The sequence below is a fragment of the Pezoporus flaviventris genome, unplaced genomic scaffold (genome assembly GCF_033815535.1).
Source record: "Pezoporus flaviventris isolate CSIRO_AGI_PZ_B2104156 unplaced genomic scaffold, CSIRO_AGI_Pfla_v1 ptg000066l, whole genome shotgun sequence".
Lineage (NCBI taxonomy): Eukaryota > Metazoa > Chordata > Aves > Psittaciformes > Psittacidae > Pezoporus > Pezoporus flaviventris.
This window is the reverse complement of record NW_026892614.1, coordinates 446444-1023159: the sequence shown is the minus strand read 5'-3', so window position 1 is coordinate 1023159 and position 576716 is coordinate 446444. Positions and strand designations below refer to the sequence as shown.

At 40.7% G+C, this 576716-nt stretch overlaps 1 protein-coding gene and 1 long non-coding RNA gene across 4 annotated transcripts; one reads left to right on the top strand and one right to left on the bottom strand.

The window, feature by feature from the left end:
* Positions 1 to 211459: 211459 nt before the first annotated feature.
* On the bottom strand, positions 211460 to 437749 carry LRFN2 (leucine rich repeat and fibronectin type III domain containing 2). Of its 3 annotated transcripts, XM_061470889.1 has the most exons (4): positions 437626 to 437749; positions 436844 to 437050; positions 310405 to 311797; positions 266822 to 269556 (listed from the first exon to the last, which is right to left on the bottom strand). In XM_061470889.1, exons 3-4 carry the CDS (start codon positions 311775 to 311777, stop codon positions 268638 to 268640), a joined length of 2292 nt encoding a protein of 763 aa, XP_061326873.1. In that variant the 5' UTR covers positions 311778 to 311797; positions 436844 to 437050; positions 437626 to 437749; the 3' UTR covers positions 266822 to 268637. The 3 variants fall into 3 exon arrangements, with proteins under 3 accessions (XP_061326875.1, XP_061326873.1, XP_061326874.1); XM_061470891.1 differs by lacking the exons at positions 266822 to 269556; positions 437626 to 437749 and adding an exon at positions 211460 to 211548 and having other exon boundaries at positions 436844 to 437099; XM_061470890.1 differs by lacking the exon at positions 436844 to 437050.
* LOC133278312 (uncharacterized) lies at positions 437656 to 457359 on the top strand. The gene is made up of 3 exons (XR_009746519.1): positions 437656 to 437786; positions 449057 to 449146; positions 456975 to 457359. It is a non-coding gene; the product is annotated as an uncharacterized LOC133278312 (long non-coding RNA).
* Positions 457360 to 576716: the final 119357 nt, after the last annotated feature.

Here is a 576716-nt window from a genome sequence, read left to right as displayed (position 1 = left end):
GGCACAACAGTATTGGTTAGCCCCCCACAGCTTCCTCCACATTCTCCTCCCAGGTCCGGTCTCCGGCCACCTGTGGGGGCCACCCCCTGCCTTCCTTGCACAGTCCTCCAGAACTCTATGGTCCTGCTCTTAGAGTCATTCTGCAACAATTCCCCCCTTTTTCTTTGTACGAGCAAGGCATTGTGGGTTATTCCGTTCACCTGTTTTATCATACAACTATAAAGAAGTCTAATAGCTACGATGATTAACCTAGTCAATGATACATAAGTGCAATACTTTTAAACAGTGTTTGACTCAACCTGTAATGCCCTGTGAAGACAACCATCTAGTTATTCTTAGGATATTGCTCATTTACTATTGCTGGGTAAGCTGAGCCAGGGTTCTCAGCTGTGCGTGCATCGAATTAGCATAATCAGAGAGACTCATACAACACATTCCATCAAACTCTTCACATCCATGTCCCTGTTCCAACAACAAAAGGTTGTGTTGCATGTCTTACAGAGTCAACATTAAAGAAAATCAGGAATTGCCTTCGATGTAGAATTGTTTGCTTAGCAACTCAGCAACCCAGTCTGCTTAGTTGACCCAAGGCCCCGGCTGAAGCACTTACAGTGATTTGGCATATTATGATTGGATACATGTTTTGAAGACCCTTAGGGACTAACATATAATTGGTTAAACACAGGTGTGAGAACTCAACCTTGAAAGCTTGCCAACAGTCCACAGTTCTCATTAACTTGGTGAATTCCAGCCTCTTATCTTGCTTGCTTAAGCTTAAGCTTCCTCGGGCCTCTCATGGCCTTGCTGTATCTTTCAGGACTATTCAAAGTTTATGTACCACTTATGCATTCTCCTGTGAGAACACTGTCTCCACATCTTCCCCCTTTATGTTTTATATATGGTTTGGGTGGCCCTACTTGAGCAGGGGATCTGGGCTAGATTATATTTCCAACATATGCCAACTAGAGGCTGCCTGGGCCTGCCCCTTTTTTCTGCTCTATGGCTCTCTGATAACAGGCTGTATAGCTCTCTGATCCTTCACATCAAGGTCTGGCATGGCATGTGTCCCCACCGCTCCACGCCTGCTGGGTTGCAGCCAACAGCGGAGCTAAAGGTTCTTCTTGGTGGCAAACACAGAAGCCAACCCAGTCTTGCCCTTGATTGTGGTAGCAGGCATTTGGTCAGCCTCAGTCCTTGCACCTTGTTGTCAATGCACAGTTTCACCTGCTTCATCCAGTAACAGGTTGCTACTACAGCAAGGCACACACACATTTACATTAGCTGAGTATCTATTACAGGGTGCAGCAGCATGTTGAAGATGCTGATGGCAGTGAAGGACTAGCCAAAGAAATTTCTTACCAATGGAATTCTCCCCCCCTCTTAAATTTGTTCCATCACCTGCTTTACAACACTACCATTGTATTAAAATTTTTCTAGCTTTTGCCTTAGCATTTTCTAGCAGCTACTGCAAATTTCCATACTCTAACACCTCTTTTACAAGTGACAAATCTATACAATACAAGGTGCAGTTTCTTATTAGCAACTAGCTAGTAAATACAGGTGGTTTTATACACAAAATAACAACCTCTAATAATAGCTATTTTAGAAGCACACATATTCAGGATGTTACTTTTCAGTTGCCCCCAAGTGATGTTTTGCAGTTATTTGTTCTTTCTCTTCCTCTATCTCATTCTGCTTGGGGTAATGACGGTCAGCTCCTGTAGCTGAGGCATCAGGTTTATCCATTCGTCTGTCCAGCTCATGGCAAGGCTTGACAAACTTTGCAGGCAGTCACCATGGACCTGTAGGCAGGAGGACACAAATATACCCCCTCCCCCAGGTTATCAGTTCTTCAGAAGTAGACAGGTTAAGTGCAGCATCATTACTCTCTCCTCCCCCCCCCCTTTTTTTTTTTTTTAGTCCCTGCAAAAGCCATCATTACTCCCACTACAGTCCCACAAGGACCCTGTGGAGACTAACAGCAAACCAGCTCCGAGAAGCATCATTGCAGTGCGAGGTGGCAGGCTCAACCTTAGCAGGCATCCCCACAGAGGCTCTGCCTCCCCCACATCGTATGAGGCTTGGGCTTTTATACTGACCAAAATGCACACTCATTCCAACACAGGTGGCCAGCCTGTGCTGGAAGAAGTGGCCAGCAGTATCTACAGAGGTCTCCAAGGGTTGATAGAAACCTGGACATACTTATATTTACCAACTTCTAGTACATGAGTATCACAGAGAAACTGTATGGGCTCCCCCTGTCAATTGCAAGAAAAAATCATAACATATACAGCTTGAGTATAAGAGGATTTTAACGCATACGTGGTCACTGTTTGTCAGGCCTCCTTAACTATTTTGAGATCAAGAGCTTCCCACTCTTTAGCCCCCTGCTGTGTAGTAAACACAGGATATGCAAAGATGCCCATTGCAGAAAATTCCCCAGTAATGATCACATATTTGGTTACCCATTGTTACAACTGAGCGTCTCCAGGGCCAGTAAGTCTGAGCAGACCCACCCGGGAGACGAAGAGTCAGGGTGTGGAAGCAGAGGATATAAATCTGGCTCGGATTCAGGGGATTCGGGGGCTGATCCTGGGCCGAACTCGGGGTCTCCGTTGCTCGCAGCTGTGTCTTTCTTATCAGATGTCTCCCGTTCGGTATGTAGCCGTCTGCAGACCTGGCTCCTCCGTGACTGAGTTAATTTTTTTTTTTTCACTCTAAGGCATAGTGGGTTGGAGAGGCTCGCGGTTCCTTTAAATCTCCCGGCTCGCGCATGATCCCTATTTTCTACTGCGTGCTTCACAGTGGCGCCGCAATCGATCCGGCGCCGAGGCACCGCCCTCTTTCTTTCGGATTCCTCGACATTTATCATGCGTATACCTTCTAATATACTTTCTCTGTCCTTTTCAAAGTCCCTACTTTCGGAACTGGGGTGGTGGGGGAGCAGGGGGTTACACCTCCTCCGCGGCACCTTCTGATGGAGGGGGAGAAAAGGAAGGGGGGGGGGGTTGGGGGGGAAACCCTGTGCTCCCGCGAGTTGGGGGAAACGAGTTGTAATCTTCCCCCGGTTTCAACCGACCGGGGACGTCTGTTCCTAGTTTCTTCGTTGCTACCACGGCAGTTTTCTTTTCTGCCTCGTATCTTTTTATACAGTTCATTACTTCTCTCCGTGGTTTACTGAGTTTCTTTGCTGTTTTATCATCATTAAGCATTGAGTCAAATAGTTCTTCACCAAACTTTCGCCACTCACTCTCCTCAAAAACTGTATTAGGATCTGCAAAAAATCCCTTAGCCTTCCCTAGCCACTAGACCTGCTAGCTGCTTTAGAGTCTCAGGCTCAATTCCCCGCTTTTATAAAAAACGCTATAAAAAGTTCAGGGCTCAGTTCCCCGCTTTTATAAGAAGCACTGTAATAAGTTCAGGGCTACCTCTCGGTCCATTTTCATGGCCAGCCTTTTCCGAATCGTCCTCCCCTGGGTCGTCCTGTAACCTCGGTCTCCGGATCGGCCTCCCGACGCAGCAGTGTCTGGTTCGCCCCAGTGGCGGACTCCTTTCGGTTAGTCCAAGCACCCGGGTCCGTCACGCCACTGCAGCAGCATTGCCCGCGCTTCCCAGCCACTGCCACCGGCGCCGCTCACTCGCTGTTCCGGGTCCCCGTTAGCCGGGGCCCTGTATCCCGGGTCCCCGCTAGTCGGGGCCCTGTATCTGGGTCCCCGTCGACCGAGGCCCTGTATCCGGGTCCCCGTTAAACTGGGACCCTGTATCCAGGTCCCCGTTAAACAGGGGCCCTGTGTCCGGGTCCCCGGTAGTCAGGGCCCTGTATCCCAGGTCCCCGCTAGTCGGGGCCCTGTATTCCGGGTCCCCAGCGACCAGGGCCCTGTAGTCCGCGTCCCTGTTCGGGCGCCATTTGTAAGCGGCGAGGAGAAGCAGACAGGCCAACCCAATATGGGTGATAAGCAAACTTCTACTTTATTTGTGACGCAGTTCACACATATATAGGAGTGGTATTCAGCCACTCCTTCTTGGCACAACAGTATTGGTTAGCCCCCCACAGCTTCCTCCACATTCTCCTCCCAGGTCCGGTCTCCGGCCACCTGTGGGGGCCACCCCCTGCCTTGCTTGCACAGTCCTCCAGAACTCTATGGTCCTGCTCTTAGAGTCATTCTACAACAAAACCCCAGCACCCTTCCCCGCTTTCCCACCCCCAAATGTCTATCTCTGATTTAGGATGTGGTTCCTGGAATTAAGGACAGCAGTTTACTCTTCCATGCTGTGTCAGTAACTTCCTTAACTCCTCAAATAGTACCTGACTTTTGGGAATAGCATGGACTGAGTTTGTTAATGTTTGCAAAGCAGACTAAGACATCAAATAGCAATCACTTTCTAAACACTAAGTATTATATCTGACCTGAGTCAAAGTTAGAGCGGAGGTTAGAACAGAGTGGAAAGAGAATAAGCAATGCCAATGATACCATTTTCAGAGAAAATGCAGGGTTTATTTTTAGGATAAATGGTGGAAATTGAAATAAACTGAAGGATTAAGTAGTTGCTATAAAGAATAATTTTTGTGCTATGAACACTTTTAATATCCTCTTCTTTTATTAAGTAAAAAAATATCACAATGCTTTTAGCCATCTACTGCAATAATCCTTTGCCTTAGAATCATAGAATCGTAGAATCATAGAATAGTTAGGGTTGGAAAGGACCTTAAGATCATCTAGTTCCAACCCCCCTGCCATGGCCAGGGACACCTTACACTAAATCATATCACCCAAGGCCTCATCCAACCCGGTCTTGAACACTGCCAGGGATGGAGCACCCACAACCTCCCTGGGCAACCTATTCCAGTGCCTCACCACCCTAACAGGAAAGAATTTCCTCCTTATATCCAATTTGAACTTCCCCTGTTTAAGTTTTAACCCGTTACCCCTTGTCCTGTCACTACAGTCCCTAATGAAGAGTCCCTCTCCAGCATCCCTGTAGGCCCCCTTCAGATATTGGAAGGCTGCTATGATGTCTCCACACAGCCTTCTCTTCTCCAGGCTGAACAGCCCCAACTTCCTCAGCCTGTCTTCATACGGGAGGTGCTCCAGCCCCCTGATCATCCTCGTGGCCCTTCTCTGGACTTGTTCCAACAGTTCCATGTCCTTTTTATGTTGAGGACACCAGAACTGCACACAATACTCCAGGTGAGGTCTCACGAGAGCAGAGTAGAGGGGCAGGATCATCTCCTTGGACCTGCTGGTCACGCTCCAGCCCAGGATACGGTTGGCTTTCTGGGCTGCAAGCGCACACTGAAGGTGGCTCATGTTCATTTTCTCATTGACCAACACCCCCAAGTCCTTCTCTGCAGGGCTGCTCTGAATCTCTTTTCTTCCCAACCTGTAGCTGTGCCTGGGATTGCTCAGACCCAGGTGTAGTACCTTGCACTTGTCATGGTTAAACTTCATGAGGTTGGCATCAGCCCACCTCACAAGCGTGTCAAGGTCCCTCTGGATGGCATTCCTTCCCTCCAGGGTATCAACCGAACCACACAGCTTGGTGTCATCGGCAAACTTGCTGAGGACACACTCAATCCCACTGTCCACGTCAGCGACGAAGATGTTAAACAAGACCAGTCCCAACACCAATCCCTGAGGGACCCCACTTGTTCCTGGTCTCCAGCTGGACATTGAGTCATTGACCACAACTCTTTGTGTGCAGCCATCCAGCCAGTTCTTTATCAGCCAAGTGGTCCATCCATCAAATTGATGTCTCTCCCATTTAGAGACAAGGATGTTGTGTGGGACAGTGTCGAACGCTTTGCACAAGTCCAGGTAGATGACAACAGCTGCTCTACCCCTGTCCATCAGTTCTGTAGCCCCATCATAGAAGGCCACCAAATTGGTCAGGCAGGATTTCCCCTTAGTGAAGCCATGCTGGTTGTCACCAAGCACCTTGTTGATTTTCATGTGCCTTAGCATGCCATCCAGCATTCTGAATTAGCTGTTTGGAAAAGGCAGAACATATCATAGGACTGAAGCTTTTGCAGAAGCTCCCAGTGAAACTGAGAAAGCTGTTTCAGATGCAGCCTCTATTGACTAGTCTCAGACTTATCCAGAGACTCCTTTGGCACTTTGCTCCCTTATATCTAAGTAACAGTGTCACACATACTGATTGCTGAAAATTACTATACACAGTCTGAACACAGCCTTAACTTACTATTTGGTGCAGCTGGGTGAAGGGTAGTTGTAGTGTTTGTGTTATAGTTTACATTTCCCCTACTCCTGAACTAGTCAAGGAAGAAAAATCACTATTCAGGGAAAATAATTTCTGATTTAGAGATCAGCTGGAGTAGCCTGTGGGTGAAAGATAACAGAATTTGCAACCCCTTCTTACTTATTACTAACTGCCCCAGCTCAGACCATCACTCATATTCTCTATCAGAAATTTCCAATATGGGAAATCTTCATCAGCTCTTTTCTGTTGTACCTAACACCTTTGTGTTGTTCAGGTTGTAAACCCTAAGAGTCTTGTCAGGTATGGTATGAAACTCAGTCTTATGTCTATACTGCAAGTGAAGACGTGATTGCAAAGCGGGTAGGATTTTCCAGTCCATTCTACCCTGACCCTCAAGATCTGTACAGAAGCCATGCCTCCTGGAACAACCAGCTTTGAAGTGTTTAACCATCAGTCTATTTAATAATCTCACTTACAGCTGCACCATTTAGCAACGAAGTGTGTTTTTTCTTTGACAGTATAGTTTGCGTACCTTTATAGGGCTGACTTCTTCTCAATGAACAAAATAAAGGTTTTACAACTTAAAGAGTCATGGAGTCAAAAATTTACTTTTTTTGAATGTTGAAGTGTGGGTGTATTACGGAAAGCAATTCATTCTTTGGATTTGGCACAAAGTGAGCTGATTTGATTTGTTTCTATTGCTGCATGCTACAGGCAAAGAATAAAATTGAAAAAAAAAAAGAACATATTGTGCTTGGAATGGGATAATGTATTTAAATAAGAGGCCAACCCCTCATTTGCTTAAAGCTGACAGAGTTACAAGCAGGTGTTATCTCAAAAATGGGAAGTTATCATGGTTTGCTGCTTCTTACTCTCTTCAAAATAAAACAAAACAAAATGAAGAAAAATAATATTACCATCTAAATGTAAATTTCTTTTTTTTTTTGTTTGTTTGTGGGGTTGGGTTTTTTGTTTGCACTCAAAGGCTGCCACAATACAGTTGCCTAGGGAATGCCAGTCTAATTAAAATTTTAATTCTAAACCTGTTGAGATCTGTGGGAGAGAAATGTTTCTAGAAGACCCCTACAACAACAAATGGTAACTCTTTCATGATGTTGTAAGACTTAATGAAACTTAATTTTGGTGGATAGTATGGGACTTTCTCCATGCTCAACTGAAACCTGCAATTTCTTTGCCACTCTAAAGCATCATGATTTAGAATTGTGAAAGAGACAAAGAGGTTTGGAAAACAAAAATAACTTTACTTGCTTGGCTGATTTTTTAAAACACTCCTAGACTTGTGTCTAAGACAAGGCCACTTGTCAGAGATCTGAAACAAGTGGAACAAATATGGTGACAGGCAGGAGTATTCCTGAGAACAACTGTGAGCAGCAACCCAAAATCTTTGACGTATGAAGACAGCTGAAAAATGCCTTTTCTTTGTAGCTTTATTGTTTTGACTAACACTGTTGAGAGGTCTAGCTTAGCCCAATGTCCTGGGTTCAGCAGTAGCAGTCATTTTTCTCCTTCTTAGTAGCTGGTGCAGTGCTACTACATAGTGTGTTTTACCCACAACCATTTTGTCTGATCTCAAGAGCTAAGCAGAGTCAGGTTTAGGCCTTGTCTAGGGTTAGATGATGATATAAGAGGACCAGGAGATTTTCCCTGAGGCTGGACAGTCATGAGCGGGATAGTATGGGCAAGTATCTAGGTCAGTGGGCCCCTCCAATGCTTTGGAATTTCACCACTCAACTAGTGCAAAATCCAGAAGAATCAGTAAAACACTTGAATGAGGTGTGTTGTCATCCTGGTCATACCAGAGAGGGACAGACCTGCTGGGGCTTGGCCTATGCTTACAGAGCCCTGTTCAACACTATCTAGCACCTTCAAAGGGAAAACAATGTCCCTGGATCTGATGGCAAAGCAACAGACAACGCATATACTCCAACTCCAAGTACAGAAGCTACACCAGCCCCAGCAACAAGTACAGCAGCTACCCAAAGTTCGACCGTAACAGACAGCACAGTTAATCCAACTCCAAGTACAGCAGCTACACCAGAAGTCCAATTTGTGCCAATATCAGTTCCCCCATACGCAAGGGGAAAAGCAAAAAAGAGGCAAGAAAGATGAAGCAAGATGAAGAAACAATGTACTCACCACCCAGGGCAGCATCTGACCAGAAGTTATTAATATGTGAATCAGAAGAAGAAGAGGAAGAAGAGGTGACTTCTCCACCTCTGACCTCAAGCGAGCTACAGAGTATGCGGAAAGATTTTATCTGTCATCCAGGGGAGCACGTCATCACCTGGTTCCTCCAATTCTGGGACAATGGAGCCAATGATCATGGACTAGAAAGTAGGGAAGCCAAGCAGCTGGGATCACTTGCTAGGGAAGGGGGAATTGACAGAGCAATTGCAAGAGGGGAAAAGCCCCTCAGCCTTTAGAGGTGGCTCTTGGCAGCTGTGAAAGAAAGATTTCCATACAAGGATGATGTTATGAGTCGTTCAGCCAAGTGGACTACACTAGAGAAAAGCATTCATTCTCTGAGGGGATCAGTCATTGTAGAGATGATCTATCACATCAAGCCGAATAACGGGGATGTACCCATAAATCCAGATGAAGTCGAATGTACATGACCTATGCGGTGGAAACTTACACAGAATGCACTGTCATCATATGCCCATTCATTGGCAACAGTAACCTGGAATGACATAGTACCACTAACAGTGGGTGAAATGGTTCATAAAATCTGAGAGTTTGAAGACAATCTCACCCCTTCCATCATTTCAGCTGTGGAAAAACTGCCCCAGGATCTCAAACAATTGAGGGACGATCTGATTTATCCAGCTCCTCGCATGTACCAACACACATCTCAGCTATTAACAAAAGGCGTCCTACTGTTTGAGAGAGAAGATATAGAAGGTACACACCATGGGCCACCCTATGGTTTTGCCTGTGGGATCACAGAGAAGACATGACAAAGTGGGATGGAAAACCTACCTCAGCTCTGGAGGAATGGGTGCATGAATTGAAAAGGATAACAAAGGTCAAGGATGATCATCCCATGAAAGCTGCAGCTTCGGTCTCTGGTGAGCAGTTTCCCAGATGGAGTGGAAGAGGTGATTTTACTCCAGCTCCTGTGATAAAGACTAATCCCTGTTCATAAGATATAAGTGACCAATGTGATGACCATTAGAGGGGCCCTGCCTCCAGCCAGGTGGAGGTAGGGGACAATTGGATTTACTGGACTGTGTGGATCAGATGGCCTGGCACATCAGTCCCACAGAAGTATAAGGCTCTAGTAGATACCCGTGCACAGTGTACCCTGATGCCATCAAGCTGTCAAGGGGTGAACCCATTTCTGTTTCTGGAGTGACAGGAGAATCCCAAGAGTTGACTGTACTGGAGGCTGAAATCAGCCTGACTGGGAGGGAATGGCAAAAGCACCCCATTGTGACTGGTCCAGAGGCTCCATGCATCTTTGGCATAGACTACCTCAGGAGAGGGTACTTCAAAGACCCAAAAGGGTACCAATGGGCTTTTGATGTTGCTGCTTTAGAGACAGCTGTCCACCTTGCCTGGTCCCTCAGAGGATCCTTCTGTTGTGGGGCTGCTAAAGGTTGAAGAACAACAAGTGCCAGTCGTGACCACAATAGTGCACCGGCGGCAATATCGCACCAGCAGAGGCTCCCTGATTCCCATCCATAAGCTGATCCATAGACTGGAGAGTCAAGGAGTGAGCAGTAGGACCCGCTCGCCCTTTAATATCCCCATATGGCCAGTGCAAAAGTCTAACAGAGAGTGGAGACTAACAGTAGACTATCACAGCCTGAATGAAGTCACACCACCATTGAGTGCTGCCGTACCGGACATGCTAGAACTTAAGTACGAACTGGAGTCAAAGGCAACCAAGTGGGATGCCACAATTGATATTGACAGTGCATTTTTCTCAATTCCTTTGGCAGCAGAGTGCAGGTCACAGTTCTCTTTTACTTGGAGGCACGTCCAGTTCACTTGGAACCGACTGCCCCAGGGGTGGAAACACAGCCCTACCATTTGCCATGGACTGATCCAGACTGCACTGGAACAGGGGCAAACTCCAGAACACCTGCAGTACATTGATGACATTAGTGTGTGGGGCGATACAGTGAAAAAAAAACTTTGAAAAAGGGAGGAAAATAATGCAAATCCTGCTAAAAGCCACTTTTGCCATAAAATGGAGTAAGGTCAAGGGACCTGCACAAGAGATTCAATTTTTGGAAATAAAATGGCAAGATGGACATTGCCAGTTCCCCACAGATGTGACTGACAAGATAACAGCAATGTCTCCACCAACTAATAAGAAAGAAATGCAAGCTTTCTTGAGTGCTGTGGGGTTCTGGAGAATGCACATGCAAAATTACAGTTTGATTGTAAGCCCTCTCTATCATGTGACCCAGAAGAAGAATGATATCAAATGTGCCCCTGAGCAACAACAAGCCTTTGAACAAATTACATGAGAGATAATTCATACAGTAGCCCTTGGACCAGTTCGGATCAGGCCAGATGTAAAAAATGTGCTCTATACAGCAGCCAGAGAGAATAGTCCTACCTGGAGCCTCTGGCAGAAAGCTCCAGGGGAGACTCGAGGTCGACCCTTCGGCTTTTGGAGTCGGGGATACAGAGGATGTGATGGCCATCTATACCCCAACAGAAAAAGAGATACAGGCATCCTATGAAGGGGTTTGAGCTGCTTCAGAAGTGATTGACACTGAAGCACAGCTCCTCCCGGCACCCTGGTTGCCTGTGCTGGGCTGGATGTTCAAATGACAAGTTGCAGAAACTGCTGAAGGAGAGGGTGAATCGAGTCAGTTTGCCGAGGTGAAAGCCATCCAGCTGGCCCTGGACATTGCTGAATGAGAAAAGTGGCCAGTACTTTATCTCTATACTGACTCATGGATGGTGGCAAATGCCCTGTGGGGGTGGTTGCAGCAATGGAAGCAGAGCAACTGGCAACGCAGAGGTAAACCCATCTGGGCTGCTGCACTGTGGAAAGATATTGCTGCCAGGGTGCAGAGCCTGGTGGTGAAGGTACATCATGTAGATGCTCATGTAACCAAGAGTCAGGCCACAGAGAAACACCAGATCAACCAACAAGTGGATAAAGCTGCTAAGATTGAAGTGGCTAAGATGGATTTAGATTGGCAAAATAAGGGTGAATTATTTTTGGCCCAGTGGGCCCATGACACTTCAGGCCATCAGGGGAGAGATGCAACATACAGATAGGCCCGTGATCGAGGGGTGGACTTAACAAAGGACACTATTGCCCAGGTTATTCATGACTGTGAAACGTGTGCTGCAATTAAGGAAGCTAAATGGTTAAAGCCTCTTTGGTATGGCAGACAATGGCTGAAGTACAAATATGGGGAGGCCCAGCAGATTGATTATATAACACTCCCACCAACCCACCAAGGCAAGCACCATATGCTTACTGCAGTGGAAGCAACCACCAGATGGCTGGAAACATAAACTGTGCCCCACGCCACTGCCCGGAACTCTATCCTGGGCCTTGAGAGACAAATCTCATGGTGACACAGCACCCCAGGGAGAACTGAGTCAGCCAATGGCACTCATTTCTGGAATAACGTTATAGACATTTGGGCCAAAGAGCATGGCATTGAGTGGGTATATCACATCCCCTACTATGCAGCAGCCTCTGGGAAAATCGAACGGTACAATGGGCTGTTAAAAACTACACTGAGAGCAACGGGTGGTGGGACTTTCAAACATTGGGATACACATTTACCAAAAGCCACCTGGTTGGTCAACACCAGAGGATCTGCCAACAGGGCTGGCCCAGCCCAGTCACAACTTTTACGTATTGTAGAAGGGGACAAAGTTCCTGTAGTGCACATACAGAATTTGCTGGGGAAGACAGTCTGGGTTATTCCTGCTTCAGGTAAAGGCAAACCCACTCGTGGGATTGCTTTTGCTCAGGCACCAGGATATCCGTATTAATATCTGGGTAACCGTATCCTGGGCTGCATCAAAAGGAGCGTGACCAGCAGGTTGGAGGAGGTGATCCTGCCCCTCTAATCTGCTCTCGTGAGACCTCACCTGGAGTATTGTGTGCAGTTCTGGTGTCCTCAACATAAAAAGGACATGGAACTGTTGGAACAAGTCCAGAGGGGGGCCACAAAGATGATCAGGGGCCTGGAGCACGTCCCCTATGATGACAGGCTGAGAAAGTTGGGGCTGTTCAGCCTGGAGAAGAGAAGGCTGTGTGGAGACATCATAGCAGCCTTCCAGTATCTGAAGGGGCCTTATAGGGATGCTGGAGAAAGACTCTTCATTAGGGACTGTAGTGACAGGGCAAGGGGTAACAGGTTAAAACTTAAACAAGGGAAGTTTAGATTGGATATAAGGAAGAAGTTCTTTACTGTGAGGGTGGTGAAGCACTGGAATAGGTTGCCCAGGGAGGCTGTGAATGCTCCATCCCTGGTGGTGTTCAAGGCTAGGTTGGACGAAACCTTGGGTGGTATGGTTTAGTGGGAGGTGTCCCTGCCTATGGCAGGGGGTTTGGAACTACATGATCTTAAGGTCCTTTCCAACCCTAAATGTTCTATGATTCTATGATTCTATATACTTGGTGAGTAATGCGTGAAGATGGGGAAGTCCGATGTATACCTCAAGGGGATTTGCTTTTAGGGGAAAACAGCCAATGAACTCAACTATATGCTGTTGCCTGCTATGTAGCACTTTTATAGCCCACCAACTTGATGTCGTCAGGTCCTGACTTTCCTCCGACTATCATCCCAACAAAGAATGAAAGTTGATGAAACCAGATGAGTTCTGCAGTAAAGGAACTATCATCATCAGTAGGCAACTATCCAACACTGCACACAGTCTCTCCTCCTCTGAAAGACTGTTACAGGAGATGGAGCCTGAAATCATGGACCAGATGAACTCAGCAGCTTCATAAGGATTGGTCCATGCACTAAGGAATGATCTGTGTGTGTGTGCGTGTGTGTGTACATATATATATATATATATAAAAGATAAGAGTGATGGTATATTGAAAATGTGGGATCTGAGCATGACGTGAATGGTATGGAATAAGGGGTGGATAATGTCCTGGGTTCAGCAGTAGCAGTCATTTTTCTCCTTCTTAGTTGCTGGTGCAGTGCTGTGTTTTTGACTTTCAGCCTGGGAACAGCACTGCTAACACCGATGTTTTTATTTGCTGTTTAGTAATGTTTATTCTGACCAAGGACTTTCTGAGTCTCATGCTCTGACAGGGAGGACGGGAAGCCAAGAGGAAGCAGGGACAGGACACCTGACCCAAACTAGAAAAAGAAGTATTCCATACCACAGCACGTCATGCCCAGTATATAAACTAGGGTCAGTTACCCGGAAGGGCTAGATCGCTGCTCAGTCGGGCTGGGTATCGTTTGATGGGTTATGAGCGGTTGTATTCTCTTCCCTTGTTATTTCCCTTGTCATCATTATTATTGGTGGTAGCAGCTGTGGTTTTGTGTTATCCCTTAGCTGCTGGACTGTTCTTATCTCAGTCTGTGGGAGTTAAATTCTTTTGATTCTCCTCCCCATCCCCCTGGGAGCAGGGGGAGGAAGAAGAGGGAGTGAGCGAACAGCTGCGTGGTTTCTGAGTGACAGGCTAGGCTTAAACCACGATACGCATTTAGCAGTCCATTATTGATAAAACTATTATTATGAGAGTAATTTCTCGAGTGTGGACAAGGTGAGCAGGAAAAGATGGTGTACATCTGAAAATGCTTACAAGATAAGTGTGAATATGATGTTTGAATCATCTCAAGAATAAGCCACAATCTTTTTAGAACTGTGACTTACACCTGTTATTGAGTGTACTGCTTAATTCTGCCTGGGCTACTTGATTTACTGCCACAGTAGCAGTAAGAAGATTAGCATCAGAGAAAAACCAAAAGTTTTCTAGAGGTTTAGAAGCCAGATTCAAGCCTTCTAGTCCAGAACACAAGCAAGCTTTTGTCAGGAGAATTTGATGAGTTGAGCTAGTGAAAAGGACTTCAAAACTTTCAGAGCAAACCCAACAGTTTCCCCAATCCATAGCCAAGCTTCACCAACAAATGAATAATAGGAGAGTTTCAGAACCTATCTGGATCTTTTGGAAGCTGTTGAGTTGCTCCAGAAAGTCCCCTTCTGGTTCCTGTTCCCCTTCTTCTTTTCCTTTCTCTACCCCTTCCCTGCCTTTTTTCTGTTTATTTTTACATTTTTTTTTTTTTTTAATCCAAAACAATATAATGACATCTAAGGCTTTTTGAAGGCATTTCTTTGGATTCATCTGACTTCTGAGTAAGTTATTTGACTATCTGATAGAAAAGACAGATACTTGCAGTACCATTCTACACCCTTTAGAGAAACATATGTAGTAAAAAGATACTTAATCTAGAGGCTCTTCACTGAGTTTGATGGCATCCTTTCTCATTGGTTTCAACCGTTCCAGATATTTTCTCTTTCCTTCCACTTAAAAAATAGGAAGCACTTGAAAGCCTGTATGTTTTCTAACTTAGATTCCAGTTATTGTTTGGAATAGTCTCTTTTCTGCCAATAAAACATCCCACAGAGGCTTTTTAATGTTTCTTATGATGAAAATAAAGAATGTCAAACTTATTTTGAAAATCCATTCTAATTGTTTTTACCAAAAACATGCACAAAGGCTCTGCTCAAGCGCATAAGCCATACTTTGAAGTTGTGCTCAGACTCGGAAGAAACCTTTAAAAGGTAGCACTGTGGATAATGTAGATCTGCAGGTAAAAATATTAGGTAAGTGTCTAAAAAGGCAGATTCAGTATCTAGGAGGTTGCTTCATTTGTCAGCTGAAGGAGTGCAATCAATGATGACAGAGTTAAGACTCAGTATTACAACTCCAGGACTGATCAAAACATGTGAAGGGATAAAGATTGCTTCAAAGGTACTTTTTCACTGACTTGAATCTAGTTTTGGAGAGACCAGAATGGAGAGTTGATGGCAGAGGTGATTGCTATGAACTTTTCCACTACACTGTATGTCTTATTTAAGCATTTTTGTTTGGTTAGTCGAACTTAATGAGTTCTGTTAAAGGTACACCCACATATTACCCCATGTAGGTTTTAATCATATATATTTTAATAGTAGGTCAAGCATAAATAAAACTGACAAACTAACATGCAGTATGTTTTTATGGCAATTGAATGTGAAAAAAAAGTGACAGCCTCTTTCATTCAAGCCTTTGATCTGTTCCCCATTTCCATATCTCTTTTACTCATTTCAGGAAATATTTAGTACATAATAATTTAAAAAAAAAAAGTGACTCCAAGAGGAAGAAAATTACCTATTATACAAAGTCACTGAAAAACACTCAGTCAATGTCTGCTTCGTATAGAAATGCAAACAGAACTCAGAACAAGGCTGTTCCACGTGTCTGCATATTAAGTCACAGTTGTCAATATGCCGGCTCATTTTCTTGCTGGATTTCAGCCTAATCCTCAGTAAGTGTAGTGGCCATTCACCATTTTCATTCTGCTAAGATTTGAGGAACTGCTTTTCAAAGTTCCCTGAAATAAATGTGTCTGACATCAATAATAATCTGGATGAGCTACTGTCATCTAGATCTCAGACCCTGTAGTTTGATGTTTCTGCAGGAAATCTATTCTATAAAGAAATGAAGTACAAACGGCTGGTTTTAATCCACTGACTGAATTCACAGTGCATGAGGTCAAGGTGAATCAGAAGTAGCCCTCCCCCTCTAATTAATGTATACAAGGCAATTGTGGCATTGAGGGTGAGCATCAGTCTTAAACTGTTCTGTCTATATTGTGTCTATTCTGGCACAAAGTATCTAGGAATCAAATAGCAAAGTAGTTAAGTTTGAGGAGAACTTCAGTCCTGACTCCAAGCCTCCTGCTTAGAATAGGAGATCACACTGATTTCGCTTCACAAAAGCTTCAGATGCACCTGCTTTTGACAAATTTCTTTTCCCCTACTCTTTTCTCCATTATGAGTGGAAGGAAAAGTCTGTTTGGCTAATTGAACAAAAATTAGTTGTGAAACATCCCCTTTTCCAGTCACTATATTCTGGAGTACTATGTATGCAGAAACTCCATAGTGATCAAAAGAGTAGTCTTCTGAACCACTGTTAAAAATGAGTAATTTCTAATGGGAAATTAGACTCTAGGTTTATTGATTAGATCACAGCTTTTTTTATTAAATGGCTCTACCAGATATATTTAACTAGAAAAAAGAACCCCAATTACTCAGCCTCGAACTATCTTTTTTTTACTACATTCAAATACTAGTATTTTTGAACTTTGTGTAAATTTGTTTAAAGATCATGAGGATCCCATGTCTTTTCCATAATGCATTTCCCTGGAATATGACAGCTCAGTCGTGGCATGTTCTTGGCGTGGTCTTTTAATTGGTGCTGCCCCCTGATGTCTGTGTGTGGTAACTATCCTACGATGTGCTGTAATCTGGAAACGTTAACAAATTAATACAATTAACTCCCCAGTAGTTTTCAGTATTACAGCAGCAGCTGCACAGCTGGATGGCTGAATATACTTCATCACCTATTGTGGTAGCATTGCAGATATGTAGTGTTTGGGCTATAACTTAGCTTATAGAATACTACCCACATTCAAATGAGGTTTTTATGCAATCTCTGACTTTAATGATGGTTACATATGTATTTTTTTTTATTGCATCTAATAGATAGAGTGAAATATCTCCAATCTGCTATTGATCTCCAAGGCAAAGCAGCCAGCCAAATAGGATGAGAGCAATTTGCCAGCTGCTGTTGTCCCAAAATGTCATGTTTCTTTGCATGCTTCTGTGGAAGAAGCAGTCAATATTTTCATCAGGGGGCTGGTTTTAAATCCTCTTCAGCAGTAAGAGTTTCCCTAGGGTATTTGGCACCTGTGAATAACAATTAAGCAGCCCATCCAGAGAACATGACCAGAGGTTTCCAGACATATCTTTCTAGCTTGTAGGTGAGAAACTTGTTTGGCTTGTTAGCCAGTGTTCAAAATGTTAAGGGAAAACACTGGGTAGAAATGAAGCAAAGGAGGAAAACTCAGTGCCTTATCAGAATCAAGACTTATTTATTTTTCCAGACACGAACCAGTGATTTAAACAGTACTCTAGGCACACAACTTGAATTATGATGATAGAGGTGTGACAGCAGCCTTACAATTGTTTATCAATTATTTAAAAAACGCTGCTCAGTGTCTAATGAAGGTCTCTGGAGAGTTTGTTTTTAATTTATTGCAGTTCTCAGTTTGATTTGAGAGTATGCTATAATACTTGAACATATTTTCTCTTGCCTACCACCTTTTATCTACCTGAATACTGCCTTACAAGGTTAAGTAATCTGAGCAAACTGCCTGCAAAAGCATCCTCACTCGTATACATCCTTTATCACCACCTGTCTTGCTGCTCCTCATTTACGAATTTATACCCACAAAAACAATCAGTTGCAACCCAGCTATCCATCACATGAGGGTACATTATCTTTGGAGGACTCTGAGAAAGCAAATGGGTATGGTTACAGGAAGAGCATAGGACGGAAGGAACATAAATTTTAGCTCTCCTCTTAAACCTGTCCAAGTGCTATAGAAAACACAGGAATTTAAACATAATTTGAAAACCTCTTATGTTTCATCACAACCCTACAGTCTATCATTTTCCTTCACATTATTGAACTGTTTGACATATCAAGTGGCAAGGTTGGTTTACTTTTTTTAGGTACTTCAGTATAATATGCACAACCTAGGTCTTAAGTGATTATGGTCAAAATCCAGAGAGTTTGAGGAACTAGGAACATGTTTCTGTTGCCCAGTTCAGGGTCTGACCACCTGGATCTGTTGGCTGTCTGTGTGAAAATCCATTATGGCAGAACCCAGCTGTCTGTTATCCAATTGTCTCACTGTTTGGCTAAAGTGACTAAGCCTAAATCTGTCCAAAGGTGTGCTAGAGACAGGAAGGCTTTTGATGTTTTGATGGTCATGTCATATTTGTATGTATGACAGTCTCTGCTCCCAAAAATTAATTTGGTTCATAGCCTGAGAAGATTTCTGGACTCCTTTGATTCTTGATACACAATTTTTTTCTAACGCCAGAAAGGCATTTTTCTACCTGCGATTGTGAAAGGGACGATGTACCTCACTCTTTGGTCATTTTACTGATCCAATTACCTGATTCTGTACTGGAAAGCATATATGAATCATAAAACCCCAACTGGTCCAGAACAGACTAGACCTTTCCTGAAGCTGTATAACTGGTTAGAAGTATGCTTGCTGAGCACTTCATGCTTCACATTGGCTCCACACACAAGATAAGCTGAAGACATTGAACCTGTTTATGGCTATATAAAGCTATATAGAAGACCAATTCTCATTTAGGAATAAGAAAACTTTTACTGGCTACATCCTACTAGAACTGTAGTGGTGTGGTGGTTTCAGGGACTGGAGGACCAGGCTCTTCCTGTATGTCTAGCATTCAAAACAGTATCAAACCTATAATCAGGCTGGCAAAAGTTAAGTAGCTCTGTATGCTTTATTAATACTTTATTATACTCCTCTCCTGCAAATCCTGTTTCTGTTAGAGATTCACTTTATAGCATAATTTGCTTTTTTTCTTTGAGCCTCAGTTTCTTCTCTGGTAAATAGGCCAGATTTATTTTTCATGTGTTCTAAGTAGTCTTATTTAAACATAAGCTTTTCAAAAACAAAAAGAAAAATGTGGCAGTTGTTGCCATACTGGCAGGAAAAGAGAGGGAGGGCTGAAATCCTTTAGTTTTTCTTTCACCCTCTTTTGATGCAGGGTGAGTTGCCACATGACATGGAGTGACTGTGATGCAGAATAGGTCTTAGTTGTCCCCATAAAACTGAACCCCCTCCCCACCAAAACCCCTGTGAATTTGATCCAGGAATTGCTCCATCAAATTCTATGACATATATTATGCAGGGAGTAAGATGAATCATAGAGTCATATCATACAATCATAGAATGGTTTGGGTTGGAGAGGAGCTTAAATATCATCCTGTTCCAACCCTACTGCCACAGGCAGGGGCACTTTCCACTAGACCAGGTTGCTCAAAACTCCATCCAACCTGGCACTGAACACTTTCAGGAATGGGGCCTGAATAATCATGTTAGTTCTGTTTGACCTGAATACACAGTTCAGTCACCCTTGGATTTCGATTTTATATAATTTTTTTGTGCTCTATAACACTATTAATTTTCCCACTGAAAATATCTGCATAAATATCATCTACATAATAAAATAGATAATGGGAAAACAGTATTACTTCCTCCTCCTGCCCAACCACAGATATTACTTACTTTCAAGAAGGCCTTCTAGAGTCCCTTTAGCGGAAGAGGGAACCTCATGTTTATGTTTCTGACTTACTTCTGATTTTCCTCTGTGTTTTTATTTTGTTGAAACTACAGTAAGGAGGCATATATTGCAGAGAATGTCATCCTAAAAAGTTGTTGCAAGATTAGAAAAGGTTTATCAGCTGCTAAAGCTAATATGTTCACCCAGTTTGAATTCAGTAGGATAACCTTTTTCTCATTAAGTGTAGCATTCTAATGAATTAAATTCATAACAGGCATTGCCTTTGACCTTAATGGCAATGAATTGCTCAGAAGAGTCAGACCTTCAAGCTATAGGAACCACATGTTGTAGTTAATTAAGGCACATTAGTAGAACTTTTATTAATCAGAAATGATAGTATCATCCTTGAAACCTCTCGTTTAATATTTCTATATTAGAATTTCAACTAGTAATGAATCAACCTTCCAAATAAATACAGCCTAAGATAATACCATTAAAATGGTGTGTGTTAATATTCAGTGCATTGACTAAATCTTATAACTGATGATCTTTTAACTGATCTGTATCTCCAGAAATATATTGTAAGGAAAAATGAAAAACAAATCTTGAAATATTTGACCCAAACTAAAGAATGGATCCAAAATAACTCCTTGCAACATTTTAACATTAGCTCCAGGAGGCTCCTCTGTATTCTACTGAACCCAGTAAAATCTCTACGTGCTCACAACAAAGGACATCTGTTTGCATCTCTTAGTCATGTAACCTTAGGGAAATGAAAGCCAAGGAAGTTTTTTAAAATGGAAACTCTATTCTGTTAAGAAAAGGGCTTCTCTAGTAGGCAAGAACTAGAATAAGAAAATATAAATTGTTTCCAAAGTTTCTTCCAAAGCCTGCATAAAGGCTTGGAAAAGCTTCTGAAAACATCATAAAACCTTTCACTTCAGCAAGATTAAACCTGGGATCCCAAGGCATTCTATTTTAGATACTTTAAGCCATGTGATGCCTAAGCATCCAACTATGGAGAGGAAAGGTGAAGAATACCACAAACAGGTAAAGAGTCTTTGACTTGGTGTCTTTTTAAGTTAAAATACTGGGTGTTCTTGAATGTCAAAATGGAATCTATCTCACCTTTATTGTGCTTTTTGGTTCTGAAATTAATGCTTTGTTACTGTTGCCTTTACAGGAAAATTCAGGTTTGTGTATCGCTAGACTTCTATATGGGCCTGTAGCATTTTCATTGCTGGTACTTCTCCTAGGGAGGAATGCATTAGTAACAGTGGAGCCAGGCTTCTAGCAAGATGTAATTCAGTTTGTCATGAGGATAATTTCACTCTTAAAAAAATCTTATTGAAGGAATTAGCATCATAATATATAAGAAATGACAAAAATACATTAAAGACGCTGTTCACTTGAGGATGCTCTAGAACGTCCTGTGTTTTTTCTGCAGTTCAACAATTTGACTTATGCCAGATTGCAATTCAGAAGGAACCGTATTACTTTCATGTCATATGAGTCACATATTGGGCTTTCACTTTATGGTTGGTTAACTGTAATTCATTTCAGATGTAAATGATTGTAGAAAATACATTTTAATATTTTCTTTTTGTACAAGCATTCAGATACTAATGTTAGAGAAACTCAATCATGGAAGTGTTTATGGGAAATTATCACAGAAGACAAGTGCATTGGTATGAACATACAGGCACTACACTGAATATCATGATCCTCCAAAAACCTTCTAGTTACAACCTAAAATCTTTAAACAACTCAGCTTTTGCCAGAATAATTTTCTGACATAAAGGCTTTCTTTATTGGAATGAGTAATAGATTTAGGTTTTCTCTTCTTAATCTTCAGTGATCTGGTAAGCTTTATAAGTTATTCTACCTTTTTTTTTGCCTGACCCAACTGTTTTATACAGAATGGTATAGCTTCAGCAAGAGATACTGAGAGGTCATGCATTTCCTTGGCTCCTTTTGCTGTCCTCAGACTCCTTACTCAGCTTCAAAAAGAATACATGGTTTAGTAATAGGGCACTTCCTGAGCTGTGAAAGGACCTAACTTCATAAACCTCAGCCGGAGAATTTTAGACATCCAGGGATACTTAAAATGGCAATCAAGTTGCCTAGCCTAAAATTTAATCTTACCCCCAGATATTCGTTGAAATCTACTTTTTTGTCCTTTCAAAGATTCCTAGAACAGTTTTTCTTAACATAATTCATTTTCTTGGTGAAAATAGTAATACAAAAATAATAATCTGTCAGCATAGGTCCTTGTGACCAGCTGTTTACATTGACTGTGTAGTCAGTTTGATTCAACAATTTCCTCATCCTGATTTGGAGGAGGGACTGCTACTGTGCAGAGAAGTGTCTTAATCTTGAAGCGCTCCAGTGTGATGGGTTATTAGACACTCTAATGTCAAGTGCTCTGAACCTCTCCTTAAAACTCCTCTACTGGAAATACTTAACTATTCACTGAAACAAGACCCAAACCACCTGTAATCCTAACTGCTGGTCTGGTTGGTCATTTATGCACTGCCATTAAGACAGCACTTTGTATTATTGATATTAAATAGGAAGGCTTCAGTTGGATGAAAGGAGAAAGTGGTACTTCAGACTTCATAGGGTGGCATATAGGGCATTTTCCTCTATAGTGGATGTTGTTGATTTCTCTTTTAAAATTAAAGACTGCATTTAGACCCTGGACTCCATAACAGAGTTTACAGCTCTCAAACACAGGCCAGGGAAAGTACTGCCTTTTAGCCAGGTGTTAAAACTAATTTGAGATTCAGAGTTTAAATAACTTCTTCCCCAATAACTTTCCTCAGCTGAGTTCTGCCTTTCCTCAGCTGAGCTATCAACTTCCTTGAATTAAATTTCCAGTATCTTTCTTTCCCTGTGTATTTAAGGGTTTTTTGCTTTGATCTGCACCTGAATGGCAAGCCATCTGCAAACTACTGTTGGAGGAGTAAATATTTTTTCATGGAGATTTTCATGGATTTTTCATGGATTGTTTCATGGTGCTTTTATTAGTGACTATAGTATGATCCCTCACCTGTGACCACATTCATATGGTGTTTCGTTGTTTTTAGCTTCAGCAGTCCCATGAGTTGCAGTAGTATGGAAAGGTTCACTGGAAAATGTGGGAGGCACTGTTCCATCACCTCCATATTTCCCCACTGTTTTACAATAAAGGATAAAGCATTACAATGTGTCATGTTATTACATTGTCATGTTTTCACTGGTGCTATCATTGCACAATCCATAAATTCTTGCAATGAAAAAAGTCTACCAAATTGTCTATGCAGACAGTGTTGAATTCAATGTGTTACCTTCCATTTCATCTCAGTTAGCAGCAGCTAAATGGTTGCACCAAATCTGCATCTTCATTTGCACTGCCTAATAGCCTGATTTACGTCAGTAGCACCAGCACAGAATTGTAGCTAATTGGGATTTCAGTAGCTAAATGTCATTTTGTTGTTTATGAGTTTAAAGTAAAACTGTAAGAGTTCGAAATGATGCTTAGTTTATCAAGCAGCAAAACTATTTTCTATTGCAATTCACTATCCATAATGATACACAAAACACTAGTGTATTCTTGGGGGCGGGGATGCCTGTAGCCACAATAGTGATAGGAATGTTGTAAACACTGCGTAGAAACTCACCTGATAGTGGCTTTGTAATGAAACTGTTTATTATATAATTCTGCTATATTGTGGAGGTGGAAACTTCTTGGGAGCAGAATTAATAAGATAGTGTTTGTTTTATTGCTACAGTATTGCCTAAAGACTTATGAAATGATGGAGCCTGGTTTTTACTGTCACTTGGAATTGTTAATTCCAGGCATTCTAGAATGATGTGTCATGCCCTTGAAAATTATAAGATAGTGTTAAAACCAATAAATTTTAATACCATAATAATAATGTGCCTTAGGGCTTTATTCTTTTACTTCCATTTTTTGAGATTAGACAGGATAACAGTCCAACATTATTCTGCCATCAAAAAAACAAACCTTGCGTTATCAGGATAAAAGGGTGATATATTCCTTGGCTGTGGGAGATGGGGGTTTTGAAGTAAATATCAAATTATGTGAGGTCTTTTTGGTAGTATGAGAAGTATAAGCATATACTTACCCATAACCTAGTGAATGTAGGATTAAGAAAACAGCGTCTAAGGTGTGGTTGAAGTATGCAGGCAGGCAGGGTGAGGAGGGAGGACAGTGGACCAAAGTGGACAAAACTCCCTGACTGCATAAATGAGTAAGCTCCCACTGGAGCTAACAGAGAGCAATCTGCATGCACCAAAGTCTGATGTGCTCTGTGTACAACTCCTAGCATGTCAGATGCAAGGTAACAATTTGTGTAACCTTTACCTGCTGTGTGCTTCCAGAAACAAGTCTTGAAAGTGTATCATAAAGCTCCTTTGACACTGGGCAAAGGAGCAATTCAGTTGGATTGCTCCCCTTCTTGTTTCTGTGATTATAGGGAAGAGACCCACACAGGAAGCAAAAGATGGTCCATATAAAAGAGAAATATGCACATATGAAAGCCTTCTAAGAAGTAGCAAATGTGTTTTATAATAAGTTGAAAGAGTGAACAAGGCAAACAGGTATATTTAATGATGGCGAGGGAGGGAGAAATGAATCTGCAGCAATTAAAAAAAAAGTTGTTAGAAACCACAATTAGAATTCATCACAGACTCAGATGTCTAGCAAGAAACAGTTGCATCTACTGTATGAAGCATCCTCGAGTCATAGCTCAGAATAAAGTGACTGATGACTATAATAATGACCATTATTTCAGTTCTTCATGTCAGCATTCAGAACTGAAAACCTACTCCTGCTTAGAGCTACAGAGCACATGAATGAAAATACAAAAGACAAAGTCAAGAATCTCATTTTACCTTGGGGAAGAGACAGTTTAATACCTTTCACTTTTCAGAAGTGATAGAATTTCTCTGAAGTGATGACAGTGTTACAAGTTGATGACAATTTCAGTGAAAGTCAAATAATTAAGATAAAATTTTGCATGAGAAACAATTAAAACCCCAACACCTGTAAAAGATTTTGGTATCAGAGCAAAATAATACGCTGAATTCTCTCTGAATCTCAAGGGTGCACTTACTCAGCCTTCCATAAACAGTAATAAGTGCATATTGAAAATCCAGTGCAATTGTTTGAAGTCTGCACATGTCAGTGCTAGGTCAAGGAATAATGGTCATGAAAATTTGATCCACAGAGTTTTTAATTCACAGTAATATTTATCCGATTGGTTTTTCTTCTTCATTTACCACTTTATTTTGCTTACAGTGGAATCTATAAAAGTTAAAATTGAAAGGAAATCTCTTGGAGTTTCCATCTTCAAAACGAGCATAGTGTGGGTGAGTGTTGGACTTGTAGATTGGAAGAGCAACAACTTTGAGAAATTTATATATAGTAAAACCAGGATTGCATCCATTTATCTACCACAGTAGGCCTCAGTTTGGTTTGGGAGGGATGCAGTTCTGTTAGGTCCATGTTGTTAGGTTGTCCTGCTACTAAAACACTGTGCTTCATCAGTGTGAACATGACTGCAGTATCCCACCTGAATGGCGTGGGCTCAGTAAAACTGTTTTTCAAGAGTTTAAGATTGTACCCAGTGCTGGTAGAGAAACCAATTACATTCCCATGGAAGAGTTCTTATTAAATATTTTCTGTAGCAGCAACTGCAACTTTTCCAGGGTTTTTTTTCTTGTTGGAGGCAAAGATTACATTATCATGTCGGCTTTCCACCTGTTTGTTGATCTGTTTGTCTCCTAATCCTTACCTAAGTGGCTGTCAGGTCTGTTGGCCGGTTTCAACTATATTTCACAAGAAAACAGAGGAGTCAAAGGTAATTGCATTCATATATGGTTTGTGAAAAGCAGGGGATGAGGAGTGAGACCCAAATTAGAGCTCCACAGATGGAAAGGCTGCAGTGTAAACTCAAAGGTTAACTGTTCTGTTTGTCTTGCCTCTGGTAGAATATTTCACACAAGGCTTGTAAGCTGATTGGGCATGTCCTCAGTCTATTAGAGGGCAGCTAGTACAAGGATTACACTGAGTGTGGAGAGGCTGTTCATCTTTGTATTGGGATGAAAGTGATGAGGAACATGGAGGTATTTCAGAGAAAGGTAAGATTTTCAAGGTCATAAGGGTAAATGAAGGATGCTGCTATGCCATGATATTCTTTTCTGCCTGATAAATTTCCTCTTGTGTACTAGCAGGCTAATAAACACGTTCAGAATTTTTCATTGGACTGATGGGAATTAAAATGTTCCTTTTTGTCATACAAAATGAGGAAATGCTTACTTTCTGGGTACATTCACAATCAGTCCACATCTCCCTGAAATACTAAAATGCCCCATGTTGATATCTCATGCTGCTATTGTCCACTGGCAAAGCTCCAGGTCCTGTGATGAAGTGTGTTTTCTCTAGCTGAGCTGCTGTAACGTTTCACTGTAGTCTCATGACTTCAGTGACTATAGGAAAAGTAGTCATCATCTTGCCAGCTAGCCTTAAAGAATACTTCTTTTATTCAGAAGCAAAGAAATAAAAATGTAAATGAAATCCGGAGGCAGCTTACAAATGATGACGATGCTTTCCCAAGAATAAATTATACTATAATTCAGTGAAAACAAACATAAAAAAAGAATCCCAAACAATGGCACTGACACTAAAAATAAAATGAAAAAGAGGGTATTAAAGTTGCAGAGAGAAACATGTAAACTCACTGGTATCTGCTTTATGGCTTCTACAAGTATGAATCAGTAATATCTATGTTGGTATCACTGGAGTCTCATTCTGTGGACCTGGAATGAGAGCAGAAATTGGCTCCATAACATTTTTTAGTTGGTTATATTAAAATACTTCTTCAGATGACAAATTTCCTGGTTAAATTTCCTTCTTCCCAGTCACCACTGTGTAGGGATCCATGGGAATCTCAAAAGATTTACTAGAAGGCCAGTAACTATATTAGCTAAATTTACCCACAAGTATATCTCAGACAAAATCTGTGGTTTCAGTCTCCTGTGACTTGTCTGAGTGACAGTAGTGTAACAATTAAACTTTGTAGGAAGTAAAAAAGTAGAGAACTAGAGCTATAGGCCTCTTTCTTTATGTTTGTTTATTTAATTAATTCTTTTGGCCTTTGGTTGGAATTTGACAAGATTTCAATGAATTCTTAGTGGAAAACTGAAGGAGGTTTGATTATACTTTTTCCCAGACATAACTTCATTCTGCTTTAACATCTTCACATCTCTGCCCAATTCCCTCTAATGTTTCTGTTAAAAGTACTGAGACAGAGAATGTAGCACATCGCGGAGATGCTGCCACGGCTGACAAATAGTTGTCTGGCTGCATTGAAATCGTTGAAATTAATGATGGAGATATGATGAATTCATTAATCTTCTCCATCCTGGCTGCCATAGGAGGCATTCAGTGCTCATACCGATAGAAATGTTCAGACCAATACATACAATTTAAAGTGCTTGTCACACTGCTTTGCCTAAAAGTTGGAACTCAAAGCAAAGTAGGAAAATATTCCATAAATAGTCCATTCAAGAATAAACCAACTTTGAACTGGCTGAGGCAAGTATTTTCCCTATTTTCTTTTCCATAAACATTTGCATGTGTAAATTTTTGTTCATACATTTTGACAAAAGGAAATTCAGAAGCAGGCAAAGAGATGTGATGGCATGACAAGGCTTAGTTACTTGAATGAGGCTGCTTCTGCTCTCCTGGGTTTGCAGTGGGAAGTGAGAAAGGGGTCTCTGACTTGTTCTTCATATATGGGATGAAGGTGGAAGTGGGGTAAAAATTCTTATAGTGGGCTTTTTGTTTCTTTCCAAAGAACAGACAATTCTGACAAACCTCTGCTCCTTTTATTCAGCCTCAGTCATAAAACAGATTGGGCTCTGTCCTGGGTTCAGCAGTAGCAGTCATTTTTTCTCCTTCTTAGCAGCTGGTGCAGTGCTGTGTTTTTGACTTTTGGCCAGGGAACAGCGCTGATAACACTGATGGTTTTAGTTACTGCTCAAATGTTTATTCTGACCAAGGACTTTCTGAGTCTCATGCTCTGACAGGGAGGAGGGGAAGCCGGGAGGAAGCAGAGACAGGACACCTGACCCAAACTAGAAAAAGATGTATTCTATACCACAGCACATCATGCCCAGGATGTAAACTGGGAGTTACCTGGAAGGGCTAGATCACTGCTCGGTCGGGCTGGGTATTGGTTGGCGGGTGGTATTGTATTCTCTTCCCTTGTTATTTCCCTTATCGTTCTTATTATTGGTGGTAGCAGTAGTGGTTTGTGTTATACCTTGGTTACTGGACTGTTCTTATCTCAACCTGTGGGAGTTACATTCTTTTGATTCTCCTCCCCATCGCTTCGGGAGTGGGGAAAGAAAGGGGGGGGGAGTGGGAGAGTGACTGTGTGATTTACGACTGAGCTTAAACCACAACAGGCTCAAAAGTATATATATTTTTGGAAGAAGCATTTTTGCAACAGGTATTTACATTTTTTTCTCTTTGAGTCGGAACATGAAGTTAGAATGCATTCACACCAGTGGCATGTCTGCTGGTTCCTCTTGTTAAGTATCTTTCATCCTGAATCACAGAATGCAGGTTGCTGATCATGGTGGAAAATGTAGGAAATTGTTGACAATGATGCAAAACTTGGCCAGAAGCTCTTATTTTCATAAATGAATGGGGCTTAAAATGGAAGAGATTGCAGTGATTGTCTCTGCCCAGGTTTATGGGCAAGGGAGCCTGTTTTATTTTATTTGTATAACATTTCTCAGAAATAGCTTCGTGGCAATTGTATCTCTGCTCTGAACTCAGAACAGCCTCCTGTTCAGAGGGTAGTTTTCTGCCTCTAACCTCTTGGAAGTAAAGTTCCAAAGTGAGAAAACTATTACTGCATGCGCAAAATCTAGTGATATCCCCTTTCCATGTTGTTTGATCAACTTCAGAGTGGAGGTGAAAAGGCGCTGTTTGTCAGCACTACCAGTTTTAGCTAGAGACTCTCTAGTCCTTTACTTGTGTGTTGACTGTTCATTGTGGCAGGTCCTCTCCCTTGACTGAGCTGCTTTTGAGCTCCCAAATTAACTCTGCTGTGACTGAGGATTTTCCAGCAGCACAAAAGAAATAAGGATACTGGGAGGTAACTAACTGAAGTCAGGTTCAGATCAGTAGTTACAGATGGAAAGAGCCTTAATAAGAAAGTAAATTCACTCCCTACTAGAGCAAATTATATTCACTTACTGGAATATTGTATCTACCAATACTCATTCCCATTATTTCCTATTGATAAAATGTACTTGCAGTAGGAAATGATGATGTTGAGGTGCCCTTCACACCTTCTCTCTTAAATAAGATGTGAAATTCAGTTGTCAGGAAAAGGTGGTATGGAGTCTATCCATTGAGCTAACATGTGGACATGTGCAAACAATATGATGAAAAAATGAGCACTTTTAGAACGCAGAGTTGTGAGCTCTACTTGCAGCTGCTGCTGCAGATAATATGGGTTGGTTTTGAATAGAGACTTCTTTAATGTTGTGAGAGGAATACATACTAACAGGACTTGTGACATTGTGGGAGTTTTCAAGTTCTTATGTATAAAGTGGAGAGCAAATGTTATTAATAAAATTAGGATCCATTTTTTCCTAGATAAAGAGTAATACAGATTGAAGATTTACATTAGAAAGCAGTGAAGACATTATAGATGAGCTAGTTTTAAGAATCATCTTGGACTGAGTGCTCACATGTAACTACAACTGAAATAGAATAGAATAATAAATAAAAAAAGAGCACTTAGCACTTGTTAACTGAAAGTTAATTGAAGTTTTTCTCTTCTGTCATTTCTTGCCTGTCAAGAAAACTTTGAAACTCTGTTTTCAGAAGAAACTTCTGCCATTTGGCAAGAAACACTTCAAACTGTGCTCAGTAGTAAATTCACCTTGCAATCAAATTATGGATATTTTATACAAGTCACATGATTTAACAAATGTTTACTTGTATGACTTATAGACTCATAGACATACTTGTAACTCTCTAGTTACAATTTTTCTTCTGTTATTGCACACTCCCATACATTAATTTACAAAAACATCAGTAGATTATCAACAGCTTTCTTTTTTTTCCTTTTTCTTTTTACTGGTTTTTATCTGTCTTGCCTGACTGTGCATTTGGGATCTTCCAGGATTTGAAACTGTTCCCAGTTGTCATTCTCTATTAAAATTGTTTTGTTCATCAGATTTAGCTTGGTAAGTTACAGGTTTTTACTGAACCTTCAGAAAGTCAATACATTTATGGCTAGTATTTAATTCTGTGTGCAAGAAATGAATAAAATGCAACCTTAAATAAAGGCACCTCTTGTTACCATTATCTTGACCTCCTCTGATTTTTTGTAGATTGGTTAGGAATGAAAGAGAGAGAGAGAAAATATACACAATAAGGAATTTCAAACTCATTGTGTTTGGAAGTATAGATACACTTTGTTTGCCAGGGCAGGATAGAACTTTTGCTGATTTTTTCAGTTACTTTTTCTTGGCTGTGTAATATAATGCTTTATTATGAATGAAATAATACACCACTTATTATAAGAAATGCTACCTCTAAAATATAAGTTGTTATTTACCATGTCTGTTTTATTCTTTCAAGTAGAAGATAGAGCACAGATTTCTTTGTGTAGTCTTCTGGTTTTCCCAGCTATTGTGCTTATTGTGCTTATAGTTTTCTGAACTAAAATTTACAAAGGAAGTTAATAAGGATATTGACCAGCTGTCATGGAAAAATGCTTCTTTCTAATGCCATAATCATTTGTATCAGGGTGTCCTTTAGAGATAAATGACCATGATTTTAAAGATAATCCGTAAACATTAGTGTTGTCAAAGCTGTCACGGGAATTAAGGGTTTTAGTAATCGAATCTTTTTATTTAGGGAAAGTAAAATTGCCACTGATTAAAAATCAAATAATTCTATCTGTTTTGATTGTAGAAATTTTATTAATGACAGGTTCTTTTTGTAAATGAAAGGCAACACACACAAAAATTGATGCAGCAATACCCAAGGAAATTAATTTTGCCCAGTATTAATTCCAAGTATAATACAATCCTTGTACCAACAGGGACAGTTTTACAAAGATCAGTTTCAATACTGAATTTTGAAGACATCTCTTTTGTCAGTGGTTCATCAAAGGGAACAAGTTTCACAGTCAGACTGGGTAAATGGTAAAATTCTTAGAAATAAATAGATTAATCTATAGCTTACATGGAATATATGGTGTACACCACTCCTATAGCAATACAGTTTTGCTATATAACAAATTTACAACAAGTTGTTTCCATTGGTGCTTCTAACAAAATCTTTTATTTGGCTGCATTAGAGCATAAGTTTGTGATAAGATCTGCACATAAATATTAATCATAGAAACTTGTTATCTTCTCAGAAGAATCCAGGTTGAGCAGTTCACTTCTGGAATATGCCTTTTCTTGTCTTTTTGTTTCTTTAATTTAATGTAAATGTACATTTGTGGACATCAGTATGAAGGGAGGGGCACATTTAGGGACACAGAATTTGGTAGATGAAGTTACAAAGTTTGTGCCAGTAACATTGACATGGGTCTGTTCTCTGTTACGGTTCTATGAAGGTCGTAACAAGGACTTTTTCTAGATACTGTCTTGTTTCTCTCACATTCGATGCCAATTTTGGAATATATTAAAGGTGCCTAAAATTGAGTACCTACCAGCTAATGAACACATTTGACATAGATTGCAAACTGCCTGAACGAAAATCACTTTAGCTTTCAAAGCTGAATCCTTTCTGTAGCACAGAATGTAAGTTTTCACCACATACTGGTGATTCTTCATACTAGCTTAGATACAGAAGAATATAATGTATTAGATTCAAATGTCAGGTCTATTTACCCAAACCTGTAACTGAATTTTTGCAAGCAAATAGGAGTTAGAAGATAACATACATGGAGACACCATTAACTTCTAGCTACTCAGTGTAGCACAAAACTTGGCTTCCTATCACAGCTGGAAAACAACACCTCCAACAAATAAGACACCTATCAGCACTAAATGCACTAGAGATTCCTGGTTTAGAGCCCGGCACCTGAACATTCCAGATGGCAGCCCTGTGATTGGAAAGCTAATTAGCTAGAAAAGGGAAATATTAAGGCATCAATTAGTGATTACTAATCCATTATTTAAGGAAGCAATCATATGATGGAAGTGTACAAGCCTAGAGGATAGAAAAGGCCCAAGGTAATTTTAGGAGCATAAATTGGTCCAGATACAGGAGGAAACGAACAAATAAGATGTCAATGACTAGGACTAGCACTGGGGGGCATATTACACTCATGAATAATCATTTTTTATGAAGATAGTGCCTGTTAGTGAGAGACTTATCTTTTTCTTTCCTTTTTCTCCCATTTCTGTTCATTTGTTTGTTTGTTTTATGGTTTTTTATAATTTTTCCACTTGTGCAGACACATAGCTGGAGAAAAGCTTTACAAGTATGTTCTTCCTTATGGATCTAATGTTACGTCAGCTGCTAATTTGGCCTATTGATGTCAATGAAAATCTGACTTATATTGAGGTACTGGTCTGTGGTACCTATTCTAGTAGGGATTTAAACCTTTTGAGGACTGTATCTAGAGCTAGTTCTTTATTTCAGAGTGACATTCCCCTTCAGTTACATATTATTTATATGTATATTAGAAGTGAACAAATAAAGTCTAAAGTAGTGACAGATGTGTTTTTTTCTACTCCTTAGAAGATTATTTAATCAGAAAATCGCAGAACAGTTAAGCTTGGAAAGGACCTTAAGATCGTCAAGGTCCGTGGGCAGGGACACCTCGCACTAAATCATGTCACACAAGACTCCATCCAACCTGGCCTTGAACACTGCCAGGGATGGAGTATTCACAACTTCCTTGGGAAACAAATTCCTGTGCCTCACCACCCTCACAAGAAAGAACTTATATTTAATAATAAATTCCCCTGTTAAAAGTTTTAACCCATTACCCCTTGTCCTATCAGTACAGTCTCTAATGATAAAACTTCCCATGAAGCACTATGAGACAATGAGTCTTAGTTATTAGTTCTTTGTGAAATTTAAGTCAACTCTCAAAACATTCTGTGATAGTTACCTAAATCTTGTTTTTACTCCAGCAAATTCACATATTGAAGTCAACAGAGAAGGCTAACTAAATACATAAACAGTTGAAAGAGGTCTGTTTACCATTCCTGATGTTTGCAAAACATTTTGTATTTGCCTTCTCTAGATTGAAACCCTATTCTGGATTTGTACTTAGTGAACTATTCAGCAATCTATATCCTTACTTCCTATTATTTTTAAAGTGCCATTAATATTTACTCTGAATCAGATTTTACTGCTTTTGATGGTGCAGAATAGCGCTTTCTTGAACAGACAATAATTCTTATGTGAAGTGTTATTTAGCGAGAGTAAGATATTTTGATAGATTATGATGAATACTTGCCATTTTACAAAACCCTGTAAGATACATTTTACATGTTTAAACAGTGGTACTTTATACGAAGTTGTGTATAACATTACTCTTCAGAAAATTGGGATAGGACAATCTTCTTTCAAAAGCATATTTCAGAGCTGGATCACATGTTACCATGGAAACTAAAGCTTAAATTATTTCATGAAACTATTTAGCAAACAAGGTTGGTTGAATATAAAGCCCAAAATATCAGAGCTGGTTAAAAATCTATTCCAAACTAATTTTTTTTTGTCATGCAGAGATGCCACTTAATCTGTACCAAATCTTATTTCAAGAACATAGAATTTAACTTCACACCCATGGATTTACACAGGCTGAACTCCTGGCCCACACTGCATGATGGACCATTAAAAGGCACTCTGCCTTAACATGAAAGCCCTGGACTGCTAAATCTCTTTTGCTAAGCATGAAATCAGAATGGGGTGGGTGAGATTTAAGGTGTTCAGACCTAAGAATAGCTATACTAATAAATGAACCATGTCAAGTCATTTAACAGTCTAGCTCAGTACACTGTTCTTCAGGATGTACAGTGAACACTGAATATGAAAAAGGATATGAAAAAAACAGTGCAAAATTATATTTTTTTCCCATTCTTATCCCCAGATTCTGTAAACCTGTGGTGTAAGGAGTTCCTGAGAAAGTACTCTAATCTTATTTTTGTCTTTAAAAGCCCTTTAAGAATTTTTTTGCGTGAATAAATCTAGTTACTTATTTAACCATTTATGCTTTGACACCCGTACTGTCTTGAAGCAATGGTGTACACAGAGAACACTGACTTCAAAGACTCTCATTCCGTCACTGTATTTGTTCCCTCTAGCTCTTATGTTATGTGAAATTGCAAAAATTGTTCCCTGTTCTCCATAACAGTAATGATTTTGTTGCAGTCTGTAATATCCCTTTCTGCTGTCTCACCACTAGTATTAAGTTCCTGTATCTTCTAATTTTTCCTAATCTGAAATCTGCTCCTTATTTTTTGTATTTAACAGCTCCAAGCCATTATAGCATGGTATAATGCACTTTCTCTTTCCTTTTTCCCAATATTTCTCTCTTACCTCTAACAGTGTTTCCCCCTTCACTGAATTGATGCTTTCGTTGAATTCCAGGATCAGTTTTGAGAAGAGTTAACTTACAGGCTAACACTTTACTTGTCTAAATAAAGTTGTTCTACATGTTCCTCAGTTTGCATTTATTGACACTGAATTTCATCTGATGCTTTATTGCTTAGTTACTTAGCATTAAGAACTCTCTGTAACTTAGCTGTCAATTCTAGTTTTCACTACTCCAAATAACTTCGTGCCACACCATATATGAATACCCTGAAAAACATTAGGACCAAATTTGGTATTTTTCCATTGTGAAAATTAACCATTTCTAGTTACTTCTTCTTCACCACCTTTTATGTGTCCTCATGAGAAGGTCTTTTCTTATGCCCTGTGGTAATGTATCTTCCAACAAAACATTTGGACAAACTGCTCTGGAAATCAGACCAGCTGCAACTAAATAGTGCAGTGAGAAACTGCCATGTGCTCTTTTTTTTTTCAGGAAGCTGAGAATCTGCACCACTAGTTTAGATAAATCATCTTTTCAGCAATAACACCACATACAGCAAATGAAAAATAGAGATATGAAATTGAAGTCTATCTGCACTGCAGGGAGATTCAGTGCAAAATGGTAAAACAACACAAATAAGTTTTAGGCAGGGATTTAAAGGAAAAAAGTACTGTCTTCATTAACAGAATGAGAAGAACTGCACCTGAGTTTTATAAATGCTTGCCTTGCATTTTAGAGAAAGTAAACTGAGAGAAGAGCCAGTTGTACTGCTCATGCGCAGATTAATTGTCGTATTTTGGTCTCTCTACAGCATCAGGGATTGAGAAGTTACCCGAAAGATGATTTCCCTGTGCAGGGTGCCATGAGTAAAGTAATTCATAAAGCCCACTCATAGCTGCAAGTTTTCTTGACTGCTCATGGGGATAGGACAAGGAACAGTCAGTGAAATGCAACAACATAAATGCTTCTCTGCCTGGAAGCTCTTATACCTCTTACTACCCTCAGCCCTTGCATTGTATGATCAAAAGAATATTTAACATGTCATAGAAAAAGGTGCTTAGAGGAAGGTAGCTTTTTGCCTTCAGGAAAATCCATCCTCCTTTAGAAACTGCTGTTGGCTCAGAATGCTGCCTCTGAAAGGGAATCTAGAAGCAGGCTACAGCCTGAGTTAACTGTCACAGAAGGCTACAGATGGCTTGTAGGCTGAAATCCCTTGTAATGAATGACAACATGGAGCATTGTTTCATTGTTAAGTGCCTAATTTGTTCACAGGGCAATTTTAGAATGATAATTTGCACCAGGCACTTGAAATGTTTTCGTTTTATCTCTAGCAAAGCAAATTCTTTCAGCATTTAGATTCTTTTCAATAAGAGAAAAAGTGCTTGACCTGTGAGTGGAAAAAAATGTATACCTTCAGGTCACTAGCTTTCAGATGAGGTCATCTCCTTCAAACTGGTGGGGAAAAATAGCAGAAAATAGCAGAGTCTCTTGCTGGAAATTAATAAATTGATTCAGACATGCTCAGGAAATTACACTGTGCCAGAGAGAAAATGTTATTTATGACCTCATTGGAGATCACCTTCTGCCTCAAGACACAGACTCTAGAAGTAGGTTGTATAAAGATATTGAAAAATAGTTTCCATGGGACAGCTTGCCAATGGATGGACTGGATGACGTATAAAATAGTATTTTTTATCTCTGATTTTGAAGTATCTATGATTTACAGTCATTATAATCTCATTCTAGATAGTGTCATTACAGATGCCAAACTTGCTTCTCTGCGTGTCTTATCTTCCCTTTAGATTTATGAAAGCCATCTACTTTAATCTTGTAAAATTGGTCAAAGGAAAGAGTGGCTTAAGTATGTTTTTCTTTAATTTACCATTCTATTAGGTGCTTTTGTGGCCCCTATTGCACTTGTACTTGAATGTCCCATACCATCTCTTTGAGAGAAGTACATTCTTGCTTTCTCCCTTTTATCTGTGAGAATGAAAGGTCACATAGGACAGAAGTATGTTCTCTGACACACTGTAAAATCCCACACTCTTTCAGGACCAGAAGAATGTTGCCAGCAGCTTCTGGAAACAGAAACTCCAGGAGATCTATCTTCTGGATAAGAAGTTGTGAATGAAAGTGAGCAGAGATAGGATGATGAGAGTATCTGCAGACTGGGAAAATAAACTGAGGACAGGGCAAAGGTTTTGGGTGCATAAGGGAAGTAGCAGAATTGTGAGAGAGCTCTGCAGAGCTTGAGGATAAGCAAATAAACTAGAACAAAATATACCCTTGAAACACAGGATGGCTTGTCAGTTGCAGTGGTTAAAAGAAATTATCATTTTGGTAATTGTAATATAGGAAGATGAAGCTAAGGAAAGAATTAGTCTGGTGCTAGAAGGGTTAGACAGCAATGCCTCAGGTATCAGTGTGTAGACAAAAATTCCCCTCTCTATCCCCCAAAATAGAGGCTGGTACATGGCAACTATTCCCTAACACAGTACCTGAGTATTCTGGCTGGAAGAGATATTAACAAGCCCTTGGTTTGTTTAACAGGTATTTTTTTAATGTTGCGCTTGCTGTCTCTCCTACAGAGAAATGAGCCTCATGTGAGCCTTAGTCTTCAGCTGGAACAAGACTGGGAGTTCCTCTAGGTCCTGAGAGCACATGCTGCTGGAAGGTGAATTCCCACTCCAGTGGGAGAATGTATAGTTTGGGACAATGTACAGCTGGCAGGCATGTCTAAGACCCAAATATTACCTTGATGGACCCTTTTGAACTATACTTTCACAGTGTGTCTTGTTTAGTGTTTCCCTGCACCCTAATCCCTTGTCTGAGAGTAAGGTGTACAGATCTTAAAAGCCCTGGAGAGAATGCTGCTTGGAGGAGAACTGAAAAAAAGTGATAGTTTCCTTTTACCGCAGGCCCTGCCTTCTCATCTTAGAAGCATAATCTTACACTAAACTAATACACAAGAGATGACAGTCTTCCCTAAATCTTTCAAAGTACTGTACACCAAAGACTTGTGCTGACAAACCTCTACTAAGCTGGGAAGCAGACCTGGTTGGTTGTACCAGCTTTCAATTCTGCTAAAAACTGACCCTAGCCTGAACTTAACTCTACATCTAAAAATCCATGACATTTCCCCTCCAAACGTTAAAGGTGTTTGTCAAGAGTCCTGAGTTATGTCTCAGTTCAGAGGAAGGGTTAAAGTAACGGTGGAGGTTCTGACAAGGAAAAAGCCTGGAGTTGTACTGAGGTGCATTATGCCACAGTAGGCTAGGGACTACTGCTGGGTTTCCTACCTAGGCATAAAAAAAAAATAAATAAATAAATTCCAGGGGCTTCCAAGGGTCCTTGCTTAAATATTACCCTTCCTGGCTATTCAAACTCTGTTGCTATTTCCTGCTCTGGCTTTCTCATTCTCCAAAGCCTAACCCTTGTTGGAGACATTGCCATCTGCCACTGAGGATTCATTGCATTCCCAAATTACTGCTAGCAGGACAATTCTACTGATGTGCCCTCATTTAGTGCTACAAATGCTTTTGAGTACCTTTTCCTCTCAGTCTTGTCTTCTTTTCGCTTAACCCCTTCTACTGAAACAAACCACAGTCCTAGGTTCTGGCAGTGTCCTGCCTGTGTATTCATAGTCTGCATTGGTGGAAGAGGAGTTCTAGCTGCATTCTTCAGTTTATTCTAGAGCTTTTGTCCCCAGGGTGAAGGTCTTTCTAGGCTTTCTTAAAACTCTGATTCTAACCTCTCTTGTAGGCAGTGACACTTGACCCTGCGAGGCAGAAATTCAACCCTGCTGCATCAATTTTTTGAAACATTCTGGAAGATCTTTAACAACTTAAAATTGTTAGTAAATATTTGCATTTTAGCAGTATCATTATGCTTGCCCTACTACGTCTAGTGCAGTATATAAGGGCAGGCAAAAGCAGCCCGTACCCCAAATAGCATTATTTAAGTAGACAAGAAAAACACAGATGATGAGATCAATCTTATCTGTCAAGGTTGACAAGAGCACAGCTTAAAGAAGAAGTGACTGCAGGTGTGCCCTGTTTGCCACCAGTCACAGGATGAAGAGCAGAGGCATGTATAAGGGCCAGCTGCACCAGTTTATTCCCCATACTGATCCTTTTCCACCTCCATATTTCTCCCAATTAGTTTGAATTGGAAAGCAGTCCCTCTCCAGCTTCAAGCAGATTTTGGAAATAAACCCCAAAAATTTAAATGTACCCAGAAAAGACAGACACTGTATGCAGAAATAAGTGACAGTAGAATCATCTGGGCATGAATTACAGCCTCACTTGGCAGGAACACTAGGGGAGTGGAGCATCAATCAAAAAGAGAGGAGCCATGGCCCCTGGATCTGAGACTCTTGACATGACTAGTGCCAGACATAGCTAGGCAGCCAGCCATTCTAGCAATGCATTCCTGTCAAATAAAGCCTGTATGTGTAGGCTAATAGCTTGAAATTGCTCAGAGATTTAATAAAAGCTCTGAGAAGAAAGAGAAAATAATAGTCATTTAAATAAATGCTAGGACTCTACCCAGCACAAAGGCATTTTAATACAAATGTGTTGCTATCAATGGTGCCATGTGTACTCTGCTGTAATTACACATTTTCTATGAAGGCAACACAAAGACAGCTGTTTGGCCCATTGTGTGTGCCTCCATTCTCTAAGTCTCAGTTTCATGTGCTAGTCATAAGGCACAAAAAACTGGTTTCATTTTGGAAATATGAAAACATGCAAACATACATGCAAGAAAATGGCAGGGTGGACAGACTGGCAATCACACTATGAGCTGATTATAGAGTGCTATAATAAAAGCCTAATTGCTAAATTACTGCCAGATGGACCACATACAGCTACTCATGGGACACCTGCTTTACTGAGGGGTGAAGTAGCTCTATCTAGCTAGAATACATCTGGAGGGTGGATGGTTCCAGATCGTCACTGGGAGAATACACATATTATGTAGATTAAACAGACAGGTGTGGGGTCAGCTGCATCTGTTTTATCAAGTTTTAAAACTTATTGCAACTTGAATATTTCCTACAGTGCTGGGTAAGTTCCACTGGCTAATGATGAGATCCTGTAAAAGCAGTATCTTCTTTTAGAGAGTGGGGAGTTGAAATTGTAGTGAATCATACCGAGCTTTGGAGGTTTGCTTCATATAGGATATAATACATTTTGAACTGGATCCTTCTCTGCTGTAACCTCTCAAAACCAATCTGACTTCTACCATATGAGGACTTATCTCTGCATAATTCTGAATATTACAGAGCAAATATGATATGAACAAATTCTATTTAAATGCCAAAGCCTTAAATATGCTCCTGAATACTTACAGGTTATACAGGTAGATTGCATTTACCAGTGACTGCGTATAGAGATTCTGTAAACAGCATTGCTGAGCTGTTGTATATAACAAAGCAACTGTAGAGGAAACACCCACTGAGCTCTTGAGTATATCATGTTTCTCCTCTGAATCCACAATCTAATACCAGTCTTTGTGTAAAGGAAAATACAGAAGATGTGGTGGAGGAAATTCATGTCACGGTGAAAATGCTCTAAGTAAATTCTTGAAGAGAACAGTTTATTGCCTCCAAGTATATGCATGGCTTTAAAGTTATTCTCTCTCAAGTGTCCTGAAAGATGTCAGTAGTTATTTTATTGATTTATACTGTTGCAACCTTCCTATCCTCAGAAGAACAAATCCTGATTATCTCTGGTACAACCAATAAAAGTCAGGTTTTCCTGTACTTTTTTGTTTATTTTTGTTTTCTTTAGATTTGAGTCGTAAAGGAGGCATGCAATTATTAGTATCATGTATAATGAAATAGTGCTGTGAATGTCACCCCCTTAAATATCTAAAAGGAGGTCAAGATGGATCCCAAGGTAGAAAAGCGATTTGTGTTCTTTGCCATATGGGTACCAGAGAGGTGCTTTGTAAGGAACCTATAGCAGTACCTATGGACTTTGTTGTCAGTTTGCACAGTAGGATGAGTTAATGTCGTGCTTTCAAATAAGAAAGTTGTGGGACAATTTTCTTCATTTCTTTATTTTGCATTCTTTTCATGTTGCATCCAGTCATTGTTAAGAAAATAATAAGGGAATAAAGGTTACTATTTTTAATAAATGATTCTACAAATAAACCTTTCTTTTTTCATGAACATCACTTTATCCCAATACAACATGAGCAAGTGAATGTCCAGTAATGTAAAGCTAGCCCATGAAGACCTTGGAGCCTGTGTATTTAGACCATGTGTTCTGCTTTTCCAAGCTTCCTGAGAACCACACCAGGGTTTAATTTAACTGTGTGCTCTGAAGTTGAAATTGTCACTTAGGTGACAGATTTGTAAAGCTCACAAATACAAGAATAAAAATGGTGTTTGTTAGGCAGTGGGAATCTGTCAACTACAATATTACAGACCAGAAACTGAAGTAGTAGGGAAAAACTGAACAAAGAATTTGGGATCTCAGCTACAGAGTATTTGTGAAAGTCTTATGAGCCAGTTTTGAATAGAATCTGAAATGGAAATAGAGCAGGATATCTGAGCTCGGTAACTATTAAAAAGAGAAAGAAAAATTACTTTGAAGTGGCCAAGGTTAAATTGACCCAGGAACTGGTCACCAAGAAACATTCGGGTGAATTGTAGTTAGCTAGAATCAGGGCTTATATTGAAGTTTTCAGGCACATTTACAGTTCTTATCTGGCCATCAGTAGTGAGGCCATTGATTTCTGGAGGAGATAAAAGGAAATCGTCCAATTCTGGCTTATGTAAGCTGAAGACTGACTGCCATGCTTTTTGAAAGTGAGAATAGAAAAAAAACCCAAACCAGCAACTCTTCCTGTTTTGTGTTCTGAAATGTTTTTATGTTGTACTGGGGGAAAGAAAAAAAAAAGGCAAGGGAAGTGAAACTGGGGAATTCTTAACAAAGCAGAATTATATCTCTTTTTTCAGGTGATGGTTTAGTTGGCATATTAACTTCCTGTTGGTGGCATTTTGTGTCATGTTGTAACCACCTCATAAGCCAGCAGGTAAATCCTTATGGATTTCTGATTCTACTGTATTATTATATTTCTTCTTGCATATAAAAACCCCAAAAGCCCCATATTATGCAGAACTGAGAAATAAAAGAGCAATAGTTCATCTGTGCATAGCTCACACATGGTAGTTTTATTGTCTATGTATCATAATTTTACAATGATCACCACAGTACTAGACATTCTTATTATAAGATTATTCTAAACTCTCTGCAGCTGGCAAAGTAGTAAAACCCCTTCCTCATGTAAGAAGAGGAAAGAGGATGGGGGTAGTTTTTATTCTTAATTGAACTATCTGGCAGGTACTTGCAACCTAACCCTGAAGTCTCTGGATGCCTATGTTTCTGTCATTTCCACTATGCATGCAGCTATTTTTACATTTGCACTTCTATGTTTCCACTAAGTGATTGGGTATCCATTTTCCTACATTAGCTTCTGGGACTGATGTTGTGGATGTGCTTTGAGCATGCTGAAGGAACAGTCAGCGGGAAGAAATGCCATCCTGTTTCCTACACAGAAGCCCAGTGGTTTGTGAGATACGGGTTCATATACATCTTCAATATCTTTTAAAATAGAACTTTTAATGCAGAGCCCTCCAGAGGGGTTGCAAAAGCCTGTTGTGTGGGGTATTCTGACTCCTGGTGTTTCTTCTTTGTGTAAAGTCTGAGTTTGGGAATTTTGTTTGAGTCACAACTCTAAAAGTCATACAGTATCACACTATTAACATTTCTAATCCTCCCTCCTTGTGACAATAGCTCCAAGTGCATGTCTGGTTGATTGAAATGGATGTGGCTGTAGGTGTTCTTTTTTTCCAGTAGACAAGACTTACTTCAATGATGAAGTTGGAAAGTGCTTAAAAGTTAGCTTGGACTAATAGCTTAAAAGTTAACATGGACTAATAATCTTCTATAATCAGCAAGGAGAGTGGGAGAGAAGGGAGACATCTCTTCTTTACAGAAACCTAGGCATAGTTGACACAAACCAAAGAAGTTGTGCTTATTGTGAAATTTGTCCACATGGGATTTTAGGAGAATATTTAATACATAGACAACCCTAGTCTGTGTATGAAAAGTTATGTGCTGATATTTGTTTAATACTTTTTGCTGTGGCTTTGGATTCTTTAGGTAAAAAAAAAAGCTTTGTTTTTCATAGATTTTGAAAGATAACTGCAAGCTGCCTTAGGTGAGTTTTAGCTCGTACAATACTCTCTTACCAAGGGTTCTGCGAAATCACAGAAATGTTTGAAACAGGCACTTAAGGAGAACAGGTACGATCAAGAAGTTCTCATTTCCCACTGCTATTTGTAGGCAGTGCTCTGGGCAGAAAGAGATGATGGCAAAGAATGAGAGATCAGATCAGAGAGACAGATGGCAAAAAAGGAGAGATCTGAACATAGGGGCATGGTTTTTTGTGATAGCACACTGAATAAACATATGGGTAAAAGTATATGCTATAAGATCTTTAAGTAGGCTTCCCCCGAAGCTTGTTATTATCCCCAGTAAAACAGGTGATCCTATGATCTTGGTTTATGAATGACTTGATAAAATCCATGTGGTTTCACACACAGCTAGATGGTGCCTTGAGTATCTTAGATGCACTTCTTCCACAGAGAAACAGGCAGTATTCCTCTAAATCAGAACTGCTGCTGGGCTTTCTTTTTCAACACTTGAGCACCTTCAGGGGTTGGTAAAGGTATGTGTATGTGGAAAAATTCAAGGGATGTCTGTGAGCAAAATAAACTGTCTTAACTGATCCTTCAACTTTTTTGTAGCAGTTGAGTGGGTGAGGAGAGACTGATTCTGATCAGTCTTACAGATGCGTGAGAAGCACCTTGCTGGCTTTCCTACATGGCACCTGGAACCAGGTGCTTTGCTGCTGGGTTAGAATCTAACCCCTGCTTTGTAAACATGCACAAGCCCTCAAAACTTTGTGGAGCTGGCAAAGCAAACACACAACACAAAAAACAAACCAACAACGAAAAGAAAAACCCTGATACCTCTACATGTTATTTCCTACTTAGTGAGACAAGGGGGGGGGGCACAAAATTACAAAATGGAACATATAAACCTTTAGAATCAGTTTTAAGTAATGTTAAGTTTGATGGCTTTGTAACAGTAGCAATAGAAAATTACTGAGGTGCATGATACACAGAAAAAAAAAAAACGAGTACAGCTAGAGAGCATACTGAGAATTCTTGTATAAGATAAACCATTATAGTTGACGTAGTTTTAGGCCCTATGACCTTAGTACAAAATGAATGTAAGAAAAACAGGCTAGAAGAACAGGATGCAAGGCTAAGGAGTATCTGGGAATGGCAGGTGGGCTGCAGTTAAATTAACTGATAAGTAGAAGGACAGGAGGATTTTTATGTCTGTGGTGTTAATGAACCTATTAAGCTGGTATAAGCATCTAGTGCGCACACTTCAGAGGCTGCCAGAAGTGATGAAGATTGTTGGAAGAAGTAAACGACCCTCAGAGACCACAACCACAATTTTGTACACATGCGGGGAACTTTCTGGAAAATTATGTAATCCATAGGTAGCCTCATGAATATGTATGTATGCCCAGGGACTATACAAGGACGGCTTGTGTAGCAATACGGCGACACACGTTAGGAGGAGCTATCCCCTGTGTCTCCCGGCGCCACAATAAAGAATACCTGCTTGTCAGCTTGAAAACTTTGTTGGCAAGTTTGTTCCTGGAGTTTTCTCCAAATCATTAGTAGTAGTATGGGGAAAAAGCATCAACGAGCTCTGCTTTTCTGCTCTTTAGTTTCTTCACTCCACTTTGTGTCAAGGATCTCAAATGATTTCAGAAGAGATCTTTGGGCTTCATTCCCCACTGGCTTCTGGTCTAATTGCCTTCCCGTCCTGGCTACAGGAGAAGCAGCTTAGCATGAGGACCCAGGGGCTTAAAAACCCAAAGGTTATCATGACAGCCACATTGGTGCTGGAAAAAAGAATTCCCAGATGTCATTAGGAGCACTACAGTGCAGTTTGACTCTACTTTCTAGACACAGCCTTTCCCAAAGATGGAGTTATCTTTATCTGGACAAAAAATCTTTTCCTCTTATGATGAAAATGTCATTGTCCTCAGCATGTCTTATTAAAGACACAGCTTCCAGCCTAAGAAGGCATGCCTCTGTGAAGAGAGGTTGTCATTCTAGAAAACAGAATTGCTGAGGATTTATTGTAGTTAAAATGGAGAAGAGCTTTCATGTTCCCTCATTACTTCTTGTCAGCAAATCAGCCTGTTAGAGAGGGTGAAGTTTTTACAATAAAATAATCATATAAAATAGTAAAATGATTATATTTGAGAAATTTATAAATCGACAGTGAAGCTTTGTATATTAGAAGACGTTGTAACTTTGCCGTTTTGTATCATAGTTACTCTATAACTAAATGTTACAATGGTAGTCTTGGTAGCAAGAGCTAACATAACTGCATATGGTGAGGGGAGTATGGGTGTATGTATTGTAAAACTCTACCCAAGCAGAACCTAAGTTTAAGATAGCCAAAAAGGGCATACCAGAAGCATCCTGGTGAAGATAAGAGAATGCTAACGTCCAGAAGACGACTGGGACCTATCCAAGTAGAGAAAAGTTGAAGAGGACAACCTGAGGAAGACTTCTTACTTCATCAGGGCGACCACCAGAGGGGGCTGCGCAAGCGCAGAACAGGCTGATGTCGTAATAGACTGATGTAGCAATCTTTGATGCATATGTATTAGTCAATGATGTAATCTGTGTTGAATATGTATTAGTTATGAAATTTTTAGTGTATAAATTGCGAACGCGATGTGACAGGAATCGGAACCAGATTTGGGTGCGTACCCCTCGTTCCCGGCGCCTCAATAAAGCACCTCATATAACCATCCCGGTGGTTATGTGTTTGTCTCGACGCTAACAAGCCTGGGTGCAGATTGAAACGGCATAAACTTTAGGCTTAGGAGCCTAGACCTCCTAACAATAAATTGTAATATGCCATGTGATTCGTGTACAAGACAAACATTTGTGTCATTAAAAAGCAAGAAAAACTAGAAAAAATACAGCAGATGCTTGTGTCTTGCAGTGGTTTGGGACTGGGAGGAGTCACTACAGTGCTGCTGCTGGTACAGAAACACATTGAACTTCTGACTGCCCAAGGTTTGCAAGAGTTTGGAAGAAACAAGAGATAAGGATGCCTCTCCTCATGCTTATCCCCCTCTTAACAGATCATTTAGGATTCTGCACTGACACCAGATAATAAGATAGTAGAGGCATAATTATAATGGCTAGACATCTGAGTTGTGCTGCAAAAGACTGCATTTTCTGCTGATCAGTAGCAGGGAAAAGTCTGATATTATTCAACATTATAAAGGGGTTGGGAGAAGATATAGGGCTGAGGAGCTGGACAATTTTTTTTTAATATTTATTTTTTTGCAAAACTGACAGATTTTTTTGAGGGATTTAGTGATGCACAAGTGTCACTCAGAGGGTGACAAAAAAAAAACCCAAAGGATTGAAATTGATCAAAATTAGCAGCAACTGAGATTAGCAGAGTATTTTGAGTTGAATTCTGCCTTATTATTTCCTGTAAGTGTCCCATAGGTCCTTTTTTAAGGAAGATAAAAAATAGCATAGTTTTCTGCTGCAGAAAAAATATGGAATCAGTCAGAGATCAATGTGATCAGACAAAAGCCATTTATTGCAAAGCCTTAACTCCTTATATACTATTGCTTGCATGCACTTACAGTGATTTGGCACATTATGATTGGATACATGCCTTGAAGACTCTTAGTGACTAATATATAATTGGTTAAGCACAGGTGTGAGAACTTGACCTCGAAAGCTTGCCAACAGTCCACAGTTCTCATAACTTAGTGAATTCCAGCTCCTTCTTATCTTGCTTGCTTAAGCTTCCTCTGGCCTCTCATGGCCTTGCTGTATCTTTCAGGATTATTCAGAGTTCATGGACCAAATATCCATTCTCCTGTAAGAAGACTGTGTCCACAGTTTTCATAGTCTATGATGTTCATTTTATTATTTGAATAGTTGAACACAGGGGAATATAACAAGAGTTTTAAGCAGAATTCACTAGGAGTCTTCCCAGTTTGCAGACACAAATGTTGGATGAGAATTCTTCACAATGTAGTTCAAAATTTCTCACAAGAAATTTTGGTCACAAGACTTTTCTTTCTTGAGAAGGAAAGCAGTGAAATAGCCCCCTTCCTGCTTGCCTGCAAGGTGTGGATTATCTTGCTTTGCCTTCATTCTTTGGGGCTGGGGTGGGTCAATCGCCTTTTCCTACAAGTGGGTTACGAAGGAAGATACAGACAAAGAACTGGACACTGGAAGAAACAGGGATTTAAGGGACTGGGAAGGAAGACTGGAAAGTTCATTCTACTTTAACTCTGTGCAGAGGGAAAAAAAAAATCTATTTTCTCTGTCTTACTTTGTGAAATATCAACCCAAATATGAAAAATGTTTTTCTTTTGCTTTTCATTCTAATTCCTCAGGCTTCCCACCCTCCCAAAGGCATTCTCTGAATCTATTCAACTTTAATTACAGGTTACCTTGGTCAAATGATTGATAATGACAGGATGTGAGGTGTGAAGGCTGTTGCTTTGGAAAGCTTATGTTTAAGTAGTTTGATGACATTAAGTGTGTAAATTACGTGCCAGCAGTGTCTAAAGCTTTCTGTAGGTGTTCTTTTTTGTCCATTTTGTATCTGACTGGAGTCTGAGAAAGCAGAAATAGGAACACTAGAACACTTGAAATCTGAAATCATAATTGATAGGGTAGCCTACTTGCTTTTATCAAGGAAGTTTCAAAACTTGGGGAAAATGTAGACCTGTTTATTACTCCATTAACCAGAAGAGAGATGAAAGTGAGAGCAGAAGCTGGGAGCTCCAAGACAATATGCAACACTTGAATTCTTGCTTCTCAGATATATAACAGTAACTATTTAAAGTCCTGTGGATGTGTTATTCATCTCGGTCATCCTTGGGATTCATTCATTTGTAATACGTCAGCATGCTATAGGCTAAGCTGATAAGAAATGTGAGGGACTTTTCCCTTCTCGTCAAATTTGCTGAGGATAAATAGTTCTGACGTTTTAGAGAGGTGAAGTTTGTGATGATCCAAGGAGAACAGGCTTTATAATGGGACACATGGCTTTTGTTGTTGTAGTAATAACTGTGACTCCTATGTCTAATAGCTCCCAAACCCTGATACTAGTAAACCAACAAGGTCAGAGTCTTGGTTGTATATTCAATTTAGGATTTACAATAATGCTGTATAAACTATAATGCCTTCTGAATGGTAAGTTTTCTCCATAGGGAAAATACTTTTAAAGATGTTACTTCGATTTTATATAAAGTAACTGTAAATACCAGTGATATGGATGCAAAATATACCTGGCCAGGAGATGTGGCACATTGTTGTGAAGTTAGTTAAACAGGTAAGAGGAACATTTTAGTCCAGACTTGATGTCTTGGGTCTCTGTGACTGCTCCAATGCAAGTTCAAAATTTGCATTACTGTTGGAGTTCAGATGTTAAAGGAGAGGGAAGTGAGGAGGAAAAGAAAGCAAAAGGAATGACCTGTGATTATATCACAGGATTAGTATTCAGGAGATTTGGCTTCTTTTTACATGCTGCCAGAAATGTGCAATTTAAATATAGGCAAGTAATTGCCCTCAGTACTTATGTCAAGAATAAGACTAGGGAGTTGCTAAGAGTCTTAAGAATTTGCTTTTTGCAATGAATATCAGTGCCATGAATGGGAGTCTCACTTTATGATATAAAGAGATGATAACTGGAATTAAAGTAGAGACCTAGTATAGGAAATTTCTTTTTGCGCTGACAATCAGATTTAGCCATTGTACAAATAGAATAAATATTAAGCATTAAGAAAAAGAAGTGCTGAGCATTAGTCACAGTACATTCTTCTGAATTCTCCCCAGATTCCAGTTTTGAAAGTAATAATTTGTGAGAGGGAATTGAAGGTCTTAGCATGTAATTATTTATTAGTTTATTAGCAACAGGTCAACTGTTGCTAGGTCCAAGGTTCCTGTGCTTCTCTCTTATAAAGGGCCTTAGGGTTCCTGCTTACCCATGAGATCTCTTAAATATCCCTCAGTGCAGTGAAATAACAGCAATGAAGCAATGAGTAAATCAGTGTTGTCCCTTTTCCTAATGCAGAATACAAACAATCATGCAGATTTCTTCCCAGATAGATTAGACGTTTCCTCTCCTGGGCCTTTCCTCTTTCTAGTAGCTGGGAAGGGTAATTAATTTTTAAGTACTATTGCTGGAATCCAGAAGAGGTTTATTATGTCCCCTGAATTTCAAAAATATCATACAGCTAAGATTCATCTGCCTAAAATCTCAAATGTCTTTTAAGCCTAAACAGACAATACATTCTCTGAGTGCTGCTCTTCTTCTTGTGCCTTGCCTTAGATTGGCAGTTACTAGTTAAAATTATGTCTTTTATTCTGTGTTTTCCACCTTTAGAATTTAGGCTTATGATTTATTCAAAGCTTCTAGGGGTGTCTTAGGCAAGTTTTGTAACTTCTCTTGGCTTTAAGTTTTTTGTCTAAGAGTGAATGTTTTCTTGTGTGTTTGTTTTTTTCCTTTTTCCTTACAGGAAAAAGCCAAGAAAAGTGGGAGGAAGAAAAGTTTTATCAAATATGTTTCTGTTGAAATTCTTGACCCTTTGGTACATAATCAGGGGTATAAATTTCAGGGGGGAAAAGGCAAAATCAACCAACAACAAAGGAATTTGATTAAACCCTGCAATTTTTAATTGTAAATTTTGGGATTAAAACTGAGGGACTGTTTATATCCATAATATTTATCAAGTGCTGTACATTTTCAATTATTTTTGGAGGTAACGTAGTGTTTGAAGTGCATATGCCGTTGCACTGCAATCCTGTTCCTTAAAAAAACAGAACTTTGGATGTAGAGTTCCTTAGATGTGTTGCATGGGAGGGTAGTCTGACATGTAAAAGAGTACTGAGCCTGAAGAGCAAAAATAAGATTCATCTCCATTTCAGCTCTAATTTTCTCATCTTTTGAAAATGATGCTTTCATCATCTATCATTACCCAGAGCTGACTGAAAATATTTCCTTTCTTCTACACATTGTATGGCTTATCTACTTAGATTGCAAAATGTACCAAGCTCTTGATCTCTGGCCTCTGTCTAGTTGCCAGGTAAAGAAAAATTACAAGCACCCAAGAACTGATCTCCAGAAGGAAGCATCAGAAATGCTGTATTTCACTAGGAAGCACTGTCTGTAGCAGAGAACAGATGCCTCGACTTGTGCATTTGGTTCATTTCCTAGTGCATCCCAACGCCATGCATTTCCAGATATCTTATTCATTCATGTTAGTTTGTACCTGGGAAATGAATATGAGCTGTGGGACAGATGTGTTCATTAGTATTTTTCCGTTATCCCAGATTTCTCTCTCGAGAGACAGTCTGGAGCATGATGTAATTCTTTTCCAGCCTGCACACCTGTGTTTTTATTATGGAAAGTGCGTACCCTGGTCTTGTTCAGACCTAAATGCAGGGCAGCATCAAGACAAGTACATGGCAGTATTACAGGATTAAACTTTTACAACATATGTATGTTATGATTCATTATTAGTCTTCCAGTCACAGAACTACAGATTGATAATATAACTTGATCTGCATTAAAAGGGAAACTAATTTGCTTATCTTCGGTTATCTGAGTCCAAGGTCTAGTGGTCCCCATTTTATCACCATCCTCACCAGAAGAGGAGGCCAGCTTGTGGTGTCCTCACTGTCAAGGTGGTTTTATCACTGTTAATGGAGAAAGCAGAGATTATTAGTTTAAATGGCTCTGATGTTAAACCTGGGCGAATATTGACAAATATGGGAAGCTCCCACTCACTGTTCCTGCACAGACACTCTCTGATTTAGCACATTTTCCAGGTAGATTCATGGGCAAAGTGTGTGTTGTTATATATGAGGGAGCAGGTCTTCCATGACAGTCCTCATGTATGTGGTGTTGTTTATATAAATAAGAGAACTATAAGATGAAAATTAGTCACTTCAGGAAATCTCATTCTGGTATTTCAGAGCTGACCCATGAAATAGGCCCATTGAGCTGATCCTCTACTTTGCTAAGCTTAGGAGAACCAAAGTGAGAGGACACTCCACAACTTTCAGACTCAGTCTTTCTCACCTTTTTCATCTATTAGATCTTTACTGCCATTAGTTTAAGATAGATAGCCAGCATTGGAATTCTTTATGGGCCAATTTCACACATCATCTATTTTAAATGGTGAAAATCGTTAATTTCTTCCCTATATGCCTATACAGCGGACATGAATATTTTTTTTGGATATATGTACATGTGTACTTAAAATAATGAGCAGTAAAAAGGCAAAGCATATTGTTGAATTAATGTTACACAACATGTTTTTTATTTCTAAGGCAGCTGTGATCTTGCTGCTTGTCCTTGGACTCTTCCAATTTCTTTCTCTGAATGCAAGGCATTCACACTAAGTTAACTTTTTTTTTTTTTTTCAGTTCCAAGCTTCTCACGGGGGAGACTGTAGTCCCAGCAGACTCTGTTGCACTTGTTATTTGTCTATCTTCATGTTCATAACATGTTTACAATCCACTATAAATGGAGTGAATGCCTATTGCATCTCTGTGCCCTACTCACTGTTATGTATTTTTTCAGCTCTCTCCTAAACTCATTTCTGTGTTAACAAAACCCAGCTTTATGCTGAAATGTATTCTTTCCCTGTTTTCCCTCAGAAAACGGGCATTTTAATAACCTCCAGTGGGTTTGAGGATTTTAAAATATACTTCCCTAAAAATTATACTTCTGATGCGTTCTGACATTTTGTCACAAGCTGGAGTCATTCAGAGTATTTGAGGATGGTAAACTAATTATCTCTTGCCCTTCTCTTGCTAACATAAAAAGATTAAATTAATCACATTCAGTTATAGCTGGCATTAAGCATCAGACGTGTTCTTTTTTAAGGAGAGAGACACATCAGTGGCTTTTATTAAATGTTTTTCCCTGTATGTCAATATCTTCTTTTGAAAATTATAAGTGCTATATTAACAATTTTGCCTCTTTTCTATTCCTTCTCATATTTCCATATTCTTCATCAGAAGACTAACTTCTCTTATGGCCTGTTTTTGAATTGTTCAGTGAAAGGGCTTTGAATTGGCAGCATATCTAGAAAAGTAATACCAAATTGAATCTAGGAAAGTGCTAGTGTCTGCAATCTGATGGTAGTCTCACTGGAAATCTTTGATCTAACTTGGAGGAAGTGGTGTCGGACTGTTATGTGGTTGGAGATGGGGAAGCTCAGGCTCAGGAGGAGCTGGGTTAACTTTCTACCAGAACGCTGAGCAGATTCCTTGAATTGTTTGAAGATTATTTTGGTGTTGTCATTGTTTTCTTGCACTGTTTTTAGACAGAATTACAGTATATGGCTCTGTGGTTGCCATCGAAAACATACTGCCTTGTCCAAAGAATTTGACTCTTAAGACCTGATCTGTATTCTTACACTGATATAGTATTTGCTTCTGTTGAGAAGCCCAGTTGTCTTGGTCCATTCTTCTATATAATAAGTTTTAATAGTGGTTATGAATCATCATCTGTCCTTGTTTGGGTTATGTATGGTTTATTCACAGTGGAATGGGGCTGAACAGGATTTATCAGGAGCAAATGACATAGGATGCATCAAGAAACACCAGCTCTTCCATCTGGATCCATATGTTGTAATGTACAACAATTCACCAATGTAAAGACCTTAACCTTCAGTTTTCTGTAAAAATCAGTTCAGGGACCTTTTAAATGAGATGAGACATGACTGAAATTCTGCAACAGCACTTACTCAGCTGTAAGTCTCACTCCAAAATGTCACACAAACAGCTCTGCATTCTCATACTGCAGTTTTTATTTGGTACCAGATCCCATGGCAGACTGGTAATTCAGATTACTCCTTCCCATTTCTCACATAATTTCCTATTATTTCAGTGGTCTTGCAGTCCTTCAAAATGAGTTCTGGAGAGACCACTGCTAGGAGTGGGGCTCCAAACTGGCAACTTCTTGATATCCATCCAGGAAACCTTTCCTGCAGAGAGTAAATATTTGTATCTGGGAAGCTTTGGTGTTTTGCTGCTATTGACATGTTGTGTGTACACTGCAGAAAATGACATTTGATTTACAAACAGCTTGAGTTGGAGACCAGGTAATTCTCCTTCAGGGGCCACTTCTATGCAATGGAGTCAGTGTGTAATGGCTAGGGAGAGAAGTGACCTTCCGTCTGGAGCCCTGGAGCCTGCTGACAGTGTGACTGATGCCTCCTTCAACCATCCCTTCTGACTTACAAAAAGAGACCCTGGCAGAGGCATAGCTAAACCATCCATCTCAGTTCCAAAAACATTGACTTGGTTTCTAAGTAAAAGATGTGCTTAGATATAAAGTTTGCAACTGCTAATAAACTAACGCTCCACTGGAGACTGCAGATTGTAGCTCTGGTGTGGAGTCATTTGCAGTGTAATTGCTTATAATCTGTCCAACACCACAGTGCTTCCAATTCCTGAAATTTTATGATAATGTTTCTGATATTTGAAGTTGCAGACAAAGATATAAACATAGATGATAGGAGGATGTTAAAATGGAGACAGGAGGTGGACTCCCAGCTGTCATGGAAATTGAAAATATTCCAAGATTGTCAAGAAGGATTAGAATCCAGAAGCAAGCTTACTTGTAAACCATACACACAACAGGTTTTCAATTGAGGTTGCTAAATGTTACGTAGATTGGTTTTGGTGGCATGTTCAGTACTATGGAAAACAGAGAAATGAGGAGAGTCCAATTCCAAAGATTTTGCAGTCTAGAGGTTGAGATTATAAAGACTGCCTCAGCTGACACACAACAAGGCAGCTCCCAATACAGATTTTTTTTTTTTTTTCCTCCCTGTTTAAAGACAGTGCAAAGATAATAGACAATGGTTTCTTTTGGTCTTCTTTCAGTTGTACAGTTATATCTTGGGAAAGGCAAAGTATTTGATGTGAATACATAACCACAGTTCAGAAGTCTCTCTAACTTCTTTGAGATGGATATTCAACTGCAAGTGTCTCCTGAGATAGTTTCTTTCTCCAGGTGTTAGCACACCTGGAAATGCTTTAAGATCAGCAGTTTTACAGCTAGAGCCAAAGAATTTAGAGACAAAAGGAAAATTAGAGGGAAGGTCTTGGGGAACATAATCAAAGGTTCATTCCATAGATTTTGATGTGTAAAACTTACTTTGTTGGCATTGCTTCATGTACCTTCACATTGTATTTTAAATCCTACCCTTAGTAGTCTGAATTTCTTCTAGACAAATATGTTCTTAATGGAAGATGTGTTATATCAGCACCTTCTACGAATACAGTACTTGAGTTAGCACTACTCATCAGTGTCTTTGTCTCCCTCAACAGGGACAGTGACCAAAATTCTGAATTCTGCAGTTGTAAAGTCAAAGGACCTCAATACTGTTTCCTACCCCTAAAATGTAAAATATGCAGACTTCTTTAGAAACACTTTCTTTCTTGATAGCTCACAGTTCTCATGCCAAATCACAGTGCAGGTGAAACCAACACTGTAAACAATTTCAGGTAGTTCTTCACAGGCTGTCTAGCCTAAGAAGACCAGTCAGTCTAGGAACTAGGGGACAGTGCAGGCAATGTGATTAACAGGGATGCCCACTTTTGGCAAGAAAAAGCATGAGAGTCTTCATGGGATGGGGAGACAGAAGAAATACATAGCTCTTTTACCTGAAGTGTCTATAAGGGCCTTGGCAAAGCATAGGACATGGTCTTCATTGCTCCCAAGGAGTAAATCTAGGCCTCTGTCATGTTCAGGGCAATAAAGTTGCACATCAAAAGAGTCAAGATATGAGTAGCACAGAGAGCATGTAGATGGCTGGCATCTCTTTGAGAATCAGTTTGCCCATTCCAGAGCAAAAAATATGTTTGGATTAAAATGCAGATTATAAGTGCAATAACTAAGAGCATTTCAAAGCAAAGGAAAAGGAAAAAGGACATCCAACTCTAGTACCTGAGTATGCAAATTAAATAGATTTACCATACAATATAAAGCTTGTCAGCAGCATGGTTAAGGGGCATTCCAGCTTTGTGACTTTGCAGGTTTTATTACATATATCTGATTTCTATTTACTGGTCACAGACACCAGTTCTTTTGGTTTATCTTGGGAGGAACATCTTTTATTCCCTCTGGCTTGATTTCCGGGTAATTCCCATGAAATTGCTATTTGGCTGTTCACATCTCAAGAGAAATGTATGTTTTTCTAATATGAACACCTCTAGTGTTTCTACTGTGAAGAGGATGGTGGTTCACGATTGAGAAGCAACCCTGGGCCTTTGGGAGCCTCATGAGCACGTATATCTGCATGTTTCAGCATTAGTTATTTTCTTTTCCCTATAGCCTCTAGATCTTGGTTATGTCTTGTTGTCACAGTCTAAGGGCTTGTGAATTACTCCTTCATAGATTGTGAGGTATTGTGTAATCCCAGAACTATTAGTAATAGATATGCTTCTGATTATATCATGTCTATATAAGTCAAATTTAGGAATCTAATTAGTAATCATTTCTAAACATTTTTGCCAGGTTATGTGTTAGACTTATCTTGATAAAGTGGATTAAATGACAAAATGGATTAAAAATCCTTCATTGAGGTAGTTGCCCAAAACATTTTAAACGTGGCCGTACCTGTACAACTAACAGTATGCTGCATTAACAGTGCAATAATTTTAGAAAACCTGAGTAGAGTTTTTGGTTTTCATGTTTGTTTGATTGTTGTTTTTTTTTTCCCATTCTATTTAGTATGAACAATGAAGCAGACCAGTTTCCAGGTATGTGGCATAGATCACCACTTCCTCTGCTATACTTTTATCAGGAGAGCTATCAAATAGGATTTCTGAGTATTAGAGGGTAGAAGCTCAACAATTCAACCCATGTGTTATTGCATACGCATACTCTGTAGTCTTATTTCTTTGCGGAGCTTAACATTTGGTTTAATAGTAGTAAAATTTTGTGAAATTAAACTGTTCTTTGATGTTGATGAAGTAAATAAGCCCTTTTAGCAAAGTAAAATGTTATTCTGAAAACAACTTTCATCCACTCAAATACTTTTCTTCTCTGTATTTGACCCACTTACTGCCAGAGGGATGTTCAGCAGGGCTATGTCTATAGACCCTTGTAGACATCCCATACTTTTCAGATTCTTTTTGTCATCTGACACTAGTTTTCTGAAATACAATATAAGCATACCTGAGGACTAGCATTTGCCCCCAACAAATGAGCATCACACTTTTTTAATTTTCAGTATGGCATTTGATTACAGTTTTGGTAAATAACACTCTTTATAACTCTGATGCACTAAGTGTTCACATCTGTTTCAACAGAAGGGCATTTTTCTGACCTTTAAGATCGTCTACTGATCTTTTCTATGATAAAAAACACTAAGTTATCCTCTTTATGATAAAAGACTTGTTATTCTGTTACTATGGTTTAGAAATACATATTTCCCTTCTGATTTTTATAGTAGAAGAGGACCTAAGGTTAATGTTAGCATCTGTAGCAAGTCTAAAAGTGTGATGGGCAACCAAGAAATCAAGTACTAGAAAGGAAAGCTGATTTCCAAAGAGATCAAAACTCTTCAGTACAAGGACAGATCAACCACTACCTCCACCACACATCTGTGAACACCTGCTGTTTGTTCTTTCATGTTTATTTATTAATTCTGATTTGGCTTCATATTGGTCTTCCATTCTCTGGCCATATGAACCTTGTCTTTTCTGATAAGTAATACAGTAAGTGAAGGAACATGTATGGAGTCAAGCATGAAGGACATGCAAGAATTTTCTTGGGTTTCTTTTTAAGCAGAAAGTGTTTGTGGACCAGCATATCATCTTTAGCCACATATTCATTATATCCTGTCATTATATTTAGGTGCTTAAACTAGCACTGACTTGCTACAATGGTGAAAACAGTCTTAACTGCTTTAATAATCAGTATAAAGAATTCTATTGGCATCAGCAAGGAGAGATGACCCTGAATTGACTTGGCAGCTTGGTACTTTGTTTTATTATGAGTGGTTAATTATTCTTATACTGATATTATCAGTATTTAGGCATACTAGGTAGTATATGTCTCACCTAATTTTGAACTTCCAAACCTGAAATAGTCTCCCTAGGTTACTTGGTGTAGGATGATGGATTCTCTTTTGGTATGGGACATTTCTGTTCATTGACTATAAGCAATTTCAAGTGATTTGCAGGCTTAGATGCCCAATTTTCAGACACAGGAATCAAAGCAGATGAATCCCAAACCAGGCTGACCATGGGTAACCAAGGTAATGTAGAAATTAGAACTCAACCAAAACGTTGACAAGATCCAGGTCTTTGAATAATTATTTAAAAGTTTTGTTTTTTAAAGCAGTTTCACTATGTTCCCTCAAACACATGTATCTTCAATATTGTCTAACTACATTTACCTTAGATGGAGGCTATAGCTACAAATAAAATTGTTAAGTGGCTATGAAAATAATTTTGGAGCAATTGGTAGTTATAAGCAATGATGTCTTCAGAGCACGAGATCAGATTTGAGAAGCATGCATGCTATTTACGTTTCCTTATCTTTCTCAGTGCCTTTTTCGTCCTAGAATTCAGCTAGTAGTAAGTAGCAACAGCATTGTTACATGTAAAATACCCCTCCCATGCCTGCACTCAGATACAGCAGAAGCTCAATAAGTGAAGCACAAAACCTTTTAGTGAAAGATTTTAGAGAAAACCTTTGACACAGAATCTGTCCCATCTTGGGACAGATCTGTTTTTTCTGTGGATTTTGTTATTGTTCCTGATGTTTTTTTAATTCCCCATAGAGATCACTATAGTGATAGTTATGAAATCCAAGATATAAATCCCTCAAGAATCAAAGTGATGGTAGGCTGCAGGATCTGTCAGTCCAGTACTTGAGCCATATAAATCTCCTAATTTATTCTGAAAAATATATTCTACAGAAGGAGTGCAAGTGTCTCTGTCAGTCTTTCACTCGAAAAACAGAACCATCTTTATTCCTTTCTAGAATAAATTTCAGCATATGAGAGGCTAGTTCCTATTGCTCTGTCTTGATTTTTCCAGTTCTTTGGTAGATCACCTGCTCTAGTGAAAGGCCTTAGCTATCTTTACCAACAAAAATCATGTTTTATTCCATGTAAATGGAAACTACTGGTAAGACTATGCAGATGTGATTAGGTTTAGGTTTGACCCTATCTTCATGCTATTTTTTGTATATCTTGATTGAGGAGCAGTCTGAAAATACCATCCCAGTGTCACTTCTGGTGCAAAAGGTTAGAAAAGCTTCACAAAATTAACACAGAGGGCCTTACAGTATATACATAAGAATATATTCAAAAAACCTCTATTTAGCCTATGTTACAGCACCTAGTTTTGCATAGTGGCTAAATGCTGCTTCTGGTATCGTGGTAGGTAATGGAAAAGACTAATCTCAGGTCCATAGGATGAATTTGTCTGCTGTTTGGTCTGTCCAGTCAGAGAAAGGAAATAGCGTAGGGTTTTGACTATCTGCAAGCCCTATCAGATAGTATTTGACAAACCACTGAGTGTTTTCAGTGGATAAAATTCCTCCATGTGTAATTAATCAGTATGAAGCCTGTATGACAGATGAGATTTAAAATCATTGCCATTTATATAAGTACTGGCTAGCTGACACAGTAGTAAAGTTCAATACCTATATAATCTCCTAAAACTGTAATAAACATGTCCATGAAATTGTTTGTCCAGTGGCTTCAGACTGCCAAATCAACAAGGCATCAGGAAAATGCTGAGTTAATTAACCTCATAAACAGGCTGTCAAGCTCTATTTCTAGTGACCAGTCCTGATTTAATAAATTGTAATAACAGAAAGACAGTGTGATAAGCATGAAAAGAGAACATCCACCAGAAAAGATCCACTTATCTGGTGATTTTAGCCAATATCTGAAAATCTGCAAGTAATCACCCTACAGTGTTTCAATCTGAATGGCAGAGTTTGTTATTCTGAAGCATAACTATAGGCATTGTTTGTGTCCCTTGGGAGGCAAAACAAAGATCCCTAAATGCTTGACAGTCTGAAGTGGTTATGTATTGTATGTGACTCATCTGTAGGATTAGATAGACTCACCTTGCTTGTCTTTATAAAGCAAAGCTGGACCTCCATAATGAATTCATGTACAATTTTGAAAACTGCCATAAGAAAAACAAACTTGGGGATTTTTCTTTAAATGTCCTGGAGTTGGAAACAAAACAATTTCGCAATTTTCCATTCAAATAATGGGAAGGTATGAAGGTTCAAAAAGCTTAATAAGAAGTTGCATCCAATCAGTGTGACATGTTTAAAGTAAGGGACACAGGAATGCTTTCCCACTCATATGTCAATAACGTGTTGGTCCTGCTAACATCTAGTTCCATACTCAACTGAGACTGAGGTCTCATCATCTGCTTCCATGTGTTGGTTTCCACAAAAAGAAAACTGGTTATCGATTTCAAGGGAACTGTTTTGTAAACTAGATCACTAGATTGGGAACTAGATCACTAACTGATGCACTGGTGTCCTGATACACTGCACCCTAACAGCTGAATTTAAATGTAGCCACAGGTAACCTCAGAGATGTCCTTTTCTAATCTACATATTGCGTGTGGACCCAGGTTCCATCACTTGGAGCATGAAAGTACCACAGACGTGACATTCCCAGGAAAGTTACTGCTTTGACCCACTTACAGTAAAGATAAATAATATCAGTTCCAGAATAATACATATTAACACTAACTGTTGATATAAATAAAGTAGTAGTGAAAATATATGCTGTCACTGAGCCAAAACTGTTAGTAATCTCAAGCCAGGTAATAATGAGGAAGAGTTCATGAGAGAGTGGATGGGTCATGGTAAATCTAAGGAATAAAGTAAAAAAAGTGTAACTGCCCATAAAACTTCAGGATAAGCAGCTATCCGTCTCTCTAGGAGAGTTTGTCCAAACAGTTCAGCAAAGATTTCCCTTTAAAATCAGCTTAATTAATGTACAAAAATTTTAGAAAACATCTCCTTTTAGAAAGAGCCTTTTGTTGTCCCTGTGAGACTGAACTGGTCTGTGTGTAGCATTGAGACTGTGAAATCTCTGGTGCAAATGAAGTGGCATGCTGCTAAACATGACTATTAAACTATTTTCTTGGGAGTTGTTTTTGATTCATGTGGAATAGATTAAGAATCTATTTCAAATCCCACAAGATTTCCCATGGAGTATAATTATACATGAAGCAGAATAAGAAATGCAGTCCAGCAATTACTTTAGTTAGATGGTAGTTACTGAAGCTGTCAGTGTGCCTAGTCCTACAAAGAACTGAGAAGGAAGAGTTAGGTAATGGAATTGTTGATAAACGTTCGTACTTTAGAGGAATTAATTATCTGTGTAAATAAATAATGGGATAGAAAAGCTTCAGTCAACTGATGGGATCTTGCCCTTCTTCATCACTGATGACATAAATACTTATTTTAAAGACCAACTTGCTGTCTTAGTAAAGCAGCCCTCAAGTAAAACCCACCTTGTTCCCTTTGAACAATGCAGCTTTCTGCAGTTTTGTGGGCTCTGAAACTTGAAGTAATAAAGCATGGCTCTAGCAACGTTTTAAGCTTGACATTGGTAGCACTGGAGGTCTTTTATTTTTTTTTTTCTGCTAGCTATTTTGTCAATGAAATGGGTTTGAGTACTTCTAAATGGCATAGAAGGGGTGAAGACATCAATTCATCGACCAGTTAACACTAATTCTACTGAAGACGTACTGTGAAGCCTCTGCCATTAAGCGTCTGCCAGTAGAGGAGGCCATGTGGAGAGACCAGGGTTTAGTTCTGGACTGGTAGCTTTTATGCTTCTACCTGTGTCTATCCCTGTGTCATTACAGTGGTACACAGAGAAGCTGGTAAAGGAGATCAGAGTTTTGAAGCTGGGGTCTTTCAACAACACTGTAGCTCTTCAGAACTAAGTATCTTGTGTGATTCTTGCCTCCAGGTCCATAGGATAGTAATTGACATTCTCCATTTCAAGTCAGATGTCTTAGTAAGTCCTTTACTGTCTGTTCACTCCACTGCTTGATACCAATCCAGGACTTTTTAACTCCACTGCCCTGCAGGGGATTTCCTGCTGGAAGGAATGAGTATCAGTGAACAGCAATAAGCCTGGATAATCAATACGCTTGTTCTCTGCAATACAGGTGACACCTTTCTGACCACAGAATGGAGTTTGAGGGAAGACAAAGATTACTGCAATTATTTGGAAATCATGTGTTACCTGCAGATACTTTATTTCTTCTGAAGATCTTTACATTTTTAAGTTGCTTATTTAGTTGGGGTTTTTATTGTGTTTCAGCAGGCAATAACCAAATAAGCCTTAGTGATTGGTAGAGATGTTCAAGCATACCCTGCGTTGACTTTCATGAACTATTCTGCAGATAAGTTCAATAAGACTTCTAAATCCCACTTACTCTATTTGTAGTTAGTGACTTTTGAAGGTGGGAAGGTGAAGAATAATTCCTTTGCATTAATCACCCTTTTAAGAAATTGTTTTCTTCTTTACTATGCAATTTCTGCTTTTTATTTCTACCTCTTATATGCCATTTCATAGCCATTCGATAGGTGCAATATGCCTACCCTTGCTTCTGCTGCACAGTCAGCTTTCATGGCAGGACAATTGGTTGAAGAAAAGAGCAAAAGTGTACTACTGAGAGCAGGCTGTCAAGGGAAAATTTGCTTTGCTTAGCACAGCCAGCAGTCAGCAAGTGCAGAAGGCAAGATGAAGTTCCATCACTAACAAGCTGTGAAAGATGCTGGCACAGTCAGAAAGGTTCTCAGTCCCATCACTGCTGAAAGTGGGGCCAGGGGATGAGGGGGAAGTGTGGAGTTTGGAGGATGAGCAGACTTAGCATCAGAGGAGTAATGGGCATAAACACTTCAAATCTCATTCATCTCTTTGTGAGCTTTATCAGCTGCTGAAGACCTAGAGCAGGGCTGTGTGGGTGCTCTACCTTTTGGGAATTGCATGTCACAAGAGTCACATGCTTTTAGAGGGAACCAGAGTTTAATGTACAGTGTATTCCTGTCTGTTTCCATAGTGCAAGGGAAACAACATTTTTTTTTTCTTCTAATCTGAGCAGAATATCTAGTGTTATGACCAAATATAGTATAATAACCAGAATGATATTCTGCTTTTGAAGTTAAAAGGGAGGTGTTAAAGATGGCTATATGTATTGCTCAGCTGAAGAGGAAACCATTTCTCAATGTGTGTGTGTTTGGGGGGGGAAGGGTAGATGGGTCTATAAGTGGGAATAGAATCTCTAAGAAACAGGTTGCTCAAGAAAGCTCTTGAGTTATTAGCTTCTAGGAGTTCATCCCCATCTTTAGTTAAAATGAGATTTTTTTTTTGCCTAACAGGCAGCATTATGAGTACCCTTGAAATCCTCTAATCAGTATGTTCTCAGGCTGCAGAAATGTTTTCAACAAGTCTTTCTACAATGAAGTGGCCTTTCTCTCTCCTTCCTTCCCTGCTTTTCTCAAAAGATTTAATAGCAGTATGTATAAATCAAAGTTTTTCAGAGAGATGCCCTAATTCAGGCTAAAGTTGTTCTTCAGGAGGACTTACCAAAATGCAACATTATTTGAAAACCAGTTTTATATACTATAATGCAGGGTTTCATGCCAACATCTTAAATGGTCCTATCCTTTTCTTCTAAACATGGCCAAAACAGCCATGAGGACAAATGCACTGCCTGCTAGTATCAGCCTCTGATGCTGGGCACTGGGGAGAGATGTTTGCCCTTGCTGAGTATTTCAGTTGATCCTTCTTCTGAGTCCAGTGCTGGACCAGCTATACGGCTAAGGCAGTCTGTGTCTGCTAACTTGGGTTTCATAGAGCAGCTGGGGAGCTGGATACCCTAAGATGTGTGTCAGCCCTCCTCTTTCTCACCTACTTGGAGACCACTGTCTAGGAGGAAATAGAGAGCCTGTGACAGCAGAGATGAAGGAAGTGCAGAAAAAAACAATATTGGCATGTGTCATTTGTTGTTGTTTTCCTGGAGACTGATTATGAGAAATCTCCAGGAACTCGTCAAAAAAGTTGACAAGCAGGTATTTTGATTGCAGCGCCAGGAGACACGGGGGATAGCTCCTCCTAGCAAGCATCGACCAGGCTGGGATCATACTGTCCTTAAACATACATATTCATTAGATTACATATATATTCATCGAGTTACTTATACATTGAGTACACTTATACGTTATACATCATACTTCTAGAGAATTCCTCCTGCATGCACACTAAAATGTGGCACTCGGCTTTGGGACCCCTGGTGGTTATTTCTTCATTATCTTCCTCTTCATCGCTTCCTTTTAGGATCGTTTTCATGTCAGTAACCACCAGGCCTGTTCTGGTCAGTTCTTGCGCAATGCTCATCTTAGCCATTTCCTTATCTCTATAGTTGCTAACAAAGCCTAATGTCCCTGAAGTTTCTTATTTACAACCCTGTTCTTTAATCAATCTTATTCTTAAATCAACCCCATTCTTCAATCAACCCCATTCTTCAATGCCTAGCTGACAGTGTAAGGGAATAAAGATGATATGAATGGAATTCTCTATTGTTGTGTTGTTTGGGTTTTGGGGTGTTTTTTTGAGGGGAAGGGGAAGTAGAGGTGTTTGTGTGTGTATGTTTTGGTTCTGTTTGACAGTTTTTAATTTGTTTGGGGGGTTTTTCGTTTTAATTTTTGCTTCTTTTGATCTCTCTTAGTTTGCCTGTAAAGCTCTGCCCATTCTGCAGAGTCCAGTCTGCAGATATTTCTGAACAGAAATGAAAGTGAATGAAAGGATGCCATGACATTAGGCACTTGCAACATCACTGTTAAATGCCAGGCAAGCACACAACATTACTAGTGCCTTGTAGGCAGATGCCTTCCCTTGAACTGCATCTTCCTGTCACCACAACTCTCAGAGCTTTATGATACAGAAATGTGAGAAAAAAGTTAGAAAGGGATCTTTAAGGATGCAGTGGAGTCATTTGGGTGTTGATAGAGACAGAACTGTTTTTGTGTTTATATGAGGTCCCCAGAGTAAATAAAGATGTGACTCAATTCTACCATCTTCCTTGCATGAATAGCATTTCTCTCTTTGTTAATAAGCTTGACATTAAATTGTGCTCTCCCCTTCTCTCTTTCTCCCTCTCTCTTTTTTTCCTGGAAACTAATAATACAGCCCCTAGAAGTTCATTAATGCTGGCATGTCTCTGCTTCACTTTTGTGAGAACACAGGCCTTAAATAAAATCTTTGTGAAGTGCTTGCACTTGTCTGAAGATAAAAAGCATGTTCCTGCATTTCCATTACAAAGAAGCCTATATCGGCATCTTCTTGCTCTGGCACCCTCCTTCCTCTGGGCTTGTATCTGATGGAAAAGGCAATTTCAAGCTAATCATTCTGAAAGCCTGTCATTTGTACCTGTAATGAGAGGAAAGACATTTTTTTTCCTGTTCATTTTCAGTGAACATTAGGCAGTAGGATTTGTTGCAGTCCTATAGGGGAGTGCAATACACAGAAGTACGACTGGGTTCTCTAAGTTCTGTGTGTTCTTTGTGAGCATTTCTGCTCCACTGGGCGACACTGGAATTCCTAAGAGGGGGAAAACACATCTCAGAATAGGGAAGGCTTTACATAACCTCTTCTGGATGATAAAGCTTGTTTCCAGTCATGTTAGTGTATATCTGGCATCATCCTACTAATGACAGCGGAGTGAATTTAGATCACTTGGACATGGTGCTCGGCAGCCTTTTACAGGTGACTGTGCTTGAGCAGGGGGCTGGACAAGATGACATCCAGTGGTCCCTTCCAACATCAGCTGTTCTGTGAAACATATCAGAATTGCCTGGAGCAATGCATGTCACTTGCAGCAGGTATTTAGTAATGTTTCAAACCACATGTGGTAACCAGCTGAGGCTCCAGCTGCTCATTTCTAGAAAGGGTCAGATTTTCCACCGATCCTTTGTCAAAACCTTTTCTCTTGTGCTGACACAAATACTCCAATAGTCTAAAATTGGACAGTAAGCCCTCCTAAATGTCAGGAAATCAGACAGCAATATTGTGCTAGTGTGCCCATACACACAGTCCTTCAGAAAAGACCTATTGTGGTGAAGAGGATCTGACTGATAGCCTTTGGAAGAGGAGAGAGGAGAAGGACTTCATATGTTTGAGTGGAAGGAGTGACAAAAGCATACTCAGCTTGCTCTTCTGCTTACCTGTCCAGTACAGCATAATGTGCGCTGTGTTATTGTGATGGTTTAAACCCAGTCAGCCATACAGTTTCTACTCCCCCCCCTTCTTTCCTTCCATCCCCTGCCCTTTCCCTGCTCCTGGAGGGATGGGGAGGAGAATCGAAAGAATTTAACTCCCACGGGTTGAGGTAAGAACAGTCCAGTAACTAAGGTATAACACAAACCACTGCTGCTACCGACAATAATAATAATGATAAGAGAAATAACAAGGGAAGAGAATACAATACTATGCGCCAAAATGAGCCCGACTGAGAGGAAAGTGCCCTTCCAGATAATTCCCCCTTACCTCCGCAGGCATGACGTGCTGTGGTATGGAATACCTCTTTGGCTAGTTTGGGTCAGGTGTCCTGTCCCTGCTTCCTTCTGGCCTCCCCTCCTCCCTAGCAGAGCATGAGACTCACGAAGTCCTTGGTCAGAGTAAACATCAGTGTTATTAGCTCTGTTCCCAGGCTGAAAGTCAAAACACAGCACTGCACCAGCTACTAAGAAGGAGAAAAATTGACCCTGCTAAATCCAGGACAGTATTCACCCCTTATTCCATACCATTCACGTCATGCTCAGATACCACATTTTCAATACACCATCGCTCTTACATATAGATACATCCACATACACACACAGACAGAGAGAAAGAGATCATTTCTTAGTGCATGGACCAATCTGTATAATTTGGTCCATGATGTCAGGTTCCATGTCTTGTGAGACAAGGAGGCACAAAAACACAAAATGTAACAAGTTCTAAGCAATGTTAAGTGTGATGGCTTTGTAATGGCAAATAACTGCGGTGCTTGAAGGTAGTTGACATAGTTTTCAGGTCCCTAGGACCTTAGCACAAAAGGTGTAAGAAAAGCAGAATAGAAAAACAGGACCTGGGGATGGGGAGTACCTGGGACTAGCAGATGTCCAGGGTGTCTGTAATGTTAATTAAGCTGGTTATGAACATTGTTGAGAAAAACAATCCTTAAAGACCACCATTACATTTTTGTATGCATGCGGGAAACTTTCTGGAAAATTATGTAATATGCCCAGTGACCATATGAGGATGACATGTATACCAATTTGGGGACACACATTAGGAGGAGCTACCCCCCGTGTCTCCTGGCACTGCAATAAAGAATACCTGCTTGTCAACTTGAAACTCCGTTGGCGAGTTTGTTCCTGGAGTTTTCTCCAAATCGATTTGGCGACCCAGATGGGACCTCTCTGCTAGGCTGCAGGACCCGCTGAGGATAGGGCTCCCTAGGGCCCTCAGGAGTTTTTCCCGGAGGGACCCCTCGACTCATTTGGATCACTGCGGCAGCAGAAAAGGACCATCTCATAAAAGGTATTCTTTTATGAAGTCTGTAAGATGCAGGGGGCATCTCGGTTTGGTAAATTGGTTTGGTAAGTGTACGCATGGTTTGGAAGCCTTCCGTAAATCGAGATAGGAAATCTCGTGGGTAAAGGTGTATACCCGGCTGCTAGCATCTGTTTGGTACACACCCACAAGAAGGAGAGGGCATCTTGTGGTTTGGGTCCTGCAGGACACAGTGGGTTGTCTTGTAGAAAAGGTTTTGGTCTTACCGGTATACAATCACAAGAAGCAGAGGGCATCTTGTGGTTTGGGTCCTGCAAGACGCAGTGGGTGTCTTGCGCTAAAGGTTTTGCGTTTTATTGGTATATACGCACAAGAAGCAGAGGGCATCTTGTGGTTTGGGTCCTGCAAGATGCAGTGGGCAAATTGTGGAAAAGGTTTTGGGTTTACAGGTATTTGACTTATGTTGTGGCTTTTTATAGCTATGATTTTGTTCTTGTGACTTTGGTATTGATGACAGACTGTTATAAATGCATTATTGTTGTCTCTGTTTCAAGTGTTGTAAGATTTTGGTCTTGTATTGATGACAGACTTTTATAACTTAATTGTTAGTTTGATGCAGAGGGTTGACCAAGGTACAGGGGGATTGTACAAGGGGGTTGTACAGGGGGGGTTGTACAATGGGGTGAGAGGAATTCCCTTGCTTAAACAAAAACATTCTCTGTTGTAAATGCCTACTAAGCAGAACAAAGTCACCTGGTTCTATTGATAAGGAAAAGCAGACACCTGGTTCTATTGACAAGGAAAGCAAACACCTGATTCTACTGATAAACAGCTATTGATAAGGAAAAGCAGACCCCTGAATCTACTGATAAGGAGAAGAAGCAGGTGGTTTATGGCTTGGACACTAACCAAACCCTAAGGTCATATGTGAAGACTAAAAGGTGAAAAGTTCAAGAAGAGGAAGAGTCATTTACTTCATATTGAAGACCCCTACCCACAGGAGGAAGACTCATTTACTTCATCTTCAGACCTCTGCCCATGACCAGAGGGGGTACTGCACAGGCGCAAAGGACCTTCTACCTCATTATAATACGAAGCGGGGATAGGACATGAATATGTGTAGGCGTATTGTGCAACCTTATGAATATATATAACTTTAGAGAATAAATATAGAGGGAAACAAGGCTGAGGCACGCATGACTTTGAGGAATTACCCCTGTGTGTCTCAGCTGAATAAAAGCATACCTACTCTACAACTTTTAACGAGTTGTGGAGTGTATCCACGTATCAAGTTTGATACAACTTTAGTCTCTGTCCGTGTTGTAACTGTGTGGAGTGTGTCTGTGGGATCCTGTGTGTATGTGTGAATGTGAGACTGATACTGGGAAATCAGCAGAGTGGAGAGATCTTGAAAAAGAGTCCTTTAGAGTGCATTTTAGCACATTGGAAAGAACTGGGAGGGTTTCCTGGGGGCTCGGTAAATGAGAAAAGGTTGATAAAATATTGTAACCAATGATGGCCTTTATATACTTTGGAAGATCAGGAAAAATGGCCTAAAAATGGAACTTTGAACTATGATACATTGTTACAATTAATGTTGTTTTTGAGGGGGCAAGGAAAATGGGATGAAGTAATGTATGCAGATACATTTTTCACTTTCAGAAACCACCCGGAGTGACAGACAGAATGTGAAATTAATATAGCTCTGACGGATCCCTTAATTTTGTCTTTGGAAAAGGACAGGAAAAAACCTGAAAGCTAAGCTGGACAGATGTTGTTCAGATTGATACTGGGGAAAGATGCTTCAAGTTAAGGAAAACTAAGGGGGAAAGGAGGGGAACTTGGGCAGCTCCTGTGTTTGAGCATGGGATGAGTGCTGGGGAGGCAGAGGTGGAGGGATGTTGGGCGGAGGGGGAATGGGTTCTTTTCCTATGGGACCGGATCTGTGTGCATGTGCTGTGGGGAGTTTGGACATTGGAAGTGAGACTGCCCTGGGTGGGAGGGAGTGCCATGGGGTGGCTCCGTTGGCTGAATTGGAACTAGACTGACAGGGACCTGGGGAATCTACCCTAGCAGATCCACTGGTTAAATTAAAACTAGGGACTAGAGGGAATAAAGTGGAATTTCAGTGGATAGAGGAGCAACTTATTCAGCGTTAAATCAGAGGGGAAAGAATTTGTTACAATTGTGAGAGCTACTGGCCACCAAGGAAAAGAAAAAAAAAACAAAGAGAAAAAAAAAAAGGCAAAAAGAGACATTCTTTCTGAAACTCTTAAAGTACAAATTGGAAAAACAAATAGGAATGCATAAAATTTTTATGCATGCTAAATTATCCAAAATCTTTATTAGGGCAAGAAGCAATATTTAAAGAAGACAAAATGGAATTAAGAGTTAAAAATCAATTAATTGCAGTTTTGAGTTTATCTTTAATTCAACAGAAAAAGCGAACAGAAGGACCTCCCTGGAATAGAAGAAATCCTTAATCCAGGTATATCTGGGAGTATGGGCATCTGAAGTTCCAGGTAAGGCAAAAAATGCTTTGCCTGTTAAAGTAGAAATAGAAAGGGGAGGGGCCTGCCCAATTAGAATAAAACAATATCCCCTAAAATTGCAGGAAAGAGAATTAAAAAATCATTGATGTTAAAATATAAATTATTACTTGAATGTGAATTGGAATATAATACTCCTGTCTTGCCAGTAAAGAAAAGTTGCAGTTTGGTTCAAGATCTCAGGAATCAACAAATTTGTAGAGGATATTCAGTAATAGCTAATCTGTATACCACTAAATTGAATCAGAAATGGTTTCCTGTCTTGGATTTAAAGGACTCTTTCTTTTGCTTACCATTGGCCAAAGAAAACCAGAATTTATTTGCTTTTGAATGGGAACATCCTGACACAGCAAGGAAAACCCAATTAACTTGGACGGTATTACCTCAAGGGTTTAAAACAGTCCAACGATTTTTTAAAATCAGTTAGCACTGGAACTAGAATCATGGAAACCACCCACTCAGACAGGGACTCTGTTACAATATGTGGATGACCTATCAATTGCCACAGAAACAAAGGAAGAATGTGTCCAGTGAATGGTGGGATTATTGAATTTTCTGGGACAGAATGGTTATTGGGTAACCAGACAAAAGGCCCAACTAATCCAAACCTGAGTTTCCTACCTAGGATATGAAATAATAGGACAGAGAAAATTTGGAACTGCTAGAAAAGAAGCCATTTGTCAAACTCCACCACTGTTGACCGTCAAGGAGCTCCAGACGTTCCTGGGAATGACTGGATGATGCAGACTTTGGATGAATGGTTATGGTGTTCTGGTAAGACCCCTATATGAACTGTTAAAAGAAACCCCTCTCTCTTTGGAATGGACTGATTCAGCAGAGGAGGGCTTTAGAAATTTAAAAACAAAGCTAATGAGAGCTGCAGCTCTGACTTCTGGATGTGACTAAATCCTTTTGGCTATATTCCTATGAAGAACAGGGAATAGCTTTGGTGGTCCTTATTCAGAAACTAGGACCCTATAAGAGGGCAGTGGTGTATTTTTCAAAACAGCTGGATGGAGGGAGCAAAGGATGGCCTGGATGCCTAAGGGCTGTGGCAGCAGTTGTCATGAATATTGAAGAGGCTCGCATATTTACCTTGGGACTAAAGATTACTGTACTAGTGTCCCATGTTGTATCAGCATTCCTGGAACAGAAAGAAGCCCACTGGTTATCTCCTTCTTGTTTTTTATAGTGCCAGGCCACCCTTGTGCAACACAATGATATAGAAATTGTGGTCACTAATATTGTGAATACAGCATCCTTTTGCAGGAACAACCAACAGAACTATTAACACACGACTGCTTGGCCACTATATGAAACTATATATTCAAGCGACCAGATTTGAAAGAAACCTCTGGAACATGCCCTGGAATTGACTAAAGACAAAAGGGTAAGTATTTGGACTGATTCTAGATATGCATTTGGTGTGGTCCATGCACATGGTGCCATCTGGAAAGAACAAGGACCTTTGAATACACAGGAGAAACAGATTAAACATGCTATAGAAATTCTACGACTACTGAAAGCTGTTCAGCTACCTGAGGAAGTAGCTGTTATGTATTGTTGAGGGCATCACCAAGGTGAAATTTGGCCGATTTTGAAGCCAAACGAGAAGCTGAACAATCTAAACTCATTCCCTTAATCCCTGATGGCAAACTAACAATTGAGAAATCTAAACCTAGATAGTCAAAGGAGGATAGAAAATTGATTGGAGATCTCAAAGGAGAGGAAAACAAAGAAGATTGGGTTCAGATACCCGATGGCAAATTATAATCCCCTATAACCAACTCTGGAAGCTAGTTCAGGAGGAACATAATAAAACTCATTGGGGTATCAACTCTTTGTATAAATACTTAGATGAACAAATTGAAGGAAGGAAACTATATAACATAGTTCAATTAGTGACAATGTCAGCTCTGTCTCAAGAATAATCCTAACATTGAAAATAGACATCAAATTGGTACAACTGGGGAGGAAGTTATCTGGGACAGCACTGCAAATAAATTTTTCTGAATTACCGAGACCAATATTTGTTGGTTTTAATGAATACTTTTTCAGGGTGGCCAGAAGCATTCCCTTGTAGAATAAATAATGCAAGACAAGTAATTGGAACATGGCTAAACAGTATAATACCTTGTTTTGGAGTACCAGAGGCAATTTCTTCCGACTGAGGCTCACACTTTAGTGCAAAATAGTTACAAGAAATTAGCAAAAATTAGAAATTGATTGGCAGGCCAGTGGGCAAGTAGAAAAGATGATCAAACAACAGATTAGTAAAATATGTCAAGATATTAATACCAGGCTTTCCCACTGGCTCTATTAAGAATTTGAACTAAACCTCGGTCAAAAGAAGAGGCTATCCCGTGTAAAATTTTATATGGAAGACCATATCAGTCCCAGTTTAAAGGAGAAAGTCGTCTGGAAGTGGGAGAAGGTTATCTCCTAGAGTTTCTGATAATCTGGGAAAGCAATTAAAAGAAATAAGAGAATACTGGGGACAAGAGCTAGAGGCATGGATTATCCGACTCACCCTTTTAGATCCAGAGACTGGGTTTATGTTCAGAATTTTTCAGGAGATCCTCTACAGGAGAAGTGGAGCGGACCGTACCAGATAATATTGACCACCTTTACAGCAGTGAAGATAAAAGAACAACCTGCTTGATACATTATTCAAGAACGAATAAAAGCACCGGAACCAGGGAAGACATGGCAGATCAAACCTTCAGGACCTTCACATATGAAATTGTATCAGTCGTAATTTGGATTTATGTGATAACTGATACACCAGCTTGGGACCAATACTTACACCTGAAATTAATGCGGAATGTTACTGAAGTTGTTAATTGTAGTGACTGTTGGGTGTGTGCACAGTTACCTGAATCAGGAGAAGATCAGGGCCTTGCATTAATTGGCGTTCCAATTTCCAACACTATCTCATGGACAAATTTAAGATTTGGAATAGTTAATCCTAATCGAAGTTATTATACCTGTGTACAAATTTGTATTACACCAGGAACCAGAGTATGAGGTTGTTTGTTTAAATGCCACAGGTATATGTCACTATTCAAATTGCAATCACACTATTAATATAGATGGTATCATGGTTCAGTGGCAGCCCTTTCCGGAAGGGAAAGGATGGCATTGGTTATGTGGAGAAAATACTTATAAGACCCTACCCCAACTGGAAGGGGGCATGCACCCTAGGTGCTCTGATACCCCGTCTTGGAACCTGGGTATCAGGCTTTGCTAATTTCATAGTTTTGTGAGATGGCTAATTCCATCTTTGGGAGTAAATATATTAGAGAAGGCAATCATAAATATCTCAGCAACCATAGAGGAAATAAAAAGTAATACCATTGATATAATCCAAGTGGAACAAGAATCAATGAAAGTTGGTCTTCCTGAAACAGATCTGGAAGAAATCTGGAAACAAACTAAGATATTTCATAAAATGGCCAAGGATTTGGGGTTTTGAAGAAATACAGAAAAAGTGAACTTCATGGTTACCGGATCTCTCCTGGTTAAGGCAACTGGTTGCAGAAATATTAATAGTTTTAATATTGATTACTTGTGGTATAACAATTTTTTTTCTGGAATTGTAAAAGATCTATGATAAATTATGAAGATTGGAAAAAAATGAAATTTAAGCAAGTAGAAACAGGAAACTATTTCAAAAAGTCTCTGGATGGTAATGGCAGTATATAAAATGTTGCAAAAGAATTTGCAAAAGGACAGAAAAAAGGGGGATTTGAGACAAGGAGGCACAAAAGCACAAAATGTAATGAGTTCTAAGCAATGTTAAGTGTGATGGCTTTGTAATGGCAAATAACTGCGGTGCTTGAAGGTAGTTGACAGAGTTTCAGGTCCTCAGGAGGTTAGCACAAAAGGTGTGAGAATAGCAGAATAGAAAAACATGACCTGGGGATGGGGAGTATCTAGGACTAGCAGATGTCCAGGGTGGGCACAGATAAACTAACTGATAAATAAAAGGACAGGATGATTGCTATGTTTGGGGTGTTAATAAACACGTTAAGCTGGTGTAAGCATCTACTATGCTGTATCCTGGACTAGCAGTAGCAATGCTGTATAGCAATTCGGGGATACACATCAGGAGGAGCTATCCCCCTTGTCTCCTGGCACTGAAATAAGGAATACCTGTGTTGTGGTTTAAACCCCAGCCAGACAGCTTGTTCACTCACTCCCAGGGAGTGGTGCTGGGCTGAGAGCAATCGAGCCCCACCCCCCGGGGGCTCTCTCCTGAGGAACAGGGAGGAGGATTGAAAGAGTGCAACTCCCACGGGTTGAGGCAAGAACAGTCCAGCAACCAATGTACAACACAAATCACCACCACCGCTACCACCACCAACAATGATAAGGGAAAATAACAAGGGAAGAGAATACAATACCACCAGCCAAGAAACGAGTCCTACCCAGAAGCCCCTGTCCTTCCAGGGAACTCCCAGTTACCCCCCACCCTGGGCATGACGTGCTGTGGTATGGAATACCTCTTTGGCTAGCCTGGGTCAGGCGCCCCGTCTCTGCTTCCTCCCGGCTTCCCCTCCTCCCTGGCAGAGCATGAGCCTCACAAAGTCCTTGGTCAGGGTAAACATCACTTAGCAACAACCAAAAACATCGGTATCACCAGCACTGTTCCCAGGCTGGAAGTCAAAACACAGCACTGCACCAGCTACCAAGAAAGACAAAAATGACTGCTACTACTGAACCCAGGAAAACCTGCTTGTCAACTTGAAACTCTTTTGGCGAGTTTGTTCCTGGAGTTTTCTCCGAATCACTTGTAACAGTCTTTTGGGGCAGGAGAAGCTGTGTGCAGTGTTGGATCGTTGCCTGATGATGCTGATCATTTACCGCAGAACTCGTCTGGTTCTATAAAAGTTCATTCTCTGTTGGGATGATGGTTGGAGGGCTGGTGACCTGAAGACATCTAGTTGATGGGCTATGAAAGTATTACACAGCAAGCAACAGCATACAATTAAGTTCATTGGCTGTTATCCCTAAAATCAAATCCTCTTGAGGCATACATCTTCCTGCATTGCCCACCAAGTATACTTGGGTCCCTGAGGAAAAGCAAGCCCACGAGTGGGTTTGCCTTTACCTGAAGCAGGAATAACCCAGACTGTCTTCCCCAGCAAATTCTTCATATGCACCATGGGAACTTTGTCCCCCTCTACAATACGTAAAAGTTCTGACTGGGCTGGGCCAGCCCTGTTGGCAGATCCTCTAGTGTTCAGCAACCAGGTGGCCTTTGGTAAATGTGTATCCCCATGTTTGAAAGTCCCACCACCCGTTGCTCTCAGTGTAGTTTTTAACAGCCCATTGTACCGTTTGATTTTCCCAGAGGCTGGTGCATGGTAGGGGATGTGATATACCCACTCAATGCCATGCTCTTTGGCCCAAGTGTCTATAAGGTTTTTCTGGAAATGAGTGCCATTGTCTGACTCAGTTCTCTCTGGGGTGCCGTGTTGCCACAAGATTTGTTTCTCATGGTCCAGGATAGTGTTCTGGGCAGTGGCGTGGTGCACGGCATATGTTTCCAGCCACCCAGTGGTTGCTTCCACTGCAGTAAGCACATGGTGGGTTGGTGGGAGTGGGATAACCCTTGGTGGGTTGGTGGGAGTGGGATATAATCAGTTTGCCAGGCCTCCCCATATATGTACTTCAGCCATCATCCGCCATACCAAAGAGGCTTTAACCGTTTGGCTTGTTTAATTGCAGCACATGTTTCACACTCATGAATAACCTGGGCTATAGTGCCCTTTGTTAAGTCCACCCCTCGATCATGGGCCTATCTGTATGTTGCATCTCTGCCCTGATGGCCTGAAGGGTCATGGGTCCACCGGGCCAAAAATAATTCACACTTATGTTGCCAATCTAAGTCCATCTGAGCCACTTCAATCTCAGCAGCTTTATCCACTTGTTGGTTGTTCTGGTGTTCCTCAGTGGCCCGACTCTTGGGTACATGGGCATCTACATGGTGTACCTTCACCACCAGGTTCTGCACCACAGTGCAGCAGCCCAGATGGGTTTACCTCTGAATTGCCAGTTGCTCTGCTTCCATTGCTGCAACCAACACCACAGGGCATTTGCCACCATCCAGAAATCAATATAGTAATAATGTACTCATCAGTTTCTCGTTCAGCAATGTCCAGGGCCAGCTGGATGGCTTTCACCTCGGCAAACTGACTCGATTTCCCGTCTCCTTCAGCAGTTTCTGCAACTTGTCACTGAGGACTCCATACAGCTGCCTTCCATCTCCGATGCTTTCCCACAATATGGCAGGACCCATCAATAAACAAAGCATACTGCTTTTCACTTTCTGACAGTTTATTATATGATGGGGTCTCTTCGGCAAGCATCACCTCCTCCTCTGGTGACATTCCAAAATCTTTGCCCTCTGACCAGTCCATGATGACTTCTAGAATTCCTGGGTGACTGGGATTTCCTATTTGATCTCTTTGTGTAATTAGTGCAGCCCATTTACTCCATGTAGCTTCAGTTGCATGATGTGTAGAGGAGACCTTGCCTTTGAACATCCAGCCCAGCACAGGCAACTGGGGTGCCCGGAGGAGGTGTGATTCAGTGCCAATCACTTCTGAAGCAGCTCAAACCCCTTCATAGGATGCCTGTATCTCTTTTTCTGTTGGGGTATAGATGGCCATCACATCCTCTGTATCCCCGACTCCAAAAGCCAAAGTGTCGACCTTGAGTCTCCCCTGGAGCTTTCTGCCAGAGGCTCCAGGTAGGACCATTCTCCCCAGCTGCAGTGTACAGTACATTTTTTACATCTGGCCTGATCCGAACTGGTCCAAGGGCTACTGTATGAATTATCTCTCATTTGTCTAAGGCTTGTTGTTGCTTAGGGCCCCATTTCAAATCATTCTTCTTCCGGGTCACATGATAGAGAGGGCTTACAATCAAACTGTAATTTGAGATGTGCATTCTCCAGAACCCCACAGCACCCAAGAAAGCTTGCATTTCTTTCTTATTAGTTGGTGGAGACACTGCTGTTATCTTGTTGATCACATCTGTGGGGATCTGGCAATGTCCATCTTGCCATTTTATTTCCAAAAATTGAATCTCTTGTGCAGGTCCCTTGACCTTACTCCGTTTTATGGCAAAACCAGTTTTCAGCAGGATTTGGATTATTTTCCTCGTTTTCTCAAAAACTTCTTCCAGTTTATTACCTCACGCTGCTGCCAAAGGAATTGAGAAAAATGCATTGGCAATATCAATTGTGGCATCCCACTTGGCTGCCTTTGACTCCAGTTCATACTGAAGTTCTAGCATGTCCAGTACGGCAGCACTCGATGGTGGTGTGACTTCATTCAGGCTGTGATAGTCTACTGTTAGTCTCCATTCTCTGTTAGACTTTTGCACTGGCCATATGGGGCTATTAATGGGTGAGTGAGTCTTTCTGGTCACTCCTTGTCTCTCGAGTACACTAATCAGCCTATGGCTCGGAATCAGGGATTCTCGGTTGGTGCAATATTGCTGCCGGTGCACTTTTGTGGTCACAATTGGCACTTGTTGTTCTTTGACCTCTGAGAGACCAGACCAGGTGGACAGCTGCTTAATTTCCTCTGTCTCCAAAGCAGCAACACCAAAAGCCCATCGGTACCCTTTTGGTTCTTTGAAGTACCCTTTCTTGGGGTAGTCTATGCCAAGGACGCATCGAACCTTTGGACCAGTCACAGTGGGGTGCTTGTGCCGCTTCCTCTCAAAGTATAGAGGTGATGACCACACTAGGAACACAAGCCAGATCAGTTTCATGGTCAATGAGTCTATTGTGTTACAAGTCATTGCCATAAAATACAGCAAAACAAGAAGCTTAGCCCAAGCCCCCCAGCTGATAAACACTAAACCAGCATATACTGGCTGTAAGTAAGTTCCGACATGGTGAAACTCCAAGATCAAAATCAAGACTCCTTCTTCCCCCTCCTTCTCCTGGAGGGATGGGGAGGAGAATCGAAAGAATGTAACTCCCACAGGTTGAGATAAGAACAGTCCAGTAACTAAGGTATAACACAAAACCGCTACTGCTACCATCAGGAATAATAATGGTGAGGGAAATAACAAGGGAAGAGAATACAATACCAGCCGCTGACCGATACCCAGACCTACTGAGCAGTGAACTAGCCCTTCCGGGTAACTGCCCCAGTATACATCCTGGGCATGACATGCTGTGTTATGGAATACCCCTTTGGCTAATTTGGGTCAGGTGTCCTGTCTCTGCTTCCTCCTGGCTTCCCCTCTCCCTGTCAGAGCATGAGACTCAGAAAGTCCTTGGTCAGACTAAACATTTGAGCAGTAACTAAAACCATTGTTGTTACCAGCACTGTTCCCCAGCTGAAAGTCAAAAACACAGCACTGCCCCAGCTACTAAGAAGGAGAAAAATGACTGCTACTGCTGAACCCAGGACACATTACTAATTAATATCCTCATTAACACAGTGCAAAGGGAAAAGTTGTTTATTAAAGGTTAATGTCATTGCTGCTTTTACTGTGCCTTGGATGGTTACAATTTTTTCCTAAGTATTTCATTAAACTGACATGTAACAATATGATTTTAATAACGTATGTGCAACCATATTTATTTGTCCCTTTGTGAAGCTAGTGGCTGTGAGAGAGAGATTAAATTCACAGTGGTTTTATTTTTCTTTTCATTTTGCATGTTCATCTGGTTTCTGCTTCTCTCATGCAGGTGTATCTAGCAGTGAAGCTCCAAAGACGCATAGTCATGATAAATATATGACAAGCCTATGATGCATTTATGGGTTGAAAATATTGCTTAAGTGTTGTGGAAGCCTAGCTTAGGCACTGGGAAAGTTACTTTCATATTTTTTTCCCCAACTATATCAACAATAGAGTGAATTTCAGCAAGGGTTTCAAAACACTTTAAAATTATGAAAACTTACTGAATTAATAGTAAACCAGTCTCCTTTCAAGAAAGGAGAGATATCATGTGCAATACCTATACCTCAGCTGGAGGTGTTTTGAAAATTCTGCAGACAAACCATATGAAACACAAAATTCATGAGATCAACAACATGATACAGAGAGAATGGCAGGCACTGGCCTGCATGTGAGCCAGTGTTTCACATGCAGAAACAGGTCTACTCTCTACAGTGCATGCACTTTAAAAGCACAGTAAAATTTGAGGTAGACAACATACAAAGGCCTTGCTGATGTGTGGGTGCATGTTCCATATATATTTTTTTGACTTGCATCAGGATTGCTCAGGTATGTATCATAGAACTCATATTGCTACCATTTTGAACAGTGTTCAGAGTTAAATGACTGGAAGTATTATTTTGTACACATAATGGCAAACAACACCTCACAGCTGGCCAAAGAACAGCTAACAAGATTTTGATTGAATATTTATGCTAATAATTTATACCTAGCAGAGTTACATTTGTAATTCATCAGAGTTAACACTGCAGTAGAGATCATAGATTATAAATTTCTCTTCTTTTTTGTGTTAAAGTGTTCAGGTTCACTCCTATAATTAGTATAATTTTCAAATTCTCTATAGTATATGATGTAAGGAATTATGGCACCTGTAAGACATGAGCAGAACTTGTAGGAGCTGACAGAAAGACCTTAAAGATTTTCAGAGAGCTGTGGATTAAGTTCTACTACCTGAGTCCATTTTCTGTGTAGAAAGCTCCACTTCTCAGGACACCTTAATACTGGAAAAAGCTTTGAAGAGCAAGCGCATTGTGCGTGCATCAGTCTCCAAGCAAACACTTCTGAAATTTAGAGGAGAGTGATCAAAGTTCCAGAAGATAGAAAATGGGCAAAGATAGAGCCTTCCTTAACAAGCATAGGAAAGAGAGAATTGGAAAACTGCTGGGATGTTTAAGTTTTAATGACTGGAGTAATACTGGAACATCAATCTATTGGCAAACCTTCAAAGGCTGACAAATAGCCAAGTTTTTGTCATGAACAAGTAATGTAAAACTGCATCCTCTGACATGTAACAGGTCTTTTAGATGAAGAAGTCGTAGGTATTGTATATCTTCAGGTTGTTGATGCTGTCTTCAACAGCATTCACATTAGCAAGCTAAGGAATCTAGGAATGCACAAGTTGGAGTAATAATTAATGGGCCACAAGTAATGAAAAGATCAGGTGGGATCCCCTGTGGTTTTCTTATGTCTAGTATTACCTAGGTTTTTTTTCATTGAACAATGATAAAGACAATACTAATTGAACAGTGGTAAAGACAATCCCATTACTTCATGTCCTGGGCTCAGCAGTAGCAGTCATTTTTTTCTCCTTTTTAGTAGCTGGGGCAGTGCTGTGTTTTTGACTTTCAGCTGGGGAACAGTGCTGGTAACACCAATGGTTTTAGTTACTGCTCAAATGTTTAGTCTGACCAAGGACTTTCTGAGTCTCATGCTCTGACAGGGAGAGGGGAAGCCGGGAGGAAGCAGAGACAGGACACCTGACCCAAACTAGCCAAAGGGGTATTCCATACCACAGCATGTCATGCCCAGTATGTAAACTGGGGCAGTTACCCGGAAGGGCTAGTTCACTGCTCAGTAGGTCTGAGTATCGGTTGGCGGGTGGTATTGTATTTTCTTCCCTTGTTATTTCCCTTATCCTTATTATTCCTGGTGGTATCAGTAGTGGTTTGTGTTATACCTTAGTTACTGGACTGTTCTTATCTCAACCTGTGGGAGTTACATTCTTTCGATTCTCCTCCTCATTCTTCCAGGAGCGGGCGGAGGAAAGGGGGGGAGTCAGTGAGGACTGCGTGGCTGATTTATGACTGAGCTTAAACCACGGCACTTCACTTGTATTTAATTCCAGTCTAGAGATGGGATGGAAGCACACCAAAAGACAGATTCTGAATTAAAAATAAAATCTTGATCATTTGGACTAATGAGTTGAAATAAATAGGGTACAACTTAATGAGGGCAGGAATAAAGTAATGTGCTTCCTTAAGAATTCCCAGCTGCACAAAACTGAACTGGGGAATAAGTGGCCCTGGACTGGGGGCATGGGGAATGGCAAACTGAAAATAATCTGGCACAGTTTAGTGAAGTGAAAATAGAAAATTCAATACAAGGATGTATAATCATTAATCTAATGTGCGAAGTATTCAAAGCAATCTTCCCAGTGTGCTCAGTTCTAGATTGGACTACACTCTCTTCACTTTAATGCATAACACTTTAGGAAAGATATGAATGACCTGAAGAAGAACTGTAAGGGAATAAGAGTGATCTAAGAGTCATGATCTTGGAGGAAAAGCTGTAAACATTGGATTAAGAACAGAGTACTTTGGTGTCTGCCTGGGCTTGTATTTGTATTTTGACCTGAATTTGGGGAGTGGTTTCAAGTAGATGACTTCTTGATTGTCTTTTGCATTTTCTATTATTTTAAATTTGTGACAGATTGAATTGTATATAAGATATATAGAGTTTGATACATCCATACATGTGTGCGTCTCTTGTTACCCAGGAGAGTCTTTATAGTATTACAAAAAATTCAGCAACAAAAATTCTATTCATTTTGCTATCCACTTACATATCTTACATATATCAGGGCACACCCAACACCTTTAGAAACAAAACAAACAAACAAAAAAAAAAAACAGAGAAGGAAGGGTATCTGTTCCTCTTTGTTCTGAGAAAGCTTTCCATCAGTAAGTTTATGCATAAAAAAGAAAGAGGAAAGTTTCAGTTTTGACTAACTGAAGTGCTGTGATGAAAACCAATATTTCATCAAAAAATTACCAACCTTGTTTTGCATTGTCAGGTAGACAATGGAATAAACCTTAACAATCAATGTCTTCCATGACTGTAGACTATAATTAAAAAGAAAATTTACAAAAAACCTGCAAGCCAAACTGCAGGTGACAGATTGCTCACAGTTTGCTTTCCAGCAAATATTAATTTTTGTATTTCTCCTGAGAGAGCTGTGGAATCATGAAGGACTAAACATGTTGAACAACTCTTTTAGCTGAATGAATTGCAAAAAGGTTAAGAATACAGACCATGTGACAACTCTGAAATGATTTTGTTATTAGGTTGCCACTCCTGGAGGTATCCCAGGGAGCCCTGTAGCTTTTCATGATTGGCAAAGAGAAGAAAGGAGAAAATCCAGGCTGAACTGCAGTGAGCAGATGCCCTCCCGCTGGTGTTTAATTTAAAATTGATGTTTGTTGAAATAAAGCCAATTGACCTGCTATATCTCTTTATCCGTCATGCTGCTTCTTCCATTACTCAGCTGGAAAAATGGCATCATGTGTTTTATGGCAGAGAGCAAGAACGTTTAAAACCAATCTGTGCTGCTTTGCCTGCAGCAGGCTTTGCAAGGGAAGGTGAGAAACAGATTTTGTGGTGTAGGACAAAGTAGTTGGGCTTTTTACTTTAACTCTTTTCTGCCTCTGAATCCCCTTTAATTTTTTTTCCATGCAGGGGTGAGGAGGAACTGAGGCACTGTTCAGTCAACACTCTTGATTAGAGTCACAGTGAGCTAAACGTGATTTGTGTACTGCTTGGTCTCAGACCCCTTTTGTAGGTAATAGGAAGCACATTGTACTCCAATGACAGGAACCGTCAAAAGACAGTGTACTCAGAGGACAGCTGCAGTACCCATTTGCATACATCAAAATTATTGATCATGTATATCATAAACAAATGCAAGCAAAGTTCACATTACTGATCATGGAACCTGATATTAGTTACCCTTCTTTTATCTTCCAGCAGCTATACCCTATAAAAGCTCACTCTTTCTTGTGCTTCATTTAGATATGCTGATGAATGCAGATTCAGGAAAAACCTTTCCACCATCAGGATTATTTAAAACTAGTTTTACCTCAGTTTAACATTAGTATGGCTACATAAGTCTTATGCTCCTCTTTGTGTGTGTTTAAATTGAATGGGGCCCATCCGTTTTGGTTTTGTGTCTAGGGTTTTTCAAGGAAGAGTTTTACAGTCTTGAAGTTTTCCAGGTTGCTAACGACTTAAGAGAAAAGTCAGGGAATGCTACCTGGAAATGCTCATGGTGGTGGGATGGTCCAGTGCATAGATCTGAACAAGAGGCTGGAAGAGGAACGCACCACTTTCTTGCTGTCCTGGGTTCAGCAGTAGCAGTCATTTTTCTCCTCCTTGGTAGCTGGGGCAGTGCAGTGTTTTGACTTTCGGCTCGGGAACAGAGCTGATAGAGATGTTTTGGTTTGGCCAAGGACTTTGTGAGCCTCATGCTCTGCCAGGGAGGAGGGGAAGCCAGGAGGAAGCAGAGACAGGACACCTGACCCAAACTGACCAAAGAGCTATTCCATACCACAGCATGTCATGCCCAGGATGTAACTGGGAGTTAGCTGGAAGGGCTGGCAGACTGCAGGGTTGGAGGAGGTATCGGTCGGAGCTTGGTCGGGCTTGGGGGGCGAGTTATCGGTCAGCGGGTGCTGAGGTGTTGTATTCTCTTCCCTTGTTATTTCCTTTATCATTATTATCATTGGTGGTAGCAGTAGTGATTTATGTTATACCTTAGTTACTAAACTGTTCTTATCTCAACCCGTGGGAGTTGCATTCTTTTGATTCTCCTCTCCGTCCCTCCGAGAGCAGGGGGAGGGCAAGAAAGGGGGGGAAGTGAGCGAACGAATTACCTGACTGGGTTTAAACCACGACACTTGCATTTAAAGCATCTGTAACTGCCATATGACAAAACCTTCTATATTTGTGAATTTAGGGTATATTTTAGTGATTTTGTACTTACTGGTCCTGATAGGAACTACCTGCTCTGCATACTTCAGTGCACAATTGTTATTATTGTTTCTTAATAATCCCAAAATGCACTCAAAAATAGCACAGCAATTTTGCTACTTACAGAGCAAAAACTAACTAAATACTGGAACAACTGCTAACTCCTGCTGAAAAATTCTCTCTGTTTGCACCCTTTTACTGAACTTTTGCATTCTGGTAGTGAATGATGTACATGGATATCTGTGTCTCTCCAGAATGTTTCTTTTAGCAAATCTTGAACTTCTTCACAACAAGAAACATTTATTTTTTCTTTTGTTTGTAGATAATTCAACCTTTTTATTTTGGTTCATTAAGATAGTTCTGGATTAGTCATCTTCTTTGGATGATATTATTTTTCACTCTGACTGGACACTTGAATTTTTTGAGAAAGAGAATACTAAGCAAGCAAAAAAAAAAAAAGCAAGCAAATAACTTCTGTCTGCTGCTGCAATTTTAGATGATTTAAGATTGTTTTTCATCATATTATGCGCATTCAGTGTTTTCATTCTTATGCTAATTTTCATATGAGAAGATGAAACAGGGTTTTTATATGTATGGGGTTTTAAAGTTTATTGTTGCTAGGGATGTATTTAGGAGTAGCCAACAACTAGTACTATTTCCATAAAACACCCATTGTGTATAGATTAAAAACATAAATCAATCACTACCTTCTCCAAGAATTCACTGCTAGTATACCAAATGTCAGTTGAAGCTGATCTTCTAGGTTTCCTGTGAAAAATTGAAGGTCTTAATATATTGCTATAATTTTCTCTAATTTCTCATATTAGTTGTAGAAGCTTTGTGTTGATATAACCATTTTGAAACTTTCTTAGGTTGTTTTTCTGCGATTTTTTTAAAGAAGAATTCATAAGGGCAAAAATTTTATACCTGAATAGCACAGGTTCAATGGACAATTAATATTCTATTACTTAGGAACCAAAGTAAATATATTAACCTCCTCCCCAGGAGAAAATTTCACTTTGCATTTCCCACTCCTTTGGATAAAATGAAGCTGAAAATTAAAATTCAAGAGCAAATTCCACTGTAGAAAGATGTAATAAATAACATCAGTGTATTCTGTAAAGCAGCCCAGACCTTAAGACAATATCAATTACCTATCAATAGGTAATGAGTGAACTGGGTTGAGGTAGGAAATTACCATTTATTTTTTAGGGAGGTGTTAAGGAATCTGTTGAAAGAAACTGTTTACCTGAGACTGTTATTACATATGTAGAGTTGTCAGCACTTAGGCCATGGGTGTTATACAAAAGAAGATATCTCAAAATTATTGTCTCTATTCATGAATCCCAGCCTGTCAAGCCAGACATTGCTCAGTTATTTGTAGAAAAACTCTTAAGAACTAACCAACAAAGTTTAAATTGACAAGCTGGTATTCTTTACTGCGACACCGGGAAACATGGAGGATAGCTCCTCCAAGAGTGTCTCGTCTGAGCACCAAGCAAGTTGTCATTATATAGTCATCAAACATACATATTCATTACATTACATGTATATTCATAAAAGTACTTATACATAGAATCATAGAATAATTAGGGTTGGAAAGGACCTTAAGATCATCTAGTTCCAGCCCCCCTGCCATGGGCAGGGACACCTCACACTAAATCATATCACCCAAGGCCTCGTCCAACCTGGTCTTGAACACTGCCAGGGATGGAGCATTCACAACCTCCCTGGGCAACCCATTCCAGTGCCTCACCACCCTAACAGGAAAGAATTTCCTTCTTATATCCAATCTAAACTTCCCCTGTTTAAGTTTTAACCCGTTACCCCTAGTCCTATCACTACAGTCCCTAATGAAGAGTCCCTCCCCAGCATCCCTATAGGCCCCCTTCAGATACTGGAAGGCTGCTATGAAGTCTCCACGCAGCCTTCTCTTCTCCAGGCTGAACAGCCCCAACTTCCTCAGCCTGTCTTCATACGGGAGGTGCTCCAGCCCCCTGATCATCCTCGTGGCCCTCCTCTGCACTTGTTCCAACAGTTCCCTGTCCTTTTTATGTTGAGGACACCAGAACTGCACACAATACATGACATCATTCTTCTAGAAAATTCCTCCTGCATGCACACAATAATGTGGTAGTGGTCTTTGTGACCCCTGGTGGTCGTTTCTTCATCATCTTCCTCTTCATCACTTCATCATTTGACTGAACTTTGGAGTTGGCCAGACTTGTCCATTTGGAAGCTCCTATCTGGTTCTAACTGGTTTCCCTAAACATTAACTAAAGAGTTCTCTTCCTTATCATTATCATAGAGTCCACCTGGGGTCCAGGTTGCTTAGTTACAAGCAAAAGGTTCTTTCTATATACAATGAGCTATCCATTCTGTCTTTCTTGTTCTTTCCCCATCTCTTCAGAAGCATGCTGCACTGTGTCAGCTGCTCACCTGGGCTCCTGTGACAGGGTTTTCCAGAGCTAGATACCTGGTCAGGGTTATCCATGCACAAAAAGCTTAGGAGGTAACCCATGTGCAATGTCTGTACCAAACTAAGCGTGCATGAGACAGCCCAGATTGCACCATCAATGGGAACACACCATGGGATCTGAAGCAGGTCTTGGTGGGGAGTACAAAGTGTGAGGGGGCAAGGATGGTGGTGGCTTGTCACTGTATCAACCTGCTAGTGCTGGAGAGAATGCATATGCAAATACTCACTCACCTATAGCCCTTTCAGTGCTTTTCCCAGTTGGCCATAAGGAGAGGTGGTCTGTTGGTCTTAGAGGTGGAGGAGTTTTGCTTCTCTCTCTTCCTGCACTTTGTCTATCCCTAAAGAAATTTTGATAGTAATGTATGGCATCAGCTAGTGACCCCACCAGCAAACCTTTGTGCATATAAACCTGTCTATACCCTCATTAATACAGACTTTTAAGAGGATATAGTTCAGTATCAAGTATATTTAAGGAAAAAAAATAGTTTTGTCTTCTCTGTCAAAGAAGAATTGGTAGAGATAAAACATTCACAATAGCGGTTGCTGTTGTTTCACACTAGTTAGTTTAACCTGATGACTGAAAGTGATAAAAGGCTCAGAACTTCCTTCCTAGTGGGTGGTTTAAGTAAGTGCATTTTCTACTTGGAGCAAACATTCAGGACTGGTTAAATTTAAAAGCAGAACACTGTAGACAATTCAAACTATCAGCTCAGCTCTGAGATTGTGCACCCTAGACCCACTTAGTAGGGACCACTATGTAGACATTAGTCTTTTTAATCAGTTCAGGTCCAGAAATAGAAAGGTTAAAGCAGCGCTGCTTTTGTTTTACTGACAATTTATTCTTTTTACACTGCAACTTAAGCATCAATCTCAAATATTATGGTAAATAGTTGTTAATATTGGTAGTGTCTGAATACCAAAGAAGGCTAGAAGACTACCACACAGAAGTCTTAAAAGAAAGAATAAGCTAAAGTGAAGTATTTGGAAACTGATATGTAATATAAAAAACCTGAAATAACAAATCACGTCATATATAATTAGCATAATGTTGGAAAGACAAGTCTGCTGAATGTACATACTTGTCTTCTCTTCCTCATCCATTTCCTTAAGTCTACAGAAATAATAAGTAGGGGTAAATCAATTCTCTGTCCATCTCTATAATTGTATCTATGACACAGCTACACTCAAAAGCTTTGTGAAGCCTGAGGAGGAGGAGGTTTTGGCCCAGACAGGATGGTAGTTAGGCTGTCTGTGGTCTACTTCAGAAGTGTAATGTTTCCCTTTAGGAAAGTTATGTGAACCCAGACACTCAAAACTCAATTGCTTCTCAGTAAAATCAGTGAATCCAGGATGTAAATGGGTCTTAGCCTCTCTCTTCCTCAGTAGGATAGTTTTTTCTTCAAGGTATTGTGGGGAAGAGGATAAAATATTTGAGAAATGTGCAGATGCCACCTCAAAAGAAGTCTGACTGCGTTAATGCCATCACCCGTGGGCAACACTGTGTAGTTAACAATTCTTGTTCAGAAGGTGTTTTGTCTGTTTTGCTTTGGGTATGTGTCTTAAGAGGAAGTGATTTTGGGGTGGGGCAGGGCTTTTGTGTAAAATCAACAGACTTCAGTAGCGTTATGCTTATATGAAATCTTCCCTTTGGCAAGTTGTATCTATGGACCCATAAATGAGACAAGCTGCTCCATAAATCCTTTAGCTCAAGTTGTTGAGACTATTTATTTATGCCCAACAAATAAATGTTGCTGAGCATGAGGAACATTATATTTCATAGGGGTGTGTCGCAGAAAAAATATGGAATCAATCAGAGATCAATGTGATCAGACAAAAGCCATTTATTGCAAAGCCTTAACTCCTTATATACTGTAAGTGGCAAGGAGAAGCAAGACAGGCCAACCCAATATGAGTGATAAGCAATCTTCTACTTTATTTGTGGCGCACTTCGCTTAAATCCGCGTGGTGTTTAGCCACACCTACTAGTCAGAACAGTATTGGTTAGACCCACGCAGCTTCCTTCACATTCTCCTCCCACATCCGGTATCCGGTTACCTGTGAGGCCTACACCTTGCTTTGCTCGCACAAGGCCTCTAAGGATCCATGGCCTTGCTCTTGGAGCCATTCTGCAACAATATACTATTGCTTACATGCACTTACAGTGATTTGGCACATTATGATTGGATACATGCCTTGAAGACTCTTAGTGACTAACATATAATTGGTTAAGCACAGGTGTGAGAACTTGACCTCGAAAGCTTGCCAACAGTCCACAGTTCTCATTAACTCAGTGAATTCCATCTTCTTCTTATCTTGCTTACTTAAGCTTCCTCTGGCCTCTCATGGTCTTGCTGTATCTTTTGGGATTATTCAGAGTTCATGTACCAATTATGCATTCTCCCGTGAGAACACTGTCTCCACATCTCCCCCTTTTAGTTTTATATATCTTTCGGATGACCCTACTTAAGCAGGGGATTTGGGCTAGATCATATCTCCAACATATGCCAACTACAGGCTGCTGAGGGGGTGTTAAGACATAGCTTTGTTTCAGTCATAGGAATGTCATCACAAATTTCATAAAATGCACAAGTATTTTAGGTGTTTCACCACAAGTTTCTGGGAGAATGTGATGATACATTTGTCTTCAGAAATATAAAAATCAAATTAATATGTACAGTCATCCAGTAAAAGGAACATTTTGTGACTACATCTTGTTTTTTGAAACACTTCATACAGGGAAAAAAAATAATTGTATACAGCCACAAATCTACCCTGAATAAATTTGAAATATAAGATGCATAAAAAGTGATTTCACAGATTTCAGAAATTGCAGCAAGAGATTATAACAGTGCATGGTACAAGGAAATGATTATATACCTCATAAAAGGGGGAAGTGAGCATGGATGATAGACAGAATGGCAGAATGCTGGAGCTGAAGTACTGAATAGATTATCTATCCCATCCTCCACCCTGACAGGACTGTGAGATTATCCTCTGCGTGTGGGTGTTTCAACTTAACTCCACTTGCTGATGATGGGGTTTCAGCATCCACCGTTATAAAATCACTGTATTTTTCCGCTGGTAAAATATGGAAATTCACCTCTTAGTTGTCTCATTAATACCACCTTCAGACAGCTACATCGTTTTTCCTATTGGCAATTAAATCTCTGCCTCTCTTACACTTTTTCATGCACACCCTCTTCTCCTTTCTTTAAATCAAGTATTACCTGTTAAAAATCCTGCTTTGTCTACTTGCTTTTGCATATTGACTTGATGACAGATTGTGATCCCACTGAAGTCAGTGTTAGAGTTTCATCTGACTCTGAAAGTGGAACTGAGCCTTCTTAATGAGTTATAATCAAATTGATTTAAAGACCAATTTTCAGCAGTCTAAGGTCCCTAGCTGAACCATATTTTCATGAAAAGCACAGTGCTGTGCTTTTCTGAGTCCTTAAGTGTTACATAACAAATTACTGGATCCTGTGCGTTTTATAAGATATGACCATACCTGAACCATATGAATTGGATTTGTTTTATTCTGAAATAATATCTGCATGTGTTTTATAGGGAGGTCTGTCTGCTGGCCATGTAGATATGTAAACTTGCCTTTGCATTCTTGGCGAATTAAAAATGCAGGTGAGAGAAAATTTTTCAGGACATTAGTCTTCAAAATGTCAGTGTGAGGATGTTGTCAGAGTGTGAAAAGACATATATTTACAGTGTGGACAGCATATAATATATGATGTAGGAAATTCCCAGAACGTTATTATTTGATAGCTCAATTAAGATCTAGTCTGGTTATTAATTTCTGCATATCATAGTAACTTGACTTTTCTTGCTGTGCTATGTCTCTGCATTTTCAAGTCCAAAGTAAACCAAAATAAAGTGTCTTTAGTTATCATTAGAATAACAGCTCTTATAAAACGGGCAGCTGTTAGTCATTAAATTTTTTGAAGGAAGAAGTTTCTGCTAGCAACTAGACTGCTTCTCATAGAGGTCTGTACAGAAGGATGCAGGTGTCAAGATACTTTTAGAATGAATGTCCACTGGTATCAGACTTAGTCCTGAAGCAATCAAAGCAGAGTGCAACAGGGCGATGAATTCACAGTGAGAATGGGGGGGAATTATCGCTGCTCTTGCCTCCACATCAATTTCTAAATCAGAATTGCATAGCAGACTCATGGTGACTTACTAAACATTTGTGGTTTCCATTCTACGTGTAAATAATCTTGGGTGTTCTCCCCAACTAGTAACTAGTAGAAGGTCCTTCAAATATAGAAATTCCTGAATCATCAAATCTGGCCTCCAATTATTAATGGTAACTTAATCTACTCTATCCAGAATATGTTTGAACTGCTTCTTGAAGTTGTTCTTTCTGTCCCTATTATTCCTACAGAAAAACTGTTTTAGAATGTAATTAAAAAACTAATTTTTGGCTTATCCACTTGACATCTATATTTTGTGCTTTGATTTTAAAAGTTATCTTGTTTTAAAAGAAATGGCTTCTCTCCTTCATGAATATTCATGTATTTACAGCTTTTCTAGGACTCCCAAATAGAGAAAAACAAGGTCATTCAATTCACCATCCTGTTTAGTGAGGCTAAAGGAGCTAAGCTCATCTCATCATACTCAAATTGTCCTACTGGCTCTTTTCAGACTGGCTACTGATTTCATCTTTCTTGAATATGTTTTAAAGACTGCATATGTGTCTCCTATGTCCATGCTGCAATGTCGTCTTGTAGTTCCACTATAACTAACACATTCACTTCTTGATCTTTTTTTCATGTTCTTGTACTGTTTACAACAGAAACTCTGTTACTCTGAGGGCATGGCATGCAGTGAGTGCCATTTCATCTTCTACATGAAAATCCCAGTTAGTTAATCTAACTCCTCCCATTTCACACCTCCTCTACGATGACAGTGACTTTAAAACACAACCCAGTAAATGTGGCTATACCTAGTGTCTAGAGACAAAGACTTCCAAGATCTGTGCTCAACTTTACTATTACTATTGGGTGTCTTCAGGCAAAAAAGATGCTGGCCTGCTGTGAATCCTATTCATTTACCATTCTGCCTAAAACGTTTCGGACAATTTGAACCTGTTAAATATAAAGTGTTGTTGAAAGGATATAAACTAAGATCATGGAGTTAACATATGGAAAGTTGCATGTGGAAAAAGAAGCATCCTCCAAATCTTATGTTGAGTACACTGACCTGTGTGGGTTTTGGGGCTTTTGGTTTTGGGTTGCTATTTTGTTTTTTTTTAAATTACTTCTACAGATTGTATAGTGTCAATTCATTGCCATCTCTGTGACTAAGACACAGACTTTTCTATCTTGAACTGCAACTTTAGTTGCAGATTGGAAATCTGCTTTTAGGAACTGCCAAAAAGTTGATGTTTCTGAAGACAGTGAGTCTTGGAAGCAATATGCTTATGCAACACTCTATCAGGATTTTTTATGATCCATAAAATTGCCTGTTCCTGCATAATTCAGCAATATTTGACCAGATGACCTCCAGCAGCCAAGGTAGTTCTGACGCACCTGTTGCAACAGTGCTCCATCATGTCAGAGAGAGCAACCGGAATCAAGAGAACGACTCAATATGTGTTATGCTTCTTGTTTGTTTTATACAAATCCTTAACCCCTTATATACTATTGCTTACATGCACTTACAGTGATTTGGCACATTATGATTGGATGCATGTCTTGAAGACCCTTAGTGACTAACATATAATTGGTTAAGCACAGGTGTGAGATCTTGACCTCGAAAGCTTGCCAACAGTCCACAGTTCTCATTAACTTGGTGAATTCCAGCCTCTTATCTTGCTTGCTTAAGCTTCTTCGGGCCTCTCATGGCCTTACTGTATCTTTCAGGATTATTCAGAGTTTATGTACCAATTATGCATTCTCCCTTGAGAACACTGTCTCCACACCATCATATGAATCAAAAGATGCTCTGATTTAATTCACATCTTCCTGTTCTATTATTTAATACTGTGTTCCCTTTATGTCCCACCATGACGTAATTAACCTTTCATCTCCAAAATTTAAGAAGGCTGCTGCTTCCAGCTAAGTCCACAAGCCTACTTTGCCCATGTATTTTTTAAAATCGATACATAAAAGTATACTAAGAGCTAAGTCAAGAAATACTAAAATTAATTTAAACAAATATGAGGAATATTTGAGATGTTATGACTCTATGGGGTACATAGTGGGCACCTGCAGACATTTAATAACATCAAAACCATCAGTTCTAATACTAACTGAAAAAGTCTTCGGTAATGGATTTAAGTAAAGGGCTTACAAAGAAGTTTTTAATTTAAACCAAAACAATTGTGAGTAAATTAAACATTGATCATGAAATGACACTAATTAAGATGTACTAATCATATAAAACTTAATTCTTGTGCAATTTATGCATAATTACTCTTGAATAAATGTTTAATGAAGTTCCCTAAAACAAACTTCCCTTCTCTCTCACATTCTGTCTCTCTTTATTTCTAGTTGTAGATAGGAATATGTGAGCTCTTAATTGGCACAGAGTAAGAATGACATGTACTAAGGGAATTCAATGCACCTATATTTTTAGTTCTTAAAAGTTAGAAGTGAAATGCTTTACAAGTGGATGACTTGTGGAGTGTGTAATGGTTTTACAGACTAATTGTATTAATTGAGTTAATTAGCAGATATTTTCAAGGAGCTTTAAAGACACAGATTGCAATGTTAGCACTGTGTTGATGGTATTATTATTAGTGAATACTGCAGACACTTCACTCCAGAAACTGGGCTGGCTCAGCAGGAGTGGTAATAGTTCAAGAGGAACCCAGAGAGAAAATGAAGTTTCTTACTTCAAGCCTGTTTCTAATGTAAAAGAAATATAAATTGTTAGCTGGGTCTGTGTGTGTGAAATCCAGTGGCCTGACAGTGGTGAGGCTGTCACAGCTCCACAGCCCATGGATGTGTATGGACTCCCAGTAGGCACACACACAAACCCACACATCTACAATATATATGTAAGACAAATGGACACACAGATCAGCACAGACAGAAAACCTCAGCATTGATACAAACACAAACAACCTCAGTGGTCTCATCCTTGTGGTTCCCTTGTCTGGCTGAGCAGGAGGAAGATCCATGAGTGGGAAACATTTATATGTGTATATATATGAATATATGTACAATGTGTATTCCTCCAGCAGCTGGCTTTAGACAGTACCTGCCTCCTGGATCCTTCTCTCCAATTCCTCACACCTAGACATAGGAACCCCAGAAGTCCAGAGCCCCACTCCAGCTGTTGGGAAAGGCACATTTCTCACAGAAATGCACATGCACACACAGCTGGCTGGGACTCACCTGGTCCTGCTGGGAGTCAGGTCCTCCTATGGCCTCATCCTCTGAGAGACAAGCATACCTGACTCCAAGGCTACTTCAGAGACAAGCCTGGCTTGATATTTTCTAGCACTTACACATCTATACCCTCTCCACTTGCTGGCTCCACAGGCAGAAGACCACAGACCCCTGGACCACACTGCTGAGTATTTCCTGGGGCTGCCCTGACAAGGATCTGAACAGGATGACCTTTCCTCTCAGTGTTAATTTGGGTTCCCTGGCCAAGCCTGCAAGGTGCAAAAATTCCTGAAGTTTATAAAAAGCATTTTTCTTGAAGTGTGTTGGAGAATGTCTTTGACCCAGAGGTTTGTGAAGTTTTCATATGAGCCTGTGAACTTTCATCCTGAGCTGAAAGGAGCTTTCTGAAGGACATCCAAATCATTAAACTATATGCAACATGCCTGAACTCATCATTTCTCATTCTGCATCCAAGTTATTTTTCTTTCATGTTTCTTTTATGCATCAGTATGAATGCAAAAGAATCTAAATGATGCCCTTGGATTAACAAGATTTTCCACTTCTGAGGGTAGCAGATACTTCTGAGAAATGAGAACAATCTACCACATCCTTACACTTCAGCTCAGTGGCTTAAGTCTCAGATCACTTATTACCAAAACCTGTAGTCCTCTGGAAGATTTGTAACCTGTGAGAGGCAAGCTGGAGAATCAGAGGAAGTTCTTACTTCAGAATATTCACCTGTTGGTCACTTAGTTGTCACACATAATAAAGAATTCAGAGTTACAGAAATGACCTTCAAGAGAAGACTAAAAATTAGGCATCACAGTAGAGACATTCAGGTTGACCGTTAGGAATGAAGGTATGCACAGCACATACTAGAGCCCACTGCACAAAGGTAATTTGCAGTCTGGTGAATAACAATTTTATAAAGAGAGAATAACAATTATATACTTTCTTCTCTATAAAGAAAAATTATCTTTCAGTACTACTATAAAATAATTCCCAGATAAATTGAATCATGTTTTTATACATGTATTTATATATATACACATACATATATATGCATATATAGAGAAACAGAGACATGGAAAGTAAGAGAATAAGCTTTGGCCTGTAACTGTGACTTCAGAAAAAGACAGAAAGAAAGGGAAAGGAGGAAAATTCTCCTTTCCATGTGGGAAGAAGTCTTGTTTAGATATAGCAAAGCAAATCAGAAGGGGCAGAAGAAGCAGACTTCGGAAATCTGCTTTTATCAGCAGGGGAATTCAAACAGGTGGTGTATGATATTGGAAAATAACCATTTTTTTCCTCCTAGGTAGTGTTTTACATTGTTAATACATTTATTCCTATGCAGACCCAAACGTTGCCTATTTCCCCTGGAGTAATAATTATATAGGATGGTCCTATAATTTTAACATTCCACCTGTCCTGAAGAAGCTCAATGGAGGCATTAGAGGGGACTTAATACTGTTCAGAAGAATTAATCCTGCAATGCAGGAGATGCCCAGGCCTTAAAGAATATAATGTCTGTATATGTCTATACAAGGTATGAGAGTAGAGGGCAGATAGCTGGAGAAGATAGCTTCTGTCAACAGCTAAACAGAATGAAATAGAATTGGAAATGAAGTGGAACAAGAACAGAATCGACAAAGAATCTTTCAGTCAGAACCTGGCTATGGAATTGATGTTTGCAGTGTAGGCATCTATAACAGAGTTGGGCATTGTAATTAATCTTCACTGTTGCTTGTGTCCAGTGACTGAGATGACTGTAAGGTGATCTGTGAGAGAATCTTCAGTGCAGCCACCTCTGTGGCAGGTGTTGAATGTTACATGAGTTGAATGCTACTGTAATTTAAGCCTCTGTTAAACTCTGATGCCTGTTTTGGGGGGCAGAGATATGGTGTACAGAATTTGAAAATAATAAAGCACAAAATGAAGTACATTTTGTAAGGAGGGGACATCTAAGAGAGGCATAAAATGGCCATGGACTGAGACTGCTTAAAGATAAGGCTTTTAATGAGCAGAAAGGAGACCTGCTTATGTCCCGTGTTTAGCTATGGGTCTTTGCTGAGGTGCAATTCACTTTTGCTTCTCCAGTCTCTTTAAGTGCAGAGCTTTATTAAACTTCTTGGCAGTGACAACCAGGCAAACAGACTGACTAAATATGCTGCAGAAGGAATTTCTGTGTGTATGCCTCTAGTTTTGGAAAAACCTTGCACCTAACTCTGCTCATAGTAATGTTCTCTGTCTGGAAGTTGACAAAGAGCCAGAACAAAAAATGAAGAGCCATAAAACTCTGAAAATATTATGGGCTTTCTATCAGCTGTTCTAAAACGCAATCATCAACAAACTGACTTTCCAGGTTTTGTTCTGTGTCTGTTTTGGAAAAAGAGGGTGAGGGAGTGGGGCTAGAAAGGATTCTCTCTAAAACAACTTCAACTGCTTGATTTGATGATGCATTTTAAAAATTGAACCTGTGGAAAAACAAACTTCATAATCTTGCAAAAAAAAGTTTTGTAAAGAAGTGTTTTGGGCTTTGGAAAAATATTTTAGCTGTTTACACATCTCAAAATTTCACGATTTTTTTTTGTTTTCCATATACATCTATTTTAAAGCTTTACCTCATGTCCTTTGAAGTGCTCTCTAAATATTTAACCACTAGATTTGCGAAAGAAGTGTTTTGGTAGCAAGACATCTACTTTTCTTCATATTGTAAGCAACTGATGATAAAGCATGAGGGGAAGGCTGGTTTTAATATATACAGGAGTGCTTGCTTGCTATGAAAATACACTGTTTTGCTAAATACAGTGGTCATTTAGGTTATACAGATTTTGCAATTATGTTAACTTGAAGTTGCTTGGGGTTCAATTCAGTGTTGTATTATTCTGTACAGACTGCAAAACGAAAGACTGCAATTTGCTGTTAAGTACAAAGGTAAAACAAGTAACGCCAAAAGAAAAGAGAATTCAAAAGGATGTTTTTCAGAAGCCAAAGAGAATTGCTGAATATTCCTGATATTCTTTATGAAATTCTCCCAATCAGCATGACAAATCCCAATTATAACTTGCTTCCTGAGCAAGAGCCTGTAACTGTGCACTCTTACTCTTTCTACAAGCAAAAGGAAAAAAGGAGTTTTAGAGCATGTGGAAGCCTCTAGAGTGCTGGAAAGACATATTCAGATATGTGTTCTGGCTAAGGCTTTAGTGATATGGCTGTAGGGATTAATGGAATCACCAAAGTCCCAGTTAAAATAAAATGGAGTAAAATAAGGAAATTCTTCAGAGGTAGATGGGAATAATGTGAAGCCATGAATAATTATAGAAGGGTAAGTCTGATCAGTTGTCAAACCATAAGGTACTATTGATACTAGAAGCTTATATGGATAGTTAACGTTATATTTATAGAAAATGATAACTTTCACAGTGAAATTGGTTCAGAGGAAGTTTGCTTTACAAGGCATTAAAATAAAGGCAGATCTGTGTGGACCGCTGTATCAATGCAGTATGAATGGTGAAGGCACTGTTTCAGTCCTGAAGCTGAAGAATTAACAACAAATCACACTTACAGCTTTAAAAACCTTGATAATTATATTTTCAAAGGAGACTTACTATTATAGTTACTTTTCACAAAGCACATTTCACCAGCTAAAATTAATTTCTGATTAACCTCAAAATAAAAGGAAGTTCCTAAATAGTAATGGTATTAATAATACCATATACTTTTAAAAACACAGTGTGTTCATTGGCATCAATATGTTTTGCAGGAGGAACATAGCTCTTTATTGATAATGTCCATATAACTGAGGCTATTGTAATTAATTATAAGAAATCACTGGCCCTTTTCCAGTAAAACTACAAAAGGAAATGATGCTCATCTCTTTTATATATGCAAGAAATGGCTTTTCAGACAGAAACTCATGCTGTTTTTGTTAATTGCTTTTTAGCTTGCTTCAAAAAGGAAAGACTAATAGTTTGCTCATTGCACACTCTGCATATAGGATGTCAACCTCTCTGACCACTCACTGCAGGGCTTTCTGGCTGGATTTAAAATGGGTACAAGATTCTCCTCATGAGAAAAGTGTTTGCCACACCATGGAAGAAGGAGCTGTTCTGAGTGCATAGCTTCCTTTGGGTTTCTTGTATAAAGCAGGGTTCTCTGTATAGGCTGTCACTGAACACTGGCTTCTAGCAAAGTGCTTCGCACAGCCCAGTGGCCACTGTGAATTGGTGGCTTCACCCCTCACCATCCAGACATTCTCTGGAACTTGTCATGGGCACTAGGGAAGGACAGTTCTCACCAGAATAGAAAAGAGAGGAAAGGGATGGCAGGAGAAAAAGGAAAGGTAGAATTAAAAAGTTAGGATTCTCTGCTTAATGCTTCCATTACCTATGGCAAATAAGCACAAATAACTTGATTTTTCAGTTTCCATGTCTAAGATCAGGATCTTACTCTGTCATAAGGAAGGTACACTGTGATACTCCATCTGTTGCTTTTCTAAGGGCTCAGATTACATAATTGAGAAGCAGCCTGAATTCTCAGTTGCTGCTAAGTAGTCACCAGACAACTGTGCTGGAAGCTGAGCCTAGAATTTCAGGAATTTCAGAGGGAATGACACAGTGTGGGCACAGACACTGGGCAGACCTGTAGATACTCTTGAGTGAGACCATTTGTCATGGTTTAAACCCAGTCAGGTAACTCGTTCACTCACTCCCCCCCTTCTTTCCCTCCCCCTACTCCTGGAGGGACAGAGAGGAGAATCGAAAAGAATGCAACTCCCACGGGTTGAGATAAGAACAGTTTAGTAACTAAGGTATAACACAAATCACTGCTGCTACCACCAATAATAACAATGATAAAGGAAATAACAAGGGAAGAGAATACATCACTTCACCACCAGCCAACCAATAACTCTCTCCCCCAGCCCGACCAAGCCCTGACCCATACCTCCTCTGACCCCACAGTCTACCAGCCCTTCCAGCTAACTCACAGTTACATCCTGGGCATGACGTGCTGTGGTGTGGAATACCTCTTTGGCTACGTTGGGTCAGGTGTCCTGTCTCTGCTTCCTCCCGGCTTCCCCTCCTCCCTGGCAGAGCATGAGGCTTACAAAGTCCTTGGCCAAACCAAAACATCGCTATCAGCTCTGTTCCCGAGCTGAAAGTCAAAACACTGCACTGCACCAGCTACCAAGGAGGAGAAAAATGACTGCTACTGCTGAATCCAGGACACCAGTGTGGGAGAATACTGATTTTTCCAATACACACAGTGCAGGCATTGTGGCAATGGTCTATGGAATAAAGGTTCCCCAGCCTTACAGGATCCCAATGTGGCAGATGAAGCAGCTTCACAAGGAAAAGTACAAATCTGAACAATATCTGGACAAAATCAAATCAGTAGCAGATGCTGCATCAGTCAACTTACCAGTAAAATGAATGGATTACTGCTCTGGTGCATAATTCCTCAGGAGATGGGGGTGATCGGGGAAGCTGTCAAAAAACACTTTCTGAAAAACAGTGTGGTTGATTTCCCGGAGGCCAAGCAATTTGTTTCAACACAGCTACATTAGGTTTATTTTGTGTCACTCTATCCATCTCATTTAGATCCAGATGGAAAGGGGCTACATTTGCTGGGTTTAGAAAGTATTGCTGCTTTGGTAAGTCAAGCTCACAGTATTTTCACAGAGAAATTACAAGAAAACAGGGATGCTCACTACAGGTCCCTGCCCGATTCTTTCTTTACTCATAGATAAAAACATTTTGTTGTGGTTTAAGCACAGATGGCAACCCAGAACCACGCAGCTGCTCACTCACACCCCCTCCTTCTTCCCACTGCTCTTGGAGGGGTGGGGAGGAGAATTGAGAGAATGTAAATCCCACGGGTTGAGGTAAGAACAGTCCAGTAACTAAGGTATAACACAAACCACTGCTGCTACCACCAGTAATAATAACGATAAGGGAAATTACAAGGGAGGAGAACACAACCACTCACCACCCGCCGACCGATACCGAGCAAAACCTGAGCCCCTCCAGGTAACTGCCCCCAGTTTATATACTGGGCATGACATGCTATGGTATGGAATGCCTCTTTGACTACTTTGGGTCAGGTGTCCTGTCTCTGCTTCCTTGCAGCTTCCCATCCTCCCTGGCAGAGCATGAGACTCAGAAAGTCCTTGGTCAGAGTAAACATGACTTAGCAACAACTAAAAACATCGGTGTTATCAGTGCTGTTCCCAGGCTGAAAGTTAAAAACACAGCACTGTGCCACCTACTAAGGAGAAAAATGACTGCTGCTGACACATTTGCATAAGATAAACAACAAAATTTAGGGCAATGCTAGAAGCATACTTCACAGCCTGAGTCTCACAAAAGATTTCCAGAATACTGAAGTTGGACTTTCTAGTTATAAGCAGGATGGGTTTACTGTCTGGAGTAAGAGAACATCTTTGTTGCGGAAACATGGTGGGAAGTGTCATGGAAAGTACCGAAATCATGACTGCAGACTGTCCTTTGCCACAAAGGCGCCAACCAATCTTCCTTTTCAAAATCAGATGTGCAGCAGTGCTGAGATCTTTCATACCACACATCTGAGGGCGGTTTGATCTTGACCATGTGCCACATCTGTATTTCATAGCTGTTACAGTCAGTGGTAAAAGACTCTTGACTCTAGATTAGGGTTTTGAAGTTGAAGGCAGGGTGAGGTCTGATTGAGACCACAGTCAGATCATATAATCTGAACTGATGCTTGGAAGAACCTCTGGTTTATGGGAGAAGCTGGTGGTCCTGTGGGTGCAATGGCACTAACTGAGAACAACATGAGGTATTCTGAAGTGCTCTTTTCACTGTGAATATACTTCATTCTTACATAGTCCTGTCTTCCTCTTTATTTGAAAATCAGAAATTAATTTCGCACTTTAATGCTCACTTAGTTCTGTGTTATACTGTCTCTCCTGGCAAGGAAGAAGTAATCAAATAAGAAAAAGGCACTCTTTAACTCTCCCTGAGATGAGTTTATTTGTCACCTCCTCACACTGTGATCTTCCGAGACAATGAAGAAGTAACGCCAGAGACCAACAGTGTGATGATATGAGTTAAGGCAATGCATGCACACCATGCCTACACAATAGGTCTGTAATCTAAAAATCAGTATTTTCTACATAATAAGAAGAAATTAATTTCATTCTGGCCTTGTGTTGTCCACCATACCACTTTCACAATATTCAGGAAAAATTATGGCTTTTCCTTTGCTTTTTAGTGGGCCGACTAGGGATACTGAAAATTAAAAGACCCCACGTTTAATTGTTTTGGATTTTTTCCTTCAGTGTATGGATTTTTTTCAGTGATTTGTATTTGAAATGCCAGTGGCAAAAAGATACCTTTTCCTAATGCAGTGGAGGAAAAACAACGGAACACAGCTTGCAAATGCTGGGCATTGGAGCATGCAGTCAATAATTCCCTCTACTCTTAGGACGAAAGGGCCTTACAGCAGCCCAGAATACGGCACCAAATCACACTAAAGTTCTTTCCAGAAAAAGTGAAGCAGCTCTCTAGCAGGAGAAAGAGAAAACAGAAATATTATACCTGTCATTTTCAAAGTTGCCAAGAGCAAGTATGTTTAATATTTATCTAGGAACTACACTGCACAGTCAGAACTATACTGGGTCAAACCTACATCTTTTTTAAGTCCCAACCCCATCTCCAGCAGCTGATGCATGTCAGAAAATTGTCAGTATGGCTCACTTCTTCCTGGAATACACCCATCCACGTCCCAACACACTTTAAGGACTTACTGAGCTGTAGGTTGTATCTATGATGGTCAATAGACCCAAAATTGACCTAGATTAATAATTAGGTCTAGATAAATAAAAAGAAGTCTTACTGCTTTTTGAACCTTTTTTTTTCCCTAAAACATATTGAAGCATGATGTTTTGCAAGTTTATTTTGAGGTATATGGAAAGTTACTCTTCTGTTTGCATTAAATCTTCTGTTTGGGTACTTTATCAGGTGGTCCTGTTTCTTTTGCTACATAAATTATTGAAGAATTATTCCATAATTTTTCACTTTCTTTATTGGTATGGACTTACTAGTGAAGACTTTTGCAGATATCTGCATTTGTAGGTCTCAAAGATGACAAGGCCAAATTCTGCTTTGGAACAATCTGGACAATCAGTGGATGTATGCCTTACTTGTGTAATACACACAGAGACTGGATTTAGCCTTGGAAGCACGTCACATTAGACATTCAGAGAAAATTAGCATGACTCATATCCTCAACGACAAACAGCATAGCTTTGCTTATGAATGCCAACTCTTTCTGCTTCCCTAAAATTTTTCTGAGCTGGAAGGGGGAGTAGCTGAAGCAGTCATTGAAAATCACCTTACAAAAGTGTTAAAAAGCTGGGAAGTGCTGGGTAGAAATGTGATGCTCCAGGACAGCCTTGACTGCAGCAATCATGAGATGGTTGAATTCGAGGTCCTCAGAACAGTGAGAAGAGTGCGCAGCAAGCTCACTACCCTGGACTTCAAGAGAGCAGACTTCGGCCTCTTTAGGAACCTGCTTAGTAACCATACAATATAGCCCTAGAGGGCATGGGGGCCCAAGACTGTTGGTTGATATTCAAAGATCACCTGCTACAAGCTCAGGAGCGTTGTGTCCCAGCTAGAAGGAACTGCAGCAGGAGGGCCAGGAGACCTCCTTGGATGGATAAGGAGCTGCTGAGGAAACTCAGCGTCGGGAAAAAAGAGGCTTATAAAAGGTGGAAGCAAGGACAGGTGGCCTGGAAAGAATACAAGGATGTTGTCAGGAAAGCTATGGACCAGGTTAGGAAAGCTAAGGCCCAGTTAGAATTAAACTTGGCTAGGGATGTTAAGGATAACAAGAAGGGATTCTATAAGTACATTGCAAATAAAAGACAGACTAGGGACAAGGTGGGCTCTCCAGAAGCTATCAGGAGAACTGGCTACCCTGGATTTGGGGAAGGCTGACGTTCTTAATGACTTCTTTGCCTTGGTTGCCTTGGTCTTCACTGGCAAATGATCTGAACACACCACGCAAGTCTTGGAAGGAAGATGCAAGGACTGTGAGAATGAAGACCTTAGGCCCACTGTAGGAGAGGATCTGGTTCAAGACCATTTTAAGAACCTGAACATGCACAAGTCCATGAGACCTGATGAAATCCATCTGTGGGTCCTGAAGGAGCTGGCAAATGCAGTTGCTAAGCCATTGTCCATCATATTTGAGAAATCATGGCAGTCAGGTGAAGTTCCCGATGACTGGTAAAAGGGAAATATAACCCCCATTTCCAAGAAGGGGAAAAGGAATGACCCAGGAAATTACAGACCAGTCAGTCTCACCTCCATGCCTGGCAAAATCTTGGAGCAGATTCTCCTGGAAGGCATGCTAAGGCACATGAAAATCAACAAGGTGCTTGGTGACAGCCAGCATGGCTTCACTAAGGGGAAATCCTGCCTGACCAATTTGGTGGCCTTCTATGATGGGGCTACAGAACGATGGACAGGGGTAGAGCAGTTGATGTCATCTACCTGAACTTGTGCAAAGCGTTCGACACTGTCCCACACAACATCCTTGTCTCTAAATGGGAGAGACATCAATTTGATGGATGGACCACTCAGTGGATAAAGAACAGGCTGGATGGCTGCACACAAAGAGTTGTGGTCAATGGCTCAATGTCCGGCTGGAGACCAGTAACGAGTGGGGTCCCTCAGGGATCGGTGTTGGGACAGGTCTTGTTCAACATCTTTGTTGGTGACATGGACAGTGGGATTGAGTGCGCCCTCAGCAAGTCTGCCAATGACACCAAGCTGTGTGGTTCGGTTGATACGCTGGAGGGAAGGAATGCCATCCAGAGGGACCTTGACACACTTGTGAGGTGGGCTGATGCCAACCTCATGAAGTTTAACCATGACAAGTGCAAGGTCCTACACCTGGGTCGGAGCAATCCCAGGCACAGCTACAGGTTGGGCAGAGAAGAGATTCAGAGCAGCCCTGCGAAGAAGGACTTGGGGGTGTTGGTTGATGAGAAAATGAACATGAGCCGGTTTCAGTGTGCGCTTGCAACCCAGAAAGCCAACCGTATCCTGGGCTGCACCAAAAGGAGCGTGACCAGCAGGTCAAAGGAGGTGATCCTGCCCCTCTACTCTGCTCTTGTGAGACCTCACCTGGAGTATTGTGTGCAGTTCTGGTGTCCTCAACATAAAAAGGACATGGAACTGTTGGAACAAGTGCAGAGGAGGGCCACGAGGATGATCAGGGGACTGGAGCACCTCCTGTATGAAGACAGGCTGAGGAAGTTGGGGCTGTTCAGCCTGGAGAAGAGAAGGCTGTGTGGAGACCTCATAGCAGCCTTCCAGTATCTGAAAGGGGCCTATAGGGATGCTGGAGAGGGACTCTTCATTAGAGACTATAGTGACAGGAGAAGCGGTAATGGGTTAAAACTCAAACAGGGGAAGTTTATGTTGGATATAAGAAGGAAATTCTTTCCTGTTAGGGTGGTGAGGCACTGGAATAGGTTGCCCAGGGAGGTTGTGAATGCTCCATCCCTGGCAGTGTTCAAGACCAGGTTGGACGAGGCCTTGTGTGATATGATTTAGCGTAAGGTGTCCCTGCCCATGGCAGGGGGTTTGGAACTAGATGATCTTAAGGTCCTTTCCAACCCTAACGATTCTATGATTCTATGTAGACAGAATCTTTTTTTTTTTTTTTCTCAGAATATATGTCATAGAGTACATATCGTATTCTATGTTCGCAGTTACGTTAGGAATATGAATACAACAATGGTCTGTTCTGTCTTTCAAATATTCACAAACACCATGTTCTTTAATTAGTAATACGTCCAATGCCATTCTGTTCTGCAAGGTAAGATTTATTTTAGTTGTTGTTTGTAACTGCAAATTCATGTCTCTGAATCCCTTCCTTGTTGCTCTTTATTGTCTGATTCATCTTTTCTACCTGTCCACTAGATTGAGGCCTCCAAGGGGTATGTAAGTTCCATGATATCCCTAATAGTTTACTAAGTTCTTGTACTATGTTTGCAACAAAGTGTAGGGCCCCTATCTGATGATATCCCTAAAGGGACTCCAAATCGTGGAATGATTTCTCTGAGCAACCATTTCACTGTTTCTTTTGCCTGATTGGTATGACAGGGAAGGGCTTCCGGCCATCCAGAAAAAGTATCAACCCCTACTAATAGATATTTTATACCCTTGTACCTTTGGTAGTTCCACAAAATCAACCTGCCAATAATCTCCTGGTTCCCCCTCTATTCTAATTCTTCCCATCTCAACTTGTCTTTTTACTGCTGGATTATTTTTTTAAACAAACTTCACATTTTGATCCCACTGCTTTTGCCACAGTTAACATCTGTGTGGAAATTTTTCCTCATTTTAAATAAGTTACCAATACTTCTGCACCCTAATGACATTTTTGACGTTCAGTTTGTAGGATTTTTCGCATTATTGCTGGTGGTACTATTACTTGTCCAGTTGTTGTTTTATATCACTCTTCAGAATTCTTTTGAGCCTTTAAAAGTCCTGCCAGCTTTTCATCTTCTCTTGAATATTTTGGGTCTTGTGGAAGATAGGTATGGAGTGGGCTTACCTTGAGAGGTATTAGGGCCATCATGTTCCATACCTTCCAGGCAACTTGTCGAGCTGTCTGATCTGCCAGTGTATTTCCGTCAGATATCTTTGAAGTTCTTCCTTGGTATGCTTTACAGTGCATAATGGCTACCTGTTTGGGTTTTTGTACAGCAGTTATCAGTTTCAAAATTTCTTCTTGATATTTTATATTAGTCCCTTGTGAAGATAACAGTCCTCGTTCCTTCTATAATGCTCCATGTATATGTACTGCACCAAGCACATACTTTGAATCAGTCCATACATTTACCTTTTTATCATCGCTCAGTTCCAACGCTCTTGTAAGAGCTATCAGCTCTGCCGGTTGAGCTGACGTCCCAGGAGGCAATGCTTTTGCTTCAATTACCTTTTGTTGCATTGTCACAGCATATCCTGCATACCGTGTCCCATTCGCCACAAAGCTGCTTCCGTCTGTGAAAAGTTCCCAGTTCAGTTGTTCAAGAGGTACATCTTTTAAGTCCGTTCTGGTTGCATATGTATGCTTGATGACCTCTATGCAGTTATGTTCAAGAGTTCCTTCCTCTAGGTCAGTTCCTAGAAAAGCTGCTGGATTTAACAGGTTAGTAGTCTTTAGACTTACATCGTCTTATTCTGTTAAGATTGCTTGATATTTCGTCATTCAGCTAGGGGATAACCAATACCCCCCCCTTTTGTTCTAAGGCAGTTATTACCATATGTTTTACAAACACTTCGATATGCTTTTCCAGAGTCAGTTTTCTGGCCTCCTGTATTAGAATAATAATTGACGCTACTGCTTGTAAACATGAAGGCCATCCCGCACTTACCGGCTCCAGTTGTTTTGAAAAATATCCTTTTGGTTTTTTCCAGCTTCCAAGTTTCTGGGTTAATACTCCCAATGCCAATCTCTGTCTCCCATGGACAAATAACTGAAAGCCCTTTGTCAAATCTGGGAGTCCCGATGCTGGTGATTTGTTAAAGCCTCCTCCAGTTTTTAAAGGCCTCTTTCTGTGGTTTGTCCCAAAAAAAAAGCATGTGATTTTTGGGCTTCATACAGGGGTTTAGCAATGAGTCCATAATTCATTATCCACAACCTGCACCATCCTGCCATGCCCAAAAATGTCCTTAAGTCACGTAAATTTCATGGTTCTGGAATGGCACAAATTGCCTCTATGCGGTTTATTCCCAGTTTTTGCTGTCTTTGCAAAATTTCACATCCTAGATACAACACGGTTGTACGTGCAATTTGTGCCTTTTCTTTTGAGACTTTATAACCATTCAGGCCTAGCTGGTTCAGGATTTCAACAGTCACCTTTATGCATAACAATTTTTGTTCTGTTGCAATAAAGATGTCACCTACGTATTGCAATAAAAGATATTGTGATCTCAGTACCTGTACCTTTCCTTGAGTGGTCCATGCCTCCAGTTCCTTAGCCAATTGGTTCCCAAAAAGGGTTGGATTGTTTTCGAATCCTTGTGGAAGTCTGGTCCACGTTAGTTATGTTTTTCGTCTGCTCTGTGGATTCTCCCATTCAAATGCAAACAATTTCCTGCTACTTTTATCAAGAGGAATGCAGAAGAAGGCATCTTTTAAATCAATCACTGTAAACCATTTATATTTTTCCTTCACAGATGTTAACAATGTATAAGGATTTGCTACTACTGGGTGAATATCTTTTGTTATTTCATTTATTGCCCTCAAGTCTTGTACTAACCTATATTTACCATTTGGTTTTCTTTACTGGAAAAATCAGAGTGTTATACTCTGATTCACATTCTTCCAAAATTCAATTTTTTAAAAAATTCTCAATTATTTTTATAATCCCATATCTTGCTTCTAGCTTCAGTGGATATAGTTTTATTCTTACTGGCCTAACTCCATCTTTTAGTTCCACTGTTACTGGTTGAGCTGCTTTTGATTTTCCCGGGATTTCTGTTTCCCAAACTACCAGTATTACAGCCTCTTCTACCTCCTTTGGGATTTGAGCAATAGGCTTTTCTTTAAGAACCAGGATCTGTCCTACTTTTGATTTGGGAATTTGCATTATCAATTCACCATTTTCAAAAATGATCATTGCATCCTATTTGGCCAATAAATCCCGTCCTAAAAGGGGAATGGGGCATTCAGCTACATATAGAAATTCATGTGTTAATTCTTTTCCTCTAAATCGTAGATCTAGGGGCTGCAAGAATGGCTGTATTTCCTCCTTCCCTGTGGCTCCCACAATTGTTGTAGTTCTTTCCCCTAACCTCCCACATAAATCATTTAAAACTGAATAGGTAGCCCCTGTGTTTATTAAAAATTTCACTTCTTTTTCCCCCAATTGGATTTTGAGTTTTCATAATAATTTTCATTACACGGGCTACTTTATCAGGTTTTTCTCTATATGTTCCTGCTGATTGTTTCCAGATGACTAAATCTCCAGGCAAGAAGGGTACCTTAACATATACTGGGCCCTCAGCTCCCACCCCCTGTCTTAAAGGCGCCAGCACTGCTTTAGGTACCTGGGTTTGCTTTTTTCCTTCCCGATTTCCACTCCGGCGAGTTCTGTGTGAAACTGGAGTAGTAGGGAGATCTGCCCTCTGACCTTCTTTACATTCATAGTCACTCTCACTCTCACTCTCACTATCATCCTCCTCCCTCCGTTTGTTGCTGGCGGGGCTGGCGGAGCTATTGCTAAATCAAGGTTTTCATCATCCCTCTGGTGCTGCAGACTATTTTCTAAGGCAAGACACCCAACGCACCTTTTTCCTGCAACACACCCCTTACATTGTTCATTTGTACTCGTTTTAACAACCATAAGTCCGCAAGATTTTTGCCATTCCTCATTATTTCTTAAAGTAAAGAAGAGGTCCACATATGGTACTTCATCCCATTTTCCTTCCCTCTTACAAAACAACATTAATTGCAGTATAGTATTGTATTGTAAAGTCCCATTTTCAGGCCATTTTCTTGATCCTCCAATTCATATTGTGTCCACCAAACATTACAATAATCAATCAGCTTACTTTTCAGCATGCCTTGCCCAAATCCCCCTTCTTTCCAATGGCTCAAGAGACAGCCTAACGGGGATGACTTGGGAATCGACAGCATTTTGCAGGTACAAAAATTCTCAAAGGACAAGTTCCTTTACACCACTATATTACAGTAATTTTACCAATGCTATCCCTGCAGCATAAACCAATACCGAACCAAGTTTTGCCGAACCTGCAGGACTTTCGTCACTGTCTAACGAACGGCGCCTAGGCTTACCCCGTGAGCTCCCTGCCCAACCAAGTGCAGCTTTCGCCGCGTCTAACAGGCAGGCTTTATCAGAAGTCGGTGCACTACACGCTATCGAATATCGGTACCATAACCAAATTAAAGAAAGCACCTTCTTACCGTATCAGAGGTCTGTCGTGAGCAGCGGAGGTCAGTCGTGGTCAATGGCTCCCCAAGAATTTCTTGGTGCCGGCTGCAGCAGGACTGAGACATGATCCACCTCAGCAATGCCCACAAGGTCCCATCTGGGTCGCCAAAATGTTAGTGTGGGAACAAACACATAACCACCGTAATGTTTATATGAGGTGCTTTACTGCAGCTCTGGGAAACCAGGGGCACATGCCCAAATCTGGCTTAAACCCCGTCACATCGCGCTCACAATTTATACACTAAGAATTTCATAGCTAATGCATATTCAACACATTGACTAATACATATGCATCAAAAATTGCCACATTAGTCTATTACATCAGCCTCTTCTGCGCTTGCGCAGCTCCCTCTGGTGGTTGTCCTGATGAAGTAAGGAGTCTTCCTTGGATGAAGTAAGAAGTTTTCCTCAGCTTGTCCTGTTCACCTTTCTGTTCCTTGGGCATGTCCCAACCATTATGTGGACGCCAGCATTCTCTTATTTTCACTTGACTGCTCCTGGTATGTTCGTGAATTCTGCTTCGGTAGAGTTTCACAATACTCCCCTAAATCCACCCATATACCCTTTCCCATATATGGCTATGTTAGTTGCTTATCGTTATAGCTACCATTTTAATGTTTAGTTATAAAGTAACTAAGATACACAATAGAAGAATTTCAGCTTGTTCTTAAACTTTCCTAATACATAAAACACCTCTACTGATTAACAGATTTTCAAATATAATCATCTTTTCTCTTTGTATTATTGTTTCAACACACAATTTCACCTATTACTAACATGACCAAGGACTTTCTGAGTCTCATGCTCTACCAAAGAGGGGGGGGAAGCCACGAGGAAGCAGAGACAGGACACCTGACCCAAAGTAGCCAAAGGGGTATTCCATACCACAGCATGTCATGCCCAGTATATAAACTGGGGGGAGTTACCCAAAAGGGCTAGATCACTGCTCGGGTCAGGCTGGGTATAGGTCAGTGGGTGGTGAGCAGTTGTATTCTCTTCCTTTGTTATTTCCCTTATCATTATTATTATTGGTGGTAGCAGTAGTGATTTTGTGTTATACCTTAGTTACTGGACTGTTCTTCTCTCAACCTGTAGGAGTTACATTCTTTCGATTCTCCTCCCCCCATCCCTTTGGGAGCAGGGGGAGGAAGGGGGGGAAGTGAGCAAGCAGCTGTGTGGTTTCTGAGCTACCGGCTGGGCTTAATCCATGACAGTTCTTTTTGGTGCCCAACATGGGGCACGAAGGGTTGAGATAATGACAGATCTGACCAGAGTTTGACTAATCATATTTGTGATAAGCATTTATTGTTTCAGATTAAGTCTTTCATCACAATCCTGATTTATTGGCTCTCAAAGTTGTTGCTCTTGGTCCTGGAGTTTCAGCATGTCATAACTTACTTATAGCTGGTATTTGCTGTTTTAGTGTTTATTGGCTGGGGGTTCTGAGCTAAAGTTCTCATTTCACTGTACTTTATGGTAATGACTTGTAATACAATAGAGTCATTGATCATGAAACTGATCTCACTTGTGTTCCCAGTGTGGTCACCACCTCTATACATTGGGAGGTATACAATAGAAGTGTTTAGTAATTACACATCTGTTTTCCCCTCCTCAGGTGGTCAGCCTATGAAGAAAACATGCTCTTACCTTCCCAGCCCAACTGTTAGCGTGGGAACAAGCACATAACCTCCGGAATGGTTATATGAGGTGCTTTATTGCAGCGCTGGGAAGCCAGGGGTACGCACCCAAATCTGGTTACAACCTCGTCACATCACGTTCACAATTTATACACATTTAGCATGGATTACAACATTAGCTAATGCATATGCATTAAAGATTGCCACATCACGAGTGTTACGACATCAGCCTCGTCTATGCTTGCGCAGCCCCCTCTGGTTGTCGCCTGGTGGTCGTTCCAGTGAAGTAAGAAGTCTTCCTCAGGACCTTTTCCTTACTTGGATATATCCCAACCCTTGTGTGGATGCTAGCATTTTCTTATCAGCCTCTGGTATGCTCTTCTGGCTACCTTATGCATAGGTTCTACTTGGGTATAGTCTCCAGTACATGCCTTTCTAATCCACCCATATGCATAGGTTCTGCCTGGGTATAGTCTCCAGTACATGCCTTTCTAAATCCACCCATACACATAGGTTTTTGCTACTAAGACTATCATTGCAACACTGGTTACAGAGCAGCCGTGATACAAAATTGAAAAGTTACAACATTTTCTAATATACAAAACCCCAATAGGAAACCCCACTATTGATTTATAAATTTCTCAAACATAATCATTTCTACTATTTTATATATTTTTTTTTATCATAAAGGCTTTGTCCTTTTCCCACAACCACCAGACTATCTACAGCATTGTTTGAGAGTTCTGAAGGTTTTGAATGGCCTTTGGATACCCTTGAGACCTGCCATCTTATTGTGATGGGTATCAGCATGTTGGCACACATATAGAATATGTTTTACCCATGACCATATTGTCTGATCTCGAAAGTTAAACAGAGTTGGGTTTGGGTCTTGTCCAGGGTTAGACAATATAGAAGGACCAAGAGATTTTCCCTGAGGCTGGACAGTCATGAGTGGCAGGGTGTGTGGGATAGTATGGGCAAGTATCTAGGCTAGTGGGCCCCTCCAACACCTTGGAATTTCCCCACTGAACAAGTGCAAAATCCAGAAGAATTAGTAAAACACTTGAATGAGGTGTGTTGTCATCCTGGTCATACCAGAGAGGGACAAATCACAGCAACGTGCTGGGGCTTGGCCTATGCTTACAGAGCCCTGTTACACGTTATCCAGCACCTTCAAAGGGAAAAAAAAAGTCACTGGATCTGATGGCAATGCAACAGACAGCACAGCTACTCCAACTCCAAACACAGAAGCTACACCACCCCCAGCGACAAGTACAGCAGCTACTCAAACTCTGACTGCAACAGATAACACAAGCTTTCTTGGGTGTTGTGGGGGTTCTGCAGAATGCACACCCCAAATTACAGTTTGATTGTAAGCCTTCTCTATCACATGACCCCGAAGAAGAATGATTTTAAATGGGCCCTGAGCAACAAAAAGCCTTAGAACAAATTAAACGAGAGATAGTTCATGCAGTGGCTCTTGGACCCTTCTGGACTGAGCCAGATGTGAAAAATGTGCTCTACACCGCAGCTGGGGAGAATGATCCTACCTGGAGCCTCTGGCAGAAAGCTCCAGGGGAGACTCAAGGTCAACCCCTCAGCTTTTGGAGTCGGGGATACAGAGGATCTGAGGCCAGCTCTACCCCAACTGAGAAAGAGATACTGGCAGCCTATGAAGGGGTTTGAGCTGCTTCAGAAGTGATTGGCACCGAAACTCCTCCTGGCACCCTGGTTGCCTGTGCTGGGCTGGATGTTCAAAGGCGGGGTCTCCTCTACACATCATGCAAATGATGCTACATGGGCTGCACTAATTATACAATGAGCTCAAATAGGAAATCCCAGTCATCCAGGCATTCTAGAAGTTGTCATGGACTGGCCAGAGGGCAAAGATTTTGGAATGTTACCAGAGGAGGAGGTGATGTGTGCTGTAGAGGCCCCACCATATAATAAACTGTCAGAAAGTGAAAAGCAGTATGCCTTGTTAATTGATGGGTCCTGCCATATTGTGGGAAAGCATCAGAGATGGAAGGCAGCTGTATGGAGTCCCCGACAACAAGATGCAGAAACTGCTGAAGGAGAGGGTGAATCGTGTCACTTTGCTGAGATGAAAGCCATCCAGCTGGCCTTGGACGTTGCTGAATGAGAAAAGTGGCCAAGTACTTTATCCCTATACTGACATGGATGGTGGCAAATGCCCTGTGAGAGCAGTTGAAGAAATGGAAGCAGAGCAACTGGCAACGCAGAGGTAAACATATCCAGGCTGCTGCACTGTACAAGATATCACTGCCCTGATGCAGAACCTGGTGGTGAAGGTATGCCATGTAAATGCTCATGTACCCAAGTGTAAGCGGCTAGGAGAAGCAGACAGGCCAACCCAATATGGATGGTAAGCAAACTTCTACTTTATTTGTGACGCAGTTCACTTATATAGGAGTGGTATTCAGCCACTCCTCCTAGGCACAACAGTATTGGTTAGACCCACACAGCTTCCTCCACATTCTCCTCCCACCTCCAATTTCCGGTTACCTGTGGGGGCCACCCCTTGCCTTGCTCGCACAGGCCTCCAAGGCTCCATGGCCTTGCTCTTAGGGCCATTCTGCAACACCCAAGAGTCAGGCCATTGAGGAACACCAGAACAACCAACAAGTAGATAAAGCTGCTAAGACTGAAGTGGCTCAGATGGACTTCGATTGGCAACATAAGTGTGAATTATTCTTGGCCTGGTGGACACATGACACTTCAGGCCATCAGGGCAGAGATGCAACATATAGATGGGCCCGTGATCGAGGGGTGGACTTAACAAAGGACACTATTGACCAGGTTATTCATGACTGTGAAACGTGTGCTGCAATTAAGGAAGCTAAATGGTTAAAGCCTCTTTGGTATGGCGGATGATGGCTGACGTACAAATATGGGGAGGCCTGGCAGATTGATTATATCCCACTCCCACCAACCCACCAAGGCAAGCACCATGTGCTTACTGCAGTGGAAGCAACCACCGGATGGCTGGAAACATAAACTGTGCCCCGTGCCACTGCCCAGAACACTATTCTGGGCCTTGAGAGACAAATCTTGTGGCAAAACGGCACCCCAGAGAGAACTGAGTCAGCCAATGGCACTCATTTCCAGAAAAACCTTATAGACACTTGGGTCAAAGAGCATGGCATTCAGTGGGTATATCACATCCCCTACCATGCACCAGCCTCTGGGAAAATCGAACGGTACAATGGGCTGTTAAAAACTACACTGAGAGCAAAGGGTGGGGGAACTTTCAAGCATTGGGATACACACTTACCAAAGGTCACCTGGTTGGTCAACACCAGAGGATCTGCCAACAGGGCTGGCCCAGCCCAGTCAGAACTTTTACATATTGTAGAGGGGGACAAAGTTCCTGTGGTGCACATAAAAAATTTGCTGGGGAAGACAGTCTGGGTTATTTCTGCTTCAGGTAAAGGCAAACTCACTTGTGGGATTGCTTTTGCTCGGGGACCCAGGTATACTTGGTGGGTAATGCGGGAAAATGAGGAATTCTGATGTGTATCTCAAGGAGATTTGATTTCAGGGGAAAGCAGCCAATGAACTCAATTATATGCTGTTGCCTGCTATGCAGCACTTTTATAGCCCACCAACTAGAAGTCTTCAAGTCACCAGCGACTGGCATTGACTTCCCTCCTATCATCATTCCAACAAAGAATGACGAAACCCAACGAGCTCAGCAGTGACCAGACGAGTTTCATGGTGTCATCAGCAGGCAACAATCCAACCCTGCACACCGCCTCTCCTGCTCTGAAAGACTGTTACAAGAGATGGAGGTTGACATCATGGACTGGATGAACTGAGCAGCTTTACAGGGATTGGTCCATGCACTAAGGTATAGTATCTCTCTCTTTGTGTACGTGTGTATGTACATATATATGAGACCAGAGTGATGGTATACTGAAAAATGCGGGATCTGAGCATGACATGAATGGTATGGAATAAGGGGTGGATACTGTTCTGGGTTCAGCAGTAGCAATCATTCTTCTCCTTCTTAGTAGCTGTGTTTTTGACTTTCAGCCTGCGAACAATGCTAATAACACCAATGTTTTTAGCTGTTGCTAAGTCATGTTTACTCTGACCAAGGACTTTCTGAGTCTCATGCTCTGCCAAAGAGGAGGGGAAGCTGCGAGGAATCAGAGACAGGACACCTGACCCAAAGTAGCCAAAGGGGTATTCCATACCACAGCATGTCATGCCCAGTATATAAACTGAGGGGAGTTACCCAGGAGGGCTAGATCACTGCTCGGGTCAGGCTGGGTATAGGTCAGTGGGTGGTGAGTGGTTGTATTCTCTTCCCTTGTTATTTCCCTTATCATTATTATCATTGGTGGTAGCAGTAGTGGTTTGTGTTATACCTTAGTTACTGGACTGTTCTTCTCTCAACCTGTGGGAGTTACATTCTTTCGATTCTCCTCCCCCATCCCTCTCATCCCTCTGGGAGCTGGGGGAAGAAGGTGGTGAGTGAGCAAGCGACTGCGTGTTTCTGGGTTGCCAGCTGGGCTTAAACCACGACATTGGGTAAGTACAAGTGGAAGTAAAATTTAAAAATCAACAACAAAGTCTAAAAATGCCCCTCAAATATATCTAGCCCACATCAATGGGAAATAATAACGGATGGGATTGCCCCTAGATGGGTTCAGCTGCAAGGTGTTAAATGTCAGAAACCTGTAGGTTTAGACCTGCCAACAGATTGTAATAGTGGGTGAAGATTTTTGACATCTTTATTTCATCAGTAGTAACTATCTGTCCCCAGACACATAGAACAGATTGAAAACTGGCACTAAATGAACTATCAGCTGTTGGATATGTCTGCCTTACGAAGTAAAAGTTAAAGTACAGCATATGCTGTTCTGTGCAGGAAAGATGCTGCTGTTGATTAGCACTCTTATCTGTAGATGAGGGTGGAGCAAAGCCCCACATAGTGAGTTCACTAAGAAGAGCAGGGCTCCAGACAGCTGTACAGCTTAACTTCTCTCCCAGCACTCCCACTCTGCAGTACAGCAGTTTAACCAAGAGACTGAGCTGAGGCAAGACTGCCGAATTACACCTAGAGTGAATGTGTGTGTAATAGAATTGTCAAAACAGGAGGAAGCTTATTTTCACAGCTACATAATAGGCACAACATGTTTAATGTGATGGCACTTGTGCTGAACAGGAAAGAAGGCAAGAGGTGTGTATGCTTTTGCAAATGAAGTTGTAGGTTTCCTGGCTCTGCAGGACATTGCTGTGTTGTTATTATTAACTGTTTGTTGCTTCTGTATTTCTAGACTGTTTGATAAACAAACAAACTGAGTGATATGCAGACTTTTCCCACAGAACCTTGAATCAACATGTTGAATTCCTCCTCTTGGAAAGATCACTCTCAGGGTTGAAAAGTTACTTCAATTTCCATGTATTCTCTTCTTTTGAAATTGTCCATGGCACAGTGCCCTCCTTTAGTCACTGTGTTACTAGGAACTAACGCTCCATAGCTAGCAAAACCAAAGGATACTGTGCTAAAACAATATTTGGTAGCAGTGACTCACAGTGCAGGTCTCAGGCCCAGATCCTGCCACATGGTAGGTTTGCTATACCTTGCTATACCTTCTAGGCCCTGGAAAATGTAGTTTCAGTTCACTCTAAGAAAAAGTCCTCAGACGCTGATGATGATGCTTTTTGCAAATGCTGTCTAGATCTGAAACAATGTTCCAGAGGAGCAGTCAACGCTGTATGCTGTGTTCTTTTTTGCCTCTTGCTCGTGCATTTGTTCAATGTTCATTTTTAGGAGTCAGGAGTCACCAGAGACTGGGAACCTAAACAGAACAAGTTTCAAGGCAGATCAGAAGTACCACAATTACCTTGCTCCCACATGTCCAATTCTTTGGGGGAGTTTAAGAGCAAAAAGTTACTGATTGTCCCGGAGAGCAAGAAAGGGCTTCACTCACACATCCAATACTCACTATATCAAGTATCAGGAGTGGATGAAGATTAACACAGCTGTGAGAATGAACCGAGGAAGGTGGTTGATCTCAAAGGAAAATAAAAAGCAAAGGAAGAACGCAGCCTATGGAGGCACCTAAGAACACAGGGAGGTTTTGCCTTCTGAATATAAAATGACAGATTGACGGGGCAGATTTAGAAATACTTTTCCTTTATAACAAGTGGCATATGAAATAGCATACTAGGAGAACAGAAAGCCTCTCTAACCCTGAATATGCTATCATTTAACCCTGAACATACTGTCATTTGCACCTTGGTCACATAGGCAGAAAGCCTGAAACTCAGCATTGGCCTGAACAGCAGAGTAAGAAGAGAGACAGTGAGAGGTGAAAGGACTTTCTCCAGTGTGCAGGCCCATTAGCACAGAAAGTATACAGGCTCCCTAATGTTTTCACTACTAAGTGTTGATGCCTTCTGATTTAGGATCACCTCTAATTTACTGATTATGTGTTTGAAATGCCTCAAAATGTCTTCATGTTTGAAGTCATCCTGAGATAGTCAGATCACTGGAACAGTTCTGAGAATATTATTATTTCCCCCCCCCATGAGCTCACTGACTGCTGTGCTCCACAGACATCCTTTGAAGAGCCTCCAGAGAAATGTGGTTAGGGATGGGGCAGGACAGGGACAATCCTTTATTCTCAGCATGCATTTAATCTGGTAATGGAAAATGTAAAGATAAAAGCAGCTGCAATCAGCATATTTTCTTACATATCAAACTGTGATGCTGAATTCACTGTGTTTCAGTGAGAGCTAGGCCTGGGTTGATTTTCAAGGATGCAATGAGCAGCATCTAATATGCTTATTATGGTAACTCTTATCAGACGCATTTCTGCATCTGAGCATATCATGGCATTACAGCCAGTTTTATGTCCGTATGTACAAGGACCAGGCAGTTGCAAAGCAAACATCCTTAATATGTGTGCATTTTCCTTTGGGTAAATGGACCCACACTGATCCCACCTCTGCTCCAACAGTTTCAGCAACATCAACAGTCTTTTGCTCAGTGCACTTTCTCCCCAGAAGACCCTCATTAAGGTGTACCTGTCAGATGGCTTCAGGCTCTTCAGTCATTAGGTATGCAGCCATTAGCTCATTCCAGTGCACTGTGATTGCACAGGTACACAGCAGATGCCACTATCAGAGCTTGCATTTACCAGCAATTAAAACACAATAGCTGTAGAGATTATCAAGGCATTTCCTTTTTGGACGATTGCTTGGTTAACTTCCATATACATAAGCAGAAATAGATGCAATCCCGGTTGACAAACACTGACATCTCACCTAATGCATTAGTTACTTTGTATCTTGGGGGTTTTGAGATTCCCAAACTGCCTTCGCATTTGCATTATCAAATTACCTGTTTCACAATATTTCAAAATTGTTTCTTCTTCTCAGAAATAAGATGTTGCTTATTTGCCCCACACCAGTCCTATGGACAAGGCTTACACAATGTATTCCATATTTTTCTTTATCTACTGTAGGCCATTAGGACTGCTGAATGTGAATTGATTTCACTACTGCATTTGTTACCAAGCACATCTAAGAAAGAATGAATGACAATGAAGCTAGAGTTTCAGAGGAAAGAATTCCATTCAGAAATGCTCAGATTACTGAAAATGAAAGCAAGAATATTCTCCAAATCCACTGGACAATGTGACTGGGCTAAGAATGGACACAGGGCTAAAAAAACAAACCAGAAACTCTTAATTGCTTTTAATTAAAGCCTTAAAGATTCCCCTAAGTCCAGCTGGCTCCCCTGAATTCTCATCTTCAGTTTCTCAGCATAGCATCAGTGCTGCATTATTTATGGAGATGTGTTTGCTTAAGAGTCATCCTCCTTAAAATTCAATTACATTGAAACCATATAATCCCTCATCGTAATAACCTGATAAAAAGCTCTTAACTGCCACACCATGTGCCCATTTAGCAAGGAAATTAGTTCAGCAAAGAACACAGTGCTAATTTAACAATTCAGGTACAGTTTACATCAGGTTATTTCAATAAGATTGGAAGGCAATTTACAAAGTAGCTGTCCTGGGTTCAGCAGTAGCAGTCATTTTTTTCCTCCTTGGTAGCTCCTGCAGTGCAGTGCAGTGTTTTGACTTTTGGCTCCAGAGCAGAGCTGATAATAAGGATGCTTTGGTTTGGTCAAGGACTTCGTGAGCCTCATGCCCTGCCAGGGAGGAGGGGAAGCCAGAAGGAAGCAGAGATGGGGCGCCTGACCCAGGCTAGCCAAAGAGGTATTCCATACCACAGCACGTCATGCCCAGGATGTAACTGGGAGTTAGCCGGAAGGGCTGGGAGGCTGCAGGGTTGGAGGAGGTATCGGTCAGAGCTTGGTCAGGCTGGGGGGGGGGGGAGTTATCGGTCGGCTGGTGGTGAGATGTCGTGTTCTCTTCCCTTGTTATTTCCTTTATCATTATTATTAATGGTGGTAGCAGTAGTGATTTGTGTTATACCTTAGTTACTAAACTGTTCTTATCTCAACCCGTGGGAGTTGCATTCTTTTCAATTCTCCTCTCCGTCCCTCTGGGAGCAGGGGGAGGGAAAGAAGGGGGGAGTGAGTGAACGAGTTACCTGACTGGGTTTAAACCACGACAGTAGTTTTGCTCATTTCAAACTATTAAAGGCATGTCAATAGTGAACAGAATTCTCAGTGCATGTCTGGGTAGAAAATGGTGTCTGTATGCGTTTCCAAAAGCAAAAAAAAAGCCATAATGAACAGGACCTTTATCTGTAGTCCATATTTACTAAATGAATAAATTACATTTTCTTTCTGTGCTAAATGTTGAAGAAGATATATGTTACAAAAATGTATTAGAAGATGAACCATACTCCTATGGTCCAAAGGAATTCTGCTTGATTTTGAGCTCCCTGATCTTTAGAAAGTTTAGATGTGAATTTTAGGGTATCTTAGAAACACCAAGTAGGACATAAGCTTTCTTGACTGTTCCCTGAAGAGAAAGATGTGGATTGACTGTGATTGTGTTAGGATCTGTTTGTTGATCTGTATGAGTTTTCCAGATTTATTAATCACCAAACATCACTCTCTGTAGGGCTTCCCATACTTTGACTGGATGAAACTAGCTTTTGGCTGTGTAATGAGAAAATTTGTTGAGAGATGCTACTCACACCGTGAACTACATTTATATAAGATCTCAGAGAGTCAACGTGATATTCTCTACCTTCTCTCTGGAGCTCTTATTAAAGCAGATGATAAAAGAACACACCTCTACATCTTGATCTCAGTACCCATTACTATCAGCAGTAGTAGCTTTTAATTACTGTGATACATTGGAAGCAAGGGGCCATTGCAAATTGTATTGGCTTTCACAAATCATAGGTGTGGCTATGTGGATATAACTGTATGAGTTCTCGAAGCTTGCTAAAGACTGTGTAAAGAAGCTCCTGTGTTTGAGCATGGGATGAGTGCTGGGGAAGCAGAGGTGGAGGGATGTCGGGCGGAGGGGGAGTGGGTTCTTCTCCTATGGGACCAGATCTGTGTGCATGTGCTGTGGGGAGTTTGGACATTGGAAGTGAGACTGCCCTGGGTGGGGAGGAGTGCCATGGGGTGGCTCCGTTGGCTGAATTGGAACTAGACTGACAGGGACCTGGGGAATCTACCCTAGCAGATCCACTGGTTAAATTAAAACTAGGGACTAGAGGGAATAAAGTGGAATTTCAGTGGATAGAGGAGCAACTTATTCAGCGTTAAAACAGAGGGGAAAGAATTTGTTACAATTGTGGGAACTACTGGCCACCAAGGAAAAGAAAAAAAAAACAAAGAGAAAAAAAAAAACAAAGAGAAAAAAAAAAAGGCAAAAAGAGACATTCTTTCTGAAACTCTTAAAGTACAAATTGGAAAAACAAATAGGAATGCATAAAATTTTTATGCATGCTAAATTATCCAAAATCTTTATTAGGGCAAGAAGCAACATTTAAAGAAGACAAAATGGAATTAAGAGTTAAAAATCAATTAATTGCAGTTTTGAGTTTATCTTTAATTCAACAGAAAAAGCGAACAGAAGGACCTCCCTGGAATAGAAGAAATCCTTAATCCAGGTATATCTGGGAGTATGGGCATCTGAAGTTCCAGGTAAGGCAAAAAATGCTTTGCCTGTTAAAGTAGAAATAGAAAGGGGAGGGGCCTGCCCAATTAGAATAAAACAATATCCCCTAAAATTGCAGGAAAGAGAATTAAAAAATCATTGATGTTAAAATATAAATTATTACTTGAATGTGAATTGGAATATAATACTCCTGTCTTGCCAGTAAAGAAAAGTTGCAGTTTGGTTCAAGATCTCAGGAATCAACAAATTTGTAGAGGATATTCAGTAATAGCTAATCTGTATACCACTAAATTGAATCAGAAATGGTTTCCTGTCTTGGATTTAAAGGACTCTTTCTTTTGCTTACCATTGGCCAAAGAAAACCAGAATTTATTTGCTTTTGAATGGGAACATCCTGACACAGCAAGGAAAACCCAATTAACTTGGACGGTATTACCTCAAGGGTTTAAAACAGTCCAACGATTTTTTAAAATCAGTTAGCACTGGAACTAGAATCATGGAAACCACCCACTCAGACAGGGACTCTGTTACAATATGTGGATGACCTATCAATTGCCACAGAAACAAAGGAAGAATGTGTCCAGTGAATGGTGGGATTATTGAATTTTCTGGGACAGAATGGTTATTGGGTAACCAGACAAAAGGCCCAACTAATCCAAACCTGAGTTTCCTACCTAGGATATGAAATAATAGGACAGAGAAAACTTGGAACTGCTAGAAAAGAAGCCATTTGTCAAACTCCACCACTGTCGACCGTCAAGGAGCTCCAGACGTTCCTGGGAATGACTGGATGATGCAGACTTTGGATGAATGGTTATGGTGTTCTGGTAAGACCCCTATATGAACTGTTAAAAGAAACCCCTCTCTCTTTGGAATGGACTGATTCAGCAGAGGAGGGCTTTAGAAATTTAAAAACAAAGCTAATGAGAGCTGCAGCTCTGACTTCTGGATGTGACTAAATCCTTTTGGCTATATTCCTATGAAGAACAGGGAATAGCTTTGGTGGTCCTTATTCAGAAACTAGGACCCTATAAGAGGGCAGTGGTGTATTTTTCAAAACAGCTGGATGGAGGGAGCAAAGGATGGCCTGGATGCCTAAGGGCTGTGGCAGCAGTTGTCATGAATATTGAAGAGGCTCGCATATTTACCTTGGGACTAAAGATTACTGTACTAGTGTCCCATGTTGTATCAGCATTCCTGGAACAGAAAGAAGCCCATTGGTTATCTCCTTCTTGTTTTTTATAATGCCAGGCCACCCTTGTGCAACACAATGATATGGAAATTGTGGTCACTAATATTGTGAATACAGCATCCTTTTGCAGGAACAACCAACAGAACTATTAACACACGACTGCTTGGCCACTGTATGAAACTATATATTCAAGCGACCAGATTTGAAAGAAACCTCTGGAACATGCCCTGGAATTGACTAAAGACAAAAGGGTAAGTATTTGGACTGATTCTAGATATGCATTTGGTGTGGTCCATGCACATGGTGCCATCTGGAAAGAACAAGGACCTTTGAATACACAGGAGAAACAGATTAAACATGCTACAGAAATTCTACGACTACTGAAAGCTGTTCAGCTACCTGAGGAAGTAGCTGTTATGTATTGTTGAGGGCATCACCAAGGTGAAATTTGGCCGATTTTGAAGCCAAACGAGAAGCTGAACAATCTAAACTCATTCCCTTAATCCCTGATGGCAAACTAACAATTGAGAAATCTAAACCTAGATAGTCAAAGGAGGATAGAAAATTGATTGGAGATCTCAAAGGAGAGGAAAACAAAGAAGATTGGGTTCAGATACCCGATGGCAAATTGTAATCCCCTATAACCAACTCTGGAAGCTAGTTCAGGAGGAACATATAAAACTCATTGGGGTATCAACTCTTTGTATAAATACTTAGATGAATAAATTGAAGGAAGGAAACTATATAACATAGTTCAATTAGTGACAATGTCAGCTCTGTCTCAAGAATAATCCTAACATTGAAAATAGACATCAAATTGGTACAACTGGGGAGGAAGTTATCTGGGACAGCACTGCAAATAAATTTTTCTGAATTACCGAGACCAATATTTGTTGGTTTTAATGAATACTTTTTCAGGGTGGCCAGAAGCATTCCCTTGTAGAATAAATAATGCAAGACAAGTAATTGGAACATGGCTAAACAGTATAATACCTTGTTTTGGAGTACCAGAGGCAATTTCTTCCGACTGAGGCTCACACTTTAGTGCAAAATAGTTACAAGAAATTAGCAAAAATTAGAAATTGATTGGCAGGCCAGTGGGCAAGTAGAAAAGATGATCAAACAACAGATTAGTAAAATATGTCAAGATATTAATACCAGGCTTTCCCACTGGCTCTATTAAGAATTTGAACTAAACCTCGGTCAAAAGAAGAGGCTATCCCGTGTAAAATTTTATATGGAAGACCATATCAGTCCCAGTTTAAAGGAGAAAGTCGTCTGGAAGTGGGAGAAGGTTATCTCCTAGAGTTTCTGATAATCTGGGAAAGCAATTAAAAGAAATAAGAGAATACTGGGGACAAGAGCTAGAGGCATGGATTATCCGACTCACCCTTTTAGATCCAGAGACTGGGTTTATGTTCAGAATTTTTCAGGAGATCCTCTACAGGAGAAGTGGAGCGGACCGTACCAGATAATATTGACCACCTTTACAGCAGTGAAGATAAAAGAACAACCTGCTTGATACATTATTCAAGAACGAATAAAAGCACCGGAACCAGGGAAGACATGGCAGATCAAACCTTCAGGACCTTCACATATGAAATTGTATCAGTCGTAATTTGGATTTATGTGATAACTGACACACCAGCTTGGGACCAATACTTACACCTGAAATTAATGCGGAATGTTACTGAAGTTGTTAATTGTAGTGACTGTTGGGTGTGTGCACAGTTACCTGAATCAGGAGAAGATCAGGGCCTTGCATTAATTGGCGTTCCAATTTCCAACACTATCTCATGGACAAATTTAAGACTTGGAATAGTTAATCCAGTATTTATAATAGTAAAGAATATTATACCTGTATGCAAAGATGTATTACATCAGGAACCAGAATTGGAGGTTATGTTTGTTTAAATGCACAGGTGTAGGTCACTATTCAAATTGCAATCATACTATTAATATAATAAAGAATACCTGCTTGTCAACTTGAAATTGTTGGCAAGTTTTTTCCTGGAGTTTTCTCTGAATAAATTTCCATCTGACCACATTACTGGTCTGGCACTGGTCTGACCACACCAACTGTCTGGCAGAACTGAGCATGTTTCTTTCACGGCCTGAAAAATGCCTTTGACCCACTCACTTTGTGGTGTCTCTGGAGCAAAAAGACAAGGAGGGCAGGGACATGCATTTATCTACATGGCTTACTTGTGTCTATGGCTATAGGAAGGTATGGTTTAAGAAGGCACACAGGATTTGAGATGAAATGATACTCTTTCATGATGCAGTGAAAATGCAAGACAGTACAAAGTCTTGCTCAACTCTGGAAGTGGACTGGCAGCCTGTGGACTGGAAACACTTCCTTGCTAGCATGGAAGTGTTTCCAGGTCTGAGATGGCTTGTGTCAGGTCAGTTGGAAGGGTCTGTACTCAACACTTCCATCAGTGATGAGGAGGCTTTTGTCCATCCTGTCCTCTCTTCTCCCAAGGATGAACTGCTCAAAAAGGGGAAGGAAAGGGGGAAATATAAAAAGGAGTTTGTGAGGATTCTCCTTTGTCCGGTGCTGCAATAGAAGTACTAAAGCATCCAGTTCTTAATAAACTCAGGGACTTTTATCTGTGTGTTTTAAGAAGCTTTGCCTATGTAGGGAAACAACTTGCCCATTGTAAACTTGCAAATTAAGGAAGACACATGGAAGGATACTGTTTTTACTGTGACTCTGAAGCTAGTGCTCAAACTAACCTGGGTAGTAACAAAGTACAGTGTCAGTGTTAGCTTCCCAAAACAAAAATAATCCCTGCTGCTCAGTGATTTCACAGCAATATCTGTGTGTATTTATTCTATGTGTACATTGGGTATGTTTTTTTGGATGCACCTTGAAGTTGAGGTCAACAGCCAGCTTCCTCTGGGAGGTTTGGTTAACATGCCACAGCAAACGCAAGAGAACCACTTGGATTTCAGCTGTGGCCTTTTGTTAATGTACTTTAAAGCAAATACAAAGCTTTCAAAGCCTTGAGTTAGGCCCTCTGGGACTTCTTTCTCAACAGTGCAATATGTTAGCATGAAAACCTCTCAGATTGGTGTCCCTCTGGGATGCGTGCACTGGAGAATTATAGAAAGGAGGAGAGAGGAGGGATAGCTTTAAGCTACCTTTCCTTCCTCCTCTTCCTTTCCAGAGCCCAAGTAGCTATAGAAACCAGAGCTGTCTGGTTATGTTAGATCTTGGCAAGCACAAGTCTGACTCATGGTTTTTAAAAAGGTAGCTGGTGAACAGGGATGGATTGCAACAGTGGGCAAAAAGCTCACCTTTATTCATGTAGGAATAGCCTTATGGTTATCAGTGAATGTATCTCTTCCTACTTGTTAGAGGTCTTTCTGTGAGAGAAAAATAACTGAAAATCAAAGTAGTTTAGAAAGTGATTTCCTAGTGACCATCCCTAACAATTTTCATTCATCCATCATTTGGATGTGTTTTCTTTTATTACAAATATTTATTTGCAAGTTTATTTGTACTAAGAGTTTTGAATTGAACAGCCTTTTTATTTATCTATTTATTTTTCTTCTAAATGCAGATCACAATGTACCTGTTACCCATTTATGGAAAGTCTCCAGTATGACAACTACTTGGTAACTGTTCCTCATCAAAGTAAATCCTGTTTCTGAACAATCTCAAGTGTCTTTGTTATAAACTTTTTCAAAACCAAACTTTCTGGCCTGGGATCCACAAGATATCTGTAAATTCTTTGTAATATTTTCCTGGGTCTGACTCTAACATAAGCAAGCTTACCTACCTGAGTGCTTGACAGCATCCTCTACTTCTGAGGATTTCTTCCATCTGAGTTGGTATTGATTGTGGAATTTTTACAAATTCATTTTGTTTTAATTGAAAAACTGGGTTGTTAAAAAAAAAAAAAATTCACTGCCAGTTCATTAGCAGTAAATGGAGAAGCATGTGCTTCCTGCCACAATTAATTAGTCTACTGGCTGTTTGCTTGCTCACATAAGGCTGTATTTTAATTATATGCCATGAAGCATTAGCATCTATCCACCAAGGCGTATATGCAGTTCCACAGATTTCATCTACTGGGTCAGCTGTCAGAAACAAAGATGGTGAACACTCATTAAATGGTCTCATCCTATCCTCCTGGTTGGCATTTTTCTCATCTTTAAATGTTCTGTCCAGCCTGTTCTTAACTGATTAAGGAAGGGAATAATGCATCTTAACATATGGACCATGATCTTGCAGATTCACAACTTAAGGGCAGTTAATAAGTGCTGAAAACACGTCAATAATCCTAGCACAAAGAAAATAAAATACCCCATATAAATCTGAGAGAGGCAGGGCTTTCCAAATAAGAGTAGAATTGTGATAATATGTATTTCAGCTGTCATGTTTGATACATTTTTATTCTTTTTAAGATAAATGTAAGACGTCAGGAAAGATCTTTATTTTTGGCTTATACCTGAGAAGAGTGACAAATGTATCAATGGGGAACATTCTAGAGACTCTGCTACTGCTTTTACTTTTGTTTGGCTGGTGTCCTTTTTACTTGCACAGATTCTTTTCCACTGTGCAAAAGGACTAGTAATTGAGGAAGACCAGACCTTTGAGCCACAAGAGCTTGGCTGGTCAGATCTGAGGTATCACTGGGCAAAGGAGTTTCCTGAAGCTGCCTTTGGAGGCTTGAGACTCACAGCTTTCAATCTCACTTCAAAGTAATCTGTGTGTTTCTATTTCTTATTTTACTTCCCTTGATGTGCAGTCAATTTACACTGTATACCTCAGCAAGTCAGTATCTAAAGTATTAAATTTAGGCAGCTAGAATCAGGCTATTTGCCTGTAAAAAATTATACGCATTAAAGACTTCAGAGTAGCATCAAGTAGTAATTTCTGAAGATAGTTTCAAAAACTGAACTAGTGCCTTTTTGTAAGAGAATAGTCTGTCTGTCACTGCCTTGCATTTCCATGGGGAGACTGGAGGCTGCAGACAGCAGGACCTAACGCTGTAGGTGAGTGGATGTGTCATTTCATGACACGAACTCAAGTTGATGCAGAGACTCAAATCCTCGTTTATTACCACCAAGCCCTTTTTATCCCCTTGTTCGGTACTTTCCCACCTGCACATACATACCATGTTCTATCTCATTGCCCCCTGTGAAACTCTCCAGGTAAATAGTCCAATCGCAGTATTGCAGACCCTCTCACAACCCCCACATCCTCTGGGCTTGAACTGAGATTCCGGCCACAACTACATCCTGGCCTATCCTCCCAGGGCTTCCTTGTTTACCTTCCCTGTCTTTCAAGGTTCCAATCCATCGCCCCAGGTCTTGTCAAACACCAAGGTCTCAGCTTATTCCCAAACTCTTTTTCATGCAATCTTATTGCCTTCACTCCTCACAAGTGGGTGAGCAGGCATCTTGGTGGGACTGGCAAGGAGCATCAGTGATGGCAGTAGAGAGTTGAAATCTGGGAGATGTTAGAGGAACTGCCCAATTCCGCTTTTGTAGGTAGCTTCACCCTGATAGGTAAGGTTTGGAGGAAGAAGAATGCACAGGCTGTTTTAAACTGGGTGTAACTAGTGTATTCAATTAGTTGCATTTCATTCTGCTGTTGCGGCACATCTGTAGCAGGTTGCCGTGAAAGACGGCAGATCTGTTGTGTGCCCAGGCATGACAGCAGATCCTGGATGTGTGGTGCTGGTGAACTTCTAAAGGAATCCAGTTTCCTAAACTTAGAAGTTTATAGGTTTCACATATGAAGGGCAGATGCTGTTTCTTTGAGGGTTGTGTGTGGGAGGTCATAAAGATCAACAGCTTGTAGCAGTGCTTTACACATCCAGAATAACTCAACTAAGCAATGTGTCTAAGCCACAAAAAGTCTTTTTAGCTTCCTTTAAAGTAATTTAGCTGTGTAATATATCTGAGACCATCATAAGGGGCTTAATTGTTGATACTCAACATGTAACTTATGTTCAGAAGTAATTACCAGACATAAGCTGTGTTTGCTGAAATGGGATACAAAACAAGCTAAGAGCATTAATTCTTATTTCCAGTAGAAATGGCCTTCTCTTGAGAGCAGTCTGTAGCTCCAGATGCCATGATCTCCATTGACATACATCTTGCTGGGACTGTAATTTTAATTATCTATATAGGTATTTCACCAGATCAGTATAGTGACTATTTCTACTCTTATAAGTGATCTTGTAAAACGTTTGACAGATTTAAATTATGTGAAATGTAGCTCCAAAGAGGGTACTTAGTCAAGAAGTGTGGATTTTGGCTGGAGATGTAGAGAAACAGGTTTCTGAAAAGCCAGTGTTTGTTGTTGGTTTGTTTGTTTGTTTGTTTTCTCCTTTCTATGACATACCACTTATGGCACCAATCATTAAAGAATCATGATTTAATAATGTAAAGAATTCTCATCCAGTTTAGTAAAACAGTTTCCTGAATGTGCGAATTAGCTTTGATGCTTTCCTCTGTTACCCAGTTGTAGAATTAGAATAGTAGAGCTCCTTTTTCTGTGTCTCTGTTCTGTGAACTTAAGGGTGCATGTCTTTGCTGCAGAGGGTCACCAAGCTAGCAATAGTTGTAGTTAGTTATTATTCATTACACTGAAAAGTTAGGGTTGTGATTTTAAAGAAGGTTAAGAGCAGTCATGAGTCTTAAGGTCTGGGTGACTGACTATGATAAAGCCAAGATGAAATGCAGTTTAAGAAGACCTCCAAAGTTAAAAAAGCAGACTTAAAAGTAATTAAGTTTTGTTTCCTGGTAGAGATTGGGTTATGCTAGTTTTCTCCCTCCTCTTGTTTCACTTTTCAGTTAATCCTTACTGCTGGGTTCTGACTGCTGGGATCAGTAATCAAAGTCTAAGCTGACATGACTTAACCACATAAACAAGCCATGTAGTGTTTTGGGAGTAAGAGGGGAATTACCTGTGTAAACACAAGACTCTATGGCTAGCCTATTTTTGCTAAAGCTAATACATATTGTCCCACCTGGCAAACTGGGAGGGAGTGGGGTTTGTGTGTCAAAATATCTTGGATTTCTTCAAATGCCACTGGTCTGTAGAGCTACCCACCATAGTATCAATCTGCCTTTCCTGTACTTTTGGAAGCTGGTAGAGCATTTCAGGAAAGGAGGCGAAATAAGTTTGAAGTTTGTGTTCTTGTGTTCTTTTCACCTAGAATGAGCAGCTGTGCATGAAACTTTATAATAAAAATGGATGTTTGGGAAGATTCTTCTTTTTGTTGCAATGGAGTTAGTTTGCTTCCTACCAGTTGAGTAGGAACTGTTGTTGTGGCTTCTTGCATGCTAGATACTCTTGCTCTGGGCACATTAATTCCAAATAAAAGATGAAGTTGGTGCAGTGAACAAAAGTAGCCTTTACGGGTTGCCTATTGTCAGATATCTCTGTCTTTTTTCTTTGACATGTTCTTATCAATGTTGTATTTAACCTCTTGAATGTCTGTAATGTCTGTTATGATGATCTCTTGGTCATTTAATTGGAGAATATAATTAGCTACTCTCTTAATTCTGACTGATAAGAGCCTTTACCTGATGTTTGAACTGATCTCTACCTTTTTTGATTTGTCTATATTCTCTATCCTGCTATCTTCTAACACCATGAATTTATTTCCTTCTTTAATCTGTTACATTTTGTTAAGGTATTAAGCTCTAGTATTAGTCCTTTATTCCCCTTTGGTTTATTTTTAACTCTTGATTTGCTCCTGATTTATGCTCTGGTTCTTATGTTGCTTTATCATTACCTTCAGTTTCTCTTTCCAGTCTCCATCTCTTTTCTAAATTGCAAAGGAATATAGAACTGTTTGATTCTGAAGACTCAGTGGCATGATGGCTGTTTATATTGGCATTTTCACCTTCCTGCTTTTCTGGGTGATGGTCTTTTATGCATCTGAGAGTAATCTAGGATTATGCAGCCATTAGTCCAAATCTGCTGTCAGCTGTGTTAAGAAAACAAAGATGAGGAAATAAAACCACTTCGTGCCTCTGGGGTTGCCTTTACTTCTATTCAGAAGACTTTTTTAAAAGAGAAGAAATAAAATAGGTCTCAAGGGTAGATAAGAAAGGAAGTTTTAAATCAGAGAAGGAAATACAGTCTTCAAGTACTGACTTAGAGTGATGTCATGCTCTGTTAAAAGTCCCAGCAGTGGCTGGTAGTTTTCTTGAAGAAAGTTGGCTGGATGATAATTAAGTTAGACTAAAGCACTAAAAGATTGATCTGTTTTGTTCATAATATTTCTGAAGTACTTAAGGGAATTGTATCTAATACCTTTAGTCTTTCATGATAATTCAATGGAGAGAGGCAAAAGCCTTGAAATCAGTCAGACTTACTTAACACCACTGTGAGCTATGAATCCAGTGAATATTTGTGTGTAATTGCAGTGTGTCTGTTTAAACAATCTGATTATCATTTAAGTTTTGACAGTGGTTCTGAATGGGTAGTCAAGTATCCTCATGACGATGAGGCTGAAATCAGAGGTCTCTGACTCTATAGCTCCATATGAGTGAGTGTATTTCTGTTCAGAAAAAGTGTTCTTACAGTTAGAATTGAAATAAAAGGTAGCTTGCATAGACCTGATTAGACAAGAGCAGGTCCAAAGGTCACTTTGGGGGTCACACCAATGGGAAGTAAACAGAGGTCCTCTGACATCAGAAGATTTTTGCTAACATATCATTATATTTCATAGCAAAAAATCTGATGTGTAAGTAACCCCTTGGATCTGAAACAGATCCAAGGGGGTACTTACAGGTGGCGATGGTGGTGCTCTTTTGGCATGAATTAGGTATCTCATATTGGAGGACTAGAAATCCAGTGTACAGTCAGCTTCAGCATGCTGACCCAGCTGATTTTAAGCAGACAAGTAATTTTGATAGATATATCAATTTAGGAGGCCATACTTTCCTGAATCTCCCAGATTTTCTGTTACTGCTTCCCTAGTTCAGCTAATGGAAGATCTCAACTTCTCCCATGCAAGGTTAGGCAGGTTAAGTTAGTCCTCATTTGCATCAGGAGCAAATCCATGTGAATTGAACAGGACTGTGTATCTGTGTGCACAGTAAGAAATTTAGTGTACTTGGGAAAGCTTACAATCACTGAGTTCAGCTGGTTGGGAATGACTTCAGCCATGTTAACATGTACTTTTACACTCCTGCACATGCAGTGTACAGGGGGGCGTTGGGAGTGATCCCTCATGCTGTATGTGCTGAACAAAACTTGGCTCTGTGTATGAACGAGCTAGTTGGCATGGGCCAGTAGCATGTCAGGGGCTATTCCCACAGATTACTAATGAATGATACAGCTATATTGTCTTGCCTGGAAAGGTCAGTCAGACACTGGAGTTTTTTGCTGTACATGAACCTTTACATGTTTTTAACTGAGGCTATCATTCAGGGAAAAAGTTCTATTTAGTACAGCATTTAAACTAATGCTTATCCATGTTCACATGCTAAACTCCCACTAAATCCATGGACTTGGAATGAAACTTGGTTATGAATAATTCCCTGACTAACACAAAGTTGATCTAGTAAGGATTCTCTCAATAGCATAGGAAATGATTGAAGCAGGACTTCTTGGCACAGTTTTTCTCAGGCTTTTGACCACTTTGGATTGCTTTTAAACAGGTTGTCATTAATGTCACCTCTTCTTTCACCCTTCCTTATGCCTCTTTTCTTTCCTTTCATCTTGTTCAGTGCTTAAGCTTTGGAACAGCCTGCCAGGACTAATTAAAAACATATTAGCAAGTAATTTACCTGCCATCCAGAGTTTTCATGCCCTCTTGGAAGAGGCTCACTGGCCAAGAATAGTTGCTGCCATTGCAAGGATGCAACACTAATCAGATGTTGCTATATGAAGGGGAAAACAGTAGCTGCTGTAAATAAAATGGCATTGAAGATGACTGTTGTTAGGTCAATTATTCTAATCCCCAGGCACTTTTTGCACATTGTTTTGCAGAACTCTTCTATTTTTGTAGATTTTAGAGATGGAAATTACTTTAAGTCACCCAAGTTATCCCTAAGGGCCAGATGAAGATTGTTCCCCGTAATATTTTAAATCCTGTCCACTATTGTCTGAAGAGATTCAGGCTCCTAAAGAGAGCTGAAGCATAACCATATGTTTCACGAATAATTGTAAGAATTGCTACGGACAGTTTCATTCACATGTTTATCTACTTATGTTGGTGGTGCCTTTGGGTGGAAAGCCTGTCATAATGGTTCAATAAGTAAAGCTGTCCTGTTTATGATATGAATGATCAAGGAGTGGGAATGTATGAGTCAGCTGATGATCAATTCAGCAGTTTCTTGCAGAAAGGTTGGTTGCTGCTGGAAACTGTCACGATGTTAGTGGGCTCATTTCAGTGAAGTTTCCTGAACAAATGAATGCTTTACTGGAACTGTCTCTGTGAAGACATGAAAGGTGAAAATCAAAGGGAAGTGGGGATAGAGGAGCAGGGGGAGGACAAGAAACAGCACAGCTGTGTGTAAAGCTTGTTTCAAATTCTGTATTTTCTCAAAGATCAGACCTATTTTTGCCTGTTGGCTTGATCCACACCCATGTTTGAAATTAATTTTGAAGCTGTTTTGAAATAAACATAAAGGTCTTAGTTACCTGAAATGACCTTGAAATAAAGATACAATGCTTCTAATTTTACCTCCTAGAGTTTACCAAACAGGTATTTGTAGACACAGACAAACACACGTGTCAGACTGGAGCAAGGATGCAGACTTCCTCACTTGAACTATTCAGGGGACTGTAGTTTTCAAAATGTCAATACTGACTTGAATTGTATCATTAGAATATATTCTGTTCTAACTAATAACAGTTACTTCTTAAATGCTGTCAATATCAATATTCATGCGCAGTTGAACTTAGAGCAGTATGGCATGTTCTCTTGGCCTGATAAAATACTTTAGAATGAAAGATGAACGTGGCAGTGTAACATACAGTCTTATTAGTGAAGGAAAATAGCCTTCCTAGAGTATGAAGGTTTCATACTCCTCAGTGTATGAGAGCTTGGATTCATAGCCCTTTTACAGCTGCATTTTACCTCCTTTCATCCAGATACAATTAGAAATGCAACTGTATTGCCACTTGTTGGTGTCAATATTACAGCTCTAAAGAACACCCATCGTGCTGCTACTGTATCTATATGTGTATCTGTACATCATAGGACTACAATGCAGCTCATGACATTTGAACTCCACTTACTGATGTTAATGTGTTTTTAACACTGTGCAACTCACCTTCCTATTCAGATTCACTCTTGATAGTTTAATGATACAGTAGCAGCTATGTTGAAAAAAATAAACCTAAAAAAAGTCCTTGGATGTGTGATCATTAGGGTTTTTTTCTCCCTCAAAAAGCAGCTAGTGTTCACATTTTAAAAAATAATCCCCCAAGGCAATAGCTGGCTCAAGAGCATGGTAACACCACATGGAAGCTTATTGCACAGGGTCAGTGGCTCAAGTCCCCCCAGGCTATTGTCTAAACACATTAAAGAAAATGGAGTGTGTCTTCACTGCCAGCTAACTCATAAAACATGCATTCACCTCACCATAGCTGCAAATTATCTCCCTTGGTTGTCAAACTTAGTAGAGAGTCTGAGAGGTGAGGGAGACCATGAAAAATGAATTACTCTCCCTTTTTAGTAACAAACCCATTAAAGCATGTTTGCTAGAAATTATGTTTATGAAGGAAAGTGAAAGCCTGCACCATTGTTGCCTTTATGTCAACAGCCAATACTGTTGTCTTGATTTGTTAGGCTAAACTAGTCCATGGGCAAACTGCCTATACCAATATTATGTTAAATAAGTACAAATATTATTTTTCTGTGGAAGAGAACTAGTTAATGGGTGTAATTGAATAGTGATGGATTAAGATCAAGAATAAATGGTGAAAGTCTGTCCATATAACTGAGCAGTGGGGCAGATCTTGGAGTCGTGCAGTCCAGTGTGGGTGAGGAGACCACACAGAAAAATATTCAGGTTAGCAGTGTGAGGTCTCAGCATTGTGCCCTGCAATTTGTGAAAGCAATGTTCTCACAATTAGTCTGATTTCAGACCAGACTATCAAACGTTTCATCCTATTACACAAACCTAACTGTGAGCAGTTTGTGGCAGGCCAAGGTAGGAAAACTTTGGTTGTGATAAGAATGAAACAAAATGGCCATATTGATCAGATGAAAAGTTGATCTACTAAATGCCATGTTTTTAGCTGTAGCTAAGCAGCTGTAGTTGTACAAAGTGGTTATGAATGGACAGGAGCAAGGTGAACATATTTGCTCCTGTTACTTTCCAAACCTGTGATTACTTTTAGGACATGACTCCCATTTCAATGTGTGTTTCCTAATTCCTGATAATTAATTTTTTTTTTTTTTTTTTAACAGTTCCTCTCCATTTGGCGTACATAAGCCTAGCATCCATTTTAGCTTTCTTTGTCCAGGAATTCCACAGATCACCTGTAGTGAGCCATGTCTTTGCTTTGACATGGCTCCTAGGATCCTTGTTTGATGCCTGCTACTTCTCGTGATGGAAGCAACAAGGAGCATTCAACCTTAATTCACCTTCTTTGTATCACTCCTGATTTACATATTGTATTCCTCCCAGGCCATCTTTTCTTCCAGACTGACAGTCCTTAGAGAGAGGGTTTGATAGCTTTAAGCAGAATTAAGATCCTGTTTGATTTCTTTTTGTCATGAACTCTTCTTCTTTGCTGCATCCTGACCTATGTTCATCTCTCTGCAGCCATATTCTGTAAGAAGGTTTAAAGCATATGCCTCAAATACAAAGCCTTGACTTTTACATCACCACTGAGGGTTAATGCTATTGAATATCTACTAAGCAGCCTTCACTGAATGCTTTCCTCCCAGGGTAGATGGGTTATCCTATTAATATGCCAGACAGCTAGGATTTTTTCCTAACAGGACCTCTGCATTCATTTCCATAATCAGATGGATACAGGCACTGGTTTGGAAGGCAGCGCCTTCAGATCCTGATGTGACTGCTAAGCTAAGCAGAAGTGAGTTGCCATGGAGATTCCCAAGCTTTCAGTCACAAGCAGATTTTTGTGGCTTGACACTGTCAAAAACAATAAGAAGAATGAGAAAGTTTTGGGGCACTGGAGGCAGTCAGAGCCCTGCCTACTTCAGTATGAAATGGCCCATGTGCAGCAGTCTCTTTGGCAGGACCTTTGTAGACGGAAGCAGCTTTTCTTCTGAATGATGAAGAAAACCAGGGGGAGGGGAATTAAGATTCTTCATAACTTCTGTGACTTTTGCCATTGCCTTGCGTAACTTGGGACTGATCACTTTTTGTTCTCTCTGTATCTTATTTTCTGTGCTTAATGGATGCATATTTATAATTTTTATATAGAGCTTTTAAATCAATTTAGTGATGAGCCAGAAGAAAACCAGAGGTGCCATATTGCTAAGCAAAATGAGAAAATTGATTTGTTAGGTTTAGAGCACCTACATGTACATTGTCGTAGCCTTGGTATTTCATGGCTGTTACAGGTTTTATTTGACTTAAATGGAAAAAAAAAGCAGGTAATGTGGGGACTATAACAGCTTCTGTCTATTGCAAAGAAAAATTGCTGGTTATTCCCTCTTCAGACATCAGGACTTCATGGACCAGGCCCAGTTGCAGAGGGATAAGGTTGATTCAACTCAGAATACCTTGCATCCTGACAGTTTGTGAATTTGCCTAGATGAGAAAAAATAGGAGAAGAAAACAGGGAACTGAGACCCATCAAACCTGTGCTTAATCAAAGCAAGAAATGAGTTGCAGGAATCAATCTCCTAATGTAAAACATCTGTAACCTATTTTGAATTGACATTTTGAAGAGTGACTTTCTGAATAAAACTATTACAATGATGCTTTGGGAACCTGGAGATCTGGAGTGTAGTCAGGATTCAGGTTTTTAGAACCATAGAATCATAGAATAGTTAGGGTTAGAAAGAATCTTAAGATCATGAAGTTCCAACTCCCCTGCCATGGGCAGGGACACCTCACATTAAACCATGTCACCCAAGGCTCTGTCCAGCCCAGCCTTGTCCACCACCAGGGATGGAGCAAAATGCCCAGAATGTGGAACGTAGTCTTTAGCATGTCCCACTCCTGTCCTCCATCATAGTTAAGGAAAAGGTTTTCAGGGGTTCTATATCCCACCAGCCTAAAAACACCCTACCCAGAAGTATCTTGGCTTTGTTTTTACTCAGGGAAGGAAAACTGGGGAGGGAGGGGGAAGGAACTGTTTGCAGTTTGTCCCAGAAGAAGGATCGGATGCTGCTTCACTGTCCGTCTTTCAAGAGTTGAGGCAAAATAGTCAACCTTTAAATGTAACTATGAAATGGCACATCTGTTCTTGCTGAAGAAAGCAGCCCTGGCACTACTATTTGAATTCAAAATAATGCTTTAACTTATTTGGCTCTCAGCCACTCAAAAGTACCATCTATTCAGCATTTCCATTACAGGCAGAAAAGGTGGTTTCCTCCACAGACCCTTAGATATAAATTGAAGAGCTTAAAACTCTTTGAATACCAATCAGGCTTGGAGACACATCTCTGCTTCTTGCCAAGCATCATCAGCAAGGTGGGTGGAAACACCTCTTTATGATGTTTTTCTTTAATTCAAGTTGAGTAGAGGGAGAAGCTGTCCCCATTCCCCCCCTTTCCTACCTAAAAGTGAACAACACAGTAGGAGAAACTTAATGAGGCTGCTACATTCCCTGCTGACTGAAAGCAGACCTAGGAGCAAACTTAAGCAATTAGTTTCTTCTGACTCATCTCCTCAGTTCTCTGCACCTAGCACCTGGTGTCTCTGAACTTGCATGTTACTGCAGCCACAAGGCCAGACTGGGATCATGTGCTGGAGGAACTGGACATGCTGAGAATGAGTCCTGGTGTGTTTACTCCCAGAGTGTCTCATGTCAGTCAGTGAAAAGTTTAACTTTTCCCTTTTTCTTGGAAGTACTGGTGCTACCTGGCATATTTTCTTTTGCATGTGTTCAAATGGCTGGGCAGGTTTTGAGTCCCACAGGAGTGTGAGTTCCTGCTGGACAAGAACAAAACCTTCATCGTTACGCTTTTCTAGCAACAGCAAATGCAAGCCCTTGTTGTGCGGGGCATGGAACTGTCAGAGGGAGGTTTAGGTGTTATCTACCTGTCCTGGGTTCAACTATAGCAGTCATTTTTCTCCTTCTTAGTAGCTGGTGCAGTGCTGGGTTTTTGACTTTCAGCCTGGAAACAACACTGGTAACACCGATGTTTTTAGTTGTTGCTAAGTCATGTTTCCTCTGGTCAAGGACTTTCTGAGTTTCATGCTCTGCCAGGGAGGACAGGAAGCTGGGAAGAAACAGAGACAGGTATCCTGACTCAAACTAGGCAAAGGGGTATTCCATACCAGAGCACGTCATGGCCCATGTATAAACTGGGGGCAGCCACCTGGAAGGGCTAGATCACTGCTTTGGTTGGGCTGGGTATTGGTCGGCGGGTGGTGAGTGGTTGTATTCTCTTCCCTTGTTATTTCCCTTATCATTATTATTACTGGTGGTAGCGGTAGTGATTTGTGTTATACCTTAGTTACTGGACTATTCTTATCTCAACCTGTGGGAGTTAAGTTCTTTTGATTCTCCTCCTCATCCTTCTGGGAGCAGGGAGAGGAATAGGAGGGGAGTGAGTGAGCAGCTGCGTGGTTTTTGAGCTACCAGCTGGGCTTAAACCATGACAGTTCTTTGTGGCACCCAACATGGGGCAACACAGCAGAAGAAGTTTTGGAGAAATCCTGCTAAAAGCCAGTTTTGCCATAAAACGGAGTAAGGTCAAGGGACCTGCACAGGAGATTCAATTTTTGGGAATAAAATAGCAAGATGGACATTGCCAGATCCCCACAGGTGTGATCAACAAGATAACAGCAGATCAACAGATCAACAGATCAACAAGATCTCCACCAACTAATAAGAAAGAAACACAAGCTTTCTTGGGTGCTGTGGGGTTCTGGAGAATGCACATCCCAAATTACAGTTTGATTGTAAGCCCTCTCTACCATGTGACCCAGAAGAAGAATGATTTCATATGGGGCCCTAAGCAACAACAAGCCTTTGAGCAAATTAAACGCGAGATAGTTCATGCAGTAGCCCTTGGACCTGTCCAGACCGGGCCAGATGTTAAAAAACGTACTTTACACAGGAGCTGGGGAGAATGGTCCTACATGGAGCCTCTAGCAGAAAACTCCAGGGGAGTGTCACGAGGATGGAGCCAGGCTCTACTCAGTGGCAAACAATGATAGGACAAGGGGTAATGGGTACAAACTGGAACACAAGAGGTTCCGCTTAAACTTGAGAAGAAACTTCTTCTCAGTGAGGGTGACGGAACACTGGAACAGGCTGCCCAGGGAGGTTGTGGAGTCTCCTTCTCTGGAGACATTCAAAACCCGCCTGGACACATTCCTGTGTAACATTATCTAGGTGTTCCTGCTCCGGCAGGGGGATTGGACTAGATGATCTTTCGAGGTCCCTTCCAATCTCTAACATACTGTGACTCGAGGTCGACCCCTCAGCTTTTGGAGTCAGGGATACAGAGGATAAGAGGCCAGCTCTACTCCAACTGAGAAAGAGATACAGGCAGCCTATGAAGGGGTTCGAGCTGCTTCAGAAGTGCTTGGCACTGAAGCACAGCTCCTCCTGGCACCCCAGTTGCCTGTGCTGGGCTGGATGTTCAAAGGCAGGGTCTCCTCTACACATCATGTAACCGATGCTACATGGAGTAAGTGGGCTGCACTAACTACACAATGAGCTCAAACAGGAAATCCCAGTTGTCCAGGAATTCTAGAAGTCATCATGGACTGGCCAGAGGGCAAAGATTTCGGAATGTCATCAGAGGAGTACATGATGTGTGCTGAAGAGGCAGTTCAAGCTCTTTCATAACATCCACTCTAAGTAACCCCTAGGCATTGAATAGTGCCTTCAAACTATAGCTGCCAAACCAGAAAAAGTGTATTTGACTTCACCTCTCATCTTTTATCAAAGCAGTGAGAATCTAAAGACCATCCTATTATGGTTTTCAAGGTCCAGTAGGCATGTAGCAAAAATAACGATCAGTGTTTTAAAACAATGTTATTCTTCACGATTGCTCTTTGCGCTTGATTTGTGCACACAGCATAACATTATTAAGGGTAATCAGTACTGCCATTGTTGTTCAGGCAAAGAAAGGCTACTGCACTATTGAACAGCTCTTCACATTTGAATCATGTGAAATAATGTAGCTCATAGAGCGTCCCTCTGGTATTAAATACACTGGGGCAAAGCTTAGGCCAACACTGTTAGGATCTGACAGAACACACAATTATTAATTTTAAATGATGGCACATAGTCATGGGCAGCCAGTGCCTTGAGCCAGGATCTAGTAACTGGTAATGTATGTGCCTGATATATACCAATACAGGTATTGACTGAACTTGTAAAAGTGAGACGAAATAGCAAAGTAAATCTCTTGGGAATGAAGGACCACATGGAAAAAACCCTGAGTGATGCATTTGCTTTTCTTTTGGTGCTATTGACATTGAGAACACAAGAACACACAACAGATATAATTTTGGAAAATAACACAGAATAGGTCAAAAATGCTCACTTTTGATTTGAAGTTTTACAAGAACTGTATTCTTAAAATTGCCCCAGTATTATTATAACATTCAATTTCAGAAATAAACACAGGAAACTGGGGGGGGGGGGGGGGGGGGGGAAGAGAAGGGAAGACCTTGTTTTCTTTTTCTATTCCTTGTTCTATATTCTGGTCACATATTTTGGAGTTATTTTTTATTTATCCAAACTCCAGTAGATTTGAAAAGCCATTCTAAATATGTTAAGGTAAAAAATGTAATTGCCTAAATTGTATCTAAGCTGGGGGACAGAAAATAGTAAACTAAACAGAAGTATGACATTTATTGAAATACAGGTTTCTCAGTTGTCCTTCTTAGCTTGTGATAAAACTTTTGCTGTATGATGCAAGCTGTGGTGTTCCAGTAAACCTCACATCTGGATAATGCTGCCTAGCCTTTTTCATTTACTGATATTATCAAAGCAATGGAAACTTAGGGTGGTATTCAGACTTCTCCACTGCTAGTGGAGCAAAGGCTTTTTGGAACTTGAAGGTTTTAAAATCTATCTTAAGGCAAAATTTTTCATGCAGGCATAATTGTGAGAAGATGTTTAAATTCATACAAAATGTGAGAGAGAAAATATTGCTAAGAGCAGGCTCACTCAGTAAAGCAATGCAGTCCTCCATTTACTTTAAACTTAAGCATATTAGGCATGTGGCCAACAGAGTCTACTTTCCCCATAATCACAAGTGTCTGCTTTAAGCAAACTTTTCTGATCTTTGAGTTTTGCAGTCTTCTCTGGCTTTGAAAGGCTGCTACAGCCAATCTCCCTTCTTGCTGAGATTTTTCCATGGCTTTCTTTGCTTTAGGTACTTCAGTTAAATACACCATTAATAAAGGTGGAGATTTCTCCTGTAATCTTTTTCAGTCAAAGGTATTCAGGTTCTTAATAGGATTCATGCTATGCCATACTGTAACACGGAATTGCTCCTCAGTAAGTCTCATTCAACTTAGTGGGGATATTTCTATTGCCTTTCTTGTGCTTAGGATGAGTACTGTTGACTGCTGAGTATCTTGAACACATAGTAATGAATCTGACTTCATGAGAGCCTTGAGAGATAGATATTGCTACCTCTGTTACTGATAAGGAATAGAAGTCTGGAGAGCTTGTATGAATTACTTATGATCATCAAACAACCCTGTTGAAACACTGAGAAGCAAATACCTGTCTCTACTCCTGACACTTATCTGGAAGGCCAGTCTGTCCCCTTGAAATCTCACTGGCAACTATTAACCTGTTCCCAGATCTTCACAAAGTAAAATAACAACCCCTGCAACTGCTACCTACATGTGCATACTTGGTTTTGCAACACATATTCACCAGTTCCCAAAGATGTGTCTGCAGAAGCAGCTGCCTATATGAGTGCCTGGGGATCTTTCATATCTCCCTTATCTCCCAGATGTGCTGTGATGGAGGCAGGGCAAGAAGAGTGACTAACTGAGGTGGTGGGCCAAAATGCAGCTGTTTGGCACTTGACTAGGCGAACCCTTGCTGTAGTTGCTATGTAGTGTTAACTATATGCAGCAGAGGGCATTAGCGCTGTTAGTGCTACACAGTTGATCTGTGGTAACCAAGGTTCATATATAAACCCTAGGGCAGCAAATTAATGAATAATACAATAGTTGGGTTATTGTTCATAAACACAATATCTCTTTATTATAAATAGCAAGATTGGACAAAAGTGTGTCTCCTGAGGCAGGGGCAGGCAAGCAATTTGGGCCTGTGTGAAAGAAGGTTTGATAAGAATTATTGGGCTGATGTAATGTTTATTTACTGCACATAAACATGGTCAGACTATGCATCTGCTTCTAGAATATATAGAAACTGAGTTGGCAGGGCAAAACTGGCTGATCCACAGTGTGTTTTCTATGCAACAGAAATTGTGCCTAAGTCTACTCTTCCACTACACTATTCCTAACAGCTGCAGTATCCCTGTATGAAACAAAAATCAATATGCATATCAAACAGGCACAAGCCTAATAGTGCTATTAAAAGAAGGAGGAAAGAGAACCCCAAATTTCTTAGATGTTGCAATTACTCAATAGAGCTCTTAATCACGGAAGTGCCTCTGCAAGCAGCAAGGCTGCACAGTTCAGTCTGTGCCATGTTTGCTGCTCAGCTATGTCTGATAACTTAGGGCATCCACAGAGACAGATGTCTCTGGATCTTAGGTCATCTGCTGTTTCCACACTCATTTCTCCTCAGAGCTCAGATGGTAGGACTGCCTTTGGGCCTCCAGCTTGGATGCTTCTTCTGAGCTGCCTCTTTTGGGATTAAGGACAAGAGTGTCAAGGGCTTGCTTCTATGAAGGGTTTTAAATTTCCTCTTCTCCGGGAATGAGCCTGGGTTCCATGTAATTTCTTTCTGGGTTCTTCAGAGCAGGGGTTTCTCTCTAAATTGGGTGCATGACCTGGGATTTGGATCACCCAGGTCAAGCCCAGATTTCTGGCAAGTTTGCAAGTTTTACTCCCTGTGGGGTGTTGCAAAGGGCTTAATCATTCTCTGTACCTAATTGTTGGGAAAGACCTGTGCTGTGCAAGCTTTCAGAGGATTCAGCAATGTTTAATGCTTGCCATTTAGCTCTGCTGTTCCTGGTGAATTAGGTGAGCATTCATGTGTGTACAACTAGAAACATGATTATGCTAATCCCAAGATCCAAGGAAAATAAGACATCCAAGGTGCTATGTATAGTGTAAACACAGTAACACTACATCCCTGTGGTGGTTGCAGCCTGAGCAGAAAGAGAAGAAATGAGGAAAGAGGAGGGACATAGGTATTAAAAATTACCTGTCTTCACGTAGGTCTTTCTCTGTGACAGCACAAAACTTCAAGATGAGTCCAGTGGGTTAGTTTCAAGACTATAGTTGTTCCCACTGAATTTATTTGTGCATTATTCTGTAGGGAGCTGCTGTTCCTCTTGTCATGTTGGAAGGAAAAGGAAGTTTTCCAAGATCAGCCTGAATAAAAATCCCAATTGCTCTTTCTTTGGGAAAGCCTTTGCTTGGGCCCATGATTGTCTTTCCTTCCTCCCCTACACCCTTCCCATCAGGCATAGTGTCATCACTCTCTAGTTTCTCCTTCTTCCTTATACTTGCCAAAACCTCTGCCATTAACATCTTAGTCTATCAAAGTGGCAATGCCCAAGAAATTGCTCCCAAGCCCTCATGAACGGTTTCAAAGCTCTCTGCACTGTATTTTGCTTGCTGCAGCACATTTAAGTGTCCTTTTTAATATTTCTGTCCAAAGTAATGGGGTTGAAGAAGGGTGGAGGTGGATGGATCCATCAAACTTCAAGAAGAACAATCTGAAATAAGAACGTAATAAGAAAGGGTAATTTTAGAGACAGAAGTTAGTGTGGTAAGAGGTTGATGTGCCAAATGGGAACAATGCGAACTTATTTGTTCTAGTTCAAAATACTCTATTTGGGCATCAGCTGTCTCCAATGGCAGGTACACCAACCGATTATCTGGTATAAATCTACATAATTTGTCATTATACATAATGTAGTTAATTTACTTCAAGCTAAAACTCTCAATCTATTCACACTAAGATTTTACAAAGAACAGGAGAAGGTCACTCAGATGACATGCGCATATTCTTTCCACAGCTCTGGGTTCCTGTGCTGCTGGGTAGAAACTTAGAGCTTATGGTGCCCTGGGGATATGGAGAAGTATTTAATACACAGCCAAAGCACCTGCTGCTGCTTTGGGATTTCCAGGCAGAATTTTGCAATCTTTTAAATTCTGGGTTTTGTGTGAATACAAGCCGGATTTTAGCAAGATAATTAGCAGAGCTATTTACATCTGTCTCCATCTACAGTCTTGCTTTGTAGCTCTCATCCGTATGTGAGCTGCTTCCAAAATTATGAGCAACTCCACTTAAAACTACTACCAGTGTAATGCTTGAAAGGTAATAATACACGTAACTTCTACTATTTAAGAGAGTTTGGGTTCATTTTGTCTGCTGGCTAGGTCTCATTTGTCTTGCTGTGAAAAAACTTCTATTGGTTTTACAAATTAAGTTGCTTGATTGTGGGTAGAGCTACCTTCATGTTCCATACTGAAGTCTGAATTTGTATTTCACTCTTCCTGGGATGAAGGTAAAGTGTCAGCGCTCTCAGATTTAACATCAGCTGGCTCACCCCAGGCTAAGCAGAATATAGACTCTCCTAGGTGTGCTAACTAATGGTACCTTAGGCAAGGATGAAGATGAGTATGGATGAAGGCTCCTTGAAAATATGCTGGTCACTTTTCATAGCATTCATCATAAGGTATTGATACCTTATGAAGGCTTAAACTCTCATGGGAGATCACAGTAACAGTGGAAAAAAAAAAAAAAAAGAAAGAAAATACATTTTCTAGGTACAGCATGAGACTCAAAGCATTTGCCCAGCTCTGATCAGTGGTGAAATACTGGGTAAAATCTCCATTTTAAGATTATCTGATGTTTTGATAAGTTTATGGAAGCTATGGGTTGGGTGTGTTTATTTCTCCATTTCTGTGATAGTTTTGTGTATACTGTCTAATAATCTCATCTATCTGACATTTTAGATTTTAATTTCAAATTGAATTTCTACACATTTATGATCAGTCTTATGAAAGCATGAGTGAGAAAAATTCTGTCTTTGTATTTACAATAGTAATTATATCTGTTAGCAAAGAGTAGAGGATTCCTCATAATAGTTATGATTTTAAGTAATAAGTCACGAGTTTATGACAAGAGCAGAGAAAACAATGCGTCTGCCTGCCCACAGAAATATTCTCCCCCTTTTTATAAGGATAAACCAAGACTTCTCCAGCAAGGTTCTTTGGAGAAGGGAGGAGAAAAATGGAAACAATATTTAAAAAAAACAAAACAAAACAAAAAGGCAAGGACCATGGAAACAAATACACATATAAATGTGTGTGTATGCATACACAGATACCTGTACACAGTCAGCACCAACGAGAGGCACTCATTTAACCTTACTGATTAAAGGTTTGCCTGAGCATAAGGAATTCCAAACTCATGATTTGTGCTCTGTTTGATTTTATTTTTTTTAATTTGAAATATGTCTTTCACATACATTTTTGGTTTTGACTCATTTCTAATGATACCTAGCATTTTCCATAGGTGACACATTAAAATTTAGTACACTTGTAAATTCTGATACAGCTGTGATGCTGACAGCACGTAAGGTCAAAGAACAGTAGGTTCTGGTCACATATTCTGTTGCTGAGAATATGCTGTCTTTCGTTATTCATATTAATTAGGTATCCTTTCAGAGAAAGTAGGAGCTAAGGAAAATATTGTAGATCCTCATTTTAAATCAGTTGTTAAAGTTCTGGTATTAGGACCCATCATTAACAAATCCATGTTTAATTCACAGGACCATATAAGACAGAAGTCAAGTTCCAGCTTCAATGTGAAGGAAATTGTACTAATTATAGTGAAGATATTGCCAGTCACCATGACAGAAGTGACATGTAGCCTATTTTTTCAGGTTCAGAAAAAACTAACTTGGCAGCTGAATTAGATTTGCCTTAAATAATAATCACACAGAGCACCAAGCTGTAGGAAAGAAGAAAGTCTTGAAAAACAGCCTAAAGCATAGGCAGGACCACCAATTTAACATACCAGACTAGGATGGTTGAGACTTGAAACATCTGTAAAGCATGTGTTTTCTTCCATCCAGATCTATGGCCTAGTTTTCATTTTGTGTTTTCTTTGTTTATTTTGCATTATTGCTTCTTTGGCCCATCATGGATCTGGTAGGGCTCAGGAAATATTGGCAGCATTTCTGGCTCTCTGAACTTTCAGTGTGACTCTTAGTATGTGATTTTATATCTCCAGTTCCTGAATGCATACAAAATAATGTTTTTCTACCTCATCAGGACGTTATGAGGCTACAATACATCTAATAACCTTGAGATGCTCAGGTATTTGGGTGGTGATAGATATCTCAATGGCTATCAGAGGGAACTAGACAAACCTCAGCTACCTCCGTTCACCTCTCCTGAAATTTTATATTACATCATGATGCAATCAGGTAAGAATTGATCACTTGAACTTTTTTACTCATGGATGCTCCTGCCTGAAAATCACCTGCCATTCATCGTGTCTTATCAATCAGTTTCAACAACTGCTGAAATAGTCACCTTATTTCAACTAGTGCAAAATAAAACAGGCTTTCCTATCCTTTTTATCACATCTTCTTGGAGAAGGAGGGCATTTTTATATACTTTCCTTGCAACCCTTTGATTAAGATCAAGGTTACTCTTCAGATATAACCTGGCTTGTACTGTCAACTATCTCTCATCTAGGATTAAATCCAACAAAGTCACATAATAAGGGGGATGGGGAAAAAAAAGCCAAACTCTTAAATAATTTAAACTCATTACACTGCTAATCCTTCCATTCTCCTAGGCTCCCCAGAGGTGTATTAGGAGGTAATTGAAAACACTTTAATACACTGAAAAGACATTTGAGACTAGTATAGTCAGCCCTTGGTAACTCTCTGCTTCTTCGCTGGCTGTTTAGTAATAAGGAAGAAGAGCTCACTTAGAGAGAAGGAAAAAAAAGGAAAAAAACACCCAACATATTAAAAACAAAACCACCTAGAGATAATGTGCATTTATTGTGAGTACTAAAATGACTACACAGAGTTGTCTTTATTATAATGAGAACTTATTGAGCATTCAGAAGAGCACATGTAGGGTGGGAGAGGGTACTGTCTGATGCTTAATGCAAGGCACTGACACAGGATGCCCCAGGGATCCAGCCTTCAGCTCTGTTGCCCTGTGCACAACCATGTGTGATACCTTTGGGAGTCTATGTCTAATCCGCTTTGCCTGGAAAGTGCAGTTGCTACCTTTTTACCTCTTGAAGTTGAATTAATTATTGTTTTTAAGCCACTCTGAGACCCTTGGATAAAGTTGCTGTAGAAGTTAAAAGTGTTGTTACTGCTCAAAAATACTACAACAGGAGAGGTGTTTAAATGTCAATTCTGATTGGTAGTGCTTTGGTACGGGATTGAACCATGCCTGTAAAGCACTTGCTTGTATTAAGGACAGTATAAAGCTTCAGTTCCCTAAAGAGAAATTAGGGAGGAATTATTTTAACTTCCAGTTAATAACGTATTTGACACTTGGCAGGCTGTGTTTTGGGATGGGCAATATTTAGAACGTCACTGGAGGCTAGCGGGTGAGAACTGTAATTTTCTGGGTGTGGTCAATTTATGATTCAAAGAGACAGCTTCATCCTACATATAAATTTATTCCCATGATTGTGCTGCTTCTGCCAGTTCATAAATGAAGTCTGATCCAACACATCTGATCTTCTACTTGTTTTGAAAGCAACAATTTCTGTCAATAAAATTTTCTTGTCTTTTTGTAAAACTGTGAGCCCAAGTACCAGACAGAACAAGGAGTCAGTGGTGCATTAGGGAGGCTTTTTCCTCTAGAATATATGATTTTTAAACCTTAACTTGGAGCATAGCATTCAAAAAAAATGTTGCTGTGGAAAAAGTGGCCAGTAGCTTACACAAAAAGGAGTTTGATGAATTTGCCTCAGTCCTGGGCCGTAACTACACCCAGGAACTGTGGACTGTCCTAGCACATCTGAAAGGACTAGAAGACTTTTTCAGGCACAGATCTTCTTTCTCATTCCAATGTGGCCAGCTAGTCCAGCAGGCCATCAAAGAGCAGAGAGTAATTTATTTCCTTATACACACTTTTGTCACCATTGCTAACTATTGCCACTTAAAGTTGCATAAGGTAAATCAGCTGACAGGCCTGGAGATCCATGTTGGTTTCTTCTTGTATCTGTTAGACATGTATTAAAATATTAATATATTAAAATATTACTATTTTAAAAATAATTTTAAAAGTATGATTAACAATGACTGGACATCTGCCTAATGTCAAGTGAAGCTCCCAAAGCAGAACATACATTTTGGGGAAAAGCTGGGTTCCTTACTTTGCAAATATAAAGGGGAAGGAATTTGCTTGTTCAAGCTGGAGTTGCACCAATTCACTGCCCCTGTATTCCATTGTAAAAGCTTAAGAATATGGAGCAGACAACCTCCCTGGCCATTACTGCTTTCCTTTCCTCATTCAGCTGCATGCCCACTGATTCCCACTTGGTTTACTTCTTCTTTACCCACATTATACCTTGTAGCAAGGGAAATGCAAGCTTGTCAGACTTGGTTCTGCTCTGGTGCTTGAACTGCTGCTTCTTACTGTGTGGACTAGTACCACCTGTGTCAGGTAGATGGGTACAAATGTCTATAGGGGAAAGATAAATCAGATTTACACATAGCTTGTCATTGGCCAGAAAACAGGACCCAATAGGTGATTTTCGTTTACTTTCCTTAACAGTTAATTTTCTTTTGACTTCACAGCCATGAGACTGTGTACCTGAAACTCTTCGGTTAGAAGAGTTAAAACTTGATGCCACTTTCCATTGTAAGGAAGAGTACAGAACACAGCGTAGGCCTCCAACATGTCACAGATGCCGACAGCTGTGTAATGTCTCTGAGGCAATCACAGAAATTTCTTCTGCTGAAAAGTATTTAAATGCTATTTATTTTGAAATGTAATTTAGTAGCTGTTAGATAGGAAAGATCTTAGTCTTTGCAATTTATTTGCTTTCTCTAAGCTCCCCATCTCCTAATAAAATTACCCACAATAGCAAGTAAAAAACTCTCATTTTGTAAGTTCAGACTTTCACATAATACTTTCATTCATGTTTTGATTTCAATGGCATTAACAAGTTTTATGCCGCAAGAGGACCTACCCTTCACACTGTAATGCTGATGAAGGCTGATCATATTTTTCTACTGCAATTTCATTAACAATAAAAAAAAGGTGATAATAATATTGACTTGCACACCTTAGAGGAATTTTGAGGGGATTGGTAGTGTTTGTAATGTGCTCTGGAATCGATGCTCTAAGGGCTATTAGATAACTGCCTTCCTGACATGGTTTCAGACACTAGCAATGCAGCTGTATTAAGTTGTCGAATGAGCAACCCCACATAAAACACCTAAATAACAGAATTCACCAAAAATAACTTCAAAAGCCCACTGAAAAGTGGAGATCCATTTTATGCGTCTAAATACATCACTCATCTTTCTGGACTTCCAACTGGAATATACTGGTGGAGGGTTGAGAGGCATCAGCCTCACTGCTCTGAGTACTGTTGTTATGCATAGTAACAGCAGTGCTGAAACTCTGGCAGGTACTTCCCTTCAGAAAAGGGTGGCCTTAATTCAGCTCTTTCTTCCATCTGTAGTAATACAAGTAGAATTATGAAAATGAAGAAAGGTAGTATACTTTGCATTATTGTGACTGAGAGAGGGCCTAGATTCTTAAATGAACTTTGCAGATATTAGATAATTTAAGTATCCAGGTTAACAGCTAACAAGGAACTGCCCTGTCGTGACAGGGGGAATGTCAGGGAAGTGGAAATTAGTGGTATCCAAACACTACACCACATGATTGAGTCTGCAGTTACCAGGAAAGAGCTGGTAGATAGCAGCAACAAATAGATTTATGCCATTGTCTAGTAGCCTCAAAATTCCTCTGTCCCTGTAGTCATGATACTTCATAATTTCAAAATTTGCATGTAGCTCATATCAGAGGAAAAAAGGTTAAGTACTATTACAGGTATTCCACTTTTTCTGCTTTTAAATATTTTATAATTTTAAGATGTAGTTAATATTGTAGATGTAATATTACTCTGAATTTAAAAATGCAGTAGGAAATAAATTAATAATATACATTTTTAGGTTTTTTTTAACTTTTTTTTTCAGCTACTCTGAGTAGAAGCATCAGGTAAATATACAATTTTATTAAACAGTTCATTATTGAGAAACACACTATTTGAGAAACTTCCTGCACAACTTTTGTCTAAACACCAGCTAGATCTACTTTAGAAATTTATTAACCTTGGCTGCTCTAGTTTCTACTTGGGCTAGACAGCTCAGGAACAGAGCTGTAATTGGCTGATGCCAGTTCCTTGAGTATCTTGTCTCTTCCTCATGCTAAGCTGTCTTCTGATGCTGGTGAAAGAAAAAGCCTATATATACGTATATATACATGTGCTGTGATTTTTTTTTTTTTTTCACCTCTTAATTGATTTTGTTACATATACTCCAGAGATGACTGTCAAACTCTTAAAGTGATATATTTCTATCACGGGGAGCTGTACAGCTTGCAGTATTTCTTTACAGAAAGAAGCTGGCTAGAAGCCACTGTTTCACAGGCCTTGTGCTTTTGGAGATGTGAGCTGTTCTGTAGGGAACAGAGTACAGTGTAGGTGGTTTCTTATAATGGACATTTTGGCAAGCTCTCTGAGGTGCTTTACTTATTCAGCTAGGGATTCTTGCTTTAATGTGCTCTTTTATAACCTGTGCTGCATGATGCTCACAAAGGTGCCATGCAAATATATTAGCTAGTGCAGGAAATAGCTGTAAGGTTCTGCTCAGTTTCATGTCCCAGGAGAACATTCTATATGTCAATGCCATACACTGCATTACCTCCCAACCAGTTTCTGAATGTGTTTCTGGGACCTGGCTAGTATTTGTGAGAAGCTGAGACCTAGTTGCCTTGGAAGTAATGTTTTATCCCTGTCTCCATCAGTGTAGTCATGTAGGGTGTTCTCTTTGGCTTGTTCAGGAGCTGAAATCTGAAGTACCTTCAAGTAACAGCTTTTGCCAATACACTGTGTTACTTTGGATTTCCACTCAAAAAGAATCTTGTCTTTTGCCTCCAGGATTAGTCTATCAGAGGTAATGCTGCGTGTCTCTCCAGGTTTATGGCAAGACTCTGCAAGGATTTTTGTAAGATTGATGACAAGGTCAGAAAATGGTACTTCTGTCTTTTAAAGTATGTATGTAAAAGGCATATTCTAGCTGTTAACTATTCTTCTAGTTGTCTAGAAGAATACAACAAAAATATGACCAAGTAGGCAAATTCAAGATATAACCGGGTAAAAGGTATGTATGAACAACTTTAACAGTGGAAGTTGAGTGCACTCAATATTTCTTGAACTTTACAGAAGTCACTGAGATCACTGGGTGTTGTTTTGGTTTGGCTTTTTTTTTTTCTGTAATTTCTCTTTTAAGTATATGAATAGATAAATGTAGTCATTGAAGATATAATGAAGACCTTTATCTGTGGGGTTAAATGGAACTTTTAGGTTGTAATTATTGGTATAATAAACATAGCTTTTCTGAATACTTATTTATCTCTCAAAAATCTTAAAGAACATTGTTAATTGTTTTTTGGTTGCCAGTTAATATAATTAGAATTTTGTTTTGGTTTAGGTTTTACAGATTCTATTTTTGACATCATTGTATTTAATATTTTCCTTTCAGTAGAGGGATTGCATGTGCTACTTTAACTTCTTTGTGGTGTTTGAAATGCAGGGGAAAAAACTGAGGCATTACGGTAGTAGTATTGCATAGATAACAAGTCTAAAGATAAAACAGGTCCATACCAGTATTATCATTATATTTAATGAGAATGAGATCATGCAACTTTTTTTTACCCTAAGGGAGCTAAATTTGGAGTAATTAAGAGCATAAATGATGAAAAATAAAAATACAGATATTTTTAGACATTGTGGAAAAGACTGATGACAGACATTATCCAAGCTCAGAGCTGTGACTGAAATACTAATGCACAATAAATGCTATCAGAATAGTAATATCCCTTGTGTCCCCTAATTTTGTATTGTGTTGGTTCTAACTATGCATTACAAAAGAATATGTGTGTGTGGGCCTTGTTTAGGTAGTTGCTTATATGTTTGTGTTCAAAATGCCATGCACAAATAGATGAAAATGAGGCAACTTTCTTGGTTTTGCTAACATTCCCTCCCTGTAACTAATGTACTGTAAAATCCCAGTGAACTGCTGTCACTCAGGACTGGGTCTTAATGAGAAATTTGGTGAGGCAGGATTGGTTCAGTGGATTGAAAGCACTGGTGCTGAAGATTATGTGAAGTTCAGGGTGTGCAGGTCAGACTAAAATTAGTTGGATATCCTGAACCAAACTTCTTCACAATGTCAAGGGTTTGGAGCTGTTTGGATTTAGTGTGTCCCTATTAAACTTTGGGTGCACCTAGTATAGGTCTGGAACAGACGTTCTAGTTCAGTTTCTTCTGAAAGAATCTAGTTTGTTTGCACCAAATAAGCTCTGCAATTGCAGTCTGTGCATGGGTACACTTGTAAGAGTCATGAAAATGCCCTCTACCATAATGCTAATGTTAAGATAGGTTCAACTTATCATTGCTTTGCTTGCCTACATAGAATCTAAACTAACAGTAGGAAATGATAACTGCACACCAGTTTGAGCCTTTTAATTAATTCTCTGTAGCTGTCAAAGAGCCAGAGGGATACTTGTGATAATAACTGCTTGTAACAGCTAAGGTGGTTCTGATCTCTACTGATAATACAGAGGGAAATAGCTATATTAGTTTTTACTAGTATAGTGAGCCATTCAGCCCTCTGTTCAGCTGCATTACCAATAAAATAATAATTAATAAATTAAAGTCAGTTGTTACTACAGTTTTAATTAAAGTTCTGAGCCAATTTCACAGTGCAGCTTTGGGTCCTGATAACAACAGATCTAGAGTCTAATTACTGTCATACCAGGTGGCCTGCTTTACATCTAATTGATTCCCTTGAGTCTGACAAGAGCCTGACTTGAAAAGTCAACTTTGTTTCCAGTAGAATATGATTTTATTATAAATAAGGAAAAATGTACAGAAATAAAGGCTTCTTCCCTCCAGGTACATGCTTACCTAGCTCTTGTGCCTTGATCAGGTTCTGAAGCTCCCTCCTGGAATTTTGAATAAAGATGTTAAACACATTCGTATATTGATATCTTTTAAAACTCACCTATTCCTAAGTTGTACATGAGGTTTATGGAAAGAGCAGAACTATGCAGATATTTCAAAAAGAGGTAGCAATGATGAGTATAAATTAAGATAGTAGGAAGAGGAAGGATAGGTTCTGTGAACTTTAATACAGTTTCAAAAATACCTGCTCATATTTGTTAACCAGAACAGAACTCAAATACTGTTGACTGAAAGCATAAAATGAAGGCTTTTAGAAATACACAAATTAGGTTCAGCATCTTCTGTACCAGTTTATTCTAATGAGCTGGATGGAATTGTTTCTTTCTTGAGCATGTGGAAAGCTTTATTAATTCATACATCCTTCTGGGATTGCAGAGCTATTCTGAAAAAGGGTCTGGATCTGTGGCAAAGGGTGTTAAAGACAGAAGAAAGCTTTAGCACTGATCAATAGTACTCGGAAGCCCATGGATTTGTAAGTGCTGAAGGCAACTACTTATTTTCCCCACCATCTAGGATGCTGGGCTCATATAAAGAACATATAATCATTATTATAGTGTCAGGAATGATGCATAGTAGGGCTGGACACAAAGCACAGTTAAGAGACATATTTATATCAAAAGAAAAATTCCCTTGTTTTAAAGGGCTTTGGATCAAGTCCAAGTCTCTTTGTCACTGGACTTGCGCCACAAAGTTGTGCAATAATTAATTAGTAGACATCATAAAAAGGTATGCTGTGTGAAGAACTAAAGAAAATTGCTATTAGCTGAATGTGATCTTCATAAACTACTCAATGTTCTGCTCAAGGCAAATACAGTTATGAACAATTCTTGTCTTGAGATACAGTGAATTTCAGCAACAAGCCCGATGCTCATTTTCAATTAATGTTTATAAAGGTAGATTTCTAGTGGTGTTTTTGAAAGAGAGATTGGGAAAAGACTGAAAGAAATCAACTTTAGTCTTACAGCTGTGACCAAAATGTGAATATTTAATCTGGTTTTACATTTTGGTCAACTAGTAAACAATTTTTCCTCAGAATGTAGACTGTTTATACCACTTGAAAAATCAATGGAAATACATTGAGTTCTTGTTAGGCTATCTGAACACAAATTTCTTTGTAATAGACTTTTTTCTCTTCTTCCCAGCCACATCCTTTCAGATCAAACACATGCTTTAAAATTTTCTTTTTTAGCTTGGAGGAATAAACCAGTACATATGCTAAAAATATAGTGGGGGGAAAATACCTAAAAATTCAAAGAAAAGGTCTTCTTAGCTCTTTTCAAAGTTTATTATTCTGTGTGCTATGAAGAAGAGATGGGGAAAAAAAACAGGCATAGCACTGAGTGCAACACCTGTGTGCATAGAATATCCTCAGGTGGAGATGAAAATCTTGAATTCACTGAAAGAAACCCAGTTTGAATCATGCTGTCAGGACTACCCAGTCAGCATGCTGCTTCCAAGGGCTGGGAACCAGGGCTGTTCTACCACCTCAGCCAGGGAGCAGGGCAGCTGAGGGCAGCCCAAGCCCCAGGCATCAAGCACCTTCCTGGGATCAGGGTGAGGCAGGGCTAGGACATCAGCCCATGGGTGGGAGTCAGGCTCTGGATCAATGGGGCCGTGGTTGGGCAGTGCAGGCTGTCCCAGAGGAAGGACACTGAGCCCCACCAGCAATGCTGTCAGGAGTAGCTCTCCCCAGGACCACCAGCAGCATTAGCTCAGTGTGCTCCCTGAGCCCAGGAAGACAAAACCCCAGGATGGGGAAGACAGATGTGCTCAGGGCTCTGACATATTAACATGAAGTAATGCATTCTCCATTCTAACTTAATTCTAACTTATTTTTTTTCATGGCAAGAATGACAAAACATTTTATCTTAGCATTTAGAAAGTGGACACAGTGACAAATGTAGACAATGTTCATTGGTCTCTGCCATTGTGGTGAGCCTCTGATTTTTAAGTCAAGTTGCATACTAAAACAGCACATTCTCAGCACTGAGGTCAGTTGTACTGAAAAAAACTTTTTGGCCTTAGAGGTGAAGCCTCCTCTTTCTGCTGGCCTCTAGTCTTAGCTTTGAAATACAGACCCTTCATAGTGTTTAAAGGAGGAAAAAAAGCCTAGATAGCTGAACTAGCCTCACCAAAAATGGACTTCCTGAAAGATGTCTGTTTCAGACATCAGTGGTTAAAAGAGCAAGGCTGGATGTTCAGGTAGGGAGTACAGCACAGGGTGCTGGGTAGGGCACTCATTGTAGCTCTGGATTTTCTGGGAGCTGTTCAGCAGGTCACTTGGCCTTCTTTCCATTCATATTTTTCATGTTGCTAGTACTGTTTTTTTAACATGCTAATCCTCATACTGTTGTTTGAAAATATGTGTTAACTCTGTTGTCATTGCCTGTTACAGACAATTCATTGAATTATTTTTATGATAGCTTTTCCCTTGATCAGTCGCATTATCTGATTAGAAATTAACTAAAATAGATGTATTTTGCTTGTATCTGTGCAATAAGCCTGAATTCATGAATGTTATTGTATGGGTAATGATCCTCAGTAATACTGTAGCTGAGTAGGCTGAAATGCCGAAAGACATCATAGTCCATATAAGAATGTGGGATAATATGCTCATTAGCAGGCAATGATTAAAGAACATTACTTGCTTGAAATGAAGATAGCTTCCTGGCTAGGAATGAAGCTGGACAACACATCTTTTTAGATGGAAAATTTGAGGTTAATTCTGTTATAAAAACTAGCTAAAAAACCCTTTGGCTAATAAGAAAAAGCAACAACAACAACAAAAAAAACAAACAAACCAAAAAAAAACCCCCAAACCCCAAAGCAACCAAAACCAAAAAACAAACCAAACAATTAAGACTTCTTAATGTTTTACCTTTATGTGATATTTTTTCCCTGTTTGTAAAGTAAAGCCACTAGGGCATCTGTGGTAACTAAAGAAGTTTTAGAGAGGACCCTATACCAAGTTTTGGGTTGTGTACACAGATGCTGCAAGGATTTCCTTTAGCATTATATGACAATCTTTTTGTCTACATCAAGAGCCATGAAGATTTTAAATGTGAGTAAGTTTAGTATAGCTCACCTTTGAATATATAAAGCAAATAAATGAACATGTCATGTAAGCAGACAGATTATTATTTTTAAAGAAATGTAGCCAATGTAGTCATAAAGTTTCACAGAAAGCTGTCACCAGAAGTATTGGTACATCTCTGACTTGGGTTGGATCAGAAGTAAACTATTTGAAAACTGTCTGAAACTGATGTCCTGAAAAAACTGCAGGGGAAGAGGAAACAAATGACGGCAAGAGTGTTCATGGCACTCACTGATGACACAAATTTCTTTGAATGACACACTTAAGCTCCACATCCCTTGAATCTCAGGAGGCTTTTGTGGAGTCCTGTCATTCAAGGTGCCTTTGCAATGGAACAAATTGGCGGTCACTACTGAAGGCTGTAAACTTACCATCAAAAACTATTTTTCAACTGAATTTTACATTTAAATGCTTGATGAGCATTTGACAGTGCCTGCTGGGTTAATAAATACAGCATGCTGTGTAATAGATAGCTGTAATTGTCTTAAGGGAGAAATAAGAGGTTACCTCTGCCTTCCCATTACCAGTTATAACTTGTGTATTTAAGTAACTCTGGCATGTTTTGCATTAATTAGAAAGCATGTGAGATGAAAATGGAGTTATCGCATTGTTCCCAATGCACATGTTTTGCTCACAAGTTGGGAAAAAGAGCCAAAGATTATAGACTGTGAAAGTCATTTTCTGAGGAGTGAGAACTATAGGTGTTTAGAGGAAAGCCAGTCAGAATGTGGAACTCTGGCTTTTAACTCTGGTATTTTGCATCATCCTGTAAAACTCATATCACTACTCCTTTTGCAATAGGACCCTGAAGTGAGCAAGAAAATGTGTTAGTATTTTTCTAAGGCCATATATTTGATAATTTATTTTTTATTTCAGTTTCCCATCAGTGAAATTGAAAGAACATTAGTTACAAAACAAATAAAGCTTAGTCAGAGGTTCTATTAAATGACAAATTCAGCAGCTCTGTTAATTTGGACTCTGAGTTTTCATAATATGCCTTAGATTATATGTTCAGATGAAGGGGTATAATTGCATTTTCACTGAATTAGAGCAGCATGATGTCTATCAGAAAAGATAAACTATGTTGCCAAGAAAAAGAAATTTATAACGGGAAAAACTGGGCAGGAGTTTTATGCTGGGGCCCTGCATTTTCACTGTCTGCACTTCAGGATGTAGATAGCTTTAAACACCTCCTTGTACTACAGAATCCTTTAGGAATGCTGGCAGGAATCAATGTCTTAGTCAATACTGAAATTAAACTGATGGTTACTGCCACCTGTCATAAAAGCTGCAGACTTACCACTGCCATCAAAGCCACATTGGAAAGAGATTATTCTATTTTTTTTTTTATATAAAATATCTAGGCGTTTATGGTCCTGGTAAGCCATTAAATTAATTGTTAATGTCTGAAGATATTAGACTTGATTCATCCTTCCATATAAATTCTTTTTTCATCATTCTGGTTGCTGTGGAGGGAGCTAAAATTAAGTTCAAGTTGGAATTGCATCTTTTAATATCGCTTTATATGTCCAGGACAGAATGAGTCCTAGCATAAATGAGATGCAGCTTTTCTACCTTCATGGGGAATACAACAAAGCCCATGGAATCAGTGGGCAGAATCTAACCATCTTCAGCAATAGCTATACCAGCACCTGTGTGCACTGAGAGAGTAGAAGGGGAAACAAATACATTTTTTCAGTTTATGTTTTTTTTTAAATATGGGGTTAGATGCTTTGAACTAAGACCTGGCTTTCTTTGGAGTAAAGGTTGGGTTTTGTGAATTTAAGAAGTTTCAACTTTTTCCATGTCAGAGTGTCTTAACTTTTTCTTAACTACCTATTCCTGGCACCCGACACCAATATTATGCAACCAGAGACAGGGGGACACTGGGTCCCTTTGCAGGTTGAGACACAGTCAAAGATCAAATTTAAAACTAAACCTCACAGTTTTGATCATTAGAAAATCCCAGCTGGATTTATCTTGCAAGAATAGATGTAGTAACCTGGCTGAGTGTAGTTCAAACACAATTACGTTTGGTGTACAAAAATCACCTCTGTGTATTTGACAGCCTTTGTCACTTCCTGAGCCTGAAAATGACAGTTTGGGATGACTTTGACTGCTGAGAGGGAAGAAATTCTCAGTACAGTATGTGTTGTGTTGAAAGTGATAGCAGCATATAGAGAGGTAATCATTACATTTATAATTGACTAGATGTGAATTAATTTTACTGTCAATTAGTGTGGCTGGCAAAGTATTCTTAGAAGAGGTTGAAAACTCCCTTGTGCTTATAGTAAGGAGCAGAAAAGCTTATATATTTTATAAATGCTGGAGTCTGTCTGCTTTAGCTTTGTTCCGTATCAATCAGGTAGACGCTTCTACTCTCCTGTGATCACAAGTAGTAACAATGAAGACCATAACATGTTCTGGAGTACAGACAAGAATGAACCTGAGCAGACAAAAAACTCACCAGGTGATCTTCAAGGTTTACTTTTAGTCATAGGACCCTGAGCTTACAGAAGATATGAAGAGGAATTTTTATCCAAGATGAAAGTAAACATCTAAAAACAGTTTCTAGTAAAACACGCTGCTGTCTGAAGTGCCTGAAAACTGCTTCCACACAAGGAGGGGTGTTCCACGTTTGTAGGATTCCCATGTACAAGGACTAGACACCAAACACAATATAAATAATTAAATGTTGTAGTCTACTTATTGACGTATTAATGCAATGCAAACATATATATATATTAATGCGAAGCAGGTTACGTACATACTGACCCCTGGTTGTATGGGATGCCGCTTAGCAGGAGGAGATGGAACATGTTGCCCGCTCAGAGGAGTGGTAGGCCATATGTTATCAAAGTGTCCCCTGAATCAAGATGGGAATTTGGCCTTCTCACCTGTCTGTCCCTGCACAGGTCCTTACATCCCCCCTCTGGTTGGAGTGGAAAATTACCAACATCACCTGTGCAACATCAGTGCACAGGTGACCAGTGTGTGAACAGATGTTTACTAGTATAAGACTCCCTTTTGCTAACAGAGGTGTTAACTCCCCTGTTTTCAGGGTTATGTTCCCACAACCAATGCCAAACAGTACTTTTCTATATTTATGTGTTTCACCATGGACCATTATCTGCTGTCACTGACACAAGGTGGGGAGAAGAGACTGTCATCTATTGTATAATTAAAAAACCACTTGTGAAACAAAGATGATATTCCCCTGAAGACCTATCATCTCCTGCCTTAAATGACTTGTAGAAAATAAATTCCAGTGGGACACAATAAATCTAATTAGGATAAAATATAATTTGTGCTTTTTCCTGGAACAGCAATTTTGATGTAGTATGTGTGATAACTGCAAACCTGGGCAAAGACTCTGAAAGCAACAAACAACTGTCCCCATGAATCTACCAGCCTTTTGTTCTTTAACCTAGGGCTTTCCAGGCTAGCTTTTTCAGGCTAGCACAGTGGCTATGAATGCCTGCATCTGTTATGTGTGATTACCTTTAGGGATCAGTAATTAGCAACACTGACAGTCAACTGGGAATTTTTATGTGTCACTCTAAAGGTGTCCTGGGAACATGTACAGGGCATTAAAAGATGAAAGCCAAGCAATGGGGAGGGAAACTGCAGTGTTGTTTGTAGTATGTTCCTTATTTGCTGTTGTTGACCTTGCACCAGCCTCTCTGTTGGTAACCCCAAGAGACATACTCAGATGTGATCCGGAAACATTCTGCGAGGAACACAATCTGAAGCCACTCTAGGCCTTTAAAATCTGATTTCTAGACTGATTGAATATGCTATTACCTTTGATCACTAGCATTCTGGCCTGCAGGTAAGAGACCCTGGCTGGAGTTTCCTAATCCATCCATCATTACTTTCTTGAGAGTTTATTCCAGTGTGATGCATTGGTAGGATTTCTCTGGACAGTAATGCAAGGTGTTTTGTTGCATTGTGTTGTATTTTCTTGCCCCCACATTCAGTCTCTATCTTCCTCATTTTGGATACACTGAATTCTCCCAGATCTTCAGAGGGGAGAAGATTGAAAAGGGAGATTGAAAAGACAACCTGCTCGAAGCTACCCAGGAAACTCTTATATGACAACAAATATATCTGTACCATGCACAGTCTCTGGGTACAGTAAGTCACCTTGCTGATTACCTGAAGGTATGTCAATACATCAGTAGATCTGTTTTTACAGTGGTGACTGCTATTCATCTTCATTTCCTTCCTGCCCCTCACATTCTTTCCCAAGTATGCAGAACATCCCCCAATGCAGCTGTAAATGGGGCAAAGCAATTTTTTTTTTTGTGGGGTTTGTTGTTTTTTTTTTGATAATTTTTTTATATTTAATTCTGGAAGAAGATGGAGAATAACATTTATGTGAAAACAATTGCTTTCATTCAGCACCTGCTTTTCCCATAAGAGTTTCTTTTTGCTGAGAGATTGATTGAATGTTCTATTTTTCATAGGTCATGCCAGCTTGATGGTGACTTTGAGCAGGTTCAGGGTGGCAGAAAGCATCTTGATCTCTACATAGAGCCATCACTATACAATCCCAAGACCTTGAAGGCAAAGAATGACTGCCTCCTTATTATGGTATCTTAGAGGCATCAGTGATCATGGAGGAGAAGTTATGAACATTGAGAGATAAAATGGGTTGCAAAGGTTACAAGGTTGCAAAGGACATGAAAAAAAAAACCAAACAACCAAGCTTTAAATATTTTATTCTCCTAATAACAGTCTCTCTCTCCCATCCTCATGAATGGGAAATTTTTTCTGCATTTTCACTTAGTTCTGATTGTTTGGTGTGGATCTGATACTGTGGTGCAGCTGTGAGAAATGATGCAAATTCCACTGATTTAGTGAAGATAAGGAAGGGGATGTCTACCTGCTTTAAGTCTGATCCCTAGCCCTCTCAAGCATGTGAGTTCTTGGTGGTGTCTGAGGATGTACCTGCTCAGGCCAGGACCACAGGAGTTATTTTCAAGACAAGAGGAAGTTAATGAATAAGACAAAGTACAACATTAAATATCAGAAGTGGTTTAGTAGGTTGTTGGTAATAGCAATGTAAGGTATTGATTCAGCATGCCAGAAATACTCTCTCTAAAAAGCTTTAACAATGCTAAATGCAAGAGAAATTTCCCCCTATCAGTAAAATGATGGCTTGTACATGACACCAACCAAACACTGCTGAAACTGCAGAAGAACAGAGCTTTGAATGACTGCCCCTACATGTGTTTTCCTTGGAGGCTTCCTACCCAGAGAGCAACTTCAGCTCTGTTTAGATTTGAGAAAGATGCAGCTATTGTGTGAAGCAATAGCACTCCAGTTTGGAGTATAGATAATCTGTTTTCTACAGCCACATGTTTTAAATACCTTTCATGAGAATCGTCATTCCTTTTCACTGGATTTTATCATCAGTCTTTAACAAAACAAGTATGTGCTTCTAATGCTTCCCTGAGGATGCTTTAAAGGAGGAACTTAAACATAGAAAAGATCCAGGCCAATGTTCAGTCATTGCATGTGCATTAGGGTTTTTTGACTATTCGACATAGTCAGAGGACATATGTGGGAGCCTTTTACTATGGCTCTGTGTATTGTGTGTAAACGTTAATTTTATTTTTAACAGATGTATACGAATTTTATCTCTGAAAAAATGTTATGCCCTGCTACGGGCACCCACAAGTCAGATTAATGTGTTGAAGTGAAAGAAGAGAGAAGAGAGAGTGAAAGCAATTTACTCACCATGCTGTCCATGTCTTTCACTGGAGAGAGATTTAGGAGATATGGATATGGGCATGTGAGTTAGTATGATACCTGTACCAGGTAATCGAGGTTTCAGCCAGTATCTGTAAAGCTGCAAAAATCTGGTGCCCAGATCACAGAATAGTTAGGGTTGGAAAGGACCTTAAGATCATCTAGTTCCACCCCCCCTGCCATGGGCAGGGACACCTCACACTACACCATGTCACTCAAGGCTCTGTCCATCCTGGCCTTGAACACCGCCAGGGATGGAGCGTTCACAGCTTCCCTGGGCAACCCATTCCAGTGCCTCACCACCCTAACAGGAAAGAATTTCTTCCTTATATCCAATTTAAATTTTCCCTGTTTAAGTTTTAACCCGTTACCCCTTGTCCTATCACTACAGACCCTAATGAAGAGTCCTTCCCCACCATCCTTATAGGCCCCTTTCAGATACTGGAAGGCTGCTATGAGGTCTCCGCACAGCCTTTTCTTCTCCAGGCTGAACAGCCCCAACTTTCTCAGCACCTCATAGGGGAGGTGCTCCAGCCCCCTGATCATCCTCGTGGCCCTTCTCTGGACTTGTTTCAAAAGTTCCATATCCTTTTTATGTTGAGGACACCATAACTGTACACAATATTCCAGGTGAGGTCTCACAAGAGCAGAGTAGAGGGCCAGAATCACCTCCTTCGACCTGCTGGTCACGCTCCTTCTGATGCAGCCCAGGATACGGTTGGCTTTCTGGGCTGCAAGCGCACACTGAAGCCAGCTCATGTTCATTTTCTCATCAACCAACACCCCCAAGTCCTTCTCCACAGGGCTGTTCTGAATCTCTTCTCTGCCCAACCTGTAGCTGTGCCTGGGATTGCTCAGACCCAGGTGTAGGACCTTGCACTTGTCATGGGTAAACTCCATGAGGTTGGCATCAGCCCACCTCACAAGCATGTCAAGGTCCCTCTGGATGGCATTCCTTCCCTCCAGTGTATCAACCGAACCACACACTTGGTGTCATTGGCAAACTTGCTGAGGGCTCACTCAATCCCACTGTCCATGTCACCAACAAAGTTGTTGAACAAGACTGGTTCTAACACCGATGCCTGAAGGACACCACTCATTACTGGTCTCCAGCTGGACATGGAGCCATTGACCACAACTCTTTGCATGCGGCCATCCAGCCAGTTCTTTATCCACCGAGTGGTCCAACTCTCAAATTGATGTCTCCCCAATTTAGAGACAAGGATGTCATGCAGGACAGGATCAAACGCTTTGCACAAGTCCAGGTAGATGACATCAACTGCTTTACCCCTGTCCATCAGTTCTGTAGCCCCATCATAGAAGGCCACCAAATTGGCCAGGCAGGATTTTCCCTCAGTGAAGCCATGCTGGCTGTCACCAATCACCTTGTTGATTTTCATGTGCCTTAGCATGCCTTCCAGGAGAATCTGCTCCAAGATTTTGCCAGGCATGGAGGTGAGACTGACTGGTCTGTAGTTCCCTGGGTCATTCCATTTTCCCCTTCTTGGAAATGGGGGTTATATTTCCCTTTTACCAGTCATCGGGAACTTCACCTGACTGCCATGATTTTTCAAATATGATGGCCAGCGGCTTAGCAGCTTCATTTGCCAGCTCCTTCAGGACCCGCAGATGGATTTCATCAGGTCCCATGGACTTGTGCACATTCAGGTCGTGAAGATGGTCTTGAACCAGATCCTCTCCTACAGTGGGCCTAAGGTCTTCATTCTCACAGTCCTTGCATCTGCCTTCCAAGACTTGGGTGGTGCCGTCAGAGCATTTGCCAATGAAGACCGAGGCAAAGAAGTCATTAAGAACCTCAGCCTTTTCCAAATCCAGTTCTCCTGTTAGCTTCCGGAGGGGGCCCACCTTGTCCCTAGTCTGTCTTTTATTTGCTATGTACCTATAGAATCCCTTCCTGTTATCTTTCACATCCCTAGCCAAGTTTAATTCTAACTGGGCCCTAGCTTCCCTTACAACATCCCTGTATTCTTCCCAGGCTGCCTGTCCTTGCTTCCACCTTTTATAAACCTCTTTTTTTCGGTCAGTTTCCTCAGCAGTTCCTTATCCGTTCAAGGAGGTCTCCTGGCCCTCCTGCTGCACTTCCTTTTGGTCGGGGCACAAAACTCCTGAGCTTGTAGAAGGTGATCGTTATCAGGGCAGGGAGCAGCCACCTCAGAACTGTGCTGGGTCAGTGTCCTGTGCCATCTGTAACCTGAAAGCAGCCACCTCTGCTTCCTAAAGGAAAAGGCGTCCTTTCCCCTCACTGTCACCTTCAGTTTATCATTCCTTCTCATTCTGTTTCTTACCTTGGGCTGCGTTCAGCTACGCTCACAACATCTCATTTGTTTTTCTTACATTATGACTACACCCTGCCCTCTGTGTTTCTCTCCGTGCCACTCTCCTTTCTTTGCACAGATTTATTCCTGACACATCTGCCTGCATCTGAGCCTAGAAAAGGTTCTTCAATTGATCACGAACTATTAGACTCCACATACGACACTATTTGTGATGTACCAGAGGCTTGGGCAACCAATCTGATATAGTAATCTTTAAAATGAATAAGAATGAATGATTATGCAAATATTTTGTGGCATTAGATAGCATTGCTTTAGTGAGAGATAGAAAATTTCATGCTGATTGATTTTCATTGATTGCATGAGTATCACTTTTCCAAACTCATAGAGGCTGAGGTAGAAAATGATGAATATTTAAGAAGAAAAAAAAAAATGACTCTCACCCACTCTCTCCCTTTTTAGAACAAGCACCTTAGGAAAAAAAAGTGATTAGTTCTCAGTTTACCTTTTCCTTAGCGTAACAGTCTTCCATTTGAGGCTTAATGTGATCTGTTCTAGGATGCAAAAAAATAATGGAAAATAAAAGGAGCATAGCAAGAAAACATATTCAAAGGGAATAATTTAAGATCACATCCATAATTAACGGCATTTGTAAAGTTTCCACTAGTGCTCTAATCATACCTCAAAAAGTGCTCATTAGAGCAGTTTAGTACAAAACAGAGTATGCAGGTGTTGAATGGCTTGTGTTATATTTTTAAGAAATGTAGTGGTAACTGGTTCTCCTGGCATTAGTGCTCATATTTAATAACTGTTTCCCAATTTAACATGTATTTGACAGCTGAAGAGTGTGCATATAATTATTACCTTGTTAAAATAAGTTTGAACAAGAATGAAGAACAAAATAAGATACTTTTAGGACAGAAACCTAAGCTCATAGTAAACAGTAGGGCATTCTATAGTGTCCATTGGGGATATAACTAGTAAAAAGTTGAAGCTGAAAAAGAAAAGAATTGGTGTTCCTTGCCTTGAAATGGCAAAGCTTCTGCATTCATGTATTCAAAATTAATGTTGTCTAAAAGCAGTTCTGGTACTTCAGCAAAACTGGTCATTTGCTTACTGCTTGGACTGTATTTAAGTGTTGATATCTTTTGGCTGGGCAAGATTTTGCTGGTCAATTCCTTATTTATCTTGGAAATCAATGGCAATGATGTCACAGCTCCCTCCCTTTAACCCAAAAACCTCTCCAAAACTAGATGCTTTATTGGAAAGCCTACAGTCTGAAATATTAATCTTACAAAATATAACACATAGGCTTAAACCTAAGGTACATCCAAATTTTGAAGAGTCCCAGCTGTATCTAGCTCCCTTTTTCCCAAGCAGTCAGCAGACTTAATGCCATCTAGGAATTAACTCTTTCTAGACTGTTCTCCTCATTCCTACACATTAACATTCGAGTCTACTGTCTTGTGCAGCTAGATGAATTATTTCCTGAGAACATTTCTTTTGTTAGTGAAATTTGCCCTTTTTGCATGTGTTATTTTTCCATGAACACATCATAATTTGCATTAATTAGTTTATTATTTGAAATTATTTGATGAATAGTTTGTTCCAATCCTTTTCTCTCATGTAGCTAATATTGAGTGTTTCATCCCAGTGATTTAACATTCAAACTGTGTCCTACTATATCACATGGGGATTGTTTCTGCTCCTGCTCTGGATAACACAACTCAATCAAAAAGAGAGAAATGTGGTTCATGGAAAGTGTTCAGAGAAAAGTTCTCTTATTATTTTCCACTTTTTTTTTTTTCTGAGAAAACACTCCGCACTTTCGTTTTTGTGCAGTGTTTCTTCCTTTTTCTCAGTTTCAAAACTGCAAAAGCATGGGGAAAAAAAAGGGATTTTTAGAAGTCTCTTGTTTGTACTCACTATTCAAGGAGATGGAGTAAAGTAAATTGGGAATTTTTTTATTCAATAGTTAAACATTTTCAGCTGGGGACAGTTTTTCATCAAAACATATTCTTTACTATAAAAATATTTCTGACCAGTCCAAGTTACACTTTCTGTAAACAGCTTCTGTATCCCCATGAATTATGCTTCACCAAAACCCCTAATATTTTGCCATATTAAGTAAAATTCTTATGGAATTAAAATGTTCTTACACTATATCCATTTGTCTGAAGAAAGAAAATAGCATCAGGCTTACTGGAAATATATGCACAAGAAAGAGTAATATTTTGGAATTCAGAAGCATGATCATAAACCCTTTCTGCTTTGTTTGGAGTTCTGGTCTCTTGTTCTAAACTTATAGTAAATTTTGGCATATAGTCACCTTATTTCTGCTAAAATATTGATATTATATCTCCGTATATATCCAGGCTGAAAAAATCATCTTGGGTGACACAAAAAGCTGTAGTGTTCTGTATATACTCATAAATATATACTACTCCAAAGGAGCAGAATGCTACAATCATATATTAGAATAATAATGAAATCCTTCTTATTCTAATGTTAATCATAAGGGATGTTGAGAACTAGCAGTTGAGCACTTTTCTAGAAAAAAAAGAAAAAGGGGGGGATGAATGGGTAACGAACTCCCTTAGACATTGATAATAAAAAGAAAAAAGAAAAAAAGTGCAAATATTCCAGTATATAATATGCATTATAATTTTAATTAAAGAGTTCAGCAGATTGCTCTGGGAAACCATAGCATGACTGCTCATGGCAAAATTGTGGAGGGGCAATAATGGGACACAAATGGGAAAGCAGAAAGGAATGGCAGTATAATTAATGTCATCAGAATGTTTTTATAGAAGATAGATCCTGACAAGCAAACCATGTCGTTTTTGATATCTTGGATATGTTCAGTGAAGGTATCTCTGTGATATAATATATCTTAGGCATTTTTGAGACAGATGATAAACTAGCACTATGTTCTGATGAGGACATTAACATTAAACACAATCAAGACAATTCACAGAAGGAGGGCAGTGACTGAGTTGAGAGGAACTTGTAAAAATTCAAGTCACAGGCCCATGGATTACTTCCTGGGCAGCTGCTGCTGTTTATTCTTCACACAGTCTAATCTATGGGGACTGCACCTGTGAATACTACAATTGTGAAATTTTTGATGACATAGAACTAGTGAATGAATAATAATGATAAACTGCATATGGTATAGAGACTGCTCTGATCACTTACAAAGGTAAAAAAGCATGTACTTCAACAAAAAGGTTTTTGTGCAGTTGCCATACAAGGTTATGTTTCCAGGTATAAAAAGTATGTAAATCTTAGGAAACTGGGACTTCATCCTTGGAATCAGTAACTGAAGGTGACCAAAGCAGTGGAACAACTGAATATGAGTGGGCAACCTGATGAAGCTGAGGCTTAATACAGCTTTGGAAGAATTACTTGGGAAATATCATGCATGAACAAGGGAGTACTATTTTTGCAATTGTCAGGGCACAAAGAGGGAATTACATGTTTCTTTCTAGCTATGTAAATTGTTTCAGTGAGTTATAACTGTTATGAGTCATGACCTCTGGTACTAATGATACACTTTTGTTTTGAGTTCTAATAGTCATCTTTCAAAAAAGCTAATAAAGGATTGAAAAGCAATCAGAAAACTATAATAGTGTGGGTTTTTTTTTTCCTAGGGTGAAATCAAGAAAATTTAATCCATTTAGTACATCAAAGAGAAAATTAAGAGGTGACAGTGGGAAGAGATGGCTTATAGTAGGTGGTATTTTTGTCAGAAAGATGAATTTATGAGATTCAGGAGCTGGAAGCCAGACCATTAGTAAATTCAAAGACAGTAATTAACCAGTGGAACAACTTTCCCCCAGATATGATGAATTATGTGTTACTAGCAGCTTCTAAATCAAGTCTCAATGTCTTTATAAAAGAAATCTTAATGCTTAAAATAAGATAAAACTCTCCAGAAGTCACTTAGGTGAGATTTTTTGCCTACTCTGTAAAGGAGAAATAGATTTCCACTCTTAAAATCTATCCCTGAAAATTTCCTTTGTAGTTTACACATTCTATCAATATTTAAGTCTTTCAAATTATTTTGAGATGTGTGTGCAAAAGACACTTTATGTCTTACCAGACGGAATTCAAAGTGAATTAGAGAGCAAAATAACTACAATTGGATTAGCAACTAAAAACAAAACAAAGCTATTGACTTCCAGATATGCCAATTCTGTTTTTCACAGCTGGAACAAAAACGGTATTTCTGTTTCAAGCAGATACAGGTGACATATCAGATGATGATAGATGTGGTCACATATGTTAAATTCTTTACCACCATAGCTCCACATTAAGAAATTAAACAGCATATCTTTCTGGTGCACCAAGTCAAAGAACCTGAATGATGACAACTATGATCTAAAGAATCAGTATATGCAATTATATATGCTCAAATAGTTTGAGAGCTGTAGACCATGTGGAATTCTTTTCTCATTGACAATGAGGCAGGCAGCATTGCCTCACTAAATGTAGTCTGTTTTTATGGTGAATATTTCTGTCCTGAAATGCCACAGCAGGGTGTTTGTATTGAGAATGAGCTACAGTTACTTCTGATAAAAGTAATGGCTTAACACTGGATGATGCTTTATCATAAAGCTCTTGGGCTTATATATTTTGTTCCTGGTTTGGAGTTTAGCATTTTAGTCTCTCTGAAACTGCACACTGCATTTGTTAGAAAGGTTAGTAATAAGCAAGAATTCCAGTGCCCAAACATTTGTGTACTTAGGGACAACTGGGAAATACTCAGAATCATTTCTCTAGATCTCTATTTTGCAACTCAGAGAAGTCTATTTAGAAAAGAGAATGGGTAAGTCTGGATGTGACAGCAGACAGCAAGTGCTTGCTTCATCTCTGTTTCTGAGACCTCTCAGAACCAGCTGTGACTATGCTCTTTAAGAAGGAGAGGAGGGGTTAAAAAAAAGATGGAAGGGGTTGCTACCAGTTAACAGGGCTGCCTGGAATATCATTTTCCATGCCACTGGTGATCTCTCTAACTGAGGGGTGTAATGAAATCCAGCTAATCATCTCAAGTTTCGCCATTTATCTGTGCCATTGTCTTACCTTCTGGGTATGCAGAAATGCCTAGAAAGAAGCAGCTGAGTAAGTGAGGCGAAGTGACAGAGTGCAACTGCTTCCCATGGCAAAAAAAACAAACAACCAAAAAAAGACAAAATGTCTCCTTTTATCTTGTTTCTGTCCTGACTGTTGTGTGCACAGCTGTGATACCTTTTTCTCTTCATTGCCCTTTAATTAAAAAAGCTGAACTCCCTGCTTCTCTGGGCTGGGGTATACCTGTAAGAAGAGATTGTTTTTCGGTGAGAAGCATATTCTGCTCATTCATCCTCTTCAAAAAAACACAGAGTTTGTTTTCCCTCTGTTTGTCAATCAACATAAAAAAAAAACAGAAAAAGAAAAAGAAAAAGAAAAAGAAAAAGAAAAAGAAAAAAAAAGAAAGAAAAAGAAAAAGAAAAAGAAAAAGAAAAAGAAAAAGAAAAAGAAAAAGAAAAAGAAAAAGAAAAAGAAAAAGAAAAAGAAAAAGAAAAGGTGTGGGTTTTGTATTATTTTTTTTTTTCCTCCACCTTTTCTTAGTGCACTAGAAACAAATAAGAAGACAGAAAGCTCCAGGCAGTTTTAATATGCAATGCGGATGTAAAGCTGCAGCAGATGTATGCCTTAATTAAATGTTAATGAATAGACAGGCACATTTAAGTGAGCAGCTCTGAGGGTGTGGAAGATGGGGCAATAAAAGACTTTGATGTTGCCTGGGTAGCTTTAAGAACTTTTCTGTCTGTTTCTGTTTCTTGTAACCAGACTGGATGTTCCCATCACTGTGTGGCAGCAGATCATTTTGTATCTTGCCAGTAAAGTGAGAGGAACTAAAACGTTATTCTTCCCTCAACCATCCTTCAAATTGCTTCATGTCTTCAACTCCAGGGGAGAGCTTGCAAACCTGAAGTGGCAGAGATCCATGAGGCAAAAGTTATGGCAAATCTTAGGTGTTGGAATTATGAAGAAAGTCAAGGGATAAACTGGAGAATATAGAAGGTGCACTGGACGTGGAAGGAACAGGTAAAGAGTACAAGCAGAGATGAGAGGGGTACGAAACAAGATGCAGAGACAGGAAAACCAAGAAATTAATTCAGGCACTGAGAGAATAGACTGGACTGGACTGGATTGGACTGGAATAGTTGGGGTTGGAAAGGACCTTAAGATCATCAAGTTCCAACCCCCCTGCCATGGCCAGGGACACCTCACACTAAACCATGTCACCCAAGGCTCTGTCCAACCTGGCCATGAACACCGCCAGGGATGGAGCATTCACAGCTTCCCTGGGCAACCCATTCCAGTGCCTCACCACCCTAACAGGAAAGAAATTCCTCCTTATACCTAATCTAAACTTCCCCTGTTTAAGTTTTAACCCATTGCCCTTTGTTCTACCACGATAGTCCCTAATGAAGAGTCCCTCCCCAGCATCATTATAGGCCCCGTTCAGGTACTGGAAGGCTGCTATGAGGTCTCCACACAGCCTTCTCTTCTCCAGGCTGAACAGCCCCAACATTCTCAGCCTATCTTCATAGGGGAGGTGCTCCAGTCCCCTGATCATCCTCGTGGTCCTCCTCTGGACTTGTTCCAAGAGTTCCATGTCCTTTCTATGTTGAGGACACCAGAACTGTACACAATACTCCAAGTGAGGTCTCACAAGAGTAGAGGGGCAGGATCACCTCCTTCGACCTGTCATCGGCAAACTTGCTGAGGGTGCACTCGATCCCACTGTCCATGTCATTGACAAAGATGTTGAACAAGATCTATCCCAACACCGATTCCTGAAGGACACCACTCTTTACTGGTCTCCAACTGGACACTGAAGTCATTAAGAATCTTAGCCTTCTCTAAATCCAGGGTAGCCAGTTCTGGTAGCTTCCAGGGAGGGCCCACATGTTCCTAGTCTGCCTTTTATTTGCTATATGCCTATAGAATCCCTTCCTGTTACCTTTCACATCCCTAGCCAAGATTAATTCTAACTGGGCCTTAGCTTTCCTAACCTGGTCCCTAGCTTCCCAGACAATCACTTTTGACCATACAGGTAAGCTAGTGTGCAGAATGGCTGATCAAAACCAGCATAAGCACCCAAGACTAAGAATACCTGTGAAGTAGGGTTTGGGAGGCATGTGTAAAAGAGAACTAAATTTTGTCAGCTAAAACCCCCAGAGACATGTGGCATAGTAATAAGAGTGATGATAGGTTTAAAAACTTGCCATGATGCTCATTGGGAGGAACACATAAGCTATTCAGTCCATATAAATCTTCATGGATGTATTTTTTTAGGGTAGTTTAACATCTAAAACCAGGGGATTTTCATTGCCTGTCTTCAGTGCAGTATTACAGATCTTATTTATGGACTAAAAGGAGCTCTAGGCTCTGCTGTATTCCCCAAAAAAGGCTTTTTCTTTCCTGGAGTTTATGCAGCTGACGAAGATTGAAGGTCTGGTGTATGGTATATCCTGCAAATCCCTGTAGAAACCATGTAGAAATCATGTAGAGCTTCAGCAGAAGGAGATACTCATGAGCACACAAAGCTTTTCTTCACAGAGAACCGAGGGTCAGAAGCTCTGTTTTGGAGGATTTGTTTTTGTTTTCTCAAATAGGCAATAGGAAGCTTTGTGCATATCCTTCATGGTCTGCAGCAACGGACCTTACTGATGATTCAGAGACTCAAGTCCTGTCTCACATGTGGATTGCAGGCAGAAATAGCTTCTGACTTCGTATTTCTAGGGATGCATGCTGATGAAGTACAAGTATTCTCTCTTTGTTAATTCTTTGGAAATATATTTGGATTAACTTCTGTGGAAATACATTCTAATGTGGGCTCTAAGTATTTGTACTGATAGACCGGAAGGCCAGAGTGTCTTTCTATTTGTCTGACTGCCTTGCCTGCCTGTTTATTTGCCTTTTGATCTATCTATCTACATTTTTTAATCTTCTAGTCATACAGACAGCCTGTGTCTTCTGCTAAATGGGGGCTCCCCTTCTTAAGAGCCTGTCTGTTTGAAGCCAGTACTGACTTCAAACAGTATAACAAAGGAGTTATATTTGGGATAATAAACCAACATTTTTATACTTTACAATGAATGAAGGTCTCAGTGCCCTTTGTAAAACACCTAACCTCCAACACACCCTCTCCTTCCCCTTACACTGAATTAGCACCTACCCATGGCGCTAATACCACCTTGCAAATACTGGAGCAGGAGCAGGGAGTACCTCTGCATATTCTGAGGCCAACTTTTAGACTTTCAGCGGCCAGAAGGAGCTCCTGGGTCTTACGCTCAGAAAGGATATGGTGACAAATGTAGTGCAGGATATTTATATCTGGTATTGGGAAAAAAAAGCCATGAGATTTAGACAGAAATGTAGAACTAGCTGGTAAACCAGGGCTCCATCCTCTGTTGCCTGACACTATGGCATTGATGCACACCTGGTTTCCTCACCCCTGCCTGACATACGGTGTCCTGAATCTCACAAACGGTGGCTTGCTGCAGGACTGGCTTAGTGTGGAAGCTGAAGTGCAGTGTCATGTGGTGGCGGTGCTAAGGACACACGTGACAGGTACTGACTTGCAGGCATAAACTGGAGCTACACAGGATTTCGAGGCACATTTTTTTTTTACTGAAGTAAAAATATCTAGTAGGATGTATGTCACATATTTATCATGTCTTGCATGATAATCTTGTCCATATAGAACTTCCTAATAACTAATAATGAGTCACAAAAAGTTTACTACAACCTCCATTGCTGCATTACTACATTCTTCTTTGTTAATGATACTCCCTTTTTGAAAAAGTCTTTTATTTGTGCTTACTACTTAGTATCAAACTCTGACAGTTCACAGAAGTGATCTGGCAAAAGGACAGGTATTACGACATACTGGCTACTGCTAAGTAAGCTGAGTCACCTGCGCTCATTAATACTGTGGTTTCAATTAGTATCATTCATTTTTCAGCAGAGTGAAAAAGAAACCAAACTAATGTTCTGTACAGATACATTGCAGGTAAGAGAAATCCACTGTTTAAAAAAGCATTTTCCCTTCTCCTTTCATCCCCAGGCCCTTTATCAAATGTGTAGGCAAGGAACCAAGAGAGAAGTCTCAACTAGTTGATTGCTATATCTTTTCTCCTTCTCCTTTTTCTCTGGAATTTTCACAGCTGATTCGTGCCTAATGCTAAAGAGGTACCTGTGATATTGTCTTGTGGGAGAAGCAGAGTGACTATTAAAAAACTAATGCATTTTGTCTGTAAGGGAAATAAAATCTATAATGGTTTAAAGAATCTGCCAGAGAAAAAGAACAAACTGGGATCCTTCTAGGACCTTCATCTTCAGCCAGAATCGTTTGAGTTCTATTTAAAAATGCAGGAGGAGCATTGACATCTAGTATTTGTTCCAGTATTTTACTGAAGAGATTTAATGGTCCACAACTCAGTTTGAAGTGGAAGTATCCCCCAAATAATTGTATATAAAGTCTTTTTGAGACCAAAGTCTATATCTATGGGCCTTTGGAGATGCAGCAATTGATTACCTGTCCAAGTCAATGAGCATTAAAACTCAGAGATTCAGAAGTACATTTCACCATTACAAAACCTCACCCCCGAGACCACTGATGCATGTTCACTGGTACATGGTGAAGTTCAGTATATAAATAAAACATCTTGTTCTGAGACCTAATTGAACTTTTGTAACATCCAGAGAACTGTAAGTTAACACCTTTTGTGATGGTGGTGGTATGCCTGGATTTGTACCTTCAGTGCATGTCTCAGTTCATGATGGGCGTAAAATATGGGATTTTGGAGGCACTTATTCCTTTGTCTGCTAATGCTGTTGTCCTTTGTCTTCTCAAAGCTCCTTTCAAACTGAAGAGCCCTGCCAGTAGTATAAAAGAATCACTCCATTCCCTCTAAAATGAAGTCAGTTTAGCAGCTACTTTGTAATTCTCTGAAAGGCAGGAGCTGCTTAAGAGAGTCAATAGTTTATGACTGAAAACGAGAAAGAGCAGTGTCCAATCACAGCTGCATATGATGAATAAACTGCAAGTGGTAGAAACTGGGACTGGGACTAAGCAGGGGAAGGAGTTGATTCAATCTTTTGGAAAACAAAAACACTTTGAGGAAATTGCTAATTTTATGAATTTAGAATTTAGGTCCCGCATCTTATCTGTGGCACAGCGTTTATTAACAGTAAGTTAAGGGATTGTTGCACTAACTGAAATGGAAGTGGATAATTTCTTGGAAATTCAATATCATTACTTGAATTTAATTTCCTTTTCTGCTGAATCTCATGGCTGAGTCCTGATGATTAAGCAAGATTTCACTGGATGGGAGCTCAACTCAATAGGTCTTCTAATTCTGAACCTTAACTAAGGGTCTGCTGTACCTACCTGAATATATCCATCATCCCTGAAAGGCATTTGACTAACTTGTCTATAAAAATCCTTCAGGGGACGGAGATTTCAGAGTCCTGGATGACAACGCTTTAAAGTACCACTGACGTCCAAGCAACATTTCCCTATCATGTTCCCTTCTGGAATTTCATATATGCAATGTCTGTGAACTGTGTAGCACATGCCAATAAATGTCATGCCTATAGAATGTCCCCACAATAAAGCATATGAGCAGCACTGTTGCTCAAAGCACACTTTAAAAGTCCTGTGCTACAAAAGTACCAAATTTTCTGCACAGTACTGACCATATTCACCTACTTCTGGTTTCTCTTTAGCTTTTAGCAATAATAAGCACATAGCCATAACCACTCTTGTTTGTTTGAGAGATCAAGTGAAGTTATCTTTGTTTCTGTAAGAAGGGTAATGATGTGAGAAAATAAGGATTGTAATAGCTAACTTCAGTATAAGGACATCAAGTATTTTGTGGTGGACATTTTTTTGGGGTGGGGGAAAGGTAACTTTGTGGTGCATGATGTGTGAGTTTGGAAATCTTACAAAAAATGTAGCTGAGATCCACCCATCTTGTTAAAAAGGGAACAAGGACAGTCTGGGCTACGGCCTTGTCAGCCTCCTCTTTCACCTCCAAAAAGTTGTAGACCTTGTTCTGATGATATAACGTTTCCAAGGACACAGTGTACTAGAAGGTAACTTGAAGAAGCCAGCATGAATTAATGGGGTGGAATGACTGAAGTTTCGGACAAAGAGAGAAAAGTTTGTTGTTTGCAAGTATGTGCCATTTAGTACAGGTTTCTACACACTGCTCCATAAAGTCCTGCTAGCCAAATTGAAGAGAGATTGACTAGGTAGTTGATGAGATACAATTCATAAATACACATGGAAATGTGCATGAAATGCATGTGAAAGCATCAAATAAATGTGACATACTGCCTTTCTTTGAAGTGGTTACTCGCATCTGCCCTTTGCTTCCTGTCTACCGTGGCAGAGAAAAGTTACGAATTTAAAGATAACTAAAGGCTTTGCTTTAGTAGAAGAATCACTTAATTATTAGTATAAAAATGATAGATGTATATATGTTGTTTTTATTCTTTAAATATAAAATATTCCTATGTGTTTGTTTTGTTTTTTTTTACATTTCTCTTGCTCAGAGTGCTAAGGTAATCAGCAATTTCCATAAGTGCACTTACACTGTGTCATGAGTTATTAAAAAGCAGTAGCAATATAGCTTCAGAAATGTTTTTTATGAAGATAAAATCACAGACAAGATCTTTTTCTATAATTAAATACATGAATTTTAAAAATACTGAAAAACAAGGATAATGAAAAGAAAATAAGGTGTTTCAGAAATACATTGAGGTTTTGTGGGATTTTTTGGTGTTGCTTTTGTGTTCTTGTGGGTTTGTTTTTTTTCTCTTCTGGAATTATTATTCCTTATCTTTCCTATGAAGTTAGTGCATGAACTATTTAGTGTTTCAGAGTGAGTTCTATCTTGAGCTGATCCAGCCTTCCCCTGCTCATTTCTCCTCTTGTTTTTTAAAAATGAAGAAAACCTCAGCAGTTCTTTGTGTTCTCATAGGTCCTGATTTGGTGAGTAGTTAACTGATTCTGTTAAAACACATTGAACATAGTCATTATCTCACTGATTCATCTGGATTATTTATATGCCTAAAAGAGGTATAAATAGGATTAAATATATTGATAAATCAGGCATATACTCTGCCACAAAGTTTTAAGCTGCTGTTTCAGTTATGAAAATTTTGGGAATTCCAGTGCTGTGGAAACACTTAAAATTACTGTACATAAATGGATCTGTATGGACCTGCTAGAATTTTACTTATTTGGTAATAGTTTCAGACTCCCACTAGTCAAAGGAAGGAGGCAAACCATCTCTGAACTCTCTGGTTCTTCATAAATTCTTCTTACAGCCAATGGAAAAGTACTTTAGTTTTGATAGTTAATCTAGCACAGAGAAAATGATTTTTTTTTATTTATTTTGCAATTATTTCTAATAACAAAAAGAATTTTACTTGTTTAGTATTTTGATGTGGAGCAGGGGAAGCTCATTATTAAATCAGACTTTCAGCTTTATAGTTTGATGACATTTTATCACAGAATTCTTAATACGTAATTGTTTGTGCAGCATGGGAAAATAGGAAGTGGTAGTGAAAATTTAAATGAGGTTTACTTTGGGAGATGTTTTAGTCCCAGATTTCCCACCTGAACTGAAGTCTCAAATAGTTTGAGGAACATCTATTGAGAAATATTAATTCATTATCTGACCACCAAGGGAAAGATGTTTTGTTTTGTTTTGTTTGTCCAGGAAAACGAATGTTAACTATGTATCACTACACTTATGGCTTATCCACTATTTATCTTTAAGAAGGACCTAGAAAAAGCAATGTTAACTGGTCTCCAAGGGTAAAAGAAAAGTATAAATATGAGGTATAACACAGCATTAAATCTTCTTGGGGATGAGAGTAGCTGATCAGAGAATTCACACAATACTCTTTCCTGAAACTAAATCGAGGAAGTAATTAAAGCTGAAGTTAGTAGATAATTTTTGACCTCTAGAGGTGGAAAAGATCAAGAAATATTTTTCTTTTTCAAACAGATGCTACTGGTCCTTAACTCAGGAAACACAAAGATTAATCATAATAAGAGGAATGATAGAGTCAAATGTGCCTGCTATGTGACAGCTTTGTAACTGAACATTCCCAGTTAAATCTCTTTTTTTTTGCTTTCAAATAAATGGAAGGATTTTGACTATTTGGGATTTCTGGAAACTTGATGCTGAAGAGGCTTAGAAGCTCTGTCAAAGGTGGATTTCTGCAATGGTGAAAGTCTGCACAGGTGGCCCTTCGATATCCTCCAATTTTGTGGTCTTTTAAACACTGTTTCTCCTACAAAGACTGCATGTTTACAGTAGGTCTAGTGAGTGGCTGAGCAGACAATTCAGTTGTGTTCTTTCCATGCAAGTTTTTGGGTCTGGGAAATTCCAGAGTAAAATACAATGTGCCAGGCTGAGGAAGACACCAAACTTTGTGCTCAGAAGTAAAATCTGAGAGGAGGTGAAATAAAGGAGGAAGCAGAATTGAGAATTTAGGACTGATAACCCTGAAGTCCAATATTCTCTCTTAAACTACCACACCAGCAGCAGAATGGGTCTTCCTCCTGCCACACTGTTAAAGCTCTGACTCTTCATACATCAGTCATGAACTGAAGAGAAGAACATGAAGGGTGTTAGTGCATTCAGTCATCTCTACCTTTGCTATTGATACTAGCAGAAGAGGAAGAGCTGGAACTGCTCTTAAGTGCTTTTACCTGGTTTGGCTTCTTTGAGAGAAATACATCTTAGCTGTTCCTCTTCACCTCATGATACTTCAGAATTTTGTTTCCACCAGCCCTCCCAGAAATATGAAACTTATTTGTTCTTGTTTTACTGATCTAAGACATGTAAGGTCTAAGTGATTTGATCAGTGATGCATAAGGAAACTTATGATAGAGCAAACAGTTAAATCCAGCGTCCGTATCCCAAACTATCTTGCTTTCCTGTAAACAGCTGTTTCTTAGTGAGTTAAGAGACAGAGTCCTGTTAGCAGCCATGAAGCTGCACAAACCAACATTCATTGCCAATTTAAACAAATTAATTGCAGGGGCAGAGTTCCATCTGTTTGCTTTGGTGGTTTGTTTTTTTTGTTTGTTTGGGTTTTTTTATTTGTTTTGGTTTTTCTAAATCCCAGGCATCCCAAACTTTAGGAAATAAAATGAAAATATATATCCACAATTAAATCCACTGATAAGAGAAATACTTCTATAAAGAGATCCAGTTCACTCTAAATCTTGGGCAGAGAATTTATGTGCTTGGCAGAGGACTTGCTCTTCACTGAAAACCCTGTTTGCTACTGTCATAACGGTGTGAAACACGCAAGATCAGGGTGAGAATGAGTTCAATTTCCTGTCTCTGATCTCCTAATATAGCCAATGTGATGAAGGTTAATTAAAACTGCGGTCACTTGACTGATGTCAATATGCAATATCTTCTCTAGTTAATGCCACAGCCACCACAAAACAACAAAAAACAACAACGGAACAAGCAGCCAAACAAAAATCCACCCCCCCCCAAATGCAATAAGACAGCTTCTGTGAGTTGCAAGTCTATGTCAAAGTTCTTTTTATCTCCCAGATGAGTTTCAGGGTGACTAGAGGCAATCTGGATAAGGTTTATTTGGCCCATAGCCGAGTATGCTGACCATTGGGATGCTGCTTAAAGAAGCTCACTGACATCCCCGTTCTTTTTAAAAGCATATATTGAGGAAGAGAAACTGTCTCTTTGTAAAAAAAAATAAAACTGCCAAAGCTGGAAAAAAGATGGGGAAAGTCCAACTAATGTAAATCAAAACCCAAACTCTTGACAGTTGTTTGCCACAGGAAGAGTGCTTCCAATTCAAATCACTGTGGAGCATTTTACCTCAACACTGATCTGTTGATGTTTGACTAAAACAAACTCTCTTCAGCAGAAGATTAAATATCAAATTACATTTTAATATGAAGATTATTGCAGTGTCATCAGGATCAGTTTCTACATTAACACATGCTGCTGGCCAGGAAGAGCATTCAGTCAAACAGAAATTCTTAGGAAGGAGCTCTCCTTCTCCATCCTCCTGTTGCACTCCAGAAGAGAGAGACTTTTCCAGAACTACAGCAGTGGGGCGGGTCTCCATCTGCACATTCATCAGCTCTGGAATTAAGCAAGTCATGGTGGAGAATAGTCCTGTGTTGACTGTTCTAGAGCCATAGGAGAGGAATGGTACTGTTCTTTCTGCAGGATGCAGCTGCCTTTCACTGACCTGAGTGAGAGAATGATACTCTGGGAGTTTTATGGAAGCCAAAAGTATTTTTCTGTGATGACAAGTGCTGAGAGAAAAGAAAGTTTGATGTCCTCACTAGTACATCAGAAAGAATTTGCATCTCCAAGCAGCATTAAGGACTGATCTTTATTGAATTTTCTCTTTTCTATATGTTCTTGTTCTCTCATGCTTTTCTGCTCTCAAGGGGGATCAATGCAGACTTTTAACAAGGTGAACTCTGAAATAGAAATCACAAAATGATTCTCTACAGTACTTCAGAATGGGGCGGAAAAAAGGAGTATGCATGGAGAAACAAGAAGTCAGCGTTGTCTAAAGCCTTAGGGTTGTATGGTTCAGTCTAGTTTGCATATGAAAAATTTTCACAAATATATGATTACAGAACCACATATTATTTAAGACAGCAAGAATATCAGCACACAGTTATCCACATGCCAAGTAAATATTTGGTTGCATAGCCAGTTCAGAACAAAAGTCAAAGCCGTACATTTTTCTCAACAAAGTTACTGATTCAGAATGGGACCTGATTTACAGATTTAGTAGCTTCATTCTGCCTCTCTTCTCACAAGTTTTTGTTCGTTTGAAAATCTAGCTATATTACTGTGATGTCTTTTCCACAGAAAAGTCTGTTTCATAGCAGTGCATCAGACTGTATCAATCTTGATTAATCCTGCTTAATCTCCAGTACAGCTGCCGACTTTGCTCTCAGTTATATTCTTTCTTCTATTTTTTCAAAGTCCTGTTAAATATTTTTTTCTGTTTGTCAGCTTTTCTGGGGTTATTCTGATCTCACTGTGCCCTAGTCTCCTTTACAGCCATGCACAGAAGTTTTCTTTCATAAAATGTTGTTATTATTTCTTCTGTCTCCTCCTCCTTCATGAGGCCAGATCTGGGTGCAGACTTATTTGGTATAAACAATTCATTGAAGGTGGGCATTGGTGCTCTGTCAGATCACCAGCTGCTGCCCAAAAAGGAACTTCTGTACTCCTGGCTTTGAAGGCCCTCTGAGAGGGCCATGGCTTACTGCAATGCATTATATTCTTATATATACCCTTTTTTTTTTTTCTCTTTTTCTACCTCTGGTGTCTAGGTATTTACATGGAAATGAAATCTGATTCTGGCTCCTCTCTGCTGTCTGCCTCACAGATGTATATGTTGAATACATTTGACAATCCAATCTCTCCCTTATGTGGTCATTGAGAACTTGCTCTTAAGCTTGTAAAATGAAAATGTGGAATATATTTATTACTTATTTTTACTTTTTAAAGTCACCATCTTCAAGCTTGTATCAAGTTTTAAACCTTACCTAATTCACATGCATAGAACACATATTCTTCCACTGAGAAGTTGTGAGCTTAGTGCATTGTGGAATTCCAATTACATAGGTATACCATATTTAACTGGAAAATATCAATTACTCAATCAATTGGCAAAATACCCTACTAATATCCAAATGACTAGGCTCAAGTTTTTTTGTTTGGCAATAGATTTTCCTTTGCGGCCTTTGAGTAACTGTCGACTTCTATCACTCTGCAAGAGGCAATTTCACATCAAAGGTCTGCTACCTCCCAAGGGCATTGTAAATAAAACACACCACTGAACATGAGCCTTTGAGAGGTGTTTGTGAAGAGGGATTATCTAATTAGGCAGATAGATGGAGTTAATAATAATTTGCAGACACAAGCAATGACATACTGACACTTCTAGCAATCTCATTCCCTGTAACCTATTTTAGTTCATAAAAAAAGATTAAAGTGCCACAGTGAGCCATGGAGAGCCTGTGCTTCTTTATCCTGCTCATTTCTGAGAGTCAACCTCCTCATCACTGCTTGATTTAAAAGAAAAATTGATATATATGATGGGTTGGTTTGGATAAAGGAATGCTAATCACTGGCTGCTTTCAGTTTATAAAGGCTGCTGCATAGTTAGAAATTTCATCCTTAGTATGTGCTTTGGAAGCCAAGATGTTTTAATTACAGGTGAGACACAAACACTAATGAAAGAAGAACAGCCTTAGGGAGCAAGGAACAAATTACTGAGGGTTTTTTTGTTGGTTTTTTTTTTTCAGTGGAAAATGAGGTCACCATTAACAGCAAGATGGCTTGAGAGATAGGAATAGATTGAGGGCTTATCAGGCTGCCAAGCTGCAGCATTGGGGATTTTTGAAGTGAGAAGAATGTGTGAGATGCTTGTCCAAATGCTGAGTGAGAAAGCAAGCCCTTGGTGAATAAAACCAGAGCAATTTTTAACGAAATAAACCTAGCTCTGGTTAAAAGCTAGAACTTCAGGTTTTGCCTATGAAAACTATTCTCCTGTCCTCTTTTGATAAGGCCTAGGGCAAGAGCTCTAAAAATAGTAAGCAAGATGCGAGAAAAAGGGAAAATAAACCCTTTCACTATGGTACTTCCAATATGCCTTGGTTTTCAGTCTCCTTTAAGACAGGGGTGCTTTCTTACACTCTATTAGGCATACAGTCAGTACAAAACAAATGCTACTATTTTTACGATTAATGTTATAAAAATCATTTAAGAAACAGGCTAAAGGGACAAATCTGTCTCACATACAAAAATTATTGCACTCAGATGCTAATCTGTGCATATGTGTAGACAAATATTGTTAACATTCTTGGGCTGATTTGTAGTGTTTCTTGCATGGAAAAGCTAATACACAAATATTATTTACATGTATTGAACTCTCTTTACAGAGGTGAAAAAGTTCTTGTCTCATCCTTGACTGAGAGAATCGTTATGACTAATTTTATGTCAAAATTCAACAGGACAGTTGGATTCTCAGCAGACAGCAGTGTGACATGCTCCATCACATTCCCAAGTGTTGTCAAACTGACAGCTGTTACTGAGTTTCTTAAAAATACAAAAAGGTACTCCTGCACATTATTGTGCATTGTGTGGGCTGCACTTCTAATCCCTGTCTGAATCCCAGGTGAGAAGTTGCAGTTTCCAAGGCATGTCTCTTACCTCACATTGTGTCTGGGAGCTGTGGGGGGAGGGATGCTCAGCTGACATCTCTAAAGCCCTTCTCTAAAAGGATGGCATTACCCAGTGACTGCACCCTCAGTTCTCTTCCCTGTTTCTCATGCCTGTTGTGGCCTTCTCCATTTCACATCCATACGCTCTTCTGTTTAGCTGTTTTTAAACGAACATAAGGGTTCTGGCTGCCTTTGGAAAACACATTGAGTGCTACAGATTGAACGATCTGTAGTTGTTGTCATGATCTAAGTAGTTATTTCACATTTGGTTGCTTTTTGTTTCAAATTTTTGTTTCTAGCAGATGAATACAATTTCTGATTTTACCTTTATATCTTCCTTTTTATTGTAGAGGAGCTCTTTTACTCTAATAAATCATTTCCCACCCTTGAAGAATTGAGAATGAATGAGGACGTTACGAGGGCACATTTAGGCGAGCATGCATCTAAAAAAAGCTGTGAATGTTTATTGCACCAGCCAACTTGAAGCAGCAAGCTTTAAACCTATTCCACAAACTAAACCAAATCAAGGAAGAAAGAGAGGAAGAGAGATACATCTTATTTTAAGGTGAAAAAGCACAACATTCTGCATGCGTGCACCTGTAAATGCATCTGCATATGGAACTGCTCAGAAGCCAACTTATAACTGTACAAGCTATGCTTAAGTTGCACTTGGGAAGAGCGATAAACATTATTACCCTTTCAACACTTGAATCTTAATTTATGCTGTGATTACTCATTTGAGTTAGTATCAGTACTGAGGCTTTAATTTTAAAATGATTTAGAATGTTTTTTTCTGAAATGTGGTGGCTTCTGTTCTCACTTACATAGTGTTCACAATATCTACATTGCAGGAAAAAAAGACAAAATATTTTCAAAAAGACAGTCTACTAAATCCATCACTTCAAAAACTGGAAAATCATAAAATTTAAGTTTCTTCTATAATCCTAATAATTATCCCTTGGACTATCTCTGTCCACTTAGTATAGTGTCTCTGATACCACACATCTTCTACCTCAAGCTTCCAGGTTGAAACTCTTTTTCTAGCTCCTTTTCCCAGGCTTTTTCATCTCACAAACAAGAGCTACATAAACTTTCTGTGCCCAGCACCGTGTCCTGCCCCTTTCTCACTGTACCCAGATCTCTTCCTCTTGCAGGTACCCCTGAGAGCAGTTATCTCTCCTGGACTTCTTTCCAGGACAGTTAGCTATGGTATTCTTACAACCAGGACCCTGGACTGGTCAAAGTCTGCATTCCTGAAGAGAACTAGCATACAGTTGGATTTTTCCTATTAACACTGTTTTTACTTAAAAAAAAATAATATATATACATATTTCACCATTAAAAAAAAAAACTTTATTTTTCTTTTTATTGAGGAAATATTTTTGGTATGCATAAATTTTTGGTTCACAAATATACCATTATACTTATAAAGGTAAGTTTGGCAAATTAAAATTACAGGTGTTAGGTTACATGGTTTCGGTAAAAAAAAACAAACAAACAAACAACAAAACAAAAAAACCCCACAGTAGTCCAGTGCAACTGTCAGATTTGAGGTTTCTTTAACAAATACCTGAGTCAGTTTGTTGAGCCTGGAGGAGCAAGTTCAGTGGGGGTTTGCATTAGAAAAAAAATATCATCATGCTGCGGCTGCCATGGCAGTTTCACTTGTTCTTTGGAGAGAGATTATGCCTCATATGGAATTTCCTGCAGAAGTCAAACAAAAAGTCAGGCAGTAATGTAAGGTAAAAAAGTTCAAAGGGAAGTAGAGACAGGAATGGACACAGGCAAGAAAAAGTATGAAAATACCATGAAACCTGTGAATTTAGATGGCCAAAGATAACTAAATGAACTAATGAGTTCATTTAGAAATGTTGTATTTATGTTTGGTTTTTTCCCTCCCCTTTAGATTGCTGAAGTGCTAATTAAATTTCTGCTTCTGATGCTGGAGATTCTGAGAAGAAATATGTCTGAAATGAGGACAGGAAGGAAGAAAACAGAGATAAATACTTGTTATGAAAGGCAAGCTTTGAAAAAAGAAGAGTGAATAATTCTAAAGACATTTAAAAAATATATGTTTGAGGCAATTCTGCTAATACAGGTTTTTATACATTGTTCCCCCCTCTCCCCCTTTTTTAAAAAGTAGCATATTTAACAAGATAAATACAATTTGGACATGTTTATAAAAACTCTTGTGTCATGGGGCTTTATTCCTCCTCAAAAAAATTGTATGAGATCTTAGAAGAAATAATAGTGTTCAGTACTGGAATTACCTAAATCACACTAGTTGGAAACACAAGGAAAATACTGACATACTGTTAATTTACTGGGCCACCACACAGGATGAATTACTGTTTATATGGTATATAACTATAGTGTTAGCCAGGGCTCCTAACACCTATAGGGACCTCTGTGCAGCAGCCAGAACTTGGCAGCACCAAACCTTTAACAAAGGTGACAGTAAAGAAGAAATTTGGTTTCAGGCTGGATGCTTTTCACTTGGATACAAAGAAACACAGCATGTCAGTCTTCAGCTGCTGTTCCATGCCCTAGTCCATTGCTGTTCCCCAGATGCTCCCTTTTTCCCTGCTTCAAGCTGTCCAAAACAATCAGTTTGTAAATTAAGCTGAGAAAGCCTGAGCATTCGCTCTGCTTTGTCTGAACAGTGTATTCACATGTATGGTATTCATCTGTAGATCATGGAAATCATTCAAGTGCCTAAATTTCCTCCTTTAGTCCTTACAACAATCAAAGAATCATGTACCTTCTTTATGTGAGACCTTATTGTTGCTCAGCTGGGTCTGTTGCTCAGCTGGTTTACTGACATCCTAAACCAGCGCAATCTCTCACCATGACCTATTTCCTGATAATCTCTGGGTGATAATGCAGTTGTTTTTGTTGCTGGGAGATGTGGTGGTTTATTTACTCCTTCCCATTTTGTGATGAGTACTTGGCCAAAGTCAATATCTGTAACTGGGTGATGACTGGATATTTGCCATCTTTTTGCCTGCAGAATTGTCTCTCTCTTGCTTAATATATTCATTGTCACATTTCTTATACCGCATTATTTCCTCCACGGATACAGAGGCTTATGCATGTGTCTGGGAATTGTGTTTCCCTTTGACTTATTAACTAAGCACAAAGGTTCTGTCCTCTTATTGCTGTCTTTATACACGCAAGTCTTGGCATGTTTCAGCAATTCCAGCTACAACTCATTTAGGTCTGTTTTCTTTTGAGCCTTGTTTGTTTCACCTTATTACTTCACAATAACTATTTTTAGGTTTTGAACATTCATTTTTACTGAGGTTTTTTATTCCTCATGTGTTTTTTTATGACCTGGTTGGTCTCCCCAGTGTAGTTTCTCAGCTGTGAGCGTTTAGTTCATTCTTGAGTAATTATGGGAGACCTTAATGAAAGGAATGAAAATATAAACATATGGGTGGCAAATGAGAGGCATATGAATCATGTCAGTAAGTAGAATATTCCTGTAAGAGTGGTGGGCAACCCAGATGAACATCTTTATGTAGATACCCACTTTCAGTTCTTATTTGGTGCTATGAACTCTTGGTCCTGCATCATAACAAAATACAGGTCTACAGACTCTTTTGAGATTAGTTGTGGGCCTACTTTTCTTATGGTTAATGATCTGCCAAAATGTAAGAGAAGCACATTGTTCTGTTCTTGTCTGAGAAAGATAGTTTCATAGCTTGTTTTCCTAATGGGTGTATACAATGAATTCTTCTATTGGCTCTTAGATCCATTGCTGTTACTTTTCAGTTCCCCAGACTTCTCACTTTCGTCTCTTGCAAAGAGAATAAAGCAACTAAAGAACCAAATAATGATATTCAGAGCCAGCCAAAGCCCAGAGTTGTTTTCCCACAGCTCTCTTGAAATGGCAATAATGGCACTACACTTAGAGATTGTGTAGGTTTTGTTTGTTAATGTCAATAAAGAATCCTGTGGAATGAATGACAGGTATGATACATGAAGACAGATATAAAACATTCTGTGCCTTAGCAACATAACCAGGACCTGTATTCTAAGCCCAGCTTACCCCAGTAAAGTTCAGGGTGCTCATGCCAGGCATTGATTCAGGCCTGTCTTTCTCATAAAGAGAATACCAGGGAAATATCATTTAATATGACATGCAACTTGTTCTCCTGTGAACCCACAGCCACTGCAAACTTTGGTGCCTGAGGAAAGTTAGTGTCAAAAAAGTAATGAACCTTTAGCCAATGTTTTTGTGTATGTATATATGTATGTATATTTTGTATATGGGTATTTTTTTTTATACACTTATAGAAAGCAGAAACATACTGGCTTGCAAACAAGGAATTTCAGATAGCTGAGCACAGAACTTATCAGCTCAGTTGTTGGTTTGAATCTGCATCTTGCTATTCATATATTAATCTTTCTTAGAAAAATATTTCTTACGTAATTGTCTGTAGCTTCCACTCTCTGTTACACATTTTTCAAATATTGCACCTTTTTCCCCAAAGAACATGCAGTATAAAGGATAAAACCTTCTCGAAGTAGAGCTTGATGGCTGCCAATAGACCTGTCTTTGAGAGGCAGAATAACTCAGGTGCTACATTAGAGGTTGCAGAGAACACCAAACTTGCTGTGTGTAAATAGAACTATTTCGGTGTTTGCTCCACACCTTCCTGGTAAATAGAAATAAAGTGTGGTGTTTTTATCACCTGAATGTGTGTATGAAGTTGGTAACGTTTGGAATTAATAAAAAAAATACTTTCCACAGTTTTCTAGTGGTGAACCAGACTGCTAATTGCGCCTAGAGGTCTTTTACACATTGTACCGGGCAAAGAGAAAACTGGAATGATCAGAGAAAGAAGCTCCTAGAAAAGGATTTCTACAGGTGATTAACCTAATGAGCACTGGGATTTTCATACAGACTGTCAGCTTCTTCTGCTGTTAGTACTTGAGACTCATGAGTCTGATTCTTGTAGTTCTGCTCCTGGCTCTCATATATGCAGTTTTATTTTTTTAGCATCAGTAACATTAGGCAGCTCTTCTTTTTTTAGCCTGGCTTACTTCTTTTCAAAATGACAGTAGTATTTACTTACTGATTCGGAGAAACCTCCAGGAACTCACCAACAAAGTTTTAAGTTGACAAGCAGGTACTTATTGCGGCACCGGGAGACACGGGGGATCACTCCTCCAAGCGTGTCTCTCCCAGGCATCAACCAGGCTGTGATTACATTGTCCTTAAATATACATATTCATCAGATTACATACATAACATTATCCTTTTAGAGAACATCTCCTGTATGCGTACAAAAATGTGGTAGTGGGCTTTTGGACCCCTGGTGGTTATTTTTTCATCACTTTGTTTTAGGATCATCGTCATATTAGTAAGTACCAGGCAGCTCTGACAAAGCTTATTTTAGTAATTTCCTTTTTTCTATAGTTGCTAACAAAGCCTAACATCCTTGAGGTTACTCATTTACAACCTTATTCTTCAATCAACCTCATTCTTCATTACCTGACAGAGTTACTACGAACCTTAATTAAGCATCCGTTGAGCAGGCTGGAGAAGGTTGGACAAAAGCTTCTTTTGAGGTAACAGCAATTTTTTGGGACTGAACAGTGTCGAGCAGTGTAGGGTAGTTCATATCCTCTTACTTTGTGTTTGTCAGACAAAGGGATGAGATATTAGATTGGTAGATTAGGAGGTATCTAGTAAAACTAGACAATTTTCAGACTTTTTTTTTTTTAATAAATAAGAACTTATCCACATTCATTTGGAGAGGTGGAGAGGCTGAAACTACACGTGCATTTAGCTCTAGCCAGAAGATTCAAGCATCATCAAAAAAGTTAAGAGTCCATAAAAAAATGGTAAGAGCACTTCCCATAGTCCTTTTCACAACTGAACTATTTTCCCTTGTAAATGCTAACCTGTTTATTTCAACATATGCTTTGGCTTTTCAGGTTCAAACTACATATTTCATTCTAACATTAACATTGTATGCCATGAACATGGGTCTCAGTTGTATGTCTGTATGGGCTGTAAATGAATGTCTCATACCTTTGTGAATTTACAGCATGAAGGAGATTTCACCCTAAGATTTATATATCCCTTCCAGCAGGTGGAAGTGAAACTTCATAAGGGTTTAACTGTTTGTTAGCACCCTAGATGAACCTAAGATAATCAGTAGTTGGAAGGAAGCTAAAGCAGTGGCTATGTGACCATGTTAATCTGCAGCTCCAAAAGCAAAGGCTCAGCCTCAACTCCATCATCAGTGCTGGATATGATTGTCACCTTTTCTCATGTGCCTCAGTCAGCATTGTACAGCCCCATGGTAATCAGAGAGAACAGCTCCACTGACTTCTATTTTTCATTTACAGGTTTGGCTTTCATCTGAATCTATTACTTAGTGTGATTGTCCATCTGGCTAGATGAAGGAGGGAGGTTGGATCAGGTGGGTAGCAGTCACATCCTCCTTTTCAACACAAGTCTGGACTAGTGGTCGTCTAAAGGGTTGAACCATCATATAAAACGCTTCCTGATTAAGTTTTGCGTTAGAGACATTTGGGGACAAAAAGGGAAGTTTCATCTGAGTGGAAGCCCACAGTCAATTTAGAATGCAAAATGAAGCATGTGTCTGCCAATTTCATATGTGCTTTTTTTTCTTGTAGTAAGGGTATCTTCAAAGTGACTTGTGAAGAGCAAGGTGCTCTCCCTTTTGGGGGTGGTGATTCATAAATAACATGCTATTCCCCTACAAGCTCTGCAAGAAAACTCAGATCTGTTAAGATGGGGTTTCTGCATAGAGAACACTCCTTAATGCTTAGCATTGACCACTGGTCCTGATGACATATAGCACAGCAGTGGAAAAAATATATGAATGTTGAGGATCTCAAACAAATGTGTAACCTATATTAAAAATAGGATCATTGATTAATACATAGTTATAATAATATATTTACATATAATAGTTTTATAATGTTGTTCAACAGTTAATTTTCTTTTAAAAACAAACAAATGGCTTTTCAAGTGAGCTGGAGGATATGAAAATGGTACATTTTAGCTGAATGTAGTGTTTCATGTTTAAACCAAAATGAAATATTTCAGAAATAAGCAGCGCCATGTCAGTCCTTCCAGCTCAACTGCCAAAATATATGATTTAAGGAAAACAAAATAGTAAGAATCCTGATTAATCATCTGAGGTTCCTTTCCCTTTCTGCTCAGGGTAGACCAGCAGTCTTTTCACAGTCTTGCAAAGTCACACTGATACTACAGAAAATAATAAAAAGACCCACTTTGTTTCTTGCAAAATTGTAACTGTTAGGATTTAGTGTTATTTAGGATCACTAGCAAAACAAGGGAACAAAGCAATTGAAAGCTTTGCTTGAAAACAGAGATTTAAATTCATATGTCCTTTATGTTGAGCCTTGAAAAGCTTACTGAGTTACTGAGGTTCAAAATATAGATTTTTTTTTTGTTGTTATCTGTAGGTCTCTTGATCCTACTGTAACAGAAGAATTTGTCCTAGAGTGAGAGGCAGATATAGAAAGGGGAAAGACAAAATAAAAGCAATATGTTGTTAAGTAAACGATTCTATAAGTTTTAATGGAGATGTCAGGATTAATCGAAAGAAGACAGAGAACATGTAGAAAATTTGAGTCTTGTAGTTAGATAATGAAAGATTACGAAGCATCTCATACCGAAGTAAAACACCTTCACTTTTCTGAAAAAGAGAAACTGGGTTCCAAATGCTGAGAGAGCCAAACATTCCTCTATCTAATTTAGGGGCCAGCAAGTAAGAAGAATAACTGCATTGTGAAAAGTCAGTTGGAGCTGTGAAAACTGAATGATTGAAAATGTCTGTAGTTTAAATTTTCAAAAGACTTCAAGCTTAACTAAGCCTTTATTTTCATACTGCTTTTGATAGAACTGCATTTTGAAGGAGGCACACATAAGGTGTCTTTAGCAGCTGTGAGTTATCACGTGCTCTTTGCATGTGGTCTGCTCTCCATGGTAGAGGGTTGCGTGCAGAACCATTGTACCGTAGAGAAGTGATTATGTCTTGTACAGAAAATTGTTCTTGCTGGGGTTCCTGGTTGCACTGGGGGAGAAATAGATGATGTTTAGCATCATTTGGAAGATGTAGAATATTTTCTTCCCTCCCTCAATATAGGTAGATGCCCTAATGTGCAGAGTAAACCAAACTCTCCTCCTACCTGCTTATCACCCCTACCCCACCACCACCTACCTAGGTCCTGAGGTGGTGTTTGTTACACCATCCCACTGCTTTTCCAAACACCAGGCAGCAATTCAAATCACCTTTATGTAGCCACAGTGTGCTAAAGGCAAAAAAAGCAGGATGACCTCCTCATTCCTTCTTACTTCCTCAGCAACAACATAAGAGTATACCAGATAGACAGGCTTGATTACTCTTTCTTGCTGCAAGATTGCAGGGAGACCTCAGCCCGTGCCCAGTTCTGAATGCTGTGGTCCTTGCATGCCCAGCCCGTGATGCACACAAGCTGGTTGTTCTGAGGTGCTGAGTCTGTAATCATGTCAATGGGAATCAAGAGTGCTCGGGCTGCTACACAAGCAGATGAACAGTTGTTTGTAGACACTACAATGTGGTAGAATTCCTTGCTCTTGCTTTTGTGGTTGAGATTTCTTGTAGAGAAAGGTTGAGAGCCATATTGAGTCAACAGAATAAACCGGAAACATGTAGGTTTAACCTGAGTACAACCAAACCATGAAATAATACAGAACCCTGCAAGTTCTAATCAAACTGCTGGAAAACTGACAGTAACAGAAGCTGATCTCAAACCCAAGCCACAGGGCCTATTGAGGGTGGGTTTGTGTGGATAACCACAACATCCTGTTAAATGGACAATACCAGTTTTAAAAAAAATATTAAAATCCCTGATATAGTTTTTGATCTGTTTTATTCAAGGACATGTTCTTAGTGCAGGAATAATTTGAACAGACTAAGGTAAGAATTATGCCTTTATTAAGGAGTCAAGAAAAAATTACTGTCTACAGCTCATGCTTTTCTGATATTTAGATCTCATTGTGCCCATGTATACCATGCGCTCTGATACTTACAAATCCTGCTAAGTTGCAGAGTATGAGTCTGTGTGTTTGAGTCACTATAGATGAGGTTTTGTATCAGTCTAGACTTAGTTTGACTGTATGTGTTTTGTTGTTTTTTGGTTAGTTGGTTGGTTGGCTTTGTGGGTTTTGGTTGTTTATTTTATTGATATATTTTTTCCTTTGTATCATCCATAACTGGTCATCATTTTGTGGTATTATTGGTTAATATCAAATGTGAAAACATATTTTAATTTCTTGATGGGAGAAATATAATTGCTATATGTGATTTTGCTTTCACTAAATGGTGCCAAACCACTGGTATTAGGAAGAGTTAAGTGGAAATCAAATTAACTGCTGCAGGACAACAGCGCTTTAAAGCGTTGTTTGTTATAGTTGGAATAATTGCCATCTCCATATGGTCACTATGCCCATTGTGACAGACCGTTTGTGAGGAGCTAACTGAAAACTTTTTGTTCTGCCTTCAGACTGTGCTGGCATTGCCAGAATTTTTTGCATTTGCCTGCCATCTAACTGCATTTATCAAGGTCAGGTAAAAAGTCATGCAATTGTTGTTGCTGTGTTGTGGCTGCACAATATTTGACTTGTCTAAAACTCTACTGTCTGAGACAGAGCACTGAAAGCGCATAAACTGGGTAATCTGTAGATACAGAGGATTCATAGGATTTAACGATTTGATGCTAACTGGGTTCCCTTTCTTTGCCCATTTGATACATACTGGGTTACTTATTGGGGGGGTGTCATCTCTGGTAGTAGCTACTAATAATTAGTCTTCCCCTGGCTGAGATCACTAACCTTAGAAATTGAGCAATGCAATTGACTGAGCAGGGGAAAAATGAGTTTGCTCACAGCTCTTTTTGGTTGTGAGAGCCACAGACCAGGTGGAGATGCTCCTGTACAATTTCAAGGTAATTTGCTTCAGGCCCTATGGATTGCTGAGTTTTTCAAATGACAAAGACAAGTGGAGAATAAAGCTATGTTAGTCTCAAAAAGCATGAAGTTACTCTGATTATTAGCATTGTTAATGTTTTGCGCTGCTAGTAATATAGATATAGATGTACTCTTGTGACTTATTCTATGTAGTCTCACCACAATCAATCTGCATTTCTTACAGTATTCCACTCTTAGGAATTTATGCATGACTGTGAAAGTTTAAATTACCTCTTTATCGATAAATGGTGCTCTGAAGACATATGCTAGGGGATACTGCTAGTGCAATGCCAAACATAAGCTCTTCTCCATGATCAGAACTTCTCCATACAACAGAGCTGTGGGATTCCTCATCGCAGGTAAGAGGAATTTATATGGGCTCAGTGGAAGATAGGAGAGGAAGTTGGTGGAGATATTTATTGGAGGTTGCTAAATAGACAAACCACAAAATGCACAAGAAATCTATGGACAAGTATTAGAGTAGATAGTATCATACTTGATTTATCCTGGTCACTTTTCCTAGATTTACACTAGTGGCCACTGTTGAAGACAGAGGGCTGGGATAAATGTGCTCTGAAACATTCAATGTCCATCAGGACAATCCATATCGATATTATATCACACTTTGTTTAGAGGAGGGACTCTTCCTTCTTTTTCTGCTCTTGTTTCAACCATTCTTATCAATATGCCACTATCTTGAGCTTTAACCATCTATGCTGTGTCTTGTCTTCATTTTTTTTTTCCCTTTATTTTGTGACTTCTCTAAGTTGCTGTTGCTACTTCAAAAATTGTACACCAAACACCAGTATTTTCCCCACAGTGATGACTTCTGAATTTTGTCTTGAATATGTTAAAAACTTGGAGATCTTATTTTTATATATGAAAATACATATTAAAAATTATTTTGAGAAAAAATAAATTATTCTGCATCAAAATACATTTGATAAGTTTTGGCACTTGCAAATCACTGATCTTCATTCATATTACAAATGCACTGCTAGAGCTGCAATGGCTAGAAAGTAATATTCTAGACAAAGTTTGTACAGAATTGTAGGTTTAAGTATGCTCTATGTTAAGATTGAGGCCCACTAACAGGTTACAAGAAGGTTAAGACTGGTATAATCAATAGTCTTAACAGTCAGATACTGGGTCAACCCACAGAAGTTACTGGACTGGCTTGAAGCTGTAGGGATATAGAGTCTGTCAGTTTTATTTGTCAGGACAAACATTTTTACTGAATGTGACTATTTTATGTCAAAGCAATTCTCAGCATAGGTAAGAGGGCAAAACAATATCTCTGGCCTGACCTGGAATGTGCAGCCATAACAGTGGTGAATATTTGGACCATGCAAGTAATCACACTGATGTTAGTCGCTCTTCAAAATGAATAAGGTTGTACAGATGAGTTCTTCGACTCATATCAGCCTCCCAGTGTGCTGCTCACATCCTCTATACTGAAAACTTCACCTTTGCATGTGGCCTGCTGGATCCATTAAAGTAGTTGAGTTGAAGAAAATACAGCTGAAGCCAAAGGTCTAGAAAAGAGAAGACTGAGAAGAAAAGCATTTGAAGACATGGGAAGAGGCTAGTTCTACCTCCTGAAAGTTCATGTAAACTGTGAGTACCATTTCTTATTAAGGGTTGAAGGCCTAAAGTCCCCTTTGAAACACACTGTTATGCATATTCTGAGAAAACAATCAGGCTGTTGCTGTACAGTGACTCCCCTGTCGTCTCCAGATTGAGTCTTCACACTCATCTCATACACACATTCACATCTGCCATCTTTGGTATTCACATATGAGCAATAGTTTTGCTGTCTACACAATCATTTATAAATAAAGGCTTGTTTCTGAGCCATGTGTTTGGGTGCAGAGGCTCCTTAAAGATATCCTGGGTGAAGTGTATGTTCCAGCATCTAGGGGCAGGGTAAGGAAAAGGGAATAGTACAGGTGGGACACTGGAAAAGAAGGATATGTGGTAGCATGAGTTGTTGAATATTAATGTGTATACAACATTTTTATTTCTTATATATATAATTTACACATAAAATAATACATTCAGTTTTCTACTTACACAGAAGAAAAGGAAAAAAGGTATACATGAGGTGGCACAAGAAAGAGGGGTATCAAAAATAATTAAAATAATAAATTATAGATGTGGTTGAGCTTTGTAAAGCACTTTGTATTTAGGTTGCTGTTGGAAGGTAGAAATCATTGCCCAGAACCAATAAATAGCAAGTAGCGAAGATCACGTCTGCTTTACATTCTAATTAAAATTTCAAACAAGAAGCTGAGATGCATGTTCTCTGTAACTAACTGACTGTGGTGTTTCCAGAGCTCTCTGTTGAGATGAAAAGATCTTAATGGAATTCATCTGAGTTATACCACCACCAGGCGGTCCTATCAGTCAGTCACTGGTGTTATCAAATATGTGTGCGGAAGTACCACATTAAGGCCCTAATTTTAATAGTGACTAAGAAGGTATTACTGATTACACAAGACAGTCCTTGTCCCAAAGAATTTAGTTTGAAAGCAGTCAGAATAAAAGATGAGAGAGTAAAGGAGCACAAGAAATCAAAATGAGCTTAAGCAATATTTTTTTATGCCAGTCAGATATGAATGGAATTCAGAATTTTCAATTCATAGTCCTATGCCTTAGGTATAAGAGAATACAACACATGTTGGTGAGCAGTGCTTGCTCATGATACTGTTACTCTTCTGAACGTATTTTCAGAAGAGGTGGTGACTTGAAAGGTAACAGAGAAAACATCAATAATGTTCCCTTGCTGCCCCTGTGCAGCTTCAGAATTACATCCACCCACCGTGTTCATGCATAAACTTGTTTTCTCAGTGCTGATTTTTTTCTTCCTAGGAAGGTCTAGGTTGGAACAGAGAGATTTACCTGGCTTACACGTAATAGAGGTAGATGGTAAGGCTCATCCTTCATAAGAAAGGCCAGTATTAAACAGCATGTGTTAAAGATAAGTATTTTAAAATCAGCAGGGTAAGATAATTTCTGCAAGAGCAGTAAATAAGCTATGGAGTTTTGTAAACAGCTTATGTTAATAGCTAATATCTTTTGAAAGAGAAAAATTTAAATTGTTGGAGGGCTGCTGTTTGTATAATTTATGTTAAAAGAGATAGACCAATGAACAGTAGACCAGTTAGGTTGATTCATTGATGGATAAGATAATGGAACAATTAATTTGTGACTTCATTAATGAAACATTAGAAAGTAAAAAAAAAAAATAATAGCAGGAAACTTAGTTTTGTAGAAAGCAAGCATTGTCAAAAAAAGCTTTAATATTTTTTTTAAAGATTATAAACTTTGTTAATGAAAACAAATTTGTTGGTACAATGGATTTGTTGGATTTCTCCAGGGAATTTGACTTAGTACCACATGGCATCTTGAGAGGAAAAAAAAAACCCAAACTAAAATTGATATAGAATGAACAGGATTTAAGTGGATTAAAACTCTCTCACTAGCAGAGCTGAAAATGCAGTAGTTAATAGAGATTATCAGTAAAGTCTTTAATAATAAGATAATATTTAGGTGCAACTCTGCTCCATTTTGTTTCTTTTAGTATAGCTTCTTGGTAAAATACATTAGTGGCATAGAGCTTTCAGAATCACAAAATTCTGAGAATGCTCTTAAATTTCATATATCTGCTTTGCATCTCTCTAACATGACACAGAAGGTGGAATTCAGTTAATTTAAAACAAACAAAAAATAAACTGAAAGAGGTGCCATTTTAAGTATCCTAAGGAATTGGACTCAGCTGCCCTGGGAGTGGTAGATATGACACCCAAGAAACCCCCAAATCTTAGAAGAACAGCTGGGGCCATGTGGGTTGTCTCCTATCAATCAGAAGAGAACTACACACCCATGTTTAGGCAAGCAAATCTTACCACAACTAATGTCTATCTGGTGGAGGATTCCCTCCCAGCCACGGCTCCTACTTACAGCTTCTGATACAGTACTTACTGTCTAACAGGAGGTGGTCAATAGCACCTAGGGGTGCCTGAGCTGGACTTCTGAAATTTTCAGTAAACCGTGTGTTAAGTAAGTTTACTGATTGCTAGGAAGATAATACCCAGTGCTTGCCAGCCCCTTTGAAATCACTTTTAGCTACATAAATTTTAAATTTAAAGAAAAAAGAAAAGACTGGAAAATCTCTTACTCTGTGAACTGCAAACTGTTTATTCAGTTTACCAAAGATTGAAAGATTACCTAATTATTTTGCTGAGGTGCCTAGACATGTAAAGCTATGATAATGAGAAGATTTGCAGTCTTGCAGACAGAGATATAATGAAATGCAATTTGCTGGAAGTCAGGCAAATTCAATCTTGAAATAAAACATAATTTTTAACACTAAGGTTAATTAAACATCAGAAGAATCTCCACGGAGAAGGTAAAGATTTGCCATTGTCTAGAGTCTTTCAGGCAAAACTTCAGTTTTGGATACCCATGAGTCCAGTTTCTAGGAAAAAAAAAAAATGACAAGTGCTCTGTGTGGAAGTTTTCAAACTAGATGATTGTAGTGGTGCTTTCTGACAATAGAGTACACAAATTTATAAATGAAAGGTAATGGGCTCTAATCTTCCAAGAGAACCTATGCTGTTGGAAAATTTGCCCCATCTGAGAAATGAGAAATACTGGAACCACAACAACAAAATCCTTCCATAGGGGAATGTGTGACTATTCTCTCAGCACACACGTTTTGAGATTGCCTCTGTAGATATCAACACGGCGTACTGCTTTTCCTCTTGGTAAGCATATATTTGTAGAGAAGTACAGATAAGGTCATTTGAATAACAATCTCAAGCAACAAACATTTTTGACTCTTTATTTAATTGCACACTCAAAAATCAGCTTTTATTGACTTTTGTTTTCTTCCCTTCTATGTTCTTATTGCTGTCAACATCACTATGTAGCGAATACATTTTCCCCTCTTGGACAACTACTCTCCTATAATCATCTTAATTCCCAGGCATTCCTGCTGATTCTAGAAGTACAAAATAATAGCTGAACATTTCACTGCTCCTTCATTCTTGAACAGCAAAGTCAGAGGAAATCTGTTTTGCCCCAGCAATCATGCTGATGTGAAGAATATCCACGCTGTAAGAATATGGGTCTGAGGGAAGAGACATTAGCTTTACAGAAGAGTGTTAGGGAGAAACCCCTGATGGATGTCCCTGATAGCAGTATGTATGACTTACTATGAAAAAATGCAAAAGGAGATACTGATAGAGATAGTAAAGACATGAGGATACAAAAAGAGGAAAGAAGAATTTCTGTCTTGGTCCACAATTCTTGTTTACCCTTTATTCTTCCCAGTTGACTCATTCTTGCTTCTTTTCCAGTAAGAAGACAAGAGAGGTTCAAGCTACACACTGTTGTGTGTAGAAAATTAACTCTATCCCAGACAAAACCGGGACACAATCCTGTATTTAGATTTGAATTTCAGATCCAGCTTGTATTTCAAGTTCTTTCCAGTGGAATGGACATTCAGCTGTGATGGTACAGTTCACTGTGTTGTATCAGAGGGATGACTTATGACTAGATTTAAATTTGGATTTCATATTCTGCAGAAAATATGAACCACTTTTGATTTTGCATTTTAAATATCTTCCTTCTCACCAAATGCATTTGATTGAAAACTGTGTTGAACCTGCTAGGTAGGCAATGGACATTAAAATAAAGATTCAAAGATAAAGAGTAGTTCTGGGAATTATATTGTTTAGTTTCAATCTAAGAACAGATTGATTCAATTTAAGAGAAATGATTCTTCATTAGGTTCACTGTTTTCCTTTTAGGTCCTTTCTCAGGATTTGTTAGCTCTAAACCAGTCTGGTGATTCTCATGCTCTAAAAGAGTGCTTTACTAAAAAAGGCTTCTTTTTCACAGCCTTTCTCCGTCTGATGTTAGGCAGCTGTCCATCTCCAGTACTTTTCTTTGCAACAGCGATTGCCACTGAATCCTTGCTAGCTGTCTTTAAGCAAAGATTTTGCACATCTTTATACTGTGTATCCTATGTCTTAGTTTCCGTCCTTTTTCCCATCAACAACTCTACTAGCCCTATGGCACCTCACTTGGAAAACTAGTGTTAGGAAAGCTTAAACATCACTGAGGCTGCCCAATGGAAACAGAGAGGAGAGATCAGGCTGAAACTGGTTCTCACACAGAGCAATATCGGGGTTTGTATTTCTTAGCTCATGAAATCATAGCCCATAGACCTCAGTCAAACTGCCCCAATATTTACAGCTTTCTGTGGTAGTGAATATTAACAGAGGAAATAATATAAAAAATTTTAGCATTGCAAGGCACCCTGATTTCTTATGATGAATGCCTCTTTACGTGAATAAATAGGTAAACACAGATAGCAAATGTGGATGGGAAGGATGGATGGACGGGTAGATAGTTACAGGAATTATATGTATCCATGGATGAATAATAGATAGATGGATGTATAATACTGAGAAAAAGTGATGACTACAAAACTATCTCAGGAAAAACTGGGAAGTTTCTCATTCAGTGATCTGAAGTTCTGCCCTTTCTGTTACCTTAATGAAAACAAAAACCAAAAAGAAAAGATCTCAATTAAAGGCCACAGCAGATTTAAAAGAAATGTGCTGATTTCAGTAAAAGCAGATGACATACCTCCCCATGTGGAGGAGGGTTTTGGCATGAATCCTGCAAACTGTGGGTAAAGAGTAATTGCCAGCAGAGTTTGCACCTCCACAAAAAGATTAAATAAAATGTAGTTTAAGCATTTAAAAATACATTACTCTTCTTATGTTTTACACTCTAAAAGGGTGCTGACAGGTATGGAACCTCACAGAAAAAGTCCTACCAGCAGTAGTATCACCATCAGTGATAAGTGGCTGTGCTTTTTATTTGCATTTACTCCGTTCTGATCTTTCTTTTTTTGCAAAAGATTAAATAGATTACCAATTTTGTTTCAGTAAGTTCCATCTTTCCCTACAGAGTCAAGATAGCATTTCATGCCATGATTTTAAAGCAAATTTTTGCTGCAAGTGTGGAGTCATCACTTTTCTTTGTTAAGGCTTCCATTTTTTATTTTAATGACATATGTCTCATTATTTCAGAGGTCCTAATTTTAGCCAGGCATGCTGGGCCCATAGATAAAAAATATGAGCTTTGTCCAGACTTGTTAATTGCCCTGAAAACTTTCTAACTTACATATTCTCTGTTGCATTCAAATTTTAGAGTAAAATTTCAGTCTTCTCTACTGAGTTACTACTTCAAAACATTAAAATTGGTTCCTCTTTAATAAGCATCATTATTTCTACTACATGTCTAGAAACCTGATTTCTTTTGAAAGTAATAGGGTAACTTTTAGTGGTTTCAGTTTATTCAATCCTTGTAAAGGTTTCACAGAATCCCAGAGTGTTTGAGGTTGGAAGGAACATCTGGAGATCATTTTATCCAACCAGCCTGCTCAAGCAGGGGGACCTAGAGCAAGTTGCCCAGGACTTTGTCCAGACAGAATTTGAATATTTCCAAGGATGGAACCTGTGCCAGTGCCTCATCACCCTCACAGTACAAGTGTTTCCAGATGTTCAAAGGGAACCTCCTGAGTTTCAGTTTGTGCCCACTGCCTAGGCACCACTGAGGCTCTGTCTTCCTTGCACAATCCCTTCAGGTATTTATATACATTGATAAGAATCCCCCATAAGCATTCTCCAGGCTGAGCACTCCAAGGTCTCAGCCTCTCCACATAGGAGAGATGCTCCAGTGCCTTAGTCATCTTTATGGCCCTCTGCTGGACAGCAGTCCAGACCTCTCCATATTAATCTTGGCTGGCTCTACTGCACAGTCTTTCAGCATTACCTTAGCAGGCCTTATACCCCTATTTTTGCTAGTCCTTTTTATGCCATGTCCCATGTCACTCATGCTTGACATTATGGTATAACCCCCACATTTAATGTGCCATGATGTTTCAGGCTTTTTGGATTGCTAAATCACACATGCAAATAGTTACTATCCCAAGGGTTACTATAGAGGACACATGAATATATGGGTTTCTAGTAAGTGTTAAAAATAAATTTAGGTTTCTCCAGAAGCTGGCAGTGCTGAGCAGTCCAGATGTAAGCCACTCTATAGTACTATGGCTGGCTGCTCAGGATAGCTCCCTGAGGCAGATGCCTTTAGCCATATGAGCATAGCTTGAATGGAAAAAGTAGTCTTCAGGGATGTTAAATCAGAGCATGACCTTTCAGCAGATGGCACATGTTTTGTAGCTGAGCTCTGGGTCACATAGAAGTAGAAAAACTAAGCTATTCCTTCTGCTGAGAACTGCTGAAGGTCCATGTCGTGGTTTAAGCCCACTCAGTAACTCAGAACCACGCCTACATTCGCTCACTCCCCCCCCCACCTTCCTCCCCCTGCTCTTGGAGGGATGGGGAGGAGAATTGAAAGAATGTAACTCCCATGGTCTAAGAGCAGTCCAGTAACTAAGGTATAACACAAAACCACTACTGCTGCCACCAATAATAATAATAATAAGGGAAATAACAAGGGAAGAGAATACAACCGCTCACCACCTCCCTACCAATACCCAGCTTGACCTGAGCAGCAATCTAGCCCTTCTGGTGACTGCCCCCACTTTATATACTGGCCATGAGATGCAGTGGTATGGAATACCCCTTTGGCTAGTTTGGGACAGGTATCCTGTCTCTGCTTCCTCATGGCTTCCCCTCCTCTGGCAGAGCATGAGACTGAAAAGTCCTTAATCAGAGTAAACATGACTTAGCAACAACTAGAAACACCAGTGTTATCAGCATTGTTTCCAGGCTGAAAGTCAAAAACGCAGCACTGCACCAGTTACTAAGAAGGAGAAAAATGACTGCTACTGCTGAACCCAGGACAATCCACCACAAGGGAGCCCCTCTATGGCAGCATAAGTGAAGGTCAGATTTCTGCACTGTGTCAGCTCTGGGGCAAGGTCATATTTATCATGCTTACATACCTGTGCCACTGGATTTTCCATTGCACAGCAGCAGTATTTGGAGGTCTTACATAAACATAAGCTACAGAAAGTTGAAAGAAATTTGCAGAAGCTAAAGTGTATATTAAAATGTAAATAGCAAGGGAGAACAGTTTGTGTAAGATTAAGGTAAAAAATATATCTGATGATTATAAAACTTGATGTAATGAAATATGACAGGGTGGGGCCCTAGGGCTGAAATAAACTAGATTTCACTCTTTAGACTAGATTATGCTAGAGAGAAGATACAGAAAATCGAAAAAGTGATGCTGTAACAAAAATGGTTTGGAAAGTGAGATGGAGTGAATCAATACAGTCTTTTACCCCACATGAATCTCCTGTCAGTATCTTTGAATATCAGTTTTATCTTGGCCTTGTTTATTTAAAGCTTACTTAAATTTTTAAAGGATTTTTGTTTTCATTTTTCTCTTTTAACTGAGTGGAATATGTAAATAATCCTAAAAAGGAAAAAGTGATCATTAACCAAAGAACATGTGGACAATTTGTATTGCAATGTCATCTGAGTACTTGTGTTTCCCTTAAGCCCTTTTGAAATCCACCTATGGATAAGTGCGCACCCTTATGCATAGTCATGCAAGCATATTTCTGCTTAGATGTTTCAAGGATAGACAGAGCAGCAGTCTGATAACAGGGGAAGAAACACAGAGATCTGCCCTCACATGGGAAAAGGACACGCCCTACTGACCATGGCTTACCACCAGTAGCTTCAGTCCCTCCACCCCACCTCTCCTTCTGCTTTGCTCTATAAACTTATGCTTTTGTGATCACAGATGTGTTGTATGCATGACAGATCTGCTTATAAGCATGGCTGTGTTCATTATAGAGCTGAAATTTGCTGCCATGGAAAGGACTTATAAGCAGTCCAGTAACGAGCTACATCAATCAGTTTCAATAACACTCTGGAATCAAATATACAGCATCACTGTGTTTATGCACCCATGAAAGAGGCCTTTCCATTTTATTGACTGGGAAACTGAGTCAAAAGGCATCAGCAACTTGGTTCTGCTGCCATGGAAGTTGATAGCAAAAATCCCTTTTACAGTCACAGGAAATGAAAGGTTGAGTGAGAATTGATACATCTCAGTAGAAATGCCAAATTTATTGGCTCCTGAGCTTTTAAAATTAAGTCCATCTTTTGTTTCATTTCCTATTAGGCACCATCAGTACTTTGTTGCACATCCATGATGCTTCAGAAGAAAGTGATTCCTCTATCTGTAACAAACTGATAAAGATTTTCAATTCTGTATATTGGAGGAAAGGAGATAGAAATGTTCTTTAGTGAACAGAGTTTACACTTGAGGAAGAATCTGGGCTACATTAGTATGTGTAGGCATTATTTGATATGTGTTACTGATGGTAGAAGTATTAGACTTCTAAAATCCTGTATGGTGTATTAGATATGTGTTCAGCTACTAGTATTTGGCAGTAGAGGTCAGACGGCACTATGGAAAAAAATGTGCAGTATGTCCTTTAGTGTCATGAAATCACAAATTATTAACAAGGTGTAGGTAAAATTCAGGGAGTGAGAAGTCATCAGTACCTCTCTTCATCAATAAGTTGCCTTCTGAACATAAAAGGACTCCTCTGTGTCAGAGAAGATTAAGACCTTTGCTCTTTTTCGTCTTTGTTCCAAGTACAGCATTGGTACCATGCATCCAGTTGTTTGGACAGAGAGGATTAACCTTCTCCTGGGGCCAATTATACAGACCAGCTGTCTGCTGTCATTGCAGAGCTGCCAAGGAGCCCAGACAGGGACTCATGTGGTAGGGTCCTGCTGTAATGAGCATCCCGTATTTCAGAGAAGGATTCCTGGCAGTTCCCAAGATGTGGATTCGGATACCTCAGAGCACCGGCTGTTCTGCTTTCATGGTAATTTCTGCTGCTGGGACTCACTCTTGGCCATTCAGCAGTGGCAGCCCACATGAGTGAGCCACAGATTCGTATGTGGCAAAGTCAGGTTGTCTTTCACTGGGCTGTGTGCATCAGCCTTGTTATGGGTCAGGAGATGTGCAAATGAACATCTCTAGAACTGCTACTCGGGCCTTTATCAAAACCCCGGGCATTGCTGGTGCTTGGATCTCCAGCTTCTGCTCCTGACTTCAGATCTTGCACACTGGTTGGTAATGGGCCCCAGACTCCAGTGGTCTGAGCCCCAGCTTGTTTGCAATGATTATCCATACCAGACAGCCTATGGCAGTGATAAAAACATGGCAATGATAAAGAAAGAACAATTGCAGTCACTGCTGTAGTCCCTGTAAGTCTGATCAAAATTCACTTGTTCTTCCTATTTGTACAAGGCAGTGAAATACAGTAATATAGAGAATCTGAAGAAAGTTTTCTAGACTAGGAACTGGCAAAAAAGGAAAGCAAAAATTCTGAGCTGTTCAGGAAACCATTCCTACATCACAAATACATGGACAGGAGCTGGACATTTCCAAATCCAGAAAAAGCATTTGGTTGAAAAATTAGAGGGAGGTAGTGAACAATGTACTCAGAATTGGTGAGGCCGCATCTTGAATCCTGTGTGCTGAGGCCATAAGTACAAGAAAGACATTGAGGTGCTGGAGCAGGTACAGAGAAGGGCAATGAAGCTGGTGAAGCGCCTGGAGCACAAGTGTGATGAGGAACAGCTGACGGAACTGGGGCTGTTTAGTCTGGAGATGAGAAGCCACAGGGAAGACCTTATCACTCTACAACTATATGAAAGGCAGATAGAGCAAGGTGGTGGCTGGTCTCTTCTCCCATGTAACAAGCAATAGGAAAAGAGGTAATGGCCTCAAGCTGCACCAGGGGAGGTTTAGATTGGATATTAGGAACAATGTCTTCACAGAGAGGATAATCAGGTTTTGAAAAAGGCTGCCCAGGGAAATGATGGAATCACCATCCCTGGAAGTGTTCGAAAACTGTGTAGATGAGGCCCTTAGTGATATGGTTTAATGGTGGTCTTGGCAGTCCTGTGGTAAAGGTTGGACTTGATGACTTTAAAGGTATTTTTCAACCTATCTTATTCTATGATTTCTTTTTTCCACATCTCTCCAGCTGAGCACACCAGGACCATGAGTCATAAGTTCTCACAAAAATCAAAGTGCATTTTAAAATTGAACATTTATTTTTGATTTTTCGTTTGAGTGCTGAGGGAGCGTGGGTGGTGCAGAGAAGGGCAAGGGAAATGATGCACTGAAAAATGTCTATTTAATTTTGGGAAGAAGTCCTTGAAAAAAATTAAAAGGCAGTCTTGAAAGTAGTTGATTTTAGGAAAATGACCTTGTTACCAGCTAAATTTCATATAGCATCAGGATATGGTGAAGCACGACTACAATGCAAGTTCGCAAATAATACCTTGAACTGCAGCCAGAGCTGTAACAGTCAATGCTAACACATTTCAAAAAGGACATTAAACTTCAAGCCTATTTGAACCGTTAGAGAACAGAAGACTGTTCCCAAATCTGCCTGCAGTGAGCTGCTTCTGTATCTTCCACAGACTCCTCTGGTGGAAGATTTGGGTCTGATATAGTTCTTGTAATCTTCTTAATTATGTTAAAGATTGGAAAAATCACTTTAAATAGAAATAAGGAGTGATCTGTATGCTTATATTTGAAGCACAAAGGAGTGTTTTTCCATTTGCACCAGTGTTGACCAACATCTTCGTTATTTCTCTGCTTTCCCCATGCACAGTAATAACAGGATATTCATATTTGTTTCTGGTAAGTTTGAAAACTGGAAGACTCATAATGATCTAAACATAATTGAGCTGTCAACCAGATTTTGCAGTCATTTCTCTTAACACTATGAGAAAGAATATGAAATGCCCCACTGAGAATATGGGGATTGCATGTATGAGTGGTCATAAAATATGGTTATCTTACAACTGAAGAAGAGAAGCACGAGTAAAAGAGATTCTTTATAAAGAAACTGCTTCAGAGGATTTTAAAGGATTCTGTCTCAGTTTCCCCATAATCAGAAATTAAAGGTATGCATAACATGAAATGTTAAATCAACCTGTTGACCAAAGTTGCTGATATATAGGGTGGGGGTGACTGTTATTTCTTCAAAGCTGAAAGCTGTTACATATTCAGTGATGAGAGCAGGTTTAATAAAAAAGGCAAATAGAAAAAAGAAAAAAAGAGATGAAGGAAAACTAAAACACATATGACCGATCTTTCAAAACTGATGGGATTATTGCCTTTCCATTACTTGAATTATGCATTATGAATACTTCACCTGATGCATTTAGTCCACTTTCCCATTTTTAATTGTGAATCAGTGCAAAACAGTCACAGATTTCATATTATTTACAGATAACCTAAACCCACAGTATTAAAGTTGTTCTAGAACTCCTAAACTTGTGGCAGCTTCACTACCAGCATATGCATCCAGAATGAAGAAGAGGACTTTTTTTAATGTGCCAGGCATCCAAGCACTTGAATTCACTAAGGGTTATCTCACGTGCAGCCGCTGGCCTGTGGAACATGATTCAGGATGTACTTCCACAGCAAATACTTGCTCGCAATTCTGTTAGAATGCCTATGAACTGTGATAGTTAGACAACCACTTGACTTTCTATGGCCTATTTCCTCATCTGTTTCATTTACCTATAGAAAATGGAAATAACAGAAAAATGCTCCTAGCTGTCACAAAAGTGTTCTCTGTGGCTTGGAAATTGAACTGTATGAAAACTAGGTACGTTCCTGTACCAAGCTCTGATCCAGAATAAGTAGTGAATCATGCCAGTGACACAGACTGGGCCAGACAAATTCAGAAGGTGAATGACTGGTGCTTTGTAATTTAGGATGGTTTAAGGCTGGTATCACATGCATAGGCACACGGACCAGAACAGAATTACCGTATCCCACATTTGTGAGTTCTGACTCCACACATTCATAAACTTAGCACAAAATAATGCTGTCTGAAATTTTTATGTGGAGTTCCCAATTACTTGCTTGGAATGTTGTCATGTTGTTGTTTCACTTTCCTCCTCTTAAGGAGCTTTGCTGTACATTGGGTGAGTACCAGGTCATTAACACCTGACATTTATTTGGAAAAAAAATAAAGAAAAAGACTAAATGTACAACATGACTAGATTTTCCTGCGCAGTTTCTGAGTGAACTGAACATCACAGTAGAATCCCTTTTATAGCAGTTGGGCTGCTTTTAGGTTACAGTAGAAACCAGAAGTTCTCACATGTGTGTGGGGAATAGGACGCTTCCATACCTTATTGTCACTGACCATACTGACTTTCTCTATCAGGACTAGGGTAGGCAAAGTACCCAGGAATACCCATTAACTAACTATTCTATGATTCTATGATTAATACCCAAAAAAGGCAACGGAATATAAATATATGCTTTGAGTTCTGTGTGGATTTATGTGCTCTGCTGAGCTGTACATTTGCTGTACAAATGGAGTTCCTATCCCTCTTGTGCTTGTTTTGTACTTGGTAGGATTCCAGACAAGTGTCTATTGATTGTGTTTTAAATTCACCATGATATTATGAAATGAAAATAATAAGATGGAGTAATGATCTTTATAAAAATCTAATTTTTCCTTGAGCTAGGCCAATTTAAATTCAGCGGAGCTACACAAAGCTCACTTGGGCCTATTATTTCCTGTTAGATTTTCTGACAGAGCTAGGGTGTCATGCAAACGCTTAAAAGCTGAAACGAACACAATTATTACATGCCAGTTCTGTGATCTAGAGACTGTTGGGCCAATCACTCTGATTCAAGTCTGTAACTAAGCACAGTAAAAGAACTGCATTGAAGACCTTCCAGTAAATTTTCTATGTAGAGCCAAAAAGCAACAAAACTCATAAGTCTTCTTCAAATTTACTATCAAACAAAAATGACACATACTGTACTGGAATGAAGTGAAAGTGCAAGAATGCTATTGGGTGAACACTGCAAAGACTCATAGAAGATGTGTTGAACAGGTATTCGAGGGTAGACACTAGCAGAAATCCTCTTGTATTTGCATCTATATGCATGTGTTATAATAGGTGGATATTTTGAGTTCTTTGAGCATTTTAGACCTTGCTGACTTACTCCAATGAACTCACAAGCTCTGAGAGAAGAGGCAGGGCAGGAAGAAGCAAATTTATTACAATGCTCTCTGATTTCTGTGCAGTTTGTGCCTGTGAATACATTCATCAGAACAAAAGTCCTAAATTTGTGACACGTATTGTTGCTGACTGCAGCAAAACCCAGCTTTCAAGTGACTGCCAGCAAGACTAAGCACAGAATGAGGTTCCTGCCTGTATCTAAGGGTGACTGGGAGAAATGTTAAAAGGTTTTCATATCAAATGTCTTCATTTAATTAAAACAAAGGGGGAGAGGAAAAGGTCTAACTAATACAGTCGCTGCATTCACCATGCTTCCAGCAAACCCAGCTGCTCACACAGACAAGCATAAATTCCAACCCTATTTTTCATTAACGGAATTTTCCATTCCAGCTCCACTGATGTAGAGGTTTTCATTTTCAGGCCCCTGGTTGTGTTGCAGAACTTGTTATTATTCTTCTGTCCTCAGTTCAGTGATTGGATCTGTCTGTTGCTGCTTTAGGAGGTAGAGATTTTAGCCAAGCTTACTGACTGAAAAAATGTAAAGCAAGCAAACATAACCATTGAATGAAGTGCTTTTCCTGTGGGCTGACAACCTCACCCTGACATCATGCAGATCAGGAATAATTTTCAATCAACAGAGAGAGGGCCATTGCAGGTGTAGCCTGAGACAGAGCACAAAGTCATGCTGTCCTCTTCCTAAGCTGAGCTGATCCTAAACACTTCTCAAAGATACTCGTGACTGCAAAGTACCACATCATCAGAATTCTCACTAGCACCCTTCATAATTTTTCCTCTCAGTGTAAGCAGCTAAGAAGGTGCAAACAGGAATATCAAATTTTCAGCAAAGCAGAGAAGAGCAGTCCCAGCAACCGTTCCTTTCTGGTATGGAAAAGCTATCTGCTGCTGGTTACACTAAAAAAGAAATAAAAAAAGAGAGACATGGGTCAGTCTTGCATCTTTATATGTACAGCTTTCAGCCAAGTGTGATTCACAGTGAATAAGAAAGTGCATTCTTCATGCAGGTAATCTCTGTACAGCTTTATAGGTCTTGAACAAGCCTAGGTCTGCAGCTTCCCCTTGCGGAAATAAAAAGGATGAGACTGAGGTGCAAATGGTGACAGAAGTGTGTGACACACAGCTGCTTTTAGGAGGAAGTTTTGCCTGGCTGTGGGAACCGGGTCATCTCTGCTCCCCTGCATCTCTCATTCCTAGGGAGCTGCTCAAAATATCCCATGTGAAACAGCATGGCTTCCAAGACAACTGGCTGGAAAACTGGACAGCAATCTGAAAAAGGAGCCAGCTGCAGATGACACATGCAGTGAGAAGGTCATCTTGTACCTTCTGGTTGATCTGGCAGTGTCTGTGCAAAGTGTGGAAATGCACCCTTGCTTGAACTCCCCCTGTATGTATGTTCTGTGATACAACAATGTAGAGATCTGGCATTAGCAACAGCAAAATCATACCCTCAGGTTTTACATCTGAGTAAAAACTAAGGAGATAGATGAGAAAAGGTATACTCACATCACTAGACCTGATGATTAGATTAAAGAAATGCAAACACAAGCTTTCTGCTTTTGGATGCCTAAAAATGCCTAGTTAAATGTTTGTTGTTCTCTTTTCAGGTACTTGACAAGAGCAGAAATTAGTACTATAAAATATAAAATTAATCAGGGGTAACTTGCAGGCGTAAGACAGCAAGTAACAGACATAATTGGTCTGAGGTTTTTTGGCTAGCCCAAACCGGACAAGAACATCCTTTTGAGGAAATCATTAAGTTCTTGTGTGTCAGCCACAGGTCAGTGATCACAGACATGCTGATCTGTGTTGGCTCACACATCACCATTAATCTACCTTACTATTTATTTATTGGATTACAAAATAGTTTAGAAGCTTAAATATGTTGTATTCCCACATTTTGAAAAACTGTTCACTTCTGTTCCTCTTGGCTGAAAATGGTACTTAGCAAAGCCAGAAAATGTTCAAAGTAAGACACAGGAATGACTGAAGGGACGGCATGGTTGTGCTAATGGAAAACACTAACATTTGAACCTGGAAATAGCGAACACAAGCCTCCAAAACAACTCCTCATCATATTTTGACAACACGTACCCATGTGTCAGTTCTACTGAAAACCTTAGTGCTTGGCTCAGCACCCCTTATTTTAAATGTATAAAGAAACATCCAACGAAGTTCAAATGCATGGCCTGAAATGCCTTGTCATGAGGAACTGAGCAGAAAAACACCGGCAAAAGCTCCTGTATGTAGGAGGTAGATATGAAAGTAATTCTCTGCTGTTTTCAGCCAAGGAAGAGCTGGGTACCTGCCACTTTGCAAACCCATAGATTTCTGAGATTATCCTCTGGTGAACAGGAGTTTTCTTTAAATAGCGTGCAGCAAATCAACAGTTCTCAGAAAACTCCTTTGACAAAGTCCCCAATAAAGTTGCTTTCTTAACCCTGAAGCACCTGACTTAATGTATTTAATTAATTAATGTAGTGATTATAATTAATGTAGTGATTGTAAAAGGAGGGCCTGATTTCCCCTGTAGTTAATAACTTCATATGGTGATGTGAGAGATAGCGTGGTTGCGATGTGGGAGACAGTGGATCAATTTTGAGCTCAGAGCCATCCTGTTATGGCTATTTTCTCTGTTCTGAGGCAATTTTCAGGATGTTTTACATTTTTTTGCTATCCTGAATTACGATAAACACAACATATGTCTGAAATAAAAATCAGGACAAAGTCTTGGGTTTTTTTCTCTCCTTCTCACAATGAATTCATTTAAATTTTAATACAAAAATTAATATTCAGTTATGTAACTCAAAATCTCATGTAATTTGACAAGCTTGTTTTCACTACCTGTTACAATTCTAAATTCTTCAGGGTGGACCTGGCAAACAAGAATTATCATTTCCCTGTGAAAAAGGTTTTATTGAAAATGGTGTGACTCATGCTACAATGGAGGACTGTCTAAAACTGCTTTTTTTGAATGGAAGCATTTCATATTTTTGCAAATCAAAGCACAGTTGCTTCTATAGTAAAAGGCAAGACCTCTGCAGGTAAATCAGTGTAATTCCATGCCTTTCAATAAAACAGTGTGAATAATGTTGGCAGCAAATCTTGTCCTAGGTTTCTAAAGCAGGATTTCCTTTTACAAACAGGCTGGAGCCTAGCTCTGTTGACGTGTCTTTTTGTATCTCCTTGCATGTTTTCTGCATTAGTCATTGCCATGTATCTTTGTTTTGAACTGTAATAATCCTAAATTTCACCACGATATAGGTACTGCTGATTCTTCTTGATGTGTTGCATAATATTTATCACTTTCTTCAGTCAAAATACCATTTAGCCTTTGAAATTCCAAGAGCACTTACCCTGTCTGAGATCTATGCACCATCTTTTGTAGTGTTGCCACAACATTTTTCATTTACAGATAAATTCAAACTAATCTAAGCTTTGTTCTTTTATTCCTTTTACTTCCTCACATTTTATTTGTTTGCTCAATTTCATGACTCTGGCCACAATGTCCATGTCTCACAGATAGCTACCACTCCATAACCTATGAGACAAGAGTCAGCGATGTGTAACACTGCAGTGCTGTTATCTTTCACCCCAGTGGACTGTATTTTCTGTATGCTCTCTTTCATCAGGTTCTTACTCATAAAACTGAAAGTTGCTTAAGTCCAAGGGTTTGGAAGGAATTTACTGGCATAAATAGGAGCAGAACACTGTCCCTAATTGAAATTCTCATAGAAATTGCTCATTCTCATAGAAAGACAAGTAGAAGAAGAGCTGCCATCAAATAACATACACTGAGCAAAGTCTGAGCTGTGTCAATGAAATTCATTCTTCCAAAGCTGTTTACATGATCATTCTCTCTCATGTTCAAACACATATATTGTAGTAGAAAAATAATGCAAGAATAGCATTTACTATAAGAGGAAAAATACTTTGACAAATGTCAAAAATGTCCTAGGATATTGGTAAGAACAGAAGGACCAGACTTTCTAAACAGGCTCTTCAAATGTCTTTGGCAGTTGGACTGTCATAGGCTCTGAGGGCCTCTTGGTTCTGCAGGCTTGATGATGTCCCTGATGTATGTGCAGGTAGAGTAACTACCTCAGGGCTGTAGGCTGTAGAAGGGGAAGAGAGAATAGGTGAGAGCAGTCATTTGCCCAGCTACATTTCAGTCCAGGTGCCGAAGGCTGTGCAAACAATGCTACCCTGCTCCTTGGAAAAACTGTTCCTCAGCATAAAAATTAAAACTCAGGACAACTGAGAACCTTGGAAATCTGTGTCTTGTTTTGGCACTTATAAGATGCTGGCTGAATCCAGAGCTTTGGTTTCTCTGTGTAAATGATGGATATGGATCTGGCTCCATTCCTCACACCATTGTTGCATCTCAGCTCAGCTCCTGGGCTCTTTTATGCTAGCTTTCATGTTCTTTAATATCTCTTGCTGCGACAATCTCTACCTGTTGACATTTTTTCACCATGTAAGCCAAAAGGAAGCTTTCTTCAGGTTATTTTCTGTGTCTTTCAAATGTCATAGTTGGGATGGGGAAATCCAGCTTGCAGTAGATTTACATTGGGGAGGTCTGGGGCAACCCTACCTAGCATCTGAAATAAAAGTAATCTCTGATGGAGAAAACCAGTCAAAAAATGAAAACTAAAAATTCTATTTTCACAGTATTTAACATTGGTTGTATTGCAGCTGCAATTATCCTCAAGAGAACATTAAAAAGCTTGGGATATTGAATTACAAATATATAATTCAAGCTATTCTTGTAAGTGGGATTCACTGTAGCATTATGCATATTAATACTCCCAGGTCTCATCACAGCTCCAGTTTGTTGAAAATAACTTGCTCTTTAGAAGCATGATATTTCTATGTAAATATTTATTCCAAGATGTGTGTCTTTTACATAGAGACAATCAGACAAAGATAGTATTTACTGAATTCACTAATAAAACTATTGGAAATAAAGGGTTTTTCTTTTTCACTGAAAACAGAGTCCTGAGAGCAGGACCTCTACTTGGTCTACCTGTCAAGCACCATGGCTGTTAACAGCAAAAAGTACATTGCTGCCTCCCTCTTCCTATTTGAAAAGAATCATTTGTTCAACTCATGGGAAATATGCTGCAATTAAATGATGCAGAGCTACACGTTTGTCAAGCTTTTCAAAATATGCATCATCAGGGCTTCAAAGACCCCCTACTTTTGAACTTTTCTACAGTACGTAAAGAAAAACATGGATCCTTTATTCCATTTCCAGGAAAGAAAGAACATGGGAATGCAAGGTAATGATGTTCTTAAAGGCAATAACAAAGTGGTGGTCAATCTAGCCTTAAGCCCAGACTTCAGCTGCCCCTTTACACTGGTGAGACCAAAGCCAATATGACTCAATCAACTCCAGCAGTATCCTCTACCAGACCTCTTGTACATTGTCTTTCAAAGTAACATAGAGAAAAACGATAATTTATTGTAATGTACCTTTGAATGAAAAAGACTGCAGAAAATCGATTTGCCATGGTACTGAAGACAGAAAAGAGAAACTTCAGGTAGCACTGTTTGATTTCAATTCATAGCACAAACTCAGTAACATGAGGCACTGCCTGAGCTCATTTCTTTGCCTGCTGAAATTTATCAAGCTCCCAAATGAGCCAGATTTATAGGAACACACATAATGTAGCTATTTTTTGCTATAAAATTATTGTTTTATTTATTGCTTTAATAACTTAGTCAAGGTTGGACGGGGCTTTAAGCAACCTAGTCTAGTGGAAGATGTCCCTGCCCATGTCAGGGGGCTTGGATCTAGATGAATTTTTATGTCCCTTCTAACTCAGACCATTCTATGAGTCTGAGATTTTATGAACTCTGCTAAGAATTTCACACTGTAAAAATTTAGAAGACCTTAAAAGATTTTGTTGTGCTGATCTTATTTTTTGGATGACAGATGTGACAGGCAAATGCAAAACTGGTTTACTTTCCTGTCATGTGTGTAATCTCCCATTTTTCTCTTAGGCATTTACCTATCCAACACAATAGACCCTGCTTTTGAAGGCTGCATTTTTTATTACAAAAGACTGTACAAACTGACAGTAAATTATCTAAAGCACTGTACATGCAATTGCATAACACCATTGCCAGATACTCTACAGAAAGATGGGAAGGTCAAAGATGTTAGAGATTTATCTCAAGCTCACTTGAAATCTGTATTTGTCTGCAGTAGTTTCAGCTCTTTAGCTCTAATTGCACAGTCTTTTACTTCTAAAATACTTCATTATTTTCTTTGTGTACACCTACTTGTGTTTAATTAAACAGAAGAGAGTTACACAGCAAAACTAGTGATTCGATTTAGTCTTGAGATACTTACATATTATTGAGAATAAATTAGGAATTTTCATCCTACCTGTAAAGCTCTAGTTGTTTACCTGTCTGTCAATGTTTCTGCTTGTCCATGTATCTCAGTTTCAGCTTGGAGAAAACTTTCAATTCATTCTGAAACAGAATACAACATTTGTCTGGAAAATCACAAAGTAAGAATTTGGGAAAGTTATCTGTATATGCGTGTCTCACAGAAATCTGTGTGAATTGGCAGATCATTTGGATACATCATAAACTTCATTATTTATAAATTAGCAAGAACACAGCTAATCTAAAGAAAAAAAAACACTGCAAACCCAAAACAACAACCCAACAAATAAAATGCATTTAACTCTAGTAACAGGAAAAAACCCAACATGTATTTCATTCTCACACTTCTCTTGGTAACCTGAAGTTCACACCCAGTGTTGTCCCATTACCCTGGTTCAATATATTACGATGATTTTGACATACTTTTTTTCTCAAGTTCTCCACAGAAAAACAGTAAAGCAAGTGTGTCCTGTGCATGCTAAGAGGATTCCAGCTGACCCAAACACACAGCAGTCTTCATTAGTGAGATACATGTCTGTGATTCATTAATTTTAAGTTAACAAGCATGTGTCTCTGTGGGGAAAAGCAGACACTGAAAGAGAGTCAAGCAAAGGAAAAGAGAGGAAAATGTTACCATAGAATCTTAACATATCAAAGCTTGCAAGGAAAAGTCACCTTGCTTTAGAGTGTCTTTTTTTTTTTTTCCTCCTTTTCTTGCTCTAAAAGGGCAATCCTAAGGAAATCAAGAGAGAGTAGACCTGACATTCTCTGAAGCTCAGTCAACCTGAGGAAAAAAAATAAAATTATCTTCTTTTTCCTTCTCTTTATATTTGAGGAGTGAAGTAAAGCAAAACAAGTCAAGAGAAACTCCCACTGTAAAACATAATAGAGAATGTCTTTGCAGCTTTTCCTCAGATAATTCAAGGAGCTTGCTCTACAAGCATGTGTCTGCATTTGTTTAATAAGAATGGCAGCCAATAGGTTAAATGCTTACTATAAGGCTGTGATTCAGCAGGCTACTTCCATTCACAAAAAATACTGAAGCTCAAACTTTGCGATGTTTTTGGTTTCACTGTTAGGTGTATATGCTCTCCTGAGCAGGAATCCTAGAGCCCAGTACTGACTTTATTTTACATCTCTCCCATACAAGTAAAGGAATGACTTAACTGAAGCTGTCCTAAGGAGAAAGCAACAGAGAGGCAAATTCCCCAATGTATTTCTGATGTGGACATATTTTTGCATATTTTGGTAAGAGGGCAATATTTTTACCCTCCCAAAGCAAAAAAGGCCATGATCAATTTTTCTGATTCACCCTTGCCTCTCCTATTTACATAAAAAGAATAACTTTCTGTGATGAGTGCCATTAATTTCAGTGAGCCACCTGGGGAATAACATAACACTCCAACGGAATTAAAGGAGAACCAAACCCTCTAGAGGGTAACTAAAGACTTGAATGGAGGATGACAAGTTCAATGAGTATGACAAGCAGTTGCTGTGGCAAGCTATGTATAGGCTGGATATCAGGGACCATTAGTAGCTGGGAGACCTTTCAGATTTCCATATTGACTCAAGGAATTTTTTTGCTAAGACTTTTTATAGTCAATTGTCAAAATTCTTGAGAACAGAGTTTACAATGCTTGAGGGAGGGAATAAAATCAGAATGAACAGAAAGTACCCCAACTGCTTTTTTCCTACTGATGCTCATCAAATGGTAAATTGTTTCGTTTAACTGCCAGTGTGAAATGTAGAATTTGATTACTACCTAGCTACAAAGGTAGTTATCGGTTAATAAATTGTCTGGTTCTTATTTAAAACAAATCATATTAATTACCTTAACCTCAGCAGCATTTCCACAGTTCTTCCCTTCACTGCGCTTATGTTCATATTTTGATCCATTTCCCATTCTTTTCGCCTCTTAAAATACTTTTTAAGAAGAAAATATTTTTCATTGAATCATTCAAAATTTTAAATATTCCCTCTAATTCTCCCTACAAATATTCCAAGCAGCTCCCTTCCAGAATAAGCAATCATTATTTATTAACCCAGTAAGGCTCCTAATCTCCTAATCTTTACTTTACATATCATTCTTGTTCTATATTTCTAAAAGGTGAAAAAGCAGTTTTCTTGAAATGCTTGAGTGAACTTTGTATTATATAAAATAAAATATTCTTGGTTATTCGCTTTCCTTAGTTTAAGTTACCAAACACCCTGGTTTTACTCAAGTTTACAGGAGGCATCTACCACATGCTGTATCTAACCTAAATAATTTTGACTGTGCTCATCACCTAGCTTCTGAACTGCTTGTGCTGGCTCCTCCATTTCTTTCTCTGCTAGAGTAGCTGGCTGCTGAGCCTAGAGACTGTCAGTGACTTGAATTTCCATATTGTGTCAATATACAATATTTCCTGCTTATCCAAGATTAATTTAATCTGCCACCATGTTCTAGATCTCCAGTGACTTTAAGTACAGCTGGGGAATTTCACAGGCATCTGCAGGCTATTATTAACTGAAATAACCTTCCATCAGTTTTCAGTCAGTTGCTGTCTACCACTTTTGCTGGCTTAGTAGCACATTAAAGAACACTGGTCCCAATATTGACCTTTTGGACACTTCTCTATTGACCGTCTTTTAAACTCAGAAACATTCATTTTATGGGTTCTCAGAATTTAACATACTACCTAATTTCTAATAGTATCTGGCCTTCTTAGTCTATTGACATTGTCTTTACTTTAAGTCTATACCAATATTTCTTTTACGGATGATCATTCTAATTGTCTGAAATGTCCTAAACCGGTTCTATCCACATGTAATTTTTATCTAGTTAAAGAAAAACACAGTAAAACTCACAGTTGTCAAAAAATACCATTATTATTTGTAGGATTACCTTTTTTTTTTTTTTGCTATGTTTAGCACTTTGAATTGTAAGATCACAAAATACTTTAAGAAGGAAATAAAAAATACCAGCCATTCCAATTCACTGGTGTGGAAACTGGTACATGCTGTACCTAAAACTGCATAGTTAGTGGCAGAACTCAGGGGTTCCAAATTCTAGTTGACTCCCACTGAGGTGTGCTGCCTCTCTTGGTGGCACATTACCAGTCTCCCTGTTATAGAGCCTCAGCTGATGTGAGGTATAATTTCCCATGAACACGTGATCACTTTGAGGTAGTGAATATGAAATGCAGTACAAAGACATAGTGTGATGCACACACAGAAAATGTGTCTGATGTGTTGGCTTAGAAGGCATTCAGCTCCTGTTTATGGTGAGACTGAGCAGGAGAGAGATACCAGAAGTAATAGGAGCTGAAGGAAGAGGACTGTGTTTTCTTTTTTATTAAAAAAAAACAACACAATGAAGTCATTTTATTTAGCTCTGGATAATAGTTTTATTGTATATGACTGTGAAAGAAATTGAAATTAGCTGGCTAGAACAGATTCGTAAATGAATGAATAACCTCTGGAAGTAAAATTATAATTCACACAAAATGAACCTTTCCCATTCGTTTCAAAATGTTTCTTATGATAGAATGTTTTGCAGTGAACAACTGCATTTAAGCAAATCTGTGTGTCTTTAAGAAAAAAAAAGGTGAGTAGAAAATGGGTGAGAGGAGAAAAAAAATAATTGTTTATAGGAATGAAACACATTTAGCTGTAAAAAGAACAACATACTTAAGACCCAGTTCTGTGAGTTCTGTAGCCCCATCATATAAGACCACCGTACCTGTCAGGCATGATTGCCTTAGTGAAGCCATGTTGGCTTTCACCAACCACCTCGTTGATTTCATGTGCCTTATCATGCTTTCCAAGATTTTGCCAGGCACAGAGGTGAGACTAACTGGTCTCTAGTTCCCTGGGTCATCCATTTTCCCCTTCTTGAAAATAGGGGTTATGTTAGCCTTTTCCCAGTCATCAGGAACTTCACCTGACTGTCATGACTTTTCGAATATGACGGACAGTGGCTTAACAACTTCATTTGCCAGCTCCTCCAGGACCTGTGAATGGATTTCACCAGGTCCCATGGACTTGTGTACATTCAGGTTCCTAAAATGATCTTGAACCTGATCTCCTCCTCCAGTGGCCCTAAGGTGTTCATTCCCACAGTCCCTGCATTTGCTTCTTGGCACTGAAGACCAGAAGGGTGTGAAAAAATTTCTCATGTAATTATGCTATCTTTTCTTAGTCCTCTGCGGTACTACCTTCTTCTGCAGCTATTTTATTAAAGCTTTTTTTCCAGCCAGAGGACAAACTGTACTTTATAAATAGTTTATAGATTAATGGGTAATTTCATTCGTGTTCCAGGATTTTCTTGTTGTCACATTATGAGGCTCTGATCAACTTTTATTTCATTGCTAGAATAAAACCTGCATCTTTCCCAAGTGAGCTTTCACATACCCAATATTCCCTCTGTGCAGCGTGAAGATCATTCCTTGAATGAACAGTAAAGAGCTGAAAAAGTTGGGTGTGGGAATGTCAGAAATGAATAAAATGCAGTCCATTTTGGGAAAGGAAGTAATTGTCAAGTTACATAAGCTGCAACGTAAAAAATGCTGGCAGTTGTACTTAAATATTCATATCACAATGAATTTGTGTGACAATTGCATTTGCAGGACAAGGGAAGGAGTGAAAGAACTCAAAATGGCTTATGACCAAACTCTTGCATACCCACATAGTTTCTTTAGAGCTCAGTGAGGTAAACATGGAGGTAGGAGGCTGCTGGGATGTTTAGACCCTACTTGTTTTGCTACTCACTGAATTATTCGACTGTGTAAGAAAGAGAACGTAGCCCATTTGTAAAGCAATGAGGTGTTAGGAGTCTGGGCTAAGGTTGCCTTTTAAAGTAGATTTGCCTAGTAATAATGTGATGGTAGCAGTGTTTGGTTTTGAGTGCTGGATCAGAAGCATAGTTAATTTGACATCACCTAGGAGACCTGTTCCACCAAAGCAGAGAGGATATGCATTAGAGTGAAGCTGTAGGTGAATCAGTGTTATAGACATGCCTAAAATGTCTGCCTATTCCTGGTCTGACTTTGCACCACTGCACAGCTTCCTATATTTCCATTTGTCCTAGTAGCTGAAAGAAAGGGATAAGGGAGGGGCAACTGAAGATTGCTAGAAAGTAATAGCATGAAATCCCATTACTAGTCTAGGGTTCCTTTCTAGGCAAAGGCACAGCTCAATTTTACTTCTGACCTTTCCAGCAACTACATTTGCTTGTGCCTGCAAACCACCTGAGAGGTTTTTACTCTCAATCTAAATATTGTGCATCCATCAAGAGATTAGTAGTTGGAGAAAGACATTCCAGTGCTGCCCACATTGTTTAGAAAAATGTCACCACAAACCACCTAACACATCCCTTGAATTACAAAAGCGACGCTTACACACCATCTATAATGAATAAACCATTTCCAGTGTAAATGCTAGGAAATCCAAGAGAGATTAGCCTGAGTAATGGAGTTAGAATCAAGCTAATATTTTTGTGAAATTATTGGCAAGTCCAAAATTCTCCTTCACAGCTTTGTTAGAGAGGTAGAGAAAGTCTGTGTTAGACTCAGAGGCAATCAATGCAAATTTGTTTTTATCAATAATCTTTGCTCTGCTGAATGAAATGAGCTATATCCCCAGTTGTGTGGCTGAACCTGACAGCCCAACACAACAAAAGGTCTGCAAGAAAAAGGTTTGAATCTGTGGAAGTACAAGATGAAAGAAAGGAAGGAGTGATGTGAACAGCCCTGGAGCTGAATGGGGGTACATTAAATACAGAGGGAAGAGCAGGATCCACAGTGCTTCTTTACTTTGATGTGTAGTCTGACCAGTAGTAGGTGTCTCTGATACACTTCCATTCAAGATAGTCTCTATAGTCTCATATCATAGTCAGTAGAGAGAGACGGTAATTTAAAGATAATTATTCATTTAAAAGCAGGTATTTAAAATAGGTGAGATGAATCACACTTAAAATGTACCTATTTCTCTCCATTGACTATAAAGAAAACCTGGGGTGACTAGCTCCGAGGCTGACGCCTACACTACTCATCTAAAGTTAGGTAAATGAATGCCATTCTAGCTGTCATCTTAAACACACATTGTAACATGTAATTTCTTTTCCTTAAAAAAAAAAAAATACAGAAAAACCCACAAAAAATAAAATTCAAAAGCATGACAACATGTTAAGATAAAAAATATCTCATCTTGATACTTCCTATAAAAATATCAATTCTTGTTTTGAATTTTCTATTTCCCTTAAAAAGTTCCAGTCTTCATGTAACTATTTTTATTATGAAGAAAGCTTTTTATATAAAAAACATGACCTGACTCTCTCTGGCACATAAAAAGCAGAGGGAATGTTCCAGCCCAGTTGTCCTTGGGCACTAGTGCTAAGAAAGCTCCATGGGGGCCAGTTTGTGTCAGAAGTGGTGGTAATTTCATGGCCAAGTCATTAGGAGTTGGGCTAAGAATTGCAGATCAATTTCACATGGATTCAGTTCTGTTGTCAGGTAGCAATAACTTCTGGTCATTATTGAACTGGACTGGATTTGCACCAGTGGCCTAAAAAAGATAAATTTATTACCAGTTCTTTAATCCATCCAGTCGAGCAAAATAGCCTTGCATCAAAATGTATCATTTATTTCCTTATACCTTACTGGCAGGAGTGTAACTATTACAAACCACCTCAAACAGCAGTAGTATGTAGTAATATAGAGCAATTTAAGCATAATGGAGCTCAGAGCTTTCTAGTACTGTGAGATGACAGGTTTTGGAGGGCAAGATATAAGGTGAGGAAAAATTGCTTGTCTTATCCCCAGACAGCAGTCACTGTCTGTAAACATCCTACCTATTCATGTTTGCTGGGTCAGGAGGGATTTTCAGAGCACTTTGAAACCTACATTAAGACTGTCTTAGAATTTGAAAAGACCTAAAGTAATTTTTTTCTGCCTGCTGTGACTTTCTTTTCCAAGTTCTAAACCTGAATGACTGATAGGTGGGTAATTTCCAAATTTCAGCTTACATCCCTCATCTCGGCCAGCAATAAACCTGAAAAGTGCATTGTGGCATGGGGAACAATTGTAGCTCAATGCATTAGTCTTCGTGTTCCTTTTGCATTTGTCCATTCAACACCTTTGGCATTTGTCATTTCCAAGTCGGACTGAATTAGCTGAGAGAAATCAATGTCACTTTGTAACCTTTGAATATTCTTTTTTTCCAGTGAAGTACTTCCCTAAAAAGTGGTTAAGTTGAACAGCAGAGAAGTCAAGATTTGCTGTCACTAAGGTCAATATCAAATTCTCTATTGGATCAGTCATTCACTTTCTGTCATTTCACTTAGTACAAGCCCAGGTACTTTTTACTTCGTCTCATTCATATGTTTTTCCTCAGCCTTTTTTCTCTGATTCAATTTTTTTCTGCAGTCCTTTATGATTAAATGGTAATTGCAAACCAAGCTTAGTGTTGGTAAATTTGGTATTCTGGATTAGAAAGGTTCAATCTCTCCTGGGAGCAATTGAAATAAGAAACTTAAACTCTCTTCCTGCCCACAGACAATAAAAAATGCCCTCAGTTCTTGTGGAACACCTAAACGTGTGAAATGTGGCAAAAGGCGCAACACACTCACCAGGCTGTTTAGTTCTGGAGAAGCCAATTTCACCTCAAGTTTTGGAGAAGATCCTTACGGATGCCTAACAAGTGCAATTTAACTTCAGAGACTTTTTGGAACACTTAATTTCTATATATTTCAGTTCCTACAGAAAAGCTGACAGCAGCATAGCAGGATTTTCTTTGATCTTTTATTTGCATAGTAAAAGAGGCTGGATATTTCTTTGGGCCTTTCAGATGCCCTATTGCATTTGGCTCAGGTTGCCTGATGCCTTAAGTTCAGAAATGTGTTCCAGAACTGAAGACACATAGTTGAGGACTGGGGATGGCTGTAGGAAGTAATTTCAGGAGTCTTTGCATAGTATCAGTGTTTTCAACAGCAGCTTGTCCCCAGTCATGTAAAAAGGTCAGAAACCCACCCTCCAAAATTAGCAGGAGTTGCCAGCCCTTACCCAGCAACCCTTTGCAGAAAAACACTACCTGTCAATTACTCTCTCCACAGCTGCTGATGGTCACAGGCATTTTAATTTCTCCCTCCCTTGATTGTTTCCTGTTGTTGACACTTTTCAACCCTTGAGCTCTGCCAGATAGGATGCTTTTCAGAGATGAAGATGATATTGCAGAAATAGAGCTGGTCTTGTTGAGCAGCCACATTGGGTTTTCCTTACTTTTATCTGTGAAATATTAGTTGTCCTACTTAGTTCCTTATTTTACTTATTTCCTTAGCTTCTTTATTTACTTCTGTTTCTAAGCTGCCCTTGAAATTAGACTCATTGTAACAACGTAATGTACAGGCAGTTTGCTGACTGCATCAGATCCAGCTTTATAATATTCCATGTGTATTGAAAGAGCATACATGCTGCCAATAACAAGTATGCACTGTCCTTGTGCCCAGCTCCTGCTATGTATTACAAATCTCAGAAAAGTGGTAATTACTTTGTCTTAGCTGCAAAATTACTTTTATTGAATTGCAGTTAATATCCTGTTATTTGCACTTGGTTTTTTAGGGTTTTTTGACATTCCTTCCCCTCCTTTTTCTTCTCCATTTGTGGAAACACAATAATGCCCTTTGATCCCTGAAATGCTCTGTAGCTGAATTTTCAGCTTAGGTTTGCAACCTGTTTGATACCATACAGTCTGTGAAAATGAAGAGTAGTACTTTCCCAACTATGTTTTATGATTTTGGCCAATGTCCAGGTTAATACATCATGCATAAACAAATGTACTTACGTGTTTGTAATTTGCAGCTTTTCATTATTTAATGTGAATGAACTGTTTGTAGCCTGCAGGTGGCTTGTAGTGTATTTGTTATGAACATTTTTTGAATCTCATATTATATGATTGACCACATAGTGTATTGTTGTAGTATTTTTTATATTCTATTATTCAGTTTAAATCAAATCTTCTCAGGTAAAACCCGGTTGGTCTCCTAGTAAGAAATGTTAATTCAAGTATTTTGCAACTTGTGTTTTCCATTCACGTCAAAAAAATCTCAGGAGCATGTCAGATCTGAATACTGTTATTTCATAGTATAAGCAGATGTGTTGTAAGGAGGGAAAACAACACAGAAAAGCCCTCAACAAACCTTTAGGCAACAGTTTATGGGAATGTTTTCAAAACTCTTCCCCACAACCAAGTTTTGTCCATGCAAAAGATGGCTGCTTCAGTGTAGCAGAAATAGAGTCCTGAAAGTAGTTATGTAAATATCCTCTTGTCTACGTATGTCTAGCAAAATTCCCTTCTACATAGAAGGTAAGCCCAAACCTGTTTGTCATGAGCTGAGATTGAAGTGATGGGAAAGTCTGTATATATAGTTTAAATTGGAATTTCATCTATAAAAAGAAACACCGATGCAAGCCTTCACTTGAAACATAATCCTTCAGAATGATAAATCCTATTTTGAAAATTTCCTGGCACTGGGTTTTGGCTATGACATCTTATTTGAACAATTAACTTATTTATTGTTCTGTACAGTATATATCTATTTTTAATGGTATCTTTAAAAAGATTGATTCCCATAATAAATCTGAATTGGAATACTGAGATAGTACTCAGTAATTTTTCCAAACTAGCAATTTGTTTCTAAATTTGACCCAAAGATCTATAGGTTAATTACGATACAAATAATCCATCTTTCAATAGGCAAACTGCATTTTATTTTCTTTTATGACAAAGTAAATAAAATATTATTAAAATAAAAAAGTTAAATTTAAAATCACAGCAGAAAAAGTTAGAAGGAATCCTGAGAAGACACATAGCCCATATTCCTGCTCTGGTGACATTAACTGTTATTATCTGAGGGAAGCTTGTCCTTTTTCTCAAAAAGGTCTCATGATGGAGATTCCATACCCAATTTAGTGATTCATGAGCTCTATCAATAGAAGGTTTTTTTTAATGCCTTACCTTAATTTCCCTTATTGCATTTTATACCCTTTTACTGTTTGTCTTAATGTCATGGACAAGGAAAAGAGATGCCCCTTTGCCATTTGGGGCATCCTCCTGCATATTTGCAGGCTGTTTCCATATTTCCTTTCATTATTCCCTTACCTAGACAATCTTTCTTTTATTTCTAGACCTCTGACAATTTCTGTTATTTTCTGTCTCTCTCGAAAATGGCTGCATTTCTCTTAAAGGATATCCCATAATTGTAATCCATTTTTGTTTTAACTACTTCTTTATGAACTTTCAAATTGACATTAATGTTCGTGTTTTCTTAAAAACTGGAGCACTAGGGAGCTACTACTAATCACATGTTATCAGGGGTCATAATTTTTTCTGATTACAATTGTAATAAATAATTATTTTCTGTGTCTGTGGCACTATTGAATTCATGGGTCTTCAAAGAGTTTTCTGGATTATAAACTTGTTGCCCGAAACAAAATCCAAATAAATCAGAAGAGATATTTTCACTGAGTTAATGAATGGGATTTGGATTATGATATAACTTTTGTCAGGTTTAGACTAGCATGACACTTTTAATGTTATGGAAGTTTTTCAGTAGTGTGAAATTGAAATGAACCTGAACCTCTGTTAACTTTAGGAATGTAACACCTGCTGTCCCATAACACCCAGCAGTGAAAGATGCTTGTGTCACTCAGCATAACAGGAAAAGTCTATGTGTAACTTAGCCACTGAATAGGCTGGTGTTTAATTAGTGGCATAAGCTCGTAGTTTTATGAAGGGGAAAAAAAAAAAGAATCAAGAAAAGTATTTATACAGGAAATCGTACAAGTTTTTTCCATTCTGCATTTGAAACCTTCATGCTTAGTTCTCTGCTGGTACATGTTGTTTTTTTTTCCCTCATCACCTAGATGGTGGGTTTTACACAGTCCAGGGTCATAGCCTTGAAATTAAAAGAAAAAGATCAGCTCTGTTTTAAGCCCTTTTGCCATTATAATGTGTACATAGTCTTTCTAATGATGCATACTCAGTATCTGTAGATTGCAATGGAGGAGCGCTGTGCTCCTGTACTTTGACTTCGTTTTTAATTTATACCTATGTGACTACGAATTTCAATTTGTTTGCAATTCTCTTCCCCTTCCCTGGTGTTTACGGGCCCTTGTTAGCTATTAAAAGCAAGAAGGAAACATAAGAGTACGCCAGTTACATGCCTAGCGCTTTAGTTAAACAGTATTTGTATTGTACTCAGTAGAATAGATTTCTCAGAGTACGCCATACTACAGACACTTGATGTAGATCCCACTTGCCCAGGTTACAATATAAAGCTCATGGCCTCTTCAACTGCAGGAGTGAGACTTCCTGGGGGCATTGTTAATAATATGTGGGGAGATCTAATGAATAAATGGTGCACTGAACACAGTCTATATGGCATGCCCCATTGTGTCCTGCTGCTTACTGGCGACAGACCCTCTTGGCCACCTCTGTTCTTTGCTGCACTTTTCTTCAGGCTGCTCCCTCCCCTGGTTTCCTCTTGTAAATAAATCAAAACAGTATTAACAAAACCTATTTTGTTCATGTTTCAGGTTGCTGAAAAGGGCTTATTCCTAAAGCACTTGGTGAGACAAAAATGAAATCATGCTTTGTCATGACTTTGTCAGATTAGGCACTATATCTTCGTTAGAAATACAGAAGAGGTTTTTTTCTCTACTGTAATGTGTGACTGCTTTCGAAGGCAGATTTCTTGGGCCTAGGAGTGTTATCCTGGGCTAACTGTGATGCTCAATAAGATACAGAGCCAGTCCTGTCATCTGTAGCTTTTCTTCAGCTTTGACAGTTTGAAATATTATGGCAAAGTATTATGGCTCCAATTCTGCAGAATTATGACACATTCTAACATCAAATTGAAGGCATTTCTCCAGGAAATAAGGAGTGCTGTATGGCTTCCCCTGAGAGTAATTCAGTCCACTGCAGTTCTGGGGTAAGAGGGGATCTAGTGATCCAAGTGGAAGTGAAACAAGCCCCTGCAACAGTGGTTATTTAACAAATACGTGTGTGTGTGTGTGTGTGTGTGTGTGTGATTGCGTTTATTTAGTTGGGGTTTTTTTGTTTTTTTTTTTTTTTTATTTTAATCCCTTTCTAACTGCCTGTGAGCAGACCTGGTCAAAAACAGCCCCCCAAAAAAACAACCAATCAACCAACCAAAAAAACCCTATTTTGAATATGCTTTCATTTGTTCAGATGCTTTTATCAGCTTCCCCCAGTGAGTGTCAATGCTGCTGAGTAGAGTTGCTGTCCATTATGTAGCACCCTGGAACATACTATAGGTCAAGGAAAGACCAAGGGGTTTGCTTCAAACCCTTTTACTTCTAGTCTGGGTGATAATCGCTGTTGTGAGGTGTCCATAAAATGCTATGTGTGCAATCTCTTGCACTCACACCCACACACTCTTCCTCCTCCTCCTCCTCCTGTTTTCATGTGCTTGCCTGGATAATGGAAAATCCCCTTCCTACCACCCCACATGACATCTCAGTTAGAGATGGTATCACTTAATTGTGAAAAAAATAAATCTCCTTCTACAGCAGTTGTTTGAAAAGGAAGGTTTCTCTGGTCTCTATGGTTCCTAAAGGAGCAATCTGTAGCAGAGTTAAAACATTCATATTTTTAAAAAGCTTTCTTATTGGTAGTTATTTTACTCTCCTGACAGAGGGGCTGAAAATACCTTTCTCTTCTTAGGATCATGCTTAATCTGCTGTTTGTTTAACCACATTAAAGCTGACCCAGTCTCCTACCTTAAAATGACTTGGGTGTGACTTCCACATGTATCAGTTTTACATTGCCAGTATGGAGGAATTGTAGAATGGTTAGAAAAGAACCTTAAGATCATCTAGTTCCAACCCCTGCAATGAACACTGTGCCTTTCATGGGTTTATTTTGTTTTTTTTTGTGAGTCAAAAAGGGATTCCTCCATCCATTTGCAGGAAATAGAAAAAAAAGCAGCATGGTTTCACATCTAGATGTAACAAAGCCGAGCGCTTTGCTAACGCATTAGCATCTGGATAGTCTTATGATTATGATGAACCATATCATGACCATCATATACTTGATGGTTTAATTCAAATTCTCAAAAGTCCTCATCCAACTGTCCCATTCTTCTTCCCAGTAGTAAATGGGGAAATTCACACAGATCTGGACTGCCAATCCTGTACAGCAACTTCACAATTCTTTCTTCAGTAAAAGGCTCTTGAAATAGGCATTAACATAAGACAATTTTATTGCCTGTATATACTCCCAAAGAGGTATTAAGGGGTACTAGTATTCAGTAATCATTAGGTTCAGACTTATTGACATGAATAAGAGTATGTCTGAATTTTCTTTCCAAGGAAATGTATTTTTTCCTAGTTTTTCCTACTTTTCTTTAAAGTTTGTGAAAATTGTTGTTATTTTTCAGTTCTTCTTCCTCTTTGTCCTGCTAAAAGACAAGAGTCAGAATGCTGCAATAAATAAAAGGGACCACCCTTTGGGCAAGTAAGACCTACCACAAATAAAAAAGCCTCTGAGAAATGTAATTCTGAAACAGATAGGACGTTGAATGCATTATCTAACAGTTCTTTTCTCTCTTCACTAGTTTGTTTTAACGTTAAAAGACAGTTTATCTGCAATGTTAAGCCCAGTTTCATTTCTGGTTCTTTTATCTTCTCCAGATGGATTCATCTAACACATCCTGACAGCCTGTAATTTTATGCAGCCAGTGATGGGTAATAGGCTTTAGGTGTTTCTTGCATAAAATAGGATATTTGTTAGAAAAAAGTGGTCCTGGTTGCAGGCAACAGCCATGTGAAGAACAGGACAGTAATATCTGAAACAATGTGTTGGATAAAAATGGAGCTTCTACAGGAATGAAAACAATCACATAACTACTTTAATTTAGAAATTTAGTATTCAGTGCACACTCAGGTGAGCACTATAAAATCCGGCTTTGAGAATGAGAAGTACAGATGTCTGTCCATCGACATATCTGTGCTCAGTAGACCTTTTCCACCTTCTGTTGCCTTCAGAGTTTGCCCAGGTAGCGCTTTCTTGAATATATAAAAAAGTAGTCACCACAAAAAGGAAGTGCTAGGAAACTGAGCTAAAAGGCAGCATTTATAATCTGCCAGCAGCTGCAAAAAAATAAAATTTTTGAATTCTGCACCCAACCCATGCTTAACCGCTATACTAGTCAGCACATACCTAGTACAAGTGCAAGTTCCTTGGAAATATGATTTATTGCCTTTAAGTTAACTTGACTTGCAACCAAGCTGTCAATAATTTGTTACACATATTTGCTTTCTTTTTCTCCTCTTCCCCCCATTCTCATTCTTTTCATGGTGCTTCTACTCAGCTAGCATGTGGGTGGCAGGATTACTTCAGTCAGTACTTCCCTTTTCAGTATTGTACCACTGGGTTATTTTCTTCTGCCAATATTTTACTTGTTCCCTTTGTTAGCACTCATTCTACTCAAAAGCTGTTCACTCTACCACAGCACAGAGCACACATTGAGATGTATCTCTTTGATAAAGCTGGAGGAGATCTATAAATAATTTCACTGTTATTCTTGACAAGAATCTCAGCACACCATCCATAGGCCAAGCTAGGAGCAGAAGAGCTGATCCCAAACTACCAGGTGACTTTGGAGTCCTTACTGTAGTCCGACCTCCACTGGAGTGGGTAGGGGATGGCATAGCCCTACACAATGACAGTAAGATAAACCCTTGAAGAGATTCTTCAGTTCCCCTTATGTTGAATCATTTATAGTGTCAGTCTACATCAGCTTGAATCATAGAATTTATAATTGTAGAGAGCGATAAGGTCCCCCCTGAGCCTTCCTTTCTCCAAACTAAACAACCCCATATCAGCAACTCAGTAGGTAGCTGTATTTTTATGAATTTCAGTGCTTTGGGATATGAAATAGTGTGGACAAGTAAGATCATAAATGGTTGACATGTAAGTTTGTGTCGTGGTTTAAGCTCAGCTAGCAACCCAGAACCATGCAGACACTCACTCACTCCCCCCCACCTTCCTCCCCTTGCTCCCAAAGGGGTGGGAGTAGAATCAAAAGAATGTAACTCCAATGGGTTGAGATAAGAACAGTCCAGTAACTAACGTATAACACAAAACCACTATTGCTACCACCAATAATAATGATGATAAGGGAAATAACAAGGGAAGAGAATACAACTGCTCACTGCTGACAGATACCCAGCCTGATCTGAGCAGTCATCTAGCACTTCCGGGTAACACCTCCTAGTTTATATACTGGCCATGACATGCTGTGGTATGAAATACCTCTTTGGCTAGTTTGGGTCAGGTGTCCTGTCCCTGTTTCCTCCTGGCCTCCACTCCTCCCTGGCAGAGCATGAGACTGAAAAGTCCTTAATCAGAGTAAACATTACATAAGAAACAACTAGAAACATCAGTGTTACCAGCATTGTTCCCAGGCTGAAAGACAAAACCACAGCACTGCACCAGCTACTAAGAAGGAGAAAAATGACTGATACTGCTGAATCCAGGACAGTATCCTCCCCTTATTCCATACCATTCATGTCATGCTCAGATCCCACATTTTTCAATATACCGTCAGTCTTGTCATATAAATATATATATACACACAAATCCACACACACTAAGAGAGAGAGATATCATTCCTTAGTGCATGGGCCAGTCCCTATAAAGCTGCTGTGTTCATCCAGTCCATGATATTGGGCTCCATCTCCTGTAACAGTCTTTCAGAGCAGGAGAGGCGGTGTGCAATGTTGGCTTGTTGCCTGCTGATGATACCGCAGAACTCATCTGGTTTAGCTGCAGTGATTATCACTGCGATTGGAGTGGCTGCAGTATCTCTTGTTGGGGTTTGGGTAGCTTCTGTACTTGTCAATGGGGTTGGTGTAACTGCTGTGCTTGGAATTGGATTAGCTGCGTTGTCTATTGTAGTCAGAGTTTGAGTAATTGCTGTACTTGTCCCTGGGGCTGGTGTAGCTGCTGTACTTGGAGCGGAGTAGCTGCATTGTCTGTTGCTTTGCCATCAGATACAGAGATGTTTTTTTTTTCCTTAGAAGGTGCTGGACAGTGTTGAACTGGGCTCTGTAAGCATAGGCCAAGCCCCAGCACATTGCCATGATTTGTTCCTCTCTGGTATGACCAGGGTGACAACACACCTCATTTAAGTGTTTTACTAATTTTTCTGGATTTTGCACTTGTTCAGTGGTGAGGTTCCAAAGCACTGGAGGGGGCCCACTAGCCTAGACACTTGCCCATACTATCCCACACACCCTGCCACTCATGACTGCCCAGCCTCGGGGTACCACCAATAATAATGATGATAAGGGGAATAACAAGGGAAGAGAATAAAACCACTCACCACCCTCCGACTGATACCCAGCCTGACCCGGGCAGCGATCTAGCCCTTCCAGGTCACTCCTCCCAGTTTATATACTGGCCATGACATGCTGTGGTATGAAATACCTCTTTAGCTAGTTTGGGTCAGGTGTCCTGTCTCTGCTTCATTCTGGCTTCCCGTCTTCCCTGGCAGAGCATGAGGCTCGGAAATCCTTGGTCAGAATAAACATTGCTGAGCAACAACTAAAAACATCAGTGTCATCAGCACTGTTCCCAGGCTGAAAGTCAAAAACACAGCACTGCACCAGCTACCAAGAAGGAGAAAAATGACTGCTACTTCTGAACCAGGGACAGTTTGGCATTTCAAACAGCTTTATTGTTGGCATCTCATAATTTGCTAGTGGCATCAGGGTATATTGTAGGCAGTGGCATCATCTGAGACTGAGACTAATCCCAACATTTAATGAATCATTATAAATTGCTGTTTCATGTAGGTGCCTGTTCAGCAGATTTATCCAAATAACATCTTTCTTTTCAGAACTCGTAAATATAAGGAAGTGTGGCAAGGTAGTCGTTGAAAAAGAAAGCACAAAGGATTGTGTTAAAGGTAAAATGTGCCAGTAGGGTTATGTTTATTGGAACTTGTAAGTGGGCAAGGAGAGAGAACAGGGGCAGAGAGAGAGGTTGTTTGGATGAGGCTGAGTTAATTTGTTCCCTGCCCCAATAGTAGATTGGTGGCCAATCTAGTATATCCCCAAAGTAGATTTTGGTTCCTCAGATGAAGTACAGTTTACGAGGTAACAAAGGATATCTTGGCTGATAATACTTCCTGTGCCATGTGGTAGGTACATATGCTGCTTCTTGCTTGGACAGAGTCAGACACCCACTCCTGTGCTTCTTGCTCTGTAGTAATTTTATACAAGGATAAGTATACACACACAGACAAACACACACTTGCATATGTACAGACTATATATATATATATATATCTTTCTAAGAAATTGATTAAATATCTGAAGCCACATGTTGTGGGGGGTGTATTTGTCTACCAGTGTTTTTTCTTCTGTGGTTGTGGTTCTGGGAGGTCCTTTGTTGAAATATGACAAAGCACACAGATAAATATTTTAAGCTGGTTAATTTCCCTGATAAATGGAAATCCAGATGCTTAAAGAAGTTGGAGAGAATTGTAAATACTGACTCTCCTGCTGTTCTGACCATATTAATGTGAATTACTTTAATGGCTCTCATCCAAACTTCAATCCCAATTCAGTGCCCTATTGGAAGAAAAATTCTGTTGTTTCTTGCCATGGCTAGGAGTAGGTGCTCTTTTGAAAAGCAAGCAAGATGGATGCTCATTTGAGATAATCATCGACTGTATGTCTGAGTATTTTAAGAGACATTAGGTTTTGGGTGCCTAAAGTTCTGGATGCCTGAAGTTTTGGATGTCTGGTTTGAAAAGTAGTAAAGGGAAGTTATTTTCCATAAGGTTCTGAGCCTTCCTTTTTTATACCAGCCTTCAGAAAGTGCCTCACCTGGCTCTTGTAAATGAAAAAAAAAAAGAAAGGAAACAAAGTCTGCAGGCATTTAAAAATCTCTGAGCACCCCAAGTCTAGAAACAATGAGCTGTCCCAGAAGATCAAGTCACAGGCTCAAAATTAAAATGAAAGCTGATAACAGATATCACAGTTGTAGGCACTTTATGGTCTCTCCACTTGGACACTGACACAAGAAGACTTACAGAAATACATTTTCAATGCCAGTCACAGCCTTCCTTTTGTTCCATGGTTTTATGTGCTAGACAGATTTACTGTGTAAGTGGTAGAAGTGGCAGTGCTACCTATTTTTATTATGTCATGTTATGTCACATGTCTGCACACACACCTATCTGCAGCAATCCTTGGGGTAATGGACAGAAATTCCTCACACCAGTACTCAAGGTAATGGAGGGAAGAGTCTTATCTCAGCTCTTTCCCACTCATCCCTCAGGCAATGGATGGTGGGAGAGTCTTATCTCAGTCTCTCTCAACCATCTCTGAGACAAAAGATAAGTGTAATCCCATCTCAGTTTCTCATACCAATCTTTAGAGACAATGGACATTGGGAGTCTAATTTCAGATAAGTCTCTCATACTGGTTTAGCTACCTCCTCCTTTCTGTGCTAGTTAACCTGTAAAGATGATTTACAAATTAAAATGTGCTCTCATTAATAGATTTTCAACAAATAAGCATGAGAGGGCCAGTGGAGCCACAGAGGATATTTGGTCCATGAAGAGTAATACACTTTATAATTAGTTTTATTTACATGTGTTCAGTGGCCACTGCACAAGTAATTTTTTATCTTTATCTATCTCCATAAGTCATTCTCAAATAGCTGTAAGTATGAGCGCAACACTGATGAAAATGGAATCATATGCTGCCAGTGCTGGAGAACCTAATAAATTATTCCATCCCTGGAAGTCGTCAACACAGATAAGGAAATTTGAAAGGCTGAGAGGTCGTCTTGATTATTTTCTTCTTTGTAATTAACTATCGAGCCTACTCAGAGATTAAAGGAAATAAGGAGGTTTATAAGACAGGCATTTAATTATTGACAACTAAAGCTATTTCCTAAACCATTCTTGTGTTGTCAGTAGAAAGGAATATGTCAACAAAACCGGAATCTTTTGTGCCCCATGCTGTGCTCAGGACTCTGCAGAGCTCCACCTGGTTTGATCAGGTTATCATAAGCAGATAAAGGAAACTAAAATGAGATTTATTTTTTTTAAAGCCTCTAGAGAAATAAAACTCTCATTACATAAAAACTACAGAAGGTTTATCTTTTTCTCTCACACACATGCATATAGCTGACTTTCCCCTAATCTTCAGTCTTCCTCCTTCAGAAAGCCCCTGCATGGAGAAGTACTTGCCCAGCCCGCACGCACTTGTCTATGTTTGTCATTTGCACCCCAGAAGACATTGAGGGATTTTCAAATCCTGCTGAAATCACTGGAGGCACCTTACCATGGCATAGGATTAGCATTTTGAGTACAGACATTGTCATTCATTGTATGCTTTACAGCCAGAAACACAAAATTACCTACTTCTTAGCTGGCATTTAAGTATTACTGGAGAAAAAGAACAATAACAACAGCAATAAAATCTTTTAAGAAATAAAATCCAGTTACTTTTTTATTGATTTATTTTCTCACCATGGCAGTGAATCAAATCTTCTATTCTTTCCATATCACAAGAAGTCTTTTTCTGAATCTGGGAAAACTGCCATTAACATTGATTGCCTGGGATTATTTTTTGCTGGTGCGTAATCCTTTCGAGTTACAACACCCAGGACTGATCTTGAGAGACAAGAGATGTGTTCTGGTTTTGTAAAGACAGAATCCAGGGGAACCCAGACAAAGAGGAAAATTTTAACAGCCAATCTTCCCTCAAGATACTTTAAGTAGGATTTTGTGCATGTTTAAAATGTTGAGTTCAGTAGTCTGTGCACTCTAAAGAAAAGTGAAGTCTCTAAAATTGACATCAAGGCTTAAATGGAGAAAATTTGCCTAATGCAGAAAAAAAAAAAAAAAGGATGCCTGAAAGCTCAGGAGTCTCCAAATTTACATGAGAAATGACAGAGAGAAGGCAGCATTGAATAAAAATTTTAAATATGACCAGTGATACGCGTGAAGACAGAGAGAAGATAGTTTATGGGAAGGAGAGTTTGAAATTAGAAACTGAACTTGAGAGGAAACTAAATTCAATGAGTCTTCAAGTGAAGGGGAGTAGATCATCTCAAACTCTGAATACTGAAAGAACTTGCAAATATAATCTTCATTCAGGAAGGAGAGATATTAAATCTGCAGTTCCAGTTGGCAATGACACAAAACTGGAAAGTAGAAAATGCCATGCATTTATGTAGAAAGAGAAGTACACTGGGAAGGAAGAAATTTATGGATCAGACCTTGGAAATATTTTCAGAATTCAGAAAGAAAGAATCATTGAAGAGACTGAGGAATAAGATATTACAAGGTCTTATTAAATGTGGATACTGCTAAATTAATCTGATTTCTTTCTGTGATTATTTTTTCCCCTGTACAAAGGAAACACCTCTGATCTTACCTTGCCAGAATTACATAAGTGATTTTAGTTATGAAGCTGTGTGAGGAATTACTAGTAGGAAAATATAGATCAGCAAAAAGCATGGAATTGTTAAGAAGGTGGTTAAAATCAGCCACCCCAAAAAGGGTAATGCTGGAACAAGAACTGCTGGGCTTTAAAATAATCACTGGTAAATTTTCTTCAAAAATTGGTCTTAGGAGAAAGCTGATATGCTGATTTTGAATGCTCATGATCCTGGAACAGAGGAAGTGGAACTGATGACACAAAAACAAGAGATAGAAGCTGTAAAAATCAGCTTTGGTATATTACACATGAAGAATTAGGTATCAGAAGATTCAGAGTACTAGGAAAGAGGCAAAAAGAGGTTTAACATCATATATCTGGGGACAAATGATAAGAATTTCTGCACTGCCCAGCGATCTCAGTGGCTAGAGCAGAAAAAGAGGAAAACTATCTGAATATGTCAGTCAGTCACAAAATGACAGTAAGCTAATAGTAAGATACAATCATTAAAAAATCAAATGTTCTCATTGTTATGAACACTCCCATATGTCTCCTGATATATCCAAAGTCACAGGGAGGTGTCACTTGGAATACTATGAGTCTTGCCACCTGCAAGAAAGATGAAATCAAAGAAGAACAAAGGAAAAGGAAGACTGGTAAAATGCGTAAGAAAATCGATATCTGGTGGTGAAAGAAGAGTAAAAGAGTGTAGACTGTTCAGCCTAGTAAAAAGAAAGCTGAGGAGTCAGATGATTGCTACCTAGGAATAAAACAGAAGGATAAACACCAGTGAAGGCAGAGAGGTATTTAAACTACAGGATAGTGTTGACAAAAGGAGGGGGAAAAAAAAGATATCCATTTCCAACAGTAAAAGATATGCTAGATGTAAGAAACTTTCCAATCATAATGTAATAATGTTCTACAATACTAACGATTCTGGAAAGCCACAGTCAAGAATAAATCAACCTGAAACAGGTTCCAAAAGGAGCTACTAGATGAATAGTGGAATGATGAATTTATTGTTCAAAAGACTTTAGAAAAGAACTTGTCTTAACCCAGCTTAGCAAGACAAAGATGAAGAAGAACTATTGCTATTCTCTATAAATAGAATATATAATTGAATATAAATAGAATATATAATTATAATGGAATAAAGACCAGTGAAGATGAAGAAAACACTGGTATGAGAATAAATAGATATGAACTGTCTATGAATAAATTTAATCTACAAACAGGAAAAGGGTTTCTAAAGATTGAAGTAGCAGTGATAACAGAAAAATAGTGAAATTATTAGCGAACTTTAGTGAAATTATTGGGAGACATAAAATTTACTGCTTTTTTCCAGTTATAAGAGGTTACTGCCTCTGACAGCATGGAGTCAGTGATCTAGGTGGCCTGAATGGACAATTTAGATGAATTAATTTTCAGAAAGTTCAGCCACAAGGGTCAATGAGAAGAAAGAGGCATTGATTTGACATTCTTTTTATGCTGCATTTTCTTAGTCTTTGCTTGTCCTAAGTTCCTATTTTCTTTTCTATTTGATATACAGTCAGTAAAGAACCAGAAGAGTCCCAGTCTTAGAGAACAGGCATTGGTTTTGTATACAGGTCAGGTATGTAGGTCTGCATAACAAACTGCATAACCTTGTCATATATACTAGAGAGTACATTGAAGGTTTAACTGCCACAACCTAGCTAGCTAGGACGATGGCAGCAAAGTCCTCAGGTTGTAGGTTTTGTGGGGCCAGATCTGCACAAGCTTTGCCTCACCTAAAAAAAAAAATCCACTGCGCAGGCTGGAAGGGCTTACTCTCTCTTGTCTGTATAGACAGGTGAGGGTCGAAACAGTAGGTGACAAGGTGCATGGGTAGCTGCAGATCCAACCTTGCATGTGGGTGGACCAGCGCATGGGTGGCTCGAGATTGCTCAGGAGATGACAGTCCTGGTCAGACACTTCCTGATTGCCAAAGCACCATTTTTTTTTCCAACCAGGTTTGCATATCCCACATGCCCTTGGTCATCGTGCTTGTAGTAAGCGTGGTTAAAGACCTTCCCAAATCTCTGCTCGTGAAGCCAAGTCATCAAAACATTGAAGGTTCAAAGAAAATGTTTTTACTTACTTTTCTGACTCCAGGAAAGCAATAAGTTTTAGGTCACTTTAATTTTTTTCTCCATATCGTCTACTTTGGCCTAAAACATTGTTAGAGCAGAGGTGCAAAGTGCAGAATCTAGCTTATGTTTGTTGCTGTCTGCTCTTCCAATGGTTTATGACACAAAAAGGTACCCCAAAATTAGCAGATTCTTAGTTTTTGATGTCTTCATCTGCAGTCTAAGCATGAACCTTGTATTGTTCATATATAATTATGGATTTCCCTTTTACATTGTCATACTTGCATGGTAAAAGCTTTCCATATATCAAGTCTAATCCAGTAGAGGGTTCAATGTTGAGTTTGAATAAACACACAGGAGCAAGGTGTTTCCATTAATATCTTGGGTCACTCTGAAAATATTCATAAAGTTATCTTTCTTTGAGATTTCCAGACCTTTGTGAGTCAGCTCAAGATATTTGAGATTTTCTTCTGGTGTCTGGACACTTTGGGGAAGTAAGAACAACATATTTAAAACAACTGTGAAGAGAAATAAGCAAAAGATTTTAATACTTTAAAATGTAATATTTTATGCCATGTTGAGTTTTCAGACAGAGGTTCATGCAGACCTCACTCTTGGTATAGATTTTGTCTCTACAGGCACAGCTGACATGATGATAAATTTCTCTTTCATTTGTTTCCAGTTGCTAGACTTTATTTACTTTAAGAAGCAAGGGAAAAAGGCTGTTTCATGAAAAAATGAGGCTCACAGCTCTGATATTGCCAGCTGCTAGATGTATAGAAAGAGGAGCAGACAATCAAATGATGTCAGTGGCAAAATGATTCACTGAGAACCAGTGTTTTTTAAAGGTCAGGCAAGAGCCTGATTTATTTCCCTTTTCTTGAGTGATAAGACAGAGTGAATAACCTGAATAGAAAACCATTTCTCTGATTGCTATACAGGGACACAATTGTTCATAGGAGCTATACTTGAGGCATATTTTTTTAATCTGAAAGACCTTTTTCGGTGATTTTTCCCCTATCTTGTTCATTCTTCAGCAAAAATAGGAAATTATAATTATCCCATTCAAGTTACCTTCTTTTTCCTCCTGTGAATTCTCATAAATTTCTATTGCTCTTTCTCTTTTCTTTGTTTCAACAGAAATTTTGTTAAGTTTGCTAATACTTAGTTATATATAGGGATATAGTCCCAGATATATCTTATATCCTTCATCCTAAAAAAAAACCCCAGCAACCCAAGGAGTCATTTTGCCTATTCTCAGATTCAGATTCAGATTCAATAATCTGAATGTCATGTACTGTCTAGGCATGCTTAGCGCAGTCATCCTACACCTATGGGCAGGAATGGAAAGCCAGTATCCATCCTACCGTCTACCTAAGATCTATATAGAATTGCTTTCATGGGTTGTTTGTTGTTTTTTTTTGTTTTTTTTTTCTTTTCTTTTTCTTGGTCTTAAATTCCACAGGGGTATTTTTCGGTTATTTAGGTTCTTTCTTACCCACAAACTTGACTCCACTTTTCATGCTACTTTTTATCCTTTTCAGATTATTTTAGGGTGTTTCTTTCAAAACCTCAGGCATGCTTACTGTTGTCCAATCATTCTCACTACTTGTCTTGCAATCAATAGAGAGCAGTGGAAAAAGTCATACCCAAGATTCACATATCCTTTTAATCAGGAGTACATTGAACAAGAGCTGTTTGTTATCTAGGTTAATCTTGGAGCGTGGTTATGTGACTGGATCATGTCAGGGTTTGAAGTTAAACAGAAATTGTACGATGTTGATTACCACCTCATGTTTCTTCACAAGAAGAGAATGTTTTTCCCATAGGATTTTTACTGCATGGCTGAAGAATATAAAAAATGCATCTTCTTAGCTTTTTCAGCCTAGTTTCTCTGAATGGGATATGGAAAAGTTGAAGCCACAGCTGTAAAAATCAATTTTGGTGATAGGACATTGTATAAGTAGACACTTGATAGAACCCTACACCATTTCTGGTTTTATGACTTTCTCTGGAGAAAGCCTAGTGAATTCTGTCAGGTTCAGTACAGTTCATACTCTCACAACAGAAATAAAATACACAAATTGGTATTTATGTGTTGCAAAATTGACAAAATTTTCTTGTAGGAAATAAATGAGACTGAAATGAAATAAACAATTGCATTCATCATTAAAACCTTTTACAGCCCATGTAATCCAAATGGCTTTATGAATTACTGGCATTGGGACTGAAGTTTGGAGGAGGGATAACCAGAAATTATAAAAATTGAGAATAAAAGAGAGGGAATCAATGATAAATATAATGCGTACACAAAATATAAAGAATTCAAGTTAGCATTGCATTTAGAGACAGTTGTGATTCAAAACCCTCCATTTCTACCTCCTGGAATGTGTTGCTTCTTCACCTGTTTTGCCTTTTTCTACATTGCTTTACTGGCTGTTTTACCTATTAGCAGGATACCTAGTTAGGAATTTAAGAAAGGAAGAGATAGAAAAGTACATAGGGCCACAGAAAAAAATGTTTAGCAGATCAGGAACTGATCCCTATGCCCATGGAACTCAGTCCTGTTTTGCAAATGTGATACTATTTCCTGCTATTCTCCCCATTACCAAAGGAATAAGTTGTAACTTATTAAAACCAGACATCTGTGGAAAAAATATGAAGCTTGAAGCCATAATCCCCAAGCCATACACGTTGGCCTTGATTCATATGCATTGAGGTCTTCTCTTTTCTAATGCAGAGCATTTATTTTGCAGAGCAGGTACCTTTCCACCTCTTTCTTTGCTTACAAAATGTATATATAATATCATTTACAGTTCAGAGATTTGGTTTTTTATTCTTCAATTCCTTCACCTTTCATGAAATGCTATTTTGCTTCCACACCAAAGAGGCACTTGGATTTGTTGGTGCATTTATAACTCAAGCACCACAGCCATCATATACTGAGAACCCCAGCTGATTGGTACCCAACCTTAATCTAATTTTTTTATGTGAAATCTAAGCCATGTCTTGAACCTCACTGGTATCCAATTACTCATCTTTTCCTCCAGTACTACACAGACTCTTGGCTACTGATCTGAAAGCAAGCAGGAATTCAGTTACTTTTTGTATTTAGTTAGTGTCTTAAAGTTTTCAGGCTTAAGTGATTTAATACTGTCATTGTTAATGAGAATGGATTCACTTCAGGAATCACTTCAGGACTATATCCTAATATATATATATATATATGACTCTGAGGCAGATGGTCTAGGTTATAGTGATGTTTCTGCCACTAACTTGTTGGAGAAAAGTCACAAAATTTTCTCATGCTTCAGTTTTCTTTTTGCAACATGCCAGGTTTTCCTCCAAGAGTTTATAGAGATTTGCCACTTACGAAGATGGCTATTAAGGATTGATTTATTACTTTAAATGTCTTTTAATAACTGTCCTCAGCTAGAAGAGTCTCTCCAGATGACATGAAAATAATTAAAGCACACAATACAATACAAATGAAATCTTCTTTAATTATTTTTTGAAAGGGCTTTGCTTGGATTACAGAATGTCACAGAAATAATAACATGAAATAAAGGTTTCTTTCTGTCTTGATTTTTCCAAAGGCAGTGATTTGTAACTGCCTGTTAACTGTTACATACTCATGTCTCTAGGTATCAATTTAATACTTTAAATATGCCCTTGATTGTATGAAAGCTTGATTATTCCAACATTTTTCAGGTTCTGCATGATAATCAAGGCTGTGCTAGAAGGACCTTATCTAATGCCAGATGATCTCAAAGCAAAACTCAGCACTAAACACTACAGGCAATATTATGGATCTTCTAAATCAGTTTTCTGAAGGGAAGCTTTGCAGCTCCAAATTGGATGGTAGGTCAGGCTCTCTCATGGGTTTTCTTTCATGTTTTCCATTACATTGTAAAGAAGAATTTCTTCAACTTTTGTGGTTGCGAAGAGCTATTTGGAAAATTTGGAAAAAGCAGGTGTAACTGGCCTCATGACAGAAACAATCAGTTGAAACTTCCCCTTAGTTCATTCCCACTGTTCAACTTCTCAATAATGGCCTAATCTCCTCACTGTTTGCCTATCATATAGTCTGCAGGACAGAATCATGGGAGTTAGAAGAGGTACTCTGACACCAAGGTGATCTATAACCTGTGAGACTCCTTAAAAATCCTCTGCTTAGGGAAGTTCATAAATAAGCAAATATTAGAAAAATAGATAAATATGTAGGTAGACAGTAGATAAATAGGTAAATAGTAAACAAATAAATAAATAAATAGGTAACAGTAGTAACGATCTATTACGTCATCCTTACTTCCCTGCCAAGGCAGACTAGTTTGTTTTTTTAAGATTCTTGTTAACGTTTGTGTCATTCTTAATTTAAAGGGCCAGGCAGGATGACCTGCATGATAGTTGTCGTCATATATGTTAACATCAGCAGTTACAAAACTTCTCCCTTTCATTTCCTCCTTACCTTCCAGAAAAAGTCTGAGTGATCATGTTTCCTTTCTTCATCTATTGACCCAGCAGTGGATTCAGTTGTATAATTATTGGACGCAATTAAAAGTGGCTTGTACAATCACATGGAGAACTTGGGAGGTGCATAAAGTGGTGGTATCACAATCCAAATCCAGACCAGAGCATCCTACCTAGGGATTAATTTTCACTGCCCAGTGCAGGGACACTCCCCTCATCTCATGAACATCAGCAGTATAAATGTCTGGAGTAACATCTGAACTAATCCCACTAGGTTCCTTTTGTGGATAATGAGAGAAATAAGAACTTCAATTGCATCAGTCCTCTGACCTGATTTAGACACTTGGTTTACCACAAGTTGAGTCACATCCTAGGAGTGCCTATTTTTTTTCTCATTGGGTACAAAGCTAGGGTAATCAGTGAAATGCTCACACTGTAGATATATGCAATCAGACGAGCTAAATCCTGTCCTCATATCCTCCAACCTTTGCTAGGTTTTCTAGGAAAACTCGAAGTTTTACTAAACCTAAATGGAAAACAAGGACCATGGTACCTAACCCAGCAATGGTAAATACTAAAATGTGTTATTTGTTTTTCAGATCTGATTCTGTAGTCAAGATCCTATCACAGGATCCAGTATCTCCCACCTCCACAATAAATGCTTTCAATTAGTCATTAGTGTTCTAAGTAATTTTACAAAAGTCATCTGTTCCATACTTTTTCTTTAAAATGGGGATAATACTTTCATTCTACTGTTGTCAGGAGGAAGTTCACTCATCAGTGTGAGGCAGCAAACAAGTGCAGGTTGAAAGAGATGTTATTAGTTCAGTTCCACATCTTGTGCTTTGGCATGTTTTTAGAGACAATTTCTAATCACATCTGCAACAACTTGACTCGAGCTGTAAGCATTTCGGAGTATTTTCTACTGTAAATGGAAATCCTCCTGTAGTTCCAAGCTCTAAAATCTAGTTGCATAAAAAATTCTACTTGAAGTAGGGAATTTTCCTCAAATAATGAGAAATCTGACATTGCTTCTGAAAACTTCTCATCAAAAGTCTCCTCTTTATCTGAGGTCTCTGCTTCAGTTTCTTATTTTCTCCCCTTCTTCCTCTGTCTCTACATGCATCTTAAAGCCTAATTTAGGTTCCCAACACCATACTAAATGTTATCTGTTCCTTCAGATCCTTACTTAACTGTTCTTAATTTCATCTAATGCAACTGTAACTCATTATTCAGGTTATTTCTCATAAGATTGATTTGAGTATTAGGGCATCATTTACTTTTCCATTATAACAGCCACTTCAGATTATAAATTCTGACTGTAAAGAGAAAATGTGCTTATCAGTTTTGTCAGCAGTTGTGTGAAACAGGGCTAGGCTTGTGCTGCAAAGACTTTCGTGACTGATACAATTTCTGTCTTTGTATTTTCTGTGGGTAACCCTGCTGTTGCATCTCCTGCATGCTGAAGTGCAGGGGAAAACACTTAATTTTTATTGCTGTTTTCCAATGTGAATTGAGTGTGTGCCTAGAGTGAGAGTATTTTTCATCCTCATGCCTATATTAAGAGCTGCTACTTCGGGGAGCAGATGGTTCAGGTGACTGCTAGCTATGGCTTATGTCACTACTGTTGGGAACAATTATGGCTTCATTTTCTGTGTGTTGTGTCTTTAAACTTCCAAATGTTTGCTGGAGGTTGCTGCCATTTTGTGTTCATCTTGGATAGTGTATGTTGCAGAAGATTCTCTGCTCTTCACCATGGGGGCCTTTGTTCTTCCTTTTTGTTTAGCTTTCCTTTCATCCTAATTAAATTATGGACAGAATGAAGCATGAACTGATTTTGTGTAATAAAGAGAATGTCTATGGAGACTCCCAAGCTTGTTTACTGGTTTGAAACTAGCTAGATTCATAGCAATCAGTAGCAAACACTAAAGCTCCTTCTCAAACTGAAGATGTGGACTCTATTATGATCTATATTGCTTCCTTGCCCATATCTTGCTAAGACTTGACATGTCTTACTGGTTATTTTAGGCAACTCTTCAAGCAAAGTTCAATGCTGTTTGATGATCAGCCTTCTAGGTCAGGCATTCTTCTAAGCACTCACAGAAGAGTTTGCAGGAGTTGTTTGATATTAGAGCTGGATTTCAGGGCAGAGTCCCCAAATAAATGAATGGAGCCAACTGTGACCCCATAATTACTAATACTGATGCTGTTATTTGACTGGCCCCTCTTGGCTGAACTCACGATGGTTTCATTAATTTTTATTACCAAACAAACACAGGCTTTGCCTTAGCCACTAATAGGTGTCATGGACTTGTGACAGCTTTTGCAGCATAGGTAAATGCAATGTTACCTACCTGAGGGTGGCCAAAAAATTTGACGTCAGGGCCTTCCTTGTTGTAAAATTCCTCCATAGTTTCCCTCTACCTCCCAGGCCCCTGGGGGCACCACAAGCCCTACCTGCCCTTGCCCCATCTTCTGGGGCTCCCCCACCCTGCCCAGGATCCAGGACTGCATGTCAGCTCCATGGGGCAGTCAGCCCCTGCTCTGGCAACACACAGTAGAGCCAAGCTCTAGTTCCCCACAAGCTCTCTTCTGCCCAGGCATGGGTCATCCCAAGCCATGAGGCACAAACTCATATGCCAGATTAGCCTTGGCTTCTCCCATCCTCAGGGAGATGACTGATGTCCAGGTCTTAGGCTGCCCTAGTCCGCCTCAGGCTGCCCTGCTTGCTCCTTGCCATCCCAAGGATTCCCGTGCACCCTTGATCCTCGGAAGCTGCTGGCCTGCACAGCACTATGGCAGTGTCTGCTCTAGCCTTAACTGAAAAGCTGCTCACTATTTGCATGATCCTCACTCACATCCCACATAAGTTAGGTTTTAGAGCTGGTTTCATATGAGTGATTGATGGAGAACAGCTGGCAGTCATAAAACGAAACACAGAAGATCGTGTTAATGACTCATCACCATTTTTCTCCCTGGCTTTATGGGACATGGAAAGCAAACAGCTACTCAGGTCTGTGCAAAAGGATCCAGCAGCCTACCCTGGTCTCCAGATGCCAAAATGACATTGATGAACTGCAGTGCCTTAAATTGAAACTGCACAGGGTACTTCTGCACTGCAGGTGCATATAGAAGTCCACTGAGTAAGAAATGTGACATATCTGGAAGGGAATGGAAAAGTGGCAGAAAAGAGTTTGCCAACAAATGTCTCTGTTGTCAATTATTTACCAGGCCTAACACTGCTCAGAGCAAGTCTCGTCTGTGCAGCAGCAACACAGTAGCTTGAAGGGCTTCCCATACTGCAAACACTGCAAGGCTCGGACTAGTGCAAGCACTGGTGGGAAAACATTCAGGGTGTCCTAAAAACATGGGTTTCCGAAGCTACAGGTTTTTTTGTAAAGGCTCCTTAGCCTATTTGCTACTAATCTGCTGTTTTCTCAGAGAATGTTCCCATATGTAGTAAGCTCCCTGATGTACTGGAAATGTCAGCTGCTTTAAAATATAAACTGAACATGAGTCTCAAATTAAAAGGCTTTTAGTCCTAGGTCACACAAAAGGAAGAGAAGGAGATACCCACAGGCAGCTGTGGATAAAAAGGCTGAGTTGGGGTAGGAGTACCTCAGGTTTAAAAGGCAAGTTTTGGTGGCTTTTGACCAATTTGTGTCAAAACCTAAACATTCTCTCATTCCAATCTAAACATTAAGAGATTATGAAATTGCTGTATTGGCATCTCTAGGGAACAGGAATCTTCTATTTTTCCAGTGAATGGGGAAAAAGTAAACTGTAGAGATTGGTTGCTTGGCTCACCAGTGGCAGACTTCAGCACTGCAACATGCCTTGATTCAAGTGAGTTTAGCTAGTTCCTAATTTGTGAGGAACAGGAGCATTTGGAGAACATCTTCAAATCAGTTATTCAAGTCATGAGAGGAAAAAAGGGATGTGCATTATGTTGTCCTCTCTCTACCATCAAAAGTTGGTCTTTAGAGGTGTATCTGTCTTTGATCATTGGAAAATTTATCTGAATTAGTGATGTAAGGGAAAAAAAAATTCTGGCCTGAATTCAGAAATGCAGTTTATGTCCTACTTCGCTCATTCTAAATCTAATGGAAGACAAGTGTTTAGTATTAGGTACCTAAATACATTTGTGGATCTGAGCTGTCCTTCCTTTTATTAGCACACTGACTATAGTTATCTAGTTTATTAAGAAAAACACTTTTTTATATGGAATTTTATGAAACTCATATATTGTTTAAATACTAGATTGGAACAGCACTTGGGGAGCCATGCTGTTCTCTTGGGTGTAAAGAGGCTTTCAGGCAGCTACTTAAAATCATATCATGTGCTCAGTTCAGAGCTGTTCCAAGCTGCCAGCTGCATCTGCATTCGTATGTACAGCATATGGTATTTAACTATTACATCTAATTGTTGCAGTATGTTATTGAGATGAGTTCCTGAGATTGTTTCCACCCTGTGGCAAATGAGGGATATGAAGGTTTTTGAGGATAACTCCATCTCAGTTGAGATGTCTTCTGTTAAACCAGTATCTCTTACTCAGCAATTATCCTTTACACTCCCATTTCTACGTAGCCATAAGCTAATAAATACATGAGCCTTGTTTGGTACAACTAATGCACTGATGATCCAGGAAAATAAAGTATTTTTCAAACTAAGAATGCTCAAGTAAACTGACCCACCAAATATGTGGATGCTAAGCCTTGTCACAAGGCCAAATGGGCCCATTCAAGGCCCTGACAGCTGAGCTGGGCATTTAAGACCAGTACCTACTCTTGATCACCATTACTGGGACTTAGCTACCTAAATATGGATGTCTATTACTGTTATAGATACCCAGCTATAGCCAAATCAACTGCACAACTGAAGAGAATGGGAGGCAAAATATGCTTATTTTGCCTTCTAGTTGCCAATCCTGAAAGGTATGGCATCCCATATGTATCACATCCTGCCTGCCAGCCCCATAGAAATGCTTCATATACAGCTGAGCATTCAAAACAGAATTAGACATCTTCGTTGTCAGAACTACAAACTTTGGGAAATACTATTCTTGCACAAGAAAAGAAAGAAAAGACTTTTCTAAGATACTGACTCTAACAATGTTTCCTGAATTACTTATTTTCTTTCTGGCCCTGTGAGCAGCAGATAAATGTTAAATCTTTAATGGGGGCAGAGCAGGGAAGGGGAGGTGATGTGCATGATCCTTGTCAATTCTGAATAACTAATTGCCTGAAAGTGGAGAGTTTCTTTCCAAAAACCTTGTGTCAGGTGCTGAAGGTCAGGAGACGACTGGGATATAAATCTTTTCTCAGAGCTTCTCAGTTGTTGGCTACAGAGAGATTCTTAATCCCTGAGATAACTGATTCTCTCAACCTACCACGTAGACTGCATCACTGCCATATCTGGGGGAATGACAGATATCTGCTTCAGCATTATCTCTACAATATCTGGCTTCTAGATTTTTAATTATTTGATTCCAAGTGTTATGTTTGTTGAAATATTATGTAGTGAATATATAAAAACAGCAAGTGTCTGTAGTGAATATATTACAATTTCATATATACAATGTATATCTATAAATAACGTACTTACTTATTGTGCGTATAAAAAGAATAATAGGGTGAGCTGTATAGCAATGATTGACTAATGAGGATGTAATGGGTAGCATACAGCCGACTTTTATTTGTATTTGTTGACACATTCCTTTCTTAGCATGTGAGATAAAACAACTTTAATTTCCTTAGACTCCACAAAAAACATTCACAAGCCAGAAAACAAGAGTTTGGAAGTCAAAACAACATCTTAGTGCATCTGTCTCTAAAACTCAGACCAGATTTCTATATCCTGCAGAGTGTGCCATAACTGAGAGAAGGGATTCTTTTTAGCTTCAAAGTCATTATTTCTTCATGGTTTTGACATGTTTGGAATTGTTCTTTTCACTTTCCATTTCCAGACAGTTTCTGTTTTAGTCACTCCTGAATGGGAACTATGTAAAAAATTCAAGAACAGGTTCTTCTTAGATGATCTTCAAGGTAAAGTTCTTCATCTGAACATAGTGCTTCATTTCAGGTTCTCTGAGGTAGCTGGAGTACTTTCCCAAATGGTACATAGTTTTCTGAAGTTCATATACTTTGTTCTGTCTTGGACACTACATTGTAATAGTCACTGCAGTGTGATTTGAGTTTTGAGCCAGCAATAGCTAATGGCCAAGCAATAAACTGTCATAGTATGACTTCACTATTGATTTTAATGAAAACATGTGATACTAGCTATGTAAACTAAACAATACTGGGCCCCACAGGTCTCAAAAGAGTTATTCTGTTCCTCCATGTAAAACATTAGTCAGTGTCTGATTGCAATGCCTGAACTGTAGGATTATCCTTGTACTAAAAGTGATAAGATGGAAACCAAACAAACAGTGCAAATATTCAACAGTATATTTCTGTTAGCAGAATGTATGATTATTTTAGTGCTATTACTGTCTCTAGCAAAATCTAATTTTTGCATTTATAACTTTAAAAGACATAGTCCTATGTTCAAAACCTAAGACATGTTGGTCGTACAAAAACCTCCTTTTTTGAATCCTTCAGGTATTATTTTACAATAGCTCTGAGAATATCAATACACCTGAAGTCTACAGTGATACAACCAAGGACAACCACTAATTCTATTTTTTTGAAATACCTGTGCACAGTAGCCTCTAGTTGTGAGTAAGGGAGCAGTGGTGTGGACCAAGGTAAGTGCAAAGAAGTCTATCAAACTTGTTTGGTGGAAGTATTTCTACTATGGCTTTTCAATGCATAGAATATAACATTTCTACCAGCCTAGTCCAAAAGTCATTAGTGTGTTAAATCAGGTGGTGTGGCTAAGGTTCCATCTAGTCAACCAGATTTGTTTCTCTAACAAGACTAGATGTAGGAATTGCTGAATTGAAACCTATGACATGTTTGGGTATTTCTGTATATGTGTTTACATGTCGTACAGTTGGGTGGTGATTTTTTCGTTTGTTTGTTTACTTTTTGGGAGGTTTGGGGGTTTTTCTTGGTTTATATTCTTTTGTGATGTGTTTTTTTTTTTTGTGGGGTTTTGTTTTTGTTGTTTTTGGTTTTTTTTTTTAGCAAACCAGAGTAGATATATCCTGATGTTTCCTTCTCACAGAAGATGATGTCAATAAATTTGAAACAGTGCACTGCCCACAGCAAACTCTGGCCTGGTTTGAGGAGGTATCAAGATGTGCATTGAAGAGGACTACAGAGGGAAAAATTACTTGAGTTCTCAGCCCAGGAGCTGTGACCAGGATTAGTTAAAAGCAAAGAGGTAGATTTTAGCTATCTATCTGGGAGAGAGTAATCCATGACTATATTAAAATACACTGGCTGCAAGTGTTCTCAATGTACTAAAATAATAATCACTGGGCTAGATAAGAGTGTGGTCAAAAGTGATAAATTGGCTGGTATGGAGAGCATCCCATTCTATGCATACTATGAATAAGGTAAATCTGATCATACAGAAGCTGGCCTCAGCTGTGTTCCAGACATATCTCTTTCTCTCTCTACACCCCCTTGCCTCCTTATTGAGAGTTCTCACTTAGCTTTCTTAGCTACATCTGAAAAGTGGGATTAACTGGGATGAGTTCAGGCTTGTGTCACTATGGGCAGTTACTGGGGCTGAATTTCCATCTGTGTCGATGTGTCTCTGGGAACTCTGTTTTCCCATCTGCAAATGGGAAATCAAAGTAATACTTGCACAGGTTCTGAAGTGTTTGATGCTATGCAGGTGAAAAGTGCAGTGCTGTCAAATGTTGTGACTGTACAGTAACATTTGTGCTTGTGGAACAATCACTACATAAAAAATTAGAGCCTTACCCTTACCATGCAAGGTAATATGTATGAAGCACAATAAATGTAAACTACCTGTTTGGCTGCCTGACAGAACCCTTGCTGATGTAACAGTTTAGATAATCTAAATATTCATTTTGTCTATCACTTTTCTGCAGAAATAAACACCAGACCATTAAATAATTGATTTTTAATGAAATCTGATTGAATTTATGATTTGAAGGTTTGTTTTTTATCTTTTAGAAGAATGAAGGAGTAAGTTTCTGTTCTGCTGCTTTCTAGTATTATTGTAATTATTCATAGTTTAAACCATCCATCAGGAAGATTGATGGTTCAGGAGGCTGACAAAAAGAAAGAACCAAAAGGATTACCTTGTACATAAATTATGGACTGAAAATGTTTAATTTTTAGCTGTATTCAGCAAAGTACACCTGTTTTGTCTACCCTAAAAATAAGGCCAACCAGTATTTAACTATCTAAGGCTAACCAGTATTTAACTATCTCACAAGTGTATTGGGAAATTTAAGCATTTATTAATCTTTCAAAAGCTTTCTGAAATTTCTCAATTAGAACACTTCAAATTTCAAAGCTTTTTATTATCATAATCTTTGTTTATGATTGAGGGATGTCCTGTTCCTGTGTGCCTCATTTAGCTTTGTTGCCTATAAACTTCGTGAACATAGAGGTCTGTGCATGTCTTATGAATACCAGTATTTCCCCAATTGTTGTGATGTAAATAAATCCCAGGTATTATGACGTCATACATGCGACCACTTTTATTTACACATTTGCATTTCTAGGAGTTGCTATCTTTTTGTTTCACCCCATAAAAATAACTCAGGCTATGAAAAGAAGAAGACAATTTTTTTGTTTATGGCAAACACATCATTAATGTGTATCTTTTTATACTGCATTTTATTTCTGATCTTCCGGTGTGCAGGGTAGTGTACCTGCTAATTCATTGAAGTTGCTTTTGTAAGCCTGTCTGAAAACCCAGTAGAATAAGAAAATTCGCGAGGATAAAAATGCAGAAACATTTCATACACTAGTCATTTGCAGTGATAAATTAGGTATCCCCAGCAAAAAGGTTACATGCATGTATAGCGCTGTTTCAGTGGCTGAGCAAGGGGCTCATGGGATCCTCTTGCTGTTCAAAGGTGAAACTGAGGGCAAGACCACACACGTCCCTTTGACTGGACCAGGTTGCTTGGGGACATTAAAACTTTTCATCTTCCCTTTAGCTCTTGCCTGCTGAGTTACTCTGTGCCAATTTTTAACCTCTTCTAGTGAAAGTAACTATTTCTATGGCCAGCCTTTGCTGATCTTCATGGTGATATCCCTTGGGGTGAAGAATCTGTTCATCTAGTATACCTGTGAGTGAGAATGAGCAAGCTGTGGCCATGGGGCAGAGACTCATTATACAAACTGATACTGAGCCCTCACTACAGGCATGACAAACATTGTGGTACCTGATCTTGCAACATGCAGAGCATCTACTAAGAGACATTGGTTTGCACCGTGTTTTCTAGGTGCAAAATACGTCAGTGAGAGACATTAACCTCACAGATGAATCATGCTTCTCTGTTGCCAAAGTGTTCTTAATTTGGTATCACTGCCCTCATATACTTGCAGGCACTTCTCATCCACCTCCTTTCTCTGCAGGTTTATTTTTCTTCTTGCTCCAGGCAGTGATGATTGATTCATAAAGCACAGAGCTGCTCTTTGCAAGATCAGCATCAGCAACATTATTATTGAGTTATTATTACTATTTAACTTATTTTAAACATTGGGTAAAGAGGAATACAGCATCTGTTAACTGGAAATATTTTTGTTTGGTTGGTTTTGACACCGAAAAGCAAACATCCTTTGTTGTATGATATGGGAGGCAGGTTTTCTTCTCCTCACACTCAGAACCCAGCAAAAGAATTTGGGAAAACATGTTTGAAAAGCCAAAATATGTGTAAAGCTAACTTGGAAGAAAGGCTGTTCTGGAAATATATGATCTTAGGTCTCAGTTTCAGGTTAGTTTTCAGCTCTCTGTAAAACAGGACTTAACTGGCAAAGAGTACATGTGATGCAATCTACTCAAACACCATAGAACTCACCTGTGTCATTGAATGAGTTCCCTCCCTGGAAAAAGTGGAATGTCTTATTCTGTGAAGTGTCTTAGAACTTAATTATTCATTCAAGTTCAGAATAATTTGATTCAGTTATGACATCCTGACTTGCTAACTAATGGTGGCCACCTATTTCTCTTCTGTCAAGGGATATTCAAGAAAGAAAATCTGAAACTTTCAGGGGAGAATAACACACCTTTGCCACTTAGTTTATGAAGGAAAAGAGTAGGTCTGGTGACTCCAGCTTTGTACTGGGTGAGAAGGAAAGTTTATTCCTGTGACCCAAAGGACTGCACTGAGCAGAATATTCTTCAAGGGGAGCAGGCAATCTGCTAAGATTTCTCATGGAAATCAGGAAGTCCTGATAGATCTCTATCTCCGTGACACATGTAGATAGCCTTTTCTGAATTACGTATTCAAAGTGTTTTTGCCTCAGACATATTGAAAAGCAGAAGAAAAGGGTGAGAGGGCAACAAAGAAGGGGAAAGGAACTTGACAAGAAGGTAGGGAATGAGGGAAAGAAGAAAAAGAATAACATCAAGTATACGGACTTGATGATCTTAAAAGTCTTTTCCAAACTAGTTGATTCTATGATTCTATGTTTAGGTGCAAGTTTGTATCTGAAGGTCTAATGCAGGTGCATAAACAGAAGCATGAAGTGAAAAATATGCAAGTGGGAAAGACAAAAGGTTATGCAGAATAAGATTCAAAAAGATGTTTAAATATTTTCACATTATGCAAACCCTCTCTACAGAAAATGTTGTTTCATTAAAGCTGATTTTCAGTGGTTTGATTTTTAAGTGTGGAGATGAAAATGACAGATTTTTTTTCCAGGTTTCATTTTACTTTAAACAAATAGAAAATGTTGTAAAAATACACTTAAAATTTAATTTTGTGGGAAAGGAAATATGACACTTTCATCAATTTAATTAAATTAAAAATATAAACATTTGTTGTTTAGAAACTTTGGAAGCCAGATGTAGCATTTTTTTCCAGAATTGTAGAATAGAGTTTGCTTGGTACGGTGTTTTCTGGTTTTGTTTTTGTTCCCTCCATCTTGAAGGAAAATTAATTCTGGAATATAGAAATCTCTAGCCAAAAGACATTCTGTTCTTGCACAGTGCCTTAGGTGCAGCAATCACTGTAAAGCTGAGTGCTTTCCATTTGCTGCTCTGCAACCTGCCTTTGATCAGAACACTATAACTGCTCACCCGGGCTCTTGTGGCAGGGCTTTTCTGAGCTGAAAGAGCAGTATTTTTTCCCTTGTTTCATTCTGTTAGTCTCACATGGTTTCCCTCATGGCCTTGTACTCACAAGCCCACATACTGATCATATAGATGGTTCTCATGGGATGTAATTGCCATCAGCATGGACAATTGCCCTTCATGCCCCTTTCCTACAGCTCATCTTATGGTTTTTAGTTAATATTAGGGAAAACCAAAACATAGAGCATAGCAAAGTAGACAGTGGGTATGTACTTGGACATGATTATCCAATGAAACACGTGCACAAAATCTTAGTGCCAACCCATATGCAATGCCTATGTGCAACTAGGCACGCCACAGTGAGCATGAAGAACAGCGTGAATGGGAACAGCCCATAGGACCTGGAACAGATCCTGATGGAAGGTACAAAGTACTGGGGGACAAAGATAGTTATGGCTACCACCACTACCATAACCTGCTGTACTGTAGAGGGGGATGCTCATCTGGCAACGACTCCCAGCTGGTCACAGGGAGAGGCTTTCCTTTCCTTCTTCTCCACCCTCTTTTCTTTCCCCATTTTTTTTAATACCTTTCGAAGTTTGAAGTTGGTGTATATGACTTCACCTCCAACCCTGCCAATAAAGCTTTATGCATTAAGCCTGATTCAATATCCTTCACGCAACAATTTGTTGAACTGTACTACTCAGTTAAAGTTGACTGTTGGTGAATGTGATTTATTGCAAGGCCTGCTATCTTCGAGTATGACAAACACATCTGTGTCAAACTTCTGCCTTGACCAGAAAAAGCATTTTCTTCTCTTCTTGCAGGACATACTAGACACCCAATAATTTACCTGTGTCCTTATGTGGATTCTGTGTCATGAATTCCTGTTTCTTTCTCCCTACACAGAGTAAATTTCAGCTTAAGAGGAGAACTGGGCAAACCTGTAGGCACAGCATCAAGTGCCAATAAGTAAAATTGCCAGGAAAGATCAAAGCTGAAAAGGACAGCCAAAAAACCAAGCTGCTTGTTACTTTCCTCTCATCATTGCTTACTTGCCTCCATACATTTTCAGAGTACCTTCAAAATCAAACATATTTTACATAAAGTAGTTCATCCAGGTCATCTGTTAATATATTCCTTGGCTAATATGGACTAATATACATCCAGTAAAAGACAATGGAAAAAGTATGGTGGTTGCTGACTAGAGTCAGATTTTGGGTCATGCCCAAGCGGATTTCACTATCTTTGTTGCTGGTGGCCACCTAGATAGTTTATATGACTTATTTATGGGAGACTACGCCATCCTAATTCTGTGAAAGACACCCCTATGTACTGTTGGTGGTGTGGAAACGCTTGATCAGCCTCTTGAAGTACATCCTTCCTTTCTGCACAAATGCTGCAGACGGGAGTCTAAACAACTGATATACACTAGGCACTTAAGTTTTATATGGCTAAAAGTAGGTAAGATGAATCCCAGCCTGAGTACTCTGCTCCTCTTTGTTGTTTGCTCTTCCTAACAGTGCTTCTGCCCTAGTCTTATTGAAAGGGGATGTAGCAGCACTATGTCCTAGCAAAGCACTTGCTGTGGCTCCCCCTGAAGTCAGTGGGAGTTTGTGATTGCTTTTCATAACTGCAGAATCAAGCCTAATGCCCATTCTTGTTGGCACAAAAGAAAATATTTAATGACAAAGACAGATACTGCTATCCTAGCAGCAGAGCAGATTAAAGGACTCAGCCCATGGGTCTCCCTGTGATTCTCTTGGCTGCCCAGTTCCACCTCCACCCCAGCTGTGCAGGAGATCACACAGGGTAGTTATACACATTTGTTTATTTCCACTGCTTAACCTAACCAAGAATTGATCACTCCTATAAAGTAGTTACCACCCAGGGATGGAAATGGAGCTGCATTTTTCTCCTGATTGGGTACAGCTCATTAGGTCCACAACAGCCTTTGGCTGAACTCCCTGCCAAGGTAATTGGTAGTGAAAGTGGTATCATTTTGCCACATTGCAGTCAGCATTGGCAGAAACAGCCAGATGAGAGAAACACACAGGAGGAGGTGAATCAAAAAGATTACAGATATATCACAGGATTAGTAATTAAGTAATTATTTTTTTTTCCCCACCTTAAGTAAACTTCACTGCGCTGTTTACTGATATGTGGTGGGTTGACTCTGGCTGGGCACAAGGTTCCCACTAAAGCCACTCTCTCTCTCTTTCCTGTCCTCAGCTGGGAAGGGGAATAAGAAATCAATGAAAGGCTTGCAGGTTGAGATAAGCTGGGATAAGCACACTCACCAATTACTGTCACGGGTAAAATAGACTTGAACTGGGGAAAACTGAGTTTTATTTATTACTGATCAAATCAGAGTAGGGTAATGAGAAATAAACTCAAATCTTAAAAGCACTTCACCTCCCTCCCTCCCTCCCCTACCCAGGCTTAACTTGACTCCCAGTTTCTCTTACCTTTAACTTCTCCACGCCACCACCCCCACCCCCCCCCGCCACACAGGGGACAGGGAATCTGGGTTGTGGTAAGTTCATCACACATTGTGTCTGTGGCTCCTTACTCCTTAGGGGAAGACTTCTTACATTCTTCCCCTGCTCCAGTGTGGGGTCCCTCCCACAGGAGACAATCTTCCATTAACCTCTTCAACATGAGTCCTTCCCATAGGCTGCAGCTCTTCACAAACTGCTCCACTGTGGGTCCCTTCATGGGTGCAGTCCTTCAGGAACAGAATGCTCCAGAACGGGTCTCCCACAGGATCACAGCTCCTGTCAGCAAACCTGCTCCAGAGTGAGCTCCACTTTCCATGGGGCCACAGGTCCTGCCAGGAACTGAGCCTGTTGCAGTGTGGGCTTCCCACGGTGTATTTGGGCACCCTCCTGCTCCAGCCTGGGGTCCACCCTGGGCTACAGGTGGAGACCTGCTCCTCCATGGGCTGCAGGTGCACAGCCTGCCTTACCATGGTGTGCTTCATGGGCTACAGGTGAGTCTCTGCTCTGGAACGTGGAGCACCTCCTCCCCTCCTCCTGCACTGACCTTGGTGGATGCAGACCTGCTTCTCTCACACACTCTAACTCCTTTCTCTGGCTACAATAACTATTGCACAGGTTTTTTCCCCCTTCTTAACTGTGTGTCACAGTTTAAACAAATTCAGCCATAAATCATGCAGTCGCTCTCTCACTTCCGCCCCCCCCCCCTTTCCCCCTTTTTGCCCTTCCCCTGCTTCTGGAGAGATGGGAAGGAGAATCAAAAAAAATGCAACTCCCATGGGTTGAGATAAAAACAGTTTAGTAACTAAGGTATAACACAAATCACTACTGCTACCACCAATAATAACAATGATAAAGGAAATAACAAGGGAAGAGAATAAAATACCTCACCACCAGCTGATCGATAACTCGCCCCCCCCACCTGACCAAGCACCAACTGATACCTCATCCAACTCTGCAGTCCTCTAGCCCTTCCAGGTAACTCCCAGTGCTATCAGCACCATTCCCAGGCCAAAAGTCAAAAACACAGTGCTGCACCAGCTACCAAGAAGGAGAAAAAATGACTGCTACTGCTGAACCTTGGACACTGTGTTATCCCAGAGGCTCTATCACTGTTACTGATGGACCCAGTCTTAGTCAGTGGCAGGTCCCCCCTGGAGCTGGATGGTGTTGGCTCTATTGGAAATAGGGGACACTTCTAGCAGCTTCTTAAGAAGCTGCCTCTGTAGCCCACTGTGCTGCCAAAACCTTGCTATCCAAGGCCAAGTCCGATGTGTACCTCAAGGGGATTTGAGTTTAGGAGGAAACAGCCAATGAACTCAATTATATTCTGTTGCCTGCTATGTAGCACCTTTTTAGCCCACCAACTAGATGTCTTCGGGTCACCAGCGACTCACCCTGACTTTCCTCCGATCATTATTCCAACAAAGAATGAACTTTGACAAAACCCGACGAGCTCAGCAGTGACCAGTTTCACAGTGTCATCAGCAGGCAACAATCCAACCCTGCACACCGCCTCTCCTGTTCTGAAAGGCTGTTACAAGAGATGGAGCCCAACATCAAGGACCAGATGAACTCAGCAGCTTTATAGGGATTGTCCATGCACTAAGGAATGATATCTCTCTCTCTTAGTGTGTGTGGATGTGTGTGTATATATATATATATATATATATATATATATATATGAGACAAGAGTGATGGTATATTGAAAAATGTGGGATCTGGGCATGACATGAATGGTATGGAATAAGGGGTGGATACTGTCCTGGATTCAGCAGTAGCAGTCATTTTTCTCCTTAGTAGCTGGTGCAGTGCTGTGTTTTTGACTTTCAGCCTGGGAACAATGCTGGTAACACCAATGTTTTTAGTTGCTGCTTAGTAATGTTTATTCTGGCCAAGGACTTTGTGAGCCTCATGCTCTGCCAGAGAGGAGGGGAAGCTGGGAGGAAGCGGAAACAGGACACCTGACCCAAACTAGCCAAAGGGGTATTCTGTACCATGGCCAGTATTATAAACTGGGGGAGTTACCTGGAAGGGCTAGATCACTGCTCAGGTTGGGCTGGGTGTCGGCCTATGGGTGGTGAGTGGTTGTATTCTCTTCCCTTGTTATTTCCCTTATCATTATTATTATTGGTGGTAGCAGCAGTGGTTTTGTGTTATACCTTAGTTACTGGACTGTTCTTATCCCATGGGGGTTACATTTTTTTGATTCTCCTCCCCATCCCTCTGGGAGTGGGGGGAGGAAGAAGGCGGGGGAGTGAGTGAGCAGCTGTGTGGTTCTGAGTTGCTGGCTGGGCTTAAACCACAACACTGGGATATTTCCCTTCTTTTTAATTGCTTGTAGGTTTCACTATTGTGATAGAGTTCAGTATCATATCTCAAAATTTCCTTGGAACCGCGTAAATAATTTTACCTTCATGATATAACAGTGATGTATCTTCTCTGATAAAGGTCTACTTTTTCTCAGGATCTGAAAAGAAAAGGCATTTTTCATTCTTTTTAGTACGTTTTCTGAATCTTTAGTCTGCCTTTGTAGTGTGTCTGTTCCCACTTTTTATTTTCATTTGTTCCATTCTCTTGCATGGCACAGGGTACACTGTTCCTCCCTCCTTTCTTCCAAACACTGGAAAGGCAAGGAGGGCTTTCCTTTTCAAATAATTGAACAATGGACGCAAGTAACATGGAAAAGCACTTGATTTCACTTGAAATTGTATGTTTTTAGTTTCCTTAAACTAAACATGGGGACTGACACATTTATTAGATAAGCATTGCTTGGTTGTTTTCCAGGGTGCTTCATTCACAAGGAAAAGTGGGCATCTTTAAGGCAAAGCCAGCACCTGAAAAGGAACAAGCAGAGATTACCTTCACCAGAGTGGCATTATATAGGTATAGAAGGCATAAGTAAGTATACCTACTGCCTCACAAACCTGACTGCTGAGCAGCTGCGGTGGGTAATAATAACTGGGTTCAGGACAGCCTCTCAGAGAACAATGTGCTCTCTGTACACAGAAATAAATCAAAATGGTGATGAACTGGACAAAAACACCCAGACTTCTGAAACTTCTAAGAACAACAGGCTTGCTCCACAGATTACTTTTAATTTTGTTGCTCCTATGCAAAGGCAACCACCTAAGAAAGTCAGGAACATCTTCAGAGATGTGATGGGAATAGTGCTTAAAGACCTATTAAGGACATGTCTCTAATTTGCCCTCTTCCCCTTATTGTACTCTTCCTCCTTGTAAAGCAATTATGAATCCAGTGCTGTTCATATTGACTGCTTTGCTTATCTGTGTCTTTCCTTTCCCGCAGAGAATCCTGCATGGACCTTTTGGTACCCGCCTTAACTTTTGTCTTTGTGCTGGGAGTGTTAAAATAAAGACTGCTTGCCACAGTGTCATCTCTAATTTACAGGCATGTTTCTTTTACTTGCCTTTCCCTTGTAAGTAAGAAAGACAGCGCTTTCCACTAAGCCATGTTTCACATGGGATAAACCTATGTCACACAAACATCAAGAAGGGATTTGCCTACACTGTGTTTTTAATCCAGCCTAATTCAGAGCAGATGGCCCTGAGAGCTGTTCATAGGGGTAGATGCAGTACCAACTAGTTCCTCCCCATGTCAGCATCTGCTCACCATCAGCAGGGCAGTCCTCAGTTGCCCATGTAACCAGAGGGGCAAGAGGTTCTCTTGCTCTGTCCTCTGCTTGCAGGAGTCCAGAGTGTGTTTTCACCTGCCTGCCTCATCTTATTATCTGTAATGTTCTGGAAGAGGTTAGTTAAATCTTCTTCTGTCCCTTAAAATCTGGTGATGGGGAGGATATGGAGGAGGGATGCTACCTGGTTAGTGGCTTAGGGTAAGTGGACTCTGGAGATCTCAGCAAGACAAGGAGCTGGAGGTGCATCATGGGATTGCTCAGGTGAGACGTGACATTGAATCAGCAGTGAGAAGTGATGGGTTAACTTGCTATTTTCCTCCTTCAGAATCTGATTATATTATTGGAAAATACCCAATGATGGGTATCAGGTCTTGGGAAGGGCTGGCTGCCTTAGTCTGTCCCTTGAAATCTCCAGTTTCAGAGTCCTATAGCTTGTTGTCAGCTCTGCCAGATGATGTTAAAGACAAAGTCAACAGGCTGGGTCTAAACTGGTCTTTATTCTGAAAGGGAAAAGGATGTGGTTTCCTTCTGACCCCATCTGGTACACAGGATGGATGGCTTCAAGTTTTCAGAATTCATGAGCAAGACTCACTCAACCTAATCAGAAGATATTATGGTGATAACTTTGGCATTTGAATTAGGGTGGGTTTTTTTGCCTCAGTAAGGAGGGTAAAAACTTATTCTTTTAATGGAATATGACAATCTGACAGAATGAGTATTGGACCTTTATGAAAGACACCAAATATAGCAGTGTCATGATAAAAATCACTGACAATGGGTCCATTTTTTGCCCTGAAGCATGCAGAGTGACAGCCTTTAGAGCTTTTATGCCAGAGAGAGTAGCTGTAGATAGAATCATAGAATCATAGAATCGTTAGGGTTGGAAAGGACCTTAAGATCATCTAGTTCCAACCCCCCTGCCATGGGCAGGGACACCTTACGCTAAACCATATCACCCAAGGCCTCGTCCAACCTGGTCTTGAACACTGCCAGGGATGGAGAATTCACAACCTTCCTGTACAACCTATTCCAGTGCCTCACCACCCTAACAGCTAAGAATTTCCTTCTTATATGCAACCTAAACTTCCCCTGTTTGAGTTTTAACCTGTTACTCCTTGTCCTGTCACTACAGTCTCTAATGAAGAGTCCGTCCCCAATATTGTTACAAGCCCCCTTCAGATAGTGGAAAGCTGCTATGAGGTCTCCACGCAGCCTTCTCTTCTCCAGGCTGAACAGCCCCAACTTCTTCAGCCTGTCTTCATACAGGAGGCGCTCCAGTCCCCTGATCATCCACGTGGCCCTTCTCTGGACTTGTTCCAACAGTTCCATGTCCTTTTTATGTTGAGGACACCAGAACTGCACACAATACTCCAGGTGAGGCCTCACAAGGGCAGAGGGGCAGGATCACCTCCTTCAACCTGCTGGTCACGCTCCTTTTGATGCAGCCCAGGATACGGTTGGCTTTCTGGGTTGCAAGCGCACACTGAAGCCAGCTCATGTTCATTTTCTCATCAACCAACACCCCCAAGTCCTTCTCCGCAGGGCTGCTCTGAATCTCTTCTCTGCCCAACCTGTAGCTGTGCCTGGGATTGCTCCGACCCAGGTGTAGGACCTTGCACTTGTCATGGTTAAACTTCATGAGGTTGGCATCAGCCCACCTCACAAGTGTGTCAAGGTCCCTCTGGATGGCATTCCTTCCCTCCAGGGTATCAACCGAACCACACAGCTTGGTGTCATCGGCAAACTTGCTGAGGGCGCACTCAATCCCACTGTCCATGTCAGCATGAAGATGTTGAACAAGACTGGTCTCAACACCGATCCCTGAGGGACCCCACTCATTACTGGTCTCCAGCCGGACATTGAGCCATTGACCACAACTCTTTGTGTGTGGCCATCCAGCCAGTTCTTTATCCACCGAGTGGTCCATCCTGCCATTGTTTACCTAAATGAAATGTACGATACTTTTGCTGAAACATTTTCAGCTAGAAATCAGCCCTAATAATTTAGTGGCTTCAGCCCAGGTACTTATTCTGTCACTATCAATCCAATTTCTGAACAGCTCATAAAATTAAAGTATACTATTGGCAGTAATTAAAGTAGTCTCTCATTCCCATGGAGAATTGATTGCCTTTTTTTTTTTTTTTTAACCATATGACTCTACACTAGGTTTTGCATGTGGTCTGTCAATGCTAGAAGATTATGGGATGATTATGTTCAAAGAGATCACGTTTGAACCTGAAATCAGGTTAGTTTGTGATTTTGGTCATTAATTTCAGAGTAAGGTCAGCTATTACACAAAATACAAGTCTATTTATGATCTTTGTCTTGGAGGGGGGAAAATAAAACCCTTGTTCCAAACCCTAAGTCCCAGGAATGGCAAGAAGAGTTTGTGGCTAAGGTGTTAAGGTGAAAACACATTCAAATTCCTGAAGATTCAGCAAATCCACTTTCCTTTGCTCTAGGAGTGAACCCTCCCTGCTGCCCTGTGAAGTAATTTGCAAGTGATTGCGTTGAACAAACCTGCTTTGTTTCCCTTGATCTAGAGATCAAAGTTGGGAGTACAATTTTTTTGTATTTAATACATAATACCCACCTGCTTCACAGACATCCACTTAAAATAATGTTTTGGCCATATATATATATACACGTATAAGTATATATCAATTTAAGAGATTACATTTCCCACACAGCATATGGCATGAAGAGCAGAATACCATGTTAAAAGGTGTGTCTGAGAAAAGGATAAACTCAGTAATTAAATATTCATATTCCAATGCTGCAGGTGGGTATGAATTTAGAGACCCAACACTGATGCAATATGTTTATTGCTATGGATTTTAATTTCACTTTTCTGCCTCACAGTGTGGAAGGGAAGAAGGTAATTGGAAAATCATGTAAACCAAGCCTAACACACAGCAGGTTCTTACTTGTATCCCTGTAAAACATTCTGAAGCTGAAATGAATTTAACCTGGGTAAGTGCTTCATGGCTGCATAGCAGGAGAGCCAGTAGGGAGCAACTGTCCTAAAAGGCACTCCTGAATCTCAAGTCACTCAATTTTAGTTGAATACAGCAGAATTCTCTGTTCCCTTCCTTCAGTGTCTTGGATATTTGATAGAGCTACAGTGAGGAGCCTGCCAGAAGCACTACCAACTGCAGGCGTGTGATGACATGTAGTAACAGGAAACAGAAACCTGCACATATGTGTATTTTTTGTTTCACACAAACCCTTCATAATAGCTATCCCAAAAGAAAAGGAATGGTTTGAAATCTCTTTTGGAACTAATGTAACAGCTGCACTGTCAGTATGTGGATCAATACAGGCCTGTCTGGTCTCTGAGCTTTCAGTGTCAGACAGAGACTACAGTCTTATATCTACTAAAGGTAAGAAGCATAATAAATTGAAACATAAAATTTGTATGTGTGTGAAAGAAAAGGGAAGAGGGATGAATAAAGATGCAATGCCATACTTCATTTCCATCTGTTCTTATTCTAAGTTTAAGTTGCCCAAGCAAATAAGCTGTAGTCTTCCTGCTGCTACCAGTTATGGGAGCACAATGTGTAAATCCAGTCTTCAGACAACATCAGAACTGTGCAATGGTAAGATAGGAATAGACAGGGCGATTTCATTTGGTGCCTGAGGTTTATATATTCTCTATGCCACTGTTTGTTTGATGTGCTGAATCCATGTCATATATGAAGACTACTGAAGAAACATTTTCATAAACATTAAACATTTTATGCCATGCAGTGGACTGCAAAAAACCAAGCCCCCTTTTTGATGCCTCCTATCCTCCACGCATCAAAGATTTCCACCTTCTCTCCAGTGTTTTCTGCCAAGCCCAGCGCTGCCAGGCCATTGGCATCCTGGCAGGGACCCACAAGAATCCTGAAGAACTGTAAATAATGCAGCTTATCTCCCAGAAATCTAGGAGATCTCCTCCTTCTGGGGCCAAGGGAAGGTCTTAACAAAATTTGTGGAGTTTGAATTCACTCAAAAGACTCCCATTTGAGTAATGTTTTTCTAAGTGTCATAGGCTGGCTGTAGTGATTTTTAGACACTGAAGCTAGATGTCTCATGCAACTTAAGGCAGGTCAGAACGTTGTGTATATGAGACCACGTCAATACACACCTAGTGATTTTTTTTGGTTTTTTTTTTTCCTGCTCACTGGAGCAAATCAGCATTTCTAGGTCAGTGATTTTATTCATAGGCACCTTAGGCAAGTTTCTTCAGTTGAGATAAACTGGCAGAAGTATCCTACACAAACTGAGAAGTGGCCCTGATGCCTCTAGCATTTCTTCACAATGTTTTAAGAGAACTCTGCCTTTGAGGAAGATGACAGTACAGCCAGAAAAAAAGTGAGAGTGAAGTAGAACTTGAATACAGACTAATTTGGGTGTTTTTATAAAGTCTTGCAGACTTCTCTCCACAAACCATTAAGTCCTAATTGCCACAATAATGTTATTTTTATATTGAAAGTGCAGCTTCTGAGTCCCAATATTATGATACCCAGAGGAATTAAAGCAGGCACTTAGCTTTACCACCTTTTCCGCTTTAACCCTTTCAATCTGTGTTTATTACTCTACCAGTGCATGCTTGCTCATTGTTACTTAAAGGTGTCGTCCTTTCCACCAGGACAACATGCTGCTGTGTAAATTAAGGCCATAACTAACCTGGTTTGGTGCTGAAGCAGGCGCTTCTCTTCTGACAAGTCATGAATTAAGGACTTCTTTCCTCCCAGTGGAAGGAGCCTCTTTCTTTCATTTCTAAGAAGGGCAATGCTGAGGTGGATTTAAAAGGTTCTTTTCTGTTAAAGGGGTTCGATCTGTGATAATCTCCTGTAATCTGAAGACTAGGAGCAAACTGAGTATTACGCCTGGATTGCAAATCCGCTCTCAGCTATTATCTATTTCAAAACTCATTTAAATTTAGTACCATCCTTTTTCCTTCCATAACGGACATTCAGGAAATGCCTTCCAATTAGGTTTCAAATTTGATTAATTATTATTAGTTGATCCCAGCTCTAGTAATTGCATTCTTCCTTCATGAATTTCACAACCCTTTTAGAAATTATACAGTATCGGGTTGCAAACTACATGCTATAACTCCATATTAGCCTTACAGCTGATTTTCTTGCTCTGACTGTATATGGAGTACATGTTGTGCAGTTCAGGAAACACCATCATTTCCATTTTATTCACCACTAAAGCTCTTAGATTGACATTTTCCTAGTAAATCATCAAATGAATTTTATTTTTCTTGTTGTGTTTTAATTCATTAACTGTTTCTTTCTAGCTTTATAGATATATAAAATAAATACATGCAGAAATTAGCTCATTAAACAGATAGAACAGATTCGCAAAAATATCCATGAGAGGATGAGGAATCTGAAGGGTGTAAGATCCTCTCCTCACTAAAATGAGATCCAGGTCATCTAATGTCCTACTGATTAATTCTGAAGCTCTTCACCAGGTGTCATCCATATTAACGCCAGATACAACCTATACATAGTGGCATTAACAGTAAATCTAACATACCTGATTTAGTAATACCTTGTAGCTGCTTGAAAACTGGGTCACCAGTTTGATATCAATAGCAAACCAACGTGTCTGTTTAGTCAGTGTATTTATGGTCAATTAATTTGTTTGGTTTGCAGTTGTTCTGGAGAAACCACCCTGGAACAGCCACCCTTGGAGACAAAGTCCTAGTGTTCAGCCAGTCCCTAATATCTCTGGATTTGATAGAAGATTTTCTGGAGCTGGCCAATAGGGAGAAAACTGAGAAGCCCATTTATAAAGGTGGGTGTCACAAGCCTTTCTTCAGTCCAGAGGGAATAGATCTGAAATACTGGTTTTCATCAGAAGTACTGTATGCTCTGTACTATTCCTGAAGTTGGCAGGATTATCGGTTTCCTCTGCAGGCGGTCTCTGCTGTCCCATTATGGATTCACTTTTGATTAATTCTGTTATCGTCCACGCCTAATATGACCTAAACAGATTAAATGTTCATCATTTGAAAGGAAAGAAGGCATTTTGTGATGTTACATGCTGATGCATGGCAAATTCTGATCCTTCCTATTGGGAGAGAGCTAATGAAAGAAAGTCAGACTGCTTTAAAACAGGGTGTAGAACATGCAAAATGTGAATTTAGGCTTCAAGTGTTCTTCAGTAGATTATTTTATGTATTTCAAAAGGAAGCAAAGTATTGTATTAATTATTATCCTAGCAATGCTCAAATGGCAAGGAATTTCTCACTAGGGAGCCATGTCCTCTGCATAGGATGTTTTTTCTTTTCACTCTCTGAAATCCTTCCAGAGCTCCTGATGTTGCAGCTAATCCTTATGTAAACTTTCAGTTCCCAGTACATCTTGAATGAAAAATTCCTTTGAATCTGAATTCCTTCATTAGGGACTGTAGTGACAGGACAAGGGGTAATGGGTTAAAACTTAAACACGAGAAGTTTAGATTAGATATAAGGAGGAAATTTTTTCCTGTTAGGGTGGTGAGGCACTGGAATAGGTTGCGCAAGGAGGTTGTTAATGCTCCATCCCTGGCAGTGTTCAAGACCAGGTTGGACAAGGCCTTGCGTGATATGGTTTAGTGTGAGGTGTCCCTGCCCATGGCAGGGGGGTTGGAACTTGATGATCTTAAGGTCCTTTCCAACCCTAACTATTCTACGATTCTATGATCCTTTAACTACAACTAATCAGGAGTGAACAGGCAACAAGGTCTCCAATATTGAACTGGCTTCATGCCACCTATTAGGAGATCATAGAAGGATGACAGATGCCTCTCGAGTAATGAGAGTCCTCACTATGTGAGTGATGAAGGAATTCAGTTCATCTGGATTGTCTTGTTACACTGAATAATTCAAACAACTGTAATTGTAATCATCAGTCACTAGGAAACAGGAAAGTTGCAGCAGGGTAACTGAGAAAGAGTATGGCCAGAAAATGCATCAGCCATATTTAGCATGCCCATTCTCCTGTGGTGTGCAGTTACTTCATAGCACCAGGTGGGCTGAGGTGTATAGTAGATAAAAAAAAAATGCCTCTTGCCTGAAATCAAATGAAAATAATTGAGGAGGAATGAAACTAGGAGGGGTGCAGAAGGGAGTTGAGGAAGGAGCCAGGTTTGAGACGTGTGGTACTTCCCTCTCAAATAAACTCATGCTGTCACAGACTAATCTATGCAGAAGTGTGGTCCTTCTGGACTGAGGTCCTGGTGGGATCTACATTCCCTAAGGAGGGACAAGTTCCTCAAGCTCATTCAAGATCATGTTTGGTGGTTGAGGAAGCTCAACCCAGGTGGCTCTGTCCTTCAGATTCTCTGTGGCCAAGGCTGGCAGCAGCACAGTGATTGTAGCTTGGAAGTGGCAGCCAAAGCTGTCTTGTGCACATTTGTATTCATGACTTCTAACTGTTGTCAACCTTTAGCCAATACTCAGTGTATTGTGGACAGTTAGATTTCAGTCATTTGAGTCTGTGTAGTCATTTTGGATGTTTTGTAGCAGTCCAACCACATTGCAAACTAAGGCTCTCTGGAAGCTGTTAAAAGCATTTATACTAATGGTCCCAGGACTGTTCGCTTTTTCATGCAGCTACTGAGCTTTGCACTGGCCTCACAACCTCACTTCAGAGGTCCACAATTCCACTGGGGTTTCTTCAATAGAAAGCCATCATTTTATGGTTTGTATTAAACAGGAAGATGAATAAGATATTTCTACTGACCTTAAATCCAGGGACATTCATTTGTTAGGATCAAATTGGTGTTATACTGAGTGTTTCCTGTCTCATTTCCAAACAACCTGGTAGAGTGCAATGATTTTTTGGAAGATGGGGTTCTTTCTTTATACGAGTTTTGTATTACATGCATAGCCACAGGGTTATATGAATTCTGGAAGAAATTCTTTGTTTCCTTATGGAGAATAGGATAAGGACTCCCAACCCACCAGTAAGGTGGTGGGCTGTGAGGTCATGTGGTGACTGCTGGTCATATGAAATGAATAAATCTTTTCACCACCTTTTTAAGCACTGAATTCTCTCTGCTGCGATGAAATGCAGATTATCAACTAATCTGTTTCCTAGAAAGAGGAGGTTTCTGTTCTCTCTCTTTCTCTCATTAGTATTTCATAAAAATTGTAAATGCTCCCTTATTACCAAACTAGGAAATCTGTACATCACAAACTATACAGTTAAAAAGCACAACATGTACATGTGTTCCAATTAATGTGTATGCATGAATACAAATGCACACACTTGCTAATTTATCTATATCTGGATATATATCTCTGGCATTTGCCACCTGTTGGGAGTGTGATACCGTGAGCAAGCACCTGGCACTGTTTTGTATCATAGGGCCTTTTGACAGCTGATGCTAGGGAATGCTCTACCTTTGGGGATTAAGGAATAATTAGGACAAAGAAAACATACTGCAAAATATAAAATTCCTATGTTTAAAGCAAGAGTTTTGAGGTATTCTTTGATTTAGTTTTTATCTGGCCTACAGCCTAAAACCAAACCTAATTTAATGTGTTTGGAGAAATCCTCTTGTCATTTTTAGGGTAATTTAAAGGTGAAACATATAAGATGTTAATAACGTCACTTGTTAATTCCACATCCAGAATATTGTTACACATCCAGAATTGCCTGAGCGTTGAATTACAAACACTGAACACAGATGAGAGAGAGTCACTGAGAAAAGGTACCAGAGAAATAGGCTGTAATAAGTAGAAGGGGCTGTTGCATGTACCATATGGTGCGCTGTGGGTTATCCATGGGTTAATGGGTACAAAGTATTGCAAACAGATGTGACATTCAAGCTGTTCAGAGACTAAAATGTTTTCTTGGCTATCAGGTAGAACTATTCCTTGGCCTCCAGGTTAGAAAGTGTTTAAATTGTTGCTACATTTACTGCACTCTCTCAGAAACCTCCAAGGGCTTCTTTTGTTCATCTGTCTTTGCAAATTTTTGCTGGGTGAAGAGTGAGAATGAAACAAGCAGAGCCTTTTGGACTATTATTTTCTTCTGTTTCCAGAGCAGACTAATTCCATGGTGTGGGACATAAACACAAAGGAAAGGTTTAGCAAAGGAAAAGCTACCTTTTCAGTCTTGCCTCATGCAAGGCAGAGGCACCTTTCATTGCTTTGCCGTATGCATTACTTTACAAATGAATTAATTCAAAGGTAACAAAGTACTTTTTGGAGACATATAAAAGATTTTCCTCTAAGGATAAAGGGAAAACAAATCAGTTGCTGCTCTCTAGAGCTGGCAAACTCAGAAAAGAGATTTGAAACTAAAAATATACTCAAATTCATGAAACCTGTAAGGAGGATATAAATTGTAAGCAAATAGTATGGTCTGCTTTGCTATGCATATATACATATGCCGACATTTGCATACATTTTTATTTTCATTTCATACAACCATTTGGTTCCTAGCATGCATCAAATGAAATCCACATCATACTAATTTCAGAGATTCCCATTTCATCATCTTATTCAATAGTCTCCAGGATGGTATTTTTGGGATTTGTGTGGGTTTTTTTTTAGCAGGACTAACTGTGCAAAATTTCACAGTGGAATCATATCCTCTTCTTTCAACCAAATGGCATATATTTTCAGAAAAAAAAGCTTACCTCACTATCATAAAACATGTAAAAAAAAAAACCTTACAGCAGCAATATAAAATAACTTACAACTTACAAAATAACTTGCAACTTAATAACTTACAAACATACACATATGCAGCTGTCTTTAATTATTCCCACAGGATTCACCTTAAATTCTGTAGCACCTTTAGTTTCCCAGGCTTCTCTTTCAGAAGGCTCTTGCTGATCTTTGTTGTCCTCCTTACTGTCTGCTCCACCTGACACTTGCATCTAAAGTGCAGCTAATGCAGCTGCACATCACACTACCTCACATTAACATGTGAGTTGGCACTGTTGCTCGAGTCCTGTATAATTTCTCTGTGGAGTGTTGTGAGACCAGGGAAGGAGGCCATCTGAACTAGCTCAGCTCCTCAATGATGTATGAAAATATTTATTACAGCCAGGTATCTATATAACATTTCACCAGCCACTGACATGCAGTCGTGCTCAGAAGTGAAGCAAGGAACAATGCCTACAGCAGCCTAAAGAAAAGTAAGTTGGATGAAATCCACACATGAAAATAGAGATAAAATAAAGGCAAGTTAGAGTTGGTTAGATGGTATGTGGAAGACCCTGGGGTTACACTTGTGCATTAGCAATCAGGTCATGGATACAGAATGAAACCCAAAATACAAAGCGGTCTTCAAAGAGGTAATGAGAGCTTTCAAAGAGGTAAAGGGGAAGACACAGGATAATTTCAGAGGTGTGCTTGGCTGGCTGTGTAAGCAGTGCAGTGGCTGGTTCCACCTGAAGGATGATCACAACCCAGGAGGTGCATAGGAACTGGCACCACCAGGCAAGTCTGGCTCCATCCCTCCCTCAGGGCTGTACACTTGCTGGCTCCCCATGTTGGTCTCTGCCACCTCTCTGAGTGCCTGAGTCCTCGATGTGCTGTAAGCACCAAAGGTGATTGCTGGGGGCTTGTTTTGTTTTGCTCAGTATTTGCAAATTTGCTGATGCAGATTGAGCCTCATTCATTAAAACTAAATGAATTAAAATCATGATTAATAGTAATAAATGCAGCTGTTAGATTGTGGACTTTACTACCTGGGCTCTTTGTCTACCCTCCATTATTTTAAAACAGCATCTGTTGGCTTACTTCCTCTAATCTTGTATGAGAAAGTGAAAGAGATGTTTTCCTTTTTAATAAAGAAAATAATATACAGCATATGATACTGCTTTTGAAATTTCATGGCTTCATATGCTACTGATATCGATGATGAACTCAAGGGCTACACTAAAAATAACCAAGATAGTTTAAAAAATAATTACTACTCCTTCCTTAGGTTTCAAAGCAGAACACAGAACAGTAAATAAATGAAAAGCAAGTACTTTTCCCAGGAATGTTTTTTACTGTACATTTTGTAGGAAAGAAAAATAAAAAGAGAAAATAAAGGAAAAATATTCTGATTACAGGGATGTCATTTTCTAAAACTCCAAGTAGGAAACATGACAAATACAAGATAAAGTACACAGCCATGTCACAATATATCGCTGCACCTTTAAAAAAAATATACATAGAATTTTTTTCATGTGTTATTTTCTCTGTGCCTTGCACCCTTTCCGCACGCTTCTTACAAAATCATAGGATTTACAAAATCAATGTGCGATTTCAGGATGGTTCCCAGCAGCTGATCACAAATAAATAACAAATAAATGAAAGGGCAATTGCAGTAGCCACCAAACTGCTGGAAATCACAGTAAAGTTGTTAAGGAAAATTATGTCAAATGGGTGGGCAATGTGCATTTACACAACCATAGCAATGATCCCAAAACCTAATGTGAGAAACAGTTTACAAGCCCTAAAGAGCTCCTGTTCTTGGTTAGCAAGGACCTTAGTGAGGGTGACAGACAGGAGAGCGGGAGTATGCTGGGGACTGGGGGAAAGGCTATCATCTGTAATGCAGGGGACACATGGGAGACCCCTTCTCTGAGACAACTAAATTTATGTTGGGTTTGGTGGCTAATTTGGAGCATACCCAATTCCCTGAAATACACAAAATCTTACATTTCCTGTGATGCTACTGATAGAGTTAAGCCATATCATGGTGACTAGACAAAGCTTTTTTTCATAATAAAGTCTGTGTTGTTTTGTTTTTTTTCTGTCAGCTGAACAGTGACAGTGTGGCCTTTGCCAGAAGCCATTAGTATTAATAATGTGAAGAGTTCATGGGAGCTACTTTCATTTTCCCTTTATTTATCCTTTAATAGGAAACCTTGATTGGTATTTTCCCTATCTATCTTTGACAGCAACACCACTACAGATATCAACAGCTGCTGCAATCTGCCTTGAGCACTGACAAGCAGAGACTATGAAGAAGATGGAAGAAAGAGGATTATCTACTTTTTTAAATGTATTAGCCCCTAGATTTTATTTTTCTGAAGACATAAAGGGGTGCACTGGAGGTGAGTTATACAGTACATCAGAAATTTGACCTTTGTACATATCCTTCTTTTCATCTTGGGGATTTGATGAGACTGAAAACAAAACAAAAAATGCATGGAAACATATTTTGTGTTGTGGGGAAAAAAACAACTCAAAAGCACTAACAAGGCAAACCAGAAGAGAACTCATTAAATTTGAACCAAAAGCCCACTCAATAACAAGTATTGTTTTCCCAGATGTCACAGCTAACACCATGAGATTATGCCAAACAGTTTGCTCTGATCTGTCCCTGTGGATGCCCTGCCTGCACTTTTGAGAAAGTCACTTGCAATGACAACCAGATATATCCTAGCACGAGTTTTATATCCACAGAAGTGTACTTCTATGGTTAAAAGAGGTGCCCTTTAAAAAACAAAACCAAACCAAACCCTGTTAAATTATGTTTATGCTGTTAAATGCCTTTTCATTTTCTTTGCTTAATGGTTCACCAGGAGTCTGAATAACTTTTGGAAAACAATGCTAAATAAACCTACCAAATGCCTGGAAACATTCACTCATGATTTAGTTGGGGCCAGAAAAGAAAGGCTCCATACATGCCTATTCACATTTCATGACCTTCTTTCTCTTTTAATATCCCTGTTACTTATTTGTTTACTTATCTTTTTGGCTGGTACAACTGAAAACATTTCTTCCCCTCTCTTTCCAATGAATGGCCCTGCAGCAAACCACGTTTTATAACACGAGGGGAGAAGAGGAGGGTGGAGACATTGATATTTACACTGTGCTTTCCATTACCCACTCTGAGCTCCCGAAAGTCCCTTTTACCCCTGTTAGGTCATTGTCATCATACTGTAAAAGCATGCCGTTCACCGAAAGGCTTCTCTTTGTCCAAATGTTTGTTATCTTTTTTGGGTAGGTACAACACTGAGATGTGGTGAAGTCACCCATGTCAAAAGAATGGCTACGTTTAGTTTTGCCCTCCAGAGGCAACATGAGGAGGCTGCGAAATTTGGACTCCGGCTGGCCCAACAGTGGCTCTTTGTCCGAGTGGCAGGCCACTGTGGAAGTTCTTGAGTCTGTCATCTCCTCCTTTTTCTGACGTTTTAGTTCCAGGGAGGCAAAAGCTCCCATTAGCCGGTCAATATTGTGTTTTGACCTGGAAGGAGGCCTCCACTTACTGGACAATGTGCCCTGTTCACTTTGAAGGCTATAGTCATCACACTCACGGCTGTTTGCAGAGCTGGAGGAAGAGGAGATGCTGCTCCGTGCAGACTGACAGTTGAATTCCATAAGTTCGTTTCTCACCACCACTTTGGGGTTGACTTGGGGCAAGACTCCATTCTGAACTGGTTGTGCTCCATTTGTCTGTGAGCAGACATTGCTGACGTTGGACATCTTGCCCTGGGAATTGCCGCAGACCTTATAGCGGACCATGAGAACTACAATGAATACCAACAGAGTTGCCACAATGATGCCTCCAATGATCAGAATCATGGTCCCTCCCAGGAACTGACTGTGCATCGACTGACACTGAGGGTAGTCTTCTTTGGTGAAGAACTGAGCGCATCCCACAATATTGGTGGCAGTAAGGGTTGTGGCTGTGTCATCCCACATTGCCAGGACACAGAGGTCATAGCCTGTTCCAGAAACAAGGTTGTTTACAACAAAGGCTTTGTTTGTAGCTGGAATCATCCTTAAAAAAAAAAAAAGAAGAAAAAAAAAGAAAAAAAAAGGTTACTTTTGACACTAAGGGAAAAGAGAGGAGAAGAGAAATAAGAACAGTATGGTGTTTACTGTTCTTGGTACTGGCAGAGAGGAGCAGAGCCATAAAATTCAAACAAGCGTTCAGGCTTCCCAACTTCTGTGGGTCCAACATCCCACATTCAAAACCGCACAAGTTCTGAGAGCCATCTCTCAAATGTGCAATGAAAGGAATAGGAAAACGCAGACCAAACCAGTCCAGTGTTTTGTCTTTTTTCTCCTCATTTTCATCTTAGTCTTAAACATACTAAAATCTGAACAAATAAAATAAAAATATGTGCCTACAAGGAGTAGTTCTTTCTGAGTGCGCAAATGACCCTTGCACTTGCTGAGTCTGAACCTGGCAGTTGTGAGATCACTTCACACATGCCTGAACACTTACTAATATCAGCAGGTTGCTTTCCTGGTGAAGACAACAGGCTATGTTTAGTTTTCCTGTTCCCTGAGAATGCAATGCAGGCAATCACTTCACTCTCACCCTACCTTCCCCATCCTGCCCACTGTGGAAAATATCTCCTAGAAATGGAGCTATCATATTCTTTGCCAGAAATTTCTCACTGCAACCACCTTATCGTGTGTGCCTGTAAAAGAAATACCAGCATTGGCAGTATGGGCTGTGGAAGTGTGAGAAGAGGTAGAAAGATCCAGGGATGGAAAGAAGAAGGTTTCTTTAAAATAAAAAAAGATATACTCAAATAGAAACCAAAAAAAACACCCCAAACCAAACAGCTAAGCCAAGCTCCAAGTTTGGTCATTTATGGATATTATATTTTGCTGCCACAAAAGCAGCCATTTGAACTCATTGCCATATTAGACCATCACTAGCATTCAAAATTAGCAGATAGGAATGAACATGGTCTACCCTCACTTCAAACTGGTTAAAATTGCAGCATGTTAGTGGGATACAGCACAGAATCCCAGATATGGTGCCTGCTGAGCAGCGAAAAAGAAAACTGAAGAGATGGTCCATGCAAGCTTGTCTTTACCTCCACATAACAGGCTTGAGTGAGAGACAAAAGCTGACACTAAAAGCAGCCCATTCTGACTTAGAGCTGCACATATTTAGCACCAGCAACAAGGGAGCCCTACAGTCACTTACACCACACAGCAAGCTGGTGTGACTGTAACTGGGATAGTAAGGCCTGGCAGGAGGAAAAAGCCAGACTCTTTGCGGAGTGCCAGGCTTTCTTAGCCTGAAATTGTCATCACAGCTAGCATAAACTTCAGCTCTGCAGAGGCCCTTCTGTGCAGTGTGAGGGATCAGGCCTGTACAAAGGAGCAGCAATGCAAATATGCCGCATGAATGAGCTTCTGATCATCTTTGCATTTATGCGTTCATACCACTTACACAAGCTTTCACTCTGGACACAGGTGAGGATGTGGCTCCTTTTTCAAAAGCAAACAAACACACACACAAAAATCTGTAAGGAAAAGAACTATCAATGAGAGATACCTGGAACATAAACATCAATGTTATGTTTTTGAGGTTCTGGGTACACTTATCATCCTAATGAAGATGTTCAGCATAGACATAGATGAGCTATTCAGAATGAGCTGAGAGGTCATAAAGTAACCCTCCTGGAAAACTCCAGATAGAGTTGCTAAAATGGTTTCTAATGGTCGAAATGTTTGGTCTCAAGTTCTTTTTAAATGGACTTCTCTCCCTGTGGCTCTGAGAACAACACACCACTGGCCTCAACAGCTGAGGTAATGCCTTCACTCTGTTGAATAGGTTGAGGCATTTCATACGCACACATCAGGGATGATATATGGAATAACAGAATGCTATTGATCATCAAATGTATGATCTTCAAGCTCTTGAACTGTTTCACCAATTGCCTTACACCTCCTTCTGTACCACCTAGTGCTATACTCCACCTAACACCATCACTCCCAGGGACCTGCTTAAAAAATTCTGCAGTGTGCAAGTTGTTCAGAAATTATTTCACTGTAAAATCTTATTACAAACAAGTAGCACTGTTAGCAGAAATAATAATCAACCCTATAAACTGGGTCTATGACTTGGGTCATAACTCTTGAAAAACAGAGCTATAACACCATCTGTTAGAGCGATTTCTTTTGTTTTGCACTCATAAAACACAGAGAGACCTCTACATTCTCTCCAAATGAACAGCAAACAAACAACTGGATTTACATAGAATATAGCTTTGCATGTATCTTATGTGTATAGAAATGTAGATTTTCAGACTGTATTTCAGACAGTGTTAACTGTATAGAGTGAACACTAATAACTTCCATCATTTACAACTTGCTTTCTTCTAATACAAATATACACAAGCTACCAAGAAAATGTAACTGCCTGGAATATTTCATGAACTGGAAGGTAGTGATAGTGGTGTGAAAGGTAAAGCCATTCCATTTTAAAATGTACAGTAGTAAGGCCATAGCCAGTCCTAAAGCTTGGCCAGGTTAACTACACTGAAGCTTGCCATAAATGCTTATCTTAGCCTTTAAAAGAAACTGAGTAATTTCTAAACTCAGTCAGTCCTGGAAGCTACAGCTATGGTAATACTGGGATTAATAATAGCTTTATAAAAGATCACAGTTGCAATCCTAATTATGGAAAAAGCAATCAACTCTCCATATACATCTAAACTTCAAATGTTCTTGTAAAATATTCAAATTAATGTTATTGTCAAAGAACAGCTGAGCATAGGAATAAGCACCAAGTTCAAGACTACTAAGAGTTAAGTAATTAGACTCAGTTTTCTAGCTTGCAGGGAAGACAAGATTGTTTTCATGAAGTTGCCAAATTGTGAGAGTAATTTGGCACTCCTCCATGTTCTAGCCCACCCTTCCAAAATATACTGTCAGCCAGCTATGACAGATGACATTGCTTAACGTTCCCACACCTAAAATCAATGCAGACACATTTTCACTCTGGGATATTGATGACTCTTCAATTGTAACCAACACAGGTAGCTGCAAGATGCTACTTCAGTCTTTGCTTTGCTGCCTAAGAGAGGGAGTCTTTTCATAGCTGCTCTGTACATGTAGCACCACATGTACAAGGACCACCATGACCTGCCATTGGGACTCAATAACTAAGAGCTGCCACAGAACTAAAAGGGGTCATTAAAACTGTGTCTAAGCAGAGACTCTGCAAGGCTTTGTTCATTTCAATCATCAGCTAAACACAAGAAGTTGGTTCCAGGTAGCAAGAATCTATAGCCGGGTTCATTGAAATCAAAACTAGCTGTGTCAGGGACAATGGATAATGGTCCATGGTGAAACACACAAAGGTAGAAAAGTACTGTTTGTCCATTTTGGCTCCTCCCCAGAGAGTCCTGCTTTAGCTGCTCCCCAGAAAGTCCAGCTTTGGTTCCTACCCAGAAAGTTCTTCTTTAGGACTCCCTGGAAAAGTCTCGACCCTCAGAGACCTTTCTAGATATTGCTGGCCACTTCCTCTGATGTAGGCTGCCCCTACATCTGGCTGCCCCCCCATTGGAATGAGTGTGCATTTTTGTCAGTATAAAAGCCTGAGCCTCATGCAATGCAGGGGAGGCAGAACCTCATACCACCAAGGTCTATGTGGCCTCTGCGGGGATGCCTGCTAAGGTTGAGCCTGTCACCTCGCACTGTGATGATGATTCTCAGAGCTGGTTTCCTGATCGTCTTCCCAGGGTCCTTGGGGTTTGTAACATAACCAAACATCAGAAGTATCCTTTACTGTATCCTTTACTATCTCTATGTTTTCCTATATTAATAAACTAGTCGAGAGTTCTATATTTGCGTCTCGGTTTCTCTCACCTGGAATCCTCGAACTCTGGAACAGTAGCTTTAGAAAGTTGTTAGTTTTTGAAACTCATTAGATCCTAGCACTCACTTTTTAGATCCCAGATAGCAAACATACTTAATTGTAGCAGTATCTTAAGGCAAGGAGCCTGATATCGTCCACCTCTTCAAGGCAGTGTGATCTTGCGGGGATGCTTCTTGTCACAGAAGAGGAATAAAGTTCTAAATTTGATACTAGCCTTTCTTTAAGGAAAAAAAAAAGTAACAGATGACTAATTGCAGGAGGAGATCAACTAGCAAAATGCTTACTTATAAACAGATAGTAGATTATGATAGGTTTAATGTGCACAGATTAAAGAGTCTGGGAAGAGTGAGAACTGGAAAAGCAAATAAATATTCAAATATGTTAACAGTGTAAGTGTAAACGTAGTCCTAGCTGGGACAACAGGAAATATGAAAAACTCCCTTTAGCAAAATTCACTATCCAGATACTGTCTTTCTTGTCTGTTTTTTTTTTTTCTTGGGGTAGGAGGAGAAGGCAAATCCCCTCCACTTTAGTGCCAGGAATTTGCTACCTTATTCTTAAGCTTTCCAGATTCTACCTGAAGGTCAAAATACCCCAAGGAAAACTATTTGTATAAGAATGTGGTTCTGACTTCTCTGAAAACCTTAGCTCTAAGGAACAAAACGAACATAGGAGTCTTACAACTGACCTTAATTTACAAAAGAAGCCCTCTTCTCTCACCCTTCGGCACAATAGCATCACTTATTGGAAAAGGAGGAGACCTATGGCCAGGACTGGAGTATGGCATAAGTGCTTGAAATAGAAAAGCAATAGACAGATGCTCCTATGAGAGTTTACATGTGATGAAGTGCTGTGAAGCTGAGATGAAAGTTTGCAGGGCTTTTCCAAACGATACATTTTCCTCAATCCATGGAGATTTACGTCTCATTTTGTGAAAGCACTAACGTGACAGCATAAGACTCTTTTTTAAAAAAGGGTAGTGCTAGCACCCTTCTTTGAAGTCAACCCTATTTTCTACCACCACCATTAGAAAGTCCTTGCTATGTCCTTGTGGACACAACGTATGGAAATCAAGTAATTTTGTAATTACTCACTTCAGAATGTGGTGACATTAAGAAAATTAGAAAATAAATAAGTTAGAAATGCAGGAGAAAAAGGTTTGCTGCAGACTTCACTTATAATCCCAGGTGCAAGTGAACACTGAAGCTTTCAGGGAGTGAACTGTACTGAGAATTTAAGAGACCCAAATGTTATTCTCTGCTTTATCAGTTATACTGATATCAGGCTTTACTTTATCAGTAATGCTCAGCTCCTGAGAAATCATTTTGCTGTACTATAAGTCTCCTCATTTATAAAATGGTGATAATGTCAGCAATCTCCTTTCAAAAGAGGCATGCAGTGTACGGGAAGAAATTAGTAGATATTACGATTACGCTGTAACATACAAATGGGTTCTTTTCTTCTGTGTAGCACTGGGGACTAGCAGGAGTGAACTGCTGGTTAATACTGTGGTTATGCAAAACAGACAAATTAGAGAAAAGACAGATTAAGCTAACTAACTAGGCAGTTCTATTCCTTTTCACTGTGCAAGAGGGATATGACACCATTTAGTTTTAGCCTGAAACTGCTTTAACCACAGAACTGACAGGGAGCTGTCAAGACACTTCCTTTGGGAAGGCACTTGCAGCTCCCAAGATTCAGTTTTATACTGACCTGCTAGACTATGCTGTTTTTCTCATGGTCCTTTTTTTGTATTATTCAGGGCTATGTACTATCTATATTGCAACACTTCCTTTGGAAGTGAACGCTAGTAGTTTAAAAGGGAAAGTTATGCTGATTTATTAAATTAGCATTTATTAGAATTATTGACTCTGAGAAAAGAAAAGCAAAAAGAAAAGATTCTGTCTACATAGAATCATAGAATAGTTAGGGCTGGAAAGGACCTTAAGATCATCTAGTTCCAACCCCCCTGCCATGGGCAGGGACACCTTACACTAAATCATATCACCCAAGGCCTCGTCCAGCCTGGTCTTGAACACTGCCAGGGATGGAGAATTCACAACCTCCCTGCACAACCTATTCCAGTGCCTCACCACCCTAACAGGAAAGAATTTCCTCCTTATATCCAACATAAACTTCCCCTGTTTGAGTTTTAACCCGTTACCCCTTGTCCTGTCACTACAGTCTCTAATGAAGAGTCCCTCTCCAGCATCCCTATAGGCCCCCTTCAGATAGTGGAAAGCTGCTATGAGGTCTCCACACAGCCTTCTCTTCTCCAGGCTGAACAGCCCCAACTTCCTCAGCCTGTCTTCATACAGGAGGTGCTCCAGTCCCCTGATCATCCTCGTGGTACTCCTCTGCACTTGTTCCAACAGTTCCATGTGCATTTTACGTTGAGGACACCAGAACTGCACACAATACTCCAGGTGAGGTCTCACAAGAGCAGAGTAGAGGGGCAGGATCACCTCCTTCGACCTGCTGGTCACGCTCCTCTTGATGCAGCCCAGGATACGGTTGGCTTTCTAGGCTGCAAATGCACACTGAAGCCAGCTCATGTTCATTTTCTCATCAACCAACACCCCCAAGTCCTTCTCTGCAGGGCTGCTCTGAATCTCTTCTCTGCCCAACCTGTAGCTGTGCCTGGGATTGCTCCGACCCAGGTGGAGGACCTTGTACTTGGCATGGTTAAACTTCATGAGGTTGGCATCAGCCCACCTCATGAGCGTGTCAAGGTCCCTCTGGATGGCATTTCTTCCCTCCAGGGTATCAACCGAACCACACAGCTTGGTGTCATCGGCAAACTTGCTGAGGGCGCACCCAATCCCACTGTCCATGTCACCAACAAAGATGTTGAACAAGACCAGTCCCAACACCTATCCCTGAGGGACACCACTCGTTACTGGTCTCCAGCCAGACATTGAGCCATTGACCACAATTCTTTGTGTGTGGCCATCCAGCCAGTTCTTTATCCACCGAGTGGTCCATCCATCAAATTGATGTCTCTCCAATTTAGAGACAAGGATGCTGTGTGGGACAGTGTCGAACACTTTACACAAGTCCAGGTAGATGACACCAACTGCTCTACCCCTGTCCATTGTTCTGTAGCCCCATCACAGAAGGCCACCAAATTGGTCAGGCAGGATTTCCCCTTAGTGAAGCCATGCTGGCTGCCCCCAAGCACCTTGTTGATTTTTATGTGCCTTAGCATGCCTTCCAGGAGAATCTGCTCCAAGCTTTTGCCGGGCACAGAGGAGAGACTGACTGGTCTGTAATTCCCTGGGTCATCCATTTTCCCCTTCTTGAAAATGGGGGTTATATTTCCCTTTTTCCAGTTGTTAGGAACTTCACCTGACTGCCATTATTTCTCTAATATGACGGCCAGCGGCTTCGCAACTTCATTTGCCAGCTCCTTCAGGACCCGTGGATGGATCTCATCAGGACCCAAGGACTTGTGCACGTTCAGATTTTTAAGATGGTCTCGAACCAGATCCTCTCCTACAGTGGGCGCAAGGTCTTCATTCTCACAGTCCCTGCACCTGCCTTTCAAGATTTGGGTGTTTTTGTCAGAGCCTTTGCCAGTGAAGACCAAGTCAAAGAAGTCATTCAGAACCTCAGCCTTCTCCAAATCCTGTGTATCCAGTTCTCCCGAGAGCCTCCTGAGGGGGCCTACATTCTCCCTAGTCTGTTTTATATTTGCTATGTACCTGTAGAATCCCTTCCTGTTATCTTTAATACCTCTAGCTAAGTTTAATTCTAACTGGGCCTTAGCTTTCCTAACCTGGTCCCTAGCTTCCCGCACAACATCCCTGTACTCTTCCCATGCCACCTGTCCTTGCTTCCACTTATTATAAACCTCTTTTTTCAACTGAATTTTCCTCAGGAGCTCCTTATCCATCCAAGGAGGTCTCCTGGCCCTTCTGCTGCACTTCCTTCTGGTTGGGATGCAACTCTCCTGAGCTTGCAGCAGGTGGTCCTTGAATATCAACCAACAGTCTTGGGCCCCTCTGCCCTCTAGGACTGTATCCCATGGAACCTTCCTAAGCAGGTACCTGAAGAGGCCAAAGTCTGCTCTTTTGAAGTCCAGGGCAGTGAGTTTGCTGCACGCTCTTCTCACTGTCCTGAGGATCTCAAATTCGACCATCTCATGATTGCTGCACCCAAGGCTGCCCTGGAGAGTCACATTTCCAATGAGTCCTTCCCTGTTGGTGAGCACGAGGTCAAGCATGGCACCTCTCCTTGTCGGCTCCTCTATAACTTGCAGAAGGAAGTTGTCTTCCACACAATCGAGGAACCTCCTGGATTGCTTGTGCCGGGCCGTACCATCCTTCCAACAGATGTCAGGGTGGTTGAAGTCACCCATGAGAACAAGGGCCTGCGAGCGTGAGGCTTTTCCTATCTGTCCATGGAGGGCTTCATCCGCAGGTTCTCCTTGATCAGGCAGTCTGTAACAGATCCCCACAGTAATGTCTCCCATAGCTATATGCCCTTTAACCCTGACGCACAAACTCTCTGTGGACTGCTCACCTCTCCCTAGACAGAGTTCCATACTCTCCAGCCTATCCCTAAGATAAAGGGCAACTCCCCCTCCCCGCCTGCCAGGCCTGTCTTTTCTAAAGAGCCTGTAACCTTCCATTCCAACACTCCAGTCATAGGAGCCATCCCACCATGTTTCTGTGATGCCTATTATATCATACCCCTGTAGACGTGCACACATCTCTAATGCAATGTCCCAGAGCAGGCACCTCACAACAAATGGTCCATGTCTCTGTTGGCAAATTCTCTTTTCTTCCAGAGTGATTTTGGAAGCTATATATTAAAAATAGTCCTTGAAATATTAACTCTTTGAAACATGGTGGAAAAAGCATACAAGTAACTGCACTAAGAAATTTGCAGTATAGATGATGGGGTTCTGGGGCATGGGAATGTTTCTAGACCCTCATTAATTTATTAGTGCAGCTGGAGCCTATACACTAATTATGAAGCAACTGCTAAACAGTAGTGCTAAACATCATCACTAGTTTGTAATGAAGAGGGGTGCAGGGTGAAATAGCTAGTGTTTCGTAAAACTGTATTTCAACCAGTTAGCACACTAACTTTCCTGTACAGTAATGCCTTAGTGTGAAAATACCAATCTCACTGTACATTCCTATTCTTAGTCTTCCCCTTTCATAAAGTTAAATTCACATAAGTGCAAAATATTATCCTGATTACTCTCAGGACTAGGAACTGATCCAGAAAAGTTTAACACTGGAATCTGACCAATTTACATTTTTCAGTGAAAATCTCAAGCCAAAAATATTTATTTAATCAATAATTTTGTACTCTATTTTAAATCTTTGTTTTGTTTTGTTTCTTTCACTGCAGGAAATTCTGAAAAAATGATGATTCCATCTAATCTTCTTTTAAAGTAGTGTAGTAGGGTCTGATAGAGTCCTGCTTTTCAGGTGGAATGTCCACATTCAGTCCCAGTGGGATTATGTCAGCATAGTAGAGAAAGGGAAGAGTGGAAGTATCAGTGGTTACATACTAGAGAAAGACTGGCTAAAGAGCACATAAAAAGAGTGAGTATTCAGATGATGGAGTTCATTGTCTTAAGAAGGACCACATAAATTACCCTTTAAAGCTTGATGGATGTAGCCCAATGGCAGACAGATCTTGCTTCTTGCCAGAGAGAGGTGGTATTGAAGTCTTAGTTCATTGAGGACAGGTGAGGAAAGAAGGAAGAGAGGGTTGAAGTGAGAGAGAATGCAAAAAGAAAAGAGGTTAATGAACATTGCTGGCTCTAGCAGAATCAGAGCAACAGAAGATGATAGAAGCTCAAAGCAGCTATTGGCAGAGCACTATCAGGCACACAGCTACCACCAAAATGATGGAGGAAGTCCAGGGACCAATATCACAAACACAGGTCAATATAGGGCTGAATGCAATCAAACATAGATGAAGATCTTTCAGAAAAAAACAAGACTATTAGTAAGATGATAGTGAAATGAATCCAGGTAGTGAAAGGAGTTCAGATGGTGAACAGATATTAAGGCTGGAGAAAAGAGGAAAAAAAGATCAGAGGAAGACTAGAAGGATCTAAATTGAAGTGAAAATATCACACGTGATGTATTGCCTGGGAGCAAGAGCAAGTGATTAACAAATCTGAACTGCACACTTGGCATTCTTCTCTGCTGCCAACTTTTGTAATTTCCTTGAAATTTTTATAGTGTATACTGGTGTAATTTGTTTGCTGTGTTTTTATCCTGGAAAGTCCCAGTTTCTGCAGGCATGGAATTAAAGTAGAATCTAGCATGTTATTAAAAATTAAGTCAGCTAACAATGGAGATTAATTTCTGATCCTCCAAATTTTTTAAAAAAAGACCTTGAATGTATATCTTCAGATCATCCTAAAGCCTCAGGAATCAAAAATCAAGTACAAAGTACCAAGTATATAGCTGTGTGAGATCTCACAGGCTTTTGGCACCTGATTCAAGATTTTTTAATCTAAGAATCTGAGAAAGACAGAGACCTACTGCAACTTGCATCTCCAAAAAAAATGACAGTTGTACTTCTGGTGTCATGGGAAAAAAGATAGTTGTTAGTATTAACAATGGTATAATTCCTCTGTCAGACATGTCAACATAAAGAAATGTCAGAAAATACCAGGAGGTAGCCAGACTGGTTCAGTAAACACTAATTCAGCCCAGCATGAATAATTTCCTGCATTTTTTATTTTATTAGCTTTTTTGGGGGGAGTTATGACATATAATCATAATTTTGCCTTCAGATGGAATATTTATTATTAAACACAAATCCCTTCCTGCTTTTTTGAATCTTTTCTTCTCATCACTCATGCATTCAGCTGCCCTTCAGAGAACCCGTCTTGTCAGATGAAACAAATAGTACATATAGTTTCCTTATTATTTCCTAATTTGCTTATGCTATTTTCTGCTCATTTGGAAATGTGGGGTGGGAGGTGGGGAAAAGAAGACAGAGCCAAAAGCAATTGATATATCTGTCACACAACGGTGAGCCAGAGAGGCACTGATAATTAATATATCCCCTGTGCTAGAGGGGAAAATAAAAACAAACATTAAATTACTACCTCAGAGAATATAAATTCCTGGTGATAACTGATAGGCAGCTGAATGACGTTCCCTGGGGTGTATTAAATTCATTCAGTGGGTGACAAAACAGAGCATAGGCTTCTAGTGGACTTTCTTGCAGAAGGCTGAGAAAGTAGAACCATGGTAGAAGTTATTCTGCTCACCTCCATTAGCCATTGCTATAAGAGGAAATGCTCCTCTCTCTATTATTCTCAGCCAGATTCTTGCAAACAATACAGAGCCAGAGGCAGGCTGAACTGGTGAGGCACTGCTGCATGAATGAAGACCACCAGAACCATCCTGTAATGCCCAGAATCAGTGAAAGTGCTCAGTTCAGCTAGAATCATAGAATAGAATCATAGAATAGTTAGTGCTGGAAAGGACCTCAAGATCGTCTAGTTCCAACCCCCCTGCCATGGGCAGGGACACCTTACACTACACCATGTCACCCAAGGCTCTGTCCAACCTGGTCTTGAACACCGCCAGGGACGGAGCATTCACAACCTCCCTGGGCAACCCATTCCACTGCTTCACCACCCTAACAGGAAAGAACATCTTCCTTATATCCAATCTAAATTTTCCCTGTTTAAGTTTTAACCCATTACCCCTTGTTCTATCACTACAGTCCCTAATGAAGAGTCCCTCCCCAGCATCCCCATAGGCCCCCTTCAGATAGTGGAAAGCTGCTATGAGGTCTCCACGCAGCCTTCTCTTCTCCAGGCTGAACACCTCCAACTCTCTCAGCCTATATCTCATAGCGGAGGTGCTCCAGTCCCCTGATCATCCTCGTGGCCCTTCTCTGAACTTTTTCCAACAGTTCCATGTGCATTTTATGTTGAGGACACCAGAACTGCACACAATACTCCAAGTGAGGCCTCACAAGAGCAGAGTAGAGGGGCAGGATCACCTCCTTCGACCTGCTGGTCACGCTCCTCTTGATGCAGCCCAGCATACGGTTGGCTTTCTGGGCTGCAAATGCACACTGAAGCCAGCTCATGTTCAGTTTCTCATCGACCAAAACCCCCAGATACTTCTCCGCAGGGCTGCCCTGAATCTCTTCTCTGCCCAACCTGTAGCTGTGCCTGGGATTGCTCCGACCCAGGTGGAGGACCTTGCACTTGGCATGGTTAAACTTTCTAAGGTTGGCATCAGCCAACCTCACAAGCATGTCAAGGTCCCTCTGGATGGCATTCCTTCCCTCCAGGGTATCAACCGAACCACACAGCTTGGTGTCATCAGCAAACTTGCTGAGGGCGCACTCAATCCCACTGTCCATGTCACCAACAAAGATGTTGAACAAGACCGGTCCCAACACCCATCCCTGAGGGACACCACTCGTTACTGGTCTCCAGCCGGACATTGAGCCATTGACCACAATTCTTTGTGTGTGGCCATCCAGCCAGTTCTTTATCCACCGAGTGGTCCATCCATCAAATTGATGTCTCTCCAGTTTAGAGACAAGGATGTTGTGTGGGACAGTGTCGAACACTTTACACAAGTCCAGGTAGATGACATCAACTGCTCTACCCCTGTCCATCGTTCTGTAGCCCCATCACAGAAGGCCACCAAATTGGTCAGGCAGGATTTCCCCTTAGTGAAGCCATGCTGGCTGTCACCAAGCACCTTGTTGATTTTCATGTGCCTTAGCATGCCTTCCAGGAGAATCTGCTCCAGGATTTTGCCAGGCACAGAGGTGAGACTGACTGGTCTGTAATTCCCTGGGTCATCCATTTTCCCCTTCTTGAAAATGGGGGTTATATTACCCTTTTTCCAGTTGTTAGGAACTTCACCTGACTGCCATGATTTTTCAAATATGATGAACAGTCTGTCCACATGCAAGCTGCTGTGCTGGGACAACCTAATTTTGGTTAATGTTGGTATGAAAACACAAAATCAGTCTTTCAAGCTCCCTGATTTCTTTCACATGGATGTGCTGGCAGCACGCATTTAATGCCCTGATCATTTGATGTTACCTTTGAAGCGAATGGAGACATACCCTAGAACATTTGACAGCAGAAAAGATAAACCCATTCACACCAAACTATTCAGCTGCACAGAGAACACTGTTCATCTCAATATATGTGATAATAACTGCCTCTAAAAAAAATCTTCACATGAATTCAATTCCAGCTAAAACATATTTGAGCTCATTAGCAGAGTAATTGAAAGCCCACACAATATGTTTTTTAGTAAATGTGAAACTAAAGTATTTATGGAAACAATGCATAAACACAGTAATAAATTCACTCTGTATCATGTTAGCGTAGAGTTAGAAAGCTACAATGTTTCAAAATTTCACACCAATGTTTCAAAAGAGTCAGATGATTAAATTTGAGATTAATCATCAAAAAATATCTAAAGTCAGTAATTTATTCTACTGATAGGTGCAACCACACATTACAACTACTCCATTTCTAAAGGTGGGAAAAGAGGAAAGTTATCCATGAAAGGTGGGTTCAGGTCATAAAGCAGAGTGAGGGACCAAGTTTTCATAGACAAATGGCCCATACACTGGGCTGAAGTGTCATTGCTTATTCTCTCTGACTCAAGCAATTTTGAACTCTTTCTTGCAGAGCTAGATAGTTATACCAGAAAAAGTCATCCTACCATACCCACATAGGTTTCCAGAAGAGAAGCAAGATTAGAAGTAATGAGCACATTTAGGAGCTTGGAGGAAATTATTTTGAAAAAGAGATGCTGCTATTTTCCTGGCAGAGCACAGCTGTGAAAATTCAGCTATATGTTGTCCTTTTATTGAGAGTTACAAGTGGGGCTTTTCACTTATTTCCAGGCAATGAGATCTTCCAAATTATAATGGTAAGATCCAAAAAAAGCTGACTAGTTAATAGCTGTCCATCCCCTTTTTCTTCAAAAGCTGATGTGAGGAAGTGAAAGGAAAGGCCTTCAGTGACCTGCTAGCAATTACTTTCATGTTTACCACTCAGAGCACTTATGCTAGGTTGCAGCTCATATGTCCTTGAAGAAACTTTGTGTCCTATCACACAGACAAATTTTATCTCCAGACAGTTGTGCTGGAATGACAAAAACTCCAGGCACCGCTTGAAGTTATGTTCGCCCATGTTTTGTAATTGACTGGTCAAGGAAAATTCCAACATGCTGTTTCAGGCTTTTCTGTCACAAAAGCTTTGAGCACTGGTGAGGAAAGTGCGGTGTCAGCTAACAGGACTATCCTAACTATTCCAACCAAAAGAGTCTCACTGAGTGAATTAGAGGTCTCACTGCCCATAGAAACTGTGTACACATTGATACATGAGTCTGTATAAAAAGAAGTGTTTCATCATCTGTTTAAGACACAATTTATGAGTTACTAAAAAGTTTAATCATATATTGTGTAAGGATTCCCCACCATAGTGGTTGAACTTGTTATGGATAGTCTCAAGAGATGGGGAATGGCTATATAACACAATCTCAAGCATGGCTATCATCATGAACTTGGAAAAAAAGAAATTTAATTCCCAGTGGAGAGAAAGGAATAACTGCATTTGCCAATTCTCCAAGACTGAGATAAGGAATATCAATTCACCAAAGATACAGCAGGAGTACACCTATGTTCAAAGAAGAGCACTGCCAGAATGTAGAAACATGAAAAGATGTGTATCTGGAGAGATTTTTACTATCACAGGCAGGTTGAAAAGCAAGTAGGAAAACTGTAAGGACCCAGCCCTCTAGCCTTTAAGCAAATACTGGAAACACCTTCTACTATGTATTGTAACGGATACAGTAGAATCGCTTGCTGCTTGTAAATTAAGAAAACTTACTGAAAATAAGGGAAAATTTGGCTAATAAACTTTTAGTATCAATCAGCAAGCTTTTAGATTCTGAGCTAGAAGAGAGAGAAAATCTTTTGCAACAAAAATCTCTGTGTCACAGACATGCACAGCAATGCAAAAGGTAAAGAGAACCAGGATGATTCACAATGACCTTTACAATAACACTGGTGGAAAAATGTGCAGACTAAGAACATGGGGTGTAAAAATAACTAATGGTCAAAAGCATGGTCTCCTGGGAGGAGGGAACAGGGGTACAAAATGAAGGACAGCAAATATATGTAATAAAGGTACTTCCTTTGGGTAAAGCAAAGGAAAAGGCAGGCTAAAAGGACTAGATAGGCTAGAAAGACATGGAGATGTGGAACTTCGGAATGCTGTACAAAAGGCCAGAACGCTGTTACATCCTTTCAGCTTATGATACCAAAATTAGATAAAAGCATTTCTCATCAACCAAAGACACCTTTCTTGTTTCAAAGCTAAGCCTTTATTGAAACCATGCTGTGTTAAAAGTGACAAACACATTACTGAAACGGAAAGTGAAATCCATCCAGTAATGAGTTTCAATTTATAATGACCCAAGAAGGAAGAAAAGAAGTCAGTTGATAGATTCCAATAGTAGCACGATATTATCACCTACAAATATGTTTGTCTGCTAAAGGATCTTAGAGAAGCGGCACAGAATTCTAATACATGAACAAACTATATTAAAAAAGTAGTCTACTGTTCCTTAGACATTACAAATGAGAGCCAGAAAACTTAAGGAATCTGAAATGAGTCATCCAACAGGCTAATGGTGTGACCAAAAACCTGAATGTAAGCAAGAATCCCAGGTTGTGCATCCCAGTAGTGAACCCATTGCAAAAAAGAAAGCATAAGCAGTGTTTATGGGATTTTTCTTCTTCCAGGTACTAGCTATATACTTTGCAAATGCATAATTGGCCCTTCTCACTCACAGAAAGTACACAAAAGTTTTATAAGTACTTGGAAAGTAATTAAATCCTACTTTTAAGCAAGGTTATCTATTAAATGATTTGAGAAATATAAGACTGCTCAAATTTGGTGTCTCCCTTTTATTATCACAACTGATCTGCTTAGGTTTGATGGCATAACATTAAGAAGAGGCTCATACAATGACAAGCTCACCCACAAGCTAATAAGCTTTCACATGAAAAAGAACTACAACAAATGTTAAGGATGTCATCAGTCTGTTGATACAGATAAATCCAGGTTTGCTAGGTTTATTATGTCTCTACCATGATTAAATATTAGTCATTATACCTGAAAGTTTTTGCAGCCCACCAGTAAAACAAAAGCTTCTACATGTTACAGGCATCCATCTGAGGTCATTACAGATAACAAAAAACATTTTGTAAACAATTTAATTGAAAAAAGTCTACAACTACTGTTGAATTACATTTGTAAGAGTGCCCTGTACTGAAAAACTTTCAAAGCAGAGAATAAGTAAGTACGACATGCAAAAATGACCCTAAGAGGTAAAAAAAAGGAAAGCATGAAATAAAATGTAAATCAAATGCACAATGATATCAAATCCACAATTTCTGTCTGCTGGGAGAATACAGAATCATTTGTCACCTCTACTATCAGACAAGGGAATGCTGTCCTCATCCTGTCAAAATAAGCAATAGTAGCATTTTGCAAAATGTTCACTGATATTTAGGAGCAAAAATGATGAGCAGAACATTGATTCATAACATCAAGCAGCATCAAAACCTCAGGGTGACCCCTCTGAAAAGGATAAGGAGCAAAAAGCCAGACTCCATCATTCCTAGAAAGGAGGGTAAAATACTAAAATAAAATAATAAAATAGAACACTCATTACATAAAACATAAGATTCCAGGCTTCTCGGAGAGCAGAACCAGCACTGCAATCTTGGCTACATTATTTCTATGACTCTGTTTTCCCATCCATATATTTATCATGAGTATTATCAGTAACGGCCTTTGACTCAACATTTCTAATAGCCAATGTAATCCTTCAGAGGAAACTTAAGAGCATCCCTCCTTAGCTACTATACAAGCTTGGAGAGTTCCTTACCACTGCAGTTAAGAAAGAGCAAAATCTGTTGCTGTCAGTAAAGCATTTTCCTTTTTTAATAAATGAACAAAGAAGTAGTGGAGTGCAGCTGAGAGTATCTGAGCATGGCAGTAGTGAACAATAATTCTACTATCTTGTGAAGTCCTGCAAAGCTGTACTCCATTAAAACTGCTAATTTTAGCTTCTCTGCAGTGGGCTGGGTTGGAAAGTCCTAAGCTTGCCTCTGTACCATTTGATACACAGCTGCTGGGCTTCGAGTTCACTTCTGTAAATGATAACTGAATCCCCTTTCTAGGTCTCACCAAGACAGTGCTGTCCATGTGACGTGCAGAATTTGGGTAAGCACTACAATCAGTCTGTGCCAGGACTTCAGCAAGGGAGTGTCTGTGTTTTTGCTCAAGGAAAGATGTTAGACTTGAGCACCTTGACTGATGAGGTGACCTTTCTATCTTCTTGTTGAGGAAATCGGCCAGCTTTGGAAAGAAGGGATTTTATTTTTTTTTAAGTTAAATTTCCTTCCTTTTTCTCTGCCTCACCAAAGTGACAGGAGGGAGAGTGACCAGCAGAAGAAATGAAGCTGCAAACCTGCTCAACAGCAACTCTGACTAAACAAGAGGAAAAGGTGTGGCATGTACCCAAGTATTTGTAAAAGGACTCCTCACATTTCCCCAACAATATATATCAAAAGAAGCAAACAGGAATGGTCTAAAATCAGCTGTCTTTTGTCCTTGAATCTGCTTGGGAGCTGCCTTTGTTTCCACAGTCCCTGCAGACATCTCAAGCCGAATGCAACCCTGTGTTTCTCCTTATGCTTTTCCCAGCAGACTGTAAATGTAAGAAAATTCCCATGCCCAAGCACCTCGAGGACTTATCCACTTTAAGATTCAGTGCTGCTTTCAGGAGAGACATTTAGAGCATGGTCTTTTTCTGGCCACAGGCACACTCTCTTTGCAGGTGCATATTTTTAAATACCTGCAATGTTCAGTGGAAATCTTTTTCCTGGACCTGACTGGGGAAATATTTGCCTTACTGTGATGGTGCCACAGATCATTATTTGGTGGCTGGAAATTTCTGCATTCAGGGATGTAGCGGACATAGCTGTGGCATTGCAGAAATTTTCTATGAGCTGCTGCCTTTTACATAACTTGGAGAAGTTACTATCTAATGTGCCTTGTAGGCAGTTTAAAATTAACTTAGCCAACAGAAACTACAAACAGAGCCAAATGATTTGCCACAGTGCATGTGTTTCTCTCTTCCACATAACCCTGACTATAAGCCACAAGTCAAAGATTATTCTGGTCCTAAATTCACACGGCTATGCACCTAATTAAGGTATAACTCTGACTTGTGGTGATTAAATTTCAATGAAATATTAAAGAATGATTAAATGGTTTTAACACCTCAGCAGTAGAAAGATTTTATTCTGTCATGAATACACTTCATCATTATGCTTCAGAAAAAGAATTGTTTTTTAATGACCATGCTGGCAAATTTTGGCAGTGCCATAGAAAAGGAGAATAACACAAAAGTTTACCGAGGGATGACAAAAGCAGACCTAGCTAGGGTACCTGACAAACATAAATCCCTTACTTAAGCAGAAATTGCAAGTTTGACAACGGGTGGTGTCAGGAGTGTACATTTTCAACGATGGGAGGAAGAAAACTTAAAATGGATGCAGGATGACTCAGATAAAGGTGAATTGGAAGTATATGGAGCAGTATGGCCATAAAAGATGACAGAGCAAAAATGCAAATGTGCCAACTGTTTGCAAAAAGGAAGACTGACGAATGGCTCCAGTGACCACTAACCATCCCAGACAACAATACACCCAAAAATCTAGATCTAGACCAAACCTCTTACATAGAGACTAACAGCACAGAAAGCAGGCTTAAATACAGAGATATATGCCTGCAGTGCTTAAAATATCCTTGAACACATCTCTGTTCAAGGGACTGGCTACAAACTGCATCCATACAGTCAAGAAAGAAAGAAGTATACATTTTAATTTTCCCTCTCAGGTACAGCCCAGTGTAAAGTATTAGAACTCTTCCCAGTTTACTCACAAGTGTGTATTGCAAGCTGGATCTTGCTGAGATAAAATAAATTGAAAAGATTCCAGAGGAACAGGGTAGGAGAGACTTAATGGATCATAGCTTAATAATTTACCCAGGGAATAAACAGTGATAGAGACTTTGATCCTGCCATGTATTTTCTGCATCTGTGGACTTCACTTAAGGTTTGGTAGGATCTTTCCTATCAGAGTTTTAGACCAGGAGATTCTGAAATGATCAGTACCTGTTTTTTCCATCAACCTTACTTTCAAGACTGTAAGGGGAGGGTTGGTACTTGGAGAGAATCACTGAATGAAAGCTTGACAACCTTCTACCATGTAAGTTAAAAAAGCTCTTCTTAGTTCTCAAGGAAGATGAAGCCATGTAATACCTATTTTTGATACAGCCTAAGCAGATTCATTCAGCATGTGACTGCTGTGACATGAGTGGCAGTTAAAGCAATGAGTATTCACACAAAAGTTAAGGCAGTTGAAATCTTAATGCATAAAATCATCATAAAATACATCTGTGTACACAGAGATGTTCAGTTTTATTGAACCTCATGACTTTATCAGAAGACTTTGATTGAAAGTTTGACTGCTTTTACATTCTTGCCTTTATAGGGGGATGGTTCCCAAATGTTAAGAGCAGTACAGGTTGTCATGATCATCTAATCGGAAATTCTGGACAGCAAAGTCCAGCACAGGCTGAGGAGTTTATCCAGGGATTCTTCCAGTGAGCCCCAGCACAGTGGTATACTGGAGATACAGTCTTAAGGATTTCTCAAGGGAAGAGGAGTTGGTGACTTCACCTTCTCCTACCAGTTCATACCACAGGTTAAACGCCACAGCTCATTTCCCATTTCATAGAATCATAGAATAGTTAGGGTTGGAAAGGACCTTAAGATCATCTAGTTCCAACCCCCCTGCCATGGGCAGGGACACCTCACACTAAACCATGTCACTCAAGGCTCTGTCCAACCTGGCCTTGAACACTGCCAGAGATGGAGCATTCACAACTTCCTTGGGCAACCCATTCCAGTGCCTCACCACCCTCACCAGAAAGAACTTCTTTCTTATATCCAATCTAAACTTCCCCTGTTTAAATTTAACCAGTTACCCCTTGTTCTATCATTATCGTCCCTAATGAAGAGTCCCTCCCCAGCATCTTTATAGGCCCCTTTCAGATACTGGAAGGCCGCTATGAGGTCTCCATGCAGCCTTGTCTCCTCCAGGCTGAACACCCCCAACTTCTTTCTCAGCCTATCTTCATAGGGGAGGTGCTCCAGTCCCCTGATCATCCTTGCGGCCCTCCTCTGCACTTGTTCCAACAGGTCCATGTGCATTTTATGTTGAAGACACCAGAACTGTACACAATACTCCAAATGAAGTCTCACGAGAGCAGAGTAGAGGGGCAGGATCACCTCCTTCGACCTGCAGGTCACGCTCCTTTTGATGCAGCCCAGGATACGATTGGCTTTCTAGGCTGGGAGCGCACACTGAAGCCAGCTCACGTACAGTTTCTCATCAACCAAGTCCTCCTCAGGGCTGCTCTGAATCTCTTCTCTGCCCAACCTGTAGGTGTGCCTGGGATTGCTCTAACCCAGCTATAGCACCTTGCACTTTGCATTTGAATGTATAGGTCTTCATTTCAGCCTGATTAAAAATGAGCAGTTTACACATCTGTATGTAAAGACAAACGAGAAAACAAACAACAGACTTTAAGGTAGGATGAATTCAGCCCTTTTAAAGCTGTTTTGAGTTATTAAAGTTGTCAGTTTTGCTTTTAGAAGAGTGAGAGGATGGTATGAACTTCTATATGTGAGGGAGGAGGGCAAGGGGTGCTGAGATTTGGAATATAAAGTCATGGGTGATGGATGGTCTAGCTAAGATGACTGGCAAAATAGTTAATGAGTTCTCACAAAATGGTGGAGAGATTGGCTTGAGAAAGCCCAGGTGGCCACAGGCAATCTGCCCAAGGCCATGATAAACATGAAGACAGGTATCCATTTATTTATGGGAAAAGACCTAGGACAACTGGTTGAAATTGAAGGGAATGAAAAGACACAACAGAAAAAGGAGGACTATGACGTATCGTGTGTAAAAGAAAAAAGAAGCTAGTCCCATTCAAAGTCAGCTCTGGAATGTCCAGAGATAGGTAATTTGGTTTGTATCCAGCCACTTTCACTTGAAATGTGCCCATGGCTGTGAGGTACTTCTATGTGTTGTTTCGTTATTAAAACAAATATAGAAAAAAAAACCCAAACATGAAGCAGCTTTTTCCAAAGATCACAGGACCATGTGAACACAGAATGTAAATCCACTGTCTTCAGTTTAGCATGCTAGTTACATTTTCTACAGCATTAATCAGTTCTAAGTTGCCTCTCCTATCACTTGGATCATCAGAAAGTCTGTGGGGAAGCCAGTACCACTCAGCCCAAGGTTTTATTTCAGAAGGTGCTTTCAAGACAGGCCATTTTCATAACTTTTGTTGTGTAGATGAAATAAAGGTGACCTTCATCCCTTACTTTTCCCTATTCAAGGTCAACAGCAGTTTTGTGATGTACTGACAATGGCATATGGTGAACATAGAGGATATCCCATTGATGCCAATGATTAGTAGTTGCACTTCGCTCTCCTCAGGGACATAACTCACTCAAAGCTTCAGCATCTGAGAATGATGGAACATTCCTGGAACAGATAAATCCATAAATCCTTCTACACCAACAAAAAATTGCCTGCTCTCTAGGAGTTTCTTCATAAGTCACCTTATAATTTTCAGATTAATATGTGCAAGAGGGGAGAAACCAGATCACTGACAGCAGAAAGCAGAGAAGTAATTAAAGGCTGGTTAATGTCACTGTCTATACTCTGTTCACTGTTGTTCACATTGCAGGAAGAAAATGTCAGACAGGGAGACATCATTTATTGTCCACAGTACCTGCATCCGTGGCAGCCTTTTCATTTGTAGTTGTGCTGGGAAGCGCATTCTCAAGCACACGACTTATCCTAAAAGCAGCTGTAAAATAACATCATGAACCAGCCTTCAAAAGGACTGCCTGTGGGAGTAGTGTATCAGCCATGTCATTCAGAGATATATATCTTGCCGATTTTAGCCACTAAAAGCTTTTGTTTCTGATAGCTCTGTACAAATTCACGTATCAGAGCGAGCTGGATTATATTTAGGCTTGTGCATCATCTGCAAATGGCTCAGCCACTAAAAGATCCATCACCCTGGCTGGTCAGAGCTCAAAAATCTACCATTACTGAGACACAGAGTCGACCCCATCCTGGCAATGCAGGGGACCAGTCCTCTTGCGTGGGGCTGTGGCGAGTCCAGCTCATGGATTCATTTGAGATGTGAACCCCAAGGAAAGGGAGAGCAGCTGTCACTCTGCTCTGACTGTGTGCTGGAACTGAGGAGAGAAGGGCAACCCTCCTTGAGCTGCTTCTGCAATCACTGTCTAAACTAGATGCTGGAGGAGGTCTGGAAACCTCTTCTGGGGACCCAGGCAGTCTGTCTGTGTAGGTTGTCAGCTACACTCAGTGTTTTTGTAACCAAAACAGAAGGTATGTGAGACTGACAAAATGCTAACTGTAGAAACTCTCAGCTACACACTGTAAAGTTCTGCTTTGAAGATTAACTGAGCTTTTCTGGACTCGTAACAGAAAAATCTCCCATAGCTCTCTGAAGCTGTGGCTTATTTAAAATAAAGAGATCTTAAAATGAAGTAATTTTATTTGTATCTTTTATTTTTAATAAGTGTGTTCACAGGTTCAAGAAAAAAAATAAATTAGCCTTTTCAGTTATCCATTTTCAAAAGCAGAACTTAGGAAGCTCTCTTTTATTGCTTGTTTTTCAGTAAAAACTTTAAAAATTTTAATGGAATAGAATATTATTTCCTACTTTACTTTTATTATTTTTTTAAATTTTATGTTGCATAATTTCATTTTGGGAGAAAAAGATGTACAATTTTCTGAGTGGTCCTACCTACAGATATTTAGAATTAGTGATGGCCTAATTAAGAAAAACTTGAATATTTCTTTGAAAGTCAGTCTTTGCAAAGTTTTGGTGCTTATCCAAATCTGAGTGAACAGCAGTGAAATTTCCATAGCTTCTGAGGATGCAAAATAGGACCAGAACCCACAGAAAAAGCTGTTCTGTTTCCATTCCTGGCTTGCGCTACAGCAAAAGAAAACACCTCATGCTACCCGTGTGCTGGAGTAGACAAAATACTGAATTTTTAGAGAACTCTGAGTGTTAACCCATCCTTAGGAAGCAATACTGCATTTCTTATCTCCAAGTCCTCATGGCAGGTTGCTTTCATCTGTGATTATCTCAAGCTTAGTTGCCATTATGTTTATGATAGATATAGGTATCGGGAACATCTTATGTTGACTGAAAACACTGTGCCCCAAGTATATACTGATCTACCTGCGCACAGGAAAATAATGGTTAGCATTAAAGATATATCTCAAAATAGTAGGGTGGGAAGAGAGAACATATGGGGAAAAAAAAAAACAAAACAGCAAATCATAAAACACAGCCCCAGATTATTTGACTAGGAAACATTTAAATGAAAAAAAACACCAAACCTTCTGCACAGAGAAGTCAGAAGTCTTGTTCTCATAATTACACTATTAGCAAAAAGTCTCATAAAACCTCTAGCCTGATAATTCTGAATAGAAAATAAATCTGAAGAAATCTTGGTTTGGTCATTGATTAAATCACAAGTGGAAAAAGAGGATCCAGTCCTGACAAGTGATCTGTTGCGACTAGCTCTACTCAGCTCTTGATTTCTAGAAAAAAATCCATAGGGGAACAAAATGAGAAGAAATAACGATTACAGTAAGCAGTTACATGCAATTCATATTTAGGAACAGAAAGGGGGAGGAAAGATAAACAAAATTCCGCCCCCCCCCCCCCCCCCCCCCACTAATCTCTATTCCTTCATGTTCCTTTTTATGCGTTCACATATCACCTTTTTCATCTTGCATCTTCCATCTTCACTCCTCTACCTTTAGCTAAACATTGTGCAGCTCTTTGCCTTTTTTGAACTTTAAATCATTAAAAAAACATGTATGAGACAGCACTGAAGATAAACAGCAATGTGTGCCACCTGGTAAGTTGTGCTGTCACCGTAAGTAAAAAGACAAAAAATCATGCACTCAAAATTGAGCAAAACATCTGAAAATGTGTGAGGGGTCTATTGTTTCACAGAAGTGTAAACCTTAGTGGGGGGGTTGCGACTAGGACAAGTGTAGTACCTATTGCTAGTGTCAGAAAATGACTGAAACATGATGGCTCCCAGGACACAAACTTCAGCCATAGGCTTTCAACTCCTGCAGCTGTGGCTTCATAAAGCAGGGGCAATTTGGTTTCTGCCTGGCAGAGGGATTCACTGGTCACACCAAATCATCCCCGCCCTGAGGGAACTTGTGTAAAGTGCACAAGTATTTTGTATTAGTTGGATGTCCCTCAGACTACATGTTCAAAGCTCTTATAGGCACTAGACGGATGCATCTAGCAAAACCTCAGAATTCTGATGGCAAAGCTGGTTGGATACCCTAAATGAAGCACATTTCTAGTGTTAAAATAGGGGTTTCTCCTAGACCTAGAAGGTTTTTCTTGTCAGGAAGATTAAAATGAAAACTATTACTGTGGGGAACCACAATGTTCTTCCTGTCCTTGGCATTTGCATGCTCTGTTCCAGGCCCTTGCTCTGCTCCTCCACCATGGCCCCTGCTCATTTCCCACTCACAGACAGTTGCCCCTTCTGCTTGAACACCCTGACCATCCCTTTATCACTGCAGAGGCTGGCAGCAGGAACAACATGCAAGGAAGGAAGACCTCTGTGGTGAAGGGAGAGAGAGAAAAGTGAATGTAATTAATTTAATGAGCTTTGCTTCCAGGAGGAGAGTAACTCCCCAAGCGGCATGCTGTATGGTGGGGATGGAGCTGTCACACCCAAAACTGTAACAAACATTCACAATGAGATTGATAGCAACATTTCCACATTTTCCAATGAATATATTTTGAAAGTTTTCTTTCCAGAAGCAAACAAAGCAACTTTTATGGAGAATTTTCAGCCTAATTCTTGACAGAAACAGATGTTGCAATTTTGGAATTTCCCATGGGAGAAATATTCCAGGGGTTGTTCCATTTTAAACAGGGCTAGAAATTAAAACAGAGTTGAAATATGGTTTGCTTCCTCACAGACATTGCAGAGGCAGGTGGTTGGAGGGTGTGCCACACAGATGTTGCATGCTACAGTAATGACTGTGAGACCAACCAGTGTGTTGTTTTATTTTTTTCTCTTTTTTTTTTAAATTAGTTTTTAAATCTGCTCCTTGTTCAATGTAAGGAGCAATAGATTACTTTGTGGTTCTGTTCCATTCTATGGCAGATCAAGGATAGCTTTGGGTAAACTGAGTCACTAGCTTCAAAATTTCCCCAAGTTAACATTTCATGTTTGGGAACTAGTAAATGTGACCTGATTTGAAAAGCAGCCTGCAGCTTTTTTGAGTATATGCCTCCCTGACATCAAGAATCTTAACCAGGTTTAGGCAAAAGAGAGAAAAATGGCAGAAGCCATGGAAACATTTGCAGACCATGTCCTCAGGGACTTCTCTAAGTAGAAAAAGGACTCTGCTTCAATAGCTTTTCCTGGACTCACTTTGCTGCCCAAAAAACATGGAAAGTTTCTGGAATAAGATGAGGTAAAGAGGGGTAGAAAAACAGTTTTAACCTAGTACAGATATATAATTTCACTAACGGACATGAAGCTCTGCAAGCTTGTTAATCAAATCTTAACTGGGGAGTTATGGAGATGAGCAAACTGTTAGGAGGCAAGTCCTGATGACTTGCAAAGCTTGATGATTCTCAGCACCACGCAGCTGTAAACTCACAGCTTGGCCACCTTGAGCTACAGCAAGATCCTGATTAAGTTTATAATAAATGTAGGTTCCTAACTGTTTCATCAAAGCACTGGCCTTGTTACTGTGATTAGCCACATCCAAGGGGTGCCAAGAAAGAAGAAGGAAGAAAACTGTCTACAGCACAGTCCCACAAACACACAGTGAAAGCAGGGAGACAGTTAAAACTCGTACTAAGACTTTGCTCAATAACACCTTTGATAGTTGAACAACACCTTGTAACTCTAAATGGGCAGCTATGAAATAGCACAGGATGGAGAAGCATGATTGGACATCACCACTACAAGGTTATATAGACTTTGAAAGAGTTAGACATCACTAGAAAAAATACACAGGTTACAATTCCATGACACAACAACATAAAACTTACCACTGTGTGTGCTTATCAGGCTAAGGAGCAGCTCTCCTTGCCTGCTTCTCTGTGTTACTGCTTGTCTTCTTTGGGCTTTTCAAGAAAGACCAGACAGCTTTGATTACATTTACCTGTAACCACTAGTTCACCACCTCAGTGAGCAATGAAATCTTTGCCCTTTGTACAGCTAGCAACAGAAACAAGATTTATATACTGACAAACTAAGCCTGCTAAAGAAAGGGATTTTTTTTTTGTTTGGAGATGCAAAGGCCAGATTCAAAAAGCCTTATATGTGCTAGATATAATGTGTTCTTTAAAGGTGTTAATATGAAGATTAATATAACTTTTTCAGGAGTAAAGCCGCATCATTATTTTCCAAATATTATTGCAAAAATATCAACAAAATTTTGCAGAATTTGTAAGTCAGTGTGCTACTTCCAGGAGTATGCCACTTCTGCCTTCCATACTGCTGTTCCTTTCACTCCACTTGGATAACTGTCATATTTAAACACCCCAATGAAACCAGTTATAAACATCTGTGCTACCACATAATGACATACAAAAAAAATTCTAGGAGAAAACCCAAACAGAAGCTGCTTAAGAACAATTAAATAAAAGGATTTACTCTGAAAAAATACTCCAACTCTGGCACAATTAGTTAATTAAATCACAGACAATATAATTATCTACCATGAAGAGCCTGGATGGGAAGAAACAAAGAGAAAAGGTGAAATGAACATCAGTATTATCTTTTAGTGTAGAAAAAGTCCCAAACAACAGCTAAAATTTCACATGCTTCCATTAGTAGGAGTTTGTATTGCACAAGGTCTCATCACCTCTTCGTCCCACTCTAACCTGGTGCAGTAACAAAGGGCAGTACTGAACCCTGAAATGGGACTGCTGTGGTCCCTCAGGCTTTTATTAATGCTCTTCACAGGCATGAATCCTGCTCCCAGTGTTTATTTCATCTTTCCTCTTGCAAACAGTTCTTCATCTCACAAAAGGCATTAGTGTCCCTGAGAAAGAAAACAGAATTTGAACTACTAGCCATACTTATAACCTTGTGACCTCCACATGTCTCATAAATGCTTCATCTCTGACAGTATTCAAGACCAGGTTTAACAGAGCCTTGGGCAACATGGTCTAGTGTGAGGCATTGCCCGTGGCAGGGGGTTAGAATTAGGTATCTTCAGCTCCTTTCCAACCCTAACTATTCTGTGATTCTATGTTTCTAAGCAAATTATACAAGAGCCAGGCATCTATCAGAGGTACCTCTGCAGTACTGCTACAGAGAGATTGCAGCATTGCTCATGCCACTGAGGGTGCAGGAGGTTTGTCTAACCACCCAGTGCACATGGGGCTGTCATTGCCCTCTGCTCAGCCAGCAGCCTGTGGTCACTGAGGTGACTCCTTCCATGGTGGCTGTTCCTACTTTCAGAGCAGGACACTCACACCATTGTAACAGCAACAGGAGGAGGCTGCAATCATCAAAGGAGTGGGGGAGAGAAGCAGAGGTGTTCTTGTCTCTATTGCCTGCTCAGCTTACCAAACATCTGGCTCCCTTTCAGGGATGAAAGTGAAGACACAAAGAAAGACAGGATGGTTTCAAGCCAATTACCTTAATTTCTCTACCCCTCTCCTGTTGCCCAACCCTGGCAGTGCTGTCAAATTCCTCCCCATAACACTCCCAGGCCATAAACCTTTGCACACAGCAGGCTGGTGACCCCAACTGGCCCCAGAGTAACCTGAAAGCTGAAATTCTGCCTGTACATACTCATATTAGCAAAATTCAAGTTTGCTTGGATCTGCATCCCAACACTGCAGTACAACATGTGGGGAGGCTCAGTAATCACTATCATGCGTACTTCTCATTCTGCACAAGCAGAACAAGCAGCTCCCACTCTCAGCACTGGCAGAAGGACTGATTCATCTAGCCTGACTATCTGAGGCAATCTGCCAGACAGCAGAGCTGCTGGTGGGGTGCCTTGACACTGTTAGCTGCCCATATGTCTATCAGGCAGCTACTGCCTGTGCAATCCCCACTCTGAGAAAAATTCAGAGAAGGGTTTGAGATATCTGCATAAGAAGCAATTCCAAAATCCAAGCTGATTGAATAAACAGATAATTTAAAAAAAAAAGAGAAAAAAGTGTTGGGTTGAACAAACAGCTCTTGCATTTGTTTTCTTGTCAAAATGAAGTAAATTATAAGGTAATAAATATATTACAAAATTAAAACTGAGGCAAATTCAAAATTATGCAAGAGGAAGGGGAGGGAGGACAGATGGGCAAATTCATCACAAATTCACTTCTAATGCTGGCTGTCTCAAACTCTTCATCTCTGCACACAAACTAATCTGTAAACCAGAAGGAGGTTATGGTATTGCCTTACCTTGCTGTCTACAGGGTTTTTTTAACCACCCTAAAAGCACAGCTGTAACCTCCAGTGGATGAGCTCTCCTTCATCTGAGGATGTTAGCTAAATATCTCTCTTGCTCAGCACCAGTGCCTCTCTCTGTGCTGCTGTGGCACACAGGTGATTTTGCTCCACTCTAAAGTGCCCAAAGGCTGAAACTAATTCCCATTTCCTTCCATGGAAAGCATCGCTTTGTGGTGTTCCTGTCAAATACTTTGGGACCTGATATGATCATGCTGTGATTCTGAGCAGGGCTGTGGAAATGAGGCAGATCTATCTGCCTGCTGGCTGGGCTGCTTTTTGAATATTAGAACGTTTCATTTTAAACAGAGAAGTTTCTCAATGACATTATAGTTTCAAGGTTACTTCAGATTGCAGTACTAGCTTGTTATCCTCAGATAGGACTGGATTACCTTTGTACCTGGCCCTATTACAGATTATTATGGATTACAGGGTACATGTCTCTATTGCCTTCATATTAGACTATAAATTATTCCCCCAATTCATATTGGGGGAAAAGGGTAATATGGCAATGAAATAACTCATATTACATTTTCAAAGACATCCATTACCTAATATTTTCTTCCTTTATCATTGAAAATTTGATCTACATTTCTGCTGTGCCCTTTTAAGATCAGAGAAAGGATAAATGACTTCCTTGTAGTACAAGCCTTCATTGAAAACCTACAACGCTCAAAGAGTTACACGGAGCATGACTCTGATTTCTGTCTCAAGTTTTAAGGTTCTCAGCTTCTCTGAAATACTTTTCTTTCATCTTTCCCTGACCAGAGCATTAACACTGAGACTACTCACCATCAGCATCTCAATTAAAGATTCAAAAGAGATTTGAATGAGAAACAAATGTTGCATCCACCTTGTACTGGATCACCTGAAAAGAATGACTTTTGCTTACTCTGAATGCATATATTGTGCTCAGAAGACCTGCTTATTATATGCAAATCCAAAAGTAACAAGGCTTGTAAGAGCTAAAGCCAATAAAGGCTTTATGATATAATGTATTTAGTCCAGTGTATCCGCCCTTTTTTATTTTTCTGGTGCTGTGTCTTTTAGAGGTCTATAATTTTCACATTATGAGTTCTACGTAATTTCTCTAAGGTATTAGAGCTGTATCATTTCTATCTTATGTTTGGGTTAATTGGTGCAATCATTGTATAAAAAGTACAGTTTTTCTGAAAAAAAAACCCTGAGCATACAAGCAGAAAGCCAAGTACGAAAAAGAAGGTATAACAGGAAATTCAGAACAAGCAATTAGATAGGTGAATCTGCAGCTATGGCAGTGAAATAAAGCCATAACATCTGAATATGCTTTAGGAATACTATATGTGCAAAACACCTGTGGATAAAAATAAATCATCCTCTCCCTCAAACAAGTAGTTTTCAGCCACTATTTTTACTCTGGGGTCACCATTCTTAAAGGAGATTTCTTAGTAGTCTGGAAATTACCTAGATTGTTGGTGTCCCAGTTAAAACGAAGGCTGAGGTGAGGGGAGGGAGCAAGTTCTCAGACACAGATTTAGAAAGGCTAGGAGTCACACTCTGTTGTCACTGGTGGTTTTTCCATGTCTCCTAAAAGGACCGAGATGTCAGCAGCTGTGACACAAAATGGAGAAGAGATCATAGTGGATCTCTGAAAACACCTGGAATTTAACGGATCAGCACTGGGGAGACAAGGAGTTTTGTGAACCTGATGCAGGCAACACCTGAAGAAGTGAAAATTTGGACATCAAGTGGAGCATTTTGGGTGCTTAAGTGTGCATTACATACACTAAGTATGGAGGAAATTACACATACAAAGTATGGAGAAAATTTGCCCCTCTACTCCACTTTTGTGAGACTGCACTTGGAGTAACGTATGCAATTCTGGTGTCCTTGACATAAGAAGCACATAGAACTGTTGGAGCAAACCCAGAGAACGACTATGATGATAATAAAGGGGCTGGAGCACCTCCCATATGCAGACAGGCTGAGAAAGTTTGGGCTGTTCAGCCTGAAGAAGAGAAGGTTCTGTGGAGACCTCATAGCAGCCTTCCAGTATCTGAAGGGGGGCTATAGGGATCTTGGAGAGGGACTCTTCATAAGGGACTGTAGTGATAGGACAAGGGGTAATGGGATTAAACTGAAACAGGGTAAGTTCACAGTAGATATAAGGAAGAAGTTCTTTACTGTGATGGTGGTGAGGCACTGGAACAGGTTTCCCAAAGAAATAGCAAATGCTCCATCCCTGGCAGTGTTCAAGGCCTGGTTGAACAGAGCCTTGGGCTACATGGTCTAGTGTAAGGTGTCCCCGGGAAATAGATGATCTTAAGGTCCTTTCCAACTCAAACCATTCTAGATTCTACGAAATGAAGACTCATTGTTTTTACTGTTCCTTTAAGGAGACTGCACATTTCTGTTGTATGGGTACATGATTACAACGAAGCCCTGATCTGAGTTTGATACTATTGAAGATGCCTTTCCCAAGTCAACAGATTTCTAACCTGCATTTAACAGCAGTAACAGCATCAAGAATGCTATATTTTATCTCCAAATTATGACTTTATGATGGGAAATTATCTGATTTGAAATGTGAGGAAGGACTTTATTATGAACACGTTGAAGGCTTTATCAGGACTACTCCCAGCTGTGAATCATGTTGTTTCTTCAATTGGTTTACCAAATTACCTTAAGCTAAATATTTAACCTCCTTATTCCTCCATCTGTCTCTCTAGAAAACAATGGTAATCCCTAAAATACAAGATTTTCAGACTGAACGAAAGCCCATCAGAGTCAATGATGGCTACTCACTTCTGAATGCTGAGTCAAGCATTTGATCAGTTACCTGTAACTATCAGTGTTAACTATTCTTATTTTACGTGACTATGAATGACCTGGAAGGTTGTTACCATTAAAAGATAAGCAAGTAGCAACAGCTGTTTCATAGAGCAGCACATGAACTGCTATAAAACTGTCCTAGATTTGAAATATGAAAGACAGTAGTAACTGTGCAACTCTGCGCTGGCTTCTTAATATTCAGGATTGGCATGAATCTGAATGTGTTAAAACTTTTCATTTAGAGATCAGATTGTTGACTCACCTGAAGCTTAATCAAAATCTTATTTCAATAGTTCTTTTTGGCATCAGATGTGTAGCTCATTATTGCAATGATGGGTGGAGACACCTCCTGGCATTCCAGTTCAAAGCAGCTGAGGGAGGGGATGTGGCAGATGCTATGGGCAGGTGTTAGCTCATCCTGAATTACCCTCAAGTAAAAGTGCTGAGCCTTTGATGAGCTAAATAAATAATTAGCAGCAGAGATAAAATGAGAGTACTACTAGCTTATGCTGAAAACCAGTTCTGATTTCCTTTACACCCTGCACACTGCCCTTGGCTCTAGTGGATTTCTTCACAGCAGCACTACAGGGGCTAAAATGAGATTCAGGCTCTGTGTCTTTGCATTCAAGCACCTGAGATTGAGCTCAGGGGTAGAACTGTAGCATACAATCTCTTCACATACCTCACTAAATGTTATTTGACTGCTGTTAAACTTCGAAGGAAATGAGAATGCCTCCAAGACAGTGAAAGATGCTGTCCTACCCTTCTCTGCTACGCTGGGGCACTGCAGAGTGCAGATTGGGCAGCAGTAATGCAAGCACCCTCTCACATGCTCTCGCATATGTTTTACAGACTCACGTAAAGGGACGTATCTCCTGTAGGGATCAGAGGTCATTTAGTATTTTGCCTTTCTGTGGCAGTTATCAAGCAAGAAAATATCGGTCTGGGTAGCATCTGCACGGTCTGCCTCTGCTCATCATGAACTGAAGTGGCTCTCACAAATGGATTTCTCCTCAGTTTCTATGCATACATCAGGTGAATGATGATGATTTATCATAGCAACCTAGGATTACTTTCATAACAATACTAAGAGGTAAATCTACTTTTCTTTAACTCTTATTTTTCATTTATTCATTATATTTATAAAGAAATATATTTATATTTCTTTCACATTTTATAGTTCCATTTTCCACCTCATTATCTGGTAATAATGCAATTTTTCTCATTTCCACCACATTTTCTTTCTTATTCTTCAAACATGTCTCAGATTGCAAGAGGGGGGAAGGGAATAAACACAAGCAGCCAAAAAAAGCACCCTAACCCTCCCTTGTCCCTGTATTTCTCCCAGCAAGAGAAACAAAATAAAAAGTAAAGGCTAGATGAAGCTTTTTTTCAACAGGTGCAAATTAAACCCCAAACCCCCACAGTCTCAGAATACATGTTTCTGTGAAGCAGCTTCTTCATTATGCCTGATGCCTTTCAGCAAGCTTGCATTTGCTGAAGGTCCTCTAAGAGTCAATGCACACTACTGCTGCAAAACACTCTCAAATGACCTGAAGTACCAAATATCTATGTCAAAATTTCACTGCTCTACTTATACAAATTTTGCTTCCCTTTGGGATTGTAACTTCACTTTTTTATTTTTATACAGTTGCTGTCTCAACCTGTCAAATACCAATGATTAATACATGATAATTAATGTTTTCATGTGATGTCCTTCCTCCCAATGGTTGCCTTAGTCAGTGTCTAAATATATAAATGCTTTGACCAAATCAAAGTTTGTATCCTAGATACAATGTAGCCAGAATAACTGGCTCATGTGTGGAGGCTTAGGAGGGATTGTTGTGCCAGCTGTGAGCCATGAACGAAAGTCAGTGCCTAGTGGCAGTACCTAGAGGTGGAACTGAAAATGGGGTAGAAGAGTGGCAGGCATTTACCTGTAACTCTTCACTCGAATGAACCCACTTCAGTCCGAATCATGAGTAAGGAAAGATGTTCACGACTTTCAGAATAAATGAATCCCCTGCCTTTTCTAAAATTACCAAAGCTATGTATTGCTAACTTTCCTCAGAGGGAAAATATTGTAATCATGCTTCACTACAGTATCAGGCTGTTGAGACTACGTGTTCTAACAGCAGCAGGGCATTGCTTCCTGTTTTCAGTCTTTAGCTGGTAGACCTCTGCACAGGAGGCTTTCATTGCAAGAAACACTACCAATCTAGACAGTGGCACTGTGGCACTGCTGTTTGAGAGAACATCCTTACACAATCTAGATATTTATGAAGTTTGCAGAACTTTCATCATAAAGCATTTTCTTACTGACATGCAGCTGACTAGAAGAGTGCATGGGTATATTTATCCTAATACATTGTGGGAAATTCAAACTCAGTTAATTACAGAAGTAATTAACTAATTACCTAAGTTAAAGTATCCACAAGTACTGAGGCTGAAATTATTTTTTACTCATAGAGTTGCACTATCACCTGACTGCCAAACTGCTGCTAATGTTTAACTGAGAGATGACAGGAGTGGTTGGTGGAGTGATGTTGGTTCAGTCACTCTGTAAAGCACCTGCAGTAAAAGGAGCTGTGTAAATGTAAATCATTATTATACTGTTTAGGTAATCAAATCCATAGCACCATTGTTTAAATAGACTGGAGATATGGAGCTATTTATTCATATTCTAATGCTCAGACTGCATGCTACATAAAATATATATGGAAAAAATAAGCATTCATAAATATATAAAATACTTTTTCTTCCAGTGCTGAATTTATAAGCTAGGGAGACTATAGTGCTACAGTAATTCTTATTTGTACCGCTGTTTTTATCACACTTAGTATGAAACACCACAAAATAAAACATCTAAATCTCTCATAAATGTAATGGCAGTGTTGCACTTCATATGCACATTTTTAAGTGGCTGTGTCATCACTTTAACTCAAAACACAGCCAGCAGGCTAAGTATGACCTGGGAAGTTCCTCAAAACACTTGCAGATTTATTCATCTTTTGAAATAGTAGTGAATTTCTATATTTCACCAATACCTGATGGCCAAAACTGAGATTTGGTCCCACATCATGTACGGTGCTCTGCACATAAAACAAAGACACAATCTCTGTCCCCAGATGCCTTACTTGAATTTAAGTGTTGCAGTTATGTAATGCTCCATCTTAATCGTTCATGACTATCTCTGTTGCTGCAGACCACACAATGACTTCAAAGCAACATTCTCCCTATTAATTTATGTGGGCTCCTGGTTCCACAGTATTTTCTAATGCATTTATCCCTGTGAGGCAAGCCAGTGCTGTCATCCCAGGTAACAGATGGGAAAGATTCTATTTTGAAAATTTTTGTATTTCAGCTGAATCCCATATTCAAAATGCATTAACTATGCCAGTGCCTAAGTTGATCTGATTATAAGTCTGTTCTTAAACATCTGAAACACTTGTGAAAGGAGAGTTTAGGCTAAGAAAAATCTACTCTCAGGTTTTCCAGAGCAGGTAGGATTTCTATGATAGAGCAGGTCTCCTAGAGTTTGCCTCTTCAACCTTAAGTCTAAGTACACTGCTATGACTTAAGTCCAAGTACACTGGTCTTTTTCCATCCCTTTCTCTCTTGGACACTGGTTACTCTTCATGCATGTTTTTTATTCAAATAAGAGGTACTTTTCACTTGTGTGTTTTGTAAACACACTTCTGGTCTTCACCAAAAGTGATGGGTATAATACACATTTATTGTCATCTGTGTGTGTTTAAGGGTGGTTTATATTACAGAAAAGGATGAAAGCTGCTGCATTAAACCCACATATCTCTTAAACATGCCAGAATTTACCTGGCTCTGGCCTTTGCAAATCACTTTGTATTTTTCTAGAGGGATAGTTACAATTATCTTTTCTTCAGAGATTAACTCACAGCGTTAAAGGAAGTGCTGGCCTGAACAGCACTGAGGATTACAGAAACACAGTGTGGTTGAGGCTATAAGGAATCTCTGGAGGTCGTCTCGTCCAGCCCCTCTGCTCAAGCAGGGCCAGACAGATGCAGTTACCAGTACCATATCCAAATGGCTTTTGAATATCTCCAAGAATGGAGACTCTAGCACCTCTCTGGGCCACCTATACCAGTGCTCAGTTACCATTACAGTAAAAAAGTATTTTGTGAGGTTCACATGGAACCTCCTGTGTACCTTTAGATGGTGCCTCTTGTCCTAGCACTGGGCACCACTGAGAAAAGCCTGACTCTCCATCCTTGCATTCTCCCTTCAGATATTTCTGCACATTGATGAGCTCTCCCCTGAGCTTTTTCTTCTCCAGGCTGAACAGTCACAGGTCTCTCAGCCTTTCCTCATATGTGAGGTGCTCCAGTTCCTTAATTATCTTAGTGGCTCTTTGCTGGACTCTTGCCAGTATGCCCATGTCTCCCTTGTACTGAGAAGCCAGAAGAGTACTTCAGGTGTGGCCTCACCAATCCTGAATAGAGAGGAAGGATCGCCTCCTTTGACCTTCTGGCAACACTCCTCCTAATGCAGCCCAGGGTACCATTAGCCTATGGCAAAGGTGCATCACTGGTTCATGTTTAATCTCATGTCCACCAGGACTCCCAGATCTTTTTCTGCAAAGCTCCCAGCATATGTGGTGCATGGGTTTATTCCTCCTCAGTGTTAGGACTTGGGATTTCCTCTTGTTGAATATCATGGGGTTCCTCTAACCGCCAATTTCTCCAGGCTGTTGAGGCCTCTCTGGATGACACTGTTCTATCAGGCACTCCTCACAATTCCGTGCCATCAGCAAACTGCTGAGGGTATACCCTATGCCATCATACAGGACATTAATGAAGATATTAAATAGGATAGGATGTTAAAGAGGTTGTAGAACAGCACTGACTCTTGAGATACACTGCTAGTTACTGGTCTCCAACTAGACTTCATGCCACTCATCACAACTCCCCTGGCTCAGCCACTTGTCTAGTTTTAAATCCATGACACTGCTCATGCAGCCCATACTTCATGAGCTTCTCTACAACAATCTTACAAGACAGTGTTGAAAGCCATAGTGACTTCAAGATAGTCCTCTACTGCTCTCTCACCTCTTCTACCAACCTAGTTATTTCATCATAAAATGTTATCAGGTTTGGGCTGATGACTCTAAATCACCTTCTTGTCCACCACATTCCTGGAAAATATACCCAGGATTAGCTCCTCCATCATCTTCCAGGGATTGGGGGTGAGGCTGCATTGACTGCAGTTCCCTGGGTCCTCCTTCTTGCCTGTTCTGAAGACAGAAGTGATATTTGCTTTCTTCCAGTTCTCAGGATTTTTCCCAAGTGCCATGATTGTTCAAAGTTAATGTCTTCATGCTGACATTAATCAGATCCCTTAACACTCATGGGCACATCCCATTAGTGCCCATGTATATCCAGCTTGCTGGATCAGAGCAACATGAACCATGGCCACATGCACCAAAAAAAAAGACCTTATTATGTGACAGTACTTTAAAAAAAAATAAGTTGCAGTTCTCAGGGATTTTTTTTTTATTTCCACTTCAAAAGGGCTTGCTCTCATAACCTGTGTGTGAACAGAAGACAGAGATAGCAATCTGTTATTTCTGTGGCACCTGCTGGTCATGATGTGGCTTCTTAATGTTTTACCAACAATTGCCATTTTCTCCATCCAGGGTAGCATGGGTTTGAATGTCACAAAGGTGAGTTGGCAAAAGTTAAGGAGAGTGAAGAGGAAAGAGAAATTAAGGAGAGTGAAGAGGAAAGAAAAGTTAAGAATGAATAAGAAACACAAATCAAAAAATAGGAAAAATAAAGAAGAAAAAAAAAACCAACAAAAAAGCAACTTAGACAAAACCAAACCTCAAACCCAAACAACAAAACAAGGTTTCCTCTCACTCTGCCTAGAAAGAGAGGAATCCTGTTTCTGTTCCAGGTGAAACAATATCACTATCTTGACAGCAGGATTACTAAAACCAGTGCATGGAAAAGTCAGAGAGAGCTCACTCACTTGGAGACACATAGGTCAGTAAAGCAATGGTGTTCATCTGCATGTGACAGACAATTCCAGCACAGGCCCCTGTTGTAGGGTCTTTTTTTAATGTGAGCACAGGTCAAAGCAGTTTCTGGAAGTTCTGAGATACTGCTAAGAGTTAAGTGCATGCTCTGTTAAAGAAGGAACATTCGCTACTGCCAGTGGTGTACAAAAGATAATATAGCATGTCACCTCTGAGCAGCCTCTGGTTATTGATCTGGTGCCAGTGTTAGGGGCAGTTGCTGTCTGTGCAAGTTGATATTGATCAACCTGCCTCTCTGAGACATGAGCACAAGCTATCACTCCCTTTCCTCCAGCTTCTCCTTCTCCCTCTCAGAAGCCATGCAGAACAGAGTGCTGATCCAGGACTGCGCTCATTTGATCGGTATCAGAAACTTGCATCCTGGATCTACTGAAAGAGATAAAGACCTGCTGCTAACTTCAGCAATGGCCTTGAGACAGCAAATACAAGTGAAGGTCAGATAGTGGAAGCAGAAAAACTGTGCTCCTCTTGCTAATCCTCATTATGCTATATCTAAAGCCAAACTTCAGATTATTTCAGATCAGTGAAATCAAGAGGCCTAACAGACAATGCTTGTCACTGCACCTCTGAATTTTCATAGGGCAAATCTCACCCTACTGAGGTCCCCATTCTACCATCTGCAGCTTCTACAAGTGGAAGATCACAGCTGGGTAGAAGCAGGAATGGGACTGGTGTCCTGGGTAATGATCAGGAAAGATGTTAACAACAATAGGGAGGGAAGAACTTTCACTCTTTCATTGTGAGTACAACATTAATAAAAAAAGTCTTGTCTTCTGTGCATACATTTTTTACTAGTGAAGCAGGATTCCTTCAAACTGAGCACAGCCAGTGTGCCTCAGTCCTGACATAGTGACAAATCTTAACATTAAGTGCCCATCAGCTAAGCAGCATCTCATTCCATATAGCACATACACAGCAATTTATAGAGCAGAGCACTCTAGAAATCCTTTTCCCTTAGGTTTTTCTACATGCTCATTGCAGTGATATGCATCTGACCAATTAAAGCAAAACAGCTTTAGGTAATTAACTCTAAGGGGTGAGTGGTTCCCTGACTGAAAGTCACAGGAGCTGGTTTTGATATTATGAGTACCATTGATTAACTCTCAGACACTGGACAATTCACTTCATCTTTCAATGCTTCATTTTTGCCCAGTGCAAAATATAGAGAAAAAAAAAAAAATCTGTTTTCTTTGGTGAAGTGCTTTTGAGAGCTGTGAATGTAAAGAGCTATGCATCATCAGTGAATCCTCAAAAAGGCCTGATGAAAGACTTACGGAAATATCACTGTTTTTCTCATTGTGTTCTTGGAAAACTGAGCCACAACCAAGTAAAGCAACAAAGGGCCAAAACCTCACTGAGAGGTGGCAGTGGGGACTGGATAAGAATTTAGGGTTGCCTGACACCTTGACAGCCACTTGTTCCTCCAGACCAGGCTGGCAAGATGGCATCTTTCTCTCATTTTTTTGCCCATGGCATTCAATTCTCACCCCTCCACCTACTAGATTGAATGTCTTCACTTCTGCATTGTTTTGTTTTGTTCACCCGGGCCATCCTCCTTCTCAACAAATCAACACGACTAGCCACTTTCAACACCTGACAGCTTCTGCATTTTGTTTGCAGATATTCCTGCTCTCTGGGCCAAATTCACTATACAGTGTCATATGACTATACACAACCTTCAGAATATTTTTTCACACTTTGACTGGGCTCAGGATCTTAAATAGCATTGAGCTTTTGCCAAAAGCTTTGCCTCAGGAAAACCTGACACTGTCAAATTTTCTTTCATTCTATTCCTAGTACTTTATTATTACTTATCTTATCCTTTCATTCTACCTAACTCCACATAGTTGGAAGTCCCAGAGCTAACACATATTAGTTCCTCTGTATCTCAGCCAGAGCAAGGCAAATAATTCCCACCTGCTAATTGATTTGTTACAGCATATTTTGATAATTGAGGAATGAAAGTTAACATAACTGAAATTCTCAGATTATTTCATATTTGAATAAATAGCCTTTAAAAAGAATGTTCTTTGGACTTTCATGTCAATATTCCCACTTTTGGCAAAGAGATAGTTTGGAGTAGGTAAATAAATCACTTTATTATTTCTGTTCTAAAGCTGATTGACACAAAAGCATTGCTAGAACAAAATTTTCTCTATGTAAACTAAGCAGTTCTGAAAGAAATAATTATATTTCACTGTGAGTTAAAAACATCACTCGAACATTTACTACCTCTCTTTTTGACTAGTGCCTCAGCTCTCACTCCAGGTGGTAAAAGGACAGAGTAGCCCGTAGGGCAGCAGACTACTGAGGAAATCATCAGATTTGACTATGTTTTGGCTAGAATTTGTTCTCAAATTAGAGTCAAAACTCAAATCCCATTATTCCTTTACCAGATCCAGTTTTTCTCCGCTGGCTTCAGGATGCAATTCTTGCTTTTACTTTGCCATGAGATTCTTCTGCTGGTAGCTCACACATAGCCATGTAGACTTCAGCTCAATGCATCTGATACTGCTGTCTTTGCAATAAAAAAGGCAGGAAAGTGTGGTTTCCAGGGATTCATCACTATCATGAACATACTATGTCAATCATTCTTCCAAGACAGAAGGAAAAAGCAGCAACACTGCTTTCCTGTACTGTTCCCACCCATTTTTAGTCCCTAAAATGTATTGCTTCTTCTCTGCAAAACCAACTCTTGCTTTACATCATTAAAAGTCAGTTGAGTTGTATAACTGGAGAAACATAATGAACATTCAGGGATTGCTTTTGAAATTATCTCTATCTCTCCTTGCACTTAATATGGTATAAAACATTAAATACCTCAAAGTTGTCTGCCATTACAGCTGTGTGAAACAGATGTCAGTAGAGTAAGAATTAGTTCTTTCATATAGGTGAAAAATCTCTTGCTAACAACCCAAAATCTTGAATCATGGAATAATTGGAGCCTGAGTTATGGGTAGACAGCACAAACTTCCTCCCACATTGCTTCCCCTCTCAGTAGTATGTTTCAATCCCACCTACAGGAGGTGGAAAGGGAAACTTCTGACTTCTAGCCTGTCAAGTTTTTCTTTCTTTGTTAAGCCTCTTAAGGAGACTACCAAGTGTGATATTATTTTTTCCTAAATGGGAAATTTTACTGAAAACAGCTGTTGTTAAAGAATGAATACTACAGAAATACGTAATATATGACTTACAAGGGGGATGAACAGACCAACAGATAAACTGAAAGATCCAGTGCAAATTTATCAGACACCACTAATGCCACACTGCATACTATAATGGTGACAGTGTTACCTCAAAGTCAAATCAGTGACCTGAGAGTAGAAGGTCTGAGAGTATAAGAGAGTGAGAACACCCTGCTTTCTGCTCCCTGCCATCATCAGAGGACCAAACAGCAATTGCATTTACCTGTAGATTAGGACTTCATCATCTGAGCAGTTATACTGCAGTTGATACATTTTTACCCGAGGGGCTGACTTGCTCACTGTCCACTTGACCAAAGCTGAGGTAGTGGTCACATCTGACACCAGAACAGCCCTTTCTGGTGGACCTTTTGTTTCGCCACGATTAGACTTGCTGGAGCTGGTGATGTCTGAGAGCCTGGATTTTGGTGGGGCTGCTCGGCCTGTGCTGTTGCTGAGATGGGGGAGCTGAACAATTGAGAGTTCAATTGTTGCAGTGGACTCTCCAGCAGCATTGGCTGCTATGCATGTGAAAGTCCCATAATCCTTAGAGGTGGTGATGAAGATATCTAAGGTGCCATTGTCATAGACAGCTGTCCTCGAAGAGTTCCCAATGAGGTGGTCATCAGGTGCCACCCAATGAATGATAGGGGTGGGATCCCCAATGGCTTTGCATTTCAGTGTGGCAGTCTGCCCTTCTAAAACCAGCAGCTTATGAGTATGTTGTGTAATTAGAGGAGGCTCACAAACAAATTCTTCCTCCCGTACGTACCAGAAGTACCTTCCTTTTAGACCTGGAGGAGAAGCACAAGTTTCCATATCATCATCTCTGTCAAGTCGCCTTAACCACAGCAGCTCACAGTTGCAATGCAGAGGGTTGCCCCCAAAGCTGAGAGACAAAGGTGGAGAAAACGGGGTAACAGCTAACGGAATTACTTGAGATCTGGCAAATATAGGGTCAGGGGGCAGTTTCTGAAGTCTGTTGGATGTTAGATCCAATCTGGCCAATTTCTGAAGATCTGCAAAAGTCCCTTCTGTAATATAATCAATCAGGTTATGATCTAAACTGAGCTGGTGCAAGTTTATCATCTTCCTTATAGATTCCCAGGGAATGTTTCTAAGGTTATTGTAGGAAAGGTCTAAGTCTTCCAATGTCAGCAAAAAATCTTCAAAGGCTTCATCAGAAATGCTGCTTAGCTGGTTGTTGTTTAAAATCAAATGTTGAAGGTTAATTAAGCCTCTCAAAATATCCTCTCCAATGTCAGGTAGCCTGTTGCTGTCAAGATGTAAAGACCGAAGGCTCTCCAAGTCAGTGAAAGAGTAGGGCTGTATGTAACTGATGGTGTTTCTTGACAAAGTAAGGTCAACCAGTCCAGACATATTAGCAAAATCCTGTCGGCTGATATTAATAATAAAGTTGCCCCCAAGGCGGAGTTCAACAGTCCTTCGATCTATGTCTAGTGGTACAAATAAGAGACCCTTAGAGGGACACAAAGTCCCCAGTGACTCAGAGAGGTTCTGGCAGACACAATATTTGGGACAAGCATTGACCATGACAGCCATTCCGAACACCAGGATGCTGCAGAGCAATTTTTCCATGGTGAATCACGCAACAGTACCTGCAAGAAATGAAAAGAGTTACAAGGAACATCAGCAATATGATAAAACTACCTTCCCTTTTCTGTTTTATCTAACATCTACCTCCAGAGAAACTTCACAGTGCCTCCTCTCAGGAGTCAGGACTCTGGGATGGGAAGGCTAAGTGTTAGAGCTATATGCTTCTCCATATAATGCATTTCTTTCTAAAACAAAAAACAAAAACAAAAACAAAGAAAAAAAAAGGAAAAAGAAAAAAAAAAAGAAAAAGTGGGTTTGGTTCCAAATCTGAATGGCAAAGGAATTGTTAGTGTTTACATCTGGTAACAGGGCCTTGTGACTACCTATTTTCTACTTACAGTTTTAGAATTCTTATTGGGTAGCTGGTAGAGGACAAATCCTGCTGTCAGATTGCATGGCTTACTTAAAACCCTGACAGATTTAATTTGGAATAATGCCTGCTTCTTTGACGGTAGAAGCTGTCTTATTGTAATTACATACTGCTGCATAATAACGTGGAATTAGTCTGAAGGTTGAAAGAGCTGATTTTATGAACAAAAATAACTGCATATTTACCTTTCAGTAATGTGGTTAGTAACGACCATGTAATTATCTGGCCAGTACTGGGGTGAGTCAGTTCACCTGCATCCTCATAATAAAATTCATGATAGTCAGCATAGGAAGCACAAATATTTGCATAATCACCTGGATTTACCCTGTTCTCAGGCAACCTATACATCATTTAGCTCCAAAGAGAAGGGATGCAGGGGAAACCTGTGTTACCTCAGTCTCCTGGCAAGCCTTCTGATGGCTTCATGCTCTTATGCTGCAACCCTTTCTGTTTGTTGTGATGCCAGTGAAGCTTTCGCCTGTGTCCATGGCCCCACCTTGTGTCCTGCCTATTTCCCTTTGCATATTTTCATCTCCCTTTTCAGCTCTCATGCTTTTTTCAGCTAAAGCTGTAAGATATGTGTCTTTGAAGAATAAACAAAATGTATTTACAGGCTGACTTGGAGGGTCAATTGTGGCTGGGGGAAGCTGCAGCCCTAGTTCAGGTTTGGGAATACCTTACATAGGTTTGCTGACAAGCTTCCCACATGGGCAGAACATAGGTAAATTTGTTTTCTTTCTTTCTTTCCCTTGCCTGAACCCTGCTACCAAGGAAGGCTGAGGAATCAGCAGATCACTCTCCTCTAACCCTCATTCTCAAGGAGCAGGTTGACAGCTATATTTTTGAGAGGGATCCAAGATGGTGTGGTCTAATCTCCAAGCCCCTCGCTTGTGGCAGTAGTTACAGGCACAATTCAGGCTACAATTTCTAACGTTGACATTCTACCTCTATTTAACCCTCACCATATAACCACTGTCCTCTATCTTGGGCAAATGCAGGTGCTCATAAGTTTCTGGCACTTGTGTTTCAAGAACAGTCATGGCATAATAGGAGATGCGAATGAGATGGGACACCCTCATGCTTCATCAATTGCCCCTTTAATGCCAAGCAGTAGATGGCAGTCACCTATGCCTAATCTGGTTCTCTTACTGCTGTTCACATGAAAGGCTCACACACAGTGTCACATAATGACTTCAATAATTAGTACTATGAGGCCACTCAAACTTTAGCAAACATATGACACAAGAAACACATTTCACAAAGAAGTCACATTGCAATTATTTACACTTCATCACACAGCTAAAATGACAGTTACACAGATGCATTATAATAATTGAAAGAAATTATAAAAATTAGTTATTAATCTCCCAGTAACACACCAAACACAAAATCTATCACTTCAGTAATTTTTTTTCAAATCTTTAAACAGGTCTTGCTGCACTTCCCTGTGAAAGGAACAAAACCTAAGCCTCTGTGTTTGGGGCTCTGCCCAAATGTGGATGATTGCTTTCCTGGAATGGTGGTCTGGTTTCCCTTCTATAGAATATCTAATATGACTCAAACAAGAAGCTGTAAAAATGCAAGATGTTGTAAGAGGCCTTGGGTGATCTGATTTAGCGTAGTCCCTGCCCATGGCAGGGGGGTTGGAACCAGATGATCTTCAGGTCCCTTCCAACCCTAATTATTCTATGATTCTAAGTGCTGAACTATGCACAGTGTGTTCTTTATGGCAAGGTTTTTCTATATGGTGTGATGTTAGTAATTATGTACTGTTACTACTATTTCATAGGAGAGGAAAGGACTGAAGCATCTGTGTTTGCTGAACTCTGCAAGCAAGATGAAAGTGAGATACTTTTAAAAAGGACAGCTTGAGAAGAGTAATCTTACCTTCAGTAGCAAATAAAAGGCTACTGAGTAAAACGTTTGGAGATTATCAAGTATGTTATTGATGCAAATCTGTGGCATACTTTGCAAAGAGCTATAAATATCAATTGGTAGTTTACTAACAGGCAATTGGCTTTTTGAATCTTAATTATAATTGTCTTCTGCAGCTTTAATTTAATTTATTACCCTACCAGCTGAAACGATAAACAAAACCACTTTAAAAGGGAGAGAAATAGATACAGTTAATTAGTAATAAGCCCTTTCATAGCTTCTCCCTTATCTACATTCGCACCCTCTGAATATCTATTCAAAAATTTGAATACACACTTATGAGAGCAGTGACTCCTTTAAGTGTCTCAGTTCTCTAACCACATTTTTTTCCGGATGCTGTTAAATATCACAGTGCTTTGGGGGGATGGTTGACTCTAAGCATCAGAGTAAAAGGCGTTTGTGAAAAAAAAATGGGGGGAGGAACAGAAGTTAATTACAGAAAATAGGGACTGCAACACCAAAGGAGGCTGTGAAGCAGGAGGTCTAAATGGCAAAGCAAACTCTGATGTGGAGACCATCTGTGGATGGATTGAGAGCACATCATCTGTCTTTTGAGGGCTTGCCTGTGTGCGCGAGACAGAGAGCGCAATATGCGTTTTTTACCAGAAGGAAGACAAATCAGTAACAACCACACTAGAAATACCATGGGTGCTGTCATTCCAGTTACTGAATGCATTTGAAAGTATTAATGTAAATATTGTTTGTCTACAGAAGACATTTCTAGACTTTGTAATCTTTTGCTGACATTGGTATTTAAAGTTTCTGAGCCTTGGGTTTCTTTAAAATGTAATCCCGAAGTGAACAGTTCACAACACACCGAGTAGGGTACAAACACAAAGCACGACCTATCGGAAGTTGGAGAGAACAGAGGAGGACTGGGCTCCTGAAGAAGAACATCTGGGGTTTCAATAGGGCAGCTGGTTTTCCTTCTTTTCTCCAGACAGACAAAGCATCTGGGCCATAGGTGAGGTAAGAATTCTTCACAGTTATAGTAAGACCTTCTAAAATCCAGGGTCTCCTACAGAGCCATGGTAGTTGCTTGTTGCCAAGAGGATAGATGTAAAATAAAAATTGTTTCGATTTCAGTTCTGGTAACTTTCATACAAGACAGAAAATAAAGTGTCAAGTTTAGGGTCTGGTTTTGCTGACCAGTTTGCTCACCTTGTTCCCAAAATCTCTTGTGACCTGCAATACCAAGCATTTTATGGGCTGCAAGAGGTAGCCTGGTGATAAGCTCACCATTCTGATTTACATTTTAACGGTATGTATCTATAAATAAAGATTTCTCACAGCAAGTCAGTAAATCTGGCAGAGTTCCTATGTCAGACCAAGATGAAGGATAGCCCCTTTAGTCCTCTTACAACATGGAATGCTATGAATTAATATGTGCAGAAGTCCTAAACCTTGGTGTTTTGTATTCAAATGTTCCTCATAAAGATACAAGTTCTGTGATTTGGTATCTCATTGCATCAATGTCTCTGAGGCCTTTTTTAATTCTATATTCATTGAGCTTTGCATATAAATTCCAATAACCTTTGCATACCAAAGCACCAAGTACAAGGTAATTGTCAGACAAATAAGCTATAGCTGCAGCATACAGTCTGGGGAAAATAAAAGACACACACAAATTTAAGAGGTGAATAGTGGCTCTGATTCTACTGTGTCTAGGTGCTCTGGGACCCAACTTCCCAGGCCTGAATTAATGTACTTCAGTTTTGTAGGTACTGTGGAAGAATTGTATTTTCTTTCCTGGAAGCTGTCTTTTTCCTTTTACTTTTAACCTTCTCTTACGTCCGTTTTCAATGAAACCTCCATGACTGGGAAATCCAGCCCTCAGCTACAAAACTTAGAGGACTGCAGGGATGGGTGAAGTTCTGTGCATATTCTCTGAAACAGTTTAATCTACAATGGGCAAATAGGATGGGACAAAAATTGTTCCTTAATCCTCTATATTGTCAAAAATTCTGTGGGAAAGTTTCATGTTCTCTGGCATAAACTACCTAATCCATGCAGGTAGCTTATGCCTAACTCAGCAAGCAATGCCAATGGCATAAGAAAAATAAATGTTTCAGCTTCTGAATCTGTTCTCAGTACTACATACATTGAAATATGGGTTGTGTGTTAAATCACTGCTAGTCCTGTGAACATCTGGGAGACTGTTCAGGTGTTTAAACAGTTATGTATCTACGTGCTTCCAGGCTCAAACTCATGGTAACTGACATTACTTTTGTTTAGCCTTTGCCTTTTGTGTTTCTGAACTCCTTGGGGGTAAAGCTGCTTGTCATCAGGTATACATATGTACAGTGCAACTTAGATTTTGGCTGGGCCTTTTTAGGAGCTAGTTGTGTTGAAAACAATACTCTAACATTCGAAATGCTTGCTTTATCCAGCCACTATATATTTTATAAATCATAGAGGGGGAACATTTAGCACATATTTCTCCAGGTATCTGTGGCTGTCTTTACTAAGCTCCACTCATGTTAATTTGACTGATATTACTTCCATAGTAACAGACAGAAAAAGGAACTCTGGGTGAACTGTAAGTGCCCTTTGTACAACTTTTTCTTGAATACTGCATCCATAGCAAGAATGCAACCCAAAACCATGTTACTACCCCTGTACCATCATGAAGATCATCCAAATGCTGTTCTGGTTTTGCGTTTCCAGGAAGTTAGGGTTCTGTCTCATCTGCTTTGTGCTCCTCAGCCCTTGAAACAGTCTTAGTTTGGTAATACTTAAGGAAAGCTAGGCTAACGAGGTGTATGCCTCCAAATCAAATTGACTCACAGGATGATCTTAAATGTAAGAATATTTCTGTGATGGTTGCAGTCTTTAAAGAACTGGTTGTAACTAGGTCCAGAACAGAGGTAAGGATAATCCATAAAAGGCAATTTTCAAGAGGACTCATATTGTGAGGGCTGATTTAATCTATCCAACAGATACCCAAATAAATAACCCAATATTTTCTGAGGCAGGTTTGTCTCACACAGGAAGATAATGGTCTTTTTTAGTCTTTCATTGGCAAAACTTGTGTATATTTGTGTCTATTTTTGAGAAGCTTTTCTTTATTTTTCATAATTTTTTCCTGATCTTTCCCTGACACTTGTCATGTTATTTCTTTTTTTAAGTACTAACTTCATCCAGTTCTTTTACCATTCCCCAACACTGAAGCAATGCATTTATCAAAAGCCCAAATTATCAATGTAGCTAGGCAGGTGTAGCGCTAGGTCAGCTGTAATTCACTTGCAACCTGAGCATCCTTGCATCACCAGCCTATGAGAGTGGTGGAACACACATCACACACTGCAAACCCCTATTCACTATGGGAGTTTGGTACGGGAAGCTCTGACACCACAGCAGCTTTTCTGTTGAAGTACAGGGCTACATCACTGATGCTGTTTGGCACAGGAGCTTCACAGCTTTAATGCAGATAAACTTTCATCTTTTCATGTCTCCTAGTTTACTAAGGTATCTCATTTCTTTTATTGTAAGTGGTACTTTCAATACACACTAAAAGAGCAAATCCACATGCTAATATTCCAGCACAGTAAACCCCTGCAATTATTCACCTTTTCACATTTCAGTCTACTGAGGGCAAAAAGAAAAGAACCTTGGACACTTTTATGAAAGTTTAATATCTGTAATACTTGAAAGACAATAGTAACCCCAAATATCAGACAAATTTCAGAATCAGTCAGAAATATCAGCCTCTTGTTTCTGTTTGACATAGTTAAACTACTAGCAACTTCTGCTTAGGTGAGCTCTTGAAATACATGGTATAAATACCATTCCTAGAGTCATCTTCTTGCAGCATATAGACATTACCTGGGAAGGGCATTTTGAACACTAATGGAAAAGTGAATGTGTGTACATGAGGATTTTCTTTTTTCACAGTGCTTTTGACACAGGAGAAATATGACATATTTGTAGCTTCTTGTCCAAAGATATGGAACCCTGGCTACTGGATAGTATGCATGTCTAATAGCCTTAGTGACCCTAGAGCACTTACATCCTAGGATGTGCTTACATTCTAGGTTCCAAGAAATGCAGCAAGAGCTTTTCAGTCAAGAGAAAACCAGATGTAAGCGTGCTAGAGCCCACCTCACTTTTACCGGCACTTTGCTGAAATTAAGACATCATAGTAATAAATTTGTATTTTAAGAAAGGAGCAAAAATCCATCAAGCTTTTGAGATTCATTTTGTAAGAAAATACAACTTGGTGAACATATTCTGTGTACTTCTGAGCATCTACCTGTCTGGCACTTCCCCACAATACATTTGGGACATTTTCATCACTTCAGATAAAACCTGTACAGAAGCCTCAGAAATATTTACTTTCAGTTTCATGAAAACAGAGGAGAGATATTTCTTTAGCTTTATTAGACTTCTGCAAAGCAAATAATGCATCATCAGTCCATCTCTTGTTGGGCATTGGAGAATGCACACGGGAGAAAGACATTATTAATATCCTGGCTGTTGAAAAGGCTTTAACCTCAATTCAGCTTTTTTAGACAAGAAGCAGTCCCCTCTGCTGTTAAAGTGCTCTGAGCTGTCCAGGTTTTCCACCGTCTAATAGGCAGTGAGCTCACTTTGCAGTCCTAATATAACTTAGGAGTAGGTCAGTCAGGGACACACATCCTTTGGAAGCTTGTCTTTCTATTAGTTTCCATAGAAAAGTACATAACGGACAGCTCAGGGATGTAAATGGTGATGAGGATGCAAACCTGGAAAACTTTCAGGGAACCTGGATGCCTCATTATAGTTCAGTTCAATGGGCCTTGAAGGTCGCTCTTCCTGAGACTTTTTTACAAGCTGACACTACGTACTAACACCGTTCTGTGAAAATAGCTACGCTGCTGGCATAGTGGGGGTTGCTGTTTATACAAACACAGAGTGGGACCTCAGTATTATTTAGTGACCTAGTTTACACAATAAGAGAGTTTCCACCCAAAGGGTATAGGTGCCACTACTTCATTATAATTAATCTCTAGACCTTGTCTGATCTGGCATTATGCCACTTGAAGCTTAGACAGAAAAGCCTTCATGCACACACAGGGTATAGAAATAAGTGGGCTTAAAAGTCCACTTAACAATTAGCTTAAATTTCTTGTACAGCAGAAGATGGAAATTTTTACCCTAGAATGATGTTTACCTTCAATGTGAAGGTCAGTTTTATTTATATCTGCCCTGAAGCTTATGGCTCAATTTTTAATTCCTGAATACTGATTGTAGTAACAAAATTAATTCTGTCCTGAAGCATGAATCCTATAAGCATGTTTGATTTACTCATTCATTAAAAATCATGCTACTTTAGGCAAATACCTACACAAAATACATAATTTCAAGATGAAAATATTACATCTCAAATACACTAGAAACAAATATTTTGAACGTTTTAATACCTTTGCTAAACATTTCATTTCATACCTTTCTTAAATAACTTTTCTATTGTTCCTGAACAATCTCACTGTCACGGTTTAACCCCAGCCAGTAACTCAGCAGCTGTTCATTCACTTCCTCCTCTTACTCCCACCCCACTCCCCCTGCCCCGCCTCTGGGCAAGATGGCTAGAATCAAAAGACTGTAAATCCCACTGATTGAGGTAAGAACAGTCCAATAACTAAAGTATAATATAAAACTACTACTACTACTACTACTACTACTACTACTACTACTACTACTGCTACTGATAAGGGAAATAACAAGGGGAGAGAATATAAAAGTAAAAAAGAAAAAAAAACAATAAACACAAGTGATGAACAGTACAATAGCTCACCACTCACTGACTGATTCCCAGCTCAACCGAAGCAGCAATCTGAGCCTTCCGGTTGACTCCCCCTGGTTCATATACTGGCCATGATGTGCTGTGGTATGGAATACCCCTTTGGCTAGTTTGGGTCAGGTGCCCTGTCTCTGCTTCCTCTCAGCTTCTTGTGCACCTCCTCACTGGCAGAGCATGAGACTGAAAAGTCGTTGGTCAGGGTGAGCATTACTTAAAAACTACTAAAAACACTGGTTTGTTAACAGCAGTGTTCTCAGGCTAAAGTCAAAACACAGCACTGCCTCAGCTACTAGGAAGGAGAAAAATAACTTACAACTGAACTTAGGACACTCACAAAGAGGTTTTGTCAACATGTTTGGTGTATATCAGTGGGTAGAACTTCTGGCTAAATAGAAAAAATTATCTAGCTCTAACCAGAACATGAGTGGCATGTTATAACTGATAATCATAGTCATGTTTTGTTGACTAGTTCACTGATTTTATCTGTGAAAATAGTGGTACTTGTGTTATTCTACCTTCACTGACTGGAAGGCACAGACTTTAACTACCTGATTTCTTGGGACAGACATGTTTTTTGAATATGCACAAAATGTGCAGACAGTTGCTTGTAAGCATACAAAACCAAACTGAAAAGAAAAAGGCCATTTAGAAAATCCAAGTATGGACATCTGGTAAACAGACAGACTTAAGTAACACCACTTGATATCTGCATGTGCATATGTATTTACTGTATTTACCTGGAGAAAAGCCTGTCACTTTTCTCCAGGCACAACACACTGTCCCTGAATTGCCTGAGCCAGCTGATGAGAAGCTTCAGGTACAGAGTAAGAGAAGCCTCAAAGCAGCTCATGCTGGCTCATGGCCAGAGGAAGAAATAATCCATTCCCCTAGGCATGAAGATGGATTGCACCAACAAGAGGTCAAATTAACCTGTTTTCTACAGCTTTCCAGTGCAGCTACATCTGTGTAACATGGTGATTTTCCAACGAGAGAGACACAGGAAATGCAAAACAGCATTCTCAATAGCACTAACTAGAAATGGCTTGGGCTGATTAATTTTTTTTGCCACCAGACCATTTGCAGGTCCTTTCATTTTTGTTCATTTAAAGCCCCCCAACTTTTATCTTTGCCTCTTATTTTAATGCTGTATACCAGTCTCCATCATATTTTATCTACAAACTCATGAGCCTGCTAAGTAGAGACCCTTTTCTATTTTCAGCAATCCAGTTTATTTATTTTGCTGGTTCTTTACAATCCTGCATTTTGCTTCTGCCGTTTCAGCAGAATAGAAAAGTTATGAGGTATTTCATCTCTTACTCATTTTAAACACATAGGGAAGCTGCAAAGATAGTAAGGAGCAGCTCTCTCAGATATACTGCCTATGGTGTGGAATATAAATATCCATCAATGGACCTTATTTCTTTCTACAAATACAACTGAAGGCCTGTTCTCATCATCCAAATCCAAATTCTCCTCAGCTCTGAGCCATAACAGCAAATCCTCAGTAGCTTTTATCCCTAGCTTACTTTAATTCTTATAAAGGCTTTCATATATTCTTCTTTTCTTCCACATCAAAGGAAAAGGGGGATAATTAAAATTTGGATTCTTTTCTTCATCTGGGCCCATTACCTTTTTTTTTTTTTTTAATTGATTTTTTATTTAGCCCTAGAGGCAAATTCTGTTCAATATTCCTTAGGAAATATTCTTTATTTCCAATATAGACATTAATTTTCCCTCCATATGCAAGCTAAACACAAAGAGGCAATGGTACGAAAAACAAGGCATACATAAAGAACTTTTTCTGATGTTTCTCATAAATTTAATTTGCCACAGAATGTCACATGCAAAGATTTGGAGATGCTTTGAAACATAGGAAAGGCAAATTGATATCCACGCTTACACAAAAAATCACTTTTGCTGTATGCTCCAGATTAGGATTCCTAATCACGTCAGCATGGGCGTTTGGTAGCAGAGGTCCACTGTAACAGGGAACACAACCCCTATATTTTGTCATTGTGGCTGGCTCATGGTTTCGTAAGAAACTAGCAGAGGTCTGAGAAGGACATGTGAGACCTCTGCTATGCCACTGCATGACACAACACATGTCCTCCACAGGTTCCAGGCTCTTTTACTGTATTTTATTGCTTTTCATTTAGTTTGGATGGAACTAGATTTGTCAGTTAAATTTCTCTTTCTAGTCACTCCCACTTTCTGATTCCCACTGTTTCTCTGAAGGACTTAACACTCCCATTATTTCTACTGTGTGAACAGCAGGTTCTCAAATTTGTAGACTGATTATACAGTTACAAATTACCAAATTACTGTGTCACTGGATGGGAAAGAGAAAGGAGGCATGAACTTTTTGTAGTAATACCTGTTGTTTCATACCAGGTTCTTAATGCACTTTACTGAATAGACTACTACTAGCTAGTTTTTACAGGTGAGTAAGAAGGACCTCAATCTGCCTCAAATATCTTGCTCAAGATTATTCACTAAGTCCCTCCTGGAAAACCCAACTCTCATACCTTTTTAGCAGTGATATTTTTACATATAAGCACGTCGCTGTACAATTTGTTAATACAAATCTAGTGTCATGAATAGTGTTTGTGTAATTACATTGAAAAGAGAGACTATGATGCCTGCATCTCTGAGGAAGAAAACTGGACTCAGGTAAAGACAGGTAAAGCTAACTCTTGGATGGCATTACCTATCTTGATATGTAGTCTTTAATGAGCTTCACTTAACTTTTCTTTCTTCTCTGCAGGATAAAGATAAACATTGACTTCTAATCAGGTGTTGGCAAGGTACCCGGAGACTGTGTGTTGTGTCTAAAGACAGCTTATGGGGAAGTACACTGACATGGCACATGAAGGGAGGTGGCAGATCAGAGACAGCTTTTACAGCTTTTTCCCTAACTTAGTCATTGGCTCATTATCATCCCAAGGCTGGCATTCACAGAAGTCAGAGGCGGTGGATGTCTGCATGGCTGAAGTGACTAGTTCCCAGTTCCTTTGCTACCCTGAGCACTTGTAGCACAGAAGCCTCAACTACTTTCCTGACATCTCATATTCTTCTATCCAATGACTTGACTATAGCCCAGAGTCTCAGCTTTCACAGTTAATAAATTCATATATACTGGAATACATTTCTAACTCTGCTGGCTGTGCAGAAAACTTGACTAGTGCAAATGTTATACAGGGAGATACACAGGGAGTGTGCAAATACATGGGGAAAACAGCACCATAAAAGAAAATGGAAGCTAAACAAAAAGCACCCCATATCTATTACTTTATAAACAACAACAGTACAAGGGTATCACAACATTTCAGTCATGCTGATGTGGCTGAAGTTTTTTTGCCTCTCCAAAGAAGAGCAATGAAGTTGGTGAAGGGTCTGGAAAACGAGTCTCATGAGGAACAGCTGAGTGAATGGTGTTTAGTTTGGAGAAAAGAAGGTTCAGGGGGGATATTACTGGTCTCTACAACTACCTGAAAAGATCTTGTAGAGAGGTGAGTGTTGGTATCTTCTCCCAAGGAACAAGTATCAAGCTGTGCCTAAGGAGGTTTAGACTGGATATTAGGAAAAAATTCTTCACCAAAAAGGTTGTAAAGCATTGGAACAGGCTGCCCAGAAAAGTAGTTGAGTCACCAGTCCAAGAGGTATTTAAAAGATATACAGATGTGACATCTGGGGACATGGTTTAGTGGTGAGCTGGCAATGCTGGGTTAATGGTTAGACTCAATGGTCTTAAAGGTCTTTTCCAACCTAAGCAATTCTATGACACTATGAACGGGAAACCATACAAGGTACTGCTATTTTTCTGTCTAACTGATCTGAGGAGATCTTGTCCCAGGAAAGATGGGAAGTCTCCCAGGTGAGGTTAGAGGAAGGTGAGTGGAAGGCAAGAGGAGGATAGCTGCTTTTCTGTTACACTTGCTATGTTTATTTATGAGGATACAAAAGCCTTCACTCCCTAAGGCGCTCCATATAGCACCTTTCACTGGCACTAAGAAAAAAAAGAACAAGTCTCTTGAAATTAAAATGAATGGAAACGTGAAAAAATAAACATATAAGCCCCAAATATATCAAACATATATTGTTCCACTTTGCAGTTTCTGCTCACCAACCACTCACAGAATGACAGTCTTATCAGATAAGAGCGGCCAGCTGCTATTTGCTGCACTTAAATTTATATTGCAAACAACAGGCTCCATTACCCAAGGATTTTCTTGTTGCATTCCTAATATTGTCTTTCCAAATGCTTTATTGTTCCTCATTTCCTTACATGCTCTTTGCTTTCTAGTGTGTGCTAACACATCCTGGTGTTTGTTTCAAATATTTTGGCTTTTCTACTTAATCTGCCTTTGACTAAATCTCCTTTTTTACTCTCTGCTTCTCAAACACCATCTCTAAAGCTGCTGTCTCATATGCTGTTTGCTGTTCCTTTCTCCCTTTCTGCTGCCCACCCCCAACGTCTTTCCTGCCCTAATCATTTGATCACTACACTTCTTTGATGTGTGAGACTTCCAGTTCAGGCCTGATTTAATTATGTTTTTCAGAAGATTGACCTCTGTGGTCCCAACTTGTTCAAGACATTTCCTTCATTGATCCAGGGCCAGATCCCTGTACTGTGTGTTCTAAACCAGATTCCTGATATTAAGCAGCAGCTATCTATTAGCTCTCAAGATCAGTTTGCATATATCAGCAGTAAATTGCACTGGTTTATTTACAGTGAATACAGTATACCCTTCCCTGCCCTTAGGTCTAGATGTATTAACACAAAATCAAGGGGAAACACTTAGAGGTATTCTCATACTACAACAGACACATGTGCTTCACTATTCATAAGCATCCTCAAAGACTAGATTTCATGTTTTAAGTAAATTGCAACACATCCCGAAAGTCTGTCTATCTAATTTCTGTTTGATTACTGTAAAAACAACGTCCAGTGCTATTGGAATTTCCCTTCTTAAATTCTGTTTCTGTCATTCACCATTCAGGAAATAATCAGAAAGATGTTTCAAGCTTTGAGGTGGAAAGGCAAATTAATATTTTCAAGAAAGACTGAGAGTCCTTTAGAACATTTACAAAGTACAATATGCTGTCTTCATGGCACCCACTCTGTTTATAAAATATAGTCTGATATACATGAAACACTCCCCTATCACTGCATCCTTCAGTAGAGCAGTATAAGCTTCCTATCTGCAGCAGAAAATGTGATGGAAAACCAAAATACATTGTCTTTTTAAACTGCAATATTCCAGCCAAGAAAAGGGGGAAAAATGTCCATGGTGATTGCTGCTATTCATTGCTTCCATAGGGTCTGTGATCAGTAGGGATCAAGAAGGACACTGAGCTCAGTAACAGCTGTGTGGTAACGGATCTGTGCCACTGAGCTGTGTGTGTTCACTGAGCAGAAGGTATGGCAAAGGTCTCTCTGAATTAAACTGAGCTTATTAAATACAGCTCTGTGCTTGACAGGATCTGCAGATGCTTCAAATCTACTTTGTCCACTTCCCCCCCAGGGATGATGTCAAATCTAAGTAGACCAGCATGAACATGTTATCCTCACCTGCTGCCAAAAGCTAACAGCCTGAATAAGATCAACACAACCATGATGCTTGACCATGAATGAAAATGTCAAGGAAACTGAGCCTCTGGAAAAATACAGAGCTGCTTCAGGACCCCAGCATCCGTTCCCCAAAGCAGAAAGCTAAAACTGGGATGGCATATCTGCTACCATGAGAGAAGAAATGTTGGCCTCCTGGACTTTAAAGTGAGAGGTGCCACAATTCAGAGAGATCTTGACAGTCCCTCTTTCTTCACCATTATCATCACAAGATGTTGCCTTTCATGTTGGTAGAGTATTTTTTTTTGCTTAAGTTTTTCATTTCAAATATAGGAGAAAAGTACTCTCACGTCCCTTATGTTATTTGTATACTTACAACCACATGGTGTGAGAAATCAAAGAAATTCTTCCCAGTATCTGGATATTTATATAAAAGAAGAGATTAAAACAATCAGATAATAATAACTCAGAAATAAATAAAAAATAGCTCCTAAATTATCTGTCCTACTAGCTCACAGATCCCATTGATCTACCCATATATGTTTAATTGACGCAGGAACAACATCTCTTACCTCAATCAGGCAACACACTGTGTAACACCTCTCAGCCTCTGAAATATTTTTTAACTCAACCCAGTTTCCTGATGAAACTTATGTGCCCAACAGAAACCTTACTCATTTATCCCGCTTCTGAGTTCTCTCAGAGAGGTCTGCAAACACACGTGCATGGGAAGGCAGAGAAAGTGTCCATCCTGCTAGAATCAGTTCCTGTTTGGTATTTTCCCACTTGTGCAGCCTCATGCCTGTTGGCTCATAGAGGTTGTTCTAGCTCTCTGAATTTTGGAGATTGATTCCTCACCTTCTTTTTCTGAACTAGGTTCTGAAGTCTGCATTGTTAGCCTGTGGGAGATTTGCCCAAGTAAAACATGGGCAAGGATTTCAAGATATAGACCTCTGAGTCACAGACCTCTTGTAAAAGGCACCAAAAAATGGCAGAAAATAAACTCCTTTCCAGGGTACACCATGACATTAAATGCGAACTGTGTCACAAGGACACCTCAGTTCTCCCAGCACAAGGACAGTCAATGGTTCCTGCTGACAATAATAATAATGGTGGGATGGTGAATACAGCATCTGTGGCAGGCCCTCTGCAGGGTGTCATTGCTAGGACATCAGTGAGTGTGACACTTATTTGCCCTACGAATCATTCTATATCTCTGAGTTGGCTGCAGCTGAGCCCTAAACAATCACAGTGAAACCTCCTCTGAAGGTGTTTCTCGATTTAATTCAGATAATCTTGTTTATTTTCTCTTTTTTCAATAGCTTGTTTTTTCTTGGATCTCTGACATGCACTGGAGTATGCTCATGCTCCCTTATCTATTCATCAATAGTAAGGATGCACTTTGGGCATACTAGATGCTAAGGAGTCTCTCATTTCCTTGGTAACACCAGCTCCTAAACTGGAGAAAAAAAAGCTAAATGTAAGGCAGACACTGAGCTAAGGATTAGGATTCTTAATGTCCTTTGCTGATAATTTAGTCTGTAATCTCTACTTGCCTGCTATCCTCCTCTATGCTTTATTTTCCCCAGCAACTGAAGAGGCAAATTATACTCAGCATGCAGTGCTGAGACTCAAAAAATAACATTCAGTGTAAGGGACTAATGACACTTTGGTGATGGCATATTGGGACCTAGAAAAAAGAGCACAATAGGAAGTATTAAATACATGTCAGCATTCACATCATTAATTCAACTGAAAACTACATTTTTGCTTTTGTGCACCACAAGCACAGTGAGCAGAAGCAGGCAGTCGACACAGCAGTTAGTGCAGAGCAAGACCAGAAACTGCACTGAAGTCTCTGCAATGGTGGTGACATGTGGCAGGACCCAGTCCCCAGAACCCACTGCAGCAACTATTGCTGGTACATCAGAGATCTCCCCTCAGGCCAAGCTCCCAAGGGAGGATGCATATCTGGTGCCTGGGACTTCACAATGGGACTAGCTACTAAATGGTCTCTTTGCTCGCAGGTGTATGCTGCTGAAGGGTCTCCGTTATTAAGTAGTGGAGCTGCAGGAGAAGGTCAACACACTGTACAGCGTCACAAATTATGAGAAAGAGATCAACTGGATCTTCTACAAGACTCTGCAGGTACAACAGCCTCTACTCCTAACTGTTCTGATGGAGGACCAGCAATTTGGAAATAAGCTTTCCAGAAAAGGTCTTGGAAGTCTTGGTGGACAACACGTTGAACATGAGTCTGAAATGTGCCTTTATGGCAAAGAACACCAACTGCCTTCTGGGCTGCCTTAGACATAGTGTTGCCAGCAGGTTGAGGGAGGTGGCCCTTCCCCTGTAATCAGCACTAATGAGATGCTTCTGGAATGCTGTGTCCAATCCTCGGCTACTCAGGGCAACACACAAATGGACACACAGGAGAGAGTTTAGAGAAGGGCCATAAGGATGATTAAGGAGCTGGAACATTTCTACTATGAGGAAAGGCTGAGAAAGTTGGGACTGTTCAGCCTGGAGAAAAGGCGGCTCGGGGGAGAACTAATCAGTGTGTACAAATACCTGATGACAAGAAATAAAGAAGATGGAGCCAGAGTCTTCTCAATGGTATCCAGTCACAGGACAAGAAAAAATAGGTACAAATTAAAATTCAGCAAATTTCACTTCAATGTAATAAAAAAAATATTTACCGTGAGGGCATTAGAACACCAGAATGGGTTTCCCAGGAAATTTGAGGAGTCTCCATCCTAGGATATGTTCAGATCTTGACTGGACAAAGTCCTGGACAACCTGTCCTAACTGACCCTGCTTTGAGCAGGCACTAAATGATCTCCGGTGTGCCTTCTAAACTCAATTATTCTGTGGTGTAAACTGGCATATTTTTATGCAGCTTATCTAAAGGGCATTTGTGATCTCAGGGCAGAACCAGAACAGCTTCTGCCCTTGTGCTGTCTGCAACATTGTATCTCTCACAACTTTGAACATAATGGAAATGAGTAACTAGACCAGTGACAATAATGAACTCTATCCATAAGGAAATAAATTTATAGTGGAGATGATTCTGTCAAACTGGCTATTATTATAGAAAATACCTCTCTCCATAATACAAGCTAACAATTTCCCCCATCCATCACACTTTGTAGTCCTGTCTCAGGTACCAGGCAGAACTGAGGAGAGTCAACATTCATAGATCAATATTTCAGACACAAAGGGGGGTCAGATTGCACTGGTTGATAAATGATGGTAAAGTTATTGCTAGAAATCAATCCTTTGTTAAAATGACTGAGAATGATTGCAACCAAATAATGGTCAGGAAAGCAAGGGTCCTCGACTCTCTCTTTGGAGATTATTACCCACTTTGAAAATCAACTTAATTACACTTTTTTTTTTCAGTTTGGGTAAATTGTGGCAGCAGATGGAGTCATCATCTTACTTTTTCATAAGCCTGTTGAAGGGGTGGGAGTTCAAGGGGAATAGGGAGGGGGAGGAGGAGATTTGAGCTCATCACTAAGGAGGGAAAGCTAGAACAGTGATAAAATAGATGTACAGAGACAAATGAAGGGAAGACAGTTCAGTCTCTCTGGCTTGTCCCGACTTCCCATCATTCCTAGCTTGATGGTTCAGCACATGTGGGTCCACTGCAACATTACACCTTGCCTGAATATGCAAATCTTCTCTGATGAGAGATGAAGATTAAAGATCAACTGGAATAGTGCATATTAATGTCTTTCCAGAAAAAAGTGCTGAATATAAAATCCCTATGAATACAATCTAAGGAATTCCAACATTTAAAGAAAAGCTCCATTTCCAGATAAAGATGCATGTCTGGCACAATGTAAACAGCCACAGAATACAGATGACATAAATATGGTCAGAAAACAGACTGAACCTAAGCAGATATCTGTAAATATTTTCCTAATGTATGCTATTTTTAATTTGACTACGGGTTATACTGAAGAATGCAGTCAGACACTTCAACAAAAAATTATGGAGGAGAGCCACAGGGGAAACCTGAAAACAGAAACACACATTCCAAATCAGCACTGGAGCTTGTAGGGAAACCTGTGATTTGCTTTACTGCTCTCCAGTACATGAGAACCTGAGAAAAAAACAAGTTTTATTGCTAGCTCTGAAACTAGGTGCATCATTGCTGCAGTGACATTCAAGCCCAACGTATTTACAACATGTTTAATCACAAATACAGAAAGCTTGCATCTCTATGTCAAAGCCATCTTACAGACAGTATAATTCCTCTGTCAAACTGTTCATAACCTGACAACCACAGCTGTTTTGTTGAAGTATGAAAGAAATCTAACTTCTCCTTATAATCTGTCTATTGCTTATAAAACTTTGGTTTCTAGGAATTTACCATCCTTAAAATCCTGTAAAAATGTGAGTTACTTCTTTACCAACATGAGTCAGGAAGCATCTGGAAACTGCTTCCCATATGATGCAAGATACTAAAGAAGCATTTCAAGGTTCAGATACACTCACACAGTGCAGCTGCTTATCAAAATGCAAGGACATGATTAATAAAAGCATAAAGAACTGGAAGAAAATGCAAAAGGTCCCATCTCATTTCAGGTGCCTAATTCACTGTCCTCCAGGATTTACAGAACACTATGTTTCTATTGGTTCCTTGCAAAAAGTCGTCATTTCTGCAAGAGATTTCTGTCATGGGAAGAATATTCATTAATGAAAGGTCTGATATTACCAGGCTGCCCTCCACTGTACAGCAATGAGCTCAATAAGAGGTTTGACAAAGCAACCACGGAGAAAAAAAAAAAAATACAAAGACCCGGTGATACCTTTAGTTATGCCTCAACTGCAGGTGTGTTGCAAATTTGAATGACTTAGTCTTCCATTTTACCCCTTTTTTACTATTCTACATTTAAAATAATCAGTAAAAAAAAAAATGTATACTGGTTCCACCAGTTTAACAAAGCTTATTTAACACAGCTCATCGGAATTAAGTTCAGATGAGATTTCCCATCTGAGTCTCCCAATCATATATAAAGTTTTAAACAGTTTTTCCTTCCTGTAGTGTAAATTAACTATAGGGCTTCAAGAGGGCAGTTTAAAGTGGTCACAAATTAACAGAACATAGTAGAATTCTACAAGACTTGTTATTTTTCCTGTGAGTTTTTTCACCATTGCATAGTAGCAATTGTTTAAAATTACACTACATCAGGAACGGATTTATTTCAGGAGATTCCTGATACCTGACATTAGGAATCCTGGAGTGATGAAGTATGTATTTGGCCTTCCATAGCCTTGCTTTTATGAGGTTTTCTTTGAAATTTGCATGGCTGGAAATTGGAAGAAAGGTGCGAAACTGGGGATTGTTTCTAGTGGCAGGGCTGCATGCCTGGAGCTTCACCTCGCCATCACATCCCACCCTGGCTGCTGAAAACTGATGTCAGACCACATTTCACTAAGGAGACAGCACGTACATAGTCTTTAAATGTTTCACAGGGTATAGTATCACACACTGATCCAGGGATGTTTTAACAGAACTATATTTTTTTTTTTTAATGGAGGACAGATTGGAATAAAAAGCAAAACAAAAATGAAATATATATATAGCAATGACTGTCTACAAATAGTTGAAACATCTGACTGTTAAAGATAAAAAAAATGTTGAGGACTTTACAGAGGCATATACAAAACATCAGAATTTAGTGTGTCTAACGCAGCTGAAGATGAAAAGGAAAGATGATCTTGTCATGCGCAGGGAATGAAATTCACTGCTTTGTCACAGACAACTGGTATTTGCCCTTTGGAAACTCTATTCATATTCTTCTATGTGAGTTCTCTGACCTTGCAATGAAAGCAAAGACTTTCACCCCTCATTGTTCTTCTGCCCCCTCAACATATTCGGAAGCAGTTTGGGCTGAAATTGTTTCTTTCTATGCATTCACATTAACATGAACAGATTATAAACCCAATTGCTTTGAGAGCATCTCAGCACTGCCCCAGTTAAATAATTATACTAGCACAAAAAGTACCTTATAAATGTTAAATACCATATTCTACCTATTCTATTATCTACCTTATGCTATAATGTACAATAAATTACTACTTTCAAAAGATAAGTTAATTTGAACAGTCTCAGTAAAGGCAAAGGCTACAATTTCAAAGAATCTTAGTGGTTTAGGAACTGTAGGTATGTTTACAAAAGCACTTAAGGCATCTGTAGGCTCTGGCTGTCATTGAGAACCATTGGGAATCTTGCTTTGGCTGAATTAAGTAATTTCTGAACTCTTTATTTAGGTATGAAAGAGAGTTAAGGACTTCTGAAATTTTGATCTCAGAAGTCTGGACTGTGAAAGAGTCTCCCAGGAAAACAATGGGATAGCCATTACTAAAAAGCATATTCAAATGGTCTGGGCAAAGCACTCAAACTTTGTTGCAAGAAAAATTCTAGAGTAATGAACAGAGAGCACGTGCTAGAAGAAGGAGAAGGATAGACCACTATAAGAGAACAGTTTTTTTGATTTCTCTCTTCAGAAAGTCTTTTGTAGAATATTATTTATTTTCTAATGGTGAAACTAATAGAAGAAACTGTTCTTCAGCACAGCCTTACGCTCACTGTGCTCGTTCACTGGAGAATAAAGCTCCTTTATTAATATATTCTACACTCTACTCTCACATACACAGAATCATAGAATCATAGAATAGTTAGGGTTGGAAAGGACCTTAAGATCATCAAGTTCCACCCCCCCTGCCATGGGCAGGGACACCTCACGCTAAACCATGTCACCCAAGGCTCTGTCCAACCTGGCCTTGAACACCGCTGGGGATGGAGCATTCACAACTTCCCTGGGCAACCTATTCCAGTGCCTCACCATGCTTACAGTAAAGAGCTTCCTCCTTATATGAAATCTAGACTTCCAAATATTTAATATATATCACTTGGAGTTTGCATGGTTTCAGGTGATAAATTTAGGGAAAAGAAGCCCACAGAGGATTATTAAATACACAGAATGATACATGGTTTGTAGTAGTGGTCCTTGAGCTGAGCATAGTTTGAGAACATTAATAGGTGGTATTGTGGTATTTTCTCTGCTGGTATATCCTTCATTTTTCACCCACTGTGCAGTTGCTGTCTCAGAAAGTGCAGATACTTCTATATTGTCTGCCTTCTTTCCCATCATTCTGTGTGAAAAGTAACATGTGTAACATGGAAAGAATGACATGGAACCCATCCCTTTGTCAGGCTGTTGATAACACACAGGCTATTGACATTTTGTTTATAATTCAGCCCGTATCAAACAGTATGTCAAAAGATAAGAAAAGAATGCAGAGAACTTGGGTGACATTTGTTGACATTTCCAACACAGAGAAAACAAACAAGTTAAGCTATTGTTGAATGCTAAAAAGGCTGTGGAGAGTGAGTTTCCTCTCATCAATATGGCCCAAGGGGCATTTTTAACGCAGTCTGAAATTGCGTTCCCTAGCAAGAGGTATTCCTGCAATGCTAGGAGACAGGGATGGTTCCTCTCAGCTTCTTGAAGACCTCAATAAAAAGGTCAGCAGATCTTTTATTTTAATTTAATTTTCTAAAAGATCAAGGTCACCTCTGAACTAGAATAATCAAGATGCTCAGCCTGCATCTTAACAAAGCATCAGCTCCAAACAGAAACCACAATCAAAAAGAAAGCATTTTTTGTTTTATTTGAAATTTAAAAAGAGACCGAAGGTTCTTTATTTTTCTTCTTTCCTTTTCTGAAATCATGTTAAGATCACTTTAGATGCTGCAACCAAGAAACATCAAAACCCTTAATGTGGCCTGAGGGTGGCTCACTACAAAGCCCTTAGACCTTAGAACTACTCTTCAGTGACGCACATCAGCATGACCAAATAAAAAGTCAACAAAGCAGTGCTGATTTACATCTGATGTGTCTATTTCTAAAGCTTTACTACAGCGGTAATAAAATAATTATTAATAGTGATCACAGCTCACATTATTTAGTAGCATTAATCATTGAATATCTCAAAGCATTTGTAAGCTATTTGCAAGGGAATTGCAACCACAGTTATGTACACACATACAAGAATCACATTAGTTATTTAGACTTTCTATTGTATATCTCATAGGTCCAGGATCAAATACTGGTTTAATCCTGTCAGCTCTGCCACCTACACTTTCATGCTATGACTTTTCAAGTATTTACCTATCATAACAATGCCTATATTTAAGGCCATAGAACCAATGCTTTTTTCCAGCCTTTTGAAAACAATACTACCACCACTAGGTACTGCTTTTATTTCAAATCTTCCTCATTTATCACTGCACTATGGCTCATGCAAATTGCAAATATTTGAATTGATCATTTTTTAGGTTTAATAAACACTTTCTGCAGCCCATAGTTTTATATTTTGGATATCAAAAAAAAAAAAGGAGAGTTTAAATGAAAAAAAAAGTCAATCATACTTTCCTGTCATTGCGTAAGCTGGAACACTGGCACTCATTCCATAGCTCTAATGTCATTTACATTTTTAATAAAGTAGCTTATTTACTGAAGTATGCCCTTCCCCTCACAGCTGTTCTATGGATTATGTTTAGTTATAAAAATCTGGTTTGTGCCAGATTTCACAGATGCTTATTACTTTTCATTTTGTTCTTTTCTATGTATGTGCATAACCCCAAATTTCCAGTCCATTTACCTTAATAGGTATAGATCCCTGCCCCCTGACTATGCACCACATTATTCAGTCCAAAATTCAGCCTCATGCAATGTCCAAGGAAACTTTCATTTAATAAAGGCAACTGACTTAGAGCTGAGTAATGTGGAGAAAATAGGGCATGCCTGTCATTCACCATTAATGCTATTTACTACCGTCTCTATCGCTGAACAGCACAATACCTCTCAAACCTCTGTCTTAGGTGGGGCCAGCTAAATCTGTAACTCTCTGTGAGCACTTGATGACAAAATGCACCCAAGAGATAAGCTGCTGCCACATTTGGTTTCTACAGTTACTTTGATCAATTCTATTTGATATGGGCTTTCACATCCATAAGCCACCTACCATGAAAGTACATCATCTTGGATATGACTTTATAGCTTTCAAAAGAAAGGGGGGCACAGTATATAGAGGTGCAAGCTGTAACTGAGTCTCTTGAGCCTGCAGTCACTGCAAGAGCTTTGCTGGCTTATTTCAGGGTCTGGCAGCAGTCTGATATAGACAGTGCCATGTTCTTAGTGATCATAGTGGGGGTAAAGGGACAGGAAAATACTCTATCCCCAGAAAAAACGGACATTGTCACTGCTTACTGGTATGCTAGGACCAACATTACTCCACAATATCACTGAGTCTAAAGGAAGGGCAGAACACAGCCCCAGGGCTGTATCTCACAGCAGCTGCCATCTCTCTATAGCTATAACCTCCAGTGCATCAGATACCCGTCCAAAACATATTGCCTACTCAGCCACTTTTGCTAACCATCTCTTAATTCCCCCCATGATGGACCTGCTGCTACATTTCCTTTTGTCCTCATATGCTACCAGTATTGATTCTGACTGACTGATACATTGTGACTTCTCAAAAATTAATGTGTATTTAGTTTCAGATTACTGAACACCAGGCCTTTATTACTATTAGGTCTTTCTGATTTCTTACCACAACTTCTCTGGGGAACCCGTGCCAGTACCTCACCACCCTCACAGTAAAGTATTTCCTCCTAATACCTAATCTAAATCTCCCCTTTGTCAGCCTAAAGCCATTCCCCCTTGTCCTGTCACTACCAGTCTTTGTTACAAGTCCCTCTCCAGATTACTGGAAGCTGCTCTTAGGTCTCCCCAGAGCCTTCTCTTCTCCACTCTGAACAACCCAAACTTTCTCAGCCTGTCTTCATAAGACAGGTGCTCCAGCCTTCTTCGAGGCTCTCCATGTTACTTTTAATAAAAGTAGCAATTTATCAGTTCTCGATAGTTCAATAAAAGTTCACAATATTTTTTCATTATATTCTATTCAAAATCCAATTTCCTGTGTGCTCATCTTTAGATGCTTGGTTTCCCTCTCTCTTTGTCTCCCGGCACATCCTATTTTTTCAAGTGCACATACTGGGAAACATCTCTAATGCAGACAGAAGACCAGAATTCATGTTTAGAACTAAAACATTTTCTCACCTTTTCCCCAAATTATTTCATAGAATCATAGAATGGTCAGGCTTGGATAGGACCTTAAAATAATCTATTTCCAACCCCCTTCAAAGCAATTGCATATCTAGAAACAAAACAGTTTGTTTTCTTTTTATTACCAGGTGAAACTTCCATTGGCTTTAATTTATATCACTAACCCTTGGGACTTTTTTGTTGAAGTCAAGTTAATCATATTGTAAGTCTAAAGTTATTTTTAGTGGTCAGTGGAATGAGACAGTCATTTCATTATACCTTAAAACTGAATTATCAACTGGCAGCTTTTATCTCCATCCTTTGACAACAAACATAATGACAACTGCAAGTGACTACTACGCTCTCAGTTGACAGACAAAATGAATCCAGACCTGGCTATTTTGTTTTAGTAAAGGGAAGTAAAACATAAACAAGCATTTCCCAAATATATTTTATCCTTACAACAGCAACACTAATACAGATTTCCTAACTGCCTCATGTTCTATCTTGAAAAGTTGCAAGTCCCTATGCCAATTTTAATTGGAGATGTTGAAATTAATTTTAATTTGATGGGTTTATACTATTGCCCAGAACTTTACTAGGAGCGGCATTCTGCTTCAGTGAACTTAGTGAAGAAGGAGAGCAGGTGCAGGATAGTCTCCTAACATAAAAATGGGCTTTGTAGAACTATTTTGTGTAGCTCCGTGAATATACCTGTCTGACCTTGAGAAAGAAGTAGGAGGTGTGCGTATTTCACTTAAGTATTAAGAGATACAAACTGCCCCGTGACTCCTTCAACAGTCCACTGAAAAGCAACAGAAATTCAATATGAAATGAAACCTTTACATTTAAGTCTCCTGAAGTTACTAGGGAAAAGAACTGTGGCTTTTCTATAATGTTAGTCAACAATACCATCCGCTTCAGTTGCAAAGGGATCCTCTATCCCCTACTGGGAGATAAAACAAGTAGAAAAAGACCAAATCCTTCATAAATGACTCTACTCTTCCCATGAAGATGACCAAATCAGCCAGCTGCCCTGAAATACAACCTTTTTCCATTAAAATAAATGTTAGTACATAAACATTTAAGCAAGTATGGGATGAGGCACAGATTTTTCTCTAGCAGTGAGGTTTTAATCTTGGACCTAGATCCGTTCAAGTAGCTCTGGAGGTCTCAAATTACTTATTCCAACAATCTGCAGGAAGTACTATGTCTATGGAGGGATTTAGTTCCAGTGGCATTACCAGCAAGATGCACATAAAGTTTTCTGTACTGAGTATTTTGCTAGTGAAAGCCCGACAATCTCAACAGTACTTCATGAAAACTTTGTGAATTGTTGACTAAACGCATTTCCTGGTCATTTGGGGTATTTTTCAGTCACACTGCACAGTTTTGAGGTTGTAGATACAGGAGTAAAGATTGCAGTTAAATTATCTGACTCCTTTGGTTGAAATATAGACATGCAGAGACTTAACTACATTCATTCATAGTTATACACACAACAAAAGAGGCCAAGACAGCTCTAATGACAATGCTCAGACAGTGAAAGAGATCTCAATTTTTTTCCCTCCTGACGCTACATCTCACAAGATTACTGCGATCTCCTAACAACATTGTAGAAACACAATTTTATGCAGCACATTGAACTCATGACACATGCAAGGTTATTTCCACTGTAACCTTCAGCCAGAGCTTTTTATAAGCCACACAGAATTTTAGACGAAACCAGAACTGGTGCTTTATGTTACCCAAAAAGCCCTCAAAAAAAAAAGCCCCTTCCCTCTCCCCCCCCCCCCCCACCCCTTATTTTGCGTTCAGATCTGTCACTCCGCCCAATAACAAACAACGGATTGTCTCCTGTACGAGCACTGCCAAACAGAGCTCAATTTAAGCATTAAGACCCAGTAGATAGGAGGCTCAACACATTGCTCCTTGGGGAGTTTAAGATCTCTAGGACCTTTTTAGGGACAGTCCTAAAAGTTAAGTAAGTCAGGTGAACATAACCATCGTTTGCTACTTAAATTCACTGTAGTGCTGTCAACATCTTCTTGAAGTGATGGCTGAACATGTGGATTTATTTCAGAGTGGCTGTCAGCCCATGCCCTTTCTGTGAGACCTTTGTACTAGAACTCAGTATTAGATCCTGCTTTAAAGTACTTAAGGAAAAAGCAAAGAAGAAAAGATGTATGTCTACTTTTACACTCATCTTCACTTTCTTTCCTGCCATCATAGCAGAGCTGCACCTGTGGCAATCAGGTGGAAAAAAGGGCTATTCATCAAGCTGTAAATTGATATGTTATTTTTCTCTGAAACTAAGCTAAGTCCAGCTGTTCCAAGAATGAGGGAAAAGAGCAAGTGCTGCAATGTTTACATGGCAAAATCTCCCTGATGAATTTGGTGCACTGGCATGTGATGATCCAGTTGCCTGACAGAAACCCAAAACAACCAACCAAAAATCCATTTAAAATGAGCCTGTTATGATACAACTTATTCTGATTGTCTCAGCCAATATGTCACAATTTAAAGTTACAGTACTTAACCTGAGACAGAAGTACCTTTCACCCTCCTGCAAACATACTACACTTCGTGTGTAGTATTAATGGTACTGTAACGATGCCTCCTTTCCTTCATCCTCCCCTACTTCCACCCCACACAAAATGTGTTAGTGCTGTAACACACTGTATCCATCAGTATTTGGGCCTCTGCATTTAAACAGGACTGTGTGTTGCATCTGTGACGTGACCTCCTACCCTGGATGACCTCTGCATACTTTCAATTGTGCAACATCAAAATATAAGATTTGGAGCCTGAGAAAATGCCTCAGGTATTAGAAAGTGAAAGAAACTCATGCTACCTCCACACACACCCGTATTTCACATTATTGCCTATAAGTGAAGATAAAACTTAGAATCATATAATGGTTTGTGTTGGAAAGGACCATTAAAGGTTACTTAGTCCAGTCTCCCTTCAGTGAACAGGGACCTTCAACTAGATCAGATTCCTCAGGGGCCCATCCAACCTGACCTTGAATGTTTCCAGGGATGGGGCATCTGTCATGTCTCTAGGTAAGCCATTCCAATTTGTATTTTATAGAGTTGAGCCTTTGGCATAGACTTAAGGTCTTTTGTAAATCCATCAGTGCAAAAAGGACTATGGCAGATGTCTACTGGACCTGAAGAGTAAGGATAAGAAAATGCGTAATAAGAAATTCAATGAGAAGTGAAGAGAATAAGAACAGTTAAAAAAAATCATCCAAATGCTAAAATGAAATAACAAATTATGGTAATCTCATGGAAAAAAGAGAGGTCTGTCATACATAACACAGGTAAATAAGTTTTCACTGAGTAGTCAGAAGCGTCCTGCTCTAACAAGGCGTAGAGAGGATGACTTACTTGTAACACAGATTTCTGCTTCTGCTTCTGTGATTCCACAGCCCAGCTACTGGATTAGATTTTGAACAGGAGGGATCCCACAAAACAAGTTTTACATTCATACTTGAGCACAGACACTGGATTAAGGTTTAAAACTTTTCTTAACTCTCTATAAATCAGTGTAGCAAGATTTCTACTTTTTTTGAAAGTTATTTCTATCATTAAGATGGTGGGAGAAGCGGATGAGTTTTGACCTATAACACTAAAAGGCTTTTTGAGAAGTGCATGAACTCTGATCTTTATTTTTGCTCTTCCATTTTATGCTCAGTTTTCTTTTGCTTTTTACCTCATAATTCCAGCCAATGGTTTCAGGCCTTTTTGATTTTAGGAAATGTCCATTACTGAAATCCCTGGGAATCCTTTCAAGCTTGATTTCTCTGAATACATAAACATTCACTCTCAGCAGATTGTAGAAGATCTAAGCTCCCTAATTCAAATAGGAAGGACCAATCTAAAACAAGTGATCATCGGTTCTGGTGAAATAAATCAAACCTTTCAATTTCAATACAAACTTTGAAGTGTGCACTTCATATAAAGTTGAAGGGTTTTTTTAAAGTATAAAATCCACCAAACTAACCAAAGACAAGAACAAGACTTCTTTTAGGCAGGTGAAAACAACCAACTGAGAAAGGAGTGTTCAGGTTTTCTGAGTAAATTTTCTCTGTTCCCTGACTAAGGAGTGAGGCTTTACCCCCCTGTGAAGCAGAAGTCGTCTTCTGTCTCTTGAGCAGGAATAGCTCAGACAAAGCAATTCTTTGTACAACCTACATCAACTTTGGCCAAGAAAGGTGTATATTGCTTCTACATGGCATTATTACAAATATTAATGATTAAGTTGATAGTGGGAGAGGAATGATGTCATAGAATCACAGAACTGAGGGCTCCAGAATGTCACCTAATTTTAATTACCTAAAAGTAATTAATTAAAAGAAATGAAAAGTAATTAATTAAAAGTAATTAATTGCTGAGGAAACTTTGAGGGGAAAAAAAGCAGCTTATAAAAGGTGGAAGCAAGGAGAGGCAGCTTGGGAAGATTACAGGGATGCTGTCCGGGGAGCTAGGGACCAGGTTAGAAAAGATAAGGCCCAGTTAGAATTAAACTTGGCTAGGGACGTGAAAGATAACAGGAAGGGATTCTATAGTTACATTGCAAATAAAAGACAGACTAGGGACAATGTGGACCCTCTCCGGAAGCTATTGGGAGAACTGGCTACACAGGATTTGGAGAAGGCTGAAGTTCTGAATGACTTCTTTGCCTCAGACTTCACTGGCAAATGCTCTGACCACACCACCTGAGTCTTGGAAGGCAGATGCAGGGACTGTGAGAATGAAGACATTAGGCCCACTGTAGGAGAGGATCTGGTTTGCGACCATCTTAAAAATCTGAACATACACAAGTCCATGGGACCTGATGAAATCCATCCATGGGTCCTGAAGGAGCTGGCAAATGAAGTTGCTAAGCCACTGTCCACCATATTTGAAAAATCATGGCATGAGGTGATGTTCCCGACGACTGGAAAAAGGGAAATATAACCCCCATTTTCAAGAAGGGGAAAAGGAATGACCCAGGGACTACAGACCAGTCAGTCTCACCTCAGTGCCTGGCAAAAGCTTGGAGCAGATTCTTCTGGAAGGCATGCTAAGGCACATGAAAAACAACAAGATGCTTGGTAACAGCCAGCATGGCTTCACTTTAGGGGAAATCCTGCCTGACCAATGTGGTGGCCTTCTATGATGGGGCTACAGAACTGATGGACAGGGGTACAGCAGTTGATGTCATCTACCTGGACTTGTGTAAAGCGTTCAGCTCTGTCCCACATGACATCCTTGTCTCAAAATTAGAGCTGATTAAGCTGTTTTTTGTGGAGAGTGAAAGCCATGAGATTTGCATGAAAAAGTGTTTGGGAATGAGCTCTGAGGCCTTGGTGCTTGACAAGCCCTGGGGCGATGAGCTGGAAACTTGAAGGACAGGGAAGTTAAACATGGAAGCCTTGGGAGGATGGGCCAGGATGTAGTTGTGGCAGGAATCTCAGTTGGAGCCCAGAGGATGTGGGGGTTGTGAGAGGGTCTGCAACACTGTGATTGGACTATTTACCTGGAGAGTTTCACAGTGGCCAATGAGATTGAATGTTGTATGTACGTGCAGGTTGGGAAAGTACCGAACAAGGGGATAAAAAAGGCTTGGTGGTAATACAAAGGGGATTTGAGTCTCTGAATCAACTCGAGTCTGTGTTGTAAAATGCCACAATTTTTATAGGCAAAGAGCAAACAGGCATCTCCAATAGATAATTCAGCTCATGGTAGCATAAAAAAGACAGAATGGATGAGGCTCAGTGGCGCCTGTCACACAAAACTGCAACAATCAGCTTACAACAGAAGTTTAACATGTTGATATTTAGGCACAACCAGTTGGACTGAGTGTTTTTTTTCTGAGACACAGCCTTTACTCACCAAGTATCACTTCCAAGTGAAAAGCAACAAATGAAGTAAGAAATGTCAAAGATCTAGAAAAACATCAAAATAAATATCAAACCATTATTCAGTTTGTAAAGGTAGAATGAAAATTATTTTGAATACATGTCTTGCTTTTCTATGTGAATCACTTGGTAAAAAAGATGTAAAAAAACCAGTGTTTAATAAAGTCACTTGAAAAAGGGGACATCTCTGGGCTTCATGGATGCTCCCCCCATTCCCTGTCTTACATATATATATGTATATATATGTACACAGAGGGAAATAAATGAAGGCAAAGAATATGCTCAGGGCACTTGGAAGCTATCAGCTACTACCTGCAATTCCAGAAAGGTTAAGTGTTTCAGTAATGAACTTTTTATTTGTTATTACTGGGTTAGCACAGTTCCTGGTACTTAGTGGTGTATAGACATGTTATGAGTTGCAATTGTTTGAAGGAGATTTGAAGACATATGATGTGATAATTTATAAATGAAAGTGGGAATCACTCTGGTGGACCTGATAGCAGGCCATCAGGATGTTTGTGCTATGGGTCCTTCAGGGGCAGCAATCACAGCTGGGTGATAATGTCAAACAGATGTTTGACAGCTTACAGGTTACAAGTTGAAGGATTCTCATCATCATTCACAGAGGTCCAGACAGATATGTTTATATGAAAACAGAGTTGTCTATCCATGCCAGTGGCCTTCGGAGCAGTTCTCAAATCAACTTATGTGCTTAATGCACGCAAAAATATTATGAGTAAAATGGACTACCCTGACAGCAGTCTCAAGAGCAAAAAAAAAGAAACTGAAATAGATGGTAAGGAAGCAGTCTCATCTCCCTGGAAATTTTCAGAGAGAGCAAGAACGTATTGTTGCTGTACGTAGTACCAGCCCTTTGATAAACAAAAGGACTCCAGACGCAAGGGCTGCCAATCTGCCACTTTTCAGCAGCACTAAAATTCTCTTCAAGAGGTAAGATTTCTAGCTTCATAGCTCAATTATCATTCTTTAATGTCATACCATAAATGGTGAAAATCTGACGTACAGCACTATTATCCCTCTCCCGAGGCACAGCAGAATCACTTGGTTGTCCAGTCATGCTCGTGTCAGTTTCCTGTCCAGAGCCATAAACTTCAGTATGACAAAATGCCAGTATCACCAGCCATAAAGCTGCAAGAGGCAGTTTGCTTGGCATGCCATCTGGGAAAAAAAGCTTCTTTACTGTTTTTCAAGACAGCCCAAGGGAATTACCCACTTGCTGTTACTGACCTTGAGTTTGATCTATACGGATGTTGTCAATCCTTGTTAACTCGTTTCTAATAGGAGCTGGAGAAGATGCTTTCTCAAGAGAGCTCTTGCATTCACTTTTGAGTGTGGGGACTGAGCCTCATGACTACAGCACAGTGCAACTAGATTGACCTAAAGCCTTTGGGAAGTGTTTTGACAAAATATCTCATCAAAAGCTGGTTCATTACAGTTGAAATCCCTGGTGGAAACACTGGGAAATGTTTAACAGTCAGATTCGTGAGGTTCCAGGAATTATTGGTCAGTTGTAAGGAAAGAAAAGGATAAACCCAGACTGGCCTAATGGAAGAAGATTCCACCCCACAGACCTCTTGATCTACAGTACCTTTTGGGCTTGGGTATTCAGAAAACTCACTTCAAAACTCTAGAAGCTGTTTCAAAATTAAATTCTAGTTGAGATAACCCCATTCTCTTCTGCCTTTTCCCCTGACCTTAGGGAAATAATTTAATTTAATTTCCCTGCATTGGTTTTCCCTAGAAATAAAATAGCAATGACTGTCTGTCATACTCACCTTTAACTGACAACACAATTTTTCAGCTGATCAGTGTTTGCCAAGAGACTTGAAACCTGTTAAGAAAAATGCCAACCCCTGATGGTGTACCAAGAGAGACAGAAGAAAAATGCTGAAGTCATAGTAGTTTTCCCTCAGTGGAAAGTTCCTGGCTTTATGCAAACATTTTCCTGTCAGCATTTGCCACTAACTATTTGAACTATTTGAACTGCATTTTCACAGCTAAGCTCTTTAAAAATAAACTTCTGTATCTTCTGTAAACAGTGTTTTCATGGGATTTCAAAGTGCCCAGGAGCATATTCTGGTATACTGGTTTCAGATACATACTGTTGCAGTGCGCAGAGATAATGAAAGATCATGGAGAAATACGGTAGTAATAGTAATATTTTGTGCCAAATGGCAAAAATAGTTTTTCAAAATTAATTTGAGTGTTACAACTAAAAGGTGCTCTGGGGAGGAGCTGTTTCTTTCTACTATGGCCACTAGGAACATAAGAACCACTATACTGGTTCATATCTGATGTCCATATAGTCCATCCTTTCTGCAATGCTGTTTACGAGCAGATATTTAAGATAGCCATATATGATATTTCTTTCACGTTTCTCCCATTGTGTTGTATCGTTTATTCTATATTCTCCCCAGAAAAGATAAAAACCTATGCTTTTCCAAAATAATCATAGCCAAGACTCTTGCTAAACCATCAAAACGACATTTATCAAAACAATACTAATGAAAAATGGAAATCCTCTGCTTTAGAATGAATGAATATGAATGACTGTACAAGACCATAACCTATCACCTTGTCAGCGTAAGAATTTTTAACTTGAGTATAATTATTGTGTTTTATTACCTTATGTGAAAATGTTGATTATAAGGGGGAAATACTCAACTGTCTTCAGCAGCATGATTTTTTTCACTATTATGAAAAGTGAGCAGTGAGTTGGAAAAGTGAGCTCCAGTGAGTTGGACTAGCATGATCCCATTCCATCAAGAGTGGGACTTCATGTGGCAGCCCTTTCTATGGCTGTTAATACTCCCCAAGTTTCTTCTTCCTCCTGTTTTGGCCTTTGGATATGGCATTCTCACAGCACTTCTTGGCTCCCCAGGCTGCTAATCAAAACTGAGAGTGGATCTTGAAATCAGTAGTACCTGTGATGGTGTTTCAGCAAAGAGGGTTCAGGTTGGTTTTACTTAGCAGATGTGCAGTACAGTAGCATGCTCTATGTTGGCTGCTCCAGAGAAGTAACAAGCAGTAATTATCTCTTTGCTTTCATGAATCCCTGGCCATGGTTACTACAAGTAGATGGCAAAGATGCAAAGGAGCCCTCTAGTATGTCCTTTGTCTTTTTTTTTTTTTTTCCCCAGTAGTAGTGTGAGGTAGTTTTGCACGCACTTTACCCAACAGTTGCCCTCTGCCCCCTTCTCAAAGTTCAGCTTTGGCTCCAGAGGGCACCTAAATAACACATTGCTCACACCACTTAGCAACAATCTCTGGCACTATTCTTCCAAAGGAATTGAGTTCAGACCCAGGTTCAGGATGTGAAGATGCTAAAAGTTTCACAACATTGCTCAAAGGGAAAAGAACACAAAGCATTCCCCCTTCCTTGTTTAATCTGGCTATAGCATTTCTTAACATGTCTATAGTTTGGTGTCTGCTTTGGGATACACTACAAGAACTGTTCTCACTTCAGGTTTCCTCCCAAACAGTGATCCCTCACCCAGGCCTTGAGAGACAGTTTTGCACTATTAATTGCATGTGTTTAAAGGAGCAACAAGCAACCTGTCAACATACACAACAAGCTTTTATCTTCTCCCTTTAAGTATTCCAGATTATTAGGGAAAAAAAAAAAAAAGTCATAAAAGTTTTTCACATCTGGGGGACGGAAATAATTCACTTCCATGCTGAGAAAAAAAAAAAAGTTAATTTATCAAACAAATCACAAGGCATTATTTATTACTGTCCCATATGTACAGTTTTTGCGACAAACTGAATATTTGATCCCATTCGGTCTTTCCACATTGCCATAATTAATTTTTTTTTTTAAAAAAGGGGGGCATACGACCATCAGGGCAAAGGAGACTACACAAACCAGAATGAATAGCATTTGGCTGAGATTCAATAAATTTTCTGTTTTTTTGAATTAAGATGCAGCAGTTCCAGAGATGTGGAAATGGGCTACATTTCATCCTATAAAGACATAAAAGGAGAAGCCAATATTCTGCTCTTCCACAGCAGTTCTCCTGATGTACTTTATCTGGGTAAACTGACACATACCTCCAAATTCTCAATGGTTTGGAGTTTCATTGTGGAAAATATGATGGATTGGGTGCCACCAAGCCACAAAATGTAGCATGCTCTAATATGTGGTCATCACAACTCTCATGAGATTTGGGTCTCTTCTTATATTTGCTATTCATTTGCATTGTGTGTTCATTGATTGCTCTGGACCATTCTCTCTCCTCACAGCCCAATTTTGCCTTGCATTACTAGACTAAAAAATCTGCAGCACTGTCTCTCTTCCCACATGCAAACCAGATCACAAGCAACAGACATTCAGTTGCAACTGGGAGCTCTCAGTACTGCTGATAAATAGTACAGATTTGATTACACAGACCAGACACTTATTCTAATCTCAGTTACCCACCTGTGAAGATGCAAAACTATTCAAAAGAAAATCCCCGGTGTCAGTCTGACAAAGTAAAACAAGTACTCTGTCCAACAATCATTTTGAAGAGGGTTAGTTTCTCATACACATGCTTCTAGACCTAACTGTTTTCTTCCTTACACTACTGATATTTTCCTTGTGAAATAAAATCCTTCAGACATTTTCTTGTTTTTCTAACAAGCTTGTTTTGAAGCAGCTCAGTACCAAATCCTTGTAAGCAAGCTGAATACACAGAGCAATTCAAGGTTTATGCAAAGGCAGCCAATAACAGGAAAGGAAATTTCCTCCATCAAAGTAAATATATCAAGGACATTCTCTTCTTGTGTCATCACTAAAAATTACAGGGCATAGCCAAGAAAAGTTGCTACAGGAGACTGACTTGCAGCAGCCTGAGGGTGGAATACTATACTGGCTTATTCTGCTTCTGGCTTCAAACATCTGGTACCAAACACAAAGAAATTGTATCTTTTCTCCCTGCTAATTGCGAAGTATCTGACTGATTGCTTATGACTGACAAGTGTCTGATAACAGGAAATGGTGGCATGGCAGGAGTTCAATGGGTTAAGAATAATGAGACAGGAAAACCAATGTGATTCTTCATTTAAACGTGTGTGCATACTGATTGAGGAGTATCAACCTTACAGTTGTCAGAAGGGATTCGATTATGGGAATTGCTAAGCATCAGCTGTTATTACTATCAGTGTTCGCATCATCATAGCTGTTAAGAGCTCTACTCACAAACCAGGTTCTCACTGGGTGAGTGAAGCACAGAGAAGCAGCCTTATGAGCCTGTTCCTTAACTGTCTGAAATCACCTTTTCACCTCAGTAATGCAGCTGTGCTGTTACTCTCAGGGAGCCTCAAACACAGCAAAGATGTTGCTTGGAAAGCCCTTTGTCAGATCTACTGTCTCTGAGCCTCTACAGTTAGTCATTAAACAGGTGACACTCTGAGGCCAGCTGAGGATGAGAATGCACATAGCTGGGGTGGTAATGTGGGTTGGTGTTTCTGGGACCCCAGGGGTGGTTTATTCCTTGTGGGGACCAAATCGGCTCTCAGCAGCCTCAGCGCTGGAAACACACAATGTGCATAGTCCTTATTTACAGTGTCCCCCATAGTCCTTATGCTGCTGGTGACAGCACCAGGGAGATGAACCAGGGGACAACAGCACACATTTTAGAAAGGCCTCCAACATATAAGCCCCTAAGTGAAAGGTTTGCTTGAAACAGATGTCCTCCGGCTGGGGTTTACTGGGAATTGGTTCAATTTCAAGATGAAGAACAAAGTCATGAAGAGAAGCGGATTAAAGTAACTGCTCTGACTGAATCATTTCATCACTGAAATGAAAACAGGAAAGTAAGACTTATTTAAAAAATCAGTATTCCACTTGCAGAGCAGGGGACCGAAGGGCAAAAGTAAACAAGTAGCCAGAGAGACTGACATTTTAACGATGTGAATTTGATGTTAAAATGTCAATTCATTTTTCATATTCCAAAATATTATTTATAACATAGATAAAAATGTCTAATTTCCTATAAACAGCCCTGAAATTAATATTTTGTGCTGAATCCTGCTCAAATTGCTCAAGATTATCATTGTATTGAACTCATTAGGAGTGTACAAATGAGTAATAGCAGCAGGTGCTGGCATTTTACTGGCACAAGTTTGAAGTAGCTGCCTTACTCAAGCATGCCTAATAAAACACTTTTGCCACATATCATGGATTCCATTTACTCTCCATTTAAGAGAGAAGGGAAAAGGTTATTTTAGAAATATTTTAGAGTAATAAAATTTTTATTGCTACAATTTTTTATATCTCTTATGCCCGTGAAGCCGATTGATCTAGTTATGCCGACAGTTCTGGGAGTGATAGAAAGTTAGTACTTATGCATTTTGTATACCTCTAAATTTTACTTAAGCTGGATTATTTACAAATCAGAGGCATGTGCAGTTTTAAAGTCATATAGCTCACAACTTAACATGAATAAAAACCCCACATGCTGGGCATATCACAGCTTCACAGTCACTCCTTCCAATGGGACACAGCAGGTGTTGCTGGCCCATAGCCAGAGGCACGAGTGATTAGCATTTGTTACAGGTTTATATACTTTCACAGTTGCATTAGTCACATGCATATTCATAATTCCCCCATATGGGTGGAGAATATTATAACTAACTCCCGGAACTTATTATCAGAAGTCCCCTGCTCTTGGCGTCTGCACACTGCTCTCCGGTGATTGTGGGCAGGGGTCTTGAGGATGAAGTAAGCAGTCTTCCTCCTGTGAGTAGGGATCTTCAAGATGAAGTAAGCAGTCTTCCTCACAGTGTACTTTTCACCTTTGGCACAGTTGGATGCCCCAGTAATCACACAACTAGCTGAAACCAGCCATATCTGTAATTCTTCTGATAACTAGCAAAGATTTAGAACAGTGTGACCTTCCTGCAAAACTTTTTGCAGGATGGGCAGACAATGAGTATCCAAAGCTAGCAGATGGCTGGGAGGCTCTGTCTCTAAACTAACTGATAAGCAGAAGGACGGTGTGAAAGACCTCATTCCTGTTTAGTGGGGCCACTAAATCCTGTTATCTCACCACAGACTTACAACACAAACATTGTTCTTTAAAGCTAAAGATACTTTAGAAGACTAGTGTGAAACAATTAACTCATGTTTAGTGCAGCCACTACATTCCACAGACTTACAACATAAACATTGTTCTCTTTCTACAACCTAAGGTAAGCTAAAAAGTACTTTAACTCTTATGTTTTTCAGGCACTAGCTTTTCTTATATCAAGCCCCCCCCCCCCCTTCTTTTACCTTTGCAAATTCTTTTGCTATGTGACTCCATTTTGCTCAAGAGTTCTGGCACTTTTTAACTTGTTGTCTAATCTTGTGTCTTTAGCGAGCTTTGTTTCTGTTACTGTAAACTGGTACAGTTATAGCCACACCTATGAATTGCGAAAGCCAATACATTTATGTGTTTATCACAGCAACAAATCTAAACAGCCTGGAAATGAATTGAAGCCTGTTACTGTAAATGAAAGATTTGAAAGACTGAAAAGGAAGATCTGCAAGGAGTAGGGAAGAACATAAACATGCTTAGGTTTAGGATTTTTTGAAATCTACACTAGGACCACAGATACTTTCTGAGCATTATTAATATATACATATATTACTGCATAGTAGGAACAGCATTTTCTTGCATTAAATTTAAAATGTAGACTATTGGTCAGTTTATCTATTTACTGTATAATTAGCCAAATAAATATCTCTGCCATACCAGCTGAAAAGTTGCTTTTTATTCATTAAAGCAATCACTAGGGAAGAAGTACTATATTCTGTATATTCTTCCACTGCTGCTGGCATACAAATGACAGAAAAAAAAAAAACCAACCAAACAGAAAAAACACAGTGCTCAGCTGGATGAGGCATTATTGTTATGAGAAGTGAGGAAAATCCTATTCTGCTCTGTTTATCAGCAAACTTGTCAGCTAAATGGTGATTGTGGTACCTCCTCCAGTAGTGGCACAAAAGAAACAGAGGAATGCCGGTGCAACTTGCTGAGTCTGAGGTTGCAATGCTGGCGGTTAGAAAAATCATTGTGTGACTTACAAACAGGAAAAATCTGCTCAGGAAGACACAGAAGGAAAAATATGGAACCCCATGTTGCCATTTTAACAATTGCTTTCCTTCTGTAACAGCACTTTAAAAGAGAAGCCAGCATCATTTGGAATAAGATATCTGATTTCTCAGCTGATACCAGTCTGCTGAATAGCGGAATGACAAATACCTCTGTGGTTATTTAATTATTTAGGGCTATTTTATCTGACAATCTGTTTGCTCTGTACATAAACTGTAATGCTGAATAATTTTTCCTTATGAAGGAACAGGATTATCTGCTCATTAAATAGCCTCACTGGCCCAGTAGCAACATCACACCACAAATAGAAATGATGCTATGAAAAGAATGGAGCAGAGATGCCTGGAATTTACAGAAACTACAATAAAGACAACTCAATTGCTGCAGTGAGTGAAGGGAAGGAAAGCTCTGGGGACTTGCAGCAGCAGTGCTGCTTGTAGGAGCAGAGGAAGCGGGGCCGCCAGGGAGTTACTGAGGTGACAATCAGCTTTCCCCTTTTGGCTGGGGTGACACTGAATTATCCTAGTATCCCACAGGACCAAGATCAACAAGCCATGCTATAATTTCCTGGGGCTGTTGTACCAGTTGGTGGTTTGATCAAGAACCTCAAACAGATGTAGAAGTTTCATTTTCCATAACATATTTCCATCTGATATTCATCTTCAGATGAAAATGCTCTGAAATTCATGGAGTAAGTTATATAAGTGGGGACAGCAGGCATTTCATGATGCTCTGATTTTGCAGGGCCTGCATTATGCATGCTGATAATAACAAGCTCTAAGCTATCAAGCAGTGCTTTCTATTTTAATATGGCCAAATGGTTTCACAGAGCTCTGTCATCATCATCATTGTTTTACAGATGAAAAAGCACAGAGGAGTATTTTTCTTGGGGCTGTATTGGAAACCAGTAACATATCTGAAACTAATACCTAGCTTTCTGACATCCTAGTCTAATGCTGTACTAGTTACCCTAGAGATAAGAACATGGATAAAAAGCTTTGTCATAACACAAGAAACATAAACTTTATCCCCTCTGTAACTGTTCTGGACAGCCAAAGATTTTCTCTGAACAATGCTATGTCAAATGGTAAACCTAACACCTTTGGAGCTGATGGGCACATGAGAGTTAGACCTTGCATCCTGGTTCAGATGAAAGGTCTCACCTATTTTCTGACAGTGGCTAAAACAAAATCTTCAGTGAAGAGTTGAGAAAGCATTTAAGAACATTTCTCTAGAATATTCTCAGAAGTCCCAAAAATTTGCGGATGAGGGACCTTCTGAGACAAAAGATGTGGTTTGCATTTAATAGCCTAATGGTAATGAGTGACACAGCTTACCTAAAAGCTGAAAAGGACTTTCATTAGTTTATCCTGAACACAAACCAAACAAGTGGCAGTTGTATAGCACTTATACAGGAAGAAACACCAGTCATTTCCCATTCACACCCTCTTTGCGAAACTCCTCATTTTCTAGGCTTCTGTCACACCCGGTTAAATGCAAAGAATAGACACTGAAAGTAAGTTTTGGTCCATTCCGGCTGCTGCTAGTGTTGGAAGAGGTCTACAGAGAGTCCTGTGAAAGGAGGGGTTCTGTCCGTCAGGTGTTCAGTAGAATATCACAGACCTTGTCCCCATATGTCTTGCTTGGGAATGTTACCATTCAGATTGGATGACATAGGCTGTGTTTTTAAAATAAATAAGTCATTGATATCTACAGTAGGATAAGAATAATTCATTATGCCCACCCATCTGGATTTTTGTCTTCTCTGATTTTGCCAGCAGAGCTCCATTCTGGCATCAGTATCAGTGTGGACAGCATTTCATTGGAAACATATGATCCCATGAATTTATCAGTCACAGACTGACTTGGTACCATTGACTTTCAATGAAACAGAACTTGATGTTCTACAAATAGAGTGTTCTGTCAGCTGTTGACAAGCCCCAAAGTGCAAGCAAGCATTTATGTGGAGAACCTTTAAAAAAATGCATGATCTCTCTGCCCCAGTAGAAGCATATACTATCCATTTGCCATTTTAATCAGGTATTTTAGATCTGCACATTTTCTTAAGATGAAGGTAGGTAACTTAGTTTTACTAAGTTGCTTTCAAGAAAAGGTATCTGTTGACCCTACAGGGTCTTTTGAGCCGTTCAGCTATGTTTATGTCACAACAATGACACTGCAATGCCATTCTGAATCAGCCAAGATCAGGCTCAAGACTAAAGGTAACAGTGTTTTGCACAGACCAACACACCTGGGGTTATAAGAGTACTTAGCCAAACAAAACACTGTGCTAGCCTGGTGGGACTATTCCTGGCCTGTGGTCAGAGTTAGCAGAGTTAGTCCAACCATCTTTGTAGGGCATTTCTGGGTATGGAGCAACAAAACTGTACTGAGACCTTTGATGTGCCTTGCTGCCTAAATAAGCTCGTCTAGATTAAAAGTAAAACTTGTTTTTCTGGAGCACATGGAAGTTTTCAAGGCCTCAGTTTGTCTATCTGTATTGGAGTGCCAAAATAACACTACATGGCATGCTTTAGTATGGAAAGATTTTCTAACTATACAATCCCATTGGTTATAATAAGCAATATAATGCCTAATGATCATTAGTCAAAAGCAGTCTTGAACTACCTGATTTTCATCCAAAACCTGTTGATTAATAATCCCCTGTAGATGGGCCATAACACTCTACTGAACCACTGAAGAGAAACTTGGCTTGAATGTAACCATATGATTATCAGTCAGCCAAGAAAACCATTCTCTTCTGTAGAAAGCAAGCATATTTCTACATTTTTATTTGCTTTTGACCAGAGACAGGTGTATTAAACATAGGAATGTATACAGTACAGAGTGTTTTTCGACCATCATATGGAAACATACATTCTGTCTTAACAGCAGTGACACTTCATAGTACACCAGTAAAGTATCATTAAGCTCTCCTCAGCTATGATATCAGATGGAAGAGAGATGATGCATACACAGGAACCCAGATTAACAGAGCAAGAGGTGAAAAACACTTAAAAATAATTATAGATGTTATCTAAAATTGATCACAGGATTATTGTTGCTCTCATGTTGCATTTTTTTACCTATAAGCAAGCAGCCAGAAAGCTTAAATAATGTCATTTCTTCAAAAAGAAATACAGATCAACATAACAGCTAATGTTGATTTTGGTCCCTCTTGGATTGCATTGCACCTACTCAGGCCTGCATAAATTAATCAGCAGCAGCTACCATCAGTAACTACAGATACATGTAAACCCCTGGAAGCTGATGCACATTTCAGGAGAATTTGGATCAACATACACACATGCAGGGCCTTGGACAGTGAAATAACCTATGCCAAGAGCAGAGAAATTTTCTTTCAGTTTAAATACACCAAAATGCTACTTTCTAGTCCAGATCACTTTGACAGCTTTCCTTTGATGGGGCCTGCTGTGACTGTGTTGACCCCTGTACAGTTTTCTGGGTTGTATTCAATGAGCCCCATTTTCTACTTCTTTCAATAGTTCTCCTTCCTGCTCAGCCTTAAAATACATTATCTTGGTCTCTCCAGTACCTACTTTTAGTCATTCTTTTATGCCATAAAACACAATATTACTATTCCCATCTCCCAGCTGATTATTGCTTTTCACTCATGACATATGAACCTTCTCTCTCTGTTTGAAGAGTATTTGGACAAAGTAAAAGTATAGTTGGAGGTTAGGCAAAACTTCCCACTTTCTGTCACCTAGTCCAGGCTCTCACAACTTTTGGATCCACTCTTGATGTGCCTTGAGCACTTCAAATGAATCTCTGAATCCACAAGGCAAGGCTAGAAATGTACTTGGCTACCCAACATGCAAGGAACTGCTTCCACTACAGACAGTAGCTACTTCTATCTGTATAATTTTTCTTTTTAGTTTCTTCTGCACTTTCCTATCTGATGAGTTAGGAGGGATTGTCTCACTCCTAATCTTCCTCCAGGTTCATGAGAGAGCACAGCCCCTGAAGCTGCCCTGCTAGGAACAGGTATGCTGTACTGTCACCAGATTACAAGACAGGAGGTTTCCTGTTTGGCAGTGCAAAGTCACTTCCAGCTATGAAAGGAGGTGACAGCAAGAACTAGGAAGAGAAGGAAGATTAATAGTGTGTATAACAGAGCAGAAATAAGAAATCATCATACTCAGCAGAAAGAAGCTTTCCAGAGGAAATGGCTCAAGAGGTGGATCTAGGAGACAGTAACATCTGTACCCAGTCATTTAGCCAGTTTATGCAACTGCATGATAAACTCCATGCAGCTCCATGATAATAGTTGTCTTTCTTAGTTGAATGCAGAACAAAGCAAGGGTTCATGATCAGTGTCTGGCAGGCACAGGATCCCTGTTACCAAGCAACACAACTTCTTATGAAGAAAAAGATTTCTACTTTGATTCATTTCCATTTGTTTCCTACAACTTACACATTAGCAATTGAAAAGAACAGGTACAATAAGTATCAATGAAGCATCTATTAACTCTCTAAAGTTCATTAACATTTAGATCAGTGCTAACTGACACAAACAGAGAAATTAATACAGAATTCACCCATAAAATTAAATATTTCAGAGAGAAAAACTTTCAGAGAGACATTTTATTGGCTAGAGTAAGATTCAGTGGATGCTTTCTAGCGTTTTAATGTCCAAAGAGCATCCTATCCTTTGCTCCCAGAGACATACATGTAACATAGAGACAGAGACATCAGAAAAGGAGGTGTGGTGGCAAAGGCAATTGTCGTGGTTCAAGCCCAGCCGTAAATCAGAACCACGCAGTCTCCCTCTAACTCCCCACATTCCCTCCCTCAGCTCCCGGAGGGATGGGGAGGAGAATCAAAAGAATGTAGCTCCCATGGGTTGAGATAAGAACAGTCTAATAACTAAGGTATAACACAAAACCCCTACTACCACCAATAGTAATAATGATAAGGGAAATAACAAGGGAAGTGAATACAACTGTTTGCCACCTGCCGGCCCATATCCCACCCGACCGAGAAGTGAACTAGCCCTTCCAGGTAACTGCCCCCAGTTTTACATCCTGGGCATGATGTGCTGTGGTATGGAATACCCCTTTGGTTAGTTTGGGTCAGGTGTCCAGTCTCTGCTTCCTCCCGGCTTCCCCTCCTCCCTGGCAGAGCATGAGACTCAGAAAGTCCTTGGTGAGAGTAAACTTTACTGACCAGCAGTTAAAACATCGGTTTTATCATCTTTGTTCGCAGGCTGAAAGTCAAAAACACAGCACTGCACCAGCTACTAAGAAGGAGAAAAACTGACTGCTACTGCTGAACCCAGGACAGTATCCACCCCTTATTCTATTCCGTTCATGTCATGCTCAGATCCCCCATTTTCAATATACCATCACTCTTACATATATACATACATATATATATATATATATATATATATATATACACATCCACAGAGAGAGATAGATTATTCCTTAGTGCATGGACCGAACCGTATAAAGCTGCTGAGTCCATTTGGTCCATGATGTTGGATCCATCTCTTGTAACAGTCTTTGGTGCAGTGTTGGACCCTTGCCTGCTGATGCTGATTGTTCCTTTACCGCAGAACTCATATGGTTTCATCAAAGTTCATTCTTTGTTGGAATGATGGTTGGAGGGAAGTCAGGGCCAGTCTCTGGTGACTTGAAGACATCTAGCTGGTGGGCTATTGTCCTGGGTTCAGCAGTAGCGGTCATGTTTTTCCTTTGTGTTAACTGGTGCAGTGCTGTGTTTTGACACCACTGTCGTGGTTTAAACCCAGTCAGACAGCTTGTTCACTCACTCCCAGTGAGTGGTGCCGAGCTGACAACAATCGAGGTCCGTGTCCGTCTCCCCCCGCCCCGCACCGGGGCTCTCCCCTTCCCCGCTCCCGGAGGAACGGGGAGGAGGATCGAGAGAGTGCAACTCCTACGGGTTGAGACAAGAACAGTCCAGCAACAAATCACCACCGCTACTATCAGCTAAAACAATGATAAGGGAAAATAACAAGGGAAGAGAATACGATACCAGCGGCCAAGAAAGCGAGTTCCACCCGGAAGCCCCTGTCCTTCCGGGTAACTCCCAGTTACCCCCCCACCCCGGGCATGACGTGCTGTGGTATGGAATACCTCCCCAGCTAGCCCGGGTCAGGCGCCCCATCTCTGCTTCCTCACAGCTTCCCCTCCTCCCTGGCAGAGCATGAACCTCACAGAGTCCTTGGTCAGGGTAAACATCACTTAGCAACAACCGAAAACATCGGCTTCACCAACACTGTTCTCAAGCTAGAAGTCAAAACACAGCACTGTACCAGTTAACACAAAGGAAAAACATGACTGCTACTGCTGAACCCAGGACAGCTATAAAAGTGCTACATAGTAGGCAACAGCATACAGTTGAGTTCATTGGCTGTTTTTCCCTAAAATCAAATCCCCTTGAGGTCCACATCGGACTTCGCCATCTTCCCACATTACCCACCAAGTATACCCTCCTCCCTGAACAAAAGCAATCCCACAAGTGGGTTTGCCTTTACCTGAAGCAGGAATAACCCAGACTGTCTTCCCCAGCAAATTCTTTATGTGCACCACAGGAACTTTGTCCCCTTCTACAATATGTAAAAGTTGTGACTGGGCTGGGCCAGCCCTGTTGGCAGATCCTCTGGTGTTGACCAACCAGGTGGCTTTTGGTAAATGTGTATCCCAGTGTTTGAAAGTCCCACCGCCCATTGCTCTCAGTGTAGTTTTTAACAGCCCATTGTACCGTTCGATTTTCCCAGGCGCTGGTATGTGGTAGGGGATGTGATATACCCACTCAATGCCATGCTCTTTGGCCCAAGTGTCTATAAGGCTGCTCTGGAAATGAGTCCCATTGTCTGACTCAGTTCTCTCTGGGGTACTGTGTCACCACAACATTTGTTTCTCAAGGTCCAGGATAGTGTTCTGGACAGTAGCGTGGGGCACAGCGTATGTTTCCAACCATGTGGTGGTTGCTTCCACCATGGTAAGCACCGGGTGCTTGCCTTGGTGGGTTGGTGGGAGTGTTATACAATCAATCTGCCAGGCCTCCCCATATTTGTACGTCAGCCATCGTCCTCCATGCCAAAGAGTCTTTAACCGTTTGGCTTGTTTAATTGCAGCACAGGTTTCACAGTTGTGAATAACCTAGGCAATAGTGTCCATTGTTAAGTCCACCCCTCGATCACGAGCCCATCTGTATGTTGCATCTCTGCCCTGATGGCCTGAGGTGTCATGGGCGCACCAGGCCAAGAATAATTCACACTTATGTTGCCAATCTGAATCTATCTGAGCCACTTCAATCCTAGCAGCTTTATCCACTTGTCGGTTGTTCTGGTGTCCCTCAGTGGCCTGACTCTTGGGTACATCAGCATCTATGTGGCATACCTTCACCAATAGGTTTCTGCACCCGGGCAGCGATATCTTGCCACAGTGCAGCAGCCTGGATGCGTTGCCAGTTGCTCTACTTCCATTGCTGCAACCACCCTCACAGGGCATTTGCCACCATCCATGTGTCAGTATAAAGTACGGGCCACTTTTTTCGTTCAGCAATGTCCAAGACCAGCTGGATGGCTTTCACCTCGGCAAACTGGCTCGATTCACCACACAGCATACCGCTGCCTTCTGTTTCTGATGCTTTTCCACAATACGGCCAGACCCATCAGTAGGGGCATACTGCTTTTCACTTTCTGACAGTTTATTATATAGTGGGGCCTCTACAGTACGCACCATGTCTTCCTCTGGTGACATTCCAAAATCTTTGCCCTCTGGCCAGTCCATGATGCCTTCTAGAATGCCTGGACAACTGAGATTTCCTATTCGAGCTCGTTGTGTAATTAGTGCAGCCCATTTACTCCATGTAGCATCAGCTGCATGATGTGTAGAGGAGGCCCCGCCTTTGAACATCCAGCCCAGCTCAGCAACCGGCGTGCCAGGAGGAGCTGTGCTTCAGTGCCAATCACTTCTGAAGCAGCTCAAACCCCTTCATAGGCTGCCAGTATCTCTTTCTCAGTTGGGGTATAGCTGGCCTCAAATCCTCTGTATCCCCGACTCCAAAAGCTGAGGGGTCGACCTCGAGTCTCCCCTGGAGCTTTCTGCCAGAGGCTCCAGGTAGGACCGTTCTACCCGTCTGCGGTGTAGAGCACATTTTTTACATCTGGCCCAGTCCGGACTGGTCCAAGGGCTACTGTATGAATTATCTTTCACCTGATTTGCTCAAAGGCTTGTTGTTGCTAAGGGCCTCATTTAAAATCATTCTTCTTCTGGGTCACTTGATAGAGAGAGCTTACAATCGAACTGTAATTTGAGATGTGCATTCTCCAGAACCCCACTGCACCCAAGAAAGCTTGTGTTTCTTTCTTATTAGTTGGTGGAGACATAGCTGTTATTTTGTTGATCACATCTGTGGGGATCTGGCGATATCCACCTTGCCATTTTATTCCCCAGAACTGAATCTCCTATGCAGGTTCCTTGACCTTACTCCATTTTATGGCAAAACGGGCTTTCACCAAAATTTGGATTATTTTCTCCCTTTCTCAAAGATTTCTTCCACTGTATCACCTCACACAATAATGTATTGCAGGTGTTCTGGAGCTTGCCCCTGTTCCAGTGCAGTCTGGATCAGTCCATGCCACATGGCAGGGCTGTGTTTCCACCCCTGGGGCAGGCGGTTCCAAGTGTACTGGACGCCCCTCCAAGTAAAAGAGAACTGTGACCTGCACTCTGCTGCCAAAGGAATTGAGAAAAATGCATCGGCAATACCAATTGTGGCATCCCACTTGGCTGCCTTTGACTCCAGTTCATACTGAAGTTCGAGCATGTCTGGTACGGCAGCACTCACTGGTGGTGTGACTTCATTCAGGCCATGATAGTCTACTGTTAGTCTCCACTCTCCATTAGACATTCACACTGGCCATATAGAGCTATTAAAGGATGAGAGGGTCCTAGTCATCACTTGTTGGCTCCCAGCTGACAGATCAGCTTTTGGATAGGAATCAGGGATTCTCAGATGGTGCGATATTGCCACTGGTGCACTGTTGTGGTCGAAATTGGCACTTGTTGTTCTTCAACCTTCAGCAACCCCACAACAGAAGGATCCTCTGAGAGACCAGACAATGTGGACAGCTGCTCAATTTCCTCTGTCTCCAAAACAGCCATACCAAAAGCCCATTGGTACCCTTTTGGGTCTTTGAAGTACCCTCTCCTGAGGTACTCTATGCCAAGGATGCATGGAGCCTCTGGACCAGTCACAATGGGGTGCTTTTGCCATTTCCTCCCCATCAGGCAGATTTCAGCCTCCAGTACAGACAACTCTTGTGATCCTCCTGTCACTCCAGAAATACAGATGGGTTCCCCCCCTTGACAGCTTGATGGCATCAGGGTACACTGTGCACCGGTATCTACTAGAGCCTTATACTTCTGTGGAACTATTGTGCCAGGCCATCTAATCCACACAGTCCAGTAAATCCAACTGCCCTCTACCTCCACCTGGCTGGAGGCAAGACCCCTCTAACAGTGATCACAGTATCGGTCACTTACATCTCATAGATGGCGGTTAGTCTTCTTTATCACAGGAGCTGGAGTAAAATCAGCTCTTCCACTCCATCTGGGAACCTGCTCACCAGAGACTGAAGAGGCAGCTTTCATGGATGATCAGCCTTGACCCCTGTTCTCCTCTTCAATTCACGCACCCGTTCCTCCAAAGCTGAAGTAGGTTTTCCATCCCACTTTGTCATGTCTTCTCCGTGATCCCACAGGTAAAACCATAGGGTGGCCTGTGGCATATACATCCTGTATCTTCTCTCTTGAACAGTAGGGTGCTTTTTGTTAACAGTTGAGACATATGTTGGTGCATGTGAGGAGCTGGATAGATCAGTTAGATCGCCTCTCAATTGTTTGAGGTCCTGGGACAGTTTTTCCACAGCTGAAATGATGGAAGGGGTGAGACTGTCTTCGAACTCTTGGAGTTTATGAATCATTTGATTCACTGTTAGTGGTACTATGTCATTCCAGGTTACTGCTGCCAATGAATGGGTATATGATGACGGTGCATTCCGTGTAAATTTCTGCCACATGGGTTGTGTACATTCGACTTCATCTGGATCTAAGGGTACATCCCCGTTATTCGGCTTGATGTGATAGATCATCTCTACAATGGCTGATTCCCTCAGAGACTGGATGCCTTTCTTTAGAGTAGTCCATTTGGCCAAATGACTCATAACATTGTCCTTGTATGGAAACCTTTCTTTCACAGCTGCCAAGAGCTGCCACCAAAGGCTGAGGGACTTTTTCTCTCTCGCAATTGCTTTGTCAGTCCCCCTTCCCTATCAAGAGATCCCAGCTGCTTGGCTTCTATACCTTCTGGTTCATGACCATCAGACCCATTGTCCCAGCATCGAAGCAACCAGGTGATGATGTGCTCCCCTGGTTGACGGGCAAAATCTTTTTGCATATTCCGTGGCTCGGTTGAGGTCCGAGGTCAAGAAGTCACCTCTTCTTCTTCGTCATGTGATGATGACTACTGATCAGATGCTGGACTGGATGGTGAATACATTGTTTCTTCATCTTGCTTCACCCTTCTTGCCTCTTTTTTGCTTGCTCTCTTGCGTACAGGGGCAACAGATACTGGTACAAATTGGTCCTCTGGTTTAGCTGCAGTGATTATCACTGTGTTTTGAGCAGCGACTATACTTGTTGCTGGGGGTGGTGTAGCTACCATGCTTGGAGCTGGGGTAGCTGTGCTGTCTGTTGCAGTCGAAGGTTGAGTAGCTGCTGTACTTGTCGCTGGCGGTGGTGTAGCTGCTGTGCTTGGAGCTGGAGTAGCTGTGCTGACTGTTGCTTTGCCCTCAGATCCAGGGACTTTTTTTCACTTTGAAGGCGCTGGATAGTGTTGAACAGGGCTCTGTAAGCACAGGCCAAGCCCCAGCACATTGCCATGATTTGTCCCCCTCTGGTATGGCCAGAATGACCACACACCTCATTTAAGTGTTTTACTAATTCTTCCGGATTTTGCAGTTGTTCAGTGGTGAAATTCCAAAGCACTGGAGGGGCCCACTGACCTAGATACTTGCCCATACTATCCCACACACCCTGCCACTCATGGCTGTCCAGCCTCGGGGAAAATCTCTTGGTCCTCCTATATCATCATTTAACCCCAGACAAGACCCAAACCGGACTCTGCTTATCTCTTGAAATCAGACAAAATGGTTGCAGGAAAAACACACTCTGTATGCATGCCAACATGGTGATCCCCATCACAATCAGCAAACAGGTCTCAACAGTATTAAAAGGCCATTCAAAAACTTCAATACTCTCAAATGATGCTGTAAACAGTCGGGGGGGGGGGGGGGGGGGGGGGGGGGGGAGGGCATGACATGGGGGGATTGTAAAAGGGTGAAAGAATGTCTCCTTCGCAGGTTGACCACCCAAGAAGGAGAAAAAAGTTGTGTAATTGCTAAGCACTTTTATTATATACCTCCCAAAGTATAAAGGTGGTGACCACACTGGGAACATAAGCCAGATTAGTTTCATGATTCTATTGTATTACAAGTCATTACTATAAAGTACAATGAGACAAGAACCTTAGCCCAAGCCCCACACTTGAAAAACACTAACACAGCAAATACCGGCTCTAAGTAAGGTACGATATACTGAAACTATGAGATCAAGAGGGAGAACTTTTGAGAGACAATAAATCAGCATTGTGATGAGTGACTATTAATCTAAAACAATGAATGCTTATCACAAATATGATTAGACACACTCCGGTCAGATCTGTCATTATCTCAAGCCTTCATGCCCCATGCTGGGCGCCAAAAAGAACTGTCATGGTTTAAACTCATCCACACAGCTTGTTCAGTCACTCCCCTGCTTCCTCCCTCTTTCTTTCCTTATCGCGCCCCCCCCCGCCAGCTCCTGGAGGGATGGGGAGGAGAATTGAAAGAATGTAACTCCAACGGGTTGAGATAAGAACAGTCCAGTAACTAAGGTATAACACAAACCACTGCTGCTACCACCAATGATAATGATAAGAGAAAATAACAAGAGAAGAGAATACGATACCACCTGCCGAAACGAGTCCAACCCCAAAAGAGAGTCCAGTGCCCTTCCGGGTAACTCCCAGTTACCTCCCCGGGCATCACATGCTGTGGTATGGAATACCTCTTTGGCTAGCTTGGGTCAGGTGTCCTGTCTCTGCTTCTTCCCAGCCTCCCCTCCTCCCTGGCAGAGCATGAGACTCACAAAGTCCTTGGTCAGAGTAAACAAGACTTAGCAACAACTAAAAACATCGGTGTTATCAGCTCTATTCCCAGGCTGAAAGTCAAAACAAAACGCTGCACCAGCTACTAAGAAGGAGAAAAAAAAGACTGCTACTGCTAAACCCAGGACATAGAGTCAAATGCCAAATGTTTCCTGTTGGAGTTTCTACTGCTGGAAAAATGCTGTTATTCTGACACTCTGGAAGAGGTTGCCCAGAGAAGCTGTGGCTGCTTATCAGAATGAATGCTTATCAGAAATATGATTAGACAAACTCTGGTCAGATCTGTCACTATCTCAACCCTTCATGCCCCATGCTGGACGCCAAAAAGAACTGTTGTGTATTAAGCCCATCCGTAAATCAGAACCACGCAGTCTCCCTCTCACTCCCCACATTCCCTCCCTCAGCTCCCAGAGGGATGGGGAGGAGAATCAAAAGAATGTAACTCCCATGGGTTGAGATAAGAACAGTCTAGTAACTAAGGTATAACACAAAATCCCTACTACTACCACCAATAGTAATAATGATAAGGGAAATAACAAGGGAAGTGAATACAACTGTTTGCCACCTGCCGGCCCATATCCCACTCGATTGAGCAGTGAACTAGCCCTTCCAGGTAACTGCCCCCAGTTTTACATCCTGGGCATGACGTGCTGTGGTATGGAATACCTCTTTGGCTAGTTTGGGTCAGGTGTCCTGTCTCTGCTTCCTCCCGGCTTCCCTTCCTCCCTGGCAGAGCATGAGACTCACAAAGTCCTTGGTCAGACTAAACATTACTAAGCAGAAACTAAAAACATCGGTGTTAACAGCATTGTTCCCAGGCTGAAAGTCAAAAACACAGCACTGCCCCAGATACTAAGAAGGAGAAAAATGACTGCTACTGCTGAACCCAGGACAGCAATGAAGAAGCTACCATACTCAAAAAAACATTTTACCCTTTGTTATCAGCAAAATAAGTTTATCAATAGGATTTGCCATAATACAATCCCCTTACAGAAAAGTAACTAATGAAGTGGACAGCTGTGTTATGAATTACTTATCCTTCCCAGTAACCTTCTGTGAAAGAGCATAAGCTTCAGAAAGACTGTGGCTGGTTGCCTTATTTTGAAGGTTTAAACACTGCTCTAGACACCTGCATCCAAGCTATGGCTGTGCCAATGTGTTTTTAGGTGATGCTCAGCAGGTCTCATAACAAAGATTTGCATGAGTGTTCACAGTGGTTTTAACATTTTTTTGATCATTAAGCATGTGACATGTGGTGATTGGGTACCTAAACTGCTGACATCTCCTGTCTGCAACTGAAAACAATGGAACTATGCCCTGAGAAAACAAATTTATATAAAATGTCAAAGTGACAAACTCAAAGCAATGCATACCAAAAGTTAAGAGTTGCCTGTAACAGTTTGAACTGTCATTGCCGTAACTCAGGTCTTAAAGGGTAGAAGGAGAATAATGGAGGATAGCAATGCAGATTGGATTTGGGGCAAATAGTCATGCCACCTAGGGGTATCTGGAGACTCTAATTTGGTCCTTTTCAGTACTATTCATCTCCTCCCCTCTCTTTGGCAAAATCTAATGATGTGTCACATCAGATGGATGACAACGGAGCACCAAAATGGACAGAAAATTGTGGAAATCCAACTTCACTGTGCTATATGAATAGCTGGTGAAGATACAGCCATGACATTTGAGAGGGCAGGAAACATATTTGAAACTGCTTTTCACCTCTGATAACTGTCCAGAGTGTGAAGACAAGAACCAAAAAGGAAAGACAAGAGAAACATTTTGCTTTCCTCACCCACAAAGTGAAAGCCACTTGACTTTCAAGAAAGAACAATTTCCCCAATGTGACTTTGTGGTGTCGACACGTCATGAAATCTTCACTTAACTTTGCTAAGGTCTACAGAAAGCTTTCTAGGGCTGTCTCTGAATCAGGTGTTAGCAGTCGTGATCATTGATGAAGGCTTGTGATCCAGTGAGCATTATATGCAGTTGCTGCAATGTATCTTCCTGACCAATTAACAAATAAAGGCATTTTCATATGACCATCCCTTCTTTCAGATGGTTTGGAATAATGTATCTCCACTGATAAATGTATCTTCCTCCCAAATGAAAGAACATTTTCCCCTCACGAAACACCAAGAAACACCTGTAATTTGATGAGATGCAGCTATTTTTGTAAGTCAGCAAATCAGTTCATCTTCTAAGTGGCTGCCCTGGATTATTTTTGTTTTCTGATCTTATGCATCTCCCAGTGGCTATTCTCTCGTCCTTGTGAGCCGGCCTGTGGTTTTCAGCACTCTGTGAAATAGAAATGTGCCCCACCTACACAACTATCTATAAATACAACACAGATTAATCATTTTGGGCCTTGCTTCCAGCAAGCAGAGTTTGTGCTGATTTGCTGTATAGGCTGAATCCTATAAAGTCCTGTCAACCTAAAAGCAGGAATGCCCTGTCTCAAGAAGTGAAAAATCGCATGATCTGAAAGAGACAACCATGTGTCCTCAATTCATTTGAAAATCTAGCCACTCATGGAAGGTGTTGCCTCTATAGCTGTAGCTAAGCTTTGCTTTTGTGCAAGAGACAGTGAAGATTTTAATGGATGAAAATGGATCAGTCTTTTTTCTATTGGTGTAGATATCACTGTATTTTGAAAGGCACAGAGCTGATGAAAATTTTTACTCTTGATTTCAAAGAGCACAGGAGCTTTCCCGTCATTCTTGACTTTGGAAGAAAGCATTTGAAAATTTGAAAAAAAACACCTGAAAATTTGAAAATGTTTGCTAAAAATGGCCACATGTATTTAGGGGAAATACTGCATCTGTGTTCTTTACACTTCTTTTCAGCAAACCTTCCTGAAAATGAACTCTCACTACAAAGAAATGTTTCCTTGAGCTAAATATTTCTTTTATCATCTCAGTACCTCCTTCAGTTGTTCTTGTTTTTGATGGTATCTTTTATCAAATCCCTAGGTTAATTTTCAGGAATGTCACAGCAAACATGGCAGCCATAAACCCTTCAGTAGTTAAGTATGTTTATGAGAGTTGAAGGGTGTTAAATGTGGCAGTTTAAATGCTAAGCTGAGTAATAGTCCATTAGGAATTTGCTCAATATATTTGCTGTTAGCATCTGAAGCATGCAAAACCGGACTCAGATAATTCACCAGGCACTTCAATACATGAACAAGATAAACTCCTCAAACGCTGATTGACAAAACCTAGGATTTTGTTAGCAGATATGTGCATATTCACATCCACATCCACGGATAACTTATCCACTTCCAGCATAGAGATACTGTAATACAAATGCATTTAGCAGCCAGGGCAAGTATGCACAACTCCACCTTGAAAATCCTAGGCCAGGACAGCCTCAGCCAGCAAAGCCAAGTTCAGGGAGTTGAGAAGCAATCTGGGGAGCTCCATCATAACCATGGAAATTTTTCTGTTAATTACTATGGGGACTGTACCACACCTGTGTGGTGGACAAGCAGACACTGAAATACTTAAGCCATGGCTCTATTGTGGCTTGTCTTTCCGTCTGAAGGAACTCTATCTCCCATTGCAGCAAAATCCTGTTGCCATCTTGAACCTATTTTGGGCTTTTGAAATTAAACTGAATTTCATGCTGTCCTGTTCTTCCTTTCTACTCTAGCTTGATGAATATCCAACCTGCAGCCTGAATGTTTTTAGTAGTTTTGTTTGGTTTCTTTTCTCTTATACATATAATTCCTCTCTTTGACCCTCATTTTACTCTCCACAGCAAACCTGATCTCTGTTAATGTTAAAAAACTGCCACAACCATCGATAATTCACCAAAGCCCAGAAATAAATAGCCTGTTTTTCATCCAGGTCCCCATACTAATATTTTGTTCTGACAGAGTTTATACCTTCAGATATTTCTAACCCCTACAACACATGGAATATAGCAATGTAGGGGGAGTTCAAATCTCTGGCTACCTGTCCGATCTGACAGTCTCCAGACACACCATACAGCACCAATATGATAAATGTCCTTGCAGTCCCAGTGTGAAGAAAATGGCCAAAGGCTGAACCACCCCAGACTCCATAGTCTCCTGAGCATCTACCCCTTTCTTTCAGTAAAGACGACTGTCATAGTAGTGCATTAAGGACTTTTTGTGTCTTGCACCTAAGACAACTGTAAAACCTGAAGAAGTTTATGCCTCTTCCAGCACTTCATTAACATTCACTCAGTTCCTTGCTAGTGTCCTATTAAATGCAGAGTTTTTAGACTTAGAAGCAATTCATGAAGCCCCAAGTATTTCACTTATCAAAACTCTCATGAGGCTCTGCTTCTGCAACAAAGATTTATATAAGGAGAGAAAGAGAGGCAAAGGAGAAACATAAGCACAAAACCCCGCATCATGGCTCAGCATGATAAACAGGCATGTGAAAGAACAGTGTGCCATAGGGAGAGGGAGGAAAGAAGTGATTATGTGGCAGAGGATGATCTTCCTCCTCAAAATGCCCCTGGGAAGGAGGAAGCAACAGGAGAATCCTGCCAGTACAACCCTTCAAAGCACCATGGGCAACCACTCATGAAGAGCTTCTCTCTAATGCCTCTTGCCAACTCAGTATTTGCCAAATCCCATTTGCTTCTAATCACTTACAGACAGTTGCTTGACCTGAATCTGTTCCCCCTTTTTCTGGTGCAAAGCTACTTAGGCTGCAGAAGCTCACTTGGTGCTGGTGTATGTGAAAGTAGTCCTGTACCTATTTTTATGATCCACAGAGAAATGAATGTACTGACTGACCTGCCTTAGCAGCTGGCTCAGACAAGTCCTGGAGAAGCAGGTGGGTAGCATGTGGACCTGAAGATATTACAAGGGTTATCCTTACAGGAAGAGAGAATGCGCAGTGAAAATATTCTTCCAGTGGGTGTTCTGGGAAGATCAGAGACACAATGACTTTTCTAACAGCTCAGGAAAGACAATCTGCTTACTGAAGGCCATATTGACATTCATCTCACTACAGTTTCTTCCATTACTCTGCCCCAAAACCAGAGTTATCAGTGAATTTGCAGGATATCACAACACAAGGTCTGTCTTTTGGAGGCAAGCCCAGTTTTCTGAAAGATCCCTCATGGCACAGCAAAAAGAGAGAGGAAAAAGGAGTCCTTATTAGGCGCTAGTCACTAAGACAAAGCAAATCCAACTTGAATCTTAGTAATATATGTGCTACCTCAATAAGACCAGATATTCATCATGTCCACCTTCCTTTAACCCTCAAATTACGGCAATACATAAGAAAAAATTGCTTTGTGACCCTCCCCTTCATACTCACAGCAGCAGAAGCAATCAGCTGTCAACCTTCAGGTTGTTCAGCACAGGATCTGATTGCATTTTGCATGCAGAGTGGTGGCTGTTATTATTGGTAAGAACAACAGCTGTTACAGTTCAACAAATGTGTCTTAATCATTTTCTCCTTACGTAACACACCATATACAAGTATTAACGAAATCAAGTGTACTCTAAATACTGACTGCAGAAATACTGCCTGCAGTCTCCTTCTACTCAGTGAGAACTGTTACTAAATCAAAGGTCTGGATAGGATAGAAAAGCACTGTGCAGAAGCTGGGTAATTTGAAGGGACTGGCCCCATGTTTTGGTGTTTCATATATAAGGTGATCCATAAAAATTAAGACTTCAGATTGTAGTTTAAGAAAAGTCAAACAAAATTTATCCTGTGTCTCTGATCTCTTTTGCCACTGGCCCATCAGGATTACTTGTACTGATTTCTGTCTTGTTATTCTGAATTTAGATAGATTGGTGTACATCTGTACTGCTGAATTCCCTCATCCTTCCAACAGGGTAGTTTCATTTAGGCTGCCTATTGAGAGAAGCTTGCGGCCTTTTCCAACTCATGAGTGACTGTGTGGGAGACCTCATGTGCCAAATCCCCTCCGGGGACCTTTCTAGTAATGTAACAGTATAAGCAGTTAGATTTGGGTGCCCAGGAACCTTTTCTGTCACTTTTAAAAATCCTGAACTATAATAAGCTCAGCATCGCTATACCAAGTTTGCTAAAGCTATAATGTTTTGGATTAGGAATTGCTAGCAAACTGAAAATAAAGGTCATTTTTAAAATATATATATGTGTATAGCCATATACACGCATCCAATTCCCAGCTGGAATCAGATTGCTCCTGAGGAATTGCTCTTCTACAGACTTAGAAACACTACTACAAGATACACTTTCATTCATCAGTGAACAAGTCATTACCTCTTTCCATATGAAGAAGGGAGAAGAAAAAAATCACTCAGATGGGGAAACAAACAGTTCCAAAATGTCCCTGAAAACTCATTTCTGACTTGGAACCACCTTGGAGTCTTAATATCCTTGCTACAGTGTTTTTCATATTTACAAGTTACAACATAGACATTGAAATGAAGATATCATTCATGACAAAAGAACATATTCACCTTGGCTCTTTGGTGAAATATGGGGAAATTCACACAGTTCAGATGGAGTATATAAAAGCATTCCTTTTCCCTGGTTCTTCTAACCAGGCTTTGGAACAGAAGAGGTTTGGGGTTTTCTTTTAATCCATTCCTGATCCTGACTCTTCTCTGCATGAAACCAGACCATTTAATAGAAAAATGGGGAATTTTTCTGTGAATTCTTTGGTGACTTGGACTGAGAAAATGCGATCAGCCACTCAGAAAGCACTTCAAGCGATTTGTAACCAAGGTTTTAGATTGAAAGAAAAACAACAAAAAACCCTACTGAACATGTCCCCACTGCTAATTTGAGCAAAATATACAACTTTTTAACCTATGACTAACACAAGGTTAGTCTGCTGGTTCCCTGCCAACAACAAGTGAGGCTTGCTTAGCCTCTGTGTCTCAGTTTTGGGACAATGACTGTCTTGCTACAGGTGAACAAGTTTCTGGAGTTGCAGTTTAAAAGGTAGGGAAAAAAAGCTGCTCTTCATTAAATGCTACAGTAAACTTAGCAAATGGGATTAGAGTCAAAACTGAGACCAGCAGATAGGCCTGCCTGCCTTTTCCTTGTTTAGAGCAATACTTAATGGCACAGACCACCCCAGAGGTAGAATATGTCAGAGAGCAGCGTACCTACCACACACATGGTCATCCCTTTTAAGATCTACTCAACATCATCTAGTTTTGGACTCTTGTCACTTTCCTGAGTTTGACTTATTCCTGAAAGTCTTTCAAATGGGCCTGGTTTAGGCAAGCCATCAGACACCATGCGTCTCTCCCAGCTCAGGTAGAGCTGGGGAGGAGAGTCTGGAGACAAACATCCAATGTGCTTTCAACAAGTTGTTTTGTTAAATGGCTGCAATGACAATCCTCAAAACTTTTGGTTATTTTTCCATGACAGAAAATTTAACAATCTAATTTCCTTGCTGCAGGGATCAAACAGCCAAACAGCCTGTGGCATTATGATATAAATAAATATGAATATATTAAAGGAGGATAAGTGAGAAATTCAATACAAAGGAAGTCCTCTTCTCAGAGGCACTGAACACCAGAACAGCCTTTCCATGTAAGAGTAAGAAAGTTAGGAGAATTACATTATGATCATGCCCTCTTAGGTTCTAAGAATATTTTTACAACTTCTGCTGGGGGTCTCATGGCTTCCTATAAAGGCAGGCTATTGACAGATAACAGATACAGCAAAACAGAGCTGGAGGATGTGAAAGCCCAAGAAGCAGATTATTCACAAATAGGTCTTTTTTTTCAGCATCCTTTGGGAGTCAGGATATCTGTGACTGGCTTTATTTCCCCAAGAGAAAATAAAGACTTGGCTTTCACAAGTTTGGGAATTATGAATCTACAGTTTCTATAGCAGAAAATGCAGTACAGAAAACAGTGATATCCACACAAATGCAAAGCAGTCCCTCAATGTTTAACTGTGCGTAGCAACGACACACACCATTATAGCAGCTGATAAAGATTACAGTTTTCAGATCAAAACACAGGGTATATTTTAGAACTTGTAGGTTGAATGCACTAACAGTACAGCTTGGATCACAGCCAGAGGGTTAAGTCTCACAAAAGGAGAGTTAACTGTGCAGTTGGTAATCACAAGAATGAACGGCTGTGTGCATACAGGATCAGATCTGGTTATTATCCAGATCACAACTGTTCTGGATCTAAAAAATCAGTACTTGCAAAGAGGAAAGTAGTGTCTTTCGAGTTGCCAGCACCTGGATTCTCCTGTTTAATACAATCTCTTAAATTCTCTTGGGTCAATTGCTGAGGCGAGTAGCTCGAGAGAGGACGCCTTCAACACCGGAGTGGGGGGGCAGATGAGAGTTCAGGAGCCTCAACTGAGAGCGCCAAGAGCCACCGCGGGAGCCTCAAGTCCTCGACAGGACCTGCCCAGGAGCCGGCAGCTCAGCTGACGGCAGCAGCTGACTCACAGGGGGCGGAGCCTGAAGCAGCGGCACCCGCCCTGACTAGTTAAAAACCTGCCCCAGGGAGCGCGGCGAGGCAGTTTGAGCGGGCAGGCGAGAGGGCTGGTGCGCTAGTCGTCGTATGATCAGGGCCCGGTCCGGGAGCTCCGCTCTGGCTGCCCCGGCGTGGCCAGCGTAGGCACCCAGACAGAGCCGATGAGAGGGGAGGCTGCAGTGCAGAGCTCTGAGTGTATAGAGTGCCTGCACTGGTCTGGTGAGGGGAGGGTGCACAATGGGCAGGGCTGCACTCGGTGCTCCCTGGTGGAGGTCCTCCTGCAGCCGGGGCTGAGCTGCAGGACGCTGTTAATAGACTGGGAGATGTCACGGAAGCTGAGAGGAAGCAGGAATGCTTCCTCCTGGCCCAAACTGCAGAGGGCTCGAGCTTCACCTCTACCTCATGAAGGAAAGAAGGAGGCCGTTAACCTGGGAAGCTGGGAATTAGTGACAAAAAAAAAAAAAAAACCAACAAAAAAGAAGGAAAAGGACAACCAAAAGCAAGGGGCTTCCCCCTACATCCCCTGTCCCCACGCAGAACCGCTTTGCTGTCCTGCAGGGGGCTAATGAGGAAGCGCACTCGAGCCAGAAACAGCCGGCTGATGCACTGGTAAAGATCTCTACAGGTGCTGCTAGGAAAAAGCGGTGGGTCGTAGTAGTAGGGGACTCTATACTGAAAGGGACAGAAGCACTCGTCTGCCGACCAGACCCCGTCTCAAGGCAGGTGTGTTGCCTACCAGGGGCCCGGATCAGGGATGTGGCAGAGAGGCTGCCTGCTCTAGTAAGTCCCTCGGACTATTACCCGCTCCTGGTGATACATGTGAGTGCTAGGGATATAGATAGCAGTAGCCTGGGGAACATAAAGAAGGGCTACAGAGCCCTGGGGGAGGTGGTTAAGGGCTCTGGAGCTCAGATAGTCTTTTCATCAATTCTCCAGGATACAGCGGAGGACCTAAAAAAAGCTAGGAGGATTAGCCAGGTTAATAAATGATTAAAAGGGTGGTGTCATAGTCAGGGGTTTGGGTGGCTTGAACATGGGACCCAAGTTTGTAGGCCAGGTCTACTGGGGGCTGGTGGAGCTGGTCTGAGCAGTTTTGGTAGGAGGCTTGCCAGACTGGTCAAGGAGGCTTTAAACTAGATGTATTGGGGGAGGGGGCATCGTTCCATCCCAACACACCCAGTCAGTTGCCACCACCTCTAATAAATGCTTGGAGCAATGTAGAGATATCCCAGCTGCTCCAGCCAATGAGCCGGCTTCAGTTGAAGCTCGGCTCAGATGCCTCTAGACAAATGCCCATAGCATGGGGAACAAACAAGAGGAATTAGAGATGTGTGCACGTCTACGGGGGTATGATATAACAGGCATCACAGAAACATGGTGGGATGGCTCCTATGACTGGAGTGTTGGAATGGAAGGTTACAGGCTCTTTAGAAAAGACAGGCCTGGCAGGCGGGGAGGGGGAGTTGCCCTTTATCTTAGGGATAGGCTGGAGAGTATGGAACTCTGTCTAGGGACAGGTGAGCAGTCCACAGAGAGTTTGTGCGTCAGGGTTAAAGGGAATATAGCTATGGGAGACATTACTGTGGGGATCTGTTACAGACTGCCTGATCAAGGAGAACGTGCGGATGAAGCACTCCATAGATAGGAAAAGCCTCACGCTCGCAGGCCCTTGTTCTCATGGGTGACTTCAACCACCCTGACATCTGTTGGAAGGATGGTACGGCCCGGCACAAGCAATCCAGGAGGTTCCTCGATTGTGTGGAAGACAACTTCCTTCTGCAAGTAATAGAGGAGCCGACAAGGAGAGGTGCCACGCTTGACCTCATGCGCACCAACAGGGAAGGACTCATTGGAAATGTGACTCTCCAGGGCAGCCTTGGGTGCAGCGATCATGAGATGCTCAAATTTGAGATCCTCAGGACAGTGAGAAGAGCGTGCAGCAAACTCACTGCCCTGGACTTCAAAAGAGCAGACTTTGGCCTCTTCAGGAACCTGCTTAGGAAGGTTCCATGGGATACAGCCCTAGAGGGCAGAGGGGCCCAAGACTGTTGGTTGATATTCAAGGATCACCTGCTGCAAGCTCAGGAGAGTTGCATCCCAACCAGAAGGAAGTGCAGCAGGAGGGCCAGGAGACCTCCTTGGATGGATAAGGAGCTCCCGAGGAAAATTCAAATGAAAAAAGAGGCTTATAATAAGTGGAAGCAAGGACAGGTGGCATGGGAAGAGTACGGGGATGTTGTCTGGGAATCTAGGGACCAGGTTAGGAAAGCTAAGGCCCAGTTAGAATTAAACTTAGCTAGAGGTATTAAAGATAACAGGAAGGGATTCTACAGGTACATAGCAAATAAAAAACAGACTAGGGAGAATGTAGGCCCCCTCAGGAAGCTCTCAGGAGAACTGGCTACACAGGATTGGAAGGCAGATGCAGGGACTGTGAGAATGAAGACCTTGCGCCCACTATAGGAGAGGATCTGTTTTGAGACCATCTTAAAAATTTGAACGTGCACAAGTCCATGGGTCCTGATGAGATCCATCCACGGGTCCTGAAGGAGCTGGCAAATGAAGTTGCGAAGCCGCTGGCCATCATATTTGAGAAATCATGGCAGTCAGGTGAAGTTCCTAACAACTGGAAAAAGGGAAATATAACCCCCATTTTCAAGAAGGGGAAAATGGATGACCCAGGGAATTACAGACCAGTCAGTCTCACCTCTGTGCCCGGCAAAAGCTTGGAGCAGATTCTCCTGGATGGCATGCTAAGGCACATGAAAATCAACAAGGTGCTTGGTGACAGCCCGCATGGCTTCACTAAGGGGAAACCCTGCCTGACCAATTTGGTGGCCTTCTATGATGGGGCTACGGAACAGATGGACAGGGGTAGAGCAGTTGATGTCATCTACCTGGACTTGTGTAAAGTGTTCGACACTGTCCCACACAACATCCTTGTCTCTAAATTGGAGAGACATCTATTTGATGGATGGACCACTCAGTGGATAAAGAACTGGCTGGATGGCCGTACACAAAGACTTGTGGTCAATGGCTCAATGTCCAGCTGAAGACCAGTAATGAGTGGCATCCCTCAGCGATCATTGTTGGGACCGGTCTTGTTTAACATCTTTGTTGATGACATGGGCAGTGGCAAGTTTGCTGATGACACCAAGCTGTGTGGTTCAGTTGATACCCTGGAGGGAAGGAATGCCATCCAGAGGGACCTTGACACGCTTGTGAGGTGGGCTGATGCCAACCTCATGAAGTTTAACCATGACAAGTGCAAGGTCCTCCACCTGGGTCGGGGCAATCCCAGGCACAGCTACAGGTTGGGCAGAGAAGAGATTCAGAGCAGCCCTGCAGAGAAGGACTTGGGGGTGTTGGTTGATGAGAAAATGAACACGGGCCAGCAGTGTGCGCTTGCAGCCCAGAAAGCCAACCGTATCCTGGGCTGCATCAAGAGGAGCGTGACCAGCAGGTTGAAGGAGGTGATCCTGCCCCTCTACTCTGTTACTGTGAGACCTCACCTGGAGTATTGTGTGCAGTTCTGGTGTCCTCAACATAGAAAGGACATGGAACTGTTGGAACAAGTCCAGAGAAGGGCCATGAGGATGATCAGGGGCCTGGAGCACCTCCTGTATGAAGACAGGCTGAGGAAGTTGGGGCTGTTCAGCCTGGAGAAGAGAAGGCTGTGTGGAGACCTCATAGCAGCCTTCCAGTATCTGAAGGGGGCCTATAGGGACTCTTCATTAGGGACTGTAGTGATAGGACAAGGGGTAATGGGTTAAAACTCAAACAGGGGAAGTTCAGATTGGATATAAGGAGGAAATTCTTTCCTGTTAGGGTGGTGAGGCACTGGAATGGGTTGCCCAGGGAGGTTGTGAATGCTTCATCCCTGGCAGTGTTCAAGACCAGGTTGGACGAGGCCTTGGGTGATATGATTTAGCAGAAAGTGTCCCTGCCCACGGCAGGGGGCTGGAACTAGGTGATCTTAAGGTCCTTTCCAACCCTAATTATTCTATGATTCTATGATTCTATTCTATGATTCTAAACCTGTTTTGGTTACAAAGTTGCAAAGGTACAACAGAAGAGTCAAGAAGAATTACTTAAGTGACAGCTTAACTGAGTCTGAACATCTTAACTGGAGAGGTGTCTGGTTTGTGAAAGGGACAATTTACCTCGCACTGTGCTCAGCTAGCAGAATAATAAATTAAAAAAAAAAAAACACAGATGCTAGTACAGAAGAACTGTGGGAGGGGAGAATTAGCGGAAGTCACAGTAATTGGGTATAAAGTACTGGACAAATAAGCTGGAAAAAGTCCTTTGTTTCAAACACTGTAAGGAATAGTGGTCCTGCGTTCCCTTGTAGGAAGGGACACAGTAAAGGGTCAGAGCCATTTCCTCTGTAAAATCCCTCCTTAAGTTATGTGCTCTGTTCTGGGTGGCACCTCATTTTTTATTTCAGGCTGCTGATGCCAACTGACTGTATGTAGTGCTGCAGGCTAAGAATCCCTCCAAGTGATGATCCTGTTTTTTCCAGTGACTGAGTCTATGACAGACCATCTACACTTGACAGCCCTCACCTTCCCCACCTATGAAAAATTAACAAAGTCTTTAATTTGTCAAACTGACAGTGTTAAAATTAGTCAGGAAGAGTCAGAACTCAAAGCCTTACTCCCTGGGTGAATAGTTTTTCACCTAGTTAATCTGTCAATTCAAGTTAATCTAATCAATTTCTTCAGAACTGGGCATTTAATTATTCTCTAAGATTAATATTTACATAGTATTTTGGATTACATTCTAATAACACTACCTTGTAAGACTCAACACTGATCTTGACTTTTTTTTCCCCCTAAGAAGCATGACTTTTATGAGCCAGAAGAAACATAATAGTTAGCACATGGTGCTAGAGGGGATTCTATATCCCTACCTTGTGGGCTGTGTTCACAAGAGGACAAGATGGAAGATGGAAATGAGTTCTATCATCTACAGTTTGAAAATAGAGTTTGAGTCTGAGATGATAGTCTGGTTTGCTGGAAGTTGCTTTACAACCCAAAAAATGTTGAAAGTATTTGTGGAGTGAAAACTAAGGAAGTCCATAATAATTAAAAATATTGAAACATAAAATGGTGACCTTTTTAAGCAAACTTGTTAATCTAGAAATGTTGATATTTTGATATCTTTAAAGGTTAATCTGAAATACGTTTTTCCAAATTACCTCAAAATTGATTTTTCTATCATTTAAAAGAGGCAAAACACTATTTTTGGGGATAATTTACAGTTCTTTTGCTTGACTGCAAATGGATGTTGTACTTGGCTAAGATAGCAGTTTAATTAGGGACCCCCAAAACATTGCTTTATTACACCAATTGCTTATTATGGCTCAACCTAAAAATTTTCAGGAATACCAAGATGCTAGAGGGTTACGTTTATCCAGCTAAACAACCAATGCATTCCTCTAAAGAAGCTTCTAATCCAAATAGGAAAAATACTGGGATGAAAAAAGGAATATTAAGGCCCATTTTGAATGTGAAGAGCATTCATATTCAAGAGGGACGTGACACCAAGAGGAAGTGACATGCCAATGGCTACCCAAGAACTCAGTGGCAGAGCTGATTCCCTAAGAGCATATTGGGTGCAAAAGCATCCTTGGCCTCTGGAAAGTTATGTTATAAATAAGTTATTCTGTGTGATGAAAAGTTAAAAAAATGGAGGCTGTGTCTGTGTGCTGCTCTGGATCCAGCATTAGTTTCTTACAGTAGTGAGATGGCTAAGTAGTTGCACGGGATTTCACCAACGTAATCAAGTCCAGACACACAGCCTTTAGACACTGATGAACTCTTTGCCATTATCAATGCCAGTAGTTAAAGGGCAAGAAAGTAATTTAAAAAGCACCTTCTGCTTAGACCTACCACTATTCTTTCCTAAAGCATGCCCTGGCCATAAGTGTGTTTTGGGAAGCAGGGGCATTAAAATCCTTCTCTGGTAAGAAGTTACTAATGATGCTGGTGTGTATATGCCCTTGGAGTGCCCAGGCTGTCAGCTGCAGCAGCTGCTGCTTCTTCATTCATTATACATGAGGAGTCACAGGCAGCATGAAGCACTGAAACAAATCTTGACAGAATCATGAATAAAATGTAAATATATCTTGAGAAGGCAACATATACAAGGGAACTGGAAAAAAAAAAAGACAATTGTAGGAATGTAGGAGAAGGATGAAGCAGTTCAGTTTGCAGAGTGAACACCTGGGTCTTCTTCCCTCATCTCATGTCATGGAAGCAGGCTCCAGGACTGCTAGCACACACCACAGTGTTGCAGCTGCCTGGGAATGCAGACACCTTAGGGGGTTTTAAACCCAAATTGTGGGACTAGCCTTCAGGGCCACAGAATAAGGCTTGCTCTTTGTGTGGGTTTGTCAGAAGAGAGAAAAGCTGATATCCACTTGCCTTTTAGCCATGTCTTCCCAATGATTCCATGTCTATTTAAGAAAGTATTTCCAGATTGGTTTGGAGCTTTAGGACAAGCTATCCCCTGTTTCTGGTTACTGCCTTTTTCAACAGGCAGTGATCATATGAGTGCTCCTAGGCTGTTTGCCCAGTAAAGCAGGCCTATTAAATAACCTTTTGCAGAACACTGTAATCCAGCTGGGAGGCTGTTACCTTCCTGAGCAGCTCAGACTAGATTGCAAGCACTGATCTGACTCTGCTCATACTGTTTGAGTAGCCAGTGAGTTGCTTCAACCCGCTCTGCCTCACATCACCTGGTCTCACAATCCATCAACTGATACTCATCTGCTTCACTGGGAGATGAGGAAGAATTACATGATTCTGGATCTTTGATAAAAAGTTGTTGTCTATATACAAAGACTGACTGTAACTTTTCACAATCTTTTCCATCCCCTGTGGTTTGAGAACTGCAGGCCAAATATTGCTCTCAGCTACACCCAGGCAATTCCAACCAATTTCAGTCACAGGCACGACAAAAATCTGCATATGCACGGCTCAGTCTAACATCACTGCAATTTGTGTATGTATGTATGTGGAAGGCATGGGGGTGGCACACAGCAGCTACTCTCTGACAACAATAGTACCTACCCAGTGGGGGTTAGGAGGGAGAAATGAGGAATCGTTTTCCCAGTGGAAGCTACAGGGAGAATTTTAAGCAGGCAGAATGCAATTACCTGAAAAGGAATCATACATTATACCCATCACACCATTCCACATAAAAAATTAAAGCACGATTTGCAACTGAGGAAGCAGAGGTGAATTTCTGAGTTTCATTAATTTAGTTCCTCCTCCTTAGCACCGCATTCATGATCAAAGTCAGATTCACCTCCATGGAGAAGCAGTACCACTTTCTCCATGCTCTGATCTGGAAGGAGAAGCTGGGAGGTATATTGTGCCTATTTCTGAGAGGAGGTCAGCTACAGATTTTCCATCAGATTATTTGTACTTCTTTCACTTCACACAACACAGCTGCACTATCTACACCTTACTGGACAAATACATGTTACTAAACCACAGACCCTAGCTCCTTCTATTTCATGGCACCTGGATACCTCAAAATCCTTAAGGCTTTCCTTTCAATTAATCCCTCCTAAAATGCAAAGGACAATTTTAAAGGCAAGAACTGGGACTTGGAAAAACTGAGAATAGGTTTAATCTCACCTAACTTCAAAAGTTTGAAATGCAGGTGTCTGCAGCAAAGCTAGGAAACTAGGCTTTTCCTTAAGATTCATTAGACAAAAAGAGGTGCTTATAGGGCTGGTCTGACCTAAGTGTCTGGTTTAGGAGGAAATTGATCATTCCCTGGAAGTGCCTCCTTTCTTTCTTTGGCTATAAAGAAAAATTAGACAATGGCCCTGTTATTTAGACCTATGCGGTCTATAAAGAAATCCATAGCAGAACAGGAAATTGAAACCATATCTCCTAATTCATATTCTTAGCTAGCGAGATTTCTTATCTAGCAAGCCATGACCCTATTCCTGAAAGAATTTGAAAAAAAAAAATCTTAAAAAATATAGTCTTGCTAGGAAAATTGCTTTCAGTCCTTTGCAGATGTGTCCTGAGTGCATGGGTAATTCTGTGTCAGCTCCCACCACATTTTCAAAGAAACAACAGGCCCTGCAGTGTGCTACTGAGGCAGAAGAGTGTTGCCTCCAATCCTTCAGTAGGCAAAGTTTGCATATTAAAAAGATAAGTCAGAATCACAGAGTTTCCATCTGACTAAACAGAAGAATGGGGCTAGACTGATGAGTATCTATAGATTTGTGGGTCATTCCACTAGTGCTTATCACCATATGACAGATGAGAGGGCAATTTATTTTACTTATAATATATATCTAAATAAACACACACAACAGTAACCAAAACCTCAGTATTAGCACAATTGAATAAAGAAGGAAAATAGCCTACATGCAATTTCAGGATGGAGAAGTAAAAGCTTAGGGGATACCTACCTACCTACCCTTTCAATACCTACAAGAAAGGAATTGGGAAGACCAGTATATTTTTACTGAGGGACAATAGAAAATCACTGTCATAAATTGAATCAAGAGAGTTTTGGACTGTATACAAGAGGAAACTTTTTCACAGTGAGGACAGTCAAGCATTGGAGCAGTCTCCATCCTTGGAATTTGTTAAGACCTGGCTAAACAACGCTCTGATCAAGCTGGTCTGACCTTACAGCTGACAGTTTTTAGCAGAAAGTCATTCTAGAGCCCTCCTGAGTTCCTTTCTAAAATGTATGATTGCATAAAGACATTGATTATGGACCACTTCCCATCCCCCCTAACAAGACATTCAGAGAGTAAACGTGGTCCTTAAAGAAGCTTCATGTGGAGCAGAGGTCTACCTGAGCACCCAGTAACTGGCCAGTCTTCTGTATGATGTGTGCAACAAAGACAACATAGAGTAGAAATTCAACATTGTTTTGCAGTCTCTACCTCCTTAAGCAGCCTGAATGCTTGAGCAGCCAGAGTGATGAAAACTAGCTTAAGAAATCTTTGCAGCACATGAGAGACCAGAGATGTCGTGGTGTGATGACAAAGGTAGAGGGTGTGACTTTCGTCCCCAGTGCCTCAAGCTGCAAAGAGCACAATTTGTATCTGAGAGATGTGACCTTAACTTTCCACAGAGAATGTTTACAGCAGAGATATCTGTGTTCTCTGACACAGCTTAATCGCCTTTACAAAGTGCTTTCAAGAAAAGAACTTTACTTCTCCTGTATGTAACATTGCCCTATCTTGTAGTATATCCTTTTAAAAAAAGGAAATAAAAAAAAAATTAAAAAAATCAGTAGTGAATTCCCTGAACAGCAGGATTTTAATCCTTTTGGACCTACCTAGTAATTGTGTGTGTTCCAGAAATCACCCAAGGTTTCCTTTGGGGGCTTCTAACTCACAATGGCTCCTGAAGAAAATGAAATAATCTATTTTAATGTTGTGCATCACTTTGCTTTCATGGGAAATTACAGGGAACACTTGGCTGAAAAAGTGAAACAAGCTATGTCAGCATTTGATATGGAGCTGGATTACTCAGCCGTGGTGTCACTGAGCCTGAGTCCCTGGAGTCTTTCACTCTTGGCAAGTCCAAATAAGCACAGACATACCTGTCTTGTACCTGCAAAACAGCTGCAAAAAGCATTGAATCCATTGTGCTCTAGAGACGGCTTTGCATACCTACTCCCTCCTATTTCATTAAGGCTTTTTAAATTGAAGCTTAAATCACTTGACAAGCCAGCAAAACCTCTGCAGAAAACACAGAGCTCATACCTCATAGTTGGTTTGGTTGTTTTGTTTGTTTTTTTTTACCTAGTTTAATTGGAAAAAAGCTCTGCATTGTACTCCCCTCTCTCAAGTTGTGCCTCTCAGCTTGATAGAAGAGGAAAACTCCTCTAGCAGATAAAACTCTGGAAAGATGAAGGACAAGTCAAAGCTTGATGGAAAATTAGAAGGCAGTATTAATAGGCTCTTTGGAGGAAAACAGGTGTTCCCTGATAGAGTGAGCGTGAATAAACAATAAAAAATCATGTCAATAAGGAAAACATCAGAGAAAGTCTTTCCTCTTCAACTGAAAAGCTTTCATTGGGAGGCAGTGGTGCACAGGCAGAGAATTAACCTTGCTAGACTCTTTGGATGTAATCCCATTTTCTATGGGGTTTATTGCCACCTTCCCCCCGCCCCTAAATAACAGACATGGTATCTTGTCTAATGATGTATACTTGATCCTAACAGATGTGGGAATAGGGAACGTGATTTTACTTTTTCAAGACCACATAAAGTTGCTTGGAAGAAAAGGAGCTGTGTCTTGTCAATTTCTGTTAAAGATGCAGGGTGTCAACCAATTTTCAAAACATCGGCTCTTCTAAACCATGTTTCTTGGAAACACCTTAGATTCTTAAATTATTCTACTTCAGATAAATAGTTGTGCCCAACTTAGAAGATATTTGAGAGCTCACACTCAAGTGATGCGCAGTGGACCCGGATCAGCACAAAAAAAAGTTTATCATCTGCTGACACGTTGTTTCAGATTCCCAAAGGGTACAAACCATTAGAGTTATTGTGGAGTTATGTTGGTTACACATTAAATGACTGCAACCTTCCACTTTTCATTAAAAAAAAAAAAAAAAACCCAAAAAAAAACAAAACAGAAACCAAAAACCCCATGAAACTTTCAATACAATTTCCAGTCAATAACACATTTGGTTTTTATTCAAATGATTATAACCACTTTATTTTAAACAGAAATAAAGGAATATGGTGAACAGTATCCCCAAAGTAAAATAAAAACTGGAACTAAGTAAAATTTCATATAAAATAAGGCTGAGTTGTCAAGAATCTGGAAACTGTGAGGAGTGACTGAGAACAAAATGAACAAAAAAGATTCAAGAAAGCCTATGAATGATGATGAGAGCAGACAGTAAAATACTGTCATATAATATCTTAATTATCTTTAAAATATTTTTTAGACTCTCTTTTAACACAGCCAAATGCACAGCAGTATGCTCAGGAATTCAGGCCATACACAAACAGAAAAGAAACCAAAAAACCAAAACCGTATCTGGAAAACAGTGACTATAAAAATAAGCTTCCAGGCTATGACTGACAGGAAACTTGGATTCAAGATTCCAAACTGGTGCATGGTGGTGAAGATTAACGCATAGTGTCATTTAATCCTGTTACTTAAGGAAAATGATGGAATAAATTAATTTAAAACGATCAAATGTGTTTCTCTTTGTCCAGGTTAATTTCATTGCATATTTCTAGACATTTATGCATTCTAGGTCTTCCTAGCTGGATATGGCATTACATTATTAATTTAAGATTTTAGATACATTGATAAAATTAATTCTTCAGAATGCCCGTTTCTAGTCAAATCTAATGCTGTACTCAGGATTGATTCTACTGTACTTTCTAAAGGAGGTATAAATACTTTTGCCACTCTTTCCCATCAGCTTCTACCTCCTCAGTAAAATACTGAGAGAATCAGATATGCTCTTGCCAAATTTTAAGAAGAAACAATTGTTGCTGGTGATTAATACAAGACTGACTTTTTTTATATGCCATCTGCAAACTCTGCTAGGGTAGATTACCATTTCCTTTATCTATCCATAAAGCTTACCCCTGTCATTTTGGTTTTGTTTTTTTTTTTTAATGAGGTTTATGTATCTGACAACTCCACTTTAGCAATGATAGATTATTCAATCTGAAATATCACCAGTTGAGGGTGAAAAGTATTAATTGATTATAAATGCTGGGAAAGAAACACTTTCAGGTTCTTTAGAAGCCTTGAGTCATGAACAACAACCACAGGTCAGCTCATTAACATCATCACTGTCATTGTCTGTATTTCTTCAATAGGAAGAAGAGGCACCTGGAATATAAGATATTTTTGAGAATAATAATGAAAAGTACAGCTTGTAAGACAGAGCAAAGCTGTAATGAAAAGAGGCAATTTTATCTGCTCATTACATCTCTTTTCATGAAACAGGCTTTATTCTCAATTCCATTTTTTTTAATTTTTTTTCTCCACATAGAATGTTTTTTGATCCTGAAAATGAAAATGCAAAACTTAATAGTCTACAGCATCTTTTCTTATCAGTGCAACAGCCTTTGACACAGATTTTTTCAGGACTGAAATAGTTTGACTACTCCACTAGCTATTTACTTCCTCCCCCATCTGCAAAGGCTTACCAGTATCTCAGATCTTTACCCATCCCTTTCTACTCTGTCCTTAAGAGAGAAATATTTCTTCTGAGAACTTACTACATTACTATTGTGCCTCATCTGTTTTCTAATCTTTCAGGAAATTAGGTCAGTAGTCAGCAAAAATGAAGTACAATGCAATTAAATAGGGGTGTGACCATGCTACATCTGGAAGAGAAATGGCTGTTCTCATGCAATCATATGAGCTGGATTTAATTGAGTCAGACTGGTTCATAGTTACAGAAAGAAGAAAAGGGTGCCCAGTTTTCCCTTCCACCTCATGAGCACTGTCTGAAGTAGCTAGTGTAGTTGTCTGACTGGAAAAAGGATGTGAGCTTTTATGTAGCTGTAGGTCCGACAAAGTTGATGGACACCCAAAATCCTGGACCAACAGTGACTGCATACTCAGGTTGATCAGCAATGTCAGCATAAAAGATGTGCAGCCCCTAAACTCTCCCAGAACCACCATACTTGGGTGGTTTCGATAGTATAGTAGCCTCATTCTGATACATCTTGAAAACCTTATGAGTTGGACATAGCCTTCAGCCAAAAAGCATGGGTTTCTCACCTGTGTTAGCAGCCCTAGGATGTAGGCTCAGCTCACAGTGGAGTTAAGCACACAACCTTTGGGTAAACTTTGGAATTTCAGCACCTTTTCTCCAATTCTAGCTGGGATCAGATGCGAGAGCTTGTTCACACTTAAGCACTACTAACTTTGGTAGCATATACACATTCCTAAACACACAGTTTGGACCATAAAATGACACAGCAAAGAACTTGACAAGAACAACAAATTAACATACTATTTTGCTTTGCAGAAGACAGTGGGAATTCAAATGCAAAAGAATGCCCTCAGTGGTTACTTTTTGTTCCTTAGATTCTCTGTGTAAGTACAGAGAACTGCTTGTTAAACCTGCATATTTATTTATCAATAGAGCAACTTATGCTAACCTGAAATTGCTTCAGAGAAGTACAACTTAACAGATATATTATTTTCTTTGATGTGATCAGAATTTTGTTCTATATATTTATCAGATTAATTTTGCTGAAGTTCAGTACCCTTCATTCCCTTCCACTGCAACCCAGTAGATACAAGAGCCCCAGTTACTCCCAGGATACATTTAGGGCAGCATCTTTCCTGCACTAAAACATACTTGTTACTAAATATTAGAAGAGGAGGGACTGAGAGTGTTTGGGAGTGTTTCTCTAATTAAGTTGGCTAGTTTCCCCTCAATCTCCACAGAACCTGTCCCTTAGAGAGGTAGAGCAGATGAAACTGCAGTCCTCTTGTGCCTGGGAGGGCTTGGACACAGCTGCCAGGGAGAGAGCTGTGCAGCATTATAGATGCTTCTCTCTCATGCTCCAAGGCTTCAGAGTAGGATAGTTAATTAAGGTAGATTTAGACCTCACAGTCCTCCCCTGCACATAGTTTGGTGGGAGTGGAGTGGTGAGAGAAGGGAATGGGAGGATGCTGTAAAATACAGCTAGATCCTGGACCCACACTGGGCTGTTCTTAGCAAGGCAGCTAGAGGCACTTCCAGCTCTCTGGTACAAGGCAGATTACTAGCCCAGGGTGCTGAGGGCTATTGCTCCTTTCTGTTGGTGCATGCAACCCTACTGCGTCACCCATCCCAAGAGACAGATGTGTGTTTTTGCTACTGAAACACAGGCTATGTCCAACCCTGCTGCTGAAGGGGCAGCAGGGGATCAGTCCCTCAAGGTAGGAAGCCACTGGGCTCTGTTGACCAGCTTCATGTTTTTCAAATGAGAAACATAAAAAGCAGAGTTCAGAACTGCCTTGAGAATTTGGCTTGTTACAAGACAGGGCATTTTCATTATTACAGATACTTTGAAAACCTCCCCTCAGGGCCTGGGATTGCTCCTGCCTTATATCCAGCAGAGGCTGACATGATGGCATCCATATCTCATGATATACCTAAACACTAGGGAAAATTCAGATGAGGCAGAAAGAAATCATGATCCATGTGGTTCCGACATAACTGCAGGTCTTATAGAACATTTATCTGTTGTTGCCTTCCCAGAGGGTGAATCCATGCATGTTTATTCAGACAACACAGAGGTTTCTGCCTGGTTTGGGTATTAATCCTTAACTAACAGTTTATCACTAAGGAGTCCTCTATGCAGTGAGAACACAAATGAGATGCTGCTTCTATTTAAATTGCTGTCACTTAATGTATATCTCTGTAACCTAGCTTAGGATGTAGCCCATAGCCTCAATTCAAAGAAAGACACATAGAGATGTGCATGTACAAATTAGTAAGCGGTCCAGGTGTTCCTTAGGGAATTTAATCTACGTCTTATTCATCATATAACAGAAATGGGAAGCAGATGCCTAATAATAGATACGTATTCTAATACCATCTGCTCAGACAGAATCCCCATAACAAACTGCGCCTGCCTGCATATCATGCATTTTTGCAGTTTCAGCCTTTCTGAGGCTCCTTCTCCAGTTGAAAGAATAAATCCATCATGTTCACCCAAAGCAAAGCATTAGGCCATTGGCCATCTGTTGTTTATTTTTGAGGTTATCTCATTTCTGCTGAGCCTCAGCATCCTAGCACATGGTGTAACCCAACTACATATCACTTCTCTCTTTTGCCATAACAAGACATTAAAGATGTCCTATTATATCAAATTAGCCCAAATATCTAAAAGAAGGTGAAACTCAAATGCATTTTTACAATACAGCATCAACAAGACATTTTATTTCACTCAGACTAAAACAACTGATTATTTTTAAAATACCCTTACTGAGGTTTAATGACTGCAAAAGGAACTATCCCCTCAGTTTTCAGAACAGCAGACAGGCCTTTATTTCCTGCACAAACACACAGTACTGGAAACTGTTTAGAAATGTATTTTCCTTTCTCCTGTTAATGAGTCTCTGTTTCTGACAGAGGGCTCAATCACAGCACTTAGCCCTTACTTGTACCTGAGAGGGTATGCAGCTGTACAGCTCTAGAGATTATAGAGGTCTGTAGGTATTTCTAATGTACCCTGGAGAGTAAATGCTATAGAAAGCTGGCTCCAAACACCACATTAACGCAATCCTCTCTCTAATGATAGGGAAGTTGATGGGCACACCTTTGGAGAAGAAGAAGAGTCCTTCTGTTAGCTGGACAAAGCACGAAGCTCCTTGGTTTCTACGGTGTTATTTAATGCCAATTTCAATAACCCTAGGTTAGTTTGCTAATCACTGAAGAGGAAGCAACTGGGATTAGCAAGAATCAGGTTTCCACAGATATCTTCTACATGATGGCTGCAGAGATTAAACCTGTTTATACTAGAAGGTTTTTTGTTTTGTTTTCAGTTGTTTTTTCCCCACTGATCAAAACAAGCAAGTCCCCTGTTTTTTCTTTCTACTTCCCATGCACCTAAATAAGCAATACCACTCTAGCCATACCTCATAAAGCACTAGAAATTTTTCTATGACAAGAACTCAAGGTGAATGCTAAGGCTTCCCTCTCACATTTTTACTCTCAAGCATTTCTTTGTGGACACTGATGTTTGTGGAAGGGACTCCTCCATGCTGTACACAGACTGCTTACTCCAGTCAGCCACATAAGAGTTCAGTGTAATGGGGCACTGCCAGAGTTACATCGCCTCCATTTTCTCTGTGTTCACTCCTTCCCTGCTCCATATGATAGCAAGTTTGGAGTGTGGGGACATTAAGGCTGGAAGTGTGAGAGCAGCTGTGCTGGACAGCCACTGATAGTCACCCTTTTGACAGAGCACTGATAAGGAGCTAGTGCAAGCAAATTTTGCTCTGAATGCTTAAGCAAAATCATTTGTACCACAGAGTTTTTCCATGCCAAATATCTTCTACTTCTGCAAAACTCTAACCATCCACCAGTAAAATACTCCACCTGCTTTCCACAACCCTCAGTACAAAGTTTAGGTTGTCAGGCTTAGACCTGATCTCTACTGAGCTTGCATATTTGCATTTAGCCTTTCTGTGCCAACTCTGGGGGTATGCATCTTTTTCTTGTGTGCACTGCAAATCCTCCCAAGTCCTTTGGATAAGAAGTGCAAAGCACCATTTTCAAACATTTTTGGCTCCACGGTCATTCTGCATGTGTCCAACTTTGGCGAGGGTGAAATTTGTCTTGATGATCATCAGATAATTCACAGACATCTCTTCTGTGTTCCATAGCTGTCACTCCTACCTTAAATGATCCTGTTTTGCAGTGCTACCCTGTTAAACTTCACACCCTTTACTGATATTAGCAGAAGAATGGGGCTGTCCTAGTGAGATGACAGGCTGTATGATCAGCTATGTCTGTTATGAAAAGCAAAGGCGGAGCCTGGGGACAGGAAAGGAGCTCACATTCTTTTTTTACCTGAAAGCACTTAATGAGTTTCAAAGCTAGCAGCTCCCTTAGCTTGTAGAAGTAGAGCAAGCCATGCATGGCTGAATGAAACTCTCTGGTTAACCCATGAATCACAACACAGGAGTCATCATAAGCCCCAGGGCTTGGTGCCTGCTCATAAGGTTGTCCTCCCTGCAGACATCTGTTACACAGCTATCAAGCCCAGTTCGCTGAGCTAAATTTGGATCATGAGGTGATGAAAGTGGATTTGATCCTATCATCAATCATCCGTATCTACTATCAAAGAAGTAGACTGTGCATTATGAATGTTAAGCTTCAGAAAGAGCACTGCTTTCCTCAAAAGCCTCAAAATAATCTCACCTCAAAACATTCCCCCTTAACTTTTGCCCCCTTGTATTCTAAAAGTGCTGGGTTAATGAGCATTGAGGGTTTGTATGTCTTTTGTGGCAACAGATGAGAGAAGTTGGGAGCAGTTCTGACACCCTGACAAGAGAAACCATGTGGAGTGCTCCTTCTTAGGAGTGATCACATGTTGTGTTTTGATACCCGTGTCATAATGTTATGACTCTGCAGAGTTCTCTGCTCTCCTGTTGTGGTGTAACCTCAGCCAGCAACTAAACACCACGCAGTCACACGCTGACTCCCCCAGGTAGGATGGGGAGAAGAAGCGGAAAACAGTAAAACTCATGGGTTGAGGTAAGTACAGTTTAATAATTTAAAGTAAAATGTAATAATAATGATGATGATGATGATGATGGTGATGAAAGAGAGGGAGAGAGGAATAAATCTCAAGAAACACAAGTGATGCACAATACAACTGCTCACTATGCACTGACTGACCCCTATCCCAACCCCAAGCAGTGATCAGTCCCTCCGAGCTAACTCCCCCCGGTTTCTATATTGATCATGATGTTCTATGGTATGGAATATCCCTCTGGCTAGTTTGGATCAGGTGTACTGGCTGTTCTTCCTCCCAGCTTCTTCTACACCTCCTCACTGGCAAAACAAGAGAGACTGAAAAGTCCTTGACTTAGGGTAAACACTACTGAGCAACAAATGTTGTGTTGTCAACATTATTCTCAGACTAAAGCCAAAATACAGCACTGTACCAGCTATAAAGAAGAAAATTAACTCTATCCCAGCCAAAACCAGGACATGTTTTCATTGCAGAGATGCTTTCATCTTTGCTGTCTACTAGAAATGGATGCAAATGTCTTAAATTGCTGAGCAAGTGAAGGAATAGAAAGGGAAAAGTGCTTCCCTGAGGCTAGAGAAAGACAAGAATGAGTAACTACAACAAACCCTGACATAAAGTCAAATGACAGTTCAGTAGAAGACTGCTGAGCACTAGTATATTGACGTATAAGGAAAGTTGATTTCAGGAAGTATCTCACCTAATGTTATTATTTCATATCCAAGAATGAACAGAAAATATGGGTTATGTTGAAACAATAGAAGAAGCAAAAGCTGTGAAAATGGGAAATCATCGCTAAACTGAATGCTTCTCATTCTTATTCGTTGAACTATGTGAAGCACAAAGCTTTCCTAATTCACAAGTATCACAGCAATTTTCTTTTGCCACTGCATAGGGTATTTTTTTTGGTTTGTTGGTTGTGGGTTTCTTTAAGAAAATTGACTTCTTAAGGATTATGATATGGGATTCAAGTAACACAACAGGAATGCACCTATTTTCTTTGAAAATTTACCTGAGTACATTATTGTTGAAATTATAGCACTTCCTGATTACTTTTTTTAAAAAAAAAACAAACCATGTGTATAACACATAGATATAATTATGCTGCATACTGTATACACATGTCCTAATTCTGAGTGGCTTTCAGACTCTCAGAATTGCCCCCTTAGTTATCCATATGCATACCAGACTTTTAAATCTTTGCTAGTTTTTTCAGGAATGTTAGGGTACATACCAGTAATTATAGCAGTACTTGCCTAAATTAGAGTCCAAAGCTTTGATGTTTAAATGCTAGTTAACAGGCTTGAAATTTTCATCATAATTAAATCATACTGACATGAAACACTAGTTGGTTTTGTAGCCTTTAATTCTCTGTGAATTTCAGAACCAGGTTAACAATAATTTATATTAAGATAAAAGTCTAGACCAAACTTCCAGCAAGCAGTGGAGCAATGTGAGATTTGCAGTATGTTCAGGTTCTAAAATGGGTTATCATTTCAGCTAAAAATTAAGGCAACTTTTCATTATTGCTCTGACTCTAGATGAAAAAGGTGAGATAGATCTAGCAGGAAAATATTTTAAGATGTTAAGTGGGAACTTGAAAAAACAAAAAGAGGTGGCACAGTCATCTTGTGTAGCAAACTCGTATTTGCTTTTAAAACCTTCAAAGTGTTATCAATCACATGTACCACAGATACTTGTACACTTGTAGAAGTATTTCTGTAAATCAGATGAAACATCCTACCATTCATTAAGGAAAACACCACTGTCATTTAAGTTAATAATAATGTTACTAAATCCAAACAGCTTCTTTCATTCTCAAGCCCTTTGATCTTATCAAGGTCATAAACCTTGTAAACTGTCTCAGCCTCCTGGGTATAAATGAATGAAAATCTGTATTCTGCTGTAAACTGTAGCACAGGTGCAGCCCCAGGTCTTCAGTAACAAAGTCAAAAGGCTGGAGCTAAGTGAGCCATTCTGCCATCATTCACATTAACTAAAACACAGTTTTTAGTTAACTGTTACAGAAAATACTAGTAGTAGATATTCTTGGCACAAATTACGGTTAAATGTAAGTTTTACCTAAACAGATGTCAAGTGCATTTTCAAGACACCTGGTCCCTAGGTGTGCACATGATCCTTTGAATGGAAACCTGAGTAAATGTGCACAAGGGAAACTCCAGTTTGCTTGTGGAGCATGACTGGAGAAGACAAAGTTCCCTCAGTGCAGGCACAGCCCCTGAAGTCACAAAAGCAGCACTTGATGCTTTGGAAGGTTGATTTCCTTTCTTCTGATTGCAAGAATTGTTATTTTTATTTTTGATAAAATTCAACACATTGTCTGAAATTATATCTTCCTTGGGCTCCTTGTCATTTAAACATGTATATAGCTAAACAGAAGCATCTCCAGAATGTTTATGCTGTTAAATATGCCAAAAACCAAAAAATCTAGCCATTATGCTGCTATGTAATAATCTTGCCAATAATCTAACCATCCATAAAGCATTATTTCCACTGAGAATAAACCAGAAAGAAACAAACAAACAAAAAACCCAGATCTGTGATTCATTCACAAATACTGCAAGTCAGCTCTGTTATTTGCAGCAGCTGGTTCATTATTCACACAGTTTTTCCAATCCTAATGGAAGTTTCCTCAATGTCAACAGAAACTAGGTATTTTTTAAGGCTTACCTCTTCTTACTCCCCTGTTTCAAGTGATCAAAAGAGGAAATCAGGTGACCATTTGCACAAATAAAGCATTAAAAATACCTGAAGGGAGCTAGACAAAACAGAAGTTGAAAGTTAATCCTTCATATTTTTTTCAAGGAGCAGTTCTGGGGAGCCAGTGTCTTAAAAGACCGTCAGGATTTTATAATGAACATGTCGATGAAGTTTAGGCTATGAATAAAGACAAGGCAAGATGCATTGTCTCTGCCATGTTAAAACACAAAATTCTGCCATTCTTATGCCACCCACTTCATAGGGCTAAATGTCACCTAAATTAATTAGAAAAAATCCTAAATTTATAGCAAACATGGCTCAGAATGTGTATACTAATAAAATGGTTTACGATAATGTTATTTGGATGAAACATTCCCTATCTTAATAACAGATTATGAATTACCTCTAATAAGCTAGCTTTGCTCCTCTCTCTTCTGCATAGATCTGTGTTCTAGAATTAAAATTGCAGAGCTATACTGCTCTGTTGCAATCCTGTACAGCAAAGTAGGATGCTGTACTCTGTATAAGCTATTTACATTAAAAGCCAATAAAGGTCTCCTTTGATTTCATAGTCTGACTGGGGTGCAGCCAAACGCTAGAAAAAGGAGTTTGTACTTAGCTTTATCTCAACCTACTCTAATGCAAAGTGAGCAAATAGAACATACTCTCATAGCTAGAGACCAACTTAGACTCCTAACCTCCCAGGTAATGCTGTGGAAGTAATGCATTAAAACCAGGGAGACCTTATTGCGCAGTGCTGGCATCTGCAAAGAGCAGACAGCAATTGTGCCATAGTCTTAGTAGAATCCAGAAGTTTTGTAAAGGCAAAGGTTGAAGAATATGAAATATACTACCTCAGAGCTGGAGGATGCAATTTTTTAGAAGACTGCATTCTTTCTACTTTGTGAGAAAATAAGATAAATTTGAGAACAAGCATTTGACCTGCAAGTATGTCCACCAGAAAAGGAACTAGAAGATGAAGGGGTTTATTGCAGAACAAAGTCATAGTGTGCCTAGGGATAAAATGATACAAAAGTGAGTCTTATAATGCTGTTATTATACTAAGTAAGCAAATGGTATTTCTGGAGAAACACTTCTTTCAAACAACATTCACTTGGTTAGGGAAGTTCTCCCTGTCACTGCACACCTATGATTCAGCTTACTGGGACACCCACTGTGAAACTGGATGGTTCCAGAGAATCATTAGCATAGAAAGAAACAGGCTGGGGTATGCCTGGTTTTGGGAGCATACTGTCTGAAGAGTTTAACTGCAGTCAGAGAGACAGGGACTACTACACTGAAGAGCAGATCTGGTGAAGAACTAATGACTGCATATGGATTTAGTTTCAGGCAAAATGAAGCATAATCTTTCCTGAATTATTTCTGTTTGCACATTCCCCCAGTAATACTATTCCTGGTGCTGCTCCAAGAACAACTCCTTGTCTTTTATTTTTTTAAAAAAATGCAAACTATGAACAATGAATTGATAAACATCTCAAACCTGACACTTTCATACTGCTATCAGAGCATTCAAAAATCATGCAGCAGAAACTCTAAACTGCTCTCCTCAGATCTCCTTTCACATGTTAATGACTCATTATTGAGTCTGTGTGTAGGGACAGAGGTTTCTGGGTGATAAAAATGTGTGTGTCCCAGGCAATTTTGAGTCTTCCACCCCAAATAGTTTCAGAGGAAATACCAAGCCTTTCAAACAGTAATGCTGAGCTTGAACATGAGCTCAAAGGTTTAATTCTTTGAGTTGAAACAGATCAACTCAACTCAAAAATGCAATACTTGGTTTGAGAAACTTCTCCAGGTTGAAATTTGTCATGTAAAGGTCTGAGCCCATGAGGAAAAAAAATGTTAATCCACTCTTTGAAAAACAACAAGGATTGGTATTTCCTATTCTGAATGAGTAGGAAACAATATAAATTTAGTAAGTCTTGACTGATTTGGGTCATTTTTAAATTATTTTGATATTCATAAAAGTCATGAATGGATTTGGTTTAAAATATACAGCTATAGGAAAGGTCCCTACAAAAACTACATTTAATTTAATTGTCTAGAAACTGGATGAGACTTTCCAGTCAGTGCCAAGTCACAGGCGCAAAACCAGAGAACAATTCTCATTACATTTGGTTTCAGAGACTAAGTGGGATTTATGGACTGGCTAGACCTTGTGGCTGGACTCTCTGCAGAATTCCACTGTACAATAGAAATAAGGGAAAGGAAGACAGCATAAAATATGCCTACAGGTAGATTAAAAGTTTAAAATACATCAGCAAGAGTAACTTTATGGGTAAAAAGAGGATGATGCTATGGGGTTGGTGTGAATTCGGATGCAGTTAAATCTGTAATTAACAGAAGGAAAAGTATCATGAGGTAGAAGAAAAGAGACAAAGAGACAGCAGAGCAGTATCCTGCTTACAGAAAAGAATGATGGCAACCATTTCGACTTGACTCATTTGACACTGCACTTTATGTACAGAGCTAGAGAAGACAATTACTGGACTGACAGACAGGGCCGTAAGAAATGTTTATGACTATGTATCCATACGGAACAGAGGCTGGAATAAACCCTACCCTGTGTTTCTTGTCGCAGTTTTGTAGCTTTCTGTGCAAGAGAGAACATTCCTCTAAGGAAGAACATGTCAGAGGTGGTGAGGCCTCACCTTGAATAATGCATGCAGTTCTGGGCCCCACAATTTAAGAAGTATATGAAAGTCCTTGAATGGATCCAGAGGAAGGCAACAAAGGTGGTGAAAGGGCTGGCAGGAATGCTCTATGAGGGGCAGCTGAGGACTTCGGGCTTGTCTAGTTTGGAGAAAATGATGCTGAGGGGAGACCTTATTGTTCTCTACAGCTTCCTGAGGAGGGCAAGTGGAGAGAGAGGTGCTGATGTTTTCTCCCTGCTATCTGGTGACAGGATGCATGGGAATGCTTGCAAAGCTGTGCCAGCGGAGGTTTAGACTGTATATTAGGAACCATTTCTTTACTGAGAGGATGGTCAAATACTGGAGCAGGCTCCCTAGAGAGATGGTCAATACCCCAATTCTGTCAACTGTATAAGAAACATTTCAACAATGCTTTTAATAACATGCTTTAACTTTTTCTCAGCCCTGAATTGGTCAAGCAGCTGGAACGGATGATTGTTTAAATCCTTTCCAACCGAAATATTCTAGTTTATTCTATCCTAACTTTTCTAGTATCAGAGGGTGGCAGCATATCAACCACAGTGGCTTTCTTCCCCTTCTTTCTCTAGTGAGCAATGAAAAAAGACAAAATCATTCTGAACACTTAGCTGGGAAAGAAGAGATATGATTTAACCTCACAAAATGACACCACATGTGTAACAACTAACCATAAGAGTGCTGATCACTGGCATTAGAATTCAAATTTTTTTGATACAGAATTCATGTTGCTCTTTTCCTAAATAGGCATTTACAGGCATTGTGCTAGCAGCTGAAGGGTGAGCATGAGCAGCTCCTGCGACGTGATTCACAGTCTTTCAAGCTTGCTCTTTTTGTACTGTTTTTTTTTTTCCAGGCAGACTGCTAATAAACATGTAAATGTTGGAACCAGCAGATCAAAATCTGTACAATGAGAATGTAGGTCTTGGTCCACCTTGCCCACAGCCTGGCACAAAGCACTGCACACAGCTCTGGGTCTTATCACCATTCTTACTGATGTCATGCTATACAGCCCCCCAAAAAAACAATAATCTCCACCTTGTATCAATCACATGTTTTGGTAGTGCTCCATATGAACCTATGGGACCTTCAGCCGTAACCATCAGACAATGAAAAAGCAACAGTATGAATATTGAAATTAAATTCAGTTGTTTGGTCTAAAGAGTAAACAAGTGTAAGCTTTTCTACTGCTTCTTCTTCCTTTTTTGCGTTTTGGCAGAAGGCAGCACAAATTCACAAAAATAAAATGTCTGCCCTGTTAGATATTCTCCTTTCCATTTCCCTTGCCTCTTTGTTTCTACAGCCACACTCACAGTTCAGCAAGTCTGTAGCATTGTCAACTCCATTATAGTGCTGCCAATTAAACCAATTTAAGCAGTTCTGGAAATTAATACATATTTCCAGCTAATATGCATAAGGGTATCATTTTCCTACTGGCAAATGGTGGTGGAGTACCTTCTTGGTGTAAGACTTGCCATTTGGGCATATGGGCATAGACTGAGCAAAATGGGAAATGCAGCACAAACAGCTGCACTGCCTCTTGACTGGCACAAGATTCCTTTAGATTACTAGGGCTGGATAAGATAAAATCATTTTGTTTAATGTTTATTCACCAAGCTTATCATCCTGGCATTGGAAACAAATCTTGCATATTTACTGGTCCTTTTTGCTTCATGAAGATCTAGGGTTTTAGTTGTGTGTATCTATGAAAGTGGCAGTTATTACAGTTTCTGCAGTTATTTGAGGAATTTAAGAAATTCCTGGCAAAGTCAAGGACTAGGAAGTTCCCAAGTAAGTTAAAGTGTAAGGGTAAGGTGTGCCTGTCGTGTGTTGTGTCCCTTCCTGCCACCAAAAAGTTCTTCCAGCATTCCTAAAAAAAAAAAAAAAAAATCAAAAAAAAAAAAAAATCAAGAAAATGTGTCACAATTTCAAATTATTGAAGCCTTTTCTTTATAAGAAAGGTTGGCACTTCCTGGCACTTCCAATACAGTTTGCAGTATAGTTTTCTAAGTGACACAGCTGTCAATTTGATTTCTCCTTTCTGATACTTACCTAAATTGAAAACTCAAAATGCTCTGAGATTCATGAAATGCTCATCCTAATCAATTACTCCTCTGCCAAGCTGTTAATCGTGAAAAAGCCTGTGACCAAGAAAAAGAAAGCCCACAGACACACCATAATGCTCCTATGATTTGAACAATTCCTATTCTGTTGTTTGGCCACAAAGATCTTTTTTCTCTGCCATATATATGAGTGGAAACTGAAACAGCTTTTTAGCTATTTCACATGCCAAGGGCATCTAGTGACAGGACAAGGGGGAATGACTTTAAGCAGACAGAGGGGAGATTTAAATTAGACATTAGGAAAAAATTATTCACTATGAGGTTGGTGAGGCCCTGGCACACATTGTCCGGAGAAGCTGTGGCTGCCCCATACCTGGAAGTGTTCAAAACCAGGCTGGAAGGGACTTTGAGCAACCTGATCTAGTGGAAGTTGTCTCTGCTAATGGCAGGGGGCTGGAACTGGGTGAGCTTTAATGTTACTTGCAACCCAAGCTGTTCTATTTTTCTACGATTTTTAGAAGCTGTAGTCAGCTGATTTCGTTCCCTGCAATGAGGACCAAGCAAACTACAATAAATCACAGGCACCACTTTTCCCTCAGATTCTTGGCTGGGTTTAGATGCTGACCTTGGCCTATACCGGAGTGTTTAAGTTCTCAAAGATGCTTAAGTTTTTCAGCTCTCACTGAAATCAGGGACAGCTCAGGATACTTGCAACTCAAAAATACAGATCCTTTCCTGTCTTATGTAGACTACCCAAGAACAGAGTTACTGAAATTCCTTAAGTTTTTAAAATAGATACATACTTACGCCTTTACAGGAAGACAGCCTGATTTGCCTCCTGAGTAAAAATCTGCAAAGCCTTCCTTCCTCTCCTCACAATATGTGCAGCTGAGCTGATTCACATGCCAGAATTGGTGCATAAACAGAAGACACTAGAGGCCATGCAAGAGTTTATCATGATTTGCTTGCTTTCCAAGAGCCAAGGGTCCATTCACAGCCCTGCTTCTTCTAGCATCATGCAGCCCCTGCTGTCCGGAACCAGTGATGAAGCTGCTGAAAGCGTCCTTGCCAATTGAGAAAGATGGTTTTAGTCTGAGGTGAACTGCTGAGCACAGCACAGCAGAGGATAAAGCTCTTACATCTGCAACCGTAGATGAGGCCTGTTAAGACAGTGCAAACCAGAGAAAGGAAAGGGATGTGCAAAAAAAAAAGGTGCACCTAAAGCCCTAAGCCTTGTGCAGGCTACTCTGTCTCCCCAGCAGCCAAATGACATGGTAGGTGACACTGCAGATGCTGCCCAGGTGAGGGAACTGGCTGGATAAAAGTATGTCTTGTGTGCAGGTACTAGTAGAACTACAATAAAAAGGTACTAAAAAGAAAAAAAACAATTTGTAAATCAGGAAAAAAGCATCTAGTGCGTCATCCTAACCGAACTTTTAATGTTATACATGGTACGTGTATGGAAAGGTGGAATTGCTACATTGTCTGGGCAGACACAATCCCTTCCCTATTCATGAACATGGATGCAAACATATTTTTCTAGGCTAAATGACTGCTTAGAGACTGAATTATATATGCTGGAGAGTCCCTTCTCCCATTCTTTTTGATCTTAGAGACACCCACAATTCAGTTTATTTACCTGTGAGTAATATAATCATTCCAAGCCCTCACTGGCAAATCCTTATTATCCTATCTGTAGCTTAGAGAAGGCCCTGATCCACAAGGTCAACACATAGATTTATAGGATTATGGCAATCTAGTCTGCTTTGCTTTGCAAATTGAGTTCCTATATGGAAAAGATATTTGTACTTAAAGAGAGAGTCTCCATTGACTTTGTGACTCTACAGGTCTGAATTTACACACTTCAACTTAGCGATCGTATATTTCAGCTTAGGGATCATGTATTTCAGTTTAGGGATCACCCTGTCTATGTACACGTGTCTGAAGAGACACAAGCATTTGAAATAACACACGGATATGTGCTGTAATGCTGTAAAGTGCTGGGATGTGAAGTACTCTTGAAAAAAGAATGGAACCAGGGAGAAATGTAAATGGCACTGAAAAGGCAACACATCTGTGTCTTGGTGGCACACTAATAGCTACCTTAAAGTGAGACCCCATTATTCTGGTAAGAGTTAGGGCTCTCCAACTATGCAGTATTCTGCCTCCTGATGGCGTTCATTTTTCTCACTGCTGTTAACAGCACAGTTGCAGTCATAAACCATTCCCCATGCTTAGTTTCCTGTTTCATTGACTTGTTTCAGTCCTTTGATTTTTTTCTCCTCTTCCCCTTTTTTGTCAGATCCTCCAAAGTACCTTCAGAGATACAAAGAAACAATACAAATAAACAACTATCTGTGGCATTGTAGGGATGTTCTCAGTTTTGGCTCCCATCTGTTGTGCAGAGCTAGAAAAGAAACAGTTGCTGTATTTACTTAACGAGTGTGTGGAAAACTGATGCATGCATTCCAGAATATGCAGAGGTTGGAGTGAATATCATAACAGAAGGCCAGGGGATTTTAATAGCAACTAGTAGTTTAGGGCATATTCATGACTAGTATCTAAGCATACATGATGAGAAATTAAAACCTGGTCTCTCAAACGAAGATGACAGCTCTCAGAGTGAAGGCATCCAGGCTCCTGACCAGGTCCAGGATTCCTGGTCCACAGGGCAATCAAAATTTGGTCAGCATGGCATGCTCCAGAAATCTGCATATACTATGATGTAGGGATTTTTCTGTTTGTATTATAGTTCCTCTGGTTGGTTAGTTTTGTTATGTTTTGGGGTATTGATTTTGGGTGGGGTTTTTTTGTTTTGTTTTGCATTGTTTTTCTTTTTTTTTTTAGGTGGGGTTCATTGTTGATTTATGTGTGGTTTTGATTATTTGAGGTTATGTGGGGTGAGAGGGTGGGGTGGTGTTTTTTTGTCTTGGTCATGTCCTGTCCTAGTCACCTCCCACCCAAAAACCCCACTGTAACTGCTCTACAAGTACCATGAATCTGGCTACGTATACATTGGTTTCTCATTACTAGACCCTCCTAAACCAAAAAGCAGGAAGAATTGGTGTCTACTTTTTCTTTTCAGAGGGTGTTATCTCTGAAAACATCTTTGACTGTCTTGCTTTCTTGCACAACCAGATGTTTATCTGTCATCCTCCCTTATGGGATATATTGGTGCTAGACAATCATTTTAAGCTATTTCCCCTTTGAGGAGCTGATGCAAGTAGCAGCATCCCCTAGTCAGATACTTCTATCGTTAGAGTTATGAAAGTTTAAAGCAGTAGTTTTTCCAGGAATAGCATCAACTCTTATGTTCAATCCCGTCAACTCAAATCAAAGAACACAGAGAGAAACACCTCCTTTCAGTCCTTGTTCTTTGATAAGAGAGCCACCACTGCCAAAATACAGTCAGGGTGGATTTAATTCTTATTTCCAGATGGAAGTCTTAGCCAGTGCTAGAGGCATGAAACTAGCTTTAATGGGAGTACTGATCAAATATATTATATGGTTTTAAAAATATATCGATCTTATTAAGTTTCTTCATTTCTCTTTCCTGTTTTTACGTTAATGGTAGTATTCCAAAGAATTCCCTGTGTAGATTTTGATGTCATATATGCAGCTAATTGTCCTGTATTATTTAACTTGGTGATCTGTTAAGGTCCAATTCTGAAATACTAATGTGGATGCAAACCTTTGTGTCTGATTTTTATTAAGCTTTCATTTCCTTTTTATGTAACTTTGTAATTACAGTAGCTTCATAATTGGTACTAGTTATAACTTCTTAAAAAATCTTTCTCAATTATCTTATGAATTTGCAGAAAAACTACCATTCATACCTATTGTAAAAGCCACATATTTGTGTTGTTACAGGGAAATAAAACTAGAGGCTCTAAGAAAAGAATCATGTCCAGAGCTTATGTACCAGTGTACCCAAAACACAGCTGTATAAACAGCAATCCTTTCACACCCCTGGGAAAATTGGATCACAAATAAAACTGTCCCAATGGACCAAAATTACATCCAAATGACATACATCCCAGTGAAACAAACAATAACAGTCATCATCACCATTACTATTACTAGTCATTGCTTGGCAAATTCTTTGAAAACTGAGTCAAATGTTTCTCTATTAGCTCACTCCCTCTGCAAATAGTCCTGATGAAATCCTCTTGACAATCCTGAAGTGCATAAGACATTGATACAAGACACTGAGTTATGAGCCTCTGAACATTCAACCAGCTGTCTGGAAAATGCATCTTGGGGACCGTAAAAATTTGAAATGCACTGTGGGATCTTTTATCATAAATTGCCTGCCTGCAGGATCATCCCACATGTCATATAAGGACACAGAAATGAAGTACAGAAATGGGCAACAGAATAGACAGCAGCTGAACCAAAGAGGGAACAGCAAATCCTTTACTCTGACTGCAAGGATCAGTGGTGAGTAAATGGCAAGCTAGCTCCTTGTGGCCCAGATGCTCTTCTGACCATGGCTAATGGATGTGAACAATTTTACTTTGGTACTTTTTCTTCGTGAGGAAGTGGAAAATTGCAAACTTCAGTTGGGACTTAAGAGTAAAAGCAGGGTAGATCCACGTATTAAATTCAAACAAGTACAAACCAGGAACAGAGAGAAGGCAAAAGCCATGGCAAACCACCATGCTTGGCACAAAGCATGGTTAGTGGCCAGAGCCTGGCCTGGGCCAGAAAGCAGGATAAACCAAGCCAATTCCAGTTTGAAGATGAAGACGGAAATAGGGTCAAAAAACAAGGAGCATGGGAATCTCTGCAAAAGTAAGGGAAAGAGATCTGAAGGGCTGAAGCAGGCCAGTTAATGATCTTAGAAGCACAAAGCTGTGCAGGGATTTGGAGATACAGACCACGAGTAAAGTTGAGCAGGACAGGGGAACACCATGAACTAGCAGAAGTTAGACATTAAAATGATCCTGCTATGAAAATTGGCACAGGTGAAGCACTCAGGAGGGGGAACCTGGGCTAGAAAGCAGCAAATAAGATCCACATCACAGGCTGTATAGCAAAAGACTGCATGGGATTCCACTCCCTACTGCTCAAACTTGGAGTCAAGCCCTGCTACTGGACGAACTGGGGACACAACCTCCCAGAAGACTGATTGCAAACCATTTGTGAACACTTGATTGCCAAGGCAGACTTGGATGAAAATGAAGGCAATCAAATCCTGACTTTCCAAACTATGGAGCCTGGTAATACCATGGTGACACTCCATCATGCAAATAAGAAAACAAGGTTTGGATAATCAGCATAATTTGTAACTAAGAATGTCTCCACTTCAAAAGACATGGCTGCCCTGTTCACGCAAGCATGCAAACCTCAAGTTTTTGTCCCCAGATATTGAAAATGCAAAATGTAAATAAGGATCCTACAAAATAAGAAAAGGTTTCTTAATATTTTTTAAAATGTTCTGCTTCTACCTAGGCTGTGAAAATCACAGATGTTTTGTTATCTCCTTATACTGCATCAGAACCCAGACGTGCAACTAAAGGGACAGAGGCATAAATAAATAAATATGCAAATAAATAATCACTTCAAAAAGCCACATCAATTACATCTGTAATTAGAAACTCTAATTGCAATGAACCTAGTGCAACATATTTTAGATGCTTTGAACATTAGCTTTTAACATTTATAATATTACCATAAACATATTTCAAGGCAAAAGAGGTTCTGATTCACAAACACGAACAACAACATTGTAAAAGAGTCTAAAAACACTCTGGTGTAGCATGAAATCTGAACTTTTACTTGTGGCCAGAGAAATGCAGCCTTCTCCCTGCTATCTTTTCTGTCAGCACCTTGCAGCACAATTCTTTTTGTCTTTGAAACATGTAAAACCTCAGAATCAAGAGAACTGGAAATCTGATAGGTCAAACAGATTTATACTTTGTAGCTGTGTGGTAATTTCAAGCAATGTTTAAAGTGCTTTGCTTTTAAAACAAATTCTACAGCAGCCCCTTATAATGACATTCTGAAGCTGTCTTTATGTGTTCATCTTGGCTACTGTGGTGAAAAGCACTGTAAAGGAAGTGCATAGATATTCCACTGTAAGAGGGGAATGGTCTCAGTCACTGCTCGTGACACTACTTAATTCCTTAATTCTGCTTTTAATTTTTTAATTCCACCCTTTTTGCCAAATGAAGGAAATTGGGTTCATCAGTGCTTTTTCTCCTACAATCTGTTTCTTTTAAAGAGAGAGAAATAGGGTCTTCAACCAAGGATAGAGTGTATTTGGGGGATTTTTTTTTCCCCCCAAATGTCCTTTTCCTGGGAAATTTTGATCGAGAACAAAAACCCAATGGTTTTGTAAAAAACTTCTGAATGGCAAATATCTTTTCTCTGCCATTTTACACATGCAAGTACCTCCATGGCTTTTCAGGCAGTAAAAGTCCTCCCTTAAGGGCTGCATTCACAACTTGGCTACCTTTGCCCTTTGACAAGGACATTGGTGAGGGTTTATGTCCGTTAAGAGTAAGGACTAGTATTTGGAAGGTGTCTCAAAGAGGATGTTAGGTTGGCAACATAAACAACTTAAGCATCACAGCCCAGAAAGCCAACCATATCCTGGGCTGCATCAGGAGGAGTGTGACCAGCAGGTCGAAGGAGGTGATCCTGCCCCTCTACTCTGCTCTTGTGAGACCTCACTTGGAGTATTGTGTGCAGTTCTGGTGTCCTCAACATAGAAAGGGCATGGAACTGTTGGAACAAGTGCAGAGGAGGGCCACGAGGATGATCAGGGGACTGGAGCACCTCCCATATGAAGATAGGCTGAGAAAGTTGGGTCTGTTCAGCCTGGAGAAGACAAGGCTGCCTGGAGACTTCATAGCAGCCTTCCAGTATCTGAAGGGGACCTATAGGGATGCTGGGGAGGGACTCTTCATTACAGATTGTAGTGGCAGGACAAGTGGTAATGGGTTCAAACTTAAACAGGGGAAGTTTAGATTGGACATAAGGAAGAAGTTCTTTACTGTGAGGGTGGAGAGGCACTGGAATGGATTGACCAGGGGAAGCTGTGAATGCTCCATCCCTGATGGTATTCAAGGCCAGGTTGGACAGAGCCTTGGGTGACATGGTTTAGTGTGAGGTGTCCCTGACCATGGCAGGGGGGTTGGAACTAGACGATCTTAAGGTCTTTTCCAACTCTATAATTATTCTATGATCTCTGAAGAGACAGAGGAAGAATTATGAATTTAAATGTTTGTGTTTCAGACAAAGCTTTTTAGCTGAAATTGTGTGTTTACTTTCTGAGGTTGAAAGTATTTTATTATTTCCAAGGAGAGAAAAATAGAACTTTTTTTTCTGACAACATCTTGTAATAGCCTTTTGCTTGCTGGGGGAAAACAGACACACAAGCAAGTGCCTACTGACACATCCTGATTCACTGTCAGGGGAGAAAGGGAGCTTGTGAGCCTGACTGCCAGTGAAGTGCTGCAATAAAAGCCCTAGCACAGATATAGTCTGAAGAACATAAGGTGATTTATGGGGGTGTAACTTATTTCTCCTGCCGAACTGGAATAAGATATACTGACACAAACACTTTTACATTGGTAATAACTGTATTCACGCTACAGTTGTTTGACAGTTTAATATCAGCACAGTTAAAAAAAATCAAAACTTCCTAGTTTTGGCAGGACCTAATCCATGTATGTAAGGCAGCCATGTTTTCAACAGAAACTGGTAGAAGAAAGAAAAACAACAAACATTTATTTTCCTAAAACAAAACGTAACAAAATCACAAAACCCCACAAAGAAAAACAAAAACACCACCACCCCAAAAAAAAACAACCAAACAACACACACACAAGAAAGGACCAAAAAAAACAAACAAACCAACAACAACAAAAAAAGAAAAAAAAACAAAAAACAGCCCGCTCAAAAAAAACACCAAGCAATAACTTATACAGGTAGTCCACACACCTTTCTGCACCCATTTCCCACTTTTGCCTCAACAGACAATAAACTCAAGTAAGAGTGCACCGAATTTACTGGCAATACTGAAGTTAAATCTAACATAACATAATTCACCTTGAATTTACTTGCAGTTTTAAAGGAAGTAAACAATAATAATTAATGTGTGCTGTTGAAGCGTGCTTGAAATCCCATTCTATTTGTTTCTTAACATGATTGTCACTCTAAAATTGAGATAGTTTGGCACCAATTTATACACATATGTAAAATTAATTTTTCAGGTAGCATAATGACAACGGATGGAGTTGTACAGTGCCATGAGGTGCTGATCACCTCTACAGAAGGTGAGACAAGTTGGCTCATCTTCAAAACAGAGATACTGTTTCTGTTAATAACATTCATTTCCAAGATACAATTCTCCCTGTGCTAGGGGACTCGTGAATCTTTTTTATATCCAATATACCACAGCTTGTAACTGTGTTTGAGAATGAGGGGTTTCCAGGACGTTTTGAGGACACATGAAGGGCAGGAGGCCATGGCACAAGACATCTTTGATTTGCTCAGACCCATTGTTGTACAGACTGAAATCCTGTAGGTTGACAAGACTCAAGAAGACTGCAGTGTGCAATGACTGCTTGGGTCATACCCCATCTTTGTACATTGCCCTGATTTATTCTTACTCTGATCAGAACACGAGAAATGTTCTAGTAAATTTTCACTCTGAAACTGAAGATGTTCTACAGCCTCTGACCTGTAGGACTGTTGTTTGATAAAATCCTAGGGTTTGTTTTTTGGGGGGGTTGTTTGGTGTTTGGGGGTTTTGGGGGGTGGGGTTTTGGTTTTTGTTCTGGGGTTTTCTTAAGCCTTCTTCAATAATTTTGATAAGCTGTCCACAAGTCAAATGGGTATGAAAAATTCCCTTTACAGTACAACATGGTTTTTCTTTTTTTTTTTAATCTTTAACCCTGTATGTACTGACAGGCACAAAGATAGAAATTTCTACTCAACCTGAATTATTTCACAGTTATTGAAATTATCCCAAAGAAGAACAGACATATGTAGTTTCCTGAGCAGTCCATGTTTCAGCAACACAGGATCATTCCCCACAGTGTGCTTACCAATCTTTTTATAAGACAAAACCTTTCTCTCGTTTGTATCAAGGTAACATTGAACTATTAGGATCTGATGTCATGAAATAGAGAGGAGACACTGGCTTACAGTGGAACTTCAGAATAGCTGGCAAAGTCTGAGTGCTGAATGACAACCGCTGTGTGGAGATACAGCACCATTGGCAGCATTATGCCTTAGAGACAACAGTAATTCAAAATGCACAGTGTCTGCTCTTGTGGAACCTAATGGTCTCATGGCACTACTATATAACTGCAGTGCCTTGGCCAACATTCCCCTTGCCAGTAAAAAAGCTTTCATGCATTCCCAGCTGCACAGAACCACTGAAGAGTACATCAGAGCAGTTGTTTTCACCTGCACAGCCCATGCAGAATTCTGATTTCTCTTACCCAGCTTCAAAGCAAAAACAATCTCAGGGAAGCTGATAGTGAGACATTAGAGAAAATCCTGGTGTAAGCTGCAAGAAGGTGGGCCCTCATCTTGTCCTCCCCTGGGATGGAAACTGTTGATTTGAAAAGGGCTTTGAGGAATTCTTTCTGCAAGAAGGACATGGTGTAAAAACCTAATCTACTTCTTTCTATAATTTAGCCTATTCAATTCTCTACTTTCAAATGCCAAGGACATTCTTCACGGAACACACACTCCTTTACAGCAACTTTAATATGGTAAAAAACTTGCAAGATTTAGAAGGCCCTAACAATTTAGGGTCAAACAGTTCAGGTTCAAAATCTCAGGTGCTGCATGAAGGATAAAACAGCTTTTAGGGTGCTTGTTTGCTCATGTAGATGAAGAACTAGTGTTATCAGTTTCAAGCTTCTCCTTTTACCAGTATTTGTTGCCCTCAAGTAAGATTTTTCAGTGATATTTTCAATCCAGAATTCTACAGTGCCATATTCATTTGCCACATTTACTGCAGCACCAGAAATATGACTGGGTTGGTTAAGAGCAGTACAAACCAATTGACTGAGTAACCTGGTCTAAATGCCTTTGGACATTTGGCAGGACAAGCGCAAACACTGCGGACAGCAAAGGGGAAAACAAAGTGCCCGTTTAAATCAAGGAAGAGCTTTCCAGCCAAAGGCTGCAGTAAACCCAAATAATTTATATTTCTAATGGCTCCCAGAGCCCTTCTTTCCTTTTGGCGGGTTGTATGTACTGGCCTCAGTTATGTAGCTTAAGTTCAAAACATTCCACAAAGGCTTGTCTTAGCTGATAAATCTCCTTGAGAAAAGCCAAGTATCTTTCACCAAGCAACTTAAAATACATTATCAAGGTTATTCACTGCTAACACAGGAATTGAGCTTAGTTTAAGGTTATTTTCCTGCATTCTCTGCAGCAATCAGCTTTTTATGTAGTTTGGACACAGAGAATTTCCTCCACATAATTTTTTTAGGGAATACCAAGCATCTAGCTCATATCAGCACTCACTTTTTAAGAGAAGTCCACCACACTGCAGATGTGGTCCACCTGAACTGGGAGAAATACTTGGGTTCTGTTGTCAAGAACAGTGTTTCTTTCAGTCTGGTTATTGCATCACAGAGGTGCAAATCTTGGATAATGCTTGAAAACCCTTTCCAGATGGAGTTATAAACAAACCAAACTCCTAAATTCAAGGCTTATCAACAACCAGTCTTCCCTTCCCAGAAAACAGTAATTTAGTCATTGCAGGCAGTCTACCCAACCAAGTGATCTGTAATAAATATCAGCACTATCATCCCAGGTTTTATCACAGTAATCAAGGTCCCATTCTGCCATGCATTATGTAAAGAATGGCACCAGCAGTGCCCCTATTTGCAGGCAAATGTTGATCTGTTCTCACAGCTAAATCCCCCTAAGGAGTCACACTGCTAGCTCAGCAATCTGCTCATCAAGCCTTTGTACTGAAGTTTGCTGGAGGCAGAGAGCCTGGAGAAATACAGCAACAAGCCTGCCTACTTACGCAGCTCTAGGCAAGCAGGACAAAAGTTGATCTAAATCAGATTTAGCCCAAACCATTAGGCTTTTCTGTGGAGTTTTGGTGGTTGGGTGTTTCTTGTTTTGTTTAATAAATCCTAGGAAACACATTAATAAACAGTAATAGAGATTGAAAACCCAAAGGCAGCTGACCCTCAGTATGCTTAATGTCAGCTCTCACACTCATTTCTCTTTACAGCGTTGGACGCTTGCCACCAGTACCTGAGCAGAATTGACTAGAGGAGGATTTTGCATGCATGCAAGGAATCATGATAAATCCACAATTCCTGCTCACGTCAATGAAATTCTCAGACAATTCAGTTTGGACATGTCAAAGAAAGATGTTCTTCTTGTTTGTTTGAGGGGTTTTATGCCAAGTAGTTTTCTCAGCAGTAGGAATGCACCTGTGGTGGGACAATCCGTGTGATAAAAGATATAATCACAGAGGCCAGGCGTTCACAGTTGGATTTCAATTAAAGTCAGTGTTATTTATAATAATCACAGAGGCCAGGCGTTCACAGTTGGATTTCAATTAAAGTCAGTGTTATTTATACTTCTAATTCCTTGCTTCCAGCCATATGTGCACCTGATCACTCCATAATAAAAGAATGTGCACGTGAAAAGAGATATGGATGAGAATAAGCTAGTTATTAATTATGGGATTATTCTTCCCATGGAACCTCACAATAGTCTCTATTGACTCAATTGACTCAAGGTCACTCCTCCCTCCACACCCAATTTATTCTCCTTCATTTCTGAAAGTAACTGACAACTCATTAACACCTCGTTTGTAAACACTGACAGCCATATGGTGTCCCTTTCCCCAGGAGTTGCAATATGTATTATATGTCAGGAAATAACATGCTGAAACTCTTGGACAAGAAAGTCATGGCACAGCCCCCAAAGGTTTATCACTGCCTTCTGCCTGTCCTGCAAAGCATGATTGAGTATTCTTGAGGACACAAGGGTTTGAATCATCTTGCTCTCTGCTGGCCCCCGACTAGCTATTTTACTATTGGTGAAATTACTTTCATTCACACCTCAGAGAGTTAAATGATCTTTGATCTTGAGCTGGGTTTGTCCATCATAGGAAGATAGCAATCCCCAGTGTTAGCACAATTTCAGATTTGTACTTCAAGTCTAGTCCCACATGGGAGCAGAAGGATACATAATCCTGACAGTTTTCTGAACTGAGACACTCTGAAGTTTCAGGTTCTGATTCTCCTTTGCTTAACAACACCAATGCAAATTAATGCAAAAGGGTTGCTACCAAATCAACATGAAAGCATTTTCAATTCTGCTTTGCGGATTGATAAATGAAGAGAAGTAAAACAGTGGATAATTAAAGCCTGAATCTGTGCAGAGAAATGAGCAAGTTTTTAAGTGTTTAGTGATTTCTAACCTGAGCATGCATATGTATATTATATATATATATGCAATTACTTTTTTTCCCTTTGATTATGGTATGCAAAGATATTTCATTAGCTCAGGCATGTTATCCTTTCCCAGCTCACAAAAAAACATGCAGTAAGAAACCCTCATGAGTTCTGTGAGACTCCAGATAATGACAACTTAAAGAATTCACGTTTGCCTGCATTTTAATAAGATTAGTGATACCTCATAGATAGTTGTCTGTTTTCTTAACAGCCATTGCAATATAAATCTATTTTTATACATAAATAATTTAAGCTTAAAAAATTTAGCTTTTGATTTTTTTAAGTAATCTAATGCTCTGGTCTTAATGCCTAACTTCAGAATCATAAAATCAGCAGTTTTCTTTCCTCTTTGATACAATACAAACTTGGACGGCACTGACAGTATTCATGGCGTAACTACAGTGTGACTCCAGGCTAGTTTTCTTCACTACATGAAGAAGCAGGAGCTGCTGTTTCCCCTTACTTTTCATGCAACTCACCCTATAAACAGCTGCAGTTTCAGCCCCCAGTATGCTTCTGTTTTCCACAACACACCCTTCTCAGCTTAGATTCATGTCCTTGATGAAAAATTCTACACAGGATTCGTAGCACTTACAGGCTGTAGGAAAAGGTCATAGTTTTGCTCTTGACAAAAGATGTTCTCTCTGTTTGGGATCAACATATTCATTTTAATCTATTCTGACATCCTAACACAGGATGACTCATGAGACCATTACAAAAACGTAAGCTCAAGAATACCCCAGTTCTAGACTTCTGCCTGAGACATGTCATGGACACTGTTCATTCCTAACATGCCTAAGTGCTCTGATTGAGGTTGCTGTCAACCACAGGCCTTGAAAAGCCAAATTAACAGATGCTTCTCCAAATTAAATCTACAAGCCTTTGGAGATTCTCCAAACTGAGTCTCTACCAACAGCATAGTTCAGCAAACCAGCTACCAGCACATAAACCCCTTATTTGTTTCCAGAACCAAAGACAAAACAGACCCTTCAAGGAATTTCAGGCTTCTTAGATTAACTTTTACAATGGATTTGGCAATAGCAAACAAGTGTCATTTTGAACTGAAGAAGCCCTAGAGCAGTATTCTTGGCTAGCATATGCCTCGGTCTACATACCTGACAACCACAATTATAAATAGGGGGAAGAGGGTGGCATAAGACAGTTCTTTGTTTTCTTCTTGCTTGCCTTCAGGAATTTTGTTGCAAAAAGACTGGTATAAGCATCTGCCTATCAGGAAAAAGGGAAAGAATAGTATAGCCCAAATGGATTCACCAGCTGCCTATGGAGCTACTATGTTGTTGCAGGTATAGAATATAATGCTATTTTCATTATTATAAGAAAGTAGACAGCAATATCAAGTTGTTTGCAAATAGTTTGGTTTACCTTTTACTTTAAAGGTATGGCAAACATCGTTTATTATTCTGAATGCAGTGCACAAGATTCATGCTGATTTTTCCCCACATTTAAGTGCTAGAAGCATGGCATGTTTGAAGGACTTGGTCTTTAATAAATGACATCTCAGTAAGAGAGAATATGACATCTCAGTAAGAGAGAGAAAAAAAGCCATCTCAAGCTTTTGTAGGCTCAGGTGGTCTACAACTTGCTCATTTCAGAGAGCACATTCTTTGCAGGAAACATGCAATGACCAGTAGCTCCAGCAGCAGGAAGTCTAGAACAGTGCTTTGCACGTCAGCAACTTCCCTGAACTGGCTATTTCTTTTTAAGATAGATCAGGCAAGTTTGGCAACATGCTAAAACCTAATCTTTGCCCAAGAGCAGTGATGGCCTAAATAGATATCTCTCTGCCACTGGTTCAGGAGCACACAGGCACAGGAAATTTTAATTTTTACTTTTCAGTATTACACTCCTAGGGTTTTACTCTAAGGTGGCTTCCAAGAAGCAGAATACATGTACAGCATGTACAGAAGTGTTTCCCAGGGATACTGCCTCCCACTCCTAAGGTTTTACTCTAGAGGTGGCTTTCAAGAAGAATACATATACAGAACATAAAGAAGTGTTTCCTAAGGATATAAGGTCTCCCATTTTCTCCTCACCCAGTAAAGGCCATCTTGCTCATTGCGTTTTGCCTCTCCATTATGCCTATTTCCAACATATTTATGGGCTATGCTTTTGCCACAGAGGAGAAGGAACTAAACCAAATCATACTTAAATTCTATTTTCCTGTCACAGCATCATGTTAAATTTAACCCTCTGCTCAACAGACTTTTTTCAACTGATGAAATTTCTGATTTTTATATATGTAAAGCTGATGAGAGAACTAGCTGAGGTCAGGAAAAAATCACATTTCTTCACCCTGTTCTTGCATGTACACAAAAAAAAAAAAAATTTCTTATTCAAAACCAAGCTTATTATCAACTATGCAAGCCTGACTAAGGAGACACTTGAAGTAAAAGGATGCCACATGCACCATATGGTACATGTCTTGTTGCAGCAGTTTCGAAGCATACAGTACAGATTGTACTATCATCTTTATAGAGCTTCACCAGGAAAAGCGCATTTCTTTTTTATTTAACATCAAATGCAATTGCTGCCGAGAAGAAACTGCTTCCTTGGCTTTGGAAACTAAAATATTCCTGAAATCATTATGAGGTGAGATGAAAACAGGATTAAAGGAAAGTAAGTGGCACATACTGCCAGGAGTAATTTCCAATAAAACTTATACCAAGTGCCCTAGGAGGAAGGATATGGCTGAGGACAGAAATCATGCTCTCACTTTTTAAAGTCTGTCTTATAGAGTAATTTAGAGACTTCTCTGAGCAGAAGCTGGATAAAGCTAGTCAGATCTATAAAGGTGGGACTGTTGGCTAGATTGGAGTGTCAGAAGAAAAAAAATCTGTGGATTTATGGCTCTTTTGAAAAACAGCTATGAGAGAACAGCCCTGTGCACATCCAGACGTTGTTGATCACTGACCAGAACCCTATTAATCAATCAAGGAGTGAGAGAAATACAGTTACTCCTAACTGTTCTGTTAGGATGTCTGTGCACTGCACAATTAGAAAAGTGTGACCTCTCAGAAACAACTGGAATCCTTCATTGTCAACAGAGGATGAGAGTATATGCTTCTTTATGTAGGGGTTATTGTCAGACCTTTTTTGAACACCCAATACTCTCACCCATTCACAGCTGGTCACTAAGAGTCATCTGCTGCACCAGCAGAGCTGATAGCTCCTGGGCAGGATGGCATGTTGGACACCTTAGTGCTTTTTCCACCAAGCATTTATATTCTGGAAAGCCCCTTGATCGGAGAAACAAAATCAAAGAACACCATCTCCAATCTATACGTCAAGCCTGCTAAAACTCCTCCACTGATGCCAACAATAGTTCATGATATGGAAACCTCTGGAACATTCACTCCGTGTACACAACTCAAGGGACTTTTTGAAGAAATCTGAAATGCTGTGTGGAACTTGGTGAAAGCTGCTTCTCTGTTTTCCTATTGACATGAGTCAACTGCTGTGCCTGTCAGAAGAATTCCTCTCCTGATAAGACAAATCAACAGACCTTTTTGGATGATAATTTCCCCAAAAGCCTCCATACACAATTCAATCTCTGAAGCTTCCCCAGCTTCTGGTCCTCAGACTACCACCACTGTCAACCCCCAGGAACACTGTGGCTCCCACTCCAGCGGACTCTTTGGAGAATTTCAGAACCACATGTTGGTCATGAAGATGAGCCCACAGACACATGTAGGAACATCTCTCCAACAGCCCCTTCCCATGGTGGTTAGGCTATGGCAGCCCCCAACATCAGTCACCCCATACAAACAAACATCGGCAGACTTTCTAGGAACTTCTTACCTTGAGTGGAAAGTACATATCTGATAAAGCTAATCTGCACCAAAAATCTATTAATTAAGAACAGGTCAGAAATAAAATAAGAGACCTACACTAAAAGCAATGATAACATACCCCACAGTAAGAAGGAAAACCATCCACTGAAATCCAGCCCAGCTCCCAGGGCTCAGCCTGCAGGTGTGTGGCAGGCAGCCAGGCTGGCCTTACAGCTGGGTAGCTCAGCATTACCCATGTGCTAATGTCATGAAAGGGGCTGCGGAGGATGCATGCCACTTTCTTTGGCAGCAGACAGAGAACCAAAATCATGATCCCATGTGTCAATTACGGCTGAGCTCCACAGCATTAAATGCTGAAAGCTAGCCAAACTTCTGAGTTGTCCATGAGACTGGCCCTTCCTCCGATAAGTCGCATGCTGATTAAGCACTGTGAAACAGCTGGAGGGACTCCCACACTACTCCTAAATCCATCCATTCAGGGCTTTGGGTCCTGCCTGTAATCTCTCCCTTCATGCTGTTCAGGCATGCTGTGCTCCTGCAGTGAGGGAATGGTTTTATAGAGTCGGCTGTGCCTACTTCTGCACTCATACGTAACACAGCCTTAAGTCCTCCCTTGTTCTCTTTGGATGGAAAACTTCCACCGTGCATGCAGTTGGCAGTGTTCACAAGGTATGTGCAAAACCCATGTCCTCTCCATATACTGTAGAGCTTTTTCTGTGCTGCCCATTCAAAGAGGGCACAGAGAGAAGAAAGGTGAGAGAGCAGGGTAAAGGCACTGTTAGTCCTTGGATGTTAGGGGAACATAGAAATATGGATACTTTCACAGGGGCTTGGTGCTGCATGGGGAAGAAAAAGGCATTCAACCTCCTGTGAATGGATGTGGGAAAGCAAATTATTTGCTCCAGTGTACCCATAACTCAGAAACTGCCCAGCTATGTAAGCAGGGTAGAGGAATCCAGATGAATAGTGATAGATGAGTCCACCTCAAGGCTTTTGAGGAATGCAGGCAGAATTTCACTTCCCCAAGGATGAAAAGTTAAGCCTCTAAGAGGGATACATAACTCCAACTATGGAAAGAAGCAAGATAAGCAACACAAACAGAGGAAAGGTCTAGGGTTCCAAATTTGCTGTTTGCCAGGGAGAAGGATGTTGGCTGTTCTGCAGCAGCAACTACTGCCTCTTTTCTGTAAGCCCTCCCTAAGCATCAGGCTCCTAAACGCAGGCAAAACAGCAGGGAGAACCACAAGCTACTTTGTTGCTCCCCCACCCCCCGTTGTCTGCTTGTGCTTGAAGCAAACCCTGAGAATGCTACTGGCTAACACGACAAAACCTACAGCGCAAAATATAGCACATGGACATAAACAGGTGCTGCGCCTCTAAGCAAAAGAATTATGTCCAGAAACCAGGGGCTGGTCTCAGTTCTTTTAAAAACAGAAACAAAAAAGCCCAAACAAAATCAACCTAGCTTCTCACTAGCAGGTTGCAGTGCCAAGTAGGAGGGACCCATTAATGACAGGAGGCTGGCACTCAGCCATTGACAGACCTTGACACTGCTTGTCCCTAGGAGGATGCTAGGAGCAAGGAGCTCCCATCTTCCTAAGATCCTGACTGTAGAAACTAGTAATTTCACAGGGCCCAGAAAATAAAACCCTATGCTTCAGTCAAGCTATAAAAAAATACGCTAACTCCAGCTGTAAAATTTTTGTTTGCAGGCATATTCCTACTGACAGGTAGTCCACATTGAAATGTGCCAACATTTTCGCTAGCTTTGTTGTGCTCAGGCAGAGATGACATGATGCAGATAATCAAGGCAAAACAGGACCTTTAAAAACAAGCACACCCATCTGTCAAATAACACTGAAAGCCCTTGTCGCTAGAAGTCTGTGCAGCATTTGCTTTAGTTAATAGCAAAATGTTTTTCCAAGGAGCAAATCAAGACTTTCTTTTTGTTTGGTTGGAGTTTTTTTTTTTTTTCCTTCTTCTCGCCACCCCTCCCCCCCGCCCAAGAGACTCTAGGCAGCCAACATTGATTACCCCCAATGTGACACCTTCATTTCCAAGAAAACACATCTTCCAGCTAATTAGGGTAAGTTGTGTTCTTTGTAGCACTTGGGAAAAGAAACCCTCTAATCCACTTCCCATCCATTTCCCTCTGATCATCAGGCAGGAGAGATGAGCCAAGGATCTTATAATGTCTGTTAGTTGCCCGAACACACCCAGAGAAGCCTGGGAAATGTTTTCAATATTAAAGAAACAGACACCAAGAAGATGATTTCAAAATGAATCCTTACTGTTCACAATGAACCACACTTTATGCCACAAGAAAATCTTGTTTGTTCCAAGTAGTACTGCACTGCAGCCAAAAGCCACACTGATATAGTTAGGACTCTGAGATAAACATGTCTCTTATGTAAGGACATATAATTTCAGATCTTACTTACAGTGCTCTTCAAAAGAGCTGCAGATTCCAGATTTGTCAAATCTGGAACTTCTGATAGCATTACTTTCATTTTTAGTTATGGAAAGAAGAAAAGATTGACTCTTGCTATAGAGGCATGGAAATGACAAACATCTACAGTGTGGTTACATAGCTACAGCTGAGTAGATAATAGGTTCCTGAATCTGATGTTTTAATTTCCCTTCTGTTAGTAATATTTTCTCCTCCAAAGCATTTCTGGTGTGCAATGAGATTTTTCAAACAAAGTTTTTGTGGTGGAGGGATTCAAACAAAAAAGGGGGGAAAAGATGATGGAGGAGGTAGGCCTGAATATTTCATTAAACCCAATATGATTTTTTTCTTTTTCATAATTTCTGTTCATTTAAATATTTTTGCAAAGATGTCATCTTTTTAAAGTGGCAGGTGCCCCTTCAAACAGAAGGTACTTAAACTTGCTCTAACATCTCACATGGGACAGCTTTGAGCTGCATATACCACTTAGATCAGCTAAATTTCCTCTCAGTAGCTGGACTTAATGAGGGACCAGCTAGAAAGTCTATTTCTTTTGTAAAAGCCTATTCATAAAACAGAGAAACATGTATCTCAACTTATTCTATTCAAAACCACAGAGACTGAAGAAAACCAGAGCTGCTAGTTCAGAGTGTCATTTACCCAGGGTAGGAGACCTGGTCTCTGCTCTTCCCAACTCGAGGTTCTAGAAAAGCACCTCTTGCATCTCAGATGCCCCCACTGACAATCATGCTTATTCACTTGCTCTCACTTGTACATCAGCCTGTTTTTAAAGATGCATGTGCAGCAGAAGCAACCAAGAACAAACTCCAGAGCAGCCAGATTATAACATCTAGCTGGAAGGTGGGATACAGAAGTTTCACGCTCTTGGGCTACATCTAGAGGAACAGGAGTTTGAATGCAGTGTCACATCCTACCTGAACACATCCCAAGTCTGGCACTCCTACATTTTCTCATGGAAACAACAGAAAGATGTCTGAAACCACAAACTTGCTCTACAGGTTAAAACACTTTCTAGCTCACTAATATGGCTGTTGCTTTTTGCCCTGCCCCTTAACTCTAAGGGTCTCCTTGAAAGTTAATATAGTTTCTTCTTTCTAACAGAGGCAATCTGCAGTGAAATCACACTAGAGAGGTTTATCCAGCAGAAATGTCCTTTCCCCTGGACTCTGACTCACTTCTTTAATCAACGTTCACAACCTCACGGAAACCCATATATCAGAAACACCTCAGAAAACACCACCTCTTCGCCTTCTGAACCCCAGATGAGGGGACAGTGTATGATTTAGCTCAAATTATCTGCTCAGTGAGATTCAGGAATCGCTATCAGAAAGTAGGACACCTGCTGGGACTCTGGGAAAGGATATACTTATTCAACCATTATGGAGTCATAACTGAAGGTTCAGGTTTACAAGAAGAGGCAGATTGTTTTATCTGTCCTCTGAACCTGTACTCCTTTTCTTTTCCTTTGTGAAACAAAACTAAGCAGAAGCTGGTGGAACCATTTGTATATTAGATCTCCAGGGTTAAACCTCCTGGAACAGCGCTACATGGTGTTAAGCAAAGGTTTGCTGTACTTAAAGTAACACCTTTTCAATACTGCTGTTAATGGGAAAGTGTAATGCACCGAGAAGGACAATTCTGTCCTAGATAGTGTTTATTTTAAATGGGCATGGCTGTGAACCATGTGTCTCTCTTCATAATAGGCCGTTTTAGAAAAAAAATATTACTGATTACAGATTTTTCAATATAAACATAATTCTAACCTAAAACGCCTCCACTACACTCCTTCATTTGTCATTTTGCCACCATTCTTCAATTCAAATGAAGGTCTTTGTAGGTAAGTATTGTAAACAGATGATCAAATACCAGTATTGTGATAGGACTGACTATTTTTCCTGGTCCTCATCACAAAATATGAATTTAAGTGACAAAAGAAGATGCAGAATTAAACTGTCTTTGTCACAGCAATTTGCAGCAACAAATGTGGCTGTTCAATGTATGGGTCTCAGCTGTATTTCAGTCATAGTGACTTTCTGTGCCAAGACTGTAAACAAACTGCAGTTGCCTATTCATCAGGCTTTGCAGTACCATAACAAAACATTGAAACCCAGTATAGATTCAGGTCACCTTGTCCCTTTTGGGAAGGGAAAACACAGACACAGAGTCAAAAGGCTGAGAAAGAAAATTTTACATTCCTAACTTTTCATTCCACACAGAAGTAAAACAAACAAAACACTCACAAGAGTTCTGATGCCTTATATACTCCCAAGATTGCCTTGTATGGCTAAAGAAACTCTTCCTACCCACATCAGCATCCCCCTTTCTGATCCATCTACAATTACTAGATGGAATTGTCTAGAAATTACTTTTTTCACATTTCCGACAGGAACAGAAACAGATATTTAAAATTATCTTAGCAGTGAAGTATTTAACATTCCAACTGGACTGAGAAAAACTCCATCCATTTCACTTGGTTGCCTTTATCCCTTCCTCCAAATGATATGGTCACAGGTGGATTTGCTACTCTCTTATCTGATTAACTTAGTTGAACTAATGAGATTCACTTCTAATAGCAGTAAATACTGAGAGATATACAGGCAGAAAACTAGGTACATCACAGTTATTGCCGCAACAAAATAAGTTGACTAAAATACCACCAGAGTACAGGGTTTCTTTCAGAAACAATAAATCAGGACTCAAGTGAAAGTGATTATATTTGCAGTACAGATTAGAAGATTGCCTAGCACCATAATTTGAGAATTTTACTGCTAGCTTGGTTATAAATCATATTTAAACAATCCTAGAAGGATCTCTACAAACCTCAGAAGCACAAGTTGTTCCAGAACAAGACACCTTCAAGCACAAGAAGGCTGCAAGCTTCAGTGCCAGTCACTCCTGGAAGCCTAATCCACAGGAGGTGTTTCAGAAGGGTTCTTTATGCGTTAACCTATTGATATCCTGGAGGTTTATTAGGAAGGTGTAAGGTCACCCTCTGACTAAATATCAGTTAATTATCAAGGTTGCATTTATTGAATTTCAGGAGCTCTATAGCAGGTTAAATCATGGCATGTACTGTTATCTAAATTCATTTCAGGTCTAATCCAAAAACCAAACCGAGGGAGTTTAACACAAAAGATTAAAAAAATAAAATAAAAATCAATCTCAGTTGGATAATTTCCAACAGATGCTTTACACTGATCTTCTACTACAGGTTGTATCCTCAGCATATGCTCTAAGAAGATAGACTGGGGGGGGGGGGGATTACAAAGATTTATATTGGCTTGTGTGGATTGGCTAAGGAACCATGGACATTTCATGATCAACCCAGACGTCTTAGCCTTAGGAGATGGTGGCTATGAAGAATACGGTTGAACAAGGGACATGTGAGCCATCCCAGCTGTTTGGTCTTAGCCAAACTCTGAGTTAAGTTGTAAGGCCTGAACTCAAGTTACCCAGGCTGCAAGGCCTAACCTTAGGTTACTAAAGGACAGCTATGTGCAGTAGAACAAGGAACTTGGCATTTGCTCAAGGTTAACAATATGTAGAAGCAGGATGGGAAAACTAAGATGTGTGCAAAAAGTAACAAATGGACAAGCTTTCAGCTAACCTATTATCTACTTCGAAAATGTGTGGACAGCACTTTTGAGCCAATCAGAATATATACTGGTTACATCAGCTAGTCCTATAAACTATAAAAGCTGTTGATGTGTGTGAGTAAATTCGGCAATCACTTGATCACATTGATTGTCTCTGCATTGTCCGTAACTCCCGCGTCAGGCCTGTGCTATGTCAAGGAAAAAATGTACTCCTCTTACAATAATAAATCCAGAAGGCACTGATCTGCTAGGATCTATTTCCTTCTACTCTAGGTTCATCTGTTACAAATAATTTTTTTTTCATAAATAGCGAAAAAACAAACAAACCAAATACCTCCTTCTGCCCATTGTCTCCATGAGTAATAGTGGCTCCAACAACAGAAAAGCTTGCAAAAAAAGCTAAACAAAGGATTCCCTAAATTAGCACCTAAAGGGTTCAAGGAACATAATCAATTCAAGGGACATAATCAAAAGAAGAAGGGTATCATCATATCACAGATGGATACAATACAAAACACGTGGTATCTTAGAGAATGAATCACCACTCCATTTCTGTGTCTGTGGTGCTAAAACAGTCTCAGGGATAAACTGTCCCACAAGGAAAAAATGCGATTTTAAGGGGAAATGGCCATAGCAGAGTGTACAGCTACACAGCATCAGAGCTGTAGGTAAAGATTTCATAAGGAATTAACATTGAATTGCCTTTCCCAAGTGAAACCACTGGGGCAAAAATAAAGTAAGGATGCAAAGTTAAGATAGAGAGGAAGAGATTTTGCACACTGAATGACCACTATATTTTCCATCTATGATGACAACTATGTCCAGCAGTAGTTATGAGCTTAGCATTGAGGCTTGTAATATAGACATTGACATATTAGCTAACCACCTGGTGACTTTTGTAGATGAACCAAAGACTCAGGCAGTTCTAGGACATGATTTACCAGGCATTCTATACATATCTGCCTTAATAAGTGCTTCCTCTACCATAGCCAAGAAGAGCAGCACCATGAAAATGTACTTCTCCTCACCAGTCCTATAGGATTGTACATACACCACCTCTACACAGGCATCTAAACCCCAAATATCTGCTGTTGATTTAGGGAAAAGCCACAATTAGTACACCTGTTGGCAAGTTAAGATGCAAGTCACTTGGTACCACTTGTGCCTGATCCACCTACAGCACAGAAGCAAAGTGCTTGGACCTGTGCTGAGGCACAGATTTGGCCCTTTGTGAGCTCAGATGAAGTTTATTCCTAAACACATACCTACAGACAGCCAAGATGGCAAGCAGAACCAAATGCCCACATCACGTAACTTTTAGCTTAAAGTATTGTTACCGATTGCAATGAGAGCAGGATTTGGCCAATTGAGGAATACCTGAAAATGTCACAACCAAGGTGCTTTTTCCAAAATAAGAAAGTTATTAAGAACCAACTATTGCAGACCTGAGACATTTACATAGAAGCTGAATTTATTTAAAGTTACTCAGAATTTCTACTGCATGATCATGAGAAAAAAAATAAAAAATAAAGAAACCTGCACAAAACTTGAAAACAACGCACAAAACCCTGAAGTACTTAGCACCCCATCTGCATTCACTATGCTGAGCACATTTGAAAAATCTGACCTTAAATTATTACCTCTGACAGGCTCAAAATGTGTTTTTTGAAGGAAATGTTCTTGCTGTCATGCTAGCAAGAAGAGGAAGGGGGAAGAAAAGTGTAATCACAGTCATTTGAAACTGGGTATCTATAGTTTGTCAAAATGGAATATTCTCTCCTGTTATTCACTAATTTATCTCAGGCTGTTGCCTATATTTGTACCAGATACAAGCATCAGAGTGTGATTTTTTTGTCTTAATAGAATCTCTGTATTAGGGGGAGAACAGAATTAAAAAATAAAATTTTAAACCACATATGACTCATCATCCCTCATTTAGGGCAATGAAAATCCTTAGTGCTTGGTTCAAATTCGGGGTGAAGGAGGGAGTAATTAAGAAAGAAAAAAAATGTTTTAATTTGGAAACTTGGTTTCTCTAAAGCAGCCAAATCCTTCATGAGATATCAACAACTTATAAGAAGATAAGTTATGAGAGTTTAAACAATTAAGTGTTGTATTACAGCAATTTTCAGGAGTTCTTACAGGTTTTGAAATTTTACAAAACCCAAGAACTGGTATCAATGTTAATTCTAAAAGAGGAGTGATGTACAGACTAAAAAAGGAGCATGCCTAAATTTCTTTGTATTTATTTTACATCTGAATTTTGTGGTTAAGAGAATCTCTTCAGGAAGATCTTTTAAACTGAAAGGAGCCCAAATTAAACAAACTTTTGTCTAAAATTTTCTCCTATATTCCCCTACATTAATCCTTTTACATAGGAAGGAATAAAAGAACTTTAAATTCTTTTTCTCCCTTTTATGTTGCTGGCTTTTATTTCATCCTTCTTGTCTTGATCAGCAGGGTTATACAAATCAGTTTCTCTCTCTACAAGAATCCATTTAATTTCCTGGTTTTCTTGCATCAACAGGTGCACTGATGTTCAAGTTTCTAGTTCTCAGACTACTTAAGCAGTAATTAAAAAAAAAAAAAGTATATTTAAAACTCTATGGAGAAAAACAACCAACCTCTGCTACTATTACACTGTGTAATCTTTTTTAAAAAAGGTTATAAAACCAAATAAGAAACACCACAAAATCCTGCATAGCATTTTTATGAGAAACTGTCTTTAGCTTGAAATGCACAAAGAGAAAATAATATCAAATTTAATACATCTTACATACATTATAATACCTTAATACAGCTGCATGGAAAACACAGACAACCCTGACTGAGGACTCAAGAGTTGCCAATTTCTGCATTTGCTGCAAGATTCTAAAAAGTTCCTGGAGTGGTTAGGGAAGACCTTTTTGGGATTTAATTCATTTTTAAAAAGATGATCCATAATAATTCAGAAACTGGAGAAAGATGCCTAAACCTAAGCAGCTCTACAAAATGTAGATTATGCCACAAAAGCTTATCTCATTTGATGTTCAAAGTAATGATTTTTGAATGCTTATGTTTAGCAAGACTTAGTATTTCCTACTGTTTCTTCGCAACCATCTTACAGCCCCCTGTTATACATACCAGAGGTGGATTTACTTGAAACTTTCCCCATGTGAGACCTTGCAAGGAGGAGCAGAGAAGCCAGACATTTGTCTGTGCTCCTACAGATAAAGGAGGAACAGGGTACATACACCACAGGTACGTACAGATGTTCCCAGCTCGCAAACACCAGCCAGGGGCTGCAAAAAGTGCAGCCTTGCAGGGAGGCACCCCAGAGCCCACAGCAATTTGTCACCATGCCAGGATTTGTAATATTTGCTTCCAGGAAAAGTTGGAGTCCTTCCCTCCTCTCACTAAGAAGCAAGCCTCTCTTCCACATACACCTTTTTATAGATAAAATGCATACATATAAAAAAAATATTTGCTGGGAAGTACCAGCGCAAAGGTTGATGGCTCTTCTTTCAGTCTCCTGGTCATGCATAATGGACAGATACGGTGAGAAAAAAAACAAAAAAAAAGCAGCATTGGGATGACTTAAGCCATCTGGATTCAGATGTCACAAAACAAGGCTGTTAATGTCATCCCTCTGAAGGAAGCTAGCATAGCAAGGAGGGGCCCTTCCTGGCCAGGGATGACATTATCTTGGCAAATGGGTGGAATGATTTTGCTTAAAATGAAAGGGAGGGCAGATCCTTTTAAAATTACAGCAGTAATTCTGAAGCCGAATGGCAGCTTAAGCTTTCATCTTCCCTTGCAGCACATAATTGAGGCAATATCATTACCTCGTTACCAGAGGACACTGCTGTAAGCTTTGAAAATGGCCTTTAAAAAGCCACTGACACCACTTGAAGAGTTCTGAGAAAACATTGTGTTTAGAGGCAAATATAATTATTCATCAGATATTTTCTGACTCAAATGAAAGGGCCTTTGCATTGGCACAGGCAGCAGGTTAGCAAGAGAAGCCTGAATGAGAATGCACAAAGTGTGAGCCATCACAGCACCATGGAAAATTTGGCCCCATTATTTTGTAACGCAGTTGGGTAGCCTCTAGGACAGCATCTAAACAGATCCAAGACATATTTTATATACCTATGCTGCAGAGCCACTACCTAATTCCTAGCTTTAGGCCTCACTCGATAGTGTGGATGCATATTATTTCTTCTTCATCTCCAACATCCTTCAACCTTTTTTTTGTCAGCTCTTGAAATATCCAAACATTTTCTCCTGCCTTTAATGACAGTGACAAATCTCACACAAAATTGGAGACAAAAACCTTAGCTGTCTGAAGAAAAATGCACAGCTTTTTAATTGATACTGGAAGCACATTTATGAGTTTTATATGCTTCTACCAGTACCACACCAGAACATTTTTGTTTGTTTGTTTGTTTATATGAATGCATTTACAATTACTTGCCAGTGCCTATTGAAGAGACAGCCTCCCTGCTTCCTCTTTTAGGTATCTCCTCCTTCCTATGCTGTCCATCTGGAATACCTTCTCCTGGCCAGGTGCAGTCACAAAATGATGCTTCTCAGCCCACTTAATTGTCCTCAAGTGACAGATAGGATGAAGTGACAGAAGCACACGAAGCAGATGAGCATTTAATTAGCAATGCTCATGTTTCTGTGCAAATATCTATGGAAAATAGACATAAAAAGACAGTCTTATGAAGCCAGTTAGTCCATCGTCTCTCTATTAACACATTTTTTTCCTCATGTGGTACATTTAAAAGGTTTAGTTACCCCTCAAACCCCAATCTACTTTTAAAATCACAAGTGACAAACTTTCTATCAGCTCCCTTAAGAGACTATTCCACAGCCTAATGAATCTTCCTGTCAGGAAATCTTTTCTTTCTCTTCAGCCTGAAGCTAGTTCTTGAAAAACTGAACAGGCAAAGAACAAGAGGAAAAAAAATCACATCTGATGACTTTGTAGAACAACTTCTAAAAACAAAACAGAGCCTTCACGTTTTGTAGGACATATCAGAGCTTCTGTAAATGGTTGTATTAGAAAAAGAATCAGTGTTATTTTCTCTTGGAGGCAGGTTTTGCTTTATCTTGCCACTTTCCACAAATCTGGTCATTAAAAAAAAAAAAAAAAGAAAGAGATATCCCAGGAAGAAAGGCAATGCAGTCAATCTTTCTTATATTCCAGGTCAAAACATGGTCAATGTCGATGCAAGCAGACAGTCTCCCAACTTAAACCCATTCATTTAGCCAGTATTCAAAGCACACAGAAGAGGATGGAGAAATCTGGCTTATGAATCCCCCCGGGACCCATCTATTTCATAAAATACCTGAGGATTTCAGTAGGTTTTCAGGGTAGCTCAAAAACACTTAAGGAAAAGGTGTTAAAAACCTAAGGAAAATTACTCCATGAAAATACAGGAAATAAAGACATATTTTAGTACATTACTTCTACCATTTAGCTTGGTTCTTTTAGATACACATGCCAGTCTTCTGATGCTCTTATGCGCTGAGTTTTGAGAAGTCTGCTTACAGCTCTCAGTTAAAGAAATTTAACAAAATAAGACATGTCAGCCTCAGAGAAGTGAACTACAAGTCCTGACAGCAGTTTTCTCTTTGCCAGTCCTTTAGTCTCCCTATTCTTTTTTTTTTCTGTTGGTTTAGAGCCTTTCTTCTATTCTTTGCTGTCTGAAAAGTACCTGTAAAGAAGGATCCTCTAACAGCAACAGCAACAAATTCTCTGGAGATGAAAGACAGGTGCCAGCGAATTAATCAGCCTATCTAAAACTCAGGTCAGTCAGAGATTAGACACATACTCAAAATCCAAAGTAAAGCAACACAGGTTATAGAAACCGTATCTGTTCATCAGTCAGATGTCAACTTGAAAAAGCTTTCCCTACCTTCCATACCTTCTAAATTGTTACAGGGATTAAGCCCTATATTCAGGAGCTCAGATTACTACACCACTGGGAGCCACAGCCTTTCTAGAGGCCACTCTTCTGTACATCCAGAAGATACCACAGACTTTCATATAGTTTCTCAAGACAGAAACTAAATATTCTTTCTCCTCTTTTCAGCTTAGAGAGCTGTAACACAACTTTTGTTTTTCCAAGAAGTGGATGAATGCCTACCTGCTCCAGTTGCCAGAGTTCAGCAGCAAACCTCCTGAAGCTTCCACCAATGCAGCCAACCACTGCAACTGTCAAGAAGGTAGAACAATTCTCACCTAACAAGGAGTTAGACACTATAAAAGATATCTGAATTACTCAAGCCAGAGATCGTGATTCTATCAGCATTATTTCCAAATCTGGAATGCTAATAACCTAGTAAATGCAGCAGTGAAGCTCTATCTCAACATCTTAGTAGAACACCGTTTCTACCCACACTTGTAATCATTGACTAAACACCTCTTTGCACCTTGCTGAAATACAGCTGTGGGCTCAGCCAAATACTACATCAGGCTGTGCCATGAAAATCATAGGAATCGATATTCTGAGTCAAATCAGCCTGAACAAATCTGAACTGTCATGCCTATGGTATATCCATCCTTATAGGTCTATAAATCAGTGCAAGCATCTAGCAGTCCCTGCATCCTGCAGAAAGGGGTTTCACAGCATTGTCACAATCCCAAGGGAAGAAATGCTTTATTTTGTTTGTACTAGACTAGTCACTTGCTGGTTTAGTATGTTGTCCTCTAAAGCTTGTGCTAGAAGAGACAAGTATCTTTCATAGTCTTAGATATTTTTATCATATCAAGGCAGAGTAAGTCCCTTCCAAGCTGAGATGTAAAAAGGCTATTCAGTCATTCTTTGTGCAAAAAACTGCTCCATACAAACATCCAGGCTATCCTTCTCGGCATTTTTCCCAGCTCCTCTTCCAGGACCAGAATGTAGCATCATTGGTAAGAGCACTGAAGTCACTTTTACCAGTTTAATACAGACCTAAATGGGCCATTGTAGACAAACAGGAAATTGTGCTGGTTGATCCTCTTTAAATTCATGCTTACTACTAAAGGCAATGATCAACATACTGTCACTGGATAATCATCTACTGTACCCTCAAAATACTGCCACTTTGCATCAACCAGAAAAGCTCACACAGGACTTTTCCAGGTGCGGCAAGTAGTTTTACAGGGACTAGGATCCTAAACTTTTATTTCCTGAGCTAGGGAGTACAGGAAAACGTCTTGGCAAATAAAGAGATGTTTGTGGCATCAGCTCAAATCTCTTCCTTCTACCATTCTATTTCACTATACAAGAAAGTAAATAAAATAATGAATGATTCATCACCTGAAAAGTCTCAGGGATTCACAAATCACAAGTTTTATTGATGACACAGTGAGTAAACTATTTACATTTAATAACTATTCCTGTTCTTACTTCTGTTATGGATTACATGTGCTAATTACAAGGATTGTCTTTGAAGATTTATTGTTACTGTTCATCTCTGCTGTAGTCACATATTAGAAACTTTCTCAACAAGAAAAACAAGTTAACATACTGCTGCTGACTGCATGATGAGGGGAGATAAGAGTGGGACCTTAAAAGAAAGTTTTTCAGAGACAGTGCATCTCTTTTTAACTGAATGTCATGGGAGACAAAGTGTGTCTGAGTAACCATGGGAATTATCACTGCAAGTAACAGTCATGGGGGACCATCACCATATTTTGGGTATCAAGTTTGGACAGCTGAGACTGGATTGTCTATAGAACGAGGGACTAGCTGCCGTTCAGCCAAATGATGCTAAATGGTTTGATGGCATTTCTGTTTGTTTGTCAGTGTAGACTTAAAGGCAGTTGCATAAACAGTAAGGAAAAACTGTGATCTTAAGAATTTTTTGGCTGGGTTTATACAAATAGCTACAAATCATGTAAAGGATGAATTCTACGTGGCTTTCCTATATGCACCATTTATGAGCAGTTTGCATTTTTCTCAGTGAATAACTAAGCCAGTGATTTTGGGTCAGCTGAACTTTCTAATTTTGCTAGATTGACCATTTTCTCTACTAGAGGCTAAGTTTATGCTCAATAAAGACTGATAGATGAGAATTTCTTTGGCTTCACTGTGAGGGTGATGAGGCACTGGCACAGGTTGCCCAGAGAAGCTGTGGATGCCCCATCCCTGGCAGTGTTAGAGGCCAGGCTGGATGGGTCCTTGAGCAAGATGGTCTAGTGGGAGGTGTCCCTGCCTGTGGAAGGGGTATTGGAACTAGATGATCTTAAGGTCCTTTCCAACCCTAACCCTAACTATTCTATGATTCTATGATTCTTCATTTAAAAATAGCATAAAGTAGCATAATAAATGCACAAATGTTGTCTATGTTATAGGAATAAAAGATTTTAGTTCATCACTGGAGTGAAATAATGGTATCAGTAGAATTTTTTCTAGTATGAATATCATCAGTAATTCAGTATAACAATTTACAGTAATAAGTAGAAAATAGAGAAGATTGTGTTTGCCTGGACATATACTTGTGACATTACTAGCATCCCAAGCAAGAAGCTAAGTATAGCTATTTCTGCATTTTTTTTTTTATAATTCCAGGTGGCAATATATCCATATCCATCCCAAATGACTATTAAATAAACCCAGCAAAAATAAACAGGAAGATAATGCATGTGATGACTATTTTCTTCAACTCTGTTAAAGCATGTAAATAACTGTACAAAAGGGTTAGGTGACTTCTACTTTGGCTAATGCTTGTTATTTGAGTACTGTTTTTGTAACAGTCTAGCTGAAATGAAAAGCCTAAATTAAGCTTTCCAGTGGGCTTACTCGTGCAGGCACAGTTGATAGTTGCTGCTGCTGTTCAACTCTAGGATTTGATCTGGTTTCCACTGCAACAGTTTAGCACTACTAAACTACTACATTGCCCAAATCTCATCACTATGACACCCAGTTTAATGGGCAATCTGATCGACAGCTTCTGTAGACACTGTGTGTGATCACAGACTAACTTAACTTAAACCAAAATCCATGCCTCATTTTTCTCTCACATAGCATAGTAACAGTGACTTAACTTACATGGAAAGTGCCAAGGATCAATTTATTCGCATTTGCTCCCAGTCCTGAGTGGAAGATGCGCTAAAATACGAAGTATTTGGAGTGTATGGAGTTGTTACTACAGTGTCAGCATCCTATTGCACAGTCCCTAAAAGCTCTGCACTCTAGGAAGATTTTGACTTACATCATCAGGATCTCTTCATTCCTCTTTCCCGTGACTGAGAGATGAATAAACTGTTAAGGATAATCCCTAACAAATTTAGAAGTGGAGTAGCTGCAATTTTCATTTTTAAGCATTGAAGAATACAAGCCATGTACCAGCCAAAAGCATTTCCAGTACAAAGAGCACTGAACTGCTGCATGAGGCTGCTCTGCCGTGGGAAACCGTCTCACTTTTTTCAGCCATTCTTTTACTTTTCAGGTCTCACAGAAGTATTGGTTGTGAAGTCCATTTTAACTCCTTGACGATTAGGCATGTGTGTGTCCCCTCTCACCCCTTGTTGCTTTTGTACAGCTAAAATTTGGAGGTTAATTCTCTCCAGGGATTAGGAACTATGATGGCCTGTTTAGCCACGGCCCAAGCCTCTCACTCCAATGGCATGTGTTCATTAACATTTTACTTTCATATTACCCATTCTGTGCACCTTAAAACAAATTCAGCATTATATTTTTATTTGGAGAAGTCATCAAATGATCTTCTCCGTTTATGTACAACCATCCATAAATAACAGACCTACTAGGGCAAGAAAGCAAAAAAATGAGAAAGGAGGAAAGAAAAATTCTACAAAGAGAAGTGGTACCATCTCTGTATGGCTATGAGGAATCCTAAAAGTGCTAGACAGCCTGATTTTATCAGAAATTGAGAGACAAATGTGACTTATTTAGATTAGACTGACTAATCAAAATTCAGAGAGCGTCTGTTTTCTAGAAAATGCTTATTTTTTATAAAAATATGTTGAAGTGCCACATTAAAGCTTTTCACACGATAAAAAGTTCAATTTTGTTTTAAAATAAACCCCACAAACATTCCAGGCAAAAATACTTACCAAAAAAAAAAAAAAAAAGCAAAGGAAAATGCCAAATATTCTCCTCCTCCCTTCCCCCAGTACACCCAGCAAACTAGTTTGGACAAAACCTATTCTCCAACAAAAAATGATGATTCTCCACCAGCTGTCATTAAGTTGTGTCTGTACTTTTGCTAGCACAGAGTTACTATCCCCTGAGTGCATTCTCCACCTTCACTTCTATAAACGCTTCATAAACATCAGTACACTTAGGCTTAAGACAGGTCTCTGACATATGTTATTATTATTTCCTGTTACAAAAGCAGAAGTGAAAGCAAAGTTTATGCCTGTGGCCAGCTCAATTGTTTCATATATATTTGGTAAAAAAATGCCTCTTATTCTAGCTATGTATGATTTGGCAGCTACTTATATTCATTATCTGCTTAAACACTGTTCATGTTGTGTTCAGATTGTTGGTCATCCTTATCACGTGTGATATGGGTGCTGCTGCTTCTCTGAATGACTAAAACATTTGAAAGCATAGATATCTCAATACCACCCTAGTCAAGGAAATCTCAGAAAAAATAATGGGAATCCAACTGACCAATATCACTTAATGTTATCCAAAGCTTAACAGCTATCAGTAGAATTATAAGGAACCATATTCCTCCTGAGGATCAGTTTCCAAATTCCTACTGGTTAGCTTATATGTCCTTTTCTTATCTGAATATATAATTTTACTATGTGATGCCCTATAAGCATTCAGCAATATCTGTTACTTTATTACAAGGTGATCAAAAGAAGACTGTGGGTTTGGTAACATAATTGTTTTCTTTTTGCAATTAAGTCTGCAGGAATAAACAATTTTTTTTTAAAGGACCAAACAACAAAAGGACCTCAATATATGTTATAAGATAAATCTATAGCTACAGGAGAGACTGTTTTGAAGCAAAGTGGAAATTATTCTGAAAATGACAATCTGAGATCCCATATTATTTCTTTTCAAAAAGCTCTCACATAATGTTTTTTTTTTCATGTCAGAAATGCTCTGAAAATTCATTCAGAATGGAAGGAAGGGGAACAATGCTCCAAAACTGTGTTCATTTGTTCTTAAACATTTTTGCACCTATAACTAAAGACTCTGCTAAAATGGTATAATCAACTTGGGGCATGAACACAGCCTGGCTTCCCATGTTGAAATGCTGTGACTGAAGAAACAGGCTTCTGAAACAGACTTGATTTGCTGGGGACTAAGATTTGCTGCACAAATGAAGTCTTAAGCTGCAATTTGCCTAAATACCTAAGCCAGGAATACAAGACATATTTAGGAAGAACAGCTGGCTGCAGAGTTTGTTTCTGTTCTTTAAGTACTTGTCAATATAAAGAAAAAAGAAGGAATGACTGTGAGAGTGTGTGAGTGCAACTATATCACACAGTAAACTTGGGAGGCTTTTTATTTAGGTTTTCCTAAAACACACTTGATTTCCGTAATAGAAGAACTTCTGTGGAAAACTGCACTTTTAATATATGCATTAAGCTCATCACAGGCCCACGACAAAACAACACATGCTATGACAAATGTAGTCGAAAGCAATTCCTTAAAACAAACATGATCAGACTAACATAAAATAAATGAAAAAACTCTGGAAGTAATAGGAAGGAATAGCACAGCCTAACAGAGACCTCATTCTCATGTCTTTTTCCAGTGCCTGGCAAGATGGTGGTGTAAAGGGCCTGTATACCTTATGGCCTGTGTGTGTAAAGTGTACCCCAACTAGGTCTCAGTTTCAGTAAGGTCACTAAGTGATTTGTCTGCTATTTAACGCTAACTGCAGCAACATGGGAGTAGCAGGATGTGTCAAATGATAGAATGAGATCAATGAGCTGTGCTGGAAAGCACTGCAGTAGCTGTTCCTTGGCCTGAGGGCATTATTTATTTTTAAATATAAATCCTATTGTTGAGATAGGATGTAGGATAACTTTGATTTTTACATTCTGTGGAAGGACACTGATGTAGGGTAGAAGTCACCAATGTACAGAAATTCATCATGTCCTGTCTCAGTCTTCTTGCAAGGAGGATGTATTTCTTCCTGTTGGAATTTCAAAAGCAGGGAAGTTTTCTTAGCCGTATCTCACAGGGGCATCATAGACGTTTGCTATGCTGTTCACAGAATTAAGGCAGGTCAAAAAATTGTCAAAAAAGGAAAACAAAATATGAAGATGGGCATGTGTCCTGGGTTCAGCAGTAGCAGTCATTTTTCTCCTTCTTAGTAGCTGGGGCAGTGCTGTGTTTTTGGCTTTCAGCCTAGGAACAGCTCTGATAACACTGACGTTTTTTAGTTGTTGCTCAGTAATGTTTACTCTGACCAAGGACTTTCTGAGTCTCATGTTCTGCCAGGGAGAAGGGGAAGATGGGAGGAAGCAGAGGCAGGACACCTGACCCAAAGTAGCCAAAGAGGTATTCCATACCTCAGCATGTCATGCCCAGTATATAAACTGGGGGCAGTTACCCGGAAGAGCTAGATCACTGCTCAGGTCGGGCTGGGTATCGGTCAGCAGGTGGTGAGCGGTTGTATTCTCTTCCCTTGTTATTTCCCTTATCATTATTGTTATTGGTGGTAGCAGTAGTGGTTTTGTGTTATACCTTAGTTACTGGAGTGTTCTTATCTCAACCCGTGGGAGTTACATTCTTTCAGTTCTCCTCCCCATCCCTCTGGGAGCAGGGGGGAGGAAGAAGGGGGAGTGAGCAAGTGGCTGTGTGGTTCTGGGTTGCCAGGTGAGCTTAAACCAGACAGCATGAAATGCAGTCATTTGACATCCAGCGTAGAAAAGACAGGTCTCAGACCATCCATTGCATTCTCTCTGGAAAATATACTATATGAAGATGGACCTGTCAAGTTTTAGAGGGTCTCTCCCATTAGTTTGAAAGCTTGTTGCTAGGTTCTACTAAGAATTCAGGGAGAGGATTATAAGTATTAACAAGTGACTCATCTGCTCTCTGATGATAAAAATCTTTTTGTGTTCAGTGCTAAAGAAAAATAAATAAATAGAATCCTCATTCCACTCACCAATTCAGGGAGGGGAAAGAAACATGGAGAAAACAGAAACATGTACAAAAGGCTTGAAGAATTTTTAACATGACCACCAAAAGGTTAAAAAAGGTTACATGTGATAAAAAAAGCACCCCGCAGTGGCTCAAGGAGGGATCAGCTACGTATAGTGTGACTGAAGACACAAATCATAAGCCCTTCTTTAGCTTAGCATGATACTCCAGCTCAGCAGCAAGAATAGTCATACAAATATCTAAGGAGACAGAGACATTGTCATAGCTGTATCACCAGTGATTCTTCTGTTTCTCTACCCCCTCATCCTACCAAAATTTCTGCAGTGTTTCTCCAAACATTGTTCTCTTTGCGCTTAGTACATTTGCTCTCATAAAAATCCCTCAGACTGCTCTTTAACTCCTGTGCTCCAGCTCTCTGCGAGTGAGAACCCAGTTCTCTCCAGTTCATATGTAACTGCCGTCATCCACCCCTGGATTTGAAAAAACAGTCATTTATTGAGGCTCCTTCCATCAGGTCCAGTCAGGGTAGGATGCTGGGAACCATAGACAAGGGAAAGCTCACCCTCAGTGAAATTCCTGGCCACACTGTATAATTGTGAAGCTTCTCAATAACCTCACCTCATGAAGATATCACGGTCAAAACGCATCTGGGGAGCTGGAAACTGAAGATGTAACTGTGGTGATAAGGAAAGGTCACACTGTCCTTGCAAAGTGGCTGTCAACTGAAGAGTTCATGGCTTAGTGTGATACTTGGTCATGTGAAATGGGATCAGAAAATACTTACATACCTCACAGTGGTATTTGTCAATCAAACTGAGGTTTTTTTTTCAAGGATAACTACAAGATATTTTGATTATAAGCAGCCTGCAAACAAAACCTCTTGATCCTTTCCTCTGTGAAAATTTCTGGGACCTAACGCATTTTTCTACTGAGCATTTCCAGAAGAGATAAGTTATCTGACCTGACTACAGGGATAAAGTGCAGTCAATAATTTGGAGAGAAAGGAATCAATGTTGTACCCTTATTTAAAAACCATCTCCCAACAGCAGTGCTAACATTCACTTACACTGGAGATAACTCATACAAAATGACAACTAGACATCAGTTTAGGAAATCAACAAAGTGGTCTCAGCCCAGATAACTTATGTTCTATCAATAGTTTAGCCTTTTCTTTTCTTAGTTTGGTACACTTGGTTCACATATAAACCACGCACACCTTTCTGAGTATTGCATGTATTTACCTTGTCACAGAAATATTCACAGAGGGAGGGAGATCAAATGACTACTGATATGATTGGGAAGGTTTTGATTTTTACTCTGAGGAGGCAGACATTTGTTGGTGGCTGCTTTCAAACCAGACAGGGACTGCTGAGCGAGCCATGACAGGCATTTTCTTTCCTCTCAACTTTTCCTTTTGCTCTTTGGCTGCTCTTTGTTTTCATTGTGTACTGGAAGAGCAGTTAAATTTTTTAAGGCTGTTAACAGAGGGATCTGATATAAATTCTGGTACAGTTTTTCCTTTCCAGCACACATACAGGTGCTGCCCTTTCACTGATACCACAACCCACCCATCCTGCCACTGCAATAGAAGATGCAGTGTGTCTAAGACATCCTCTTTTCCCGTCTTAATTTTTATTTTAAGGCTGTAACAGAAAAAAAAAAGGATTGCTCATTCTGGTTGATACATATACTGAAGCTTTTCTGAAGAGCTCAGACATGACAAGAGAACAGCTAAGGACCCTTTACACCTGGAGCCATTTTGAGCCCACTTGGTCCTCAGCCTGCCAAAGCAAACTTCAACTCTGAACACAGGAGAGGAAAAATTCTTTACTTCCTCATCACTTGTGTATGTATTTCCTCCAACATCTGATGTGTCTGATCCCCACAATTCATGTGTCTTGATCCTACTGAGGTCTTCCAAAGTTTGTCCTTTTCTCAGCTAATTCAAATCAAACTCTATAGTCTTAACTGGACAGTAGCAGCAATTTGTTTCAGTCCCACACGTAAAGACTTATGCAAAGCCCTGAACTACCTCCTGTGGCTTCAGCTTCAGGGAAAGAGTCACACTGATAATTTTCTGCACCAGTGCCACGTGTTTTCCAGGGATTTTCAGTGCAATATTAGCTCTATTAAAGCAGACAAGATGATTTCAGCCATCATATACTTTCTGTTTTTATCCTTAATCCACCTTTCTGTTCTGCCCAGAACCTACAATGGCATGTCCTGGGATACACCAGCCCTACCTCTTGCTTTCTGGCCAACTGGGGTCCCAGGCTCTGGATTTACTGCTATTCCAGGGCCCTCTCCTTATCTCACCCCCTTCCATAACATCATGATGATAGCAGATCCACTGGAGGATTAGAGAGACCTGCTCCTTCCTGAAGTGTGATTAGCAGAAGCCTCCTAAATGCTCCATTGCACTGCTTGTACTATGGCTGCAACCATCCTCTCATGTCTGCTATTATTTAGCTGTCATAACGTCTCAGCACAGAAGTTTTCTATAGCTGGAAGAATTACTTCAATAGCAGACACTCAGCGGCATTGATAACTTACAGCACTCATTAGCAAGATGTTCCTGGAATAATACCACTTGGCCAAACTTCCAGGTAGGACTTGGCAGACAAAACTTTCCTGGTCCCATGAACTGAAATGAAACTGCAATTTCCTTGGCCCAAACTGAAATTGAAAGTATGCAAGCCTTCTTATGAGCTAGAAATATTTAGTTCCAGTTCAACTGACAGATTTGCTTGTCATTTAGCAAAATGGATTTGAGCATGGCCCTTTTTCAATCAGGTTTCATATGAATTATTTTCAATTTTCACACAAAATACAGGAACTAGATAGAAGAAATTTATCTTCCATAAAAAAGTAGGATGGAGTGCTCTGGGTGTTTTCAGTTTGGGAATTCATAAAACTGACCATTTCCCAATTATGTTTCATTCTGATCAATCTCTATTTTCATGACAAAACCAAGAACATTTATCAGTGGAAAAATCCCACACAGCTGCCTTCTGTGTAGGTCAATAGGGATTCTGCATAGGACCAGACCCTGACAGCGCATCTCTTCCTTTTCTCCTATGTTTTCAAATCAGCTTTTTTTTTACTGAAAATATGTTTTCTGACTTGATGCTGCTGCTCATTTCATACGCTGAAGTTGGCATCCTGGATTTGTTAGAAATGTATCCCCATACATGGTGAGGGTATCATCAAAGACCCAGATCACTGGCAGGATGGAGCAAATGACAGGAAGAGAGAAAAATTGCAAACACTGTCATACAAATACTCTGAAGCACAGAGATAACCACTGCTCATAGGGAAGCAGAAGTACTTCTAAATGGTGTGTCCTTTTCTGAGTTTTCCAAGCAGCATCACTGCGGGTACTTTAATGACATGTTTACATTTGTTAATTCCATGCCAAGGTTTGGCAGTCACCCACACAGGAGGTAATTTGAGTTACTAGAAGCAGAAGTACCACTTACAAGCTTACCTCCTCCTGTTCATCTCGTGTGGAGGTGGGCTGGGCAAAGAGTGACAGCTGGCCCTTTACTGAAGGGCTGCCATCACACTTAAGTGATTTGTGGGTTTTTTTATTATTCCAGCACACTTATATGAAAATTTGTCTTTTGTCACAAGTTTCAGTTGATGACTGGAAGCTGTTCAGCATCCTGCAAGGACTCACAGCCTGTGGGCACTGTCAAGAGTAAATCGCAGCACCTTGGTGAGAGAGTAAGTCACAATAATCGAAGCCTACATTTTTAAAAGGAAACACAAAGGATTCAGCAGTGGCCCATTTGATGTTGGGCAATGGATCCCACACTTGAAGGAGCCCTGGGTGTCTTCCTTCTGCCTTTCATAAAACGTGCTACTGCTTTTCAGTCCAGCACCTAGGGGACAGTTGCTCTTCACAAAAACAAACACATGACAGCGCACTACAACGAACCCAAAGAAATTAAGTCTGAGCACTCAGGCCAGAAAGAAGACTGAGCACACACTTGGAACAAACTACTTCTTTTCTCCCACAGGTGATCAAGGATGAAATGCTTTGAAATGCATGAAAAAAAGGGTTTGGGGGTGAAGAAGCACCCCTCCCCTCTCTGGGAGTACACATGCAGCCTCAAGGGTTATCAGTCTGCAACCCTTCACTAGAAAGTTAGATTTGCTCTAAGTCACCTGAAGTATATTCCCACCTACTACCACTTAAAGCTTGAAAATTTTGGATGAACTTCCCATTTTGGGTTTTCTTGACCATGAGGGGATCAGATGGGTCTAACATCATTGCAAGGTTCAGTCAGTGGCCAGAGTCCTCTGACATGGATTGCCAGGGATCTGTCAGCTCAGGTCCACCTGAGCAGCAATCAGAGTAGAGGCTGCAGGGCAATGCTAGACGTGTCACCTGTATTTCACATTGGGAAAAAAGAATCCGTTATGTTTCAAGTGTAAATTTAAAGAGGAAGTACTAATGCTGTGAAGAGCAGCATGGGGCAGAGGGAGGCAGCAGCAAATGGTGGCTCTGAGTTGGGGTCACATTTCTCACCTTTCACAGTGCAGACCCAGGGCTGCCAGCCTGCCTGCCTACCGGTACCCTGCACAACCATATACTGCAGGACACTAGGACTAGTATAACCGTAAAAGAAACAGAGCTGTCCTGGGGAGAGCACAACAAGCACCATCTCTGATCAGAGAGGTGATACAGATCTTTGATGGGATTCATACGTTAAAATGGCTTGATTTAACAAAATTACTTTTGTTTTATTCCTGTCTCCTAGCCTTGTTTATTTTTATTTTCATCCCCTCTCTCTCTGAGAATTAGTAGCAGTTTCACAGAAAGTGAAGCCCATCTTTGCACTGCCATGACCAGGCAGCTATGGGCAGAGTGCACACTAGAAGCACTCTGTTGTGCTCAAGTGGCGCTCTGTAGGCAATGCAAACTAACCACCAACCCATGGCAAGCTGTTAACAGGGAAATAAATGGTAACCAACCTGAAATACTGAAAAGTAAAAGTGATGATCTGTCTCTCTTTGTTGTCAACACAAGCTCACATTTGCCTTAGTACAGCTTCTGTACACAGCAAGGTCCAGTAGGAAACTGATACCCTGCATGTCAATGTTTCCTCTTTCCCAAGGAATAGAAAATACCAGTGACAATTGTGTGGTGGCTGCTGGACTTATCCATAGTAAGCATTGTATAATGAAGATAAGAGGTGTGAATTTAATTTACTGTGTACTTTATAACTTAAGTGATGCTTACTGTTTTCCTGTCTCTTCTCATCAGAAGTGTTATTTTGTCCTATTAATCCCAAAGATAGGGTAGAAAAATAAATTTGACTCTTCTTAATATTTTCATGGCTCTCCCTCAAAATTACTAGATCATCCCTATCAAAAAATTATTCTTGCTTTAAATCAGTGCTATTTATTTGTCTCCTTTGGGTAGGAAGGAGTTACCCAGTTTAAGAACCCTTCCTTACATACATCACCCCAACTGACCACTTTACATTTCCAGTTTACTAATCCATCATAATGGGACTTTTTGACTTCATCACTGATTTATGCTCTCCCCTTTAGTTTCTTTCTTGTTTTATTCAGCCATGCACTTGCTTTGTGATTCAAAATTGTGCATATGTCCAAGCAAGCCAGGGAGAGACTCAGTTTCCATTTTGCTACATCTTGTCCTGTCTGCCATTTAGATGCTTCATCCCATTCAAATTCTCTGTACACAGCCTTGCTGAAAGCATATATGTCTGATGACGTCAGACAGACATGACATAGCATTTACCTGCTTGTGTACCCCATCCCCCACAGGCCCACCTCGCCAGTTCTGGGTTTCCCTCAATGAGTGGCATCACCTTACCAAGCACACCAAGCTCTGTGACAGCAGACACTGACGTGGACTTCGACTGCACCTCCACACCCCACAGTCTCTTCCCTTCTCTATACCTCTGTTTCTTCATATGACATTTTCCAAGGTCCCCACTCTTTTACTGTGTGGTTTCATATAAAGCAGAGTTGATCTGTCCAGCAAAGTTCTTCCCTAGTTTTGCAGGATTTACTAATTAATTCCTCCACTTTCACAGCTTTTACTACTCAGTTTTTCCTCTTGAAGAAACCAAATTATTATCCTTTCTTTTAAACCTCTTTCAACCACTGTTTCAAAACTGCCATTAAAAAAATCCCTACTGACACAAAAATAAATACTCTTTTTGAACTGCCTTTTCATGCCAAGGGAAGCAGAAAGCAAACATTCATTTCTCTACATGAACAGGCTAACATGAAAAGGAAAATAAAGTTATACATTTACCTGATGCTTTTAATAAAACGCATAACAGATTATTTTTGTCATCAGAGGTAACTGTGTATAAATGTTTTCTGTACATATCCATATGTGGTTTATATTGTAGCTATATAGTTTGTATAGACACATGAAAAAAGCCTTGCACTTACCTTTGAGAAGTAACATTTATCCCACGTTCAGTAAAATAGTCTCAGACAGGCACTTAGACCTTCCTTCTATGCCGTGCATCCTTTTTTTCAAAAGCAGATATAATCAGAAAAATCCTGGTTGCTCTCTAGCAAACCAAAATGCAGAACAGATTGTTTGTCAGACGCAGCCTGATTCAGTAAGTCCAAGTGTGTGGATCCCTGAGACTCCTTTTTCAGTAATATCCAAAGCACAAAAAAGGGGGAAGAAAAAAAAAAAATAAAAAACACCCCCAAAAAAGCCCCCCCCCCCCCCCCCAAAAGAAACAACAACAATAAAAAAGTAAATAACTTGTTCTTTTCTTGTTTGGTTTAAAAACCCCAGTCTTGGACGACTAAGCAGCCTGCAGGCTTTTCAAGCATTCTGATCCTAGTGCATCCCAAGGTAACACATGTATTTTGGTACTGTAAGTCTTCAAGTTCATACTAGGAAGCCCGGATTCTGTATATGTGCGTGCGTGTTCAGGAGGGGGGTCGAGCTGTATCGTGGGGAGAAGAGAGACAGGGAGATACACAGACACGCAGAGGTGGAAAAAGGAAAAACGGCAAACTGGAGTGATCTCACTCAGTGCTCTAGATGGCAGAGTCTGCACGGCTTGTAAGACAAGCAATGTGCACACACGATCAAAACAAAGGAAAAAAAAAAGAGAGAAAAAGAGACAGGGAAAAAAAAAAAAAAAACAACAAAAACCCACCAAAAACCCACCCGAGAGAACTAGCAGGCAGCTTCAGGAATTTCTTCTTACCTCTTCTGACGATGCAGCATACAGTAAGTGCTTTGTAATGCATGGGAATCCTTGCAGGCACGACTCAGACCCCTCACTTCTGAAACAAATATGTAGCACAGGAAAGAGAGGAAAATCAGACACCCGAGCAACGAAGGCTACCAAAAGAAGCTATTAAATAAGTAAGAGTGTCGGAGGAGGCTTGAGTAGGAGGGAGAATAGCTGGTACAGAAAGAGGCATCCAGACTCCTGGTCTTAACACAGATTGTCTCTGTAATTAGGTGGCAAAGCACTGCCTTCTAAGCCACTGCGTAATAATAGAAACCTAAGCAGCCTGACATGCTAAACCCTCAGGAGCTACACTCAACGTTGTCAGTGCAAAACGTGTCAGTTCTCTGAGGGCGGGGAAGCTGAGGGAAAAGGGAAGGAGGGAGAAATTTTACTGCAAAATGCACAAGCTGCAGCTGCAAAGAGCTCTCAGGTGCTGCCAGTGCCTGAAATGTTATAGTCAAAGCTGTATATATCTGTATATATACGTATATAGAGAGATATACAATATGTGGTACCAAGGACATGGTTTAGTGGCACTAGGTTAATGGTTGGACTTGATGGTCTTAAAGGTCTTTCCCAACCTTAACTAGTCTATAATTCTGTGATTCTAGTAACACTGTCAGCTCCATTCATGCTATTAAATACTAGAAGAATTTGCCCTTGTTATATCTTAGTAACTTAAATGAAAAAGAGTATGTACAAAGGTTTTCTGTGTTAAATACTATTATTTCTAATGCTGGTGTCAAGAAGTAGTTCTCCCTTTGTACTGAATAATATTGGAATGTCTAAATAAAACCTGAATTAAGATAAAAGAACTCAGGAGGATTCATCAGCCTTTCCCATTTACTGGCAGGTTCCTCTCTACAGCCCCCCAGACACAGAGACACAAATTTTCTTCTGCCTTCTTTAGTTGAAGAGGCTTCTGCACAGAGCCAGGGAAAAGATGAGCACTGACTAAATAAGAGTAGGCAAAACCCCAGCTCGTTCAAATTACCACACACCAGTATCAATACTCCAACAAACAGAACAATTTATAATGTACATGGAAGGAATAAAGAAAAAAAAAAAAAAAACAAGGAAGAAGGATAATTTTACAGTGGAAATTTACCTGGAAATTGCAGCCCTGGCTCTTACATATGGTGGGACACCATTTAGTCCAGTATCCTGCTTCTGGACAGTCATCAGTACTACACACCTCCAAGGAATTTGTACAGTCAGGGCTAGACATCCAGGTCTAACCTGTTCATGGGCAAAGCTCCTCCTTAATCCCTGTTCTTTAAAGATTAGTTAGTTCACTGAAGCATGAGCAGGAGGACTGTCTACCTCTGCATTTCCAGATTAAACATGTAAGGTCTGATTCTGAGGTTGTTTGTAGTTAGTGTAAAGTACATGTCTTTTTAGGCATCCCAAATCTAAAGAGAAAAAAATCTTCTGATGCTTTGTAAATAATCCAGTATGAAAAAAAGGCATGAGTTCAGAAAAAGCTCCAGTATTTCAGTCTGGAGAGTGAGAAGCATATTGTTATAGAGTCATCTACCCTAGTTACTCTCCTCATTTACTCCTGGTGGAAACACCAGATATATCTTCAGAGGCCATCCTGTGCAGGTAGGAGAACCATGTCACTCAGCTAGTAGGTAGGTATTAAATTTGGCCTCTAGAAGGTCAAACTAGACTGAATTGAAAACTTTGGAGACTTCTTGAAAATGATTGCATAAAGTGACACATACTTTTTTGGAGGGGCTTATGAAGAAGATTCTGCTGCAAAATTCAGATCCCTTACTGTTATCAGTCTCACTCCTCTAGTCTATGCCTGCTGCATTCCTTGGGGGACCCTCTGTACCTCTAAGGTGAAGCTGCAGATGTTGCACATAAGAGAGTTACAGTGTGCTAAAAGAGAGGAGTACAATTGCCTGTTCTGCAGCCTATACAGCTTTCCTTGGTTTTATGTGGAGCAATGCTGAAAGGCTTTTCTTAGGAGGAAGACCAAGAGTTACAGTTGTTCATAACCTTACTGAGCACTGAAATAAACAGTGTGGCCAAAGAAAGAGTTGAGAGGCTGGTAACTGCTAACTAGGCATTAAGAATCTTAAAATATTACTTCAATTACTAGATGGCTAAGACATGAATTTAGGAAGCTAACTTTAAACAAAGCTCCTGGGAATCCTGGGCCAACCATGTTGGCTAGAAAATCAAATCGAAGCTCTAATCATGTCAGTGACTTCTAAAATAAATGTCAGTGCATCACAGACAGAGAAGACATCTCTTAATGACATCAGGAATTAATAACAGAATCTGGGTCTAGTGTTTCAGAGTCTGGTTTGAAAGCAAAGTGTTGTTTGCAATGACAGAAATCAGTGCACTCCAAAAATCCACCAAAAACCTTTCACCAACTACAGTTGTGACAGTGATGATTTCCTGGGAAAAAATAAAGGTGATACAATCCTGGCAAAAAGTCACCCAAAAAGGATTTTCATGAGGCTGTGGTGTGGTGGGTTCCCAGTGTGCTTTCTAGTTTTCCTTGATAGCCTTCAGACTTAAGTCAGAATTTTCTGGTGTTCATCCCATAGCTTCTTATCTCTGCTAATCATCCCTGATATACACTGCTTTTCTCCCAACTAAGGAGCTTCTCAGTGAATCAGCCTCTTTCTTCTTTGGCCGTTCTAGCGGGAAGGGGGCTACCGCTTTCATTTTGTCTTTTGCTCAGGCCTTCCCTCTTTCCAATCCTGCCTTAGCTCAGAGTCAGCCAAGATGCTTGCTTTAAATACATCTGCTCTCATTTCCACCTCCTGTGGATTCCTGTTGCCACCCAAAAAGACACAGAAGAAATCTTGTTCTGCTGAGGTAGTGAACTTCTCACAGGCCCACAACACTTGCCCCTGGAAAAAGCTTTTAAGGTTCAGTATCCCATTCCGGACTTAGATCTGGAAAGTACGTGAGAGGCCATGACTATAGATTATTAACTCCGTGTTTACTGAACCTTGCTGAACAGCTGAATCTTTCAGTGATGCAGCAGTTTCTGTGCCCCACCAAAGTGCATAATTTGTATATGAAAGGATCTTATAAAGCCCTTACAGCCACATTCATGTAAGTTCCCTTTTACAATGACAACCAGCAAAAAGACCTATCTTGACACAGAAGTTTTGTAATAGGGATGTTCTCCTTTAACATACAGTGCCAGGTACAATACCCAAACCCAAGAAAAGTGTGAACTAGGACAGCAGAGCATGACAAAAAAGTAGAACCTATATGCTTTCGCAACCTCCAGGGCAACTTTACCTGCCACAAATATTATTCTCCTTTCCAAATCTAGCAGAGAACATGTTGAAGCCTTTAGCCGTCTGATTGATAATACAATTTAAAAATTACATGTAGACATTAGCAATTCCCATTTCTTGCCCATCCCCTTCCAGACTGAACTAGTCAGCACTGGTCCACATGACTCTTTAATCAATGGCTATCAATCAATTACACTGATTGAAGGACAATTTAAAAAACATTTGGTCTGCAACCCTACTGATGAGAACAGTTATCAGGAGCTGAATCTGCCTGGTTTCAAACACTGGAGATTTGAGAAAAAAACCCTGTAAATGTCTTGGGTGCTGTTCAGCTCAGGTCTTTACAAATCACTGAATAGCTGTTTGCACATGTATATGCCAGTATAAAATACCCTTCTCACATCCCCCACCCACACATCCCTCTGCTTTTAAAAGCAGCCCCAGCCAACAGACAAAATGAATATGCATTTTTTCCATTTCATGCATTTTATCGTGGGGAAATCCTAGTCCCAGATTTCTAGACCCAGAGACAGAACAGAAAGCAGGAGCTGTTTCACAGTGCAGTGGGAAAAAAAAAAGGATTCTTGAGGTTGTTAATGAGACAAAGGCAGCACAGAAGGTCTCTTTTGCAAAGCACTGTTATAAAAAGCATAGGAAATATGAAGATGAGCTTCTTTAAAAACACTCTAACAACAGTCTTTCATTGTCCATCTTGTAGTTTAATGGAGAAGGGTTTCCAAATACCAGGAAGCATTTTTTTTTCAGATCATAAAATCAGTTACATATTCATAATCTACTCTATTTTAAGCATTCATCTCAGCTGGCATAATCAGGATACGTATGCTAGCCTTAAGAAGTTCCACTATAACTTTGTAGATGTTCTGAAAGAAGGTCAGCATAATATTCTTATCCAGGGTTATTATTCTTTCCAGGTTCTCCCCTTACAAGCAAGGAAATCCTTGTACTTCTGTTTTACATAATCCGATGTCTGGCTCAGTGAGTGAAATTTAATGCCCTTTGATTGATAGGTTAGGACCAGAAGCAATTGTTACAGGCATCTCATTTCACCTTCTGAATAACCTCAGTTATATAAATCCTCTCTGTGGCTCCTGCATCCATCTTCATACTACTGGCTGATATAGAAAATATCTTTTATAAAGACAGTTGCTTGATTTAATGATTTCAAGTGATGGAGCATTCATCCCCCACTCTTTTTATAGAGTCAGTCCAATTTGTAATTGCTGTCATTATGAAAAAAATTCCACACCTCAGTTTGTTGGTCAGCAGATTGTCTGTTATTAAAAGCCCAAAGTGATAATTATGAATTATAGCTGGAGATCTCCTGATCAGAAAACTCAAAATGAGGAATAACAGAAATTTCTCCCAGATAAGTAGATTTTTTCCACTGAGGGCAAAAAAGTGCTACTCAAGACCAATGCAGTCTAACTAAATAAACAAAAAAACCCAAACAACTAAACTTCTTGTTTAATGGCCATCTATTTCAGCACAGTGTTCATCAGAATAAAGAGACTGGCCTTGTCAGTGCTTTCCCATTTCTTTTGATTTGGTGGAAAATACATTAGCTTCCACAGTATACCTGGAGGCAGTGGTACTCTGCCGTCTTCCCTTCGGGAAGCACGACCTCATCCTGGCAGGTTTGAAGCCTCTGGCATTGATTCTTTCTGTGGGCAGAGTGCGCCTAATCACCAACAAAATCCAGAGGAGCAGCAGATGCTTCACATGCAGTCAGTTCAATAAAGACATGGCACAAGATGAATGTGGATAAGAATCTTCATTTTATATTTTGACCCTTGCCACATAGAGCAAGGTATAGTAATGTTTTTTACTATTGAAAGAGGATATGCAGACTTGTCATATAACAGGGGGCCCTGCTCAGAGAAGATGCTGTTAGGCTGTAATCCTCTGTTACAGACAACAAGAGCAGTGTAAGGGAGGTTAGGCTCTCCACTACCCTGCCTGGGGCTTGCTGCAGCGATTCCCTTACCAATAGCATGTTTATACCAGCTGAACCATTTGTCTGCATGCACTGTTACATGATACATATTTTTTTTCTAATTGTCACATTAAAAACTGTTTGGATGAAGACAAGGTTTGGTTGAGGTTTCTTAACCTCTAAGGAAAGAGGAATCAGGAGACATTAGGGACAGGTAACCCTTAGACAGGATTTGTCAACCAGGGATAATGTTGTGAAACCACTCTTATGCTAATCACATCAGAAGACAGGTACTCTAGCATACAGTGAACAAGAGCCCATATCTAGGACAAGATCAGCTGCTTAAGCTGTTTATGAACAGTCCTGATGCTGTTAAATTTGTATGTCTCAGCTATGGAAAGGAACGGTTACAATTTTGTATCTAAATAAATAAAAACACATAGGGGAGGTAAGAATCTTTTGGCCAGACTCTTGTTTTGTGCCAAAACTACAGCCATCACCATAAATAAAGTCAGTATTTGCTAACAGTTGCCCCATTATAGCTTGAAGGTGGCAAATGAATGAATCTGTCAATAGTCCCAATAATCTGCATTGTAAATTGTGTGGAGAGGACCATTCTGCCCAGTCACAAAGCACTTAAGTTTCTGTGGTCACAATTATCTGCAAGTTCTTAGGCTTGCTAAGGATGGATGCAGGCACTTAACAGGAAGAATCCCAGACCTGTGAAAGGAGTTAAGACTGTATCATAAGGCTTGCAGTACATAGAGCAAAAGAAACAATACAAGGGGATATTTTTCTTAGTGAAGTTTAAGCATGATGCAAAATGTTGGTTTTGCCTTCCTAAAACAAATTTTACATTACTGTGGCAAATTATTTTGGGTGGGACACAAGAAAAGCATCAATAACCAATGTGGAACATCCATTAACTAGGCTGCATGAACTTGGGATCTGACTTGGATCCTGATGGATATGTGAAAGTTTGATGCAGAAAGGAGTGGCAAACAGAAAGGAGTGTGAAAGCCTCAGAGACAGTGCCATCCCCTAGAAGGCAGTGTATGACCTCTGCCTGCTACACTGGGCCCCAGATCGGTGTGAAGATGGGCTCCTTCATGCTCCCTCTTCCTGAGCCTTGTGCCAATAAAGTGGGTGAATGCAGGAAGGAGGTCTCCACAGTTTCTTCCTGGCTCTCATTTGAGACCTTGGAAGCCTCTGCAGGCTGTGCAGGATGTGCAAGATCTTCCTCCTCCCATTTGTGAGCACAAACACACAAAGAAAGGAGGAGAAGTAAATTTTGAGGTACTGCACAGGGCAGCAGTGTCAGGCTAACAAGTGATTTGGATTCCTCTTACAGCCTCTGTTCCTATTTGGTACCTTCACAGGAAAAGAAGGAAGGAGAAAATGAGTCCTTATCATCTTAATTCTTACTTGCTTACTATATATCCTCTTACTAATTTGCTTCTTAACATTAAGTGAAATCAAAGAGAAAAAGGCAGCTGTCTTAAAAACATCAGTGAATGCAAGACCTAAGTAAAATTACCTAAATGTGAGTTGTGATCAGAAAGAAGCACAGCAAGAACTACTTGTCTGTCAGAAGCAACAAGGGACACAGAGTAAATTCTGAAGTTTCTTTTTATCTCATGCACAGTATGAAGATAGGCTAGCATTTTTGAGTTCAGTACAGAATATTTTGAGATTTTTTTTTATTGCCCTCTGTGCTTTCAGCTTCTTCAGGATGTGGGACCTTCAGTGGCATCTGAGTGTCCTGGGTAGTAATCAGTGTAAAATTTCCAATGTAAAAACTCTAGGAATCCAATTTTTAAAGTTAATTTGATCTATACAGGTTGGAAAAATCTTTTCATGAGTTGCTGCTTCTCTTCCAAAGCCTCCTCAATCTCTCATGTTCACAGATAACACATGGAAGACAGTCTGTACTTTCTAGAGCATTGGAATGTATAATTTCTGTATTTCTATATAAAATGCTAAATATTCATAGCTAGGTCAAATTAAATGAGTTTCTTATGCTGATATTCTTTTCAGCTTATTTTCTCTTCCCTCAGATGACACCTGTCCTGCTACTATGTGTCTCTCACCTCCAGAGACTTCACCTTTATCTAACGTTCAATGCGAGCTCAGCTTCAGATCAGAATGAAGGGAAAACACAGTTTTCAGAAGGACTTGATTACTGATCAACTGCTGTGTCTTTATCACAGTTGCATTGTAAGAGAGATGGAAAATACCTTGTGGTTACAGACATGAGACAGACATACAATAAGGCTTGGAAATTGGTGCACTACAGAGCAAATAAATACTCTCTAGACATTAATAGGAAGCTATTCTGAAAGAGCTACAGAAATCTGTAAGAAATCAGGCACATAAATGCACAAACTAGAATGAGCATTTCTTGCTTTCTTTTTGACAGATGCCCTTTTTTATGTACATAAGATTGAACATGAGACCAACAGAGAAAAAGCCAGTATCTCCACATTTGTCTTGTATGTGGAAATCATTGTCCTGTAATTGGGCATAAAATAGGATGCTTAAAACTTATTGACAATTACTGTACAGCTGGATGAAAAACTATGGAGAGAATAATTGTTTTCACAAGGATTAGCTTAAAATATTAGAGGTAGAAGATACTGGGAGAGCATGTACGGCTGGGCATTATAGGATGAAATTTAGTCAAGTGAAAAATCCTCAATAAGTGTAAGAAAAGGTGACATTATACAAGGCATGCATATATATACAGAGATGCACACAAAGTCTGTCATAGCTGGAGAGCTGCTTCAGATACTTTGAGGTCTGTCAAAGGCTACAACACTTCAAAGGTGACCAATAACAATCAAAAGAGAGCCTTCCACATCTACAGGACTTATAAACTAGATGGGATGTTGGACAGATGGATCCCTGAAGAGAATTGGGCCCTTTGATCATTGTTTTGGTTCAAGCAGACTCCCTGGCATCAGACCCTGTCGAGTTGTGGAATGGCTGATGACACAAGACCTTGCAGGGAAGCCTATTCCAGCCATCCCTGTACTGCCCACTAAATTAACTGATGCTGGATCGGGCCTCTAGTTAAGAGCACTTCACACAGAGCATATCTTTAGACTACATCTCTATCACACACTTTGTACTGCTTTAAATTAAATGGAAGAGCTAGGACCTGGCTACAGAAGCATTTACACCTGCTGCAAACAGATGCTGTCAAGCTGACACCATCCTGCTTTACAAAAGGAGGTAGACGAGGGCTGGATGCACCCCAAAGCATCCCTCTCTCTAGATCTCACACCTGCTCCCTTGCTGAAGTGGGAGATGGTGCAGCAGGAAGGAAAGGGTAGAAATGCTCCAATGGGTTTACTTCTTCCATACTGTGAAAATGCTTTGCAATCTACCTCAATGGTTTAATTCCTGGTTTGCAGTAGAGGAAATGGGGGAAATAGAGGTACTATCACATCTCCCATAGTTCCTGGGAAAGGATAGGTAATTTGTCATAGCAAAATGAACATTAAAAAAAATAAATAAATAGGGAGTGGTAGAGCCAAACTAACCAAATGTGGAAAGAGAATAGGGACCAAAAGCATATGGATGAAACAGGAAATTGGAGCATGAATGGGAACATCATGAAGGGTTTTCAGACTTTCAGACATGTGTCTAAGAACAGAGAATTTGAGTGAAGGAAGAGGAGTCTAGAGCATAGGATAAAAGAAAGGAAAGAAAAAAAAGTGTGTGGAAATGTTAAAAGTGAATTGGTAAGGGAGCCAAAAGGGGCAGGAGGCATTTATGGTTATCTTCTCCCTTTCTATTCTGGGAAGCAGTTTAAGTATAGGCTCATGGCTGTAGCACCACCAGGCAGCATAAACCCACTTTGTGGGTCATCAGTGAAGTGTATAAACATTTTTTGAATGCTTTCCCACCATCTTGTACTAGTGTATTAACATGAGTACCTTGAATTTGAGGTGGGTGCTTCTGAACAAATAAACATAACAAGAACTACCTGCTTCACAGAAGCTAACTAGAGATAATCTGTGCGATTATAAAAGCTATGCACCTGAAATAGTAATTTATTTTGTGCCAAAAGTTTCAAAACAAGCAGTCTCTTTAGTTAGGAGATTGTATTTTATGGAATCCAGAACAATTTCCCCTATAAAAAAAAGTGAAAGCCTTCCCTTGGTAATAAAACCATAATGTTTCCTGACTGTCTGATGAGAATGCATTTTGAGAAGCCTGATGTGCAGTCAAACAGCAAATTATTTCTGCTTTCACGTGATATGTGTGCTTTTCTCTTATTTATGCAGGCAGAAAAGAGGTATATTTTTATATATATATATATATATATATATATGTGTTTCAGTTTTAGCAGTGCGTTCCTTTTGATCAAGCACCCCACTGCTTATAGAGAGCACAGAAGAGCAAAAATAGAGGCAGACATTAAAAAGTGGAGAGGCAGTGCACAGTGCTGGGATCCAGGGCTCAGCCCTCCCTTCTCCGCTCCAGGGTTTGTGTGGGGAAGCTCCAGGACCAGTTTCCATCACCAGCTGCACAACAGTGTGATGCACCAGCAGACAGTGAAAAGCAGCTCTGTCACTCTCAAGTAACGTCTCCGGCTGGGAGCAAAGTCCTCTTATTTACACAAGGACCATGGCTCAGCCACAGACAGCGTTCAAAAAGACATCAGCCAGAGGACAAACAGTAAGAGCCACACCATGACTTGGCACAAAATACGGTCACAGAACATGAAACTCATTTTCAGTTTTACATGATTAACTAAAATTTCCACACAGTTCTTGGACTATCCAGTTGCTCATAAATGGAAATTCAGGTTTTGGTGCAGGTGGTTACCTTATGCATCCACATCATATTTGTATGAGACAGGCCAAGAGCAAAATTATTTAACAGATACCCTTATTCCTGGATAATGGGAACACCCACGCAAAGATGATGAGTTAGGTATTCAACTGCCACTGCTGCCAGTAGCAGCTAGGTGCCAAACCTGCTAAGGCCAAGCAAAAGAGCCCACTGAGAGCTCACCTGCATTGTCAGGCATGCAAACAGAAATTTGATCTGAGTTGTCAAACAATTGACATTTCATAGAAAAAAGACCTTCAAATCACACAGAAATGTACAGCACCTTCCTCAGTGGGTTTTGGATCAGACCTTACTCAACACAGTGTTGGCTGTATGCTTTGTTTTTTGATAAATTTCCTTCTCCTTGATGTGTATATTTTAATAATTCCACCAAATAGGCACATGCACTGGCAAGTATGTTCTATTTATGCAGCAGGACAGCATTCCTATTGCTGGGAACCAACCCATTTGCTGTGAATCTCATTTATCTACCCTCACAGAGTATAGCTTTCCTCAGGTGCAGTACAAAGGCTGAGCCAGTTAACTACAAAACTAACCCAGCTAAAAATAAGCAGCTTCCCAGAAAAAGAAACAGCTGTGCTCTCTACCTCTCACCCTTTATTTATTTATTTATTTATAATTTATTTATTTAAAATTAGTTATCTTTTCACTTCTGTTTTCCAGTCTGAAAGAGACATAGTCCTAATCTAAAATTTAATCCTAAACCTTAACTCATTCATCTCTTTTTAACCCTTATGTGTAATCAGTGGTTTCATCAGATCAGGTTTTTAAAACAATACAAGTAGGACCAAGCTCTAAGGCAAGTAGGAATGAACATAACATGCAGAGTCATTCAAAGAGTAGTTTTCTTTACGTTCATCTAGAGAAGAAACTGTAAAAGGGTAAAAATTTTTCAAAAGCTGGGGCTCTTCTCAAGCATAGTTAGTCTCTTCAAACCTGAAATTTCGTTGAAAATTCAGATTTTTCCCTATTGAGAGTTTCATATGAAAGAAAATTACCTCCTTTAAAAATACTGTTTCAAGTGATTTTCATGTGAAAGTTATGGGTTTGGTATATGTTTCAAACCATACTACTGCTTTCTCAAGATGGATTAAGTTACAAGGTGTATAAAAGCAAAACTGTGAAAATTAAATTGACCAAATTAAATTTCATTGAACTGTGCAATTCCCAATTCAGTGCTATTATCTAAAAGGTTAAATCAAGACTCAAAGCAGCACTGAAAATGAAGCCAAGATCCCAAGTGTACTGAAGTTCATCTCAAATACATGGTGGCTGTGCCATGTTTCTTATTGAGTATTTCCCTTTGCAGTCATACAAACTGCTGTCCCTGATGGCAGCAAAGAAACCTAATCATGCGAATTATTTAAGAAAACCAGAAGCGCATATGTCTGTTAACCAGGTTCAGAGCATGAATGAGGAAAAGTTCCTGTGGTGGGAAGTAATCAAACTGAAATTGAGGTCAAAGACAACCTGTAGAAACTGCATTTTGTTAGGCAGTGTCAAGCAAAGGTGGTGAAAAAACTTCAGAAGTCCACTAACCACATAATGATTAAGATTCAAGCTCATCTCTTCTACTATTAACTCCAGCTGCAGCCAGATTTCCAGACCAGGAGTAACATCACTAATGTAAGGCTATGACTACATGTAAGTCTTTTTTATGCTATCTGAAGTCATACTGAGGTTTCAGTAGAGAACTGTGACAGGATTAGAATTGAAAAGGCTTCATTTTTACTGAAAAAAAAAAAAGAAGTATAATACACATTCAACCTTTAAAAACCTTTAGCAAGTCCTCCCCTCTTATTTTTTACCAGCTCTATGCATGTCACACAACTTCTGCTCTAATGGCACTATTTCATAAAACCTCTGTTAAAGGTACAGAGAAGGGGTGTGGTTAGTAGGTCGAGAGAGGTCCTCCTTCCCCTCTACTCTGCCCTGGTGAGACCCCATCTGGAATATTGTGTCCAGTTCTGGGCCCCTCAGTTCAAGAAGGACAGGGAGCTGCTGGAGAGAGTCCAGTGCAGGGCAACAAAGATGATTAAGGGAGTGGAGCATCTCCCTTATGAGGAAAGACTGAGGGAGCTGGGTCTCTATAGTTTGGAGGAGACTGAGGGGTGACCTTATAAGTGTCTATAAATATATAAAGGGGGAGTGTCACGAGGATGGAGCCAGGCTCTACTCAGTGGCAAACAATGACAGGACAAGGGGTAATGGGTACAAACTGGAATACAAGAGGTTCCACTTAAACTTGAGAAGAAACTTCTTCTCAGTGAGGGTGACGGAACACTGGAACAGGCTGCCCAGGGAGGTTGTGGAGTCTCCTTCCCTGGAGACATTCAAAACCCGCCTGGACACATTCCTGTGTAACATTATCTAGGTGTTCCTGCTCCGGCAGGGGGATTGGACTAGATGATCTTTCGAGGTCCCTTCCAATCTCTAGCATACTGTGATACTGTAAAAGCAAGCAATTTGGAGGCATGTAAGATTGAGTCTGGATTTACTGTATGTATTAGAGAAGATGGTCCAAAAGTGAAGACATGTTCAGCTGAAGGCTGGATATCCAGATTGCAGAGTCAAGCTGTCAGATTCAGGAGGATGCTGCAAGTCAAAATTTCCTGAATAACCTGACACAAGGTCTTTATCAAAAGCAGGAGAGATGAAATTGCTCAGTTCACATTCCCCCTTTGAGAGGGGCTGTTGCTTATTCTTTTAGTCATCTAGTGGCTGCACTTCGATGCAGTAATGTGTAAAGCCTGACAGGATAAATGCAAAGTATGCGTGCAGACTGTATGTATGTCATACCTTCTACACAGACTCCTGAAAGGAAACAATTTCAGTTCTACTACTGAAGTTGTTTGGAGCTCCCCTGTATGATACCCTGATAAATAACGTATAGAGAAACCCTTCATGGAATATGTTCAGTGGGCAGTCTCTCTCCACCTCCAGCTTCTAGGAAAAGTCAAACAAGAAAGAGTAAATTGAAAATGGCCGAAGTTTGAACCCTTAAACTGTGATAAACCACCAGACACACAAGCACTGATGCAGTTCTGCTACTCAAGTCCGATGCAGAGACTTGTCTAGGGAGCATGAACCAACCTGAAAGCACATACATAAATGTCTGAAACAGCCCTAAAAAAGATGCAAAAAGTGGTATTAAAGGATTCATGGTCTCCACCATACTGTTCCTTGCCTTTATTGTGGGCTACAGAGCCCAGTAAAGCCACCATGGTGGTTTCGTGAAACAACTTTGCAAGTGTTCACTGTGTAGTGAGTGACTTCTTGCTTTTGTTCATTTTGTGAAATAAACTGCACACTTCCTTGGGCGGGGAAGGATAGGGGAGGCCAGGTCAAAAGTCCAGCCTGTGCCTGTGAAATGAGGCTAATAAATCTGGATTTTGTTCACAGGTCTGCCCGCCTATATCTGTAGAGAGCAGCAGGTACATCTCAGGTCAGGGTTATAAAAAGCATAGCTATCCATTCCCTAAGATCCAACTCACCTCTGTGCAGAGGTTCAGCACACTGACTTTGTCTTACTGTTCTTCACGGCTTAGTGAATCAGTGACCCCATGCTAGCTGTCTGGGTTTGTATCATGCTTGAAATGTACATCTCACAGGAAATGTACTAACATGCAATTGTCTCTTGAACATCTCTGTCCAATCTTATAAAGTGAACTGCAATTATTTTTACATGTTCTATATGTTGAGGGCCTAGAATTTATTTGAAAAGTATTTTCCCTCAGGAAAAAAAACCAAAACATGTTACTTCTCCTCTTTCCTTATTGTTTAAGAAACACAGAATGCCATAGTTAAAGCCTGTTTTCATAATATTTTCTGAGCCTGTAGAGTTTAGTAGGATCTAGGGAATATACTTTCAGTTTTTGTTGTCATGTCCAATATACCTCTATTATATTGATAGAAAAATATGTTCACTCTTTGTCTATTGCCAAACCTTGTGCAGTAGACGAAGTGTCTGTTCTATTATGTAGAAGTAACTTGCTTAACTTGGAGCTGGGAAGATTCATGGTGGGTTAAAGCGCACTTTGTGAGAGATGATTCAGGACTCGGTTTTCCATGGAAGGGGAAGAGGGGAGATGGTATTCTTCTCCAAAATGCAATGGAACCATGCAAGCAATGTAGAGCACTACAGTCCACCTAAAGTATCAGGACAATTGTCTGACCATTTTAGTTTTAATTCATTTGAATAGCAGCAAGGCTGCCCAGGATGAGAGATCAAAATCTTTGTAAAATTAGCTTGTGCAAGTATTTGGCTCAGGGCATCTTGGAGTAGATTTAAATAGCTCTTTAGGACTTTGAACACCACTGAAAAAGTCCTGAGCTGAATTAAGATCAAGCTTCCTTCCGAGAGCAGCTGAACCCCTGCCTCCAGAAATTGACTTTCCACTATAAAGTGACAAGCAGTGCCAGAGATGCACTGCCCTGTATTATAGTCCTTCTAGCTTGAAAGAGCTGGGGTTTGCAGTATGCAGCATGGCATTTCACAAAGGAGGGCAAAACAAAAAAGAGTAACCCAATCCCTCACAACGAAAACACAGTGACCTCATGCTTCTCTGCAGATATTTCCTCAAATTATAAAAGTTCTATATTGGCAGAGCAGAAAACAAACAGGAAAGAATCATATCATCTGAATTAGAAACAGAAAAAAAATACCAAGGTTAAGGAAAAATATCTTAAGCATAAGGGGAAAGAAATATCTTAGGAAAGGGGAGTCTTATATACAATACTCTTTCATCTTTCCATCCTACCTTTTCCCTTTCCCTGTTCTCCCCAGATAACTTAGCCAAATGGTCAACTAAATCCAGCAGGCAGATGAAGGCCTGAGAAGTACAAAGAAACCAATACCACAAAACCTAGCAGGTGGGAGGAAGAGCCATTATTTTTGTCCTTGATGAGAGCAAGTGCCTGTAGTGCTGTCTCACCAAGTGCTATCTCATCAAGTGCAAACTTTATAACTGCCATTAACTGGACATATAAAAGACATTAACTGGAAGTTGCTTCTGTCCATCCACTCAAATCAAGCAATCCCTACAACATAGTATTGGTGTATACAGAGATCTGGTGTGCACACTACTCGGAGAAAGCTATTTTTTTTTTTGTTGTTCTGCATTCCGGAATATGCCCATGTATTACAAGAAGTTTCTCAGCAGGAAAAGATAATTCTATGTATTGCAAAGATGAATGAATAAATACCTGTTCAAGATGCAGGACCCTAGCCAGAATTAGATATTTGACCCAAATCACCAGAACTATGTTTTAATTTGTGTGATAGTAAATCAGGTGTGCTGAAACTTCTTGTACATGAGCCATGGGACTGCTGGGACATTAAAGTGAATAGACCATAAAATTTGATTTGATAACTCTAGTAAGGAAGTGCTGCAGAAAATGAACAATCATGAATTTGTAACACATTTTTAACCAACAGGTCCATGTTTTCTTTAAACATTTAACTAGAACAAGTGCTAGGTGAAAGTTCTGAGAAAAACAGTGTGTACCGTGAGGACTGATATTCTGTAAATAAGTATTTTTCTGTTTCTTCTCAAAAGTAATGATGTTTGCCTAAATACTGTCCTAGCAGCTACTCTTACCTCAAGAGCATTCTCGATACTCTAAGAAGGACAGATGAAGCAAAGTGTCTGTGCTTTATCTGCAGGAGGGGTGGGATTTTCCTCGGAGGAACAGAGCTGGTACCACTTCACAGAAGTCACTGCAGACATCAATATGATCCTGAATCATTGGGTGTCTCTCTTCTTGCTTTCCTTATATTTATGAAGCATACATGAGAACTGTTGGCCTGTTTAGATTTCAGCATCAAGAATAGACTTCATGTGCAAGTCTTTATGAGAATCATAGCCTCAGAAGTTGAACATGACGTTAGCGGGCTTTAATATTCAAAGGTCACCATGGAAGCTGAATTCTGCCATCCCTTATCCCTCTCTTCTGCAGGGTAATTAGATGAGTGATTGCCCTTTAAAGCAGTGTGGTACAGAAGAAACCAAACCATCAGCAATGGACCCTACGCTTCAAAGTCTGTCAAGAGCAAACAAGCCAAGAAAGCCATTTCTTTAATTAAAAAAAAAAAATATTTATGGCTCAAGACATGAATAAATATATGTTGACATAAATCTTCTTTGTGAATTGGAACAATATTTTAGGCTACTTGCAGGTCTTGGATGTAGTAATGCTTTTTGCCCCACAAGCCAAAGATTTAGTAAAGCTCTCTAGCCACAGAGAGATCTGATGCTGCTTCATGGAATGACAGTCTAATGGGGAAGTGGTGTCTATCATGTCCACAGGGCACTTTGTCAGCACGGTATTGCTCAGTTCAGCAGCAAACTGTGATAAGCAGTGAATTACACAAGTCATGACACTTGAACAAGAAGATAATTAAGAAAAATGATTGATGCAGACAGCAGAAGAGCAACACCTTATTTTGATTACTTGTCTTCACACATGCATGTATCAGAGGATCTGTCTATGGGTAGGGGAGTTATTTACAGAGGCTGGTAAGGGCCCTATTTCTAGTCCCTTCTGGCTGCCATGTGCAAATAAACTATATCTGATCGAGGGGTGGACTTAACAATGGACACTATTGCCCAGGTTATTCATGAGTGTGAAACATGTGCTGCAATTAAACAAGCCAAGCGGTTAAAGCCTCTTTGGTATGGAGGACGATGGCTGAAGTATAAATATGGGGAGGCCTGGCAGATTGACTATATCACACTGCCGACATCCTGCCAAGGCAAGCGCCATGTGCTTCCAACCACCACCGGGTGGCTGGAAACATACAGTGCCCCAGGCCACTGCCCGGAACACTATCCTGGGCCTTGAGAGACAGATTTTGTGGTGACATGGCACCCCAGAGAGAACTGAGTCAGACAATGGGACTCATTTCTGGAATAACCTTATAGTCATTTAGGCCAAAGAGCATGGCATTGAGTGGGTATATCATATCCCCTACCACGCACCAGCCCCTGGGAAAATTGAACGGTACAATGGGCTGTTAAAAACTACACTGAGAGCAATGGGTGGGGGAACTTTCAAGCATTGGGATACACACTTACCAAAGGCCACCTGGTTGCTGAACACCAGAGGATCTGCCAACAGGGCTGGCCCAGCCCAGTCAGAACTTTTACATATTGTAGAGGGGGACAAAGTTCCCATGGTGCATATGAAGAATTTGCTGGGGAAGACAGTCTGGGTTATTCCTGCTTCAGGTAAAGGCAAACCCACTCGTGGGATTGCTTTTGTTCAGGGACGAGGATATACTTGGTGGGTAATGCGGGAAGATGGGGAAGTCCGATGTATACCTCAAGGGGATTTGATTTTAGGGGAAAACAGCCAATGAACTTAATTGTATGCTGTTGCCTGCTGTGTAATACTTTTATAGCCCATCAACCAGATGTCTCCAGGTCACCAGTGACTGGCCCTGACTTCCCTCCAACCATCATCCCAACAGAGAATGAACTTTGATAGAACCAGATGAGTTCCACAGTAAAGAAACGACCAGCATCAGCAGGCAACGATCCAATACTGCACACAGCCTTTCCTGCCCTGAAAGATTGTTACTAGAGATGGAACCTGACATCATGGACTGAATGGACTCAGCAGCATTATAGGGATTGGTCCATGCACTAAGAAAATGATTTTTTTTCTCTTGGTCTGTGTGTATATGGATGTATATATGTGGGAGAGCAATGGTCTATTGAAAATGCGGGATCTGAGCATGACGTGAATGGTAGGGAATAAGGGGTGGATAATGTCCTGGGTTCAGCAGTAGCAGTCATGTTTCTCCTTCGTGGTAGCTGGTGCAGTGCTGTGTTTTGACTTCCAGCCTGGGAACAGTGCTGGTGATACCGATGTTTTCGGTTGTCGCTAAGTGATGTTTACCCTGACCAAGGACTCTGTGAGGCTCATGCTCTGCCAGGGAGGAGGGGAGGCCAGGAGGAAGCAGAGACGGGGCGCCTGACCCAGGCTAGCCAAAGAGGTATTCCATACCACAGCACGTCATGCCCGGGGTGGGGGGTAACTGGGAGTTACCCGGAAGGACACGGGCTTCCGGCTGGGACTCGTTTCTTGGCTGGTGGTATCGCATTCTCTTCCCTTGTTATTTTCTCTTATCATTGTTGTCGTTGGTGGTAGCAGTGGTGATTTGTGTTGTACACTGGTTGCTGGACTGTTCTTGTCTCAACCCGTAGGAGTTGCACTCTTTCGATCCTCCTCCCTGTTCCTCCGGGAGTGGGGAAGGGGAGAGCCCCGGGGCGGGGGGGGGGGGGTGTGTGTTTCGATTGCTCTCAGCCCGGCACCACTCACTGGGAGTGAGTGAACAAGCTGTCTGGCTGGGGTTTAAACCACGACACAAGCACATTTGACAAAAGCTTTTAAACATTAATTGAACAGAGAATGGCTATAAAGTTGCCTAAATAACTTTTTTGTTTGTTTGTAAGTAAAACATTTCTACATAAAAGGAGTAATTGCTTTCAGTTCCTTTGATGTTGGAAAGCCTCAGTTCTCTGAAAGTTCTTTCTAGAATATAATTCACAACAGAATTATTTGGAAGGGCAAATGAAATTACAAGAACTGGTACTGTGATACAGAATGATCTCTATAAATTTCTCCTCTTTCACTAGAATAATTTTTACATTTCACCACTATTATCAGACAACCACCTCTGCATTGAGGAGCGTTTGACACTGCACAGGTTTCAATAAATAAAATATACAAGGATACATACAGATATTGCTGAGAAAGCACTAGGTATCTTCTGTCACCTCAAACTAGAATGTTTACCTCTGGTTCTATGCTATACCTGCATCTATTCCACTTCACCAGTCTTTCTTTACAATAAGGAAGCTTTCTAAAAATAATATCTGAAGCATCAGTAAAATTAATATTTCTCTATTCTGTGATAAAAGACTGCACTGAGAAACGAGCTCTAAAAAGACAGAAATTACACGTTTACATCAGTATCTGCTGTAATGCAGATCCCTTCAACATTAAGACTGTTTTAATTTTTTTTACTTCTTTCTTCATAGTTTAACCCTATCTTTATTTGAAGGTAACTGTACCATGGCTGAATAGGGATGGACAAGCTTGGAGATATATTTGAATTGTAGCATGTTGAATATTCTGCTGAAATTTCCATTCACCACTCACTCCATCCTCTCCTGGTTATTTTTCAAGACTGCTTGCCATCCTTTCCTAATTCCATCTAGGATCACGCTGGAGGCTGAGATCAGAGAACAATGAATGTGCCCAAGGATCCAGGAAATCACCCCGACAGAGGAAAGGGATGGTTGCAGGAGGAAGAAAAGTGTTCTTCAAAGAGTAAGGTGAGACACCATGAAGATCTGGACAGCAAGCCAGTAGGGGTTAGATGTGCTGAGAAATACAAGGAACAGATGGGAGATGGGGAAGATGCTCAAATACTGTAGGGCATTTAGAATGCTGTGTGAGGAGAAGCAAAAGGCCTCTCTGCTCATGAGGAAGACACCTGACGGTCAGATTGTGACATCAGCTATCCAATGGCATTTCATGAAACTTGCAGCATTTTCCAGACAATCAACATTTCATACTAAAATACAAAAAGTATTGAAACAATTTCCTAATGAGATGGAGTTTTGAAGCATTTCCCCCCCTGAATATTCCATGTAAGGAATAAGTAATGTTTGCAGAGAACTGGGATGTGTGGGTTTGTGGGTGTGTGTGCACGCGCAGAGTGGTTACATCTTGCTACAAGTCTTGCTATAGTAGGTTCAGTCTTCAGACTTGTGTGATGATCAATGACACAGCAGAGAAACAGCATCTGGTCCTTCGGGCTTTGGATGGAGAAAGGTATGAATAGTTTTGCCTCTGACCATATGTCATTTGCATCTTACAGACAAGATATGCCCTTAGCCGTTGGATTATGTGTACCATGTAGTAATAGGATGAAAACTGAATTTCTCAATTACGTTTGTAGATAAACTCAATAAGGCTGTTTACACTTTTCTGTATTGTTCTTTACAAAATTAAAAGAAAAAAACTAACTTGAGAATTTGGCTTTTTGTCCCCAGTGAAGTGGAAAACAAGTGTTGCTGCTGGGATTTTGCCAGAAATGAAAAGTGCAGTCCTCCCAACAGCTCTGCTCCACAGACCTCTCTACGTGCCATTTGTTCACAGCAAACAGCCATGGTGATATCTTCTGCAACAGAAGAGGTCCCTAGCCGCACTGTGCCAGGGCTGCTTGTAAGTGACATTCAGGAAAGTGGGAAGGACAACTGGTAGAGTCACTAGAGAGATCACACAGGGAAAGAACAAGGGCAGCTTCTCTCCAGCGTGGCACTCATATCCTTCATGTTGGATTGAGCAGTACAGAGCAGGTGGTCGGAAGGCTGTTAAATGACAATGAAAGATTCACAAAAGATGAACGGTAAGGAGATTAATAAGCAGTGTAATTTTAGAGGAGTCACAAGGTCAGCTGGTGAGACTTTATGCTCCCAATAATTAGCAGGAGGAAATATAAATATTTCTCAGTAGTATTTTCTCTCTTCTCCTCCTTCTCTGTTACCTTGGCCTTGCTACAATTCTAGGTTTCATGCAATATCCACAATAACAGCCCAAATTTACTGCACATACTGCAAAAGAAAGTGATAAAGTGGGAATAAATTATACCTTTGAAGAGAAAAATCTGTTTCTCTATGCCTACAAAGCTTCTAAAACTAGGACTGGCTAATACAGCTATAATCATGCATTCACTACGCGTGAGCATCTAATGGAAACCTTGCTGTGAGCAAGGCCCTGATGAAACATGGGAATTATTTGCCTAATTGCTAAGCAGGTGGATCCTAAATCCGATGAGAAACTGCAACTTTGAAGTTTTACTTAGTATTTAGGTTCTCAAGTAATCTCTTTCAGAAGAATGGCATGGATCCCAATGTATTTTAAAACATTATATCATTTTACAGCATCTTCTGAAGAGCAGTACTCAAGAGCAGTACTCCTCTTTACTCGATACCCTTGTTAGACTGTGTTGCATATGTTAGAAATTTCTTCAGAGCAACAGGGAGATGACAATGTCCTAACCACTCAACTATGGGCTAATCTGGCAGAGACATTAAGCCTCTCCTATTAAATGATAGTATTTGAATTAGAAAACTTGGGTGCAATGAAATAAAGAGCAGTGGAATGGAACTACCAGTTAAGCTAGGTCCCAGGGGAGTCCTGGGATCCTGTCTGTGCTGTAAAGACTGTATGCGTATGTTAACTAATAAATGTATTGAAAAAGACCACGAAAGAAGACTTCAGAGTTGGAAGCAGTACTGAAATCATCTTTCTTAGCTAACCATTACATACAGAAAGAAGGAAAATGTACAGTCTGGTCCTGTAAATGCGCAGGAAGCAAGCTTGGCAAACTGAGCATGTGCAGGGTCAGTTAGGGAAGAAAAGCCATAGTAGGTTTTGCTCTCTGTGACATCGATCAAGTTACTCAGGGCAGGCAAGAATAAAGAGACCTAAGTGGTCACAGGAACACTAGCAGAATATGGGAAAAAAAACAGCTTTTTACAAACAGTAGATATATATGAAATTATATTTAGGCAAACATCCAACTTAAAATCATTGACATTTAAGGCTGAATTCTCAAGAATACTATACATTGAAGGAGGAAATGTGCTGTTGTAGCTGTGAATGTGGTGATGTAAACCACCACTGCTTGATCTCCCAGAGCAGTGAACAGAAGCTCAAGCAAACAGTTGCAAGGTGAAAGAGGCAGGGCAGACCCCAGTTCTCTGCTGGTGGGCAGTTCACTGAAGACTTTGTCTCAAAGGCACCATTTGGAGTAACCTAATAATTGCTTCAAGTATATCAAGGCTAAACCATGTCAAGAGTTGAGGCCATGGTTTATTCCCCGTTGGCACCCTGCTCCTTCCCCAGTCTTGCAGCAAGCAGAACTATGCCACTAGGGAAAGACCAGTATGAACAGGAGGAAGACAAATAAGTTGGAGAAGCTTATACACAGGTATCAGCACAAATCAACATCTCCCATGTGTATGTTTCTCCAGAATGAGCAATTAAAACTTGGAAAGTGGTCAGTGGGGACACCCTCAAAAAGAAAAAATAAGGGCACTGCTTTTATAGAGCAATCACATCAGTTTCAACAGATGGTACACAGAGAAGCACTGAAGCGATCAATGCCAGGTCTGTGTTGGTTAGACAGCAGAATACAAAACCCATACTGGAAGAGACTGAAGGGTTGGACAAAACACGATTTCTAATTAAAACCTGTAAGATCCCCCAGTGACAGGGATACAAGTGGAAATCCAAGGCAGAAGAAATTTGGTCCAGCGCTACTTTTTTTGGAGGGTAATCCTGTGTTGACACGGGAGTCACGGACAACGCAGAGACGATCAATGTGATCAAGTGATTGCCAAATTCATTACAAAGCCTTAACTCCTTATATACTATTGCTTACATGCACTTACAGTGATCTGGCATATTATGATTGGATACATGTCTTGAAGACCCTTAGTGACTAACATATAATTGGTTAAGCACAGGTGTGAGAACTTGACCTCGAAAGCTTGCCAACAGTCCACAGTTCTCATTAACTCAGTGAATTCCAGCTTCTTCTTACCTTGCTTGCTTAAGCTTCTTTGGGCCTCTCATGGCCTTGCTGTATCTTTCAGGATTATTCAGAGTTTATGTACCAATTATGCATTCTCCCGTGAGAACACTGTCTCCACAATCCTGGGCATGAAAATTACTGAAAGCATGTGGAGGATCTTTAGGTGTATGGAAGGAAGAAATAGGATAATAAAATGTTTAGGATGTAGGTGGGTAAAGATGTGACCCAGCATTTTCCCTATCTTGATTTCCACATAAAAATTGCCCAGTACTTATTTTGCCTCATCTGTTTCATAATGAATGTAAAAACCAAGCCACTGTAAGGACTAAATGGGAGAGAACAAGCAGTTTAATTCGTAAGCCTATTACAACTCCAAGAATAAAAAAAAAAAAAACAACAAAAAAAACCCCAAAGCTACTGAAAGCACACAGATGGAATCTAAAAGTTAAAAGCCCATGCTGGTTCAAGAACAAATGAACAGAAGCCATCAAAGGTTTACTTCAAAAGAAGTTTATAAATTGTGTAACCAATGGAGATGTGATGGTCTGGGACAATATTCCAGTAAAAACTGCAGAAGTGAGAATCTATCCCACTTTAAGATAGAACCCCGTAGGTTTCTGAAAGACCTGAAATGTTGTGATTATTGCAGCAAAATTGTTTTGATTGCCCAGAAAATCAAGTGGTTCCCCTCCAACATTTTTACAGCCAACCCCGCATCCAGTGTTAAAGTAAGAAAATGGTCAGACTCTTCAAGAGCTGTAGCAGGAAGACAAGGGTGCGTGAGGAGCCCTCTCTCTCCTGCATTTCACTATTTCACGCATCTGGTGGCTCTGACACCCTAAGTCATTCCCCTGCCTGTTGTCTAAGGAGAGCATTGGTACAGAGTTGCTCAGCACACTGAACCACCCCCTTTTGAAGCAGAGAGGGAGCAGGCACACAGGGTCTCTCCTTCAAGCTTATCTTATTCAGCGATTGATGAAAAAAGGAAGAAAAAAAGAACAGCCTACAAACAAAAAACACTCCCCATCTCCCTTCCATTCTGTGATTTCCTTTTCCTGTTTTTCCTGTCTGACTCCAAAGCAACATCAGAAAAAAAGGTCTGTTTTCCCAGTGAAGGGTTTAATTCCTAATTATGTTTTTCATGTTTAAAACTAGGAAACAGAATGGCTTATATTCTGGGAATTAAAGAAAGTAGAATGGCTGGTATTTATGGGCCAGTCTACTGCACTCTTGTAGCTCAGGAATAATTGTAAAGAAGCAACACATACTGTGATAGACTGAAATTATCCCTAGGTTTTTCATCTGTCAAACAAGTTGATTCACATCTCATCTGCTTTCTGAATGAGATATGAAAATGAGTCTGCTACTTTACTTATGCTGTCAAAGGAGATGATGGATTGAACTGCCTTTAAAGTGACAGTGAACTTTCTACTATCTCTGTCTGAAGAGTGAGTACATAGGGTGTGACTTTATCTGCAGGGAATTAAATCGTATCCCATGTGTAGAGAACAAGGAGATATGTCCAAAAGACTTTCAGAGTTGGTCATTTGGGCCTGAAGCAAAATTTCATTTAACTTTCTGCTCATGTCTGCCTTCCTGAATTTTTCTGATGCAATTGGTAGTGGAAGGTTTGTGCTGTCTGACCAACAGCATTCTTTGGGAAGAGATAAGGTCCCAGCACTCCTTGAGCACTTGTTTTAACCAGGAAATTAGATTTCAGCAGCTTGCATGGGGAAGGAAGACAGAGATGTCAATGTGCTCGTGAAGGAGGAAGAGTTAGGAACCAGCTATGAGAAAGACCTGCCTGTTTCATTTACAGAAGTAACTACAAAGCCATCACTACCCAGGATGATACTGAACTTAAGAACAGAAAATGAGGAAAACTCCCATTTCCTTGCCCATGTCAAATCTTCACTCAGTGTTTATTTTTATATATTTTCCTTAATTGTTTAGCTATCAAAGCTTCTGTGAGTTCATCATCCTCCCCAAAATAATCTGTAATGCGATCGAGAAGCAAAGAAGCATCCAAGTCAATTTAACACAAACATGCAACTACCACAGTCTCCCGTTTCCATTGCCCTGTGTCTGACGTGTCATCTTTCCTGTCCCTTCAATCTTTTCATCTCTTACGCTTTGCATATTCAGCACTTTGCTCTGCAAACTGGCTCCTGCTCAGGGCAGGGATCTACCTGTCTTCCTAAGATACCACGTTCATACATACTACAGATGAAAATACAAAGAAAACAGTTCTTCCAGCAGTGAATTCACAGTGATAACCTTGTAAGGGTGCCTGTTGGGTGGAAATCTAAACTGATGATGGCAGAGCTGAAAACAATTCTGCTTTGTCTGAATATTTGTAAACCTTTGTGGTGGGGCAGCAGTCTGAGGCAATAGAACATGAAGCACCACAGAGGTTCCTGAACTAAAAGGACCAGAAAATGGTAAATATACAGCCCAGTATTGATCAAGCAGCTTGAGTCAGAATCTGTTCATTAAAAGCATTTGCTTGCTAATGAACCCTATGACAATACTTTCTCCATTCCTCCTGTTGTAGCTGTACCATCAGAAGAAAGCAACAGAGAGCATGAGCTGTGCACTCAGTGAGGACAGCATTCATTTGGGAGACAGTTATTTGGGTAACAGCCTTGTTCCCTGAACTATTTTTGCATTTTTAGCTATTGTTCAGTACAATATGGGGATGTGGACCAAGTTCTGGACTTCCCTTCCTCAAGATATCTTTTTTTATCTTTGCAGTCCCTATTCACATTCCTATTTTTGCCATAAATCCGATATTCTTCATCAGCTCAGACCTTCATATCCTTGCTTAATGAGTGAAAGAAGTTGTGACTACTGTGATTTGTACAGTATTTAGTGTGGTGAAGGTGATTCAGGTATGGCAGGTGCTTCAAGGGCACAATCAGAGAAACATTTAAGTTTCAAGATCTCAAACGGCTTCAGCAGGAGATGCGATGAAATATTCAGCTCTGTCAGAATGGATGCAGATCTGAACATGTGAAAGAACAGAGCACTTTGCATCTTAGCAGCCGTAGTCCTAAAGACAACTAGTTATTAAACAGTTGTTTTCTGGGTCACATTGCTGATTTTAGATGCCTAAGTTTTTTTCTTAATCTGAGACAATGTTGTTTCAGAGGTGCTTTAGGCACTTGTGGAGCACATTAGGATGGGTGTTTTGAAGTCATGAAAATTGCTTTGAAAAAATATTATTTTGAAAAATGTATAATTATTATTGTGACCTCTCACCCTCCTCCCCATTCCTCAGCCTTTCAAATGTCTAGGCAAACATGTAGTCTTTGCAATGCCCCTGAAGGACATCTTTTCAAGTATGCTACAGTAATCTAATATCAACGTGACACAGAGACTGCAAAACTGAAGTGGGGATCCATGGCAATGTCCACATTAAAAAAAAAAGGAAAGAAAAAAAGAAGAAGAACTGAATCAAGACTTTCCTATAACCTGCTGCCACATGATTTTCTGGTGAATAATAAGGTATCACAATGTCCCAGGAGAGGACAGACATCCTCAATTAGGACAGTTACGATCCTCAGTACTCACTGAGGTGAAAATAATGCCAACAGTAGCAATCCACTTGGTAACTATGAAGTCATAATTAAACCTGTTGCCATCATGATGGGTCTTGTTTTCATTTTTGCTCCAGATGTAAAGAAAGATGGCTCGGGTCTCCCAGATCAATTCCACATTTCCAGCATTTCTGTTTGCCAGGACATCTGGTCTCACAGTGATCCTTCTGCTGAACAACTACTGCAGATCTGTGGCCCAGACCCATCTTTCAGACTCCAGAATCCCAGCCTCAAAGACTGTAGTCAGGTAAACTCCAGACAAGCAAATAGTTCATGGGTAGTATACAACATCATGGGAATTGGCTTCTCCTCATAACATGACATTGAAACAAGCCTGGCAGATTTTCTGAAGATAGCGAAATTACAATAGTGGCATTCAGCATGGTGAGGGAGATAAGCAAATGAACAAGTAAACATTCCTCGCCCTGTAATGCTGTCATGTACTTTACAGTTTCCAGGTTAAAAGATTTAATTTACAGTAAGACCTGTCCTGAGGATGTAATTTCAGAAACCTACATTAGCCAACTTTACAATTTCTTTTCCTAAACCCCAAATGATAGCTTTAATCTCCTCATCTTGTTTTTAAAACTGAGAGTTTCTGTCACAAACTGGGCAAAAAAAAATGAAATAAAGTTCACAACCATATCATCAATGGGACAAATCCAGAGTCTTCACTTCTTACTACTGTCACAGTGTTAGCTTTGTCTGAGAAAGGAGGTCTGGTTTGTCCTGTACACTCAAAGATCAGGTCACTTGCTCCTTAGGAAGAGATCTCAGTTGCACGATTTTACCTTCTGATACAGACAATAACGCACATGGAACTTACAGGGAGAATGTGAGGTGAAATTTTAGTAACACTTTCAGTTTGCCTTCATTGAAAGTGTGATTTTATAACTGATTTCAATATAAAGGGAACCATAAGCAGGCCAAGCAACTGAAAAAATTATTCCCTATGCAAATGCTCAGATTTAAAAAATTATTTACAGAAATGCTGTCAGTGTCACAAGTGCTGCAGGAGTTGCTTTCATATTTCCCCAGAAACAGCTTTTTCTTTCATGAGACAAGTTTTGCTGCAACTCTGTTTCCCTATAGGCATAAGAAGAGGCACGGGTTTGTTCAACAAGGTACTCCAGCACACCCAGAAATCACACTGATATCCTTACTTGAACTAGAGACTTCAAGTAACATTTTATCATGTGTTTACATAGTACACTATGGACAACTGATGTTCCTTTGGCTAGAGGAACCTTTAGTTTCATAGAATCATAGAATAGTTAGGGTTGGAAAGGATCTTAAGATCACCTAGTTCCAACGCCCCTTCCATGGGCAGGGTCACCTCACACTAAACCATGTCACCGCCAGGGATGGAGCATTCACAGCTTCCCTGGGCAACACATTCCAGTGCCTCACCACCCTCACAGTAAAGAGCTTCTTCCTTGTATCTAACTAGACTCCCCCTGTTTAAGTTTGAACCCACTTGTGCTGCTACAGCACTCCCTAATGAAGAGTCTTTCCCCAGCATCCTGATAAGCCCCCTTCAGATACTGGAAGGCTGCTATGAGGTCTCCATGCAGCCTTGTCGTTTCCAGGCTGAACAGCCCCAACTTTCTCAGCTTATATTCATACGGGAGGTGCTTCAGGCCCCTGATCATCCTCGTGGTCCTCTTCTGGACTTGTTCCAACAGTTCCATGTCCTTTCTATGTTGAGGACACCAGAACTGCACACAATACTCCAAGTGAGGCCTCACAAGACCAGAGTAGAGGGGCAGGATCACCTCCTTTGACCTGCTGGTCACGCTCCTTTTGATGCAGCCCAGGATACAGTTGGCTTTCTGGGCTGCAAGCGCACACTGCTGGCCCGTGTTTATTTTCTCATCAACCAATACCCCCAAGTCCTTCTCTGCAGGGCTGCTCTGAATTTCGTCTCTGCCCAACCTGTAGCTGTGCCTGGGATTGCTCCAACCCAGGTGTAGGACCTTGCACTTGGCATGGTTAAACTGCATGAGGTTGGCATCTGCCCATCTCATAAGCGTGTTAAGGTCCCTCTGGATGGCATTCCTTCCCTCCAGCGTATCAACCGAACCACACAGCTTGGTGTCATCAGTAAATTTGCGGAGGGCACACTCAATCCCACTGTCCATGTCAGCAACGAAGATGTTAAACAACACCAGTCCCAACACCGATCCCTGAGGGATGCCACTCATTACTGGTCTCCAGCTGGACATGGAGCCATTGACCACAACTCTTTGCATCCGGCCATCCAGCCAGTTCTTTATCCACCAAATGGTCCATCTATCAAATTGATGTTTTTTCAGTTTAGAGACAAGTATGTCATGTGGGACAGTGTCAAATGCTTTGCACAAGTCCAGGTACATGACTGCTCTACCCCTGTCCATCAGTTCCATAGCCCCACCACAGAAGGCCACCAAATTGGTCAGGCAGGGTTTCCCCTTTGTTGCAGAATGACTCTAAGAGCAGAACCATAGAGTTCTGGAGGACTGTGCAAGCAAGGCAGGGGGTGGCCCCCACAGGTGGCCGGAGACTGGACCTGGGAGGAGAATGTGGAGGAAGCTGTGGGGGGCTAACCAATACTGTTGTGCCAAGAAGGAGTGGCTGAATACCACTCCTATATATGTGTGAACTGCGTCACAAATAAAGTAGAAGTTGCTTATCACCCATATTGGGTTGGCCTGTCTGCTTCTCCTCGCCGCTTACAAATGGCACCCGAACAGGGACGCGGACTACAGGGCCCTGGTCGCTGGGGACCTGGATTACAGGGCCCTGACTAGCAGGGACCCGGATTACAGGGCCCCGACTAGCGGGAACCCGGGATACAGGGCCTCGGTCGACGGGGACCCAGATTACAGGGCCCCGACTAGCAGGGATCCGGATTACAGGGCCCCGACTAGCGGGGACCCGGGATACAGGGCTCCGGTCGACGGGGACCTGGATACAGGGTCCCGGTCGACGGGGACCCGGATTACAGGGCCCCGACTAGCGGGGACCCGGGATACAGGGCCCCGACTAGCGGGGACCCGGATACAGGGCCCCGGTCAACGGGGACCCGGATTACAGGGCCCCACTAGCGGGGACCCGGATTACAGGGCCCCGACTAGCAGGGACCCTGGATACAGGGCCCCGACTAGCGGGGACCTGGATACAGGGCCCCGGCCGACGGGGACCCGGGATACAGGGCCCCGACTAGCGGGGACCCGGATACAGGGCCCCGGCCGACGGGGACCCGGAATACAGGGCCCCGGTTTAACGGGGACCCGGATACAGGGCCCCGACTAGCAGGGACCCGGATACAGGGCCCCAACTAGTGGGGACCCGGGATACAGGGCCCCGGTCGACGGGGACCCGGAATGGCGAGTGAGCGGCGCCGGCGGCAGCGGCCGGGAAGCGCGGGCAATGCTGCTGCGGTGGCGTGACGGACCCGGGTGCTTGGACTAACCGAAAGAAATCCGCCGCTGGGGCGAACCAGACACTGCTGCGTCGGGAGGCCGATCCGGAGACCGAGGTTACAGGACGACCCAGAAGAAGACGATCCGGAAAAGGCTGGCCATGAAAATGGACCGAGAGGTAGCCCTGGACTTATTACAGTGCTTTTTATAAAAGTGGGGAATTGAGCCCTGAACTTATTACAGTGCTTTTTATAAAAGCGGGGAACTGAGCCCTGAACTTTTTACAGTGCTTTTTATAAAAGCGGGGAATTCAGCCTGAGACTCTAAAGCAGCTAGCAGGTCTAGTGGCTGTAGGGAAGGCTAACAGATTTTTTTTTGCAGATCCTAATACAATATTTGAGGCGAGTGAGTGGCGAAAGTTTGGTGATGAACTATTTGACTCAGTGCTTAATGATTATAAAAAGGCAAAGAAACTCGGTAAACCACGGAGAGAAGTAATGAACTGTATAAAAAGATACAAGGCAGAAAAGAAAACTGCCACGGTAGCAACGGAGAAACTAGGAACAGACGTCCCCGGTCGGTTGAAACCGGGGGAAGATTACAACTCGTTCCCCCCCAACTCGCGGGAGCAAAGGGTTTCCCACCCCCCCCCCACCCCGTACCCCCCCCACTCCGCACCCCCCCCCCCCCTTCCTTTTTTCCCCCTCCATCAGAAGGTGCCGCGGAGGAGGTGTAACCCCCTGCTCCCCCACCACCCTAGTTCCGAAAGTAGGGACTTTGAAAAGGACAGAGAAAGTATATTAGAAGGTGTACGCATGATAAATGTCGAGAAATCCGAAAGAAAGAGGGCGGTGCCTCTGCGCCGGATCGATTGCGGCGCCACTGTGAAGCACGCAGTAGAAAATAGGGATCATGCGCGAGCCGGGAGATTTAAAGGAACCGCGAGCCTTTCCAACCCACTATGCCCTAGAGTGAAAAAAAAAAATTAACTCAGTCACGGAGGAGCCAGGTCTGCAGATGGCCACATACCGAACGGGAGACATCTGATAAGAAAGACACAGCTGCGAGCAACGGAGACCCTGAGTTCGGCCCAGGATCAGCCCCCGAATCCCCTGAATCCGAGCCAGATTTATATCCTCTGCTTCCAGACCCTGACTCTTCGTCTCCCGGGTGGGTCTGCTCAGACTTACTGGCCCTGGAGACGATCAGTTGTAACAATGGGTAACCAAATATGTGATCATTACTGGGGAATTTTCTGCAATGGGCATCTTTGCATATCCTGTGTTTACTACACAGCAGGGGGCTAAAGAGTGGGAAGCTCTTGATCTCAAAATAGTTAAGGAGGCCTGACAAACAGTGACCACGTATGCGTTAAAATCCTCTTATACTCAAGCTGTATATATTATGATTTTTTCTTGCAATTGACAGGGGGAGCCCATACAGTTTCTCTGTGATACTCATGTACTAGAAGTTGGTAAATATAAGTATGTCCAGGTTTCTATCAACCCTTGGAGACCTCTGTAGATACTGCTGGCCACTTCTTCCAGCACAGGCTGGCCACCTGTGTCGGAATGAGTGTGCATTTTGGTCAGTATAAAAGCCCAAGCCTCATACGATGTGGGGGAGGCAGAGCCTCTGCGGGGACGCCTGCTAAATTTGAGCCTGCCACCTTGCACTGAAATGATGCTTCTTGGAGCTGGTTTGCTGTTAGTCTCCACAGGGTCTTGTGCCACGTTCTGTACGTGGGACTGTAGTGGGAGTAATGATGGCTTTTGCAGGGACTGAAAAAAAAAAAAAGGGGGGGGGGGGGAGAGGGAGAGAGTATTGATGCTGCACTTAACCTGTCTACTTCTGAAGAACTGATAACCTGGGGGAGGGGGTATATTTGTGTCCTCCTGCCTACAGGTCCATGGTGACTGCCTGCAAAGTTTGTCAAGCCTTGCCATGAGCTGGACAGACGAATGGATAAACCTGATGCCTCAGCTACAGGAGCTGACCGTCATTACCCCAAGCAGAATGAGATGGAGGAAGAGAAAGAACAAATAACTGCAAAACATCACTTGGGGGCAGTTGAAAAGTAACATCCTGAATATGTGTGCTTGTAAAGGAGCTATTATTAGAGGTTGTGATTTTGTGTATAAAACCACCTGTATTTACTAGCTAGTTGGTAATAAGAAAGTTCACCTTGTATTGTATAGATTTTGTCACTTGTAAAAGAGATGTTAGAGTATGGAAATTTGCAGTAGCTGCTAGAAAATGCTAAGGCAAAAGCTAGAAAAATTTTAATACAATGGTAGTGTTATAAAGCAGGTGATGGAACAAATTAAGAGCGGGGGAGAATTCCAGTGGTAAGAAATTTCTTTGGCTACTCCTTCACTGCCATCAGCATCTTCAACATGCTGCTGCACCCTGTAATAGTTACTCTGCTAATGTAAATTTGTGTGTGCCTTGCTGTAGTAGCGACTTGTTACTGGATAAAACAAAAGGGGGAAGATGTGGAGACAGTGTTCTCACAGGAGAATGCATAATTGGTACATAAACTTTGAATAGTCCTGAAAGATACAGCAAGGCCATGAGAGGCCCGAAGAAGCTTAAGCAAGCAAGATAAGAGGCTGGAATTCACCAAGTTAATGAGAACTGTGGACTGTTGGCAAGCTTTCAAGGTTGAGTTCTCACACCTGTGTTTAACCAATTATATGTTAGTCACTAAGGGTCTTCAAAACATGTATCCAATCATAATATGCCGAATCACTGTAAGTGCTTCAGCCGGGGCCTTAGCTCAACTAAGCAGACTGGGTTGCTGAGTTGCTAAGCAGACAATTCTACATCGAAGGCAATTCCTGATTTTCTTTAATGTTGACTCTGTAAGACATGCAACACAACCTTTTGTTGTTGGAACAGGGACATGGATGTGAAGAGTTTGATGGAATGTGTTGTATGAGTCTCTCTGATTATGCTAATTCGATGCACGCACAGCTGAGAACCCTGGCTGAGCTTACCCAGCAATAGTAAATGAGCAATATCCTAAGAATAACTAGATGGTTGTCTTCACAGGGCATTACAGGTTGAGTCAAACACTGCTGTTTGAAGTATTGCACTTATGTATCATTGTTAGGTTAATCATCGTAGCTATTAGACTTGCTTATAGTTGTGTGATAAAACAGGTAAACAGAATAACCCATAATGCCTTGCTTGCACAAAGAAAAAGGGGGGAATTGTTGCAGAATGACTCTAAGAGCAGAACCATAGAGTTCTGGAGGACTGTGCAAGCAAGGCAGGGGATGGCCCCCACAGGAGGCCAGAGACTGGACCTGGGAGGAGGATGTGGAGGAAGCTGTGGGGGGCTAACCAATACTGTTGTGCCAAGAAGGAGTGGCTGAATACCACTCCTATATATGCGTGAACTGCATCACAAATGAAGTAGAAGTTGCTTATCACCCATATTGGGTTGGCCTGTCTGCTTCTCCTCGCCGCTTACACCCCTTAGTGAAGCCATGCTGACTGTCACCAAGCACCTTGTTGATTTTCATGTGCCTTAATATGCCTTCCAGGAGAATCTGCTCCAAGCTTTTGCCAGGCACTGAAGTGAGACTGACTGGTCTGTAGTTCCCTGGGTCATTCCTTTTCCCCTTCTTGAAAATGGGGGTTATATTTCCCTTTTTCCAGTCGTCGGGCACTTCACCTGACTGCCATGATTTTTCAAATATGATGGACAGTGGCTTAGCAACTTCATTCACCAGCTCCTTCAGGACCCATGGACTTGTGCACGTTTAGGTTCTTAAGTGTGGCGTTTCATGACATGGACTCAAGTTGATGCAGAGACTCAAATCCTCATTTATTACCACCAAGCCCTTTTTATCCCCTTGTTCGGTACTTTCCCACCTGCACATACATACAATGTTCAATCTCATTGGCCACTGTGAAACTGTGCAGGTAAATGTCCAATCCCAACCCCCACATCCCCTGGCCTCCAACTGAGATTCCTGCCACAACTACATCCTGGCCCATCCTCCCAGTGCTTGCTTGTTTAACTTCCCTGTCCTTCAAGGTTCCAACTCATCCCCCCAGGGCTTGTCAAGCACCAAAGCCTCAGCGCTCATTCCCAAACTCTTTTTCATGCAAATTTTATCACCTTCACTCCCCACACTTAAGATGGTCTCAGACCAGATCCTCTCCTACAGTGGGCTTAAGGTCTTCATTCTCACAGTCCCTGAGTCTGCCTTCCAAGATTTCAGTGGTGTGTTCAGAGCATTTGCCAGTGAAGACTGAGGCAAAGAAGTCATTAAGAACCTCACTCAGCCTTCTCCAAATCCAGGTTAGCCAGTTCTCCCAATAGCTTCTGGAGAGGGTCCACATTGTCCCTAGTCTGTCTTTTATTTGCAATGTAACTATAGAATCCCTTCCTGGTATCTTTCACATCTCTAGCCAAGTTTAATTCTAACTGGGCTTTAGCTTCCGGGACAGCATCCCTGTATTATTCCCAGGCTGCCTGTCCTTGCTTCCGCCTTTTATAAGCCTCTTTTTTCCTTCAGTTTCTTCAGCAGCTTCTTATCCATCCAAGGAGGTCTCCTTGCCCTCCTGCTGCACTTCCTTCTAGTTGGAATGCAACACTTCTGAGCTTGCAGCAGGTGACCCTTGCACATCAACCAACAGTCTTGGGCTCCTCTGCCCTCTAGGGCTATATCTCATGGAACCTTACTAAGCAGGTTCCTGAAGAGTCCAGAGTCTGCTCACAGTTTCACAGCCAAACACTAATTATTATAAATGCACCACTTACTTGGCACTACAAGTATCCTCTGCAGTAGATCTTTGCATGCTCCCATTATGGCTATACAGAAGACATGGAGACACTCTGGTGTTCAAGCACTCATTAATTAAAAAAGAGATTAAAACAGCAAAGTTATTGCAGAAAATGAAGGAACCACAGACATTTATGTCCAAAATGTTCAATTTAAAAAAACAAGATGACTGTCTCTGCAGTAATGTCATTTTGTTAAGTTTATTACCTTCTCTGTCTCTCCAGTAATACTTTTCCTATAACGATAGATCTCAAACTACTCACATTACAATGATGATATAATTTGTATTTAGCCATAGGGTAAGCACAATTTCCTTTATGAATTGCATACTTATGTTCATACAGTAAACTTTTTCTTTGAAAGCCTTGTATACCTACAGTTCAAGGACATTCTGAAAAGGTAAGCCAAATTGTCTTAAATAATTAAATCTCTTATTTAAAACCTCTTCTATAAGTGGAAATAAAGATACCTAATGATCAGGTAATAATGGCTATGCTGGCTTAACATGGGAAAGAAAGACTTGGAAGCGTGAGCATGCATCCTGGAAGCAGTGCATTCATCGAGGAAACCTTCACCTGATTATCATGCTTTGATAATATTAGGTTTTATTTTAAAGCATTTACTGTTCAATTAGCATTTATTTATTTATTTGTTTAAAGACCAGAATCCTAAAACTGTAAACTCCCTGTAATTACCTGGTACCATCAAACAGAATAGCTCACTCCCTTAGGAGCTATTAGTTACAATGGGCTTCTGACAGTCAGATGTACAGACAACATTTAACTGCCCCTACAGCTCCTGATCTGAAAAAACATATAAACATCAAAACAGATAATGCTACCTTATAATCTCAAAAGGCCAAGCTCCACCCCAGCGGACTCCCATCCTCTGCTTTTAACCCTAAAGATCAGAAATCTGCATTTTCTTCACATAACTGGAAAGTATAAAATATAACTGATATTTATAGTGAGAAGTGAATACAGAAACCGTAGGCACAATTTCAACACAGCATGAAAGTAAACACAAGATTTATAGTACTGAACATATAGCTGATTTTTGCAATGATCATGTGTACAAAATCTCCTCTATAAAACCAGTAACTCACAAAAACTGTAGTCTAACACAACAAGATGTAAGGAAGTTTCAGGCACAGAATCCCAATTAAATGTGATATGGAAAACAGGGACTGCTTAGATCTGATAGGTCTGATATACACGTTGCCATAGGAGCTTCTTTGTGCTTTAGAAAACTCCTTCGAGTCTAGTGCCAAGAGAAGATGGGGAGAGCAGGACTGTTCCTCCCCAGAGGATGAGCTCAAGGACAAACCTGGAGCAAAACCAAACTTGCCCAGAGTGGCTCACATCCAAGTGCTGCTTCTCCGCTCATGCTGAGCCCCTAAATTGCCAGGTGCTGACCCCAGGGCTGATGGAGACTGCATACAGCAGAGGTGATGACAGAAGAACTCTTGATGCCTTTAGTCCCCACCTGACAGCATTGCACTTAAGGAATACTGCAGATGCTTTCCTAAGATAGCAAATTGCTATGCAGGTCAATATCAAGCTAAACAATACTAAAGAGCTGAGACATTTCTCTATTTAATGTAAAACCCAAGTGGTTTGTTGACTGCTTTTTATGTAATGACAAGTTAAGCACAGCCATGTATGGTTCTGGATGAGCACATCTCTAATTCAGACCGTTGAGAAAGTATCACAGTATCACAATATCACAGTATGCTAGAGATTGGAAGGGACCTCGAAAGATCATCTAGTCTAATCCCCCTGCCGGAGCAGGAACACCTAGATAATGTTACACAGGAATGTGTCCAGGCGGGTTTTGAATGTCTCCAGAGAAGGAGACTCCACAACTTCCCTGGGCAGCCTGTTCCAGTGTTCTGTCACCCTCACTGAGAAGAAGTTTCTTCTCAAGTTTAAGTAGAACCTCTTGTGTTCCAGTTTGTACCCATTACCCCTTGTCCTATCATTGTTTGCCACTGAGTGGAGCCTGGCTCCATCCTCGTGACACTCCCCCTTTATATATTTATAGACACTTATAAGGTCACCCCTCAGTCTCCTCCAAACTATAGAGACCCAGCTCCCTCAGTCTTTCCTCATAAGGGAGATGCTCCACTCCCTTAATCATCTTTGTTGCCCTGCGCTGGACTCTCTCCAGCAGCTCCCTGTCCTTCTTGAACTGAGGGGCCCAGAACTGGACACAATATTCCAGATGGGGTCTCACCAGGGCAGAGTAGAGGGGAAGGAAGACCTCTCTCGACCTACTAACCACACCCCTTCTAATACACCCCAGGATGCCATTGGCCTTCTTAGCCACAAGGGCACAGTGTTGGCTCATGGTCATCCTGTCGTCCACTAGGACCCCCAGGTCCCTCTCCCCTACACTGCTCTCTAACAGGTCGTTTCCCAACCTATACTGGAACCTGGGGTTGTTCCTGCCCAGATGCAGGACTCTACACTTTCCCTTGTTATATTTCATCAAGTTATTCCCTGCCCAACTCTCCAGCCTGTCCAGGTCTCTCTGGATGGCAGCACAGCCTTCTGGCATGTCAGCCACTCCTCCCAGCTTAGTGTCATCAGCAAACTTGCTGATAGTACACTCAATTCCCTCATGTAAATCACTGATGAATATGTTAAATAATACTGGTCCCAGTACTGACCCTTGAGGCACTCCACTAGATACAGGCCCCCAACTAGACTCCACCCCATAGACTACAACTCTCTGGCTTCTCTCCTTCAGCCAGTTCGCAGTCCACCTCACTACCTGATCATCCAGACCACACTTCCTCAATTTAGCCGTGAGGATGCTGTGGGAGACTGTGTCAAATGCTTTGCTGAAGTCAAGGTAGACCACATCCACCGCTCTGCCATCATCCACCCACCGTGTTATTTCCTCATAAAAGGCTAAGAGATTGGTCAAACATGATTTCCCCCTGGTGAAGCCATGTTGACTGCCCCTCATAACCCTCTTATCCTTGATATGCCTTAAGATGGCACCAAGGATAAGGTGTTCCATCACTTTCCCAGGGATGGAGGTGAGGCTGACCGGTCCATAGTTACCCCGGTCCTCCTTCTTGCCCTTTTTGAAGACCGGAGTGACATTTGCTTTCCTCCAGTCCTCAGGCACCTCTCCCGTTTCCCAAGACTTGGTAAAGATGATGGAGAGTGGTCTAGCAATGACTGCCGCCAGTTCCCTCAGCACCCGTGGGTGCATCCCATCTGGACCCATGGATTTATGGATGTCCAGATTGCTCAACTGGTCTCTAACCCATTCCTCATCGACTAAGGCAAACCGCTCCGTTGACCTGACTTCATCTAAGGTCTCAGGGGTACAGGGCTCTTCAGGACTGCCTGCAGCAGAGTAGACAGAGACAAAGAAGGCATTCAGTAATTCTGCCATCTCTGTATCTTCTGTCACCAGGGCACCCATCCCGTTCATCAGTGGGCCTACATTGCCCCTGGTGTTAGTTTTATCTGCCATGTATTTGAAAAAGCTCTTTCTGCTGTCCTTGACCCCTCTCACCAGATTTAATTCTAAGGAGGCCTTAGTCATCCTAGCTGCCTTCCTACATCCTCTAGCAGCAGCCTTATATTCCTCCCAAGTGGCCAGCCCCTCCTTCCATGACCTGTAAACTCTCCTCTTCCACTTCAGCATACCCAGCAATTCCCTATTTAGCTACGCAGGTCTCCTGGCCCTCTTCCTTGACTTCCTACGTGTTCAGGATGATCTTGAGCTCAGAAAAAGCAATCCTTGAATGCCAACCAACTATCTTGGGCCCCTTTACCTTCAAGCAGCCTTGCCCATGGGATTTCCCCTAGCAATTGCTTGAAAAGGCCAAAGTTTGCCCTGCTAAAGTCCAGGGTTGCAATTCTACTTGCTATTCTACTGGTCCTACCACACAAGATCCTGAATTCCACCATCTCGTGGTTGCTGCAACCATGGCAGCCCTCAACCTTTACTGCTTCAACCAGACCCTCCTTGTTAGTGAGGATGAGATCCAGCAGCGCTCCTCTCCTGGTTGGCTCATCCACCATTTGCATGAGGAAGTTATCATCCATACACTGAAGAAACCTCCTTAGACTGTGGCTGGGTTGCTGAGTAGTCCTTCCAGCAAACAGTAGTTAAGTTCCAGCAAAGTAGTTAAGTTCTACCAAAAATAACATTTGGCAAAGCATGTCAGATGACTTAGAAAGCAAATACTGTCACCAGGGCCATGTCTTGTTTTTTTCATATGGAATATATATTAATGAGGAAAAATGGGCTGGAGGTTTTGTTAAAAGAACAGTTCAAACAATAGAAATTTTCATTTGTTTGTAGTTAACAGGTCAGGGTCTTACACATGTCGAAGTGGAGAAGGCTTATCTCTTACAATTAAGGTCAAATGCATGTGCAGCTTTACTCATGCTTCCTGATTCCTGAAGATAAGTTCATGTGTCCACATGGGAAATCAAATCACTAAGCCATTAGCTGTACTTTGATTAGAACCAGAACTTGCAAAATATGGATACTTTCCAATGTATCTTTTAATTTTGATGTAATAAAACATATAGCAATATTTTAAGTACATTTTTTTATAGCTGAGTACAACAATATTTAATTCCATGAATAATTAAAGGATCCAGTTATGCTGACCACACTATTCCAGGCAATGAAAATCATATGACAGCATGAAGGTGTGATGTAAATAGCTACACCAATAAGAAAAACTAGGACATATAAACGTAAGATTAAGAACTAAGGTAGAGAGAGTTTTCAGTAATAGCGAGGGCCTCCAATAGAAACCAAGAGTAAAACTGTTGGTTTTGAACTCTTACCTGCAAGGGTTGAGGGGAATAAAATGGCACTTTATGTACCAGATAAAAAAACATTGTACAGGCCTATAAAGTCACAAAAGGCTGTGGCCTTGTAAGAGAGTCTAATCAATGTAGAGTGCATTATCAATCAAGAAACGCAGGTTGTGTACTAAATATTCCCCCACCCCAAGGGTAAACTCATTTTCATAATGATGTGTCTATTTTAGACACTCAATATTTCTGGTATGTAATACAAAATTCTACTTTCTACTCAGGCTTTGGATAAGACTCCTGAATGAATTTGTTTGTGAAGAGAAAAATCAGGTTCTGAAAAGATTTAGCAATCTTTGAGCTGATAACCTCAATCAATTATTAGTACTCTTCCTGCAAATGGAACTGAAAAATCCCTTTACGTGACCACTAGTACACTTTTGTGGGGCCAATGAAAACCTCCATATCAGACTTCATCTACCATGGCACAGAAGCATGCAGTTTCCAGATAAATAGCTCACAGTAGGTGGTAAATAACTGATTACTTGTTTCATCATGTTACTACTTGAAAATGTGAAACTCAGTAATGTACTTCTCCAGTATTTTGAATAAACCTATCTAAGATTATATACTACAACATAATATGGACATCATTACTGCTTCTAATTTTCACCTTCAGGAAGAGGTGTACCAATTTACTGGAATGTATAATGCTTCAGAGGAGTTTAATCCAACTTGTAACAATATCTAAAAGTAATTTTACTTGGTTGTCAAAGTACTGCTTCAGAAACTGTTCTTCACTGTGATTCAGCTGTTCTTTCTTCCCCTCTTGATTCACAAAAGCAGAAAAGGTTAATGATGGCAACTCTGGTAAATGATAATTTTCCTTTTCTTAAAGTAGTAGCTATGAAAATGATTCAGATGCAGTTACTGTCTCTGTTCTGAGCCCTGTGTGCAGAACAGTTTCTAGATTTTGTCTCACAAAAAGTCGGCACGAAATAACTAAGCAGTTCTGGGGGTGGGGACTGGACTTCCCCTACTGCCTGTTGGCCAGTAGCTATTAAACTTCATGCACTGTCATAGTCAATGAACCATAATGAGCAAGAAGTGGAGTGAGTCTCTGAAAAAGGTTAGCAGATAACAGGGGAGGTAGACAAGTGTGTCTTAGAGCTATCTCAAGCTAAACAAAAATCAAAGCTAAACTCTCCTACTTCCTAGGCAAAAAGCCTCATCAGTGTGTGATAGAAAGGTAGACAGTGACCCCTTGCCTGGTGTTTGTATTTTTAAGAAAGATAGGTACAAATTAATGTTCTGAAATACCTTTCCCAGGCTTTTCACACTGGGGACATTCAAGTAGACAGAAGTGCCATATCTCCAGAGCAGCAGGAGAAAGCAAGAGGACCTCTTCCATGCAATGGGCTTTCCAGATCTCATTCAGCACCTCTCCTTCCATAGCAACTGGGTGTCCTACAGGACACATATTGTTACTCACTGCAGAGTTTAGCTTTTAGGATCTGACGTCCACGTTACACTTAGAATCATAGATGCATAGAATCAACTAGGTTGGAAAAGACCTTTAAGACCATCAAGTTCAACCATTACCACAGGACACCACTAGTGACTGGCTGGCAACTAGGTGTGGTGTCAGGTGGTTATTGAGTCAGAGTCCCAGACCCGCAAGCAGTGTCATCTTTCATCGGCGGAGGAAGAATGCAATCAGACTCAATATGAGTGATAAGCAGACTTCGTTTATTGATTCAACTTGCCATCTTTTATACTCTTACAATGATTTACGCCTACTAGTCAGTTGCTGATAGGCTGCAAGCCTAAAGGTTACATTAATATACTTCTCCTACTTGCGGTTTACTTGCGGTTTAACGGCAGGCTAACATCCTTATTCCTGAGAGGGCACTTCCTCAAAGTTGTTTATCATACCTGTCCTCAACCGAACTTGACCTAGGGTTATTAGCGGTCGGTACTTTTCCACTGCCACGTCAATCTCGTAGCAGTAGAGATGTCAAGGCCGCTGAACCAGACTAGGCCGCAATCATCAAAACTGACTTTCTCGGTACAGAGGGTCACTAGACCCACTGTGCCCTTTCTTTCTAAGCCATTCTCCAACAATTCCCCCTTTTTCTTTTTGGGCTATCAAAATCTGATCAGATGCCTTCATGAGCCCCCTTTTGATACACTTAAAAGCTATACAAATACAAATTCCTATTAAGCTAATTATGATTAAAAAGCATATGCCTTCGATTAATAATCCTTTCAGCCACCCCGTTATACCCCAATTGCCAAGGTTGATTCCAAAAAATCCATTATCTTCCTGTAGCAATTGTACTCGTTGTTGCAAGGTTCGGATCCTCGCGTGGATAGACTCCGAATGGTCAGATAGATTAAAACAACACATTCCATCAAAATCCTCACACCCATGTCCATGTGCTAACAATAAAAAATCTATAGCGGCGCGATTCTGTAATATAGCCTTGCGATTGCTACTAACATCCTTCATCAAATCGGTTAAAATTTCAGAAGTGAGGTTAGCTTGCTTGGCAGCCCAGCATGCCAATTTTTGTAGGTTAGCATTAGCAATTGCTGCCGAGCAGCCAGGACAAAATATACTGGCAAACAAATTTTCTGTCTTCCCTATCAAGGTTACTGAATCCTGACAGGTGTCTGACAGAGCGTTCACACTGCGCTTGCTTCGAGTGCTATTTTTTGCCTTGATTTGTTCCACTGAAGGCGCTAAGAGGCCAAGCCTTCCCAAATAACATGGCCCTCCAAGTGGGAATCGCGGGATGCCTTGCCAAGCGTGATCACCACAGATCAAAAAGATTCCTTTAGGCAGGGCTAATGACCTGTCTGGGAAAAGTTCATATCGGTAACTTTCTTCTAATCCCACAGCCCCTCCACACCATGCTTGGGCGTCAGAGGCATTTTGTATCCCATAGACACCTGATCCAGACACATCTGTCCATGCCTTAAGTGGCTCACATATTGTGCCCGTCGTGGTAGAGTTACATCTAACTTTGCCTATTGGGGTGTCGGTTATCTTAGCACTAAAGCCAAAGCACAAGCCATCTCTGGTTTTGTTTACAGATCCTGCTAAATGCAATTCTTGTGGGTCCCATGGTAAGGGCTTATTTAGATGTTCGATTAGCCGGACAGACATCCAAGCCAAGGTTCGATTTGCAATATTACCAAGGGTGCAGCCTCCACACCAGACCTGTCGATTAGCCCCGGGCTGTTGGCAGGCTGTCTGATTTCCATGACACCAGTCATCAGCGTCATTAGCCCTTTTTCCTTCCTGTCTTAATATAGTTAGATTGGTTAAGGAGACGTTGCTTACATACCCCACAAATTTTTCAGGCTCTAAAAAGGGTATACCAATTAGACAAGTGCGAAATGGGTCGGACACAGCTGTTAAGGACATACAAAAACTAGAAGTGTTGGTTTCTTTTGCCCAAATTACCCACATGTTAGGCCTGTGGAGATGCTCCGGGCCAGCTTCCGTCCCCCAGGCTTCCACAACCGGGACGGAAGCGGCGACAAGTGCGATCCCAATCACTAGGCCTAATTTGCCACATGGTGGGGATGCCCACATTTTGACCACACTTTGAATCTAAGATTGTGGGGGCGGCTGCGGCCTGAAGACAATTAAGCTGTTGTTGTACCCGCCACTTCAGGTATCGTAAATTTAGATCCTCTCTGTTCTCAATTATTGGGTAGGCCGATAAAAAGAGAGCTCCAGTTTCCACAAAAAATGCTCTAAGGGGAGTGTTATCGTTACTGTGCTGCAATTCCCAACTACAATCTATGCAACAATTAAGTAGCCTCAACTGATGTTGAGAGACCCACCACCTTTTATGACACTTCCCACAGTTGATTTTTACCCAGGCAAGATGCGTTTCTTTCAAGCAAGCAAAACAATATCGCGGCAGAGCAAACTTATCACAAAGGGAGTTGAGTTCCCAGCTTAGGCATGTTTCTGCTTCTTCTTCCGTTCTATATGATAACCGGACCCCAAAGTGTCTCTCAATCTGTTCCAACAGCGGTTGTAGTACACTCTGCAGACGACGACGTCGCCTCGCTTCCGGGCTGTTCATTCAGGTGAACCGCGCGGGTCCACTTGGCCGGAATCCACTTGGGTCCTGTTGGTGTAAGCACGCACATATAACCCCTGCCTACATATTGTACCTCAACAGGCCCTTGCCATTGTCCAGTTTCTGGATCCTTGTATAACACTTTCATCTGAACCTGTCGTCGTTCCTGCACCCCGGCATGTATTCTGACTGGTGGCTCTTCCTCAGGGCCAAAGATACATAAATAATTCAATACAAACAATGTTTTTGAGACCCGTTCATGGACATCCTTTACATCTACAAACTTATCAAAATAACGCTTCAGCGTTTGGTTCATCCTTTCTACTATGGCCTGCCCTGTGGGAGAATGTGGGATTCCTGTCACATGTCGGACTCCCCACTGTTGACAGAATTTTCTCATTTTCTCAGAGGTATAGGCTGGACCATTATCTGTTTTAATTTCTTTTGGCACCCCCATGACTGCAAAACAGCTCGTTAGGTGCCGTATCACATGAATAGCCTTTTCTCCCGCCTGTGCGGTGGCCCATACAAAATGACTGTAAGTATCAATGGTAACGTGCACATATTTTAGCCTTCCAAATTCAGATACATGCGTAACATCCATCTGCCATATCTCACAGGACCTCAACCCCCGAGGATTGACTCCAACCCCCAGGCCAGGCCCATGATGACTACATTGCGGACAAGTTTTCACAATTCCCTTTGCCTCTTCTATGGTGATATTGAACTGAGACCTTAACCCTCGTGCATTCTGATGGAATATGTTATGCGCTTCCCTGGCCCTTACAAAGTCATTTAAAGGTACTGCATGCATGACTAATTGATCCGCCTTGTCATTTCCTTCCCCTAGCCCCACTGTCCACATATGGCTCCTTATATGGATGACCGAATAAGGGACCGACCGAAGGCTCAGTGCAGTCTGCAATTGTCTAAAAAGTTCATTAAGTCTGGGATTGGCAACTTCTTTTACTCGAGCATCCTCTATCCTTTCCATCACCCCAGCTACATAAAGTGAATCTGTCACGACGTTGAGTGGTACGGTAATCCAGTACTCTACGGCCCACGTTACTGCGGCAAGTTCCAGCGTCTGCAGCGAGTCCCCAGGGACAGCATTCAGCAAATGGTGGTGCCATTCACCGTCAGCCATCCAGGTAATTGCTGCTCGCATAGACCTCTTGCCTGCATCTGTAAAGACCGTGAGCGCATCCTTTACTGGAGTCTCACTCCTTAGTGGCCGCCGTATCCACTCATTGCGACTGATCCACTGCACTATGGGTGATTTTACCGGCTCTATGATAATTGGAGAATATTCTGACAGCAGGCTGTCTCGTAGCCCTGGGCTGTGTTGCAGGTACCAGTCAATGTCCTCCTTGGATATCGGCAACTGTATAGAATGTGGTTCTTTTCCTGTTATTTGTAAAATTCTGGTTCGGCCCTTTTTAATTAACTCTGCTAAGTTTTCTACTTTGGGCTGAATCGACTTTTTTGGCTGCAAACTTGTAAATACCCACTCCAAGATCTTAAGCTCGCTTTTCTCCCCCTTTTTCTTTTTAAATTGCGTCAAGGCGCCTAATAACTGATGGTGAGTATGCCAAATAGTAAGATCGATGGGGAGAGCAAGACTGCGTCTTGAAACAAAATGTTCTGTGATCTGTTCAGCAAGTGTCTGAATTACAGTAGCTTGTTCCATTGTAACGTCCACCTTGACAGCAGGATCCGTGCCTTTGAGTAGCGGACGAAGAACCTCAAGCTGATGGGTGGGAATGCCAACTACCGGGCGAATCCACTGGATATCTCCTAACAATTTCTGCGCATCGTTGAGGGTTTTTATTTCCATCCTAAGTTGTATCTTTTGAGGACGTATTTGAGAGTCCGTAATCTTCCAGCCAAGATAAAGCCACGGCGCTTTCTGTTGGATTTTTTCTTCTGCTACGACCAGGCCTTTGGAGTTTAACTGTTGTCGCAAGGTCTGTAATTGGTGTTGGTCAAATGGCTGCTGTTGTGCAAACAAAATATCATCCATATAATGATATATAAAGACGCCCTTCCATAGTTGCCTGATGGGTTGTAAAGCGTTGTCGACAAACAACTGACATAAGGTGGGACTGTTCTTCATCCCTTGAGGCAGCACCGTCCATTCGAAGTGCTGAGCAGGCGCTTCCCTATTAATTGCTGGCAAAGTAAAAGCAAAACGCTGGGTATCTTGTGGATGTAAACTGATGGTAAAGAAGCAGTCCTTGAGATCAATCACCAAAAGGTGCCAAGATTCCGGCAGCATTGCAGGATTAGGTAGACCAGGCTGTAGCGCCCCCATGGCTTGCATCTGGTCGTTAACAGCTCGGAGGTCGTGTAACAGACGGTACTTCCCAGATTTTTTCCCGATCACAAAAATTGGAGTATTCCAAGGGCTCGTAGACAGTTTTAGGTGTCCCTGACTGAACTGTTCTTGCACTAAGTGATGTGCAGCTTGCAGGCTTTCCAATTTTAACGGCCACTGTTCGATCCATACTGGGTTATCGGTAGTCCATTTTAGCGGGATCGGGAAAGCCCATTGTGCAGTGGCCGTCAGCCAAAATTTGGACCTTGGTCGGTAGTTAAAATTGCTCCCATCTGATCGAGCACATCTCTACCAACGAGTCCTTGCACTCCCTCAGGTAATTTCATTACAGTAACAAAGGTGTTAGCTTGACATCCACCTATGTATATCTGGACTCTATCGACACTTTGTTGAACTGATGAATGGCCTCCAACCCCTTCCACTCCTCTGGTGGAAGATCGGAGGGGCCAGCGCTGGGGCCAATAGTTGCTGTCTATGATAGTCAAGTCCGCACCCGTATCGAGAAGTAATGCAAGGGTCACAGTCTCATTCCGAGCACATAGTTGCGCAGTCACAATTGGCCTCTTTTTCATAGAGAGGGTGAGCATAGCCGCTACCCCTGTAGATCCAAACCCCTGATCATTTCTTTCTTGGTTACTAAGAGACGTCATGCCCTTTGTGACTTGTGCTATTGGGACTAGCTGTGCAACGCGGCTCCCCGCCGGGATATGGAGCGGCGGAAATAAGGTGTACATCACAATGTCAATTCGTCCCTGGTAATCGGCATCGATGACTCCCGGCAAAATCATTAGTCCTTTGAGTCCGGTAGATGATCGCCCTAACAATAGTGCTCCAACAGCTTGCCCGTTGATGATGAGCGGACCATAAACTGGCGATGAGACGCGTTGTGGTTTGCTGTCAATCAAGGTAATATCTACTGCTGTTGCCAGGTCCAGCCCGAGGCTCCCTCTGGTAGCTGGTTGTAGCTGGCAGGAGGGCCTTGCGGGTCCGGTGGCCCTTGTTGCTGCATCACAGGAGTTTGAAGCGCTGGAGCAGCTACTGTTGTCTGGGCGCGGCGGCTCGACGCGCTCTGCTGGCCGTTTCCCGAGCGATAACAGGCTGCGGTATTATGGTTGCTCGACTTGCAGTTTTCACACCACACTTGACCTGCGCGACAGTCTCGCCGAATATGCCCGTCACGGCCACAGCGAAAACATTTATTGTGTCGTCTGCCAGAAGAGCCCTTTCGTTGCTCGCCTTTATCTGGAGGCCTCAGCGGAGCTAACGCAGCAAAAACTTGTTGTGTCGCTTGCTGCTGTGCTACGAGGGCTTGCTGTTGGGCTTGCAGGAAATCTTTCCCTAGATTTTTCACCGCCTCTACTAACATCGCTTGCGCACCTACCGGCACCCTGCTCATTCTTTCTAACATCATCTCGATAGTCGCATCAACCGGCAACGTCACTAGCACACTCCTTGTTGATGAATTTGCATTCTGTAAAATACACTGCCTGAGTAGTGCCCCATGCATCCAGTCGGGAACATCTGATTGTTCTATGGCACTGGTCAATCTGTCTACGAATGCAGAGAAAGGCTCCTCTCTTCCCTGTTTAATATTCATATATGATGGGGACGGGGGTGTCGTTTTAACTAACTCTATGGCTGCCTTAGCCGTTCTTATTGCTTCTAGGCACCTCTCCGGTCCCATCTCCAGCTGTGCTCTAACCGTAATAAAGGGTCCTGACCCCATCAGCTGTTCAACAGTGACCCCCCTCAGTGGATCATTATCTCCTCTGGGCTGCTGCACTGAGGCTTCACAGAGTCGCTGCCAATGTGCTTGCCACAATAAAATCTGCAACTGCATCATTATCATTCTCATTATTACCTTAATGTCTTTGGGACACAATAGCGTGCTTCCCCATATATAATTCATGAACTGCTTCGTTGGCTCCCCATGCAGCCCAGCGTCATTTACTGTCTGCCTTAATTGTGATAACATTTTCCAACTAATTGGATTATGCTCCCCGTGCACATCCCCATGTTCGTTAATATTGAACATTACTGGGAAGGCTAAACTTGACAGTATCCCTGTTCCTTCCTCAGTTATCGCATCTTCCATAACCTTCTGCCAATTCGTCCCTGTCACTCGCCTCCTAATAGAATCTGATTCCGTGACCGGTTCCGTTTTATCCTCCGTATCACTATCTGTCTCTTGTCTTGGCTCCTTTGAGTGTTTACTCACAGGCACCTTTTGCCAGCATGGCTCTGGAGGTATCCGTGTACCACTAAACATCACCCCTCCTCCTGTCGGAGCCTGCGTGGCACTACTAGAGAATGTAGAGAGGCCACAGTCGGCTGTGGAGGATGGGGAAGGCCCCCCCTGCTCCAGTTTTGCCGAGGCGACTGCCGCAAGACCTTTTTCAATCTTATAACGCTTTATATTGTTAATGATTTCACGCCAAGGTTTCATCATTTTCCTTGCTGTTTTGTCATCATCTATCACCCTGTCCCACAAATAATCTCCTAGCTTACGCCACTCCTCCTCTTCAAATATATCCTCTGAGCTCCTAAAACACCCCTGTGTACGCCCTGTTGCCACTAGTCCCGCTAGTGCTTTAACGCAACTTTTATCAACCCCCCGCTTTTCTAAAAAGCCTTCTAACATTTCTAGGGCTACTTCTAGATCCATAACCTCTTATCTTTTATAAAGCGCGCTGTCTTACCCTAACGTCCCGTTCCTGCAGCCCCTCAGCCTGTAGCCCTGGCAGCGGCGGTCTTCAGTCGGACCGGACCTCGGAGTCGACACACCGCAACAGTGTTGAGTCGCTCTTGCCCACCGGTGGCTGCTCCCGGTGCCGTGCTCCTGTCCGCCGATCCGTCGTGGTGACACCGACTTCGGGTCCCTGTTCGGGCGCCAAATGTCGGGTGGTTATTGAGTCAGAGTCCCAGACCCGCAAGCAGTGTCATCTTTCATCGGCGGAGGAAGAATGCAATCAGACTCAATATGAGTGATAAGCAGACTTCGTTTATTGATTCAACTTGCCATCTTTTATACTCTTACAATGATTTACGCCTACTAGTCAGTTGCTGATAGGCTGCAAGCCTAAAGGTTACATTAATATACTTCTCCTACTTGCGGTTTACTTGCGGTTTAACGGCAGGCTAACATCCTTATTCCTGAGAGGGCACTTCCTCAAAGTTGTTTATCATACTTGTCCTCAACCGAACTTGACTTAGGGTTATTAGCGGTAGGTACTTTTCCACTGCCACGTCAATCTCGTAGCAGTAGAGATGTCAAGGCCGCTGAACCAGACTAGGCCGCAATCATCAAAACTGACTTTCTCGATACAGAGGGTCACTAGACCCACTGTGCCCTTTCTTTCTAAGCCATTCTCCAACAGTGTGGTACCATTTACCACCACTCTTTGGGCTTGGCCATCCAGTCAGCTTCCAACCCAGTGAAGAATACACCCATCCAGGCCATGAGCAGCCAATTTCTCCAAGAGAACGCTGTGGGAGACTGTGTCAAATGCTTTACTAAAGTCCAAATAGACACTGTCCCCAGCCTTTCCCTCATCAACCAGGCAGGCCACCTTATCATAGAAAGAGATCAGACTGGTCAAGCAGGACCTGCCTTTCACAAGCCCATGCTGACTGGGCCTGATCCCTCTGTTTTCTCACATGTGCTTTATGATCTCAATTAGGATCGTCTGAAGTCAGGCTGACAGTCCTGTGGTTTCCAAGGTCTGCCTTCCTCTCCCTTTATAGAGAGGCATCATGTTGGCCAACCTCCAATCCTCAGGGGCCTTCCCACTAGATGAGGACTGCTGATAAATGATGGAGATTGGCTTAGCAAGCAAACTTCTCATGGCGCTCAGCAAAACCCAGATTGCATTCTGCAGGACCTCAGTGATAATGAGAATTAGACTGCATTCATGGTACAAGGACCCTCAAAGAAAACGTATTTATGCTCACCTGGGAAACTGCAAACACTATTCACTCCAGTATTACTGCAGACTTGATGTTACAGAGGCACAATAACAGACACTTAAAAGGTGAAAAAGTTTATTAGTGTAGAGGTCCACATGGGAGAAGAATTGAGCTGAATCATCTTTTGACCTGTGATATTCTAGTAATGCTTTATGATCTAAAAATTTTTCTATTTATACAAGTTTATACTGTGGCCTTACAGTGTATTTTGTGCTCAGACTGGTCAGGGTTTGGGGCATTTTTTTTTTTTTTTTTTTACTTTCATCCCTCTGTGTTTTTGCAGCAAAGAATCAAGAAATAAGCAGGAAAAAATAAAATCAAAGATCTTCACAATTATAAGGTCTATAAATGTACTTATGACACAGGTGTCAGTCAAGATTGTGTGTGACCTACCACATATTCATCTGTTTTGTCCAGCTGGTTGAAACCTTTTTCCAGGCAAATCCAGTGTAGCTGAAAGGTACCAAATTAAAGCAGTAGGGACTTTTAATTATCTGTAGGAGCTACCATATGAATAACTGCAGTATGTATCTTTTCCATGCTACCTATTCTTATCTGCCAACAAGTTAAGCATACAAAGGGGAGAATATTTGGGGAGAGACAATATACAGAAGAGCAGAATCTCACTAGGTATAAATCTGTACCACTCCTGTTAAACTGAAGAAAGTTTTAAACTCCTTTTGATGAAAAGTACTAATAAAATACAAAAATAATTTGAAATTTTGGGGGTTTAGAATATGCTCTTAAAAATTCAGCCATTGTTCTGTTGATGGCTATTCTGTCTGAATAGATCTCTCCTTTGGCCTCAGAATCAGAGACAAAGAAGAAAGAGAACAAATTACCTTTCCATCTAACAGCTCCTAGAGAGGTGTTGAAACAGGAAACTACCTAAATAAGGAAATGAGCTGCAGCTTTTCTTTGCCTTTATTAGACACAAAATTTGGATGAATTCAGGCCTGACAGGAAATATAAGTTTATTGCACATGAGATAAAGAGTTTGAGCTCTTTGTCTAAAAACTGAAGAATCTCCAGATGAGGTCAGCTCCCTGGCAATATGGAAGTACTTACCACACTGGAAAGAGAAATAACAGAAGAGACGAAGAAGAACATACAGGGGATTGCTGAGAGATACCTTAATTTATCATTCTGTAAGCATGTTATAACTAGAAGGGAAAAAAAAGGTGGACAACAAAATAAATGCCATGAGACTTAGTTCTGGGATATGCCAAGTGTCTGCATATCAATTCCCAGTGCGTTTCACCATCAATCGTATAGTAATCTCCCAGTATTTCTTTGTCCTCTGGTATCCTCCAAAAGTCTCAAATGAAAATATATTGTTATTACAGATTGCCTACGTCAGATGAACAGTCTGTCCTAATTAGTGCCCAAATTCTGTGCAAAAGAAATGCAGAGCAGTCTTAAGTATAACTGCTTTATCAAGAGATTTATGTTTCCGTTTCTTAAAATGTAATGACCTTCCAGGTCAGTGCTCTCAGAAAAGCATGACATACTCTTGTTTTAAATCTTCTACCTGGTAATTTTATCAGGTTTCCCCTGCAACTTCAATGTGAGTATGAAACTTTCACTCACTTCTCATTTTTCTCCTGTCACTTATGATTATGTAGGCCTATATCCCCACCATTTTTCTGTGACTTAAAAGCATCCTTTTCCAATCTGAATATGCAGTATTCAAAGTACAGGAAGAGAGCTATAGAGTAATGAAGAAATATAATGTATCATAGAATAATGATATATTCTGTTTTGTTCTCTTACTCCCTTCCCAATCATTCCCATCTTTCTAGTTGCCTTTTCAGCTGCTGTTGAGTATTTAAGACATTTTGTGTCAAACTTTTTGATGCACTACTTGGAGTACTGTGTTCAGCTCAGGGGCCCACAGCACAAAAGGGACTTGAATCTGACGGAGCGAGTCCAGAGGAGGGCCACAAAGATGATCAGAGCGCTGGAGCACCTCTCCTATGAAAACTTGCCAAGTTAGGCTTGTTCAGCCTGGAGAAGGCTCTGGGGAGACCTTCTAGCAGCTTCCAGTACCTAAAGGGAGCCTACAACAAAGCTAAGGAGTAACTTTTTACAAGGGCATGTAGGGATGTGGCAAAGGGTGATGGTTTTAAACTGAAGGAGGGTAGATTTAGACTAGGTATAAGAATGAAATTCTTTAGTGTGAGGGTGGTGAGGCATTAGAATAGCTCAGAGAAGTTCTGAATACCACATCCTTAGCAGCATTCAAGGCCAGGCTGGATGGGGCTTGCAGCAAGCTGGTCTAGTGGAAGGTGTCCCTGCCCATGGCAGGGGGTTGAAACTGGATGAGCTTTAAAGTCCCTTCCTACCCAAACCATTCTGTAATTCTTTCTTAATTTTCTACGGCTGTACAGATATAGTTACCTCCATCCTTAGTCTCATCACTCACACTTTTCACACTAAGTTATCCGGTTTGGTTGATACACTGGAGGGAAAGGGTGCCATTCAGAGGGACCTTAACACACTCATGAAGTTTAATCAAGCCAAGTGCAAGGTCCTATACTTGGGTCAGGACAATCCCTGGCACACCTACAGGTTGGGTGGAGAAGTGATTCAGGGCAGCCCTTAGAAGGACTTGGGGGTGTTGGCTGACGAGAAACTGAACATGAGCCAGCTTCAGTGTTTTATTAAAAAAAAAAAAAAAAAAAAAAAAGAAAAAATCTCTGTATCCTCCACAAACATTATCATATTGCTGTTCACTTCTTTCTGGAGACAGCTTATGAATTTGTTGAGCAGCGCTGCTCTTAACACAGATACTAGTGGAAGGCATGGGGAATATCTCTCAAGTGACCTGACCATTACTCAACCCACATAAGTCATGGTTGACCAGATCACCCACATCATTGACCCTTTCTTGGAACTCAAATATATGACTGAAAGACATGGCCTCCATTTATAGAATGTATGACAAGTCCTTAAGTCCTTCCCCATATCTCATGCTTATTCATATATGTGCTGCTAGAATAGCAGTTATGACCTGTACATGGGGTAAATAAACAAAAATTTAGACTCACAGCACTTTAAAAAAAAAAACAAAAACAACAAAAAAAAAACAACAAAAAAAAAACAAAAAAGAAAACCACACCAAACCTTGTTGCATATTGTCCTGGGTTCAGCAGTAGCAGTCATGTTTCTCCTTCGTGGTAGCTGGTGCAGTGCTGTGTTTTGATTTCCAGCCTGGAAACAGTGCTGGTGAAGCCGATGTTTTTGGTTGTGGCTAAGTGATGCTTACCCTGACCAAGGACTCTGTGAGGCTCATGCTCTGCCAGGGAGGAGGGGAAGCCGGGAGGAAGCAGAGACAGGGCGCCTGACCCAGGCTAGCCAAAGAGGTATTCCATACCACAGCACATTGTGCCCGGGGTGGAGGGTAACTGGGAGTTACCCGGAAGGACACGGGCTTCTGGGTGGGACTCATTTCTTGACCGGTGGTATTGTATTCTCTTCCCTTGTTATTTTCTCTTATCATTGTTGTCATTGGTAGTAGCGGTGGTGATTTGTGTTGTACATTGGTTGCTGGACTGTTCCTGTCTCAACCCGTAGGAGTTGCACTCTTTCGATCCTCCCCATTCTCCTCAGGTGCTCAACATGTGAAGGAGACATCCTTTTACCCTCCCAGTCCTCCCCCCAGACCATTTACATTTGAGAGTTTTGAAGTTTTTGAATGGCCTTTTAATCCTGTTGAGACTTGTTTGCTGATCATGATGGAAATCACCATGCTAGCACACATACAGAGTGTGTTTTGCCCACGACTGATTTCAAGAGTTAAGCAGAGTCAGGTTTGGGTCTTGTCTGGGGTCAAACGACGATGTAGGAGGACCAAGAGATTTTCCCCGAGGCTGGACAGCCATGAGTGGCAGGGTGTGTGGGATAGTATGGGCAAGTATCTAGGTCAGTGGGCCCCTCCAGTACTTTGGAATTTCACTACCGAACAACTGCAAAATCCAGAAGAATTAGTAAAACACTTAAATGAGGTGTGTGGTCATTCTGGCCATACCAGAGATGGACAAATCATGGCAACGTGCTGGGGCTTGGCCTAAGCTTACAGGGCCTTGTTCAACACTATCCAGCACCTTCAAAAGGAAAAGAATGTCAGAGGATCTGAGGGCAAAGCAACAGTCAGCGCAGCTACTCCAGCTCCAGGCATAGCAGCTTCACCACCCCCAGCGACAAGTACAGCAGCTACTCAAACTTTGGCTGCAATGAACAGCGCAGCTACCCCAGTGGCAAGTACAGCAGCTGCTCAAACTCCGACTGCAACAGACAGCGCGGTTACCCCAGCTCCAAGCACGGTAGCTACACCACCCCCAGCAACAAGTACAGTCGCTGCTCAAAACACAGTGATAATTACTGCAGCTAAACCAGAGGACCAATTCGTACCAATATCGGTTGCCCCTGTACACAAGGGAACAAGCAAAAAAGAGGCAAGAAGGGTGAAGCAAGATGAAGAAACAATGTATTCACCATCCGGTCCAGCATCTGATTAGGAGTCATCATCACATGACGAAGAAGAAGAAGAAGAGGTGACTTCTCAACCTCGGACCTCAACTGAGCTACGGAATATGCAAAAAGACTTTACCCGTCAACCAGGGGAGCACATCATCACCTGCTTACTCCGATGCTGGGACAATTTGGCTGATGGTCACTAACTAGAAGGTACAGAAGCCAAGCAGCTGGGATCACTTGCTAGAGAAGGGGGAATTGACAAAGCAATTGCAAGAGAGAAAAAGTCCCTCAGTCTTTGGAGGCGGCTCTTGGCAGCTGTGAAAGAAAGTTTTCCATACAGGGATGATGTTATGAGTTGTTCGGCCAAGTGGACTACTATAGACAAAAGCATCCAGTCTCTGAGGGAATCAGCCATCGTAGAGATGATCTATCACATCAAGCCGAATAATGGGGATACACCCATAGATCCAGATGAAGTTGAATGTACACGACCCATGTGGCGAAAACTTACACGGAATGCACCATCATCATATGCCCATCCATTGGCAACAGTGACCTGGAATGACATAGTACCACTAACAGTGGATGAAATGGTTCATAAACTCTGAGAGTTCGAAGACAATCTCACACCTTCCATCATCTCAGCTGTGGAAAAACTGTCCCAGGACCTCAAACAATTGAGGGATGATCTATCTGATTTATCCAGCTCCTCACATGTACCAACACACGTCTCAGCTATTAACAAAAGGCGTCCTATTGTTCGAGAGAGGAGATACAGGAGGTATACGCCACGGGGTACCCTATGGTTTTACCTGCGGGATCATGGAGAAGACATGACAAAGTGGGATGGAAAACCTACTTCAGCTTTGGAGGAACGGGTGAGTGAATTGAAGAGGGGAGCAAGGGCCAAGACTGATCATCCCATGAGAGATGAGGCTTCAGTCTCTGGTGAGCAGTTTCCCAGATGGAGTGGAAGAGCTGATTTTACTCCAGCTCCTGTGATAACGAAGAATAATCCCTTTTACCACGACTTAAGTGTCCAACGCTGTGATGACCATTAGAGGGGCCCTGCCTCCAGCCAGGTGGAGGTAGGGGACAATAGGATTTACTGGACTGTGTGGGTCAGATAGCCTGGCACATCAGTCCCACAGAAGTATAAGGCTCTAGTAGATACTGGTGCACAGTGTACCCTAATGCCATAAAGCTGTCAAGGGGTGGAACCCATCTGTATTTCTGGAGTGACAGGAGGATCCCAAGAGTTGACTGTACTGGCGGCTGAAATCACCCTGACTGGGAGGGAATGGCAAAAGCACCCCATTGTGACTGGTCCAGAGGCTCCATGCATCCTCGGCATAGACTACCTCAAGAGAGCGTACTTCAAAGACCCAAAAAGGTACCGGTGGGCTTTTGGTATTGCTGCTTTGGAGACTGAGGAAATTGAGCAGCTGTCCACATTGTCTGGTCTCCCAGAGGATCCTTCTGCTGTGGGGTTGCAGAAAGTCGAAGAACAACAAGAGCCAATTGTGACCACAACAGTGCACTGGCGGCGATACTGCACCAACCGAGACTCCCTGATTCCCATCCACAAGCTGATGCATAGACAGGAGATCCAAGGAGTGATCAGCAGGACCCGCTCACCCTTTAATAGCCCCATATGGCCAGTGCGAAAGTCTAATGGAGAGTGGAGACTAACAGTAGACTATCGTGGCCTGAATGAAGCCACACCACCAGTAAGTGCTGCCGTACCGGACATGCGACAACTTCAGTATGAACTAGAGTCAAAGGCAGCCAAGTGGTATGCCACGATTGATATTGCCAATGCATTTTTCTCAATTCCTTTGGCAGCAGAGTGCAGGCCACAGTTTGCTTTTACTTGGAGGAGTGTCCAGTTCACTTGGAACCTACTGCCCCAGGGGTGGAAACACAGCCCTACCATTTGCCATGGACTGATCCAGGCTGCACTGGAACAGGGGCAAGCTCCAGAACACCTGCCATACATTGATGACATTAGTGTGTGGGGGGATACGGCAGAAGAAGTCTTTGAGAAAGGGAGGAAAATAATCCAAATCCTGCTGAAAGCCGGTTTTGCCATAAAACGGAGTAAGGTCAAGGGACCTGCACAGGAGATTCAATTTTGGGGAAATATAATGGCAAGATGGACGTAGACAGATCCCCACAGATGTGATCAACAAGATAACAGCTATGTCTCCACCAACTAATAAGAAATGCAAGCTTTCTTGGGTGCTGTGGGGTTCCGGAGAATGCACATCCCAAATTACAGTTCAATTGTAAGCTCTCTCTATCAAGTGACCCAGAAGAAGAATGATTTGAAATGGGGCTGTGAGCAACAACAAGCCTGTGAGCAAATCAAACACGAGGTAGTTCATGCAGTAGCCCTTGGACCTGTCCGGACCGGGCCAGATGTAAAAAATGTGCTCTACACCGCAGCTGGGGAGAAAGGTCCTACCTGGAGCCTCTGGCAGAAAGCTCCAGGGGAGACTCGAGGTCGACCCCTCGGCTTTTGGAGTCAGGCATACAAAGGATCTGAGGCCAGCTATACCCCATCTGAGAAAGAGATACTGGCAGCCTATGAAGGCGTTCAAGCTGCTTCAGAAGTGATTGACACTGAAGCACAGCTCCTTCTGGCACCCCGGTTGCCCGTGCTGGGCTGGATGTTCAAAGGCGGGGTCTCCTCTACACATCATGCAACTGATGCTACATGGAGTAAATGGGCTCAACCAATTACACAACGAACTCGAATAGGAAATCTCAGTCGTCCAGGCATTCTAGAAGTCATCATGGGCTGGCCAGAGAGCAAAGATTTCCGAATGTCACCAGAGGAGGAGGTGGTGCGTGCTGAAGAGGCCCCACCATATAATAAATTGTCAGAAAGTGAAAAGCAGTATGCCTTGTTTACTGATGGGTCTGGCCGTATTGTGGGAAAGCATCGGAGATGGAAGGCAGCTGTATGGAGTCCTGGACGACAAGTTGCAGGAACAGCTGAAGGAGAGGGTGAATCAAGTCAGTTTGCAGAGGTGAAAGCCATCCAGCTGGCCCTGGCCATTGCTGAATGAGAAAAGTGGCCAGTACTTTATACTGACTCATGAATGGTGGCAAATGCCCTGTGGGGGTGGTTGAAGCAATGGAAGCAGAGCAACTGATAATGCAGAGGTAAACCCATCCGGGCTGCTGCACTGTGGAAAGACATCGCTGCCCGGGTGCAGATCCTGGTGGTGAAAGTACGTCATGTAGATGCCCATGTACCCAAGAGTCGGGCCACTGAGGAACACCAGAACAACCAACAAGTGGATAAAGCGACTAATATTGAAGTGGCTCAGATGGACTTAGATTGGCAACATAAAGGTGAATTATTTTTGGCCTGGTGGGCCCATGACACTTCAGGCCATCAGGGCAGAGATGCAACATACAGATGGGCCCATGATCGAGGGGTGGACTTAACAATGGGGAATATTGCCCAGGTTATTCATGAGTGTGAAACATGTGCTGCAATTAAACAAGCCAAGCGGTTAAAGCCTCTTTGGTATGGAGGACGATGGCTGAAGTACGAATATGGGGAGGCCTGGCAGATTGACTATATCACACTCCCACCAACCCGCCAAGGCAAGCGCCATGTGCTTACTGCAGTGGAAGCAACCACCGGGTGGCTGGAAACATACAGTGCCCCAGGCCGTTGCCCCGAACACAATCCTGGGCCTTGCGAAACAGATTTTGTGGCGACATGGCACCCCAGAGAGAACTGAGTCAGACAATGGGACTCATTTCCGGAATAACCTTATAGTCATTTGCGCCAAAGAGCATGGCATTGAGTGGGTATATCACATCCCCTACCACGCACCAGCCTCTGGGAAAATTGAACGGTACAATGGGCTGTTAAAAACTACACTGAGAGCAGTGGGTGGGGGAACTTTCAAGCATTGGGATACACACTTACCAAAGGCCACCTGGTTGCTGAACACTAGAGGATCTGCCAACAGGGCTGGCCCAGCCCAGTCAGAACTTTTACATATTGTAGAGGGGGACAAAGTTCCCATGGTGCATATGAAGAATTTGCTGGGGAAGACAGTCTGGGTTATTCCTGCTTCAGGTAAAGGCAAACCCACTCGTGGGATTGCTTTTGTTCAGGGACGAGGATATACTTGGTGGGTAATGTGGGAAGATGGGGAAGTCCGATGTATGCCTCAAGGGGATTTGATTTTAGGGGAAAACAGCCAATGAACTTAATTGTATGCTGTTGCCTGCTGTGTAATACTTTTATAGCCCACCAACGAGATGTCTTCAGGTCACCAGCGACTAGCCCTGACTTCCCTCCAACCATCATCCCAACAGAGAATGAACTTTGGTAGAACCAGATGAGTTCCACAGTAAAGGAACGACCAGCATCAGCAGGCAACGATCCAATACTGCACACAGCCTTTCCTGCCCTGAAAGATTGTTACAAGAGATGGAACCTGACATCATGGACTGAATGGACTCAGCAGCATTATAGGGATTGGTCCATGCACTAAGAAAATGATTTTTTTTCTCTTGGTCTGTGTGTATATGGATGTATATATGTGGGAGAGCAGTGGTCTATTGAAAATGTGGGATCTGAGCATGACGTGAATGGTATGGAATAAGGGGTGGATAATGTCCTGGGTTCAGCAGTAGCAGTCATGTTTCTCCTTCGTGGTAGCTGGTGCAGTGCTGTGTTTTGACTTCCAGCCTGGGAACAGTGCTGGTGATACCGATGTTTTCGGTTGTCGCTAATTGATGTTTACCCTGACCAAGGACTCTGTGAGGCTCATGCTCTGCCAGGGAGGAGGGGAAGCCAGGAGGAAGCAGAGACGGGGTGCCTGACCCAGGCTAGCCAAAGAGGTATTCCATACCACAGCACGTCATGCCTGGGGTGGGGGTTAACTGGGAGTTACCCGGAAGGACACGCGCTTCTGGGTAGGACTCGTTTCTTGGCTGGTGGTATTGTATTCTCTTCCCTTGTTATTTTCTCTTATCATTGTTGTCATTGGTAGTAGCGGTGGTGATTTTTGTTGTACATTGGTTGCTGGGCTGTTCTTGTCTCAACCTGTAGGAGTTGCACTCTTTCGATCCTCCTCCCTGTTCCTCCGGGAACGGGGAAGGGGAGAGCCCCAGGGAGGGGGGAAGGGGCAAGCCCCGGGGAGCGGGGGGGGGCTGGTGGCCTCGATTGCTCTCAGCCCGGCACCACTCACTGGGAGTGAGTGAACAAGCTGTCTGGCGAGGGTTTAAACCACGACACATGTCCAGTCCTCAGATAATAGAAAAAAAAATAATTGAATTATGAACTATATACAGTCCTATATACGGTCACTAATAGTTAACATTCTTTGATAGGGCATTACTAAAAAGCAAGCCTGGAACAGAGTCTTACACAGATATGTATGTATGAAGCTTTTTTTTTTTTTTTTCCACAACAGAGTCACAGTGACCATACCTTAAGGGAGTGGAGCATCTCCCTTATGAGGAAAGACTGAGGGAGCTGGGTCTCTATAGTTTGGAGAAGAGTTTAGAGAAGAGGAGTCTGAGGGGTGACCTTATTAGTGTATATAAATATATAAAGGGGGAGTGTCGCGAGGATCGAGCCAGGCTCTACTCAGTGGCAAACAATGATAGGACAAGGGGTAATGGGTACAAACTGGAACACAAGAGGTTCCACTTAAACTTGAGAAGAAACTTCTTCTCAGTGAGGGTGACGGAACACTGGAACAGGCTGCCCAGGGAGGTTGTGGAGTCTCCTTCCCTGGAGACATTCAAAACTCGCTTGGACACATTCCTGTGTAACATTATCTAGGTGTTCCTGCTCCGGCAGGGGGATTGGACTAGATGATCTTTCGAGGTCCCTTCCAATCTCTAGCATACTGTGATACTGTGATACCCACCATTTACTTCCATTCAATTACTCATGGAATAAAGCATTCTTTATTCTGAATAAGAGAATTACAATCTTGATTTTAGTATGGTTCACATCTATTCAACACCAGGCATATTTATGCTCTTAACTCTTTAATAGCAGTAACTCCAAGCACTTTCTGTGATTTTCTGAGCCCTGTCTTTGACCCTATTTACTACCTGGACTTTCTTTTGACAAAAAGCTAACAAACTGGAGGTTGATGCTCAAAGTCAACAGCACTTGCTCATACTAGCAAGAAGAGAGATTCAAAGAATCTTAAAAGACCTTAAGTGAAAATTGCAAATGTTTTGTGAGGTTGGATCTGTCAGTTTGTTTTTGTCTGACCTCAACCTTATTGCAGATCTAATCAGCCATGGCAGATTGATTAAGGTAGTAAGTTCCATCTTTTTTATATGAGACAGGCTTAGCATTCCCTTGTGCCTTGCAAGTTTCTTTACGTGGAAAATAAGGCCACTCACTGCAGCGATGGGAGAGTGAAAACAACACTGAGCATGAGCTTGGGTGAGCAAGGGCAAGCATGGGGGTCTGATTTCATGAAGCACCAGGCAGTGCATGAGCAAAAGGAAGATCTCAAGTAGCCCATTACTTGATTTGCTATTACTATCAATACCTGTTTCGTGAAGGATGGTGAACAGCAGCATGAATGAAGACAGTGGTGTCTATTATAACCTGATGAGGTGGGAGACTATAATTTATTCAGTAATGTGAGTTGGCTGTACCTGTCAGCAACCAGAGCTGCTGAAGAAGAGTGTCTTTGACTGAAGCTCATTAAAGGTCCAGTACATTTACACATGGAAAGAAAATAATTTGATCATATTGTTTAGCATTGAAAGTCTTCTTGGGTAGAGAGCAATACTACAGATGCAAATTTACAATACCCACAATTAACAGAAGAGGTTATGAAGATCTCTTATCTCTGCCTGACAATTTCTCACAGCACTTGCTTTACTTCAGAGAAGTCACACCACCGGCACTGAGCACCACTAAATATTTTCCACACATACTTTATATGATTATGCAGCTGTTTCCCATAGAAAGTGAATGAGATTTGGTATTCTGTTTCCTTGTACACTTTTAAAATATCACATTAAATTTCTGCCCATAGAAAGAGATACATCACCTGAGACCTTGATTTACCTCCTTCGTAGGGCTGAAATTCAATGAAAGAAAATATATTTGTTCAAAAGGCTCATATTAAAACTCAGAAATCTCACCAACTTTATGAAAATCAATGCTTTCCCAGCACATGTTCTAGGTATTTTATTGTATACTTGCTTGTATTATATGATTCAGCCAGAGCTCTTTCTAACTTTCTCAGTAACAATAAAGAAGTATTTTCTTTGAATTGTCTGTGTCATTACTTCAGAAAAAAGGCTAGTTTTGTTGCATTGGAGTCAGGAAATAGGACGTCTCTATATGCAGTTGAAAATCACTTGCAAGTTTTGTCCCCGAGTACTTTTTCCATGTGCTGACCAGCTTCCCCATCTGTATGCTGTTGTATTCATTTACCATTTTAGTTGTGTTAGAGATCTAATCCCCATGTTCTTAGACTACAAGCACTAGGTTCCCAAGCATTGCTTTGACAGAATCATAAAATCCAATTTGACACAAGGGTATGTTTGCCATTCTATACTGAACCACATGTACAATCTGCAGAACAAAACAAGCACCATTTCCAAGCCTGGATTGCAAAACAGGCAACAGAGCCTGAAATGATGATTACTTATTTACTGTAGTATTAGCTTAAATAGAAACTTGTTCTTTAAAAAATAAAACAAAACACTCTGTTCTCTCTCTAGCTTCTCAGTAACCATGGAGCCACGCTGGAAAAAAAACCGCAGCCAAATCCAACATTGACAAGAAAAGCTGTGCTATTTTGTAGTCTCTTAGTATGACAAGAATTACTTTTAAGATTTCACTAACACATCTTAATGATTAATATTATCTTTACATGCTAAATAATAGCTCCTTTCCATTGCTACTGTATGTCCATCTCCTTTTTCACTGTTACGTTTTTCTCACCCTATATAGGTTTGCCTTTCCAGAGTCAAGCCACATATACTGACACAAGCAAACATTTACAATATTTACAAATGGGAAGTTTTAATTACCTGCTTGACAAGGACATTTCCTTTCATGAATTATGAGGTGAATAATTAATTTTAAGTACATATTATAGGTGCTACTGACTGTATCAGTCAATAGTCTACCATGTATATAAATATAGGCCATATGACAAAAAACACTGAGTGATTCCGTGGTATAACCACCTGTATTCCAGGATTTTAAATAATTCAACCTTTCCCAGGGAATAAGAAAAGAAATACAGCAGCAAAATAAAACATTTTTCTCCATTATGATTCTGTTCATCCAATTGTGTTCAAGTCTTATTTGCTTACTTCTGCTGGAGTTTTAGAGGACATTCATTTAGAGGACAGGTGATGGGCCAACTGAGAGTTTGTGGGTTAGGGTCAAAGTGAAAACTGCTATAGGGGACATTACTGTGGAGTTCTGATACAGACCACCTGATCAGGAGGATTGCATGGATGAAGTCTTCTATAGACAGAAAGGAGCAGCCTCAGGCTGCAGGTCTTTGTCCTCATGGGGAACCTCAATCACCCCAATATCTGTTTGAGGGACTGCCTGGCCCAGCACAAACAATCCAAGAGGTTCATCAATTGCATGGAAGACAACCTCCTGTTACAAGTAATAAAGGAGCCGGCAAGGAGAGGTGCCATGCTAGGGATCAGGTCAAGAAAGCTAAGGCCCAGTGAGAATTTAATCTGCCCAGGTACGTAACAGGAAAGGCTTGTACAGGTATATTGCCACCCAAAGGCAGTCTAAGGATAATGTAGTCCCTCTCCAGAAGGAAACAGAACTGGCTACCCTGGATTTGGAGAAGGCTGAGGTTCTCAATGACTTCTTTGCCTCGGTCTTCACTGGCAAGTGCTCTAGGCATGCTGCTCAAGTCTTGGAAGGCAAATTCAGGGACGGTGAGAATGAAAACCTTAGGCCCACTGTAGGGGAGAATCAGATTCAAGATCATCTTAAGAACCCGAATGTGCAAGTCCATGGGACCTGGTGAAATCCATCTGCGGGTCCCGGAGAAGCTGGTGGATGAAGCTGCTAAGCCACTGTCCATCATTGTAACCTCTAGGCTGGGCTAATTTTTCAGTTTTTTATTGATATACACTTGCTCTCTGACAGAGAACTAAACAAAAGGAATTTGCCTTTTGCCAAAATTAGTTAATACCCAAGTTTGGTCAAATGTCCATGCTAGGCATCATATACCTGTAAACTCATGATAAATAGCCCTCCTACAGACAGCATTCCTACTGTAAAACCATGATTTCTTGGTTTATTTTTATTAGTACAGGATACAGTAAAAACAGAAAACAAAATATGATCTTCAGAGTCTTGTAGGTCACTTAGGAAAAGTCAAGGAAACAACACCCTGAATTGCTTCGCCAGGAAAAAGCTGCAGTGTCAACAAAAGCTGCATATCCCAGCATTTGAACACAGGATGCTTCAAGAAACCAAGTTCTAGATATGATAAAAACAACTAGATACTCCAGAGATCTGTTGGGAATTGTGATTTCAGCAGCTGAGGTTGAAAATCCAAAGGCGATTCCACATGAGACGCAACTGAGCAGATCACTGGTGGTAATGAGATGAGTAGTATTTTCTCAGACATATGTCAGTTACATATTTATCATGACAAGAGAGTCATCAAGTCAGGGCTGATTAGCTTAACTGTCTCTGACAGCTGGGGGAGATAGCAGGAGTTGAGGGGATTGTACAGATTGCATCAGCAGATCAGCTGGGGACTAAGGATTGACACTGAAAAGGTTGTGGGATCACAGCACTGTATTGACAATTCACAGTGGATCCAAAGGGATCTGCTGCTTATATCTAAGAGCTGTGGCAAAACAGCAGATGCTGATGGGCTACCATTAACTGCATTTTAGGGCTGAGGTTAATTAATAAAACCTTCATGACACCTTTCCACAGGATACCTGGCTCTAATGCTGCTGTTAACCACTCGGAGGCAGAAGCAATACATTTCCTGAACATAAGAAACAGAAATCTATTATCAAATGCTGACTTCTGCCTTTAGCAATTGTTGTGAGGTTGCAATTGCTTTCAAACAAAGCCTACCTCAGTGGATCCTTTCCATTTCAAGAAACATCAGTGCAGTAGCTTCTCTGGCCTCAATGCAGGAGTCTCTCAGTTCAATCCCAAAGTTTGTGGCACTCAAGCAAATGTAAGTGGCAAGTCATTTTCTGTAGTGAAGCAGATACTAAAAGATAAGGGTGAGACACAAAAGAAAAAATAGTGTGTTGATAATGAGAGGTATTCAAAGTGATCCATATGTGTTGATTCAGAGAAAACTCCAGGAACAAACTTGCCAACAAAGTTTTCAAGTTGACAAGCAGGTATTCTTGATTGCAGCACCAGGAGACACGAGGGATAGCTCCTCCTAACATGCGTCCCCGTATTGCTACACAAGCCCTCCTTATATAGCCACTGGGCATACATACATATTCATGAGGCTACATATGGATTACATCATTTTCCAGAAAGTTTATCGCATGCATACAAAAATGTGGTGGTGGTCTCTGAGGGTCACTTAATTCCTCCAACAATCGTCATCACTTCTGGCAGCCTTTGAAGCATGTGCAGTACATATTTATACCAGTTTAATTGGTTTGTTAACACCACAGACATAACAATCATCCTGTCCTTCTACTTATCAGATAGTTTAACTGCAGCCCATCGTGAACACCTGCCATTCCCATACTCCTTATCCTTACGTCCAGTTCTTCTAGCCTGTTTTTCTTACATTCATTTTGTACTAAGGTCATAGGGCCTAAAACTACATCAACTGTAACAATTTATCTTGTACAAGAATTCTCAGTATGTTCTCTAGCTTTACTCTATTTTTTTTTTCTGTGTATCATGCACCTCAGTAATACTGTTACAAAGCCATCGAATTTAACATTACTTAAAACTGATTCTAAAGGTTTATATATTTCATTTTGTAATTTTGTGTCCCCCTTGTCTCAGTGTATCTGTGCCACCTTAGAAAAGACACTTCAAGCCTATACTTCTGATGCTTACCAGTAAGCACAATGATGCTTTGTACTGACATGTCATACTGTAAGTCACCTTAGTTTTGTTATCATCTCAAGTTCTCCCTGTAGTTTCATATAGAGAAATTATTTTCGCTTATTCATCTGAAAGAGGATACACTTTCTGCTTTTAAGCTACAATATGGAAGTCACAGTGGCAAAAGATGCAGCTGATATACAGCTACTGGGAGACTACTTGTTCATCATCCATAGGATCCCACTAAAATAGTACGGGTAGGAGAGAGGAAAAAAAGAATTGGACTAGGAGTGAGGAGCACATAACTGCAACTGATCAGCTCAATCCCCAGTACTTTTTGCAGTAATCAGACATACCTTGTAAATGGTAATGTATGTATGTACTAAGGAAAAGTACAAATATAAGCAGCTGATGAGGTATATTGTAATGGTTTAACTCCAGCTGTCTACTAAGTACCATGCAGTCATTTGCCTTCTCACTCCACCACCCAGTGGGACTGGGAGGAGAATCAGAAAGAAGTAAAACCTATGGGTTGTGATAAGGACAGTTTAATAATTGAAATAAAGTAAAATATTATAATAAGAAACAGAGAGAAAGCAATAACCCCCAAAACCCAAAAGTGATGCGCAAAACAATTGCTCACCACCTGCTCACCAACACCCAGCCTGCCCCTGAGCAGTTATCATCTGCTCCTGGCCAACTCTCTGCAGTTTATGTACTGATCGTGACGTTCCATTTTACGGAAAATCCCTTTGGCTAGTTCAAGTAACCTGTCCTGGCTGTGCTCCCTCCCAGCTTCTTGTGCCACTCCTTACTCTGAGAACATGAGAGACTGAAAAGTCCTTGATCTGGGTAAAGCACTAACTAGCAACAACTAAAACATCAGTGTGTTATCACGAATTGCTCTCAGGCTAAAGGAAAAACACAGCACTGCACCAGATACGAAGAAGAAAATTAACTATCCCAGCTGAAACCAGAGCATATAAGTGACCAAAATGCAACTTAAAGAGGTAGAATGATACTTCAGATAATCTCCAACATCGGCATTACATGATTTTAAAGCATATTTGGAGATGCTGAACCCCCAAAACAGGAAGGAAAGTTGCTTGAACAGCCACGCTTAGAATACAGGATTTCTTGACTAGCTTCAAATTCAGAACCCCTAAATGATACAGCCTCTAGATTTCAGGAGCACCTGAGGGTATCTTGTGGTCTCTGGGTCCAGGTTGCCTTGGGCAGAGGAAGGAATAGGATAGCTTGTAGGGAGTAGACAAAATAGATCATGTCTAAGATCTCAAGATAGGGTTGTTTTGGTTTTTTTCTGTCTTGAGAGTAGCTACTAAGCTCATTTCAAACTTCCATATAAAAGCAAGTTATTAGCACTGGAGAAGAGAGAGTAAGCATCCAGGTCCATGTTTCCCTAGGTGCTACACAGGCTCCCCTTGAGGATCGTGAGGGGATTAGCAGGTGCAGAACTGCTGGGAAGACATAGCTGTGCATCCAAATGTGGGAGCTCAAGAGCTGTTTTTCATTACTATGTTTTTCTGTTTCACTTAGTTCCTTCATGTGCTCTAGTCATCTCCAAAACATGAATTATCAAGTTACTACAAGAAAAAGCAATCTGACTGTTACTTCCAGCCTGGCAAGACCATGATCTGCCAACTCTTGAACTAATCCACAGGCACCCTGTACAATTTATTACCATGGTGCTACATGAAGAAGGATTACAGAATGCCAACTGTTATGACTCATTATGCAGCATCTAACTCAGTACATAAAGGCTTCCTACAATGTTCCATGTTCCTGTAAGCTAGGGGAGATAACAGTAACTTAATAATGCACAGCTCTGCAAAACATTGCTGTTTACTTAATACACTGTTGTCAGTCACGTACGTGCCACCCCTGGCATTCAGTCGCTAAGGAACAAAAACTATCTTAGCTTTTCAGAAAGTATTGGCAAGAGGGTCCCATTTACCCTGTGGGCTCAGGACTCATCATCAATTGTCAGTCAAGATTCTTAGTGTCTCCGATCAGCACAAGTGTTTCCGGAACAGCTCGTTCATTCCAATGCATAGGACTTCTAAAACAAAATAAAAAGTCAGAATGATATCTCAAAAGGAACTGCCAAATTTCCTGCTTTATGACCTCAAACAATTGGAGAATTTTTATGTAAATTCCCTGGAAACCTGGTCTGATTCTTTCAAAGAAAAAAAGAAAATACAAAATCAGGTATTGCACCTTCTGGTGTCATGCTCGAGCAGGAGATAAATTATTGGGTAAAGCATCAAGTCAGTCTGATAGCATAGCTTGAAATAAAGCAATTTGAATAAACAAATGTCTGAATAAGTGATCAGTGAAATCTTAGTGATGCTGTTGGGTGCTAGGTTAGAAGTTACCTGCTACACTTTAGGTAAGAACTCCCCTGTTTTACAGAAGCACCTCTTTGGACAAACATCCATTGAAAATGTAGCTGTTACCCTTTTAAATTTGTCATATCTGAAATGATATCCATTACAGGTGCTTTCCTCAACCAGCATTAAAGTAAACCAGCATAACCTTGCATTGAAGATCACAACTACTTCTTATCTCTAAAGGCTGAAAATGTGTTCACTATGGTTTTGGACCATACTGAGGCAGTCACTGCACCATCACAGCAGAAACAGAACCTGATTTTAGATATACAGTACATCCATGGGTGGGGAACAGATCATGCTCATTTGCATTAGTTTGAGCCCACATCTTCTGCATTTGCTTGGCTGAAATAATTCACATTATTAATTACAATGTAGCTGGGACCAGAACTGGTTTGGGAGCTACTGGAATGTACATTTATTTCCTCTTGAAGAGACAGTTCTTTGAAGCTACTGTGGCCTTTGTTCAACAGCATGAACTAGGATCATTCAAGCAGTTACTGTTGGAAGAAGTGTAAATATAAAACAGATGTACCCATGAACGGTAACTGCACTGCTTATGCCACAGTGTTTTCCAGGATTTGTCTACTGACAGGAAGAAACAGGCACTTAAGAGTAGTTTTTGTAGTTGTGATGGTACAAAAGATGATGTCTGTAGTCAGGTTTTTTTGGTTTACTGTTTTATTTTTTATTTTTTAACTAGAGCTTCTAGTTTAATAAAATAAACCACCTTGCAGGGACAAATGCCATTATTTACACAGAACAACTTTTAACCAGCCTATCCATCTATACCCATTTGCACCCAGACTCTTTCAGAAGAGCGTATCAGATATTCATCATCACACTTCAGTTGTTACCTCTGGCTCTGTGCACTGTTTCTTACTTTTACTGTTATTGTTTTCCTCTTGAGGCAGATCCTGATCTTACTTGCCAGACTAATTTACATTGCTTTCTTCACTGCTGCACAATGTCTATGAGAAATTGTTCTGTTGCCTTGAGCATGACTGGTGGCCCTGGTCTTTCCAAGAGGCTCCAACCTCCCCATACCCTCCCAGCCTAATTTTGTTTACATTAATCTGAATTCAGCCAAGCAGCAAGTGATGTACACAGCTGGAGATCAAAGCTATCTAGTTAATGCCTGGCAAGTGCTGTGCAGCTGGGGCAGTGGCAGAGTGCTGCAGTCCCTCCTGGAGAGGGGACTCACCTCCTGTCAAACCAGGTTCACATGTGGCTCATTCAGCTCCTATAGCTCTCCAGAACTTGCCAGCTCAGGCCCACCATAAGTCCTGGACCGATTGTGGCAAGCTCCAGCTAGCCATCATTCAAAGAGAAGGTCACTTGCTTCTGACTGTCAGAATTTCTCCATGCTCCACTTGCCAGCAGTAAAGTACAGAAGCAAATATGGGCATTGGAAACAGTCAAAATTCCCCTGGTATTTCTACCCCTTTTAAATTTGATGTATTTCTAGTAAAATGACTCTTTGTCTTAAATCATTTGTCTATATTTAATTGGGTTTTTTTGGCAAGAAATAGTTTTTCTATGAAAACTTTTTTTTTTTTTTAAAGTGCCATTTAGCATAGAATTATTGAATAGTTAAGATTATTATAGAAACTATTATTGGAAACCTTTTAATCAACGTTTCTGTGAAGTAACTTTATCATATTCTAAATGCTTCTACCAGAAAACCAAAATACCCATGACGAAAATTAAAAGGATTACTTTCATAACATTTTAAATTATTCTGTGTTTTTGTTTTTCCCAAAGACAAAGTAGTCTTGAAAGATAAGTAAATCGCTTTATAATCTAGAACAAGGCCACCCTATTCTACTATTCTCATCAATTACAGCCTATTCCCTTTTCCTACCTGTGCATATACCGATTATTTTTTAACCTTGATCTCCACATACGTCAAGTACAAAAAAATGCAGTATGTCAATATATGTCTATGCATTCTGAGAAGATATATGATAGAAACTGCAGTTTCCTTCAGCCCAATTGAAAGTAACTGCATAAAGAAACAAAGATGAGCTTTCATGTTTTGTCATGGACATTTATCACATAGTATACCCCTGTTTATGCATATCTAAAACATTACCAAACGTTCTAGTTAGACACTGCCAGCAGTGATCATTATTCCCTCATGCCATTTCAAGGCAACGTATTGTTTATCCCTTATACTTGCTTTACTATAGCTGCATGGCAAAGCCCAGCTGTTTTTGCCTCGAGATCTACAGCAGAGCCCAGATCTCTCCTTTCCACTGAGCTTCCTACCTGACTGGTTTAAAAAAAAAACAGAAGTTCTTTTGAAGTTTCATAGTTTGGATTCCTTCCTCCCCTACCCCCCAAAGCCCATTCACACACACACACAACCCCATTACTTCTGTAAAATCTGCTTTCCCAAGAAATTTAGCCCTATTTTGTATTAATTCCTTGTCAGCAGAATTAGAGTTTTCTAATTCTAGCCATCTTGACAGGAGGTCACAGGTCTCAGTCTGCCTCCAGCACAACTCAGCCTCACATCCTGTCTCTGAAAGCACTACTCATCCTCTGCATTTGCCACTAACATAAAAACCTGTATCTTCCTCCATCACCCAGCTTGCCTAAGCATAAAACCAGATTCCAATGAAGACTAAGGAAAGAAGGGAGCTTAACACTGAACTGACTCTGGATGCTGGCAGCTCTGAGAGAGCTTGCTAATTGCAACCAGCTACACACCTCTTCTCAGTGACCCCCTCCTTGTGACAGTGTGCTGTCACATCTCACATACTGCCAGATCCACTGATACAGAAGTGGCACAGAGTGCCTAACAGTCTCACTGTCTCCCTACCTGTACAAGATTTACCACTGACTGGTGGGCATTCAGCTGTCAGGCATTGTCTTAATAGTACAAAACTCTGCAAGTTTCCCAGACCCTCCTGTTCTTTACAAGGCTTCATTTAATCTGCTTACCAAACACTGTCAGGAAAGTGCTTTTGGAAAACTGAGAACTGCCTGAGAGAAGTAGTACTTAAAAAAGATAATAAAGATAAAAAGTTACAGGTTTGCAAAAGGTATCTCCTGCATTGTTCATATAATCATACAATGGTTAGGGTTGGAAGGAAACTTAAGATCATCAAGTTCCAACCCCCTGCCATGGGCAGGGACACCTTCCACTAGACCAGGTTGCTCAAAGCTGCATCCAACCTGGCCTTGAACATTGGCAGGGATGGGGCAGCCACAGCTTCTCTGGGCAACCTGTGCATTGTCTCACCACCCTCACAATAAAAAACTTCTTCCTAATATCTAATCTAAATCTCCCCTCTTCCAGTTGAAAATGATTCCCCCTTGTCCTGTCACTATACTCTGTCGTGGTTTAAACCCAGTCAGCCATAAGTCAGCTATGCAGTCTCTCTCTCTCCCCCCACTTCTTTCCCTCCTCCCACTCCCAAAGGGATGGGGAGGAGAATCGAAAAGAATGTAACTCCCATGGGTTGAGATAAGAACAGTTTAGTAACTAAGGCATAACACAAACCACTACTGCTACCACCAATAATAATAATGATAAAGGAAATAACAAGGGAAGAAAATACAATACCACCCGCTGACCGATACTGATACCTAGCCCGACCCAGCAGAGAACTAGCGCTTCCCGGTAACTCAGTTACATCCTGGGCATTATGTGCTGTGGTATGGAATACCTCGTCGGTCAGTTTGGGTCAGGTGTCCTGTCTCTGTTTCCTCCCAGCTTTCCCTCCTCCCTGGCAGAGCATGAGGCTCAGAAAGTCTAAACATTACTAAGCAGCAACTATAAACATCTGTGTTAACAGCGCTGTTCCCAGGCTGAAAGTCAAAACCACAGCACTGCACCAGCTACTAAGAAGGAGAAAAATGACTGCTACTGCTGAACCTAGGACACACTCCTTTGTAAAAAGCCTCTCTCTAGATTTCTTGTCAGCCCCTTTAGGCACTGGGAGCTGTCAAAAGTGTCCCTGGAGCCTCCTCTTCTCCAGGCTGAACAAGCCCAGCTCTCTCAGCCTGTCTGTGTAGGAGGGGTGCTCCAGCCCTCTGAGCATCTTCATGGCCTCCTCTGGACTCACTCCAATAGGTCCGTGTCTTTATGTTAGGGACCTCAAAGCTGAACGAAGTATTCCAAGTAGGATCTCATGAAAATGAAGTAGAGGGACAGAATCCCCTGCTTCAACCTGCTGGTTACACTTTTTGTGATGCAGCCCTGCATATGGTTGTTTTCTGGGCTCAGCTGCACACTGCCAGGTCATGCTGAGCTTCTCATCAACCGGCACCCCAGAGTCTCTCTCATCAGGGCTGCTCTCAATTCTCCACCCAGCCTGTATTTGTGCTTGAGATTGTCTCTGACCCCGTGGCAGGACCTTACAAATATAACAAAGCAATTTAATAATCTGGAAGGCAGGCCATGTGCTTGAATTAGGAGACACCATGACACACATAATCAATGCTAACGTGAGGGAAATTTGACAGTTGTACAAGATGAGGTTAAAATTTCTGGGAAATAAAGCACAGAAATTTCTTTACTGACTATTTACATAAGCAGCCTACGCAAACTAAGGGGAAAACACTGGTTATTCTGTCACCTTTGGAGCTTGGCTCAACTCTGACAAAAGGGATTGCTAATACTACCTTCAATAGATCCAGTTCATATTCCTCTCAGCTGAACATGATGACCGAGGCATTCGCAGCAACCTCAAATCTCAGGAGACTGACAGCACTTGGGAACAAAGTGCAAGCCTAGAAACGGTCAGGCGTTCGGGGTCCATTTCACTTTCTCCAAGCTGGGCAGAAATGAAATCTGCGGCTGTTGTATTCATTGCTAGTACAGAAAATGCCAAACTGTTTGAACAAGAGTGCCAAAGGCTTTCTGGCACTTCCTCAGAGTTCACTGGCTGGGATGTTACTCCTTGCGCGAATATGTGACAACAGACATTACTCACTGCTGCAGATATTATCACAGCAAGCCAACAAAGAACTGCATGCACCACTTCTTCCTTTGCTTTCAGCGCAAACTCCTGCCAACAGGTAAGCCTAAACAAAGGCTAGAAGCACAGCATTTCCCTGGGAATGGGATTGTGCTCTGCTGTCAGGTTCTCTTCTGGAAGGATGGTGCTACTTTCCCCTCAAAGCACAGTTTTGCATAGTGCATTTTGGTTTATAAAAGGAGTTCAGCAGAAGACAAGTGAGCATGAGCCTTTCACTTCTTAGAGGCATTGATCACCTCTCTGCTATTGCAACAGCTCTTCCGCTTCTGACTTTGTGAATGGCAACCTGCAGGGCTCAGCAGGACTCTAGAGGCAAGAGCACAGGGCTGTAGAGCTCCATGAAACTGTTGGGAGGATCCTTCATGAGGGACAGCTATCTGACAGTTTAAGATTTGGACAAGCAGATTTGAAAATTCTGCAGTTCTCTTAGGAATTAGGCTCTTAGAGAATGACACATCAGTGCTCTTACAGGGATAGAGAACAACGGTTGATCACTAGAGGGAATGCTGGGCACAATGACTCAGGTGTGCCGCTTATTTTTCCCACTTAAATTAATAACAATTAAAGGACATCTGCAAAGTTCAGGTTATTAGTATCAATCATTAGCTTACTGGGCAAACTTAGGAAAGATTGTGATAGAAGTCTATCCTTGTGGCTGAAATACCAAAGCCTAAGTACAAAACGCAGGATCTCCATACATCACCGGACAGATGTTTAGCTTGGGTTTTCAGCTATAGCAATTTAATCTAGCAAGTTCTGGTGTATTAAGCTATAGCAATGATTTAGTCTGCCTTTTGATCCCAAAAATTTGTGCCCAATCAATCCACTGAATTCTCAACTTCACTTAAAAGCTGTTGTCATAAACCAGATTTCTCCTAGAGATTTTTTTGTTTGTTTGTTTTTCATGTATTTGCTAATATGAATTATGGATGGATTTAAGGCTTCATCCCTCTGCAAATCAGCTAACCACTCATTTTGGGGAAAGGATGTTTCCTAACTGCCTCAGGTTTTGATTTTATTTTCCTCCCAGAAAATGCATTAAAGAATATTTTTAATACACTGAGTTTTCACACAATAACTGAAAGAAAACCAAAACAAAAAGGTATCTAGATTTTAGGTATGTGAGGGCAGGGGAGTGGCAAAGTCTGAATTTCTCTTTTAAAAATTTCTAGTCAAGTTTTTTTTTCTTAGTTATAAAGTTTCTTGCCATTGAGTAAAAAGATACAGTTTGACCAGAACAATTTAAAGTCCTCAAGGTCTAACTAAACTTTGTGATAGAAATGTGAAATTACACTATTGTCTTCAAAGAATAAAAACATTTAAAGAAAAGAACATTAGAAAACAAGTCAACAGCTACAGTGAAGAACAACTTGCATCAGAACAACCTGACCCCCTCGTTTCTCATCATATTCCTAAAAGCAAAGAGGCATGGACAGTGAAGATACAAAATCTCCAGCCACCCAATTAAGGGAGGCTATTCCAAATAACTGAGTCAGTTCTGAACAAGTCTTATGGAAAGGCCCAATGGAATGAAATATAAACTGCTAATGTTTTTATAATCTACCTGATCCATTTTATAATATTTAGTAGAAACAGATTTTTGTTTTAAATTGTCACTAGACAGAGGAAGAAACTATACAGAGAATATGAGAGTGGTAGACACTCAGTTCTGTAACTGAGATATTCCTCTAAGAGATATTGCAGCTAGCAATGAATATTTTTAACTGAGTTAATTTTAACAATCTGTGGTCCCATTTAAGTTACAAAACCACATAGTACAGACACTAAGCATGTACACAGAACCATTTCAAAGTCCTAGGAACAAGTATTTAGACAGGCAGGGGTGTTTACTCAGAACCAAATGCAAAGCATCAAGTATTCCATCTGTATCTGTTACATGTCCACAGAAGGTTAAAAATATGCTGCTGGATATTGCAGGAAAGAAAGTATTACATTCCTTTGGCACACCAACTCCTACATTGGCACACTAAAGCAGTGCCAGCAGGTTTTGCCTGTACCCTACCAGTTCTGTATAGAAGCAATGGACTTCTTTCACCACACCACCAACTTCCCTTATCACCAAAACCACACTATAGTGTCAATCGTCAAAGATTCAAGCTCTTTCCCCTTTCTTTCTCCCCAAGACAATGGAAGTAGAATCCTTTCAAATCTATTTAAATGAGTTGCTTTGTTTACTTGAGAAGGAACAAACCTGTAATGGAATAATTGGAGACTGTATTCTGCGTAACAATGGCCTCTCTCAATATGCAAAACATACACAAAAGATTAGTTGCTGGAAGCACCAGTACCTGCTGTACTTCTGTGTACACACAACTACTTTTGCCCTCCAGCTGTCAATGCAGCCCTCTTCGAATACACTCAGTCAAACCCCAAACCAGTAAATTACATAGTATTCATAATACCTGGCAGAGACTGATGTGTCAGTGGCAACTGACAAAATGCATGAGACATCAGGTAATGTGCAATTTGTCATTAATGGACGCAGCTTGATAGCATTCATGGCCAGTTTAAGAATCTGAACGCAGAACAAATTCATTCATACAAACATGACAATCATGGAAGTCAACGTCCCCTGCAGTAAGTGAAGACTGAAAAGATGATTTAAATATTAATTCCTGTGAGAATATAGGTTTGGCATAGAGTGCTCAGCTCTGCAGGATAAAAACCTGTTTATCCACTGAAAAGTATCACACCAGGAGAGGCAGTTTCTCCAAAACTGCATTTAGTTGACATGTAGCTAAAGTGAACTGAAGAAAATCACACAAGAGAGAAGGTCATTGTTTTCACCCTGACAATGATGTTTAAAAAAACACAGTTACCAACTTTTGTGATAATTGGTGTCTTAGGCCCCCAAACCTTAGGACAAACAGCATAATCATACATACAATGCAGGATTACAAACTGCAATATCTCAGGCCTGAGATGTGTTTAGTTACTACCACAATGAGGTACCTGAAACAGACATGCTTGGTTCTGAATTTCACACTTTGGGATACATTCACAACCCCAACAAGACTGCAGACTAACACTGCTGTTGGACATGTTCCCACAGAAAGAGTGTTTTTCCAGGAGGTATTTCAGATTAAAACCATATGGTATCAGCAAGCCACACAGTACTGCTAAATTCCTTCCTTAAAAATTATTATTATGTTTTTACTGATATGGGTAGATTTCCCTCCAAACACCACTACTTATTTCTGGGATGATTTAGAGATGGAGAAGAGAACTAAATTATTTCTAATGTATTTTGTCACTTTTATATATCAATAAATCACCAAAGGGTTGTCTCTGATTAGTGAAAAGAGCCATCAAGTTACATAAATATCTCATTCTTTCATTATCATCTTGGTAGCAAACCATATCTTATAGGTTGTATGTAACCGTGGCAATATTGAAAATGCAAACACATTTGCAGAATACAGAATGTGTGCAGCCATTCATTTTATGCTGGGGAATGGCAAAAAAAGAGGTTCTGTAGGGCTTGGGTAGTTTGCCCAAAGGTGAAGAAATACCACCACAAATGATTTATTGTCAAAAACATACATCTATTCTGGAGGCACCATTCGCCTTTCTGCTTTAAGTCATCGACATGAGGCCGCAAAGTGACAACAGGTTGTCTGCAAATAGCAGTTCCGAATTCCTAAGTTACATGATAACATTCTGCATCATCCTGCAATTAAGACAACCTCCTAATTTACACTTCCACTGGTACCAGATGCATATATTGACCACATGGATGCTTATATCTGGAAAACAGTGTTGAATTTATCCACCAGGAACCCAGTGGTGCAATGCTTCGTGAAGACCAATAAAGATCAGAAGAGAAGAGATAGGAAACAGTCTTCAGTTTAAAAATAAAGCAATATGTTTAAGGCTTCAAACATGACAGCTGAAGTTGTGGGTTGTTTTGTTTTTTTTTTTAATAAATAGCTAACATAGTTAATACTAAGATAAGCTTAGTTAATAATAAAGTTGAGGGTATAGTGAATACACAATTTTGTATTGCACAAGAACTTACAAATAAAGTACCAATTTATAAGTGTTTCAGTCTATGAAAAAGTTTGCTCATTCTCTTGCCTTATGAATTCTCAACTCATCTTCTTGGCTCATCTGCAAATTCCTACCTGCAATTCACAGTTTACTTTTCACTTCAATCTCTTGTTAATCATCCTGGCAACAGAGCTACCAAATATCCAGGATGTGAAGTCAAATATTTAACAGGCAAAAAAAGCCCAAAAATATTCATCCAAAGACTTCTGCATCAACATCTACATGTAGGTTATCTATCAATACACTGACATAAAACCAGTGGCAGATTTGGAACTTGACTAAGTAAAAATAGGAATTCCCCTGCAAATATGATTTCAGACTAATAGTTTAGTCAATTTTGCTCCATAGGGCAATTGTAGAGGTACTAAATGACTAATCTTGTCTCCTAGTTTATTCCTCCTGAGCCATTTTCCTCAATTTCTTATGGCCATCCTTTTCAAAGATGAAGCGAATATGCTTTCCCATACTGAAAACTAAATCTGTGTCTGTGACCTACTTGTACAAATTCATATTTAACACGGATGAAATGCTACTAAGGATTATGTTTTAATTCTGTTTCTATTCATATAAAATGGAAATCACACAAAACATCTCTAGACCATTAGTTACCCTCAAGACTATATATCAAGGTCTTACCATGAAGACTGTAAAGGACTAGGAAGCAGAATTTGATGGTTCTGTTCCTGACTATCAGCATTTTACTCCATATACTTGTGCGATTTCCCTGCCTTTGCAAACCTTATATCAACTCCTGAAAGTTAGTACAATAAGAGGAAAAAGAAAAGAAGATAAATTTAGTGATGCCTGAAAGCCACTTTGTGATCCTACAGTTTCTACTGCTAATTTGCACAATAAAATGCAGTGCAAATAGTCCAAAATGATTTGAGTTACACAATGATTCAGTAGAAATGAACAGAAAAATCTCTTAGCCGGAAGAAATTGCTGGGTATGGAGTAGAGAGCATTGAGGAAACTATGGGTCTTTTAGACCATGCCCTTCACCAGTTTTCTCTTCCATAGTCCAGCTTCAGCCCAGAGCTATCCCAGTGAACTCACACCTTAGTAACAAGGATATAGACTTGCCAGGTGCTACCACTTTTCCAAGTTACCTTTAGCCATGCCTTATTAGGTCTCTTCAGCTGAACCAGCACTACACATTTTGTAATTACACAGGCAACCTCAGCTTCCATTACAAACAAAACTATGGAAGAAGTATTTCCCTTGCAGCAAAAAGATTCGATGCTCAACATCTTGGAAGCAAGACCAGCAAAAGAAAGTTAACCCAGTTAGAAGTGTTTATGTGGAAGGAGCAGCTGGGAGGGGATTCAATATTCTGAGCCCAAACGATATTGATGTGGATTATGTAAGCTTGTAGAAAGTACTCAGAAGCTTGGCATGAAAAATAGGAGTCCAGGGGACATCCTGATGCAAAAGAATGGCTAGGGAAGGTATTTCTGTGGAATGGAAAATGGATCTGTACCAAGCAATAACTTGGAGGGGAGAATTTGGCACTAAGAAACATTAAGGAGGGTGATAAATTCTGTTCTTTTACTCTGTCCTTGATTAAGTCTGAGATTTAATGCATAGAAAAAGGCAGCAGTGATTTCTTTCATTTTTAACCTCTTTTATTCCTTGATCAATCCATGTTCCCCCTACCTAAATACTCTATGAATAATTAGTATATTAGCTTCACCTGAATAAGTTATTTCAGTTTTCAAAAATATTTAGGAAAAATATTATCACCAGAAGCCTTGTAAGCTGCTTGGGTAGTAGCAGCCATTGAGAATGCAGTAGAAAATGTGGCATGAGACACCATGTGCCATGGAAACACCCTCTCCAAGGCTTGTGTCACCTAAAAGCAGGATGGGGGGAAGACCCAATGGTATTTTACTGAATCAGCTGGCAGAAATGAAACTACACTTTAGCTAATGTAGAAGTGTTACAGTATGAAGCCTGTGTGCAAGCACTGCATATGTAGTGCTTTTACCACAAGTTGCCTTTCGCTGTACTCTTGTCTTCCTTACATTATTCTAATCTCCAAGCTTTTAATCCTTTGGAATCATAGTCCCACATCTAGTTTCACAGCTACAGGTGGGCAGAGAAGTAATTCAGCGCTGCCCTGCAGAGAAGGATTTGGGCGCATTAGATATAAGGAAGAAATGCTTTACTGTGAGGGTGGTAAGGCACTGGAACGGCTGCCCAGAAGTGGTAAATGCTCCATCCTTGTCAGTGTTCGAGGCCAGGCTGGACAGAGCCTTGGCCAACCTAGTCTAGTGGAAGGTGTCCCTGTCCATGGCAAGGCGGTTAGAACTAGATGATCTTAAGGTCCTTTCCAACCCAAACCATTCAGTGATTCTGTGATCTTCCCAGAACAAGACAAACAGTACTAGCTTTATAAATATTCCTTTGCTTAAGAAAACATACATTTTCTGGCAATACTAAAAACCCTAGCTTCAATTACCAACAGTTAACAGTTAACATTAACAGTTTAACATACTCTTCCATGCATACTACAGTTTTCTGACTGAAATTGTAGGGGGGGAACACTACAGTATAAATTAGTCTCCCAGCTATATAGACGATGCTTTGTTCATACTTAAATGAAAAGTGACAGCAATAAGAATATGAACATCCTGCAAGTAACCACAACTTGTAGGCAGGGTACATGTGTTTCAGAGAAGACAAAGTTAAAAAAAAAGGAGGATGGAGGCAAAACCAAATTTCTGTCAGAACTTCAGTCAGAACTGAACAGTAGGTGTTCTCTCATTAACAGGTCCTAGCAGGGTCAGCTCACCACCTCCCCTCATCCCTGGCTTGTAGGGCTTTAACTGAAAAACTTAGCAAGGAATAAAAATATTTTTCAGTAATGTTTAACTTCCATCTCCAACATCATCTATTTCATACGAGTCTAACCTGACTAGTAGACCATTTGCTTTGCAATATCCTATTCCTGGAGGTCTAGCAGTTCCAGATGAAAAGTTCTTCATGCTCCTTCTGGATAACTTTATTCATGAAGAAAACAAAGCATCTCCAGATCTGAACGTGAGGTTCTTTTGACCATTTCACTTACATATGTATTGTGACACAGAGGTTCAGAAAGAGGATATTTCTTCACAGGGGGCTGGGCACAGGTACTCAGGAGTACTCTCTAACCCTTCAGCACCACTTAGAAATCAAGGGGGCTGGCACAAGACAGGCACTGTAGGGCAATGCACAAGAGAAGTGAATGGATAGTTCTAGTGCAGTAAGTTGTCTTCCTTGCAAGAGCTAAGACAGAGATGGCTTTAGGTCACCTTTTCAATTCCTCAGTCTTTGACTAGCACAGGGATAGGAGGTTTTCCAAAGCAGATTAAAGGAGCTATACATCACCCTCTGCTAAATTTAAGCTTGAGTTCAGCAGTCATGGAAGTAATTGCTGACTACACTCCAAATATGAGCCAAAAAACCCTCTGATCTGAATTTCCCTGGAGCTTAAAGGTGCTTAGATCCAGCTTTCTGGGCTACATTTAATTCTACACTCCTTTGTTTATCTTCTATAGGCTATTAAGTCTCTGTTAGATGAGAAATTTACAACAGCAAGTAACAGCACAGCCTTCCCTGGAGTACTGTGTGTAATGGCCAAGCCATCCGAATAAGATATCACTTAACTACAAGAGAATCAGCATAGTGATAAAAACAAGCCACTGCTTAGGAAAAAAAAGCTATCATCCAATAAAAAATAGAAAATATCTGAACTGAGAAATAAACTAGTTAAAAAATGAAAGAAGTTACAGAATGGGGCACAGCCTGAAGAAAAAGGGCAGGGAGTACCTGGTCTCCTTGTCATCCAGAATGAGAACAAAGGAAGCTGAAAGGTAGAAAAAGAGAAAACAGCATCAATCATGCAGTGTGAAATCAGGCTGGGGAGCTCATTGCTAACATGCCAGGATTCAGACAGGATTCAAAAGGGGAAATTATACATAACAAAAAAATCCAGAATTATAGCAGCTACTTTTTAAAAAATGCATGTACAAGGAAGAATGGAAAGACAATTGTAGAGGAAAAAATTCTGTTGCATTCAGGCTTAAGTTGGTTTCTAAAAGTTCAGGAGACTATAGGGTGTGCAAGAATATCTCATATCTCCATGATTTCTGGAATTCTCCCAAAATTCCCAGTGCTTCCCAGTGTCAGAGAGGAGACACTGGAACATCTGGATTCCACACTCTATTTACTGAAATGCTGCAACTGATCAGAAAGACTAAGGAAAACAAATATCTTTCAACATGGGTTTAAAAGTGTTGAAATATAAGTGATATTTTTTAACCTACAGGGTCTGTCCTCGCTTGCACTTCAATGTTATTTTCTTTTACACCAGTCTTGTGGAAAAATCTATGCAGCCATGGAAAATGCTTGGCAGCTTAATGTGCCCAGAAAGCCCTGCACACATGGTCACGGACAGTAATGAGAAACGGCACGTGAAAATAGAAGCAGAACCTTTCTAGCCAATGGTCCCCAGCCAAAGCCACAGATACTGCCAAATCCCTCCCAGAAGGGAAGCCCTTTACAACCAGAGACATCATCTGAGGAGCCAGACCCCAGACAACAGCCAAAACCTATTAGGAGCTGCTCTTTGAGACATACAACTTAAAGTAAGTATGGACTTGTTTCAAAACAATCCTCAAAGTCATCAGGTTCTTGAGTTTTACAGGTACCACCTGCGCTGAGTTTGGGACTGTGTGCTGAACAATTAACTACTAAGACACCAGCCCCTACTATGTCTACTCTGAAGTATAAATGGCAGGATTTCGCTCTTCTTTATGCTGCAGGCTTTTTTTCTAATCAGCTCTGTTCTGCTTCTTCTGCTCCAAAGGTAACACTCTGCCTGTCCCACTCATCCTTCCTGGCTGCCTATATAAAAGCAAAAGCAGTGCAGGGAGAGAGACTGAGCAGCAGCCTACATGCAAGGGAAAAAATTAAAATAGCTGTGAAGTCTTGTGTACAGGAGACAGAGTGGCTCAACAAGATTCAGCTCCAGAGCTGTGGGCAAAACACACATAGAAGACTGTCAGCTTCAGGTGCTGGATAAGGCCTGTTGAAATTACCAGTGCTCCCCATCACTCCACTCACTCCAATATCTTCCCCAGAAATAGGAATAGGATTTAGTTAGTGGAGGCAGATGCTCGTGAAAGCTCAAGTCCTTACAGAAGCAGATGCCTGAGACTAAGCATAATACAGACATATATCAAGGAAAGACCAGCCCTTCAGTGTATCATAGAATCATAGAATAGTTAGGGTTGGAAAGGACCTTAAGATCATCTAGTTCCAACCCCCCTGCCATGGGCAGGGACACCTCACACTAAACCATGTCACCCAAGGTTCTGTCCATCCTGGCCTTGAACACCGTCAGGTATGGAGCATTCACAGCTTCCCTGGACAATCCATTCCAGTGCCTCACCACCCTTACAATAAAGAACTTCTTCCTTATATCCAATCTAAATTTCCCCTGTTTAAGTTTGAATCTGTTACCCTTGTCCTCTCACTACAGTCCCTAATGAAGAGTCCCTGTGCAACATCCTTATAGGCCCCTTTCAGATGCTGGAAGGCTGCTATGAGGTCTCCACGCAGCCTTGTCATTTCCAGGCTGAACAGCCCCAACTTTCTCAGCCTATCTTCATATGAGAGGTGCTCCAGTCCCCTGATCATCCTCATGGCCCTTCTCTGGACTTGTTCCAACAGTTCTATGTCCTTTTTATGCTGAGGACACCATAACTGCACACAATACTCCAAGTGAGGACTCACGAGAGCAGAGTAGAGGGTCAGGATCACCTCCTTCGACTTGCTGATCATGCTCCTTTTGATGCAGTTGGCTTTCTGGGCTGTGAGCACACACTGCCGGCTCATACTAAGTTTCTCATCAACCAACACCACAAATCCTTCTCCGCAGGGCTGCTCTGAATCTCTTCTCTGCTCAACCTGTAGTTGTGCCTGGGATTGTTCCAACCCAGGTATAGGACCTCTCTGCTATCCTATGCATCCCCTCTGCTAGTGTCCTTTACACAGGATGGATGTCATCTGTTGCCATGTGGTTCCTCCCACCATGCAGCTTCTCAGCCCTCATACATAAAATACTCTCAGCCCCAGTCCCACAGCTCTGAGGAAGTACTTCAGAAGCAGGGGGGGGGGACATCTAGCCCCAGCTCTAAGACTTCACATTGTCCAGACAACGTGATCCAGCACGTAAAAACCAGCCCTCACTGTCACAAATCTAGGTATGATTAAACTGAAAACAATGGCTATACTATGATGTTTCTAATACACTTATCCCATACTGGGCTTCAGAAGAGTGCTTCTAAACTTAGTATTTACCTGAGGTATTCAGACAAATTTACAACCACTTGACAGGCTTTGTCCCAGGCAGCTAACTCTGAGCTGCTCAGGCAAAATTTGCAATTCACCCTGATATCTTCAAGTCTCTTCAACTCTCCTCTGTTCTAGCAGTCCTCAGTCAACTGTAGGATTGCTCTACGTTTACTGCAATGTTATTGGGATTACAAACTGAAAAAGACAGCAGGGTCAAGCCTACTTTATAATTTGTTTCCCAGCAGAACATTTTGCTTTGGGTGTTTGAACAGTGTTTTTACATATTTGCATTAAAGTTTTTATAAAATAATTAGCTGCTTTTTGTTTTAATTTTAAAATCCTTGTATGAAAACAAAATCTAAATCTAAAAAAAAACCCTCAGTAGCTATGTTTTTCTCATCACAAAATGTTTCTCTCAGTTTTTTTTTCAAGTTACTTTTTGATCTCTTCCAGATAAGAGATGGTAAGATATTGAATATACTAGCAAAAGATTTGTATAGCAACAACATTGCAAATTTCACTCACCCTGATTTTATTTTTCCTAAAAGTAACCTGAACAAATGAGATCAGATTCATTTCTGGAGTGGCCTGATTAGATTCACTCTGACTCCCCTTATGATGAATCTGCCTGAATTGCCTCGGGAATCTTGTCCCCTGGGCATTTAAAGAAAACTGTGCTTGTGTCAAAACTTCCCAAGGAATGTATGTGTCATGATGTTTACAGATACCCAAGACAACACTGGTTGACTTTCAACTGATTTCAGCTATACACCACTCTACATAAGACTTTCTTGGTCACACTAACACAGATTAGTTCTATTCTCCTTTGAAAATCACCTGGGTTATTCCAATTCATTTGACTAAAACATTCCACCATTTCAATGAAGCAAGTTTATTCAGCCATGAGCCACCATGTAGAAAAAAAAATACTAATGTGCTTCTGGTCAATAAGGCAGTGGCTTGACTTCATCTCCATCAGCAGCACTGATTTAAACAATCCACCAACAACTCAGCAGAAAAGCACTGTAAAGACAGATACCAAAGATAAAATACTCTGTAGATAGCTCTTGGATTCATCATCATAGCTCGTTTGCTGCTGAGCATTCAGAGATCATGAATGACTGCGACTTCTATAAGAAATCAGAGATCATGAGATCTATGAGACATCACAAAAATAAGGGTTAGAACAATCATTGTAATGCTATACTCCAGGACACATGAAGAGCCCCAGTAATATTTTAGAAAGAACAGTTGAGGAACTGCCAGGATAGAGCATTCTTTTTCAACTAAATCTGCCAAATCAATTGGGTTCTAAATATCAGTGACATCAGATGAATCCAGGTATACAAAGACAATGGTCACTTCCTCTTCTGTATCTTATTTTTGTATTTTTTATTTATGTATAGTTTAATGTATTTATTAATAATTTGTCATTATGTAGTTATATATTTATGTTTTATCCCACTCAGCACTTGGCAGGCCACATCTGGAGTACAGTGTTCGGTTTTGGTCCCCACTATATAAAAAAATATATGTGGACAAGCTAGAGAGAGTCCAGAGAAGGGCCACAAAGATGATCAAAGGAGTGTGAAACCTGCCATACGAGGAAAGACTGAGAGAACTGGATTGGTTCAACCTTGAGAAAAGACTGTTGGGGGAAGACCTTATTACCATTTTCCAGTATCTAATGGGTGTTTTCAAAGATGGAGACTCCTTTACAAAGAGTGACATGGAAAGGGCAAGTGGTGACAGGCACAAGTTACTCTTGGGGAAAATGTAAGTGAACACAAGAAGATAATTTTTCTCAACAAAAACAATCAGCCATTGGAATAACCTCCCCAGGGAAGTGGTGGATTCCCCAGTGCTGGACACTTTAAAGGCTCTGCTGGACAGGATGCTGGGACAATTCTAGTCCATGCTTTGCTTAGGAAAATCAGACCAGATGATCTTTGAGGTCCCTTTCGACCTGATATTCTATGGTTTCCAATAGCAAAGGGGCTGTCAAACCCTGACAGCTACACAACAGTACATACTACAGGCTTATTGGAAAACTGGACAGGTGAAAATGCAGGCAAGGTAACACCAGGAAGCAGTGGGTGCAGAGCATCTCTTTTACCTAACTTCTGTAGCAGAGAGGGAAGATGGACCACATTTATTCAGCCAGAGATGAAAACGAAAGGAGTCACAAAGCTTTAAGGCCTACAGTGAAGATATTTTCTCCCTTTTTTGTAGACAATCCTCCTGCAGGAGACAGAAAGGTCCCTGATCTTCCTGCATCTTTTGCCAACTATGAAAGATTGTTTATCTCCTCTTTTCCTTGTATGGTGACAGATTTTGTTCCAGCCATTTTCCCATCCTGCCCACAGCATCTACTCCAGAACTGTGCCTTCCAGACAAATGAGATCTTCTTTCACATTAATCATCCCTAATGAGGCAGATATTCTTTCTGTACATTCACTCCCTCCTTCACTCTTTTTGGATCCCGATATGGAGGCCTTTCATTGCAACCCCTTAGACTGAGGAAGGCATGAATTTTATCTGAAACTGTTTAATGTGACCTAGCAAGAAGACAAGATTGCCAATGGCACTGAGCTGTGTGGTTTGGTTGATAATGCTGGAGGGAAGGAATGCCATCCAGAGGGACCTTGACACACTTGAGAGATGGGCCAATGACAACCTCATGAAATTCAACCATGACAAGTGCAAGGTCCTATACCTGGGTCGGGGCAATCCCAGGCACAGCTACAGGTTGGGCGGAGAAGAGATTCAGAGCAGTCCTGCAGAGAAGGACTTGGGGATGTTGGTTGATGAGAAACTGAATATGAGCCAGCTTCAGTGTGCACTTGCAGCCCAGAAAGCCAACTGTATCCTGGGCTGCATCAAAAGGAGCGCGACCAGCAGGTCGAAGGAGCTGATCCTGTCCCTCTACTCTGGTCTTGTGAGACCTCACTTGGGGTATTGTGTACAGTTCCAGTGACATAAGAAGGACATGGAACTGTTGGAGCAAGTCCAGAGGAGGGCCACAAGGATGATCAGGAGACTGGAGCACCTCCCGTATGAAAACAGGATGAGTAAATTCGGGCTGTTCAGTCTGGAGAAGGCTGCATGTAGACCTCATAGCAGCCTTCCAGCATCTGAAGGGAGCCTACAAATATACCAAAGAATGACTCTTCAGCAGGAGAGGAGATAGGACAACGGGTAATATGTTCAAACTTAAATAGGGGAAATTCTGGTTAGATACAAGGAAGAAGCTCTTTACTGTGAGGGTGGTGAGGCACTGGAATAGGTTGCCCAAAGAAGTGGTAAATGCTCCATTCCTGGCAGAGTTCAAGGCCAGGTTCGACAGAGCCTTGGGTGATATGGTCTAGTGTGAGGCGTCCCTGCCCATGGCAGGGTAGTTGGAACTCAATAATCTTAAGCTCCTTTCCATCTCCATCCATTTTATGATTCTATGATTCAGGGTTTAGTTTGACTTTTTTGTGTGAAAATGGCCAAAGAACCCACATTAGAATTTTCAAATTATACTATATATTGCAAATGTGCGAAGTCATATATATAAAATGCTCTCTAGAAATTCCTTACTCTAGAGAGTATCCACATGTGATAAAACAGGCTTCCAATTTAGTTTAATCTTAAAATGCTTTTGTAGTTTCAGGTGTAACAGCAGATCAGTTACAGGATGAGGGAGATCCTCTTGCACTTAGTCCATATATAGCAGAGGCTACACTCTTTCTATCCTTGCACAGTGGAAATTATTCCTCAGCAGCACAAACCCAGGGTTTGCATTCCTTGCTTATATAGATTTTACAATAGCATCTAATTCTTATTCAGCTGATTTAGGTGGGTGTATGTGAGAAGATAACTGGGCCTCTATTGTCTCTAAACATAATTACACTGCTACATTAATTTAACTAGCAGTGCTTCCTGGCAAATGGCTTACACTTCTGCAGGGACATTTAGGAATGATTTTACTCTAAAAAAAAATACTAGATTAATTAGACATCTGCTCTTCCCCTTGTTTATGCTGCTTTGTTGATCTGCTTTCTCATTCTTTCTGACAGTATTGGCACATAGAAATAATTTAACTTTACTCTCTTATGTTCTGCAATAACTTCCCTCTAATTCAGGCCCTGTTTACTCATAGCCCAGTGCTGCTCTTAAATCCTTCTGCTTCATTTCTCTTTTTCCTTTTCATCAGTAATGGCTCATCATCCATGTATTTCTCTTGTCTCCACTCAACCAGGTAAGAAGTATGTCAGCAGGGCAAAGCACTGTGTAAATGTTACAGGGCTATACAAATGTTTTGAAATAACACCTGTGGGGGAAAAGACTGAAATTTTCCTCAATTTAATGATATGATCAACAAGATGAAATTAATTTGTTTGAAATTCTACCTTAGTATTATACCCTAAATTTATTCTCAGCGCAGCCATTTTTACAGAGGAGAACAATTACGGTGGACCACCATGATTCCACTCTTTTTTTGAAAGAAGAATCATCCATCTCTATTCTGTATCCATCCCAGCAGACCTGAGCACAACCACGGGCTCACTTAAGCTTTGTCATGGTAAGACATAAGCATCAGGAAAGTGCTGGCAGGTACACTGTTTAAAAAACAAAGATAAAGGACTGCCCTGCCTCATTCTTGAACTTATATATGAACCTCTTTCTTTGACTTAAATGTCCTGGAAACATAATGGTTTGGGTTGGAAGGGACCTTAAAGCTCATCCAATTCCAACCCCTGCGATGGGCAGGGACACCTTCCACTAGAGCAGGTTGCTCCAAGCCTGTCCAGCCTGGCCTTGAACACTGCCAGGGAAGCGGCAGCTACAGCTTCTCTGGGCAACCTGTGCCAGTGCTTCACCATGCTCACAATAAAAAAAAACCTTCTTCCTAAATATCCGGTATAAATCTCCTGTCATTTTAAAGCCATTCCCTCATATCCTGTCCCTACAAGCCCTTGTAAAAAGTCCCTCTCCACATTTCTTGTAGCCCCTTTAGGCACTGTAGCTGCTGTAAGGTCTCCCCAGAGCCTTCTCTTCTCCAGGCTGAACAAACCCAACTCTCTCAGCCTGTCTCCATAGGAAAGGTACTCCAGCCCTCACAGCATCTTTGTGACCCTTCTCTGGACACACTTCAACAGGTCTTGTGCTGGGGGCTCCAGAGCTGAATGCAGTAATCCAGGTGGGGTCCCTTGAAAGTGGAGCAGAGCAGAGGGGGAAAATCCCCTCCCTTGGCTTGCTGGTCACACTCTTTTTGATGCAGTCCAGCACAGAGTTGGCTTTCTGGGCTGAAAGTGTACACTGCCAAGTCATGTTGAGCTTCTCTCCTTAGGGCTGAGATACAAGCCTGTATTTGAGCTTGAAATTGCCTCAGACCCAGCTGCAGGACCTTACAATGTAACAAAACATTTTAATATTCCGGAATAACAACATACCAAAATAATAATAAAATAAGCTTGATATGACAAATAGGTTTCAAATGCTTAGGAAGTCTCTTTAAAGGTGACTAATGGAAGAGCGGGAAGCCTTGCACTAAGGCATACATATTTCTCCCCATGAATTAATCTACCTTGCATATCCTTCCAGAGCAAATGCTGTTCTGTGGCACAGCCAGCTTCATTAGGAACCAGAGCTAAAGGAAGATAAAGTAAAATGACCTGTTCTGCATCCTGATCATGTGAACAGCATCCTAAGCTTGAAGCAGGCCACATGTTTGAATTAGGAGGCACCATGACACACATAATCAATGCTAGTGTGAGGGAAATTTGACAACTGGATGATAAGATAGGGTTTAAATTTCTGAGGAAGAAAGCATGGAAATTTCTTTACTGACTATTTACATAAGCAGCCTACACAAACTAAGGGGAAAAGACTGGTTATTCTCTCACCTTTGGAGCTTGGCTCAACTCTGACAAAAGGGATTGCTAATACTACCTTCAATAGATCCAGTTCATATTCCTCTCAGCTGAACATGATGACCGAGGCATTCGCAGCAACCTCAAATCTCAGGAGACTGACAGCACTTGGGAACAAAGTGCAAGCCTAGAAACGGTCAGGCGTTCGGGGTCCATTTCACTTTCTCCAAGCTGGGCAGAAATGAAATCTGCGGCTGTTGTATTCATTGCTAGTACAGAAAATGCCAAACTGTTTGAACAAGAGTGCCAAAGGCTTTCTGGCACTTCCTCAGAGTTCACTGGCTGGGATGTTACTCCTTGCGCGAATATGTGACAACAGACATTACTCACTGCTGCAGATATTATCACAGCAAGCCAACAAAGAACTGCATGCACCACTTCTTCCTTTGCTTTCAGCGCAAACTCCTGCCAACAGGTAAGCCTAAACAAAGGCTAGAAGCACAGCATTTCCCTGGGAATGGGATTGTGCTCTGCTGTCAGGTTCTCTTCTGGAAGGATGGTGCTACTTTCCCCTCAAAGCACAGTTTTGCATAGTGCATTTTGGTTTATAAAAGGAGTTCAGCAGAAGACAAGTGAGCATGAGCCTTTCACTTCTTAGAGGCATTGATCACCTCTCTGCTATTGCAACAGCTCTTCCGCTTCTGACTTTGTGAATGGCAACCTGCAGGGCTCAGCAGGACTCTAGAGGCAAGAGCACAGGGCTGTAGAGCTCCATGAAACTGTTGGGAGGATCCTTCATGAGGGACAGCTATCTGACAGTTTAAGATTTGGACAAGGGAAGTATTTGGATAAGCACTATATAGAAAACCTAGTGTTAGAGAGAACATACAAAGGCTCAGGGAAGGCTAGTCACTAGATAAGAGACCTGATTCATTGTCCTGAGATATTTTGTGGAGGGTCTGGCCTCACACCTGTACTATTGCAAGAGGAAAGATGTTCTTAAAGTGCTTCATGAAAAATGCTGCTTTCACCTAAATAAGTAAGCTCCAGAAAGAGACTGTGAATAAGGTTAGATTTGCTAAATTATCAGTTTTGTAATTCATGAGAAAGGATAATTAAAAAAAAAAAAAGGCAAAACAAACACCAAATTTTCATGTCACCCTCACTATTCTGGGATCTTCTAATTTTCTGCCTTTGAGGAAAAAACAGTGAAGTTATTTGCTCGGCCTGGCTTACTAGGGTCAAAAAGGAGAAGGATATACAGACCAGATTATCGTCTTTCAGGAGTATTACAACACATTTTATTTGTGGTGTATATGTACAACAGTGAGCAAATCTGCTGGTCTAGTGTCAGCCTGGCTGGAATGCTTACAGGACTACCAAAGATACACAGTAGAGATTTCCTCCAGCCCCAAAAGGCTGCCTTGTCTGAAACTTGATTTAGTGAGAAGTGAGTTGCTACTTACAGTTAAACAACCTGGCAATACTGTAGGAGTTAACTACAAGAACTGGAGCATCCAAGAAGATTATTCTGCATGAATTATGATTTTGGCCACCTTCAGCTGCATGCCCTAAATGCTGCCTTAGAATAGCTATTTTGCGCTTGGCAATCATCTACCTCTCCAGCTGTGGCCAACCCAAATTTATCAACTGCAAACTGAGAAGTGGAAGATTTATGAGCATTGCATAACCCCTTAATCAGTGCAATAGCATTTTCTCAAAAGAGGGATTACATGATAGATGAAATATATGGAAAGAGGAGGGGTTAGACCTTGGCATTTCACCATGACTAGCAGTGCACAGTGATTTTGATAGAAAAACATATCTTGCCTGAAATAAACACCAAGCATAGGCCAGCAATGAGAGATGCCAGATCCAAACCACTCAGAATGAGGAGTGTGCAGAACTGAGGCAGGATATTACAAAAGGAAAAAGCCAAGCAGGACCCAGTCCCTGGCCAGTTCTTGCAAAGCAAGAAATGCTTCAAACCTCAAGGTGCATATTTATAACACAAAACAATTTAATAAACTCACTGTGAGAGCAGGCAAAAACCTGTTCAAAAAAAAGGTTTGACATCCCGCTGCTGCTGTGAACAGGCATTGTTTACACCAAGCTTTTTGAATATGAGAGATAATTAGAAGCTTTTCAAGGAATGTCATGCCTATTTCCCAGGCAGTATTATTGTATTTCTTAATGGTGGTTATTTTGAAGAGGTTATAAACCCTGTCCATTAATGATAGTACAAGTAGAGGGTACTGAAATAACATCATGAAGCCTTCTTCCCATATAGAAGAACCATCTTCTCTTGGGCAAGGGATTTTAAGACAAGTCCCACTGAACAACTTGAGCCTTCTGTTTCAGATTAAGCTGTTTTCTGGGGCATCTTACTCAACCGTTTTTTGTAATGGAGTTCAGAGAAGACAACATTCTGAGTGTGCCAGACTTTCAGTGGACTGGACAAAAAGCAGTGGGCATGAACTGAACACAGGAGGCTCCATCTGCCCATCAGGAAGTACTTTTTCACTGTAAGGGTGGCTGTACTGTTGCCCTGAAAGGCTGTGGAGTCTCTATCTCTGGAAGTACCTAAAAACCATCTAGAGATACGTGGGGAGACTGCCATGTGTGGCGCTGCATTAGCAGGACAAAGCTAGACCAGGACCTACCTCCAGAGGTCCCTTCAACCTCAATCACTCTGTGTAATACCAACAAGTGACAAAATGCTGGGTGAGAAGTGCTGGTTTCACAATTAAAAGTAGAGAGATACTTTAGTTCCTTAGGTTTCAGCCTTCCCTTTGCCCTGTGGCCATTGGCCAACAGTATCAGCTCCTATCTGGGACACTGCATACAGTTGCTGCTGAGCAAGTAACTCCAGATCCAATTCTCTTCCTTCCTACGAGTTATCTGCAGGGACAGAATTTTCTTTCTTCCTGATTAGTAGCAACCCAGAGAGTATACCCTCACCCGTTACTTTGCCTTGCTACAAAAATTACTTCTGTTCATAATTGCTCTTAAAATATGTCTTTAAACATGCACAGATCATTCTGTCTTGACTGCAACCAGAAATCACCTCATTCCAAGCATACAGCATGCTTCTACTTTTCTTCCTCTTCGGCTGCTGTGCTTCAACGTATTGGGGCAGAAAAATTAACGACCAGAAACACTGTAGCAGAACGGGGCAAGTGGAGAAGTGAACAGACTATTCCCTAGTATCTGAAACTCCTTACAATTATATTCTGCACAGTGCTTGAGGAGGTGTCCTGCCCCTCTCTGTAGGTCCCGGAGAAGGTGATCTTTTGCCAGAATGCAAGGTTCGCTGGAGAAACTTCAGGCCCTCCAGAGGCTGAAAACGAAACAACAATGAATTTTATTGTTAACTTCCCTAAAACTCTGTCAGGAGAAACGAAAGTCTTGACAAGTTCTTATTTTTATAAAGGATCCGAAGCAGAAGCAGAAAAGGATAAAGGAAAGAAAGGAAGGAAAGAACACAGAAACAGGATCATCACCCCGTGGATCCAGCCATGTCTTCTCAATCAACAAGTGGAAATCCTTTTAGTTGTAGTCCTTGTAATCAGTGACTCCTCACGGGTCCACCGAGGAGAGATTGATCACGCGGCTGCAGGACGGTTCTGCCTCTTTATAAAGTCAGGGTCTCTTGGATCCTCCCACAGGTGGAGACTTATCTGCAGGGTACCTGGTGAACCCCAGACACAGTTCATGTTGCGCCCTGAGGGGCGCCGCAGTGTATGTACCGTAGTCTCCGGGAACTTTCATGCCCGGCAATTGATCTTCACGGCCTCAGGGCAGGCAACACAGGGAAGCATTCCCCACTTCGGTGGAGCAGGATTCCTGCTCTGCCCCGCGGCAGTTGCTCACCACCATCAAGCGCTCAGTCTCCCTCAGGTCCTACCTGGAGTTGTTTTGAGACACACACAAAGTGTCCCTTGACCGTCACAGCAGGGAGGAGGGGAAAAGACTGATGAACTTTAGCGTTTTAACCCAACACTTCGAAAGACGTTTCATTTTAAAGTAATATAACCAACGGCCACGGCTGAAAGCTATCCGTTGAAGGCTTGCTGCAAATCTTTAGCAGCCTGGAGGGGACTGCATAAAGAAGCTGCACTTGAATGTAGGAAAGTGAGGGACAGATTGATTAATTGATTACTCAGATAACTTCCTACATGAAAGCATGTTTTTCTACTCCTCTACTTCTTCCCCAAAGGCATTAACTCTCCTACCTCTCTTGCAATTTAGAGAAAGGGTTAATAGCCAAAGGTCAGGCTATTTTAAGAATAATCTAGTCTCTGCCTAGCTTACTTTGGGAAAAGAACTAGGGAAAAGTGCTTGTCTGGCTGGTCAAGAAGCAAGTGAGTTAACCACTATCCTCCTCCCCTCATTCATCTTTCTTAGGCAAACCTAAAGCTCTAAGAAAATGTTGAAATAGAAAACTTAAGTATCAGCTGACCTGAAAAAAAAGAAAAAAAAAAATTGCCTCCCCACCCTTTCGTCTCAAAAAAGCCAAAGTTATTCCAGTTCAGTTTCCAACAACTGTTTGTTCACTGAGCAGGCACATAAATCATCCCAGGAGCAAAGAAGGCTTTTAAGCTTTTTTGGACTGCTGCCCTGCATGGGATTCTGGTGTGCCTTGCTGCCAGCTTAATCGGGAATTTTGCCCACGGTCTGCATCTGTGTGTGTGTATGACGCACTATGGGAATCAACATCATCCACAAGGCTTTTGGAGCTGAGAAAGCTCTATTTTCTTTCATTTTATTTTAAATTCAGTTTAGGGCCTTGAGCCTACTCCTCATCACACTCACTATTCCCTGGTGAGTTTAAATCACAGAGGGACTGAGCTCATATTTAGTGAATTTTGTTTTGCTCACACTGAATTTTGTTTCCTTAAAAAGGAAAAACTTGCAATTGACAAGTCAACATCACATGTTCAACTAATGTGAAGGCTAATGCTCTTTGCATCCTGTCAGTCAATTGATTAAGCTACTTGGTATTTTTTTCTACAAATTCCTAGAGAATACACTAGTATTTCCTCATTGCTTAGAGCCTGGAGCACTTCTCTAGCTAAGCACAGTGCCTAGTCATACAATACCAACTGTTTCATGACCCCCACCACATGTCCTCAGCCATACTCATGATAGAAGACATAAATACAGAAACATCATTGCACACCTTTTTACCAACTGGCTGCCCAGGAAAACTGTTATTAAAAGCTCTACTTACAGACATCCTTCTTTCCTGTGGCACCATCTGATTACTACACTCCCAGACCCAGCAGTTAAGGGCACTCTTAAACTGAAGGGTTATTATATTCCCTGGCTTCAGTTCTCTTCATTGACTGCTACTGATACAACCCAGCAGATTTCAGTAAAACTGCTCAACTCACTCTCACATGGAACTTAACCTAGTAAATTTATGGAAAAGTATCATTGCCTCAGAATTTCATCCAAGTCTGAATATAGCTCTTACCCAATAATCATAGCAGCTACAATTGGTCTTTCCTTGTTTATTATCTATCTGGTTGACCCACTATATAACTGAAATAAAATGGGCTGTAAGTGCACTGGGTTGTTTTACAGCTTCTCTGTAGAATATCTTAATTAGTATGCTTAATATTCTTCTAACACAACTAAAGTGATAAAAATATTAGCAGTATTATGTCTTTTTCAATATGATCATTCATGTCCTCATGTGTTTCTAAGAACCTTTTTATGACTAAGAGGAGGAAACACCTACAGCAAAAATCTCCCCGATCCTGTATAAAGCAGGTGATGAAAGGTCAGAAAATCTTGTGAATCAACTGGTCATCTTTGCATTATCGTCTTCTATGTCCAACAAAAGCACCAACAAATATGCCCCTGTATCGCTTTTCTGTTTTAAACTGACCCTGCTGTCCTGGAGTCCCTGACACATGAGTTCTCACTATAGGCAAGCCATCTCTTCTTTTCTGCTCAGTAATAAAGCTTCCCAGCAAGTGGTAATGGTGCTGCCTCCATCACCTTTGTCTCTGTAATTCCTTCCATGGTGGCTTAACAGTGTTGCTAATATTGACACTTTTCTGTTTTGCCAGGTGGTGGAAATTCAATGTAGAATTATCTCACTTTTCAAAAGAATATGCAAATGTTTCTACACATCCCTTGTCTTACTTTAAGTAATGGCTCTGTTTAACATTAAACAATAGGAAAAAAAAAAGCCAACTCTCTAACACAGCATTGTCTACCACTGTCCATCCTAGATTAGTTCAGACAGCAATAATTTCTAATGAACTGTGCATAATGTCATGTCCATTTTTCCTCAGTAATACACTATGGCTTAAAATGTAAACCACAAAAACTATTGAGCAGCTTCTTAGTGAATTTTGTCTTTGTCACAGTAAACTCATCTCCAAAATGGCAGCCTTTTCTCCTTTATGATCAGCATGCACATCACTGTCAGCTACCAGGTAAAACAGAACATTCATGTCCTGGAACTGTGTTCCACCACAGGGAAGTGAGGTTTGCAAGCATATGTGGACAGCAAAGGCACCTGGGCTGTGAGGATACCCGGTTAGTGGCTGTGCAGCTGTAACCTTGGGGAGAGTCAACCAGAACTTTGTGGCTGGTAAGAAGGGGAAAAAAAATCTTCAGGGATCACAAGGGAGAGGTAAAACTTATTGTGGATATTTATGGGGCTTTGGGAATTGTGCAAGCTTAGTCTGGGATGCTTAGGAGATTAACAAAGTGAAGCATCAAGGTAGGCTGGGGAAGAACAAGTGTGGGAAAAAGGGAGGGAAAAGTGACCAGGCGTGTAACAGAGATGCTGGTCAGTGCATGTAATTTTCCTGACTTTGTTCTCTTTTATGCATATGCATAGGGCAGTATGTATGTGATTTGCTACCAGACTTCAGGCTGCCAGTGATTTGGAGGCCAGAAACTGAAAAGCCAATGCTCAAGCTGGAGTAAACAGGCAGGACTGTGGTCAAGAGATCGTGTGTCTTTAAATCAAAAGAGAGGGTTGTCTGCATGCCTACTTGGAAAGTCCAGGACTAGTGAGCTGGCTAGCAGTATCAGGATCAGGCTCTTGTGCTGCTGTTGTTGATGTGAAGTGTTTGTGTTCTGTGCTTGTGTGGATGCTGACAAAGACATCTACTCTCTGTTCACTTTGGTGTGTGTGCTTGGCTGTGTGTGTATTGCTTGGTGTTTTTTTCATTTTTGCAGTTCACACTCAGCCTTGCTGCTGTCTGTTATCTGCCAAGCAAACAAGACCAAGGAGGACAAATTCCCCAGACCTCGAGTCCACCATATTTGGTTTCATTTAACAAGGTCCTGCTACACCTGCCTTTGTAATGCCATATCAAGAAATACGATGGGCACCACTGCAGTATGATGTGAAAATATCTATGTACCTGTAGTCCTATGGGTACATAGGTTTTTATAGGCCTGTCTTCATGCTTTCGCTTCCAGATTTAAGCAGCTGTCCAGGAGCTGACCCATTTCTACATCTCAACTCCCAGTGCTCCCCATTCTGGAAAGGCTTGTGTCAAGCACAGTGGTGAAGCCTGCACTCCTGAAAACCTATGGAGGACTGGATCTGCCCATCCAAGCAGAGCTGCTCTGAAGACTGGAGCATATAGCTGTTCATGCAACATGTATACTAGGAAAAAAAATATTCATGGATTGTTCTTAGGAGCTAAGGCCAAATGTCACAGTAATGCTGGCCTCCATAGAGCATATCTCATCCCAAACACAGGGTGATCAACTGCAAAATGCCTGTTATAACTGCTTACTCATCCATAAGAACCCCTACATTGTAATGAGCATTATGTGAGAAAATCTTTATTAGCTTGGATGCATCAAGAAGCGTGTTAATGGTTGTACAGCAGATGTGATCGTAAGACCATATATAAGCCTGTGACCTTCCCCATTTAGCTTACTAGCATAGATGGAGCCTTTGAGGAGTTTCTGTGACATCAAGCCAAAGCAAGAGATCATTTTGTGTTAGCAAGCCTTGCTGTAGATGCTGGCTCTGCAAGGGACCAGCTTGGGTCAAGCAGGGGGGCCAGCACAAACTGATGCAAAGAAAACATTTGGATATGAGCTGACCTCAAAATAATACAGCTTTATTCCTGTAGTGCTCTGCCTGAGCATGAAGCCTACTCAAGCTGAGCTGGTTCTGCATATAGACATCACAGGTATCTTTGTATCTGTGATATAATTAATCTACAACCTAAAAATCCACTTATCAGAGGAAAGGCACCTGGACCCTATTGCCAGTGGCTATAAATAATTCCCTTTGAGCTCAAGTGGTGCTGGTCAGTGCTTTGCCAGGAGAAGTATAGTCCAAGTCTTGCCTTTGCTCTTGCAATTAAATCCTGTAGGCTGTTGTTTTGCAGCTTCTTTCATCCATGAAACTTGCAGAGTTTACACTTTCCTTAGGGAATATATAAACTCTGCAAAATTATTAGTAAATTACAGACATCAGTTTAAAAATTACATTTATAAATCCTTACTTGACTTAACATCTTCTATCATTAAACCTGAAATAGGACTTTAAAAGTCAAGGTGGTTTGTTTTGGTTTTTTTTTGCTGTTTATTTTGTCATCAGTTTTGTTCCATCTGTTTTCTCAGGCAATGAAATGAGGCCAAGAGGCTTGACGGGGCTTTTCCTGCTCCAGCATGGTTTTGTCTTAATGGGATTGTGACATTTAAATCCTAAAAAAAAAATCTTCAAAATACAGCATGGAAATCTTTGCAATTAATATTGGCAAAATACTGGTTGGACTGCAAGAACTTTGGGTACAGGCTCACCTATTGTTCTGTCAGGGGGGTTAGGTGTTATTATAATAACAATAAAATACTTTTTATAGCCAAATTTAAAGTTTTCTGTAAACTTAACTTCTCTCCATCTCTGACAGGGATGAGTGAAGAGGTCTGGAAAAAGCAGGAATTTTTTCCAGTGTTTGTTATTTCATGCCACTTGGCAGCATAAGGCTTCTGTGCTGAGTTGTGGCTTTTGTTGTTTTGTTTAAAACAGTGTATATTGGTTAGATATGTAGCCTTTGTTTTCTTCACTGTGTCATTTTTCTGTGAAAGTGTATGAATATTTCATTGTTACACTTAAATGGGAAAACTGAATCTTGTCAATAAACACCGCAGTTTCAAAGCATTTAATATATTTAAAGTACTCTTGACAAAAATCTCTATATGTAAGTCCTTGAAGTGATCCTGTGTTTACCTCTCCACTTGTAGTGTCACGCTGGTATCATGAGCATTAAGTGCATGCCAGTCCTACAATCAGTGCTTTTCATTACTAGTGTTTCAGCGATGATATCCCTATTTTAGAGATGGGAAATCTTGCATCCACCAGGAAGCTGGCAACAGAACTACAAAAAAAACAGCAGGAAACCTGGGTTTTAATGCCAGACATGATGTCCATTTACATGTAATTTTTTCATTTCATCTCTTTCTCTTTCCCATTAGCTCTTCTAGCATATTGCCTCAGTAAAGTAAATGAGCATGCATTTTTGGGAAACAACTGCTTGTGTGCTGATAATAAGCCTCCTTTTATATTAAACTTCTAATTTGACAAAAGTGTTATTAAATGACTTCAACACTGAAAAATGAGTAATTATTAGGACAAGAGTGATATGAGGTATTGCAAACTATAAACAGTTAGAAATGCTTATACTCTGGGTTCAGCAGTAGCTGTCATGTTTCTCCTTCTTGGTAGCTGGTGCAGTGCAGTGTTTTGACTTTCGGCCTGGGAACAGAGCTGATAGCGATGTTTTGGTTTGGCCAAGGACTTTGTGAGCCTCATGCTCTGCCAGGGAGGAGGGGAAGCCAGGAGGAAGCAGAGACAGGACATCTGACCCAAACTGACCAAAGAGGTATTCCATACCACAGCACGTCATGCCTGGGATGTAACTGGGAGTTAGCCGGAAGGGCTGGGAGACTGCAGGGTTGGAGGAGGTATGGGTCGGTGCTTGGTCGGGCCTGGGGGGTGAGTTATCGGTTGGCTGGTGGTGAGGTGTTGTATTCTCTTCCCTTGTTATTTCCTTTATCATTATTTTCATTGGTGGTAGCAGTAGTGATTTGTGTTATACCTTAGTTACTAAACTGTTCTTATCTCAACCCGTGGGAGTTGCATTCTTTTCGATTCTCCTCTCCATCCCTCCGGGAGCAGGGGGAGGGAAAGAAGTGGGGGGAAGTGAGTGAACAAATTGCCTGACTGGGTTTAAACCACGACAGGACATTAATTTATACCTACTTAAAAAGTAAGTTTCACATCCAGTTAAACATACAAATCCATGTAGTGTATCCATTATTTTAATTCTTTACTTATATTAAAGTGTTTTATATTTCTTAACTTAAGACTTTGGTCTCCATTCTCTTACCTACAAAATTGCAGCATTGGACTGGACCACTGCTAGGCTTTTTTTCCTATTTCTTTCATGCTTGAAATAATTTCCTGGCATTTTATATTCATATAAATGAGGAATGTCATAGGACAGTGTCCTGGGCTCAGCAGTAGCAGTCATTTTTCTCTTTCTTAGTAGCTGGTGCAGTGCTGTGTTTTTTACTTTTGGCCTGGGAGCAGCACTGATAACACCAATGTTTTTAGTTGTTGCTAAGTAATGTTTACTCTGACCAAGGACTTTCTGAGTCTCATGCTGTGCCTGAGAGGAGGGGAAGCCAGGAGGAATCAGAGACAAGACACCTGACCCAAACTAACCAACGGCATATTCCATACTACAGCACGTCATGCTCAGTATATAAAGTGGGGGCAGTTGCCCAGAAGGGCTAGATCACTGCCCAGGTTGGGCTGCGTATCAGTCGGCAGGTGGTAAGCGGTTGTATTCTCTTCCCTTGTTACGTCCCTTATTATTATTATTATTATTATTGGTGGTAGCAGTAGTGGTTTGTGGTTTTGTGTTATACCATAGTTACTGGACTGTTCTTATCTCAACCCGTGGGAGTTACATCCCTTCGATTCTCCTCCCCATCCCTCCGGGAGCCGGGGGAAGAAGGCGAGGAGGGAGAGAGTGTCTGCGTGGCTGACTGAGTTTAAACCATGACAGACAGTGATACTTCCTGTTCACATTTTTACTGACCTCAATTGAAAGTGAATGGGGGGAAAGGCACTTGGAAATCTTCTTCCTATGGAGCAGCAGACCAGGTAGAGTAGTGTCTACGCTGCTTGATGGAGTAAACTTCCTGTGCACTGAATTATCATCAAAGAGCCCTGGATGCAGTCCTCAGAGATGCAAAACCATCCATTTGCACTGAGTAAAATCTCAGATAAACAGGTCTCCACTGGCAGTGAACAGATGTGATTTCATCTGTGGATGAAATATTGCTGTTCCTTCAGCTGTAGCTATCATACTGAATGTGTGCAAAGCCAAAGATCACTAAGGTCACAGGGAATTGTCTCCATTTGGCAGCATCTACCCACCATCCACAGTGTTCAGCCCCTGCCACTGAGCTAAGGTGTTACCCTTTCCCTGTGGATCAGGTGAATTTAGGATGCCAGTGGATCTGTCTTATCATGGGGAGGGGTGTGCTGGAGTTCCAGACAAGACAGCATGACTTACAGTGGCGTCTTTTTGGTATCCAGTGCCTCAGCAAGAAACATACCTCATGGTGCTGAGCTGCCTGAGACTTTCTCCTTGATTTGGGACTTGTTAGGAGTAAGAGAACCAACTGCAAGATAGGAGCAGTAGAAGGGGACAGGACTGGTGGAGACACATGATGCTGACCATCACAGAGCAGAGTATGAAGTTTTGGCACCCTCCTCACTCTGTGTGAGCATGTCAGTTTTCCTCTGTGACTGATGGGAAGAAAATGAGACCTGAAAATGATGGAAAGAAAACAATCACATTGCTTCCTTTCCCTCTAGTGGAAAAAAAAAGAGGACTGTAGTTTACTCTTCAGAGCCAGAACCTCCTATTTAATATTTAAATTCTAGAGGCACAGGGCCAAACTCCACCCACATTAACTTACAGGATTAGTAGAGCAAGAATACAAAACTGCTGTCTCATGCAGGGAATGTCTCTCCTGCCTTTCATTCCTATGTTGCTGGTAACTTCATTTGCCATTATATTACAAGCCACTCAGTCTTACTGAGCAACCCTACAAGGATGAATGACTGAGCAAGTGAAATTTGGTGTGGACAGATGTCATCATCTACATCCAAGGAACAATATCCTCAACTTCACATATAAAATGATGGACCTTATGCTGGTAGCTGTATCTCAGGACTTGAGGGTTACAACAGATACATCTATGAAAACCTTAGCTCAGTGTATTGTAGCAGTCAAACACCACATAAAATACTAGGAAAACATTAAGGAACAAAACAGAGAACCTTTTATTTGTCACAATATGAATCTAAGGTTTAGCCACATATTATCATTTGCAATTCAAGTTCTTTTGTCTCATAGGAACACTGGAGCGATATCATTAAAAATATTAGACAGCTTCCTCATGAGAAGTACCTGACTAGGCTGGGACTATTTACTCCAGAAAAGAGACATTGACAGGAGAGCAACTAACAATCTACCATGAGTTTCAGAGAGAATGAGAAAAAGACTGTTTCCACCAAAGCAAAAACTAGAAGCATCCAATGGTGCTAGTGGTGGTCAGATTCAAAATGAGAAAAAGGTTTCATGTGACACATAGTGGAGTTCTGCCACTCTTTGCCAAAGTATGGTCATGTGGTCTCAAGGGAAAACTGGAAAGTGTTTGGTAAAGAAACCTACTGAGGCTTAATAAATATGCAGGAAACTCATTTGTTCAGGAAGTCCCTGACCTGGAAAATGTTAAGAGTAGAGTATGGGGAGTTTCATATACATTTTTATTGCTGTTCTTATTTTTCTCCAGGTTTCTACTTTTGGTCAGCACTGGAGCACAGAGACTGTGCTAGGTTGATTTTTGCCCTGACTCAGTTATATCTGCTCTTATATTCTTAACCTTTCTTACAGATGCCAAATTATTAAAATCCCGTATTGCTTCTAGCAGCACATTCTCCAATCGTAAGTAAAGAGCTGCTGCCTCTCCCACCTGGGGACTCTGCACAGCAAGCGTGGCTGCTCCTGGTGCACAGAAGGCAAAGGGAAGGCAAAGGCTGGGATATGAGGTACCGGAAGACTGGATCACATGACTGGATGTCTACCTGACATTTAGACTTGGATATAGACTGGCTTTTGAGGCTCTTAATGGAGGAGAAAGCACTTCACTCGAGGACTCGAGCAACCCATAGTCTTTCCTGCAACCAGTTCAGCTCCCCACCAGATACATGTGACAAGTTTCAAGCAGTGACTCAATCTAAGCACAACTGGGATCTTAGATAGTGGGGTAAAATCAGAAACAAATTTCTATGTATGGAGAGAATTCTGAATAGAATAGAACCTGCACTCATGTAGCCTTTGAAACAAAGGTGAGAAGCTGCCACCAACCAACCAGCCTCTTAGATACGAGTGTTGCCTCCCTCAGGGTTATTTCCAGCTTGCCCTTGGCAGCTCTCATAGATATACGTGTACATAAACACTAGGTCACTTCCCTGTGCCGTTGCCTCTGTTCAGATGCAAGGAAAGAGGCATGAATCCGTCTCTCTTGAAATGGCTTGGTCCATTCTATAAAGCTATTGGCATTCATTTCCAGCTAAATTGGCCTGTGGGAAAGGGCTATGCTGCTGGCACTTTTTACCATCTTAAATGACAAAGAGATTCATCATTACTCACATACTGTCATTTTCGCATTGTGAATTTTGAGATAAAACATTGGTATGCAAAAATAAAAACTCTCAGACTTCTTGGCATTAATTTTCCACATGCTTTCTAAAGTCTCTTCTATCAGGCAGTAAGATCTGACCCCAGTCATGGCAAAATGCCTCCTCATGATCAGAGATAAAAGAAAAGAAGAAAGAAACTTTTCCATAGGTCTGCTGTTTCAGTATCCAATTCCCAGTCCATTGTTATTATTATTTCTAAGTAAGTGGTCCATTTTTTTTTTCTTGCTTTCCATAGCTCTCAACTGCAAATGTATTTGAAAACTCCCTTATGATTACCTTAACTCAGCCCTGGTATTTCATTGTACTCCTCAAATGGTGCTTTTAACTCATTTCTGTTTATTTCTGTAGCTCTCCACAACACTGCTTCCTACAGGATTATTTACATTTAGTTACTCATTTATTCATTTATTTAGGACATAACCAGGAAGATGATTTATCCTTTTTCTTTTAGTTCCCCCCAAATTCAGCCTCTGATTTTTTGACAGCAGTCTTAAATTGAACTGGATGGATGTGCACTTGAGAGAAACCTGAAAGCACTGGGGGTGGTAGTTTTGCGGACTCAGTGAGTGACAATCCTCCCTTTGAATTAGTAACAAACTACTGTTTTAGAGCAATGCTGTAGGTGCCATGCTGCTGAAGGTGCTGCCTTCCTAAAAAAAAATAAACAGGATGAGTTTGTAACCCCTTAAGATGTCATGTAAGGGAAATGTCTTTACTAGACTGTGGACAATAGTCTTGCTTTAATGCTGAGAAGTCACCATGTTAAAAGAGTCAGATTTTTTTTTTTTTTTTTTTGTAGTGGACCTTGTTTGTTTGCACAGTGTAGACTAGGATGTCTACATCCTACTCTACATTTGCATGTTTGTAGGCTGAACAAAGGATTTTATTGGGATCTTTTCTATTAATACTAACACAGTAACAGTCATAAAATGATTGTAGAATTTGCTAGCATTCTTAAGCAATATTAAGACAGCATAATAAATCAGTTGAGAATCATGAAAGGTCAGACTTAATCTTCTACCCTTTGTCTTCATTCAGTTTACATATGAGTTCAACATGGTATCATCTTTCCCCAGTTTGCCCTGAAGTTGCCACAGGAAGCCGTAACCACACAGTCTGGAAAAGGTTCAGAGATATTCCACTGTCCTGGGTTCAGCAGTAGCAGTCATGTTTCTCCTTCGTGGTAGCTGGTGCAGTGCTGTGTTTTGACTTCCAGCCTGGGAACAATGTTGCTGAAACCGACGTTTTCGGTTGTTGCTAAGTGATGTTTACCCTGACCAAGGACTTTGTGAGGCTCATGCTCTGCCAGGGAGGAGGGGAAGCCGGGAGGAAGCAGGGACGGAGCGCCTGACCCAGGCTAGCCAAGGAGGTATTCCATACCACAGCACGTCATGCCCGGGGTAGGGGGTAACTGGGAGTTACCCGGAAGGACACGGGCTTCTGGGTGGGACTCGTTTCTTGGCCGGTGGTATCGTGTTCTCTTCCCTTGTTATTTTCCCTTATCATTGTTGTCGTTGGTGGTAGCAGTGGTGATTTGTGTTGTACATTGGTTGCTGGACTGTTCATGTCTCAACCCGTAGGAGTTGCACCCTTTCAATCCTCCTCCCCGTTCCTCCGGGAGCAGGGAAGGAGAGAGCCCCGGTGGGGGGTGGGCGGCCCTCGATTGTTGTCAGCTCAGCACCACTCACTGGGAGTGAGTGAACAAGTTGCCTGACTGGGTTTAAACCACGACATCCACTTGTACACACCTGGAATGCTGGTAGGAAAATAAATGACAGATTGCAAGTCCCTTCCTTGCCCTGTTATTGATAGTGTTGTAAGGTGTGTCCACCAACAAACACTGCATGGTCTCCAGCAGCCAAAGACTCAGGAGTGCTATTCACAGTACTACAAGCAAGCTACATGAGCTAGGTAATAGCTAAGGCTGCAGCCAGGATCACAGCCTCTCCTGCCAGGTGTGGAGGTGGCCTTTCACTGGGGGAGACTGATGCCAACTCTCTGGCCTTGTGCTCTGATTGATTTGCCCCTCAGTGTGACAAATATCCAATGATGTGTGAGCAGCCAGTGTTTGTCAGGAGTGACAAACAGAAACTCACTTGTCTGACAGAGAGTAAAAAGGCTGCTGGTGCCTGATTTTGTCTCTGCAGAAGCTAAGCTGATTTAAATCTCTCAGCTGTTTGGATGAGTGACCACTGTGAATAGATGGTAGTGTCTGTTTTGTTGCTTTTCTATGCTTGCTCTTAATGATTTCACCTAAAGAGACACTTCTTTTGCACAATAGGTAACCCTGCTGCTCAGGGATGGAAAGGTCCCCAGGTCAATTCCTTGCTGGACTTGCAAGCCCTCATTTAATACTTTCCTACTTGGTTGCTTTCCTGTATTCTTTGCTGCTCATATGTGCCTTGCCATCTTGAGGTACCCGTAAGAGGCAGTGTGCTGTTTTGGGGAAACTGTCCAGTTTTGTGGTGAGAACAAGAACTGGGTATTAAAAAACGCAGGTACTACTCTAGCTCTGATAAGGTCTTGCACTATGACCTTGGATGAATCATTAAATGCCCCTATGGCATTGTTTTCTTGTTTTAATATTAAGAGAGAACAGCAAATTCCTACCATACCTATTATAGTTATTGTGTAGCTTATTATTCCAAAGATTTTTAAAGTGCTCTGAGTTTGGGAAGTGGGAGAAACATATTTAAGAGCCAATTAGTGGCATCAATTTTTCTCTTGATTTTAGTTTTAGTTAATAGTTATCACCTGCATAAATTCATTGAGACATGTCAACTCCATTTACTAACATTAAAGAATTTAAAACATATAGTGCAGGGAGGTATCTCCCACAATAAAAAATTCCCTTCCCACCTAAGCAGTATATTATTCATGAAAACAAGCTACTACCTACCCCAAAAAGGGCTGGGGTGTTACTCTGTCTCTCTGTGTGTAAAAATTTTACAGAGAATTCTCAGATTCTGTATAAAAGTTAACACAAGGTTGGACTGAGAATACTTCATCTAAGTGAATTACATTATTTGCATTGTCATCAATAAAGCACATAACATTATTTGCGTGAAGTGCTATTAACTACAGTGAGCCTGCATGTGTTTGTTTGGTTTTCTTTTTCATAAGATTTATATGACAGAAAAACTGGCCAAACATTTTCAACATGAATGCTTTTGGGGAAAGAGCTGAGGATATTTTTATTAATCTTTGATTTAATCTGTTATACCAAATACTTTATTTATGGAAAGTGGAGAAAAAGAAAATAACGCAGAAGAAAAAAAACACATTATAAATCTGACATTTTCTGAATAATTTAAATTTAGGTTTGCTCATTAAAGGTAACATTCTGGTTTATATTTTTTTCTTATTTTTTATTTAAATGGGTTTATAAAGGCTTGAGATTTAAACAGTGTTTCATTTTTCATTTGATGCCAGAGAAACACTTTTAAATTCTCTCTGGGAACAGATAGTAAAACAGTTTGTGCAGCTTTATGACACAAAGATTGTAGATGAGGTTGCAAAACCTTTCCCATTATAACTGCAGAATGGTACACTTGTAACTTTCTGAAGAATTGTACTAATGAGCTGCTTTGAGTTACCAGGATCCACTCTGCCATTTCAAAAGCCTTCACAGGAGTCTCTGCAAAACGGGAGAGACAATTCAAAACCATACTCTAGCCTTATTTTTTCAAACAGAGTTGATATTAGATGCTTGGAAAAACGTGCTAATGAACAGCACTTAGTGAGCAGCACTGGTTTCCTACTTTTGAGGAAGAGAGCTGATAAGAGAGCCTCCTACTACAGTGAGGTCCAGAACTGAACATCCAAAGATAGGCAAACTAGTCCTTGAAAGGTAATTCACTGCTGTGCACAGCAGTCCTGTGTCCTGGGTTGCAAGTACCCTGGGTTCAGAAGTAGAGGTCATTTTTCTCGTTCTTAGTAGCTGGTGCAGTGCTTTGTTTTTGACTTTCAGCTTGGGAACAGCACTGATAACACCGATGTTTTTAATTGCTGCTCAGTAATGTTTACTTTGACCAAGGACTTTCTGAGTCTCATGCTCTGCCAGGGCAGAGGGGAAGTCAGGAAGAATCAGACAGGACACTTGACCCAAACTGACCAAAGAGGTATTCCATACCACAGCACATCATGCTCAGTGTATAGACTGGGTGGAGTTACCCGAAAGGGTTAGATCACTGCACGGGTCAGGCTGGGTATCTGTTGGTGGGTGGTGAGCAGTTGTATTCTTTTCCCATGCTATTTCTCTTATCATTATTATTATTGGTGGTAGCAGGAGTGGTTTTGTGTTATACCTTAGTTACTGGACTGTTCTTATCTCAGTCTGTGGGAATTAAATTCTTTCGCTTCTCCTCCCCATCCCTCTGGGAGTGGGGGTAGGAAGAAGTGGGGGGAGTGTGCGAGTGGCTGCATGGTTCTGAGTTACAAGCTGGGCTTAAACCAAGGAGTTCTTTGTGGCGCCCAGAGTGGGGGATGAAGGGTTAAGATAATGACAGATATGACCAGTGTGTCTAATTGTATTTGTGAAAAGTAGTATGCCTTGTTTAACAATGGGTCCTGCCAAGCTGTGGGAAAGCATTGGAGATGGAAGGCAGCTATATGGAGTCCCCAACAACAAGCTGCAGAAACTGCTGAAGGAAAGGGTGAATTGAGTCAGTTTGCCAAGGGGAAAGCCATCCAGCTGGCCTTGGACATTGCTGAACGAGAAAAGTGGCCAGTACTTTATCTCCATACTGACTCATGGATGGTGACAAATGCCCTGTGGGGGTGGTTGCAGTGATGGAAGCAGAGCAACTGGCAACGCAGAGCTAAACCCGTCTGGGCTGCTGCACTGTGGCAAGATATCACTGTGCGGGTGCAGACCCTCTTGGTAAAGATACACCATGTAGATGCTCATGTACCCAAGAGTCAGGCCACTGAGGAACCCCTGTACAACCAACAAGTGGATAAAGCTGCTAAGATTGAGGTGGCTCAGATGGACTTAGATTGGCAACATAAAGGTGAATTATTTTTGGCCCAGTGGGCCCATGACACTTCAGGCCATTCAGGGCAGAGATGCAACATATAGATGGGCCCGTGATCGAGGGGTGGACTGAACAATGGACACTATTGCCCAGGTTATTCATGAGTGTGAAATTTGTTGCAATTAAACAAGCCAAACGGTTAGAGGCTCTTTGGTATGGAGGATGGTGGCTGAAGTACAAATATGGGGAGGCCTGGCAGATTGACTGTATCACACTGCTGGCAACCCGCCAAGGCAAGCGCCATGTGCTTACCATGGTGGAAGCAACCACCGGGTGGCTAGAAACATAGGCTGTGCCGGACGCCACTGCCCGGAACACTGTCCTGGGCCTTGAGAGACAAATCTTGTGGCAACACGACACCCCAGAGAGAATTGAGTCAGACAATGGGACTCATTTCCAGAATAACTTTATAGACATTTGGGCCAAAGAACATGGCATTGAGTAGGGATATCACGTCCCCTACCATGCACCAGCCTCTGGGAAAATTGGACCATACTGTTAAAAACTACACTGAGAGCAATGGGTAGTGGGACTTTCAAACATTGGGATACACATTTACCAAAAGCCACCTGGTTGGTCAACACCAGATGATCTGCCAATAGGGCTGGCCCTGCCCAGTCAGAACTTTTACATACTGTGGAAGGGGATAAAGATCCTGTGGTGCACATAAAGAATTTGCTGGGTAGGAGAGTCTGGGTTATTCCTGCTTCAGGTAAAGGCAAAACCACTCATGGGATTGCTTTTGCTCAAGGACCTGGATAAACTTGGTGGGTAATGCAGGAAAATGAGGAAATCCAATGTATACCTCAAGGGGATTTGATTTTAGGGAAAACAGCCAATGAACTTAATTATATTCTATTGCCTTCTATGCAGCACTTTTATAGCCCACCAACTAGATGTCTTCAGGTCACCAGCGACTGGCCCTGACTTCCCTCCAAACATCATCCCAACACAGAATGATGAAACCAGAGGAGCTCAGCAGTGACCAGACGAGTTCCACGGTGTCATCAGCAGACAACAATCGAACACTCTTCACCGTCTCTCTTGCTCTGAAAGACTGTTACAAGAGATGGAGCCTGGCATCATGGACCAGAGGAATTCAGCAGCTTTATGGGGATTGGTCCATGCACTGAGAAATATCTCTCTCTCTTTCTGTGTGTGAGGCTGTATATATATATTTATATATATGAGACAAAAGTGATGGTATAGTGAAAAATGTGGGACCTGAGCATGACGTGAATGGTATGGAATAAGGGGTGGATACTGTCCTGGGTTCAGCAGTAACAGTCATTTTTCTCCTTCTTAGTAGCTGGGGCAGTGCTGTGTTTTTGACTTTCAGCCTGGGAACAACGCTGATGACATCAATTGCTGCTCGGTAATGTTTACTCTGACCAAGGACTTTGTGAGTCTCATGCTCTGCCAGGGAGGAGGGGAAGCTGGGAGGAATCAGAGACAGGACAACTGACCGAAACAAGCCAAAGGCGTATTTCATACTACAGCATGTAATGCTCAGTATATAAAGTGGGGGCAGTTACCCAGAAGGGCTAGATCACTGCCCAGGTTGGGCTGGGTATCGGTCAGCGGGTGGTGAGTGGTTGTATTCTCTTCCCTTGTTATGTCCCTTATTATTATTGGTGGTAGCAGTAGTGGTTAGTGGTTTTGTGTTATACCTTAGTTACTGGACTGTTCTTATCTCAGCCCATGGGAATGACATTGTTTTGATTCTCCTCCCCATCCCTCCAGGAGAGGGGGAAGGAACAAGGCAGGTGAGTGAGTGAGTGGCTGCGTGGTTCTGAGTTACTGGCTGGTCTTAAATGACAACAGAAAGTCATTCAAATACTTACTTAGACCCTATCTCTGATAATAGAAATGATTCAAATACTTTGAGCTGATAGTCTTAAGTGGGATAAATGTCACTGACAGTGGATGAAGATATCATTATGAGCAGATGTCATGTGTATCCAACTAGCAATACCAAATTGAGGTTATCCTCCCCAATGCATTCGTGAGTCCACCTACCCATTATCTAACTTTCAGATTTACAAGGTATTCATTCTTTCAAAATAAGAAGCTGGAGCAAGCTATTGGTTTCTTATTGCATAAGTAAGTGTCCTCAGGGTTTCAGACCATTATGATGAATATTTTGATTATAATTTTTAATCTAGCGTGATTATGAATTGCATATCTTTTTGGTTCCCTTACTTGTAAAATGAAACATGCACATATATCCCTTTGAAGCAAGATTTCCTTGAATTAATTTCTCTATTAAACATTTGATAGTCTGGGGAATTTCCCCACTAAAGTAAGTAACTTTTAGAGAGAGTGTCTCCATTAATCTGTACAATGACATGCTTCCTCTGAAACCTGTACAACAGACAGGTTGATTTTACTAAACTTAGCTTATCATAGTCAGTCACATCCACTCTCACCACCTAAGATCTGTGTGTGATTGGGAACTGTTTGCGCCAGAGGTGGGTCTGGACTGCCCCTTGATGAATCTGGGCTTTGAACACTAGTGCCTGCTGAAGAGGGTTGGACTTCCCACACAGCTCCATACAGCGTCCGTGCAAGAATCAACTAAGAGTTCACCATAATTATTATCACTACTATGAGTATCAAGGAAGAACAATTAATCTGACAGATTTTACAAAGTTCTGCCCAATTTTCATAACTATAGATGTTCACACAGTAGTATCATGTTCTTATACATTGTCTCAACTCAACACTAAGCATTAACTGAATAGACACGTATTTACTCTTCGCTGAAGTTATAAAGCACAATGGTGATTTTGTTTTATACCAGGAGGCAGCAACAGGTTTCCACTTCCAGAGGAAAATGTGGCTGGATGTGAAAATGGAAAGGCCTTGCCCTCTCTAGTATGAGCCAGGCTTTCCTATCTTGTCTTCAGGGAAGCTGCACAAGGGCTGGCTGGTCTCCTGCCCAGTATATAGAGGATGGTATTTCCTCAGTGAATGCAGGTTGAGTCCTGACACCTGAGTTTAGTAGCTTTTATTCTTTCTGTCTTTATAGATATCTATTGGTGATATTCTGTACTTGTAAGGCTGAATTCAGTTTCTGGAAAGACTGCATCCCAGACACAATCTGATCCAAGGTCTCAATTTAACCTGTGGCTATTTCAAACTGTAGATGAAAACTCACGTCTTAGTGGAGATTTTTGATGATTATGGATTCCAATAGCAAACATTTGACTTGAACTTTTGACTTTATTGAGATGCTCTTGATAAAGTAGGTACCTCAGTGGACAGGTTGAGTACAGGGATAATATTAGACAAGAAAAAAAAACAAAACAACAAAACCAGTTGTTTTTAATTCTTTCATAGCTAGAATTAAAATGTGTAATCCTTTGACCTGCTGACAAGAGGATGTACGCCATTCATTTTGCAGAGAAGCCCAGATCAGTGAATATGACTTTGTGAGCAGCCTCTGGTAGACTGGCGCTCCAGAGCCAGTCTACCAGAGCAGGGATAAATGAGAGAGACTGCTGGGGAGCCAGAGACAGGGACCAGACTTAGCCATGAACTAAGTGAGTGGCCTATGGGAAGCCAGGGTGAACTACCCAGCTTTGTAGCAGTGCAAAAATACAGCAAAAAATACAGCCTACAACCCACACTATTAAAGAGAACAGGAAGTCATCAGAGATGACTGGTTTCAGTACTGCTCTTAAACCTCTCTGCACCATGCCAAGCTCTGCCACAGATTGGGTGGTTTTTTGAGTTGTTTGTTTTTTTTTTTTTCTTAGGGAAGACATTTTCTCTATTCCCAACAATAACAATGGAAATAGAAAAATAACAAGAATAACAAGTAAGAGAAATTTCCAGGACAAAGCCAGTTTTGGAAAGAGCAGAGTTATTTGAAACACATAACTACGTTTTCACAGATTCTTAGAATCACAGACTGGTTTGGACTGGAAGGGAAGTTCCAAACCCTGCCATGGGCAGGGACGCCTTCCACTAGACCAGGCTGCTCAAAGCCCCATCCAACCCGGCCTTGAACACTGCCAGGGATGGGCAGCCACAGCTTCTCTAGGCAACCTCTTCCAGAGTCTCAGAATAACAGCATTTTTCCAGCAGTAGAAACTCCAACAGGAAACGTTTGGCATTTGACTCTATGTCCTGGGTTTAGCAGTGGCAGTCATTTTTTTCTCCTTCTTAGTAGCTGGTGCAGCATTGTGTTTTGACTTTCAGCCTGGGAATAGAGCTGATAACACCGATGTTTTTAGTTGTTGCTAAGTCGTATTTACTCTGACCAAGGACTTTGTGAGTCTCATGCTCTGCCAGGGAGGAGGGGAGGCTGGGAGGAAGCAGAGGCAGGACACCTGACCCAAGCTAACCAAAGAGGTATTCCATACCACAGCAAGTCATGCCCGAGGAGGTAACTGGGAGTTACTCGGAATGGCACGGGGCTCTCTTCTGGGGTCAGACTCGTTTCAGCGGGTGGTATCGTATTCTCTTCTCTTGTTATTTTCTCTTATCATTATTATCATTGGTGGTAGCAGTAGTGATTTGTGTTATACCTTAGTTACTGGAGTGTTCTTATCTCAACCTGTTGGAGTTACATTCTTTTGATTCTCCTCCCCATCCCTCCAGGAGCTGGGGAGGGAGGGGGAAGAAAGAAAGAGGGAGGAAGTGGGGAAGTGACTGAACAAGCTGTGTGGCTGGGTTTAAACCACAACAGTTCTTTTTGGCGCCCAGCGTGGGGCACGAAGGCTTGAGATAATGACATCTGACCGGAGTGTGTCTAATCATATTTATGATAAGCATTCATTGTTTTAGATTAATAGTCACGCATCACAATGCTGATTTATTGACTCTCAAAGTTGTTCCTCATGATCTCATAGTTTCAGTATATTGTACCTTACTTAGAGCCGGTATTTGCTGTGTTAGTGTTTTTCAAGTGTGGGGCTTGGGCTAAGGTTCTTGTCTCATTGTACTTTATGGTAATGACTTGTAATACAATAGAATCATTGATCATGAAACTGATCTGGCTTATGTTCCCAGTGTGGTCACCACCTTTATACTTTGAGAGGTAGATAATAAAAGTGCTTAGCAATTACACAACTTTTTTCTCCTTCTTGGGTGGTCAACCTGTGAAGGAGACATTCTTTTACCCTTTTACAGTCCCCGCGTCGTGTCGTGTCCCGTCCATATCCCCCCCCCCCCCCCCCCCCCGACCATTTACAGCATCATTTGAGAGTTTTGAAGTTTTTGAATGGCCTTTTAATACTGTTGAGACCTCTTGGCTGATTGTGATGGGGATCACCATGTTGGCATGCATACAGAGTGTGAGAGTGTTTTTTGCCCATGACCATTTTGTCTGATTTCAAGAGATAAGCAAAGTCGGGTTTGGGTGTTGTCTGGGGTTAAATGACGATATAGGAGGACCAAGAGATTTTTCCCTGAGGCTGGACAGCCATGAGTGGCAGGGTGTGTGGGATAGTATGGGCAAGTATCTAGGTCAGTGGGCCCCTCCAGTACTTTGGAATTTCACCACCAAACAACTGCAAAATCCAGACGAATTAGTAAAACACTTAAATGAGGTGTGTGGTCATTCTGGCCATACCAGAGGGGGACAAATCATGGCAATGTGCTGGGGCTTGGCCTATGCTTACAGGCCTCGTTCAACACTATCCAGCACCCTCAAAGTGAAAAAAATGTCCCTGGATCTGAGGGCAAAGCAACAGTCAGCACAGCTACTCCAGCTCCAAGCACGGCAGCTACACCACCCCCAGCAACAAGTACGGTAGCTACACCACCCCCAGCAACAAGTACAGTCACTGCTCAAAACACAGTAATAATCACTGCAGCTAAACCAGAGGACCAATTCGTACCAATATCGGTTGCCCCTGTACACGAGAGAAAAAGCAAAAAAAGAGGCAAGAAGGGAGAAGCAAGATGAAGAAACAACGTATTCACCATCCGGTCCAGCATCTGATCAGGAGTCATCATCACACGATGAAGAAGAAGAAGAGGTGACTTCTCGACCTCGGACCTCAACCGAGCCACGGAATATGCAAAAAGATTTTAGCCGTCAACCAGGGGAGCACATCATCACCTGGTTGCTCCGATGCTGGGACAATGGGTCTGATGGTCATGAACTAGAAGGTATAGAAGCCAAGAAGCTGGGATCACTTGCTAGAGAAGGAGGAATTGACAAAGCAATTGCAAGAGAGAAAAAGTCCCTCAGTCATTGGAGGCAGCTCTTGGCATCTGTGAAAGAAAGGTTTCCATACAAGGACAATGTTATGAGTCGTTCGGCCAAGTGGACTACTATAGACAAAGGCATCCAGTCTCTGAGGGAATCAGCCATTGTAGAGATGATCTATCACATCAAGCCAAATAACAGGGATACACCCATAGACCCAGGTGAAGTCGAACGTACACGACCCATGTGGCGAGACTCCCTGATTCCCATCCACAAGCCGATGCATAGACAGGAGATCCAAGGAGTGATCAGCAGGACCCACTCACCCTTTAATAGCCCCATATGGCCAGTGCGAAAGTCTAACAGAGAGTGGAGACTAACAGTAGAGTATTGTGGCCTGAATGAAGCCACACCACCAGTAAGTGCTGCCGTACCAGACATGTTAGAACTTCAGTATGAACTAGAGTCAAAGGCAGCCAAGTGGTATGCCACGATTGATATTGGCAATGCATTTTTCTCAATTCCTTTGGCAGCAGAGTGCAGGCCACAGTTTGCTTTTACTTGGAGGTGTGTCCAGTTCACATGGAACCTACTGCCCCAGGGGTGGAAACACAGCCCTACCATTTGCCATGGACTGATCCAGACTGCACTGGAACAGGGGCAAGCTCCAGAACATCTGCAATACATTGATGACATTATTGTGTGGGGTGATACAGCGGAAGAAGTCTTTGAGAAAGGGAGGAAAATAATCTAAATCCTGCTGAAAGCCAATTTTGCCATAAAATGGAGTAAGGTCAAGGGACCTGCACAGGACATTCAATTTTGGGGAAATATAATGGCAATAAAGACATAGGCAAATCCCCACAGATGTGATCAACAAGATAACAGCTATGTCTCCACCAACTAATAAGAAATGCAAGCTTTCTTGAGTGCAGTGGAGTTCTGGAGAATGCAAATTCCAAATTACAGTTCTACTGTAAGCCCTCTCTATCATGTGACCCAGAAGAAGAATGATTTTAAATGGGGCCCTTAGCAACAACCAGCCTTTGAGCAAATCAAATGAAAGATAGTTCATGCAGTAGCCCTTGGACCAGTCTGGACCGGGCCAGATGTAAAAAATGTGCTCTTACTCCGCAGAGGGGGAGAACGGTCCTACCTTCAGCCTCTGGCAGAAAACTCCAGGGGAGACTCGAGGTCGACGCCTCGGCTTTTGGAGTCAGGCATACAAAGGATCTGAGGCCAGCTATACTCCATCTGAGAAAGAGATACTGGCAGCCTATGAAGGGGTTCAAGCTGCTTCGGAAGTGATTGGCATTGAAGCACAGCTCCTCCTGGCACCCCGGTTGCCTGTGCTGGACTGGATGTTCAAAGGCGGGGTCTCCTCTACACATCATGCAACTGATGCTACATGGAGTAAATGGGCTGCACTAATTACTCAACGAACTCGAATAGGAAATCCCAGTCATCCAGGAATTCTAGAAGTCATCATGGACTGGCCAGAGGGCAAAGATTTCGGAATGTCACCAGAGGAGGAGGTGATGCGTGCTGAAAGGCCCCACCATATAAAAAACTGTCAGAAAGTGAAAAACAGGATGCCAGTATGCCTTGTTTCCTGATGGGTCCTTCCGTATTGTGGGAAAGCATCGGAGATGGAAGGCAGCTGTATGGAGTCCTGGACGACAAGTTGCAGAAACTGCTGAAGGAGGGGGTGAATCGAGTCCGTTTGCCGTGGTAAAAGCCACCCAGCTGGCCCTGGCCATTGCTGGATGAGAAAAGCGGCCATTACTTTGTATCTGTACTGACTTGTGGATGGTGGCAAATGCTCTGTGGGGGTGGTTGTAGCAATGAAAGCAGAGCAACTGGCAACGCAGAGGTAAACCCGTCTGGGCTGCTGCACTGTGGCAAGATATCGCTGTGTGGGTGCAGAACCTAGTGGTGAAGGTATGCCACATAGATGCTCATGTACCCAAGAGTCAGGCCACTGAGGGACACCAGAACAACCAACAAGTGGATAAAGCTGCTAAGATTGAGGTGGCTCAGATGGACTTAGATTGGCAACATAAAGGTGAATTATTTTTGGCCCAGTGGGCCCATGACACTTCAGGCCATCAGGGCAGAGATGCAACAGATAGGCTGGTGATCTAGGGGTGGACTTAACAATGGGCACTATTGCCCAGGTTATTCATGAGTGTGAAATGTGTTGCAATTAAACAAGCCAAACCGTTAGAGGCTCTTTGGTATGGAGGATGGTGGCTGAAGTACAAATATGGGGAGGCCTGGCAGATTGACTATATCACACTCCCACCAACCTTCCAAGGCAAACACCATGCGCTTACCATGGTGGAAGCAACCACCAGGTGGCTGGAAACATAGGCTGTGCCCTATGCCACTGTACAGAACACTATCCTGGGCCTTGAGAAACAGATTTTGTGGCAACAGGGCACCCCAGAGAGAACTGAGTTAGAAAATCAGACTCATTTCCGGAACACCCTTATAGACACTTGGACCAAAGAGCATGGCATTGAGTGGGTATATCACATCCGCTACTATGCACCAGCCTCTGGGAAAATTGAACGGTACAATGGGCTGTTAAGAACTACACTGAGAGCAATGGGTGGGGGAACTTTCAAGCATTGGGATACACACTTACCAAAGGCCACCTGGTTGCTGAACACCAGAGGATCTGCCAACAGGGCTGGCCCAGGCCAGTCAGAACTTTTACATATTGTAGAGGGGGACAAAGTTCCTGTGGTACACATGAAGAATTTGCTGGGTTATTCCTGCTTCAGGTAAAGGCAAAACCACTCATGGGATTGCTTTTGCTCAAGGACCTGGCTATACATGGTGAGTAATGTGGGAAGATGGGGTCCGATGCCTCAAAGGGACTTGATTTTAGGGGAAAACAGCCAATGAACTTAATTGTATGCTGTTGCCTGCTGTGTAATACTTTTATAGCCCATCAACCAGATGTCTTCAAGTCACCAGCAACTGGCCCTGACTTCCTCCCAACCGTCATCCCAACAGAGAATGAACTTTGATAGAACCCCATGAGTTCTGCAGTAAAGGAACAATCAGCATCAGCAGGCAACGATCCAACACTGCACACAGCGTTTCCTGCCCTGAAAGACTGTTACAAGAGATGGAACCTGACATCATGGACTGAATGGACTCGGCAGCATTATAGGGATTGGTCCATGCACTAAGAAATGATCTCTTTCTCTCTGTCTGTGTGTGTATGTGGGTGTATATATATATATATGTAAGATCGATGGTATATTGAAAATGTATTTATTTAATTCTCTGTAAATCAGGTAGCCTAGTGCTCATCTCTCCTTATTGATGAATAGAATATAAAGCTGTTTACAAGTGCCTGAAAGGCATTTTCCCATGTAAATAATTCAACACAGATCTTTTGCATGTGGTATCTAGATGGGTCACAGAGGAACTCTGTGCTGGTCCTCTGCAGGACTTTTCATGCTTTTTCAAAATTGTATCTATAGATTTGTTCTGAAATCACTGGCATGGCTTCTAAACCTTTTTGGGTGAGAGGACCAAAATGAGAGTGTGCTATTGGTTTGCTTAGGGAACCAGAGAAGAGATGCTGGTCTGTTGTTTATCTCACATGCTGCCTGGGTTTCAATTAGCCTGTTGGCTGTCCAGAAACCAGTATGAAATGACGTGCAGGGCTCTTTCTAGTGGGGCCAAGTTCTACGCTGACGCAAGCAGTTGTCATATCTGACCCTTCCAGTTGGCAGCTTCAAGTAATGTCTATGAACTGTGGAAACCATATGCTTTTTCTCACTCAGATGCTTTTTTCCTAGAGTCATGCTCAAGCTTACCAGGGAAAGTCAGTGCAGCTTATCTGCATCCACCTTTTCAGGTCTGGAAAGCAGGTATACATCTGCAAAGCATTTCAATTACCAGTTTTTGTATCAAGCTGAAATGCCAGTTCGTGCATAAACTTTGCATACTTATTTTCAGAGCAGTACATTGTCCAGATTCTCTGCCTGGCAACCCTTACTAGACCCTTCATTTCTTTATGTCTTTCAGCCCTGTTGTTTTTGATTTTGGTTTTTTTTTCTTTTGTCTATTTTTCCATTTCTCCTGCCTAGATCCTGTGATTCTGCAATTCTTCAAGGATACCTTTCCCATGCTCCCATGTTCCTTCAGCAGCTTTTATCTGAGAAACTTCTGATAATTTTTTACATCCTTGGGTTCTCTTCTTTTGCCAAAGCATAAGCTACCTTCTAGTGGAAGGTCAAGCACAATGGCAGTGCTCAGTGACACAAAAAGAAATAAATTATTGAAAGCAGAAAAGAAACAAAAATGGAACCTTCCCATAAGAAATGCGTCTCTTGAAACACACTATAGCATTTCTGTACACTGACTAGACAGCAAAGAAGAGGGAACCTTAGTTCTTCCTTCAAAAGAAAATAATTTCTCATGATAAAATTACATTTTCTGCTAATTGTATGGTTTTGTTTTAAGCAGAAACAGAAGCAACAGTAAACATCTATCAAAAACAGTTCAATTAAAATGTTAAATACTCTTCTATAGAGAAATCTTCTTTCCCACCAATAAAACCTCACTACAGAGTTAATTGTTTAAAGTAATGTATTTGCTTCTCTATGTCTATATATAAGAGATTAACATATTAATGGGAATGTAATTATGGTATAAAACTCCTTTTTGTTTGCGCTGGGTTTCAAGGCACAATGTTTCAATGCATATTTTTCCTGATATTTTTCCTTCTTTGTAACCTCAAGTGTACAGGGCACATTTTAAATGACTGTGATTATTATCATACTAAAATAGGATTTTTGAATGTCAATATAAAAAAAAAAAATCCTATTCCTTAATTTTAGCTAAAGGTATTGGGTTCATCTTTTTGAATACTTGTGGGTGTTGCTGCATAAATACTTGTTTGCTGGCAAACTGGCTAAACAAGAGATCATGCGGCTTTTTCTTTTTCCGCTGTAAGAGTAAAGCTTATTCCACCCTTTGTTCACAGGAAGCTGCCAGGGGGTATGCTAAGTGTCTTGTGGTCTCAGTTCACACCGCCAAAAACATTTGTCTTCACCAATGAAACCAACTGACACAGCACATGCTTTAACATGTCAGAGCCACAGAAACACTGGTTCCTGTTCACAATGACCTGGTGGTCAACAGTGAAAAATATCCTTGCAGCACAGTGAAAAGGTTAATGTGTAGCTTTCACTGCTGCTGCACTCCTCCTGTGGTCAGGTAAAAGAGTCAATGATCTTCCACCTCATATCAGCATGGCTGTGCAGGGAATATGTTCACATCACCAACACGTTCAGACTTGGGATGGCAATATGGTTCTGAACTTTGGTCTTATGAAGATAACAGAGACCACTGACCAGCAAACCAGTGGTATATGGCCTCTCTGGAGGAGCTGCTGTTGGTTACCTGATGGCATGAATAGAGGTATATTTTCTGTATGCAGAAGTACTTTATGCTGTTTGCTGTTGAGTTCTGGGCTCAGCTGGATTAGGGAGCTAGGCTGTTTCTGGGAAAGGTAAATTGTTTTGTTTCCAGCAAAGGCAGTGTTTTCCATTCCTGCAGCAGGAATCCAATGGAGGCTTTCAATCAGTTGTTGTGCCAGGCCTCTGGAGATGATAGTTTGGTAGCGGGCTGCAAATCCACAGTATTGACCACATTCACAAGAAGCTGTCTATGTCTATGGATGGTCTTTGGCAGAAAGAGTCTTACATTCGTACTTCACAGAGAGTTTTATGTTTTATTGGACTTCTTGCAGCTGGGTGAAGATCACAGAACACCATCACCAAGATCATTATCTGATATGTATAATAATATAAACTTGTCTATTAAAAAGGTAATATTTTCAACTATCAACTGATATTTTGCTGAGCTGTCTTAATAGCATCTCAATTCAGAGAAAAACAAAAATGAAACTTCAAAAGGAATCATTATTAGGCTTCAGTGGTAATATAAGAGCACTGGTAACACTCTAAAATATGTCTGAATACTTTAGAGGACAGATACCTTGTCACTCTTATAGAAATTTTAGGTGAAATCTCTTCTGACAAAGTCCTGATCTCTTTCTCCTTCATTTCCTGTTCTTTTCTCTCCCTAAACTTTCCACTCTTTCCTCTAGATTTGCAGCAATATGGTCTTCTGTAAAGGTCTCATCTCTACTTGTACATCCTTCTTTTCGTGCTTGGCAAACTCCTTAGAGTGTGCTATTCTTGCAAAGACTGAAGAGTTGAGCAAGAACACGATATTCTTCTTCAGTGCAAGTATGAAAGGGACTTTGCTTCTCTGCTCTGTGAAGGTAAAGGAATATTTTCCTTTTTATTATTCTAAGAAAATTTTCAGAGCCTAAGTGCTTTGGGTGTGGAGGGCCAAATTCATTCAAACAAAATGCAGGAAGATGTCACTGCTCCATGCAACTTTTCTCTTTTCTACCCATCCCAGTCTAGGTTTGATCTTCTCATCCTATTCAATCTGAAATGATTTCTCTGTAATCATTTAGCACTTTCCAGGAATTTCAGTAGTTAGTTATTTTCCTCAGTCATCTTGCATTACTTTTGCATGCCTTCTGTTCCCATTTCAGAAGGAGCTCTCCCTCATCTGTTTAAAATCCTTACTTCTGAAAACTCAGTTACTTTTTTTTTTCTCTCCTAGGAGTCCCAGGGCAACCCATCCATCTCCCTGCAGGTGAATTGAACTCCAAGTGAAGAAAGAGCATGCTGGATGTATTTAGCTGCAGGAGGAGCCTAGGATCCACTTGCATGTCACATGGGCACGTCTGCAGGCCTGGCGAGGGGCAATACTGAATCAGCAGGACCACATGGTGAGTCTAAAGCTAAAGCCCTTGGTACAATAAGCCTGAGCTTTCTTGGTAGATGTATTTTAAGCACAAATCCTTGTAAGTTGTGGGAAATCCTGTCAAAGTGTCAAAATCGGTTTTACATAGATGACAGCAGCAATTTTGATGACTAGAAGAAAGGGATTGGCAAGTAAGGCTATAACACATTAGTACATCACATGGAACAAGACATAGATTTGGTCAAAAGGCAAGCAGGAGGAAAACATGAGAGGCATATTCACTCTCAGTCAAAACTTAATTTCAATCAAGAGGAAAAACAGTTCCTTTGATGCAAGACAGATTTGCAGCTGGTCCAAGTCCCCTCAGATGTAAGCTTATCAGGACAAAGGAAAGATTGAAAATAGAAGATAGACTAGTGTGAAGGGACTGAAATGAAACAGGGTGTTCAATACAAATAACTCCATCTGGTGTGCCGAAGGGTCATCTCTACCCTGTAGCGGGGGAGAAGCCTTAGAGGCAAACATTGAGTTTCTGTTGGTCCATAATTCAGATCTTTTCTCATAATGTTATTTTCAAGGAAAATGGTTGTTCTAAGCATCCTGCTAGGTTGCATAACATCTCATTTTTCATCTTTAGAAGCAGGAGAATTGAAGCATCCCAGCAGAATGCTAATGCTATCTTGGCTTCAATGGAAGTGAAACTGGTGCTGTGACAGAGATGCTGAACAACAGGGATCCCCTGTAGTTTGCTTCATTTTCATTGCCCAGGCTCTTCAATAGTTTTAGACGTTCCCAAAATAACTTTGGTCACTGGAGCTCAGACTTTCCTTTTTTTGTTAACTTTGCCACAAAGAAGAATTCAAGAGTGGAGAGAGTACAGCTAGAAGGATGGAGACAGTCATGCAACTCTGAACTGAATTGAAATATTAGGTGGCGCTGGTATCAAGAACAGCAGTCCATTAGACCTGTCAGTAACATACCCAAATTTTTAGGAGATAGAGGAAGCCGTTGGCAGGTCAGGAGAAGCCTTGCGTTTCAAAATGAACTCTTCAGGAAAAATGATTGCTTTAAGATACCCATTGAGTACAATGAATTCTCATTTCTCTCTCCTAGAAACAATTATAGTAACGTTAACTCCTTATGGAATTGAGCATTCAAACTTCCTCACAGAATTAGCTCTTATTTAAGCTAGTTTACTAGTTCAATGGGATTTTTTATTAAAAACATTTATTAACTATGTGTACACACAGCCTTCACATAGTTAAATTTCTTTTTTTACTGTGTATTTTTTAAAATCTTGGTTTTGAGGAAGGTGTTCTATTTATTTCTTTTTTTTTTACTATAATTCAGTGTGGTACAAACACATTTTTTCTCTCATGGTGTCTCCTTTGAACTACCTGAGTCTCTCTGCAGCTTTCCAGTTGGTCCTTGAAGCTATTATCATGTGATAGCTGCCTCTTAGATCTTAAGGGTGTGCTATCTGTAGGGAGAAAACCTGGCTCCTCCAAGACACAGGGCTCACTGGCCATGTCTGCTCCCTCTTCCTTTCATGAGGAGTTTGGGGAATGTATGTCAGATGATGTCCTTGAGGGCCAATTACAAACCCCATCAAGATTTTCTTTCCTCCTAGCTCCAGCGTCAAAGGACAAAAGACAAATTGCTCAAAAGCCTTTCCAGAGGCTGTCCCTGGAAGCAGAAGGGGTAGCACAAAGGAAGTTTGTAAGTGGCGAGGAGAAGCTGACAGGCCAACCCAATATGGGTGATAAGCAAACTTCTACCTTATTTGTGACGCAGTTCACATATATATAGGAGTGGTATTCAGCCACTCCTCCTTGGCACAACAGTATTGGTTAGCCCCCCACAGCTTCCTCCACATTCTCCTCCCATGTCGGGTTCCCGGTTACCTGTGGGGGCCACCCCCTGCCTTGCTCGCACAGTCCTCCAGGGCTCTATGGTTCTGCTCTTAGAGTCATTCTGCAACAATTCCCCCCTTTTTCTTTGTGCGAGCAAGGCATTGTGGGTTATTCTGTTCACCTGTTTTATCACACAACTATAAGCAAGTCTAATAGCTACGATGATTAACCTAACAATGATACATAAGTGCAATACTTTAAACAACAGTGTTTGACTCAGCCTGTAATGCACTGTGAAGACAACCATCTAGTTATTCTTAGGATATTGCTCATTTACTATTGCTGGGTAAGCTGAGCCAGGGTTCTCAGCTGTGCATGCATCAAATTAGCATAATCAGAGAGACTCATACAACACATTCCATCAAACTCTTCACATCCATGTCCCTGTTCCAACAACAGAAGGTTCTGCAGTGTTGCATGTCTTACAGAGTGAACATTAAAACAAATCAGAAATTGCCTTCGATGTAGAATTGTCTGCTTAGCAACTCAGCAACCCAGTCTGCTTAGTTGAGCCAAGGCCCCGGCTGAAGCACTTACAGTGATTTGGCATATTATGATTGGATACATGTTTTGAAGACCCTTAATGACTAACATATAATTGGTTAAACACAGGTGTGAGAACTCAACCTTGAAAGCTTGCCAACAGTCCACAGTTCTCATTAACTTGGTGAATTCCAGCCTCTTATCTTGCTTGCTTAAGCTTCTTCAGGCCTCTCATGGCCTTGCTGTATCTTTCAGGACTATTCAAAGTTTATGTACCAATTATGCATTCTCCCGTGAGAACAGTCTCCACATCTTCCCCCTTTACGTTTTATATATGGTTTGGATGACCCTACTTGAGCAGGGGATCTGGGCTAGCTTGTATCTCCAACATATGCCAACTAGAGGCTGCTGGGCCTGCCCCTTTTTTCTGCTGTATGGCTCTCTGGTAACAGGCTGTATAGCTCTCTGATCCTTCACATCAAGGTCTGGCATGGCATGTGTCCCCACCGCTCCACGCCTGCTGGGTTGCAGCCAACAGCGGAGCTAAAGGTTCTTCTTGGTGGCAAACACAGAAGCCAACCCAGTCTTGCCCTTGATTGTGGTAGCAGGCATTTGGTCAGCCTCAGTCCTTGCACCTTGTTGCCAATGCACAGTTTCACCTGCTTCATCCAGTAACAAGTCACTACTACAGCAAGGCACACACACATTTACATTAGCAGAGTAACTATTACAGGGTGCAGCAGCATGTTGAAGATGCTGATGGCAGTGAGGGACTAGCCAAAGAAATTTCTTACCACTGGAATTCTCCCACCCTCTTAATTTGTTCCATCACCTGCTTTATAAGATTACCATTGTATTAAAATCTTTCTAGCTTTTGCCTTAGCATTTTCTAGCAGCTACTGCAAATTTCCATACTCTAACATCTCTTTTACAAGTGACAAATCTATACAATACAAGGTGCAGTTTCTTATTAGCAACTAGCTAGTAAATACAGGTGGTTTTATACACAAAATCACAACCTCTAATAATAGCTACTTTACAAGCACACATATTCAGGATGTTACTTTTCAGTTGTCTCCAAGTGATGTTTTGCAGTTAATCGTTCTTTCTCTTCCTCTATCTCATTCTGCTTGGGGTAATCACGGTCAGCTCCTGTAGCTGAGGCATCAGGTTTTTCCATTCGTCTGTCCAGCTCATGGCAAGGCTTGACAAACTTTGCAGGCAGTCGCCATGGACCTGTAGGCAGGAGGACACAAATATACCCCCTCCCCCAGGTTATCAGTTCTGCAGTTCTTGAGAAGTAGACAGGTTAAATGTAGCATCATTACTCTCTCTCCCCCCCCCTTTTTTTTTTTTTTTTTTTGCAAAAGCCGTCCTGCTGGGCAACAACTACAGCTGCCTGCCTGCTTCAGCAGCAACCATAAATACCCACCGGCAACCGCACCTTTACGTTAACCCTTTCATGCCCAAAATGTTAAACAGCTACCCGTTGAAAGCTTTTACATGAACCCAACAACAAGAAAAATACACAGAACACTGTCTGCCCTCAGCACACACATACACACACGCGTATGGGAACCCACAAGCACACGCCACACAACTACAATATTTGAAGCACAAAATCCAGACAACCATTACTCCCACTACAGTTCCACGTACGGAACGTGGCACAAGGACCCTGTGGAGACTAACAGAAAAACAGCTCCGAGAAGCATCATTGCAGTGCGAGGTGGCAGGCTCAACCTTAGCGGGCGTCCCCGCAGAGGCTCTGCCTCCCCCACATCGCATGAGGCTTGGGCTTTTATACTGACCAAAATGCACACTCATTCCGACACAGGTGGCCAGCCTGTGCTGGAAGAAGTGGCCAGCAGTATCTACAGAGGTCTCCAAGGGTTGATAGGAATCTGGACATACTTATATTTACCAACTTCTAGTACATGAGTATCACAGAGAAACTGTATGGGCTCCCCTGTCAATTGCAAGAAAAAATCATAACATATACAGCTTGAGTGTAAGAGGATTTTAACGCATACGTGGTCACTGTTTGTCAGGCCTCCTTAACTATTTTGAGATCAAGAGCTTCCCACTCTTTAGCCCCCTGCTGTGTAGCAAACACAGGATATGCAAAGATGCCCATTGCAGAAAATTCCCTGGTAATGATCGCATCCTTGGTTACCCATTGTTACAACTGAGCGTCTCCAGAGCCAGTAAGTCTGAGCAGACTGACCTGGGAGACGAAGAGTCAGAGTCTGGAAGCAGAGGATATAAATCTGGCTCGGATTCAGGGGATTCGGGGGCTGATCCTGCGCCGAACTCAGGGTCTCCATTGCTCGCAGCTGTGTCTTTCTGATCAGATGTCTCTCATTCGGTATGTAGCCATCTGCAGACCTGGCTCCTCCGTAACTGAGTTAAAAATTTTTTCACTCTAGGGCATAGTGGGTTGGAGAGGCTCACAGTTCCTTTAAATCTCCTGCTAGCGTATGATCTCTATTTTCTACTGAGTGCTTCAAAATGGCGCCCCAATCGATCTGGCGCCGAGGCACCACGCTCTTTCTTTTGGATTCCTCGACATTTATCATGCGTATACCTTCTAATATACTTTCTCTGTCCTTTTCAAAGTCCCTACTTTCGGAACTGGGGTGGTGGGGGAGCAGGGGGTTACACCTCCTCCGCGGCACCTTCTGATGGAGGGGGAGAAAAGGAAGGGGGGGGGGTTGGGGGGGAAACCCTGTGCTCCCGCGAGTTGGGGGAAACGAGTTGTAATCTTCCCCCGGTTTCAACCGACCGGGAACGTCTGTTCCTAGTTTCTTCGTTGCTACCACGGCAGTTTTCTTTTCTGCCTCGTATCTTTTTATACAGTTCATTACTTCTCTCCGTGGTTTACTGAGTTTCTTTGCTGTTTTATCATCATTAAGCATTGAGTCAAATAGTTCTTCACCAAACTTTCGCCACTCACTCTCCTCAAAAACTGTATTAGGATCTGCAAAAAATCCCTTAGCCTTCCCTAGCCACTAGACCTGCTAGCTGCTTTAGAGTCTCAGGCTCAATTCCCCGCTTTTATAAAAAACGCTATAAAAAGTTCAGGGCTCAGTTCCCCGCTTTTATAAGAAGCACTGTAATAAGTTCAGGGCTACCTCTCGGTCCATTTTCATGGCCAGCCTTTTCCGAATCGTCCTCCCCTGGGTCGTCCTGTAACCTCGGTCTCCGGATCGGCCTCCCGACGCAGCAGTGTCTGGTTCGCCCCAGCAGCGGATTCCTTTCGGTTAGTCCAAGCACCCGGGTCCATCACACCACTGCAGCAGCATTGCCCACGCTCCCCGGCTGCTGCTGCCGGCGCCGCTCACTCGCTGGTCCGGGTCCCCGTTAAACCAGGGCCCTGTATCCGGGTCCCCGTTAACCGGGGCCCTGTAATCTGGGTCCCCGCTAGTCGGGGCCCTGTATTCCGTGTCGCCGGTGACCAGGGCCCTGTAGTCCACGTTCCTGTTCGGGCACCATTTATAAGCGGCAAGGAGAAGCTGACAGGCCAACCCAATATGGGTGATAAGCAAACTTCTACCTTATTTGTGACGCAGTTCACACATATATAGGAGTGGTATTCAGCCACTCCTCCTTGGCACAACAGTATTGGTTAGCCCCACACAGCTTCCTCCACATTCTCCTCCCATGTCGGGTTCCCGGTTACCTGTGGGGGCCACCTCCTGCCTTGCTCGCACAGTCCTCCAGGGCTCTATGGTCCTGCTCTTAGAGTCATTCTGCAACATAAGTTTCCCTTCTGCTCTAAAAGAGACTTTGTTCCCTTCCTTTTTGGTGCTACAACCAAAACCATACAATTCTGCATGTGCAGAAGTTCTTTCACACATGCAGAATTGTATAAATGAAGCAGTGACAACAAAATTTTTGGGCCCTGCAGTGAAAAATTAGTATTCCAAACATGAAATTAATTTGTCCTCGGCATACAGAAACCTTGTAGTTTGGTTCATTTTTATTTAATTGTCAGATAAGTTTAATTTGCTACATGATTTTATGGTTTGGTAGGATTCGTTAGAAATTTTCCCCAAACCATCTCTATTAAACAAAAGAGTGGCCACAAGATCCTTTCTCTTAATTGTTCTTGTTTTTCTCCTGCAAATGAGCCTTAACTCTAATCTATCAACACACAATGCTCAGCTCTGTAGCATTAGGGGTTTTTTTTCTCAAGTTTCATTTTAATTTTCACTGCCAAAGAATATTTTTCTCTAAAGATGTTCAAATAAAGACTTAAAAAAAAAAAAAGAGAGACTAGCAAAGACTGCTCAACTATAGTGTAAATATATCTCTTTTTTGATGTCAGATTTTCAAAACTTACATTGACGTTGTTTTTATTCAATTCTGTGCCTTATCCCTATCTAAATATATGGCAGTCCCTGAAGAGAAAGTGTTTTCATGGAGAATTCTTGTACTTTGGAGCAGCTGGATAAGCAAGAAGATAGCAGCAGCCAGCCACCAGTGAATGCTCAGCTGTGAATTAACTGAGTCAACTTCCCTCCATATTGAGACAGACAGTAAGAGGACATCACTCTTTGCTACTGGAAGGATGAGAAGTGCTGTGGAAGACATTTTCCAGACCCTTATTCAGGCAAGGTATCTCGGAGCCATGTCTTTGTCATTACCCCCTCTTCAGCTATCACCTTCTGCCAAGACAGAGATAATCCCTCCAATATGTTTATTTCCTGATTCACTTTCATAAACTGTTTTGGTTTTGGGGTTGGGTTTTATGTTTGTATACTTTAATAATAAAAAAGTCTCCTATTCATAATATATTTCTAATTTACCTTGCAATCTCTTGCCAGAAAAGGGAGAAAACGTTCTACACACACAAGGAGCTATTCCCAACAAATAAATAAATAAATGAAAAATTACTGGCTACCAGTTCTGAATGTCAGTGTGCCTTAAGAGCATTTACAGTTCTTTATTTCTCCTCTGCATGAGCCAGGCAGCCTGAAGAGCAGCCCTGGCAGGGGCTCGGTGCTCAGCCTGCATTAGCAAGTCCAAGGATCAAGGGGCAGGAGCAGGCGGGTACTAGTTCAATGGTAGGGACAGGGACCCTCATGGCTGGGGCAGGGCTGGCTATAAAGGGACTGCTGCAGAGCCGTACTCCCCCAGGGGTCTGCTGTGTGGAGGGGTGTACTGGGCATCCCTGTTTAACAAGGAAGGATGAGCCTGTGGTTAAAACAAAATGCGCTTTCTGTCCCATGATGCAAGACCTCTGTGACTTTGAGAGTCGTGTCAGCCTGCAACCATAAATATTTATAGATGTCTCAGTTGTATCAGGAGACTTAACAAATTGCAGTCAGAGGTAGGAATGGCAATGAAGGAGGCTACAAGCTGTAAACCTCTGGGTTGTGTAGTAGGATTCTTTGATAACAATGTAGGGAAGGGATGGTGGGGCCATCACTGTTCCTATTGCAGCTGCCCAGCTCACTTCAGAGTCAGTGTCAGGTAAATGTCAAAACCCTTTGAAGTATCTGGGCTAGGTCTGCCTTCCTTTTGAGTCCCACACAATAGCCACTGAACCTGTGCAAGTGTCACAGCTGAGCTGATCTGTCTAGTACAGCCGGTCTGCAACACAGCTGATAATATGGAAACAGCCATCACCAGCATCAGCTGAGACCTGTTGGGAAAGCCTGTGATCAGTCTGAAATTCCTGGATCTAATATTTATGTTGGAGGGAATTTTTAGAATATAAGGAGGGGGGAAAAAAAGCCATGCAGATGCCTGTCGGTGCAAGTGTAGACTTCTGGCCGTGAACTTTTTCTGTATGTGTGTCCCTGTCAAGAAACAAAAACTGAGCATATAGCGCATGCTAAACTTCTTTCATTCACTAACTCATTGAACTTGAATGTCATTCTCCAAAGTAAATGTTTGCTTATTTACAATCAAACATATAAATCAAAGCTGTAGCTGGCAAATAAAATATTATTCTGCCTCACCTAGAGACTTGCTATTCCAGAGAAAGTGAACGACTTCAGTTATAGGTCACATAGTAAGTAGCAAAACAAAAGAGGATGAGTCCTGATTTCTCAAGAGAAGGCAAAAAGGACAACATTACTGCTGAGGATCCTTATGAATCTTTATCTTATCCACAGCCAAATGCTGGCATACTCTGTTCCTTTGCCTGTTCTTGAAATTTGCTACAGATTTGGCACAATTTAAATCAGTGACTATCAACCCCATGGCCAAGCAAATAATTTCTTGGCTGACATCCTAAGGGCTGAAGTAGAAACCCTGAGAATTAAATGGCATAAACTTATCCTACGAATTGATAAATTTTCTTGCTCTCTGTTCTGAACCACTAACATCAAGACAGAGAAATTTGCTGAAAAGTAAATAAAAATATACTGTAAATAAATGAGTTTTTCTTGTTCCATCACCTTTGCAACATTTTGAAAAAATGGACAATTTTCAGTGTTTTCTGACAGTCAAAGAGCTCTGTAGTCCTTATAGGTATATGTGACTGGACCGTTGCAATCATATATTGTCACATCATGACTTTGGTTCTAGAGTAGGATTTGTATTTGAAGAGGATGCGAAGGTTAAAACTCATAGATGTTCTCTTAGATTTATTTAATTTATTTTTTCCAGAGTGTGTTCATTTAGTCAGACTTGGTTTTGGAAAACTCATCCAGCTATCACCGTGGACCAAATCCATGCTACATATCTGGTGTGACCAGAAATGACAGCAGAGTATTGAGATGTTGTCTGGTTCTTACGCAGATGTAAGGGAAGGCCTCATCTGGAGCTGTGCTGCAAAAGCTTTACATGATAAGCTTTTTCAATCTCTAGTAGACTCATGGAACCATTCAGGTTGGAAATGACACTTAAAATAATTGAGTCCAACCATTAAGCTAACACTGCCAAGTCTACCACTAAACCATGACCCTAAAGTGCCACATCTACACCTCTTTTAAATACCCCCAGGAGCGGTAACTCAACCCACTTACCTGGGCAGCCTGTTCCAGTGCTCGACAACACTTTTGGTGAAGAAATTTTTCCCAATGTCCGATCGAAACCTCCCCCGAGGCAGCTTGAGGCTGTTACTTCTTATCACTTGATTTGGGAGACTGACACCCACCTTGCTACAGCCTCCTTACAGTTAGTTGCAGAGAGCAAAAAGGTCCCCCCTGAGCCTTCTCTTCTTCAGGCTAAACAACCCCCGTTCCCTCAGCTACTCAACATACAGTTTGTTCCCTAGACATTTCACCAGCTTCATTATCCTTCTATGGACGCATTCCAGCACCTCCATGTCTTTCTTGTAATGAGAGGCCAGAACTGAACACAGTGTTCAAGGTGCAGCCTCACCAGTGCCCAGTACAGGGGGATGATCACTGCCCTAGTCCTGCTTTCTGCACTATTACTGATAAAGGCAAGGATGTCATTGGCCTTCTTGGCTGCCTGGGAACAAGCTGGCTCATATTCAACTGGCTGTTGACCAGCAGCTTCAAGTCCTTTTCCAATGGGCAGCTTTCCAGCCACTCTACCCCAAGACTGTAGCGTTGCATGGGGTTATTGTGGCCCAAGTGAAGGACTTGGCAATTTGCCTTATTGAACCTCATACAACTGGCCTTGCCCCATAGATCCAGCCTGTCCAGATCCTGGTAATGATACATCTACAGCTACTGCAGTCTGAAAGCTCATCTGCTTCCCTATGAAGATAGGCTGAGAAAGTTGGGGCTGTTCAGCCTGGGGAGGTGAAGGCTGTGTGGAGACCTCATAGCAGCCTTCCAGTATCTGAAGGGGGCCTATAGGGATGCTGGAGAGGGACTCTTCATTAGGGTTTGTAGTGACAGGAAAAGGGGTAACGGGTTCAAACTTAAACAGGGGAAGTTTAGATTGGGTATAAGGAAGAAATTCTTTCCTGTTAGGGTGGTGAGGCAGTGGAATGGGTTGCCCAGGGAGGTTGTGAATGCTCCATCCCTGGCAGTGTTCAAGGCCAGGTTGGTCAAAGTCTTGGATGGCATGGTTTAGTGTGAGGTGTTCTTGCCCATGGCATGGGGCTTGGAACTAGATGATCTTAAGGTCCTTTCCAACCCTAACTATTCTATGATTCTATGATTCTAATTTGTCTACACAAAACCCTGAAGTTTACCAAATGAGCAGGATTTTAGCCCATTACGATAATGCCAGCTTTGTCTTCTTTTTCATCTATGGTAATCTAGCGTCATGGTCTTTTTAAATTAAAATGGTGTCACTTTTTCTTCAGTCTATCTTCAAGACTTTGCTCACCTATTTCTTTCTCTTTTATAGCAGACTATTTTGACAGCACCCTGTAGGAAAAGAGTGTGATATTAGGATACTGAAGTGGCTGCACAATGAGAATACAATGGCTCAGAAAATTACGGGGAAGAAAACCAGAGGAAGCTGCTGAAGCTGGACACTGATGGGACAAATGTGCCCCTGGTTCTGGTCACTAATTGTTTTATATGTCTTCACTGTATGGGTGAAAGGCAAGGACAAAGACTTTTCCTGAAGAGCTAGAGAAAGTATTCAAATAAATACATCAAATGCATGAAGGCATAAGCTCAGTTGTGCACCAAGGTATTATTTAAGGGGTTTGGGGCAATTTTTTTTTAAAGTATATTAGTTATGTCAAGTAGGGTTACTAAGTTTTCTGTACTTATGCTCAGGCATGCACACAAAATTACTTTATTTTGGTTTATGTTTGGGTTTTAGTATACCTGTACATATTTTGACATTTGTATGCTTTATCACCATACAGGAGAAAACGGACTAAGAGAGGCCATTTCCATGAGCCATTTAATAAATCAGTGCGGTAAAGGTGGACATTCTGATGACATATTTGAGATGCTGATCCATGAATGTAAACACGTTAGCTGTGTCTCATTATACATAAAACAAACACATCAAGTTAAACAGCCTGAGTGGTAAATATATACATTAATATATTATTAACCAACAGTGTGCAAATTCAAAGCTCTTTGCAAAGCCTCAGAAAAAGAATGAGGTGGAGCATTCCGGCGAGCTTTGTGTTGGGAAGGTCATGAGCTTGCAGAGGTCTGGGTAAGGGGAAAGGTAACAGGGCTTCCTTTGGGAGAGGAGCACTCAGCACTTAAGGATGTGTGTTTCGCAATGGAGGTGCAGGCAGTGGCAGGGAGCTGCATAAGGTTGGCAGAGGCTGCAGAGCAGAAGGTGTAAGGGGATAAAACCAAGTCCATAACGCAGTCCACGAGCCAGAAGTATTTCCCTCAGTTTTAATATTCCATTACAGTGATTAGGTCACTCTGTTTCACACCTCCTACATTTCCACAGAGCAGAGAGCACTCAGAGAATGTGACAGAAATGTGTAATTATCCCCAGCTGTGCTACTACCTAAAGAAGGACATCAAATTAGATTTTTCCATTAGAGACAAAAGCCTGTATTGTCCCCCAGAATGCTTCTTCGGTATTGTGATGGACACAACACCATGACAGATCAGAACTTACTTCCAAAGCTCAGAAAACACTCTGCATATTTTAATCGATATTTTTAATGGTTTTCTTCACAATGTCAGTGAAATAAATATCCACAAGTACCAGCTAAATAAGAAAGCCTTTGTATTTTCTCCTGCTGCATATTTATTCTGGTTTTGTTTTAGCTGATGTTGCCGTTTATTTTAATTTTGCTCCTTATTCACGTGGCAATTTTGTCAATTAAAGTAACTTGAATTTTATCCTAACATTTATGAAGGAAGGATCATTTCTCTCTCCAGCTATGTTTTTCTCTGAAGGATGGAGTAGAATTGGTTAAGATGTAGATGTTCAGTTTTATGTTAAAAACTAATTTTTTTTTTCTGTTATGGAAAATATCTTAATTTTTTGAAAGATATTTAATACAAGGTTTTCAGAACTGTTATTTTCTGATAATTCTCCTAAAATGACAAAACAGGAACAGATTCCAGTTTGTGAATTTTATTTCAAATACCCATTTTGAATTAAAAAAAACACAAAAAAAACCCCAAAAGATTTCACTATTGCAATTACCTGCATTGCCATCACCCACCTCTGAAGCAGTTCATGTCACAGGTGAGAAAGTTTTCCAAAGAAAAATTTTTGAATGGTTGTCACTTTTTTTAAATGTTCCACTGAATAAATGTGCCTTTTTAGCACAAAACCAGAAAGATGTTGTGACTGACTTCAATAAGCTTTAAAATAAATTCTGCAAATTAGGAACCAAATTCTGCGGGCTCAATGTATCTGGAAGGTTTGGAGTTTTCTTTCTTTTCTTCATGACAGCTATAAAAAAAAAGATGTTGCAAGGTTGCCCTCTCAACCAGGAATAAATCAACACAAGCCTATAGAAAAGGTGCTGATGTCAAAATCTGGACAATGCTAATTTTTGTACTCAGTGAAAGGCTACTATGTCATATGTACATGTAGTGTGAAGGGGTTGAGGGTACTCCGTGTTTATCAGTTTGACTTCATGATTTGTACCTCAGGACTTGAGGTGAAATCACATCTCAAGTTAACAATGAAAGCAAATTGCATTTCCAAGCACTGGTTTGCTTTACAGGACAGGTTGCAGTTTCATGGTTTAAATGACTAATAAATCAGCTGGAGATTTCTTAAAAGGTTAATTTTTTAATTATTTTTTTCTTGTTTAAAGAAGATTTGGGTAAAAAAACATCTTTTATACATCTGTTTGCCAGAGCATCTGTGTCGTGTATCTAAAAGTTGTCATTCTTGCTTGATAGTTGCACATAAACACAGGTAGTAAAGGTAGTGATTTTAATAATTGGAATCAGGCTCTGAAATATATGAAATAGCAAGGCATGGCAAAGTAAGGTGCTTTGGGAGGACTGGAAAACAAGGGTTCCTGAAAGCATGTGGGGTGTGAAGTGCTTTGGTGGAACAGAGAGTAAGGTGGGGATTTTAACCCAGAACAAGGCAGCTATGATACAGATTAATGTGAAGAATGACACTTTTTCACATGCTCAGACCAATGAATAAACAAACTATCTATCATCCTTCTCAGTTCTGGAGCCTTCACAAATCTTTCTGACATCTGACCCAGCAGAGATTTCTCCTTACCCCCATCACCTTCACCTGTCTCTGTTCCCTCCTCAGCTCCAAGGCAGTGCCTACAGAATACTCCTTACCATAGCTCCTCTGATCCCTTATTGTTTTTCTGAGGGTCATCATACTGATGTCCCTGTGAAATATGAAAGCAGAGCAATAATGGCTGTTGATAAAAGCAGGTACTCAGTCACTATAGGTTTAGATTATCAATGAGCTGTTTTAATGCAATTGAACTGCTAGTCACTTAAAACTCATGTTTGCATTCTGGCCCACACTCAATCTCCCTAAACTAATTTCACTACCTACAGCTTTTACACAGCCAGACATCATGTGAGTGTTTTCGTATATTAGCCCGTGTTTGGTTTTGATAAGCTTACATGGGAAAGAAAACAAAGACAGGATGTTTTGAGTCTGTTTACCCAGTTTTCATCTACTGTCAGTGGTATGCTGAACTGATGATTGGAAATTGAACAGAGAGATTATACAAAGACAGCAGGGTTGGGCTATGATTTTCCCTTTCACAGCATGTCTGAGATGATTTTTCACCCCCTCTCACAAGCAACACTGTGAAGAGCAAAGATGAGCAGTGGGCTTTGGATGCAGCAAAGTGAGGAAGAGAAGCAGTTTTGTGAAAGACCAAAGCAAATCATGGACATCAAAGACAAAACAGACAGGAACATATCAAAGGATCAGCATGAGCACTGGGGATGTTTGTCATTCTTTGTCAGTTCCAGGGTGTTGGCTTTTACATCCATCATTGTGGTATTGTAGTGGCTTGTATGGAAAAAGAACAGCGATGTCAAAGCCACAAAGAGACTAACTGGATACTCTAGGCTTCTCTTTCTAGACCCAAGTAGAGTTTAAAGATGGGTTTACAAAGCCTCTATTAGATGGAAAGAGAGCCAATTAGATTTTGATACTGGCAATACTATTTCTGTCTGAGACAAAAAAAAGTCTCTGGAGCCCACACACTACACTCTGCACTGCAACTTCTGTCCTACGTGGCCACAGGACAAGGTGCCACTCTAAGAATATAACTGCAGCTTGTTTAAAACTTGAAATAAATTGTAATGATGAAAATAACTGATGGTCTAAGCACTCCTTTAATTGGAATGAAATTTGCTGGTACATGTAAAATTTTCTGGGGTTTTCTCATCAAATCAAACATAACATGCATATATGAAACTTTAATATACCTAGAAAAAATTGCATGCAAACCTTTCTTCTTCTTAAACTGCCTACTTCTCCCTTTATTCTGAACCTGCTGTTGCAACCTTATGTCTATGAGTTATAGGGGAAACAGAGGAAATACACAGACATTTTGAACTTCATATATTGTGATTACAAGAGACACATTTAAGGAAGTAAAGAAAAACATTACAAAAGTAAATTTATCTCGATTTTTAGAGATTAGGGGAAAATGGGATTCAGATAGTAGGAAGAACTTCAGTTTGTCCACTAGTCACAAAATGGTTCCCTGGTTCTGTATGGTTAGGTACATTTTCTCCTGAAAAGAAGCCAAGCTTGCAGGTGATGGTTGGAGATGTTCTCTAAGCAGGAAGTGCATCCTGAAGAGCAGAACGGGTGGATGGGACAATTGAACTACAACTCTTATGAGGCATAATTGTTGCAGCATTGCAGAACAGAAATACCAGAGAGTAAAAACCAAAGCAACACACTTTCAGGACATCAATACTTGCAAAACCTAAGACCAGATAAAATGGAGGAGGAAACTTTAAACACAGAAGCAAAAAATCCTGATGAAAAATATTGCCGTAATCATATTAATGAACACAATGTGTGGAGTGTTACCAAAAGAATGGATATACAGCTGATTGCAGGTAGAGAAATTGTCCTTTTTCCATGTTTTGAAGAGGATGCATGTCAGCCAGTTTCAGCCAAAGGCTGAAATATTCTCATATAAAAGCTATATGAGGATATTTCCTGAATTTTACCTACTATGTGCTGTTGAACAGTTGGTCTTTCAAGCTCAAGAACAAGTGTCCTGTCAGCATGTTGTTTTATTTAGTGGTAATTGGCTTCAACCTGACCTGTTCAGAGAACAAACAGAGCTCGTTCACCCTCTCTTTACGCATCTCTCTGAAGTGTACTCTAAGGCAAGAATTGACAAGGGCTCTCAGTCTCAGTACTTTGGGTACTGTCTGAAGATCACTGGAAAGCTGGCTCATTGGGATGAAGTGGCAGGGTTATTTTCTTTTGCTCTCTTTCATCAGGATGCTTAAAACTAGGACCTAGTAAGAATCTGCTGGTGTCAGAATCTGCCTGTTTTTCTGATATGAGGCTGTTCCCCTGGAAAAAAAAAAAAAACAGCTGGGTCAGGCCTGAGCATGGTATTATTAAATGGTAATCAGAAAAAGAAGAAAGAGTGGCAGTGGTGCCACACTGCAGAATACATAGTACAGATCCCATTGCAACACATAATTTCATTGACTTTGACTTATTTATATTTTATTTTTGTTAAAACTGTTGCATTTAAAGGCAAGAAGATACAATTTGACATTTGTGCTTGACTTCTGGAAGCTAGATAATTTCACCTAGCAAACCTTGCATCAGATCTCTTTCAGACAGAGATGTTTTCTGACTGACTCTTTGGAGAAAGCCCTTATTGACATGAGGAGATCTGGTAAAGTCTGTTCTGACCTGTATTCTCTACCACTACCAAAATGAGCCTGGAGAAAATAATCTGTTGTGATTAGTTACCACCATCAATAAACTCAGTCTGTATGGAAGACAGAGATATATAAAGGGGTGTACTTAAAATGCATTTAATACAAGGAATGCCATCTTCAAATATAAAATGTGCCATTGTTCCTACATTCATACAGTCAATAATGCTGTAATTGTTATGCAATGCATATAAGCTTTTTGAATTCAGTTCATAGCACAGCTGAACTGATGCTGGAGATAATTTTTTTACAAGCATAGACAACACCACACTATTAGGAATCACGGTTAAAATCTGTTTGGGGTAATACAGACAAACTAGAAGGAAGAAGAGAAGAGAGAAATAAAATATGTATCTGTAATTACAGCTAGCAGAGGAACGTGGTTTAATTCATTGGACAGCAATAACACCAGAGATTTGCTGAACACCTTGTTTGGAAACATCGTCTGAACTAATCACAAGGAGAGACAGTGTAATAATTGTATTTTATTAAAGCTGAACAAAAGACCAAGTCATTGTTCTGAATAAATAAGTGAACTGCAATATGACCCACTTCCCCAAAACCTCAGCCATAGCCAAAGTGTCTGATAAATTGTGTTGGAGAAAGAGGCAGAGGAAAGGGGAACATCTTCACAACCATTGCATAATCTACTTAGGGAAATGTCTCCTGAATAAGAGGAGTGTTTAAGCCAATAGGCCTGGTCCACCTCTTTCATTTTTACTGTCTTCTAGAATAGCCATAGAACAAATATATTTTATTTGCCTAGGGAGAGAGCATCTTTTCTTTTAAGATTGCCTTTCTGAACTAAAATCTCCTGTCATGTCACTACCTTGTTACAAAGAGAAGTAAAATACTGCAAGAATTTTGAGGAACCATTTCAATAATTGATCAGAAGAGAACAAGTGCTCATATCTTTTGAATCAGTGAGTTTAAAGCATGGGAAATTCTGTATGTGTGAATAAATAAAGCGAAATACTGACAGATTTCCAAGATATTTCATTCCTTTTATACACATTGTGAGAAAGTAGGACATTAACTGGGAGAATGGTTATATGGTGGATATATGACAGAGGTAGGTATAGATGTATACAGATTTAGGCAGAGACATCAATATTGTGTGTGTACATGTCTCTGTGTGTGTAGTATACAGGAACCTACTGAGTTTTGTCTGAAATGACTTCAAAAGTTAGTGTGTCTTGCTGGAGCAAGTGTCTCTACCTTGTTGTTCTGTATCACCCAGGTTATTCAAGCTCTGCATCTGCACACATCTTTGCCGAAAACAGTTCTCAGGAGCAGCAGCCTCTGATATCACAGTCTTGGTTTTCAGGTATATTGTTTTTCAAGGTCTGCAACCCTTTCCTTATACGCTTGCTTTTTGAACCCTTTTAAGGACTGTAGAGCATTAGATTTAACATTTTATTTCCTCAGCAACGCTTTGTCTTGTGAAACTTTTAGCAGGCCAAAGCTGTCAAAGTACAGCTCTCTGCCTCTTATAAAAGGCTGTGCCAAGCAAAGATTGAAGCTTGTTAGGGAAAAAACACATTTGTTGTCATGTATACAGGTAGTTTGGAGGTTTGGGTTTCTGGGTTGTTTCGTTTTGTTTTGTTTTGTTTTTTGCTAGAGCTAAAAAAGAAGCAGCAATCTGCTCTCATGGTTCACACAGAGCACTGCTATCTTTCAACCACAAACATTTAGGGGTCTGTTTCTGTTTGGCATCTTATTTGCTGCTGCTGTGTAAGTTTGCTGGGATGTCCACATTATAGAGTTGATAATAAACAATTAACTGCTTTGATATAATTCTAAACAAGTGTATAACATGGCTTGTACCACCAGGCTATGCAGACTATATACCTCTGTTAAAATGGTGAGTCAATTTACTATAAAGTGTGCTACAAAGACACCTAAGGTTTACAAATACCACAAGATTCATTTCAAGAAGAAGGCTATATGGATGCCAAGTCTTTGTAATAACATGTCCTCCTGACTCTGCGTTCCTTGTGTTATAGCTCTGGCAGTAAGAAAGATCTTGTCTGTCTTTCTCTGAAAGTGAGACTGGTGAGTGTAGTGGTCAGCATAAATAAATATAAGGAACAATATTAAGGGTCCGATTCACTTCCAGAGACATTGAGCTAAATGACTAATAAACAGGCTGATATTTATGGAATTGCCTGAGGGAATAAAGGCTTATGTAGTGAGAACAGGTTGCATGTATTCACTGACTTT

Bases quoted from the DNA above. Each gene is read 5' to 3' on its own strand.
- LRFN2 (XM_061470889.1), bottom strand. From the start codon at position 311,777: ATGGAAAAATTGCTCTGCAGCATCCTGGTGTTCGGAATGGCTGTCATG. The intron at 269,557-310,404 runs GTAAATGCAATT...TTTTTTTTTAAG, and splicing joins GATGAAGTCCTAATCTACAG to GATGATTCCAGCTACAAACA.